General features: G+C 36.6%; 1 protein-coding gene and 2 long non-coding RNA genes across 8 annotated transcripts, besides 11 other annotated features; 1 reads left to right on the top strand and 2 right to left on the bottom strand.

Annotated features, from left to right (window-relative positions):
* Positions 49027-49193: a silencer, noted in NCBI's record as "fragment chr1:186214031-186214197 (GRCh37/hg19 assembly coordinates)". NCBI's record gives its function as "represses an EF-1alpha promoter that drives an FKBP-Casp9 reporter gene in an ReSE screen in K562 erythroleukemia cells {active_cell/tissue: K562}" and the evidence as "EXISTENCE:reporter gene assay evidence [ECO:0000049][PMID:32094911]".
* LOC124904471 (uncharacterized) lies at positions 65899-69645 on the bottom strand. Its single transcript, XR_007066773.1, has 2 exons — positions 69589-69645; positions 65899-66549 (listed from the first exon to the last, which is right to left on the bottom strand). It is a non-coding gene; the product is annotated as an uncharacterized LOC124904471 (long non-coding RNA).
* Positions 75049-75249: a silencer, noted in NCBI's record as "peak514 fragment used in MPRA reporter construct". NCBI's record gives its function as "represses an SCP1 promoter by STARR-seq MPRAs in K562 erythroleukemia cells {active_cell/tissue: K562}" and the evidence as "EXISTENCE:reporter gene assay evidence [ECO:0000049][PMID:32103011]".
* HMCN1 (hemicentin 1) lies at positions 103143-559701 on the bottom strand. Of its 6 annotated transcripts, NM_031935.3 has the most exons (107): positions 559045-559701; positions 447996-448066; positions 429464-429622; positions 428229-428351; positions 384584-384755; positions 382312-382418; positions 371593-371713; positions 370439-370702; positions 368901-369045; positions 365425-365546; positions 360268-360543; positions 331433-331574; positions 330197-330324; positions 328177-328290; positions 323599-323757; positions 316111-316305; positions 313019-313114; positions 311703-311830; positions 309779-309923; positions 306548-306660; positions 304445-304604; positions 303649-303817; positions 300783-300910; positions 299005-299277; positions 296568-296663; positions 293853-294047; positions 292664-292794; positions 292351-292498; positions 290248-290374; positions 286810-286964; positions 278655-278933; positions 277853-278134; positions 277021-277129; positions 275740-275909; positions 274397-274551; positions 270939-271062; positions 256057-256158; positions 255087-255263; positions 254213-254364; positions 252956-253079; positions 248229-248404; positions 245253-245349; positions 241018-241140; positions 240106-240267; positions 238418-238699; positions 236691-236858; positions 232128-232241; positions 231492-231578; positions 228663-228854; positions 226085-226258; positions 224316-224429; positions 223335-223480; positions 219201-219351; positions 217470-217664; positions 215872-215985; positions 212698-212885; positions 211131-211227; positions 207685-207846; positions 206762-206875; positions 206447-206649; positions 206079-206160; positions 205816-205947; positions 205337-205486; positions 203175-203334; positions 200834-200958; positions 200423-200606; positions 199719-199816; positions 198571-198849; positions 190424-190620; positions 187127-187208; positions 185495-185631; positions 181139-181280; positions 179969-180113; positions 179146-179273; positions 178678-178834; positions 176977-177098; positions 176469-176633; positions 174794-174901; positions 174210-174347; positions 173947-174081; positions 170872-171141; positions 168298-168488; positions 165801-166014; positions 163992-164126; positions 163395-163585; positions 161683-161764; positions 157155-157424; positions 156424-156594; positions 156120-156290; positions 149749-149919; positions 149389-149559; positions 148519-148689; positions 148169-148339; positions 142743-142892; positions 142349-142486; positions 141221-141342; positions 140105-140342; positions 128919-128981; positions 127789-127908; positions 127150-127284; positions 122642-122755; positions 121961-122086; positions 119450-119578; positions 115326-115676; positions 111805-111924; positions 106083-106209; positions 103143-104580 (listed from the first exon to the last, which is right to left on the bottom strand). In NM_031935.3, the coding sequence occupies exons 1-107, from the start codon at positions 559310-559312 to the stop codon at positions 104214-104216; spliced, it is 16908 nt and encodes a 5635-aa protein (NP_114141.2). In that variant the 5' UTR covers positions 559313-559701; the 3' UTR covers positions 103143-104213. The 6 variants fall into 6 exon arrangements, with proteins under 6 accessions (NP_114141.2, XP_011508340.1, XP_016857926.1 ...); XM_011510038.4 differs by lacking the exon at positions 115326-115676; XM_017002437.2 differs by lacking the exons at positions 360268-360543; positions 365425-365546; positions 368901-369045; ... (6 more) ...; positions 447996-448066; positions 559045-559701 and having other exon boundaries at positions 331426-331506.
* Positions 105389-106588: an enhancer, noted in NCBI's record as "P300/CBP strongly-dependent group 1 enhancer chr1:186156636-186157835 (GRCh37/hg19 assembly coordinates)". NCBI's record gives its function as "activates an origin of replication core promoter dependent on BRD2, BRD4, P300/CBP, MED14 and CDK7 cofactors, with strong dependence on P300/CBP, by STARR-seq in HCT116 cells {active_cell/tissue: HCT116}" and the evidence as "EXISTENCE:reporter gene assay evidence [ECO:0000049][PMID:35650434]".
* LOC105371654 (uncharacterized) lies at positions 108344-109985 on the top strand. The gene is made up of 3 exons (XR_007066772.1): positions 108344-108430; positions 108837-108914; positions 109913-109985. It is a non-coding gene; the product is annotated as an uncharacterized LOC105371654 (long non-coding RNA).
* Positions 141048-141248: a silencer, noted in NCBI's record as "peak513 fragment used in MPRA reporter construct". NCBI's record gives its function as "represses an SCP1 promoter by STARR-seq MPRAs in K562 erythroleukemia cells {active_cell/tissue: K562}" and the evidence as "EXISTENCE:reporter gene assay evidence [ECO:0000049][PMID:32103011]".
* Positions 339598-340436: an enhancer, noted in NCBI's record as "OCT4-NANOG hESC enhancer chr1:185922788-185923626 (GRCh37/hg19 assembly coordinates)". NCBI's record gives its function as "activates a minimal SCP1, AML or CMV promoter by ChIP-STARR-seq in naive and primed H9 embryonic stem cells {active_cell/tissue: H9 hESC(naive and primed)}" and the evidence as "EXISTENCE:reporter gene assay evidence [ECO:0000049][PMID:30033119]".
* Positions 344884-345799: an enhancer, noted in NCBI's record as "OCT4-NANOG hESC enhancer chr1:185917425-185918340 (GRCh37/hg19 assembly coordinates)". NCBI's record gives its function as "activates a minimal SCP1, AML or CMV promoter by ChIP-STARR-seq in primed H9 embryonic stem cells {active_cell/tissue: H9 hESC(primed)}" and the evidence as "EXISTENCE:reporter gene assay evidence [ECO:0000049][PMID:30033119]".
* Positions 353748-353948: a silencer, noted in NCBI's record as "peak512 fragment used in MPRA reporter construct". NCBI's record gives its function as "represses an SCP1 promoter by STARR-seq MPRAs in K562 erythroleukemia cells {active_cell/tissue: K562}" and the evidence as "EXISTENCE:reporter gene assay evidence [ECO:0000049][PMID:32103011]".
* Positions 376141-376435: a silencer, noted in NCBI's record as "tiled region #5860; HepG2 Repressive non-DNase unmatched - State 24:Quies, and K562 Repressive DNase matched - State 24:Quies". NCBI's record gives its function as "represses a minimal TATA promoter and a strong SV40 promoter by Sharpr-MPRA in HepG2 and K562 cells {active_cell/tissue: HepG2 | K562}" and the evidence as "EXISTENCE:reporter gene assay evidence [ECO:0000049][PMID:27701403]".
* Positions 409508-409708: a silencer, noted in NCBI's record as "peak511 fragment used in MPRA reporter construct". NCBI's record gives its function as "represses an SCP1 promoter by STARR-seq MPRAs in K562 erythroleukemia cells {active_cell/tissue: K562}" and the evidence as "EXISTENCE:reporter gene assay evidence [ECO:0000049][PMID:32103011]".
* Positions 470368-470568: a silencer, noted in NCBI's record as "peak510 fragment used in MPRA reporter construct". NCBI's record gives its function as "represses an SCP1 promoter by STARR-seq MPRAs in K562 erythroleukemia cells {active_cell/tissue: K562}" and the evidence as "EXISTENCE:reporter gene assay evidence [ECO:0000049][PMID:32103011]".
* Positions 495308-495508: a silencer, noted in NCBI's record as "peak509 fragment used in MPRA reporter construct". NCBI's record gives its function as "represses an SCP1 promoter by STARR-seq MPRAs in K562 erythroleukemia cells {active_cell/tissue: K562}" and the evidence as "EXISTENCE:reporter gene assay evidence [ECO:0000049][PMID:32103011]".

Here is a 570334-nt window from a genome sequence, read left to right as displayed (position 1 = left end):
ATACACAATAGACACACAAAAGATCGTGTATGGAGTTGAACATTAGACAGAATTCTGTTAATTCTTAGCTCTACTGAGGCCAACAGCGGGGAAGCTACAAGCTTTGTAAGTTTTCCAAGTAAGACCTCTACAGTGTTGCTTTATTATTTCTTTGGACTATTGGGAATGTCCAAATCAGATACAAATATACCCAGAGATACATATTTTTAAATAAGATATAAATTGTTTTCTAATCATTGCCTTTTGAACTATATGCACTATCATTTTCCTACTTTGTATTAATCTCATAATGGTGATGGCAAATAAAATTCTTGAATTGATTAATATCCACTTGTTCTTTTTTTTTTTTTGAGATGGAGTTTCATTCTTGTCACCCAGGCTGGAATGCAGTGGCGTGATATGGGCTCATTGCAACCTCTGCCTCCTGGGTTCAAGCAATTCTCCTGCCTCAGCCTCCCGAGTAGCTGGGATTCCAGGTGTGAGCCACCATGCCTGGCCTATTAAATAGATTTTTATAAACTGTGCTGCATACTCCATTCTGTGAATATTGATCCACTTAACCTTCCTTGTTGATCACACACTGCAATCATCCCATTTGTTTATAGGTTCCTCCTTTAAGATTTCCCTTCTGTTAAAGGTATTTTCTTAATGTTCACTTAAATCTCATTTAATTGGGATAAAAGTTATTCCAGAATTGGTTTTTGATGTGTGGGAAATGCGGAGAGTAAAGAGACATGGAGAGGACATATACAATATTGAATCCTAGAGACCTCTTCTAGGGATGATTTTCACAGGGTTCAACCTCATGAACATCAGTTTTATGCTTGGCAGCAGTACAGTGATGCCTTAGAGAACACTCAAGCAAGTTTAGGGACATTTTCCCTGTGCTAGATTATCCTAGACTGTGGTGCTTTTATACTTTGTCTCCATGCCTGCCCATTAGCTGTCACTTTGCCCTGTAGCCAGAGTGTCTGCACCTAGTGGCACCCCTCCACCTTTCCACATCTTTGATATGTTTCATTTCCTCCAGCAGCAGCCTAGGAAAAACTGAAGCACGCCAGGGGAAAACCATAGATGTGAGCTTGTTCTTTATTGCCTTAATGTTGCTCACAATGCTAAGTTAGTGTGCTCTAGATGTGAAATAACTCCCCTCCTCTCACATGAACTAGAGAGTAGGACTTAGGGACTACTCCTGCCCATTCTGTTCAGGCATTTTCACATATTAGAAAGTAATGTGGCTTTTTTATTTTCTGCAGGTTTGCTCAAAAGTATGACTATTAGATCAGTGAAAGTATTATTAGATTTGCTTTTGGAGATTGTGGCAGGATGATCATTGATCCCAATCTTTTCTAACTTTTTCTAGCTGCCCAGCTAGAGATTATATTTCCCACCTTCTCCTTCAGGTAGTTGTGACCATACAACTGTGTTCTCTCTGGTAAAATAGGAATAGAAGTAATATGGGCAACTCACATTCATTTTTCTAACAGGAAATTGCTTGGTCTGGACTTTCTCTTTTTCCTGCTTCTTGCAGAATGGAAAGGGGTCATCAGAGACAAGCTTTGATCATGCAGACAAGGCTAGCAGCCTAGGGAATAGTATTCTTGGTGGAATCCAGATGCTCTCTCACTCTCTGCACTAGTCAGAAACTTTCAGAAAAATAAATACATTTCTATTTTATTTGAACAACACTAATTTTAGGTCTTTTTAGACATTATCCTAACATAGAGATCATAGGAAATTTCTAAACATTTAAAGGAATTATTCTAAAATTTGATTTGTATTCTCTGCAACAATAAACAAAATGAGCTAAATGACCTATCAGTAATAAATTACTGGCATTCGAGAGGGAGAGGTAAACTATCTTTATTTGCAGATGACATAATTGTGTATGTAGCTTTAAAATCCTAAAGAATCTAAAAGCTGTAAAAACTACTGAGTGAATTTAGCAAGACAGCTTGATATAAGATCAATAATCTTATATCCAGATTCATACTAAGGCCATTTTAATGCATAAACCCGGATGTGCATGAATAAAGAATTTTCTCTACTGAATTTTCTAAGAATAAAAGTTCATCCAATTTGTTCATTCATTCTATTGAGGTGAAATTATCAAATAGTGGTCACTACACACCAAACCTAGTATCAATTTCTAGTGATACATATATGTGCAAGAAAGAATCTCTGGTCCCTAGCATTTCTTGGACCATTCAGGTAGCCAGAAACAAATAGTTCAAATGTCATGTGCAAGGAGTAGGCAGTGTGGTGAGCAGCTAGAGCTGGGCTTTGGAGTGGGTCAGAACATTGTTCAAATCTCCGCTACAAAGTTGTCTACCTGATGGCTTAATACAATTCTCTTGAATTATCTAGGCCTCAGTCTCCTTATCTGGAAAGTGGGAGCAATAATTCCAATTATTTGGCATTGTAGAGATGCATAAAAAATCAGAGAATTATATTGAACATTAGTGACATATACAGAATAAATTACAGGTGTTATTGTTATGGTTGATTATGATTCTAAAGCTGCACACAAACTGTTATGGAAACATAGATGAGGAACTGCCAACTCTACCCAAGGAATTCTTTGCAGATGAATGACATATAATCTGGAATCTAAAGGCTCCTACGGCTAAAAACTGGGACAGTAGCCAAAGGTGACAATAAGAGAAAAAATAATATAGCTCCACTTTTTCATTCTTCTTACCTACTTGTTCTTTAGTTCCTGATAACGTGGCTTTTTCTTCCTCCAAAACAGGGCTTTGTGAGATAAAAAGTAACCTTAAAATCATTCTAGTATAGCCTTTTACTAATGGGCCATTTTAGTAACCTAATAATAATAGAAAACATGTGTTGAGTGTTTATTTTGTTACATGGCATAAATGTATGACTTTATTGGGCCTCACAGTAATTTTTTTTTTGTTGTTGTTGAGACGGAGTCTCACTCTGTCACCAGGGTGGAGTGCAGTGGCGTGATCTTGGCTCACTGCGACCTCTGCCTCCCGGGTTCAAGCAATTGTCCTGCCTCAGCCTCCGGAGCAGCTGGGACTACAGCCGCCCGCCACCACGCCCAGCTAATTTTTGTATTTTTAGTAGAGATGGGGTTTCACTATGTTGACCTTGTAATCCACCTTCCTTGGCCTCCCAAAGTGCTGAGATTACAGGCGTGAGCCACCGTGCCCGGCTGAGCCTCACAGTAATCTTATGACATAATAGTTATTATTATTCATCCCATTTGACATTTGAGATTATCTGAGGCATAGAAAAGATAAATAATATGTTCAAGATTAAAAAGCTAAAAAGCCAATAAATGATAAATTTAGTATCTTAACCCAACCCTTGTCTGACTCCAAAGCCCATGATTTTAACCAACTCAATGACCCACGTGCTATAATATCCACGGTTAGTAATTTCCTTCTTTGTGCTCCTATGTAACTATTTGCATCTCTAAAACGGCATCTCACTCTTATCAATATCCATCTTTCTCACTATGCTGTAAGCTTCTTAAGATTTCAGAATGATTACATTTTGTAGCTTTTTCACAGCTAGCATGGCTTCTTCTCATACGTGATAAACTTAGGTTTACTGTCTTTCTTCTAACGGCCACTTTGCCATCATATGTCTGATTTCTAATCCAAATTGCTGCAGTATTGTGATCATTCAAGTCCGCATCACTTGGGTTCCAGATGTCAAGGAAGCATACTATGTGACAGCTCAGACAGGAACATTACTGACTTATTTTCCAGTAGCCAACAACATGAGTAATTTCCAACATGAGTGAGTGAAAGTGAATTGGGGTGCTATAACTCAGTATGACAAATACTTCATAATTGGGAAATTCAGAGAGTGGGAGCAAAGCCTGGGTGTGGTTGAAGGACCCATAGATAGGTGGGATAAGAGGGAAGTATCCCAAGAGACATTGTAGAAGACATTTCATTGAGTCATTCCAAAGCAGGAACACCAGGCTCTTTAAAGATATTGAGTATAATGCAGTATTGGCTGATTGCATAGTATTGCATAATAATCCATTTAAAATCCCTTTCCCCGTGATGGCAGCTAATTTCTATCAAAAGGATTAAGAAGCAGGACATTTGCAACAATTGTCTCCATGGAGCTTATGTTAAGCTTGATACAGAAAACTCAATCAGAAGATTAAAATTCAACATTTCCTCCTTTCTTTTGGTTGATTGCTTATGAAACAAGACTCCAGAGTATCTCTATATCTCTGGTAGCTCAATAAATGTTCTTGAATGAATTAACGAATAAATGTCACTGCTAATATTAGCACTTGCTCTGCCTGTCCCTTGGACTGGGGAAAAGGGCTTTGGTATTGACAAGCACTTGGGTTCATTGTATGTGTAACTTAGACCTCAAGATTCTTGAGGGGATGGAGAGCAGACACAGCATAAACGGCTACCTATTTATCCTTTTATTTGTATTCTGCTGTTTGTGCAAAGAAAATATTTATGGGAGGGGCACTGATAGAGACCAGACCCTTTGTTCCTCCAAGTCCTCCTCAGAGTAATATAGTAGAAAGCTTTGTTCTTTACAGAGGCAAACTCAGAGTCACAGCTATGCCTTGAGGAGTCCTATACCAGGCTTTGGACAACACCTCCACAAACCATCAACATTTATTAAGTATCAGCTAGGTGCCAGACATTTATTCTGATTAAAGCAAAACAAACATAAACAAAATAAAAATAAGGATAAATTCCTTTTTTTCATGCAGCTTGTATTGTATTTTACCTTTAAAATAAATTCTTAGGAGTGGGAACATCTTCATAATTCTTGATAAATATCAACAAATTATCTTGCAGTTTAGATTGTAAATTCATCAAAGGCAAGGATATGTTGTATCCCCAGCACTTAGTAGAGGACTTGGCACATAAGTGTTTGATAATATATCAGATTGAATTTAATGAAACTGTAGGATTGCCATTAAAAATTCTTTTTCTCCTAAAAATGAATTTGGTGCTTAGAGACACATACTGCTTCTTCTTTGGGACAGCATGCATTAATAGGCACGAGACTGAACTGATGGATGTGGCCTGTGTAGGCTGAAAAACCCAGCAAGGTAAGAAACAGTGCTGGGAAACAAATGACTTCTCAGAACTGAGAAAAGTTATGATCAGCCCGCCAAAGCACTGAAAACAGGAACTGCTCTTTACTTTGATCGTTTTTTCTGTTTTTTTTTTTTTTTTTCGAGACAGAGTCTCGCTCTGTCTCCCAGGCTGGAGAGCAGTGGCGCCATCTCGGCTCACTGCAAGCTCCGCCTCCCGGGTTCAAGCCATTCTCCTGCCTCAGCCTCCCGAGTAGCTGGGACTACAGGCGCCCGCCACCACGCCCGGCTAATTTTTTGTATTTTTAGTAGAGACAGGGTTTCACCGTGTTATCCGGGATGGTCAGGAGACCTCGTGATTCGCCCGTCTAGGCCTCCCAAAGTGCTGGGATCACAGGCGTGGGTTCACCGCACCTGGCCCTCTAGTTTGTTTTTTTAATCTTAAAGCACATTGCTATAGATATGAATGCTAGCAGAAGAACACAGGAGGTCAAAGTTTAGGAGAGTAGCCAAAAACTAATTTTTTTCCCAACACCCTTTATCTCTTCCATGCTTCTTGCAGAAGAGGAATGTGGAGGCCTTAAGGAGAAGATAAATGAAAGGCCAAAAAAAATAAGTCGTGATGTAAATAGATGACACAGCTTGCACATAACCAACTATCTTATACCTGGTAGAGGCAGGCAGGAATGTCAGAAAGGAAAAAAGTAGAGTAATTTATATTGATGTAAGACTATAATTGGGATTGTCTAAGGTGTTTTGGAAATCAATTGAACTACTTTGTGGTTCTGCTTTTGGATCTAAAAAATTAGTTTAACACAGGAAAGTAAAGAAACTATGTATTACGCAATGTAATGATCTAGATAAAATGTTATTTTTTTGAAAGCAACAATTCATTTTGCCCTCATCTTGCCTTTCAAGAGAAAGACTGATTTTAGTGAAACAAGATTTTAATAATTTCTCAGTTAAGTAGAAGGTGGCCAGCACCCAGAGATTCTGCACAATAAAGAAAGGTAGCAGGAAGCAGAGGGAGGGAGTGGTGGGCTGGAAGGAAAGGAGAGAGAGGGAGGAAGGGATCTTGGATAGAATGATGGTAAGCCTGAAGAGGGAACTTAGGTAAACAGCAATGGAGATTTATTAAGATATGTGCTGTGTGGTGTGAAATATAACTCCTTTCCCTGTTCTTTACACAATCTTTAGTAAATCCTATAAATTTACAAAAGCTTTTGATTTCAATGGCTTTGTTATGGTGGTTATAGAAATTAAAAAGAAGATTCTTTTTGCTATATGCATATTGGGTCATGATTGACACTGGGCAAAACTAGAAACTACATATGGGTGACTCTAATCCTTTATCGCTAAGGATACTAAATAATGACATTACATCTTATGTGTAAAATATAGAAACAGGAATATTGTCAGAGCTGCTTTCAGAGGCTGACAGTCACAAGGAGGGTATGGGCTGAAAGTATAAGTGTCCCTAATAAATTAAGGAATAACCGGAGGTAATCAAAATGTTTGACAGTTGACAGAACATCTCTGACTGGGAAACTGACACGGAGGCCTATGGGGCAGATCCCTGCCATCTCTCCAGGGCCTCTGTCAGGTGCAATCTGTCTGGGCTGATTCTTGGTCTGTCCCATGAGGCAATTCTAGAATGCTGGGTTGAGGTATCTAAGGACAGGAGAGATAGCATTTGGTTTTTTGCTTATATTTTGCTTTGTCATTGAATAAAGCAATATTTAGGCATAATATAAAGAAAACAATTCTAACAGCAAGTGAAAGTTTTAAAATATAGGAAAGCTGTTTACAAGGGGAAAAAAGATGAAGATGGCTATTTGTTGTTCATGGATTATAGCCAGTTCTTCCTTCCTTGATGGTGATTCTTATAAGTGATGCGCTGTTATAAACTGGAATAACATCTAATGGCCGGAGTGACTCACTGATGGGAAATTAGTCAACAAAGCACAACAACTTTTAAGTAAAAGGTCAATTTCTATCTTCTGACTTGAGCCACTCTCCCTCTCCCTTTGCTCCTAGAATTTCACCTGGACATCTCTTTTCTGCTTTATTGCATCAAGGAAAGTTAGGCTCAACACTGATTTTTTCAAGCCTCTTACAGGAAGCAAACCTATGAATCAAAGACTAATCGAGTGACCTAATGGCTAGTCCAGGCTTCCTGCCACTGGCAACCCACCAACCCATTCCCTCCTTCGGAAGATTTCTTTATAGAAGTTGTGAGTGCTAATTATTTGCAGCTGTTGCTGACCGTGCTGTAACAACCTGATGGGCTCGCCCTAGGAGTCTGGCGGACTGACCAACCTATGTGAGGTTATTGACCAAATCCTACTAAAACCAAAGACAGTGGGAGTATGGAAATTATATGGGGGAACCCTAAGGAGAATCTCAGAAAAATACCTGTAGAAATGTATATTTTGCCTAAAAGCAGCCAATTCCAGAACTCTTAGCTTTAGAAGGAAAGTACCAACAAGGAATTGTAGAACAGAAGAAAAAGGAAAGATCGGTGAGGGAGGATTAAGGAAGGAAAGAAGGAATCAGCACTCGGAGACTTGGATCTAGGAAGGCAATTCCTCCCCAGGGTGGCAGGTTGGAGTAAAGGGGACAATCCCGCCCCTTTTATAGTCCAGGATTAACAGTCATGAATGGAAATGTTAAATCTGGTAGTTACCTTGGGATAGAAATGGGACCAAAGGGTACAGGACAAGGAAGTGAGCACACACCAAGGCCTGACCAGGTGGCGCGCCATCTACAAGACGTTCAATCCGACACCCTGCAAGGGCCACCCTTCCAGCTTAGGAGGAACAGCTGGCTAATCACGTCAGTTCTAAAACTTCTGCCCCAGCTCAGGACTGGGGCTATTTTTTCTCATATGTAATCTGAATTTTTTAATACTTTTCCTTTTCTTTTTTAGATATTAAAAAAATTATCTGATTAAGGATGAGAAAAATATATTTAAAAAAACAGCATGGAAACTCATAACTGCAATTGCATCAACCTTTATCATAGCTTCAACCTTTATCATGAAGCCTAAGCTAGGCTTCACATCTTGATTTTAAACTCTGGGAAAGGGAGCCATGCCTTGCTTTGGACCAATTCAACATTAAGCAGAGATTTAGTAGATGTGAGTAGTTTCTTGACTACTAGACTATTACTTATATCATCATAAAATAGGGCACAGGAATATAAAGTTTGGAGGCAAATCCAGATACAATAGAACAGTGTATAAATTTAAATATACTGTATGATACCTAATATTTCAGCATATTTAGTAAAAATCAACAGAATAACACGAGGCATTTGTCTTGTTCCACACAAGCTTTAAAAAGGCATTTTGATATACCATGGACTAATGGGAAAATGTGTATTCATAATCTAATTGGTGTACTATCATAAACTTTGAAAGCTGTTGAAAAATTCTCCTGTGGGTAAAAAGACTATTATATGGAAAATCATATAACAAAGTAACTCAAGTGTAGGCTTTGTCAATCACTAGCTATGTGAACCTAGGTAAATTATGTAGCCACTCTGGCCAAGAATACCTATTGTGGAAGGATGTTGTAATGATCCACACAGGTTAATGCATCTAAAGCACTTAGAAGAATACTAGCTGCATAATATATACTCAGCAAAAGTTAGCTTTTATTATTGGTGTTCTTTTAATTACATGAGTTGAAGAGTTATTTGGTGTGCCGTCAAATTTCATGGTAAAATGACTATCTTCAGAGACTTAACAGATTATCATATGGAAGAGTATGGCATTCTGTCATAGAAAATGGTAGAGAAGGAAAGATCCAGGTTGGAATCACAACAGTTCACTGGTATATCATAAAATATCACAGAATCTCAATCTCAACTAGATTCTCTCTACTTGCCCCTCTACCCCATCCAACCCCCAGATCAAACCTTGATGTGAATAAAGCTGAGCACCTTCAATGTTTTTAAACAATAATTATAATCTGTAAATACAGCATTTTTATGTTTTTTAACTTTTGTGACAATTTCTGAAGAAGTACAAAGGGGATTTTTGTTGTTGTTTTTCAGGAACACCTGCTAACTCACTGGTTCTCTCCTCCATTCTCCATAGCTGACCCAAATATTTTATGACAGTGATTATAATGATAAATAATTAGGATGTATATATGATAAAATAACACTTAACTATTCATATTGGCCACTATAAAGTTTAAAACTCAATTTATGGCTTAGATCTAATAAGAGTCTCTTGAGTCACATAATTGTTCTATAAAGTAGTGTGTAATTCAAATGCTTCAATAAAATAAATTCTCTGGGAGGAAATAAAATAGACGTAGGAGATATGTTCAGATACGTTTTATTAATACCATTCATCTTCTTGTCTGTCATATAAAATTTGTACCAACAGTGGTTTTTGAGAAAGCAAATATAATGGATTCAATGTTCATGTCCCCCCTCCAAATTCATATGCTGAAATCCTAACTCCCAGTATAATGGTATTGGGAGCTGGGGCCTTTGGAGGTAATTTAGGTTGTGATGGTGGAGCTCTTATGAATGGGATTAGTGTGCCCACTAATGGAAAAGAGACCTCAGAGAGTTCTCTACCCCTGCTCCCACCATCTAAAGATACAAAAAGAAGTCAGTAGTCTGCAGCTTGGAAGAGGTCCCTCACCAGAGGCCAACTCTACTGGCACCCTCATTGGAAACTTCCAGCTTCCAGAGCTGTGAGAAATAAATTTCTATCGTTTATATGCCACCCAATATACAGTACTTTGTTATAACATCTCAAATTGACTAAGACAGCAAGTAGATTAAACATGTTAATGATATGAATGTAAAAATTAGGACAATCTCCAATCAATATCCAAATGATAGCCTACAAACAAACCTGGGGAGGAAAGAGTAAGGAAACAACTGTCACAGAAACATCACTGAAATAAATTTAAAATGTAGCATCTGTTAGTTTAAGTTTTAGCATGGAAATTGAGGAAGAGAAAGCTTGTGTTCTCTTTGTCCTGGGCACACAGTTGGATTGCATTTACCAGCATTCTATATAATTGGGGCGGGGGCCACATGATTGTGTAATGGATTGTGGGCAGAAGTGATGTACACCTCTTTTATTTTGGATGAAGTGGAGGACTCCAGTGCCCTAGATGATGGCAGAGCCACTTCATGGGAGAAGTCTGGATCCATGGATGACCATCAACCAGAGGCTCCCCTCTCCTCTTCCCTGCATTGGACTGTGCCATGAAGCATAAATAAACTTTAATTGTGTATTAAAAATATGAGAGGAGTTATTTTTTTCTTAAATGGCAGTTAGCATAGCCTGACTAAAACAGAAATCTTACAAAACTAGTAAAACATAAATTGAATTTTCTTCTGGAGTACACCCTTGAGATAAAATAGAAAAACACTCCCATCTCTGGTGAGTAATTTTATGAAGTGCCTGTGGCACTTGGTAAAAAGAGGCTGCTGAGTGGAAAATCCCCTTACATCAAGCTGTGAGTAGCTTAGTTATCCGAAACTGATCCTCAACTTCCCCGTTTTGGAAACCTTAAAATGTGATGAGCAGTTTCAATGATACTATTCCACGTGGTATTACATTTTTTTAAAGTACCATTTCCATCATTATTTTTGTAAAGATATAGAGGATATTTACTTGTCACAATCCCTGGACACAGAAGCAGAGCCCATTTCCAACAGGAGGGGAAAGAAACCTGAAGACAGTCTTCAAGTGCTGGTATTCCAAGCAGAAGAATCTTCTGCAAGCAAGTCTCCTCTGCACTCCATCTTGGGACAGATCTGATCATCTCAGGTTTCTGTAGGATTCAGCAAGCTTGGGATGATCTCTATTATCCTTAGGGCAGCGTAGTGAGAAGGCAGTTGCTGTGATAGAGAGCCCAAAAACTAAACTGCAAACCACTAAAGATTCATACACTGAATAAAAATTATCTATAAGGAGTCATGCCCCTTTGTGCTCAAAATAATATCTAATGTCTCAGTACAGAACATAAGATCCTTCATGTTCTGGCATTTGTTTACCCTACAGCTTCACCTTTTTCCACTCTCCCTTCCCAATTTATACTGGCTATGCTGAACCTTTTAAAGTTTCTTCAATTGTCCCTGCTCTTTCTCAATTGGAATTTTCTTTGTACATATTGTTTCCCTTCTCACAGCTGCTAAAGATCTGCCCTACTTACTCCACCGCTTGTTAACTGAACAGAGATTCAAGGAGGCAACTGATTGGCATGAAGGAAGTGGTGCTCTGAGAGGATTCAAAGAAATACGTTTAGCAGTTTTGACCTTCCCGGCCTCTGCCTAGATATCCTTTCCACCTGGAAGCCATCTGGTTAGTTGCTTCATCTATGTCCTCCTCCAAGTGTCCCTATGCCAATGTATTCCAGTCATTGCACTTTATTCCTAGTGTACCCCTACCCTCCACCACTCCCAGCACACGCACGCACACACACACACACACCCCGAAGAGCTTCACGAGAACAATGCTCAAGCCTTGTCTGCTCCTGTTATCTCTCAGGCCTCAGTGCTTAGGCGTTTGTTGAATGATTAAATGAATGCATCTGCCACCATCATCAAACTAAGTAGCTGAAACAGCCCCATCCACCTGCTTTTCTGCTCCAGTCTAAATGTTACTTCTTTTTAATGACATCTTGTCTCTTTGATGCTGCCATTGACTTTCACTTAAAATTTATATCTTATGTATTAAAATACATAAGTAAATGGAATATATGCTGTATTTTACCCACAGAATTCTGTTCTGGCTTAGAGGATGCTCATTAACTATAATAATGGCAAACTTTTTTCTTTCCTTTTTTTTTTTTTGGCATGTGGATGCAATATAGAAAAAAATTAAAGTGATTATGATTTACACTTTTGGATTAAAAATGAAAAGTTCTATTTAGGAAAAAATGTATATTCATATAACTCAAAGAGCATATGGAAAGAGGAGTATAAATTAAAAGGGAACTACTATAAAAATATCATTTTAACTTTTCACTGAAAATAATTTCAGACTTACCAAAAGTTACAAAAAGGTACAAAGATTTCAAATATATCTTTCACCCAGATTTCCTAAATGCTAACATCTTACACCACTACACTTTTCAAAATCAAGAAATTATTATTGTTATAATATAGCACTGTATGTATTTTAGAGACTTTATTTCAAATTTCATTAATGGCTTGGCTAATGTCCTTTTTCTGGCCCGGGATCAAATCCAGTAACATATATTGCATTTAGACATTAGATTTACTTATCCTCCTTTTTAGAAAAGCTCTTCAATTATTTTGTCTTTAATGACATTGACAGTTTTGAAGATTATTGGCCAGTTATTTTGTAGAATTTTCCTATGTTTGGGTTTGTCTGATTTTTCCTTGTGATCAAATTCAGGCTATGCATTTTTGATAAAAATACTACAGAAATGATGTTGTATTCTTCTCAGTATATCATATCAGGAGGCACGTTTTACCAATTTGATCACTTGGCTAACGTGGTATCTGCCAGGTTTCTTCACTGTAAAGTTACTATTTATTTTCCTCTGCAACTAGTAAATATCTTTTGGGGAGATAATTTAAGACTATACAAATATTTTGTTTCTCATCACACTTTCATCCTCTAATGGCAGCATCCATTGGTGATCTCCACCTAACACAATTATTATTATGGTGCTTGAAAGACAGTAGCTTTTAATTTTCTTCTTCTTTTTTATTTTTCCGAGATGGAGTCTTGCTCTGTCATGCAGGCTGGAGTGCAGTGGCGCAATCTCAGCTCACTGCAACCTCTGCCTCCCAGGTTCAAGCAATTTTCCTGCCTCAGCCTCCCAAGTAGCTGGGATTACAGGTGCCCACTGTCACGTCTGGCTACTTTTTTTGTATTTTTAGTAGAGACAGGGTTTCACCATGTTGGCCAGGCTGGTCTTGAACTCCTGACCTCGTGATCAACCTGCCTAGACCTCCCAAAGTACTAGGATTACAGGCATGAGCCACCACGCCTGGCCCAGTAGCATTTAATTTTCTTATTCTTTCTACATCTGTCAGGTGGAATTCTACTGAGGAGTTTTCTTATTTACTTATTTATTTATTCATGGACTCTTATTTTAATAAATAGGTTACAATTCATGACTTTCATTATTTACTTCTTGTTCAAACTGTTCCAGATTTGAGGAGGTTAAAGTGATATAATTTTATATATCCATGGCACCTTCCATAGGGCAGACATAGTGGATGCTCAAAAAATATTTGCTAAGTCATGAAGGATGCTAAAGGAAAAAAACCAGAATGTATTATTTATATATAAGAATGAAGAAGAGAATATGAATTAATTTTATTTATAGATTGTTTCTATAAAATTCATAGCAACATGGTAAGAAACTCAAAATTAAAAGTATAACGTAAATTAGAATAAGAGAGAAGGTTGGTGCAAAGAAGAAACTAAGTAGAAATATATGATGGAAATAAGAATAAGGGGAGTGCTCAAAATGTATAACTTGATCTACACAATTGCTGAGAATAGACAGTAGAATTGTTTGCTTAATTTAGTGCACTTATGGTGACAATAATGAACATGATTGCTGACTTCTTCAAGGTCAATTTGAGACTGAGGTTTCAAGCCTGGGGTGAAGGAGTAAATTTGTTTGTTTGTTTTTAGAAAAGGCGGTATAATGATCATCATAATCTTCTATCTTAAATTGCTTTCTTCACTTAAACAGATGTTTAAAGGGCAAAAGGTGAATCTAATATACAACAAGAAGAGAATATCATACAAAGAATGGGAGAGAACAAGAGAGAGAATGGGCCGGGCGCGGTGGCTCACGCCTGTAATCCCAGCACTTTGGGAGGCCGAGGCGGGTGGATCATGAGGTCAGGAGATCGAGACCATCCTGGCTAACAAGGTGAAACCCCGTCTCTACTAAAAAAAAATACAAAAAATTAGCCGGGCGCGGTGGCGGGCGCCTGTAGTCCCAGCTACTCGGGAGGCTGAGGCAGGAGAATGGCGTGAACCCGGGAAGCGGAGCTTGCAGTGAGCCGAGATTGCGCCACTGCAGTCCGCAGTCCGGCCTGGGCGACAGAGCGAGACTCCGTCTCAAAAAAAAAAAAGAGAGAGAATGTTCTATTCTTGGCTTCTTTTGGCTCTTTAAGAATATTGCTAATGAGCCCCATCTGTGTCAGCTTCTGAGTCTTTACAACTTGTTTCTGGTTGGACTCACATCCCTGATTTTTCTTTTATGGAAAACAGCAGTCTAAAATCATGCCCTCCCACAGGAAAAGGTTGCCAAGCCATCTGGGGTCCCTCTGGGGACAAGAACAGTTTACCATACCCCATTAGAGGCAGGCACATATGCCCTACATAAAGACCAATAGCTGCCTAGCAAATCAAAAAGAGAACACAAACAATCATTAAAAACAATTTTTACTGCACTGCTTAAAGGAAAAACAAATTTGGTCTCTGCATACTGAAGTTACTATATCTCTAGGAAAGCAACAAACTGCCCTGGGGGCACTGTAATGTCCTGCTTTCGTTCTTCCAAATTCCTACGCTTTCATCAGTTTCCTTTACTGCAGATCTACTCGGAGCCTTTAATATGAGTTAACGTATAGCATGACTTTCTGAATGGGGAGTGTTACGTAAAATATTTTCCAAATGTGTCTTGTAATATGTTGGGACATTTGCACAGGCCAGTAGTTCTCAAACATTAGCAGGCATCAGAATCACTTGCAAGGCTTGTTTAAAGAGGAATTGCTGTTCTACCCCACTCTGTAGTTTCCAATTCAGCAGGTTTGTGATGGGGCCCAGAATTTGCATTTCTAACAAGTACTCAGATGATGCTGATGCTGCTGGTCCAGGGACTATTTTGGGGACCACCAGCCTAGGTACAGGGTACCCAAACCATTTTGGTTTAAATATGTCTTTAGGGGTCTTTTATATCTTTCAATTTCCAGTAAGAGGCAAATTAAAAATAGGTCTCAGCTCACTGGAATTTTTTGCTGTTGTTAAACCTCCATCTAGTATTTTCAGAATTCAAAGAATTACTAATGATCTATTGCAATTCTGCCAGGGACCTACAGGTTGTGTTATTATACCATTGTGTCTATAATATGACAACATCTGGGTTTCCAACAAATAAGAAACATTGACTTACAGTATTTTACAATTTCAGATTCCATCCCATTGGTGATTCATTAAGAGAAGCGGTCTTCTTACAGATTATGGCAGGGATTCTTTGCATTAGAAGGTACTCGCTCTACAGGTGTTTGGATTTGTTTTTTGTTTTTCATTAAAATTTTTGGTCCTGGGGAAAAAAACTAACTTCTAGGCACTTCTTAGAGGTGCTAAATTTCTCTGTGGCCATGAAGATAAGAGATGGTGGAAATATCAATAAAGAGCTCTGAGGGCCGGGCGCGGTGGCTCATGCCTGTAATCCTAGCACTTTGGGAGGCCAAGGCGGGTGGATCACCTGAGGTCAGGAGTTCGAGACCAACCTGGCCAAGATGGTGAAACCCTGTCTTTACTAAAGATACAAAAATTAGCCAGCCGTGATGGCAGGTGCCTGTAATCCTAGCTATCTGGGAGGCTGAGGCAAGAGAATCGCTTGAACCCGGGAGGCAGAGGTTGCAGTGAGGCGAGATTGCGCCACTGCACTCCAGCCTGGGCAACAGAGTGAGACTCTGTCTCAAAAAAAAAAAAAAAAAAGAAAGAAAGAAGAAAGAAAGAAAAAGAGAAAGAAAGAAAGAAAAAGAAGAAGAAAAAAAAGAGCTCTGAGAGCTGTGAATCCAGTGAATTAAGTACCAAACCTGGTTTACAAACCAATTTTAAATCAAATATATGTGTATAAATATTCTCTATTTGCTATAAATATCTAAGGAGTGCTTTCAGGCCAACTAATATCAAACTTGCCTTTTCATTAAACATGGATCTGTTCTCCTTGGTCTTGGGGCACAAGAAGGAAACCAAAATTGAAGTTCAGCATTTAGTATTATGCTAGTGATTATCAGTAACAATCCTGGTACATATCTGTTATTCAAAAACTCCTGGAACCAGATGTGTTTCAAAATTAAGAATTCAGAATTTCTACCATTTTGGAATGATAAACAGTAAACACATTTTGCAATATATATAACATTTCCAGCAGGGTCCAGGATAGCACCTGATAAAGAAATGAATTAACGTTTCTACAGAAAAAGATACACGTAGTCACACTAAGTGGCATAAATAAAGACAATCAACAGTTTTATAATGGTCACATTTTGCTACCAAATAAGTTCAAGTCATATTTTTTCTTTAATGTTTAGAAATAGCTTTATTGAGATTTAACTCATATTCCATAAAATCACTCTTTTAAAATGTACAATTCAGAAGTCTTTAGTATACTCACAGAACCGTGCAACCATCACCACTATCTAATTTTAGATTGTATCCATTGTGCTCTATTTCTCTTTCCTCCTGGCTCCTGGTAGCCACTAATCTTTCTGTCTCTGTGGATTCACCTATTTTGGACACTTCATATAAATGGAATCATACAATATTGGCCCTTTGTGTCTGCCGCCTTTTGCTTAGCATAATGTTTTCCAGGTTCATCTATGTAGTAATACATATCCGTATTTCATTATTCTATGTTGCTGGATAATATTCCATTTTATGGCTATATTACATTTTGTTTATCCTTTCATCAATCAATGAACATTTGGGTTCTTCACCTTTTAGTTATCAGGAATAATGCTGCTATGAACCAGTAGGTACAAGTCGTTTGTTTGTTTGCTTGTCTGTTTGCTTTTGAGACGGAGTCTTGCTCTGTCACCAGGCTGGCGTGCAGTGGTGCGATCTCGGCTCACTGCAACCTCCAACTCCCTGGTTCAAGCAATTCTCCTGCCTCAGCCTCCTGAGTAGCTGGGATTACAGGCATGCACCACCACACCCAGCTAATTTTTGTATTTTTAGTAGAGACAGGTTTCACCATGTTGGGCAGGATGGTCTTGATCTCCTGACCTTGTGATCTGCCCGCTTTGGCCTCCCAAAGTGCTGGGATTACAGGCGTGAGCCACCGCGCCCAGCCACAAGTTTCTGTGTAAACACGTAGCTATACACATAAGAGTGGACAAGTTTTGTGTGAACATATAGAGTGGACAAGTATATATATCACACAAGTGGAATTATACCTAAGATATATATACCTAATAGTGGAATATACCTAAGAGTGGAATTTCTGGGTCTTGTGGCAACCCTGTTTAAGTATTTTTTAGGAACTGGAAAACTTTTTTTCCAAAACAGCTGCACCACTTTCCATTCCCACCAGCATGATGGTTCCAATTTCTTCTCATCCTTGCTAATACTTGTCCTTGTTCATCTTTTTTATTATAACCATCCTTGTGACTTTGAAGTAGTGTTTAATTGTGGTCTTTTTATTTCCCTGATGGCTAGTGATGTTGATTTTTTTTCATTATTAGTCATTTCTATATCTTCTTTGGAGAAATATTTATTCAAACCATTCACTCATTTAGAAAATTGAGTTATTTCTCTTTTTGTCGTGGAGGTATAACAATTCTTCGTAAGTGCCCCTTGTATTGTTGCAAGCCTTTGGTTAATTTGTAGAGTTCTGAAAGTTAGATTTTTAACATTTTTTTTAACATTTTTTGCCAATATTTTCATAACTTTTGTGGAGGGTCTGATTTGCAGAGCTTCTTATCCTGCCATTCCAGAAGTACTTCCCAGGTCATATCTTATAGATTTTTTAAAAAAGCCTTTAATTTTTCAAAACTTTTCTGGGCTGTAGAATTGTGAATCACGTTTTGCTCTGAGTATAAATTAGGCCCTCATTTCACCTTTTTGGTGTACATATGTTTTGAATAAAGGAGACGGCAAAATCTTATGACTGAAAATATAACTTTTCAATGTACAGTACAATCTAGTCATGAGGATGTGAAAAGAAAATTGAAAATGGAGATGATTATGTCAGAGTTGCTAAAATGGAGCTGGGAGGGCATGAGGAGTTGGATCTCAGTCACATACACACCCAGATGGAATTTGACCTGTTTAAATGGGCCAAATTATAAAACCAGCTGCATTTGATTTGAGCTATTTCTACTGGGCCCAATCACTGACATCCTGGAGAAACAGCTACACAAAACTAAATCGATCTTCAACTAGAGACATCCTAAGCTGATAACCAGCCATCATCAATCATAGACCCTCCAGATGTATGAACTTACAATAGTTGTTAAAAGCCCTGCCTTACCTTGCCTGGGTAGAACACGATTTAGCTGCTTGCTAGATTTGTGTCTCTCAAATTGCAATTCCTATGGCCCTGATTAGAATGCCTATCTTCTGCTTGCTGCTCTACAGTGTTGGCTGTATTTCTGGTATTTTTTTTTTTTTTTTTGAGACAGAGTCTCACTCTGTCACCAGGCTGGAGTGCAGTGGTGTGATCTGGGCTCACTGCAACCTCCATCTCCTGGGTTCGAGTGATTCTCCTGCCTCAGCCTCTTGAGTAGCTGGGACTATAGGCGAGCGCCACCATGCCTGGCCAAATTTTTTTTTGTATTTTTAGTAGAGATGGGGTTTCACCATGTTGGCCAGGACAGTCTCCATTACTTGACCTCTTGATCTGCCCACCTTGGCCTCCCAAAGTGCTGGGATTACAGGCTGTATTTCTTACTCATTGACAAGGAAGAGGTAAATATAAATCCTATATTTTTATGTTGATATCGTGGAACAACTTTGTTATAACTCTACCTACATGATAAGAAACCATAATATTAGTGTTAATTTATACTTATTTTATGTTAAAAAAAAGACTTGTTTTCATAAGAACAGGCCAAAACCCAGATGTTTTGGTTTTTACTGGCAGAAAGTAAAGGCGATATAAAAATTTAATTAAGGTTGTAACTCTTCCATAAATTTATAAATTTCACTGACAACCACCCTGTGTTTTGATACGTTCTGCCCTTTAAAAATATGAGAATTATAAAAATTAGTCTAATTATACAAATTTATTGAAAAGCCATCAAAATTTTAATATTAAGCTGCTAAGGGTTTCAAAGAGTCATGTTTTGCTTAGAGATTTTAGACACCAGCAGAGGATAACAGAAACTGGCCTGCTAGTGTAGGAGAGAAAAATGTCTTCCCTCCACCTTTCTAGGTTCTTTGGCTGGGCTGTAAATTAAATTGCCACTACACAAATTAGCAGGAGAAAAAGCTACAAAAATTAGCAGGAGAAAAAGCTACACAAATTAGCAGGAGAAAAACTCCTGTGTGTATGCATGTTTAATTAAATGCATACACACAGCAGTCCTGTGAAAATAGACGATTTAAGCTTATATAGCATCCTGAATTACATACAGAAAGGCACTGGGACTTGGGGCTTCTGGTGGGCAGTGGAAATAAGTTTCAGAAGGATGAGGTAAGGAAATGCATGGTGAATAAATGTTGTCTTGTTATGCAGATTAAAAATCAGGTAATAAAGTTGTCTCAGAGCAGCCCTCTTCCTGATACAGATACTTTTACTGATGTAGATTTCCTTTATAGATGTAAATTTCTTGTATAAAAGGATGGGTTTTCAGAGCTACTTCTGTGTCTGCAGTGTCTCCGACTAAGCAGCTCAAAACATGCTCAAAAGGCATATTTTGTGGTGGAGTATTCTGGTGTCCTATAGTCATATTTTGGGATGTCCTCAGTCTCCACACCAGACTTGGGAGTCTTAGAACTGGTATTTATTGAGCATGTACTATATGCCTGGAAACATGTGATTGTGTTTGGAGATAGGGCCTTTAAAGAGGTAATTAAAGTAAAATTAGGTCATGTGGGTAAGCCCTGATTTAATATGACTGGTGTCCTTGTAAGAAGAGGAGATTAGGACACAGAAAACACACACTGAAGTTTGGCCATGTAAGGCCGCGGAATGTGGTCATTTACAAGCCAAAAGAGAAGCTTCCCAAGAAACTAAACCTGACAACACCTTGATCTTGGGCTTCCAGACTTCAGAAGTGTGAGAAAATAAACTTCTGTTGTTTAAGCCACTCAGTGTGTTGCTTTTTTTTTTTTTTTTGAGACAGAGTCTCACTGTTGTCAAGCCAGGCTGGAGTACAATGGCTGGATTTCGGCTCACTGCAACCTCCGCCTCCCGGGTTCCAGCAACTCTCCTGCCTCAGCCTCCCAGGTAGCTGGGATTACAGGAATACGCCACCACACCTGGCTAATTTTTGTATTTTTTAGTACAGATGGGGTTTCACCATGTTGGCCAGGCTGGTCTTGAACTCCTGACCTCAGGTGATTCACCTGCCTCAGCCTCCCAAAGTGCTGGGAATACAGGCGTGAGCCACTGCACCTGGCTGCATTTTTTCAATGCAAACTAATATAATGGGGCAAAAAGATAATAAAATAAGAAAAAATGTGTGACAATGTGATACAAGCACTAGGAAGAAAGGAGGGATGAAGGGGCTGCTATATATGATAGTGTGGCTCAGGGAAGACATCTCTAGTGACATTTGGGAGACTTGCATAAAGTGAGGAAGTAGATGTTATAGACATCTGAGAAGAGATGGAAAAGGTAACAAGTGCAAAATTTCTGAGGTTGAAATGCATTTATCACCTCATCATGTAGGGCCACTTGGCCCGAAAGCACTCTGAGACACATAGGGTTTGGGGCTGTAGGAGTGGTCTCTAATTGCCTGGTACCCAAGATTGGTTGGTTTGCGTTTGAAAGACACGCCCAGTGAGTCCTTTGCTGTCTCTGAAAACTGGCTTTCGCTGGATGGGACAGTCTCTCTGGTCAGCAAGCTTTTAAGATGTCAAAACATTGTAAAATACTGAAAAAAATGTAAAAAATGATCAGTACAAGCAAATAGTGAAGATCCGTGCAGATACATTTGATCTAAAGTTAATTTGTAACTAGGTTTGGTACTTAACTAAGGATTCATAGCTCAGCTTGCTCTCAGAGTTCTTTAGTGATAATACCACCATTCCCCATCTTCTATCATAGCAATAAAGAAAACTTAGCACCTGCAAGGTAGTATCTGATCTCACTAAAAAAAGTTAGAGGATTTTTCTTAAAAATGGTTTTTAGTGAGATCGATAAATGCATGCGTGCACACCCACACACCCCTATAAGTTCTTAGACATAGTTAAAGTGAGGCTTAGGACAGTTAAATATTATTTCTAATATCAATAGAGAGTAAAATTTTGTCTGATTATAAATCTCATATTTTACATTTTTTAAAATCACATTTTTGAAAACAATAGAGGCTTAAGTAAATTTCAGATGTTTAGGGAATAGTCTGGTGGTTTATTTATGCAATCAATGGTGTCATCTAGTGGCAATTCATTCAAATTTCAATCAAATCCCCCAGAGGGCTATGCTAAAGTCATTAGAGAGTATGACTAACTTCTCCAACTTAAATGACTGTCAAATTATAGTCATCACTTTTTTGCAATAATTACATTCAGAGGAAGTTACAAAGATAGTACAACGAGGCCTGTGCACCCTTCATCTAATTTTCCTTCATCTAACTTTCCCCTGTGCACCCTTCATCTAATGTACTATAGTTACTTTTAATGTAACTGATAGTTATATAACTATAGTACATTATCAAAACCAGGAAATTAACATTGGAACAATGTGTCTATAGTTCCATGTCTTTTTATCATACATGTAGATTTTGCATAACCACCGTCACAATCAAGATACATAAATATTTCATAATCCCAAATACAGTCAGCCCTCTACAACTATGGGTTCTGCATTCATGGATTCAACCAACTGCTGATAAAAAATATTTGGAAAATAGGTAGAATGAAGAAGACCTAGGATTTCATAGCACAACAAGGTGACTGCAGTCAATAAAAATTTAATTGTACATTTAAAAATAAGAGTATAAATGGATTGTAACACAAAGGATAAATGCTTGAGGGAATGGATACCCCATTTTTCATGATGTGATTATTACTTATTACATGCCTGTATCGAAAACTCTCAAGTATCCCATAAATATATATACCTATAATGTACCCACAAATTTAAAAAATAAAAATTAAATTAAAAAGACTTAAAAATCTAAAAAAAGTTTGAAAAAATGTGTATTAAACATGCAGAGACTTTTTTCCTTGTCATTATTCCCTAAACAATATAGTATAAAAACTATTTACATTTAGCATTTATATTGTATTAGGTATTATAAGTAACCTAGAGATGATTTAGAGTATACAGGTAGATGTACATAGGTTATATGCAAATAGTAGGTCATTTTATATAAGGGGCTTGAATATTACAAATTTTGATATCCACAGGGGTCCTGGAACCAGTCCTCCACAGAAATCAAGGGACAACTGTAACTCTCTCCTGCTACACCTTCTTATAGTCCACCCATCTTCCTCTTCCCTACCATTACTTACCACTAATTTGATCTCCACCCTATAATTTTGTCATTTTATTTTTATTTTTTATTTTTGAGATGGAGTCTCGCTTTCTCACCCAGGCTGAAGTGCAGTGGCGCGATCTTGGTTCACCGCAAGCTCCACCTCCCAGGTTCACACCATTCTCCTGCCTCACCCTCCTGAGTAGCTGGGACTACAGGCGCCCACCACCACGCCCAGCTAATTTTTTTGTATTTTTAGTAGAGACGGGGTTTCACCGTGTTAGCCAAGATGGTCTCGATCTCCTGACCTCGTGATCTGCGCACCTCAGCCTCCCAAAGTGCTGGGATTACAGGCCACTGCGCCTGGCCCCTACAATTTTGTCATTTTAAGGATGTTGTCTAAATGAATCATGTAGTGTGTGACTCTTTGAGATTGACTTTTTTTCCTACTCAGCATAATTCCCTGGAGAGCCAGAGAGGTTGCTCTGCATGTCAATAGTTCATTCATTTTTATTGCTGCATAGTATTCCATAGTATGGCTGTACCACAGTTTATTTGACCATTCACCTATGGAAGTACATCTGAGTTATCTGAATTTTTGATGATTACAAATAAATATGCAATAAAGGTTTTGTGTGATCATGTTTCAATTTCTCTGGAATAAATATCCAGAAGCATGATTGCTGAGTTACATGGTAAGTGTATGTTCAGTTTTTTAAAGAAACTGCCAAACTATTTTTCAGAGTGGTGGCACCATTTAGATTCCCACCAATAACGTATGAGTGATCTGGTTTCTCTGCATTTTTATGAACATTTGGTGTTGTCACTATTTTTTTTATATTGATTTTTATGATAGGTGTATACTAATAACTCATTGTGGTCATAATTTATACTTCTCTAATGAGTAATAAGGTTGAACATCTTTCCATGTGCTTGTTATATGTATATACTCTTCAATAAGTTGTGTCTTCACGTATTTTGTCTACTTTCTAATAATTTTTTTTGCTGTTGCATTTTAAGTTCATTTATATTCTAAATACAAGTCTTTTGTAGGATACATGTTTTACAGATTTTTTTCCTAGTCTGTAGCTTGTCTTTTCATCATCTTAATAGGATCTTTCAAAGAGTAAACATTTAAAATTTTGATGAAATCCAATTTATCAAATTATTTATTTTATGAAACATGCTTTTGGTTTCAAGTCTAATAACTCTTCACCAAGATCTAGGTGCTGAAGAGGTTCTACTATGTTATCTTTGTTATCCTCTTTGGGGTTCACTCAGATTCTTGAATCTGAGGGTTTCTGTCTGTCTTCAAATTTGGGAAAATTTCAGGCACTATTTCCTTAAATAACTTTTCAGGCCCTTCCTCTTTCTTCTCTCCTTCTTGAACTCCGTGACATAAATGTTAGATCTTTTGTTATAGAACCGCAGGTCCCTAAGACCCTGTTCACTTTTGTCAGTGTATTTTCTCTATTAAGATTGGGTCATTTCTATTGTTCTATTTTCAACTTTGCCGGTTCTTTTCTCTACTCCTTCCATTCTGTTGTTGAGCTCATCCATTAGGTTTTTGTCTTGTTTTGTTTTGTTTTTGTTTGTTTTGCTTTGAGGATCTTGTATTTTACAGTTCTAAAATTTTCATTTGGTTCTTTATTTGACCACCACAAAAACCTTCTCAGAAAATCCTAACCTAACATCAATGTCATCTTGGTTTTGGTGTCTATTGACTCAAGTCAAGATTTTCCTGGTTCTTTAAATGACAGGTGATTTTTGTTTGAAGCCTGGACGTTTTGATATTCTATTCAGAGACTCTAGAGCTTACTGAAATCATTTTTCTTTTCTCTCTCTCTCTCGTTTTTTTTACACGGAATTTCGCTCTTTCACCCAGGCTGGAGGGAAGTGGTGCGATTTCGGCTCACTGCGACCTCCGCCGAGATCGAGCCATTCACTCTGGCCTGGGCGAAAGAGCGAAACTATCTCTTCCATCTATTATTCCATCTATTATTCTATCATCTCAGCATAATAAATCCTCCTGCCTCAGCCTCCCGAGTAGTTGGGATCACAGGCGCACGCCACCACGCCTGGCTAATTTTTGTATTTTTAGTAGAGATGGGGTTTCACCACGTTGGCCAGGCTGGTCCCGAACTCTTGACCTCAGGTGATACACCCGCCTCGGCCTCCCAAAGTGCTAGAGTGCTAAGATTACAGACACAAGCCACCGCGCCTGGCCGTTTTTTTTTTTTTTTTGAGACGGAGTCTCGCTCTTTCACCCAGGCCGGAGTGCAGTGGCGCGATCTCGGCTCACTGCAAGCTCCACCTCCCGGGTTCACGCCATTCTCCTGCCTCAGCCTCCCGAGTAGCTGGGACTACAGGCGCCCGCCACCACGCCCAGCTAATTTTTTATATTTTTAGTATAGACGGAGTTTTCACCATGTTAGCCAGGATGGTCTGGATCTCCTGACCTCATGATCTGCCCGCCTCGGCCTCCCAAAGTGCTGGGATTACAGGTGTGAGCCCCTGCGCCCGGCCTTTTTTTTTTTTTTTTTTTTTTTTAAAGCAAGTATTATTTGATGCTGCTTTAGTGGAGGGAAGGGAATGCTATTTCATCATTGCTAGATGGAGGTGGAAGTACAGATTCCCCACTCAGTCTCCACTGACATACAGGGTGGGAAGGTGCTCCTCCTCTCAGCTTAGTGGGGTTGGGTGTTCCAGCCCAACTAGGCTTTTACTGACATTACCTGGCTGAGAAGGACAGGACTATCTCATCCCTGCACCCCACATGGTCTCCACTGACAAAGCACAGTAGTGGAAGTCCTGACCCTGTACTAGTCCTCCTCTGATACCACAGCAACATGGAGAGGAGGGATCTGTCTTTACTGCTGGTTGCGGGTGGAATCTAGATTCCCTGTTCAGCCTTTGTTGACATGGGTGGGGTGGGGTTGCATTTTTTTCTTTCCATCATGTTTGGCAGGTGTAGGGCAATTATCGTCAAATAGTTTGTCTTTCTAGGCTTCCCCTTTCCTAATCCTTTGGCTAGAGAGAGAAAGCTGTTTTATTGTTGTTGTTGTTGTTGTTGTTGTTGTTGTCTGTAGCTGTTGGGATTTCCAAGTTGCTGGCATCTCCATCTCTATCACCCCATCCAAGATGTATGAAGCAAAATGAAAACTTAGGAAATATACTCCCGTGTTGCTTCTCACGCCCTAATGTCCCTAGACAGTCTGACTTTCTTCTTCCACCATTTGGAGACTTCTCATGTTTGTTTAATAAGTAACTTCCAGGGTTGTTAGCTGTATATTTAATGGGAGGAAAGGGGAAATTATGTCTACTCCATCTTGTCCAGAAATGAAAGTAGAAGTCAGTCACCAGGTAAATTTTGTTTATTAAAGTAAAATTCACATAACGTAAAATTAAACAATTAAAGTGAGCAATTAAGTGGCATTTAGTACATTAACAATGTTGTGTGACCAACACCTCTATTTAGTTCCAGAACATTTCGATTAGTCCAAAGCAAAAGCTCTTACCAATTAAGCAGTTTCTTCTCACTCCCGCTTTCCTCAGCTCCTGGCAACCACCAATCTGCACTGTCTCCGTGGATGTCTCTATGCTAGATATTTCATAGGACTGAAGTTATACAATATGTGATCTTTTGTGTCTGATTCCTTTCACTTAACATGGTTTTGAAGTTTATCCACATTGGAGCATGTATCAGTACTTCATTTTTGAATGATCTTCCATTGTATATTACAATTTGTTTATTCATTTATCCCTTGATGGAATTTGAGTCATTTTGTTATTCCTACATTTTGCATATTGTGAGTAGTGCTGCTATGAACATGTGTGTGCATGTACTTGTTTGAACACTGGATTTCATTGTTTGGGAGGATATATACTAAGGAGTGGAATTGCAGGGTCATATAGTAATTATATGTTTAACTTTTAAAAAACTGCCAAACTGTTTTGTACAGAGTCTGAACCATTTTGCATTCCCACCATCTATGTATGTGTTCCAATTTCCTACATCCTCATCAACACTCGTTATTTTCTGTTTTTAAATCATAGTCATCCTAGTGGATGTGAAGTGGGGCTTATTGTGGTTTCAATTTTTGTTTTCCTAACAACTAGTGCTCCTGAGCATCTTTTTATGTGTTTATTGGCCACTTGTATATCTTTTATGGAGAAATGTTTATTCAAGCCCTATGCTCATTTTAAAAATTGGGTTGTTTGGCTTTTTGTTGTTGAAATGTAAGAGTTCTTTATATATTCTGGATACTAGGCCTTCATCAGATATGATTTGCAAACATATATATATATATATATATACATATATACATATATATATATACATATATATATATATAGTAGGTTTTCTTTTAACTTTCTTGATAATATCCTTTGATGCGTGAAAGTTTTTGAGTTTGGTGAATTCCAATTTATCTTTTTTTCTTTTTTTGCTCATGCTTTTGGTATCATGTCTAAGAATTTATAACCAAATCCAAGTTAGTGAAGATTTATTCCTATGTTTTCCTTTAAGAGTTTTATATTTTTAGCTCTTATATTAAGGTGGCTGTTCCATTTAGAGTTAATTTTTGTATATTTTTATATATTGTGTGAAGTATAAAACATTCCCAGAATTAAAGAAAAACATGATTTAACACATGAAAAAGGTCAACTAGTTGCTAAAAAATTCTACTAATTAAAACACCACACATATAAATTATGGGGAAAAACCTTACTTAAAGTTTTGAGAGAGGTAAAAACAGATTTACTACAAAGGAATGAAAAAGAAAATTAAATCAGAACTATCTAAGATGACAGTGGATAATCTCAAAAGTTTTTGGGGAATATCCCTCAAGATAAAATTCTAACCAATTATCCTTCAACTGTGAGTGCAAAATTATCCTTCAACTGTGAGTGCAAAATAAAGAGGTTTTCATTTAAGCAAAGACTCAGACATTTAGGATACTGTCTCTAAATCAATTACTATGAGATATGCCGTATTAAAGAAATCCAAATTCAAAAATTGTAGAGGAATAAGTAAGTTGCAAAGAACAATGTAAGCAAAGAAATCAATAAACATAATATTAGTTGTAAACAAACCCTAAGTATAAACACATTTTTAAGTAAAAATTTGCGAAAAATTGAAATACCAATATGAGAGGTTGGTGGCTTTGAAGTGTTTGTGAATGGAGGAAAGTATTAAGATTTCTATATTGCTTAAAGGCAAGATATGCCTCTTTAGAAATAAACTTTAGGTTGAATAATGACTGCTTAAAGATGTCTACATCTGAATCCCACAAACCCATAAATATATTACCTTATATGGCAAAAATATTTTTTAAGGTGTGATTAATTTAAGAATATTGACATTGAAAGGTTTTCCTGTATTATCCAGGTAAGCACAATGCTATCCAAAGGTTCCATATAAGAAGGATTAATAAAGAAAGGAAAGAGAGGAGATGTGACAACAGATGCAGAGAAGTCAGAGTGACGTGGGACCATGCGCTAAAGAACGTGGGAAGCTAATAGGAAGTTAGAAAAAGCAGGAACATGCATTATGTTCTCCAGAAGTAAAACAGCCTTGCCAAGGCATTTTGGACTTCTGACCTCCAGAACTATAATAGTGCTCTGTTGTTTTAAGCTGTAAAGTTTTCGGTAATTTGTTATAGCAACAGTAGGAAACTAATACAATAGCTTTAAGTATTTGTGTTAAAATTTAAGGTTGACTTATGGAAGAATAAAGATAGAATGTATGAATTCTAAACCATACACATGTGTTTACTGTGGCACTATTCACAATAGCAAAGACTTGGAACCAACCCAAATGCCCATCAATAATAGACTGTATTAAGAAAATGTGGCATATATACACCATGGAATACTATGCAGCAATAAAAAAGGATGAGTTCATGTCCTTTGCAGGGACATGGATGAAGCTGGAAACCATCATTCTCAGCAAACTGACACAAGAGCAGAAAACCAAACACCACATGTTCTCACTCATAAGTGGGAGTTGAACAATGAGAACACATGGACACAGGGAGGGGAACATCACACACTGGGGCCTGTCAGGGGAGTGGGGGGCTAGGGGAGGGATAACATTAGGAAAAATACCTAATGTAGGTGACGGGTTGATGGGTGCAGCAAACCACCATGGCATTTGTATACCTATGTAACTAACCTGCACGTTCTGCACTTGTACCCCAGAACCTAAAAGTATAATAATAATAAAAAAAGGAAAGAAAAAAAAGAAAATGGAACAAAGAAAATCTGAACAATTCAACAAATGACAGGAGATAGGTAAACAGGAAAAAAAAATTGTAGTCAGTAGAAAGCCAAATATTAAAATGTCAAGACCAAATCCAAATATAGCAATAAAAATGGTAAGTATAAATGAGTTACACTCACCCATTGTAAAACAGAGAGATTCTTAGGTGATTATTAAAAAACAAACAAAATAAAAGCTAAATTTTTCTATGTGCTATATAAAAAGATACTCCTGAAACAAAATAATAGTGAGACGTCTGCTTTCCGGCAGAAGGGAATATTTGATGCTGAACTAGCCCTCTAACTCTCAAAACTAGACAATTAGACACAATATAGGAAATAACTTTTCAGATTTTGTACAATAGGCAATGCAAGACTGATTCTTGAAGTTTTATATAATTCTTTTTGACTTCATCATTTTTAGGTAGTAATTTAGCAACTTTAGCTTAAGACAAATTTTGCCTTTATTACTGCTTTATAATGTATTGAATACTGAAAGGTAACATTACTTTCTATTTTCTGTTAATTTTGAAGTCTTGTCCAATTGAGTGCTGAGGGTAACATTTTCATCAGTAGCTGGGCTGATAAAATCAGAATCTCTGAGGATGATGCAGCCCAGGCACTGGAATATTTTAAAGCTTCAGGTGATTCTAAAGTTCATCAGGGCTGCGCGTGGTGGCTCACGCCTGTAATCCCAGTACTTGTGGGATGTTGAGGTGGGCGGATCACCTGAGGCCAGGACTTCGAGACCAGTCTGGTCAAAAAGGCAAAACCCCATTTCTACTAAAAGTACAAAAATTAGCCAGGCATGGTGGTGGGTGCCTGTAACCCCAGCTACTCTGGAGGCTGAGGCAGGAGAATCACTTGAACCCAGGAGGCGGAGGTTACAGTGAGCCGAGATTGTGACACTGCACTCTGGCCTGGGCTGAGCAAACTCCCTCTCAGAAAAAAAAGAAAAAAATTCATTAGGCTTGAAAAATCACTATTATATCTGAAAACAAAATCAAACAGAAACCTGTTTAGGATAATGAATAATAGAGGACATTTTTTGCAGATTAAATTATTTTGTCATATGAATTAACTGTATAATTGAAGCCAGGTGTGAGTTATAATGATGAGTCCTTTTAATAATCAATAGAAGGATGCCATGTAGATCAGACTTTCTAATATATTTTTTCATTCTACTAAAACATACTGAATGCCTACTGTAATCTAGGCTTTGTGCACTGGAAACCAAAGTGAACGAAAAAGTCATGGTCCCTTAAGAACTTTATGAACTGGAGGAGCCAGACATTAAATACATAGTCATACAAGTCCGTGTTTAAAAATGCTCTGTGGCAAATGCTATGACAAAACAGTACAGGTGCTCAAAGAGTATGCATGTGAGGCTCCTGTTATAGTCTAAAATGTCAGGGAAGTTTGAGTTTTAGTTGAAATATTTGAGTTGAGAAATTAATAAGGTGAAGGGAGGTGGACAAGATAACTGTTTCCTAGAAAAGGAAAGAGCATTTGCAATGTTCCTAAGATGCAGAGTTGTGCAGGGTAGCGCTTCTCACACTTTAGTGTGCATAAGAATTGTCTGGGGGGATCTTATTAACAGGCAATGAATCTGAAGTGGAATCTGCTTACAAGTGATACTGATGTCGCTGGTTCACATTCCACACTTTAAGTATCAAGAGAAGGACATTCAAGAAAATGAATGATTTTTGGTGTGGTTTGGCCCCCAGAGTTGGAAAGAAATGAAGCAGGAGCCACATGGTACTGTAGGGCCACTTATGTCATTTAGTCCTAATAGTTTGTCACTTAAATCTTGCATTGTTTAAATTGATGGTAATTATCATCTAGAATTTACAGCTTTTTCTCTCTCTCTCTTCCCACCTATCCCTTATGGAGAAAAATTATTGTGACTCTTTCACTGAATTGGGTCAAAACCCCTAACAAAAGACCACAAGAAATGCGCTTGTAGTTAAAATTAGGCTTATTTGTTTAGTTTGCTGCCAGAAAGAGGGAATGAACCTGGAAGGAATCATAGAGCTTTTAGCCTGGGGTAGAAGGGAGGGGCTTCCTCTAATGTTTGGGTTTATGCCGAGTGGTTCTAAAGAGGGACTAGGGAAGAGGAGACATGTTCTGGGTTGGCTTGTATCTAGAAGCAGCAGTTTGATATTCCAGTAATCCTGTCCCTTTCTCACCTGCATAGCTCCAGAGATCAAAGTCTTTTGTTTCTTTTTCAGCACGTACTGAGTCCGTGTCTGATAATGCCACTATCTGAGTCCCCTGTAGGACTGTTTTTTTTTTTTTTTTTCTGCTAGTTTTCATTCATGTTGGGCGGTCCTTTCATGGAACTGTTTATTATTATTATTATTATTATTATTATTATTATTATTATTATTATTATGCCAGACTTTGAATTTGCAAAATTACAGAAACAATTGGAGTTCCAGGAAGATGTAATCTTCTAGAGTGGATTTACATTTACTTTCGTCTGGCTTCTTCATATTGTTCCAACTTTACGCATTGAACTAATTTGAAGCTGAGCTTTAGTTTCTGTGAGGGCCATCCACTTCCAGTTCACTCTGCTCCTAGGAGGGAACACTGTCTGGAACCAAAGAAAGAAGGTTCATTAGACACTCTTTTAGCAAGTTCTGGATCTCATTTCCATTCTTCAAACCCTGTGACTCTTTTAAAAGCACTGTTCACCAAGATGGCCGAATAGGAACAGCTCCAGTCTACAGCTCCCCGTGTGAGCAACGCAGAAGATGGGTGATTTCTGCCTTTCCAACTGAGGTATCAGGTTCATCTCACTGGGGCTTGTCAGACAGTGGGTGCAGGACAGTGGGTGCAGCACACTGAGCGTGAGCTGAAGCAGGGCGAGGCATCGCCTCACCTGGGAAGTGCAAGGGGTCAGGGAATTCTCTTTCATAGCCAAGCAAAGCTGTGACAGACGGCACCTAGAAAATCAGGTAACTCCCACCCTAATACTGTGCTTTTCCAATGGTCTTAGCAAATGGCACACCAGGAGATTATATCCCGTGCCTGGCTTGGAGGGTCCCATGCCCACAGAGCCTCGCTCATTGCTAGCACAGCAGTCTGAGATCGAACTGCAAGGTGGCAGTGAGGCTGGGGGAGGGGCGTCCTCCATTGCTGAGGCTTGAGTAGATAAACAAAGCAGCCAGGAAGCTTGAACTGGGTGGAGCCCACCACAGCTCAAGGAGGCCTGCCTGCCTCTGTAGACTCCACCTCTGGGGGCAGGGCATAGCTGAACAAAAGGCAGCAGAAACCTCTGCAGACTTAAATGTCCCTGTCTGACAGCTTTGAAGAGAGTAGTGGCTCTCCCAGCATGGAGTTTGAGATCTGAGAACGGACAGACTGCCTCCTCAAGTGGGTCCCTGACCCCCAAGTAACCTAACAGGGAGGCACCCCCTAGTAGGGGCAGACTGACACCTCACACGGCCGGGTACCCCTCTGAGAGGAAACCTCCAGAGGAACGATCAGACAGCAACATTTGCTGTTCACCAATATTCACTGTTCTCCAGCCTCTGCTGCTGATACCCAGGAAAACAGGGTCCGGAGTGGACCTCCAGCAAACTCCAACAGACCTGCAGTTGAGGGTCCTGACTGTTAGAAGGAAAACTAACAAACAGAAAGGACATCCACACCAAAACCCCATCTGTATGTCACCATCATCAAAGACCAAAGGTAGATAAAACCACAAAGATGGGGAAAAAACAGAACAGAAGAACTGAAAATTCTAAAAATCAGACCGCCTCTCCTCCTCCAAAGGAACGCAGCTCCTCACCAGCAACAGAACAAAGCTGGGTAGAGAATGACTTTGACAAGTTGAGAGAAGAAGGCTTCAGACAATCAAACTTCTCCGAGCTAAAGGAGGAAGTTCAAACTCATCGCAAAGAAGTTAAAAATCTTGAAAAAAAGATTAGATGAATAGCTAACTAGAATAACCAATGTAGAGAAATCCTTAAATGACCTGATGGAGCTGAAAACCATGGCATGAGAACTACGTGACAAATGCACGTAGCCGATTCGATCAACTGGAAGAAAGGGTATCAGTGATTGAAGAACAAATGAATGAAATGAAGTGAGAAGAGAAGTTTAGAGAAAAAAGAACAAAAAGAAATGAACAAAGCCTCCAAGAAATATGGGACTATGTGAAAAGACCAAATCTACGTCTGATTGGTGTACCTGAAAATGATGGGGAGAATGGAACCAAGTTGGAAAACACTCTTTAGGATATTATCCAGGAGAACTTCCCCAACCTAGCAAGGCAGGCCAACATTCAAATTCAGGAAATACAGAGAACGCCACAAAGATACTCCTTGAGAAGAGCAATTCCAAGACACATAATTGTCAGATTCACCAAAGTTGAAATGAAAGAGAAAATGTTAAGGGCAGCCATAGAGAAAGGTCGGGTTACCCACAAAGGGAAGCCCAACAGACTAACAGCTGATCTCTCGGCAGAAACTCTACAAGACAGAAGAGAGTGGGGGCCAATATTCAAAGTTCTTAAAGAAAAGAATTTTGAATCCAGAATTTCATATCCAGCCAAACTAAGCTTCATAAGTGAAGGAGAAATAAAATCCTTTACCGACAAGCAAATGCTGAGAGATTTTGTCACCACCAGGCCTGCCCTAAAAGAGCTCCTGAAGGAAGCACTAAACATGGAAAGGAACAACCAGTACCAGCCACTGCAAAAACATGCGAAATTGTAAAGACCATTGATGCTAGGAAGCAACCACATCAATGAACAAGCAAAATAACCAGCTAACATCACAATGACAGGATCAAAGTCACACAAAACAATATTAACCTGAAATGTAAATGGGCTAAATGCTCCAACTGAAAGACACAGACTGGCAAATTGGATAAAGAGTCAAGACCCAGCAGTGTGCTGTATTCAGGAAACCCATCTCATGTACAGAGACACACATAGGCTCAAAATAAAGGGATGGAGGAAGATCTACCAAGCAAATGGAAAACAAAAAAAGGCAGGGGTTGCAATCCTAGTCTCTGATGAAACAGACTTTAAACCAACAATGATCAAAAGAGACAAAGAAGGCCATTTCATAATGGTAAAGGGATCAATTCAACAAGAAGAGCTAACTATCCTAAATATATATGCACCCAATACATGAGCACCCAGATTCATAAAGCAAGTCCTTAGAGACCTACAAAGAGACTTAGACTCCCACACAATAATAATGGGAGACTTTAACACCCCACTGTCAACATTAGACAGATAAACGAGACAGAAAGTTAACAAGGATATCCAGGAATTGAATTCATCTCTGCACCAAGTGGACCTAATGGACATCTACAGAACTCTCCACCCCAAATCAACAGAATATACATTCTTCTCAGCACCAAAACACACCTATTCCAAAACTGACCACATAGTTGGAAGTAAAGCACTCCCCGGCAAATGTAAAAGAACAGAAATTATAACAAACTGTCTCTCAGACCACAGTGCAATCAAACTAGAACTCAGGATTAAGAAGCTCACTCAAAATGGCTCAACTACATGGAAACTGAACAACCTGCTCCTGAATGACCACTGGGTACATAATGAAATGAAGGCAGAAATAAAGATGTTCTTTGAAACCAACGAGAACAAAGACACAACATACCAGAATCTCTGGGACACATTCAAAGCAGTGTGTAGACGGAAATTTATAGCGCTAAATGCCCACAAGAGAAAGCAGGAAAGACCTAAATTGACACCCTAACATCACAATTAAAAGAACTAGAGAAGCAAGAGCAAACACATTCAAAAGCCAGCAGGAGGCAAGAAATAACTAAGATCAGAGCAGAACTGAAGGAGATAGAGACACAAAAAACCCTTCAAAAAATCAATGACTCCAGGAGCTGGTTTTCTGAAAAGATCGACAAAATTCATAGACTGCGAGCAAGACTAATAAAGAAGAAAAGAGGGAAGAATCAAATAGATGCAATAAAAGATGATAAAGGTGATATCACCACTGATCCCACAGAAATACAAACTACCATCAGAGAATACTATAAACACCTCTATGCAAATAAACTAGAAAATCTAGAAGAAATGGATAAATTCCTGGACACATACACCCTCCCAAGACTAAACCAGGAAGAAGTTGAATCTCTTAATAGACCAATAACAGGCTCTGAAATTGAGGCAATAATTAATAGCTTACCAACCAAAAAAGGTCCAGGACCAGACAGATTCACAGCTGAATTCTATCAGAGGTACAAGGAGGAGCTGGTACCATTCCTTCTGAAACTATTCCATCAATAGAAAAAGAGGGAATCCTCCCTAACTCATTTTATGAGGTCAGCATCATCCTGATACCAAAGCCTGGCAGAGGCACAAAAATAAAAGAGAATTTTAGACCAATATCCCTGATGAACATCGATGCAAAAATCCTCAATAAAATATTGGCAAACTGAATCCAGCAGCACATCAAAAAGCTTATCCACCATGATCGAGTGGGCTTCATCCCTGGGATGCAAGGCTGGTTCAACATACACAAATCAATAAAGGTAATCCAGCATATAAACAGAACCAAAGACAAAAACCACATGATTATCTCAATAGATGCAGAAAAGTCCTTTGACAAAATTCAATGGCCCTTCATGCTAAAAACTTTCAATAAGTTAGGTATTGATGGGACGTATCTCAAAATAATAAGAGCTATTTATGACAAACCCACAGCCAATACCATACTGAATGGGCAAAAACTGGAAGCATTCCCTTTGAAAACTGGCACAAGACAGGGATGCCCTCTCTCACCACTCCTATTCAACATAGTGTTGGAAGTTCTGGCCAGGGCAATCAGGCAGGAGAAGGAAATAAAGGGTATGCAATTAGGAAAAGAGGAAGTCAAATTGTCCCTGTTTGCAGATGACATGATTGTATATCTAGAAAACCCCATCGTCTCAGCCCAAAATCTCCTTAAGCTGATAAGCAACTTCAGCAAAGTCTCAGGATACAAAATCAATGTGCAAAAATCACAAGCATTCTTATACACCAATAACAGACAAACAGAGCCAAATCATGAGTGAACTCCCATTCACAATTGCTTCAAAGAGAATAAAATACCTAGGAATCCAACTTACAAGGGATGTGAAGGACCTCTTCAAGGAGAACAACAAACCACTGCTCAACAAAATAAAAAGAGGATACAAACAAAAGGAAGAACATTCCATGCTTATGGGTAGGAAGAATCAATATCGTGAAAATGGCCATACTGCCCAAGGTAATTTATAGATTCAATGCCATCCCCATTAAGCTACCAATGCAATGACTTTCTTCACAGAATTGGAAAAAACTACTTTAAAGTTCATATGGAACCAAAAAAGAGCCTGCATTGCCAAGTCAACCCTAAGCCAAAAGAACAAAGCTGAAGGCATCATGCTACCTGACTTCAAACTATACTACAATGCTACAGTAACCAAAACAGCATGGTACTGGTACCAAAACAGAGATATAGACCAATGGAACAGAACAGAGCCCTCAGAAATAATGCCGCATATCTACAACCATCTGATCTTTGACAAAGCTGACAAAAACAAGAAATGGGGAAATGATTCCCTCTTTACTAAATGGTGCTGGGAAAACTGGCTAGCCATATGTAGAAAGCTGAAACTGGATCCCTTCCTTATACCTTATACAAAAATTAATTCAAGATGGATTAAAGACATACATGTTAGACCTAAAACCATAAAAACCCTAGAAGAAAACCTAGGCAATACCATTCAGGATACAGGCATGGGCAAGGACTTCATGTCCAAAACACAAAAAGCAATGGCAACAAAAGCCAAAATTGACAAATGGGATCTAATTCAACTAAAGAGCTTCTGCACAGCAAAAGAAACTACCATCAGAGTGAACAGGCAACCTACAGAATGGGAGAAAATTTTTGCAATCTACTCATCTGACAAAGGGCTAATATCCAGAATCTACAATGAACTCAAACAAATTTATGAGAAAAAAACAACCCCATCAAAAAGTGGGTGAAGGATATGAACAGACACTTCTCAAAAGAAGACATTTGTGCAACAAAAAGACACATGAAAAAATGCTCATCATTACTGGCCATCAGAGAAATGCAAATCAAAACCACAATGAGATACCATCTCACACCAGTTAGAATGGCGATCGTTAAAAAGTCAGGAAACAACCAGTGCTGGAGAGGATGTGGAGAAATAGGAACACTTTTACACTGTTGGTGGGACCGTAAACTAGTTCAACCATTGTGGAAGTCAGTGTGGCAATTCCTCAGGGATCTAGAACTAGAAATACCATTTGATCCAGCCATCCCATTACTGGGTATATACCCAAAGGATTATAAATCATGCTGTTATAAAGACACATGCACACGTATGTTTATTGCGGCACTATTCACAATAGCAAAGACTTGGAACCAACCCAAATGTCCAACAATGATAGATTGGATTAAGAAAATGTGGCACATATACACCATGGAATACTATGCAGCCATAAGAAATGATGAGTTCATGTCCTTTGTAGGGACATGGATGAACCTGGAAACCATCATTCTCAGCAAACTATCGCAAGGACAAAAAACCAAACACTGCACGTTCTCACTCATAGGTGGGAAATGAACAATGAGAACACATGGACACAGGAAGGGGAACATCACACACCGGGGTCTGTTGTGGGGTTGGGGGAGGGGGGAGGGACAGCATTTGGAGATATACCTAATGTTAAATGACGAGTTACTGGGTGCAGCACACCAACATGGCACATGTATACATATGTAACAAACCTGCACGTTGTGCACATGTACCCGAGAACTTAAAGTATAATAAATAAATATATATATATTAAAAGCACTGTTCAACCCCTCAGACTCCTCCTCTGGGATTGACATGGGAACCGTCCAGGATTGGCAAACATCTCCAAGGGAAAAGTGGTCCTCTCTGGGCTTTTGGCTCAGTACTTCCTCATATATTTTTAGCTCTGTGATTCCATCAAGAAGTTTAAAAAAAAAACTGTCCAGCTTTTCTAGTTGTCTTCAGTGGGAAACTTGGTCTGCCATTTCTACAAGCACAAGTCCATACCATATATAATTTTTATAAATTAATTATATTTTATTACCTTTAAAGTTCTTGCATAAAATTAGCTATCTGGATATGGCATATTTATACATTCTTTATTAGTGGAAATAAGTTGTTAGCCAATACCTCACTCTTCCAAACCATGATGGATAACCAAACTAATTTTCCTTTCTAGAAGAATAGTTTGCATTTCTTTAAAGGCAGAGTTTATTAGAAACTTACTGTTGCAGCTCAATGCTTCACAATTAAGTTGTCCAGTTCTGTTTTCTCCTACTGGGTCTTTAATTAATCAAAGATTAAGACACTCATAAGGGGAAATACCGGTTATAACCCTCCACACACTGAAGTAATAGATTTATTCATTTAGCCTTTGCTTTTGTGAGACTTGTCATCAAAGAAGGTAGAGTGTCAATGGTAATTTGGAGACATTACTTCATTACCAATGGATCTGAGACCGTAATTGGTTTCCTTTCCTAAACCATGTGTATCATGCACATCTGTTAAAAAGGAGAGTTGTTTGCAGAGTCAATACAATTTTGCCATTACAAAATCTGCAAAGGGACATAACAACAGAGTCTCTTCCAAACTTGCAGTTTAAACATAATATTTTTCTTTACCTGCTTTCCCACTGAAATTAATTTAAATTTAAACTAAGCTAAAGGATGTTTATAGTTAGAAGGAAAATGCCCAGTTGAAGCTGTGAAGCCAACGTAGCAGAAATGGAATCTTTCCAACCTGAAATCATTTCATAGTATGATTTAATGGTGACAAAACATGAGTTCCCAGAAAAATATAATTTCCATTTCCCTTACTGCAAGTGTTCATGCAGTTTGAATTGTTAATATCCCTGAACCTAGACCAACATCAGGAAGTGCCCTGAATATAAGTGATTTTCCAGTTATTTCCTTAGATGTGGAAGGCAAAAATGCAGCAGAATACAAATGGGCCCAATCTGATTATATTAAGTGTGCCTCAGGGAAACGGCTTTGTGAGAAACCGGTATTACTATTAGAGATTATAAAGTATACAGTTAAGGACATTAGAGAAATATCATATTAACGGGAATGTTAAGAGCCATCTTAATGACTGGGGAAGCTTGGAACAGAGGCATATTTTACATAATATTAAGAAAGACATTAACTATGGGAAGCTATCAAAACAGTAAGTTAAAAAATAGGAAAGAAACTGGGGTGAAATTGGTTATATTTTTGCCTCTTGGGATTAAAGACAAAGAAACAACAATAAAAAGCAGTTTGAAATTGAACCATCTTTAGTCACTCTAAACTCCAGAGAGAGAAACTTAATTTACCAAATAGAAATCACATCTGGTCTCCACATAGAGGCAACATGTAATTGCTGACCTCTACCTGCCCGATTTCTACACTGTTTCTGGGAGAATAGCCCATCATTGTTTCCCTTCGGGGTAAGCACACCAAGCAAATATGAGCAAATTTTTGAAGGTTTCATAAGAAGCTGGTAGTGGTTTTACAGTAGGTAATTGTGTTATTCTGTTCCTATGAGCAGAGCTAATTGAGTGCATTATCCTATAGCCAAAATTTTTCCTTTAAAAACTGTGAAATGAATGAAGTTCAGTAAAGATGAATAAGGCTGGTTAAAAGTGCTGTGGAAAGTGATCATGATTTAACACTTTTAAATGCTTGGCAAGAAGGTCTACTCAGTCTTTTGTAAGGGCTCTAGCATTTGATGTGTATTACACGTTCCCAAAGAAAGGTATTTGATTTTGAATCATGGATCTGCTCGAAGACATATTCTTTTTAAAAAAAGTTGATGCCACTCCGCTACATGTTCATGGTCTTCCATGGTCACCAAAGTCCAATTTAATCTTATCTTGTGGGTGGTTATATGATATTTTTGTTGAGCTAATCATGTAGCATGGGTGGTGTGTTAGTTTCCTATTGCTGTTGTAACAAATTACCACAAATTTATTGGCTTAAAATAATGCAAATTTATTATCTTAGTAAATTGACGTTTTGAAGGTCAGAGGTCAGAAATGGATCTTCTAGGGCGAACATCAAGGTGTCTGCAGGGTTGAGTTCCCTCTTCAGGCTCTGGGGGAGAAAAGTTTCCATGCCTTTTCCAGTTTCTAGAGCTGCCTACATTCCTCACCTCCTGGCTGCATCCACTCTGACCTCTGCTTCAGTCATCACATCTGTTCTTTGACCTTCCTGCCTCACTGTTCTTGTAAGGACCCTCATGATTTTTATATTGAACCACTGTCAAAAATAAACACAGCTGGACATTAAAGCAGTGAATACAGATTTTATTCAATAACCACTGAGTGTTGGGGAAAGAGCCCAGCTCCATTCCGATGTATGCAGGGGTGATTGGGTATTTTAAAGAAAGAATGAGGGAATAGGGAGAGGGAATGTCAGGGGTTTAGCAGAATTAGGGAAGTGAACAATTACAGTAAGTGGGAAGGGGGGTTGGTGCATGTGAAACCCATCTGGGTTTGCTAACTGGCACTTGTTGAAATGTGGCTCCTGCTCTCCCACAGAGATGGGGAAACAGAGGCCAAATCTCCAGGTATTGGCTAGAACAAACAGTAAGTGATTCTGGCAGTCTTATAATCACCAAAGTTCAGTTTTTACGAGTAACTCTGTGATTATAGTGATTCTATTTAGTTTCCAAATAAATGTATTTATTCATGTAATTAAAAAACATTGAGTATTAGCTATAAAAGCTTTAATTCCTCAAGGGGTCTTCAGATAGAGACTATTTTCTTTATCCCTGACTCTCCTGTCCCTACCACAGTGCCTTGAATATCAATAATCAATAATTCTTTGACATAGGTAAGTAAACATGTTTGATGCAGCTATGAGAGAAGGAAGCACAGGGAACACTCCTATGGATATGACAACATACGGTGTGCGATTTGGGAATCAAAATATTTTGGGTCTTGGTATTGTAGCAGACGTATATACTAGGCAGTTGAGAAAATAGGATTATAAAGGGCATTGAGGAAAAACAATTTCAAGGTTGATATTGTAGAAGACAGAAGGTGAAACCCTGTCTCTACTAAAAATACAAAAATTAGCCGGGCATGGTGGCGGGTGCATGTAATCCCAGCTACTCAGGAGGGTGAGGCAGGAGAATCGCTTGAACCCGGGAGATAGAGGTTGCAGTGAGCTGGTTGCACTCCAGTGTGGGTGAAAAAGCAAGACCCTGTCTCAAAAAAAAAAAATAAAATAAAATAAAAATAAAAAAATTTAAAAAAAGAATAAACCAGGTGGAGATGGGGAAAGGCATCAGAAGAAGAGGGGAGAAGATAACAGGAAGCACACTGTAGACAGCCTCTTATGACTTTGCCACATAAAATGTTATTTAAAATGTTCTCTACTTGAATTTAAGGAGTGCAGGTTGTTTCCTCAGGTATATGAGTGTATAAATATACTTTGCCTTCTTGATATTGATAAGCCATAATACTATAGATTGTCATTCAATAGCATTATATGAATCTACAAATAACTAACAAAGAAAAGTTTGAGCTGTGTGAGATTAAAACATTTGAAGATGACCTCTTATTTCCTAGATTGAAGTATTCTCTCATTCATCTTCAAAGGAAAATGTCGATTTTTGACGGTTAATCCATCATCCAGGTATAGTCAATGATTGTAATCAGAAGAGGCTTGGAACCCTTTTTAAAATTGTATACAAATAGGCCGGGCGCGGTGGCTCACGCCTGTAATCCCAGCACTTTGGGAGGCCGAGGCGGGCGGATCACGAGGTCAGGAGATCGAGACCATCCTGGCTAACAAGGTGAAACCCCGTCTCTACTAAAAATACAAAAAATTAGCCGGGCGTAGTGGCGGGCGCCTGTAGTCCCAGCTACTCGGGAGGCTGAGGCAGGAGAATGGCGTGAACCCGGGAGGCGGAGCTTGCAGTGAGCCGAGATCGCGCCACTGCACTCCAGCCTGGGCGACAGAGCGAGACTCCGTCTCAAAAAAAAAAAAAAAAATTGTATACAAATAGTGAAATGAATTTAAGAGATAGTATAAGATGTTTTGCAAAAGCTTCCACACCTATTTCAGCATCTCTGGCAAGTTAATAAATTCAAACCTGAAGCTGCAAAGAACTATAGGATCAGGAAATCCTTCACTATTAAAAGATCTTTTCTCTGGTAAATAATGCTTAACACATTAAACCAAAAATTTCATAATGAACATTTTCCTTTTTTCATGGCTTGGAGATAAATGGTGAGTTGACTTTTCACAGTGTATTTTAGCCATATATCAGTTCCTCTGACACTTTCCCTTCATACATGTATTTTACCTGTATTACTTGCCCCATACCCTCTCAATGCATTTGACACACTTAAACACTCTCGTCTTCAGTAAATGACATCATAGCCTCAGTAGCTCAGATCATCTTGAATCCTGTCTTCCTGTCACAGCCCCACATTCAAACCAGCAGGGCTTTTCTTGTTTATTTTCTGTCTGCTCTCCTTAAATGTAAGCTCTGAGGGAGTGGGGATATTTTCAGTCCTGATTATAAACAAATCCTCAGGACTAGACAGAGTCTAGACAGAGTAGGTATTAAACGCATATTTATCGAATGATTTAATAAAAACTTTAATAATATTTTAAATATTTTTGTATAAAATATTCATTGTCTTTGGTGATATTTTCTTTCAATATACTATTTTTAGGGGCAGTTCTAGGTTCCCAGCAAAATTGTAAAGAAAGTACAGAGACTTCTTCTATACTTACACTCCCTTCCTCCACAGATGCATAGCATCCCCACCAATATCAAATCCCCACCATTAGCTACAACTGATGAACACTGATACATCATTATCACCAAGAGTCCACAATTTACATTCCAGTTTCATCTTGGGTTTGCGCATGTATCCACCATTAGAGTATCATACAGAGGAGTTTCACTGCCTTAAGAATCGTCTGTGCTCCTCCTAATCATTCCTTCCTCTCCTGTAACCCCTGGCAACCACTAATCTTTTCACTGTCTCCATAGTTTTGCCTTTTCCAGAATGTCATATAGCTAGAATCATACATTATATAACCTTTTCAGATTGGTTTATTTCACTTAGTAATATTACTTCTTTCAGGGTTCCTCTACTTCTTTTTATGGCTTGATACTTCATTTCTTTTCATTGCTTAGTTTTGAAAGAAACTCTCATACTGTCTTTTAAAGTGACTCTACCATTTTGTATTCCCACTAGCAATGAAAGAGAGTTCCTGTTATTCTATGGCCTTGTCAGCATCTGGTGTTGTCAATTTTGGCCATTCTAATAGATGTGTAGTGGTATCTTGTTTTAATTTGCATTTCTCTGATAGCTATAATGTACAGTATTTGTTCATATGCTTATTTGCTATCTGCATATCTTCTTTGGTAAAGTATCTGTTAAGGTCTTTGGCCCATTTTTAAGTTGGATTGTTTTCTTATTGTTTGATATGGTTTGGCTGTGTTCCTCACCCAAATCTATCTTGAATTCCCATGTGTTGTGGGGAGGGACCTGGTGGGAGGTAATTGAATCATGTGGGCAAGTCTTTCGCTTGCTGTTCTCATGATAGTGAATAAGTCTCATGAGGTCTGATGGGTTTAAAAAGAGGAATTCACCTGCACAAGCTCTCTCTCTCTGCCTGCTGCCATCCATGTAAGATGTGACTTGCTCCTCCTTGCTTTCCACAATGATTGTGAAGCTTCCCCCACCATGTGGAACTGTAAGTTCAATTAAACCTCTTCCTTTTGTAAATTGCCCAGTCTCTGGTATGTCTTTATCAGCAGCATGAAAACAGACTAATACTGTAAATTTGTACCAGGAGTGTGTTGCTGCTGAAAAGATACCCAAAAATGTAGAAGCAACTTTGGAACTGGATAACAGGCAGAGGTCAGAACAGCTTGGAGGGCTCAGAAGAAGACAGAATAATGTGTCAAAGTTTCGAACTTCCTAGAGACTTGTTAAATGGCTTTGAACAAAATGCTGATAGTGATATGAACAATGAAATCCAGGCTGAAGTGGTGTCATATGGAGATGAGGAAATTGTTGGGAACTGGAGCAAAGGTGATGCTTGTTATGTTTTAGCAAAGAGACTGGCAGTATTTTGCTCCTGTCCTAGAGATTTGTGGAATTTTGAACTTGAGAGAGATGATTTAGGGAAGCTGGTGGAAGAAATTTCTAAGCAGCAAAGCATTCAGGATGTGACTTGGGTGCTGTTAAAGGCATTCAGTTTTAAAAAGGAAACAGAGCATAAGAGTTTGAAAAATTAGCAGCCTGACAATGCAATAAAAAAGAAAATCCCATTTTCTGAGGAGAAATCCTAGCTGGCTGCAGAAATTTGCATAAGTAACGAGGAGCTGAATGTTAATCACCAAGACAATGGGGAAAATGTCTCCAGGACATGCCAGAGGTCTTCACAACAGCCCCTCCCATCACAGGCCTGGAGGCCTCTGAGAAAAAAGTGGTTTCATGGGCTGAGCCCAGAGTCCCTCTGCTGTGTGCAGTCTAGGGACTTGGTGCCCTGCATCCCAGCTGCTCCAGCCATGACTAAAAGGGTCCAAGGTACAACTCAGGCTGTTGCTTCAGAGGGTAGAAGACCCAAGCCTTGGCAGCTTCCATGTGGTGTTGAGCCTGAGGGTGCACAGAAGTCAAGAATTGAGCTTATGGAACCTTAGTCTAAATTTCAGAAGATGTATGGAAATGCCTGGATGCCCAGGCAGAAGTTTGCTGCAGGGGTGGGACCCTCATGGAGAACCTCTGCTAGGGCAGTGCAGAAGGGAAATGTGGGTTTGGTGCTCCCATACAGAGTCCCTACTGGGGCACAACCTAGTGGAGCTGTGAGAAGAGGGCTGCCATCCTCCAGACCTCAGAATGGTAAATTCACCAGCAGCTTGCACTGTGCTCCTGGAAAAGCCACAGACACTCAATGCCAGCCCATGAAAGCAGCCAGGAGGGACAGCTGTACTCTGCAAAGCCACAGGAGTGGAGCTGCCCAAAACAATGGAAACCCAGCTCTTGCATCAGCATGACCTGGATGTGAGACATGGAGTCAAAGGAGATAATTTTGGAGTTTTAAGATTTGACTGACCTGCTGGATTTTGAACTTGCATGGGGCCTGTAGCCCCTTTGTTTTGGCCAATTTCTCCCATTTCCGATGGCTGTATTTATCCAATGCCTGTACCCCCATTGTGTCTGAGAAATAACTAACTTGCTTTTGATTTTACAAGCTCATAGGCAAAAAGGACTTGCCTTGTCTCAGATAAGATTTTGGACTCTTGACTTTTGAGTAAATTTTGCAATGAGTTAAGATTGGGGGACTGTTGGGAAGACATGATTGGTTTTGAAATATGAGGACATGAGATTTGGGAGGGGCCAGGGGCAGTATGATATGGTTTGGCTGTGTCCCCACCCACATCTCATCTTGAACTCACATCTGTTGTGGGAAGGACCCAATGGGAGGTAATTGAATTATGGGGGCAAGTCTTTCCCTTGTTGTTCTCATGATAGTGAATAAGTCTCACAAGATCTGATGGTATTAAAAAGAAGAATTCCCCTGCACAAGCTCTCTCTCTTTGCCTGCTGCCATCCATGTAAGATGTGACTTGCTCCTCCTTGCCTTCCACCATGATTGTGAGGATTCCCTAACCACTTGGAACTGTAAGTTCAATTAAACCAATTTGTTTTGTAAGTTGCCCAGTCTCAAGTATGTCTTTATCAGCAGTGCGAAAATGGACTAATACATTATTGATTAGGTGAGATTTTGAAATGTACAGAAAAGTGCAAAGAATGAAATGGTGGTCTCTGTAATGTTTGTATCCAGAGATAATCACTATTAATAATTTGATATATTTCTTCTAGAAATCTAAAAGTGAATGTTATATGCTTTCCAATAGATCCTTAAAAGATGAATTAGCACTGAAGGAGATTAATTTTTAAGGCTTTTAAGACACATTGAGATATTAATGTTTATAGAATTTTCTTTTTCCCTCACATAAAATTATATAATAAGTGTTTTCTCATCTGGCTAAAATTTGAAGATATCTTTTAAACAGGAACCCATTTGTTAAGGTGCAAATGGAATTTGCTGGTGAGTGTGCCACCCTGCATCTGCCACACATCACTGGCAAGGAATTGGCTTCCTTGGAGCCCAGCCAAACTTGTTGAAAGATGACCACTGAGTCTTTTGCACATCATTGACAACCACACTGTAGGAAAAGAATGAAGGCACACCAAAAACAGGAAGAGAAGCTCTTTCTTCTGTTGTGCCTTGCAGTGTCCCACTAGTGTCCAATACTGACAAATTCTAACATTATTCTAGCTGGCAAAGAAGAAATATTTACATACTCCATATCCAGAATTATAATGCAAGACAAAAAAGGGTAGAGATGGCATACCATTGTGAGAAACACGCTCACCCATTCAAACCCAAAGAATGGACTTAGAGGCACGAAGAACAGTGAAAGTGAGACTTTTAATAGCGGTCTTGCAAGATTGGGTGTTTGGTAGGCAGGCACACCCAGGGCAGTCACAACAGGTAATTTATCTCCTAGCATGCAAGTCCCTCCCCCAGTTCCTCATTGGTTGAGTACTATGGGGTTACAATCTTCCCGGATGTCTCCTAAGTTTCTTTATCCCCCTTATAAAGTTATACCCCAGCCTCCTTCCATGCTGAAATTTCAATTTCCCAACAACAAAACTTTCTTCCCTTTTATGGGCTGATCCCTACTCTACATTCTGTTCACTTATTGTGATCTTCTAGCTGCATGAGCCATGTGGTTTGTTACATTTGCAGGCTGGCTGCCAGTACTTAGATTTATCATGCCTTGAAAATGGACCATTTAAAATGTTTCATCACACCATCACACATAGTACTTTTTTAATGAATGTTCTTATTATGACTAGTGCATAGAATTTCCATGAAATTTTGCCTATCGATATCATATTTAGCAACTTTGATAAACTTTCTTATTAATTCTAGTTTGTATATCCTTCTGGTTTTCTATGCTATCGTATCACCTGTGAATAATAACAGGTGATATGTCTGTCTTTTGTTTTCTTCTTTATAATCCTTACACAGTTTTTTTCCTTTTAATTGCCTTCTTGAGCTGAACAGAACTTACAATACAATGTTAAATAGATGTGATAATAGTGGCATTCTTGACATATTCCTGAATTTGAAAGGAATGCTTGTAACGTTTCACTACTGAATATAATATTTGTTGAACTTTTTGTTCATATACGCTCTAGGTTTAATAAATGATATGGTTAGGCTTTGTGTCCCCACCCAAATCTCATCTTGAATTATAATCTCCATAATCTCCACATGTCAAGGGAGAGACCAGGTGGAGATAATTGGATCATGGAGGCCATTTCTTTCATGCTGTTATCATGATAGTAAGTGAGTTCTCATGAGAGCTGAAGGTTTTACAAATGTTTGGTAGTTCCTCCTGCATTCATTTCTCTCTCCTGCTGCCTTGAGAAGAAGGTGCCTGCCTCCCTTTCACCTTTTGTCATGATTGTAAGTTTCCTGAGGCCTCCCCAGCCATGTGGAACTATGAGTCAAACCTTTTTTCTTTATAAATTACCCAGTCTTAGATAGTATCTTTATAGCACTGTGAAAATGGACTAACACAGTTAATTGGTATCATGGAGAGTGGGGTACTGCTATAAAGATACCCTAAAATGTGGAAGCGACTTTGGAACTGGGTAACAGTCAGAAGTTGGAACAGTTTGGAGGGCTCAGAAGAAGATAGGAAAATGTGGGAAAGTTTGGAACTTCCTAGATACTTGTTGAATGGCTATGAATAAAATCCTGATAGAGATATGGTCAATGAAATCCAGGCTGAGGTGGTCTCAGATGGAGATGAGGAATTTCTTGGGAACTGGAGTAAAGGTCACCCTTACTATGTTTTAGCAAAGAAACTGGCAGCATTTTGCCCTGCCCTAGAGATCTGTGGAACTTTGATCTTGAGAGAGATGATTTAGGGTGTCTCACAGAAGAAATTTCTAAGCAGCAAAGTGTTCAACAGGTGACAGAATGTAAAAGTTTGGAAAATTTGCAGCCTGATCATGTCATAGAAAAGAAAAGCTATTTTCTAAGGAGAATTCAAGCTGGATGCAGAAATTTGCATAAGTAACCAGGAATCAAGACAATGGAGAAAATGTCTCCAGGGCGTGTCAGAGACCTTCATGGCAGCCCCTCCCACCGCAGGCCCAAAGGCCTAGGAGGGAAAAACGATTTTGTAGGCCAGGCCCAGGGCCCCCTGCTGTGTGCAGCCTCAGGACTTGGTGCCCTGCATCCAAGCTTGGTGGCCAGCTCCAACTGTGGCTAAAAAGGGCCAACGTATAGCTCAGGCCATTGCTTCAGGGGGTGCAAGCCCCAAGCCTTGACAGCTTCCATGTGGTGTTGGGCCTGCCAGTGCCCAGAAGTCACGAATTAAGGTTTTGGAACCTCTACCTAGATTTCAGAGGATGTATGGAATTGTCTGAATGACCAGGCAAAGTTTGCTGCAGGAGTAGAGACCTCATGGAGAACCTCTGCTAGTGTTACCGGTGGAGGGTCTTGACAACATGTTGTCCAGGTCCTTGGCATTTTGAACAAAGAATTGAACAAAATGCACAAAGTAACAAAGGAGTGAAACACAGGAATGAAACAGCAAAAACAGGAATTTACTAAAGTGAGAAAGCACTCCACAGGATGGGAACGGGCCTGATCAAGCAGCTCAAGGGCCCAGTTACAAAGTTTTCTGGGCTTTAAGTACTCTGAGGTTCTTGTCAGCTTCCCCCTATCTGGATGAAGGCTTTGGTCTGTGGCTAATTAAAGGCTGAGATGAATTTCACCTGTGGCCAATCCAAGGCACTTTCCCTTTCCATCTGAGACTTGGTGGAAGGGGAGGGCTGTAGGGAGAGTAGCCTTTGATCCTTTGTTACTCAGGTGTGGGGAGATGGGTTTTTCCTTTTGGTTTAACCTTAGGAAGTTTGTGTTAATTGGCTTTAGATTCCCTGCCGCCAGACCCAGGTGTTTTCCTTTTGATCCAGCTTTGGGAAGTCAGCAAAAATTGGAACGAGATTCCCTGCCCCCAGACCTTGGTGTTTTTCCTTGATTCAGCAAGTATTGGCCTTAAGTTCCCTTCCTTCAAACCCTATTCTCTTGCCTCACTAGGGCAGTGCAGAAGGGAAATGTGGGGTCAGAACCCCCACACAGAGGCCCCACTGGGGCACTGCCAAGTGGAGCTGTGAGAAGAGGGCCACTGTCCTCCAGACCCCAGATTGGTAGATCCACAGACAGCTTGCACTGTGTGCCTGGAAAAGCCACAGACGCTCAACGCCAGCCGGTGAAAGCAGCGGGGAGTGGAGCTGTACCCTGCAAAGCCACAGGGTGGAGCTGCCCAAAGCTGTAGGAGCCCATCTCTTGCATCAACGTGACCTGGATGTGAGACATGGAGTCAAAAGGGATATTTTGGAACTTTAAGATTTAATGACTGCCCAGACGGATTTTGGACTTACATGGGACTTGTAGCCCCTTTGTTTTGGCTAATTTCTCCCATTTGGAATGGTAACATTTACCCAATGCCTGTGTCCCCATTGTATCTAGGAAGTAACTAACTTGCTTTTGATTTTACAGGCTCCTACATAGAAGGGACTTGCCTTGTCTCAGATGAGACTTTGTACTTGGACTTTGGGGTTAATGCTGGAGTGAATTAAGACTTTGGGGGCTGTTGGGATGGCATGATTGATTTCTGAAATGTGAAAGGGACATGAAATTTGGGAGGGCCCAGGAGCGTATTGATATGGTTTGGCTTTGTATTCCCACCCGAATCTCATCTTGAATTATAATCCCCATAATCCCCACGTGTCAAGGGAGAGACCAGGTGGAGGTGATTGAATCATGCAGCGGGTTTCCCCCATGCTGCTCTCTTGATAGTGAGTTCCCACGAGATCTGATGGTTTTATAAGTGTTTGGTATTTCCTCCTGCATTCATTTCTCTCTCCTGCCACTTGTAAAGAAGGTGCTTGCCTCCCTTTCACCTTCCACCATTATGTCAAGTTTCCTGAGGCTTCCCCGGCCATGTGGAACTGTGAGTAAGTTAAACTTTTTTCCTTTATAAACCACCCACTCTCGGGTAGTATTTTTATAGCAGTGTGAAAATGGACTAATACAAGAAAGTTCTTCTCTATGAAATTCTCATTATTGGAGTGATTTTTTTAAGGCATACTTTCAAGAAGAACTTTATCAAAATTATAGTAAGCCTTTATTTAAGTTTTCTAAATTTGTGTTTATTAGAAGCAGAGCAGTTAATATTTCACATTCAATAATTTACAGTTTATGAAAATTTGAGCTATACAATAACCATTTGAGGTAGGAGAAGCCGTGGTAGAAATTGCTACTTGCTTTCTCTCGTTTTTCCATAATTAATTTTTTAAGCTGGAACATGGTCAAAGTAAAGATACGTTTTTCTTTGCAGTGAGTGTGGCTATGGTACTTTGTTCTGGTCAGTGGGATAGATGTTGAAGCGTCATGTAGCATTTGCACAGAAATCTTTAAGAGGTTGTTGATGTGTACTCTTTGACACTTCAATTTTTCATCTACTTTGCTGCTTGGAACATGGATAATACCATCTTAGGCCATGAGCATAAGAACTCCCCGTAGTAGAATGTCACAGCAATGAGCTTGAAAAAGCTGGTTCCCTGAGGACTCTGTGGAACAGAGTAACTGTGCCAGGTCATTTATGCACTTTTACATGAGAGAAAACTTCCTGTCTTCTTTAAGCCATTTTTGCTTGTACTTTCTCATTTTTGCTTATTTTTCTTTCCAAAAATGAACTATGAAAACATATATGTGATTTATATGTAGTCTATATATGTGGTGTATATATTACGTTAACACTTTATGTGACTACTTTGTTGAGTAGATTTACACTTAGACATAAATATTTTATATACTTATTAACATAAATTAAAAATTCCTAAATATGAAAGCAAATTAAAACAATTGAATATTGTATATTGAGTAAGTGGTATAACCAAACTGGGAAAGAATATTTCAGATAACTTCATAGCACAGCAGTTTGTCTGTGGATACACTGTGTGTTATACTCTGAGAACAAAAATAATTGCAAGGATATCTTAAAACATGTTCAGTAATCGGCCAGGTGCAGTGGCCCATGCCTGTAATCCCAGCACTTTAGGAGGCCAAGATGGGCAGATCACTTGAGGCCAGGTGTTTGAGACAAACTTGGCCAACATGGTGAAACCCTGTCTCTACTAAAAATACAAAAATTAGTCAGGTGTGATGGTGCACGTCTGTAATTGCAGCTACTCAGGAGGCTGAGGCACTAAAATTGCTTGAACCCAGGAGGCCGAGGTTGCAGTGAGCCGAGATCATGCCACTGCACTCCAGCCTGGGTGATACAGACTCTGTCACCAAAAAAACAAAAAAAAAAATCAATAATCTATTGTTGGTCATGTTGGTATTGTTATAGATGGGGGTGTATGTAATTGCGGGATAAACTTAATGGGTTATATATTTTGGTATTGATTAGAATGAGAATTTTTCTTTCCATGGAATAATAAAACATAAGATTTAAGTGAAATACCTTGTAGTCCTAACTTGACTGGAGTTAAAAATATAAATTCATGATGTGCTTTATGTTAAAGAGAAGTGTCATGTAGTTCTGTTCACTGAAAAGTCCTGAAAGAGTAACTAACACAGTAATATTGAACACCTGTAGTGCTAAAAGGCTTCTAAATTTACTTTTCCTTTAAAAGTTACCAAAGTTTCTTGAAAAATGGTTGATTCCAGCTCTGGGGCAGAAAATATACAAGATAAGATGTCTTATGACTTTGGAAAGCAAGATAGTACTACTATCAAATACTACTAGGGTCATATCAAAAAGAAGCCCAAACCGACCTGAAGATGGTACATCTGGCCAAAATGGTGCAATCAATAGAATTATAGTTGCAATATATTAAAGCACGTAAAATGTTTATGTCCTAAAGCTCATAATACCAAAAGACAAAACGAAACTTAAAGATCACCTTTAGAAGTAGTTTGCAGAATAACTTTATTTGAAGAGAGCGAATAAAGGGAAAGGAGTATTGATCTACTTATATTGCCCTTTCTGTATGAAATATTCCTCAAGGTAACCACACAGTTAATAAAGAGAAATGTTTCTTTATAAAAGTATCCCAGCTAATGATTGTGGAAGAAACTAGATAATTAGCATCTTACCATTTTGCCAGCCCAGGTGAATTAGTAGATCTAGGTAACGGTTATTAGTAGCTAGCATCACACAAAGAGATATCCAGACATATATGCACCATCACCTATGAAATATCCTTGTAGAGGCTTAAAGTTTAATCTAAATCAAGTTATTTATCTAATTTCTGATGTATAGAAAGGAAATATAGGGGACAGAGAAACATGTTGAATATCATAGGGATGTAGTCAGCAAAATCCAGACTGGGAAACTCTGCAGGACAACCATCTGGTTTTTTCAAAAAAGAATTAAAAGATAGAATGATAACAGGAGAACCTATAAATTAAAAGCACCTGAAAAAATATATCCACCAATCACAAGGTATAGACCTTATTTAGATCTTTCCCTAAAAAATTAGCTAATCAGGGAAATTTGAACACTGATTGGACATCTTGGAATATTAAGAAATTAAGGTTAATATTTTTAGGTGTGATAATGATATTGTGGTTTAGTTTTTTAACAGACCTACTTTTTAGAGATTCATACTATTTACAGATGAAATAATATGATGTCTGGAATTTGCTTAAAAATCATCTGAAAGTAGGAGAAGGAGTAAGCTGGGGTAGAGATAAAGCAAGACTGTCCAAGAGTTAATAGTTGAGGAAATGGGATGATCCTTTACGATTAAATGTTAAACTACATTCTACTTCTGAAGAACTTTTCTTTAAAAATGTAAAAAAACAAAAAATACTGATGGACCCCTCCCTAAATTCCAGTTTTAAAAGCCTGAGGTGGTGGTAGATGCTTGATGAAACCAAATCTCATTTAGTTGAAATTAAGCAGGAAAACAAGAGGTACAGTTTCAGATGGGCAGAGCAGATTGAAAAGTACTTGTGTGATAACCAGAGAAAGAGAACTGGAAGGAGGTCAGGAGAAAGGGATGCTAGACCCGGCCTTGCTTCTAGGGAGTGGATGAAACTAGACAAGTCACTTCATCTCTATGGGCCTGTATTTCGTCTGTAAACTGAGGGTGTAGAATATTTAATTTCTAACATTCTTTCCAGGTTTTACAGTGAGTGAGAGAGGGGCAATTGTTAAGTACATTGAGGTACCCAATATTACACCATTATAGCATTTTCTTAATTTTTTCCAACCAAATAATTCATTTGGCCTTTAGAATAAATGTATTTGCTTCTCGGTGGAACCTGACTCAACTCCCTTATTCCCATGGTTGTTCCCCTGTAGCTGCTCACACTGTGGGGTCCAGCTAGCAGGATCTGACTGGTCCTTCAGCACGGTCCTTCTGCTCTTTTATTGCACAAACACCTAACAAGTCATATTATAGTTCACAAAAATAAAAAAATTTATTATGTGGAGTTATACAAACATAAATTCCATACAATGAGGTAAATGTGTAAAATGTATAAGGCATGGACATTTGGAACAGTGGGAGGTATCGGAGGTCTGTCCACAGAGATGTGACAAGATCATTTTGGTATTTTTGAAATCTCTTTGTGGCAATAGTGTAAAGTGATACAAGTTCAGACAGGTAGCCCAGCTTGGTGATAAGAGAATGGGTCCCTGAGTGCTACTGTGTTTGAAAACTGACTCTGCTGCTTATTAGCTGTGTGACTGGTGTGTGTTGTTATGTAACTCCTCTGTGCCTCAAGCCCCCCATCTGAAAAGGGGAGATCATTGTAGTAGCCTTTCCACAGGGCTCTTTTGAGTATTAAATAAACTGATAAAAAGCACTTAGAATAGTGCCAGAGTAGGACATGGTGGCTCATGCCTGTAATCCCAGCACTTTGGGAGGCTGAAGCAGGTAGGTCACTTGACTCCAGCAGTTCAAAACCAACCTGTGCCAACATAATGAGACCCACACTTGACCCATCTACCAAAACAAACAAACAAAAAAACCCCACCAAATTAGCTAGGCATGATGGTGCACACTTGTAGTCCCAGCTACTTGGGAGAGAGGCTGAGGTGGGAGGATCACTTGAGCCCATGAGTTCAAGGCTGTAGTAAGCCATAATGGTGCCACTGCACTCCAATCTGGGTGACAGACCCCATATCCCAAAACAAAAAAAACAAAAAAAAAAAACCAACAAATAGTGCCTGTCTCAGAGGAAGCACTATATTATTATATAGTGTATAATAATTATTATTCATGGCAAAAAATACTTCTAGTGTAATTTTGAGGATGATAATTTTGTTATGATTCTGCTACATATAACACAAGAATTATAGGAGGAGAGCATACAATATACCTTCCTCATTTATGAAAAGGTATAAAATAGAATGCAAGGCAAAGAAAACAATTCTGAGGAAACTTTTTTTAAATGGAGACAATTATAAAAATATGCCTGGAGGGAATTCACATTAGGATGAAAATTATGAGTTATTTAATTTGACACATTTTTATCAAATGTCTTGAACTAGAAGTCATAGTTAAATGTACCCATGATGAAATCTTGTCATCTGAAAATACACAGAAATATAATAGTAAAAAATACATTTTTTCATTTTCAAAAACAGATGTCCTGAGTTTTGAAATTATTTGTACCAATATATTACTTGAGAATATTAACATTGTCCACTCCTTACATGAAGAGAAATCTGTTTCACTAAAAGAATTGTGGCTTCCTTGGTTTGTATGTGTGAGGGCACTCTCAGATGGCCAGATCTTAAAAACATGAGACACATCTTCTCTGAGGAGGTTCAATCTTGCCCTAATTAAATAGTGGTCACCACAGGCTCAGCCAATCATAACAAACACATGTGGCAAAATACTTGGCTATGGAGAAAAAACATATTTCTGGGAGACCCTGTGGACCTCTTGGGATCATAGAAGAGGCATTTTAGAGGAAAGCAAATATTCTTTGGCTCTTACTGGGTAACTGAAGCCTTAATTATATTAAATAAATCAGTGGTTGGATTGTTGGTGGTGAAAACTGTTAGTGTCTTTGGCCCTACACTTGAAGAATGTTTTTTATTTTTCTTTTAGAGTAACAGCTCACAGACATATATAATTCACTTCTTATAGGATGATAACAAAAACATATAGCCACCTATTCATGAAGGCAAATATGAAGGAAAAAGCCATTCCCCTCATCTGTACTTAGATAACTTACACTTTCTGTTTTTTCTTTTTTTAAAATCAAATTGTAAAAAAAATTTCATAAAGCATAGGGAAAATAAGGTTAGCATTTTATTGAATATTTGAAACAAGGACTTCCATCAAGAAGGCGTCCCTTATCCCTGTATGATTTCTTAGCTTAACAACCTTAATGAATTTTAATGAATTTTAATTTTGTGGAAAATTCAAGCTCCCTCTTCCACTCCTTCCATGATCTCCATGGTCATCTAGAGGATGTCAGCACATTGAGGAACATTTTGTACTTTATTACTGAAGAGGAAGATGATTTAAAAATTACACATGAGCTTGTATCCTGTGATTTTTGTTTTGCCAAACAAGACTCTTGCAGGAGCTCATAGAGCGTGGTGTAATTTGTAGATGCTGGGGAAAGTCTCTGGGTCATGAAGGATGTTATTCCTTTAATAACATTCCTTATTACAATACATATATCACACAAAGAATGGGTAGAGTTATTGACTTGCCTTGTATTTAGGATGAGTCTAACAGCAAAGTAGTTATGAAAATATTTAATAGGACCCTGAGAAGGAGTCGCAGGAGGAAAATGCTGGAAGTCAATGGATGGTGATGATGATATATAGTCGCTGATAGGGAATGAGGACTTACCATATGTTAAAAATATCAGTGGAATATCACAGTTGAGTCCAGAGCCCAGATGAGTTTCTGTGTTCCTTTCTACTTCTTGCCTGCCTCTTGTTTTGCTGTCTACCCTTCCCCCCTCCACTTCTCCATTTGTATCACAACTCATTTTGTTCCCTCCTGCCACACACATTGACTCACCTGTGTGTCAGTCACACATTGCCTGTGAATGAGATGAATGTCCTGCCTGCCATTGCTGCTAATCTAAGTGTTCACGTCTTCCTCGCGCTGTGGTTGTACAGGCCCATGTTAAGGATGACCTGAGTTTGTGAGCCGTCTTCTAGGTCTCAATCAATTCATCTTGTTTCCTTTTTTTTTTTTTTTTTTTTTTTTTGAGACGGAGTCTCACTCTGTTGCCCAGGCTGGAGTGCCGTGGTGCGATCTCGGCTCACTGCAAGCTCCACCTCCTGGGTTCATGCCATTCTCCTGCCTCAGCCTCTCAAGTAGCTGGGACTACAGGCACCTGCCACCACGCCCAGCTAATTTTTTGTATTTTTAGTAGAGACGGGGTTTCATCGTGTTAGCCAGGATGGTCTCGATCTCCTGACCTGGTGATCCACCTGCCTCGGCCTCCCAAAGTGCTGGGATTACAGGCTTGAGCACTTGTTTCCTTTTAAGCTGTGTAAACTTCCTGGCCCAGAAAGCTGGGAAATAGATGCCATTGCTCATAGTGGCCTCATGATGATGATGATGATGATATAGTAGCTGATAAGGTAATGAGGACTTACTATGTGTCATGAACTCTAAGTTATTTGAATGTACTACGTTTTAACCCTCAAAATTGGTCTTATGAGTTTAGGAACTATTATTCTCATTTTATAGATGAAGGAATTAAGATTCCTTCTACATGAAGATCAAGGAACTTGCCCAGAGCACAGAGGAGGTAAGGGATGGGCTGGAATTTGAGCCCAGTCTGTGCGGTTCTGGAGCTCATGCTTTCAAATGATTCCCTCTATTTGACTTTCACCTCCAGGTACTCAGCTCAAATGTCTGAAGAATATCAGAAGTTATAGACTTTTCTACGCAACTTGGTTGAAGATAGTCTTGTTTCTGCCTTTTTCTATCTGCCCTTCTTAAGGAACCCTCAACATCACTTGCAGATTATTGGGGTCCATTGTTGCTTTCTGTTGACCTTAGCCACTCATAGGTTCTGTTGCTCTGGAGGACATCTGGGACCTGAGGAGTCATTCCATGGAGGCTTCTTCTGGGAGTTGCTTGTATATCTCCTCATTGGGAATGACTCACCCAACCCTAGGGTGAGAGGGTGTCAGGAATAAGAGATGTGATGCCTGCCCAATGAGTCACACACTTTTCTCCTCCGGAACTCCTCTTGTCTTGCTTCTGCCTAGACCTCACACACTCTGCTTCTTCGCTTAGAGTGATTCAATTCTGTTGTTCTTTCAACCCTGCTCAAAAGTAGGTAGATGTCTCAATGGAACTGTTTGTCTTGAATTTTCACTTTCACGAAAGGTCGAGGTGCTTCATACAAACCAAGAACCCATATACAAAACAAACAGTGCCTTTTCTAATAATCATCATGCATTCTCAACACTTCTTATATGTTTTCTGTCCAAGCAGACAGATCATGTTCATGTTTCTATATTCTCTATATGTAGTTGTAGGTGGTGGGACTAGAGGTCTCCACTAGAGTAGAGCAGGACAGAAGTCACCTTGGAATCGCTGAGCATAGCTCCCTTAGTTCTGAGGGCTCTTGTGTTTTGAGGATTTATTAAAATTTGGTAGTTCAACTCTGAGGGGTAGCAAACGTTACATCTAATGCCAACCAATTCTCCTGGAGTGTTACGTTCAGGCATGTGACTGTGTAGGTGAACTGTCTAAGTGAACTCATTGATAGCGGCTATATCAAGAGTGAGTACTCAGATCCAATAATGAGAAAAGGTCCATAATGCTGGAGATATTCTTTTCCTAAAGCATCATGGGAAGAGAGCTCTGTCCTGGTACTCATAGCAGCAGCTGAGGCATAGGATTCTGTCTTTACCATTGGGCTCCAGACTCAAAATATGTGAACAGCTTTGCTGGTGAGTAAAATATTTTTCTTTCCGGCATCTTCCTTCCATGCTGGATTGCCTTATGTGTTATGAAAAGGCAACTCCATTGCTGTCATATATCCTAGATCTACCACAGCCAGAGTTTCCACAACTTTATAGGGAAACTGGAAATAAAGAACTTTCAACATAGGATCCTGGCCAGCTTGGCTGGGAGCCCCTCCACTGAGCATAACACTGGGCTGTAGGTAGCCTACCATAAAGAGATTGGCTTCTGTAGATGACTATGCTATTCCAATGGCTGTGGCTTTTATCAGGGTTGGGGGCTTTGCATGGCTTTCTAAACTTTAAGATGTGATTCACAAAGGCTAATTTCTAATAAAAACCGGTGACCCTCTGCCGTCATTGTGTATATCAAGAGAGATCTAAGAAGGACTGATTTCTGTCTTTCACACTCTTTTAAGCATTTGTGGAATCTCTGGAGATAGGAGCCTAGAGCGTGATGGACTGGCTTTGTAGAAAACCTGCTGTTGCCACAGGTATAGGCTCAAGCATTTGCATTTTGTGAATAGATAAGAAGCAGCTAGGATGAACAGACACCCCAGATACTATATGTTTACAGCCGTATGTATGCATGTGACTGTGCACATATTTATGTATATGTTGGGAGGGGGAGAAAGGATACTTGGAATATTAACATATCCTAGATATGAAAAATAGAGTAGATATCAGGCTAAGGTTTAAAAGTATATATATAACTGATTTTCTATAAATACAGAACAGCTATTAGAATAAATTCAAAGTCCTAGTTAAAACTCTAACTCATGAACACCCTGTGTTGGCACAACATCAGAATCATGATTCAGCAAAAACACAAAGTGCATCAAAATTTCAGACATGAAATCTCATAAGTATGTTACATATCTTCTTTCCTTTGTTTCAAATTGCTAAATGTGAAACACTGCCCTACATGCGGACATGTTGGTACTAGTCAAAGGAACACTAGCTGCTGTAACAAATGAGTCCCCAAATCTCAGTGGCTTATAATAAAACTTATTTCTAGCTTATGAACACACTATTGCAATTCCTGGTAGATGAAGTAACCAACCATCCTGGGTTGCCCAGAATGGAGGGGTATCCTGGAATACAAGATTTTCAGTGTTAAGACTGGAGAAGTTCTGGGTAAACCAGGACAACTTGGTCATCCTACTGGTCAAACAACATTTTTTGAAACTGGGACCCAGGTACTTGGCTTTTTCCCATCTTATGACTTCAACCACTTTATCACTTGACTTCCAAGGCTCCCCTGAGGGCTGTATTCGTTCCCATCCAGCTAGAAACAGAAAAGAACATGGAAGATATCATGGAAGCTTTTCTGGCCAGTGCTGGAAGTGGCATATATCACTTCTTCCCTTATTCAATTGGCTAGAGTCAGACACATGGAAACGCTTAGCTACAAGAGTGACTAGGAATGGCAGTCTTCTTTTCAGAAAGGCCTTATTTAATGATCAGTGAGTAGTCTTTGGTATATCAACATATATAGATTGTGTTGAATATACAGAAATAGATGGCAAACAGTGATTTGGTAACATGCAATCTAATATTTTCCCCAAAGATTTTTGTTCTCTGATCATTCCTTTCAAAATTGCTTGCACATTCTTAGGAATTATTTTTATAGCCATTTAGCAGTTTATTTCTTCCACTGAGTCTTTCCCAACAGGAACTATTTCTTAAAAATCAGGGAGTACTCAGTCTTCATCAGGAAGATGTGGAATGGGGTTGTTCTTACCCACTGCTTGGCAGAGAAGACATTCCGCTTAACTGTGCTATCTGCTTGCCAAGGTTACCACATCAGGAAGGTCAGAGAGCCTGTTCCAGGGATGTGTGCTGAAGTTTGTAGCAGTTGGGTAGGCATCAGCCTTTCAACCCAGACAAGAGCAGGAAAATGGAGTGCTCCTGAGAGTTATTTTTCAGAAAAGGAGCAGGTTCGAATACCTGATATGATGAAACATTTGAGAAAATTGAGCATTATTATCAGGAACATATTACAAGACACAAAAGGCCTTCTCAAAAAAGGCTCTATAAGAAAGTATGTGTAATCATAATAAACTTCTTGGCTTTTAGGTGAACGACGTATAAGTAAAATAACAACATAAACACAAATGATAAAATTACATTGGATACATGGCAAAAGGAGTTTGGGCCTGATGTAAAAAACAAAAAGGTCATATCCTTATAACAGAAATACAGATAGTGTCTAAAACTGATAAATCAGGGAATAGAAGTGTAGGCATGTTTATTTGAGATAATTACTATAAAACTTAGAAAAAGTTAAAAGTAGTTTGAAGGGGAGATGAACCAAGGGATGAGGAAAGTGGGGCTGGAAACAATTGTTCTTATAACCCATTCAATGCTGTTTTATAAAAAGTGACTAAGTGTATTGTTAAAAATAAATGTTTATATACATGGACATAAAGATGGAAACAATAGACACTGAGGATTCCAAAACAAGAGAGGTGGAGCATGGGCTGAAAAACTTCCTATTGGGTACTATGTTTACTATCTTGGTGATGGGATCAATAGAGGCCCAAAGCTCAGCATCATGCAGTATATCCTTATAACAATGTACCCCTTAAATCTAAAATTTAAATTAAAAAACAGGTGTTTATTTTTAGAAGGGTAGTGCATCCTTTGGATTTCCATAAACATATACCAATAAATAGAAAATATTGTTGAGGTTCCACAAAATTCCACAATATTTGCAAGGAAGCAAAAACAATAAAGATAAACAAGATCATGTGTGAATGCTACATAGAGTAAGACTGGGTGGCTTAGTATCAGGGCGTATATGAAATTGTACACATTACACCAACAGTAAGTACAGAGTGAAATTTATGGATTTTCAGCTAAAGCATTTTTTTTTCTGGATTGGGAACTACTGAGATAAAGGAGAGATACTACAGGAATATACCTCAGGCATGTAATTAAACAAAAAGTAGAAAACAGAATTAATGTGGAAAAACTCAAGATGGTGCAGCGAGAGAAAAATTAAAAGATGAAGTCATGATTCCTGGCATGTTAGTTAAGATAATGCTAGCTGCTGTAACAAACGCTTAATGTAAAATGAGTCGAACATCATCATAGGAGTTTGTTCTTAGCATCTAAGATGTCCAGAGAGTGGTGATTTGGGGGCTCTAGGCTCTTTCCATCCCATGGATGTAGTGTCTTCAACACATACCTAACAAAGCAGCATACCCACCTGCATCCAGCCAGTAGGTGGGTTAAGAGCATGGAGGGTCATATGGGGATTTCTACCAGCCAAGCCTGAAACTGCTATGTCTCACTTTTACCTACATTGCATTGGCTGGAATTCAGTTATATGGTATGATGATTAATTTTATGTGTCAACTTGACTGGGCCACAGGATGCCTAGGTATCTGGTCAAACATCATTCTGGATGTTTCTATGAAGATGGTTTGGATGAGATTAACATTTAAGTGGGTAGACTTAGTAAAGCAGATTGTCCTCCATGGAGTGTGTGTGTGTGTGTGTGTGTGTGTGTGTGTGTGTGTGTCTTTCAGTCAGCTGAAGGCCTGAATAGAATGAATGACTGACCCTCCCCTTACTGAGAGAGAATTCTCCTGCCTGCCAGCCTTTGAACTGAAACATTGGCTCTCCCAGACTTGTGGTTTTTGACCTGGGATGTTGACTCTTCCTGGTTCTACAGCAGTTTGTTGGCCTACCAGTCTTCATAATTATGTGAGTCAATTCCTTACAATAAATCTCCTTAGGCATAGTCTTCTATTGGTCTGTTTCTCTGGAGAACCCTAATACATATGGTTACATGTAACTCTAACAGAGGCTGTGGAGAATAGTCTTTGTGTCCAGGAAGAAGAGGAATGGGATTAGAGAATAGCTAGCCTATCTCTGCTGTTCCTAGGGAAGCCAGACCCTGGGAGTCAGGCTTTCAACCTTAAAAAAGATTCTAGTATACAAATTTGGCATTGGAGCAGTGAAGTCATCTGCCATTGGGGACCATGCTTTCATGAAAAATTATTTACCAGCAGTGACATATGTAGACTGATCACCAAAGGGACTTCCCTAATGCTCTGGACATGACATATAAAACTCCTAAGAGCTTTGCAAAGGTAATAGCAATAATGACTCAGTTTGACTTTTCCTGACTCAGAGGGAAGGAAGATTAAATCTGATTTAGAGAATGTTTTAGCTTCTGCTTCCCAGCAAACAACCACAAAATGTCAGTGGCATGTCACACTGACTTTTCTCTATTCCACGTTGACAGGTAGGCTGAAAGGGGTTGTCTGATCCAGGCTGGGCTTGGCTCTGTGCTACAGGTTGGATATGGATCTGCTGTTTGTGTATCTCATCATTCTTGGACCAGTAGCATGTTCTTCTCATGGCTAAAGGCAGGAGTAAGGCAAGATAGGGAAGGCAGAACAGCTTGGGTAAATTGGTAGATGGCGATGTCATTCCCTAAAATAGGGAGAAAAGGAGGTAGATATGGGAAAGGTAGGAAACAGATGATAAGCTAAATTTTGAATCTGTTTGAGGTTTGAGACATCCAAATAGAGACATGCCTTGTAATGAAAACACAGAGAGCACACTATATTCTTGTAAGTTACAAAACCAGTCTGTTCTCCACGCATTTCAGTTCTAGTTTCCCTCTCCCATGTACACTTCACACCAGAAAGTGTTTTCCTGGAAGGCCAAGAGATAGGCCATGATCAAAGGATCAGGTGTTAGGCACCAGGTGTTTTCCATGTGGATATAATTGGAAATTTATTATTAAAACATGGAAAAAACATACAACCCAAGCCTATAGTAACTAGGTAAGATGAAGTTTGGCTTTTTAAATATTCACATGATAGTTCTAGGTGAATTGAAATCTCAAAACTTGAAAAAAGTAGGCTTAAGACAGAAAAGTATTCTTTCCCCAGAAGATGGTTGATTTACAGACCTGAAGTTGCAAGATAAAATACAGGATGCTCAGTTAAATGAACTATAGGTTTAATAATGATTACATTTTTAGTATGTTGCAAATATTGCCTGGTCCATAGTAAATATTTCTTACTTATCTCAAATTTATTTATTCTATTTATTTGTTTCTTTTACTTTTTAGAGACAGAGTCTCACTCTATAACCTAAGATAGAGTGCAGTGGCCTGATCATGACCCAACCTTCTGGGCTCAAACCATTCTCCTGCCTCAGCCTCTTGAGTAGCTGGGAGTACAGGCATGTGCCACTATGCCCAGCTAATTTTTATTTTTTGTAGAGGTAGGGTCTCACTGTATTACACAGGCTGGTCTCAAACTCCTGGCCTTAAGCAATTCTCCTGCCTTGGCCTCCCAAAGTGCTGGGATTACAGACATGAGCCACCACACCCAGGCTGCTTATCTGAAATTTGAACTGAGTGCCTGACATTTCTATTTTTTATGTTTGGCAACCCTATATAGACATCATTACTTCAAAACAAATATTAAGCTGAAAATATAAAATTTAGTGGCTGCATTAGTTTCCTTTGGTGCTGCAACAAATTACCACAAACTTAGTGCCTTAAAACAATACAAATTTATTGTATTACAGTTCTGGAGGTAAGAAGTCTGAAATGGGTTTCACCTGGGTAAAATCAAGGTGTTACCAGGTGTGCACACCTTCTGAAGGCTCTAGGGGAGCATCTGTCCCTTGTCTTTTCCAGCTTCTAGAAGCCCTCTGCATTCCTTTGCTCACAGCCCCTCTATCTTCTAAGCCACCAATATTTCATCTTCCAGTTCCTGCTTCTGACCCATCTCCCTCATAAGAACCTTGTGATTACAGTGAACCCACCTGAATCACCCAGGGTAATCTCTCAATCTCATGATCCTTAATCACCTCTGCAAAGTTCCTTTTGCCACATAAAGAACATATTCACAGGTTCCAGGGATTAGGACATGAGCATCTTTGCAGGGCCATTGCTCTGCCTACCACAGCAGCTTTCCAAAAATATTAGACTCATGGATGTGAAATCTGTAACGAGCTAACTTTTGCTATCCTGTGTGATATGTCACTCTCAGTTTTCTGAGACTTTTCATCAGTTCTTTTTTTTTCTGCGAGGCTGAAAACAGGATTCTGTAAAGTAGCTGGTATACTAGCTCTGCAGTAACATACTTCAATCCTGTCAAGGCTGTGAGGAAATACAGCTATACCAGGGTACGAGACTGTCTTGAGTTATAACTTGGCAACAAAGGGGATGGGATGGAAGATGGGGTTGTTAAACAGCACCTTACTTTAAAGATGTCCAGAAGCTCCCTCTAGGATGTGGCCAAAGCCATGGGTGTTAAAAAGTACAGAAATGTGTCTAGAAGGAATTTTGAAGAATAATTCTTATTTTTAATTAACCTCTAAAGCAGCAGCATTGAGGAAAACTGTGGACAGAGTGATTAAAAGGCTGAGTTGATTTTGAAGAATAATTATCTTAGTTTTACTTAACCTTTAAAGAAGAAGCATCAAGGAAGAATGTAGACAAAGTAAAAGACTGAGTCAGAATGATGCCAAAGCAACTGCTGAATCTCATCATTTCAAACAACTGGACAATTTCTCCAGTTGGCTGAAAATACATCAAATTAATGGTGTCAGAAAAAGAAAAACATGATTACTTGCTTTTACTTTTCAATTGATTATGAGCATATAAAAGTTTTTAGAAATTATCTGGCACAGTACCTATTATGTTCTTGGATCTGTGCCTGACAATTTTACCTAATTATTTTTTTACTCCTTCATAAAAATCCTCACAGCAGGTATCCTATTCACTATTTTACACGAGCAGAAACCGAGGAGCAGAGAGATGAGCTTGTCTGTCCAAGGGGCAACAGCTTAATGTCAGAGTCAGAATTTAGATGCTGGTTTGTCCTAAACCCAAGACATTTTCATTCTCTGTGTCAAGTTTCTAAGATTTTGTCTTAGACATTGTTTGAAAAGCTATAAAAAGAGAATGTTGAAATGCCGATTAGAGAGGTTTTAATCGTTCTTTATTCCTCTATGGGGGAAGAGTCCTGTTGGTCATGTATAAATTTTCTTTAGCTGTATGGAAACAACCAGGTAGCAATTATTTAATAAGGATAATTATGTCCCTCTTTAGAGAAGTACATCCACCTTGTTTTCCATCCCCTCATTGCCCCATGTAGCTTAATGTTTGTTTTGTAAGGCTATAGTGAGGTAATACATTCTGAATGTTGAGGCATATTTTGGTTTTCTTTGGAGGAGACATTAATTTCTGGCCCTTCTTAATGTTCCTCTTTTGTTCTTTGTACAGTGAAGCACCAAGAGAGTTTCTATTTTTTTCCACAGAATTTTTACTGTCTTGAGGCATTCAGGGATTGGAAACCCAAAACACTGGTGAGCCAGTGACAGGCGTCGGCCCATGGTCGGACCCAACCCAATGACATAAGCTGAGACAATCTCACTCAGCCAGATTTGGTTTCTTTACTACGCTCTGCTGCAAATGTTTTTCTGAACACACCCAAATCCCAAGGATTTTCATCTTCTCTGGGCTCCGCAACATCCGCTGTGTCAAACAACAAGTTATTACAGAACAAACCCAGTCTAGGTTTCCAGTAGGATTCTTACTGGGGACACCATTCTTCCTTGCAACAGAATACCTAGAGGCAATGAGCTTCAAAGTCGTCCTTGATGAGCTTACTGGTCAAAGATGTTTGAAATCATTAGTTTCTGTTGAAGCATCCAGAGAAATGGAAACAGACCCAATGTTCTCTGACTTTGACCACTGCAAGGATCCTTTAGCAGCAAATGACTTAATGGAAATACATGGAGTGTTTTAAAAGCAAACTCAGTGATTTCTTTCACATTCTTGACTGCATTTTCTTTGATAAATAGCTGCATAATTTGTTGGCAAGGAGGGAATGCACGTTTGCAATGTAAGCATCTATTGACATGGAAAGAAGCATGATGTGGGCAAGTCAGGCAAACCTGAGTTTCAGTCTTAGCTCACCACTTACTAGCGGTGTCACCTAGGTAAATGTAACTGCCAGAGTCTTAGCTTTCTCAGTGGTAGAATGGTTAGTAATACCCATAGGATGCTACTATGAGTATTACAGGAAAGGGGTCTCGATCCAGTTCCCAAAAGAGGGTTCTTGGATCTCACATAAGAAAGAATTCAGGGCGAGTCCATAGAGTAAAGGGAAAGCAAGTTTATTAAGAAGGTAGAGGAATAAAAGAATGGCTACTCCATAGACAGAGCTGCTGGTTGCCCATTTTTATGGTTATTTCTTGATGCTATGCTAAACAAGGGGGGAATTATTCATGCCTCCCCTTTTTAGACCATATAGAGTAACTTCCTGATGTTGCCATGGCACTTGTAAACTGTCATGGCACTGGTGGGAGTGTAGCAAAACTATCATCACCATCTTGGTTTTGTTGGGTTTTAGCGGCTTCTTTACTGCAACCTGTTTTATCAGCAAGGTCTTTATGACCTGTATCTTGTGCTGACCTCCTATCTTATCCTGTGACTTAGAAGGTTTTAGCCATTTGGGAATGCAGCCTAGCAGATCTCAGCCTCATTTTACCTAGCCCCTATTCAAGACGGAGTTGCTCTGTTCACACGCTTCTGACATTTCCCCCTCCCTTTTTATAAAAGAACCCTTAATCCTAAGAATTGCAGAAGGATGAAGATTCATCTTCTGTAACTTCTTCAGGCTGAATAGGAGCGATGATATTCCTGCCGAACTATGAGGGTTTCTTGTGTTCAGGGTAGAGAGAAGCTCAGTCAGAAAGCATCTGTATGGTGAGGGCCATTCATAACTCCAAGTTTCAGCAAAGGCTGATATCTGGAAGAATAATAAGTGTTCAGTTTAAGAAAACAGTAAGCTTATCCTGCATTGCTACACAAAGAGTACAATACAACAGCAATATATTCCACAACAGTAAAGCAAAATAAGTAAACTTATTCCAAGTAAACTAAATTAGAAAGCTTTCCATGAACTGGGCAACTGTGGGAACCAAGCTGATAATGGGGTCACTAGCTGATTGCAGTGTGTCCAGAATTAGAATATTGATGCAGATTTTTACATTACCCATTTCTCTTGTTTCTTCTAAGCAGCAGTCAGAGATCATGGTTAGTTCACAGGAAGAAGCAAGGCTAGTCTAAAATGCAGAAACAAACTTAAAAAACAACTGAGACTAGAATTTAATAATAAGTGTGCCATAGTTCTTGAAACATGTTTCTCCAGTTTTCCATTTATACTAAAGAAAAATTATGGTAAGACCAATTTGCTTTATTGTACTTTGCCTAATTATTTGTATAAAGTGCAGCAAGAATAATTATTTGCCATGTAAGCTTTTTAAATTGGTTTTGGTGTGGAACTCTGTTCCATAAGGAATCTCAAATAAGACTTTTTTTTAAAGCTGAGCCCAGCCTTGGGTTTGTACCCTCAAATATCTGAGTTGAGCAAATTCTTCTCCTCTTGAGGTTCCAAGACAACTTGGGGCTTCTGGGCCTGATAGAAAGTGGCATTATTTACTTACTACAGGTCAGAAACCTTATACACAGACTGTGTAGACAAGGTATGAGGCATTTCCCAAGGGGCTTTTATTGGCTTTACGAGTCAAGTTTGATTTCTTAAAGGAAAACTTTAAGTTTTCCAGTCAAAGCCTTGGTAAAATACCCAGTTTTTCCAATTGTGTCCTGTTACAAAAAAAAAAAAAAAAAATACTGCACTTATGCAAATAACTATATTGCTATAAGTTAATACAAATAGTTCCCAAATTCTAGTGAAATTGGGTAGGGAGAAACAAATATGCTCCAAAATTTGTTTACAGGAGTATACTTAATTGCTACAAGCTGTAAATAGCTTAAAAGTTTTCTTAACGCCGAAAAACAAAACAAAGGATCAGGAACGTTTTAAGCAAAGTTAAAAAGATTACTTTAGACTTCTTTGGTTTAGTCCATGCAGTTAACTTCCGTTTGATATTCATAAACATTACAGCTCTCTCTGAGAGTTCTGAAAGTGGCTTCCTCTAGTCTGATGTCACAGTCTCCAAAGTTATCAGAAATCTATATTTAAGAACACCTGTTCAAGTCCTATAGCTGATTATAAACCACCTTTCAAAATGGATTAAAACAAGACAAAAATGGTCTGTGGATGACAAAACATCTTAGGACAACCACAGTCAAAAACACGATTGACAAAGAAATTTAGTTACCTCTGTGGCACACAATAATTTAACACAACAATTATAATTATTACTGATGACATATACTGAGGCATATCAGAACTATCAGAGTTTTTATAATTTTGGAACACATACCAATAACACATTTATACAAATACAGCCCAAAGAAAAACACCATTTCATATTTGACAATGCTCCATGTATGATTTTTATGCCAAATAAGCCAAATGTCACTGCCGCACTTGTGCACTATTAATGTTATAAACCCAATTCTTAAACCCTATAGACAAATATATTTAGTCTTAATCAGTTTGACCATAAGGTAAGATTCTTATAAACCTTTATAACCCTTTACAATTTTTTGTTAAAGAGCAGATCATAAGCAGGTTTTTGCTGTAAGAAAAGCCTGTTGTACTTTTATTCCAGTGTGTACTTTAGAAAAAAAACTGAATAATGTCCATTTAACTTTAGCCAATATGTTATGGGCAGAATTTCTTTTACAAAAATTTTTTTTAGAAACTTTCCACAACTTGCTTAAACCTTCAGCTTTATTCTATTTAACTTAATCCTTTAAATCTCTACACTTAGGCAAGAAATCCGCATTCCCAATTCCCATGCTTTCTTATCTTTTACCAAAAGCACATTCTACTGTCCTTACATGCCTTGTGCCTTGTGTGTAAAACTTTTTTTCTTTTTTTTTTTAATAGTCTCAAACACATGTTACACTGTTAACTCTTACTAAGGTTTTCACCAAAAGTAAAGGTTGCTAAGTTCAGGATTTTAATTATGTACTAGGTATGGAGCTTACAACCAGACAGAAATGCAGATAAGGTCTAACTCTTTCCAATGTCTAACTCCACATGTCCCAGGCCTTAGCTGTAAAGCAGGCAAGTTGTACAGTAAGAGTTATAGTGGCATTTTATGAAGCATTTAGGAGGCCTAATCATCTTTAAATCGTACATTTCTTGCATAACTTCCCTGTCATAAATTCTTTCACAACTTACATAGACCATGCTTGGACTTTCTGACTTCTCCTAAACATCCCCCCCCTTTTTTTTTTTTTTTTTTTTTATGAACAACCAGTCATTTTACTTTAGGACAAGAATCTATCATAGAAGATCCTTTCTTATATAAAATCTCTTTAAAACCTTCTTTACATAGCTAGGGGGTAGGGCTAATTCCATATGTCCCCCAGCCTTATCTAGGATCTAATGCTCCAAAGTAGGTAAGCTGAACAATTTTCAAATATCAAGGAAGCAGTTTATGACCTTAAAGCATTTAGCAAACTTAATCTGACCTGCATAATTTAGAACAAATGTTTACATTTTTGAAACAATTTTCATTTTACCAATAATCTTTTAAACTGTCTTTATTTCCTAAAGATTACTTAAGTCACATGAACTAAAGAAAAGGCATTATACTTTTTACTTTTCTGACGAAGTATTTGATTTATTATTAAGCCAATTAAGTAAAGGCCTTTCGTATGTAAACATCACACACACAACACATATAAATACATAGAAGATAAAGGACTTATTTTCTAAGCCAGGAATTGTACCCTGAACCTGGGCTGCCATTGTGAAAAGAGAAAGCACAGCCATGAGGCTACAAGGTTAAGCTCCCAAGGACATACAACACAAGAAGGAAACCTCATCCAGTTTTTTTAGGGACCTGCAGTAAAATTTATAACTGACCAGTTTGCTTGGCCATCTTGAACAGCAGGTCTATGGGGTCCTAGGCATTCATTTTATCCTGAGGTACTCCTCATTATGACAGAACAATACATGAAGACACACAGCACACTAGATTTGCTACAGCTTAAGAAGACTAGCCTCACAAATCCTTTTTCCCACTAATCAAAACTTCACAGAGGAGATAAACAGTGATTTTTACCATTTGTTCAACCAGTCTGCTGAGAGAGAGAGAGAGAGAGAGAGAGACAGAGAGAGAGAGAGAGGCATTGCCTGAGGCAGGGTGGGGAAGGCAAGTCGCTCAGGGAGGCCAGAGAAAGACCCATCCATTGCAGTGACACTGAAACGTTCAGGCGGCTGCTTGTAGGTACCGAAGGGATCTTTTCCAGTAGTCTCATTAGCTCTCAAGTTTCGCTTTTTGGGGAGGAAAAAGCTCGCCATGTCCCACGATCCTGTACTTGCTTAATCCTGTAACCCGTAGCCATCAGCAAAGAGTGCAAGGCAGATTATTCCAAAGAGAATAGCAGTTAACATCCCATAGTGCCAAACCTGGAGAATAGCAGTTAACATCCCATAGTGCCACACCCATTTTTAGCTGAAAGAGACTTTACTGAGAGGGGCTTCTAATCCCCTAAATCTTAGAAGGGACTCTAACCCTTCTAAGTTGGGCCTCTAATCCAAGGTCGGTCAAGCGTCCTTGCCTTTTAGTAAGGGGCCTTTAACCCACCCTGTCGTAGGAGAGACTCTGACTCCCCTAAATTGGGCCTCTAACCCAATCCCATCCTTTACCTGAGTACCTCACCACTTACCCAAAGTTGGCCAATCAGTGCTGGAGTCTATTTCCTTTGGATTGGGGGGTTTCTTCAGTATTGTCCCTTCAGGGTTCACCAGAAAGATGTTACTGGACCACACCACTTACCCAAAGTTAGCCTTTGGATTGGGGTTTTCCATACTATAGTGGCTTCTGTGATCTCCAGAAAGATGTTACAGGACAGAGGTCCCTCGTTCTCTATCTTTTGGAATAGTGTCAATAGGATTGGTATCAATTCTTCTTTGAAGGTCTGATAGAATTCAGCTGTGAATCTGTCTGGTCCTAGACTCCTAGGCATTTTTTTTGGTTAGCAATTTTTTTAAAATTACCATTTCAATCTTGTTGCTTGTTATTGGTGTGTTCAGAGTTTCTATATCTTCCTGGTTTAATCTAGGAGGCTTGTATATTTCTAGGAATTTATCCATCCCGTCTAGGTTTTCTAGTTTTTGCACATAAAGATGTTCATAGTAGCCTTGAATAATCTTTGTGTTTCTGTGAAATCAGTTGTAATGTCTCCCATTTCATTTCTAATTGAGCTTATTTGGATCTTCTCTTCCTCTTTTCTTGGTTAGTCTTGCCAATGGTCTATCAATTTTATTTATCTTTTCAAAGAACTAGCTTTTGGTTTCATTTATCTTTCTTTTTTTTTTTTTGGTTCCAATTTCATTTAGTTCTGTCTGATCTTTTGTTTTTTTTCTTCTGCCGGGTTTGGGTTTGGATTGTCCTTATTTCTCCAATTCTGTAAGGTGTGACCTTAGATTTTCTATTTGTGCTCTTTCAAACTTTTCGATGTAGGCATTTAATGCTATGAACTTTCCCCTTCAGTGAAATAGATAGCATAAATAAAAAACAATCACAACTTCTGGAAATTCAAGGACCCAATTACAGAAATGCAAAATGCACTGGAAAGTCTCAACAATAGAATCGAAGAATCGAACAAGCAGAAGAAAGAACTTCAGAGCTTGAAGACAAGGCTTTCAAATTAACCCAATCTATTCAAGACAAAAAATTTTAAAAAATGAACAAAGCCTCTAAGAAATTTGGGACTGTTAAACGTCCAAACATAAGAATAATTGGTGTTCCTGAGAAGAGAAATCTCTCCCAGCAGGGCTACTGGGCTCTGGGGTGGCACTAGGGAGTATTTGCGAAGAGTGCTCTGATGTGATCTGTCTTCAGATCTTTCAGCTGTGGATACCAACACCTACTCTGGTGGAGGTAGCAGAGGAGTGAACTGGACTCCCTTAGGGTCCTTGGTTGTGTTTTTGTTTAATGCACTGGTTTTGTGTTGGTTGGCCTCCAGCCAGGAGGTGGTGCTTTCAAGAGCTCATCAGCTGTGGTACCATAGGGAGAATGCAAACTTGCCCTAGGGTCACCTGGTTAAGTATTCAGATTTCTCAGGTGTGGTGAGCAGGGCCATAGAGCTCCCAAGAGATGATGACCTTTGTCTTTGGCTACCAAGGCGGGTAGAGAAAGAACTCCAGGTTGGGTGCAGGGATGGGTATTTCTGGGCTCAGCCTCTCCTTGAGTGGGGCTTGCTGGGGCTGCTGTCGGGGATGGGAGTGTGGTTCCCAGGCCGACGGAATTATGTTCCCAGGGGCATTATGGCTGCCTCTGCTGAGTCATACAGGTCCCCATGGAAGTGAAGGAAAGCCAGCAGTCATAGGCCTCACCCTACTCCCATGCAGCCTGCAGTCCTAAAGGCCAGTGTTACTCCCACTGTGCCCCCACCAACAGCACCGACTCTATTTCCAGGCCGCTGGTGACCAGGGCTGAGAAGTTGCCCCAGACCATGAGCCTCCCCACTGATAAAGCAAGCCGACTCAGTTTTTCAGCCTCTCAGGGAGCCTGCAGTGGTGATCAAGTTTCTTCAAAGGGTCTGTGGATTCTCTCAGATTTTCTGATATGTTCCTGGCATAGTCCTTGGAACAAAAGTTCATAATGTAAGTCTCCACGCTGCTCTGTCTGTCTCAGTGGGAGCTGCAAGCCAGTCCTGCCTCCTATCTGCCATCTTAATCCCAAGGGGTTATTCCCTTTTTACTGTTGTGCTTCAAGCTAGCCCCAGGGAGCCAGAACTGACTCCTGCAGAGGCACAAATGGTGCTAGAAGTTCTGCTGTCAATGCTTGCATCTTAAAAGTGGTTTAGACTCTAAAAAATTGAGTTCAATAGCCCAAGTTGTAGTCAAATTACAATGCACGTTGACTACCCTGAGACTTACAAGACTGGGCCAGCCAGGCTTAGGCAAGGAGGTAAAGTTGGTGAAATCGCTCTGGTGTGCTCTACCTGCCTTTTTTATGTCCTTTCCAGTTGGCGATGATTAGACTGACCTGCAATCAGATTGCAGTTCTGCCCTTAGTAGCTGTGTGACCCTGAGAAGTCCACAAAGCCTTTCTGAATCTCAGGTTTTTCTCCCCATAGGTAAAAATGGGTAATTGTGAAGATTAAAAGACATGACAGAAATACAGAAAAAAAGAGAAAAAATGCTTTTGTTCTAATTCTGTCTCTCTTTCCCCATTTCCCTATGGGGCTCTGCTCTAGCCATACTGGTCTTCTCTCTCTCCCTCAAATTGCTCAGCTGCTTGGTGCCTCAGGGCCTTTGCACATGCCCACTGCTTTGCGTGGAATATTACTCCTTATGTCTTTGCATGGCTTCCTCTTTTCCTCCCATTTAGGTGTCTGTTAAATTTCTCCTTGCAGTGGCCTTCTTGGACTTTGCTTTACAAAACAAGGAACACTCACCCTTCACTATCTCTTTAGCCTAATTTCTGTTTTCTTCATAGCCTTCATTATGGAAAGAAATTATACAATGTATGTATTATGTACTCGTTTAACTACCTCCCCCACTAGGCTGATGGATCCAAGAGGGTAGGATTTTTCTGTTGTTTGTTTTGTGGCTGAATCCTTATGGTGCAGGAGAGCACCTGGCACACGATTGAGGGTCATTAAATATTTTTGCATGAATGAAAAAACAAATGAATACAATTAATGTGCTTAGCTCAAAGTGGATATTGTGAAAACATTAGCTTTTTTTCCTTTCTGGTGTCCCATTAAAGCTATCAACAGTTTTTTGTTCATTTTCCAAAAATATGTGCATTTAAGAGAGGCTATCTGAAAAGGCAATGGCATAACCCGTAGGACTGTCCAATGCTGGCAGTTCAGAGCCCAGGCCTAAGAGCCTATGTGTAATTCTTGAGCCAGGGTATTTACCCTTGTACTCAGACCCCAACTAACTGCTTTGATGGGTTAGCAGCCAGCCTGAGAAAAGACGAAGTTAACTGATCCTGAAAAGCAGTGAAGATGAGGAAATATCCTCTCACCCCACATGTTAGGGAAAAAGGCTTACTGCAGAAACCACCCTTCCTCATATGACCTAGATAAGACTCGGGGACACTTTCCTTGTTTACCCATGACAAGGCCAGACACAGATTTTCCAAACCCTCATTCTTTCCCTCATAATTAGCCAAACTGCTTGTCATTACTGGTCAATGAGATCAAAATGACTGTTAACCACACTTTGGTTTATTCTTTCTCTCCTCCTCCCGGTTTCCTGAACATTGTCCCACTCAGCCCAGCATATCACCCCTGCTAAGAATAAGTCAGCCTTAAGGTAAACATTCTCTGGTCCACTGTCTGACCATGCCCCCATTTATCCCACTTCCCCACACCCAGTTGTTTTCTAGTCTGTGTACAACTCCCTGTGAAAGAAAACCCCCTCATCTAATTCTTGAGACTCTTGCAGATCTGTGATAACAGCTCTCTCCTTATTCAAAAATCCCCCATCCCTTCTAGCAATAGCCTCTTCCCCTTGAAGAATCCTTCTTGAATAAATCTCTTCTTACTAAGTCTGGATTCTTTTTTAAATTCACAAAGAACAAGAATATTGCTTTTCAATGGCTGGTATGGGAGAACGGCTTTGGAAAACTTTAATTCATGTTAAATATGTCTTTAGGTTTTACCTTTTGAGTATACTTGCTGTTTTTCCACCTCCAGTGCTGCTGTTCATTATAACCTTATAAGCAGTTGCCATCTATCTGCTCTCACCTGGATTACTGCAAGGACCTGCTGGCTGACTTCCTTGTATTTGTTTTGTACCCACCCTAGTCTCCATCCTGTAGCTAAAGTGATTGTCCTAAATAGCAAAGTTGAGCAGGTCACTGCACTTGTTGAACTGCAAAATTCAACACTTTGGTGGCAAGCTAGACTTTTTTCTTAGTATTTTTCCCTTTCCTTTGCTCCCTTTGAAGAGGGAGCCAGCTGCAGTCTTCCTTATCTCTGGGGGAAGTGTGTGACATGGCTCCTTGTATTTTTGTTTTTATTTTTTTAAAAGTACCATAGAAGAGATTCTGTGAGGTATTCTAGCAGCTTTGAGAACAGAAGGAGTGTTTATGAGGGAAACTTGGCATGAAATCCCCCCACCCCCTGGATTAAAAAATAATAATAATAAAAGGCTCTGGGCAACGTGACAGAGTTCTGGGGATTCCACAGTCTCCAGGGGACTTGAGCTAGGTTCCACAGCAGACAGCTGGCATCAAAGGGCTCTGGCCAAGTGAACACCTGGGCAGAGTCAAGGCCAGTGGGTGGTACAGTGTTGCTATTAAGAGCAAAATGGTGCCCCGCAGAGAGTATGTAGGTCTAGAGTCAGAAAGATGTGGGTTCCAGGCCAGCTCTTCCATACATCAGCTCTAAGACAGTTCAGCTCTTTGAATTTCAACTTCCTAACAAGTAAATAGAGATAATGATAAATAGAACTTATTATAAGAAAGTTATGAGAAATATAAAACTGGGCACTTGGCTTAGACTAGGCACTCAATGAGTATCACTTCCTCTTTCAAGAATATAAATTGTGATCTAAATGTGAACATGGCTGTATCCTGTTGAGCACGTCAGAGGAAAGTCCTGTTGGTACAGATCTTTCCCGGTAGATACAAGGAATAAGACTGTGCTCAGCTCTGTGCTATTTGTGAACCATTTTGTATTCAACCTCTCAAGGTTGAATAAGGCACCTACCAGTTAAATACATCTACAAAGACCCCTATAACGTATGTATATTACCTCTTTTTAATGTTGAATCTTCCACAATATCATTTTTTTAAATTTTATTATTATTATACTTTAAGTTTTAGGGTACATGTGCACAACGTGCAGGTTTGTTACATATGTATACATGTGCCATGTTGGTGTGCTGCACCCATTAACTCGTCATTTAGCATTAGGTATATCTCCTAATGCTATCCCTTCCCGCTCCCCCAACCCCACAACAGGCCCCGGTGTGTGATGTTCTCCTTCCCGTGTCCATGTGTTCTCATTGTTCAGTTCCCACCTATGAGTGAGAACGTGCAGTGTTTGGTTTTTTGTCCTTGCGATAGTTTGCTAAGAATGATGGTTTCCAGCTTCATCCATCTCCCTGCAAAGAACATGAACTCTTCATTTTTATGGCTGCATAGTATTCCATGGTGTATATGTGCCACATTTTCTTAATCCAGTCTATCATTGTTGGACGTTTGGGTTGGTTCCAAGTATTTGCTATTGTGAATAGTGCTGCAATAAACATATGTGTGCATGTGTCTTTATAGCAGCATGATTTATAATCCTTTGGGTATATACCCAGTAATGGGATGGCTGGGTCAAATGGTATTTCTATTTCTAGATCCCTGAGGAATCGCCACACTGACCTCCACAATGGTTGAACTAGTTTACAGTCTCACCAACAGTGTAAAAGTGTTCCTATTTCTCCACATCCTCTCCAGCACCTGTTGTTTCCTGACTTTTTAATGATTGCCATTCTAACTGGTGTGAGATGATATCTCATTGTGGTTTTGATTTGCATTTCTCTGATGCCCAGTGATGATGAGCATTTCTTCATGTGTTTTTTGGCTGCATAAATGTCTTCTTTTGAGAAGTGTCTGTTCATATCCTTTGCCCACTTTTTGATGGGGTTGTTTGTTTTTTTCTTGTAAATTTGTTTGAGTTCATTGTAGATTCTGGATATTAGTCCTTTGTCAGATGAGTAGGTTGCGAAAATTTTCTCCCATTCCGTAGGTTGCCTGTTCACTGTGATGGTAGTTTCTTTTGCTGTGCAGAAGCTCTTTGGTTTAATTAGATCCCATTTGTCAATTTTGGCTTTTGTTGCCATTGCTTTTGGTGTTTTAGACATGAAGTCCTTGCCCATGCCTGTGTCCTGAATAGTAATGCCTAGGTTTTCTTCTAGGGTTTTTATGGTTTTAGGTCTAACATGTAAGTCTTTAATCCATCTTGAATTAATTTTTGTATAAGGTGTAAGGAAGGGATCCAGTTTCAGCTTTCTACCTATGGCTAGCCAGTTTTCCCAGCACCATTTATTAAATAGGGAATCCTTTCCCCATTGCTTGTTTCTGTGAGGTTTGTCAAAGATCAGATAGTTGTAGATATGCAGCATTATTTCTGAGGGCTCTGTTCTGTTCCATTGGTCTATATCTCTGTTTTGGTACCAGTACCATGCTGTTTTAGTTACTGTAGCCTTGTAGTATAGTTTGAAGTCAGGTAGCGTGATGCCTCCAGCTTTGTTCTTTTGGCTTAGGATTGACTTGGCAATGTGGGCTCTTTTTTGGTTCCATATGAACTTTAAAGTAGTTTTTTCCAGTTCTGTGAAGAAAGTCATTGGTAGCTTGATGGGGATGGCATCGAATCTATAAATTACCTTGGGCAGTATGGCCATTTTCACGATACTGATTCTTCCTACCCATGAGCATGGAATGTTCTTCCATTTGTTTGTATCCTCTTTTATTTCATTGAGCAGTGGTTTGTAGTTCTTGAAGAGGTCCTTCACATCCCTTGTAAGTTGGATTCCTAGGTATTTTATTCTCTTTGAAGCAATTGTGAATGGGAGTTCACTCATGATTTGGCTCTCTGTTTGTCTGTTATTGGTGTATAAGAATGCTTGTGATTTTTGCACATTGATTTTGTATCCTGAGACTTTGCTGAAGTTGCTTATCAGCTTAAGGAGATTTTGGGCTGAGACGATGGGGTTTTCTAGATATACAATCATGTCATCTGCAAACAGGGACAATTTGACTTCCTCTTTTCCTAATTGAATACCCTTTATTTCCTTCTCCTGCCTAATTGCCCTGGCCAGAACTTCCAACACTATGTTGAATAGGAGTGGTGAGAGAGGGCATCCCTGTCTTGTGCCAGGTTTCAAAGGGAATGCTTCCAATTTTTGTCCATTCAGTATGATATTGGCTGTGGGTTTGTCATAGATAGCTCTTATTATTTTGAGATAAGTCCCATCGATACCTAATTTATTGAGAGTTTTTAGCATGAAGGGTTGTTGAATTTTGTCAAAGGCTTTTTCTGCATCTATTGAGATAATCATGTGGTTTTTGTCTTTGGTTCTGTTTATATGCTGGATTACATTTATTGATTTTCATATGTTGAACCAGCCTTGCATCCTAGGGATGAAGCCCACTTGATCATGGTGGATAAACTTTTTGATGTGCTGCTGGATTCGGTTTGCCAGTATTTTAATGAGGATTTTTGCATCAATGTTCATCAAGGATACACAATATCATTTTTACTGGGCTTTCTCTCAGATGATTATCTTTGGGATTGGGTGGCCATTTATTTCAGGCCTTTATTATTGTGTGAGTCCCCAAACTCTAAATGCCTTTTAGACATTTAGACATGAATTTGGATTGATGCTTTAGTGCTATGCATGCAATATATATTTTAAAAAAATTATTCTGACTTCAATTGGAAGGCTGCTTTCTTTGTCACATAAGCATGAACTTACTGCACAGAAATTTCCCCTGGCCAAATATAGCAATGCCTTGTTCTTTTATGATCAGCATTCTGGTATTTAGTAACCCATTAATATGAACCTTCTTATGCAATACAGTGACCTATTTTTAATAATTTACTTTCCACCAGTAATTGTTTTCAATGTGGAACAAAAAATATTTAATTTCATACATTGTGCACAAATTACTATGTATTCTAAAAATAACAAGCTCAATACTTTGATCAGATTCCACAGCAATAATAATTAGCTTATAGGGTCAAATATTCAGTGTTTCAACTTGGAGTAACCCAGAGACAAGGATGCTATCAGCCTAATCAAGTCATGATAATTCACAAACATAGAGTTCAAAGTGTATGAGGAGATTTAGCATTGTTATTCCTTTGCTACTCATAGGTCTCCTGCCTGTTTAAGCATAGATTACTAAAAAGTATGATATCCCATTATCATAAATAGTCATATATTTGCAAATGGTTGACAGTATATTTTTGATCTGTCATGTGATTTGTTCTCAAAACTGACATTATGAATTGAATATAATAGAAAGTAGACCCAGATTTTAGATTGAGTATTCAGATTGGAAGATTGTAGCTAGTATTTAATTCTATGCTAAAATCACATTTTTAAAATAAGAATTAAGCTGCTTTTGATTAATCAGTTAAGAGTTGGTATTTAACCTACCAACTCTCCAGAAGAGAGTCTGGAAATGGTTGAATGTGAAAGGCTGTGTTGTAATGACCAGAGATGCATTCATTCTACTGCTGTTAGAGTCCTGTCCTATCTGAATCCTGATGAGGAGTGTCCTTGAAGAACTTCTGTAAGCCTCCAGGATCATTGGCTGTGGTGGTTACTTCAATAATGCCAAAGAGGGGCGAGTGGGAAGCCTTCCTCATGGTTACCAAGTAAACAGCTATGCAATGTATAATTGGAAGGTGTAACCTCAGATTCCAGCTTCATCAAGTCATGAGCTGACAGAATCTCATGTTGTCAATGGTTGAATGAAGAGAAGCCTAGGCTTCCAGCACTGGTCTCCTGCTGCTCTGGCTAAAATGATCCTTGCTTCCTGGGTATGAGGGCATAGAGGTATAGGAGGAATTCAAGCACATGTTGAGATTAGTGAAGAATTTGGGGTTTTCTCAGAATGGATATGGATTTTATGTCCATTTTCCATTTATTTTCTCCCTGCAAGATACCTTCCTTGGGTAAAACTAAGTGTTCATGTGATTATGTCTCATGACTAAGAACCTATTTTCTTTGTTATTATCTGGCCATTAGATAATAATTGATATATTAATTTAGCCAAATAGGCAAAAATGGGCTTTATCTGTGGTTTAGAGAAAGAAATAATTCACATTTAAATAAAACACCAGCAAAATAATTCTGCATGTATAATGTGTTTTGCTTTGTCTCATGTTGGTGTATTTAAGCTGGAGCTACATTTCCCAGAATTTCTTTCACTGCATAATTCCAGGTTAGTGTGGGTCATAGGAGATACTTTGCATACAGTTTGAAAGGTAAAAATAGCCAGGGCCATATGATTTTTACATTGAGATAATTGGTGCAGGGCGCACACATGGTCCAGGGTCTGCTGGCTCATGCTATTGTCATGGACAGCAGCTGGGCACCTCCGGTTCCCACTGGACCACTCCCAGCTGCTGCTTCTCCCGGGCCAAGTGCATGTTTAGCCCCATTATAAAGAGCACCCCTCCTCCTGTAGGTTACTAGCATCATTGAAGTTGGAGACTGGGAGGCCGTAAGGGGCCAATACAGGTTCCAGCCTGTCCTCTTGGTTCCAGTTTGTCATTGCTCTCCCTCACCTCACAACTATCTTTCCTTCCTGGATGTCTTCCTTGCTGACCTCAGGCACAGTAATAAATGTGAAAATAACAGCAGAAAGTCAACTATTTGACCATCTCTCATGATTGTGTGAGATCAAATCTCTGTGATAATCTCCTATTACATACGTGACTTCCCAGAGGTTTTCCTTCTCTGATCAAATCATGATTGATACAACTGGTATGTTTTGGTGTCCAAGTGTATAAGCCAGATTTTCTTTCTCTAGAAATGTTTGACTCACAAGAGTTACAAACTAAGGACCTATATATCTTAGCTGGGCGAGGTGGCACGTATATCTAAGGACCTAATTATATGTCTGGATAATTTTTGTATTTTTTGTAGAGATGGGGTTTTGCCATGTTGCCCAGCTTAAGGACCTATATTGATATAATAAGTCTTCTGTTCAGGGGAGCTGGCAGAAAACTTAAGAATCTGAATATAGAGAGTGAATGTTCTACCGAGTTTGACTTTCAAGATTTCCTATATATTTATAATCTTACTCTATCTCTGATAGTAGTTTTATTGGAATACAAATTCTCTACTGAATCTGTGATAGAGATACCCTTTTAAAACATAAGATGCAGGCTAGAAACCCTGGAAAAGATTGGAATTGCCTTTGCTCTATGAGCTAAGCTGGTGGATTGCACCGGGTGGTGCTGGAAGTCTGGATTTTGGAATCATGCCAAATTGGAATCAGACATTTATTGCTGTGTAACCATAGACATGCCACTTAATCTCTCTGAACCTTGGTTTTTCTACCTGTTAATTCTGCTGAAAATATGGTAACATTTTCAATATTTAAAAATTGTTGTGAAGACTAGATGAAATAACAAATCAGGGCAAAATTCATGCACACGTGAGTGCAGAAGTTGCCATGTCCTGCCATATCCAATAGTTACCTGTGTATGTTTCACCTCTCTTTCAAATTTGAAAATGCCCTTGAGGGTAGGACTGTGCTTTTTTTTCATCGTTGTTCCTAATACTGTGTGAGGTGTTCAGTAACTGGCATGTATCTGGTTCATTCTCAATATTACTTGTGAGACAAATGGATGAATGACTGTCCAGAGGCACATCTTTATGGCTGATGCAGAACAATTCAACCTTCTCTTCTGTGATCCGAAATAGGTAAGGCTGGCTACTGTGTTTAGAAAGTCAGGAGTAATGGATGAATGTCTGAGAATCACTGTGTCTGTTAGCATTCGAGTTAAGGATTTCTCATCTGAAGATCTTGGAAGGCCTGCTACCTGCAGTTATAATTGTACACCAGTGGATGTCACCCTTGGAACACACAAGCATGCTCTCATGCTTGCTTTGAGAAGGCCAGACAGACATTCCACAGATGTTTGCTCCTTTCACAAGGGTAGTGTGGGAAATGATGTTGATCTCCAGGTGACATTCATCATCATGGAGCTACATCCTCATCCAAGGGCAGAAAGAGCACTTGCAGAAAACTTAGCAAAGCATGCCTTTATCTATAGGAATGGTGTTTGTTGATTGATGGAATTTTGAAAATGCTTCGTAGTGAATTGATACCATTGAAAAATGTTGTTTGGCTGTAATAGCGCTTGCCTCTAGAAAGGAAAACGGAGGATTCAGGCCTAGGCATGGGGAGTTCTCCTTTCACTTCTGTATTGGTGTTTGCTGTTTTGTTTGTACTTTGTCAATAAATCACTCATTCAAAAGTAAAGATTAAAAAATAAATTGTTTGGCAAAATCTTGGAAGTATAATTCAAGGATGCGAAATCCTGCTTCCTTGAATTGTTTGTCCTGTTACTAAGGAAGTTTTTATTTTGAAAAAAAAATACTGATAACATTCTCTGTAAAGTTATTGGTTTTCAAAACCGGTTTCTCATCAGACATCAATTCAAATTCATTTATTTCCATATTTATTATGTACCTAACTGTGTGTTAGATGTTGTACAGTTACTAGGGCATGATGGCAAATAAGACGTAATTTTTATTTTTATTTATTTATTTTTAAAATTACACTTTAAGTTCTAGGGTACATGTGCACAATGTGCAGGTTTGTTTTATATGTATACATGTGCCATGTTGGTGTGCTGCCCCATTAACTCATCATTTACATTAGGGATGTCTCCTAATGCCATCCCTCCCCCCTCCCCCCACCCCACAACAGGCCCCCATGTGTGATGTTCCCCACCCTGTGTCCAAGTGTTCTCATTATTAATTCCCACCTATGAGTGAGAACATACAATGTTTAGTTTTCTGTCCTTACTATAGTTTGTTCAGAATGATGGTTTCTAGCTTCATCCATGTCCCTACAAAGAACATGAACTCATCCTTTTTTATAGCTGCATAGTATTCCATGGTGTATATGTGCCACATTTTCTTAATCCAGTCTATCATTGTTGGACATCTGGGTTGGTTCCAAGTATTTGCTATTGTGAATAGTGCTGCAATAAACATACATGTGCATGTGTCTTTATAGCAGCATGATTTATAATCCTTTGGGTATATACACAGTAATGGGATGGCTGGGTCAAATGGGTCAAATGGTATTTCTATTTCTAGATCCTTGAGGAATTGCCACACTGTCTTCCACAATGGTTGAACTAGTTTACACTCCCACCAACAATGTAAAAGTGTTCCTATTTCTCCACATCCTCTCCAGCAGCTGTTGCTTCCTGACTTTTTAATGATCGCCATTCTAACTGGTGTGAGATGGTATCTCATTGTGGTCTTGATTTGCATTTCTCTGATGGCCAGTGATGACGTGCATTTTTCATGAAGACACAATTTTTGCCAGGCGCAGTGGCTCATGCCTGTAATCCCAACATTTCGGGAGGCCGAGGTGGGTGGATCACCTCAGGTCGGGAGTTCGAGACCAGCCTGACCCATGTGATGAAACTCTGTCTCTACTAAAAATACAAAAATTAGCCGAGCGTAGTGGTATGTGCCTATAATCCCAGCTACTTGGGAGGGTGAGACAGGAGAATCGCTTGAATCTGGGAGGCGGAAGTTGCAGTGGGCCGAGATTGCACCATTGCGCTCCAGCCTGGGTGACAAGAGCAAAACTCCACCTCAAAAAGGAAAAAAACAAAAAAACTGGTATGAATTGGTTTTATGGAGAACTAATAAGAAATACATGGCCTTCAAAATTATGTGTCTGGTTTCTAGTTTATGGGGAGATTTACAAATAGATAGATTTACAATAAAAACATATAGCTTATAATTTTATCAGAGTAAAAATTTATGATGAAGTTGGCAAAATTAAGTGGTTTCTACTTGAGAGTGTAATTGTGTCCTCAGAGCAATTTGTTAATACATCTCTGAACCCTCAGGAGTTATTTTTGACCCAGCAAGTCCACATCTAGAAATCATTCTCAGGTGAGAAAGGTGTATTAGAAAGGTATGTATAGGAAATTTTTATTAAGAACTATGTATATTGGAGAAAAATCAGAAGAAAGAAAGAGGAAATATAATAATCACTCCCTTAGCAGAACAGCGTGGCCGGGAGGCAGCTGTTGCCAAAGCACAAAGAGAGCGCGTCCCTGACCAGCCCTTCACCTTTGGGTTGCTTTGTGTCCCTTGTGCCCTTTGCAAGTTCCCAGGCAGGAAAATGTCACGCAGTGGGTTCTCTTCCCTTTGACTTTCGGGAGGAGGGAGTGGATAAGGTGTCATGTATCAGCAATATCTTGCACAATGCGGGATGCCCCACAACATAGGTGGAGAGTTGTGTGTTTGCCAAAACCTAACGGAAGTCCACTACAATAGACACAGGGAGGCAGGACTTCTCCAAATCCTAACTGGTTTCAGTTCTGCCTATTGAGAAGAATGAACTTCCGGTTGAAGAAGATGGAACGTTGTTAAGACTGAACGACAGCGTGAAGATGGTTGAGTTTACCTGGCTGTCCTAAATGAGCTCAAGTCTCTAGGATGGGACAGATTAAATTCTGGACTACTCACAGAACTGGCAAATGAAATCAAGTTAGCTTCAGAGAGCTCTGTTAAAAACAACAACAACAAAAAGTAGAGTGGTGCTGGAAAATGGAGCACAAGTAAAGATTGCTTTGATTTTATGAAGGGTGAAAAAAATTCTGAAAATGTTAGCCTTTGAGCCAACTGGTGAAGTATCTTAATTCTGCTTCACATCGGGGTATAGTTGGGTGATCTCAGGTTCAGGTTTCTCCTTCTGACCCTGTATTAGTTTCCTAGTGCTGCCATAACTAAGTACCACAAACTGCATGGCTTAAAACAACAAATTTATTCTCCCACGGTTCTGAAGTCCTGAAGTCCAAAATCAAGGTGTCAGCAGGGACATGCTCCTTCTGAAACCTACTGGTGAGACTCCTTCCCTGCCTTTTCCTAGCTTCTGGTGTGGCCATCGATCCTTGATGTTTTTAGGCTTGCAGCGGCATCACTCCAATCCCGGCCTCTGTCATCACTCGGCACGTTCCCTGTGTGTCTTCTAAGGACATCAGTCAGATTTAGATTAGGGCCTACCCTCATGACCTCATTTTAACTTGATTATGTCTGCAAAGACCCTATTTCCAAATAAGGTTATATTCATAGCTACTAGCAGTTAGGACTTCAACATGTCTTTTGGGGGATGTAATTCAACCCATAATGACACCTTCTTTCTTCTTTTTCTTTATCCTTTCATTATCTTATTCTGTTCTATATTGTGTGGTCTATTTCTTATTCTAGTCTATACCATATGTCTGCCTCTATAACTTCTACCACCTCTAAACTCTTTCCCACATTTATTTTTATGAGTAGGATTATTTCTGTTATCCATCCATACTCAGGTGACCCAAGGTAAAATTTAAAATTGACAAGTGTAACCAAAAATGAATTAATTGGGACATGCTTTCTTAAGTGGCACAGAGCCTGAGATGGGACCTAAGTACTTGGTCAGACTTTAAAGTTATCACTCCTGCTTTCTGGACCTCAGCTTCCTCATATGTACAATCATCTCCACACTTTCCAGCTTGAAAACTAATAACATGTGTGACAAACTAGAGTAACCAACAATTCTCATGTGGGGGCCTTTGATTAGGGGCAGAGATTAGGACAGGCTGAAACAAGCTCTACTGTTTGGCACATTAGGACCTGCAAATAAACTGTAGTGCATCCTCATTTCCCTACTGGAGTAGACATATCAACAGTCCCTCTGTCTTGTTGTTTGTGACTCATACTTCAAGGTTTCTTTAAACCCAACATCTGAAGCAACCACTAAAAGATGGAAGAACTGTAGAAGCAGCAGTTTCTTTTCAAAGAGACTGCTAGGCAAAAAGTCAAGTTCAGTCTGCAGGTCTGGTGATTGTTTCTGCTGCATATCAAAAGATGCTTATTTTTAATTTCCATATCATGTCGCCAAAGAGGTAATAATAACGAAGTGTTATTCTGTAAAGGAACAGCCCCGCCTCAAATGCATGTCCTTCTTTGATCCAACCAAGCCAGATGATAGTTATTTTGCTGTCAAGAGAGCAATGACAAAAGGCCAGCCAAGCTGCAATGTTTTAGCTGGGTGTGTGTCAACTGAGGACAGATGCCTGTGCCTCTTCGAACTAGAGGCTGGGAAGGCTCAGTTTCATTTGTTCAGAATCCAGATATAACAATTAGTACTGAAAAATCAGCTTATGGGATCAAAGCTCCCAGGGTGTGAGAAAGATTAAAGTGTCTCTTTGTTTTTACCTTTAGTCTGTGGAACAGTATCCTGCAGGCAGGAAGCTGAATGGATACAGAGAACCATTACTTCTTGTTCATTGTCTTTCTCATCTGCTTTGAATGAAAGCTAGTTTTTGTGCTACCTGGGAATAAAGCTACTTATCTTTCTTTTCTTTTTTTTGGAAACATTTTCCTAGGGTGCAATCATCAGATAATTTGAGTTGTACTTTATTTCAAAGTGAAATAAAAAATTGCAAGAAAGATAGAACACCATTTATCTTGATAGTGTCAATTTAGCAAGTTGTATCCTCGCTTTTAATCTTACTTAATAACAAGTACTTGGGGAACTTTGCCTGCCTAGTGTAATGGCATTCTGAATGCTGCCAAGTGCTCTATTTCCTACTGCAATTCTTCCACCAGAGCGATGTTGGTACCTTTGATCTCAGACCAGGAATGAGAATTTGTATGAAGACAAACCTTCATGTTCAGCTGTAGTATGGACCATGTTGGCCTTTCAATGGCCAGGTTCAGGCTTTGTGTGAGAAGCAATGGTTAAGCAACCTCAATTTCCCAAGGGAATTACATTTTGAGCCAGTCAGTCCTGATTTTCTGGTTCTAGGAAGGCCACCTCTGGTCTCCTGAACCCCTTGCTAAGGCTGAAACTCATCAGACCCCACCATCTAAGAGAAGGGCATTTGCTCATATTGCCTTAAAGAAAACAAATGAACTCTATCATAAACAATCCATTCCTAAATTTCCTCTAACAATCCTCAATTTAGGATAAGGACTAACTTCCTAGAGTGGGTGTCACTGAGTTCAGCCTTTCAGCTTCTCGCAAAACAAATGCTGTTTCACATTACTCTGGAATAAAGTCATACTTCCTAAAAGAATTTACGGGAAGCTTCATATTTTTGTGTCTGCTCTATTCTCCAGGCTTCTAGCCATATGGAACTGCTCACTCACCTCTGAATCTAATGGTCTCTGTGGAGAATGACTTTTCCCCACTGATGTGTTTCCTGCCCCTTCCCCTTTCTTGCCGCCTGGATAACACTCAGCCATTCATTGCACTGTGGGGCACAGAGGTTAAGAGCCCCGGCTAACCTGGTTCTACATCCAGGCTCTGCCATTTACTATCCATATTATGTTTGTGCAGATTACCTCACTTTTTATGCCTCTATTTATTTATTGGGGATAAATTACAGTATCTACATCAAGGGGTTTTCAAGCATGCGGTAACTAATTTGGGTAATATATGTAAGTCGTGTAGAATTGTGTCTGGCTCAATAAGAGTTAGCTAATATTATTATGATTCAGGTTTTCGCTTGGCTGCCACATTCCCCAGGGCCTTTTAGTCCCGGAGTAGTGCCCCTGAACATGCCCTACTTGCTGGTTCTTTTCCGTATTATATTACTTATCACACAGTATCGTAGTGTGGGAAAGAAGGCTATGCTGAGGTGAGCTAGAGCGGTCCTGTTTGTAGGTATGTAATACTGCCACCACAGAGTAATTATACTTCATCTTTTTTACCCTCTCCTATATTGAGTATTCCAGTCACTTAGACAATGCCCCTTAATCCTGTTTAGAAAAAAAAAAATGCAGCTTGCTGCCAGCACTCATTTAATTTTACATAAACATGCTCTTTGAGGCTGAAGGAAATCTGACTGATTTTCAATGTGAAAATAAAATATAAAAACTGTTCTTGGAGTTATTTCTAAACAGAACTAACATCAGAATCATTTGGATCATCAGACTTGTCTATTTTGGAAAAATCGGATTCCTACAAAATCTTTGGCCAACAACTGTTCAAGAACCACGTTAATATGCATAGGAATGTTACATTTTCTAGGATCAGACATTTTCAGCAATTGAGAATTACTATATTTTGTAAATGGGAATACCACTACTAGAAATGGAATGCTATGAATAGAATGATGTCTTTTGCTTCCAAAGTTGATATACTAGAGTGATGCAAAAATAATAGTAAAAGTGAGATATTTCGTGGCAAAGTTATCTCAGGGTAAATGCTGCAGCCGCAAGCACCACCCGTATTCTCAGGGTAAATGCAAAAAGGCTTAAATTTCCAAACCACGAACCCTCAAAGATACCACATAAAAAGTTTAGCTTTCAAAGGAGGAGAAGATGAAAACCATGCCTGTGAAACATCCCATCCTGTTCTTTCCTTACTGGGCCCATGGCACTTCTTTTTACATGCTAATTTACTGCTGTGAATCTGGGAAGCTGTTTCATTTCTTTGGCACATGTTACCTTCTTCCCCCCGCCTCTCCCCCCACCCTCCTCAGTTTCTCTATACAAAAAGGATAGGATGCCTTGCGGAGTTCGTTCTGGTAGAATTCTACTTCTGTTGTAGATCTGTGTCCAGCATGGCCACACATGCAGTGATAAATATTCAGATGTGCAAAACACCCAGACAAGCACATGTCTCATTACATATCTTTTACTGATGCTCCTAATACCATTGTCCATATGTTGGAAATACCACAGGATACAACAAAATCTTGATCTGTTAGCAGCTATGGTCATCTGGTGCTAGTAAATCACTGTTTTTTCAGGCCCTGGACTTACTGGGAGTCAAGGGTCTGAGAGGCCTAACCATGACCACAGGAGAAAGATGAAGCCTTCAGCCACTCTTCCAAATGCTCTTCAGACACCAGGGAGTGAAGGAAAATTGACTGAACTTTTTGTTTGCCATCCTGATGTTTCTATGTACAGGTCCAATTTCTTCACTCTCACTTTATCTCCTAGGCGACAAAACAGCTGATCCATTACTAAATCAGCCACTCTTCCTTTCCTCATTAATTTTTTATTTTAGTCTTACTCTGTCCTCCCAAGCTCCTGCCTGTTCCTTTTAATTGTTAACTCTTTAACCAGTTCTAATACTGCAGTCCACACGTCCATGAGCATGAAAGTGTTAAATGAACATAATTGTAGCATGGCAGTCAATCAGCATTTTAAATTTCATGAGTGACAACTTTAGAGATCTTTGATGTGGATTCACAGATTCCAACATGAAGAGCTTCTGAGCAACTTTCAAGTGTCTTTAATACTCAACATAGAAGGTTTTTTTTTTTCCTATGTAAAGCCAGGCACATCAATAAAACTCTCCTCAGTGACCCCCACTGTATTAGACATATGCATATTCACTCCTAGATTATCAAACATTTGTTCAGGCCTACTATATGCCAGGCACTGTGCCACTCCTGTAAGCACAGAAGATATATTACTAACAAATGCATTGGTATGGACTTGGAGGAAACATGTCAACAGTTACCATACACTGTTGTTGTGGACTGAATTGTGTCCCTAAATAACTCATATATTGAACCCCTAATGCCAATATATCAGAATGGAACTGTATTTGGAGATAGGGCCTTTAAAGAAGTGATTAAGTTAAAAACAAGGTCATTAGGGCAAGCCTTAATTCAGTCTGACTGGTGTCCTTATAAGATGGAAGATTTTGGACACACACAGAGACCTCAGGGACATGTGTGTACAAAAACCCTTTGCAAGCCAAAGAGAGAGGCCTCAGGAGAAAGTAAACCTGCTTTGCATAATGATCTTGGACTTTCAGCCTCCAGAACTGTGAGAAAGTCAATTTCTGTTGTTTAAGGCACCCAGTCTGTATGGCAGCCCTAGCAGACTAATATAACTGCTGATAAGTATATAGTCCTGTGTGAATATGGAGAAGAGGAACCTGATCTAATTGGGACTGGGGATAGGATTCAAGAGAGGCAAGAAGAGATGATACCTCAGCTAAATATTAAAATATATTTTTATAAGCAGCATGTATATTTTAAAGGCTTCTTCTATCAGGCTTTTGGCGTAGAAGAATATATTCACGTTGAATGAGAATTCAACAGTACACACATTTCCAGTATTTGCATGGGCCTTTTCTATTAACATGTAAAAATATAAATGTCTGATTGAAGAAAGTAGTTCTCAATCTTTTTAAAGGGATGTCCAACATTATTTTTAACTGACATTATATACATATCCTCAACACAGAAAACAAGTTTTAAATTGTTCCCATTGAAGTGGGTAGTGGGGCCCAAGGCCCATCCACTTAGCCTCACTCCCTAAAATAATTCATGGGCACCTTTGGTTATCTCAAGGTTCCAAGGAAAATTATTTATCTAGATAGTACAGGGCAGAACACTCTCCATGCCAAGGTCGGAGCTCAACTCACTTGTAGACAGAGACTGAAAACTTTCCAAAAAACATAAGCTTTCATGTCAGAAGTGACCTTTCCATGGATGCCTGGCATGTTGTAGGACAGTGTGAAGCCACCTGGCCTGGGCTGTAGAGATGACTTAGAACAAAGAAACAAAAGAAGGACCAGAGGGAGAAAAGGGCCATTCACTGCCATCCTTGGGCCAAGGGCTTTACCAATACTTTTCTCACTGCCTGGTTTTGTACTGGTACATGTTCCTAGAAGAATAAGTTTTGAGTAAAGCTTGAAAGGAGAAAGACACTCCATTTGTTAGAAGGAAGTAGAGTGGGAATTCCAGCTGTGGGAGATGAGAAAGATAGCTAAGAATGGTTGAAGGGTGCTAAGAAACAATGGATTGGGATATAAACTAGCCTGGAGGTAATATGTATGTAGATCTTTAGAAGGAGAGGTGGATTACTGAGCAAATAGAGAATCAGTAGACACTCTCAAAGCCCATACTGATGATTTTTCATATCAACCCTAGATATTAGCTATTTCCCTAGATTTTGGACCTTGGGCATTTTTCTGAACTTCTGGAATGTGGTTTCTTCATTTTCTCTGGTTGTCTGGTTTTGTACTCACCTTTATACTTTGTGAATACACTGACTCCAAATGGTTTCTTTAATTCTGATGCTAAGTCGTCTTGTAAGCTATAAGCTTTGGTTATGTGTTCATGTGCCTATTCTAATTTGATTACCAATTGGTTTCCTTGACCATCAACTCTTCTGTAAATCTTATTTACTCTTCTACTTGGATCTCTCATATTTGAGAATTTCTAAGGGGCTTTACCTCTTCTGACCCCCAATTTACCCTTGAAGAAAGGGGATTTCTCATATGGTTGGTCAAGTATAAGGATTTAATGGGTCTTGGTGCTAAGCGGTGGTACATTTAATGGGATGAACTAAAGATTAACAGTTGGTGTTTCTATCTGGTGTGTTCTTTCTTTAAGCTTTCTCCCCTGAGACTCACAATTGCTCCTGAATCCTATAGTCCAGTGAAACTGTGAGAGGCACATTTCCCTGCAAAGGGCCAGGAAAAAGGAGCCTAAATATCCCTTAGTCTGATTTTGGTAAGGACCCTGGTTCTACCCACAGTATAAGCAGAAGGCATGCCAGTTCAAGAAAAACTTGTATTATTAATTGGGGCAAAACACTGAGCTAGCAATAAAAAGCATGTATTTGTCTAAACTTTGTATATTTCTCCATGTAAACTGATTGTGATTGGGTGGCAGATAGTTGGCTGAGGATCTTGGTTACTGGCTTAATATCTTCTGTACATCACTAGCAAGTATCACTAAAGGTCCCAAGAAAGATAGACAAATCCTAATAGATGATTATGTTGCTGAGCATAGGCTGGCACAAAAGGAGGGAGAATTGACAAAGGTGGAAGCCAGCTGATGCAGCAAAGGTGGTGAAGGCCAACGTGAGGGCTGAGATGGTAGACGTGGGGAGGGAGGAACTCATCCAGAAACCACTGTGAAGGACTTCCAAATTCCCAGGCTGTTCCCCTGAGTAGAAAATCTGAAACAGAGTCTTGGCAGAGCATGGTGATTGGGAAACGGCAATCGCTTTGACCAGTTACATGTTGTACGGCCTGCTCCAACTTGGCAGTGAGATTTCTGACTCAGGAGAGGCGATTACACTCTGAAAATTTGGCCTCAGTGTGTCCTGTCCAAAGACCCCTGGAAGGCTGCAGTTAATCAGCAGGCTGGTCATCAGGGGTCACTTGACATTTTGAAAATGTGTTTTAGATACCTGGGAAAGTCTGTTGATACATTCTTTCAGTGTTCCTACAGAGTTGGAACCACTGGTGGCCAAAGGGACATGTCAGGCACTGCCTCCGCACATGGAACCATTTTGTTTGGGAGCCCAGGCCAGAGTGTGATGAGCTTGTCTCCTTCCTGCTGTCTGACTCAGAGGCAGAGGCAACTGGAAATAGCAGGACATGGTAGATTAGAAGCTTGAAAATCAGACATTCTGGGAGCCTGCAAACCAATAGAACAAGAACAAAGGGACTCAGTACACAAGAACAGCCCCCTACCAACAGAAAATCATGTAGGAACTAAAGACTTTCTGTGTGTCCCATTGTCCCCTGCAGAATGTCTGGAGAGAAAGCAATCATTCCACTGGATCAAAGTGTATTATTACCATCAGGAACATTCTTAGAGTGGCTAAAACACAGGGCTTCTCCTTGGAACATGAGTCAAATACCACCTTCCTCCCATCTATCTTTGGATACTTTATTACTCTGTGAAATTAAGTGAAAATGAACACCAGTTTTAAAGAGAAAAACCTCAACAGGAGAGGAATATGAGAGAATAAGCCACCTCTTTCATCTTTTACTTACAAATACTAAGTAGGGAATTTGTGTGTTGGTTGAATGAATAGAAAGCCATGTTTTGTTTGCTTTTTTAAAGGTAGCTGGTAGAGTCAGTCCTTCCTCCTGTCCACATGTCTTTCTATTAGAATCATCTTCCCTGTCCCCATCAACACCAAGGCTACTTGCTTATCCCTCACTTGCCTAGAACAACAAAAACATGGGACCCAGGGCAATCCTACTGTTTCATAGAGAATTCTTCAACTTGTAACTCTTTTTTGTCTCTAAAGCCTACATAGTTCCTGGCACAGAATAAAAAAATGATAATATAATAATAACAGCACTGTCCTAAGGACTGAGTAGAAAATAAATCTTTTGATTCTGAAGTAAAAGCTGATATTATTATATTAATATGCCTATTTTAAAAAGAAGGAAACTGAGGTTTAGACAGGTTTACAGAGATTAATTTGCCTAAGATTATGTTGTTAGAAAGTGTAGCTACTTGTGAATTCAGATCACCTGACTTCGGAACCTTTGCTTGCAACCATTTTCCTCCTCCATTCTTTGTTTTTGTTCTTGTTCTTTTTTGTTCTTATTCTTGTTCTTTTTTGTTCTTCAGGAAAGGGTCTTGCTCCATTGCCCAGGCTGGAGTGAAATGGCATATCATGGTTCATGATAGCCTCAAACTCTTGCGCTCAAGTGATCCTCCCCACTCAGCCTCGTGAGTAGTTGGGACCACAGGTGCACACCACCATGCTCAGCTAATTAAAAAACAATTTTGTGTGTGTGTAAAGACAGGGTGTCATTTCACTGTGTTGCCCACTCTGGTCTTGAACTCCTGGGCTCAAGGGATCCTCTTGCCTTAGTCTCCTAAAATGCTGAGCCACCATGGCCAGTCATCCATTTTTGTATGATTCAAAAATAGTATTTATTTTCCCAAATTGATCTACAGATTGGATGAAATTTCTATCAAATTACCACAAGCCCTTTTGCAGAAATTGATAAAACCCTAAAATTTTTATGGAGATGCAAGGGACCCAGTGTAGCCAAAATATTTTTGAAAAAGAAAAAACAAAGTTAGAGGACTACCTTTTCTAATTACAAAACTTATTCTAAAGTTACAGTAATCAATTTATAGTCAATTGATTTTTAACAAAAGTGCCAAGGCAATTCAATGGGAAAAAAATAGACTTTTCCAAAATAATGCTGGGGCAATTGGATGTACATGGTCAATATGATGAATTTAGCTCTTTCCCCTACATTGTACACAAAAGTTAAATAGAAATGTATCAGAATCGGGAGGCTGAGGCAGGAGAATCACTTGAACCTGGGAGGCAGAGGTTGTGGTGAGCCGAGATCATGCCAATGCAGTCCAGCCTGGGCAACAGAGTGAGACTCAGTCCCCCCTACCAAAAAAAAAAAGAGTATCATAAACTTAAATATAGGAGCTAAATGCTATAATTTTTTTTTTTTTTTTTTTTTTTTGGAGACAGTCTCGCTCTGTCGCCCAGGCTGGAGTGCAGTGGCGTAATCTCAGCTCACTGCAAGCTCCGCCTCCTGGGTTCATGCCTTTCTCCTGCCTCAGCCTCCCGAGTAGCTGGGACTACAGGCGCCCGCCACCATGCCCGGCTAATTTTTTGTATTTTTAGTAGAGACAGGGTTTCACCATGTTAGCCAGGATGGTCTTGATCTCCTGACCTCGTGATCGACCCCCCTCGACCTCCCAAAGTGCTGGGATTACAGGGGCGAGCCACTGCGCCTGGCCTTAAAATGCTATAACTTTAATAAGAAAACATAAGAGAAAATCTTTGTGACCTTGTGTTAAGACAAAGATTTCTTAGCTAGAACACCAAATGCACAATCCATTAAAGAAAACATTGATAAAATGGACTTAAAAATGAAAACCTCTGTACTTCAAAAGACACAATTAAGAAAATGAAAAGATAAGCCACAGCTGGAAAAGCATATTGACAAATCAGTTATCTGATAAAGAACCTGGATCTAGAATATATAAATAATTCTTACAAAACAACAAAAAGAGAGACAACACAGCTTGAAATGGGCAAATTATATGAATAGACATCTCCCCAGAGAAGATATCCCAATGGCCAATAGCACATAAAAAGATACTCAACATTATTAGTCATTAGAGAAATGCAAATTAAAATGAGATACTACTCTATACCTACTAGAATAGCTATAATAAAAAAAGAGAGACAATATTATTGATGAGAATGTAAATAGTATAGCCACTTTGAAAAACAGATCGGGAAATTCCTACAAATTTAAACATAGATTTACCAAGGGACCCAGCAATTTTACTGCCAAGTATCTATGCAAGAGGGAATAAAACATGTCCACACAAAAGCTTACACATAAATTTTTTTGTAGCAGGATTATCTATAATAGCTCAAAATGGAAAAAACCCTCGAATGTTGATCAGCTGAGGATGGATAAATAAGAGTCTTATATGGCTGGATGCAGTGGCTCACGCCTGTAATGCCAGCACTTGGGAGGCCAAGGTGGGAGGACCAGTTGAGGCCAGGAGTCCAAGACCAGCCTGGCAACACAGTGAGACCCTAGTTCTACAAAATATTAAAATAAAAATTTTTAAAAATGATGTAGCCACACAATGGAACACAATTCAGCAATAAAGAAAAAAATATAACATGGATAAACGTCAAGAATGTTCTGCTAAATGGAAATAGCCAGACATAAAAGACCATATATTTTATGATTGCATTTATATGAAAAGTCCAGAAAGGGAAAGTCTATATAGAGATGGAAAATAGACTTGTGGTTGTCTAGGATTAGAGATAAAATCAGGGAATGACTGCAAATGAACATGATGGATCTTTTTGGAGTCATGGAAACACTCTAAAATTAGATTGTGGTGATAGTTGTACAACTCTGTGAATTTTACAAACATTGCATTTTATACTTAAGATGAAAAATACATGGTTTTAAAATTATACACCCAATTAAATCTGTTAAAAAGAAAAGAGTTTTACAATGGGTAAATGAATGTGTCTTCAGGCCTTTAATGTTTGCTTTTTCGGTCTGTTATTCATTTCTTGGTTTTAGTTGTTGCTGGCCTAGAATCCACCATCCATTTTTTCAGACATGACTCTCAGTAGCATCATCAACTCCATCGTCCCAACTTCCCTGCACTTTACCTACTCAGAAGTTTGGATTATGGACAAACTGAACCACGTACATTCTCCACTCTGTATACACTTATACATGCCATTGTCAGTAAATATTCAAGTTATCTGATCTTTATTATTCTCTTAGCAACATTTGCCGATTTTAGTACAGATGCCTTGTGAAGTCTTTTTCTGACTCTTCTTACCTGTGGTTTCACAACTTAATTCTTCTTCTCAAACCCCCAATTTCAAATTGCTACCTTTGTTTTGACCTCTATTTCACAGAAAAGATAGAGACCATCTAGTGTGAACTAATATGAACTCCCTTAACTTCTTGTCTTCATAGTGACAGATATATTTATTTGTAGCACAATTGTCATTCCATACATCCTTACTTGAGTTTGGCAGTGTCTCTCCTCTCTCAAATCCTGCAAATCTTTAGTTCTGCATCAACTTATCTATGTTTTTGTTTTCTTGTGTGTTTTCATGCAGGCCATTGGGTACTGATTGAATACTGAGAGTCACATGAATGCATTGGAGCCAGAAATGTTTGATTTTTCAATGTCAGCTGGACCTCTGTCTCTGCTAAGTCATCCTTTAGATGTTTCTAATTCGCTCCATCTTCTATTTTCCATAGGAGCTATCACAAAAATTTACCCCATCCTAAACTCTCAAACCCTCAGCATATGGCTTTATTTTGCACACAATCTTGACAACCAACCTCCACTTCACCTATACTTATGTTCTTTCTGCCATTTACTCCTGTGATGGACTGAATTGTGTCCTCCCAAAATTCATCTGTCGAAGCCCTACTTCCAAAGTGAGGTTATTTGGGGATAGGGCCTTTAAGGAGGTAATAAAGGTTAAATGCAGTCATAAGGGTGTGGTCCTATGTGAGTAAGACTGGTGTCCCTGTAGAAGAGGAAGAGACATCAGAGATGTGGGGGCACAGAGAGGCCATAGGAAGACAGTGAGAAGGCGGCCATTGTAAGCCAAGGAGCAAGATCTCAGGAAAAACCAAACCTGCCAACACCTTGATCTAGGACTTCCAGCCTCCAGAACTGTGAGTAAATAAATGTTGTTGTCTAAGCCACCCAGTCTGTGGTATTTTGTTATGGCAGCCCTAGAAGACTAAGTCAACTCCTCTTGTTCATCTATTATCCCCCTTTCTATGCTTTAGAGTAAAATCTTTTCATGTCTTTTAGAATATTGCTCTACTCTCTCTTTCCTTTATCTTTAATCACCCTATAGCCTTTGGCTCTTTCTTATATTAAAAACAAAACAGATAGACCCAGTGTTTCCTCTGTCATCAAACATCTCCCCCATTCTTTCACAGTTTGGGAAGAAGGAACCCCTTCCCCCTCTTTCTGGTACCCATTTCCAGTTCTTGCAGCACCTTGTAGCAGATTCCTAGTTGTCTTTTCTTCTTCATAGAACAGAGCATGGAGTTCAACCAAAAAACTATCTTTCTCTGCTTTTCTTCTATCTATTAAGTTCTTGCTCATGAAATATAAATAACAATATTGTGTGGGAATTTCTGAGAAATTTTCTTAAAGGAAAGGGTGTGTCTTACGTCCTTTTGTCCTCCTTACTCTCTGAAATGTGGACTCTTTTCTGCTTCTCTCAGGTGGACTTAGGACTCTGTTCCCTATCTTTCCATTGTACTTTGTACTGACTTCTATTGTAATTACTATAATAATTTATAATTGTTTATTTTTACATATGAATTCTCACTGGGCTATAAATATCTTTAAATGTTTGGATTTCTCATGTTTATCAGTGAGCCCAGCACATAGTAGACATTCAGTCTATACTTTTTGAATAAATAAATGGATGAATGATTGAACCTATGGATTGCTTTGATCATTGTATTAGTCCGTTCTCAAGCTGCTATGAAGAAATACCTGAGATTGGGTAATTTATAAAGGAAAGAAGTTTAATAAACTCTCAGTTCCGCATTGTTGGGTAGGCCTCAAGAGACTTACAATCATGGTGGAAGGCACCTCTTCACAGGGTGGCAAGAGACAGAATGAAAGCCGAGCAAAGGGGGAAGCCCCTTACAAAACCATGAGATCTTGTGAGAACGAATTCTCTATCGTGAGAACAGCATGGGGGAACCACACCCATGATTCAATTATTTCCACCTGGTCCTGCCCTTGACATGTAGGAATTACTAAAATTCAAGGTGAGATATGGGTGGGAACACAGAGCCAAACCATATCAATCATGATAAAGTTTGGGTTTCTTTTTATCTTAATCCATTGATTAGTCAGTCATCCTTGCACTTAGTGTGTGGGGTAAATATTAGTTAGAATGCTCCATGCTAAGAGCAGTGCAGGATAATGGATGAACTGGATTCAAGGCTCTTGCTGTCTAGTAGACAAGAAAATGCATGTGCCAAGCAACCATAATACAAAGCAGAAGGTAAGAAGTGCCAAATGAGAGGTACGGAGATAGACTGACTTAAGAGATGGAAGAGAGACCTTTTGTTTAAAAGATTAGGGAAGACTCTATGGAAGATGTGGCATTAAATAGGGCTTTGAAGATGGCGAGAAATGAGTATGTGGAATTGGAAAGGAGAACATTCTAACATGTAAAAATAGAAGAAAACCTGGATTATGGAAAATGTGTGGTATCATTACATGGAAAACAGGGTACATACAACAGAATTATTATGACATAAATACTGAAAAGGTAAGCTGGGGTCCAGTTATGGGGAAATCTGGGATTACCCTGGATAAGGGGAGCCACTGCAGGTGATTGTTTGTGAGGGCTACAGTGACTCAGGTCTTGAGACCTTCCAGATAAATAACCAACTGATTGTCAGTCTTTCTCTGTGATTTCAGTTGACTTAATCATGACTGTAAAACCTCAACCTCCTGCATAGAGAAGGTGGAGTGCTAAAAACTTTTTTTGACATCACATCTCATTCCTTCAGATTCATCAGAGGAATTCAGAAACTGTTAACAAAATGTTAGACCAAACCCCTAGAGTATGCATAGCTGAACTCCAACAGTTGGTTCTGAAGGATAAGTAATATCTGCAACCACACTAATCTTCAGAGCTGATGTCCCAGTGTATTGGGAGACCTGAGGACTTGAAGGCACTTTGACGAAGCACCAAGCTGAGCAGTATGGTCACCTTCATACTTCAGTGGTAACGGTTGGAAGTAAGCAGATGTTTCTGAACAGATTAAGAGGAGTTTCCTTATTCAGAGTATTGGCAAGTGTTAGGTTTTGTAGTCAGATGGACTTGGGTCCAAATCTTAACTCTGCATCTCCTACTAGTGATGACTCTGCAGCTAGTTATCTAATCTCTGAGCTTCAGCTTCCCTCTCTGTGAAATACTGGCTTATAATCTTTAGTTCGTGGTGTTGTGCCATGCAATGTTTTTCAAATTACCTTTGGTAATTTTTTTTAAGTTCCAATCTGTTTTTTTTTTAAGTTGTAGTCTATTATAGATGGTTACTTTCATAGAATATAATACAAATAACTAGAAAAGTAAAATGAAAAAGATATATAAAATATATGCTTTGTTTCTTTTTTGTTATTGGATTCCACAGACATGAGTCTGGCTGTAGGTCTAGGAGCAATAAGGGGTAATGGGGACAGTTCCAGAGAGGATCATCTGTCTTTTGCAACAGACCTCAAGAGAGGCCATTACAGGTTATTTAGGCAAGGAAGACTAAATTCAGAGAAGAGGGAAAGCTGTTGGCAAGGAAAACATATCAAATTTGGAGTTCAAGGTTTCCAGCTTCATCAGAATCTTCTCATATGTCTCCATCCCAAATTTTAGGGCCATACTTCTTTTTCAATCCATGTCCTAACTTTATCATAAGAGGCATCATGGGGCTGGGAATTTAACTCGCATCGTAATTCAGCCACTCTCAGGATTAGTTTGTGTGTGTGTGTGTGTGTGTGTGTGTGTGTGTGTGTATGTGTGTGTTTGGAAACCTTAGCCCTGCAGTTATAAGAGATAAAGATTTCTTTTGGGTCACCATTCTACTTCATTTCCCTTTTGTGTTGGGAATAAAGCCCTGAGCTCATTATTTTCTTTCTTCAGTGCACTTAGAAGCAAGCAGGCAACCCTATTGTGCTCTCCATTTTCACTAAAATAATCCATGAGAGGAACTGAAACCCACAAACATGGATAGAACCCATGATGGACTAGAACCTGTGCTGGTCTCTGTATGAGTCAGCTCAGCTGCCATCACAAAGTACAAGTGACTGCGCAGCTTATGCAGCAGAAATGTATTTTCTTACAGGTCTGGAGGCTGGGAAGCCCAAGTCAAGGTCTGGCAGGGTTTGGTTTCTGGTGAGCACTCTTTCTGGCTTGCAGGTGGCTGCCTTTTCACTGTGTCATCACATGAGAGAGAGAGATCTCTGGTGTCTCTTCTTATAAGGGCACTAATCCTACCCACCCTTATGACCTCATTTAACCTTAGTTACTCCTTAGGCCTTATCTCCAAATGCAGTCACATTGAGGGTTAGGTCTTCTACGTATACATCTGGGGGAGACAATTCTGTCCATAGCAATCTTTCACCATCTTTAATTTTCCAACTTCAATGATGTAGGTCTCATGCAGGAAAAGCTGGGGTTCTTTGTTACAGGTGTAGACACACATCTAGCTCAGGGATTGTAGAAGATGAAGGATCCAGTGGGAAGTAGAATGGCTGTGGGGCCACCATTGTCCTGATCCACCGAGAGGAGCTAGCAGATAATGATGGGGTCCATGACTTGCAACAGTACCTGGTACCCCTGCAGTGACTTTCCAAGTGTAAAAGCAATGTGGCTGCAGCTTCACTTATACTTTTCAAATCTCATGCTACATGTCTCATGTGGCCTATGCTCTGAAACTTTCAGAGACAGGAAATGTAGTTCCAGCTTACCTAAGCTGACATAGTAGGGAGAAACTAGATCATCTAACACATTTAGGTTATAAAAGGAAAGAAGAATGGAGAGTTATTGATGGAGTGATGTGATCTGATAGGTGTTTTTAAAAGACCAGTCTTGTAGAAAATGGAGTACAGCAGAGCAGGAGTGGCGGAGGAACTTGGGTAGGAGTGCATCATGTGACAATGGTATGCCTAGGATGGTAGCAGGGGAGACGGAGACTTCTATTTTGATGGACTGAATGTGTACATTTTAGGTGGTGAGAAGTTAGTGAATCCCAGGGCTTCAGTTGGGGTGATTAGATGAATGGTAGTACAATTAATATAGTTAGGAAAGACTAGGGTAGGAAAAGGTTTGGAGGATCATTCGGTAGGCATTCAGGTATTCAGCTGTAAATAGAGACAGTCCAACAAATAATTGTTTAAGTAAGGAGATTTTAGACTCAAACGATTACAAGTCCTGGGGTAGTTATTCCAGTGCTGCAGAGTGGTTCAACAAAGTCATATAAAAGGTTTCAGCACCCCCTCCCCCATCCTCTCCCCTCCCCCTCCTTTCTCCTTCCCTTCTCCCTCCCCTCTACCTCCCCTCCCTCCCTCCCTTCCTCCTTCCCTTCTCCCTCCCCTCCTCCTCCCCTCCCTCCCTCCCTCCCTTCCTCCCTTCTCATCCTCAGGGTGGTTGCCCCATTGTTGCAAGATGCTTGGCAAATCTCTGTCCACATTCTGAGTATGGAAAGATTGAAAAACACAGGCCAAACTGGTATGCCACAAAGACTACCCCTTTTAAAGCGATTTCTGCTTACATCTTATTGGACAGAATGGAGTCACATGCCCACTGCAACTAGACAGCTGCTAGAGAGCAGGAGATATGTGGTTGGGGTTTGGATCAACCATATGCTGGATGTGTAAGTCTGAGTGAGTTAGTTAAGGAGCCAAGTGAAAATGTCAGGTAACCAGCCGGACAAATGGGTCTGTATTTTAGGAGTGTCAATCTTTGGCCTACCTGACTCACTCAGATGAACTGAAATGTGAAATGGTAAGTTCTGGTAAATGTGCTGTTATCCTACCCTGCAAAGCATGCTCCTGTGTGCATGTGTGCATTTATGAAGGGAGAGTGGGGCTTGGATATGACTGCCAGCCTAACAGCTAAGTCTGCAGCTGGGTTAATGTAAAGCTTGAGAACAGGTTTTAGAGATGTGGAAGGCTTGCACGTGCTGAGGCCAGCAGCCTACTACAAAACTGGTCAGAGCCTTGACTATCATGTGTGCTCTGAGCTCAGATTGGGCTGTTGTGAATGATAAAAAGATTTATACCCAGTTTGTAGATCAGAGGTAAACTATGACCTGCAGGCTAAATCCAGCCAGATTTTGTAAATAAAGTGTTACTGGAGCACATGTTTATGTGCCATCCACGGCTGCTCTCATGCTAAACAGCAGACTTGAGTAGTAGCCACAGAGACCACATGGCTTAAAGGGCCTAAGATATTTACTGTCTGTATCTTCATAGAAAAAAGTATGTTGACTGTTGGTGTAGATCACACTTCTGTTTAGGTTAATATCGGATTAAGTAATTATACTGTAGGTAGACTTCATTTGGCGTATAAGGGATTGAATGTATGTGAGTCAAAGATTACCCATTAGATCTCTCATTTGCTCTCTTGGTTTCCTTCCTTTGGAGACCTTCCCCTTTCTGCTAGTCATCCTATCTAGTGTATCTGTGGAATTTGCAGGCTCAGAGGACTGTCATAGCAATATACAAGATGAAGGTTTGCTCCTCGCAGCTCTGCTAGATGTCATGAAGGAGGGTTTCCCCACCCTGCCGTGTATCCTAAGGGAACTTTCAGGGTTGGTGATTGATCTCATTGCCTACCTCTGCTCAACCACTGGCATGCTTAAGATAAATTTCAAGGAAATGTTGTCAGAAGTACTTGGTTAAAGTCAAGACTCTGGCTGGATCTTCTGGCTCCCCAAATAGGAATTTCCAAATCAAATACTGTAGTAACCAGAAGTTTGTTCCTACTAATGACTATGCAGTAGCTCGTGTCTGGTCACTGTCCTGTCAATTTCTATGCTTGTAGAATATTGCACAGAGGAAATGAGCAAAACTAATGTGGTTTAATTTTAGAAAGAAGCTCAATGATCAGGGTCAGGTGTTGGAGTTGTTTACCAAAGTACTTAGTTATAAAAATGTCCTTTCTAAGGATTTAGGCATGAAGCAGACGTCTTGACTGTATTACATCAGCATTTCCCCAAGTGTTCAGTGAGATAATGTATTAGGGAAAAAAGATTTGGGATTAAATCTTTCAGAAAATGTTGGCTTGAATAAATTCATCCTGTTCACTGCAGAACTTCTAAAAGTTTCTTTGTTAGTGTCGATAGATAATCTTTAATAGGAGGATATGTTATGTAGTATTTTTCAAACTTGTTTGATCATAGAATGCTTGTGACTAAAAACACCTGTACTAGACTAGTATTCTGTAGAACAGTCTTTGGTAAACACTGATTTAGTCAATCACTTGCCTGACAGCTGGACTATGGAGTGGATATTTTTTTCCAGGTTTCTTTGAATAACGTGTTTCTAGGTTAAAAATCCTTCAATCATAGGTCACAATTAGGCCTTCACTAGTTTAATATCACACAAGATGAATTCACTTGAGATAAGATATAAAAAATGCTGTTTAGGTAGATGAAAAAACTCATGCAGTGGGAGTCATGACAGGGAAGGTATGACATTTCTGCCACTCACTAGCTGTCCTGTCTTAAGGAAGTTACATAAGTTACCTCTGTCCTAGGATCCTGACCTATACAATGTGAGTAATACTACCTCTCTCTCAAGGGGTCTCATGATTGTGTGTCTGTTTACGTGTACGACTTTAAATTTAATCCCTGTTTTAGCTGCAAGGAAACGAATTTTAGGTTCTTCAAAAGGTTATGAAAAAAAGTTGTGAAAATTTATTTAGGCTGATTTTAGTGTAACATTGTTTTTTATAAAATAATTTTATAAAAGAGTCCATCAAGATATTATATAGAAAATGCACACTAAGGTAATATATATACACTTCATAAAAATAGAATACATCTTGGCAATTGCTTAGAGTCTATTACCACCATGTACAGTGTATTGACGTGTAATATTTATGTTAATTTGAACACATGAGATTTTTAAAAAACCAAATCTGTCCCACTGGTATCTTTAAAAATTGCTTTCATTGACAGGAAAATAAACAAAATTCTGGAACGTAAAAGTTATGAAGCTAACTGGATGAAAGTTTATATTAAAATTTTTAAAGTTCCATGCCATGTACAACTGACGTGAGGGCAAAGCAGTCTTTTTTATTATTATTATCATAAGTGGTTCAGCTGATCTCACAAAATCACTGAAAATAATATCCTTGTTCTGAATGTTCAATCAAGATAAGCACCATTTGGGATCAAACAAGCCTTATAGTAGCTGTACTATATTTTATAAAATGAGTGGTGTTTTTCTTCTTAAAAATGAAAATAGGCAAGTCCTATTATAATGTATCAATACTTACAAAAATCTCCGTAAGTTATTTTATAAGCTTTGATCAAAATACTTAGTAACTAATTTTATGATTCTAAAAATAGTCAAATGCTCAAAAACTCTATTTGATTCTGAATTAGTTGTTCTTGTTTTTCGTTGTTTGGTTTGGCTTTCAGGAAAATGATCTTAGGTACTACACTACTGTAAACCATCACTGATATGTCCTGTTAGATGTTCAGAATAATCTTTGGGAAGTAACTGCTCCAGTGTAATAAATAAAATAATAAGGGACTTTTCTAGACCATACTTCAAGATATGACCATGGTGGGATCATGAAAATACCTCAGAAGTACCAAGGAAGGCACACAAAACAGAGTGTAGCACCATTTTCAAGCTGCCAAGATTGCAACTGTTCAAGAGACAGTAATCTGGAAGGGGGCTTGATTGCCATGATTAATGCGGTTTAAATATGTGGAATAGGCTTTGGAGAGTTCCTTAGTATGGATAGGCGGACACAGCTATATAAACTATGAATGTGGTCTGATATTCAATGGTCCCATTGGCACTGTAGGATGAGGCTCGGACCCTCATGCGGTAGGTCTCTGCTTCTCGTAGTGGTCGTGTTGTATACACCACTCCTTTCAGGTTTTCATCCCTCAAGGCAAAAGGAACAGTCTGTTCCTCATCTACCATGAGGAAAGTTGTCCTGGGATGCATCACTCCATCCTGTGTGTATGCAACCAGCCGGATTAAATCTTGATTGGTGGCTATTCCAAATGGGAGGGAGACGAGTTTGTATTCCAAGGCATATGGGCTCAAGGCACATTCCAAATCATTGGGTGGACAGTTCTTGAGGCAGAACCTAAGGACAACAAACATATCAAATACACATAGTTATCTGGAAGTAGGAGGAGGCATGATATAGGTGATCATGATCCATGACAACTTTTAGGCACTGCATGCAGTAGGCAGCCTGGCTGTAAAAGCGGTAAGACTCAGTCGTCTTCTGTGTCACTAACTCAAACCAGACACCAGATGACTAGGAGAAGATGCTGGTGTGAAGTCAAATACGTATCTTGCAGCTCCATTAAAAGCAGAAGTGTCTGAGCCATTGAAGTAAGTATGAATGCCACAAGAGTATTTTCTTTAAAATGAAAAGTCAGTTTTGGAAACAAGAGCTTCTGCATATATATTGGAAACAAGTACTTCTTAAAGAGGAATACAAGCTACTTTTTAATTATATAGTATCCTAACACTGTTTAAAAGGTGAAACAAAATATATTGACATTTTTTCTAAAAATAATAAAAGGTCAATTAGGATTTCTGGTGAGAAAGGGGTACTTCTTTTGTAATTGTCGTTCACATTATTGTAGATTAAAAAGCTTTATTTTCTTTTACCAGAGTGCACACTGACTGCTTTTTGAGTCATGATGACTTTTAAATTGTTTGCCAGAAACCGATGGTAATAAAGAAGGGAAAAAATGCACAGAGAACCATTTTATGAAGATAGGATTCTTCAGTAATAGTATTTTTAGAGGTTTTGTTAAGTCTGTATTTTCAATTTTCTCCTTCCTATTCCATGTCCCATCAGACCAATTGCAGATAGGTTTTTGGTGGATTCTGGGCAGTCCACACTTGACTATGCTGCAGTAACTTGGTAAGCATTACCAAGAGGAAAACAAAGTGAGCTCCAGCCAGTATTTGGTTTCAGAAACACCTTCCTATTAGCAGGGCCTATCCAAGAGGAATATTATCACTTGTTTTCAATCACCCTGTTAACTTGGTACCTGGATAGAGTACAACATTTCTGGAAGGGGAGAGAGAAAACAGAATGGTAGTTTATTCAGAATGCAGAAAAGCCTGTTTCAGACAGAAGGAAATATAAGCAAGATGATGTATGAACGGGCAGACAACTGACTCATTCCTCACTCATCTCCGTTCTCAAGGAGCGGTGAGTCAGTGAAGCAACAGAAAAGATGCTTCATGGTGGGCTCTAAGTGTGCAGAGCCCTTACCACCCTGAGGCAACACAACAGAAATGAAAAACTTTAAAGAAAGGCAGGCTCTATCACTCCATCAAACACTTGCTGCTGAGGCAGAACCCACCATGTTACATGTTATATTCTGGGAAGACTGCTCCAGGCAACACTGGCAGCCAAGAGTGAGCTTGGGTGGCAGTGGCTGCTGCAGGATGAGCTCATTTCTTGCCCATTCATTGAAGAGAATACTTACTGTAACCCCACATCTTCCTGGAGTTAGTGACTTCCTGTGAGTTACACATGACAAGAGACTAAAGTTTATGTTGGTCAAGGAGTGGGAGGAAGGATTTTCAAAAGCATGTCTGGGATGAGAAGGCAAGACATACCCTGAAACAGGATCCCGTTGGTAGTTGGGTGGACAGGGTGTATCGATGCACTGGTAGCTTCCTCTCATGTTGAAGCACATGCGATTGGGTCCACAGTGCACATTCTGCTCCAGACATTCATCGATATCTAGGGACAGCACAGGGAACATGCAGCATCAGCAGTGAGGGTGAGAGAAGGCCATCAGAGCAGGCACTGTAGATGTGTGACTAGAATGTGGAGGGCTAGCCTTCTCCTGCCATGAATGAACTTAGTCATACCTAACCTTCTTTAACCACAAAATGGGGATCATGACACCTGGCAGGGTTATTTCCCAGGTTGCCTCGAGCACATATTTCTTTATGTGAAAGGACATAAAAAAAATGAGAGCTATAAAAGTGATGGGGAGATATTAAGAGCTCTCTGGTGCTTTTTATATTTGGGGAATACCTTGCATTTGAGTTTTATAAAGCAAGAAATATTTTAAATGCACTATGAACAAGCCAAAAATTTAAAGGACATTTGTGAATATTTTTTGCAAAGTGAAGAATCTCCTTAAAATGTGAGTGATCCTTGCTGAGTGTTTTGTTTTATAATGTCAAATTGTTGAGTGGAAAATAGGGTCTTAGATATGAAAGGAGTCAAGTTATGAATTCAGGAGAGATGGTACAGGCTAGTCAGATCTTGAGAGAGACAAACAAAGCAGGATCAAATGAGTGGCCCAGGCACTACAATGTAAGCTGATCGAATGGAGCAGTTCACCTTGATCTGGACTGTGTTGAGTCTATCCTCTGTTGTTTGGTAGTGGGATGCTCTCCTTAGGCTAATGGTATGGGGAAAATACGCAAAAGAAATACTCTTTATTTTGTTGTTTTCTACACTAAGTTAAGTAGAAACACACTTAAGTGCTTCCTGAAAGTGTTTTTGAGCCACCACTTTAATTTGGGGTTTATTTTTGGGCATCAGGGGATCTGTGAATGAAAATGTTTGCATGCGTGTGTGTGTGTGTGTGTGTGTGTGTGTGTGTGTGTGTGTGTGAGACAGAGACAGAGAATGTGAGATTGATTGATGGTTGGATTTTCAAGAAAGAGGGTCCATGGAGTTCAATACAATTCTTAAGGAATTTTAAGATCCCAAATGTAAGAATGGTATTTTAGAGCAATGGTTTTCATACTGGGGCATCCTCGTTCCCCTGGTGATACACGAATGTTTTCTAGCAGTATGAATGCAGGCAAATATTTCAGGGAATCAATTCCCATAATCTCATTTTCCATAATTCTCCTCTCTAAAGTCAATTTGCCTGAGAACATCTCATGGCCTGGAGGTCTCTATTCCCATCTCCCTGTTTCCAACCTTCTGATTTACAAAAACAGATTGCAACTAATCTCAGAGGATAAACAGAGAATAAGAATATTGGTAATAAAGACTGATAGAGGTGGCTGGCAGGCCTTATTTTATCATGGCCACAAACCGATGGTCTTAGCTCTCTATTTTATTTTATTTTTTGAGACGGAGTCTCACTCTGTCGCCCAAGCTGGAGTGTAGTGGTGCAATCTCAGCTCATTGCAAGCTCCGCCTCCTGGGCTCAAGTGATTCTCCTGCCTCAGCTACCAGAGTAGCTGAGACTACAGGCATGCGTCACCATGCCTGGCTAATTTTTGTATTTTTAGTAGAGAGGAGGTTTCACCATGTTGGCCAGGCTGGTCTTGAACCCCTGACCTTTGGTGATCCACCCACCTCGGCCTCCCATTAGCTCTCTATTTTAAATTAGATTTCAGAAGTGGGTTGGTTGTCATGGGGACACCTACTAACATTTTTGTTTGAACAGAAAAATCACCTTAGACTTTTTCTGACGGTAAATCTGATTAATTTGACAACGAATACAGACTTTCAAATTATATAGTGGCCATCCTCCCTTAACCGAGAGAGTTAAATCTGAAGCTCTGAAGTTTTCATGAAAATATATTTAAAGCTTGAGCACATTAACATAACAATCTGTATAACAACGCCATAATTCACATCCTTTGCAACTATTTAAACTTATAAGAAACTTTAGTGGTTAATTTTTTAAAGTATGAGTAAAGTATAAGGTTTTCAAAGTCTAAGTCAATTGGCTGCATATAGCATTGGTCCTGAGATACAAGAGGGAAAAATGACAATTAAATGGAGTAAATTGGTTCTCCACAGGTGGGTCCTGACGGTCAAATGCACTTCTATCATGGAAGCTGTGCTGAGAACAGTGTTACTACGATGTCATTGTACAGTAGTACATAATTTGGTAGTTGGATAATGGTATTTATATTGGGACTTGATACAAAAGTAAGCATTTTAGATTTGGCTCCAAACATCTTCTAAGGAAACCACAGACAATGTAAGTATTTATTTAAAACAATAACAGTCTCCACAAAGTAAAAAGATACTGGGTTAGAATGATACGGAGTAAATAACTTTTTAGTTAGTTATATGTGCTGACAATGATGTATATGCTATTACTAGTATTATACTAGGATTAGCTTTCCTACAGGAATGAAACACAATGTGGACAAACTTTTTCAGTGAAGTCTTGCCTACTGCCTCTGTGAAAAAATTTCTAATTATGATTTTATCAGCCAGGAGGGCTTAATCTCCTTGACAAAATAAGATTGTCTCAGTGACTTGAAAAGCCTTCTAGAAAAATGTGAAATTCAATTAGCCTTATCTTCCTTCTCGCATTAAAAAAATTTCTCTTCATATTCATTGTCCACATTTTATCTTATTTTCATCATGAACTCTTGCAGAAACATGAAGCCAGTGGGCTGCAGGGGTCCATGATAGTGGTGTGGAGACTAGAAGGTGGACGCACATCAGTGTGCATAGTAAGTTGTTATTTAGTAGTTACCTTATGATATATTTTCATTGGGTAAATATGAATCTATAAAGAAATATCAGAATCTAATATAGAAATATACACTTTCTATTAAAAAGCTTTCCTAAGTACTGAGGTGCTGGGCAGGTGGCCCTCTTCTGTCTCTGGTCTATTACCCTCTCCTCAGGGTGAAGCATTCTCTCTAGGAATCCAGTCACTCTACTTATTTACTCTACTCACTATTCTTAAAAAAAAGAAGACAGAAAAAGAAATAGAAATTGTGTTGTCTTCTGTTCATGGATGATGTGATGTCTGGTTTCTATTAAATATAAGAATATTATGATTGAAATGAAAGTATTTTGTAACATAAATATTGCTACAAGAAAAGAATCCCAAAATGAGCTGAAAATTTTTATATTAACAGCTTCAGAACATATGAATGTATTTAACCTAGTGCTTCTGAATACTAAAAAATTTAGGATAAACATACTTGAAACATCTGTCTTATAGAAAATATAAGTAATTTAGATTCTTGATAAACATTATGCATTGCATTTTTAAAACACGGATGAATAAGAGCACTTATTTTAAATGCAGTGCTCATAGAATGTTTCCAAATTTTTAGAAGTAGATTAGTGGTGCATAAAATTAGCATAAGGGTCCTTTAGTTTCTCCTCTCTGTGTCTTAGGCAATTCTTGATTGGTCATGCTTTTTGTTTATTTTGCAGTCTAGTGACTTTCACTTTTGACTAGAGTGTCTGTCCTTGTTCAATGTCAAATTCACTTTAATTTCCCTTTTATTATTGACGTTTGTATCAGTAATTTCTAAATCTTTCAAAAAATCATATGCAAATAAAAAGCAGTCTTTGGTTCCTTATAAATGCCTCAAACACTTTCTAAAACTATAAAAAGAATGCAAGTTATTCTTCAGGGCAAAGAAAAAGGCATAATTGTTTTCTCTCAAGTCTTTTTAAAACCACAAAAATATGTAACCCATTTAAATTGCAGACATTTCAAGTGACACCTGTTTCTGATTTGACCACGTCATTTTCCACTCTCTGTAGCACAACTGAAAGCTGAAGAACGTTTTGAACTAAGTGAGTGACAAAGGCAATTAAAAAAAGAAACTGGCACAATTTAGAAAGGGAGAAAAATTCTCTAATGAGAATAAAATCTGGCTAAGGGGTTGTGCGTTTTGAGTGGTTATTCCAAATGCTTCGGTATCTGCCCTGTTGCCTTCCTTGGTGCCTGGGGTACCTGGAGGGGGTGTGGTTTTAGTGTGGGCATCGCCACTCCTTCAGGAAGACTCTTGGGTTGAAGAACTGGGGAAAAGTGGTAATATCTGGACAAAGTGCCCTCACCCCATCCTGCCGCCTCAGTGCAATGCTCCTGGTGCTCACAGCATCCCAGGAGACAAAGGACTATTCTAGACATATAGATCTGAGGTCAAGTCCTACCTCTGCTCTTGATTATTCTAGGACATTAAGGCTCACATAATCACTCTGATAATTAGTTTTAGAATGGGTACAAATTATCTAATGGGTGCCCATTAGAATGGGTGCAAATTATTGCCCTTGACATATTTATACTGCTGATTAAAGTGAAATAACAGTTGCTTTGGAAAAAGGTAACAATATGATTAAATAAATTATTCCAGTACTTTAAATCTGAGTAAAACTCTCTGCATGGGGTAGGTTCTTAAGAAATATTTGGTGACTGATGGCCCAAAGCGAAAGTTATTACTCAACTTCATGTTTCATCTCTGGCCCACATGACCCAGTGGGGGCCCTCAGGGAGTGTGAATGAGTAAATGGGTGGGGTAGGGTGGTGTGGGATGAGGTGGCAGTGTTCACAGTAACTAGGGTGAAGCCATTGTCCACCTTGGTTTTGCCTCCTGGGACCCATTTTCCATAAGCTGCATTGCAGCAAGTCTTTTGTGAATCCCATAAAGAGAAAAAAATTCAATCTAAATTTGATTGCTGCTGATAAAGCACTCTTTTGGAGCTTTTATTTGCTATACTTTACAAAAGGATATAATTTTCCATGACACAAATTAATACAGTTCAAAAGCTTATTAAGACCCACATAATACTCCTAGATTTTGTCTACAAAATTCAAGGGTTTCTTAGAAGATTTTTAGGAGCTATACAAGTTCTTATTTCTCCTTAATATAAGTACATGTTGCAATATAATCAACTTTACCAAATTACAATGCTCCTTTCACATTTTTGTGTAAAAAGGGAACCACTGAGATTGATGTTTTATTCTTTGTCATTGCTATATCTTGCCCAAAACTCTGTTATAAAACCAATGAGCTATATTTTGTTTGTTTTATTTACATGTCTGTCTCCACTAGACTGTAAACTCTTAAAGGGGAAGACTCTATCTTATTTATCTGTTTAAATCCTGCAATGCTAGCACATAATTGTTCCACATCAATGTAGACTCAACGAATGAATGAATCATTTAATTGACTACCAAACTGATCACTTTAAAAATAAGTTTAATAAGAGGGACAACATATAAAATAATATCTAACACTGAAGTAAATTTACTGAGTAACCTTCTCATTTTTCACTTCCATTTTAGTGGAATTGTAAAAAAGTTTGAAGAGATCTATTCCCATTAAGTTTTAAAAATATATAATATGAACTGGCTTAGGCATTCTTGCTCCTTCTAGTAAGACCATACCAAAAATGTTTCTCAGCTATTTTCTTTGCTTGCTTCCTCTCCCATTGCTTCTCCTGCTTGCAAAAGCAATGTCTGAACATAATTCTGACCCACGGGAATGGGTAAGAAGGGGAAGCCACTAGGAGAATGATTATTGAAAAAAAACTTCTCACACTCTCTGTTGGTTTTTAGTCAAGTTTGCAACAATAAACATCCCAATGTTTTCTCACCTTGGCATGTCTTTCCATTGTGTGTGAGTTGATAGCCAGGTGGGCAGATGCACTGATAACTTCCAAAGGTATTCTTACACTCATGCTGGCAGGCATCTGTATTTTCACATTCATCAATATCTGTTCAGGAAGAAGACAGAGAGTTATCACTACACAAGAAAAAAGCAGACACTGTGACAGAGCCAACTCTCATCAAGTTGTTGATATACATTAGAAAAACTTCTTGGTGATTTTATACTCATGTGTTAAAAAATGCTCAGAGCTATTTTCTATGAAGATACTTTTATGTTATAAAAATACTGAATATAGTACTATATACACAGTACTATATTACAAATTATGGACATTTCTTTGTGTAAGCACATATATGCTGAAGTCCCAAACGGGTCAATTTTTATATTACTTAAGTAAGAGTGACATGACAGAGGAAACAAATGTAGACAGGATCCTAAACCACCAAAATATGAAACTCTTTAAGGAATAGTAGAAATTACCTGAAATACAATATTCCTATTGAGATTACTTGCAAAAAGGACTATTTGTTTTTATTGTATTTAAACTTTGGCTCTCTTTCTCTCTCCCTGCAGCCCCACTCATGCATAGCTTTCCCATACACAGATATCACATGGAAATGTTTTTTATTTTTGTGACAAAAATACTCTTTTTTTATACAATTCAAACGTACTAATGACAAGTACATACATATATAGTTGTGTTACCTTTGGCAGGCCATTTAACTTCTCAAGATCTCATTTATTCTTCTGTTAAAAGGGACACTTGAGACCATCTGCCCTACTTCACAGTTTTGTTGAAAGGTTCATATACAGTAATATGTGGGAAAGTAGTCTATAAAGGGCTATCTGCTATTATTAAACAAAGCCATGAAAATGGCAAAAAAAGGAGGGTGAGAATAGATGATAATTCAAAATTAATTGATATTTGCTTTAAGGATAAAGTATGTGATTTGGGAGGCTGAAGATTTCTTGTCCCAGTGGTGTTTTGCTTTAACTAAAATTAAAATTTGCTCATAGTCTCTGAGCATACACCAACCAGTGGAAGACTAGTTAACCAAAGTGTTGATTCTATGACTTGTGTGAGTTTTTACTTCTTTCCTTTAAAATCAGCTTTAACCTAAAATAACAGAAATGTAAATGATGTTGAACTCCAAGTTGTTAGCACAGAGCTTTCCCAAGCATGAATTTTACACTACCCCCAAGTGTGATTTCTGCATTCAGAAGCAATGCAATGGTCATTTTTCCTGTTATGCTTTAGAATCAATTTCTTCAAAAACTAAACTTTAGCCCAAGCCTAACAAGATTTCATAGTGTTAATTTGAATCTTTTATAACTTGTCTGTCCCAGATAGTTCATTAAAAGCATTTGGTGCTTATTGCAAGTTGGTCTTGTTGTGTAATACCAAAGCTGTAGGCAGTCTTACTGTATATTTCTTCATTAGTCCCAATACTATAAAATACCATATTTTAAGAAATGTTTAAGCCTATGAATTGCCTCCAAAGAAACTTAAATATCCAGTAATGGACTAGCTATAAATTTTTACTTTAGATTCTCCAAGATTGACCCTTACTGTGAAAGAGTGGCTGCCTCAAATAGCAGATGACTGTCTGAGGAAGACGATTGTGATAACATAACATTGGTTTAACATAAACGGAAGACAGAAAACATTTATAAGACTCTACTATGATGAAACTGCAGCCATAGATAGTGATGAAGAAGTAGAGAAGTGGGTTATTAATCAGGAAGCTTTCTTAAAATAACTTGGACCTTCTGATAATTTGGAAGAAACCAGCTAATGGTGTATAGTGTGGAGGGTGTGGCTAAATTTATTTTTCATAACACAGATTTTTGGGCAGGAAAGTAAAGGTAGAACAAAAGAAAGTGCTTGTCTAAAATGAAGGTTGAGAATGGGATGGTAACCTATTACCTAGGCTGTGAAAACCCTCTAGTGGGGATGACTATTTGGAAGAAACTTTGAAAGACAAAATATCAGATGTTAATTCTGTCAATAAGAGAATAGTGAACAACTTTAATGAAGAGTCAGATCAAAATTGTGGGCATAAAATTTCCCAAAACTCAGAACAGTTTGTAGCAGATTGACAGTGTTGTTTAATATACTAGCAAGAATACTGGAGTCCACATATTTAGCAATTAAACAGTATTTGACCACGTGGGACAAAATGTAGAGAATTGTTAATGCATTAATGTTTGGTGGTAGAAGAAATGAGCACTGTCAACAATTCTGGTAAGCTAATCACGAGGGAGAAGTTTCCACATCCCTTATATTAAGCTGCAGATACATCAGGGTAAAAAAGACAGAAAAGTGCTGGAAAAAATATGAACCTAAAAAGCAAAGGGTAAAGTTTGAGTGTCCAGAGGGACTGAGGGCCCAACTGAGTGGAGATGATATGGGAAGATGAATCCACCTAAGGTTGACCAAGAAGTCCATCTGAGAAGATAATAATGAAGTAACAGGGCTTGGGCAAGGGTAGAAAAAGAAACAAAAAAAATTGAAGATAGAAGGAGAAGAAATGTTTAAAAAATGTTTAGCAAAAAGCATAGTTAAGAGAGTAAGCAAAGTGTAGAACGCTTTCCAGAAATGTAAGAAAATGAGGCTGGCATAGTGGGCTTTGAATTTAAACGGAATTTGTTTCTTCCCTCCCTCTTTACTTCTCTCCTATGTTCTTTCTTTGCTTATTTTTTCCAGCTAACAAATAGTAAAACTAATTCCTGCTTGCTAATTCCCCTTGAGTAGGTCAATGACATGCTAATTGTAGATGTTCACAGAAAATTGAGTTAAATGAGTGACAGATGGTAATGTTTGCAACTCGACTGAAAACAAGGTCTCAATTCTTAAGTGGGAAATTATACTTCACTTTTGCAAACAAATGGAATTATAGACTTGTGAATTTAGATAAAGATACTGCAAGCACATATTTCAGAGTGATAGAAACAACTTAATTTTGTCCCAACTCATATTATCTTTTCAGTGACGTACAAACATACACAATAATCAAACAGCAATTCCACGAGGACTGTGGAGCAACAGTCAATGGGATGTTGGTTGTTATACAGAACAAGCAGTCGACCGAGAAGCTGAAACTTTCACTTTTAAACCACTGCTTTTCCATCAATCCGATGTGGCCATAATCTGATGGCATTACGTTATGTGGCAATATTTACATCCTCTTTTAAATAAACTACATTCTGGATGCCACTGAAATTTATTTCTATTTAGTATTAAGTTTAGTAACACCTTCAGGGTGACCAAAAAGAAACTGACTATAACACAATAAATTATTAGAATGCCCACATGTAAATCCATAATTCACTTGACTCAAGTCTGTAATAGTTTTAGGTGCCAAAATAAATGTCTTGAAATTTTGAGTCATTCCGAACTTGAGATCAGATGTAGTTCACTGCACTCAAACAATCACAGGTGCTGTACACATACTTTGATCAGTAAGAGAGCCCACAGAAAGGAAATGTAATATGGCTGACATTTACCTACACATGTGTCATGGCTTGCCTCAGAGCCTTCAGGGCAAGTTTTCCTAATAGTCCTTCTAGTCCTGGAGAGAGATGTTCTGCTGTTTCTATACTCTGAGTAGGAGCTGTAGAGATGTGAGTACTGTCTGTAATGCTGTTGAGGTTGATAGTTGTTTCTCACAGGGGAGAACCGTGCAAGGTTATAGCTACTGTATTGAGTGCCATAATTTGGCAGCCTCTCCAATCCAGCGCAAGATTTCCCGTCCCCTAATAAATGTTGTCCTGGTGGACAGATACACTTGAAGCTGCCGGGGGTGTTGGAGCACTGATGTGCACAAGGTTTAGGCACTTGTTCACATTCATTAATGTCTGCTCGTATGCCATGATATAAAAAAGAAAAAAAAAGACACATACATACACACACAAAACACAGGAATAAAGAATGAGTCTGTGAAACAAACTGAAGACATTGTTACCCTCCAAAGCCAGGCATACAGTAATTTCTCCTCAACTGTTGTGAACTTTTGACAAAGCTTTAATCATTCAGTTATGAACATAGGACAGATTCTGCAAATCTCCCCCTAAATACTATATTATATCCACACATTTTATTTGAACATTCACATTGAAGCAAGTGGCTCAGACAACAAGACACACTAGTTCTGTAAGTTCATACCCCTTTGACTCACTTATGATGGCCTTAAGACCTAGGGAGCTCTGTTTTCAGCCTTGTCTCCTTGATCAGTTTAAGCTACTTTGGTATACATTTTTACACGTAATTCTAAGAGTAACATTAAGATTTTAAATCTTAGAAATACTACACTAAGCTTTCTTAGTTCAACTAGGCAGAGACATCTTAAATTGTTAAAATTTGTGTATCTTCCTCTGGAAAAAAAAAAGGTACAAGAGAGTGTGGAATCACAAATGAATATAATTTTCATCAAACTTCACTTATAAAAAAGTCTCAAGATAGTACCTCTTAATACAATCATACGTGTACATTTGGGAAATTTCTCTCTTGTTTTTTCTCTTTTGACAAATATTTCAGATGGAATTCAGATTTTTCTACTGGTTGACAATGTTGGAAGCTTTCTAATATGTCCACATATAATTTTAAAAAAGTAACTACTTTTATGTTTATTTTAAAATTTTTATTTAAATGACTTGGTCTTTCTGCAAGCATCTTTGCCCTCCTAATTCTCCACATAGCAGCCAGAGTGATCTTTTCCAAATGTAAACCATATCATATTGCTTGTCTGCCCAAGACCTTTCATGTTTTCCCATCACATTCTTTATTATGGGCTCTTCATCCTCCTTACCCTCTGCCTACCTTTGCTCCAACAGCCTGACCCCTTGGTTCTTCCTTGATTATGGTCAGTGCATTCTTTTCTGAATGACATTGCCCTGGCTTCTCCTCAGCCTGAAATACACTCGCTCAGACCTTCCCATCGTGGCTGCTCTCTCTTTTTTTTTTTTTTTTTGAGATGGAGTTGCTCTGTTGCCCAGGCTGGAGTGCAGTGGCATGATCTCGGCCCACTGCAACCCCTGCCTCCTGGGTTCAAGGGATTCTCCTGTCTCAGCCTCCCAAGTAGCTGGAACTACAGGTGTGTGCCACCACGCCCAGCTAATCTTTTTTGTATTTTTGACAGAGACAGGGTTTCACTGTGTTAGCCAGGATGGTCTTGATCTCCTGACCTCGTGATCCACCCGCCTCGACCTCCCAAAGTGCTGGGATTACAGGTGTGTCCCACCACGCCCAGCTAATCTTTTTTGTATTTTTGACAGAGACAGGGTTTCACTGTGTTAGCCAGGATGGTCTTGATCTCCTGACCTCGTGATCCACCCGCCTCGACCTCCCAAAGTGCTGGGATTACAGGCGTGAGCCACCACACCTGGCCTGCTCTTTCCTTTTGTCCAGTCTCTCAGAGAGGCTGCCTGGATCACAGTGCTACCACCCCAATCTGGGTCTCTCTTTTATGTTTTATGTTTCCTTTCCTTTTATGTTTTATGTTTTATGTTTCCTTATGTTTCTCTGTTTTATGTTTCCTTAAAGTGCTTATCACTATCTGAAATTGTATATTTGTTTTGTGATTCTTCTTTCTCTCCCTGGAAGGTAAACTCCACGAGGACAGAGACCTGGTCTGCCCTGTTTAGCAATGTATTCCCACAACCTAGAACATCATCCAACACAAAGTAGGTGCTCAATAAACATTTGTTGAATTAATGAAGGAATGGGTTTGATATCATGTGCCAAATCAAGCTGTGAACAGTAGAAACAAAAAAGATCATATGGGAATACGTAGTCTTAAATACACGAAAACCAGAGTTCAAAAGCTAATGTAGATCTTAATTCTATCAGCAGAAGCAGAAATGAAATCACATCTCTAGTTTGTATTTAGTTATAATATTGGTAACTAGTGTCTCTAATCTTCCATACCATTATAAGTTTTAGAGGTAGGAATACTGGCAAAACTACAGACTTTAAAATTTTATTTTCTGAATTAATAATTTTGAATTAATGAACAAGCCAAGCACATTTTCCCCCAACAGATTAAAATCAAGGAAACAAGGACATAGAATCAGTTCTTACTAAGATATAAACTCACCAAACACATAAAATTTTAAAAAGTTATTTTCTTTCTATTGTTAGGTCAACACATGGAATCTGTACTTGCAATTCTTCCTATAAATTGGAAAAGGGAATGAAAACCAAATTCTTTAATTCATTACCACAGTGGCATGAAAGAAAACAATACAGGAAGGTAGAATAAAATAGTAAATTTTGCTTTAAAAACTATTTTAGTAGGTAAAAATTAATACTTTAACTCCTTTCTCTTTTTTTGAGACAGTTTCTTTAACTCTTTTCTTTCTTTCTTTTCTTTTCTTTTCTTTCTTTTTTTTTTTTTTTGAGACATAGTTTCACTCTTATTGTCCAGGCTGGAGTGCAGTGATGCAATCTCGGCTCACTGCAACCTCCACATCAAGAGATTGTCTTGTCTCAGCCTGCCGAGTAGCTGGGATTACAGGCGTGAAGCACAGTGCCCAGCCATTTTAACTCTTTTATTGAGGCAATGGTTCTGCATTCTTCCTTGTTTTACTCCCTAGCACAATGTCTGAGATCCAGCTGGTGGCCAAATTGGTGAATAAATACAACTATTTCATTCTGAAAAGTCACGGTTATGGCTGATCAAGATGTTAAACTATATATAAATGATAATATCTAAATAGAAGACTAAAATGATGATCTGTATTCCTGTTATTAAAAAGCATTTTCTTTTAAAAGAGTTTCTAGTAATGGTATTAGTTTGAACATTTGGTACATACAAAATATTATGCTAGGGATTGCATAAAGACAGAGCTAAGTCTTTTTGGGAGAATTTGCTATAAATAATCATTAAGTGGACAAGAAGGCAACCAATTTGAAAAGCATAGCGTGAAACCCAGAAGCTAGTATTTAAAAGCCCACAACATTATTTTAGTGCAATTGAATATTCTAAGGAAGACTACAATTTGATAGATCAGTTTCTTGATTATAAATGCATTAATTTTTACCAAAAGTATGTGGTTATCTTACAGATATTTTCTATTTGCCTTCATATTCAAATATAACTAAGATGAAAACAAACAGGCAACTGGGGAGAAATGAGATATTTTTAGCAAAGGGAACAGCACACAGTAAGCATTAAATATATGATAAAGTAATTATCCATTTATTTAAATTGTGTGTCCCTATTTTAATACCTCACACCTAAACTTTCATACTACATACAAATATACTTCATGCTCAAATAAAATGTATCTATGCAAACATTTATGTCATGTGCATAGAGATATAATCAATGAGATAATCTTGATAATTAAGTTGTGATGGCAATTATATCAGAACCTCACTTTGATATGTGTGGTGTATAGCAAGCACAGAGTAAGTGATTATTATCACTTGAAATGTCAGTGTAAATTGAGCTCAATATGAAGTCTCTGAAGAAGTATCCAAATTGTGTTGAATGACGTAAATCAATTCACATACCTTATTATTGTAACAAGAGACCATTTGAGGATAGAGAAAGTGGCCCTAAGCGAGTTGGTAAGGCTAGGTAACTACATCAGTAGCTTTATTGCTCAACAAGTTCCTATTAACTTACCCATGCAGGGTCTTCCAACTCCTTGAGACCGATAACCTCTTGGGCATACACAACGATAGCTGCCTCTTGTATTCTCACATATCTGGTTATATCTGCACTGATGGGTCCCATCTTTACATTCATCAATATCTACAGACATGGAGGCAATGAGAAGTAACATTTCCTCTTTCAAACCCAAAGTCATTGTATTTAAAGTCAGCATTCTGTAGAATTGCCAAAGGTTGCATTTCTCACCAAGTGGTTGAGATCATACCAGCTTACAACTTGGAATCAGAAAACCTGGGTTCAAGTCCCAGCTCTGCCACTTATTAAATGGCTGCTTTTCCTCCTCCTGCTCCCTACTATGGAGAGAGTTTTATTCACAGATTTCTTTTTTTCTCCTTCTCTATATCCCTTCCTCCTTTTGCCATCTTATTTATACAAGTGATTAGAGTTTAGGCAGATTGAGAGCAATAGTGCTACATTGCTTCTGATCTACAGTCCCATGTTTCTAGCTGCTAGCTGGACATCCCCATCTCTCTTTGTTTTACCACTAGTTCAAACCCAGCACACCCTCAATGCCTTAACCTTACTCCCCTATTTGTGATAACAGCAGGCCTGTGTTTCAAGTCCATCAAGCTTTAAATGATAAATTATGTTCTGTATTCCTGCTATGGAAAAGCATTTCTTTTAAAAGAGTTTCTAGTAATAGTATTAGTTTGAACATTTGCTATATACAAAGTACAATGGTCAGTCATCTTTAACTTATTCTCTCAGTTGCCAAGATTGGGTAGTTCTATTTCCTTCAATCAAAACCATGTATCTCCACATTTCCATTCCCACTTAGCTAGATTTTTGCTGTAGCTTCTTAAAAAGTTTCTGATCTTTCAACTCATGTCTAGTTAAGCTTATACATAATTAGGGCCAATATTCTGAAAAATATTTACAGTTGCATGTAACTGTACATGATGCTCTGAGTTGGCTGCTACTTTTTTTTTTTCTTTTTTCTTTTTTTTTTTTTTTGAGATGGAGTCTCGCTCTGTCACCCAGGCTGGAGTGCAGTGGCATGATCTTAGCTTACTGCAACCTCTGCCTGCTGGGTTCAAACGATCCTCCCACCTCAGCCCCCAGAGTAGCTGGGACTATAGGCATGCGCCACCATGCCCAGCTAATTTTTGTATTTTTAGTAGAGATGAGGTTCCACCATGCTGGCCAGGCTGGTCTAAAACTCCTGACCGAGTTGGCTGCTACTCTTAAATGATAAGGAAAGTATTGACCTATATCTATAGTGTAAGAGCTGAAACAAGTCTTTGAAATCTGATACTTCAACTCCCATCACCAGTTGTTGTTTTTTTAAATTATACTAAACCACCATGAACTTAACAACTATCAACAAATGGCCAATATTCCTTCATCTATATCTATCTCCCACTCCTATCATATTGTTCTGAAACAAATCCAAGATACAATAATTTTATTAATATTTTATAATTGATTTTTAAAAGAAAAACTGTACTATTTTTACAATGAGAAACTTAAAATCAAATTTCTGTGTAATCATAAGACTTGTCCAAGGTTAGATAGCTGTCAAGAAGGAACAATGAATTTTAACACTTTATGCTTAAGTTCAGCTCTTTCTCCCTTATACAAGGCTTTCTTGCTTTCCTTTTTCTGTCATCTCCATCTAGTAACATCCCAACCTATATTTAAATGTGATCATTTTCATGACCTCCTTCATAGTGACTCCTACTGGATACAGTCACTCTCTTGGGTATTCCTGTAGAATTTTATTTGTTCCTCTTTATGGTGTTTCATTCTCCTCATATTATAGGTCTTTGCTTTTTTGGGGGGAGGGGGTATAGTGGAGTAGGCCAATTTAACCCATAAATTATTTCTTTCTCCTGTGTTTTTTAGCAGGAATGAGAATGGGAATGGTATCTCTCTTTTATTTTTGTAAATCCTGCAGTTGCTAGCTCTGCTAACCAGGCTGGTACAGCCTAGACATACACAGAACAAATGTAGGGAGAACTATAATGTACCTTTGTGTCTGGTCATTGATGTAGACTAGACAGGCAAAGCATAAATTTTGGGCAAATTATTTATTTTATTTGTCTGGTCATGGATTTGATATTTAAGGAATATACATCTCCAAAATAATTATATTTTGAATTTTAATCTCTACAGACATAATTTTTCTTTCCCCCAAGAAATTCTTAACATATATGCTAAATTTCTATTAGAAATCATGTGAGATAATATTAATGCTTGTGGATATTAAACTATGTAAACCAAATGTTTAATTGATGGGAGCTCAAAATGGTCATAAGTTTTCATAGTGAGCTTCCATTTCCGGGTACAGCCATGACCCTGGGACCTGGAGCTCAATTATCCTAGAAGTTGGGAGTACTTATGGAAAAAGAAAGATTTCCTTGTTAGCTTAAATTTACTCTAATCACTTCTTTTAAAATGAATGCCTTACTTGACTTGTTGACGGCAAACTGATCTCAGTCACGGAAACAGCCAGACACTCACCAATACAGGTTCCATTTTCTGCCTTGGTCATTCCATTTGGACAAAGATCAATGCACTTATAGCCACCACGGGTGTTCTTACAGTGCTGATCTGGTCTGCATACATTTTGTCTACACTCGTTCACATCTTGATAAAAGAACAAAGGTAATGTAGATTAAGAAAATTATTTATTCAACTTTTCCAGAGAAATCATACTTTTGGATTTTAGGGATATTATTTATATATACATTCATTGCATAATCATTGTGTAAGGTTAAAGTGCTTAAATTCAACAATGTATGTAACACACTTTAAAATATAATAAAAATCAAAAACAAACACAAAATATTGTTTTACAGAGCAGGTAGCCATACCAATCATTTTCTCCTCTTAGAAAAATAAAATTTATATATACTAACTTCATTTGTATACATATATATGTACATACATATATTTATATGTATAGATATACTTTTGCAAAAATATTAGAGGAAATGTTATGAAGAATGGGTATGTAATTAGAAAAAGAAACTCATAAAACAGCATTTTTTGTCATTTTGGTTTTGCATGGATTGCATACATGCTGCATGCTTGATGTCCTATATAGGAACCAGTACCAAGACACAGTGTATGCATTTAGATCAGACATCATTAAGAAGTTATAGAGGTGTCATTCCTTTAAATTCAAAGCCCTTTTCTTACCCATGCATTTTCTGCCTTTGAGCTGATACCCAGGTTCACATCCACAATGGAAACTTCCTATGGCATTGAAACAGCGCTGGTGACAGGGGCTGGATTCTTGACATTCATTAATATCTGTTAAATAAAACAAAACTTTCATTATATGCTATTAGGAAACCTGAATTTATCCCAAATGTTTAACATTTTAATGATCTTGATCATTACCATGTTTAAGATCTTCTCTAAAACCTATCCAATATATTGCACTCATGTGATCTGCCAAATACTTGATAGAATTAATTGTTGGAGAGGGTATCTCCCTTCAATACTCTTAAAAGTAGACAACTGCTAATGACACATAACTATGTCAATGAAACACTCTTCTACTTTAAGTATTTTGCCATATGGCTCTCACTCCTGTTTCTCGGAAGTTCCAGTCCTGGAATGTTACTGACAGACTGGGATGCTGAAGACAGAGGGAAAAAACTCCAACAACACTAAGGTCTTTTGCAATTGTCCTTTCTTCCCCTTTCTTGTTGCTACTAGCTTGGTGCAAGTCTTTATCACCCTGTGCCTGACTGCATCAACATCAGCATTTCTCTACATTTGGCAGTCACTGCCACATTGTACTTCCCAAACACCATCTGGGTCATAGTGTAACAAAAACAGTGTGCAGGCATGAACTCCTCAAACTCTTGGGGACTTGCCTGTGGTTTGTGTACCTTCTTTCCTTTACTTTCCTTTCCTCCAGTCCTGGAGGAAGAAAGCCCTCTTCTCTCACTGAAGAAAAGTCCCCCTATTTGAGCTTTTGAGCTCTGCAGCCCATCTTACCCTTCCTCACCAAGATGAGGACTGTAGTCCATCAATCATTCCCTCCTCCTATGCATTTTAAAAGTCCTTCCAGTCTATCACTGATGGGCATTTGGGTTGGTTCTATGTCTTTACTATTGTGAATAGTGCTTCAATAAACATACGTGTGCATGTGTCTTTATAGTAGAATGATTTATAATCCTTTGAATATATACCCAGTAATGGGATTGGTGGGTCAAATGGTGTTTCTGGTTCTAGATCCTTGAGCAATCGCCACACTGTCTTCCACAATGATTGAACTAATTTATACACCCACCAACAATGTAAAACATTCCACCTGCCAAATACTTGATAGAATTAATTGCTGGAGAGGGTATCTCCCTTCAATACTCTTAAAAGTAGACAACTGCTAATGACACATAACTATGTCAATGAAACACTCCACCTCCTCTCCAGCATCTTATTGTTTCTCCACCTCCTCTCCAGCATCTTGTTGTTTCCTGACTTTTTAATGATTGCCATTCTAACTTGCGTAAGATGGTATCTCATTGTGGTTTTGATTTGCATTTCTCTAATGACCAGTGATGATGAGCTTTTTTTCATGTTTGTTGGCTGCATAAATGTCTTCTTTTGAGAAGTGTCTGTTCATATCCTTTGACCACTTTTTGATGGTTTTTTTTTTTTCTTGTAAATTTAAGTTCCTTGTAGATTCTGGATATTAGCCCTTTGTCAGGTGGATAGATTGCAAAAATTTTCTCCCATTTTGTAGGTTGCCTGTTCACTCTGATAGTTTCTTCTGCTGTGCAGAAGCTCTTTAGTTTAATTAGATCGCATTGTCAATTTCGACTTTTGTTGCCATTGCTTTTGGTGTCTTAGTCATGAAGTCTTTGCCTATGCCTGTGTCCTGAATGGTATTGCCTAGGTTTTCTTCTAGGGTTTTTATGGTTTTAGGTCTTACGTTTAAGTCTGTAACCCATCTTGAGTTAATTTCTGTATAAGGTGTAAGGAAGGTGTCCAGTTTTAGTTTTCTGCATATGGCTAGCCAGTTTTCTCACCATTTATTAGATAGGGAATCCTTTCCCCATTGCTTGTGTCAGGTTTGTCAAAGATCAGATGGTTGTAGATGTGGTGTTATTTCTGAGGCCTCTGTTCTGTTCCATTTGTCTGTATATCTATTCTGGTACCAGTACCATGCTGTTTGTTACTGTAGCCTTGTAATATAGTTTGAAGTCAGGTAGTGTGATGCCTCCAGCTTTGTTCTTTTTGCTTAGGATTGTCTTGGCTATACGGGCTCTTTTTTGGTTCCACATAAAATTTAAAGTAGTTTTTTCTAATTCTGTGAAGAAAGTCATTGGTAGCTTGATGGGGATAGCATTGAATCTGTAAATTAAATTGGGAAGTATGGCCATTTTCACAATATTGATTCTTCTTATCCATGAACATGGAATGTTTGTGTCCTCTCTTATTTCCTTGAGCAGTGGTTTGTAGTTCTCCTTGAAGAGGTCCTTCACATAAAATGTGGCACATATACACCACGGAATACTATGCAGCCATAAAATGGATAAGTTCATGTCCTTTGCAGGGACATGGATGAAGCTGGAAACCATAATTCTTGGCAAACTAACACAGGAACAGAAAACCAAATACCACATGTTCTCTCTCCTAAGTGGGAGTTGAACAATGAGAACACATGGACACAGGGAGGGGAATATCAGGCACCAGGGCCTGTTGAGGGATTGGGCGGGGGTTAGGGGAGGGATAGCATTAGGAGAAATACCTAATGTAGGTGACGGGTTGATGGGTGCAGCAAACCACCGTGGCACGTGTATTGCTACGTAACAAACCTGCACTTTCTGTACATGTATCCCAGGACTTAAAGTATAATAAAAAAAAAAGTCCTTCCTTCTTATAGTCTTCTTTCCAATAAACCTGTAGATATAATCAAAATTTTCCTCTCATAACCAAATCCCTCTCTCAGGTCTATACTCATCTCCAGTTCCTGCCACTTCTGTCTTGCTATATTCCAAACTCTTCAAAAGAAAAATCACCATAGTTGGGCTCTTCACTTCCTCACCTTACATTCCAGATTGCCAATGTCTCTTATTGTGTACTGTTTTCTATTTGACATCTTTTAATTTAACCTCTCAAAATCTACAATGTGTTAACTTAACTTACAGAAACACAGATGTGATCATATACTTTTTTTTTTTTTTTGAAACAGAGTCTCTGTCACCAGGCTGGAGTGCAATGGCATGATCTCAGCTCACTGCAACTTCAGCCTCCTGGGTTCAAGCGATTCTCCTGCCTCAGCCTCCCAAGTAGCTGGGATTACATTTGTCAGCCACTGCACCTGGCTGTGATCACATACTTTTAAAAGATTTTTCTTAGTGCAGTTTTTTTTTCTTCCTCTTCCTCTTTTGGTTGGGCTCCCTTCTCCCTTTTTACCTTTCTTGCCCACCAAAGGCAAACATTAACTATCTAGTATGAATAATAATATATTTCTTCTGCAGCCACATAAATATCTCCACCTAAATATATAGATCCATTTCCTTTTTTCTTTGGTTGTTTCCAGTTACATACTCTTTTCTGCAAAATTATACATACCTTCCTACATCTGGATTTTTCTCATGGATGCACAATGGTTCATGGGTGTAGATGTACCATGCGTCATTTATTGATAGACATTCAGTTTTGGATCCACTGTCTTTTCCTCTATGAAAAATCCTGATAGCAGCTTTGTTTATATTTGCCTAAACTTGGAGGCAATTGAGATGTCCTTCACTAGGTAGATAAACTGTTCTATCTAGATAATGGAATATTTATTATTGAGCAATTAAAAGAAATGAACTATCAAGCCATGAAAAGGGGTGGAGGAAACTTAAATGTTACTAAGTGAAAGAAGGCAATCTAAAAAGTCTGCACAATTGTATGATTCCAACTATATGACATTCTGGAAAAAGGCAAAACCACAAAGACAGTAACAAGATCAGTGTTTGCCAGAGGTTGGAGGAAACAGACATGATTCGGTGAAGAACAGAGAATGTTGAGGGCAATGAAACTATTCTGTACCACACTATCATGGTGGATACATGTTGCTATAAATTTTTGCAAACCCATAGAATGTGCAACACCAAGAGAAGCTTAATCTAAGCTAGACTCTGAGTGATAATGATGTGTCAGTGTAAGTTTATTGACTGTAACAAACGTACCGCCCTGGTGTGAGATATTGATAGTGAGGAAGGCTGTGTGTGTGGAGGGAAGGGGTTATATAGGAATCTATGTACTTTCTACTCAATTTTGCTGTGAACCTAAAACTGTTCTAAAAAATAGCCTATTAAAAACATCATTCAACAAACATTCTGGCAGTCTTACGCAATGGAATTTTATGAAATAGATTTTATTGGACTGTGCAGTATGATCTCAATCAAATGGTAACAGGCAAATGGTCACTCAAAACCACTGTGCTATACATATTTAAAATAGCTGTGGAATATATCTGAATAAAAGCTTATGAAGAAGCTCAACTTATAAAACATATAAAATGAAGTTTAAGTCCTCCGGAGAGACAGGAGTCCCTCTTGCTGGATATCTCCTCATTCTCTCCCTTTTATGTGGTCCCTTCCTCGTGGAGTTTCTGAGACAGTTAACTTTTGAGGAGTCAAAAGGTGGGTCTAATTCTTACTGTCATGAACATAAAGAAAAGGCCTCCATTTTTATACCTTGACAACTCAGCCCATCAGAGGTTCTTCGAAAGCCACTTCCACAACGGACCACACAGCGATAAGATCCAATCGTATTGTCACAGTCCTGACCAGCGTGGCAGGTATGCCTACCCAAAGCACACTCATCAATATCTGCAACAGAGGGAATCATTCAACTGAGGTGAGCTGAAGAACACCCAGCCCAAGAACCTGCGGTGAAATAGGGATACAAAAAGCAGTGAAGGACCCTTGAAACTAGAAAAGAACAAGAAGGACTAAAGTTTTTGGTTGAGTCACATCAGGTGGGCTAAATAGCTGACAAACTCACAGCAGCACAGTGTGATTAATATCTTCATAGACTGACAGATTAATCAGACCACTTATAAATTAGGTGGCTTTTAAGAAGTTACTTCTCCTTTCTGAGATCTTGAGTGAGATGCTCCAGGCATTCCTGCCTTGAGAGTGCCCCACATGCAGGCAGTGCATGAACAGTGTTCCTGCTTTCTTACTTTCTCAGCCCAATGGAGACCTTCTTTGTTTGTTGCCAAGGTGTGGGCAGAAGTAGTAGGAAAGAAGATAATGGGTCTATCATACTTTTTCTAGGTCAAAGAAATCCTTGACCCATTGCTTAAATGTGTGTATTAGATTTGTGAATACCTTGACAAGTTCTTCCATCTGCAGCTATGGTGAGGCCTTTAGGGCAGGAGCAGTAGTAAGTCCCCATGGCATTGTGGCAGCTATGGGAGCAGGGATTCCCTGCTGCACATTCATCCTCATCTTAAAGAAGAAACAAAAAGGCCCAAATCAGTATGTAAAATCCTTACTTTCTGGGAGTTATTAAAGCCAGTAAAAATAACTGCTTATAGAGGCCAAGAAGTTGAATCAAATATAATAGAAAATGCTTTAAGTGCCACAAAATGAATTCACTGAATAAAAATAATTTGAGGCATCTGAGTTATCCTTGATAGTGAATAGATGGTTAGATTATATCCTAAAACAACAATGATAATAGCTAAAATATATTTATCATCTACTGTGCTCTAAATGCCTTTTACCTGCTTTAACTCTTTCATCACAGAATTCCTAGGAGATAAGTATTTTTATTACTATCCTTATTTTGCAGGACAAAACTGAGGAAAAAAGAAGTTACATAAATTGCTTAAGGTCATACAAGTCATTACTGGCAGGGCTGTGATTTGTGCCTGGGCAGTGGAAAGACCACCTCTTTATCACAAGACTATATTACATTGCCTACCAATGAAAGAAAAGCACTGTGTATGTAAATGTAAGCTCCTCAAGCCATTTACTTAGCAGTTATCTGTACCTCTCTTGTGCTGGTACTTTGGTGGGATAAAATTGGTTTAATCATTAGTCATAAGTCCACAATCCTGCCTGTCCTCTGATTAATTCTAGGGTTAGGTGACTTAATGTTGTGGCTCTCTCACAGCCACGGCAATCAAGCCACCAGATAAAGTATAGCATTGTCTGTCTGCTCACTCCACATCTATACTTAGTCACTATCTCTGACACAGTTGGCTGTGGCCAAATTCAGAGAACATGGGCTTTGGAATTAACTTAAATTCAAATGCAGCTCTGCCACTTGATGCTGAGTGGTTTTCCATAGTTTGACTTTTCTACATCTCAATTTCCTTAGCTGTCAAATGGGATGTTTACAGAACTGTTGTGAAGATTAAATACCTAGTGAAAGGGCAATAGATACCCATTAAATGCTATCCAATATTGACATTTTCATTAAAAGAAAACCCTTTATTTATCTCTGTACTTACCAGCACAAAAAGGTCCAACTGAGTCTAAGGTAAACCCGGAGGGGCACTGATTACTGCGATCTCCTACCACAGAGAGGAAAGCAAAGTTAACTGGCTTATTGGAATAGTTGCCCCTGGCTTCTTTCCAGTACCATCTTCCCTGGGAAGATATGCCAAAGATGAAACACATGATGCAAAAATGCAATAGGTGAAAATAAGCAGGCATGGAAAACTTTTCCTGTTTCTAAACCAAGAAGTACATGAATCACAGTCCAGAGATTGTTGACAAGCTGCCACTGGAAACAGGTTTCGTGTGTAAGTTATTTACATCAATAAAAAAATTATGTGATAACTAAAAAGGGTCCAAGATAAATGTATATGCCAGGCATAACCATGGGCAAAGTCCTGTTCTTCCAGCCATTGCTATCCGGTTTTACTCTAAAATGAGAAATGCTGTTTTCAAGCAACTTAAAATAATTTGTGCCCGTGAAAAATAGAAACTCTGTGAAGAAGCTCCCTCCTTTTGTGGATCTCCCGCATTAGCACTATTGAGCATTTGGGTCAAAATCCCCCACGTGTGACCAAGTGTTTTCCTTTTCATCTAGTCAAAATAAGGGGAAACAGGCATATTGTGATAGAAAAGATTTAAGTTAGCCGGGCATGGTGGCTCATGCCTGTAATCCCAGCACTTTGGGAGGCCGAGGCGGGCGGATCACAAGGTCAGGAGATCGAGACCATCCTGCCTAACATGGTGAAACCCCGTCTGTCTCTACTAAAAATACAAAAAATTAGCCAGGTGTGGTGGCAGGTGCCTGTAGTCCCAGCTACTCAGGAGACTGAGGCAGCAGAATGGCGTGAACCCAGGAGGCGGAGCTTGTAGTGAGCCGAGATTGCGTCACTGCACTCCAGCCTGGGGGACAGAGCGAGACTCTGTCTCAAAAAAAAAAAAAAAAAGATTTAAGTTAGATGTCAGAAACAAAAAAGCTAACAAGAACAGGTTAGTCAAGAAACCTCTTTCCTGAAAGCATCCAAGTCTGCCTGCTCATGCAGGGGGGTGGTACTAGGATAGATGGGACAGAAACATCTAGGGCATATTGCTAAGTGATCATTGCACGGTTGCTGTGTGTGTGTGTCACTATTTAGTTTCCACTTAGTTATTTGTTGATACATTCTTTAATCCAACCAGTTATGTTGTGTGGGACACTGCTGGGGACATAATTGTGGAAAAAATATGTCATGTAAACATAGTTATTATCTGATAGTAGTGTTAGGTTTTTGGTTATAAATAGGGGGGCTATCATCTAATAGGTGGAATTTGGGAAGTTTTTTGGGAGATACTTTGGTTGTCATAATAAGACTATTAAAATTCAGTGAGTGGGACAGGACTCATGGCAGGTTTTACAATATTGCCATGTATGAGACAGTCTTGCAAGATGATGATTTGTCCCTTGCCTTGCAAGACTTTCATGAAAGTAAGAAATCTATAATTATCTAAGCTTTGAATGTGTCTGCCGTATATTAAGCATTTTTCATGATTTAAATATATAGTGAATTTTCTAGGAATGCAATTTTCATATAAATTGGTGGCTGATTGGACTGTTTCATTCAGAACATTACTAAGAGTTGCTTAATTGGGGGGAGGAGCCAAGATGGCCGAATAGGAACAGCTCCAGTCTACAGCTCCCAGAATGAGCAAGGCAGAAGACGGGTGATTTCCTCATTTCCATCTGAGGTACTGGGTTCATCTCACTAGGGAGTGCCAGACAGTGGGTGCAGGTCAGTGGGTGCAGCGCACCGTGCGTGAGCCGAAGCAGGGTGAGGCATTGCCTCACTCGGGAAGTGCAAGAGGTCAGGGAGTTCCCGTTCCTAGTCAAACAAAGGGGTAACTGATGGCACCTGGAAAATCGGGTCACTCCCACCCGAATACTGTGCTTTTCTGACAGGCTTAAAAAATGGCGCACCAGGAGATTATATCCTGCACCTGGCTCAGAGGGTCCTATGCCCATGGAGTCTGGCTGATTGCTAGCACAGCAGTCTGAGATCAAACTGCAAGGCAGCAGTGAGGCTGGGGGAGGGGCGCCCGCCATTTCCCAGGCTTGCTTAGGTAAACAAAGCAGCCTGGAAGCTGGAACTGGGTGGAGCCCACCACAGCTCAAGGACGCCTGCCTGCCTCTGTAGGCTCCACCTCTGGGGGCAGGGCACAGACAAACAAAAAGAGCAATAACCTCTGCAGACTTAAATGTCCCTGTCTGACAGCTTTGAAGAGAGCAGTGGTTCTCCCAGCACGCAGCTGGAGATCTGAGAATGGGCAGACTGCCTCCTCAAGTGGGTCCCTGACCCCTGAGCAGCCTAACTGGGAGGCACCCCCCAGTAGGGGCAGACTGACACCTCACAGGGCCGGGTACTCCTCTGAGACAAAACTTCCAGAGGAACGATCAGACAGCAGCATTCGTGGTTCACGAAAAACCCCTGTTCTGCAGACACCTCTGCTGATACCCAGGCAAACAGGGTCTGGAGTGGACCTCTAGCAAACTCCAACAGACTTGCAGCTGAGGGTCCTGTCTGTTAGAAGGAAAACTAACAAACAGAAAGGACACCCACACCAAAAACCCATCTGTACATCACCATCATCAAAGACCAAAAGTAGAAAAAACCACAAAGATGGGGAAAAAACAGAGCAGAAAAACTGGAAACTCTAAAAAGCAGAGCACCTCTCCTCCAAAGGATCACAGTTCCTCACCAGCAATGGAATAAAGCTGGACAGAGAATGACTTTGACGAGTTGAGAGAAGAAGGCTTCAGATGATCAAACTATGAGCTACAGGAGGAAATTCAAACCAAAGGCAAAGAAGTTAAAAACTTTGAAAAAAAATGTAGATGAATGTATAACTAGAATAACCAATACAGAGAAATGCTTAAAGGAGCTGATGGAGCTGAAAGCCAAGGCTCGAGAACTACGTGAAGAATGCAGAAGCCTCAGGAGCCGATGCAATCAACTGGAAGAAAGGACATCAGCAATAGAAGATGAAATGAATGAAATGAAGTGAGAAGGGAAGTTTAGAGAAAAAAGAATAAAAAGAAACGAACAAAGCCTCAAGAAATATGGGACTACGTGTAAAGACCAAATCTACGTCTGATTGGTGTACCTGAAAGTGATGGGGAGAAGGGAACCAAGTTGGAAAACACTCTGCAGGATATTATCCAGGAGAACTTCCCCAATCTAGCAAGGCAGGCCAACGTTCAGATTCAGGAAATACAGAGAACACCACAAAGATACTCCTTGAGAAGAGCAACTCCAAGAAACATAATTGTCAGATTCACCAGTTGAAATGAAGGAAAAAATGTTAAGGGCAGCCAGAGAGAAAGGTTGGGTTACCCACAAAGGGAAGCCCATCAGACTAACAGCGGATCTCTCAGCAGAAACTCTACAAGCCAGAAGAGAGTGGGGGCCAATATTCAACATTCTTAAAGAAAAGAATTTTCAACCCAGAATTTCATATCCAGCCAAACTAAGCTTCATAAGTGAAGGAGAAATAAAACACTTTACAGACAAGCAAATGCTGAGAGATTTTGTCACCACCAGGCCTGCCCTAAAAGAGCTCCTGAAGGAAGCACTAAACATGGAAAGGAACAACTGGTACCAGCTGCTGCAAAATCATGCCAAAATGTAAAGACCATCAAGACTAGGAAGAAACTGCATCAACTAACGAGCAAAATAACCAGCTAACATCATAATGACAGGTTCAAATTCACACATAACAATATTAACTTTAAATGTAAATGGACTAAATGCTCCAATTAAAAGACACAGACTGGCAAATTGGATAAAGAGACAAGACCCATCAGCGTGTTGTATTCAGGAAACCCATCTCACATGCAGAGACACACATAGGCTCAAAATAAAGGGATGGAGGAAGATCTACCAAGCAAATGGAAAACAAAAAAAGGCAGGGGTTGCAATCCTAGTCTCTGATAAAACAGACTTTAAACCAACAAAGATCAAAAGAGACAAAGAAGGCCATTACATAATGGTAAAGGGATCAATTCAACAAGAAGAGCTAACTATCCTAAATATATATGCACCCAATACAGGAGCACCCAGATTCATAAAGCAAGTCCTTAGAGACCTAGAAAGAGACTTAGACTCCCACACATTAATAATGGGAGACTTTAACACCCCCTGTAAACATTAGACAGATCAACGAGACAGAAAGTCAACAAGGATACCCAGGAATTGAACTCAGCTCTGCACCAAGTGGACCTAATAGACATCTACAGAACTCTCCACCCCAAATCAACAGAATATACATTTTTTTCAGCACCACACCACACCTATTCCAAAATTGACCACATACTTGGAAGTAAAGCTCTCCTCAACAAATGTAAAAGAACAGAGATTATAACAAACTATCTCTCAGACCACAGTGCAATCAAACTAGAACTCAGGATTAAGAAACTCACTCAAAACTGCTTAACTACATGGAAACTGAACAACCTGCTCCTGAATGACTACTGGGTACATAACGAAATCAAGGCAGAAATAAAGATGTTCTTTGAAACCAACGAAAACAAAGACACAACATAACAGAATCTCTGGGACACATACAAAGCAGTGTGTAGAGGGAAATTTATAGCACTAAATGCCCACAAGAGAAAGCAGGAAAGATCCAAAATTGACACCCTAACATCACAATTAAAAGAATTAGAAAAGCAAGAGCAAACACATTCAAAAGCTAGCAGAAGGCAAGAAATAACTAAAATCAGAGCAGAACTGAAGGAAATAGAGACACAAAAAACCCTTCAAAAAATTAATGAATCCAGGAGCTGGTTTTTTGAAAGGATCAACAAAATTGATAGACCACTAGCAAGACTAATAAAGAAAAAAAGAGAGAAGAATCAAATAGACGCAATAAAAAATGATAAAGGGGATATCACCACCGATCCCACAGAAATACAAACTACCATCAGAGAATACTACAAACACCTCTATGCAAATAAACTAGAAAATCTAGAAGAAATGGATAAATTCCTGGACACATACACTCTCCCAAGACTAAACCAGGAAGAAGTTGAACTCTGAATAGACCAATAACAGGATCTGAAATTGTGGCAATAATCAATAGCTTACCAACCAAAAAGAGTCCAGGACCAGATGGATTCACAGCCGAATTCTACCAGAGGTACAAGGAGGAACTGGTACCATTCCTTCTGAAACTATTCCAATCAATAGAAAAAGAGGGAATCCTCCCTAACTCATTTTATGAGGCCAGCATCACCCTGATACCAAAGCCAGGCAGAGACACAACCAAAAAAGAGCATTTTAGACCAATATCCTTGATGAACATTGATGCAAAAATCCTCAATAAAATACTGGCAAACCGAATCCAGCAAGCGCATCAAAAAGCTTATCCACCATGATCAAGTGGGCTTCATCCCTGGGATGCAAGGCTGGTTCAATATACGCAAATCAATAAATGTAATCTAGCATATAAACAGAACCAAAGACAAAAACCACATGATTATCTCAATAGATGCAGAAAAGGCCTTTGACAAAATTCAACAACACTTCATGCTAAAAACTCTCAATATGTTAGGTATTAATGGGACGTATCTCAAAATAATAAGAGCTATCTATGACAAACCCACAGCCAATACCATACTGAATGGACAAAAACTGGAAGCATTCCCTTTGAAAACTGGCACAAGACAGGGATGCCCTCTCTCACCACTCCTATTCAACATAGTGTTGGAAGTTCTGGCCAGGGCAATTAGGCAGGAGAAGGAAATAAAGGGCATTCAATTAGGAAAAGAGGAAGTCAAATTGTCCCTGTTTGCAGATGACATGATTGTACATCTAGAAAACCCCATTGTCTCAGCCCAAAATCTTCTTAAGCTGATAAGCAACTTCAGCAAAGTCTCAGGATACAAAATCAATGTACAAAAATCACAAGCACACCAATAACAGACAGAGAGCCAAATCATGAGTGAACTCCCATTCACAATTGCTTCAAAGAGAATAAAATACCTAGGAATCCAACTTACAAGGGATGTGAAGGACCTCTTCAAGGAGAACTACAAACCACTGCTCAATGAAATAAAAGAGGATACAAACAAATGGAAGAACATTCCATGCTCATGGGTAGGAAGAATCAATATTGTGAAAATGGCCATACTGCCCAAGGTAATTTATAGATTCGATGCCATCCCCATCAAGCTACCAATGACTTTCTTCACAGAATTGGAAAAAACTAAAGTTCATATGGAACCAAAAAAGAGCCTGCATTGCCAAGTCAATCCTAAGCCAAAAGAACAAAGCTGGAGGCATCACGCTACCTGACTTCAAACTATACTACAAGGCTACAGTAACCAAAACAGCATGGTACTGGTACCAAAACAGAGATATAGATCAATGGAACAGAACAGAGCCCTCTGAAATAATGCCACATATCTACAACTATCTGATCTTTGACAAACCTCCCAGAAACAAGCAATGGGGAAAGGACTCCCTATTTAATAAATGGTGCTGGAAAAACTGGCTAGCCATATGTAGAAAGCTGAAACTGGATCCCTTCCTTACACCTTATACAAAAATCAATTCAAGATGGATTAAAGACTTAAACGTTAGACCTAAAACCATAAAAACCCTAGAAGAAAACCTAGGCATTACCATTCAGGACATAAGCACAGGCAAGGACTTCATGTCTAAAACACCAAAAGCAATGGCAACAAAAGACAAAATTGACAAATGGGATCTAATTAAGCTAAAGAGCTTCTGCACAGCAAAAGAAACTACCATGAGTGAACAGGCAACCTACAGCATGGGAGAAAATTTTCGCAACCTACTTATCTGACAATGGGCTAATATCCAGAATCTACAATGAACTCAAACAAATTTACAAGAAAAAAACAACCCCATCAAAAAGTGGGCGAAGGACATGAACAGACACTTCTCAAAAGAAGACATTTATGCAGCCAAAAAACACATGAAAAAATGCTCATCATCACTGGCCATCAGAGAAATGCAAATCAAAACCACAATGAGATATCATCTCACACCAGTTAGAATGGCAATCATTAAAAAGTCAGGAAACAACAGGTGCTGGAGAGGATGTGGAGAAATAGGAACACTTTTACACTGTTGGTGGGACTGTAAACTAGTTCAACCATTGTGGAAGTCAGTGTGGCGATTCCTCAGGGATCTAGAACTAGAAATACCATTTGATCCAGCCATCCCATTACTGGGTATATACCCAAAGGACTATAAATGATGCTGCTATAAAGACACATGCACACGTATGTTTATTGCAGCACTATTCACAATAGCAAAGACTTGGAACCAACCCAAATGTCCAACAATGATAGACTGGATTAAGAAAATGTGGCACATATACACCATGGAATACTATGCAGCCATAAACAATGATGAGTTCATGTCCTTTGTAGGGACATGGTTGAAATTGGAAATCATCATTCTCAGTAAACTATCGCAAGAACAAAAAACCAAACACCGCATATTCTCACTCATAGGTGGGAACTGAACAATGAGAACACATGGACACAGGAAGGGGAACATCACACTCTGGGGACTGTTTTGGGGTGGGGGGAGTTAGTGGGTGCAGCGCACCAGCATGTCACATGTATACATATGTAACTAACCTGCACATTGTGCACATGTACCCTAAAATTTAAAGTATAATAAAAAAAAAGTTGCTTAATGTTCCCAAAATAATCATACTAGGATTCAGTATATGTTTGAGTATACAACTACTTCTTTCTGTCCAAAGATTTTCATATTAAAATGTGTAATGTTATTATGAGTTATTTTCCTTTTATTGATTTTCATATTATAAAGTGTGTTACTTTGAATTATGTTACAATTTTTATTTCAAGATAGTAAAAGGCAATAAAAAATATTTGCTTATAATGTATGATAGTAATAGAAACCTTGAAAAGCATAAAATTCTGGTAGTCTTGTCAAATGGAACAAACTACTGCTGAGATTTTGATGTTTTTCCTTCCAGTCAATTTTATGAATACATACTTAGAAATTAAATTTAGGATATACAGACTGATAATTGCCAAGCTTGACTAATTATAAAAATCATTTGAAAATCCTATTAAAAATATAGGTTCCCTTGGTCCCATTTCTACTAGAATTGCTAAGAAAGAGACCTGGGTATCTGTGTTTTTAATGGGTGTAAAGATTTTCTTATAATCACCCACGGGTGTGCAACCCAGGTTTGGCTCATACAGTACTTTTCAGTTATTATTGTCATGAACATTCCCCTTTGTTACTTGTTTACAGTGATGCTGTCAACACCTAGAACAATGTTTAGTACATAGTAGGCACTCAACAAATATTTGTTAAATGAATAAATGAGCTAAATATTTCCTATTTCAGTGATTAAGTTATTATTATATAGCTGTGCCATAACTTACATATTTGTTTCCTACTTTGAGGATATTTAATATTTTTCTATTATAAATAACAGTGGATAAAACTTCCTAAGCATTCATCTTTGGCTATTTCTGTGATTTTCATAGGACAGGCTCCCAAAATGAGATAACTGAAAAGATATGAACATTTGAAAGGCTATTGGAGACACAGTGCCTTCCAGAAATGTTGAACCAATTTATCCCCCTGCCAGCAGTGTGTAAGGGTGTTCACTTCCCCATACCTCTGTAATACTAGGCAGTCGTCACCCTTGTTATAGTCAGAAAATAACTCATTAATTTGCATTTCCTTGCTTACTAATGAGGGTAAACAGTTTCTTCACATTTGTCATTATTTACTCTTTTGTGAATTTCCCTTATGCATTTTTCTACTGAGGGTATTTGCCTCTTTCTGATTTTGAAGCGCCTTTGTATGTATTAAGATTAATCATGGTTGTCAATAACATGTGATGCAAATATTTTTTCTTGGTGCATATTTTACCTTCTCATTTCACTTTTTTTCCTTCCCATGAAGAAGTTGTAAAAAATGTATCTGTAGTTAGTTAAATTTATATATTCCTGCATAATTTCTGATACTCTGATTCATTTGTAAAATATATACTTTATAATTAATTTTAAAAATAAGTTAGATTTTAAAGATATAAAAATATTTTAATGACACTGACTTATGTTAGTGAGTTTTCTCGACCAGTACTTTCCAAAAGCAAGAGTGCAGACCAGATATATTAGAATCATTTAGGGTCTGTGTTAAAAATACAAACTCCCAGACCCTACTGTGGACTTGCTAAACCAAAAATCTTTGTGCCCAGAAATCTGAACTTTCATCAAGCTCTCCAGAAGATTCTAATTTCACTGCAACCATACTTAGCTCTAGTCTAGACAGAACATAATTTGCTAGTTAAGCTACCAGGAATGCAAGCTTGCCCCCTAATGGTTGCTCAAAAACAAATTGCAAGTACACAATTCTTAAAATTGACAAGAACCATGACACATACATCAGATGTGATTCATAGAATCACAGTGTCTAAGGATAGTAAGGGGCCTTAAAGGTCATACAGTGTGTTTCTTTATATTGTGGGACCCAGATCCCCCAACAAACACACTTAAAGACGGTACAAAGATCTTTAAGCAGTTTTAGGCTTGGAAAATGTACACGATTAGGTAGAAAGTGAACATGACTTTTCAGAAATCATTTTAATTCATCTAGTTCCAGATGGTAGAAATTCTCTTATTTGTGCCCAGTTATCTTTTTTTAAATTAGATGGAGTACTGAAAAAAGTAGAAACAGAAGTTAGATTTGAAAAGCAGGCATAATTAGGGAAAGAAAATGTAACTCCTCATTCTGGCAGCTCGTTTCTTTTGTTCAAGTGGCATGGCATGCATGGCAATAGTAAAAGGTAGTGGTGGCAATGGTGTGCGTGGAGGAGATGGGCTATGGGTGTCACTGGCTATGAGACTTCGTGAATCTGTGATTACCTCAAAAAATGTGTGCTTGTACTTCCAGATTACTATGATCTCAAATTTTATGAAGCAGTTCTGATACAAGTTGAAGGAAACAGTCATAAGCATGACTGATGGAAGCAAGAGTAAACACTGAAAATAAATTTTTAGCATATCTGCTAAACATGATAAAATGGTGAAGTTTAAAATTTACTTGGCTCTATTTTAGGAAAGCTGGCACACAGCAAAACACATTGACAAGGTCAATGTGAATCCTTTTAAGTGAACTCATGGGAGCCTAAAGTTCAAAGCTAAAGTCACATAAACATTTAATGTCTAACAGGACTACATGCAAGAATCATCCCAGCATTAAAACCCCACAGAATATGGAATGTTAATTGCCGTGGTGGCTCTTATGACTGAAAAGGGAATCTCAGGAGACAGACACATCAAAGAACCACATAGCATAGATGGACTACTTAGATCAAGGGTTGCAGAACCATGCTTGGAAAATGAAAAGCAGTTAAAAAATTATAACTTCCAGGAACAAGAAATGACAGTTGGAATCCTGATTATTGCTGCACAGTTTTAAAAAGCTGCTTTTAAAATATAGAAATTCTTTTTGACTAGTTTAGGTTAAGACACAGCTTTGTATTATGTTTCAGGAATTTAAAAAATTTCTTGACAAACAAAATTCAAAACAATAACAAATGGACTTTATTATTTGTATTATTTGAATAAAAAGCATTTGGACACATTGTATGTTTTTCTTTGCTTGGAGATGGAGTTTTGCTCTTTGTTGTACAGGCTGGAGTGCAGTGGCGTGATCTCGGCTCACTGCAACCTCTGCCTCCTGGGTTCAAGCAATTCTCCTGCCTCAGCCTCCACAGTAGCTGGGACTACAGGCACCCGCCCCCACGACCGGCTAATTTTTGTATTACCATGTTGGCCAGGCTGGTCTGGAACTCCTGACCTCAGGTGATTCACCTGCCTCGGCCTCCCAAAGTGCTGGGATTACAGGCATGAGCCACCACGCCCCGCCACATTATATGTTTTTAACCCTCTCTGCACATATGGAATAGAACAACAGCAACCCCACTGTGTAGTATGAAGAAGTATATTAGTAAAGTAAATGTACTAGAACTCCAATTGGGTTGGCTTTTCCATAGGGCTTTACTTAACAAAAAGGCATAGACAACACACATGAAAAACCTGATATCATGTTAGATGTAGGCCTCAATGTCCTTATTTTGAATTTTTTTAACCCTTTAGACTGGATGGCATAAAGATATGGATTTTCTTTTATCAAATTACCTTTGGATATTGAAGCATGAATTTTAAAACCCAGTGTCTCTTCTATCTGGTTATAGTCAGATTCCACAGAGGATGCATGAAGTGTTTCAACCAAGAAAGGCATTCTTCCCTGTGCCTGATCATAGAAAACGGTGTGGTTCCATGTGTATGGGATGCTGATGCCATCAATGGTGAACAGCCGGGTTGAGTAGGCGTACAGCTGCCCAGGACCTGTTTGAATGTAGTCCTCTGTGTAATCCTAAGGAGAACAATGTGGATTTGAAGATCAATATGGCTCATACTAATTTTTTTCCCTTAAGGGGACTATGAAATGCAGAATGAGCGGGGAAAAAGGATTAGGAGCTAAAAAACACACATCATGCATGATGGTAAACATTTAATATGTGTTAACTTTTAATCCTAATTTAATACCTATAGCTTTAATACCTTAAAGCTATAAGGTAGCTTTAAATTGCCATAGTTTGCAGACTAGAAAAATAAGTTTGTAGAAATTAAGCAACTTTCTCATCATTACATTGGTACAAAGTGGCGGAATGAGGATCTGAATGTGGATCTGCTTGGCATCAAACACTATGTTCTTTTATTTATTGCCTCCTTCATGAGAAAATGTATAGGGGCTAATAAAACTTGTATAATAATTGTACAGTAGTGTTCAGGAAATAACATAAAGTTTGAACCCTTTAATTATAACATAGTTGTTTCATAATTTTGCTGTCATAAATTTCAGTTTAATAAGAGACTCAAAGTTATAGGTCATGAATAAACAAAGATGTGAAAGGGCGATTGTTATCCTTTAATTTCTGAAATATTTTATGGATGATACACAAAAACGTTTATGCAAGAATTACTATCCTCTTTGTCTAAAGAAAATTAAACAAATGCCTTACATCAAGTATTTGATCTTGGTCCTGATAGGGAGGGTGGTAAAACCATTAAGAGAGTTTGTAAAAACTTGTCCCTGAAGATTTTTAAACAAAGATCAGATAGTTATTTATAGCCTTGGTAGTTTGGACATTTTCCCCCACAGAGTGAACAAGTTATCTGTGCTCATTCTATGGACCTTTCACTCATCATTACTCTAATAAGCAGCAAAGACAAGTTATCCTGGCATTTTACCTTTACAGTGACTTCAGCAGGTGACTGAAGCTGTAGGACATAGCCACTCACAACGATATCTAGCAGCAAAGAACCATCGGAATCCAAGCCCCGGGCAATATGACTCATCTGCAAGATTTCTCCTGGGAATTACAAGACATTCATTTTGACAGCAAAAAAATATGGTTTCTGTAAGCACAGAGCAGATTTACCTTACATACCAGTTCAGCTATGCTTTTTGAGTTCAAACTTGAATAAGTATAGATGATGAGAACTGAAATAGCACTTAACCTCCCAATTAAAGAGTTAGGTTTATTGAATTCAGTTTCTTTTAACATTTCTTTTTATGTAGCAAAAATGTGGCAAACGGTTACACGAATTTCATACTTTAAATTCACAGGCAATAACAAAGCACTCTTATAAAAATGAATTGTCTGTGACTGGCAAAAACCACTAGTCTGGCCACAGTGCTTTGTTCTTTCTGATGCTTCAAAAAGTAACAAAGGACATCTGAGTAAGTGGATGCCCATGAAAAGAACCAATTGTCTTCTCCACTGATTAAATGTTGATTAAAGATAAGCCGTCCTCAAGCCCCTCTTCCTTAAAGGTCACTGCTATTGAGGCTGACCAACTGTGAAGAGGCTTGAAATGGAGCTCTCTAAACATCTGTATGTACATGGAAAGGGTCATGAATAGCTAACCCATACTCCTTAAGACTAGGGATGAGTGAAAAGCCTTTAGGTTTGCTTTGTTTCTATCTTTTTCATAAAGAACTGCTATAAAGTATCCTAATTGGATCTTGGTTTAAAGACAAAGAAGGTCTTTAATTAATAACAGTAACTCATTTTCCTTCTTTGTTTGGTCTTTAATATCCTCTCTATGGATTTAAAGAGAAAATATTTTTAAAAAGAAGAAAAGAGGAGAGGAGAAAAACTTTTAGGGTATAAAATGACTGCTTGAGAACACATGACCTCTTATGATCTTATGTTAGTACAAGTTTACAGGAAAACATGAAATTGCTTTTATATCACTTATAAGATTGCGTAAAAAGTTTCAAATTATTCTATGTGGGAACACGTATTTTTCTTAATCACCTATCTTCATGGCACTTTTTATAGTAATAGAATATTAAATTCAGCTGACACTAACCAGTTGCAAATTCCACTTGAGTTTCTCTTTTGAAGACTGCATTGGTGAGGGTAAAGCCATTGACTGCTTCTCCTATTTCCTTTGCTGTTGTCCAATAAATGGGATTTAGAATAGAAACTATCTTTCTCATTGCTGAACCTAAAGAAAAAAAAGGATAAATAAGGTGATAGCAAAATTTTTAGTCTATTTTATTGTCTTCATAGCATATTATTCACAAGGATGAATTCTAAATAATGTTGAATACCAGAAACAAATACCAGTACCTCATGTATGTTTGTTTAAAAGCTTACCATACTTATGAGTTAGTAGTAGCATTCTCTAGAACTTTAATGGAAGTAATAAGATGAAGAATAATATATAAGTTTTTAAAAAGAGGCTTGAGGCAAAGACTTACCAAGACTACGAGGTACATTGGTAATTTTGGCACGTATTATTCTAGTATCAGAGTTAGGGCTATCAGTTATTGTGGCATTAAGGAAAGCAATTCCAAATTCAACATCATTAATATTTCCAATAACACTTCCTCTGGCTCGCTGGGGCCCACCTATTGGGGGAAAAAAAAACATTCCTGGATAAGGATGCAATTTCATCAACATTACATGGGAGAAAAGAGGGCCAGTATTCAGAGATGCTACAAATCTTTTCTCAAACATCAAAAAGGTCATATGACATCTGAATTTAATAGTGAAATAAATAAGCTTTTAAAACATTCTACTTTCACATAACAACCATCATCACCCATAAATCTAAGATCCTTCTAATCTGTGCACATCATAGTGTTATTAATATTTCATAAGCCAAAGAATACAATCAGTGTCCAGTCCCCAAACTAAAAATAAAGAATATGTTGGTGGTGGTGATGACAATGAGAGTTTATTGAGCATGTCATGCATGATGGTAAACATCTAGTATGTGTTAACCATTTTAATCCTATCAACAATTCTATAAGGTAGCTTTAAGTTTGTAGAAATTAAGCAACTTTCTCCTTATTACATTGCTAGACAGTGGCGGAATGAGGATCTGAATGTGGATCTGCTTGGCATCAAACCCTGTGTTCTTTTATTTGTTGCCTCCTTCATGAGAACATCCAGGAAAAGGAGAGACTTCATCAACAAAACAGCTTCTAGGCCACTGCCAATGTAAACGTGGATTATCTAAGGACGTTGTTCAGTCTTGGGTTTTAGAGTGAGGGTTTATCAAGTTCTTCATATTACAAATATACTGAAAGATGCTTAACTTGAGAGAGACTGTGCTTTTGCCAGTGCTATAAAATTCATACCAAGGTAATCTGGTTGCAAAACAATTATAAATTTTTAAAAAAGGGCCTCAACATTAATTTTATGCCTTCTTTCTATTGTTCAACAAAATTACTGGTGACTAGCACAGAATAGGTGGTTAATGAATGTTTTTCAAAATGAATTTCATGCTTTGACAAGAGAAGGCAACATACTGGGAAGTAGCTGATAGTCAAATCCATAAATATTCATTATCTGATGTATTTTAATACATTTTAAAGCAATCACTAGGAATTTCAGATACTGTTATGTACAAGCATATTTAGTTTTATCATACTTTGCTTTGTTGCTCTTTGCAGACACTGCGTTTTTTTTACAAATTGAAGGCTTGTGGCAACCGTGTGATGAGAAAGTCTACCGGTACCATTTTTGCAACAGCCTTTGCTCACTTTGTGTTCCTGTGTCACATTTTGGTAATTCTTGCAATATTTCAAACTTTTTCATTATTATTATCTCTCTTAGGGTGTTCTGTGATCAGTGATCTTGGATGTTACTATTGTAATTGTTTTGGGGTTTCATGAACCATGCCCATATGAGATGGTGAACTTAATCAATGTTTTGTGTGTTCTGACTGCTCCATCGACCACCAGTTATTCCCTTGACTCTCTTCCTCTCCTCGAGCCTCCCTATTAGCTGAGACACAATATTGAAACTAGGCCAATTATTCACCCTACAATGGTCTCTAAGTGTTCAAGTGAAAGAAAGAGTCTCATGTCTCTCACTTTAAATCAAAAGCTGGAAATGGTTAAGCTGAGAGAGGCAGGCATGTAGAAAATTGATGTAGGCCAAAAGCTAGGCCTCTTGCATCAAAGAGTTAGCCAAGTTGTGAATGCAAAGGGAGAAGTCTTGAAGAAAATTAAAAGTGAACACACAAATAAGAAAGTGAAACAACCTTATTTTTTATATGGAGAAAATCTGAGTGGTTTGAATAAAAGATCAAACCAGCCACAATGTTCCCTTAAGCCAAAGCCCAATCCAGACTAAGGCCCTAACTCTCTTTAGTTCCACAAAGCTTGAGGTAGATGAGGAAGCTGCAGAAGACAAGAGGCTCAAGGACAGAAGCCATTTAAGTAACATAAAAGTGCAAGGTAGAACAGCACATGCTGATGTAGAAACTGGAGCAAATTATCCAGAGGTAGCTAAGTCACTGATAAAGGTGGCTACACTAAACAACAGATTTTCAATGTAGACAAAACAGCCTTCTATTGGAAGAAGATGCTGGCTAGGAATTTCATAGCTAGAGAAGTAAAATCAATGCCTGGCTTCAAAGCTCCAAAGAACAAACTGACTGTCTTGTTAAGGACTTACGCAGTTGGTGACTTTAAGTTGAGGTCAATGCTCATTGTGAAAATCCTAGGGCCCATAAGAATTGTGCTAAATCTACTCTGCCTCTGTGCTATAAATGAAACAACAAAGCCTGGATGACAGCACATCTGTTTATAGCATGGTTTACTTAATGTTTTAAGCCTATTTTTGAGACCTAACGCTCAGGAAAATAAAAAAAAAAAAAAAAGATTCCTTTCAAAGTATTACTGCCCACTGACATGTGAATGTTCACTGCAGAGGTCTAATGGAGATGTACAAGGAGATAAATGTTGCTTTCATGCCTAATACAGCATCCATTCTGCAGCCATGGATCAAAGAGTAATTTTGACTTTCAGGACTTATTATTTAAGAAATACATTTTCTAGGTCAGGTGCCGGTAGCTCACTTGAGGAGTTCAAGACCAGCCTGGCCAACATGGTGAAACCCTGTCTCTACTAAAAAAAAATACAAAAAATTAGCTGGGCATGGTGGTGGGCACTTGTAATCACTTGGAGGCTGAGACAGGAGAATCGCTTGAACCCTGGAGCCAGAGGTTGCAGTGAGCTGAGATCACGCCACTGCATTCGAGCCTGGGTGACAGAATGAGACTCTGTCTCAAACAAAAAAAACAGAAAGAAATATTTTCTAAGGCTATAACTACCATAGTGATTCCTTTGATGGATCTGGGCAAAGTAAATTGAAAACCTTCTGGGAAGAATTCATCATTCTAGATGCCATTAAGAATGTCTGTGGAAGGAGGTCAAAATATCAATATTAACAGGATATTGGAAGTTGATTCCCCCCATCATAGATGACTTTGAAGTTTCAAGACTTCAGTGGAGGAAGTAACTACAGAAGTGGTTAAAAGAGCAAGAGAATTAGAAGTATATCCTAAAGATGGGACTGAATTGCTACAATCTTATGATAAAACTTGAATGAATGGGGAGTTGCTTCTTACAGATGAACAAAGAAAATGGTTGTTTGATATGGAATCTACTCCTGATGAAGATGCTGTGAACATTGTTAAAACGACAACAAAGGACTTAAAATATTACATAAACTTAGTTGATAAAGCAGTGGCAGGATTTGAGAGGATTGACCCAAACTTTGAAAGTTTTACTGTGGGTAAAGTGCTATTTAACAGCATTGTCCACTACAGAGAAATCATTCATGAAAGGAAGAATCAATTGATGTGGCAAATGTCATTCTTGTCTTATTTTAAGAAATTGCCACAGCCACCCTAACCTTCCGCATCCACCATCCTGATCAGTCAGCAGCCATCAACATCAAGGCAAGACCCTCTGCCAGCTAAAAGATTGACTTTCTGAAGGCTCAGATAATCATTAGCATTTTTTAGCAATAAAGTATTTTAAAATTAAAGTATGTGCATTGTTTTTTAGACATGATGCTGTTGGATACTTAATAGTACTACAGAATAGTGTAAACATAACTCCTATATGCACCAAAACATTCATGTGCCTTGCTCTGTTGCAATATTCACTTCCTTGTGGTGGTCTAGAACTGAATCTGCAATATCTCTGAGGTATGCTTATATTATATATTGGAGAGAAATACAATTGCATTCAGCCTCAGAAAAATCAGTAAGTACTTTACCATTTTAATTTACATTACTTTTATTATTAATACTGAGAGAAAACATTTTTTCATGATGATTCAGCCTTCATGGTCTGTACTACATTCATTTGTTTGCCACGAATTAAAGAAAAAAATGGTGAGAAAAAAAAAAAAAAAAGACATGAAGCCTGCCTTCATAGAGCTTATGTCTGAATTGGGGAGAAAAACAATCTAAATCCCACAAATAAATGTAAGGTTGGAATGCACTACTACCTACTATTTAGGGAAGTTTGAGAAGGAAGTAAAAATAAAGAAGAACCTTAAAGTTTAAGTCTTAACTAAGCCAGGGAGGGCAGAAGGGCTTTCTGGGTAGGGGACAGAGTATGTGTCACTCTTTTGTGGGTAGTGGCTTGCCACATCTGAGAGGGCAAAAGCAGTAGAAAGCGTAGAGAGTAATGGAAGCCATGCTGCAAGATGATGTAGGAAAGTAGAGAGCCAGTCAAGGCCCGGTAGGCCATTTTGGTTCTTATCCTTAGTCCTAAGCAGGGAGAAAGAGGAGTATTAGGACCACTAATTTACTTAGCTCTCTGGGTCATCACTGACATTTTGACCCTGGTTCTCTAGTCTCACAGAGGGACTTGAGTCCCAGTGCTCAAAAGACTCCTCATTCTGAATACCTGGCTGGGATCTCTGAAATCCTCTGCCAGATTCTGCAACCCAAACTGTCAACCTATTTGGACCTCCTGATGCCACTGGGGCCCTGCTACTACCAGAGGCTGAGCTACAAAGTGCATCAACTGAAGCTGACACCATGCCTCAGCTGGAGCCTCAAAGTCCTTGTTAATTAGTCGATAATGTTCAACAGTTGTTGATGGTAGTGGACTATCAACTTCCTTCAGCTTGTCTAGGTCCTATACATTTTTAAATGTAAATCTCTCTCACTCTGTCAAATGATCTTGATTTTTCAGGAACATTTTATTTCTAAGAAGACCTTAAAGCTTTGGAGATTCTAACTGATATCTTGACACTTCAACAATATAAAACCGTTATTGTTGGTCTTCTTACAACCTTTAGAAGCCTGCCTTCTGAGACAAGGTATTGAGTATTAGCTACCATTTCTTGGAATCCCAGCAAATTCTAAGGCCCATGAGTTATAGACTTCTGAATTTTTACATCACTTGCTAGATGCAATGCATGACTCAGGCTGAACTTGATAACTGAACTCCTCTTATTCTTTCTCCTCAGACTGAACTGATTCTTATTTTACTTCCCACGCTCATGTCATTCAAATTCCCATCCACAGATGAACAGCCTCCAATTGTAGCTTTCTTTAGATATTTAGCCACTGCCCCACCTTACCTTCAGTCTGGAGTCTCAGCCCATTTTTCCCCACTCTGCCTCACCCTTTTTCCTGTCAATGCCAGGACTATATCCTTTTACCAGGAAGCCTGGAAGGGAGAAAATAGAGGCTAGAACCCAGCCTTGGATTGATACAGAACTGTACCAATTAGGAGCAAGAAAGCACTTTTTTTTTTTTTTCTAATTCCACCTCTCAGGGTTGGCATTGTTTTGTAATTTGTGGCACCTTTCTCTAATTTGCACAAAGGCTCTAAATGTGCTACCAAAGTCCAATTTAGTTGCTTACCTGGACATGCTTGTACATTGCACCTGGTCACCTGAGTAGTGTCTCCGGGACAGGGACGGCCACCTTTAACTGGCACAGGATGGTCGCACAGCCGCTTCCGAGTCTTTTCACCTCCTCCACAGGAGGCAGAGCACTGGCTCCAACTATGCCAGCTTCCCCAACTTCCATCCACTGTGAACAAGAATGGAATGGTCACTGTTAAGAAATTGGCTTCAAAATCTTCATAATCTATACTTGGGGTGCCCCTGCCTATACAACTTTCATTTTAAGGTCTGAAGCAATAGGCCTGCTACAATGAGCACTAAATGAAATGCTTTACTTATTCAACTGCCAGAAATCAAGAGGCTCACCAGGACACATGTCAGTGTTGCACCTCTGGATCTGGGAGTCTGGTCCCCCACAAGCTCTTCCCCCATTGGAGGGAGGAGGGTTATCACATGTGCGGTACCGCCGCATCTGCCCTCCGTTACACGTCCGGCTGCATGTTCCCCAGCCACTCCAAGGACTCCAGTTACCATGGGCTACAAGACAGAATAATCTGAGATGAAAACAGAGCCCCTAAAATGAGAAGTGGTCAACAATGACATTCATCCAAAAAGTATTAAAAAAAAAGTCTCTTCTCAGCACCTAAAACAAAACATGCAAGTCTATAAATAGGCAACTTCCAAAGGAAGATAGTTTAGCTTCGGTTTTGACTAGAAACTGAGTATGCATTCCTGTATTTGTGTGATTCAATTTAACATACATTTATTGAGTCTTAAAATATTCCAGGAGCTGGAGGGTATAAATGAGACAGGACCTCTGCTTTTGATAAGCCAAGGCTGTAAACTTCAGGATACAATGTAACTCAGATTTCCAGATATCAAGTTGCTGCAAGGGTCTAAAAATCCAGGTTGATGACGGCACTAAGGCAGAGAGCTGCCTGCTTGCCTTCATAAAAGAACTGTAAGCATCATGAAGAGTTAGCATGCAGGGGTGCTCTCATTCTTATACTCTGGGGCTAGTCCTATATAGAGCAAGTGAAATAGGACACAGCTCCTGCCCCTATGAATCGAAGACATCTAGGGTATTATACAGACATGACAGCAACCTTACAACATTCTGACATCCTAAACCAAAGGTTGAAGAACCAAATAACGGAATATTGCAACTTTAAGGAATTACAGTCATAATGAAACTTTATGAAAGTATAATGTTGACTCACTATTTCCAACACTCACTTGGGCAAGGGTCACTGTTGCAAAAATCACTCTGGACATCACTCCCTTCGCATTTCCTTCCTCCATACTGGGGCACAGGGTCGGAGCAGCCCCTTGTTCTCTGTCTGGCACCTCCTCCACATGACACAGAACAGGCACTCCAACTGGCCCAAGTCGCCCACTTGCCATGAACTGGAATAAGGGAAAAAGGTACATGCTTTCTTACTACCTAGGAACCATCGTGTTACACTCTGGGCATTGTTAGTTTGAGAGATGTTCTTGTGGGCACAGTTAGAATGGGATAGATTCTTGTTGACATACTACCTAGATAAGATAGGTAGATGTTAATTTATTAAGGTATAAACAGTGTATTTCTCTTACTTGGACAATTTCTTTCATTGCAAACTTGCATCTGTGTTTCTGCTCCATCACAGTAGGACCCACCAAACGCTGGTGGTGGGTTATTACAAAGTCTTGCTCTTGTCTGAGTACCTTTCCCACAACTTTCGCTGCATGTTCCCCAAGGCTGCCAAGCGCTCCATGCTCCATGAACTGCAAACACCCCAAAAGACAGTTGCAAGTCACAGAACCGTGTTTGTTTAAAACCAAAATTATATAAATAAATTAACTCAGTAATGAGCTAATTAGTCCCCAATCTAAGAGAATTGAAACTGAACCAAATGAAACATAACAAATGATGATCTTTCTCCTTCTGGTTAGATTTTCAGAGGAATTTGTGTCTATAGGGAAATTCAGAAGGCTTACCTGATGCCAAGATAAATGTTTAAAATCACCCAAAGGAGCTATTTTATTACAATTAAATTTACTCAAACTACCATATATAAATACAGTCTGAGTGTTTAAGCCCTTAGCTAAGTATTTGTCTGTGTTCTTTGCTCTGGAGAAAGTGAAAATAACTGGGAGCTTGGGAACAAGGCTGTATAACAGATTGAGATGTGGTTATAGACAATACAAATATTTCCACAAAGATAATTTGGACCCTAGACAGCAAGACCACATCCTTAAGCCTGATTCAGCTTCATATCTACATATGTACTTGGATCTTTCAACAACATGATGATTTGCACAGCTGTAATTCTTTGGAAAACTTTTTCCATTACATGTGTTCATGAATTAAAGTTCTGAATAACATACTAACCTGCTTCCTAAACAACATAAAAAGCTGACTAGTAGTTTCCAAGGAGTGATATTAAGGCCTTCCTTTGGGAACTAACACATCACATCATTGGACCACAAGAATGAAACAACCTTATGTTTTACCAGGTACCTGGGCTGAGATTCAACATTATGGCTTTCCTTATATACACGTGAATACCAGGTCATATTTTTGTTTTCAGGGAACTTGCTAGATATGGAGCTCATAAAGTACATCTTTTGGTCACCTGGTTTAATCAAAATATGAGCAGAAATAAGAGCCTCAAAGGCTGAGTGTAAATATTCTCCAGAACAAGTTGAAAACCATGTAATGAAATTATCATTTGTCTGCTTTGGTTAGAAAAATATTTTTAAATGCATGTTACAGTTTCTTATAGTTAATGGGTTTCTGACTGAGTTGACTAATTATCCTTGTGCTTTGTAGACAAAAACATAGTCACACAAATCTATTTTAGCCAACAAGAATTTGCACTAAAAAGTATTTGGCTAAACCTCAGAGGAAAGAAGAAAGGCTTTAAATATATGGCAGATATTCAAAACTACTTCTGTATTAATTCAGGCTGTGGATGCTCATAGCCCTCAAATATTGACTGTATGATTTCAAAAATTCTGAAGTTCCAATTATTTTAATACATTTTATTTTCAAGGCTGTTGGTTAACAAAAGCCTCAGCCTCTTACAATATAATGCCATTTAATATAGATGCATTTTTAATTGGAGGGTTAACAATTGGGTAACATTTATTCATTTCTGTGTCATTTCTACTACATATAAATACAGGTTTTCAGCTAAAGACTTTTTTATTTTTATTTTTTAATCAATATGGAAAATCCTAACTAGAATTGGACTTCAAGATACAAAATGTTGTAGAGTTCAAGTGTTTCTTTTATAAGAATGGAATGATAGCAAGAAAAAAGGGAGAATGATAATATAAACTGGAGTTGGCATAAAACATCATGCTATCTAGATGATGCAAAAAAACAAGAACTAAAAACACAACTACCATTTGACCCTGCAATCCCACTATTGGGTATATGCCCAGAGCAATATAAATTGTTCTACATAAAGACATATGCACCTGTGTGTTCATTAAGCACTATTTACAATAGTAAAGACAGAAGCAACCAAAACACCCAACAACAGTAGACTGGATAAAGAAAATGTGGTACCATACGTGCCATGGAATACTATGCAGCCATAAAAAAGAATGAGGTCCCATCCTTTGCAGGAACAGGGATGGAACTAGAGGCCAGTATCCTTAGCAAACTAACTAACTCAGGAACAGAAAACCAAATACTGCATGTTCTCACTTATAAATGGGAGCTAAATAATGAGAACACATGGACAGAAAGAGGGGAACAACAAACACTGGGGCCTACTTGAGGGAGGAGGGTGGAAGGAGGAAGAGGTTTAGAAAAATAAATTTGGATACTATGCTTAGTATCCAGGTGACAAAATAATCTGTACATCAAACCCCTGAGTCATAAGTTTACCTATATACCAAACCTGAACATATACCTCTGAAACTAAACTAAAATGAAAGTTAAAATATTAAAAAACTACAGAGGGATTAGTAGGTAAGAAACATGCAAAATATTATAACTCAATTTGTTACACTATGTTGCAGTTTTAGTTATGGCAGGGTAGAGGAGCACAATGCTAGGAATGGGTCTCCAGGCAGACACTCTGGGCTTGAATAACTATTCTGCCCTTACAGGCCATGCAATCCTGACAAGTCACTTGGCTGCTGTGTGCCTAGTTTCATCATCTGCAATATGCAAATAATAAAAGATAATTTATTAGAGTTGAGGTGAGCAGTAATGAGTTCATAGAAGAAAAGTGCTAGGAACAGTACAGGACACATAGTAAATCCTACATAAGTGTAAGCTAGGAGCTATGATGGCTTTGCTCAAAGTTCTCAACAGTTTTCAGACAGACACTTGAAAAAATGGTCACTCTTTAATCTGTAGCTATATATGTATTTTAATGACAATGATTCTCAATTGTCAGGACAGGCCATCACCGAAGATATCAATCTTAAAAAAGATTTGCAGTTTAAAAACACTCTTCTAACTAACTGGGGCAGGGAAAGTACAAAATAAGTTTGAAGTAACTATTTGCACCGGAAAGTAAGGAAGTACTCAAAGAATCATGAGGACATCTCAACACTGAAGCCAGCCCAGACAAGCCTGCCTCCACTAACCTATTCTAGGATAATGTGAACATGATGATAAATAATGACAGTGTATGATAAACCAGGGGTCCTCAATCCCATGGGCCACGGATCGCTTGGCAAGCGAGCAAAGCTTCATCTGTATTTACAGCTACTCCCCATTGCTAACATTACCACGAACTCCGTCTCCTGTCAGATCAGCAGTGGCATTAGATTCTCATAGGAGTGCGAACCCTATTGTGAACTGTGCATGCGAGGGATCTATGTTGTGTGCTCCTTATGAGAATCTAATGCCTGATGATCTGTCACTGTCCCCCATCAATGCCAGAAAGGACCTTCTAGTTGCAGGAAAACATGCTCAGGGCTTCCACTGAGTCTACATTATGGTGAGTTATATAATTATTTCATTATATATAAAATCCACAATAAATGTAATGTGCTTGAATCATCCTGAAGCCATCCCCCCAACCCTCGATCTGTAGAAAAATTGTCTTCCACAAAACCAGTCCCTGGTGCCAAAAAGGTTAGGTTCCACTGTGATAAACCATTGAATAATACCTGAGTCCTGATTGATATAAATCACAAAGTAAAGAAATGAGAAAGTTCTTGACAGAGGTCAATAATAGATATGGAAGATAATGATGGAGTTAGAAAATAGCTATTTTGCAAAAATCATAGTAATAACTGATTCAAGCAGAAATCAGAAATGGATGCTAAAACTAGTGGGTGAAAGGTTGATAAGATGTTTATAGAGACTCTAAGTTTCCCTACAAAATACTTATTAATAATAGAAGTAAAAATAGTAACTATACAATGACAGACACTACCTTAAACAAGTGAAGAAAGTTAACACCACCAGTATGGGACAAACTGACATTATGTGCCTTTTGAAATGATGCATGGAGAAGGACACAAAATCATTTCTGTGGTGTTCCTGCCAAAATGCAAAACCTACATGTAATCATGAGGAGATGTTAGACAAATCCAAATTGAATTGTCTTCTCTAAAATACTTGGCCTGTATATTAAAAAATATCAAGTTCATGAAAGAAAAAGAGACTGAGAAAATTTTCCAATTAAAAGAGACCAAAGGGACACAACAAATAAGTACAAGTGTGATCGTGGATCGGATCTTGGAATGGGGGAAAAAGAGTTACAAAGATATTACTGGGACAACTGGCAAAATCCAAACATGGCCTGTGGATTAGATAACCAGATTAGATAATGAAATTAGATAATAGTAGTATCAATGTTAAAATTTCCCAATTTTGATCACTGTACTATGTTCATGAAAGAGAATGTCCTTGTTTCAGGAAATACACAAAATTTCACCTAGATAGTGTTACATAGAAATAATTATCTGTACTCTTCTTGCAACTCTTTTTTAAGTTCAACATTGTTAGAAATGAACTGTACTAAAGCCAAGTATCTTCTGCCCCCGAGATTTTCACATACTTTCTGGATGAGAAAGGCTGTCTTAGGCTGGCTGCCGATTTTGCAGTGGTGAGCTGAGAAATATTTAACAACCAGCTCTCTAGGGGTGAGGAGGAAAACTTGTAGCATCGCTAATTTTTGTGGTATAGATACTCCTACTACAGCTGATATTTACCTACCAATGTGGCATCACTAAATTTTCATACATGCTCTTATTGGGAAGAAATACATGCTTTCATTGAATGGCTCTAGGACACCACCGACATTATGCTCAAACAATAGCTAAATTCATTTGGTTTAGGGACTGGGGGAAATAACTAGAGAAAGCCTTTAAAAAAAAAAAAAACAAGCCAATAGAATAGTGAACAAAACAACAGTAAGTAACCAAACAGACAGTAGTAGGCGAATAGTTACTCAACATGAAAAGAAAAAACTGGCTTTTATTTTAGGATATTTACAAATATCATTTAGTTATTATATAGTTATTATAGATGACAAATTACACAAAATTGCTCAATCAAGTATTTCCTGCTCTTTTAAATTTAGAACATAATGTTATTACAACCAGCTTTCAAATTCTTTAAGACTAAAATAAATGGCTTCTCGTTTATTTTAAGACGTCAGGACAGTACTTAGTTTTTGTAATGTAATCAAAGTTCCGAATTGCAAATCCAGATACCTACGATTTAAATAAGCTTCATAATTAGATCAACCTGAGTTCAAAACTTTGATTCATTTTTTATTAGCTGTCTATCCTTAGTGAATTACTGCACATTATTTTCTAAATCTTTCCTCATCTGCACAATAGGATGCAATACCCAATGTAGTGAATACCTGTCCCTTTTTGGTTTGTCCATTATTTCTTTTTCTGATCATTCCAGCTAAGATATCTCTCCAAGTTGTACTCCATCATTTCAAGTCTCTGAGTTTTTTGGGTATGTTGATAAATACTGGAAAGATATTGTTTATTATTTTAACTCTAGCAACTAGAACAGTGTCTTGATGACAAAGTAAGTGCTCAGTAAATATTTGTTGGATGAATGAATGAATAAATGAACAGCTCCTCCACTTTGCATGATTTCTTTCTCAACACTCTTTACACTAGGTAGACAGTTCACCCAAGATGGCTATTAAAATACCCTTCTCCTGGACTCACTTGAGTTCAGGGGTAAACATGTGACCTGAACAAAAGCAAACAGGGTTCCTTTCCAGAGACTGATACGAATTCTGAGAGACAAGGGAACTCTTTTTCTCTGAGGCCTCACTTAGATTATAAGGCCCCTGTGAGCCAGTAGCTGTCAGCAGCCATTGTTTCCACCACATGGAAAGAGTTTAATAGAGAATAAAGCCAAAGAGAGGAAAGTAGAGATGAGAGATGGAAAACATGCTAGTAAAAGCACTGTCCAAATCCTTGGATTCAATTATACCTGAAAATTTTCTACTTGGACTTGTTTGATTTGTCACTTTAATTGGAAAGAGTGCTAAAACACAAAATCAATAACAATACACAATATTAACAATATAAAGCACCTAGCATGGTTCCTATTATGTGGCAAGTATTTAGTGAATGACAGCGATTCGTATTTACTCCTCACCAGTTGTGTGTTTCTGGGCAAGTCTTTAACCTCTCTAGGGTTCATTTTTCTCACCTCGAAATGGATGGCTGGATTAGATGTTACTTTATGACCTTGTAAATACTTATGTTTTCTTTACGTGATTGAGAAATACACTCCAGTTTGGACCCTTTCTTCAAGTTCAATTAAAGCAGGTATTTTGCTTAACATCAATGAATGCCATACCTTTACAAGTTTATCCATGAAAGAGAACTAAGAATATAGTGAATGAACATATTCTCAAGGGTAGAGGCCATAACATCTTTTTACAATGAAGAAGAAAAGGCAAATGTAATTCTTTCATAGGGGTTAAGATAGAAAAGTTTTGTTTATCTTAGCATTATTGGTGGTTTCTCACCTGGGCAAGGCCTAATGTTGCACATAATTATTTCCACAGCATTCCCTTCACATGGCCGCCCACCATGCTGAACTGATGGATTATTGCAAGTCCTGGTCCTGGTTTGGTTGCCGCGTCCACAGCTCCTTGTGCATTCTTCCCAAAGACTCCATTCCGACCAGCTACCATCCACTATACAAAGGTGAACCATTACACCATCAGGTATATTTCAATTGGGAATACTTACACTGGGGCAATCCATAGGTAGAAGACAGAAATGAAGGTCTATTAAACACATGCCTATCAGTTAAATAAGGAGGTGTACCTGGACAAGGCTTATTTTGACAGTTTCGCATTTCCAAATCTGAACCTTGGCAGGGCTTCCCACCATTGGCTGGAAGGGGCTGGTTGCACAGACGACTCCTCTTTTGGATGCCTTTTCCACAGGTGACACTGCAGGCTCTCCATGCAGACCACTGGGAAAATCCACCATGAACTGCAAATAAAACATTGTACTTTGTCTAAGCTTTTGCAAATAAAACATTGTAAAGGAGATTTCATTTAAGATATGCACGGGTTACAGAGCTAAATATATAGTTGCTGAGAAATAGCGTATGGAAGCTCTCCTTTAAGGAAAATTAAAATCCAAGAGAGAGAGAAGAACTTCAGTTAGCCAAAGTTTCTTCTCAGATCGAATCCTCACTCACTTGCACATGGCTGCTGGAAGAGTTAGAGACCAACAAGTTTACAAACTGTTCACCTTTTGGACATAAGTCATTCTTTGCAGCAAAACATATACATTGATTTCTAAGAATAGATTTAGTTGTGAATCAAAAATCTAGTTTGGGATTTTAAATTAAAACCTTGGCATTTTAAAGCTCTAATCTGTGTTGGTTTAGGCCCTTCAATCTGTAAATTTTGATGATTTTGTCCTCTCCCCATCATCTAAAAGTATGTTAAGGTGACAGGAGACTTGGACTAAAGTGCTTAATAATTTCCATGATTTGAGTCACCCCAGGTACTGTTTACTATGAATATTCCTCTGATCACACTCACCCTGGACTATGACTGGCACTCTGACAAGGACAGAACCCATTAAGTTTCGAGCAACACATTCAAATTCAGAGGTATCTTCTTTCTGAGCATCAGCAATATATAATGAGTTGTTGGACAACACGTTAACCCGGTCATCCCAGGAAATAGAGTGCCCTTGACGGGACCATGTAATGGTTGGTTGAGGCTCTCCAGTTGCCTGACAATTCAATATGATTTTGCCACCAGCATTAATAACAGTTTCCACTGGCTCAAGAGTGATAATAGGAGGACCTACGGAAAAAAGCACATAGTGTCTCAGTTTTTGTGGAGTTACAGCATTTTTTTTTATCATGTATTATATGGCGACATTATTTTGAAAAAAGTGATTGATTTGTTTATAAAACACTGTTGCTTCCCAACTAAGATTATAGATTATAATTGCCATTAATACAATTTTCATAATTCTTTTTTATTTAGTAAATGTCAAAAATTTAAAATTCCTGAGATTAGCCTAGAGCATGGGCTCTAGAGTCATGTTTCCTGGATTCAAATTCTGTGTCTGCTCCTTACTACCTCTCTGAGCCCCATGTCCTTAAAAATGGTGCCTACTTCAGAGGATTCCTGTTAGACTCAACAAGAGGATGTGACTACAACTTTTGAACAAGGTAAGCACACAGTGCTCTTAGTTACTATTATTTTTGTCTGTGTTTTATATGGTGAATATTCACTTTTTTCTTTTGATCATTTTTGAGGTAAAGAGTCATTAACTCATTCTTTTTTTTTGAGCCAGAGTCTCCCTTTGTCACCCAGGCTGGAGTGCAATGGCACAATCTCGGCTCACTGCAACATCTCCCTCCAGGGTTCAAGCAATTCTCCGGCCTCAGCCTCCTGAGTAGCTGGGATTACAGGCACCCGCCACCACGCCTGGCTAATTAACTCATTCTTTTACCACTGGCCATCATTTATTCAATAAACATGTACTGAAAGCCTGCTATTTGCCAGGCATTGTGGTGGATGCTGAGAGCATATAGAGAAAAGATATTCTTTCTAGTCTCAAGGAGCTCACAGTCCACTGATAAGACAGACTTGTGCTATAGCATACCTATGGAACTAACGTGTACTAATATGGGAGCATAAACCATAGAAATAATAGATCAAACAAAAGCATGCCACTGGAAATGGAGGGGAAAAGGAAGACATATCCAAGAATTATTAAGAAAGTAGAAATGATAGAACTTTGTTACGGATTGGTATGGGTTAAAGGGAAGAACTCATGACTGCAGGGTTTTGATTTGGACAATATGGTATATTTGGGCAATGCAATAGCACACAACAGGAAGAACAGATTTGTGGATAGGGAGTAAGGAATGATAATTTGCATCCATTTAGAACTGCTGAACTTGAGGTATCTCTAAGACATTCATATAGCGATGTCTACATGACAGGGATATTCATATCTAGAGCTCAGAATAAAGATGAGCAAGAAATATATATGTGTGAGTCTTTCATAGTGAATAAGATTGCTTCAGAAGAGAGTCTAAAATGAGAAGACGGCCAAAGACAGAAACCATTGCAACAGCATTATTTAAGAGATGGACAGAAGACAAGCTTATAAAGATACTCAGAACGAATCACTGAGGTAGGAAGAAAATCAGGATAAAAATGGTATTCTGGTAACCAAAAAGGAAGGAGGGAGATATTAACAGTGTCTATAGTGAATGACAATGGCTGAAGTAAAGTCCTTGGAAAGATTGTAAAAGGAACTGCATGCAACTGCTGGCAGAATGTTTACGTCTATATTGGTCTACAGTGCCAAGACAGATGACAGAATATGACAGACTTCATTGGGAAAAAGAGAGTTGAACTGGATTTTCAAAAATAAGTAAGGTTATTTGAACAGAGAGGAGAGGGGAGAACACTTGGAGAGAAAGACACAACATGGAGATGGAGTTAGCTCTTTTTCTTTTTCAAGACAATGAACAGAATAGAAAGGAAGGTTCACCCTGAAGAGTAACAGCATACAGGGTTGTGAACATTGGTTCAAATCCTAAAATAAGAAAGGTTTTCATTTAAATAAGAAAGCAAACGGGGCAGCATATACATTCTTGAGAAGGAGCATGATGGGATGAGAGCAGTGTTTTAGTGACATTGAACTGAAAGGCAGAATGATTTGTTCAGTGAGAGGTAATAGATAATTCAAGGTTGTGGCTGCATATTTTAGACTGAGAAGTGTATCTAGAATAAATAGAATACAAATAAGACAAAAATAGAACAAAAATGTGTTTTGTTGTGATATTAATATGTTAGTTTTTTTCTGCAAAGGTATCCGTGACATGTTGTCTTTTAAAAAAGTAATTCCTTCATGTGAGGTTTGACTCTCTTAGCAAATGTCATATAAAGCATTACTCTGACTTATGCTCATCACCCTACACAATGCCTTCTAACTGATGTTTATATTAACCTCACTCTAGAAACTTTCAGGGCCAGTGCTTTTATTTCTCTCCTAGTTTCCTGATTACATTATGTATTCAATAAACTGTTGCTGCATAAAGTAAATACCTCAGGTTTATCCCTCAACACTAAGTGACAACATGACTAAATAAGCTTGTCTGCTCGTATTAAAATGGCTAAATTATCAAATAAACTCAGAACCTTAATTTAGATACCATCCTTGAACATTCCCAATTGCATATGAAGCTATAAATTAATACAATAAAATTCCATATGTACATACTTCAATTGAATTAATTTCATCATTCACATAATAAATATGAACACTTTAAATAAAAATATCGCTTCTGGTACTTTAATCCTAATTTGAACCAAATTATATTTTTGACTATTTAATATGCCTCACTTACTAAAATGAATTTATTGTCAATATGTGCAGATGAGCTGCTCTAATGTAGCTTTTTTTAAACTGGGTCAGTGGATTGTGTAGTGTTCTACCTACGTTCACTCAACATTTATTTGGAAAATGTGGCATATTATATTCTCTCCTTGTTGAGCCATAATTCACACCAACATATTAACATTTCTGGAAAATCTGCAGTAAAGAAATTTGGTATGCCTAAGGAGGGCTGAGCACATAGTAACTGTTCTTTATATATTTAATAAATAAAAGAACTCTGTTTAATTCATTTTTTCTCAGGTTTGTTTGAACATAGAACCCTATTTTTTCCTAATGACATCCCATGTTATCATTTGATAGATATGTTCTTTAGTGAAACATTGTATTAGATACTTATTAAATGTCTATCCATCTATTCGAGTCTTACAGAATTATATAGTTTGGCAAACAGCTAACTAATCTAGAGCATCTCTCAATAGTGATGAAGAAAATGTAAATTCACCCTGTTAAATACTGAGCCTAGTCACAAAATGACTTGACTTGCTTAAATTCTCAACCCAGTGACATTGTCTTTGGGTCAGCCCCTTAAGTGGTTCTGTAAACTCTCCAGTGGGCCATTGGATTATTTTATGTTTATCCAATTATGGATGCTCTGTTTTCCGATGACTCTTACTGAAGGGCTTCCTGATGAGCATGAGAATCTCACCCAGAACGTTTAGTTATTTCATGAAAGATGACAGCCATCAAGCTGGAGCACTTTTGAGCTCCTTTACATTAGTCTTTATTTTTAATAAATATCTTAAAGTGCCATAAATGGCAATCTTTTTAAGCATGTTGGAATAACTGTGGTGAATTGTAAGAAGGGGCACTCCATTGAATATGCTGTAATTAAAAAGCTCTGCCACCTTTATAGCAGCATGATTTATAATCTTTTGGGTATATACCCAGTAATGGGATTGCTGGGTTAAATGGTATTTCTAGTTCTAGATCCCCAGGAGTCACCACACTGACTTCCACAATGGTTGAACTAGTATTCAAAACTTGGAACCAACCCAAATGTCCAACAATGATAGACTGGATTAAGAAAACGTGGCACATATACACCATGGAATACTATGCAGCTATAAAAAACGATGAGTTCATGTCCTTTGTAGGGACATGGATGAAGCTGGAAACCATCATTCTCAGCAAACTATCGCAAGGAGGAAAACCCAAACACCGCATGTTCTCACTCATAGGTGGGAACTGAACAATGAGAACATGGACACAGGAAGGGGAACATCACACACCAGGGCCTGTTGTGGGGGGTGGGGGGAGGTATAGCATTTGGAGATATACCTAATGTTAAATGACGAGTTAATGGGTGCAGCACACCAACATGGCACATGTATACATATGTAACTAACCTGCACGTTGTGCACATGTACCCTAAAACTTAAAGTATAATAAAAAAAAAAGCTCTGCCACCAATCAATTGCAATCTTATACTATATACGTTAGATAAAATAGAGAAAAATATCTGTGTGTTATCAGATTTATGTTTGATGACAACTGCTCCATCAGCAGCAGAAAACTAAATTAGACACACTCTGAGAGCTACCACTAATGAACTTGCTATAGAGTTAAAGAAAATAAATACTCTTTATTAGGTAATATTTCCTAAATCAAGTGTTTAATTAGTTTCATTAAGCAGCTTACTTTGCAGAGTCAGACTCATGCTGCGCTCCACCACCCCAGCTTCATTGGTAGCTACACATGTATAGTCACCGGCATCTTCATTCTATGGAAATAAGCAGCGTTTTTACAAAAATATGAGCCTACAGAGCAGGGCAATCACTTTTTTCACCATGATGCTAGTTTATTTGAAATTTCATTTTTGAGAAGGAATTTTAATGGAAATAAGAAAACCTACATATGTCTAACCTCTTAAATAGATTTAAAGGAGGGAGGAGGAGGAAGAGAAAGAGGAGGGGGAAGGGAGAAAACAAATTCCAAGCCTAAACTTTCTCAAAATAGCCTATCATTGATCTCCAGGAATACTAACTGGTAAGAAACCAAAGCAAAAATTACATTATTTTATGATCATCTATCTGGAATTATCTTACTAAAGAAAAATACTAATGCTATACTTATAGATATCTTAAAAAGCATTAAAATAATCAGGACAAATTAACAAATACTGAGTCCTTTCTAATGGGGATTATTAAAACTACATTCAGCTGGACCTTTGTCTAGAGCGTTTGAAATTTAGGAGAGAAAGTGAAAAACTAATTTACTTATAATAATAAATCACAGATTGTAGGTCACATTATATACATATATGTATGTGTCTGTGTGTGTAAATTTATGTAGGACTGCACTAAATAAATTTCAATTTGGTGACTAGAGGCACAGATTTCGCTGAAGGTCTTGTGAATGGAAGAATTCAGGTCTCCTTAACAAACAGTAAGTCAATAAAAGGGAACTGATTTGCAGGTAGTAGATTGGGAGAAGGAAAAATAAATGTTGGTTTAGATGTTTAATTTGAGGTTTCAGTGTATTATCCAAATGGAAGTTCCTAGTCAACAGCTGGAAATGGAAGAGTTTCAGCATTGGAGATACTACAGTTTTAGGAATTTTAAATTGCATGATGAAAAAAATTAGTATTAACATTGGTATTAGAAGTACCAAGGACTTCAGAAATAGTAATAGAGGAAAAGGGAAAAGTGGTAATGAAGAAGGCTGAGCCATATTAGTATTATGGCACATAAAGTAGAAATAATTTCATAACAGAAGGAACAATCAACAAATGACATCTAATGTTGAAGTAAAATCAATGAGACTAAAAGACTAAGACTGGTCCACTGGATTGGGTAATTAGATAGTATATTTTAATTATTTCAATTACTTAAACAATGACAGCACATAAGTGGTCTCACCAAATGTGATTTAACAAATTAATGTGTATTCTAGTTGAGACATTTTTGGATAAAATATTTCACTTTGGGGTAATTTGACCCCAAAACTAGAATAATAAACCAAAGCACCACTTATTTTCTGAATTACTGAACTTTGGAAAAGCCTAATATAGTTATCAGCTTACTATGAAATCTACTCTATAATTTATATGTAACTGTGTTTGTAATTCTTCAATTTCCTTGTCCTAAAACAGATCTGAGGAAGTTATCTCCAAATGTTAATTAGTAAGTCAATGATAAGGAACAAGGCAGCCACATTATCTCACTGCACTTATTTGAAAGGGCTAAAATATCTATTTCAATCCTTGTTTCAGTTTTTTAAAAGGAGTTATTTGATTCAGATTTTATGATTTAAATAGGAATGTAAGAGAAATGTTTCTTATCTATGGCACTCACAGAGGGGTATTGGCTGTGGGGGTTTAAAGGTGCATCAATCATTCTGGCGTGACTTACAACAGTGCCATAGATGGCCAGGGAGCCATTGCCCAGTTGCCGGATTCTGTGGCTAATTTCAATATCCACTCCCTTTCTGTTCCACTGGATGGTTGGGGTGGGGTCTCCTTTCACCTCACAATTCAGGATTGCATTCCCACCAAGTGGTTCAATCCAGTTAGAAGGATAATCACCTTTGAAGACTGGAGGTTCTGGAAAACAACATAAGACAGGTACAAAGTAAAAGTAAGTGCTGATAATTTCTTTGTGATCTTTGACCTATTTGGAAAAATAATTTAGTAAAGAGGGGAGTAAAGCCACCTTAAAGACTCATGAAATTTCCAGAATCAACTCTTCATGCTAAATCACCAGATAATTTTGTCAATTTCAATATTCTAAGGGGATGATTCCACTTTGTGTGAAATGATCTCTTTACTTCTTATCTACTTTTGAGTTGAATGTTCATAATTTTTTTCTCATGAATTTGTACATCTGTGAAATAGGACTGAGTGGATTAAAAACTTGAAGTTATATTTTATTACCATAAAATAAAGAAGCAAAACTTGAACTATTCATTATGAATGCATTATAAATTAAAAATGGAGCGCTTTTCCCTACCTTTCACATAAACAAATCCAATTGCCTTCACAAAGCCAACGCTGTTCTCTGCGGTGCACACATAAGTACCTGAATCCTCTTTTGACACTCTTTCAATAACAAGTTCACTGTGTCCATTCACACTGTCAAAGTGGGCTGAGGGAAACAAGAAACAACACAAGTGCCTCTCAGTAACCTAGGAAAAATTTCACGACAGCTCAGTATTTTGCACATTAGATTTATGAGTTGGTCAGCAATTGAACCAAAGAGATGACATTGGAGAAGAGAGCCTTTTCCACATTTCTTCATCTGAGCTATTTACTATGTCTATAGACACTTGTTTGAAGAACAAAAACAGCAGAAGGAACAGGAAAAGAGGATGAAAACAAACATCTTTTAAAAATTATTTTAGGTTTAAAGTAAACCTTTCATCTAAATGCGTTGCTTAAAGCTGGCTCGTAGTCTGAGTTTCAAAAATCTTTCATTCAGAAATATTACATTTTCCATTTCATTTATCTCATTACCACTTTTCCTCCCAAACAATTTACATCAAACACATGAAAACCTTTTCAGCTTATAATTCAACTGACTTGGCAGGTCAAAGGGGAAAATTATGAAAACGTATGCTACTTAGGTAATAACAACAACATAGTCAAATTTGTAATAATTTAAACTTCTCTGTAAATCATAAATGGTGATTATATAAATATTTACAAAGGCATATATTTTATTTAAAAATTTATGATAGTAATATTTATAAAATTTATATTATAAATAACATATAACATTTAGAAGAAAATATAAGGTAAACATGCTAATCCTAAAACAACTAAGACTAAATAAAATTCTGACTAAACCAGTCCATATCTAAATACGTATGTTTACCTTGCATGCTCTCCTCATTTAAGTTTTTTTTTTTTAAATCTTTTACTGCTGAATATTAAGTGGAAAATTAAGCTTTAAAAGTACATTTACATTACTGCACTTTCAGAAAACATTAGTACTGCACTTTCAGAAAACAATATAGATTAGATTTTTTAGTGTCTGTTTTTTCTTAGTGAGATGTATTGTTATTAAGGTAATGCAGTTGATAAATTCCAGCCATTAACTGGAATTAACATTAACTAATGTCATTAACATAACTCTTTATAATAGAAAAAAACTCTCAAGCTTATTACTACTTTTCTAGCAAGACACTTAGTAAATGCTAACAGTGTAATACTTCAGAACTCAATTTTGGGATAGAACAATTTCTCAGTATTGACAGTCTTTATGCTGATGACAAAGTCTAACAAATAGGTAGATATTTGTTCACCCAGGGATGGGTGCTCCTGGGTTCCAGACACGACCTTAACTTGTAGTATACACAGTGACTAGAAATTTTCTACATAAATTAATCTACACTATAATAGAGGTTGAGGCAAACAGTGAGAAGTAGAATTCTTCTCTGTAAAATTAAGTGAATCTTTAGGACTCCAACAGCGGCCATCTTAATCTACTGATCAGTGATGAAGGGGGTCCAGCTGGGATAAGTTTAGGCGCCTATATAAACATACTGCCTTCTCATGGGGTAAGGGGAATTATATTTAGGTTAAAAAAGCTACTTATAACCTGCAATATATGGCCCTGTGATCAACTTATGCTTCCAAAAGAAGGAACAAAACATATATATTGGGTAGAGGGTAAAATCCAAGCAGAGGCACACATTTTACAGCATTTAAAGCAATCAATTCTTGTTACTTTTCAATTTTCACAGCTGGAGGAAACAGAGCTTCGTCTAGAGTTCTACATAGGTGTATTTATTCACTTCTTGAGAATTAAATGACCAACCTGGAATAATATTGTTATTGAAGGTCCATGTTAATTTGGGCAATGGAATACCAGTAGCTTTACAGCTTAATCGTAGCTGTTCTCCTTTATTTAATGACACGTCTCCAGGAAGTTCAGTAAAAGTGGGGAGAACATGCACAGTCAGGCTGACAGTGTGTGTATCTTCACCTGCAGCATTGTTAGCAACACAGGTATAGAAGCCAGAATCCTCCAGCTAAAATTAAAAAAAGTAACATTTAAAATTTCATAATCATCCATCATAGTACATAAAATACATCAAATTGCATAGCTAGGCCCTCAAGAAACTCTCTTATCCAAAGACAATTTAAATTTCCATCTTTTAGTCTTAACCATCAGGTTAGCTTTTGCATAACATAATTTAAAATGTATAGAAGTTTAAACATAAGCCCATACCTTTCAGAACAATAATCATTTTACAGTGGTAAGATTTCAGAAAACTGTAGTTTCTGTGGTTTGCTAGATATCAAGTGTATTGCTGCTCTGCATTGCACAAATAAAGAGCAAATAATCCCAAAAGCTGACAGCATCTTGACAGCATAATTGGCTCTCTAAGGCGGTACCAAAGATCAACAAAACTATCAGAGGAAATGGTAAGAGAAAGGGCACTATTACCTAGAATTCTGAGGCCTCACTTGCTAAATTCAACGGCCAGCTCTCATCACTCATCTTTCTTGATGCATTTGTAGAATCTGACACAATTATGAGTCCTTTCTATGCGAAACCACCTTTACATGGTTTCCAGGACACTATGCTCGCCTATTTTCCCCTCCTATCTCACTGGCTGCTGCTTCTCCAACCTTTTTTGGGGCTTCTCCTCAACATTAACATTTTAATGGTGGCAAGCGAGAAGGCTCAACCTCTGCTCCTCTTTTCTTCTATATCTGTACTCAATTTTTTTGGTGATCTCATACAGTGCTATAGCTTTAAATATCAACTATATGCTGATGCCTATCAGTATCTCCAACCCAAATACTGATACTTTCTTACAAACTCAAAGTCTATTGAACTTCTTATTCTAACTCTTTGCTCTGATGCCTAAGATATGTCTCACATTCATGCCCCAAAACTGACCTCCCGATTCCTTCCAATGGCCCCTTCCTGTACCACCTGTAGCCTTCACCGTCTCGGCTGATGGCTATTTCACCCTTCCAATTGTTCATGCCTTCAGTCTCAAACATTTGAGTCATTCTTATTTTTTTTCCTCACACCCTACTTGCAATCTACCAGAAAATGCTAGCTTCAAAGTATATGCAGAGTCTTACTTCTTGTCTCTTCTCTGCTAACATCCTGCTTTGAGTTCTATCATTTCTCATCTGCCTCCAGAGAGTCTTCCCAACAGGTCTCACTGCTCCTGTCCTTGTCTCCCTACCTTTGATTCTCATCACAACAGCCAACGTAACCCTTTAAAATTTAAGGCATATAAGATTGCTCACCTGCTCAAAAACCTGCAATGGATTCTGACTTAGAGTAAAAGGTAAAATTGTTACAATGACCTGTAAGACCCGACATGATTTGGCCTCCATTTATCACTGACGTCTTTCTCCTTTCATTCTTTGCTTTGCTTTCACTGGCTTCCTGCTTTTCAAATACACTGGACATGTTTCCACCTCAAGTTCTTTGCTCTACCTATTTTTGTTTTTCCCCCGGTCTGCTCCTCCAATATTTGCTTGGCTAATTCACTTCCTTCAAGTTTTGCTCAAATGTCACCTTCCCAAAGAGAATTTACTCTGACTACCCTATTTACAACTGTAACCTTCACTGCTCCAACTCCTGACACTCTTTTCCCCTCTTATTTTTCATGCCACTTTTTTCTTCTGACTTATTTTCTTCTGACATTACTATTTTTCATTTTTATTGTCTCCTTCCTCTAGATATAAACTCCATGAGGGCAAAGATCTTTGTTTCTTTTGTTCCCTGATGTATTCCCAGTGCCTAAACCAGTGCTAGTTGCAGAGAAGGTGTTCAATAAATATTTGTTGAATATTTGAATAGGAATATTCAAATATGAATATATATGAATATTTATGTTGAATATTAATGACTGCTTCTGATTGCATTGAGACACATAGACTTTTTTCCTTTTTTTAAAAAAGTTTAACATTTTTCCCCTTGAAGCACTAAAGAATTGAAAATATAGCATAAAAATTACAATTATTTACTCTAGATACTTATCATTGCCAAATAAGGTTAAGAGCACAGAATATAGCACTGGCACTTAAAATTTTTCCTGATAAACACATATTTCCACAAACACAAAATAATTTTCGAAGGAGGGCATTTATGAGTTCCTATCGTCTGTTAAATATTATTCTCATTCAAGGGACATGAAATACGTGTAAAATTAATTTTGTGACCTGATTTTACAAGAATATTTTTTTTAATTATTAAAGAATATACTTCCATGCTAAATTACTAAAAGTATGATGGCAAATTTACAATCTGGCTTAATGTATCTGTTCACGTCCATTAAACTTACCACAACATTTTCTAAAATGAGTTCTCCATATGGTTCAGCAGTGTATTTTCCTAACAAGTTAGCTAAAAGAACATTGTCTTTTTTCCAGTTAATTGCTGGTGTGGGGATTCCATCAGCTACGCATGGAAGAATGGCTTGTGAATTCTCATTGACCGTGTAGTGTCCTTCTGTACTTCTGATCCTGGGTGGTACTATGAAGAGTTTAAAAAAGAGTCATCCAGGAAGCTGAGTTCAATAATGTCTTTATTCACAATAAAAATTAACACATAAAAAACTCTTTTCAGGGTAATTTTGCTAGAAATACTAAAAATGAAAATCTATTAAGATATTGATTTGCTTCCTGCTATGAAAGAAATCAGTATTTTTGGTGCTAGCAAGAATCCTAATGTAATTGAACTTACTGAATATATTTACGTTTGGTTTCTGAGCAAATGACAGAACTGGGTAGAAGATCTTTAGATTTTATTTGGCTTCCCTGACTTTTCCGTCTTTAAGTTACTTCTGTTTACTGCAGTGAAGTAAAACAAACCAACAACAAAACGAAAAAATGCTTCTATGGTTGCGTAACTGCTGTATATTATGAGGATGAACTAATAATAGTCACCATAAAACACTATAAAACACTCACCCAATACTGAATATCACAAAGTGCTGTAGAAAAAAAAATACTTATTGCAGTATTTTACATGTTACAATGAATACAAGTAAACCAGATCAAGACACTTAATTCAGTTTTCATACTGTCAGAGAAAATTTTCAGAGTGACTTTATAACTGCACAGTATAGTACCAAATACTTCCTGTGACTCAAATTTTTTTAACTAGAATTTGGGCAATATAGAGATGAACTGAATATTTTAGTGTAATAAAAAATACTTGATTGGACTTAGAACTAAGATAGTTACTTCTAAAGAAAAGACAAAAAGTATTAAGAATTCTCGGTTCAAAAGTAAAAATACACTCCCTTCCCAAAACAATGAATTTGGAATTATTCAAACAAATCAGAAGCAGACCCATCTTAATGACATTTTAACGAGTGAAAAGAGAACAGTTGGCCTTAGCAAAAATAAAATTGCTATATAAACTTTAATTAGCTACTTTCAGTTAAATTAACTGTTTTCGATTAAAATAGTTAATTTTTTGTCCTTTATGATTATATGATTAAATATACAAACATTATATAAATAATTATAGATACAAACATAGATAACTTGGAAAACACAAAAATTGATTTTGCTCAATGGTACATCGTAAATACTCATTTTTAATTAATTCTTGCTCTATTTTCATTATCTTCTTTATCCTGATTTCCTTGGGTTGCTATTTGTCTTTTGTTACGGGATACAAACTTGCAGCATTAGTATATTTAATTCAGTTCTTTCTTTTTCAAAATGAAAGAATTATTGCTATGACTTTATATTGATTTTAGCTTTGAGCACACACTGTACATTTTGATATGTCATGTCTTTATTTTCTAAATAATGTGAAAACAGAAAAATACTCTTTGACCTACTTTTTGGCTAGAAGAGTGTTTAAAGTTGTCTGGGTTTGGGGTTTTCAAAGTTCATTACAAATTTCTAGCTTTGTTGCATGGTGGGTAGAAATTATGGTCTATCTTTTTGAAACTTATTAACAATTTCTTTGTTTAGTATATGGTCAATTTTGGTAAATTTTCTATAGACATTTGAGAAGAAGGAGTATTATTTATTTGAAGGCAAATGGATAGTGTATATTGATTAGTTTAATTATATTAACTGAAAGCAGGGGAGTTATTTGGAAAACTCATAAATGATGATTTTTAATTTTGGCTAAATTATTCAACCAAAAATGTTTCCACTCAAAATTGTCTCTGTTACTATGAAGTTACAGAAAATTAAAATACACTTGAAAAATAAAACAGCTTTCACAAATTTCTGAAAAATGAAAAGGCAGAAACTCCTCATTATAATAATTACCTCTGAAAATAGAGGCTGGAAGCAGTTTAATCTGGTATTGTTTCCCACCACTGATATTAACGTGGATTCTATCCTTAGTCAAAATATATAATAAAAACTAAAAATATTTCAATGCTGATTTTTCAATATTTTGTTGTCTTAATACAAAGATATTTTTCTGTTATAAAAATATACATGTAATATTTTGCCACTTTAATATAATGAATCAAATAGATCTCCTAATTCTCATTAGAGTCAAATCATACAATGTAGGTCATATGATGATTCATTTGAACCAAGATGACTTGAAGCTTGAGAAGTAAAGCAGAAAAGTCACAAAACACAAACGGACTCTTCATAAGCCAACTAATCACAATATGTGAGGGTACTAGCAACACATTAAAAATCCTGGCAATATTAATAAAATCTGTCTTTCTCTCTCACACACCTATGTGCACAAACACACAGAAACACAGCCTACAGAAAACAGATTTGAAGTGCACCTACACACCACACCCCCACACACACTTTGGATTACTGAGTTTAAGGGTTTTTGACTTCCATCAGATTTGCTCTTGGTAGCCTTTTCTCTTTGCCATGGTAGTGCAGCAGACTAAAATAATTCATGTTAAACAACCTACCATGGACGGTGAGCTTGGTGCTTGTGCTGCTTGATCCTGCTACATTGGCTGCCATGCACGTGTAATGGCCAGCATCACCAGGCTGGACAAATGCTATTTGCAGAGAGCCAGAGCTGAGGACGCGCTGGCGGATAGATTCCACAATTGCACGCCCATCTTTATGCCATGTAATGTCAGGCGGAGGGAGGCCATCTGCTTCACAGGATAACGTGATGGGCTTGTCCACAGCAATAACATATTCCTTTAGATGAGGGCTAATGACTGGAGGAACTAAAATATACAAAAAATATAAAGTTCAAACTTTATCTTAGAAGCATGAGTGCGCAAATTACATACTACAGTACTGCTCTAGCAAACATTGATAAGAAACAAAATCCTGACTTCACCATATCATTAGAAAAGGAGCACTACATTTTTTCATGGGAACAAAAAATTATCTGGGCGCACTTCAGAAAACTAGTCCCTAGCTAACCCATAAATGTTAAGTGATAGTCGATTTTAAATGAGGAGATAAACATATATTCATGAGGGCATGCATGTCTAGAAAATTTAAGCTGTATCAACAAAAATATTTTCTTTAACTTACATAAATTATGTGATTCACTTTAGGTATTTAAACTTCCAAAATGAACGCCAGGTTTTGGAAAATATTCAACTGCTTGGATACTTTTACTTACGTATTTCCATAGAGCTTAGAATACACATATACAGTGGCTACATTTAATAAAGGATTATTTGAACTAATGAATACATAAATAGATCATGGAAAATAATTATATAGGTAAAACTCTTCCCATTTATTTGGAAACCTATAAAAGAGCTTATAATAAGGATTTCCTTTCCAAGTGTTTACAATAGGCTGATCACCACTTAGGTATTAGCCTGGATATTCTATTCAGTTGTAACGCATCACTATAAAAAGGCATATGAAATAACTGATAATCGTATTAAGATTATTTATAGCAACAAAATTATTTGGTTGAATTTGTGCTTACCATTACATTTGTATCTGCAAGAAGACAGTCTATTCAGAATTTTTCATGCCTCTGAGGAAGCAATTATCTCCGATTGCTTTTGGAATGTTGAAATGCTTTTGGTTGTTTAATGTGTTTCTTTGTCCCTTAATTTCTCTCATGTCAATAATTTCAATCATTTCATGAAGAAACAACTCCTCAAATCTAAAAATGTTCTTTTCTACGACCTCTGTGTTGCTGAAACCAATGAATACTTTTGGGTCCTTATCCTACTTGACTCAACTGCATTTAACAAAGCCGTTCACTCTCTTCTTGAAACACTAACCTTCCCTAGCCTTCATTAAGTTTTCCAACGATATCCCTGCCCTCTCCATTGTATTATTTTCCTTTCTCAGACCTTGAAACAATGCACAGCCCCAGGACTTTGTCCTTGCCAATCTTTTCTGTACACATTCTCTTTCCTTAGTGATCTTATCCAGTCTTGTGGGTTTAACGCTGATTATTTCCAAATTTTTATCTTTGACTATACTTCTCCCATGAGCTCCAAATTCATATATATTCAACTCTCTACTTGACATCTCCACTAGGATTTCTAATAGTTTCCCATATTTAATAAAATTAAACAGAAATCATGGTTTCCTTCTTCCCAACCCAGTTCTTCCCCTTGCGTTCCAACATGGCACTATCATCTACTCACTAGCTTAAGTCTGAAGCCCAGGAAGCTTCACTAATTTTCTATTCCTAACCTACCAATTCATCAGAAATCCTAACAATTACACCTCCATAAACAACATAAATCCATCAGTTTTCTCATTCACTTCTGCAATTTGTGCTCCCATCTCCACTCTTGGACAATAACACACTACAACTCCAGTCCTGCCCTTTTCTCTAAACCATTACCTAGAGCTGCAGGAGGGGTCTTCCTAAAACCAAATGAGAGTCCTGGATAAGCCCTTCAAAAGATTTATTTGCACAGAGAATAAAATCTACATATCTTAGGGTACATCATGCCATCCATGCATGGGCCCTGCCTACTTTTCTGATCTCCCTTGTGTTTTGCTTGCCTTGGGCTTGCTCACCACCATCTAGCCACACTGCCATACTTTCTTTTCTCACTCTTTCTTGACTTGGGGTCACTGTACATGCTGTCCTCTCTCCTTTGGACACTCCACCAACCTGCCCATGGCTTATCCTAGCTCATCATTCAGGGGTCACTTAAATATTACTTCCTCAGAGAAACCTATCCTAACCATTTTCTAAAGTGGTCCCCACATATTCCCATTATTCTTCTCTGTCTCAGTCTTTTGCTTTTCCTCTATATAGCATACATCAGAATTTATCATTATTTCATCTATCTGGTAGTTTAAGATTTTCCTTCTCCATCAATGTATAAACACCATAAGAGAAGGATCATGTCTGTAATGTTCAATGTATTTCCAGTTATTAATGTTGAATAAATGTTGAAAAATACAAACCAATTAGATTTATAATATGCAGGAAAGTGAGGTTTATTATATTCATGAATCTACCATAGGAAAATTACAGTATAAGACATTTAAGCTAATTCAAATTTAGTAGCTTGAAATCTATTTCTGGGTCACCTCTAATTTGCAAAAGCAGTGCATGCAAGATATAAAAATTCTATCAAGAAAATATCAGTTAAGTTTGAAAACACAAAAATACCCTGCTTTCTCTTTAGAATAATTTTTTCCATCAAGTTGGTTTAACTGCGATTATGATTTTTTAAGTGGAACGTTATAATCCAGTGTTTTGTAATGTATCCAAGGTAGTATTGTAGAGAGAATGGTTTTAACAATCACATCATACATATGCTATAATGAAATGGAGTATCAAACAGAGGTTCATAGAAGTTCAAAATAGGATTAGATGCCTGTGTTTTCTTATACAAACAATGGCCAACAAAATAAAATACATTAAACTTTCTTCATAAAAGTGATAGAAAAACCAATAGGATAATGCAAACTAAGAATGTCGAGAACTATGGGGGAACAGCAGCATAATCATTTTAGATATATAAATATTTGGTAGACATTGTTACAAACATCTTTGAATTGAAAACAGAGATGAATTATTTAGGTACCTTGGACATTTAACTTGATTTTGCCCAAGGCTGTACCAGCCGGGTTCTGGGCCACACACATGTAAGTGCCAGCATCCTCTCGGACAGCTCTGGAGATCTGTAAGCCGCCACTAGGAAGAACTGCATGGTTTCTGCCTACAACATAGTTACAAAAGCAGAGTGGGGAAAAAAAAAAGCCTGTTCATTAAAAACAATCATGCTGATTCGAATTATAAAACACTGATGTGCTATGATTTTCTTGATAGAAAAACAGTGGTAGGTACCTGAAGTGTTAACATTGATGCCTTCTTTTTGCCAAGTAATGAAAGGACTGGGTGTCCCTGTTGCTTCACATGGTAATAAAATAGGATTGTTCAGAATGACGTGTAGTTCACTTGGTTGGGGCTGAATGACTGGAGGCTCTATAAAAAAACCAATCAACAAAAAGAAGTAATAGCACTAGTTAATAAACCATGTCTATTGTAGTAATGAGCTTAAAAATACCCAAATTCATAATTCTAAAATATTAGTGATTTGATTGCCCAAGAGAAAAGTGAATGTTGGCCACACTGCATTCTTTGAGTCTTGCTACAGTAGCCAGTTTCCATTAGAAGAACCCCACTGGAAGACTAGAGTCAGGAACAGATCATAAAAAGCCAAGAAGAAAAATTATTTTGGAGTTACTTTGAGTGGTTTGCCATTTGTGTGCCTTTTTTAGCCTATTAAAAGTATCTACCAGGCTTTCATATCCCCAAGATATTACTATGGTTCATAGCTCTCGACAGTACCTACCACCTTTCAGAATAAATATGACTAAAAAACCTCCCCAAACCCAGCGAACTTTGAATGAGTAAATAGCCTTCCATACCATGAACATGAAGGGTCACGTGTCGATGTGCAGAGCCAGCCGCATTCCTAGCGACACAAGTGTATCTTCCAGCATGGTTTAATTGGGTGGCAAGTATTTCAATTGCTCCTAAAAATGAAAAAAAATGTTTTAATATATACTGCATCTCAGTTTTTTTAGTTCAATAAAATTTGACTCTCTTTTGTGTGTTTTCTGCAAATAGCATGGTGGTGCTTGGCTTATATTCATACTTGTATCCCCTGAAGTGCCTAGCACAGTACTTAAATTATTACTAACAGCTTTATTGAGGCATAATTTACATATCATAAGGGTCACTCATTTAAATGCGCAATTCAATGATTTTTAGTATACTTAGAGTTATGCAAACATCACCACAATCTAATTTTAGAATATTTCCATCACCCCCAAAAGAACCCTGGTGCTCATTTACAGTCATTCCCCACTCACAACCCTGGCCTTAGCCCACCACTAATCTGCTTTCTGATTCTACAGATTTGCCTTTTCTGAACACTTCATATAAACTGAATCATCCAGTATGTGGTCCTTGGTGTCTGACTTCTTTCACTATGAGCATAATGTTTTTGAGGTTCATCTGCTGTAGCATTTGTCAATATTTTGTTCCTTTTTATTGCCAAACAGAATTCCATTGCATGGATATACCACATTTTATTTATCCATTTATCAGCTGATGGACATTTGAATTGTTTCCACTTTTTGGCTATTGTGAATGATGCTGTATGAAGATTTGCATATAAGCCTTTGTGTAGACAAATGTTTTCATTTCTTTTGGGTAAATACCTAGGAATGAAGTTGCTAGGTTTAATATTTTGAAAGTTCTAAATTGTTTTCTTAGCCTAATACTTTATTTTAAAATCTTTTATGATTTCAATTGCTACCAATCCATAGTCAAAATAATTTGTCTTGAAAGCCAAGTTGCATCCTGGGAACACATTTTCCACTATTACCCTTCTATTGAGGAAATACACAAATTCTCTTAGAATAATATGCACATACTCTTAAAGTCCCAGGATATTAGTTGCTACTTTATCTCTATTGTGTTTCCCCAGTGTAGGATAAGTTTTAGAAACACCAACGTGAATCACCTATACTTTAGGTGATTTTTTTTTCTTCAATACTATAAATTGTATAAATGAGGGTTACTACCACTATAAAAAATTTTCCTTCATAGAACTCGCTACTCACTCAGTCTTACATACTCAATTTTAAAAACCTTGAAACCTAGAACCCTGTTTTAGTTATACAGTCTCAGAATCTTAGTAGAGTATATATCCTGTCTTAGGCACTAAATGTTCGATAAATGAAGAGACATTCTATTTGGCCAATGAAAGAAGTGTGATTCACTCACAGGTAACTCGGGAATTTGTTAAACCTTAGGTTTGGTAAATATACACATAAATACCGGTGATCATGTTTATTATATTCAGATCAGTCTTAGATATTGTTATTTTGTTTCCAGACTAATTTTTTTCTCTTCTATTCCCTAGAACCCCTTTCTATGTTAAAAATATGTTTTAACAATCTGTTTTCCAGATTTTTAAGTTCAAGAATGCATGCATATTTTATTCTTTTATTCTGGTGCAACAAAGGCCAGGTAAGAATATGCATCAATAAATAATACAATCAATAGATGTGAAATCACTGAGCTTGGTCTTACCTGAGGACAGAATTCTATAGCCATCTCCCCTGGGAAGCAGTCTTATACCATTTTTGGTCCAGTGAATTGAGGGAAATGGAACTCCCGAAGCAGTGCAGGTAATTACTGCTGGGGCATGTTTGGTTACTAGGAAATCTGTAGGCTCATCAGCTATGGAAGGTGGAACTAAAACAACAACAACAACAAAAAGGGAAAAAACTACACATTTCCAGCCCTTAAAGATTTCCAAAGACTTATCATACATCCTCTTTTTGCTCTGAAAGTGAAAGTTAGGTAAGTAGAAAAGGGATTCCTCCTTTTATTTCTGGGTTAATACCTGGGTGATGAAGTAATTTGTACAACAAACCCCCATGACACTAGTTTACCCATATAACGAACCTGCATGTGTACCCCTGAACTTAAAATAAATGTTTAAAAAAAAAAAGAAAAGGGATCCCTTTTGTAAAGTAGTAGAATAACGAAGTGATAGCATTATCATGTTTCAATCCATGTTCCAAGCCAATTCTACCTTGGACAGTGAGATCCACAGTTCTTTTATCATCTCCAGCACCGTTTGTCACAGTACATTCATAGGTTGCAGTGTCATCCACAGAAGGGGAAATAATTACTAGTGAACCTGAAGAAAGGAGCCTAGAAGACACATTTCAAAGCATGAGATACTATATGTAGGTTTTCATAAATTTTCCCAGCTAGTTTAACATGGTACCATGTTGTAAATTGATGAAAACAGTACTCTTCCCTCATGTTAAAATTAACATCATGTCCCTGAGGCCAACTTTATGCATTAGAGTTTATGTTTGTATGGCAGTGGCTTTCTAGAGCCTCAAACTTGATATAATATTTACAGGAAGTAATTGTGGGAAGGATTGTCTGAAGAGGGAATCTTACATTCTCTAAATGCTTATATTATGATCAACCTGGCTCTCCTAGGAGAAATACAGTACAATGAGAACACTGATAACAGCCACTGTTTACTGGGCATCAGATACACTCCAGGCACCATCTTAAATGCTTTGCATAAATTATCTTTAAATTTCACAATAACCTAGCAGGTTGATATTTGTTTATTTCCATTGACAGATGGCTAATGACAAGTCTGTGTGTCTCACCCCTTTATGTACTTTGCATGTCTCCTTAAATGTGTGGCTACCTTGTAGATAATATGGCAATATCTATTTCAAAAAAAGTATATATATATATATTTAGTTTTGAACAAGTGTGTGTATGTGTGTATATATATTCAAAACTAAAATCTAGAACACTTCACATTTTAGGAGGTTTAGTAAATACACATACATGATTTAAAGTAAATCTAAATTAGAATATCTATTTGATTTCACACTGTGCATGATAGAAATGATTTAATAAAAAACATTAATAAAACATATTTGACACACCTTTTAATTCAAAAGCATGGCACATTTTCCATACAGTGTATACTTTCAAGTCACTGAACCTCCCAATGCCAAAAGATTAAAAGGGTGAAAAAGAGACATGATAGAATTTCAACTGCAGCACTCCTAGTTTTATATTTCCTGATGTATTGGAATTGATTTTTGTTAAAGTGGACATAAGAGAGCATTTATTTTTAGCGCTATGGCAAATGTTTGACAGAGTAATAATCTGATAGCTCAGGTGAGATACAAAAAATGATGCTCACCTATAACATCAGAAATTCTTAGTGATTTAAAGTTTAGCCTTTGAAAAATAGATATTGCCATATTATGAGCTATGGTATTAAAGCTTGGAAAAAAGCAAAAAAAAAAAATGGAGAAAATGCTGTTTTTCCTCCCTACACATTCTGCCAATATCTAAATTGTATTTTAAGGTATAAAATTTGACTTTTATTCTACAACTAAAGATCGTATTTATTTTTACAGAATAGTTTTTCTTTTATATAAAATGATGTTTTTATCCTTTGCCTTTATAAAAGTCCAAAAGGTACTAAACAAATAAGGCAGGATATAAATCTAATCCTATATATAATCACTGACATTCATCCACAGGGTTTATGTATGGAAAAGATGACCTATAATTCAGAAAAATATTTTAGGCTGAAAAACTAAGTCCATATTAAGGAAAAAAACCCTCTATATGCTAGCTAATTTGTTATAGTCTATATATTTGCTGACCCCACTGATAGAATTAAAATGTTGATTCATTACAAACTGTTTGTAAATAGTTGGTAGGAGTTTTAAATTATCCTTACCTGTATGAGTTCTGATTTTGATCCACATTAAGAAGATGCCCATTTTTTCTCCAATTGATTGATGGTTTTGGTATCCCAGTAGCCTCACAAGCCAGAGTAGTTTGAACATTTACTATTACAGTCATGTTGGTAGGACCCGGAGCAATAGATGGAGGAACTAAGACAATGTCACCAAATAAGAAGGAAACACAGTCAGCAAATAGCGTGCCATTTGAAATATTTCTGCTGAACTGAAATTAGTCATTATTAACTTGCCTCATAGTTATGAGCAAACAAGACTCTGCAAATTTTAATAGTGCTGTGATGATATTAACTATACTAAGGAGAAAACTTGGGGCTTGCTATTCATACCATAATGTAAATTGCTTAACTAGCCTTCAATGTCAAGATCTTTATGACCTCACTAGTTTAGGCAATCAAAGAGCATTTGACACAGAGACCGGATGTTGTCTATAAACGGATATTTACCATGGACCTGTAAATCTATTCGCCTGCGATCTGTTCCAGCAGCATTGGTGGCCATACACAAATACCGTCCAGTGTCAGTGACATGTGCTGATTGAATATGAAGGAATCCATTTTCCAAGATGGAATATCTACAAGAGAAATCACAAGTGAAGTCTTCTGAATCAGCCTTTTTTGATTGTTCATATTTTGACTGAGGGAAATGTTAAACACTTGGTGAAATCCATTCAGTATTTTTCCTGTTTCAGATGACACATGTTTATGATACCCTTGGTGGAAGAAAAGGCTACGATGCAAAGGTGCATAACAGATGGGCTTGTGATCTTTAATGGATTATAATCATTATGTAGACATAAGCCTTAGGGATTATGCTTTTAAAATACTAAATTTGGGCCTGGAGTGAAGGCTCAAGGCTGTAATCCCAGCACTGTGGAAGGCTGAGGTGGGCGGATCACCTGAGGTCAGGAGTTCGAGACCAGCCTGGCCAACCTGGTGAAACCCCATCTCTACTAAAAATACAAAAAATTAGCTGGGCGTGCTGGCGTGCGTCTTTAATCTCAGCTTACTTGGGAGGCTGAGGCAGGAGAATCAATTGAACCCAGGAGGTGGAGGTTGCAATGAGCCAAGATCATGCCACTGCACTCCAGCCTGGGCAACAGAGCAAGACTCTGTCTCAGAAAAATAATAAAATACTAAATTTTGATTCTCGTATTAAGATGAAATGCTGATTCTAAACATAATGAGACCAAAATAGTGCACTAGGAAAAAAAATTAAGAATTTGTATTTCAGGTCTTATAGCATTTTTTAATTTTCCAGTATGGTTACCTTGCATGATTCCCAGCTAGAACAGCTCCATCCTTTCTCCATGTTATCCTTGGAGTTGGCACACCTTCAGCGATGCATTCCAATACAGTTGACTTATTTAAAAGAATTACAAGGCTCTGGGGGCCCCCCTTTATGTTTGGAGGAACTGAACAAGAGATACACATGAAAAAATTCAGTGAGACTAAATAATACAGCCTGCATGAAGACCCTGAAGATGTAATATAAGATGAGCTTCGAGTCAAATGTATAGCTTTGTCTACAAGAATCTAGGTTAGTATAAGTAGAATTGAGGTTTAATTCCTAAAGTCTTACTCAAGATACTTTGTGTTTAAAAATAAAGGGTAGATAGGGAGGGGAATTTTAAATCCCTAATATGGTGTATGAAATCTGGCTTACTGTGAGAGAGGCTTAAATGAAACTCAGCTCTAGTCTGATGCAAATTAAAGATGATATTTCTTATTTCTCTTTGGCCAAATAATGGTCAGAGAATGCTAACACTGGAACAGCTTCACTTTAAATGAAGAACAGAAAGTGGGCTGTTTTAACAAAAAGCACATCTGTGATTAATCATGTAATTCTCAGAGCATGCATTTTATTGATCATTGAGTTCATATGGGAATAGACAGCCTGAATTTTAATTTTAGTATTAGAGATATTAGTTGTTTGGGTCACCCAATATTCTGTAAAATTTTATATATTAAATATCCAATAGATTGTTTTGAGGAAAAGTCTATATTATCTTCCTAGATGTTGGCATTCAGCTATTATACTTAATAAGATTACAGTCCTATGACAGTCTCTGTTTGGCACATATGTACTCTCAAGCCACCATCAATAAAGGTGAACTAAATGATGGGCCATTTGTCATCCAGTGATTTAGTGTATTGACTTCCTCAATGGTTCTGATTCTGAATGACAGAAAACATCATGATATGCTAAGAACAATTGGACATATTCTCTAAGATAGAGTAAAATATCTCTAGTTATGTTTTTTGGAAATTGAGTTAATTTGCAGTATAGATATAATACAAATACTCCACGTTGCCTTTTTCAAAAGCAGTAAGATAAGCACAAGGCTTCATTTAGTATGCTCATAAGAAAAAGCTATCATCTCTTTGAATGCCCTTGGTCAGATTTTTAAATTGTGGAACAATGAATACCTTTTCTTACCATTTACAGTGAGAATAAATTCTCTTGTAGTCTTTCCTGCAATGTTGCTGGCAACACAGGTATAATTGGCTGTATCACCTAGGTCAGCATTGTTGATTTGCAAGTATCTCCCTCCAGATAGGATTCGCACTCGAGGTGTTGCCTGGATTCAGCAAGTAAAGAAATTTGCCGTTAAAATGTCAGGAAAAGAGAATAAATATTATTTCACAGCATCAAAAGTAAGTATAGTGAACTGTGGACCTGCTGTCTGTCAGCATGCTTTGTCTGCTCCTCCACCATTTTCGTAGTATCAAAAATCCCTGGGAACTGTTTTAATGAGTGATGTTAAGTCAAAGGCAGAGGCAGTATGCCCAATTGCTCTGACAATAATGATCCATTCAAGAATGGGCAGGTGACTCAATCAGGCCTACCAGAGTCCTCCTCTAGACTCTGCTGGGAGTGTCGGGGAAAGGGTGTGCCCTTTTTCCTAGAATCACAGGTTGTGAGGATGACCTAAGCCTAGTGGCAGTCTTATCATGTGGAAACAGGCTGTCCTGAATCTAAGGCAATGCAAATAGAGTTCATTCAGATAAAGGACAGATGCCTCATTATAGAGTTAGAGCCTCTGGAAATTCATCAATTATTGTAGCCAATAAATTTCCTTTTTGTTTTTCCTTTTCATTTAAGTTGGTTTGAATTTGAATTCTGTCACTTACAACTGAAAGGTTGCTGACTAACTTTGGTTAACTTAGAGGAAAACATTGTACTCTAACATTTAAAAAAAATAAGCAAATAAACCACCACAAATATTTCTTAAGAATTTATTTTGTAACTAGGCATAGACAAAAATTATGAAAATAGAGCACAATGAAACCTAATCTCTGCTATTAAGTCTAATTGGAGAGCTACATATATAAACAAGTAATTTAAGGATAAAATATATGATCATAGTTATTAAAAAATTCCAGATAGCATCAAAGATTGATATTCTCTCATTGTACCTAAGATGAAGCATTTCAGGAATAGCCCAAATAAGATTTCTCTACCGTATGAGCTTGGTCCCAGATACATATATCTTTCTAAGAAAACATTGTTCAAAGTAAAATATGCAGTTCAGGTCCATTTATTTTAAAAGTTTACACATTTTCTCTATTCCTTTCATTTCTATTGGGGCTATTAGTGATAAAATTATGTTACCTTTGATGAGAATAAGTGATTTCTTAAGTATGTATAGTAAGTTCTATAAAAAATATTTTATTTTTTAACTTTTATATGGGTATAGCAGAGTTTTAGGCTAATAAAAACTTTCAGAGTGATTCTTTTTTTCTTAAGAGACAGATTCTTATTCTGTCACCCATGCCGCAGTAGTGGTGCTATCGTAGTTTACTCTAATCTCAAAATCCTGGGCTCAAGCAATCCTCCCACATCAGTCTCCTCAGTAGCTACAACTACAGATGTGTGCCACCATGCCCAGCTAACTTTTTTTTAAATTCAGGTGGGGTCTTGCTCTGTTGCCCAGGCTGGTCTTGAACCCTTGTCCTTAAGCAATCCTCCTGCCTTGGCCTTCCGAAGTGCTGGGATTACAGCACGAACCACCACACCTGGCTCAGAGTGATTCTTATAATGTTTTTCTTCCATGAATATCAGTACTTTCTGCTAACTTATTAAGTCTCATTAGAATTTTCTCTGGTTTTGGCCGGGCGCGGTGGCTCACGCCTGTAATCCCAGCACTTTGGGAGGCTGAGGCGGGTGGATCACGAGGTCAGGAGATCGAGACCATCCTGGCTAACATGGTGAAACCCCGTCTCTATTAAAAAATACAAAAAAGTAGCCGGGCCTGGTGGTGGGTGCCTGTAGTCCCAGCTACTTGGGAGGCTGAGGCAGGAGAATGGCGTGAACCCAGGAGGCGGAGCTTGCAGTGAGCCGAGATCGCGCCACTGCATGCCAACCTGGGCGACAGAGCGAGACTCCGTCTCAAAAAAAAAAAAAAAAAAAAAGAATTTTCTCTGGTTTTTCTTCCGTAGACCACCTATAATTCTTCCAAATTTGACTTGTCTCCTGATAGAACCTCATTCTTAGCTGATAATCTCACTTCCTGTTCCACTGAGAAAATTAAAGCCCCACACCTGCAGTCCTCCCCTTCCCCCACCTTGGGTATGAATACGACCTTCTTTTCTGTTTCCCCATCTCTGCAGAAAATGGATGACCCTTCTGGACAAGGCTAACCTATTCAACTGTGTCCTGGGTCTCATACCTCCCCTATCCAACATAACGTGTCCTATAAACTGCTCTTTCTCTCTCCTCTGTCTCCAATCTCTTTCTTTCAGCAAATACACATACAGAAATCTTTAAAGAACAGTTCATGCTTGTTTCTACTTCCTCTTCTTCGATTAACTTCCCAAACAACTGTAACCTGCCTTCTACTTTGATCACTCTTTGAAGAACCATTCCTCAGGTCTTTAATTACCTATATGTATTGCCAAAGCTAATGGATACAACTTTATTTGTACCTTCTGTGGCCTTTGTTAACCACCGCCCCCTCCACTTTTCCTTGGCTTTTAGTACACCGGTGTCTCCTACTTTTAATCCTATTTCTGAGTCCTCCTTCTCAGTCTCATGCATCTTCTTTTTTTCCTATGCTCACCTCATAATTGTTACCATTGCCTAAAGCTTTATTTTCACTTAACTGGGACTCTTATACTCTGCTTTCTAGTCAACCTCCTACAAACTTATGACTTCAACAAGAGATTATACCATGATGATTACATCAAAGGCCGCTTTTTTTTAAAGTAAATATGGACCATGAAACCAAAGCCTTTTTTGATGAAATACGGGCCAATATTTTAAAATGATTTCTACAATCTCTTCTTGGAAAATACAGGTAATTCAAATTCAAAATGTCTAAACCTGAACTCATCTTTTTTTCATTTTTCATCACAAGTGAACTTACCCTTTCCTAGGATTGACATCACTTGGTCAACCTGGGATCAACCTAGACTCCTCCATCATCAACATTCACTCAGTTTTTACCTTTACACCTAATGGTCTGGAGTGAAATGCACACATGGGAGATCAGACTATGGAGGCAAAGTCAGAGCATGAAAGGGCTTGTGAGCTAAGTTGAGTGATTTAACCAGAATCCTGAAATCTATGGGGAACCATCAAAGATTTTAACCAGGTTCTATTTCAGGTATACCAAGCTACTTGCAGTTCTCAGACCAGCAGCCTTCCTTTTCCTGTAATAGCTTTGTACATGCCATTACCTGTGATTGGAATCACTTTCTTCTCTGGCCTCACCCAGTATATACTGATCCTTTAAAACTGAGCTCATCTTTTCTAAGAGGCTTCCATGGGCTGTTCCTTACCCTTTAGTCTGGATTATTTGCTTCTCATCTCTGTTTCTACACATCCTTCTAATATACAATTTACTAGTGGCGTTCATTCTATAATCTTTGACTAACCTGTCTTCTCAGATAGTGAGTGAGCTCTTTGAGGTAAAGCCTATTTTCAGTAGCAATCATAGCACCTGGCATTCTAGTAGGCACACAATAAATAGAGAAACTGAAGTACTGGAGGGTTAAGTGATATGCATGATGATTTAGCATGTTAGTAACTCTCAGAACCTGGCCTCTCCATGTTTGGTGTTTGTGTGGTTTGGTGGTGGTGGTAGTCTTTATGTCTTAGGTGTTAGGGGACATAATCTCCTTTTTATAATTAACTACTAGAAACAAAGTGTAGGTTACAATAAGAGGATGAGGAAGAACGAAGAAGAAAAAAATAATGAGGATAATCCAAAACATTCAAAGTCAAAGCTTTCAGTGGTCTCTAAAAGGCTGCTGAGGATCCTGGCCTTTGACGCTGTATGACAGCAGGTAGGTATCATCTAAGCATGGCAAGCTTTATACAGCCAGTAACTGGTTCTTCACGGATTCCAGTCTCAGATGCCTGGTATCTTTGGGGTCACTTGTAAGGTCCAAGCTTAGACAAGGGAAATTCAGTAAAAGAAGCATTCTCCCTAGAGACGTGGAAGTTATTTTGAGACTTTGATGGTTTCTTCTCTTTTAAGAAATAGCTGAGTATTTCAAATCAAACTTTAATGCATGGGCGCTAGGAAATACAAACTTTGGCAAATTTCCAGAGCATCATGAATCTAGATACCTTTCTTTGACCCATGACCAACTATTAACTACCCCAGCAAAGGCAAATAATAAAGCAAATAATAAAGCTAATTTAAAAACCCTGTGCTTACTGCTGCAATGTTGAATAATTAGTAGCCTGATGTTAGTTGGTTTTGTGTACCCAGCAAAGGCCCTAGAGCTGATTTTTTTACTTTTTTCATCTCAAAAAGGAATTTGTGGAGCTTATCAAAAAATTTACCTGTAACCGTTCTCCATTTCTGAGCCAAGTAATTACAGGTGGGGGCACTGCATCTGACTTGCATTCCAATGTCACTTGTCTGTTCCGTAACACAGTGATATCCCGGGGCTCATCAGTTCCAGCAATATTAGGAGGTACTGGGTGTGAGAACAAATACAACAAAAGCAATCTGTATTATCATAGGTATCCAAAAAATGTTGGTTCTGCTATATGAAATAATAAGAGGCATAAAATTAAAACATTACTCATTTAATTTATAGCCTAGATAATTACAAACAGTGGGAAGTGTTTTTTTTTTAACCTTATTTAGCAATTTCATGTACACTAAGTAAAGAAATCCTTCCAACAACTACATGCATGATGGAAGTAATATAATTGCATTATTTTCACCATTTGATAGTAAAGAAATGGAGGCACAAAGAAGGGAGCCGTTGTCCGGGTTATACACTTGGTAGTAATTTTCTCTGAACATAAGATTTAAAAATTACTAAATCAGGGAGTGCCCATCATAATATACAGACTGTATTTTTCATGTGACTTTTTTTTTTTTTTTTTTTTTTTTACAGAATTTACGTGTCAATTAATTTGTATGTGGGATGATGGGGGCACTTAAATCCCAGACAGTTTGCGCTGCCTAGTCATTTAGGCTATGAGAATGAACCAAAGATCTTCTGTTAGTTTTTTAATTATTCCTCCCCATAAAGAATAATTCCTATTTCAATGTCAAAAGCATATTGGACGAGTCTAACTGGCCCAACTCTTCTAGGAAGTAATTTGACAATTAGTTTCAAAATCCTTAGAAGAGTGAGTGTGTTTGTATGTGTGTGTGTGTGTGTAACCAAGCAAGTGCACTTACAGAAATTTCTCAAAATAAAGGGAATGGGCTAACATGTGCATGCAAAGTTATCCATAGCAGGGCTGTTTATATTGGTAAAAATATAGAAATAGCCTAAACCTCCAAAAATATGGAGTAAAATGGGATACTATACAGTCACTAAAAATGTTTTTAAAATGTATTTCTTGACATGAAAATGTTCACCAAACCATTGAGATAAAAGCAAGTTAAATTCTATAGGTACACTATATAAACATGCATTTTCTATCATCATATTTTTGTGACAAAACATTTATATGCAAAAAAGTCTTTGTGTGATGAGATTCTGGATTTTTAAATTTTCTTCATCATAGTTTATATTCTATTATTTTAAACCAATGAATACAAATTATTAATGCAGAAACTAATCAAATAACTCAAAAACAATCCATGAACTGCCCCCCAACAGCGTTTGATTAGTCAAATATAAGAATCAGATTTGCACCCTGTCTCAACCAAAAATACAAAAAATTAGCCGGGCGTGGTGGCAGGCACCTGTAGTCCCAGCTACTCAGGAGGCTGAGGCAGGAGAATGGCGTGAACCCAGGAGGCGGAGCTTGCAGTGAGCCGAGATAGTGCCACTGCACTCCAGCCTGGGCGACAAAGCGAGACTCCGTCTCAAAAAAAAAAAGATTCAGATTTGCAAAATATATATTCCCTAACTTATAAACATATCCTGTGATGTGCTGTGGTGTTGTCCCAGGGTTTTCTAATTAGGTGTGTGTATGATAGACTGTAGGATATTTTGTCAAATTTACCATGCACTCTCACTAGATATTCCTTATCATCATCTCCTGCAGGACTGGATGCCAGACATGTATATCTTCCTGTATCCTCCACCTACAAAACCCAAATAATGAATTACATAATGTTAACATGTTAGCTTTTGTTATTAAAATAAATATCCACTAGAATGAATGTAAATAACCCCACACCAAAAGCAAGATAATTAAAGCCAACTGTTTAACACTACGATTAGCACTCTGATAGAAAGCATTGTTTGGTATCTACATTATATGCAAACCTATGTTTTAACAGGATTTTGGTATCGATTTAAGAATGTTTGTACGTTAAGTATATTTAATGATATCTAAAAAGGCAGATATATATAGGACCTAGAACCATATGTGATAGGCTATATCCTCAATGTTCATTGAAGAAACAAATATTCATGGGTTTAAATTGCAGACTGAAAAGTTAAAACGAAGCCTTTCTCAAGAAAATAAGATGTTAAATAAGTAAACAGATAAACAAAATATCTGGTTATTAAAATCAAACACATAATATCTCATCTTGACTCTACATTTTATATACATGGTGAAACAAAACAGTTATGTTATGTAATATGAGAAATAGGGTCAGACTGACAGCAGGATCTATAATTATCTAACTAAAACCAAAATCATTACTTTAAAAATCACCAAGCATGGTTTCCATGGAAAGTTAATGTTCATTCATATGTTTGAGATTGTGTAGACACAACCCATGATCGTGTACATGTAGAGGGTACTCTGGAAAACAGATGCTCTTACTACTGCGAAAAATGTATTTTGGAAAAACAGAAAAATCCTGTTCTCATTTATTTTACTACTTGAACATTCCCAGAATATTGGCATTTTAAAAACTCTTACATTCAAACTGACTTTAGAGGTTATGGAAACACTTTTTGGTAGGCTGCAAAAACTCCTTTCAAAAACATTGAGACTAGAATGTTTGGAAAAATACTTAAATATAATTTTAGAAGAACAACACTTACATCGTTATTCAATTAAGAATTTTAAAATGATGTGCCATTTCCTAAGAATAATTTCTGAATTTCTCATCATATCTTTAAAATCTCTAAAACTAACTCTTCTCTCCCAACTCTGTTCATTCACAATTGATATCATCCCCCTCACTTGTCTGGACTCAGCCAAACTTGAACCATCATTCAGGACTATTCTTAAATGTTCCCTTTTCCACAAAATATTTCCTGACAACTTCTGCCCTTCTGGCTACCCACAGACATCACCTGTAGTTAGTTTCTAAAGTCTTGTTTTACTAATAGAATGTTAGAAAAATTATAGTTAAGCATGTATCTTTAGAGGAAGATTTTGCAGAGGTGGACATGCATTATGGCTCACAAAGAAAAGGAGGGTACAGTATATAAAGTTTTCCAAATCTATTAGTCATAGAGTGGTCCCCTCCCCTCTTGGGATAAATTACAGAACTAGTGTTTGATAAAAGATGTTTTAGGAAACTCTTGTCTATACCACACAATTCGCAATTTGCAAAGCATCCACATCCATAATGTACCAGGCATAAGTAGATGTTGCAGATAAATACACGAAAAAACAAAGTTGAGATAAGCAAAATATAATGCAGTAAGAGTTACTACAGAAGTATATACAAATTGCTATGAAAACATAAAGGAGCAGAGTAACCAAAATCAGTCTGGGGGCTTAATGATATTTAATTTTCCACTTCCATATTGTTTTTAATGTTTCTATTATTGACTCATATCTAATTGTATCTTATGTATACAGTCATTTTTCTCCCCTAGACATCTAGAAACTTCTTGAAGGCTGACACATGTCACATATCTTAGGTCTTATGGATTCTCCACAATAGCTAGAACACATGGTAAATCTGGCCATCATTTAACACTCTATGACACCTTCATCTTGTTTTCTTATAACTCGACTTTTTGTTCTTGCCTTTAAGACCTACAGTAATGGCCTTAACTTCCCTTTCAAGCTTTATTTGTCATTTTTTTTATATTCATGATTCTATTCCACATACTTTTCTGTCTCCATGCTATTCCTAATGTCACAAATTCTTTTGCCTACTTTTTGTTTGTTGAAATTATATCATTCAAGAGTTTTGATTCAATACATGGTTTTAGTTTAACCTGACTCTAAGTTACTGTAATGTTTGAAATGGAGAGAAAAAAGGGGAATGGAAGGTATGCACTCGAAGATGCTAGAAATGCACTGTGCTGAGATGCACTGGCTAGGCTTCTGAATCAGACTAAGGATTGAGGCCTAGCTCCATCACTGAGCAGCAATGAGTACTTGGCAGATAAGTACTTAATCTCTCTGCACCTGATTTTGGATTTGTGGGATAGACACATTGCCTCACAGAGTTGCCATGAGGGGAATGGGTGGGATAGATAGCACAGAGATGAACACAACAGGACATAGTAGAGAGTTTATAACTCTTAGCTCTTTTCTTCCAGTTCCCTTTCTTCCATTCTCAGTGAAAAATGCAACAAAATATGATCAAATAATTTGTTATTCTACATTCAGAGGAATGATGATTATGGTAACAACAGCAACAGCAGGAACAATCCTAAGTCTTTTTTTGAAAGCATTTACTACATGCCTGTGGCACCAGTCTAAGCACATCATGTTGGATTATTTCTTTAAATCCCTCAGTGTATGAATGAGGCATGATTATTACTTTTATCCCCAGTTTATAAATGATGGCATTAGGGCTCAGATGGAGAATAATTGTAACATAAGGTTTGCCTTTACTAGTAGAATAGAAGATTGCTACAATAAGACATCCCAGACATACTTCTCTTTTAATATATTCACATTTCAGATCAGTTTTCTTAAACATAAACTAAACCAAGTCAATTTTATTAAACTGATCATTATTTGAAAAATTGTGTCTCTTCAGACTTCCATATCGGCTAGTTCATTTTGGAGATCAAAAGTGCTCTTTGAAACCTTATATATATGCATGTTGGATTGCTTTTTGCCAGTTCCATTAAGGGGTACATAGTATAAATTAAGAACTTTGGGAAATATACTAACACTTATAGCACTGTGAAAACTTGCAAAAGTTAATGGAAAGGTATCTTGCTTTCTTCGGAGTTTAATATGATACTGCTTTGTCTTCCTTTTAATCAAGTTACCCAATCATGCATATCATAGGACTAATCCATCCTGCTCCAGTTACACAGATCTGTGATATATAAGGATTCAAAGACATAATTTAACAAATCTCATATATTAGCAAGTGAGAAGTTTGACCTAACCTAAAATAATTCTATGAACTTTGACACTTACCTGAGCAGTAGAAATTCGAAGAACCTCTCCTCCTCCTAGAGTTTGCACTTGATCCGTCTGTGGAAGGGGCCGGCCATCTTTCATCCAGGTCATTTTAGGGGCTGGGATTCCAGAAGCAATGCAGGTAAGTTCAAGTGGGTTATTAACAATTACTGATATCTCTTCATGTTCTTCAGATCCATTAATGTGAGGTGGTTCTATTTAAAGGGAATCAAAAATAATAATAAACCCACAGTTTCATAAAATATTGCTCGTTAGAAAAACTTGAAAATCCAACACAAATTCACATTCACATGATAAAAATTGATTAGAACAAGGAAAGTGAAATAATTCCTAGATGTCATTACCATTTCTCATTGACACACTTTCAAAAGGGATGGATCATGCCTATGAGAGATAATGAAGTAAATGGCAATTCATTACCATGCAATTATTGAACAACAGTTCAAACTCAGTTAATTAGAACAGTCTCACTTGACTGAAAGATTTGAAAACAATAAAAACCAAACGCAGCTTGTACCACTTTTTTTTTTAGAGGGACTTAGCATATTATTATGTTTTTGTATCTTTAAATACCAATAGTTTCTACAAAAACAATGCGTGAATACTGTGGAATTTTGCTATCATCTTTTCCATGCAGAACTTTGAGAGGAAACAATGACTAAGCAGAAGAAAAAATAGTTACATTTGGAGATAATTTCTGTATAAAACACATTTGTTATGTCTGGATGGGAGTAACTTCCTCTTTTGTTACTTATACTTCTAAAATTACCTTTCTCAAGAGAAGGTCAAACAATCTAAACACTGGGAAGAAACATTTAAGGTTCTTTAGTCTAACTACTCCCAACTTTGGTAATTCCTTTAAAACACATTCCCCTTATGATGACCATTTGCGTTTTCTATGACACTTTCATAGTTCAAGTTTCCAGCTTACTATTTGACAAGGCAGCCAAAATAGCTGTTGGACAGCGCCAGGGGTTAGCAGGTTTGTTTTTCTTTCTTTTTTCTTTAATAAGGCACATAGTTTAGAACAGTGACTCATAGCAGAAGATCTGGAGTCTGAGTTTTAATGCTGGTGTCAACAATTATTAGTTTCATGGATTTGAGCAAATCTCTAAAATGGGGATACCAACATTATTTACCTAATAGGATCAGTGTGTGGCGTCAGTGAGATACATTATACACTTTTTTGTGTGTTTCTGTATCTATTTTACAATTAAAGGTTTTAAAAAACTTATTACTACTACAGTGTTTACTGCAACTGTTGGTATTATTAAAATCTGCTTCCTAAAATTTCTACCATCTGTTAGTCTCTGTTTTCCTTCTGGAGAAAGATAATATACTAAGTCAGTTCTCCTTCTTAGATTATAATGAAGTCAGCATTTCTACACCACTGTCCCACATGACCTCTTTTTACTTCTATCTATCTTACATATTGCTGTCAAAATACATTTTCTGAAGTGCAGTTTAATATTAATCTAAGATTTTCTGCTTAAAAGATTTTAATGGCTCCATGTTGCTTACTGGATTAAATAAAAACTCATCATGGTTTCCAAGACTTCCACAATATGGTCTAGATCTATCTTTGTCATTATTTAATTTTAACATACTTATATGTAACCTAGACTTCAAATCTCTCAACAAGCTTCGTCCTTTCTTGCTCCTCATAGTCCCGCAACTGAGAATGCCCAAGTACCATCACGGTTACATTGTCCTCAAGTTCATTTGTGAAAACTATAAATCATTTATTGATTCTCTGAACTAATTATAAAATGTCTATGCTTTTTCATTTTCGTATCAAGTTGTTTGTACTACTCAAAACACTTATCTAATTCCTGGTTTGCCATAGTCAATTATTTACTCCTCTTACTTCTCGGTTATTTAGTATATGTCAATCATCATGAATACAAAGATTAATAAGGCATGCTCACTGCCCCCACCCCAAAGTTTATAATCACTGGATTTAAAATAGTAGCAGCAGTAACAGTATTAACATGCTCTTGTGTAGTTCAAACCCCAGACTGTCCAGATCTTACCTGTGTTAAGTGATTGTGAACTATTTTACTCTGTGTTTTGTCCATATGTCTTGTACTTCGGGCAGAGTAAGAGTTGTCTATACTCCAATAACTCCAGAATTTATATTTCCAGCCTAGACTCTCTTCTGAGCTCCAGATTCATAAATGCAATTATCAAATAAACATCTCCATTTGGATGTTTGAAAATCACTTAAAACTCAACATGTATTCAGACTGAACCTATTGCCTTATTTCTCAAAACTTGTTTTTTTCCAGTATTTTCTGCATCTAAGTGATGAATTTACCAATTAGTCACATAAGCCAGAAACTAAGAGTCATGCTTGATACCTTCTTCATCACTCCCTTGTGTCCCAGTCTACAACCAAGTCCTAATACTTCCACTGTACTTATTTCCAGAATACACCTTTTTCTCTCATCTCCCTCACTCTAATTTGAGCTACAATACCATTTACTTAATGTTTTTTTTTTCTTCCTAGTTGTAGGTGCCTACCCAAAATTACTGATTTCTTTCTGATTAACAGACTCAAATTTTGTTGGGATTGTCAATGTGCTAAACAAATTACATTTCCTAGCCTCTTTAGCAGAGAGTAGATGGAGTGGATGGAGTGGTATATGACAATTCTGACCAATGAGATGTAGGTGGATGTGGTTTTGTGGGGCTTGTAAGAAAGTCTTAATTCTTTTCTAAAGGGGCAACACTTTGCCCTTCCTAGTTTCCTGCTCTATTGTTGCATCTAGAACAGCATCTAGTTATGCTAGGGGTGAGCAGATACTGCATTGATCACCAAACAACCATGTTGTAAAGGTTCAAAAGAACTGAAAATATTTGAACTGCTGAACCAATCCAACAACTGCCTACCTCCAGCCATCCCAGTGAGAAAAACAGAAGTACTGTGTTTAACCCACCATATTTCAACTCTGTAATTCACAGCCAAACACAATTCCTTATACTGGTCTCTCGGAATCCATTCTTGTCCTGGTCCAAGTAGCCTTGCATTTTATAGCCAGAGTGCTCTTCTCAAACTGTAGTTCTATTTGTTATTCCGTTTTTAGAACTTTGAATGATTTCTCATTGTTACAGGATAAAAAGCAGACTTCTTAATGTGGTCAAAAAAGTGCTCTATGACCTGGCCCTATGAAAACCCCCTATTTTGTAATATGCTGTCCCTTGTTTTCAGTGGTCTAGCCACACTGGACTTTTCAGAACCACTATACCATGATACCTCCCACCACATGGATAGAATTAAATAAAGAATATTTCCCCAAGTTAAGATGTTTGCATTCTGAGTGGTAGCACTGCTTCAAGTGAAGAACTTTTCAGAGTTTAATGGAATTAATTTTCAACATATGCTGAAATGCTAAAACTTCTCATCTTTCTTCTAAGCCAGTTTTCAAATCTGTTTTGAGAAATTATTATTCTTATAAACTCTTCAACTTTATTAAAGGCAGGCTGTTCTTTAAGAATTCCACTAAGAATATCATTGTTGTTTTTCTCCTTCATTTTCTTCATCCAGAAATGCACCAGTCTGTGATTCTGCTCCTGAGTTCTTTCTCCCCGCTCTCCCCCTCCCCCTGCCACATGCTAGACCAGGCCCCTGCATTTACAGGCTGTATGAATACAGCAGCCTCTTCAATTCATTTTTCACTCTGTCACTCTGTCAGAGGGATTTTTTGGAAACGAAATCTGGCTGTAAAATATTTCTCCTTAAGATTCTTCCATTGCCTTGGTAATGAGGTCCAAACTTCCTCAAAGTTCTCAGAGCTTTGCATAGTTTGGCATCTGCCCATATATAGTTCTTGTCTTGTCTCTTGCTACTCTTCCTCTTACACTCAGTTTCAGGGAGTGCAAATTGACAATTCAAATTGTATTACCTCCAGGTGAGAAATGTATATAAAATTCCCCACTCATCTCTACAGTCCTACTCTTCAGGGCTCAGATTTATGCTTGAGGAGATCGAATCTGAAATCTACCATCCCACAGAATGTTGTTTTATCCATATAATCCTCATTACACTGAAAAGTAATTACTTCTTTAGTATCTGTGTCTTCCACAGATGGAGGAAGTTGAGGGCTGAGATCATATCTTTCTTAGTGATGCATTTGCATGTTTGCCACACCACACATGTTCATAATTATAGTTAAATGATGGCTAGAAACATACCTGTCATATAACGTATATTCAATAATTAATACTTGATATGTGAATAATGAATGTACAGGATCACATTATGTCATCTCCTCTTACTCCTCATGTTCTGTGAATTGATGTACAGGAATTTGCTACCCAACCCCACCCTGCACCTCCCAGACACACAGTTTTTCTTTTTTCTCTCATTGACACATAATTATTATGCATCTTTAGGGAGTACAATGTGATGTTTCCATACATGTATACATTGTGTAATTATCAAATCAGGGTAATTAGCATTTCCATCACTTCAAACATTTATCAGTTCTTTGTGGTGAAAGCATTGAAATTCCTCTCTACTAGCTACTCTGAGATATACAATAGTATATTATTAACTATAGTCACCCTACTGTGCAATAGAACACCAGAACTCATTCTTCCTTTCTAATTGTAACTTTGTACCCACTGACCTACTCCCCCTGTCTCCCTTGTCTTTGGTAACCACTGTCCTATTCACTACTTCTATGAGATCAACTTTTTAAAATTTCACATGAATGAAATCATGTGGTATTTTCTTTCTGTGCCTGGCTAATTTCACATAGTTTAATGTTCTCCAGGTTCATCCATGTTGTCATAAATGACAGAATTTCATTCTTTTTTATGGCTGAATAGTACTGCATTGTGTATATCTACTACATTGTCTTTATTCATTCATCCATTGTTGAACATTTAGATTGATTATATATCTTGTCTGTTGGGAATAGTGCTGTGATAAACATGGATTTATTTGACATACTGATTTCATTTCCTTTGGATATATATCCAGTAGTGGGATTTCTGAACCATATGGTAGTTCTATTCTTAATTTTTTTAGGAACCTCTGTTTTCATAATGGCTATATTAACTTACAATCCCACCAACAGTGTGCAAGTGTCCCCTTTTCTCCACATCCTTGCCGACTCTTGTTATCTCTTATCTTTTTGGTCATACCCATCCTCACTAGAGTGAGGTGATATCTCATTTTGGTTTTGATTTGCCTTTGTTTGATGATTAGTAATGTTGAGGCTTTTTTCATATACCTCTTGGCCATTTACATGTCATCTTTTGAGAAATGTCTGTTAAGGTTTTTGTCCATTTTAAAATTGTGCTCTTTGTTTTTTTGCTATTAAGTTCTTTACATATATCGGATATTAACCCCTTAGAGGTATAGTTTGAAATATTTTCTCCCATTCTGTAGGTTGTCTCTTCACTTTGTTGAATGTTTCCTTAGCTGTGCAGAAGCTTTTTGTTTGATATAATACCATTTGTCTATTTTTGCTTTTGTTGCCCATGCTTTTGAGTTCTTATCCAGAAAAATCCTTGCCTAGTCCAATATCATGAAGTGTTTCCTCTGTGTTTTCATCTAGTAGTTTCGTAGTTTGGGATCTTACATTTAACTCTTTAATCCATTTTGAGTTGATTTTTGTATACAGTGAAAGATAGAGGTCTAGTTTCATATTTCTGCATGTGGACATCCCAATTTTCCCAGCACCATTTATTGAAGAGACTATCCTTTCCCCAGTATGTGTTCTTGGGACCTTTGTCAAAAATCAGGTGGCTGTAGATGCATGAATTTATTTCTGAGCTCCTTATTCTGTTCAATTGGTCTATGTGTCTGTTTTTATGCCAATAGCATGCTGTTTTGATTAATACAGCTTTGTAGTATTTTTAAGTCAGGTAGTCTGCTGCCTTCAGCTTTGTTCTTTTTACTCAAGATTGCTTTGGTTATTTGGAGTCTTTTGTGGTTCCATACAAATTTTAGATTTTTTTTTTCTAATTCAGTGAAGAATGCCAATGGTATTTTCATAGAAATTGCATTGAATCTGATTGTTTTGGGAGTATAGCCATTTTAATAGTATTAATTCTTCCAATCCATAAACATGAAATATCTTTCCATTTATTTGTTTCCTTTCCATTTCTTTCACTGATGTTTAAATTTATTCTTACATATCTTTTTTTTTTTTGATAGCTATTGTACCTCAGTCTCTGCAGAGGATTGGTTCCAGACCCTCTGTGAATACCAAAATCTGCAGATGCTCAAGCCCGGCAGTAGGCCTTGAGAAACCCATGGATACACAGTTGGCCCTCGGTATCTGCAGATTCCACATCCAATGAATATTATATTTTTGATATGCAGTTGTTTGAATCCACAGATGTGGAACCGATGGATATGCAGGGCTGACAGTAAATGGGATTATTTTCTTGATTTCTTTTTCAGACAATTTGCTGTTGGCAAATAGAAACGCTACTGATTTTTGTACGGTGATTTTTAAGTCACAACTTTACTGAATTTGTTTATCATTTCTGAGAGTTTTCTGGTGGAGTCTTTAGAGGTTTTCTATATATTAGATTATGCTGTCTGCAAACAGAACATTTGACTTCCTCCTTTCGAATTTGGATGTCTTTTATTTTTTTGCCTGTTGCTCTAGCTAGGACTTCAATACTATGTCTAATAGAAGTAGAGAAAGTGGGCATCCTTATCTTCTGCTAGACCTTGTAGGAAAGGCTTTCAACTTTTTCCTGTTTAGTGTGATGTTAGCTGTGGATTTATCATAAATAGTCTTTATTGTGTTGAGGTATGTATCTTCTATCCCTAATTTGTTGAGGGTTTTTCTCATGAAGGAATGTTGAATTTCATCAAATGCTTTTTTCGCATCTATTGAAATGATCATATGATTTTTGTCCTATCTGTTAACGTGATGTATCACATTTATTGATTGTGTATGTTAAAACATCCTTGCATCCCTGGAATGCAACCCACTTGATCAGAGTGAATGATCTTTTCAATATACTGTCGAATTTGGTTTGCTAGTATTTTGTTGAGCATTTTTGCAACTATGTTGATAAGGGATATTGGGTTGTAGTTTTCTTTTGCCCCTAAATATCCTGGAGAACTTCCTTTACTACCGGCCTCCATTCTATGGAAGTCACATCTACTCCAGAGAACCATACTTCATTTATTTAGATATGGTTCTGCTTCCCTCTACAGAAGAAACTCCCTTTAATCCACCTGGAAAGTAACTAGTTCGGTTCAGTTTAATCCAACAAATAACACATTAATAGTCTCTAGTGTATTAAATGTCATGCTAAGCACTGGGAATGCAGAAGTAAGTAAGAAGACATCTGCCCTCATAAAGCTTAACTAGGGATGAAGCAGAATTTTAGGGTTACATGAATAAATTTTAATAGTTGCTCTGAGAAGGATTATAACACACGCTGAAACATATGCTAACTTCTACCTAACCAAGACTCTTGCCAAAAGTATTTTTGCTCTTCTCTATAGGGTGTATTTTCTGCTATGTAAGGAGCATGGAGTCTCACTTACTTCACAGTGAGAAAAACAAGCAAAATGCCAAAAGCTCTTGGTTATTGAAATACTTCGTTTCATTATCTTACTTTCTCTTCCAAGGTTAGCATTTTTTACTTCAAGGAAAAGAAGTGTTTTCTCTTTAAACTGTTGCATTTAGAACACTGGAATACATATTTTAAGTATTTACTTTAAATGCACACAAGAATAAATAGAACTAGACTATTTGAAATGATTATTCCAGCTATAAGGTACAGACTGGATCATTTAAAGACAGGGATAACATATCATAGTATACCTATTATGCTTTTTCATCAAATTTCTATAATCGGATGTGTTTTCAATTCTTGGCAAAAGTTTAAAAAGCTGCTTCTCAATTGGTTATAAGGTTTTATCAATGAGTAATGTTTTACAAGCTGGAGTTTTCATCTTTTCAGAGAGATAAAAAATACAATTTAAATTCAACATGCTTCAGATGAGAGTAAGCCAAGGTGAATTATAAAAAAAATTAAAATGCAATAAAAATTTTTTAAAAAATTCTCTCACAGCAACTGATTCTCAGAATTATACTTATTTACTAAACATTCACTATCACTTACTTTCCAATTATTCTACATTTACCACAATGTTTACATACCTAGGACCTTGAGGATAAAGTGCTTGCTGACTTCTCCAGCTTCATTTGAGGCAATGCAGGTGTACTTTCCCGAATCTTCAGTCTCTGCTTTGAGGAGCTGCAGGACCATTCCATGGGTGCTGACTGTCAGATGGGCATCAAGCCCCAGAGGCTGGCCATCTCTAAGCCAGGCCATACTGGGAGCTGGGGTTCCATCAGTAATGCATGCCATAGAGGTGGAACTACCTTTGAGAACTGTGATTTCCTCTGTCCCCATTGAATTGTCCATATTTGGTGGTGCTACATAGAAAACAACATGGGCAAAATTTGGATGTCTATTGTAATTTGAGATCAATTTAAATTAAAACATTTGAATAATTCTATAATGTTTCTGTGGTTGATAAAAATATATACTTTAAAATTGTGTATAATAACTAAGGACTTTACAATAAAAATATCTATTAGGAATGCTAATTATTAATCTTCCAAAGATTAGCAATGAAACTTAAAAATTGTTTTCTTACAGAACGCACAATGTGTTTTAAATTTTGGTGATTTTTCAACTTCTTCACTCTATCCCTTTAACTTGTTGTAATGTATATAATAGTTTTAGTAGTATTCTTTTAACTACTCTATAGAGTATAAATAATATCAAGTTATAGGGTAAGTCATTTGTAGATTACAATAAAGCGTTACTTAACTGAGGTGTTCTTGGGGATTGAGAAATGTGGATCAGCAAACTTCAATATTTCCGAAATGGAAGGTATTGAGTTCTCTCCATATATACGCATACACACACATGCATATATGCACATGCATCCATTCATAGTTTGAATACTCCAAACAAGCTGCTAATATTGTTAGAAAAGTTTTGACTTTTTCTTTACATGAAAAGACTGGTCTTGTGTCTGGATTGAAATGCTATTTTTAAAAATTAGATTTGATTTAGTGCAAATTTCTAGATCAGTATTTTGATAAACAGACAATATGGTCCAATAATATGGACCCCTTGGAAGAAAATACATTCTCTAGTCAGTAAGATCCTATTTCACTAATCCTTTTTGATAAAGTCAGATTTCTAAATCTCTGAGGAAGTCGGTTTCTAAAGATAAGTCTGTTGCTTAATACTTGACATAGCAAAGTAATAGGGTCATTTCTGTGACACATACCAAACACTTGAAGATTGTAATGCTTATTATCCACCCCAGCTCTGTTGGAGGCCACACAAGTATACACAGCGACATCAGACACCTGAGCTCTCACAATCCTGAGAAACAATTTGATCCACATTTCATCACTTGCTCCCATACAACAAGTACACATAAAATAATTATGATTTATAAATAGGCTATAGGTGGTGATTTATGTTGGGAAATTTTAATTATGAAGCTTATAGCCATCCATCACAAAATATAGGGGCCTCAAATGCAATTTATTCTACAAAGCTGATTAGGCAGTGACAATAAACCACTGAAAATATAGCACAATTTAAGAGGTGAATATTTTTCAAATATATATTAATAGAGAATGCTGCTAACATGAAAATCACATTATCATAGTAGGCATCTTCCTACTACCTTGCCACATAAAGTTTTAGCTAAAACAGTAATTCCTGGAAATACATATATGATAACAAACCTGTCTATAAAAGACCATTTTACACATTTACTAAAAAATGAAAGCACTTAAATAAGGATAAAAAATCATTTCAACTGTATATTTGTTGTCCTTCCTCTACTAAAAATATACTTAAAGGGAAAAAAACTGTAAAGGCTTAGAAAAAAACATTTCTTCAACACTGTTTAAATGAAGGAAAAGTCTACAATCACAGTTACTTCATCTGTTTAGGAAATCAGACACAATAAAAGCTGACCTGATAACTTGTCCTGCTGCCAGTAACCGGATATGGGAGGAGAGAGGCAGAGGAAGTCCATTCTTCAGCCAGTTTATCTGTGGTGGAGGCGTCCCTGTGGCTCTGCATTCAATATTTATTGAAGTATCCACTAAAGTCATTAGTTTCTCTGCTTCATCTTTATTACCCCTAATTGTAGGTGTAACTATGTTGTGCAGAAAGTGAGAGAGAGGGAAGAGGGATGTATTATGTAATACTAGTTCAAATAATTTCTACTACAATTGCTCTCATTTCAAAATTGTAGCCCAAAAGGAAATAGTGGTGGCATCAAATTTAAAACTAAATGCTCCAGACACCTGCTGCTGGGCCTTCACTTCTACTGGTAGATTCTTAAGGCAGCATCATCAAAAGAGGGGGATATTTCATATTTACCATAGACATTCAAGTTAAAAATTCGGTCTTCTTCTCCAGCGGGATTAGTAGCAACACATGTGTATTTCCCCGTGTCAGATGTAAGAGCTCCATAAATGTTTAATGTGCTGCCATTTGCACTCACTCTACGGAAAAGATCATAACAGAGGGGCTGAGATGAGATTGAATCTATTTCACTAAGTACATGAAAGCCTATTAAAATCAGTTACTGAAAGTGATGGAAAATTCAAGCAACCAACTGAAATTCTACAGTAGCGAGTCTCATATCTACCACCTCCTTATAAGAAAAAAAGGAAGTGAACAAAATCAGGAATACTTCTCTATTCAAATCATAGGCAAAGACATGATTTTCTCTGAGATAGAATACTATATTCTTAGTTATCCATATAAGGTTTGAATTAAATGCATGTTATACAAAATTCTGGCATGAAAATTGAAGACTGTTACAATGAGAAACTGAAAAAATTACACATAAAAATCTAGTTATAAGCAACTTAATATAGTTATAAACAACTTAATACCTTAATAAAAAACACAATAGGATCATTTAAATTGTGACAACAATTTGGTATCATATGTGGCTATATTTTGCAAACTTTTTTTCTACAAATTGCTAAATAAAGCTTTTCTTTTGAATTACATAATAGTAAAAGATAAATATACAATGAGATCATTAAAGATCTCTAAGCTAAGATTATTGCATTATTGGTTGTCCTCACACACCATTAATTACAAATCAAAATTTCCTGTGTTTTTTGTAGAGATTAAATTGCCATCTACAGTTACTTGTACAATAGTGGTTTCATTAGAATTACCCTGTGTCAAAAGTAAAAGCTCCATTTCTATTATATCTTGTTATTAAATGTTTATTGAGAGCTATATTATTATCTGGGATACAGCTGTATTTTTTCTTTTTCAAAATAAAATTTTTTTAATTCCATGAGTTTAATTAAATTAATAAGCAAAAAGCAAGTTGCCATGATCAAACAAAGGTAGTACATTGACTTTGGAAAAACTATTGTAGTTGACTGACAAACTGTACTACCTACAAATCTATACATATTATGGAATGAATAATAAAGATAAAAGAATAAGTAAATTTAGAATGTTAATGTAGGAGAAGGAATGATAGACTCCAAATTCCTAGCTATGAATACTATCTTATATAAAAGATATCATATATAAAAGATCTTATCTTTATAGCCCATATAAAATCTTTAGGTACCATCAAATATGTAGTACTTGGTCTGGAATATGGCAAATACCAGCTGATTTAACAAAAATAATTAAACACTTGTTATTTACTCAAAAATGTTCACACCAGAGAAATAAAACTTAAAATGTATCCTCTGAAAGACTAGAAATTTTAATACACAATGAATACAAAGAAAATAACATTTATCTCTTTAAGTTATATATATGTTCAATTTATTGACCAGAAAATATACTCCAAACCCTTAAATTTACATATTGGTCCACAATGTTAAAGTTTACAATACATGTAGTTAATGCCCACTTATGCATATAATTAATCTGGTATGTGTAGGTAATGGGATTTTGTGATGAAGTAATCTAGTACAATATCAAATTCCAGATTGTCCTTCCAAAGGAATTTGTTGTTGAAAGTAGTACAAGGTCTTTACCACATTATTATTCCATCTCTATGTGGTTTGTGGCATGGGTAGCAAGTGCCAGCTGAAAATGGGATTTGGACAAACCATTATGAGAGTTATGACATTATTGCATCTTTTCTCAAAATGAGCCAATCAGGATAGCATGCCCATCTCTATGTGGTTTGTTGCATGGGTAACAAGTGTCAGCTGAAAATGGCATCTGAACAAACCACTATAACAGTTATGACATTATTGTATCTTTTCTCAAAAGGAGCCAATTATAGCATGTACACAGTTTGGTGGTTTCAGCATACAAAATCATATCTAGAATTATTGATGAATCATTTGTGAGATAAAGTTGGTTTGGCATTTGCAGGAAAGAACTAATTATTTTTATGGCATGGGCTTTAGCATAATCATTCTGAAATTACAAGAATAAAATCACCAACAGTTAACATTACAGTTAATGAGTTAAAGTTAGTTAAAGTTAATGAGTTAATTAACATTACAGAGTTAACGGATGAGAAACATACACAATTCTGAGTGACTCTCTAACGAGAATGTCTATGTCCAGTTCTCAAAAAAAAGTTTTTTGTTTCTTTGTGAATATAATGATAGCTAAGTTCCAATGGGATGGAATTCGGTATTATTATTCATGTGAAATTTGAAGCATAAAGCATTGTAGAAGGGCTTACAATTTATAATGGAAAGATTATTTTTAAACATACCGGATTCTTTCTGTTTCACCACTAGCTATGGGCTTTCCATCTTTAAGCCATTGAATAAGTGGAGTAGGAATGCCATTTGCATTGCAGACCAGCTCAACATTTTCTCCTAGAAGGACACTGACATCACTTGGAATTTCAGCACCAGCAACACTTGGAGGAACTTTGGAGAAATAATTAGGAATTTCATTAACAAGACACAGGATATAAATTCTAATGTAACAGAGTCATAAAACAATATGACATTTCTAGTTCATATTCTTTGTAGATTATGGTTCAAGGTCAAACTATTGTTATCTTCATGAATTACTTTTAAATGACAAAGATAAAGGAACGCTTCAATATTTCTGGTGTATTTGTAAGTTGATATAATTATTTAGTCATAGGGGCTAGTGATAGAGCTACCTCATGATCACCCTTTCTGGCCAAATTAAATTACTCTTAGATTAAATCCTCAATGGATAGTACAGTTAAAGAACCACAAGCACATAGGTAAGGCAGTGTGCATTTTTTTGTGTTTTTCTTTTGCTCTTAATTCACTAGACTTATAGACTCTGTCTTATAAAAACTTGGCATAAAGGTCTGAGGAAATTATCTAAGTTGGTTATTTCTTTCTCCATTATTCAATTTAATTATTGTTTATTTTGAACAATGGATAGGTTTGTTGTAGTTCTGAAGAGCCAATAGTTTCTATTCTCTTTTTCTAGCCATCTTTGGTTTCCACTTTGATTTCACTGAGAAATATTGCGTAATAAAAATACTGCCAATGGTATCAGATATAAACATGTTTGAATTCCTATTCTATATGATCATAGCGATGTGCAGAAGGTAGTTCACACCAGGTCGCAAAAGCCAATTTTGTACATGTTTTCCCCACTCCATGTTCAGTAACATCCCTTTGGTAGGTTGAAATCTTGTATATATTAGATCATGGTGGGAATATTTACACCATGGAGACTGGCAAACAATTGGCTACGAATCATGGTCTTTTTGTCTGGAGAGAAAATTCTTAAACATTTACCAGCACATCACTGAATAAGCTCTATAAATCTAATTTTAGTCATTCAGAAAATAATAATTTTACCACTTTTGCACAATTTAGAGTACTAAAGAAGTTGAGTCAATAAGAACATTAGTAATAAGAGACATCCTATAATGAGTATCTAATATATGACAAGCACTGGACTAGGTCCTATATGCATATACTATTTCTAGTTCTAAGACATAATAAAGTATATAAAAATCTGGTAAAATGTTTAGTCCTACAACATATCTCATGATTAGCATCTGTTATTATTAATGCATTAGACATAATTCAATATGCAACTTCTGACGTTGAATCTCTGACTAGCTGTTTTTCCTTCAGCTTCTGAAATCCCAAAGCATCACTAATCATCACAGAGAGACCACTGATACCTGTGAACTTAATTCTTCTAATTGTATTTTTTTGGAGTTAGCTTTAGCAGAGCACACAACAGATACGTAATATTCATAGTAGAATTCATAATTTATGAGAAATTCTTTCCCTAATAACTATAAGATTGGAAGAAAAAGTATTTCAACTTAGTTTCAAGTTAGACTTTCATTTCAGTTTCAATACTGAGCCAAATGTAATAATCAGAGGTTTACTGAAAATCAAAAGAAAACAAGTTGTCCCTGCAATGCTTAATACTATGTTGGAACATAATAGGCATTAATTAAATACTTGATGAATTGCTCATCTTAAAATAGTATAAGATTCATCATTCATTAAAATTTACCTAATCTACCTGCGGTCAGATCATAGTACAACTTCTTTGTGAATTAAATCTTATCTATACAAGTAAGAACAGATCTATAGGCTTACCATCAAAATGAATTATACCAGTTTAAAATAAGTATAACTCCATAGATATATACTATAGAAAGATAATAATGGAAGTGGAAATGGAAAATTGGAAAAAGTAGAGATTACCAAATTTCCACTATTCTTTTTTCCACATTTATGTCCATTTCCATGAAAACAGAATCTACTGGTAAATATAAGACAGAAAACTGATGATAGTTTTTGATGATCTAAAGATATGTTGAATCAATTACTACTGATACCTTTAAATGTAGATTATTTTGTACTATAAATGGAATAACAAAGAAATTGAAGATAGATCATAGTGGACAATACATACCTTGAATTGAAAGAAAGTAATATTTCTGGGCTTTTCCCTCCATATTTGAAGCAATACATGTATAGTTTCCACTATCTGAATGCTGAGACCGGGCAATCTGGAGTTTGCTACCTCCAGACAAAATACGAACTTCCAGTGAGTCAGAATTTTCTAGAGGTAGAAACAAAGCACAATAAAACATAAAAAAACCTTTAAACTTTAACATCTCTAAAATTCATGATAAAATGTCTTACTTTACGTGATAAATGCATTTCTTAAAAGTTCTCCATTTTCTTTTTTAAAAAAGAAAAAATTCTTTATAAAATGACTAATCATTTTACAATGAGTCTATTTTGTAAATCTGTATTTCAGTGCGTTAGCCTTCTTGAACTAAACACCCCTATGAGCATGGTACTTAAAATGTGCTAGTTTAAAAGTCTAGTGAATTAAGAGCAAGAGAAAAAAACACACACACACACAAAAATGCATGGTTGCCTTACCTATGCGCTTGTGGTTCTTTAACCATGCTATCGTGGGAGGTGGGATCCCAGTGGCATCACATGTTAATGTCACAGGATTGCTGATCGTCTCCACAATCACTTCTCTTTCAGGTCCTTCAATACTGGGTGGCACTGTAAAAAACAAACAAACAAACAAACAAAAAAACAGAAGAAAATCATTTGTCCTCATTAAGCTAATTTGGAACACTTTTTTCATTTGCATATCTAGGGGAAAAAGAGTTGTATTAGAGGCAAATGCTCACCATATACATTGAGGTGGAAATTTTTATCATCCCGTCCTGCTACATTTATAGCTCTACATACATACTGGCCTGTGTCAGATACCTAAAAGAAAAAGATACTATTGTATGTGCTCCATTAAGTTATAGATGACCAATCATACTGTTCGAGTTTAGATTAAATCATCAGTCATCTGTATGCTCAATGCCCCAGTTCTAATTGCCTTCTGCAATCTTGCTATTTTTTATAAAAATAGTCAATGGCATTGGCTATGTATTTTTTTAATGAAAATCATTTTTCACTGTAGTAAAAGGGAATATGCAACTTCCAAGCATCTTTTCCACCACCCCACCAAGGTGTCATGACACTCAAACAAGAATAAAAGATGCACCTCAGCTTTCTTAATGTGTAGCATTTGTCCATCAGCTAAAATCTCCACATGAGTAGACTCTGTTATCATCCGCCCATTCTTATACCAAGTGATGACTGGAGGTGGCACAGCGTTCGACTCACACTCCAAAGACACAGAAGTTCCCTCTCTTACATTAACTACAGAAAGAGATTCACTGTCATGGTCTTTAATGCTTGGGGGCACTGAGGGAAGAAAATAACAGAAGGATTTTCTTTTTCATTAAGGTGCTCAGATAGAAAATATTGAATACCAGTTTTAAAATAAAAGAATTTTATGAAGAGAGTAAAAACGAACCATAAACAGTCAGGGAAAACTTTTTCTTGCTTTCGCCAGCTTGATTGATAGCTATACAAGTGTATTCACCACCATCTGATACCTTGGCCCGAATAATCTGTAGAGTTCGACCACCTGTAGGTAAATAGAATGCAAATTGTAGAGTGGTATACAGGTTGTTCTAACAACTATTTTACCAATCAGATAAATAGCAACATATATCCTTCCCCTTAGAGTAAAATTTATAGAGAAGCCTTCCTATTTAAAATAAAATAATTGGATCAGTTTTCTTTGATCTTTCCTTTATTATTCACCTAGTTCCTTATAAAGGAAGAGATTCATAGAATTTTTCTCTCCAGCATCAAAACATGGACAGTAAAACTGTTTGATACAGGCTCTGGTGAGCAAATAGTAATTGTACTATGGTCAAAATATATTAAGTGTTTTCTGGGTTTAAATTTCCCACAATGCCGAGGTGTCTAATCTATCTATCTATCTATCTATCTATCTATCTATCTATCTATCTATCTATCTATCATCTATCTATCTATCTATCATCTATCTATCTATCTATCTACCTATCTATCTATCTATGTCTATCATCTATCCTTACGGAACTTTAGGATTAAAAACAACCAGCAGATGTATCCAATGAAAGTACTATTTGCCATCTACCACTTGGTATTACTAGGCCGTTCTAAGCTGTTCTCTTTCTAAATTTTATCATTTCTTGAAGGAGACCTTGTTATTTGTACATTCCCACTAAAATCAGAGAAGTCTACAAAATCTTACCTTAATGACCACAAATGGGCAAAGAGAGGCATTTACTGTGAATAAATAAATGAAGCACGACAAAAGTTTGGAAATACACTAATTTGAAATGCTGTTTGTATTAAAATAAAGATGAGAAAATTTTGCCTGCTTTATAATAAGAAGTTCCTTACCAGGCACAATGAGAGTATTTGTGTTCAGTTTGATGGGCTGTTCATTCTTGAGCCAGCTGAGGTCAGGAGGTGGAAAACCAGAGACCTCACAGGTCAAAGAGATGAAATTGTTCACCACGACGGTAAGATTTTCAGATTTAGGACCAATGACACTTGGAGGAACTATAATAGTAAATATATTAAAAGTGAAAGCAGGTGTTATCAACATATATTCCCATTTACTAAATATAAATCCAACCACTGTACTCTGCTAAAGGACTGAGTTAACGATTCTGTTCATTATCTAGCTGTCTGTCTTACAATTCCCTAATGCCTTCATCAAACTCACGTTGGAGTTTATTTTTCCCAATTGAAAGAGAGCATTAGAATTTTCAGAGACAGAATTATTCTGCATTTTATTTGTAAAACATAGTCGACAATTCCTAAGACGATTTTGTCAATGTACAAAGGAGACCTAATGTGCTTTTTATTAAGTATATTTGAATAATCTTGTTAATATTTTATTTTTACTTAAGTGCTGTAGAGAAGGAGATAATAGTGAGAATTTCAATATTAAAGAGACAGGAGGAGATTTTTTAGGAGATAATGGGGCAGGGATCTAGAGTCAGGTTAGACTTCGGCCTTTGGAAGGTAGAGCAATGCATTTCTCTTATTTAAACAAGAAGGAAGAAAGAAATGGCAGGAACAGATGTGGTCAGTACTCTCGATTTGATGGTAGGAATTTGAGGTGGATTTCTAGAATATGCTTTCTCTTTTCCCTGCAAAAGAGAAGGTGAAAGTGTTAATACTTACTGAGAGAAAGTGAGAGGGGGCTGTTATGAACTGAATGTTTCTGTCCCCGCAAATTCATGTGTTGAAGCCCTAAGTCCCAGTGTGGCTGTATTTGAAGATGAGGCCTTTAAGGAAGCAATTAAGGTCAAATGATTCCTTAGGATTAGTGTCCTTAACAAGAGCCACCAGAGAACTGGCTCTCTCTCACCAAGCATGCTCAGAAGAAAGGCTATGTCAGGCCATATGAAGACAAAGCAGGTGCCTGCAAACCAGGTGGACAGCCTTCTCCAGACACCAAACCCTGCCAGCACCTTGATCTTGGACTTTCCGGCCACCAGAACTTTGGGAAAATAAATTTCTGTTCTTTAAGCCACACAGTCTCTGGTCGTGTTAAAGCAGCCTGAGCAGACCAAGACAGTGGCCACTTGATATTTTTGAGGAGGGCGTGAAGGTTTAAGAGAATCACTATAGTGTAGACACAAAACGACAAGTCGCAATCAGTATGGAGGGCTCAGTTCAAGCTGGTACTATGAATTTATAATGACATCAATATTCCTGCCTTCAAGATTTCCTTCAGCCATGGTGAGCTACCTAAGTGCAGGTAGCGTACAGATGTGGAATTTAGTGAGAGGCATTAGAGAGAAGCAGGTATAAAACTTATGGAATAAACTGCCTACATTGAAATCCTGGTGCAGCATTTGCAAGCTGTGTAATTTTGAGCATGTTACTTAATCTCACCGAGCCTCGCCTTTTTCACCTCCAGGGGAGGCATAAAATGGTAGCAAGCACATATGGTTATTGAGATAATGAAGTGAAATAACCTATATAAAACATTTGGCACAGCACCTGGTAGGTTTCAAGCAGTCAGTTTGTTGTCCTTGTTGTTATATGCAACAAGGACATATAACATATGTTATATGTTGCTCAGCTTTTACTGAGCAAGAGTGATGAGAAGATATGGGCTAAGAGAAGTGACTGAAATGCTGTTCCACAAAAATTAAGCTGGCCATGAAGGAAAGTGAAAAGAGCTAAAACCTAAGATGCCAACAGACTGAAGGAGTACAAAAGAAGCAAGCAGAGTTGTAGAGGGAGATAACAAATGGTATTGTTTTACATGAAAATAATTTACATTATTTCCCCTCAAATGAATTTTCCAACATTTAAGTAATGAGTTCCTGATTGCAGTCAGGAACTCAAGACATCATTAACTGGTGAAAGAAGAAACACATTTCTGAACTCCAATCCTTATTGGTAAAACACTAGTGATTACTTCCTCACAAGTCACTGTCCCACTTCAGGTGTTTCTACTGTACATTGCAAAGAGGCAATGATTATGAAGAAAATATAATAAACATGCAGAAAACATTTATTTAGCAACTACCACAACTATAGACACCATTCTAGGTTTAGGGAGACCAAGATAAGTAAGATATGGCCATCTGTCTAGAGCACTTACAATAAAGTTATGGGATAGAGGCATAGATACAGATATATGAAGATAACACAAGGCAACATATGGAACTGCTACAATTGGGGTATTTACAAGATGCTTTTCTGACATAGAGAAGGAAAAATGAATTTTGCCTTGAGCAATCAGGAAAACTAATCAGTATTTTATTTTCCAATATTTACTGCACTTTACAGATTAGAATGTGTGCTTTCACAATGATTATGTTTGTTTAATTAATTCATTCTTCCTGAGAATTCATAACACATGTGTTCCTGCTCTGGTTAGATTTATCCATTCAAAAAACTTCAAGGACACTTATTAAGCATCTACAGTGTGTTACTCACTGTGCTAAGAACGGGAATTAAAAAGATAAAAGTGTTTTAAATATCTATTACACAAACACCAAATACTGCTAGATACCAATACTCACTACATATCACACCAAAGAAGAATATTTATCATACTACATAAAAGTCCTTTAGAAGGCAGAAATTTTTCATGACATTTCAAATTTCAGTTACTTCCAAAATGAGCTAGAATTTTATGTGTGTATTATGTATGTAAAGGAGATCTTTTATAATGATTATCCACCATTTCCAAGTTAATATTCTGGAGGCACCAGCATCTCACAAAATAAAACTACTCTTTTGCAGTAGATATTCAACTACTTTTTTTTTTTTTTTTTTAGCAAAAAGTGGTATTTATGGAGTGTCTAGCATGTATTTAAAAGAGTTTGATGAATGAATTAGGTGTGCTGGTGGTTTTAAAGGAATTATTTAACTCCACAAAGTGACTTTTTCTTCTCCAGGGAGTATATTAGTTACTAGAGGACATAGCTCAACATGAATTCTGCACTTAAGGACAGAAACCAATTCCAATCATGACTAGTGGATAGATTTTTATGAGTAGGAGACCTGTATTTGCTTCTAACTTCATAAACTTGTAATCATTAATATTTTAAATTCTGATTTTCCTTTCAAATATGCAGGAGTAGTTATTTTCTCTTGAGACACTGAAGTAATATAAAAACTGTGTTCCTGGAAGTTTTATGCTTTATAAATCCTACTAGCCATCGTGGAAAGAAAGAAGAGAGGGGATTGAATGAGTATAGGCTCCTCACATTGTTTAAGTTAAAAAATACAAAATAAGCCTACATAATCTAAAACAGAAATTTTCTGCTTTTCCAAGCATACCCTAACAGATGGTTTTGGAACTGAGCTCTTACCATGAACATTGAGGTTAAAATATTTTTTGGCACTCCCAGCTGTGTTCTCAGCAACACACACATACCTGCCGATATCTGTTATTTGAGTATTCAGAATCTAAGGGAAAAATGAAGAAATTCCAAATAAAATTTTGAATAAAGCAACTTGTCATATTTGTCTATTTTTTAGAATAAATAATATATATTATTTCTATTTAATACCAGATAGAAAAAAATGTTGTACATACTAGTGCTGATGCTAGCTTTTATTAGGTAAATCAAATAAATATTTACTAAGATTTTTAATCAGGAGAGGTAATTCTATACATATTTGTGGTATGTTGACTAGAAAAAAAATGTCCCAAATTATTCTCCCATTTCTCTCTCTCTGCCTCTGGCATTGTGACTTTGACACCCCTCCCATCAGGAAGTAGAATTTGTGTTGGTCTTGTGACTGGCTTTGGTCAACAGAGCGTGACGGAAGTGACTGTCATTTCAAAACTGAAGCCTGTTCACTCGTGCTCACTCTTTTGGAACTCTGCCAGCACCATGTGAGGAAGCCAGGATTAGCCTGCTGGAGGGTAGAGATCACTTGGGGAGGAATCATCACAGTTTATTGCAACTTAGGCCCCAGATATGTGTGCGATCCCAGCCAAGGCCACATCCGGAAGAATCATCTAGCAAACCAGCAGGCTTGTGAGCTAAATAAATGCTTACTGTTTCAAGTCATTAAGTTTTGGAGTGGTTTGTTTTATGCAGCTAATATAACAATTATGTTTTCTTCATTTTATTACATAGAAATTTCTATCCAACTATATATCTTTTGGACTTGGACACAGAACCATTGAAGTATTTTGGTAGAGGTTATATGATTATCACATAGAAATAGTCACAATATTTAGAAGATACTTTGAAAATTTAAGGTTATTTATAAGTAATAAACCTCTTTCTCTTTTGAATAAGGAATTCCATGAGATATGTCCTATGTTGGATACACTGAAGGTTATGCTTGGATTCTTGAGCCAATAGAATATTATTTATTTTGCTCAAGAAGTAATTTATCAAATTGTATCCTAACAAAAGAATTGGTATTATTTCTACAAGTGCTTTTCTTTCAGGACATGTGAAAAGAAGAATATGGACACACCATTGGTAAACAACAATCCAGGATATGTATGTGATTTTCATAATTTTTATTATTATCAACCTTTTGCCTACATACAAATTTAAATATATAGGGAACTTCCTACCATTTAGAATTTTACCAACAGAAATATATAATGGAAAGGACTGCAATAATGATTTGTTTATAATACAATTTTTATCAGAAAGGCCATATTGTAGTCAATTGAGGTGTGTGTAGAACATTTCTGGAAAAATCCACACAAAACTATTAACAGTGGTAACCTCTGGTAGTGGGAATAGAATGAGGAAGAAGAATTTTATTATATATACCTTTGATGGTTGGTTATTTTTACAAATATAATATTTACAAGCTAATAAAAATTATTTTTAAAAGTCAAAAACAATTATTACAAAGTGCAAAGTCAAATAGCTCTTTTAAAATTAGATCTTTCTTTACTTTTACCTGCAGAATTCGTCCATTAGATAGAAATTTATGATGGTCATCTTCTAGCAAGGGCTGTCCATCTTTCTGCCAGGAATTCCTTGGTGCTGGGCTGCCACTGGATAAACACTCTATCAGTGCACTCTTGTTCACCAGCACGGTGACCTCTTCAGGGAGATCACTATTTGCTCCCTTGATAATTGGCGGCACTAACAAAGGATTGCAACAAAGGGAGAAAAATGGGCAACAGTCTTTTCTAAATCATGCTAATTTTCTGACAGCTTTAAAAACTTTGGGATAATAATAGAGAAGCAAAACTTGAAGGAGAAACTATATGATCCCCAGGTAACATTTTATACTAATAAATTGGGGTGGTGAAAACAGTATTTGAATTTGGCTTTATTCTCTTCCCTCTCTTCACTTATGCTAGACTAATCCCTCAGATAGTATCATTCCCCTTTAGCCCAATCTCAATTCTTCTCCAATATATCTTTTACTTCTCTCTCAGCCCCTCCCACTATACCTTCTGAGTTTTCAAGCAGACATATAAGAAGCATCTGTATAAATAGATATTTAAGTCTATATGGTCATCCAGAGGGGACAGAAAAATTACACCTTTTAAAGTGTAATTGAAATGTTCAGATTTGGCCTTATTTGGAAAGGAATTGCCTGGGTGATTCAAAGTGTGTTTCCCAGCCTCAGCACCAGTGGTATCAGCATCAGCATCATCTGCGAGCTTGGTTAAAAATGCAAATTCTTGGGCCCCAACTAACTTCAATAGGCATCTCTGAGAAGGGGCCAATAAATCTGTGTCTTAACAAGCTCTTCAGGTGATCTTTATGTATGCTAAAGTTTGAGAAGTCCCACTCTAGATTTTTCTACATGTGTTCATTCTTGTTGAAAACAATACTATAGAATCCAGCTACACATTAGTTATGAAAAATCACGTTACCCATAGAATTTTAAAAATGAAAATGTTAAATGAACTAGGAACACATGTTGACTGCTTTGGTAAATGTAGAAATTGATTTTTAAAATAATCATTTTTGTTTTGAAAGCTTATTTCCCCCCCACTTTAAAAATATACCTTATCTTTAGCAATCAGTGAAGACTGCAAGTTGATGTAGATGCTATCTTGTGGTATCTGGGTTTCCAACAACTAAACTGAAAGTTTGTAAAGAAAATACTCAATGCCACAAAGCACACAATAGAATTTCAATGTTATTTTGAATGCGTACTTTCACATTCAAAGCTACGTGATTGATTTTATTATACTTCAGATAATATAAAATGTATAATTTGAACTGCAGATTACTAAATAATAAACTTGAGTTTTAGATTAAATGAGACTATCACCACCCAACATCAAGAAAACCAATCAAGAGCTGAAGCATTAGGAGGGCTAGGAGATTCAGGCACTGACATGCAGAGGCCCCCACCTCAGCTCTTTGCTTCCACCTGCTCCAGCTGCCACACCCTACTAGTGGGTTACACCACTCAGAATTGTTCTCAGTGGCCCTCCCTGCACCTGGGAGGTGAGCAGCAGACTTGAAACAGCCCTAACTCAGAATTTGGGGACCAGTTAATTTTCTTGCTTTGTTCCACCTTCTAAACTCATCTCCAACTTGCTTGCTGACTTCCTAATTGAAAATAACAGCCTGAGGCATGAACATCTACCCTTGACCATCCAATCCCATAGTTTCATTTCAATTTCACTGAATCGCAATCTTTCCCTACCTATATTATCAACTCCTTCTACTCACCCTAAATTAAACTCTTTCCAAATTTAGGCCTGTAAGGTACATGGATGTGTTTGGTCAAGGAATAGGCAGAGGCAGACATCCAGGCCTGCATGACTCAGTGGGATTGATGCGCAGGCACACAACTCTACTTGTTATATAACCTGTTTGTGTAAGTTCATACTTGGCTCTGAGCCACTATTGTCTGTAGAAGGTATAACTGCTCTGCGACACTGTGCACGGGGCTCAGTTTGGCATGGCATAGCATGGCTTGACATGGCTTGCGTGTGCCCAGAGAGAGAGAGTAATACTACTGACCACTGTAAGGGAGAGCCAGGCTCCTTTAAGGCAGGCAGGAACCAGCTCGTCCCCAGAGAGAAAGAGTTAAGCTGCTAACACTGCAAGAGAGAGCTGGCCTTGCAGGCCAGCCATAGAGCTATGCACGGGAGCCGGCTGCTGAGAGGAGCCACAGAGGCAGAGCAAAAAGCCAAGATAAAGGGGGACAGTGTAAGAGAGCTAGTGTGAGAGAGCTGCTGATGAGAGAGCTGCTGATGAGAGAGCTGCTGATGAGAGAGCTGCTAAACACAACTAGAGCTGGGGATCGAACCTGATCCTAGGCAGGACATATGGCGTAGCTGTGAACCTGACAAGGTCAAGTTAAGCCAGGTGGTCCAAGATATTCCTTCACTGTCCTTGACAATGTCAGCATTGATTTTTTAATTGTCATCTCATCTCTTTTCCTTGTAACTCTCTCATGAACTTTAAAATCTATGTTAATTGTTATGTCACTTATCTTTTCCCTTACAGGAAAAATACTTCTTCAACTCTCTGTTCATGCATTCAGATGGTGATTTGGTTCAAGGTTGGACACATGAACTAGACCTTATCAATTAGAACATTGCAACCTCTTGCTGTCTGTGATTGGCTCTGGATGGATACGTGATTCACACTTGGCCAATTAAAACCACGGAAATTCAATTCTAGGGCTTCAATTGTAAATACTAGGAGAAAAAACTTTCATTTGAATGTGGAACTAGGAGGATGCAAGCCTAGAGCTGCTAGAGGCCACCTTGCTATCCAAGGGGATCCCCCTCCCTGAGAGTGACATTAATAAAGAAAAGCAGAGTCGAGAGAGGTAAAGTCTGGTTGACCTCATTTGAACCACAGAAGTCAGACATGACTGTAGCCAGCTCTATTTTGGGACTTTTCTGATTCATAAGTCAATGAATTCTTTTTGTTTGTTTGTTTTCATTTAAGTCAGTTTGTTTCTTAATACTTCAAGAGTCCTGACTAATGTGCTGTCAATTTGTAGAAGATAATTACCTCCTTGGGAGAACTATCAGTTTCTGGTTATCTTTATAGTCTCAAAAGCGCTTAGTGTAACATCCTGCAAACATTAGTTCCTCAAAAATACTTTTCAGTAAAAGAATGAACAATAAACAAAAGAAAAACTCACCGAGTACACGGACATCATATTGAAGGGAATCTTCTCCAGCCTCATTCACAGCCACACATGTGTATCTCCCAGCATCTTCTACTTTAGCCCGAGGAATCTGCAACACTCGCCCTCCTGAAAATAATATCCCACTATGTTTACTCCTCTAATCTTAGAGTGAACACAAGCCATAAACAGATACAAATTTTCAGGTCTAATGACTGCCTTACATTTTCTTTCAAGGTTCCTGTTTCATCCAATGGTTCAGTTTTAATCTCAGATACCACTTTTACAACAAACACTGCATTATTAAAAAGTGAGCCAACATATGAATCGGAACTCCTGAGAAATGAATAGCTCATGTAGATTTTCCTAGAAGGGGGACTGCTACTCTATGTGCTTCATCATATTTCCTAGGGAATGTTACTATATAGTGACTCCTTGCTTTTATAGTTTTGAACACTTTTAATAGAAGTTTACACCATTTGCTGCAAGTACTTGTTTGAGAAAGCAATATCCAAGGTTGTAAAAGTATAAAGTGTACTATTTTACATACATTCTTATGAGGATAGCTGTATATTTTTAAACATCATGTAGATATAATTTCAAATTTAGAGAAAAGTTGCAATAATTATATAAAGACTTTTACTCATGTTCACTAATTATTTATATTTCACTCCATTTGCCTTATCTCTCTCTGTCATATGTATATAATCTTTTTCTGAACCATTGAAGAGTAAGTTGGAGACATGGTGCCCTTTCACCCCTAAAATACTCATAAATCCATATTTCATAACAAGGATAATCCCTTATATAACCGTGTTACAATGATTAAAAACAGAAAATTTAAAATCAAAACAAAACTACTATTGAATCCGCAGTCCATAATCAAATTTCATTATTGTTGCAATAATGTTTTTTATAGCCATTTTCCCCAAACCCAGATCTAATTTAGGATCACATATTAGACAGAGTTACCCTATCTACTTAGTCTCTTTTCATTTTTATTTTCAGGATACTCTTTTATTTAATTGGGGTCAAATTTACATTCAATTACTTACTGCACTGACCTTAAGTGTACAATCTGATGAATTTTGATAAGCCCTGTATATCTGAATGCTTGTTAAAATTAAATAGAAGCCTTGAAAATATTATTCCATAACAGTTTAAACATCTTTGCAATCAATAAACCAGATAACAATTTAAATATTTGAAACTAATAATCTTCCCTATTTATTTATGATAAGTGCATTTAATAAACTGAGCAGTAATGATCTGTAAATATATATTAGCATTTATGTTAATAATATATATAAACCAAACTGATTATCTTATTGCACTAAAAGAGAAATGGAGGCACAAGGAAGCCAAAGGACTTTGAGTTGATAGAGTGATGCGTAGTAGATCTGAAAAGTTTACTAAGCTATTTTCTCCTATTGTCTAATTCTCAAGCAAGACTCTTCTAGATTGAAGCTACGTGGATGCCAGTGGCATTCAGCAGTCTAACTGCCAGTTAAATTACTTAGCCAGAGACCCAACCAATTCAATTCGTCTAATACATGAGAGGAAACACATTTGGCAGAGAGTCAGCTTTTCACCCTGTTGGTATCAATCTTTACCTGGCAAAATCAATACTTTATCACTTGAGGTCAGAGGGTGGCCATCTTTGTACCATGTCAGTGTAGGAGGGGGAGCAGCATTTGTCTCACAGTAAAGAGAAATGGGATTGTTGATGATCACATCTTTGGCTTCACCATTCCTGCCAGTATCTAGCATGTTTCCTATTTCCCAGAGTTTCTGAAAACTTGGAGGAACTATGGAGGAAAGGCATTAAATGTTGGTCACATATAAATGCTTAAACAAAGATCTTGGCTGTGTTTTCACCAGAGTGATTTGTAAAAGCAATAGATTAGACAATGTGGAAATAATTTCAAGTACTGACGCCACCACCAACTCTAGCCCTTAGCCAAAAAAGTAGTACACGAAAGTCGGAGCTGGTTGTCAAGTGGAAGAACAAGAAGTATGAGGCTCAGAATGCTGTGTTTATGCTTTGCTCTCCCCGTTAAAGGGCTCTGGCACTTAGACAATAAAGGGGCTCACTCTCAGGAAGGAGCATTGCTAAATGATACACAGCAGGAAAGACTAATTTTGAGAAACCATTAAAAAATACTGGTTCAATTGAGAGCATTTCACAGTGATTTGGCTTACTAAGAAGGCTAAAGAAATTATGCAATCAGGATTAAAAATTCCATTAACAAAAATAATAGGACATTTTCATACTTTTCTGGGGACAAGTATGAACTTTATGAAAGGCAATTTGCCTGCACATCAAAAGCATTAAAAGAGTGCATAACATAAAATTTATCACAGAAAAAAGTACATTTAACCTAAAATTTCCACCCTTAGAAAATTATGAAAAATCAAAGATGTACAAAAGTTTTATGTATAAAGATGTTCAGTGTAGCATTATTTATGAGTGGTGAAAGCTTAGAAACAACCCAGACATTCAACAATAGAAGTCTGGTTAAATAAATATTTTTTGGATATTCAACTGGTGAAACAGACATAATTATTAAAAATCATGTCGAATAGTTAGCAACATCAAGAGTAACAATATAAACAACAATAATGGCAGGTATCATTTCTCAATCATTTTGCTAGGAGCTTTATATACTTTATCTCATTTAGTATTCACTGCAATTCTACAAGACAGTCATGTTACAAATGAGGAAACAATCTTAAAATTTAGGTAACTTTACTAAGTCACAAAGCTTTTAAAAGCCATAATCATCATTCAATTCCAAGTCTGTTTTGTTATGTTGTTTGCTTGTTTTTATTTTTACATTTATTTATTTATTTATTCCAACTTTCATTTTATGTTTATGGGGTACATGTGCTGGTTTGTTACATGAGTAAATTGCATGTTTTGGGGGTTTGGTGTACACATTATTTCATCACCCAGATAATATGCCCAGTAGTGGACAGGTAATTTTTTATTACTCTGAATTCTGTACTGTACTACTTTCCTGCCTTTCATGTAAATGCTGCTTTTAAAACTTCATGATATAAAGTTAAGGGAATGCTAATGCAACAGAGAAATCTATATTGTGTGACCTCAACTTTGTAGAAGTATACACTTTAAAATATCAGAAGGAAACACATAAAAATAACAGAGGCAATCCTGAATGATGGGATTATTTCCTTCTTTAATTCTCGAGTCTAAATTTTCAATCATGAATTTATATTATTGTCAACAGAAAAAAACACTGTTTAAAATAAGTCAAATCTCTTTTCTTTTACTTTGAAAGATCATATAAATTACATTATATACAATAAGCAATTAGTATTACCTTGAATATTCACATCAAAATCCAACTCATCTTCACCTGCAATGTTAGATGCTACACAAGTATATCGTCCGGTGTCTGATATTTGAGCCTCCTTTATTTGAAGTGTGTGTCCATTCGCAGCAATATTAACATGATCATCGGATTTAAGGGGCTGTGATTCAATTATAACAATGTTAGCATTAAGTGCTATAATGAATCCTCTAAGAGGCCATGCAGTTGATAGTTTTTGTGATTTTTTAAATAAATGAAAATAAAATTGTATGCAAAACATTCATGACAATAGTTTAATCAAAATAATTGATTTACTTTGATTAAACTCATTGTTTTTGACTAATCAAATTTTTATTTATTGAAATTGCTGCTGTTACAGTTTACATTTTTACGAGGCATTTGTGCATGATGCATTTATACATTTTTATGATAAATATATGTTCTTAGTTATCATATTAATTTATTCATGTTGGAAAAATTTTTTTCACTGATCTCATATAATATTTAAAAAGCAGTCTTTTATAATTTTGTAGAAAATGTTAGAATTTCTTTATGAAAGATTGAGCACATTAGTATAATCTGATTTGATCTAAATTACTTTTGTTCATTCAGAAACATCATTACTTTATAAATAAAAAATTTTAACCTAAAGATATTTATATTATGTTTTATTGAAATTATTACTATAAAATAGGATATTAACTTACATATATTCGTATTATGGTGTTTTATCAGTAACATTGCCTATAGCTAATAGAACATCTCCCATCTTCTCAACATTTTCATTTATACTAAATTCCCCCTCATTCATTGAAAATTTTAGCTCCGGGCTCACTATCATTCCTTCTAATGATACTCTTCTCATAACTCTTGGTGATTTCAATGCCCACAAAGATAATCATCCAATGCTGTGTTCTCTTAGCTCCTTGATCTCCTTCTTTTAATTTTCTTGTCCCTCACCCTTTCTCACCCACTAAATAGGAGTCATACCTAGACCTTATAATTACCAATAACTATGCTCCTTCATAATCTCAGTTTCAAGCTCTCATTTGGTGACTATCACTTCCTAGTTTTCTATTATTACTAATTTTCTTTAAGTTTTTTTTTTTTCATCCCATGGGAGCCCCACAATCCATTGACCTTGCAATATTTTCACTGCCACTCAGTCTCCTCCTGACTTCTATTCCCTTCTTACCCAGAGAAGATCTGTCATGATAATTGTTCCTTGTATAAAACTCTCAACTCTTTTGCCTCCTCTCCCTTTATTTTACTCCCCTGGCAAAACCCTAACTGGTTAAAATCAGTTTCTGCTCATTCTGAGAATTTGCTGGTCAAGGGCATCCCTCCAGCAACTGTGTTTCTCTCACCTACATCATCATTAACTTATTTCTTTCCACTGGATGATTTCAGCCTAAAAAAACAAAAACAAAAACCTCTCTTGCTGCAGCCCACCTCTACATTTCTACATTTGTTGCCAAATGACTTAAAAATATTTTCTATACTTGTGGACTCCAATTACTTTCCTTCAGTTTTTTCCTTCCATCATTTCTTGATATGTTCCAATCAGACTTTCACTGTTTCTTCTTGATCAAAAATTCTTTGCCAAGGTCACCAATGACATTCATGCTGGTAACTTCTAAGTACTTATTTTACCTGATCAGTATCATTTAACAGAGTTTAACTTGTGTTCATTTTGAAGTACCTTTTTCACTTATCTTTTGGGACACTACGCTCCCTGCTCCCCAACTTTAAATACAGGAGTACCCTGAGGCTTAATCCTTAGACCTCTTCTCTATTTACTCTCACTTATCTTGAACCTATATTTGATCTCCTTCCTACACATCCCACACCTCCTGCTACCACCTTGGTCCAAGCAACAACCATTGCCCTTTTGGTGGAGATGCAATTGCCATAACCATTGCAATAACTTCATAGCTGGACCTTTTCTTTATTCTCCAAGTACAGAAAGAAATGCAATCTGCTTAAAACCTTAAGTCAGATTGTGTCATGTCATTCTTGTGTTCAAAATTTCCCAGTCGGCTTTCCGTCAGAATAAAGGCCAACTGGCACAAGGGGCATCATGGTCTGGCTCTCCATTAGTCTTCTGCTCACATTTTCTGTTCCCATCTGTCACTGCACTTCAGCCCAAATGCCTCAGGGCCTTTGCCCTTGCTGTGCTCTTTACTTTGGAATATTTTGCCCTCTATTATTTTATGTCTGCTTCCTTCATTTTGGGTTTCTGTTTAAATGTCACCTTATCAGTGAGGTCTTCCCTAAGTAAGAAATCACACTCTCCACCCTTGGTTTCCTTCTCTCATATTGAGTTTTCTCCATGATACCTGCCCCACCTGACACATTATGTCTTATTGGTTTGGTTTAGTTTTGCCTTCCTAAACTTCACATGAGTAGAAATTTGTGTCTGTTTCTTTCACAGCTGTATTCCCTGCATTTAAAACAGTGTCTGACAAATAGTAGATGTTCAACAAATAATTCAGAATGCAATTAATCATTATTAACATTGTATCACTTATATAAAAGTAGCATAATTTAAATTTTTTTGCTAAAAGAAAAACTTCAGGGTATGAATAAATAAAACTCAAGATTCTATCAAAACTTATTGTGGCCAATACTTTGTCCAGTTTTTAATGTCTGTCAATATGTTTTGTGTTTCTTTTCTTGAAAACACTACTTCACTTTAGTATTGCTCATCTGAAGACTGAAATAACAGGAGAATGAATATGGAAAATAAATTTTAAAATAGTACGTTTTTGTTCACATTCTAGGAGACCAATTGCAAACCCTAAAACACCTAGCAGTGTAAAGCATCATAATTGGGTCAATTTCAAAGCCTGAACCTGAAGCTGCAATTTAACAACTTATAATGAAATTTTCAAAAATAAGACAAAAATGCCTCATTTCCTGTGCACTTTTAGTCTTTACCCAGTTTTTAATGTGTGTATGTGTTCATGTACATGTGAGCATATGTGGTAACTATAAGGAATGAAACAACTTTAGAAAAGATTAAAATATTTCAAAGGAGAAAGGGATTATTTGTTTCCAAGTAAACTCATAAAGAATTGATATTGTACTATGAAGTGTGCTTGTAGTCAGAAAAGAAACTATAAACGGAGCATGGTGGGAATTCTATATTTTCCCTTTTGCAATGGCTTCCAGATGAAACTTGCTTATTTTATAAGATGACTTTTTTTCTAGCTGCCAATATTGCAAAATCCATCTGAAATCTGAAAAAATAAAGCTATATCTTTCCTGCATCTTAAATCATGATTATGATCTGAACTTCTACAACTGGAATTTGACTGACTATTTGGTTGATTATGTGTAAAACAGGACAAACAGCAGCTTAGCCGTTTCACATCTGTATTAAGTACGGTGTTAACAGCTGCTTAAAAATCTATTTTGGTCTAAGATCAACAGCACATATGTCTTTTAAAACATGCATGGAAGAACATAAGTTGAATGAGAAATATGGATATGTGGTCTGAAAATCAGATCACAGAATTGAAGGATCTGTCTTTTATTTAAAGTTTCTCTGTTCCCAGTTAACTGTACTGGGCCCTTCATCATCTTTTTTAGCTTTTTGTCTTCATCTTGGAATATTTTAAAACATTACCTTTTGTAAAAGAGTTAAAGATACTTAAAGAATATCTGAGTAACTTTAGTAAATTTAGTACCCATGTTATACCTGTCATTCTAACCCGGGATAGCAACATTTATGTGTTGCTTCTTTACCTGGTTTACTTATTCTGTAAAACTGCAAAATAACAACAGCAAAAAAATGAAAAGAACTGTTTCCCTAACTTCTCCAGTGGGAGGGTGGCCAGATTTTCATAGACAACTGCTAATATACAATTACAATTGTATATTAATTAACTGCTAATATACAAATACAATTACAAAATAATTATGCAAACTTTCCAGTGATGGAATAATGCTAAAATTGTTGAACATCCTTCAGGTTGGTTGGGTTTTTTTTTTAAGTTTTAGATTCTAGGAGCATGGCATTTGCTAGTTTTAAGATCACATTGATTCTCTGAGTCACTTGTGTCTATTTTATTATTTCTTTTCAATTGACCATTTTAGTCTTTAAGAAATCATCAGCAAATGAAAAAAGTTGTGACTGGCCTGTCCATCCTTGTACCAGCTGAGGGAGGCAGAAGGAATTGCATACGCTTCACATTCCAAGGTCAGAGTGTTGTTTACTTTGATCTTCACTTCTTTAGGGGAAAGACCTGGCCCCCAAAGGTCCCCTTTATTGATTATGGGTGGAACTGCATAAAATAAATATTAAAGAGTTAGACATTGGTTATTTTCAATACATGGAATACCACAGAAATCACACTGAGGATTACTTATCAAGAAAACAAGGAAATAACAGAGGCATTCTATGCTGACCTTTCATTAAGTATCTAAGTTAACATCTTATGAAAGAGTGTTCAAATACAAGATGGAACAGGAAATCTCTTTCTCCCTTTATCATGTGATACTGCCAATAAAGCTAATGTCCTTTACAGAACAGTTAGCTTCATTTGTTCCAGGTCCACAGACATAGTCTGAACATGATCCTTAAAATGTATCTTATTGGTCATTAAGGGTACCAAGTCAAAGAACAAAAGATAATCAGAAAGATACTCTTCCTTTACAAACACAAAAGCAAAATTCTGAAATATGAGTCCCATTAATGGCAGTGTTAGCTTTGCTTTTTATTTATAGGTCAATGTACATTGGAATAGCTCAAAGTCACTAATGACCTCATCTTGGGCTGTTGATTAGAACATATGCATCTAACGACAGTTTTGTACATGAAAGTACTACATCTCAACCCAGAGGGTAATTCAGAAGGAAAAACAGAGAAACTTAAGGAAATGCCACTGACAAAGTCTCCAACAGAGAGTAATGAGCAGATTTAGTAGGCTCTTCACATCTTGAAGCAATTGAGGCCATAGACACAATGCTTAATTCAACTTCCATCCTTAATAAAGTAAGCTGCACAAACAAGTCTTTAATGGTGAGTATAAATAATTATGAACCCATAATGAAAAACAGGATTGAAAAAGTTAGAAAAATTGGGGAAGCTATGAAACATAGTATTCTTTCAGAACTTACTGTACACCTTCACTTCATAGTGCTTTATCATTTCTCCAGCCTCATTCGTGGCTACACAAGAGTATCTTCCAGCATTGTCCTCCTGTGCATTGAGGATCTGCAGAGTTCTGCCTCCTGTAAAATCATGGGACATCAAAGAGTCTCTAAAATCACAGTGACAGTGGAGTACACACAGGCTATCAGGGGTTTACGTCTTCTTGTTAACATATTTCTTTTTACATATGACAATTCTGTGATGGACATATGATATAAGATAAACTGCAATACTGATGGGGATTGCATGGTATCTGAGGACAGCTGCTGAGTCCCCAGTGGTGCTCTGTGGTGATGACTCTCATGCTCATTCAGACCTGCCATGCCTTTGTATACCACTCTAGCTAAGATCCTTCATAAGGTCTTTCATCCTCTTCATAAATAGGTTTCTGCCTTAATCATCTTTTCGTCTTATCTACCTAGCCTACAGGAGAAATTAATTGTGCTGAAGCAAAGTTTTTATTTTGGTCCTATCCTTCTTAAATATCTTCAATCGTTCTCAATTGACCAACATATAAAGTAAAAACTCTTAATTCTTAATTCAGGCATTCAAAACATGACTCCAGCTTTTCTTGCTGAACTTATTTCCTGCCCCTCTGCCAACATACATACACACAATATTTCCACTCAAGTTTCGGGTAGTGGGTGAGAATTCTATTGCGCAGGGCTAGGCCATTCTCACTTTATACTTTTCCCACACAGGTTACCCTGATGGAACTGAAACCTCTCCTAACTCATTGCCAATCAACTAAATTCTAGAATGTTCATTAAAGTCTCATCCAAGTTCTGACTAAGCAACAAAGCTTTTTCTGACCACTTCAGCCTACAGTGCCCATTTCTTCATTTGAAGTCTTTTTTTTTTTTTTTTTTTTTTTGAGACCGAGTCTTGCTCTGTTGCCCAGGCTGGAGTGCAGTGGCACGATCTCGGCTTACTGCAACCTCCGCCTCCTAGGTTCAAGTGATTCTCCTGCCTCAGCCTCCCGAGTAGCTGGGACTACAGGCATGTGCCACCACGCCCAGCTAATTTTTTGTATTTTTTTAGTAGGGACAGGGTTTCACTGTGTTAGCCAGGATGGTCTCAATCTCCTGACCTCATGATCTGCCCGCCTCAGCCTCCCAAAGTGCTAGGATTACAGGCGTGAGCCACCGCACCCAGCTTCTTCATTTGAATTCTTATAAAACTCTTTCCCTATTTATCATACCCCCTGACTATTCAGAATCCATGATTTTTCACAGATTCATATTCTTAATCAACTCTTTGCACATATTACCTCTTCTCAATATAAGACTGTCAGTCTCTTAAAGCCAGAAATAATCCTTTATCTTTTTATTTGCATTATCTATTTCCATGCAGTAAAGAGGAACAAACTCTCTCACCTTGAATTAAACTTTGAAGGAGAGTTAATATTTAATCAGGAATGAATTTCTACCCTTTTTGGCATTCATATTATAATATATTTTAGCAGTTAATTACATTGTGGCATTTATTTATTTGCCTTTTAATTTAGGTATTCTTCTGATCTTTTAAAAAGTAATTTTCAGTACTTTACAGCAGGGGTCCCAATCCCTGAGCCATGGACTGGGACCAGCCTGTGGCCTATTAGGAACCAGGCTGCACAGAACATAACACAACCAACAAAACATTGGTGTTTTTATAAAAAGTAACCAATGATTCTGCTTTTCTAGAATAGTAGATGACGCAGATGCATCTTGGACATCTGAAGCAAATGAATTACCTGGAAGAATACGAATATTTCGGTTAGATTCTAAAGGAGTGCCATCCTTAAACCAGGTGATGGTAGCTGGAGGATATGAATAAGCTTCACAGACCAAAGATGTAGGGCTGTTAAGGATGACAGTGACATCTTCAGGGTTGCCATCACTACCTACACCAGCAATTGTAGGAGATACTGAAAAAGATGAAAATTTGTTGAAGAAATATATGTAGAAATTTGTATATTTGTGCATTTCTAAATTTCCATTATATGTATTTGTATAATTTCATTCCCTAGCAGTTACAGAAAACAAATTATTATTATTATTATTATTTTACACAAAAGAGTGATCCCTTAAAAAACTCATAGGGTAATGGAGGAGATGACACATAAAAAGGAACCATAACACATAAAAAAACCACAATGTAGTAAGGGCAATAATGGGAATGCTGGTGCAAGGTAAATGGAGGTTTTTTGGAAATGAGTTAGCATCCAGTCCAGTTTGAGGTGTTTAGTGTGAAGGGTCTCATTAGAGAAGGCCTCTTAAAGGAAGAGGATTTAAAGTGAGCCTTAAACGATCAGTGGTAGTTAGCAGGTGAAAGCAGAGACTAGTAAGAGGGAACATGTTGGGAGCATGGTAGTATTAAATTGTAAGCAATGAGGGGCAAGCAGGGTATATCGGGAGGATGAACTCAAGTGGATCAATATTGGAAGCAAGGATAGCTGAGACAGGTACATTTGTTTTATAAAATATAACGAGGAACTGAACTAGAGCATTAAAGGAAGGTATAAAGTGGAAGGAGCAAGTAAAGAAAGATTTAGGGCATTACTGACAGGACTTGATTATGGAAACTGGGGGGCTAAAGGAAACTGAAGTCAAATATAACTTCCAGTTTGCTTGCTTGGGAACCTAAACTGCAGAGAAGCAACATAAAAATATAAAATGTAGAAAGATTTGCTCATTTAGGAAGGGAAAATAGTTTGTTCCATTCTGAATATCTTGTATTTTAAGTGCTTATGGGAATTTCAGGTGGAAATGCCCGACAAGCAATTCTATATAGGAATTTGAACCTTGCAAGAAAGATCTGGGTTACAGGTATACATTTTTAAAAGTTTCTTGTGTATAGAAGATAATTAAACATCTGGGAATGAATTGTATTACTTGAAGAGAATATGTAGAGTAACACAAGCAGTGAAGTAAGGACAGAACACTAGGGAACCCAGTATTTAAGAGGTGGCTCAAGCTTCCATAAAGGGCAGAGAAAGGGAGCAAACAAAGATATGTGAGGATAACTGGGAAAGAGCATTGTGAAGGAAAAAAGAGATCAAAATGTACAAAACATTAAAATTGGGACTGCAAGATATTTGCTGGACCTAGAAAAAGGGAAGTGCTTGCCAGAGTAGTGTCAGACAGAGCCTGTTTTCAGTAGGACAGCAAGTATATATATCTGGGCATGGTTAAAATATGAAGTGGTGGAGACAGTAGACGGTGAAGCTGCAAGCAAGGCAGATGGTGGAAAGATACAGGGTCGAGGGTGTAAGTGCAAGGAGTAACTGAACAAGAAGGATAAGTTATCCTCTGAGAAAAGAAAGGGTAAAGGCACTGACTTTTGGCCGGGTAGATTGGAAGTTGCAAACACATGCACTTAAATAGCCTCTACTTTATGAAGTTGGTGGAAAAGGGCTTTGATTCAGATCTAGATCCCTCAGTCTTCAATGAATGAATGAATGAATGAATGAATGAATGAACATATATATAATACCAGATACTGTATGTCAATTTATACACTTATACACTTATGACATTTATAAGTTTCAATTTATACACTTACACACAATACAATATTGACACTTATACAGTATCTGGTATTTTGATGTAATTTTTCTTGCACATATAGCTCCCCTACTCAATTAGACTATCAGCTCCTTGAGGGCTGTGTTCAATATGAGAAGTTTCTATCTATGGTGGTATCTTTGTACTCCTTAAATGGTATAACCAATAACTATAAAAACAAACAACTATACAAATTTTCATACTCACATATAGGTCAGTTGATTTTAGTAGAATTATATGATATTAGGAATCTAATACAATAAATTTAGGGGGTAGAAATTTCAAAAAGTGAGCACAAGTTAAAAATCTATTTTAATGTCTTTCCTGAGACATAAGCCAGAACTGAACATACCAACAGACAGGTATTTCATCACTCTTAGTCCACAAAGACTATAATATGGCCAATTTCCAATAATGGCTAAGTCTCACAAAAAAAAGGATAGAATATCTCAGGTTGAGACCCAATCACTCTTTACCTGCTTCTCTTTGACCAACATATCTTTATCTTTTACTACTGATTAGTCTATCTTATTCAGAGTTGTGTCCCTAGCACAAAACACTGTGCCTAGAACATAGTAGGTATTCCATATGTCATAAATTAATTTATAAATTAATTCAGGAAAAATAGTAAATGTACACAAGCACTGGTCCTCCTTACATGATGAAATTCTACGACGGAAACATTACTTGAACAGAAAAAGAAAAGAAAATTTAGCCTACAGTCATGTCAGATTCTTTAAGATATGAAGAAAAGCCCACACCTACCAAATACATTAAGACTGAAGCTCCTGCTCTTGTGGCCAGCTGGACTGGAAGCCAAACATGTATATCTTCCAGTGTGTGGCACCTGGACATTGGTAATTTGAAGAAAACGGCCACCAGATATAATGTGATGGGCTTCATCTTCTTGGAGGGGCTGCCCATCTTTGTGCCATGTAATTTCTGGCACTGGATTCCCTGTAAAAATCCATTTCTGAGAGTCAGCTAATAATTACATGTATAGAATGAATAAACTTTGAAAGAGGAGGTTTTCACTCATTTGTCTTCCTACATATCCCATGTCTAAAACACGGCAGTAATCATTCATTTAAAAATAACTATGCAAGCTAACTTATTTTATAATAATAATGGTTATGTTGACTTTAAAAATATGCATAGATTATAAATCATTTTCAAATGTAGGTTAGTGTTCATCTATAAGTAAAATGATTCTAAATTGACCTTCATGTTTAACTAAATAACTAAATTTATACTATTTTTTAGACTATTACAACTAAGTATTTTGATAGTAAAGTACAGTTTTTAAATAATGCAGCATTCATTTTTATTAAAACTATTATTCGTGAACAGCTTTGTATTCATATACTTTTTTTTTTTTTTTTTTTGAGATGAAGTCTCACTCTGTGACCCAGGCTGGAGTGCAGTGGTGTGATCTCGGCTCACTGCAAGCTCTACCTCCCGGGTTCACTCCATTCTCCTGCCTCAGCCTCCCAAGTAGCTGGGACTACAGGTGCTTGCTACCACACCCGGCTAATTTTTTTGTATTTTTAGTAGAGACGGGGTTTCACCGTGTTAGCCAGGATGGTCTTGATCTCCTGACCTTGTGATCCACCTGCCTCGGCCTCCCAAAGTGCTGGGATTACAGGCGTGAGCCACCGTGCCTGGCCTCATAGAAAAATTTTCTAAAAGATTTTATATTTTTGACAAAAAGCTGTAAAAAAGCAAAACCTTTAATTAATTCAACATGCAGATATTTTGAGTCTATACCAGGATTCTATCATAGATAGATGGAAGAATATTGAACTGATCAATAGAGATAAAAATATATTAATTATTCTTTAATATTTACAGCCTCTAGGAAGAGATCCTGTATTTTTATTTTCAAATGAGATCTATGTTAAATATTAAGTTTTAAATTATTCAAATACTTAAAAAAAATTTTAAAACCATAAAAGCAAGTCATGTTAGGAAAGAGGGCTAGGATGATATACTAGCTTGAAGAGAGGATTTTATAAAATGTAGGCAATGCTTGTCTATGCAACTGTTGTAAATTACTATATTATTTCTAGAAAAAAATTATTAACAGGTTAATAGTATATATCACACTGTTTATATCTGCCTTTCTTAAAATAGAAACATTCCCCCCTCTGCTTATTTGAATTTATTGCTCACATAAGGCAGACAAACAATGAAATAAGAAACTCATTGAATCTTCCTTTAAACTCTGACTTTCCATAAAATGTTATGGGCTACTTTCATTCTTACTTTAAAACTGCAAGGCCATCTACAATAAAAAGACAGCCTTGAAAATATCCTCTTAGAGATGTGTTTATTTTGATTATATGCAAGAAATCAATTTACTGGTAAAGATGGTGAAACTGGTTTTAGAATTTTTATTTTTCCTACTCTATATTCCCTCTGTAATATTCAAACATGCTAACAAAAGGTAACAATATTGTTCTTGGAAAATCCCCACTACAAAATAACGTCATTCTTTCACCAAAACTCCAACCTATTTCTTTGAAATGAAATTTAAGAAAAAAAGGAAAAGAAAAGGAAGGCACAAACACAGGGAAGGAAACAAAAATTTAAAAAGGTAGGGCAAGATAAACATACATGTAAGTAGAAGCAGAATAATTTTTCAAAAGAGAATGATTTATTGAATTGAAGGAAAAGACTCCCTTCCTTCCTTCCTTCCTTCCTTCCTTCCTTCCTTCCTTCCTTCCTTCCTTCCTTCCTTCCTTCTCTCTCCGTCCCTCCCTCCCTCCCTTCCTTTCTCCCTCCCCACTCCCTCTTTCTTCCCTTCTTTTCTTTTTGGTATTTCCTTTTTGTCTCCACAGAATTTGAAAGGTTTCCTCCTACATTTCTACCAGCTATACTGGACTAGAATTTAATTTCAAATGCCAATTATAGTAGCTGAACTTTTCCTCAACTGATTAATATATAGTGGGACTCAATATCTACCCAAAGGAAAATAAGTCATAACAAAAAGATACCTGCATTAGTATGTTTACCAGAGCACTATTCACAATAGCAAAGATATGGAATCAACCTAAGTGTCCATTAACAGAGGTTGGGTAATGAAAATGTGATATATATATATATATATATATATATATATATATATGCACACACACACACACACACACACACACACACATTCCATGGAATACTACCTATCCATAAAAAGAATGAAATCATGTCTTTTGCAGCAATATGAATGGAACCGGAGGCCTTTATCTTAAGTGAAATAACTCAGAAACAGAAAGTCAAATATCGTATGTTCTAACTTATAAATGGGAGCTAAGTAATGTGTACAAATGGACATAGAGAGTGAAATAATAGACCTTGGGGACTAGGAAGGGTGAGAGGGTGGGAGAGGGATTGAGAGATGAGAAATTACCTAATAAGTAAAATGTACACTACTTGGGTAATGTTTACCATCACTGAGACTTCACCAGTACTCAATATATCCATGTAACAAAACCGCACTTGTACCCCCTAAATATATAAAAAATTTTTAAGATATATAGTGGAGGCAATGACTATCAGTGAGTGGGGGGAGCACCAAAAGTCTGAGAGCTGAGCCCATACCTGTCACTTCACAAGTCAGCGTAACACTCTGTTTCTCTTTTACCTTCACATCTTCCAATGTATTTTCACCCACAATATGAGGTGGTACTAAAAAACAACAACAACAACAAAATAACAGCTCTTAACAGCAAAGCTGCTATTTTATAGATATTTATGTATGGTTTTATTAAGCTATAACCTTCAAAACAAATCCCCCAATCCACATTCATTATTTGATTGCTAGAATGTCATAATATTATTTTGATCAAGTCTACTTTTAAAGTCATAAATCCAATTATAATGAATTTTATTGTAATGTAAATCATTAAGTCTGCATAAAAATGTCAACAAATCACCAAGAACATTTATTTGACTTTTATTTCTTCCACTATAACTCTAATATGTATTCACATTAAACAAGTCATTCAGCCTCTCAGAATATTGTTGAGCAATTGTGAATTAAAACAGGCATTTTAATTCCCCCAAACGATTGCCTGATTACCTCCAAACAATTCTGATATTGAATTCTTGCCAAGAGTCACAGTCCAGGGTCTAAATAACACAGGTATGAGATCAAGTGGTAAATAAATTTTAACTCTGCTTCCAGGATTTAAGGCAATTTAAGTTTCTTCTAGATATTGCAAACTATATAAGTACCTAATACTGAAAGCCCAAAGATTTTTCTTTCTTCACCAGCTGCATTCCTTACAACGCAAGTATATTGGCCAGCATCTTCCATTGTGGTCTGCATCAGCCGTAGCATCCTGCCTCCTGCAGAAGCAAACCATCTTTTTAAGATAACTTAAAAAGAAAAATGAAACTTTATAAGCCATCCAAGTGATGCTCAATTTCGGTAAAAATTTAATCAGTATGCTTTAGAGGCCCTTAAAATGAATTTATGTTAAGCTTTTTTAAAAATCACATTTTAAACTTCTATAAAACAAAATAGTTCAGAAAAATCTTCTAGTTCAATAGATAAAAAAATAAATATAATGTTAGGTGACAGCAAGCAAGAAATGTTGTTTCACAGAGAAGGTGATGTTTGAATATGATCTTAAAAGATAAGTATATTTTAACACGAGTTGAGAGATGCTGATATAGTTTGGCTCTGTGTCCCCACCCAAACCTCATCTCGAATTGTAATCCCCATAATCCCCTGGTGAGGGACCTGGTGGGAGGTCAAGGGAGGGACCTGGTGGAGGTGACCTGATCATGGGAATGGTTTCCCACATGCTGTTCTCATCATAGTGAGTGAGTTGCCATAAGATCTGATGGTTTCATAAGCGTTTGACAGGTCTTCCTTCACATACTCTCTCTTCTGCCGCCTTGTGAAGAAGGTGCCTGCTTCCCCTTCTGCCATAATTTTAAGTTTCCTGAGGCCTCCCCAGACATGCAGAATGTAAGTCAATTAAACCTCTCTCCTTTATAAATTACCCAATCTCGAGTATTTCTTTACAGTAGTGTGAGAACAGACTAATACAGATGCTATTGTGAGTGGAGTATGAATGAAGAGATAGATAGAGGTAGAAAGTAGGTGTGAGAAGTGGTATCAAAAGCAGAGCAGGTGGAGAAAATGGTAAGAGATGAGGCTAGATGGAGTATGGCCAGATTGTATGGGCCCATGAATGCTATGCTAAGGAATTTAGATTTTATTGCACTCACTAAAGACTATGGAGTGTATAAACAAACAGGGCTTATGATCTGATTCGTGCTTAGAAAGACACCTGTGATCAGATGGTTAGGAAAAGAGTCCTAGTTTTCCATTGAACATGTAATATGGGAATATCAGAAAGACAACCAGCCCAGACACCCAGATTTGGGTGACATCAATATATTACCATTACTTTCAATGGCAAAAACCACAATTACTTTTGCACCAACCTAATATAAGGAAGATAGGAGAATGAAGACTACCAGCTTTCAATTAAGCTTCATGGAATCCTACATTATATAAAATGTTATGGGGTCACTTCATGCACTAGTGATACACTGCTTTTGCTTCTTTTTGTATTTTGAACATCTATGTAACATTTTGTTTGAAGAAATATTCATCCAAGAAATGTATGTAGACTGAAAGTGAAACTCTAATATACTGGGGGTGTAATTTGGAGGAGAACTCTATTTAAAGATAAAAGCAGAGGAGCCAACAAATGAGATGAAACAAAACCTGCAGAGAACTAAGAGACACTGAGAGAACAAAGTCCTGGGCACCATTTGAGGAGTAAGGTCCAACAAAAAAGTAGGTCATTTATTGGATTGTGTAATAATTTTCTAGCTGGTATATTTTTGCTTAGCACCCTGAATTTGAATTAAAAACAGTATAATGGTTAACATGAAATTTTCATGTAAATGTTCACCTGGGTCTGGTTTCCCAGGGGTATTCTATCTGTTTTCTGTTTATGTAAACACAAGCTGACATTGAACTTTTTCTATAAGCAACCTTCCCACCCTAAACCCACTGAAAGGTGAACTTAGTAGTATCTTATTTAGACAAACAAAGCTAATTACCTGAATTTAGCCTTTTTTTCCCAATTGAATTTAAGTAAACAGAAATTTTGTTTACTTAAAAAGTAAAAATGCTTTAAAAACTTATGTCAATTAGGGAAGGATTCAAGCACTCACTGCCACTTCAGATTAGTGAGATCATAATATGATTCCAGTTGAGAGGTATTAAAGCAATACAACTTTTATGAATCACTGCTGGCTCTACAAACGTCAACCTCATAAGTTTCACGATTCTCCTTTTCTCTTTTTTCATGGACTTCTCGCTTAATCCAGTGAAAACCAAAAATGGGTTCTGACAGTAAATTATACTTATATGGAGACGTTTCTTGTACCTATTAAATTTTTATAACAGTTATCTGTTTCTGGCAGATAACTTCATAACAATGATAGGGTCTTCACCAAAGTACTGCTTTTAGAAAAGCTATGCTTAAATTCTCAGGAGGACTAATATTAATGAAATAGGCATGTACAGGAGACTGAAGACCAAGCAAGACATATGCCATTCGATTCTCATTTACCTATTGCACAACACAACATGTTCAGACTGTTAAACTGAATAACTCCTTTGGCAGCACCACAAGGTGAAATACTTATCATGTGTTCACTCAGGGATCTCCAGCTGCTAGTCAAGCACAACAAAGATAAATAAAACCAAAACACCACTTCTGTAAATTTGTAACAAGCTAGAGCACATCACTTTAGCTTGCCTTTTTCACTTCCAGGAGCTCTGCTGCACTTACTATATTTAATAAGAGTCCCTACTTCCTTAGCAAGTGAACATTTTTTAAAAAGCCAGAAAGATGAATATAATTTCAAGCCAAGAAGATAATGTGTTTAGGCTTTGGTAACCACATTTTAATACAATCTTTGTCATTAGTATGTATTTCTTAAGATCAACAGAGACTGAGAGTCCTGTCAAAGTGAAAACATCATAGTAAGGACATAGGAAAGTTTCCCAGGACAGGGAGACCACAAACCTTTTACCAGGTTGTCTATGACAATAACAAGAAATAGGTATTGGATGCTTACCATAGAAGCAAGTGCTGTGTTAACTGTTTTAGGTATCTCATTTCATCCTTACAAAAACCCTGAGGCAAATACTATTATTATCGCTTTACAAGTTATCAAACTGAAGTTAGCAAAGTTAAGTAACTAGTCTGAGGTCATAAATATAGTGAGTATTATAGACAATAAATGTGGTTAATGGTAATGTACATTCTTCCTCAAGCTCCTATCAGTTATAAACCAAGATCGGGAAGAAACAGGGGGAACTTAGGTTTTTTAGACCTAATTCCAGCACTAGGAAAAAATCTTTTCTGAATATGCCTTCAGTAGTGGTAATGTAAACTTTGAGCACATTTAGGTGAAGGGAGCTTACTGCCACTTAAAGTAGCTCATCTTGATTTTAAGCAAGCTAAATAATCTTTTAAGTTGTTTATATTCAGACACAAATCTATCCCTAGAATCTTCCATATACTGACATTACTTTTAACCTCTGGAACTAGAAAAAAACAACATAATCCTTTCTACACCATGGCTCTTCAAATATTTAAATTTACTTTGGATTAGATACCAAATACACCACAAGATTTATTTTTCCAGGTTAAATACAGACATATTAATCATTATGTGATAATTTCCCATCATAGTTATTTTCCTTTGCAAATACTGTCATTAAGCCTTTCTTCTTGTCTTTCTAATAAGTTCTGCTAAGTTTATAGTGCACACGATCTCTTGCTTTTCTTATTGGAGAAAATATAGTTTATTGATGTGGCAAAATATTACATTTGTTGTCTTGATAATCGCATTGTATTAATGCATACTGAGAAACTAACACAATTCAGACATCTTTTCATATTAAGAGTTCTGAAGCTATACTTCACCATAAGTTCATAACTGGTTTGACCGTAAGTGCAAAGAGATCATAAATTAGCATAATCAGATAATTATATAGAGGGCCATCATGAGCCTTACTTAACCTTCATCTTGTTAGCTTTAACCCAAAAGCTCCAGCATGAGGTGTGTTTGAATTTTGATGCCTTCAATCACACATTAGGTATTTTTCTAAGTATCTAAGCTTTTTATTAACCAAAAACTTGGCAAGATTATCTTAGTCTGTAACCAAGTCATTAATAAAATGGGCCAAGTGCAGATTTCTGCAGCTTGCCTCTCTCTACGCTTATATTGATCCACAAATGACAAGCTATTTAGATTTTCCCACAAAATTATATGAGGAATATGATCAATATCTCTTGAAAATAAAGTCTTAGCTCACAGGAAACTACCCATTTTAGAAATGTAAACATCATTGAGATTAGTCATGAATACATTGAAATATTAATATTTGGTTATAGAAGTATTTTATATACTAGGATTCACTGTAGAATTTGAATTCAATTTCAGCACTTCCTATAATTATTTTCAAATTGGTGGATGCTCACTGTAGCATGAATGCTTTGACATCTCCATGACTGTCGTAATCAGCGAGTGCCAAGATTTGTTTTTTAAAGGGGTCTAGAGATATTTGGAGATTTCTCATTTTCATATAGTTTCTTACATCCTTTTAAATATTTTTTCTTAATATGATTAGTGAATATTACAGTAAGCAGTAGGTTAAAAAATAAAACAATAAAAACACTGAGCAATTTGAAATTAAGGAGAAATTGTAGCCGTATGAAGCTAACAAGATTATAAGGCTACCAGAATTTCTAATACCTGAAAGAATCCTCACAGAATTGCTAAGGCTGACAGGCCACCCATCTTTGAACCAGGTTATGGAAGGCAGGGGAATTCCAGAAGCTTCACAAGTCAAAGATACTGAGTTCTTTTCTACCACACTAATATTTTCAGGTGACCTGTGGTTTCCTATGATGCTTGGAGGAGCTGTAAGACAAAATAAAACAAACAGGGAATGGAAATATTAGTTGCCTGATATACATTTGATATACCTGATGTTGTATATCAAACATCAAATCCTAAACAGTGTATGTTAATAAGACTTCCATTTTCTGATTAATAGTAAGCAAAATAAGCAATCACAACAACCAGCTGTGTGTGTGTGTGTGTGTGTGTGTGTGTGTGTGTGACATTCCTGGAAGTAAAAATGTCACTTCTTCCTCAATCTTAGCAGTAAATTATTTTCATATTGTTATTCCAATAGTGGTGAGTGATGTTGTATGAGTCACTCGCCCCCTTTTTTTTAATTGCAATTTCAACTTTCATTTTAGATTAAGGGGATTCATGTGCAGGTTTGTTACATGGGTATATTCTGTGATGCTGAGGCTTGGGGTATGATTGATCCTGTCACGTAGGTGGTAAGCATAGAACCCAAGAGTTAGTTTTTGAACTCCTGCCTCCTTTTCTCCTTCCCCTTCAGTAGTCCCCAGTGTCTACTGTTGCCATCTTTATGTCTTTGAGTACCCAATGTTTAGTTCCCACTTATAAGTGAGAACATGAGGCATCTGATTTTCCATTCCTGCATTAATTCACTTATGATTATGGTCTCCAACTGCATTCATGTTGCTGCAAAGGACATGAGTTTTGGCTGTGTAGTATTCCATGGTGCATATGTACCACATTTTCTTTATCCAATCCACCATTTATTAATCAGCACCTAGGCTGATTCTATGTCTTTGCTACTGTGAATATGAATCACTCATCTTTTCTTGCAAATTTGTAATATGGATTCATAACCTACTTATAGGAAAAGATTTCCTAAAAAATCAATCATCTAATTCTAAAAATTAAGAGTAATCCAACAAAAAGAACTTAAGATTAATTCATCTTCCCTTTTGTGTTGTGATTCCTATAGCTTTGGCACACACGTTGGCTGCAAACTGCAAGATATTAACACTGAGCTTCATGCATGTCTTAACTGAGTTGAAATTACAAGATTTGTGTCCATTAAATTTACCATTGTTCCTATAGCTATAAAAATTATAGTTCAAATTGTACACATCTAAGTCATTGTCCCTGTGTATGTGTATGTTTGGTCTATTCTTATTGACATTTATGACTTATTAATTAGAATTAGAATATTAAAGCTGACTTCAGTATAACTCATGCTCAACTGATGGTGAGTCAGTAAATTCTAAGGAGCTTACGTTTATACAAGCCCAGTTAAGTCAGCAAATTTGGAAAACATAAAAAACAGATTTTACTTGGGATAGCATTGGACCAAAAGCATTTGAAGACAACAATTTTCTACTTTACTGTGTGCTTTCCTTAAAGAATATCTAATATGCGCTTATTTCAGCAAGGTAAATAATGTGAGGTCAGGCATAGAAGGATAAATGATGAGACTGACCTGGGGAAAAGGTATATATGTTTAAAATGATGGGTTATAAATAAATGACTTTCAGTACTTGAGGCCTATATCTCCCATCCAGGATGCTAGATTACGTTAGCCAGTGAATGGACATATTGAGCCTCTTTCTACTTACCATGGACACTTAAGTCATATTTTTTGTCAGTCATTCCTGCTACATTCACAGCAACACACACATAACGGCCTGTGTCAGATACATGAATGTTCTTCAGCTGAAGGATGTGACCTTCATCCAGTATTTCTACTCCCTTTGCCTTGATCAAGGGGTGGCCATCTTTCATCCAGGTCACTGTTGGTGGTGGAATACCCTGCACCTCACACTCCAAGGAGATACTCTTCCCTCGGGTCACAATAATTTCAGTAGGGTGGCTGCCACTGTTGGTTATGGTTGGTCTAACTGAGGGTTGGAGGAAGATAAAAAGAAACAAAAGAGGAAATGTTTGCTTCAAGTCTTACATAGGAATTTTCATCAGCCAAACTTAAATATATTTTTATGTTAAAATATAAATAACTAAAGAAAAGACCCAGGACTAACAGACATGATGTTATGCTGAGAGGCGGAATTCTTCTCCAATGTGTTAAGTGGGTTCATACCTAAAATGAAGCTATTGACACAGTAAGTAAAGATTGCTGTGTTCACTAACTTCCCACTTTTGAGAAGCTATACAAATATTTGAACTTATCACTTGTAGCCCTGCCTTACGTAAGTCTTCCTAATACTTATTTAAAATAGATATAGTAGCCTAGCTTACAACCCAATGTCTGTTACTAACTCCTTTATCCCTTCTCCCTTTTACAATATGAGTTGGAAAAACTGAGATGGTTTCTCAGTCTTGTTGGAAAACTGGGGTAACCACATGAATGAATTTAGGTGTATAAAACCTACACAGAGGTCTGCTGGGGATTTTGGGGAAAATTTTTTGCTCTCCTAATAAAAGGGAAAGATACCAGCCCTTTCCCTTACTCTTGCCTTCCATGTGGAATTGATACCACAATAACAGCTACCATCTTGAGACCATGAAGGAGGGACCAGTAGAATGCCAGAGCTCCTATGCTGATACAATTAAGCTGCTGACCAGCTCCAGTGACCAATGCTAACCTCTGCTTTCTCATTATGTGAGAACACAAACTTTTACTTGGTTAAGCCACTGACAACCAGTTATTCTGTTACTTGAAGCTGAATTCACGTGTCACTGATTCTAGGAACAAAAATTAGATCAATTCTAATACATATGTGTGTGGGAAGAAAAGTAGGCCAGTGTCAGTAATCCAATGTCCTAGTGCCAGTCCTACCACACACAAGCCACGCGACCTTGTTCAACCAACAAAACCTCTTGGAGCTTAAATTTCCACATACACAAAATGGAGGCGACAGTTTTGTCTTATATAACAGCTCATGTGAAGATTAAATGAGTATATAACTATCTTAAGCACTCTAAGATCTTATACGAGTAAAATATTCTTTAAAATAAAATGTTTTTACATATTGTAAATATCCCCTATGTTAAAATGCTCCCCCTTCCCCCTCCACATGTCCACTATCTGTCCCCAACAAAATTACAGCCACATTGATGTGTCTGTCATTGGTGAGCTAATGCAGAGTGGACAGCTGTAATGCCGAATAACAGCCAGAAGGAAGTAATTGCTCTCCAGTTATGTCAGCACAATTTAAATGTGTGTGTCATATGATAGTTACAACCATACCATTTTGAATGAACATTAAAGATATTTTTAAAAGTAAATGAGAAGGATGAAAAGATTTAAGAGAACATTTTGCCAAAGCCTGGCTAATCAACAACTTACTGTAAACTTGCAGATTGTATTCTTTCTTTGCAGTCCCAGCAACATTCGACGCCACACATGAATAGAGTGCTGCATCAGACTTTTCAGCAATTGAAATTTGTAATTGCCTGCCCCCAGATAAAATTCTAACTCGCCCCATGGAATCAGTCAGCACTGGAGAGCCTACAAAGAAGTCCAAATGGCAGAATATGAGGCAGAAATGTAAAGCATTTTGTATACATTGCCAAGTATGACATTTGTTTATTCAGTTCAAGTATATAAAAGGCAAATGACACTGTAAAATAATCCTGCCCTAGTGTGTAAAATGAAGGAGCAGTAATATTTAAATGAACTGAAAATTTAAATGATTTTTCTGCCACTTAGTGGGCTTAAGGAGTTGTTGATAAATAAATTGAAAATCTGGTCAAACGCAGAATTCAGTCTTAATGTACATTGAAAACTGTCACAAACAGAAAAATGTTACTTTTTAATATCAACTTTTATTTTATATTCAGGAGGCACAAGTGCAGGTTTATTACGTAGATCTATTGTGTGATGCTGAGGTTTGGGGTATGACTGAACCAATCACCCAGGAAGTTTAAAACTCATTTTAAAGAAGAAAATATAGTTTCTGAATGACGGATTCTCGATGTTTATAGCTGCCCTATAATGTATTTGAGTAAAAAATAATCAATTAATGCAGAAAATTATTTTTTTCCAGGGAGGAGTTAAGAGTCTTAAAAATAAAAAATTTCAGCTGGGAAGTGTAGAAGTATCACATGTTGCACATTTAATATAAAGCAATTTTGCTGTCTAGCATTTAGTATGCAAACCCCAGGAAAATTTGTTTATAATCTAACACATTTATTAAACGAAATCAATATCCATCTTATATTTTCTTTAATTTTATAAATTTCAAGGATGAAAACTGACCTTTCTTCTTCCAGATGAGATTTGGGGGTGGAATACCACTTGATTCACACAACAGACTAATGAGATTCCCTTCAATGACTGTAAGTTGAGTAAGTTCATCAGAACCACCAATATTTGGGGGGACTAGAAAAAAATAAAAATATGATTTTTCCACTCATTTCATATAGAATTCTCATAACAGTTTACATGTAAGATAAAAGGCTTCTACTCAAATGACATAAGGAAGAAATTGTCATATGAGGTTGACATCAACATCAAATTAAAAGTCACCTGTAAGATGTAGCATAAATAGCTAATAGCAGACTTCCCATGTAAACAGATATAAATTTTTCAAAATATTCAGAATGGCATAAAAAGAAGCTACTTTATTATAACTTACAAAATATATTACCTCATATAGCTATTAGAAAAATGTATATTTGATGCAAGATATTTAGACACCTTGCATCAAAAAGCTAAAGTACCTACCAAGTTTAAACTTAGCCCAGTCACTGTTGCCTAGCTAGCTTTGATATCTCAAATAGTGAACAGAACTGGAAACATAAGGCATACAACATATACTAAAGAACAGAGGCAAGGGGTTTCATCTAAACAAAGGACATACTGCATATTTCAGATTGCACAGTCTGCTTCTCTACTGGCCTACAGCTTCTCTCTGGAACCTTCAAAGTGAATACTGACTACCCATGATTTTCTCAAAGGCGCTGGAGTCTGCAGATGCTGGCTGAACTCTCCTTAAGGACACTTCCTTGGCTGCAGGACTGTCAGCTGGTAGACGGCTTGTTCTTCCAAGATCCTGAGAGTTGAGGAGTGGGAGAATCCTCCTTTACCCCCAGTGTGGCTTCCAGTCATTGTTCAACCATCCCATGTAAAAGCCTCTATTCCTTTGAGGCTCATATAACCAATTTATTTCTCTCTCTCTCTCTCTCTCTTTTTACCATCTGTAAACCTGTCATTCTTCCTTTATTCACTGAAGAGTTTGATATGTGTTCTTACACTTTTCATACTAAGCCCTGCCATCATTCTGTATGAACCCAGCATCCACATGTATAACCAGTCTAAATACTCTGTCTACTCAGTTATTGATCTACCCATCCCATTTTCCATCAGAAGCCATACCATAGGCCTTCCCATCATCTAGAACATTTCTCCTGTAAGTTTATAAGTTTAGGCCTCTGACAACTTCTCTGTTCTTTTTGCTCTCACTTAATTATTCCCAATTCTCAAGTCAATTCCCATTGACTTAACTGAATCTCAAGTGCTTTCACTTCTCAGAAGTCCCCCTATCCAGCTGCCTATTCTTCTGTTTACCGACTTCTCTACTCAGCTTAGATTTCATAATCAATATTTGTCAATATTCTCAACTACCTTATACCTTTTGCCTTCTTATTTGTCAATACTCTTACTCTGGATGAGTCCTACAGTTTACTCTGTTTGTCACTGATACCACAAACTGAAAGTTCCAGAAGAAAATGACACAATTACATAGATTGCCACTACTATAAATTTATGATCTCCATTCTAAACTCTACCCTTCTCTACCCCCATGGCTTCCATTAATACAAATACTTGAAAAGCTATATCTGTAATGGAGACCCTCTCTGAGGTCTAGACTTTAATATCCAACTAACTACTTAACATCTCAAGTTGGTTGCCTTAGAAGCATTGTCAAACTTGACTTGTCCAAAACTGAACTCAACCCTCTTTGTTCCTTCTCTGAGGGAAAGACACAGACATCCCTCCTTTACCCTTCTTGTTTCCACACTTCTTAATCTAATCAACTTAATCATGTTGATTCAACTTATTAAATATGTCTGCTTTCTTCTAAAATACAGACCTGAGCATCCGGTCCTTCTTTAAATCCCTTTAGTTTATTCTATCACCTTTAGAATCAAATCTATACTTTTTAAATTGATTTAAGAGGCCTTCTTCAATATGCCTATTTTTACCTTTTTATCTACCATCTCCTCTCTCTCCTTGCATCACACTAGGCTCCAGAATGAATGATATTAAGCTCATTGAATACAGACAGTGTTCTCCAGGGCTTTGCATTGCTTTTACCCTCTTCACAGAGTTAATGCCTATTCATCCTTAAGGGCTCAGTTAAACGTGTCTCATATGCTTTTCTACATAACCACCTATGATAGCTCTTAGGAGGTTTAATTTTAATTTTGACTATTTAAAGATATTTCTCCACCAGCCAACTATAAGTTCCGTGAGAACAACATCATTGTCTTTCTCACTAATTGCTCTATGTCCACACATGGCATAGCGCCTAGAAGATGGAAGCATAATGTAAGTATTTTTTAAGTGAATCTATCTTTGATGTCTCAACTTTTTCCCTTATCATTCATTCTTATATCTACTGCATTCTGCTTTCCACTATTACACTGCTTTTCTTTAAGAGGTACTGGTCTGCATATTTGTAAAGTATGTTTTTTAGTTTATGACTAATTTGACTTTTCTGCAATATGTAATATTACTCATTCACCCATCCATTCATCCATATCAAACTTACTCATTGTTTTCTTCTGAGAACAACACTGTCGTTAGTTTCCATGGCACATTTTTTTTTACTGGGTTTTCCTCTGACCTCTTAGGCTCTTCCTTCTCAGTTTCTTATCTAGAGTCTCTTTTACTAGCTCTCTTCTTATATGGTACACCTGAGAGCCATCCTATCGCGTACTCTTCTGTATACATTCCTTTTACCTTCTCCAAGTGATTTCATTGCAACCTTATGTTTTTAACTCTTATTTCACCTAAATGATAAGTTTCTATTTCTGGTTGCAGGGAGGACAGCTTCACATAGTCCACAGGTACCTCAAATATTGCATATGAAAAAGGAATTCTTCACCTCAGTTTCTAATTGATCATCACTCCTAATTTTTCTTTTTTCTCTCTTTTTTTTCTCATCTTTACTTGATAACACTTAGCCTAGTGTCTTGTCCATATTGGGAACTAGATATAAATATTAAATAAATTATTAAATAAATGAACTAGATATAAATAATAAATATTTTTCCCATCTGAAAGAAATGAGGACAGAAGGGAAGGGAAAGTGGAGAGGGAAAATGGGTGAAAAGAGGCAGGAACAGAAGTTAATTACATATAAGTAGTATGTAATGAATATAAATTTACCATATAGTAACTTTTACTATTTAATAGTAAATTTTTACAGGGTGTATAATAGCATTTCTCATAACCTGCCTGAAGGATTTTTAAAAGATGATACTCATTTATTTATAAGTCATTTTCTACATCAGTGCATGCTTTCAAAATTTTAAAAAGTATTTGTTCTCCATTGGAACAAAGTTATTTCATCTAGTTTTATTTTTATTTAAAAATATGTGAATAAACTATAAATCATAGGTAAATTCAGCTTATAATCTCAATAATTAAAAAGTTTAAACAAATACAATCAAAATGAAGAGGGCTTATTAAGTTATAAGTTTTTTAAAGTATGTAAATTACAGGTGAATGTACTGGAAATAGGAATGCTTTTTAGCTGATAGCCACAGCTGAGGCAAAAGTTGTGACTATAAGAATTATCTTAATTAGTAACAAATGGTAAAATTTCAACTGAGAATAACTTTTCTCCCTGGTTATTATAGTAATCCCATCTCCCACCACACGAGTGAATAAGTTATAAATGAGTTTTTTAAAGTATGTGAAATACAGGTGAGTATACTGGAAATGGGAATGCTTTTTAGCTGATAGCCACAGCTGAGACTCAAGTTGTGACTATGTATGAGAATTACCTTAATTAGTAACAAATGGTAAAATTTCAACTTAGAATAGCTTTTCTCCCTGATTATCATAGTAATCCTATCTCCCACCACGCAAGCGCCCATGTTCTTTCTCTCACATACACACACACAGTTCACATATATAATTTGGCCTTTTGGCTTATTTTCTTTCCATTGACGAACCCACCAGTAGTTACTAGAGAAGGCCCAATCATTACGAGATGCTGGCTGTGGAAGACAAAGGGCACATTACTACTCAGGCAGATGAGGAGAATCCTTCAACATCTAAGTTACAAGAAAGTTCATCTAGAGTTACTCTCGAAGTAGTTATATGAACTGATACCCAGGACAGTTCAGCACCATGTAAATGTACTAATTGTTGTTCATCTACCTATTATAATCAGTTTTAGTTACATGGATGAATGTCATTTTAAGTGACACAAAAAACCACAGCTGCATTATTTGCTTTCAAGAGCTGATTACACTTACCCCAAATGTTGACATTGTAGTTTTTTTCAGTTTTTCCAGCAACATTTGTTGCTTCACAAGTGTAACGACCAGTGTCTTGAACCTGAGCATCTTCAATCTGAAAACAAAATCATCCTTTGAAATCACACTTTCTATTTCACTTGGGGTTTTTTAATTAATACTATTTGTGATCTATTTCTTATTTTTATTCTGAAGATTCACATACATATAAAAAATAGACAAAATAGCAATATAAATGGCTATATACCCATCACCCAGTTTCAACACAACAAGATTCAACCATTTTCATCTATGCCATACCTTATTTTAATCTGGTTTATATTAGGGGTTGAGGGTCTAGAACAGTCTTTTAAATACAATTCAGAAAAAACGAAAAGGTACAATTTCTGATAAAGTCATTTAAGACTTTAAAATATGAAATCCTTATACATCTAGGAAACTGTCCAGTAAAATAACAGCCTTATTCTTGAGACCAATAATATTACATTTATCTTTCTCCCATGCTAGGTTTGTAAGCTTCTTTAAGCTAAGTATTATATTACATTAGCCTCATTCTTCTACTACCCAGTTTGGTGCTTGGCAGATGAATTAGTATCAGTAAATATTTTTCATGTATTTATGTACAACTTGCATCAATGCTGATTCATCCATTGACCATCTGCAGTTATTACAACCCTTGTGCTAGGTAGTGTAGGTAGGAGATATAAAGAGATATAATGTCACATATGGTTTCTGATTTAAGTTTGCAATCCAGTTGAGAATATAAAGGATGTGAACATAAAAAAGAATTTAATAAATAATATTTAAGTAATAACACAAGATAATACAAAAGATATAACAAGCAGTATGGGACTTATTGCCAACTAAGTTTGCAATCAATAATTTCTAAAACATTCAATGATCACTGAAGTTAGAGTGATCATTTGAAGCACTTGGCTTAGCAGGGGTACACAGAAGCCAGTCAATAAACACTTATTAATCAATTGGTGTGAACAATAGAGCTGGAATTAGCTAAAAGCACACATGGAGAACCAAAGAATATTAGGCTTGAAAGAGGACATAAAATCCAACCTTCTCATTTTACAGATAAGGAAACTCAATCAATTAAAAGATCTTTGCTCAGAGTCACAAATTCGTGGCAGGCTCACTCAGATCTAGGGTTCCAAGTTCTTAAAGTCAGTATGCACAGGCCTGCATGTCTCATAGAAAGAGTTGGGGAGGGAATAATAGAGAGGAGGGATTAATATTTATTGAGCACCTAGTGTGTACCAGGCAAAACAAAATGGTAAGATTCTATTACTTGATTTTGTTAGAGATGTGTGTGAATGGTAGTACATAGGTAAGATACTTTTAACTGACTAATTAGGATTGTGTTCCATAAAAGTTTTCATTCCTCTGATCTTCTCCCTAAACCCCTCAACGTGACGAACTTCTGTACTCACTGAGATTTGCATTCATGCAATTGTATCCCTCTGTCATTTGGTCAGAGTTAAGGTTTGAGAACTTTACCAGATGCTTTCTAGAATGCTGGGCTCTGCCCCTGAGAATAGGCAATGCCTTTTCTTCTTCTTCTTTTTTCATGTGTAGTTCAATTAGCTCATCCCTCTTTCATTCAGCAGTGATTCTGGTCTTTTCTTTCTCACCCAGCTCCATTATTATAGAATCATAATTCCTAAGATCTCCATCCTTTGCCCGTAACATACTCCTTCATGCTCCCTTTCACTCACACCCATGCTTCTGTCTTCCTTGGGTAAGCTGCCCAGCTTACTGCCCGTCATCTATTTCTCAAGACTCTCATTGTTTATCAGTAATAAACATTCCTTTAGCAAGAGGCTATGTGGTGGTTAGTAGCATGGGTTCTGAAGCCATAGTCTGGGTGTTCTAATCCAATTTCTGTCTTTCAGTAACTGTGGGCAGATTACTTACCTGATCTTTTGATTTCTCTGTTGGGTTATTATGAGAGTGTTATAAACATTCGGTGGTCTTCTGTCCTCCTGAATCTGAATTCCTTAGGATGACTTTCAATGTCACACTGTATTTCATTCAAATCAACCTTTTCAACATTATTTCCAAACATTCACTTTGTTAAATTATCTGTTCCAGCCAAACTAGCTGACTTGCTTCCCTTGCTTTTTATCTCATCTACCGTTAAAACACTAGTCTTTCAACACTAATCCTGGCAACCAGAGCCTCACCTTTTGCCACCCCCTAAAATGTGTTATCTGTACCATCCAGTTGGTAATTGACTCAGACTTACAGTACTCATTGCATTTTTCAACTAAATTGTTAATTTGTTATGTATTTACATGAGACTGGAAGACATCAAGGACATGAAGAGTGTCATGCTCTTTTGCATTTTTTTTTTTGTTGTTTGAGACAGTCTTGCTCTGTCACCCAGGCTGGAGTGCAGTGGTGTGATCTTGGCTTACTGCAACCTCCACCTCCCGGGTTCAGGCAGTTCTCTTTCCTCAGTCTCCCAAGTAGCTGGGATTACCGGTGCATGTCACCACGTCAGGCTAATTTTTGTGTTTTTAGTAGAGACAGGGTTTCACCATGTTGGCTGGGCTGGTCTCGAACTCCTGACCTCAAGTGGTCCGCCCACCTTGGCCTCCCAAAATTTTGGGATCACAGGTGTGAGTCACCATGACTTTTTTGCATCTTTGTCCAGAGCACCTAAAATGGTCACTTGGTGATTGGCTGGAAGACTGAAGGTGAGGCACACCTTGGATTATTTCTATGATATTTTCCTGGAAGCATTTTTTTGGGATCATTTCTGGATATGGATGACAAATACTTAAATCTCACTAAACAAAAAAATTTTTAAATATTACAAACCTCATCAATAAAAGGGTTCCTAGAATTTTGTAAGAGAAAATTAGTCCAACACTTATAAAAGACAGTCACGCTAAATAGGGTAATACCAAAACCATGAACTTCTAATAACATAAGGTAAAATAAATGAATCCATATCCTTACCTTTAACACACTTCTATTTTCAGATATACTGAGGCCTGGTTTCTTCAGCAAGGGGTGGCCGTCTTTTAACCAAGTAAGAGTAGGTGGGGGAATAGCATCACTTTGACATAGTAATTCCACAGCTTGGCTAATGAGGACAGAGACATTCTGTTCTTCTCCCATAATATTTGGCGGAACTACATGAAAGATGGGTTTTCTTTCAGGATAAAACAGGCCAGCACACTGTTTACATTCATCAATTATCAGGACATATACTGAATACCTTTATTGGTTCTTTTAAAGATATAGGATCACAATCATTCTAACATCACTTTGCATCACTTGGTTCAAGTCCTAATAAATCACTAATTAATGTATTCTCGTTGAAAAATATTTCTCACTAACTTCTTATTTAAAAAACTTTTAGAACGGGAAGTTCTCATCAAGTGCCCAATTAAGAAACTTCTAGAACTAGATGTTACTGCTTAAGGTTTTCAAGATAACAAATCACTCATGAAATATTTTAGAAACAATAATAAGCTAAGAGTGAATACGCATTCAATATTTATTTGTAATTTTTGCAAAAGAAATAAATGTCATAGTCACAGAGGCAACATTAAAAAATAGTTGGAGAATATCATAGAGCTCATCCAGTCCCATCTCGCAGCGTGCAAAACATAAAATTGGTGTCAGATAATACCTTGTGCAAAATAATATGACTAATTGATGGTAAAGCTAGGAGCCTTCTGACTTGCAGTTTAGTGTTCTTTTTGGTTTTCCATGATGCTTTGTCAACTTTCTAAAGAACAAATCAATTCAATGACCAGCTGTACAACGTACTCACAATTACATAAGAAGAGGAATGAGTAGAAATTTTAATGAGATTAACATTAGGATTCCCTGGCTATATAAGTCTTGTTAGATGCTGAAATGTGTTTTCTGAAAAGTTTAAGGAATCTCTTTCCCTTGGGTGTATTAAAGAATAGAGTAAACAATCATTTATCTTAGATGGTTTAGGTACAGTCCTGCCAAGAATGAGAGGGTGGGCTCCATAACTTCTCAAGGACTCTTTCAGGCCTGTATGTATAATAATTCAGAAACACAAACTAATGATGAAATTGAGCCTGTTACACTCCAATAAAGCACAGAGGGGAATTTTCTTGGCCATTTTTCATGAAACCCCATCACTATGCAGGGCTGTAGAAAATTTGCCATATTTGTAGCATTTTTTTAGTTACAAAAAAAGGTTAAGTTGTACTAAAATGTTCTGGTAGAAACAAGATTTTTGTGGTAAAAATATTATTATAGTCTATCAGCCATTGTTTCAGGCTTGATACTTCACCAGCATGTGGCAAGATAATGAAGGCAATAGACTTTGACTACAGTAGTAGTATTGTGCCTCCGTAACCATGAGGTTTCTCTGTTACCATGTCTGCTACAGAGGGAAAGGGTATGAACCAAAGAGCACTTTCATGCACTGTTTTGGGGTGCAGGACTTATGTTAAACTCAAAGAAATTGATGCTAAAGGAAGAAACACACTGCACAATGGCTGAGATTGACCAATGGAGCATTTGTGCAGAGATTCATGATGTTCCTTCGTTCCTTCTGCTAAATTTAGTAGCACACACAGACAGCTGGCTCTCGATAAGGTTAAAGTAATCTGTGAGAAACAGAAAACACTGACATTATTTTCAATGTGTAACACATTCAATAAAAGATACATGATTATTCTGAGACTAAAACTACTATAAAAATAGCAAAGTGAGCACAATTAGTGCCACTTTCTTTCCTTTTTCTTTTTTGAGAAGAAGTTTTGCTCTTGTTGCCCAGGCTGGAGTGCAATGGCATGATCTCGGCTCACTGCAAACTTTGCCTCCCAGGTTCAAGCAATTCTTCTGTCTCAGCCTCCCAGGTAGCTGGGATTACAGGCATGTGCCACCACGCCTGGCTAATTTTTTTGTTGCTGTTGTATTTTTAGTGGAGACAGGGTTTCACCATGTTGGCCAGGCTGGTCTCAAACTCCTGACCTCAGGCGATCCACCCACCTCGGCCTCCCAAAGTGCTGGGATTATAGGCATGAGCCACTGCACCTGGCCTAATTAGTGCCACTTTCTAAAGATGCCATGAAAACAGATTCACAAGTCCTAGCACTCAGGAAGCCCAAAATAGAATAGCTGATTTCACAGCTTGGAAATAATTTTAGGTAAAGTTTGGCCTCATTGAATAAAAAAGAACCATAACTGTATAAAAATGTTTGTCTTAGATTATTTGTAGAATCTACAAAAGAGCATGAGTTCATTATGACTGCAGAAGTGAAAGTCGGAAGCAATTCAAGACTACAGAATGCTAATTCATTTCCAAATATATTTTCCTTCAGTTACTTTTTTTACATTAAATGAGTTGAATCAAGTTCAAAAGGAAACCAGATTTTTTAAATGAGAGGAAAAAATGCAAAAACAATGGAGTATTTGTTTAAGGGACAAAAATTGAAGCAAATCTAATTATAGCCAAGGATATATATTACCAAAACATGTATTTTTTTTTCTGTCCTGTCTCTCATTTCCAACTTTTTGTTTAGTCTGAGAAGAGAACAAGAGTTCTACCCTTTAGATCCTCAGCTTCCTAAGATATTATCCTTATTTTGCTTTGTGGTTATGTTGCTTAGGAAGGGATGTGTTCTGGACCTGTTTCTCATCCTAAACATTATGTTTGTTAAATTTAATTACTAAAATCAGAGTTGCCATAGGGTTGTCGTTGCTGGGAAGCTGAAGAATGTGTGATCTCCAGGAAAGTTGTCTGAGCTTAAGTTTAAAGAAAAGGTACTACATGAATCCAAATCTTTAAAAACTCAATTCTCTTGTTTCAATATCTCAGGGTATGGCAAAACATACTCTGAATTATACCAGGGAGAAAAATGTTAATGAACTACTCATAATTGTAGGAAAAGCTATTTTGCCTACTATCTACTTCCCCTATTCCACCCCCCAACAGCGTACCCCACAATGTAAATCTGAAGGTGATTTATCTCTGGGAATTAACATTCATTAGGCTCTAATTAGACACACATCACCAAGGTTACTACTACAAATATAAAAATATAATTTATGCAAATAATAATAATAGTGAATACAGATTGGAAACTGATTTTAGATTAAAAACCTGTTTTAATCTTACACTTTTTCAGCAGCTTGCTGCATGTATATTTCAATGGTTAAACATATATAAACATTCAAAAACATATATATCAGCTAGCCATTTGACCTTTATTTCAGAGAAAGATCCTGATTTTCAGCCTAAGAAAGTAGTATAGAAGTATCTTAGCAACTGATAAGGAACAGTGATGCATGTTTCTGTAATTCCTGGAAAATATCAACTCTTTTATCATCTCCCAGGTTCACCCTTGACGCTAGCCAGTGTAGAAATGTAAGGAGTCCATCTCAGATTTCTGTGGTGACTAAAACCCAGTCAATACCAACGTCATCCCTCTACTTGCTTCCTAATGACTGAAGAACTATTGTGTTACATACTTAGATTGATTGATGAATCAGTCTCAAAGGATATTTTAGAATAGAAACTTTCCAGTTCTTCATAAAGCATAAAAGCGGCTCAATTCAGGGAGGAAGTTAAAATTCCTGGGGTTGGGCATTATAGACCTATCTGTTACCTCAGACACCTAAGCAAATCTGGAGGCTGAATGTGAACTCGTGTCAATTGCAGGAGCAACAGAAAAGAAAGGGAACATAGAGAACCCTTTGCTAGTGTACCGATGCCAACTAAAACTTTTACTTTCATTAGATATGTATGATATCCATGTTGTAACAAGGGGTCTTTTTACTAAAAAATTATATAACAATATATGTTATTTGTGATCAATACATTTACATTGGCAAACTTATAAGAGAAGACAACATGGTCCACATTGTCTGGAGGTAAAAATTTTTAAAAAGGTAATGTATTTCAAAAAAGAATAAATTATTTGGAAGTGAGGTAGGACTTTAAGGAGAAGGCTTGCATTCTGCATTAAACAGAAACTCTTCAAGAGGTCATAAAAGAAATAATTTAATTATTCCAAGAACTAAGGAATATAATGCAAATAAACCACAGAAAAAAGTCTAAAAGAGTTCTGAATGTAAAGGTATACTGGAATGTGGGCTGAAAAGCTAATATATAAATGGAGATCAAGAGGCCCCAACTTTCTTCTGGGGCTCTTCTGTGATGGGATCGGGCATTCCCTTTTGTGAGCATTGTGAGCGGCATTGAGAGTGGGCAAAAACGTAAATTTTGCCTAAATTTATATTGAGTTTAACTTTTTGCTTCTCAAAGAGCCATTAATTCACATAGTATTGATCACAAATATGCTGATTACAAATAGTTAGAAAGTAATAAAATCATGGCTTTGAGTAGAATGAATGAAGAGAGCTACTTGAACAGATACTTGCTTCAGTGATGAGAAGATTATCTCTTCTAAATGGCAGAGCTGCTATCCAGTCATGGTTTTCAGAGTACTCTATAAAACCAACACCCTACATGCTGGATGTGTGCATTTTACTTTCTCAGAACTTTAAAAAAGGAAAATCATCCAAAGTCAGATATAAGGCAGAAAGAGAATTTGATTTGAATTGATCCTGTAATATCATTTCTAAGGTTCATTGTTCTTTATTGTCAACAACTTCCCTTAACTTTCTCAATGATTTTAGGACCCAAACATATCTCTACCAGAAGAGAATTAATTACTAAAATGTCTCACCATATACTCGGAGGTCAATGTCCCTTTGCTTTTCTCCAGCAGCATTCACTGCCACGCAGGTGTACCTTCCTGTGTCGCTGATTTGTGCACTGGTCAATGCTAGGATTCGACCACCAGAGAGAACCTATCAATGGTAAGAACGCTAAATAACCAATATGTCTCTGAGAATGGTAGGTGTAATAGATTTTTTCTCTTATTTTTTTGAGGCTTATCAGTTGACATTTGCCTTTTAGGAAGATTTTCCCTTGGACATTTTTAAGTAGGCAAACATCATATAATACCCTTTTCATCTTCTCAGTGGAAGGATGTTAAGAGGCTGGAATTAAATTTGGTAATGACTACTGAAAATAAGTCTTTACATACAGCATCAAATGAAAGTCAACTTTCATCCATACTCACTACAAAGACAGACAAAGATGCCAGGGGAGAAACATGAGTGAGAATAAATGCTAATTCTCTTTCTAATTTTTCTTTGGGTAAAAAGGTAAGACGCTAAAATTAACAACAAAGTAGTAGCCAAATTAATTAATAAGCTACCTTGATTATCCTTTATCCCATGGATTCAGTTGTATTTCTAAAATATTGACATTAACTCTGGATCTTCTATGATCCCAAATTTTGAAAGCATTAGATTTGCAAGAAAACCTGAAGAAGTATAATGTTAGGAATACTATGCTTTCTGTTAGGCAAGATAAAATTAAACTTTATATTAGGTATATACGCATTTCTATATTTTTAATTTTGACTCAATATAATGCATTTAAAATTTTTCTAGGACTCAAATTTTATTTCTCGTGATGTTTTAATTATATTTTTTCTTACTATATTACTTGATGTTTTTGTAGAAGTATATATGCTCTGTGTAGTCTCTGATTCATTACTATTTCAAGACATTTAAACCTAAAGTCTACCAGAAAATTCCTATTTTCTTATTAACATTTCTTTGTGTAAAGTATCTATTGTGGTAGCAGCAGAAAGTGGAGTGGGGCAGGTAGAAAACAACAAATATCCAAAACAAATGGTCAAAATATAACACCTAAAAGTAAGATAAGGGAACTCTTAGAAACAGTGAGCTTTTAATGAATTGTTTGGGGACCCCAGTTATGTGTCCATGGTGTTTATGGTTGCATATGTGTATTTAAAAAATAGCATCTGTTAATCCTTGTTCTCTAAATCTCTTCAACAGTTTTACCTGTGTGTACTTCCTGTACTGAATAATCAGGTGGTAAATGTCACCAAAGAAATGAATGAAGGTACCTGTAATCCATTAGAAAAACTAGAAACAGGACTCCCATCTTTCAACCAGGTCAGACTTGGGGCAGGAATACCTCTGGCTTCACATTCTAACCTCACCGGGTTATTAACCACCACTGCCACCATGTTATTGCTGCCAGAAATTGATGGGGCCACTGAAAAAAACAAATGAAAGTAAGACACGTTAATATCACAGGATTTGTGATCTCAAATGATGAAAACTACATCTAATGTCTACAATATTATGTTCTTATTGGAGGGTTTGCTTGTTTTTTGGTAAGTTCTTTCACATCTCTCTTATTTAAGATCTAATCACAGCCATCCTGTGAGATAAACAGAGCAAGTATCAATTTCTCCATTTCACAGATGAGGAAAAACAAGTTTTGCCAGTTTGTTAAAAAAATCAGTTTTTTATGCCGGAGTGGAATTTTATTTATTGATTTCTAGGCGTGTGTGTGTGTGTGTGTGTGTGCACATGAACACAAGTGTGTACCCCCTTCACTGCATCCACTGTAGTATGTTAACTACCAACTCGTCTTAAAAGCATTATTAGAGATAATCACTCAAAAACATTTCGTTAATACCTATGATTCTTTCAGAGAGCATTTATAAGCAGTGTTTTTTGTTGTTAGCTAACAGTATCAATGACTATTTCAACAACTAATTGAAAGCAAACTTAAGTCAACAGCATGTGGAAATTGAGCATTTTAATAGGAATCAGGAATAAGCACATTTATAAGTTTTAGAACACTGTGCCCTTACATAAAGATGACAATAACACATTCTGTTAAATACTTACACAAGAATTTTATAGAAGCACTTAATCATTTTGAATGCTTCTTTACCCCAGAATGAATCTAGGTGAAGTGGCACTAACCATGAACTTGCAGACTGTAAAATAACTCTGTAGCTCCAGCTGAGTTGATGGCCACGCATTTATATATGCCAGCATCTGAGATCTGGGCACTTTCAATATCAATGATCTGTCCTCTGTTCAAGAAAGTCATGCTGGTGGAACCTGAGAGTAGACGATTATCTTTGTACCATGTAATAACTGAAAGAAGAAGGGGAGAAGATGATCTATGTAAAAATTTTTTAAATTAAATATACTAAGTTGGATCTTAGCTAAGTCACTATTACTTTATTCTTATACTTATTATTTGAATTTAATCTGTTTACATAATCATCTCTTTAGCTTTGATTTTTAAGAGAAGGTAACCCTTAGAAAAACACCAAGATCCAAGTCGGTGAGTCCTGAAAATGAATTTAGAAGAAAGATATTCTTTACTATCTCTAATATATCAGTATTATTTAATAGCAAACTTTCAACCTATCTATTTTTTGTTGTATGTTTCCTCTCATCCATAAAATTTTGGCTACATGTCTAATCAAACCAAATACCATCCACACTGTTGGCCTCAAAGATTTATGTTGTTACTGATTCATATGAATAATCTACCAGTGGTGGGAATATACAAAACAAAGTTGTAGTCTCATTAGAACGACAATTTTATCTAGCTTCATTAAGATACTTTTAAGTTAAAAAAAAGTTTCAGCATAGATGGATATAAACCACCATGTGGGCCTTGTGGCCACAATATTGACAATAAGATGATTAAGGTATTCATATATTTCTACATTGTTTAAATAAATTGTTTCATGCAGTTAGTTAAAGGCAACAAAAATTCAAAAATGTTATCTAATAATATTCTTATCAATGTTTCACCCATGAAATGTATTCTATAACCTGTTCTTTACTAGTAATTAGTATATTATGCTCAAAACCAATTTCAGTTATTCCCAGAAATCTTAAAATATTAAGTTACAGAGTTCAAAAGTAAATGTACCAGGCACAGGATTTCCAGCTGCCTTACACTCCAGCTGTACAGGGTTGCTCACCAACACAGTCTCATTCAGCATTTTTCCAGCATCTTCCAGACTAGGTGGTTCTACAAGAGGCCCAAACAGATAATTATTTCTTATAAGTAGAATATTTAAGCTGAAATTGTTTGCTCAATTAAAATTATAATTTTTCTTCCTCTCTTCTTTTTTTCACATATATACACTGACCTATTTGGAATAAAAGTAAACTATTAAATAGACTGAAGAACAGGATTTAAAAAAATGTAAATAAGTTTTCTGGATCACACATTTCTCTGTGTCCAGATAGGAAAATCCTTAGAATTATATAGATTAGTAGAGGAGTAAAAAAAAGTTAAAGAAACATTTTTTATTTTACTTAATCTGATTGATTTGGTAAGTAATTATCTTTACCAAGAAGTAATTAGTCTACTAAATTTGAATTCTTCCAGTGAAGAAGAAATCAACATCTCAAAATATCTTACTTTATCTTTGGACAGCACTGTCTTAAGCTATTTCAGAAAAAAATAGAATAACTTTTGTGTGGTTTTTGGCAGTTTTTTTCCTTTGATATAAAATTTAGACTTAAGTTATTCACAAAATAAAACAGAAAAGTACGTTTTCAACTTTAAGTAATTACTGATAATGCTGATCTGTTATTTAATGTACTTGGAAAGTAGGAATTCGTAAAGTCCGAGAGGCATAATATAAAAGAAATAACTTGGAACATTAATGCCATGTTTTCAACAATATCTCAAGGAGTGTGAGAGACATCCAGGATTAAAAAATTACAAGTGAACTAAAGGTTCTGTCTTGTTTGAAGAAGATGTTGTAAATTAGTATCTGAAGTTGATAGAAAAAAAAAACACATTTTAAGGATTTGCTACATTTAACTAACTCAATGCACTACAGACCCTCGACCCACATACAATCAATAAATCCATCAATCCATTAATCTACCAAAAACAGGAAAGGGGGAAAGAAGGAAAGAAAACAAGAAAAAATAGTAGAAATAAGTAAGATGGCAGAAATAAAATTAAATATATAAATATGACTGAGTTCATTTCATTGTTTAATAGAGCTTTTTGACACTTAAAATAGTGACTTTTTGACACGTTAATACTTGTATGGGTGGCCGGGTGTGGTAGCTCACACCTGTAATCCCAGCACTTTGGGAGGCTGAGGCAGGCAAATCACAAGGTCAGGAGTTTGAGACCAGCCTGGCCAACATGGTGAAATCCCATCTCTACTAAAAATACAAAAAATTAGATGGAGGTAGTGGTGGGCGCCTGTAATCCCAGCTACTTGGGAGGGTGAGACAGGAGAATCGCTTCAACTTGGGAGGTGGAGGTTGCAGTGAGCTGAGATCGTGCCATTGCACTCCAGCCTGGGCAACAAGAGCGAAACTCCACCTCAAAAAAAAAAAAGAAAAAATACTTGTATGGGTGATATGGTTTGGCTATGTCCCCACCCAAATCTCATCTTGAATTGTAGCTGGGAGGGACCCATTGGTAGATAATTGAATCATGGGAGCGGTTTCCTCCATACTGTTCTCATGATAGTGAATAAGTCTCATGGGATCTGATGGTTTTAGATCCATCAGATTGCCTTGGCTTTCATTCTCTTCTCTTGTCTGCCACCATGTGAGATGTGCCTTTTGCCTTCTGCCATGATTGTGAGGCCTCCCCAGCTATGTGTAACTGTGAGTCCATTAAACCTCTTTCTTTTCTAAATTGCCCAGTCTTGGGTATGTCTTTATCGGCAGCATGAACATGGACTAATACAATGGGTTAAAACTATTTTTAATTAAAATATCTAAGTGGATAAGGAGCACAAATAAAAACCCACAAAAATGTTACAATAAGGAGAAGGACAAAGATATACAATAATTTGACATCGATTTCTGACAACTATACAAAGCAAAAATTATTAAACATGACAAAACAACATGATTTATATTCATGAATAATATTTTATAATGACAATACCTTATGCATTGAATAACAAAGCAAAAATTGTTAAAAAGCAAGAAAAATTCAAAAACTCTAAAAGTGGCATATTTTAATATGTCCTCCTCAGAAATTGGCTGTGTAGTGAAACAAAAAATACAGTTATAACGAATATGAAAAATAAAAGTACCCATGCAGATTGTGTATGCATATGTGTATGTGTGTGTTTGGGGATTTGTAATTACCAAAGAATATATATGTTTTTCAAATGACAGTGGAATGTTTTCAAAATGAGATATTAGCCCATGAAATGCCAATAAAGTATTTTATAATCACAATTTAATAAAGCTATAAAATATAAATCAACAATGAAAATATAAAGCTATCTACATGGGAAAAATCTCATTAAAGATGAAATCAAGATAAGAATATGTTTAGAAAAATAAAGTGAAATTGATTAATATTAAAACCTATAGAATGTCACTAAAGCAGTACAGTACTTAAAGAAAATCGAAATCCATAATTAACATATATAAAAACCAAGAAATAATGAAAGAAAAGTCCTAAGCACTCAACCCAGAATTTAGAAGAAGACCAACACAATAAACCAAAACAGGCTAGAAATAAATAATAAAAATAAAAGCAGAAAACAAACAAAATCAAAGAAGATAATAAAACTCAAAGTTGATTTTTGAAAAGTCTAAAATAAAGTCTGTTTTCAGAAGTAGATGTCCTTTGGGTCAAATCTTTTTTGTCCTGGGAGTTGTTCCTAAAGACTCACCCCAGAACCACCCCTCTATCACTCTTAAAATTGCTTTTGTATTCATTTAATTCCATGTATTAACCCTACCTGTTTGAAATGCCTAGAATGTTTCTGTTTTCTGCACTGAATTCTGATTATCAACACAATATTTAAGGACACAAGACTTATAAATATAGCTATCTAACTTTTCCAACTGGAAAAGAAAAAAAGGAAGAATAATCAGTCCATGACACATTCCTACAAAACAGCTTTTTAAATACTTGAAGCCTTCTGGACTGAAGTGCTCATTGAAGAATTTGACAGACTATGTCGCTGCTGCAATAAAACACTATGATGGGAATAAGAAATACAAGAGCTATGGAATGGGTTGGCAATTTCTCACTTCACTAGAGAACTTAAAGAAAGATTGGATGTCAGCAAGAATGCCAGACTAAGGACTCAAAAAATCTACTCCTCCACTAAAGAAACAAAAATGTTGGAAACATTGTCAAAATCAACCTTTTCAGAACTTGGGAAATTAACCAAAGACTTGCAAAAATCCAAAAAGTATTTATTAAAAATAAATGCTAAATTTCATTAAGAACAGTGAGTTTTGAGGCATTTTAACTGACCTAGCCCTGTCACCCTCTCTCCAGCTCAGTCAAACTTGAAAACAAATAGTCCAATAATCACAGTGAAAAAAGCAGCCTAGCAGACACAGAAGGAAGAACAATAGGTTTCGAGCGACCTGAAAGTACCATTCTGAGAGAACTGTCATTATTTGACCTGTCTGGCCTTTCCATGAAAATCCCTGTTTGCAAGATTTGACTTTATTTAACCAGATTCAATTGTTCTGTCAGTGCAAACCTTTTCCCCAGGGGTATTTTAAAGTCTATAAAAACAGACTTCATAGAATTTATATAGAAAAGTTTCCTTATGCTTCTGAAACAAATTACCTCAAACTTGGTAGCTTAAATAATACAAATTTATCTTACAGTTTTATAGGTCAGAAGTCCAACATGGCCTGACTGGGTTAATATTAAGGTGTCAGCAGAGCTGAATTCCCTTCTGGAGGCTCTAGAGAAGAATCTGTTCCCTTGCCTTTTCCAACTTCTAGAGGCCATTTCCTCCATCTTCAAAGCCAGCAACGGGCAGGGCATGTGAGGAAGTGTGTGGAACATTCTTCTCACATTATATCACTCTGATATGCTGCTTCCCTTTCCCACATTTAATAATCCTTATGATTACATTGGGTTCATCCAGATAATTAGAGATTATCTTCCTACTTTAAGGTCAAATGATTAACAACCTTAATTCCCCTTTATGATGTAACCTAACATATTAATAAGTTCAAGGATTAGGATATGAAAATTTGGCAGGATGCCAGTATTCTGTCTACTCACTAATGAATCAAGACACAACGATGAAAACCAGCAACAAAAAAAAAATGACAATAAAAACCATGAGGAGAGAAGGATATGATTTCCAGAGTTGCCAAATTATGTTATTTAAAATATCTACTTTTTCAACAAAAATCACATATTCTAAGAAACAAGATAGCATGGCTCATCCATAGAAAAAGAAGCATAATAGAAACTGTCCATCAGGAAACCTAGAAACTAGATATTGTATTTACTAGACAAAAACTTTAAATCAGCTATTTTAAATACAATTGGCCCTCTCTATCTGCAGTGTCAATCAACCACGGATGGGAAATTTTTTTTAATAAAAAATAACAATACAACAATAAAAATTAATACAAATAAAAATGTAGTATAACTATTAATTACATAGCATCCACATTGTTTTGGGAATTAAGTAATTTAGAGATATTAAACTATACAAGAGGATGTGCTATATACAACTACTATACAATTTATGTTAATGTTTATCTCAATAGTTTTTGGGATACAGGTGGTTTTGGTTACATGGATAAGTTCTTCAGTGGTGATTTGAGATTTTAGTACACCCATCACTCGAACAGTATATGCTGTACCCAATATGTAGTTTTTATCCCTCATCCCTCATCACACTTCCCCCTGAATCCCCAAAGTGCATTATATCATTCTTATGCCTTTGCATCCTCATGGCTTAGCTCCTACTTAAAATTGAGAACATGCGATGTTTGGTTTTCCATTCCTGGGTTACTTCACTTAGAATACTGGCCTCCAGCTCCATCCAAGTTGCTGCAAAAGACATTATTTCATTCCTTTTTATGGTTGAGTAGTATTCCATGGTGTGTGTGTGTGTGTGTGTGTGTGTGTGTGCGTGTGTGTATATCACATTTTCTTTATCCACTCATTGGTTGATGGACCCTTAGGTTGGTTCCATATCTTTGCAATTGCAAATTGTGCTGTTGTAAACATGCATGTGCATGTGTCTTTTTCATATAACGACTTCTTTTCTTTTGGGTAAATACCCAGTAGTGAGATTCCTGGGTTGAATGGTAGTTCTACTTTTGGTTCCTTAAGGAATCTTCATACTGTTCTCCATAGTGGTTGTACTAATTTACATTCCCACCAGCAGTGTTAAAGTGTTCCCTTTCAGCACATCCACACCACATCTTTTTTTTTCTTTTTTTTTTTCTTTTTACTTATGGCCATTGTGTTAGTTCGTTCTCATGCTGCTAATAAAGACATACCCAAGACTGGGTAATTTATAAAGGAAAGAGGTTTAATTGACTCACAGTTCAGCATGGCTGGGGAGGCCTCAGGAAACATAATCATGGCCGAAGGGGAAGCAAACACATTCTTCTTCACATAGTAGCAGCAAGGAGCAGTGCAGAGCAAAGGTGGGGAAAAGCCCCTTATAAGACCATCAGATCTCATGAGAACTTACTCCCATGATTCAATTACCTCCCATCGGGTCCCTCCCACAACACATAGATATTATGGGAACTATGACTCAAGGTGAGATTTGGGTGGGTACACAGCCAAACCATATCAGCCACTCTTGCAGGAGTAAGGTGGTATCTCATTGTGGTTTCAATTTGCTTTTCCCTGATGATGAATGATGTCGAGTTTTTTTTTCATATATTAGGTTGGCTGCTTGTATATCTTTGAGAATTGTCTATTCACATCCTTTGCCCACTTTTTGATGGGATTATTTTTTTTTCTTGCTGATCTGTTTGAGTTCCTTGTAAATTCTGGATATTGGTCCTTTGCCAGATGCACAGTTTGCTAATATTTTCTCCCACTCTGTGGGTTGTCTGTTAACTCTGCTGATTATTTCTTTTGCTATGCATAAGGTTTTTAGTTTAATTCATCCCATTTATTTATTTTTGTTTTTTTTTTGTAACAAATACTATATAATTTTATATAGGGAACTTGAACATCAACAAATCTTGGTATCCATGTGGGGTCCTAGAATCAATCCCCTGTGGATATTGAGGGATGACTGAATGTTCCAAGAATTACAGGAAACCATCTATAAAGAACCAAAGAAAAGTAGCTGAATTATCACTAAATATAGATGTTAATCAAGAGACAGAAATTACTTTTAAAAGCCAAATGAAAATTCTAAAGTGTAATAAAAACTCAACACCTGGAAGAAGAAAGCTGGAAGGTGGAAGAAGAAACAAATCAACAAATTTGAAGATTGGTCAATTGATAATCCAATTTTAGAATCAAAGAAAAAAGAATAAAGAAAGTGAATAGAGCCTCTAAGACTTGTGGAAACACCATCAAACATAATGGGAGTACCAGAGGAGAGGAGAAGGAGAAAGGTACAGAAAGAATGCCTTAAAAAGTAATAACTGAAATGTTCCCAAATTTGAAGAAAAGCATCAATCTATATATCTAAGAAGTTTAAAAAATTCTAAGTTAGATAAACTCAAAGAAATCCCCACCAAGACATCAAAACCAAACTGTTTAAAACCAACAACTAAGGAACAATCTTGAAAGCAGTAAGAGAGAAGTGACTTATGTACAAAGATCCTCAGTACAAACAACAGCCAATTTCTTATCAAAAAAGACAAAGGCCAGAAGGTAGTAGGATGACATACTCAAAGTGCTGAAAGAAAATGACTACTAACCAAGAATTTCATATCCAGAAAATCTGTCTTTTAAAATTAAAGAAGAAATTAAGATATTTCTAGAAGAATGAAAATGGAAAGCAATGAATTCTAGGAAGAATTCATTGCTAGACCCCTGTTCTATGAGGAATTCTAAAAGGAGTTCTTCAGGTTGAAATGAAGCAGTAATTCTAATACACACAAAAGAATAAAGTTCACTGGTAGAGGTAACTACATAGATAAATATGTAAGATGTAAAAACTGTATATTTTGCTCGTAACTCATTTTTTCTCCTATTGATTTAAAAGATGATAATATAAAGCAGTAATGGGCACTTTAAAAAATGTAATTCGTTTAACAATAATAGCACAAAAGAGGGGAAAAAGAGAGCTAATTAAGAACAAAATTTTTGTATACTGTTGAAATATCCAAATACTATAATTATTAAGATTCTAATTATAATACTGAGGAAAACTACTAAAAATAGAACTCAAAAAATGTAAAAGAAGCAATAAGGGCAATAAAATGGCACCCAAGAAAATGTTAGCAATGGAGAAAGAGAAAAACAAAAAATGACATAATAAATATTAAAATATATAACCAATGACAGACATAAACTCTACCACATCAGTAGTTAAATTAAATGTAAATGGATTAAATACTCCAATCAAAAGGCAGAGATTGGCAGAATGGAGTTTTTTAAAAATTCAACTGTATGTTGCCTATAATAGCACACTTTAGATTCAAAGACAAATACATTGAAAGTAAAAAGATGAAAAACAATATATGATGCAAACAGTAATGGAAAAAGAACTGCAGGGGCTATACTAACATCACAAAAAATAGACTTCAAGAAAAACTGTTACTGGCAACAAAGTAGGACTTTAAAAAAAATACAAAAGGTTAATTCATCAGGATATACCAATTATAAATACATACGTACATAACAACAGATCCCCAATATACACGGAACAAAAATTGACAAACTCAAAGGGAGAAATAGACAATAAAACTATAAAAGTTAAGAGACTTCGATATCCCACTTTCAATTGTGGATACAACTACACAGAAAATCAATAAAAAGATAGAAGACTTGCACAACCTATAACGCAAGTGGCACACATAGACTACTCCACCAGAAAACACATTCTTCTCAAGTGCACATGTCATAGTCTCAAAGACAGACTATATATAAGACTATAAGACAACTCTTGATACATTTAAAAGGACTATAATCTTACAGTGTATGTTCTCCAGCACAATGAAATTTAGGAACCAATAATGAAAGAAAATTTGGGAACTTCACAAATATGTGAAAATGAAGTAACACAGTCCTAAATAACTATTGGTCAGAGAAGAAATCACATGACAGATAATATTTTGAGAGGAATGAAAAATAAAAACATGCCAAAACTTGTGGGATGCACATAAAGAAGAGCTTAGACTGATTTGTAGCTGCAAGCATCCATATTAAAAAATAAGATCTCAAATCAATAACCTAACATTCTACCTTAAGAAATCAGAAAAAAAGAAGAGTAAACTCTATCCAAAGCAAGCAAAAGGAGAAAACAAAAAAAATTAGAGTATATACAAATTAAATAGAGAAGAGAAAAACAGTAGAGAAAATTAACAAAACCAAAAGCTGGTTCTTGGAAAAGATCAACAAAATGAAAAAGACTTCAGCTACACTAAGATAAACAAAAGCGAGAAGATCTAATTACTACAATCAGAAATGAAAGAGGGGTCATTACCGCAATCTTACAGAAATAAAAAAAAAAAACTTTAGGAGAAGATTACAAACAGTTGTATGCCAACAAATTAGATAACCTAAATAAAACAAAAACAATCTTAGAAAGATATAAACTACTGAAATTGACTGAGTTGTACACTCCAAAAGGATGAATCTTCTATTATGTGAATTATATGTGTGATCTCTTTGTGAATAACAAGCTCAGAATTTTTAACGTTCAACTCAAGAAACAACTGGGATCAAGAAGCACCCATAACTGACCTACAAAGATCTCATAATAAATCAGATAGTCTGATTTGATGCTCACTGTATTTCAACATAATTTTAATTTATAGCCTCAGAAGGTTGAAAAAAAATAAGCCAATTGCTTTTCTACTCCAAAGAGTTAGAGAAAAAAATTATTGCTAAGCATTTTTTTTTTCTGAAAGACTTCTATTAAGTCTTCACAGCCAGACTTAGCAAATATAAAGATGTTATCTTAGCTAATTTTTTCAGATGTCCTCAAGGTAGTTTCCATATAAAACATATGCTTTTATATGGCCAGGCACAGTGGCTCGCCCCTGTAATCCCAGGACTTTGGGAGGCTGAGGCGGACGGATCACGGATCACGAGGTGAGGAGTTCGAGATCAGCCTGGGCAACATAGTGAAACCCCGTCTCTACTAAAAAGACAAAAAAATTAGCCAGGAGTGGTGGCAGGTGCCTGTAACCCCAGCTACTCAGGAGGCTGAGGCAGGAGAATGGCTTGAACCTGGGAGGCGGAAGTTGCAGTGAGCCAAGATCGCGCCATTGTACTCCAGCCCAGGCAACAGTGCGAGACTCCGTCTCAAAAAAAAAAAAAAAAATATGCTTTAGAAATGTCAAAACATAACTCAGTAACTAAAAGAGGAAAGCTAATGACTAAAGGCCTTGTACAGAGAAGCTCTTTGGGTATAGTCACTAGTACATGGTATTTGACAAACAAGTGGACCAGAAACCCACTGATTCTTGGGGGGATTGTTTGCCAAATAATTATAATCCTGCCTGCAAAGCACGTAATGGTTCAATGCCTCAAACACCAGAAAGGCTCCAATGTAAGTCCATATAAAAATGTTTTAAAAGCCTGATTTCTTTCTCATTTTGAGGTTAAAAGTAAATACAAATATAAATTCCATTGCTCCCTTCTAGCATTGAAATGCAGTCTTGAAATTTGGGAGAACATTGTTCTAGATAGAGCAGCAATAAAGTAACAATATCTTATGATCTTATTTTAATAATAAGATGCCTGCATTCTCCAAGAAGAAGGTTGAATTCCATTCAATTTGCTGGGTTTTTTTTCCTTTTTCCAAAAGCTGCATGTACATATCATGCCAAAACCAGAATACCTTCTTCTTGACACATTGTGTGCTAGATTTTGCCTATTACTTCAATCACGCAGGTCATGAGTAGAGTCTTTCAAATCCTGGTTAAATTACAGGTAGTACATAAGCAATCTAAATGTAATTTTTGTGAGTTAATATTCTCTATCTAGTGAAATTGTGAAATAGTGAGGAATAAATTAATCTATACCAAGAAAATCTTAGAGTCTTGAACCGAAGTTACCCATGAAAAAAGAAAAAGGTTCCCTGCAACATTCCCGAGTCTCCTTTAAGCCACATTTGAGCTATTAAACAAAACACAGAAAACGACAGAGGAACCATTTTTGAGTGGGTGTTAGCAGATGTTAGCCAAGCAAATACTTTTCAAAAAATAAAAAAATAAGGGGTGCTCTACTAATGTTTTTACCAGACAACTAATACAGACCCAAGAGAGTTCCTGGCCAAGAGTAAAGGCAGGAGGGACTTTACAGATATTTATGAAAATGGTGCAGTGAGAAGGGCCAAAAATCAAATATGTGTTTTGCCAGACAGCCTTTATGCTGTCATTTACAGATGCTGACTAGGAGCCAGGCACCAGGCTAAGATTTTCACATGTAGTCTTTCATTTAATCCTCACACAGCCTCCATAACTGTGGTATACTCTCTCTATCCTTCCCATTTTACAGATGAGGAATGTACGTTTTTATCCTGCAGTTATTAATTGGCAATATAAAAAAGTAAATTTGAAGCCACAATATTTTACTTTTTCTGGGTGTTTCACCTTGGTTAATTTTTTTCCTGGGAAATAATTGTGTGCAGATAAAATGAATGCTTGGGCTATTAGACTCCAAATAATCATTTGTTTGTGGAAACATCTGTCGCACTTGGCAAATATCTGAGGTTTAGATGTAATTTCATAGTTTGGTCTAGGGAATAAAAACTTCCAGAATTATTAAACTTTGATGATCAAAAAGACCACCTACTGAGGGCTCCTGCCCTTTATAAATGACAGAACTCCCCACCCTGGAAAACCCCATGAGAATGTTCCTCTTTTCTTGATCATGACGTGGTCTCCTAGTCCAGGAGACCAGGCACCCTTACTACAGCTTTGAGAAACAGCCTTTGCTATGACTAAGAAGAATGGTAGCATCTAAGATATTTATATAAGAAAGGAAAACATTAAACAATTGAAACACTGAATATTTTAGGATCAGACATTTCTGGATGACAACTGTAGTAAATGCACATTTGCTGAATGTGTTATCCATCAATAAAGATTGAGATTAAAAAAAAAACCTGGGCTGGGCATGGTGGCTCACACCTGTAATCCCAACACTTTGGGAGGCCGAGGTCGGCAGATGTCTTGAGCCCAGGAGTTCAAGACCAGCCTGGGCAACATGGTGAAATCCCATCTCTACAAAAAGTACAAACATTAGCCAGGCATGGTGGCATTTGCTTGTGGTCCTCCCTACTAGGGAGGCTGAGGTGGGAAGATCACCTGAGCCTAGGGAGATCCGGGCTGTAATGAGTCATGACCGTACCACTGCACTCCAACTTGGGTGACAGAGTGAGATTTTGTCTCTAAAAACAAAAATAAAAACAAAAAATCCTGACTTCAAAAGTAACTACAGGGTTGGTTGATAAATTAATAACTGAACCTAATTAAATGAGGATTGCTTCCCCATGGGTTTTGCAATGCCCTTTTTAATACATAGAACAAGAATTGTATGCAATACTTTGGGAGCATTCGAAGAGCAACAGTATTAATTGGGCTAGTTCCTCTCTTGTTCCTTATACTGTAACTTCTGCTATTGGCTGCTAAGTTTGATTAACTTTTTTATGAAACTAAATTCTCATACCTACAGTAATTGGAACAAACCAAATCCAAATTCAAATACTCAAGTATTTCAATGCATGGTGTCTTTTAAGCCATGCTTTTCACATCCTATTCTTATATAGTTTTCCACATTAACTTGTCATTTTAACCACTGAGGTCTTTTTGAAGTCTATCATCAACCAGTCTCTTAGAAATTCCTACATTTTTTAACATCTCCAATTATCAGTAAAGTTATAAATGCAAGTATTGAAGAGGACAGAGTCAGGTTTGGAGACTTATGTGTCCAATGTGATGTTATTGTCATGAATGTCAAAGTGAAATGCCAGTTTTCTGTCTAGATTTCTAGATTCCCATCACATGCACTCAGCCAACTGCTTCTTCCAGGCTGATCACAATTAGTATCAGATTAGAAGTGCACTTCATCATTTATTCTCCCTTCAGGGAGATGAACTGTTATGTACACAAGTCATGATCATATTAGTTGAAATGTTTTAACCTACTACTATACCTTACTTTTATCCTGTGATTTGTATCAGGAAGATAGTTTTATATTCTCCCTCTGATTGAGCAATTTTTAATAAGCTCTTAAAATGACTAACCTTCTGCTTCTCTTTCATTTCACATTAACCCATATGTTTACCAGTCTGCCCCCTTCTCTTTGATGATTTTCCATGTAGAGGTGCACCCTAATTGCATCTCCCGTCAACCAACATTTTGCTATAATATTCAAGTTTAGAGACTTGTGCCTTCTTAGGTATCAATTATGCTTTTTCTCTTCTGTTGTTGCTCTTTATTTGATGGGATACTTGATTTCTCTCACAGACTCTGGTTTTCAGTCAGTCCTGACTACACTGGCAAGTCTTCAGGCCAGTCTTTAGTATCTAGGCCAATGTTTTTCCAAACACGGGCTCACAGACTACCTACATTAGAGGTGCTGTTTCAGGAGATCTGGGACTAGGCCCAGGAAGCTGTATGTTTAATATGTAACTTACATGTCTTTTAAGAATACTGAAATTTTAGAGCATCTGTTCTAGGCAGATACTTCCAGGACTGGAGACATACACTCTATTCTTTATTATACAGCAGGGGTCCCCAACCCTGGGCCACAGACTGATACCAGTTGATGGCTGGTTAGGAACTGGGCCACACAGCAGGAGGTGAGTGGCAGGAGAGCAAGCATTACCACCTGAGCGCTGCCTCCTATCAGATCAGCAGCAGCAGTAGATTCTCCTAGGAGTACGAACCCTATTGTGAACTGTGCATGCAAGGGATCTGGGTTGCATGTTCATTACGATAATATAATGCCTGATGATCTGTCACTGTTTCCCGTTACCCCCAGATGGGACCGTCTAGTTGCAGAAAAACAAGCTCAGGGCTTCCACTGATTCTACATTATGGTGAGTTGTATAATTATACCATTATATATTACAATGTAATAATAATAGAAATAAAGTGCACAATAAATGTCATGGACTTGAATAATCCTGAAACCATCCCTCTCCCTAGTCTGTGGGAAAATTGTCTTCCAAGAAACTGGTCCCTGGTGCCAAAAAGGTTGGGGGCTGCTGTTATAGAGCATTCATTTAAGTATTTTAAAAATAGTCTAGAGAACAAAACATCCTTCTTTTTAAAAACACCTCAGGAAGTAGAAGTTAGCAAAGTTAGCTGCTAACATTTATTTAGTGTCTATGAAGTGGGAGATGTTTTATACCTATTATCTCTGAACCCCAAAATCACTATGGAAGTCAGATACTCATAGAAATTAAGTAGTTTACTCAAGGTAACATACATCATGTTTAGCATAGAATTTAAACCAAAGTTGGCCTGACTCCTAAGCGCCTAAGATGATTGTATCATGCCATTGTATCCCACTTCACTGTTTCCTCTTAGCCAGTAACAGAGACCAGACAAGAACTGAACTTGATGGGAGAGGGAAGGCAAATAGCTTGCAGAAGGAGAAGAGAACGAGCCTCAGGATAGGGAAATAAGAAAGAAGAGAGAATCCCCCCCAGCATACTCTTAGATGGAAGTGTAAGTCTAAGCAGATGCTGGAGACAGCTGTAAAGAGCACTAGGAAGAGATAAAGGCCTTATGGGGAACGAGGCAAATGCAAGGCACCTTACAGTAGAGCAGGGTCAGCCTGTCCCCTAACCCCACTAGCATTGTCAGCCAATTGCAAAATGGTTACATTCAGATATTCGTCTCCCAACTAACGATCCAGTGAAAGAATAAAGACCCACATGGTTTACGTATGTTATGGTATGTATGTAGACATCCCTAAGTTAGGTGTTCATATTTCAGGGACTGGGAAAAGAATAAATTGATATATTGGAAACATTTAGGAAACTGATGATTTGAATCTTTTTAACCAGTTTATTCAAATGGAAGAAAATGTACGAAGAAGCAAATTAGAAGAATTTAATATCCAATGAAAACTTTTTCATTCACCTACTATTTACTCTTTTATTTGTTAAATATTTTTGACTGCCTACTATATACCTGGAATTAAGCTAGGTGCTAGGACATTATTCTAGGTTTAATTGCTTGGTAAATGTGAAGTGAATATATGAATGAATAAATTAATAAAAGGCTGAAGAAGAAATCATGTGAATTAGAGAAAATGAATAACGTGTACATGAAAATCTTGAACAGTTTTCTGCAAATATTCTGGCTAAATTAGGAAAGTCCAACCCTCTAATTATTGGCCTTTTCTGATGAGCCTCTAGAGATCTGAAGTGGTATATTCAAGGTTATGTAGTCTTTCAAGTTTACTGTGAAGCTATGATTTTATTGAGGTGCTCTGTGGCCACCCAGACTTTTTATTACAGCACATTGGAGAAAATCCTGAGCCAAAGATGGCTTCTACTCACTAAATCCTTCTTATAGGCAGGCAAGAAAAACGCAGACAAGATTAAGAAACAATGCTGTCAACTTCTGTCTTTTCAACAAAAGTTATCTGTAGAAAGCTATAAGTTAACAGAATACAGTTAACTTAAAACACATGGTGTATTTAATTATGAGCTCCAGTATATCCTGTTTGACAACCTGAAAACAGAAGATCCTAACACGAGCAATGAAAATTACAATAATGTAAAAAAAAAAAAAAAACCCTAGGTTTTTTTTATACAGACTAAGAAAATAAACACCTGTTTCTTTTATACTGTAATTCAATAAAAATGAGCCCACTATGTTTTTAAAAAGTGATACAAATATTCTTTTGTTAAGGTGTAGAAATTACATTACCATGAACATGCAGTTGAATGTGCTGTTGTGTTTCTCCAGCTGCGTTGGTAGCCACACATGTGTATCTGCCAGCATCTTCCAACAGGGTTTTGGCAATTTGTAGAACTCGACCAGAAGACTGTATCTAATTGGGAGCAGAAAGCACAGAGGATTTTTGTATCTTATACTTGGATTTGAAAATATTCACTGAGACAGAAAAATTCATTTAAATTTATAATATCTAACAATATTTTCATGCCAATATCTTAATAAACCCTTGATAGACTAGAGCGAGTTCACATCATCATGCACAAGACAATAGACTAGTTTGATTGAAAAGCCTTTTCTTATTCATTGGAAAACACAAAATAAAATAACATAAGGCCAGCTTACTGGTATAGTCATACTGAATAAAAGACTTTAGCACTGAACTATGAAGTAAGTGATGAAAATTTAAGCTATTTGAAAAAAAAACCTGGCCACATTTATATAAAAATTCATAGTTTTAAAACAATGACTTTTTATTAAATGATCATGGGAACCAGAAAAACAATAAAATTATAAAATATGAATTATGAGAATGCAGATAAATTTCTTCCTATTTTTCACAATTTCCCTCTTAAACCTACTGCAACTGGCCTCTGCCATTTTGAAACTGGTGATTCAGAGGTTATTCTTTGAAACATGCTATTCGGAGGTTACTAGTAACTTCCAGTCACAATACCCACCAGCCTAGGTAGTAAGCTCATACTCTCCTCTACCATCTATAGCATTTGGTGTGGTTGACTACCAACTCCTTGAAACTCTCTACTTTCTGGGTGTTAAAGATAAGCATTCCCTCAGTTCTAATTCTCTGACTTTCTTAGGAGATTACTTTTCAGAATCTGCTTCCTCTTCCTGTTCCACACCCAAGGAACATAGCTGTCTGATAGTTTTTATCCAAACTCATGGCATCAGTGAAAAACTCTAATGCATCCTAAATTTACAGGATAGCCTCACTGTCTCTCCTGAGCTCTACATGTGTCCTTCCAGCAATCTGCTGGACAGGTAGTACATTAAATTTAACATCAAATTCACTCGCACAAAATTAAGCTCATATATTTTCCCTTGTATTTCTAAAGTCTACTTCTGATTGCATGTTCCCAGTCTTGTTTAATGGCACCCACTATTTTTCCAGTCATCTAGGTTTTGGAACCTACTTTGAATCCTATTAATTATGCCACTATATGTTTCTCAGATCCCCTGTTTTCCATTTCCACAGCCACTGTGGGATTATAATAGCTTCTTAACTGATGTTCCAGTGTCTCCAACCTCCCCAGCTGTTAATCTATCTTGCATATTGTTGCCAGAATAATTTGTTTAAAATTCAAATTTGATCCTTTAACCAATTTCCCATCAAATTTCATTCATGGCTCTCCACCTTTTCCAGAATGAAATCTGAACTCAGCACAGCCCTCCAGGCTCACCACATTCTGACCCCAAATGATCTCTCCAAACTCTCCCATGTAAACTCCCACTTAACCTATTCTCCATTCATACTGTTATAAACATGTTAAGCAACACATTCATACATTTATATTCATGTCTGGACTATTATATTACATGGTCTTTAAATGCCATAATTTTTAAAGATCGAACTAGGTCAGTCCTCTCTTCTTTTTCATCTTACCCTTTACTCTCTCCTTGGATTAACTCATCCATGCCCATGGTTTCAAATATTGTTAATGTGCCAATATGTCCAGCCAGAACTCTCCTTTGAGCTCCAAGACCATATACTCAATGATCTACTGACATCTCCACTAGTTGATCTCATAGTCACCTTAACCCCCCAAAATCTAAAACTCAAATCAGTTTTCTCACCTCAAACTTGTCCCTCTCCAGTCTCTTATCTCACTGTATGGCAACACTAGCCATGCAGTTGTGTACGTTGGAATCCTAGGAGTCTTCCTTGCCACATCCCTCTCCTTCACTTTTCATAAAGAATCTTTCCTCAACCCCCAGTGATTTAACTAATAAATACCTCACCAATCTATCCAAGTATCCTCATCTGCATGGCCAACATATGAGTCTAAATTTCTATCTTTTCTCTCTCCTAGACAAATGTAACTAGGTTCTAATTGGTTTCTACATATCTATTATTGGCTCCTCCAATTTATTCTTTGGAATGGGTCTGGATGACTACTTAAAATGCAAACCTGATCATGTTACTCCTCTCTTAAAACTCTTCAAAGGTCTCTCATTACCTTAAAGTAAAAATAAAATCATCAACCTTACTTAAGTGCCTCCTACCTAGTCTCCAATCTTTAATACCACCTCTCCCTTGGTCTCTTCCTCAGCCCACTGGCTGGCTTTCTGGTTCTCAAGAGGTGCCATGATCACCTTTGCTTTATTTGCCCATGCACATATTCTTGAACCACTCTACTCCGTTCTCTTCCATTAATTCACCCATTTAACTTCTATGGAGTCTTCTGAACTCTAATCAGGGCTTTTCCCATAAATTTTCCTCATTCTAGAAGGCTTTGCTTTTCTCATTATATGTTCTTACACCTCTAGGTTTTCTCTTAGCATCATTCATTACGGTTTGCAATCCTACTTTTGTATGATAATATAATAAATATCTGTCTCCCAGGTAAATAATTGTTTACCTTCACTATGACTGAAGGCTAAAAACTGAATCTTTCACTTGCACAAAGATGTGAGATTATTTCCATTGGATTTGGAATAGGAATTAAAAATTAACAGATATCCACCACGTCTACTAAAAAAGGAACATAACATATCTCTCATTAGGGAACTCACAAGTAAAATTCAAGCCCACATTAGTCAATTAACTCGATCCTATTAGCAAAATCTATTAATTCTGATTTCAAATGTATCCTTTAGATTATCCAGATTTGAAATCTATCATCTATCTATCTATCTATCTATCTATCTATCATCAATCTACTAATTTAACAAATATGTACTGAGATACAGTTATATGCCAGGGACTATACTCACTATGAACGATAAAAAAGTGAACTTTTCAATTTTTTTTAAATTGAGTCTTTGCCCTCTTGAAGCTTATAAACTAATTCTTAAAAATATTTTTCAAGACTTATGTTACCTACATTTATGTAAATATGACTGTATCTTAATTTTACTCAATGGTGAACATTTTTGGCTTATTACTGATGAACATCATTCATCTGTGAGACACCAGTTTTTTAACAGCTAAATTAGGCATAAATCAAAATAATATAAATAATGATCACTATCTTCAAATCAGTATCATTGTTAAAGTTAGTCTTTAATTCCATTCTTCAAATCAAAATATTGTTAAATTCTTAAAAACTCTAAGAAAAATGCATATTATTTTTAATAAATTTTCTGCAAAATCTGTCCAACAGGAAAATCTACAGTTAAGAAAGAATAACTTGATATTTCCAGGAAGATATATGTAGCTTTCCCAGTTTAGGCTGAGTAATATTTACACTTACTTTAAGGTTTCCTTGGGCAGTGTTCACAGGCTGGTCATCTTTTAACCATGTAATGGAAGGATTTGGAATCCCATTGGCTATGCACTGCAAGGCGACAGGCTTGTATTTTACCACAACTCTCTCAGAAAGGCCTGAGGACTTGATTGTTGGAGGAACTATATTTAAGGAAGGGGGAGAGGGAATGAAACCATAATCAGTGAGGTCGAACTTAAAAATATGTATGCAAGAACCTGAAACCTTAAAATTTAGAAAAAAAAAAAGCAAATCCCTATTTTAACAATGAAATACTTTCATCATGTGCATTTAATTTATAATTTTTTAGCAAGTTTATAGATTAGTTACTTCTTAACTATGGATTTTTAAATCTCCAAAGAATAAGTAAATTGTATTTATGGCTACCGTAATCCACATGTATATTTGGCTTATATCTTTTGGTGTGTTTTACTAATCTATAATGACCCTCCCTTTCTCTAGAACTACTTCATTAAGTCAAGGTGGATTTCTAGCCATATTTATACTGCATGACTCTGCCCCCTGCAAGGCTGATTGAATGTGGAGTGGTAACTTTATTTAAACTGGGACTGCCAGATTTCCTCCCTCAGGAATTGTGACTGAGACTGAAAAACAGGGTTATCTATATTCCATCACAGGACATGGGACTAAAAATCAAGAAAACAGCAGTCTGCAGAGACAGAGGGAGAATAAAGTTGACATTCATAGATACTCCTTGTGGTTTCCAAGTGGCTCTCCAGTTTCTCGTTCCAGTCCTCCCTTCCCAAGTTCTGCCAGCAAGTGAGACACATAATACCCTGGCAGAGGGTTGCTTCTGTCGTTAGAGTAATGGTTATAATCCTAATGTGCCAGTTTTGTGAATGTACTTATGTCCCTCAGATCCTTCAATTACATCTTTAGCCACCATTTCTGGAAACTACTGTATTCACCATCCCTCTTGTTTTGGCTAAACCCTTAAACGCTTACATAACCCCTTTACTTGGAACTTGCTCCGTGCCTCTTCTATCTTATTTGGTCTAATTCCTCAGACCTTGGCATTCTATGTAGAACACACTTCCTAACGTTTAAATTCTGTCTACATTTATTTATTTATTTATTTCCCAGAGTTATTTTGGCTACTGTCTACATGTATTTACATGATACATCTTGGTTGAGTCTCTGGGTCAATAAAGTAACTAAAAATTCTGGCATACAACTGAAATTCACATCCTTTACACTACCTTCCACAACTCAGGATTTATTCACATTATTGAGCTACAATCTGAGTTAGATAATAAAACAATGCATAAATTAATTTAAGATGCAAAGTTCCTGTCCCTTCTTCAGCATACCATGAACAGTCACTTCAAATTCCTTCTTGTGGTCTCCAGCAGTATTTGCTGCCATGCACCGATAAAGGCCTGTGTTTGACACTTGAGCCTGAGCAATAACCAGTTTGCGTCCATTTAATAAAATCTTGAATCCATCCCTTTCATCAATTAACTGGCCATCCTTCAGCCACCTATAGAAAAAGGCAAAAGGAAGTCTGGATAAATATTTTAAGTAAATCATATCCTAGAAGATATATAAAGTTTCTATTGTATATTTGTCCAATTTCCTAGTTGCTTACTCTGTAAAATAAATTGTAAATGAAAAAGAGAAGCAAAAAGGAAACCCGGCCTAACGCAGAGCTGGCATATTGTTGGAACCCAATAATTATGGGTTGAGTTCTTTATTCTTCTACTAATTTTAGGCTACAAAAAAGGGAGAAGTATTGGATTGTTTGTAATACAAAGGATAAATGCTTGAGGTGATGGATATCCCATTTACCATGACATGATTATTACGCATGCATACCTGAATAAAAATATCTCATGTAACCCATAAATGTATACACCCACTATGTACCAAAAAAATTAAAAATTAGAAAAATTAATTAGAAAAGAGACAAGTGCTCCTAAATATTACTCTCTTCAATGTTTAAATAATAACCAGCAAAACATACACAATCTTAAAACAACTATAGACAAAACTTTGAAATCATATAGCATTATATTTTTACATTTCTGAATTTCACATTCCAGTTAGTTTTATAATCATGTGTGAACCTATCTCATTTCCTTCACTGACTAACTCTTCCTCTGCATATCCCATAGTGACTTGGAAACAAAAGCTAAATATTCAATACATGCTTTGAAAATTAAAGAAGAAGAAAAAAAATTGGTAAACACATACTCATGTTAACTTTCTCTATTTACCTACTATGTCTGGTATACTCCTTTTTATTTAGTAGTCTGTTAAACATTTCAGTACCTCAGGAAAGTCTGACAATGCTGCTTAATAGACTGTCTCTGTGAATTAAATATGTAATTTCTATACCATACAATGGAATTCCTCAAAATTTGTAATTTCTAAGTCCATACAATGGAATTCCTCTAATTGAGCAAATTTAGGTGCCTTTGGACTATCAAGTAGACATTGCCTTGTATATAGAGCATGTCTTTTAAAAGAGGAATATAAAGAATACAATTTCATACAATCCTTTTTAATGATACAGAACAGCTTTCAAGATAGCTCTAAAACACTCAAAACAAAAAGCAGGAGGTATTTAGAAGACATACCAAAACCCTTACATGATAGTTGGTGGGGGAGAGCCTGTCACATGACAATCTAGCTCCAGTAAGTTATTAACCATCACAATGAAGTAAGATGTTTCATCTCCTCCTTCTATAGCTGGTGGCACTAGAAAACAACAGGAATGTAACATGCAAAGAAATGTATACAACAAAAAACACACCATCATATGAAGCAATAATACATAGCAGTTCAGAAGATTGATAGGTATCATAGTGGTTTGATACATGAAGGGGACTTGAAATGCATTGTAAATACATTTTACAATAAAGCCTTGTCAGGATCAATAAACATACTTTTAACATATCATACCTATTCCTCCATCTAGTACTATGGTGCCACTGATGCCAGGTGAATATAAAGTTGATTCATATTTTATATTGTTTATTTTCATAAGCACAAGAGAAAGAAACCCCCAAAATTGGGCATCTATTCAAAAGCCTTCAATTTATAGATAAAGATACTGAGTTTCAAGGTAAGATGACTTTCCAAGGCCCAGAGACTGAGTTTCCTGTTATCTGGCACAATGCTTATGACAAAAGACCATGTTGTTGCTCATTGCGATTAGACATTGTCATAGACGTAAAAATGTATCTATGCACTTGCAAATATCAAGTATACTTATCAAAATCAGTGGAAGATTTATGTAAGATTCTAGAACCTGAGACTCTGGTGACAAATCCACCCCTTGGTAATGTGCAATCCACAGTTGCACAGAGGACTATACCTTCTTTTAGATTGTTTTATTATTGCATGAACAAAAAAGTATTTAACAAACTAATCAGGTTTTGCTATGAATCTGAGAACCCAGGCAGTGGCATCCTTATTTACCCAAGACATCAACTTCATATTTGATTTCCTTTTCTCCTGCCACACTGGTAGCCACGCATATGTACTGTCCTCGATCAATTTCTTGGGCACTCATGATTTCGAGTTTCTTCCCACCAGCTTCTATGCGGATATTGTCATTAGCTTTCACAGGTACACCATCTTTCAACCAGGTGAGAATGGGAGAAGGGTTTCCAGCAGCTTTGCACTCCAGTGTCAGAGAATGAGCAATAACTACTTGCTTATTCAAAGGCGTGGCCAAGTTGCCTTCAATCATTGGAGGAACTAGGGAGAAACATAGCAATATTTCAGGCAATTATTTGTGTGGTCACAAAATACATTCTAATGAAATAAAGAAGAGCTTTTGTTTTTTCTCACAAAGTTTGACCATTAAAATCTACCTATATGCCTGTCTCCCTCTAAGCTATTGAGGAAAGAATTTCTTGGTTCAGCTAAACTGTAACTGTCCTAATTATTCTGGAAACTCTGGACTTTCTGGCTTATAAAGGACAAATAGTAGAGAATGATTTTTGTCCCAACAACTACTTTGCCTTTTCAGTAATAGCCAAATTGTCTAGATGCTCCAAGTGCCATGACAAAGGTTAGTTGAATGAATGGACACCTTCTTGCTAACCTTAGGTTTTAAAAATATTTTTCCAAATCATGGAACAAATTCTTCCAATTCCTATCCATGCATATTGAAAAAGACAAACCCACCAAGGACTATTAGTGAATAAATTCGATATTTGCCTATTAGAAAGCATAGGTAGAAAGGTATATAATTAAAGCATATGTTGTTCCTCACCATAGACATCCACATGGAATGATTTTTCAGCAGTTCCAGCAACATTGGCTACATGACACGTATATGTTGCTGAATCAGAGACCTGTGCTCGAGGAATATGAAGATATTGTCCTTTATCAATATAAAGTGCTTGTGAGCTGGACATGATTGGCTGCCCGTCCTTATACCAAGTAATGGCAGGCATTGGAAGTCCCCGTGTTTCACATTCCAGTTTAATAAGGCTGTTGATCAATACTGATATGTCTGTGGTGACATTTCCTCCTTTAATACTAGGTGGAACTACAAAGGATTTCAGAACAAAAACAAGTCATCTAAGTTTCAGCATCTTCATCAAAATCTTAAATGCTATAGATGTTTAAACAATGCATTTAAAGTAAATTAAAGACAATTAGGAAGTCTGTGGTTTATCTCCTGATAATGAGTTTCCTCTATTGTCAAAACCATCTTTATCATTCCCCTTTTGGGTTTCAGATTTCAGTAAAAACAGAAAGTCACAGATTCCATTTCAGGGAGTCATTTAGGTTCAAGATCACAGTAGAATAACTAAGATAGTTATGTTTAACCAACAAAGCAAAACAAAATAAAACCCCACTCAAAGGAGACACAGCAAGTTTCAAATCAGGCCAAGGGAGCAAAAATGTCACATGTGGTACAACTGTATGCCCTCTCCCCAATACTAAAGGTCTAAGTGTTTTCAGAACCAGCTATTCATAATAGCTGCAGAGTCTTCAATTTTTGCTTCTTGCTATTTTTTTCTTTTTTTGGGGGGGAGGTGGGGACTGCCAAGACTCCATTCACTCAACTTTACTCATCCAATTGTCTACATGTATATCTCCTACAATTCAGCAACCACAAGTCTGGCCTCTCACACTACATAAGGGCTGTGCTGCTAGGAAAACAACTCAAGTCACTCAGTCTCTCCTGCAAATTCTAAATATGGTCATTCCAGGATCATGCTATCATTGCAACAATTTTAAAAAAATCAAATGGCATGTGTATGAATTTGAGTATCAATATAATCTTATAACCAGCATGGCACATGTATACATATGTAACTAACCTGCACAATGTGCACATGTACCCTAGAACTTAAAGTATAATAAAATATATATATATATAATCTTATAAACTTTTAAGTATCAATATAATCTATATAAGTATCAATATAATCTTACAAACTTTTAAGTTTTAGAATAGAATATTTGATAGAATGTTTTTCTCATGGTTAAGCTAGGATTATGGATTTTGAGAGGCAGCCCATACAGGTAAAGTGCTATTTTCATCACATGCTACCAAACGTACATGCTATCAACATGACTTATCACTGAGACCTGTGCTAAGTTATGCTGACAGCATGTACCTTTGGTAACCCGGCTAAGGTAGTGTTTGCCATATTTCTCCACTGTAAAGTTACTCTTTTTCTTCCCCTTTCCTTTGAAGGCAGTCCTTATTCCAGCCCATAGAAATGGAGTAAGGAATTATGTTCTACTTCTATGAGTGGGGACTACCTACATAATTTATTTATAATTCTTCTCTATGGAAGATGTGTCTCTGCTTTTCACTTTATTTATTGAGTCAATCACTTATTTATATCAATATGGACTCACAGAAACTTAAATGCCTTGGGTTACATCCAGTACTACATTACTTATCCAGTTTTGGCTATTGGGAGGTCTTTCAATTGGCTCTTAAGTCGCTTCAATATACCCTCACTATTTTATTTTATTATTTTATTTTGTTTTGTTTTATTGTTTGCACTCACTTCCTTACTTTCGGCCTTACTACATGCTCCAGCATCATCTTGTGTATTCCCTGCCCCAGCTCCAGACTTAACCATTTCTCCAAGGAGCCTGGTCCCTTTTAATGGAAAAGGATATTAGAAAACAAGATCTGGATGCTGAGTGGTGTACCTTAATATTTTCTGGTAATCATTCTTAGAACTAGTCCATACTGACAAACATTTATGTACACATATTTTTCTCACACATAACTTAAGGCAAGATCTACTATACTTTGAGGTGAATTCGACGATAGAATCATTTTTATCTCAGGAGGCTTACTATAAATATCAGCGTCAATCAACTGTGGCCCACAGGCCAGGAGATGCTAAGCTAAAAATGGCTTTTATATTTCTTAATTGTTGACAAAAATCAAAATAATAACATTTTGTGACATGTAAAAATTATATGAAACTCAAACTTTAGTGTCAATAGAGTTTTGTTGGGATACAGTCACATTCATTCATTTATATATTGTCTACGGCTTTTACTCAACAGTAGCAGAGTAAAGAGTTAAAGCAAAAACCAAATACGGTATTCTCATTGCTGCTACCTCTGTTCAGCTTACTGTAAATTTTGGTGGCATAGTTACAACTTGATAGCATTTTTATGCTATGCATATCACCATACTGTGATATTTTATTTAATTTCATCACCAGTGAATACTCCTCATGTCAGAACAAGAAAAAAATGGTGAAATATCTAATTTTTAAAGACACAGCACAGTGTGGAGTATTTAGTTATCAAATTAAAGGGCAAAATACTGTGTTTATTTTGTAACACTATACCTGTTCTAATAAACACTAGACTAAGCAGCCACCACAATATTCCCGATTTTTCAAAATCAACAGTTTGAAAAATTAGAAAACATAAAATTAAATGTTTTATCATAGCAAATTTCTTCACAAAAATAAAAAGCCAAAATAAGGCTACAACCAAACTAAATTTCTGAGAGGCTCATTTGTTAGCCAACCAAGGAAAGCCATTTACCAATGGTGATTTAATTAAATCAGATATGATCTCAGAGGCAAAAGAAACGGGTCTAAAGAAAATAAATGTGTTAAGGATTCTTAGCCTTTCAGCGAGAATAATTGCTTGAAGAGTTGAGAACACTGGGAGCAACATCAATAGTAAATTTTTTTTTAAGACAACTTTTTCCTCAATAGTATTCTTGACTTTTGACAAGTTGACAGATGTTACTGACACTGCTCACCTGTTCTTGTTTATTTGAGGAACCAATGAAAGTACAAAAAAAAAATACCAAAAAAAACCTGAAGGATTAGCCTCTTAGAGCCGTCTGTGAAACAACTACAGTCAAAAATATTTTCAGAAAATTTGAAAAAAACACTAATTTATTATAACCTGAAGCAGAATCTTTTAAGATTTGTTACAATTGATGTTGGTAAAAATATACGTTGAAGCAAAAAAAAAAAGGCTTAGACAAGTTTACAAAGCTTATTACAATGTAAAGTGTTAAAAAAAATCTATGTTTTTTCATTGTATTATTCGCCAGCAAGCACTTTGTGTAAAAGATCAGGTGTCATTGAACCAGTAGTGTTAAATGGTGTATTTTGTTTGCTCTCATATAGTTAAACATCATCAGTTCTATGACTTTTTGTCAGAAGTCAAACTGAATATCCTGACTGGCCTTACCACACAGCAGGTCAATGCGTTAGTGGTGATGAAGTTTCATTGTACTTTTTTTGAGTTCAGGGCTGAGACTGAACTTCTTTCTGAATGAAAAGAATCATTCTTAAACACTCTTATTGAATACTGAATGCTTTTGGAAATTAGTTTTACTGTAAACTTCATAGTGTTTCAAAATGAGTCCAACCCCAAATTACCAGACCAAAAAAGTACATGTATGCAAACTATATACCATGGTAGTCATTGTGTTGTTTTAGTCACAAGTAATGTCAAGCAGCTTTATGCATTCTCCATGCTGTCAAAAGTTCAAGCAAAAAGTGAGATCTAGATTCCTTCACAAATTTGCAGTGGATATATTTTCTGAGCTCAAATTACAGTTCTAGCAGTGTGTCACACCTTGAGGCAAATGCAAAGAAAATTTTCACATTCAAAATTTAGTTATCTTTGAAAGTGAGGGCTTTCCACCTAACCTTCACCTAGAATTTATTAATTGGCAGTCAAATATCAAGAGAATAATATAACAACATTCTGTAATGCCTTCCAAGCAATGAATATGCACAATTAAAATAATATGCCTGTGAAATGATATCAGTACTAGGCAGTACTTAGCTGTATGAAGAAACATTTTCAAAGACGAAATAGGTAAAATCGCATTAAAAATCAGCAGTAGGCTGGGCGCGATGGCTCATGCCTGTAATCCCAGCACTTGGCAGGCTGAGGTGGGCGGATCACGAGGTCAGGAGTTCGAGACCATCCTGGCTAACACAGTGAAATGCCATCTCTAATAAAAATACAAAAAATTACCTGGGCATGGTAGTGGGCACCTGTAATCCCAGCTACTCGGGAAGCTGAGGCAGGAGAATCACTTGAACCGAAGAGGCGGAGGTTGCAGTGAGCTGAGATCACTCCACTGCACTCCAGCCTGGGTGACAGCGAGACTCCCTCTCAGGGGAAAAGCAAAAACAAAAACAAAAAAAACCAGTAGCAGATGAACATTTGCAATTGATTTTGATGATAGAGAATACTAACTTCAAATGTTTCCCCACAAAATAACTCTATTTTTCTCATTAGTAGATTTGTATTACAAAAAGTTTATAATTTAAAAAAACTATCAAATAAATGGAATTTCACAAACAAACAATTTTGTAGAAATTTGTTTCTTTCTTATAAGTATCTATATTATCTCCTTTATTTTGCCTAATGGTCTGCAAAGCCTAAAATATTTACTATATTGCCCTTTATAAAAAAGGTTTGCCAAGTCCTGCTATCGGTAATTAATTAACAAATTCAAGCTACTATTTTGAAATCCTAAGAAAGAGCATTTTACTCATGTTTTAAATTTTAATTTTGATTGAGATTATTTATATCATATGTTAATCTATAAATGCCTATCAAACTTTGGCTCAAATTGCATAAATCGCTGGCCAGCCTAACCACTTGGATAATATATTAATGAAACCAAGAACACAGGTTCAAACAAATCCACATACTTTGTGAATTCTTTAGAAAGGATACCATTTGTATCAGGAAGGATCTACTTTAAAAGTTTGTATTTACGAAAATGAGAAAAATTACTCAAAGAATATTTGCAATTGATGGTGTAATAACATAGCATCCACTGCTTAAATTTGACAAATACATAAATATTTCACTTCCTCTTCCATTTTAATTCATACATATTTGCCAGAGAACTATACTTCCATTTGGGGGAAGGGAATACAAATAAAAATTATGAATACACTGCTCATTAAACTGTACATATATATGCATGTATAGATACACCCATGTACCCCCACACACACACATATATACACACAGACACAGACACACACACAGACACGCACACCCCTCAAGACTTTTATGCAATTTAGGGCAGGAGTTCCCAACCCCTGGGCCATGGAAGGGTTCGGATCCATGGCCTGTTAGGAACTGGGCCCTACAGCAGGAGGTGACGGACGAGCAAGCATTACCACCTGAGCTCTGTCTCCTGTCATCTCAACGAGGGCATCAGATTCTCATAGGAGCGCGAACTCTATTTTGCTGGCTTCTCGTGAGAATCCAACTAATGCCTGATGATGTTCAGTGGAACAGTTTCGTTCCACAAAACCGACCCTGGTGCCAAAATGGTTGGGGACTGCTGACTTAGGGAAGCTCTCAAACCTCCAAAACTCATCTGTGGACCACAGTTTACAAATCTTTGCCTCAGAACTACTAGTAAATCTGCACAATCTCCTGATAGGATATTAAAACTTCATTTACTTTTTTCCCTGTTTGACATTCTTCTTTTTCTTTTTTATCCTCCATCTCTTTTATTTTTCTCTTGTATTTTGTCTCAGTTTCTTTCCTTATTCAGGCACAATGTTCATTTATACCTTTTAAGTGTATCAACCCACCTGCTTCATTCTCATAGCAGTAAGTAAGGAAAAGGAATGAATCAAGTGTAGTATGAAACACACTCTCAATCTGAAATCTACATATGTATTCTTCACAGTTAGCCAAAGCATGATACCTGTTTTACTTTTTTTTTTCATTTTAAGAACAAAAGCATTTTCACAAGTGAAATAAATTTAAGCCTAAGAGATGCAGGCGAGCATTGCTAAAGAGGAAATGACACTATTTCCTGAATTATAATATTCAAAACTTTGCTACATGACAATGCCTTTTATCTCAGACAATCTCAGAAGGTTTAATCATTATAGAGCCCTCTTTTCTGGGTGCCTGGGGGCATCATACAGAGTGAACAAGAGGATCTAAAATGAAAGAACCCAAGTCCCATGGAAATAAGAGTCTTATTGAATCACCAAAATGTATTCATCACAGATCCTGGCAAAAATACAATAGTGCAGAGAAGACTACTCAACAGCTTGGGAAAAATATTGCACCTATTGTTTAAAAGTCTGGCTCTGGTGGGAAGCCAATGGTACCAATAGCACTTCTGTTTAACTTGGATGCTTGTATAGTTAATCTTTCAGCAATGTTATTCTTTTTTAGAGAACATGTCTTTTCATGACTAATTTCTTCCAAAGGCTTTTATTTATAGATATAAATGATTTAAAAGCCTGTATTAAATATAATTTCTTTGATTCAAGAAAGCTATTTGAACTTTACATAAAGACAGTAACATTTAAAAAGGGAGATTTGGAAAGCAATTAAATTACATAGAAATCAAGCTAGATTCTATATGTACATTAAGTTTTAAGATGATACAATCACTAATTAGATAATGATAAATGAATAACATTTATTGGGCTCTTACTATAAGCTCAATAATCCACGTAAAGTATCTAGCATTTGATCTTCACAATAACACTACTGCATAGGTGCTATTATTATCCCCATTTTAAGGCTGAGAAAACTGAAGCCCAGAGGGTTTAGGAAATTTATCCACAGTTACAAAGCTAGTCAGTGGCAGTGGTTGGGCCTCAACACAAACTCTTATTAATTACTCAACCAGTGTTGTTCAATAGAAATCAAATGCAAACTCACATATGTAATTTTAAGTTTTCTGGTAGCCACATTAAAAAATATGGAAAGAAACAGAGGAAATTAATTCTAATAATACATTTTACTTTGCCCAATATATCCAAAATAACATTTTGGATATAATCAATGTAAAGTTATTATTAGATATATTACATTTTTCATATTAAGCTTTTGATATCTGGTGTGTAGTTTATATAACAGTGCATCTTAGTTTGGACTAGCTACATTTCAAGTGCTCAATAGCCTCACGTGGCTAGTGACTACCATATTAGACAGTGTAACACTAGACCATTCATTCATTTAGCAAATATTTCTTGAGACTTGCTATGTATCAAACATTAAAGTAGGGAACATGCAAAACAAAAGCCTACTCTTATCAAGTTTAAATTCCTGGGAAAGAAATAGATCATAAGTAAATAAACCTATAATTAAGCAATCAAATATCAGATAGTGATGTGTGCTGTGAAAACAAGAGAGTAAGTAGGTGACTGCTTTTAATGGGAAGATCCTATGAGAAGGTGACATTCTAAGAGGTGTCTAAATTTTCCTTGAGCATCATACACCATGGAAAGACAGAAGATAGTGCAGTGAGCACTACAGGTCTATTGAGTTCCATTCCTTTCTATTGTATAAATCTTTGTGCTGGAAACATAATATTCATGTGCCTACCTATGGCTCCACTGGTAAAAATTAAAATGAATTTGGCAATCACGCTCCTCAGAAGAGGCTGATAATGTTACGGAAAATAAGAGCTACATATATTTGGTGGGGACATAGCTGGGAGAAAACAGTAGCACAAACACATAAGGCATTTAAAAGATAATCACATGGTCAGGATAACGGCCACGATGGAATTCAAATAGAATAATTGAATTGTCTGCATATCATCAACTTCATTCTATTTCATAAATCTCTATAATTTTTAAAGTTTGTTTTGTTCCTTTCAAAGATACAGACATTTGGTTTGTGTATATACTAACCAATTAGGAAATTCTTGCTCTCTCTAAGTGAGATTATATAAAAATCACTAGATCTTTTGAAGACAACCATATTTAATGAAAAAAGGCATTAAAATTTGATCCAATATTCTAGCCTTTTAAAACACATGAAGATAAGCTCCTTCTTCTCTTGAAGTATGTAGTATTCCAAATTATTCAGTATGAAATAAGAGTGTAGTTACCAGTAAACCCTGCTTGTCAACTTATAATGAGAGCAGACAATAAAAAGCATAAGACAATCGCACTTACTATAGATAGTCAGTTTTATATCCTTGGCTTGTTTGCCAGCTGCATTAGACACAGTACATTGGTAGCGCCCCTTGTCATTTCTCCGTGCATTCTTTAAATGTAAGACTTGTCCTCTGTCTAGAAGTTCAACATTAGGATCGCCCAAAAATAAAGGCCTAGAAAAAATAAAACTTTATTCCATGGGTCTATTTTCAGTTTTTCACATTTCTTATTTATCACAACAAAAATCATTAGTACAGGCTAAAAATACAAGTAAAAGTTAATTTAAAAAATAAAATGATATGATTAGCACTCCAAGAATAAAAGTTTTAAACCACTTTGCTAACAGAAGTTAGGTAATCATAAATATCTCTTTGAGATGAAAAGTTCCTCCATTTCAAACTTAAATTATATAATAATATTAATAGAAATCCAGTAGTGTCATTATTTGTTTTATTCATTCATCCATTCTTATTCTTTTTTCAGCTTTTTTTAAATTTTTTGGTTTGCATAGCTAAAATTCTACCATTATCTGGAAAAGAAAAATTAAGAGTTTTAAATATTACAGTATAGATTTTGGACCAAATAATATTATTTTTAAATAATATCATTATAATATCTAGAAGAGTATTCACAATATCATGAATGGTTATTTTTACTAAAGGCAATAATCATACCAACTTCTCTAAAAATAAGTATTGTAATAAATACAAATGCTTACATAATCATAAATATTGAAAGATATTTATGTCAAAAGAAGCTCGTATATGATTGTCAAGGAAGTCTTTTTCTACTATACAGAGTCATTTACTGACTACTATAAAACGCTCAGTTTATGTAATTGGCAGCAGTTTTATTTTAAAATTTGGTTGTTAAAGTCTATGATATCCTAAGACTCATACCTTTAAAGTCCATAAATATTTTTTCAGGAATATCCATAGCTAGTTTTTTAAAAGTTGCAATGACTTAGCCACATAATGAATAATTAGATGCACTGCCATATTCATAATACACTAGTAAGACTATGAAATTAAACAGAAAACATTTCACTTCCTATGGTAGCATATTTTACTATTTCTTAGTATGACACTTTGTATATAGCTCTCAAAAGTTAAGAGAATAAAGTAGCTTCATTTAGTGTGTTTTAAGGTTTTTTTTTTTTTTTTTGAAATGAAGTCTCACTCTTGTTGCCCAGGCTGGAGTGCAATGGTGCTATTTCAGCTCACTGCAACCTCTGCCTCCTGGGTTCAAGCGATTCTCCTGCCTCGGCCTCCCAAGTAGCTGGAATTACAGGCACCTGCCACCACGCATGGCTAATTTTTATATTTTTAGTAGAGACGGAGTTTCACCATGTTGGCCAAGCTGGTCTTGAACTCTTGACCTCAGGTGATCCGCTTGCCTTGGCCTCCCAAAGTGCTGGGATTACAGGCGTGAGCCACGGTGCCTGGCCACATTTTAAGTTTTTAAAGAAATAATTGATAATATGCTGCTCGAATTTAAGTAACTTTGAAACTTTTATTGATTGTCAATTGTGCAAGTAACATAAAATTTTAAACAAAAAAGTAAGCATTATGATGAGAAAAAGTATCCTTGGTCTGTGGCCCCTAATGTGAGTCTGCTTTCCAGACTTCTCTTTATCAGTCTGATTTGTATTCTTCCATGTTTTTTACATTTATGAACATTTTTGTTTTTAACAAAATTAAACACATTTTTGTTTTTATTTTACATTTATAAACAATTTAAACAATTAAAAAATTGTTTATAAACATTTATAAACAATTTAAACAATTAAAAACTTGTTTATAAACATTTATAAACAATTTAAACAATTAAAAACTTGTTTATAAACATTTATAAACAATTTAAACAATTAAAAACTTGTTTATAAACATTTATAAACAATTAAAAACTTGTTTATAAACATTTATAAACAATTAAAAAATTGTTTATAAACATTTATAAACAATTAAAAAATTGTTTATAAACATTTATAAACAATTTAAACAATTAAAAATTTGTTTATAAACATTTATAAACAATTAAAAATTTGTTTATAAACGTTTATAAACAATTAAAAAATTGTTTATAAACATTTATAAACAATTAAAAAATTGTTTATAAACATTTATAAACAATTAAAAAATTGTTTATAAACATTTATAAACAATTAAAAAATTGTTTATAAACATTTATAAACAATTTAAACAATTAAAAAATTATTTATAAACATTTATAAACAAAAATGTTTATAAATATACTCCCAAAGATATCTAAAGTTTTAATATATCAATGGTGTCAGGTTATTGTTCTGCTTTTCTTTCACTCTATAACAGGTATGGAGATATTTTTGGTACACATAACTTGATCTTATTCTTTTTAATTGGTGAGCAGTGTTCCATAATATGATTATGCCGTAAAGTATCTACCTATTCTCCCAATGTTGGGTTTTAGCCAGCTTTCCCATCTTTGCCATCACAGTGTTGCAGTAAATATCAATGTACAAGCCTCTCTGTGGATATGCATGACTACTTCCATCTCCTGGATACTGCATCACAGTGTATGTGCATCAAATTTTAACAGATATCAACAAGTTGCCTTTTAAGGTACTAATTTACATCCTCCCCATCAGAGCACTGTATCTTGCTTTCCCATACTCTAGTCAACATTTGATAATTTCAAACCTTTGCTTTTTTGCCTATATGAGCTGTAAATAACAAAATTTTATTATTCATCAAATTATTGATGGTATCTTTTAATATGTTTATTGCCTTAGTATATTTTAACTGCCTGTTCATATCCTCCATATATTTTCTATTTTGCTGTTTGTATTTATTAGTGATTTATAAAAAGCTTGAATACAATCTTTTATTTTATATACCACAAATCTTGACTATTTTCTACTTAGGCCTTAGATATCTGTTCCCAGAAACTATAATACACAAACTGTAACCACCATTTGAGAAATAAATTCTCACAACCAATACAGACCACTGCAGCCATTTCGATGTAGGCACACCTCAGCAGTCCTTGAGATCTGGAGTTGGAGAAATATCTGTAGTTCCTTTTTGCCCATACACAGAACTAGCTTAGTATTCATTTTGCTGTCATAAACACATTTTCCTTTTTAATAAGACAGTTCAATGTAAACAGAAAATCATCTCATGTTTAGATCTTACATTTTTCACTGTCTTTAGACAGAGGATATTTAGTGTATATTAAATTTGAGTTCCTCTATATTTCTAAAATGAATTCCCAACATTCATAGGGAGCTTTGAATTCAAAAGAATGAAAAAATTACAAGACTTTCAGACTAGCTTTTGAGCAATATTGTTTTTCCTGTATGCTCATTTAATAATATTCTATGTAATAAAATAATTAAGAGGGAGAAAATCCACATGCATTTTTCACATCTTTTTCCTATCATTGAAACCTTGCAACAAATACAGAAAAGATACTCACTTGCCATCTTTGAACCAATGAATATCAGGAAAGGGAGTGCCTTTGACCTGGCATTCAAGGGCGACGTCACGGTTGAGGACAACTGAGACTTCATTTGGGAAGTTGGTACCTATTATGGTGGGTGGAACTTGAACAAAGACAGTGTATTATGAAACTCTGTTACTCAGCAAAAAGAGCAGGCATGGGGTTAGAAAGCAGTCAATGATTTCTATAGTATTTCAACAAGATCTTAATGTCAAAAATAAAATACCACACAACAATACTTTTTCATATCATTTCTGTGTACCCAAATGTTAAATTTAAATGTAGAAACATATTTATAAAATATTTGCTAGCAAGACAATTACCTTCAAGAATTATGACAGTATAGGGTTCATTTTTGGGTGTATTAAACTCATATGCAAAAGTAGTTTAGAATGTAAGTGATCAGTGATGCAAATGTAATTTGCTACTGCTATACATTTTGGATAATGAATGACAATTAACATCACTCTTATAACATTCAAATTCTACATATAGTGTGGTGCTACTTGAAATATATTACCTTTGTCTTTTAAACAACTAAGATGGTAAATTTGGTATGCAATATAACATGAAAAATAATGTGCTAGTTTTTATTCTCAGGATTATCAAGCTTATTAAAGAGCTTCTGGATACTTCCCTGTCTAGTCGTCCCCTTTCACACCATGTTAAAGTGCTTGGTCTTCATCCTCAGAAAAATGACCAGCCACTAAAGGATTTCAGTAGGGGAGGAGTGGGATGTAATCATATTTGTGTTTTAAGACCACACACTCCTAAGTGAAGAATGGATTACAGTAGCAAAAAGTGGATTCAGGTGAGCCCTTAGGCTATTACATTGATTCAGCTCATGAATGATGATAGACTTTCACAGAAGGATGAAAAGAAGTAGATCACCAAAGAATTAGGAAGTAGACATAACAGGAAATATGTAGATTTGAAATGTTGGGGAGAAGGTAGTAGTGAGAACCTGGAGGTTCTGGAATAACCAAGTGAGTGGATGGAGGTACCAGTCCCTAGACTGGGGATCAAGGAAGGCAACCAGAACTGGCTTTCACTGGGACCTTTTTGTTTGATATAAAACTAAGGTATTCAAGTCACAATACTATGGAGAAAATTAGCTATATATCCCTAGGCTCAGGGAAGAAGTCTGAACTGGAGATAAAAAATTGGGAGTCATCAGCACACAGATGGAATTCAGTCAAGGGAGCGGACAAGTACCAGGAGAAATAATGTCAGCAAGACTCATGATAACAATGATTTCGTAATTTGTTTTTATAACTCATACTTAAATATAATAATGGTGATTTTGTGGAAGAAAAATTTCAGGCTTTGAGAAGCCTAATGGGAGGAATTATTTGTATGTTATAGCAGTTTATGAATATAATTTTTATGCAGTATCATTCCTCCACTCACTTCTACTCAAGACTTACAAATTATGTGCCCATTGTAAGGAGCAAAATATTGAAAAGGGAGAATGTCATTTTATCACAAAGTGAATTTTAAATGGCAAATATAATTTCACAAACTAGAATTATAAAATTTTAAATTTATGATTACCATTAAAATGTCTTACATCCTAATTTATTACAGCTGCTACCTACTTAATTAGAATCAGGACTGACTTAGTTACAAGAGTTAATTAGAATGCAGGGGAAAGTGGATTTACTACCTTTTCCAGTTCAAGTACAGCCTAGCAGCTTCAGGATATGCACAGCATGAATGTAATATATTCTGTATCACCCTGTTATAGCCACTTCCCAAAGAATGTCGTGCCTACTTAACTGGAGAAATTGACAAGAGTAATAATTTCTTATTTTACACAAGATAGCAGTACCACTTTTGAGTATTTGATACTACTGTATATATGATTCAAAGGCATCTCTGTATTATAAATAATGAAACCCTTTAAAATTTCTATATCATATGGTTCTGGTTAACAAATAATAAGGACAAAAATAATAGAATGAAACTATAGTTTTTCTGTCAATTTATCTTTTTCTCTTTACTTTTTCATATAGTCAGCTCTATTTTAGGTAAGAAATGCTTCTGAATTGTAGTTTTTTAAAAGGATGTATTTCTTACCTAGCACATCAATGTTAAAGTACTTCTGAGAAGTGCCTGCAATATTAATTGCTTTGCAGGAATATCTTCCTGCATCCTCTGGAGTGGCTCTGAAGAGCTTCAGTATCTTCCCATTGTTCACAGTCTGAATAGTGCTGCTTTCAGTCACCTTTAAGGGCCAAAATGGTCAGTGTTATTTCCAATCCTAATAAAAATGCATAATTAAAAATTGAAGTAGAATGTTTATATTATTAGTAGTAAGAAATGAACATCTGAACAACCTACTTCAGATGCAGAGGCAAGGAATTACACGTATTTGGATGACTCTATTTACCTGGACATTATCTTTATACCACATAATGATGGGAGATGGAGTGCCTTCCACTTCACAGAAGAGATTGGTCAGCTGATTTAACAACACCGACACATTTGTAACTTGTTCTTTATCTTTAATTACTGGAGGAACTGCAAAAAGAGAGGAGTCATAGCTAGCTAGTTTCATAATAAATATTATTTATAGAGTTTCTTTATAAGGGCCTTTATACAGCAAATTCTGAAATATTTGATGGCTAGAAAAGCTAGACATATTTAAGCATATGCTTTGTTATAAAATTAAAAAGTTTTGACCAATGTATTTATAATAACAACCCTTATTGGATTTTTATTATTTCAAGGTTTTAAATTTAGGATAAAATTTGGGATAAGCTTAAGGGAGAATCTACTTTTATTTCACATATTACTCAAAATACAAGCTTATGGGGTCTTAATTAAGTCACATGAGACTCACTACTTTGTTGATGAGGGTGAATATTGCCCAGTGTCTAAAGAAACCAATATTCATCAAATTTTAAAATATATATACACTTTCACTTTTGCAAAATGGCATATATACAGTATTTTCATTTAAAGTTAATAAAAACAACTGTTAATAACCTACACGCTCATCATTAACAGAGGAAGGTTAAATAAATCGTTGTGTATCTACACAATGAGATGCTATACAGTTAGGAACATTAAATAAAATCCAAGATAGATTGTTTAGTGAGACAGAGAAGGTGAAAAATGTGAATATAATGTTCTATTATATGTGTACGTTTTATAAATAAAAAGAGGATAAAACATTGTATTTCTTTCTATATTCATAAAATATCTCCGGGAAGACACATACATACACACACACACACACACACACACACACACACATACACACACACACACACCCTACACGCTGATAACTTTCCTTTATCCCAAATAGAGGATAAGTAGATGGCTCAGCACAGGGTCAGGAGACTTTTTACTATGTATCTTTTTCTACCATTTGAATTTTGAATGATGTAAAGTCACAATAAAAAATTACATGAAAGTTTAAATCAAATAATAAATGCAATCATACCACCAGATTTCTGTTTGGTAATACTGCTATTCACATTAATATTAAATGATATTACACTGAGAGAATAATTTAAACATTTAAGAACTGGAGACTGGCAAACAGTCAGTTACATGATTTTAGCTACATTTACCATGGACTTTGAGGTTATATTTTCTTTCTGTGGTTCCAGCTTCATTGACTGCCACACAGATGTACTCCCCATTGTCATAGGGTGTAACAGAAGCAATAACCAGCAATGTGCCATCTTCCAAGATAGAAATGCCAGGCTCTCTGCCTGTCAACTCTCTACCATTGTGTAACCATTTGATGGTTGGTTTAGGGGTACCTAAATAAGAAATTAAAGTCTTGTGATATTTTACAACAAAAACAGAAATTATTAAATATCAAATATATCAAAGAGAAATAAAGTTTTTGTTATGACAATAATTTATAACCTTAGGTCCTATGCTACCTTCAAGATATTTCTCCTGGCATGGAAATATGAAGATTATGTTAGTTAATGCCTCTAAATCCCGGTGGGTCTTAAGAGACCTATGGTAAAGTTTGAACAAAGTTGTTTTTATCTAAACATTCAGATGATAGTAAGTAAAGCATTTTCCTAGTGAGTTCACAGTGATTTGTTGGCAGGGCAGGAACTATATTAATCCTACGGACTGGATGTGGGGAGAGTTTTAGGGTGAAATAAAGACAGAGCAAAAATAAGACACCATCACAGAAATACAACATGAAGACTGCCAACCAAATAGAGTGTATATATGATATGGAGACACGATGTTTTATAATTCCCTTTTTTAAAAAGGCCTGATATTGCAAAGATGAGGAAACTCTACTGTTCATGCATCTTTTGGAGATCTGATTCTGTTAAACAAAGGATAATAGCTCAATTCTTGAAATGGTAGTTGAGAAATAGCTTTCCTGGATTCATTTATGACTAACAGAATGAATGGAAATGATGTACTCTTGGAGAAAAAAAATGATACAACAATCTTTGAGTGTATAATAGAATCAAAAGGAATATTGGAAATAAGTAAACATTAAATCTATACTAACAATGTATTTATTTAGCAAACATTTTGCCAGGTATTATTCTAAGCATTTAAAAAAATTATTTAATCTCCATAATAATAATAAAAAACATTAAATAAAAATTACATGATTACATAAGACATTGTTAATAATCCTGTATTAAATGACAGTAAAATATTAAAAGATGAACATATAACCCAGGATATATATATATAAAAGAATAGCAGAAATATGTAGAATATGTCATTGAAGCTACACTTAAATTGAGTTAAAGGCTTAAACAGTGACTATGAAAGTTATATTTATGGAAAAAAATTAAAGATTGACCTATTTAATTGTGCTCATAGTATAATGTTGACTGATGAGAACAAAAAGGTTAAACTGATAGACTCCAGTTGCCTGTCCATGTTGTCAAGAAAAAAGGAGGCTGTAATCATCTCCTTACATCTCAGTCATTCCTTTATGAACTTTAATCAGACTACTTAATTAATACTTGTTAATAAAAATGTAAATGAACAAACAAAAGAAAGAAATTGCATTGTCTTTAATTTTTAAATGATAGAACAACCATGAGCAAGATGAAAATCATAGTAAAAGATAATGAAAACGATGTCTAGTAACTTTAAATGAATTCAAGCATTATATTCCAGGTGAAAATGAGGAAGTAAGGAAGAGATGTTTTTCTAGGTGGAAAAGGGAAGTCAAAACAAGAAATTAGCTTGGGAGTCAGGAATCCAGTGGGGAACAAGAAGCAACACTGCCACCAGCGGGTCCAGTGGGAGTGAACACTCATGGTACTTCCCTGAGCTTAAACCCTTCTAAAGAAGGCCTCCTTCCAGGCTTCACCTCCCTAATTCTCAGTGACTCTTGGAATAGTTATTGTTAATTCTTTAGGTATCTGAAAAGCTTGTTAAAGACATTTTTGTTTTAATATAGGTAGAAAATAAAGTAATCATGGCAGCTGCTGCTGAGATTGAAAAGCTTGCCACAGAAACAGAGACAGCCATGAGGGCCTTCAGTTGCCGCTGCCCAGGAACAACTACTAAAAGGCACATGTGGGGGCACAAATGGTACCAGCCACCTGGAGGCATTCAGGAGGTTATGGAAAGACTACTGCTTGGACTTTGCCAGAACTCATACAAACCTGCTTTAAATCACTGCTGATGAATACACACTTGAAAGAGAGGATGTTCTTAATTACCTACTTGGCAGAGTTAGGGTGAAAGTGACAGTCCTTTTCACATTCCCCTGAGGAGAAATAATATCAATCTCCTGGCAGAAAACATGGTAGGATAGAAAGCCCAGAAATTCAAGGAAAGGAAGGGCTTGAATAAACCTCCAAGTGACAATTTACAAGCTGGCCCTAGAATTACCAGTTGAGAGTAGATTTAGGAAAAGAGGTTTTTAGAAGTGTCCAGAACAAACAAAGGAATAGTCCTAATTATACCTCTGCCTGGTTGAGATAAATATGGAATATTTTGAATAGCTCCAGCTATCACATTGTAAAGACAAAACCTGCCAAAAAAAAAAAAAGAATGAAATAAGAAGTAGCAGGAAGGATCTGAACTGGAAAACATGTGAGACTAGGCAAGTTTGAAAGAATGGAAAGTCTTTACATTGAAAGAAATAAAATACCTGCAAGGAAAAAAAATACTTATTCAAAGAGCTGTTATCTGAAAAATGGGTTAGTTTCTATTATGCTCAAATGTTCTACCAAGGATTGATGTGGAATTTTATAAGGATGACAATTTGGGTTCAATATAGCATTCTGAAACCATATAACATTATGCCAATGCCTATATCTTTCAGTATTACGTACCTTTTGCAGGACATGGAAATTCAATGCGTTGATTGGCCACTCTTTCTTGGAAAGTAGTGTTATATGGAGGTTCTAGATCTTCCACTGTGGGTGGTTCTATTAGGAAAATAAATGCATTATCACAGGCTTTCTTTGAGCAATTTCAAACTCTCCTAAGGCACAATTAACTACCTGCACTGATGAGTTGCTATCTCTGCTGATTCTTCTTTTAAATATGATTCCTATTTCCAGTTGCCAAACATTTCTACCTAGACGTCACCCAGTGCCTTAAACTCAAAATTCTCCAAACAAAATTCATTATTTTATGCTTCCCACAATCCTGTTCTGTTCCCTTATTCCCTCAATGAAGGCACTATGGTCCACCCAGTCATTTTTCTTTCTCCCTTAAGCTTGACCTCCATATCCAATCACATAGTACCACATATATTCACATATCTGTGTCTTCCTCTCTATGCTTAAGACCATTGCTTATTTCCAACCCTTATTTCCTCTTACCAGGCTATTCCAATAGACTTCTTATGGGGATCCTTTTCTCAAACATGTTCCCCTTTAGATTGATATTCTGCACAGTTCCCAGAATACTCTCTCTGAAACACAAATCTCATCATTGACTTATCTAATTCAAATCATTACTTGTACTCATTTTGTCTATAAGATAAAGTTTCAGACCTGTTCTTTCCTAAGTGCCCCCTGTCAGTGCATCCCATGTCTCTGAACAGCTCCATCATCCATTCATTTCATGAAGAAATTTGGGAGTTATTCTTGAGAACTCTATCTCCTTCACTCTCATATCCAATCCGTCACCATGTCCCGAGTATTTCCTTTCCTATTTATTTTTTAGCCCATTCCCTTCTTTTCCCCATTCTAACTACCATCATCTTTTACCTGGGCTACTACAATAGTCTATACCAGTTTCCCTTGTCTTCTCTAGCCGAATGATTCCCTCCCAAAAGAGTGACTTTTAAAACTGGAAATCTGCCACATCACTTTCCCAACGATAACTTCTTAAAGTCTTCTTATTGCATTTAGAATAAAGTCTAACTTCATTAGTCTGGCTTCCTAGGTCTTGGATAACCTGACCCATGACCACATCTCCAGCTTCATCACATATTACTCAGCCCTCAGTCTGGAATGCAGCCAGCTGGCCTTCACTGATTGATGACTGATCCCAGTGTCTCCAAAATATTACATGCTCTTCTCTTCATATTCTATGTCCTTCTCCTGGAAAGTTCTCTCCACATTATCTTGGAAGGGCTGCCCCTCACTTCTACCTACCCTTCAAATCTCAACTGACATGTCCCTACCCCAAGGGAGGCCTTGTTTGATTTGTCTTTCTGTTAAAAGCTCATATAGAGTTTTCCACCATTTCATGAGGGCATAACCAATGTCTAATTACATAGTCATGAGACTATTTCATGAATTATTATCTGTCCCATTCAACTATAAACATGAATATGTAATAAAGTTTGTGGAATGAACAGGAAAACTTCTTCATTAGTGTCCTAGCCAACCATCCAACAAAACTACAATGGGCCAGGTACCTTAGTACTGTACTAATACTTAGAACAGTAGTAGTACTAATTAATACTAATACTCAGTACAGCGCTAAGAACTATCTAATACTGTGCTAAATACCATACCTGCTTATCTTTTCTTCTTGTCTTTGTACTAGTATTCCCTCTGACAAGAATGCTCTTCCCCCTGATTTTCATGTGGCCGGTTCTTTCCAGTCCAGAGGATCTCACTCTAAAGATCACCTTCTCAGAGAAGTCCTGCTTGATAGTCTAATCTAACATAGGCAACTCTCAGGACCATTGTCTTATTTTAATTTCCCACAAAGCACTTTTCACAATCGTATTTCTTGTTTATTTGTTTGCCTGTTTTCTGTCTACTCACACTATAACAGCTCATGAAAGCAGGGGTTTTGCCTTTGTCACTACTTTCTCATCACCGCCTAAACATGACAGATGCCTGGCAAGAGCTCGATCAGTATTTGTTGCTTGAAGAAATAAACATTGATCTTTAAATCTTCAAAGCAAATACAGTATTAATAGAGAAGTAGTGGACCTAGATTTCCTAGGGCTCTATTTTGAGTGCACCCCAGCACTGTGAGGTGACAACCTACTCCAACTCACTCTTCCCACAATGTCTCCCAAACCAAAAATAGTGGGTGGGGCATCATCTAGGATTGTTTCTGTTTTCTACATGATCCATGGCAACTTTGCTTCAAAAGTAAACATACAAAAATTGATGCAGGTTTAGAAATGGTATGTTTCATTTCTTTTGGGAATGGTTCTTTCAAAGTTAAAGAGTCACAAAAGTTATATAGAACTCTTTCTGAAGTCATTTAAGATTATCGAAGATAATCTATTTAGCTCTAGGGCTTTTCTCTCACTCCCCACCCTACATACATATATTTTCCTGTGTCAAGAATCACCTTGGACATGTAGCGTTATCTCTGTTTCATCAGTGCCTGCTATGTTAGTAGCAACACATGTATATATGCCAGCATCTGAGGGCGTGGCTTGGTCGATGCTTAAAGTTCCGTCTGGATTGCTAACATGGTGCTCTCCATCAACCAGCATAGTGCTTCCACCTTTGGACCAGGTGATTACAGGAAGAGGAGTCCCTTGAGCATTACATGGAATATCCACTCTTTGACCAACTTGGACTTTGAGATGTTTAGGTCCACGCTGTATCTTTGGAGGAACTAGAAATAATAACTGGGTATTAATAATCCAACTTTCACAAATTCCTTTCTTTACTCACTTTAAACGAGAGCTCCTTATCAACAGGCAGCCATGGAAAAGTGAAATAATTTCAGAATTTGGACCTAGGCTCGGATCATTCACTAGCTAGGTGATCTAGGACAAGTCAGTAAACTTCCTGAGGCCTGTTTCCTTGATAATCCAGGGAAAATAGCCTGTAATGCCAGTACACTGCAAGGATTACAGGAAATAATAAATATAAAACTCTTAGTTCCAAACTTGAGGAACAGAAAGCATTTTAAAATATTAGGCTTCTTTTAATTTGTAAATAATTTTAGCTTAAAAACTCCCTTAAAAGGCAATGCAGATAATTTCTATAATATAAGGGACAAAAAGCATTTCTCTCCATGTACTCAGTTTCTGTTCTCTTTGTAGAAGGATCAGTGAAACAATAAGAAAAGTTTCTCATGAAATCTTTTGCTAATTTCAGATGAGAAAACCACAAAGAGCCTCTATCTCTTCCTTTTATCGACTTCCTTCAGAAATTTAAATGCAGTAGTTTATCAAAACACCAGCAAATGATTCCTGATTTCCACATACTTGCATTGTGCACTGTAGAATCAAGTTGAGCCACAAGGACATAATTATAATTAATGTACCATACATCCTTAAAAAGCACAATTTCTATGTTTTTTTCTTTAACTTAATATTTAATGAACACTTTCTAAAGGTTGTCACTAACAACCTTATATAGTTTATGATAATATTATCATCATTTTATGAAAGGGAAAACTAAAAATAAGAAAGGTTAGTGAATATGCCTGATGCCCTAGAGCTAGTAAATGACAGAACTCTGGTGTGACTTCACACCACATAATCAATGGGGACACAATTGTGGTGATTCATCTGAGAGTGAAATCAGATCAATCCTATCTCAGCTAATTTCTTCTGATATTTGAATATCTTTCATCTAAACAATGCCTGGTGTAGAGTATGCACTCAGTGTGTTGAATGAATGAAGAACTGGATGGACTATGTGGATTGGAGGAATAAAGCAAACTAACTAGGGAGCTGTAGTCAAAGAGTCCTAGGAAACAATTTTTTCAGTTGCTGAGATCTTTAAATATTGAAAATTATCATTTAAATACTAATAAATTATTATTTGAAATTTGTATTAGCTTCTATAAAATGCTACCGGCTTAAACACATTTTTTTCTACTGTATATCAACAATAATAGCAATAAGTGACTGTTGACCAGTAGAAAAATTGAGATCCAAAAATTTAACATAGTTTATTTGATAAAGGAAGAAACAGAAGATTGTTTATAAATAGCAGGAAGACTTTTCAGAGTAAACAAAAGAAAATCACAAGTCTCAGATTTTAGAGAATTTTTTTCTTTAATCACTCTATATACAATTTGGAAATTAACTATCAAATAAACTAGGATTACGGGTTTTTGTGTGGCCAGTCCACAGGGTTGTCATATGTTCTCATTTCAAGACTCACCATGGACATTTAATTTGACAGCCTGAGTCACATTCCCAGCAATATTTGTGGCAACACAAAGATACATCCCACTATCTGAAGTGCGGGTTTCAGTGATCTTCATTGAACCAGAAGGGAGGAATGTGTGTCTAAAAGAAAGAAACCATATAGTAGACCATGGAAGAGGAGAATTTAAATATCCCCTATGCAGCTACACTTCAGTATGAAATTACTACTCTGCAAGTAGTTTTTTAAACCATTTTCCCATCTGCAATGTACATCTATACATCTTAAAAGCCAGGACTTTTCATAATTATCTTGTGTATGATTTTCCTGCAAACATAAAACAGTTTTATTTTACTTTTAAATCTTAATGGTCTGAAATTCCCAAATAATTGTGCTTCTTTCTGCTCTATAAAGCAAATGTATATTTGAGTTAACTTTGTATTTATTTTGAACGTTTTATTATTATTTTCTACAATGTTAAAGTAAAGGAAAAAGAAGACATACATGTTCTCAAAAATAGTTGAATACATTCCTCCTATTGAGTAATAATGCAGCTGGGTGAGCCAGACCTACATATAAAAATGTTATTGCATTGTGTTAAAATAGTTTTAAAGGATAGGGGAGGCTAGGTAGACCTACCTAGTACCAAGATTTCTTATACAGCTAAGTCAAATGCAGAGTGCTCTTGGCCCAGAGACATGCAAATGAATAAATAGTTAAGGACAGAGTCCTCCAGAAAGACCTAAGCATATTTGAAAACTCAACATGTAATATGTAACATCAGAGGTGATATTACAAAAAGTAAGGAAAGTATTGACTATTCAAAGTGATGTCGGGCAACTGGCTCTCCAAATGGAAAAATAAAGATATAAAATTAGAGCACTACCTGATATTATTTACAAAATTTAAAATTCAGATAGATTGAAGTCCAAAATGTGAAAAAGAAAACTTAAAATATTAGAATTAAACATTGAAGGTTATGTTTATAATTTTCTTCATGTTAAGATACAAAAAGTGCACATCTGAAAAAGAACAGATTAATACACTGTGCTCCTTAAAAACTGAAACCTTCTGTACAACAAAAGACACCACACATAAACTTGACACCACAGAAATAGACTGAGAGAAGATATTTTCAACACATATAAAAGACAAAAGATTATTATCAAAAATAAAGACCAAATTTCTACATTCAATAAGAGAAAGACAAGTCACCAGAAAACTGTGCAACAGATTTACAGGTTATTCACCAATACCACAAATGGCCAACAAACACGTAAAAGTGTTCTCAGTTCACTTGAAGTTAATCACATGAAAATTAAAACAATTACAAGATACCATTTTACACCCAACAATTGGCAAAAATTCCTCAGTCAGTCAATACCATGCACTAATTAGAACATGGAAACAGGTACACTTATATTCTGTTGGTGGATGGACAACCAATACTGTCCCTTTGGAAAGCAATTTAGCAATGCCTATAAAGCTGGAAGCAGGAGTTTGCTTTGACCAGGAATTGTAGCTCTGTATATAGGTCCTAAAGAAAGTCATGCATGAGTATACAAAGAGAAATATACAAAGCTATTCACTGAAAAGCCTTGTTTTTTTTTTTAAAAAAAAGAATAAACAAACCAGAATGTCCATAAATAAAGGAATGAAAAAATAAAATGTAGAATATGCATGTAGCAGTTAAAATGAATAAATGGAATCCCTTTGTATAATAGTAGATAAATGTTGACTTAATAAGGCAAGTAACAAAATAATAATATACCATTTGTTACAATGGCAAATTGAAAACAGACACACAAAACAAAATTGAAAACACAGAAAACAGTAATCTACATTGTTTAAGGATGTATGTGTAGAATGCATACCAAGCTTGTGGCAGCGTTTGCCCCTGGGAAGAGGGAGGAGAAACTGCGACTGTGGAAGGGAACAATAAAACTTTCTGATCTGTATTACTGTAATTTTTTACTAAAAAACATTCAAAACAAATATTTTTTTCAAACAAATAGTAAAATTATATAAAGTCCTTCTTAATTTTTTTCCTTCACTGGCAGTAGGGAAATGACACTAGCATGAATTTATATCTTCATAATTATATATCAATGATTCTAACAGAAAGTTAATTATAGTCTAGTGACTAATTCTTATTTCACCAGTAACTTTTGCCTTGATGTTGGGTTAAAATAGTAACCAAGAACTAGAGACAGTGAATGTGAAATGTACATTATCTTACATAATTCTCTCAGGTAAGTATCATCCCCATTTTATAAATAGGAAATATGAGGTTCAGAGAGACCCCTTAAAAATTGCCAAAGGTTTCAGGCAAAGTTTAAGTGTAAGAGAGAAATTTAAACTTATAGCTGGTTGGCAACAAAGGTTGTGCTTTTAAAGCTCCAGCATTCTTCTTGTTATGTCACTCAGCCTATCAAATACAGTATGTTGTCTCAATGTGCTCATATTTGTATAAGGGTTTAAGCAAGAAGACTTACAAAATCATCCAATGAAAGCCAAATCCTAGACATTAGAGTGTGCCTATTGTATTTTATTGCTCTTATGGGATTAATGGAATTCTATGTGTGCTTACACATTGGGCTAACAGGAATCTCATACAATTCTGCTCCATTTTAATAACTACCTTATAAAATGCACCAGGGAAAAATTATGGCAAAGCTGAATGTTAGCATTTCTGACATTAAAGATGTCAGAAGCATGATTCAGTGTTATAAATACTTCCTGTAGACTCAGATGTACATGTGAATTATCTCAATTTTAAAGGTGATTTTTTGAGACGTTTGATAACCTGAATAGGCATGGCCATCTGTCCCAAGAGGTTGATTATGTTTTCATGTGTTGCAATTCATCCCAGATCTCCTACCTTGGAGAGAACGGTGAGATGAGCTGGGTTTCTTTGGCCCAAGTAATTATGGGTGGAGGTAAGCTCTTCACTTCACATGGAAGTGTTACCTCTTCCCCTGCAAGGACGGAGATCTCAACAGGCTTATCCTGGGACAGTCCTCGTTGATCTCCAAACACTCTGGGCCTTACTAAAATAAACACATGTTTTGGAAGGGAAACAGTATATTGAAAACAAAGCACAGTTTAATTTACACTAAAATGTGGACTACTAATGTTCTTAAGTAATTTATAAAAAGATGCTATTCAGGACATAAGCTAAAACTTTCCATTAATACATTTATTGTGAGAACTAAAAGAGAAATGACGAAAAACTTTCTCTAGTCAGTAATTCCTTTTAGAACACAATGAAGAGATCAGCTGCAATGCCCTCTCAGAGTCTAACATCTGTAAAAGTAAACCCTCAAGGCAGACTCCTACCCAAGACATAGCTGAGGTTTGGCTTTGCTAGGAGTGTTAACTAACTGGTGTTACTGAAGAGGGTTGGGTGCAATAAGCATACTTCTTGGGAAAACACCATAAAATTTTTCCGAAAGACTATACAATTGCATTCCTTAAAATCAGAATCTAAGTAGAAGTGATTTTGGTTGGCAGTAAAAAATGCATTTCTGTAAAAAAAAAAAAAAAAAAAAATAGAAATCTGGGGGAGCAGTTCACTTTAGGGGTACATGCATCTGGTAACAGTATTGGGGAAAGAACTGTGAGTTTTGGCACAGATAGACAATGTCAATAAAAACCATTCCTCCACCAGCTCTCACCATAGACTGTTAGCTGCACTTTCCTTTTGGCGTAGCCGGCTGTATTGGTGGCAGTGCAGACATACTCCCCACTCTCCTCTCCTCCAGGTGATACCACATACAGACTACCATCAGCTCCTGCTGAAAACTTAGCACTGCTGGTTGAAATCAGCTCTCCTTTCTGCAAAACACGGCGAAAAGCAAAGGGTTTTTTGTTTGTTTGTTTGTTTCAAGATTATAAAAGAGTGACAATGTCTGGAAGAGGAATAGAGAGAAAAAAACATCTCCAAGAGGGGAATAGAGTAAATTTTAAAATGCTAACTTGAAAAAAGTTATTTATGAGAAAAATTAGACAAATAAAAGTACTAAAATTGGGCCAGGTGCGGTGGCTCACACCTGTAATCCCAACACTTTGGGAGGCCAAGGCGGGCAGATCACAAGGTCAGGAGATCGAGACCACGGTGAAACCCCGTCCCTACTAAAAACACAAAAAATTAGCCGGGCGAGGTGGCAGGCACCTGTAGTCCCAGCTACTCGGGAGGCTGAGGCAGGAGAATGGCGTGAACCCGGGAGGTGGAACTTGCAGTGAGCCAAGATCGTGCCACTGCACTCCAGCCTGTGTGACAGAGCGAGACTCCATCTCAAAAAAAAAAAAAAAAAAAAGTACTAAAAGTGATATTTCTCCATACCATATCATGTCATTTTCATTCCAGAGCTACTTAAGAAGGCAGAGAACAGCAATGATAAGGATGGTACAGTGAATGCTTATGCTATGCCAGACTCTGTTTCGAGCACTTTACCTGAATTAACAATTTTAACACTCACATCAATCTTATGAGTAGCAACTACCACAACCCTCATTTTGCAGTTTAGAGTATCAAAGCATGGGAGAGGGGAGTAGAGTAATTTGCCCAAGATCACAAAGCCCATCAGTGGTAGAGCTGGGGTTGAAATCCAGCAGCGAGGCTCTAGAGCCCAAGTTCTTAACTACTCTGTGCTTGGCCACAGCACAAAGATCAACCTGGAAATATTTCACTTTTACATTTTCCTTAAAATGCATTAAACTTCTACTCAGTGCTAGTTACTGCGCAGTTCAGGGATCAGCTTCACTTCTGTGACTTTTCTGTCCAGAATAATTTTTTTAAAAAGCTAACTTTTTAATTTATTTACAAATGTCAACACCAACTTCTCCATATTTCAGAGATTTTTAGATAGATAAAACTAGATGGTATGGCAAAACACTAGTAGTGCTAATTATACAAATGCCATACTTCATTAGCATGTCATTACTTTGTATTTGCTGGGTTCAAATTCATTTACAGAAAATGTGCCATCTTTGTGGCTGTTCAAGGGTGAAAGGACTTCCTCAGGAAATGGGCTTTTCTTTACTGCAAGAATACAAGTAAAAGCTGAACAACATGACAGGGACATAGAGGGGAATAAATTAGTTTGTGTAAGTGTCTTACAATTTTTAGTCATACATAGAATTTGTGACTATACCACAGAACTTTATAAACAGGAAAATCCATGCAGTCATATCATTTAGAAGGAACCTTAAAAGGCCTTTAGTGAAATCACCTACTTGAGACTTGAATGGTATTAGCAACATTACAGTGAACACGTCCGTAGCATAACCTGTGTGCCGGGAACTTTTCTAAGCACTTTACATCTCATAGCAGTTCCTTTTTTACCCCGTGCCACATCCCTAAGCCCTCTTCCCTCTTAATTTCAGCGCAGGTCTACTGGTCAGTTCCACATGCGCCACCAGGGTCATCCTTCTTGCACTTAAGTTTTTTGTTTTTTTTTTTTTGGACCAGGGCTTTATCCAAAGCCCCAGAAGGCCACAGCCAGCAAGTGCAGCAGTGTAAGCTTCTCTGGGGAGTGGAGGAAATATGTCATGTATAAATACCCAACTTCCTGTCCCTCCGAGGGAGCCTTCTGAGGTGCATCTATATGGTTTCTTGGAGGGTTCCTAGCACATCTGTCCAGCCACATAGGAAATCCTTTATTAACTTATCTTCTTTCCATGCCCCACTCCTGAGCCTCCTGCTCAAGACTAGGGATAACTTGCAGGTGAACTTCACACTCTGCTCTTCAGGAAATATAACTAGATGTATCATTTACCTTGGACCAGATGACAGACGGTTTGGGATTTCCACTTGCTTTGCATGGTAAAGTTACTGGAATGCCTTCAATTGTACTGAGTATCTGCTGCCCATGCTGAATGGTTGGCAGAACTGAAAAGGTAAGTAGGATTTGGAATCTGAGCACCTGTTCTTCCATTTAAAATCATCTATTTAAAGTTGAACATTTTCATTACAACATCAATGTTTGTAAAAATGAGCAATTATTTAACATTTTCTGATAAAAATGTAGGATAATCTCTGTAAAGGAGTGTGCTAAACAAAGACAATAAAGTAGTTATGATCTGAAAAATGAAATAAAAACTTAAAATCAAGTAGTAAGTTATGTCTAATAAGCTGACTTTCCTAACAAAAATAAGAGAGGACTGAAGAAAATTCTTTTTTTTTTTTTGCTGGAAACCCAAGACAGAATTGCACTCTAAGAGCTACACATTTAATGCATGTCTCCAATCACTGTCCTTTATTCATTAAGCTGCAATAAGCTGACATAAGCCTACATACAGAGAAATGGGCTGTTTAACCACTACATATTAAATATCTATCTATACTCAGGAATCACTTAGTGAGTTACTACATTTAACCTAGATAAAAAGTTTTGTTTTGTTAAGAAGAATTCATTGGTAAAACTCAAATCTTAAGAGTTTTTTTATTTTATTTAATTTATTTAATTAATTAATTAATTTTTTTTTTTTTTTTTTGAGACAGGGTCTTGCTGTGTTACCCAGGCTGGTCTTGAACTCCTAGGCTCACGCAATCCTCCTGCCACAGCCTCCCAAAGTGCTGGGATTACAGGCATAAGCCACCACGCCCAGCCAAGTCTTTTACATTTAAAAGACTAAAAGGATTCTAAGTCAATATTTTTCAGTAAGAAGAATAACACCTTTGACTTTAGAAAGCAACTGAAGAATTAACATGAGTAGAAGCAAAAGGAAAAGGAAGGTTAATCCCTCCATTCTGTGTAAATCATAATCAGAACCAACTCTCACAAACAGAAATCATCAATACTCGATGTTCTCAAAATAGTGGTGATTTTGATTAAAGAAGCTTGCATATATGAAAGTTCCTAACATAGTGAGAAGAAGACAATAAAAGCCCAATCTATAACAGGCGTTTCCTTTCCATCCTCTGGAAAGATGAGACTGGAACTGCTCCCGGGAGCTCAATCACTCATCATTTCTCTTCCTTAAAATCAGATTTTTCAAGGATTATCATAACTACTCTGGAGAAGTTTTTTAGAACTAGAGACACCAGAAACCTCAGTGCAAAAAAATCCCTTGGAAGGCTTAGATTAGATATGCTACATACTCATATTTTCCTATGGCTGGGTTCACTCTTTAGATAATTTATTCTTAAAGAATTGCCAGCAAATCCCCAGCCCTAAACAACAATGCCAGGCTACTCTCTAAAGCAAGAAAATTAATTTTCAGAATCATCATGGAATATTCATCTTTCAACTATGCTGTCAATTTGTGGCAACATGGAATAAGCCATTTTGATACAAACATACTGAGTTTGACAGCAATAAAGAAAAGTGGCAAATTTAGGCAACAGTTTTGAAATCTAATGACATTTGGGTGTGGAAGAGAAGTTTCTTTTCAGATTGTCAATCTATATAAACCAATATGACAATTAAACTGTTTTGTCATTTTAATTTACACTTATACTTGTATTCATTCATTATTTTAAGAATTGGATTGACAGCCTTTAATGAGTATTCTTAAAAATGGAGACACAGAATGATGAAGGAACAGCACTGCTAATTAACATAAATACAGAGGTATAGAGAGCTGCTAGGCTGCATCACATCCATCTGCTAAATGTCTGCAAGATTTAGTTAATGCCAAATGGCTGCACTAATTTTTTAACTCCATTGACTAAATTAGTTACTCATTTTGGACTAAAATGGACAAATGAATTTTGTGAAATGATCTCTTAATTTTTAATATTAAAACTTCTTGCATCACAATACACCATATCATTCGTTTGTCTGTATCCTCGCCCCTCTGATAGGAAAGACATCCTAATTAATCCTGTCATTTTTTTCACCCAAGTGAAAATTCAGCCTCAGAATCCTATCCAACACAATATTCTAGGCAGTCACTAGAAGTCAAAGAGAGATAACATGAGGGCACTCCCACACTAGATTCTTAAACTAGTCTATAAGCACTGTTCAAGAAATCTATGGTCTGGTCTTCTTGAAAAATAGTTACACAACCATATCCAATCTGTCAGTATGCATTTATTCCTCTAGGTTATAACTAATTTAGTGTTGCTTTAGTATTTCTTCAAAATAATATTTCTCCAAGAATATCTAAGGTGATGTGGTGGATACTTAACGTAAAACTGAGAAAGGTGGAAGAGGCTGTTTAAGAGAAGCAGACATAACAAAAGAAAATGGTCTGCATTCAGTGATATTGTCAATAGACCAAACAAAATTGGAAAACTACTGGACTCTCCAATTCACACTCTAAATAAAGAATAAATCAACTACTAAAAATAAGTATTTTGTAGTACTTTCTTCCCTCAGATATTCAGCTCTGAACACAAAGCTATTTTTAATGCAATGGTTTTTTTTGTTTTTTTTAAAAAAGCAATGTTGCAGAGTCTTTAAAAAGTATATTAAAAAGTTATGACAATTTCTTAATCTATGAAGCTGTCAATTATTGAGATGTAAAAAGCTGGTTACTGTTAGTCACGAATGGAAAAAAGATTGCTTCTGGATCTTCTTATTTGTGACCTTTAAGTTATTTAACATGCAAGAAGATTGTTTGGAGCACATGAGGTGACCTTTAGAAAAGCTTAGGTCATTTCTAGCTCAAGCACAAAGGGGTCATTAGTAAGGACATGCTGGTTGCACAATCCAAAAAGAAAAGGCAATCTGGAGGGTATAATGAGTTCAGCTTGTCTGAAATTAAAATGTATTTTTAAACATAATTCTTTGAGAGCCAAGGTCACTTTTAACAATTAAGAAACCACTTACAAAACCCCTTGGCCAGACTCAGCTGGTGACTCCCAAGAATGTCTTTTTGTGTACATAAAAAAGGGAAATCTGGAAACAACATTAACAATGTAGATATTGTTCAAGAAATAGGAAATAACAATTAAGAGAGATATCTAATTGTAATTAGAGGAACAGAGTTATTTGATTAAAATATAAGAACAACTACTTTGAACACAGTTTCGAAACAATAACATTGGGTGTGTCTCTTACCATGCACAACCACAGAGGTAGTTTTGTTATTGGTCCCAGCAACGTTACTGGCCACACAAGTATATTCACCACCATCCTGAAGCTGAACTCTTTCAATATGGAGGCTCCCATCACTGCGCACAGTGATGTAAGGATTTTGGAGCAACTTAAAGGAAAAAAAAAGGTAATTTTTATTTAAAAAGAAAGGATTTGTGAGAGTCAAAAATGAACCTGCTTTTTCTTTTTTTCCCAACTGGGTTACTAAAAGTCTATAAACAAAATATTCTAATGTCCTTAAGTGAAGAACGATGAGCATAAATGTTACCAAGAGTGTGATTGTACAATTTAATCCTGATATACCTCCAAATATTATACCTATTAATATTTATCAGAGAGTTAAGCACAAGCTAAAAAAAGAAAGATATAGACATCACTTGTTTAATGTTCCTGTAAATTTTGTCATCACTCAAAACCCAAATTTCACTATAATATTTACTTTTGGCTTAAAGTGTTCTTTTCCAAGAAGGCCTTATTACCACTAGCAAGCCATTTGATATTTTTATTTTGGCACATAGGCACTTACTCATGCCAAGGGAGAAGGACTTAACCTCAACACCCACCCTTGTTAGGTAACAGATGCAAATATTAGTGGACAATATGTGACATCTGAATTGTGTCAGGGAGGGCTGGTAATATTTTCAGTTAAGAATGATCACCTCTAAATCTGTATCATCCATCCACACTGCATATAAGATACTTGTGTGCTCAAATACTATCATTCTGCAAGGACATTTATTTTTAAGTGAGGTTTGCTAATTTTTCCTCAGGATTTTATGCAAATATGAAATTTTACATTTTCTTAGATGGAGTCAATTCACTTTTTTTTAATTTTTATTTTTTATTTTTTTTGAGACGGAGTCTTGCTCTGTCACCCAGGCTGGAGTGCAGTGGCACGATCTCGGCTCACTGCAACCTCCGCCTCCTGGGTTCAGCATATTCACTTCTAATCAGTACTTCAAGAAGAGAGTGAGTCTCAACATTCTGGAAAATGGAAAGAAAAATGCTCTGAGCCAGAAGAAAATGTATTGCCATAGATAGCTTATTTACAGAAAAAATTTCATAGAACTGTAAACATTTTTCACATCCTTTCATAAAAAAAATTTTACACCGAAAAACAATGACAATATATATCTACATTTTTATATAGTTCATAATGAGAGATATGTTTAAAGTTAATAATAATAAAGATTGATATATAAAATGGAAGAATTTTATGGGAATATTAACGTTTAACAATGTACTACAAAGAAGAGCACAAAAATATTTAAGTACTATGAAAATAACAATATTTGCTTCAGTTCTTCTATATTCTGAAAAAAGTTCACTAGTGACACTGAATTTAATATAAAATTATGAAAATTACAACACTATTTCTCCATTTTATTAATGCCAAAATAATATGAATAACAAAAATATGTCAATAATAAAGAAAAGCTTTGATATACTTATAAAAACATATTTTTGTATATTTATTAAATCGATACTTTTGGTGATTGGAATACATTACTTCTTACTCAAGAAAATTAGGAATGTGGGCCAGGTGTGGTGGTTCACACCTGTAATCCCAGCACTTTGAGAGGCCGAGGTGGATGGATCACTTGAGGTCAGGAGTTTGAGACCAGCCTGGCAAACGTGGTGAAACCCCATCTCTGCTAAAAAATACAAAAATTAGCTGGGCATGGTGGCGGTCACCTGTAATCCTGCTACTCTGGAGGCTGAGGCATGAGAATCCCTTCAACCCAGGAGGCAGAGGTTGCGGTGAGCCTAGATCCCACCACTGCACTCCAGCCTAGGTGACAGAATGAAACTGTCTCAAAGAAAAAAAAAAAAAAAGAAAAGAAAACTCACAAAAGAATGTGAATGCATGCATTTAAAATGTTCTTACCATAGCTGAATTCTTAATCCACCGACGTTCTGGAATGGGATTTCCAGCTAACAGAGTACAGGGCAAAGTAAGCTGCTGTCCTTCAATAACATTGGCCACTGAAGGGCTGATTCCAATAAGTGGAGCAACTAAATCAAGAGAGAGCACAGGCACTTTCAACTCTATTTCACCCAAAAGAAAGGTAAGCCACTTCACAGGCCCCAAAGACTGTTAGTTATGCTATAAAAGTTTGAGTTTTCAGAAACAAAATATTTACATGAAAATGGGTATGATTTTGAAAGTAAAAATTAAAGTCTCCTTCTAAGTAGGGGGAATGCAAAAGGACAGGTAATACATTACTGCAGTAGTAAAGAAGGTAAAAAAGAATGCTTATGGCATGGAAGGCCTGAAATGTCAAGCCAAGATATTTGCAATGTATTCAGTAGACAAATGGAGAGTAACTGAAAGCATTTATAAGTGGAAAAGTGGAATCATCAGGATCATTTTCTGGGGAAATATTAATCTGAAAACTGTAAGTACACTGGAAGAAATGGGATCAATAAGGATGCTGTTGTAATATCTCAAGCAAATAATATGAGGTTGACTCTCTTAGATGGAATGGTAAAGGAGTATTGTAAATATGCCCTTCTCTAAAAATTAATGAATAAATTTAACATAAAGTAAAATCCCTAAGAGATTTTACTTGGAAAACGTGTATGTAGACTAATGAAGACATATTTTAAAAACTGTGTAAAAGGGTATTAATGAGAAACATGTACTGACAGATATAAAAATCATATTAAATGCTATAATAATTTAAGCAACGTAGTACTATTTCAGAAATAGAATTCTAAGGAATAGACATGGGGACATAAACTTACTACATGATCAAATGGGTATTTTAGTCAGTGGGAAGAGAATATTCAATAATAGATATTGCATCAAATGTCTTACTTGGAAATAAATGATATTATATTTTTACCTATCATACACAAAAATAATTCCATGTTGACTAAAATAACAAATGTAAAAAAGGAATCAGAAAAGACCACAACTCTAATATGTGTGTGTGTGTGTGTGTGTGCATGTGTGTATTCATATTTAGATTTGAAATAATTTATTTAAATTGCCCTTCATTTTGGAGCAGATAATCTCTAAGGTTATTTCCAGGACTAACATTCTAAGAAATATGAAGTGTGGCAGGGAAGGGAAGGCTGGTCTAGTAATTAGTCATTTATCTTTTGTTTTTTTTTAAGTGGCACAGGCAAGAGATGACATAGTAAAAGAAGTCTGATGACTTTGAAGACCATGGTATGTAGACATTCAATTGATCTTACCAAGTCCGGTCACTGTTACTGTTGTCTCTGACTGGATCTTTCCAAACTGGTTTTCAGCTTCACAAATATAGGTTCCTTTATCACTTGCCCATAAGTCTAAAAGGAAGAACTCATTTACTCATCCAATACCATCTATGGAGAATTAACTATGTGCCAGAAACAGTGCTGAGATCTGTGCATGGAAAGTGTGCACTGCCTTCTGGTTGAAGAAGGGACATACACAGAAACCAGCCATCACACCACAGTGAAATAAGTGCTAACAAAGAGTTCCAGACAGTGAGCTCTGGAAGCAGAGACAGAAGTGACTGCATGAAAGGCAATTGGAGAAGGATTCACACTGAGGTAATATCTGAGTGAGTAGAATAGAGGACGGGCAGTCCAGTTCTAATCGGTTACAAAGGCAAGAGCATGACTAGAAAAATCATGGCCTGTACAAAGAATGGAAAGCTGCACCATCAATGGTGGTGCTCTGCACCACCACCCTGTTAGAAGTTTGCAGGGGAGATTTTTTAGTTGATGCAATGACTGGAGAAGTCTGCTGGCATTCAGTGGGTAAAAACTAGAGAGGTGAAACATGGGCCAGATTCGCAAAGAAACAATTATCCCAAGTCCAGCACGACTTTGAAGCTCCCACTGAAATGTGTGTATTTCATAACTTTGTTTGTAACTACATGAGTCTGCAACCTAATTCTGTATGTGCAGAAGAAAGACAGAACTTTAGTAATAATTGCACATCATCTTAGAAAATCACTTCACCAGCTTGGAGTTTTTGAGTCATCAATCCTATACTCCTGCATGAGTCTGCATTTGAGCTATTGAATTCATAATGATGCCACATAAATGTATCTTCATATTCTGTAGACAATGCCAGAGTATTTACGTATTGAAATATGCATTATTTTAGTATAAATTACTTTCCCTCATTTTTCATTTGTATGTGTTAGACATTAAAATAATTTTTATTATGTAGTTAGATCAAATATATAGAATTTTTCAAGATAATAAAATGATATTACAAAATATTTGTAATTAAAGAGGGTATTGGAGCCATGAGGATGGGGACTACTGAGTTATAGGTTGCGTGGGGATAGTCAGGAGACTGAAGTTGAAGAGGTGGGCTGGTACATTCTCAAGAGTATGGTTTTGTCTTGTGAGCAATCAGGAAGGAAGGAGAGGATTTTAAATAGGGGAATGGGTATAATCTTGTAAATATATGAACCAAAATGAGCAGTTTAATCTATTGATAAGATTTGAACAGAGAAAAGTGCAGCTTTCCAGCATCCATAGTCCCATACTATCTCAGATAAAGAACCATGACAAAGTTTCTACTCCTCTGCTAACCATATGCATCTAATTGTAGAACTGCATCTGGTAAATTAAGGTAGCATCTACTCTAAATAGCAAACATTCATTTGGAAATAAAAATTCAGCAAACCACCCCATTAATAAATCATACATTAGTTCTAACTGGGATATTTTTCATATTACGAATTCTTGGGCTAATTTGTGTAGAAATACAACATACCATGAGAACCAAGTTTCTAATTACTAATTTCCTTCCAGACAATTTAATTTCGACAATTAGGCAACTGTTGCTCAAGATATTGAGCTCTTTTATTCTTCCTTTTCTTTTGTCTCCTTTAATCAATTTGTTTTCAGGTCTCACTTTTTATCAACATCTGGGTTGTTTCTCATCATCACTCTTTGAGCTTTTCAATGTTCCCTTTCTCTCATCTCTCTTCCTATCTTGTAGCGGTGTTGTTCTGAAACAGTACTTTCATGTACCTTTTCCTGCCTATCAAACTTGGAATGGGGCTCTCTAACTTCTAGCTCATCAAATCCATTTTTTCACCTGGACATTCAAGTCATGCACAATCTGACCCAATCTGATGTGTACTTCCCAGTAGCTCCTTTCATGGGCATCCACTCAGAGAATGGACTGCAAACTACCTGAGTGAGGGACCCTATATCTGAATCTGTCCACCACAGAGCTCACCACAGAGCTGAACACTGAAGCACTTGTTATTAGACAATTTAATTTATATCTGGAAGTTTAAGTGGCCAATGTATATTTAATATTGTTAATAAACTTGGGCCAGACATGGTGGTTCACGACAGCAATCCCAGTACTTTGGGAAGACGATGTGGGTGGATCATTTGAGGTCAAGAATTCGAGACCAGCCTGGCCAACATGGTAAAACCCTATCTCTACCAAAAATACAAAAATTAGCTGGGTATGGTGGTTCACACCTGTAATCCCAGCTACTCAGGAGGCTGAAGCAGGACAATTGCTTGAACCTGTGAGGTGGAGTTTGCAGTGAGCCAAGTTCATGCCACTGCACTCCAGCCTGGGCAACAGAATGAGAACCCGTACCCACCCAAAATATAAAAATAAAAATAATTAAAATAATTAACTTAGCAGTAACTGATTAAAAGCTTTCTATAAAATACCCCAAACATCCCATTATTTTTAAAAATGCAATTAATTATCTAAATGCTTTTCCTCCTCTGGTAACACCATGCAATTATTCTTAGCATTATTTGAAAAAATAGAAGGTGCTTCCAAATATCTGAATACTGAATAGCTTATAAAATTTTTAGATAAGAAAGTATTTGACTTTTGTGGGGGTGGCAGGGATCTTTTGCTTCAGGTGGATACAGCTTTTAATAAAGGAGATTCCAAGGCATCCCTATGTTGTTATGTACTGTTTGACAAAATAAATAAAGTTAACTAATAGTAATATTTTATCTTTCTATACAACAATTGTTACAAGAATCAAGGTAATGTGACCACTTATCTATGTAAAGGCTCAGATGACTCTATTTGCAATAAGAAATGGTAAGATATGAAGAAGTCATATTGTTTCATAAGCCCTTATGATAAATTAATGACATACATTTGAATAAAATATAACTCATTTATGACAATTCCCGAATATAAAATGCCAGTACTATTTCAAAGTAAAATGCAATGAACATAAAATGTGTTGGCAAGATTAATATACTATTTTAAATAGCAATACCTATGTATAAAACATAAATATATAACATAAAAGTACATATTCGTACAAAATATATTTCCTTCAACCTACTTAAAATAAAGAGAGCTCCTGTTCTTAGTTGGCTGATGGAACTAACTGAAAAAGGTCTTGAGAAAATTGGCATGTTGTCTAATCTTCGCCATTTGATTGTTGGTTCTGGATAACCCTGAACATAACAAGGTAATGTCACATTTGAGCCAATTTCCATAGACACATCAGCAGGTTCTTGTATGAAAACTGGAGGTGCTGGAAGACATTACAAACAACAAATAAGTCATCGGTATATTATACAGGCATATTAAACATAAACTTAAATATTAAACTGTCAAATCATTGAATTTGAATTATTGTTCATATTATATTGTAAATTTACCCTGTTGATATTCCTCTCTTAGGTAAAAACAGTGGGTGTTTCTTTTTTGCTTTATAAATGAAGAGAGACACTTAGAAGCCCAACCATTTCCTTAAGGTGATAGATGATAAAAAGCATGGGACTTCAAATTATAATAACCTTAAATAAAGAGAATCTTTCACTCTAAAAATTTGTTTTCAATTTCAGTTTATGTCAAATTGCTCAAACTTTAAGACTATCTTATAAATAAGTTGGCTTTATAATAAGATATTTTTGACACTTTCCGTAACTTACTCCTTTGGTTGAATTTTTAAATTAATTTATACCAGAGTTCATTATTCTATAATCACTATATAACAAGCTAACACTATTTACTCCTAAATTATATCCTTGTTCAATATCATATTCTTGCTTCTCATACCTTTCACATTTTTGAATTAGAGAAATTTAAATATTAGAATAAATAATACGAATCAAAGTAACAGAATGTAGTATTTGATAAAAAGAGAATAGGAAGAGTTTAATATCTTAGTCAGAATTAAGAAATGATTCAGAAACTATAAAAATTATAGATAAGAGGCTACAGATATCCACGTAATTCAGGTAACCACAGAGATCAGGGAGGAAGACATAGAAATACATCAGAGGCACATCTTGGAAAACATAGGAATCCTGTTTAGGGAGGATACTGTCAGCAAGTTCAAATAGATGAGGCTCTCAATACATCCTGGAAACTTATGGGTGATGAGACACCAGGCAAGGAGAAATATACAGGGTACTTTTGGAGGCAATGGATGAAACCTGCTCATATAGGATTCTAAGAGGTGTACCCTAGGGAAGGCTCCTTGATAAAGTCAAGGTTAAATCTTGGTTAGAAATGATAATTACCACTTACAGAGTCAGAGGTTGTGTTAAGTGCTGTCCATTATTACCTCATTTAATCTTCACAATATCTCTATGGGGTAGGTATTGTTATTACTCTGATTTTATAGATGAAGAAACTGAAACACAGATAGTTAATTTGCTAAGTGTCACATGGAGTTGAATTATGGAAGCAGGCTTAAAAGCCAAGTCAGTTCAACTTTGGAGTCACCATTCTTTGTGATTATATTAACTTCCCCTTTTCTATGGGTTCTCACAACTGCTCATAGTCACACTAGTTAGCAGGCTCATAAATATTCCTACAGAGATCACTTTTCTTCCCATGGGAATTCTGGAGTTGATGTACAGTTGTCTCTCAAGCAGCATTAATGCTTTTTTAGCATAGGTTAAAGAACCTCCTCCAACTTTGCAGCCTCATCTCCTATTATTTCCCTTTATAAATGTTACTACCTGGGCAATCAACATCCCTTGTTCTTCTCCAAGCAAGGACTGACCTTTCTCATATCAGTACCTTGTTATTACCATCTCCCACAAATGTAATGTCTGTTATTGATCTCTGGCTGTTGAAATATTGGCAATCTTTAATCTGGTTTAAAAGGCCCCTCCTCTATGATGCCATCTCTTACCAGTTGAGATGAGCATGATTTCTTCCCTCTCTAAAGTTTCAGAAAACTCACTCTCTACCATTCTCATAGCAATCACCACATTCAACCTGTTGTTAGACTACATTTGTTTTTTATTTCCTAGAGAGTTTATATTTGTAACCATATTTTTATCTTTTACAGCAGCTAACATAGTACTTTGGGCATTATTCATGGCCACTGGATATTTGTCAATGAATTTTTGAAATCAGTATGACAACACTTCAGTAATAACACAGTGTGTGTGTGCGTGTGTGTGTGTGTGTGTGTCTGGTGCATAAGTGTGTACAGCAACCTTCACCCAGTACATTGAACTTTCACGTGGCAATTTCAGAGCCCTCTTATTTATTTATTGAACCTAAACAAAATTAAATTAGGTTAAATACCACAATTGAACAATATATTTTTATAAATAAATCGTGTATCAGTGTTTAGATTTTTCTTAATCCATCTATATGGAAATTTGACTTATAAAAATAATAGGCAAAATAAACATATTTTAAACATATTTAAACATAGTTAATAGAATAGCTCATAGCTTGCTTATTCTAAGTGATACGGTTTGGATCTGTGTCCCTGCCCAAATCTCATGTTGAATCGTAATCCCCAATTTTGGAGGAGGGGCCTGGTGGGAGGTGATTGGATCATAGGGGCAGATTGCCCCCTTGCTGTTCTCGGGATAGTGAGTGAATTCTCATGAGATCTGGTGATTTAAAAGTGTGTATCACCTCCCCCTTTGCTCTCTTCCTTCTGCTCTGGCCATGTAAGATGTGCCTGCTTCCCTTTTGCCTTCTGCCATGATTATAAGTTTCCTGAGTCCTCCCTAGCCATGCTTTCTGTAGAGCCTGCAGAACGGTGAGCCAATTAAACCTCTTTTCTTCACAAATTACCCAGTCTTTGGAATTTCTTTATAGCAATGTGAGAACGGACGAATACACGAAGTCTCTAAGACCTAGTTACTTTTCTCTGGATAAACGGAAATCATTTATTCTAAAGCAGATGGCTGTTCTGAAAAATGGAAGTTAAGTTTAAAAGTTTCTGGATATGTTAGCCTCAGAGTATGGGCAGGTAAATGCGGTGATGGACAGAAAACAAATTCCAGAACAGCACAAAGATATGCAGAAGCCTGGAATCAACCAACTGCTTGGAAGAATACCCAGTTTACTGACACATTACAACACAGGCATCAGTGAAAATGAAGGCAGATTTCAATTTTCAGAACTAAGAAAGCCAAGAACAAACTGGAATTAAAAAGGATAAACAAACCTCAATCTGTACCAACAAAACTCAATTAAGACAGGAGAAGTCATCCATTGTAAAGCAGCTTTGAGAACAGCATTATGCACAAAACAAGCACAAGGTCAAAGAATATATGTACTGGTATCACAAAACAAGGCAAATGAGAATACCAGGCACTAGGTAAGCAGCCAAGGCAGCATCAATGACAAGCAAACTTCAAAAATGAAGCAACTCCTAATACAGCCAAGAAGCTTTTTAAATACTTCCTACTCCTGAATGTAGCCAACATGAACTCCAAGTGAATTACAGTGAGTAGATGGTAAATACATTAATGAAACTATGGGGAAGAAGAACAGCAGTGAGTGTAGTACGGTGCACGGTGCTTCTACAGAGGAGGCTGTTTGCTTAGAGAGGTGAAGAGCACACTAAGTGGCTTCAAATGGCAACTCTAAGCTTGAGAAAATTATTTTACCTCCTCCAGTTAAAATATCCCCATGAACAAAAAAGGCATAATAACATTTCCTATCTCATGTTGTTAAAAGAGATGATCTTATTAATCATTTAGTATATAATAATCACTGAGATATAAACACTCATTAAACATATTATAGAGTTAACTTATTAAATCTCAACTGGAGTTTAATAAGTCTATGGTTAATTTCTGTGGTTAGTTTAATGTATCTATGGTTAATTTCAATTTTGGCTTCTTCACAGAGTCTGTTAGGATGATGTTTGATCCTCTGAGATCCTAAGTATTTGTTTGCAAGCATCTTGAGATCTGCACAGGGTTAATGCCACAGTATAACTTTGCTGTAACTTACATATAGATATGGCTGTGTACACACATTATTCTGCAAATATAAAAATCACAAACAGATTGACCATCTTGCTGCAAAAATTATTCCATAAAATTATTCTAGTTCCCTTAGGGAAAATTAAATATATATATACTCCATGTGGTGACTCTTGCATTATTTTAGTCAGAGATTTTCTTTCCTAAAATGACTGGACACATTGTTTTGGTTCCACCAAACCGCAAAGCATGAAACCACAGTCTAAGTCTCAAACCCTGTGTGGTATGGAATGCTACAAATAAAATCACTGCCAAGCCAACTTTTTGTTTGATGTAGCCAGTCCTCTTTCCTTCCAAATGACTTCACAGTCCACTATCCCTTTTTACAAAGGATAAAAATCATTGGTAACTTTCCCTGTTGACCTGAAATGTCCATAATTTAAAACCATGATAATAAGTAATAGGAAAAAGGGCACTCACTACAAGAAGCTAGAACTCAAAAATCGTATTAAATAGCCTTTTCATAATTTTTTGATCTAGTATTGTTGATATGAAGTAATATGCCCACAAAAACAATCTGAAAGCTCAAATAGCTAAATGATATGGATAAAAGCATGCTTTTCTTCCTAAGTCATAAGCTACTTAAATTTATGCCCAATAGTTTTGGAACTCAAATGAACAATTTTATGCACTACTAAGCTTAGTACTTAACTTGTCTCAAGCCCTTTCTTTAAAAAATTAAGCTGAAATGGTGACTTTCACATTAAAATCCCAATGCTTAATCTTAAATACTAAGCTGCTATTATATAGGCATTTCCATATGATTTTTCAAGGTTCAAAGAATCAAAATGACCACTTAATTTGTGAAGTTAATATTCATTTACATGATACATGTTTCATTAAACAGCTTTAGAGGAACAGCAGTAACAGCTGATATGCTGGGTGTACGTTAGGATGATGTCTCGTTTTATCTTTACAACCAACCAGTGAGGTAGGTACCACTTAGATCATTATTTTATAGATGAGGAAAGTTTAGGCAGAAAACCCATTCTCTGTCAGAGTCCACCATTTACTTAACCACTACATAAGTTCTGGGGAAAGTTTTGATTTGATGTGTGTTTACCTTTAAACCTAATAGTGATAACTATAATTATCACTGCAACTGTGATTTGCATGGTTCTTAGCATTTACATATTATATCTGCTAGAATATGTAACAATAGTGTGATGTGAACAGACAAGGTCTGTTCAACCTTTGTTATTCAACAAAACAAGCACAAGGTCAAAGAATATATGTACTGGTATCACAAAACAAGGCAAATGAGAATACCAGGCACTAGGTAGGCAGCCAAGGTAGCATCAGTGACAAGCAAACCTCAAAAATGAAGCAACTCCTAACATTGTGAGCTACAAAGAGAAAGATCTAACAGCGAATATGGAAATAGTTAATGCATAACAGAAACATGAATGGTACTGACTTTAACACTAAGTTATTTGGCAATTGTGAACAATGGTCAAGGTTACAATAAACAAATAATTTGGCTTATGTTGATGGTTCTGTCAGGACAATTACTAGAATAAAAGTTGAAAAGCCATTGTTTTAGAAAGGGTCACAGAGAATGAAGATCTTGAGTATAAGTGAAGATAAAATAAAATTCACTTCTGTTCAAGAAATAAAGCATAAATACGAAACATTTGTTAGGTTGTTTCCTAATCCAATGTAAGTCACCCCAACACAGATAGTGTGAACCCTTATATGGTGTATCACTGGATGGAAGAAGGAATCTGGAAATTCCAGAAGCTAAAAGGGATTACCAAGAAGGCAGCAAGTAAGCAAAGAAGCATGTGCAAAAGATTCTTAGGATTTCTACAAACTTTGAGGGGACTGAGGGTGCAATTACCTTTTTGTTGGGAAAAATTACTGAGACTGTTTCTCTCTTCCTCTAGAGCCAGACAAGTCTAAAAGAATGTTGAGTAAACATAAAATATCTGTGCCGGAAGGAGGTAGAAGGAGAACTAGAAAATGTTGAGAATTACAATGTTGTACTCAGTATATTTCTTGTAAACAAGAATTCTCTATGTAGTGACCCTCTTTATTTGGGCCTTACATGTCTAAAAGCATTACTGTGTTTTACATCTTGCTTGCTAGTAGATTCAGAGCTACCCTCCACCCAGAGGTTCCAATCTTATTTTCAAGGCATTTCTCTTAATAACCACAGAGTTTAGTCATGGTTCAAACACGTGTTACAGTGTCCTAGACAGATTCTATAGTGGTCTTTGTGGTCATTTCCAGCTTTGTTGATTCTCCCCCAAGGGCATAATCACCAAGAATGCAGAGTGTTCACCAGACAGTTCAGGGGCAAGGGGATCATAAAAGATCCCAGAAAGCAAAAATTTAGCTTACATGAAACAAATATCAAGTTAGGAGGACATAATTTTCATTTAAAGACTTAAAACAGTGGAACTAAAATGTTTTGTGTTACTATATTCTAAGAAAAATAAAAAGCATTTTCTTTACAGTTCTAACTTTTGCTTTAAAAAAAACAGTCTGGCATGAATATCATCATATACAAGTGAAAATAGAGGACAATTGAATGCAATGTCATATTTTATAAGTTCTAAGTGACACAAATATTAAATTATCTTAAAAATTAAATGCCAGGTTCTATTTCATACAAACTGAACTCTGTTTTATGTTTGACTACAATGTGAAGAGACATGAGGTAGACAAAAAAGGGAGGACCAAACTTCTTGAGTAACCTACATATGGTTGTCTTGCATACACTGTATCTTCATTTTATGATTGACATTTTTTTGTAGTACTTTATTTCATACACTGAAGAGTAATTGCTATTGAATTTTTTTAAGTAAAAGCACAATCTGATACCTTTGCTGTCATCAATATCTTCAAATTATGATCTTGGGCCAAAGTATAATTTCTGGCCTCCAGATGTTGATACTTAGAAATTCGGTGGCAGAATGGATGACTCTTCGTAGGGAAACAGCAACTTGAGTTCAAATATCCAGGTTCTGCACCTCCCTAACTCTGTAACTCTGATCAAGTTGCTTAGCCTTTATAAGCCTCAGTTTCCTTATCTATAAAAAGGAGATAATTTTAGGATCTTTCCGTATAAATTTTTTGACACAGCGAACGGTACCTAGAAAGTGGCCCAGTGTGGTGGCTCATGGCTGTAATCCCAGCACTTTGGGAGGCTGAGGTGGGTGGGAATCACGAGGTCAGGAGTTCAAGACCAGCCTGGCCAACATGGTGAAACCCCGCCTCTACTAAAAATACAAAAAAATAGCTGGGCATGGTGGCAGGCGCCTGCAATCCCAGCTACTCAGGAGGCTGAGGCAGGAGAATTGCTCGAACATGGGGTGCAGAGGTTGCAGTGAGCCGAGATAGCACTACTGCACTCCAGCCTGGGTGACAGAGTGAGACTCCGTATCAAAAAAAAAAAAGAAAGAAAGCACCTAGTAAATGCTAACTACTGTTATTCTATTAATCTGAAATGCACCCTCTAATTTTGCCATTCTGATGAATAATTCTACCAAACCATTTCAAGGTTATTAAACATGAAAAATAACATATCAATTTCTAAACAAATTGGCCTATAAGATCTGGAGGCTTACAGCCAACATCCAGAGTTATCTTGCCAGTTGCTCTTCCAGCCTCATTGATGGCTACACAGGTATAATCGCCAGCATCCAGATCTTGTGTTTCTTGAATCTTCAAAAGTCCCAAGAGAGGGTCAATAATGAGGAATGTTGAGGGCCTCAACTCAAGATCTCCTAAGTCAAAACAAAGGGGAGAACATTAAACACTAAAGTATTAAAATTGTTTATGCAGCTATTGGTTTAATTTCAAAACTTCCAAATAAAGTTGATTGCAAAGTTTTTAAACACAAGTGTTTGGCACAACATAGACACTTTCTACAGTCTAAAATTCAGACCTGTAATAAACTGTGTATGAATATTTTCTATTTATATCTGTATGTGTAACTAAATAAAAAAGGAGGAGCTCTTTGAAGATACCTTGGGGAACCGGGAAAGCCTGGCAGTCATAACCAAAGCTTAGGTAACAAGGGAGTGGGGAAATGAAGGTTGAAAGGAAGTTTCTACCATCTTTGTGGCAGGATGCATTTGGTTACTCAGTAGATGTTTGAGAGACCAGAGGAATTTTATTTCTGCTAATGACCAGTGCCTTGAATTTCCCAAGAATGACTTTTATTTGAAGGCAGAAGATGTCTCAACAAAGCTATGATTTAGGTTAGGCTTTTCCTTATGCTTCCCCTCCTCCTCCTCCAGGGCATCTCCTTTCCAAAGAATAGAATTAATCAGGATGACCACTATCATAAAAAAGTACATAGTACTGTACATAGTACTGGATGTTTAATGCCAGCTCAGTGTCCACATCTTTTTTGTTTGTTTTTGTAAAGGGTGACATCAAACATGTCAGGATTTTAAAAACTTCCAGGAATCTTGAGGGCCATTGTTCTTAGAGTTTCATAGCATTCCCAGATGTCAAGCCTGAAAAGGTATTCTCCAAAATATCATACACCAGCCATCTGACCTTGGAATGAGGACCATGGAAGTAACTGTCTTAGCTTCTAAGAAGCAAACACAACTCAGGAGCTAGTACTAAAATTCTCTAGGAGACTGCAAACAGCAACAGCCAACAGACTCGGGGCAACAAATGGACAATTCTCTTTCTGCTTATATAATTTTCAAAGGCAAGGAGGTCACAAGAGCTCTAAATTTGAGAAAAAAATTACATCAGCAACCGTCAGTGCCTAAAATGAAGTATTTTTCAGCATTCCAATATTTAAAACCTCAATCATGCTTTTAAACTCGCTACTACATACCACGTGAAAATGAGAGCAGTAACTAAAGCTGTGTCGATATGCCTCTGAGAAATTTTTATAAATAAAAGCAGATGATGTTGACATAAACTTTCCTCACACCACAGGAGGATGCAATCTGACCTCACTGGTCATCAAGTATTAAAATGTTTGGACTAAAATGCATTTAGATTTTTGGAATTCACTTTCCCTTTATATTTCTTCTGTAAATGTCAGAGGACATTAACAGGATAAAATAAAGACTTTTTTGCTAGTAGCTTTCTATCAAAATAAAAATGTTTAAAGAATAGCAGTCATGAAACAAAATATAAATTGGAAAAAACTAGTTCAATTAAGTTTCTGTTTTAATCACATTTTGATAGATTCTCCTTTCTTGATTTCTACTGAAAAGTTACTCATCAAATTATTGAGAAGCTATAAATACAGAACCTTTCAGATGGAAGTAAAATAGTGACTATTTACTTTTAATATTAGGTAAGACTAGAAGAATGTTATACATAGTAAAATATATAAACTTTACTGACAATATATCCTAGGGTTTACAGTCATTACCATTGAGGAGAGTTCTCTTTTTTCTACAGTTTAAATTCAATTTGGCCTCTGTGGATATAAAGACTAACAGAGAGATCATTATCTCTGGCATAAGATCTTTTCAAATAATTGATAAGTAGTTATCAAAAATGTTTGTTTAAAAACTTCTTAACTGTACTGTTAAAAATTAATGGGGACCCTGGTGAATTTTTATGTGGATTATGTTTATTTGTAATTTATATATATATATATAATTTTAGAAATAAAACTGAGAAATTAAAAACATGCATTCACTTATTTTTAATAAATGCATGACATTTTAGCATAATGAACATATTATATTTTTAAAATTGTATTTTCAAAACATGAGAAAGTTAGTGAGAAGAGTGGCAGTGTTTCACATTTTGCAAATCTCTATAATCTCTAATGTAGTGTAATACAAGACAGCTGAATGCTCATATTTGCTTCTCCACTGACTCTATTGGACATCACACATCACATAGCCTCCAGAAACTCCATTATTCACTTTTGAGATAATAAGAATGAAAAAGGCAACATCTTAGTATTATTATGAAAATAATTTTGATCTCATGAATCCCCTGAAAGAATTGTGGGAACCCCTAGAGTCTCCAAACCACATTTTAGGAACAACAGATCTAAATGAATAAATCTAATTTCTTTAATATTTTACCATACATATACTTTTTATAAGATTTCAGTAGTGTTTTGATTCTCCTTTGAACCCATTTTGTATTGCTCATTTCTAAAAATAAAAGATCTAAAATTTAAGAGAGCATTTGTGCTTATGGAATTCCTTTTCTCTGATGGTCTGAATGGAATACAGTTTGTTCATTTTTTTCTTTCAAACACCTACTTTATTCAATCAGAATCACCTCAAGGAAGGTATGAGGAAAAAGATATTCTTATGGTGAAGGCAGGAACTCTTCCTCCTCACCCCTATGGTTTCCATAAGGTAGCATTTTCCCAGCCTTCCTGGTGTCTTGTCCTCAGCAGAGGTGGGACTGGAAAGCCCACCTGCTCCTAACCCCCTCCATTTTGAGGCCAGTTTGCATTCACAGGAGTTTGTCCCCTAGATTTGCTCTTGGTGGTCCTAACTCTACTCTGTTTATGCATAAATTGTCTGCCTGTAACTTGGGAGGGTATGTTAGTTGACCTGATCCTGGAGGTCAGGGCAGCTCTGCCTATTATTGATGAACCCAGGGAACACATCTTACAATGTATCAAATGCCCATATTCTATCTCTGTTGGTTCATAACTTGGACAGCAAAATGATAGATTATTGAACCCACTGAGCGGTAATATCTATAGTTGAGATAAGAAACAGAGAGTAAATTCTAGAATCTCTCATGTAGTGGGTACCTAGTTCCCTATTTCCTCTTTTAGTTTCCAAGCTATTTCTGGGTTTAAGATGGGCATGAAGACTAATTGATTAAGGAGCACAGTCCCAGTTTGGGGGAATAAAAGACTGTTTGTGAGACTCTGCTATATACACATATATAGAAGTTGGCATTTCCATTACTTTTTTGAATTTTTATTTTCATGATAAACTATTGAATGACATTTAAAATAAAGAAATACTGTCTATAACATATTTTCTTGATATATTTAATTATGATGTAAATTTGAAATTGGTACTGATTTCTTTGGCAATTCAAAAATTTAAGTATTTTAAGAAAGTAAAATTAGTTTATGTTAACCAACATAAACCTGATTAAGGAGCAAACTCAGAAATGCTTTCTTATCAGAGAAAACATGAAGACTAAAAATCTTTCAGTATGGACAACCAGGAAAATGGCATTACTTCCTAGTTTCCACCTTGCTTTTGATTTATATTATTTAAAACTATTTATTTTCTACATAAAGCCTTTCTTTTTCACCTCATGTTCCCTAAGAGTTTGAACTTGAGGTGAATTCCTAATTTTGTGATTATGACATCAACCTGTTGCTATGGAAATGTTTGTGATTTAACAAACAGAATCATAACAATAGTGCTTTGTACTATTTAACACTTTTCATCTGAAAATTTAAAAGTATTTTGCAAACAGCATCTCAATAATCCTAGCAACCTCCCAGTTAGGGTGTTTGCAGGATTTTTTTTCTTTTTCCCGTAACTGGAAGAACTGAAACAGAAGCAGAAGCAGGGCTTTTTACACAGATATCTACTGTCAGCATCTGAGCGGGAACCAGAATCCAAGTGTATCTCACCAAGGACAAGTGGCATATAACTGTTATTTTATTATGGAATCACAGAGGTGCAATCTTTATGACACAAATATAGAAAGATAATTTCTATAGTTGAGACAAGCATTTACCATGTATGATGTAGCTGACCTATCAATAAATAATTTGTCTTTCAACTATCTGTAAGCTTCAATGTGTATCTTTATTTGAACACTTTATAGAAAGTATCCTTGTGAATCTAGAAAACTTTTTAATAGTGAGAGCCATCATCTCTAAGAAAAGTGAACTAAAATCAGCGGAGCTATTTTAAACGTTAACTGAGTATTCTTGGACAATTTTCTTCAGGAAACAATCCTAAACTAACAAAGAGAATGTTCAGCTGGATTAGCAAAGGCGAACTTTTCCTGCTTTGATTTTTACAGTCCTGTAATCCATACCAGATGTCAAATCCTGAAATTCAGAGTTGAGAATTTTGAACTATTGTCTCCAGTGAGATCATAAACACATTTTATGGGGCTGCTAAGTCACACACCAAAACAAAGTTTTAACAAATCATTTTTTTTAAAAAGAAAACAAAACTAAGTGAACCAGACACAAACATATTGAAGAAATGTACCTTTGAACCATTTAACTTGAGGTGGAGGAATACCAGAGGTTTTGCATTCCATAACGGTTATATCCCCAAGGGCAACCAAGAGCTCACTCTGAACTACCATCAACTTAGGGGCTTCTGAAAAAAACAAAAACGCAAATAGTCAACATTTAGCACAAGACCAGATGGATTTTGTTTATGTTTACTAAATGAACCAATTTAAAAATTTATGTGCTTGTGGCCATTTCAATATTTATAAACCGAAAGAAACTCTTGTAATGCACATGCACATAGGTGTATGTGATAAAAAGATCATTTATCAAGGTCAAAGAAATGATATCAGGAAAAAAATAATGACTAAAACAAAAAATAATTATCATAAACTCCAAAAAATTTAGGAAACTAATCGAAAGTTCTTTATGAAAAAGAGTTATACAAGGAAAGAAACATCTTAGAAATCAGAATACATCTTAGAGAAACAATACTAAAAGAACAGAGAGAGGAATAATTCTAAGAAAAATATAGTCAAAAGAGGGATAATGGTAAGACTGACAGCTAAATTAAGACTTGAGGATGATACAACCGTAGATGAATTTGTTAACATTTTCTACGTCATTTTAAGGATATTCATGTCTAACTACAGGAAGATATTTGCAGTCCAAGCCTAAAATTTGCATTTACAAAAAGTAGAGTCTCCTGGTTTTGACCCTTCTTTTCCCTGTGATGCTAAATATAGACATTCTCTAAATTTCTGTTCTTCACTCCGTTTGCTTCACTTGCTTGCCCAATGGTTCAGTTTACTTAAACATTTTCTCTTAACGAGATATTTTAGGACTTCCTAGCTTCAGCTGAGGTATTTTTAAACAAAGCTAAGTTAACTTCTCACAGATCATGTAATTTCTCTGCTAGAATACCTTCAGTGATTCCTACTGCCTTCAAAATTCCATAGACTCTCTTTCAAAAATTATAAATGGGTGCATAGCTTTTTTTTTAACCTTACCCTGTTACAGTTCCTCACTTATCACAAGGTACAGAGCTTCACTGATAGCCCAAAATACAACAGACTTTTACTCTCCTGTCTTCTTTGCCTTTCCTAAAGCTATTTCCTCTTTCTAAAATGCCCTTTGCCACAACCTTTCAAATCCCACTCATTCCTCCAGACTGAGCCTAAATCCTGTCTCCTTTGAGAAATCTTTGCTAATTCCTCCGTCTGAATTAGTCTTCCCCTCTGCCAACCTCCCACTGTAGTACTTGTCTGTCTGCCTTGTTATATTTCCGTATATATCCACCCCCATTATGTAAATTATGAGACCACTTCTTTCCAGGCTCTCAATTCAATACTTGTGACATTTTGGTTCTCTCCCTCACCTATACCTTCAAGTACAATTCTCTATCTTTATTATCTCTTTTGAATCCTTGCTTCTCTACTGACAGTTTCATTATCTTACTGTGAATGAGACTGAATAAGAATGAATGAAAGGGTGGACTGCTAGCCATTGATTATTCACGATTTATAACCTGGATCTGAGTATATTATTCCTTTATCCTTTATTTGACTAAGAAAGACAAAATTAAATAGAAATATTCTGTAGAATAATTTTCATGAAGTACGCTTCCAATAAATGTTTAAGTTTGGAGAGGGAAATTGAAGATAAAAAGTAAAAATTATATTATACACAGTTTTTAATATAAGTAGAAATTATAAAATGGAAGTTAAGCTAGAAAGGAAATAGAATTTATTAATTTAAAAGTAAAATATTGCAGAGAACAGATGAACAGTGGAAAGATAGAACTTTGTGGACAATATGAAATTATTCCATAACCTGGAAGCTTCCTTGATTTCTGTTGACTAATGAAGCTTTTCACTCTATGAACTTTTAACTTAAATTGGTTACAATATTTGCTTCAATCAGTGTGTGAAATGAATAATAAAGTATAATACCATGTATGCATTACTAATATTAATATTTCAAAAAAGTACTTTTGCATTGCTTGATGTGATATTCATCCTATTTTAATTGCCTTTTAAAGTGATTATACTTGCCAATGTATCTGAGAGTAGAATTCTGTTTATCTGTTCCAGCTGAATTACTTGCTAGGCAACCATAGATCCCTGCATCTTTGGGAGCTGCATTTTTGATAAATAAGGTACCATCTGAGGTCATCCTATACCTATGAATAAAAAACAAAAAGAATATAAAATTGAAAATGCCACAATAGTAATATCAAGATAATATAGTGCTTTCCTTTAAAATATTTTCAAACGTTGTAGAGTTATATTTTTGGTGTCGATTGCAGAAATGGTTACCATCATTATTTTATAAGCAGAAATGCAATAATAATAATAATATCATGTATCCAATATTGACTACATACCAGCCGCTGCTCTAGAAACTTTACATTTATTTTAATCTAAAAATTTTCCTCACCCTAATGAGTTAAATACTATTAATATCTCTGTTTTACAGGTGAGCAAAGAGGTTACATAACTCACCCAAAGCCAGAGTTAGTAAATGGAAGAACTGGAATTTGCACCCCGGCAATCTTGCTCCATGTGGTGGATTGCTATAGTAAACGGTTCATCACAATGAAAACCTTAGAGATGTAATGTCTCATGTCACACAGTGAGTCTGTAAGGCGTTTAGGAATAGAATCTGGCTCAACTGGCTGGATCACACGTATGACTTCTTCACTGCCAAACCCAGAGTAATGGAAGCCCCATGGCTGGATACTTTGTTGTTTATATTCCACGTGTTTATTATACTGTAGGAGCATGAGTGGATTCAATGCTTTTAAAAAGCACCCAGTGAAATAAAATACTTCCCACTGTAGTTTGGCAAAAATGGAAGTAATGACAAAGAATGTCTGAACACATTTTAATTAGAGCTACTGGTCTGTTCTTGACCTCTCTCTTCTGTTAAATCCAGGACAATGTCTTTAATAGATTTGTTGAAATTCTATGTTATTTTACCTCACAGAAAATTTATTACCCTCGTTTCAATTACTCAAGTTAAACTAACTGATTGGTGCTACATTTGCAGCTCAAAGTACTGGGAAGCACTTGGTCCCAGCTATTGAATTCAAGACTCAATAACCTCAAACTTTATAAAGTCATCATTTATATTATTTTTGACATTCATAGCCTGTTTAGAAAATGTAAAGCTAAGTATTGTGGTCAAACCTCCCTTAATATTAGGGATTTGGTCATATTAGTTTGGTCCAGAAGTCTCATCAATTTTTCTCACTCAATAAAAACAAAAACATGATACAAACCCAGTACCTGTGTGAACCCACGATAAACATATCGTTAACGGTCCAGGCAATCTTTGGTTTGGGATAACCTGTTGCAGAACACATGATGGAGACCTCAGACCCTCCTGTGAAAGACTGATTCTTGGGCATCACAGTGACTTTGGGTGGTTCTGCAAATAAAAATATACGTATGTAGAAAAATGCCAATTTATCTTGATGTTAGAAGCTTCCTATGTTAGCAGATTTGTAGGTTTCTCACCACCACATCTTTATTGCCTTCCTCTATGGATGAACCCCATCACAGATATGGCAGGAAAGAAACCAATGGTAATGAAAACAAGGGAAGTAAACTCTCTTTGAAAGTTAAATGAATTTGATCCCGATGTTATATTTTTGTGTTTCCACTGGTTACCATGAAGCCCCTTGCTGGCTTGCCTCCACCAGCTGACCTACAGTTTATGCCACTAATCTGACACTTCCCTATAAACCTGTTCCCAGGCAAAGTCTCTAAATAGAGTTTTTGGCTCTTTCTAGACAATGAATGTAGGATTGGAGCCACAACTTGTCCTGACTATGCTGTCTGCTTTGTTCAACCTGATCTTTCTTTTTATTTATTTGATCATAACTTTGTTATGATAAGAAACCATGTACTCATATTATTCCATATTCGATTATATTCTACAGCATTTAACATCCCTTGCATATCATTGCAGTGGCTTGTATATAAAAGACACTTAAAACTTTTGATGGAATGCAGTTTCCTAAACTGTAACTTGGCTCTGAATTGTAATGTCTGCCTGCCCCTCCCAAGATCCTGCTACACTGGTCATTTGACTCATGTCCGTGCATGCACAGGACCTCAACTTAAAAAAAAAATCAGTTATTCAAACTTTCTCTTTCATTACACTTCTATGGCAGGAAAAAGACTTTTGAAAATGGAACACTAAATCAGGAATTTATCATCAAAAAGAAAACAATTCTCTGAGATAATTCTGGGATGTTGATATATTTGTTTTAATAGATTACATGTTTTACATCTATATTATTACACAATAAGAATTAATCTTCAAAGAAGGTACCATCAAAGAGATATTAAGTAGCTCCTAATGTAAATATCTACCACTTAATAAGGTAAACAAAAGTAAATTAATTTCCAGTGTTTGAAACAGACAGCTTTCATGAGTATTAACAAAAATAAATAAATTCATTCAATGACATCTGCTTTTTGCATAATTATTATGTGCCAGGCACTGTGCTAACTTGCAGGGACACACAGATGAACCTAACAGGCATGCTGTCTGCTTTCCATTTAATTTGGTTTTTACTATAAATAAAATTGAGAAATTCAGTTAGCCAGTTAGATGTGAATATATTTATGATATATCTTTCCTGTAAGTTAGTCTGCAAATTGTGGCTTAGTTTCACTAAGAAACCAACAGCTTGGGGAATCTATACATGTGAGAGATACAAATGGTATGCTGGGCGGCAGCAGCTACACAACTGAAGGAAGCTAATTAGTGCCTAATTGCTAGCAGCTTACAATTGTCCCCCTCCCCTTTTTTTCCTGTTTACATTGTGTTTTTCAAATTATGGTCTAGTCTTTGAAGTTAATGTTTAAAGGATTTTTTCCGGTCCATGAACTTGGTTGATAGCCTCATTATTCCACGGATTCTTGTTGGTGAGCATAGGGCTAGAGAAATGTGTGAGGTCAAGGGCAGACTGAATATGGCCAGTAAGTTCAAATTGTGATTCCATCTGGAGTCCATCAATTCTGAAATTCTGAAGGACTACACATGCTGTAGGGATGATGCAGATAATCTTCAGGGGATAAGTGGGAAAAAAAATGAACAGTTCTTTCTCTTTGGAATTTATTGAAACACACATTTATTCAGTCCCATCTTCCTAAAATAAAATGCTTCTCGTGTCTAGCTATTGACATGGAATTGCTGCAAAGATTCAAGCAACTCTCAGAATTTTTGTCCAAACTTGGTGTCTTCCAATGTAGTCTGCCAGAAATGGCCTGGCATCTCTCCCAGCAAGAATCCCACTGGTAGGCTCTGTATTTCAGATATCAAAGTAAAAATAAGTCAGTTACCCAAACCAGGATGCAGAGAGCTAAGAGGTCATTGAGCAAATACAGCCTGGACATAGGGTGCTACTCAGGGTCATGAAATAAGTCTGTGTGCAACACACAGATGGGATGACATCATCCCACAGGAGGTGAGAAATTTACCATTGCCTTAGAATATTCCTGCTGATTGCCGGGCATGGTGGTTCACGCCTGTAATCCCAACACTTTGGGAGGCTGAGGCGGGCAGATCAACTGAGGTCGGGAGTTTGAGACCATCCTGACCAACATGGAGAAACTCTGTCTCTACCAAAAATACAAAAATTAGCTGGGCGTGGTGGTGCATGCCTGTAATCCCAGCTACTTGGGAGGCTGAGGCAGGAGAATTGCTTGAACCTGGGAGGCAGAGGTTGCAGTGAGCCAAGATCACACCACTGAGCTCCAGCCTGGAGAACAAGAGCAAAACTCCGTCTCAAAAAAAAAAAAAAAAAAAAAGAATATTCCTGCTGATAAGATACTTAGAACATGAACAAATACAGAGGAGCAAAATTAGATTTCTACCAAATAACAGTTGAATGAAAATGGTCAAAATGAATTAGACTTTACTTAATCAGGTTAAATAATGATATAGTAGATTTCACTAAGTTATTTCAACTGCTAATTTTTTAATTCCTAGAAAAACCTCCTCATTTTAATGAAGTAGTTTCAATGGAGCAAGAACATGGAATTAAAGAACCACAGTTCAACTCCATCAATGAAGTAACATCATTTGCCAACTAACAAACTGAGTCTACATCTCTTTATTTGCAATGTAAAACCCCATCCTGTTAGGGGAAAAAAAAATAGTACTAATGTTGGATTTAGAAGTCCGGAGTTCAATTTTAGGCTTTGGAGAGAAGTAATCCACTTTTACTTGAGATTTCCAATCTCATATCACCACCATCATCATTATCACCATTATCATCACCACCACCACCACCATGAGCAACCAACATCATCATCATCAAGAACAACTTGCTTTTGCTAGCCAAAGCAATGGGAACACAGCACTCTATTAGGGGGCAAGGTATTAATTTGCTTTTTATTTAATTATAACAAAAGCGAAATACATGTTTTTGTAATTTCCTATCAATAATTTAGAAGAATTAAATATAAATATAAAATAAAAACCAATACTACTTTAAGAATTGGGTATCTTAATACACTATTAATGGTCAGATTAGCAAAAATGAAGTGTAAGTGGCCATGAAAACAGCCATCTCACTGCCTACAAAAACTAGGGAAGAAAAAGTCTCACCTAACTCTTGGAAACTGCCAACACTATCTTCAAGCTCAGGAGACACATTTCCTGTCAGCTGGGTCTGATTTGTTGCTCTTAAGCTTCTGGTAAGAAATTTCTCAGAGAAAATACCTAAGGACTTTTTCTTCAAGGTTATTTAATTACCACCAACAAATTAATTAGATAATGCAAATGATTTAATTACCTAAGTCACAATTAGCAATATTTGTCACCACTGGTATATTTAGAGTACTTGGGCAAATTTCTGTGTGTTTTCATTTTTTCAGCCAACAAACATTTACTGAGTACCGACAATGTTTCAGACACTTTATGCCTTCAAAGATCTCACAGACACTATAAAGTATATTATGTAAAATTAGGAACTAAATCTCTTTCTAGTAGTCAGTTCATTGAAATAGGAAAGTGGTGCTTTCCTTCCGTCAGTGCCTATTACATGCCGGGTATCTAACTCTAGACCCACCATTTATTTTCCACAATAATACTATGTAGCAAGTGTTACTGCCATTTTACAAATAAACTATGGCTCAAAATGGTTAAATAATTTGCCTAGTCACTCAAAGGTGGAGCTGGAATTCAAATGCAGACATTGCTTGCTCCATGGTGTCTGTCTATACCTTAATGGGAAATAATAGTACCTACCTCATAGCATTATTATGGACTAGCCAGGTTAATATACATAAAACACTTAGAACAATGCCTGGCATGTAGTAGGCACGATGTAACTTTTGCTATTATTAGCAGTATTCCTCTATATAGCAACGTGTGACAAAGCATGACCAAATAAAGTTATAGCATTTAAAATACATCTGTGCATATGTACTATCTAGACATTTACAAATGAAATTTGATCACCACAATCCTCACACTTACATACGTCATTTAGATTATATATCCTATTTCAGCCTGTACGTGGTGGCTCACGCTTGTAATCCCAGCATTTTCGGAGGCCAAGGCAGGAGGATCACTTGAACCCAGGAGTTCAAGACCAGTCTGGGTAACAGGGCAAAAACCCGTCTCTACTAAAAATAGAAAAATTAACCTGGTGTGGTGGTGCATGCCTGTAGTCCCAGCTACTACTTTGGAAGACTGAGGTGGGAGGATCACCTGGGCCCAGGAGGCAGAGGTTGCAGTGAGCCAAAGGTTGCAGTGAGTCAAAAGTTGCAGTCAGCCAAGATTGCATCACTGCACTCCAGTTTGGGTGTGAACAAGACCCTTTCTCAAAAAAAAGATTATATACCCTATTTATAAACAATATTTGTTATATCTTATTTAATTCTTCTGAAATCTGAAATATTTCTAGATACTTAAAATTTACTAGAAATTTCAATAAAATAGATAAAATTAGATTTTTTTCCTCTGTTTTACTAATGGAAAAAGCATGCTACTTACCATGTCACGTGGCACATGTTAAAAAGAGTTATAATATAATGAGCATGTGGTTATAATATTATTTTCATACTTAGTGAAGTAATTCTCATCATTAAATACTGACTTCATCAACCATCTTGAGAAATATTTCCTTTTTTGTTGCAATATTCTCTCTGGTGACGTGGCCTAATTAATGACAGACATCCACCCTTTCCTGATACCATAGAAGACAAATTATTACTTCTAATGTTCATACAGAAAAACATCAAGGAGAAAAGGAGGCTTTGTCTGGCACTTTGATTTCCATGTCACAACATGTGATTATGCAGGAGATGTCAGCTACACACTGAATATGCTCAGATTGAACAAGGACTCCTGGGTTGATCTCCAGCCTCAAAAATCCTCCTCATAAGGGAACAACTAGTGGAATCAACAGAAAACTATTTCTGTTGTCAGATAAACAGGAAAACAATCTTAAACAAAACCTTTAACTCCTACTATATATATAAAAACGTCCCCTTCTCTCCCACACTTATGTAACCTTTACTCAGAAGCAGTATAAGCATTTGAAAATTAAGCAGCCACTGTATCAACTCAACAGTGACAAATTGCTTTAGCCTATTTTGTAAAATTTTGCAAAACTCACTCACATTTTGTTTCTAAATTGGGGTGAATTAATATAAACAATACTTTAAAAATAACAACTATGAATTTTTCATGAGATAATTACCAGATTTTGTTCTAAAATATGATTTTAAATGCAAGCAGTAATATGCTGGCTTGTGCTGGAACTGGACAAGAAAGTACTTACATAATGACATTTCTAACTGCTGATGTGATTCAAATAACCCATTGAAGTTAACATGGAAACATGATAGATAAGGGTAATGACCCAGACTTCCCTACAGTGTTATTGTTACACTGAGGTTTATTCAGCAATTAAGGAATTATACATCTATTGGGTGCAATTATGTTTTTCCCTCTGTGCAAGGCACTATGGGTTTAAAAAATGACAATGTGATATCGTGAAATATATATTTTGTCTTTGTCCCATTTCCTGACATACAGCTACTAAAATCCTTGGAATCTCAGTAGTGATAAAAGTTTCTTTTGCATGCTAATAAGATGATTGGTGACTGGGGGTCCCCAGAGGGCTTCAGGATGGGGCTAATTCACCAGAAAGATCAAGGCAGGATGGAACTTCCAACCCCACCCTCAAAATCCAGGGAAGGGAGAGGAGATGAAGGCAGCGATGATCACTGATGGCCCGTGATGTAATCAATCATGTCTACAGAAGGACATCTCCATAAAAACCAAAACCAAAAAAAAAGCCAGGGTTCAGAGAGCTTCTGAAATAGCTAAACATGCAGAGAATAGCTGAACACATAGAGGTTCCTGGAGGATGGTGTGAAGCTCTGTGCCACTTCTACCATACCTCACCCTATGGCTGTTCATCTGTATTCTTTGTAATATCCTTTATAATAAATGAGTAAAAGTAAAGTGTGTCCCTGGGTTCTGTGAGCCACTCTAGCAAATTAATCAAACTCCAGGAGGGGGTTGTAGGAACCCTGATTTATAGCCAGTCAGAAGCACAGATCACAACCTACAGTTTGCAATTGGCATCAGAAGTGGGTGGACCATCTTGCAGGACGGAGCCTTCAATCTGTGGGATCTAGATAGTTTCAGAAATGAATTGGAGGATCACCTGGCTGGTGTCTGCTGGAGAACTGCTTGGTGTATGAGGGAAAAAAAAATCCCACATATCTGATGTCAGAAGTGAAGTTCGGTATATGGAATGGGAAAGATACACTTTGACTTTTCCTGTATCTCTAATAGACAATAAGTATCTCACAGTGTATATATAATATGATTAATAATGACTAAACACGTGATTAAGTGCAAAATTTTGTGGCAAAAATAAGTTCTAGAGGATAACCGAACAAAGAGACCAATATCAGAAAGGCAGTGGTTTATGAGATGCTTCACATTATAGGTAGAATTTAGATAGGGATAATAGAACTAGAATAAGAATGATAACATTTGGAGGCAGTGAGGATACCTCTATGACTCAAGTAATGTAAACTGGAGTTGGGACAAATCACGGAAGGATGAAAAGTAATGAAAGAAGGGCTAGGGTCAAGCAGTAGGAAACAGCACACCTTTGAAGGTGTAATGGACATAGAGGCTGACAGAGAAAATGTTCCGTGGCCATCAAAAGTTCAGCTCTGGCAGCCAAAGACAGGACAAGAGCAACACCTATCCATTCTTTTGAGAAATTCATTACTGAGAAAATTCAAAACCCATAGATACCCAAAATTACCTGCCTAACAGTAGTATGACTATAAAATTAGCAGCATCAATAATATTTTATGATATGAAAGAATTAATCTGACAACTTGTCTACCTATAATTCAGAATTAGTTACACATAGAGGCTTAATATCAATAGCAAGTTCAAATATTCAGTTACCCATTTAAGGAAACATGCATAAAGAAAAGATGTATGGCTACCTTATTCTTTGAAGATACATAGTACTCACATATTGAAAGGAAAAATTTTTATTTCTTTTTTTTCTCTATGCATTGCTTTATGAGGATACAATTCAGGATTAAATGTTAAAAGAATTGTGTAGGAGTTAGTTTGTGGACAGAGGAGTGTAAATTTTATTCTGGGGTAATTAGAAAAGCACAAAAAGGTTTTCAATGAATGAACAGTTAAAACAATATTTAGGGAAAATTCACTCGGTTGCCCAGTGGAAGATGGATTGGAATGGGGGAAGAAAGTCCCCATTCTAAAAGAAAGTAAGTCCATAAAAAGAGGATTCTAATAGCTTAGTTTGAGTTGGATGAGCATGGTGTCAGTGGCTATGAGGAGGAAAGGAGTGATATGAGAGACAGAGAAATATTGACCTAACCATGCACAGAAAAAGGGGAAGGGACCTTAATCTAAAAATACTATTACCTGGGGGATAGTTCCACTGAACTCTAAATTTTACAATAGCTCATTTACACTGATCCCTATCAGCAATGCCAAGCACCCACTGATTCAAGCATCAGTCCAAAGAAAACGTCTCCCATTATGGACATACATGTCCATAAATAAAGAGGGCATAAGAAATTCCATTTTTAAAAAATTGATATATTGTTAGGTGTGGTCTGGGGAAAAGAGAGTAGAGAGAGAGAAGTAAGGTATGATTACTGAAAAGAGATCCTAAGTGCCCTGACTGCCAGTCTAGGGCTCTTTCATTACCCCAAGAAGCAATTAACAAATCAGCAACCCAAGGATTTTTATCTCCATAGCTGTCAGTATTTTTTTAAGTGGGGTCATACATTTTTAGATGTTTTTATTTTCCCTCTAAAAGGATTTGTGGTCAAAAGGAATCTAGAGGATCAACAATTGTTGATTGTTGTTTAAAAAGGCCTTACCTTTTGGAAAAAAGCATCTCACAGCTGCCTATTGATCTCTGTGGTGGAAAATTCTCAAGCTTCTCTCAGTGTTCCTAGTGATACGTTTATGCAATAAGGAATTGACAGTACTCAGGAGAAGAAAGATACTCCATTGATTAATATTTACTGTTAAGTTTTTTTCTTACTTGAGTTCTCACAACGAAACCTAAGTACTCTAATATGGAGACAGTTAAAACCCACATTCAACCAAACCACCAAATTAATTTATATTTCTGAAAACATAATAGGAACTGTTATTATGTTCACAAATATATTTTTCATTATGGGTTGTCAGGCCTCTGAGCCCAAGCCAAGCCATCGCATCCCCTGTGACTTGCACTTATATACTCCCAGATGGCCTGAAGTAACTGAAGAATCAAAAAAGAAGTGAATATGCCCTGCCCCACCTTAACTGATGACATTCCACCACAAAAGAAGTGTAAATGGCCGGTCCTTGCCTTAAGTGATGACATTACCTTGTGAAAGTCCTTTTCCTGGCTCATCCTGGCTCAAAAAGCACCCCCACTGAGCACCTTGCGACCCCCACTCCTGCCCACCAGAGAACAACCCCCCTTTGACTGTAATTTTCCTTTACCTACCCAAATCCTATAAAACGGCCCCACCCCTATCTCCCTTTGCTGACTCTCTTTTCGGACTCAGCCCACCTGCACCCAGGTGAAATAAACAGCCATGTTGCTCACACAAAGCCTGTTTGGTGGTCTCTTCACACGGATGCGCATGAAATTTGGTGCCGTGACTCGGATCGGGGGACCTCCCTTGGGAGTTCAATCCCCTGTCCTCCTGCTCTTTGCTCCGTGAGAAAGATCCACCTACTACCTCAGGTCCTCAGACCGACCAGCCCAAGAAACATCTCACCAATTTCAAATCCAGTAAGTGGCCTCTTTTTACTCTCTTCTCCAACCTCCCTATCCTTCAACCTCTTTCTCCTTTCAATCTTGGCGCCACACTTCAATCTCTCCCTTCTCTTAATTTCAATTCCTTTCATTTTCTGGTATTTTCTGGTAGAGACAAAGGAGACACGTTTTATCCGTGGACCCAAAACTCCGGTGCCGGTCATGGACTGGGAAGGCAGACTTCCCCTGGTGTTTAATCATTGCAGGGACGCCTCTCTGATCATTCACCCACGTTTCAAGGGTGTCAGACCATGCAGGGACGCCTGCCTTGGTCCTTCACCCTTAGCAGCAAGTCTTGCTTTTCTGGGGAAGGGTCAAGTACCCCAACCCCTTCTCTCTACCCCTTCTCTGCTTTTCTGGGGAAATGGCAAGTATCCCAACCCCTTCTCTCCTTGTCTCTATCCCTTCTCTGCTTTTCTGGGGGGAGGGGCAAGTACCCCTCAGTACCCCTCAACCCCTTCTCCTTCACCCTTAGTGGCAAGTCCCGCTTTTCTGGGGGAGGGGCAAGTACCCCTCAACCCCTTCTCCTTCACCCTTAGTGGCAAGTCCCGCTTTTCTAGGGGGCAAAAACCCCCCAATCCCTTATTTCCACACCCTGACCTCTTATCCCTGTGCCCCAATCCCTTATTTCTGCACCCCAACCTCTTATCTCTGTGCCCCAATCCCTTATTTCTGCACCCCAACCTCTTATCTCTGTGCCCCAATTCCTTATTTCCGTGTCCCAATCCTTTCTCTGCTTTTCTGGAGGGCAAGAAACCCCTACCCCTTCTCCGTGTCTCTACTCTTTTTCTCTAGGCTTGCCTCCTTCACTATGGGCAAGCTTCCACCTTCCATTCCTCCTTCTTCTACCTTAGCCTATATTCTTAGGAACTTAAAACTTCTTCAACTCTCACCTGACCTAAAATCTAAGCATCTTATTTTCTTCTGCAATGCCGCTTGACCCCAATACAAACTCGACAGTAGTTCCAAATAGCCGGAAAATGGCACTTAAAATTTTTCCATCCTACAAGATGGAAATGGGCAAATGTCATAAAATGGGCAAATGGTCTGAGGTGCCTGACGTCCAGGCATTCTTTTACACATCAGTCCCTTCCTAGTCTCTGTGACCAGTGCAACTCGTCCCAAATCTTCCTTCTTTCCCTCCCACCTGTCCCCTCAGTACCAACCCCAAGCGTCGCTGAGTCTTTCTAATCTTCCTTTTCTACAGACCCATCTGACCTCTCCCTTCCTCCCCAGGCTGCTCCTCTCCAGGCCGAGCTAGGTCCCAATTCTTCCTCAGCCTCTGCTCCTCCACCCTATAATCTTTTTATCACCTCCCCTCCTCACACCTGGTCCGGCTTACAGTTTCATTCCGTGACTAGCCCTCCCCCTCCTGCCCAGCAATTTACCCTTAAAAAGGTGGCTGGAGCTAAAGGCATAGTCAAGGTTAATGCTCCTTTTTCTTTATCCCAAATCAGATAGCGTTTAGGCTCTTTTTCATCAAATATAAAAATCCAGCCCAGTTCATGGCTCGTTTGGCAGCAACCCTGAAACGCTTTACAGCCCTGGACCCTAAAAGGTCTAAAGGCCGTCTTATTCTCAAAATACATTTTATTACCCAATCTGCTCCCGACATTAAATAAAACTCCAAAAATTAAATTCCGGCCCTCAAACCCCACAACAGGATTTAATTAACCTCACCTTCAAGGTGTACAATAACAGAAAAAAGTTGCAATTCCTTGCCTCCACTGTGAGACAAACCCCAGCCACATCTCCAGCACACAAGAACTTCCAAATGCCTGAACCGCAGCAGCCAGGCGTTCCTCCAGAACCTCCTCCCCCAGGAGCTTGCTACACGTGCCGGAAATCTGGCCACTGGGCCAAGAAATGCCCTCAGCCCGGGATTCCTCCTAAGCCACGTCCCATCTGTGTAGGACCCCACTGAAAATCGGACTGTTCAACTCACCTGGCAGCCACTCCCAGAGCCCCTGGAACTCTGGCCCAAGGCTCTCTGACTGACTCCTTCCCAGATCTTCTCGGCTTAGCGGCTGAAGACTGACACTGCCCGATCGCCTCAGAAGCCCCCTAGACCATCATGGACACTGAGCTTCGGGTAACTCTCACAGTGGAAGTTAAGCCCATCCCCTTCTTAATCAATACAGAGGCTACCCGCTCCACATTACCTTCTTTTCAAGGGCCCGTTTCCCTTGCCTCCATAACTGTTGTGGGTATTGACGGCCAGGCTTCTAAACCTCTTAAAACTCCCCAGCTGTGGTGCCAACTTAGACAATACTCTTTTAAGCACTCCTTTTTAGTTATCCCCACCTGCCCAGTTCCCTTATTAGGCTGAGACACCTTAACTAAATTATCTGCTTCCCTGACTATTCCTGGACTACAGCTATATCTCATTGCCGCCCTTCTTCCCAATCCAAAGCCTCCTTTGCGTCCTCCTCTTGTATCCCCCCACCTTAACCCACAAGTATAAGATACCTCTACTCCCTCCTTGGTGACCGATCATGCACCCCTTACCATCTCATTAAAACCTAATCACCCTTACCCCACTCGACACCAATATCCCATCCCGCAGCACGCTTTAAAAAGATTAAAGCCTGTTATCACTCGCCTGCTACAGCATGGCCTTTTAAAGCCTATAAACTCTCCTTACAATTCCCCCATTTTACCTGTCCTAAAACCAGACAAGCCTTACAAGTTAGTTCAGGATCTGCACCTTATCAACCAAATTGTTTTGCCTATCCACCCCATGGTGCCAAACCCATATACTCTCCTATCCTCAATACCTGCCTCTACAACCCATTATTCTGTTCTGGATCTCAAACATGCTTTCTTTACTATTCCTTTGCACCCTTAATCCCAGCCTCTCTTCGCTTTCACTTGGACTGACCCTGACACCCATCAAGCTCAGCAAATTACCTAGGCTGTACTGCTGCAAAGCTTCACAGACAGCCCCCATTACTTCACTCAAGCCCAAATTTCTTCCTCATCTGTTACCTATCTCGGCATAATTCTCATAAAAACACACGTGCTCTCCCTGCCAATTGTGTCCGACTGATCTCTCAAACCCAAGCACCTTCTACAAAACAACAACTCCTTTCCCTCCTAGGCATGGTTAGCGCGGTCAGAATTCTTACACAAGAGCCAGGACCACTCCCTGTAGCCTTTCTGTCCAAACAACTTGACCTTACTGTTTTAGCCTAGCCCTCATGTCTGCGTGCAGCGGCTGCCACTGCTTTAATACTTTTAGAGGCTCTCAAAATCACAAACTATGCTCAACTCACTCTCTACAGTTCTCATAACTTCCAAAATCTATTTTCTTCCTCATACCTGACGCATATACTTTCTGCTTCCCGGCTCCTTCAGCTGTACTCACTCTTTGTTGAGTCTCCCACAATTACCGTTGTCCCTGGCCCAGACTTCAATCCGGCCTCCCACATTATTCCCGATACCACACCTGACCCCCATGACTGTATCTCTCTGATCCACCTGACATTCACCCCATTTCCCCAAATTTCCTTCTTTCCTGTTCCTCACCCTGATCACGCTTGATTTATTGATGGCAGTTCCACCAGGCCTAATCGCCACACACCAGCAAAGGCAGGTTATGCTATAGTACAAGCCACTAGCCCGCCTCTTAGAACCTCTCATTTCCTTTCCATCGTGGAAATCTATCCTCAAGGAAATAACTTCTCAGTGTTCCATCTGCTATTCTACTACTCCTCAGGGATTATTCAGGCCCCCTCCCTTCCCTACACATCAAGCTCCAGGATTTGCCCCACCCAGGACTGGCAAATTAGCTTTACTCAACATGCCGAGTCAGATAACTAAAATACCTCTTAGTCTAGGCAGATACTTTCACTGGATAGGTAGAGGCCTTTCCTACAGGGTCTGAGAAGGCCACCACAGTCATTTCTTCCCTTCTGTCAGACATAATTCCTCAGTTTAGCCTTCCCACCTCAATACAGTCTGATAAGAGATGAGCCTTTATTAGTCAAATCAGCCAAGCAGTTTTTCAGGCTCTTAGTATTCAGTGAAACCTTTATATCCCTTACGGTCCTCCGTCTTCAAGAAAAGTAGAATGGACTAAAGGTCTTTTAAAAACACACCTCACCAAGCTCAGCCACCAACTTAAAAAGGACTGGACAATACTTTTACCACTTTCCCTTCTCAGAATTCAGGCCTGTTCTCGGAATGCTACAGGGTACAGCCCATTTGAGCTCCTGTATACACGCTCCTTTTTATTAGGCCCCAGTCTCATTCCAGACACCAGACCAACTTAGACTGTGCCCAAAAAAACTTGTCATCCCTACTATCTTCTGTCTAGTCATACTCATATTCACCGTTCTCAACTACTCATACATGCCCTGCTCTTGTTTACACTGCCGGTTTACACTGTTTTTCCAAGCCATCACAGCTGATATCTCCTGGTGCTATCCCCAAACTGCCACTCTTAACTCTTGAAGTAAATAAATAATCTTTGCTGGCAGGACTATGCTGAATCTCCTTAGGCACTCTCTAATCAGATATCCTGTGTCATCCCAATTCTTAGACCTTTTATACCTGTTTTTCTCCTTCTGTTATTCCATTTAGTTTCTCAATTCATCCAAAACCGTATCCAGGCCATCACCAATCATTCTATACGACAAATGCTTCTTCTAACAACCCCACAATATCACCCCTTACCACAAGACCTCCCTTCAGCTTAATCTCTCCCACTCTAGGTTCCCACGCCGCCCCTAATCCCGCTTGAAGCAGCCCTGAGAAACATCGCCCATTCTCTCTCCATACCACCCCCCAAAAATTTTCACCGCCCCGACACTTCAACACTATTTTGTTTTATTTTTCTTATTAATATAAGAAGGCAGGAATGTCAGGCCTCTGAGCCCAAGCCAAGCCATCGCATCCCCTGTGACTTGCACATATATGCCCAGATGGCCTGAAGTAACTGAAGAATCAAAAAAGAAGTGAATATGCCCTGCCCCACCTTAACTGATGACATTCCACCACAAAAGAAGTGTAAATGGCCGGTCCTTGCCTTAAGTGATGACATTACCTTGTGAAAGTCCTTTTCCTGGCTCATCCTGGCTCAAAAAGCACCCCCACTGAGCACCTTGCGACCCCCACTCCTGCCCACCAGAGAACAACCCCCCTTTGACTGTAATTTTCCTTTACCTACCCAAATCCTATAAAACGGCCCCACCCCTATCTCCCTTTGCTGACTCTCTTTTCGGACTCAGCCCACCTGCACCCAGGTGAAATAAACAGCCATGTTGCTCACACAAAGCCTGTTTGGTGGTCTGTTCACATGGACACGCATGAAATGGGTAATATATTCCTGAAAATGTCCAATGCTCTAACATCAAGCAATGCTACATGAGAAACTGAAAGAACATTCGAATTTAATTAAGGGAACTAATTTCTATTGAGTTGTATAGCCTGTAAATGTGTTTTACAGGATCTCTGATCCTTCTAAGTATCTATATTTCCTATAGAAAAAGTTAACTTCAAAAAGTTACATAATGACTATCATTGAGCCTGCTGATAATTGTAATTAGTAGCTATATCCCATCCTAACAGTGTGCCTACTGATTTAGGTCAATCAGCTTATTTAAAACATTGACATTGTTTTCAAATGCATTTTCATTTCTGATTAGGGAGGTAAGTCCAGCAAGTTCTAGTGCTAACTTTTCCACGTGAAACTAGCACAATGAAAAATACAAAATCTCACTAAGAATGATTTACAATGGACAAATGTGCTTGTTCACATAACTTTTCTGTAATTTTCAACTAGCGTAAATGGCAATGAATACATTTAAACATTTTTAACTTTTCACATGGCTCTAAAGAGTTCCTCTTAAGTGGCCAGGGATTTCTTCCAAAGAGAAAAAAATGAAAACTAAAACCAATCAACCAAACAAACCAAAATAAACAACAAAATATCAGTTGCCTTGGGAAGGAAGCAAGGGCCACTGAAATCCCAAATGGAATCAGATGTGACATTTGCAAATGATATCTCATCAATGGGAATACGAGAACCACCTCTTCAAAATGGTGGAGTTATTTCTGAGTGGCAATAATTAAGTAAATTATGATCATGGTTTATCAATGTGGCAGTTGCAGTAAGTTTCCTAAAACTTCTTCTCTTGTTATTTCTGCCTTTCTTCTTTGTATAGAAGACTAGAGCTGTACTGTCAAATATGGTAGCCACATCTGTATCCACATAGGTTTACTTAAATTCAAATTTACAAATCAAATTCCAAATGAGTTCCTTGGGTACACTAGCCATATTTCAAGTGTTCAATTGTGAAACGTAGTTAGCAGCTGCCACATGAGCAGTACAGATGGAAAATAATTCCATCATTGCAGAAAGTCCTATTGGACAACCCTAAACTACAAAGGTCTATTAAATCTCAGAGGGAAGATTGCTAATTGCCTTACCAGTAGGTGGGACATTGGCAACAAAACACCCAAGCAAAGAACTACGCAAAATCTATCTTGGCAGTTATATGCTGGATTTACCCGCCCCCCACAACCCCTGCCAACAAAAAAGAATTCCACATTTCAAACACCATTATGGTTATAAAATTCAGTTAATAAGAGAAGAGCAACAGTTTCAGGGATATTAATGATAAATAAGTGCTAGATTAGATTTTAATGACAGACTCTTAATGGCAAATATGCATCAAGATTTCTTTTCTTAAGAATCTAGTTTCTGTTTCCCCAGTATAGGTTGTAAGGATGTATATATACATGGCAAAGGTTTGCCTCCTTATTATCCATTTTCAGTAACTCTTAGTACAAAATTTTGTATGTCAACAATGTTTCCACTTAATACTATTTTTTCTTTCCTTAACAAAAAAGTCGTGAACTTAGCAGCTTCTTTGGGTAATTAGCCAAAGCAGGTGAAGACAAAAAATATGGTTGATAGGAAGAATGAAATTTTAAGAAGTCTTGTTTTTTCTCACTTAGAAAACTTTCAACTAAATGATGACAAGCACTGATTATCACACAGCCTTTTCTTTACTGCATCTGATTTATAACAATTTCCCAAAATCACAGAATTTTCAAATAAGACAGAAAGGCCAAAGTTTAGACTTGCCTTCCCATTTGGCTTAGAAAAGAGTGGCAAATCATAATTAGCACCATTACTTCCTGGCATATTAGAAGGAGACTTCTGAAGTTTTACACATATGTACATGTGTCTCCTAATACAGACTGAATAACAGCAACATATTTTGCCTATCAAAAGTTGGTTATAGTGCTCAAAAAAGGGATAATTTCACATAAATACGTAAAAGTCCCAGAATCAAAATCATATGAAAGTGGATCTACACAGCACTTCTTGAAGGAAAGACTAAAAAATCTAGCCTTTAACGTATGTTGATAGATAAATTTATCTGCTACCTTAGTATCTATCAGGGAAGCAACCATAATGTAGCTGGAAGAACGCTTGCCTTGGAAGTTCAGTCTGAGGTTCACAATCTCCCATCCTTCCAGCTGTCATTCCCTGACTCCCACACTTCTTCCTTCAACTTCATCATGGTCACCACTTTGAACTTCCTTTTTTATTCCAGTGTATCAGACCATGCTTTTAGCCTTTTCTTCCTTTTTCATCCAGCCTAAATCTCCCAGAGCATAACTGCAATCACTGTTTTTTCAAGTTACCTTGTCTTTTTGCTGAACCAATTCCACAAAACCACAAAACCAAATGATTCCTCCAATTCTATATCAAAAGACTACTAAAGACAAGAGTGAAAAGAAAATCACATCATTATGGGTTTGGATCTCACTGTTCTGCTGGGTCCTCCACTCTTAGCAAGCCCATGTGTCTGTGTTCTCATTCTTTTGTTGCTTTGCACATGTAGTTTTCTCCATCTGAACAGACTGTCCTGACTTCTTCCTAGCAAAGACTTCTACCTTTTAGTCATCTTCTAGTGGATACCTGAGGCATAATCACCTCTGCAAAGCCCTTCTCAATCTCTACTCATCACTCTGAGACAGAATTAAAAGCTCCGGTAGCACCCTAATATGGCTCTTATGACATCGTATTGTAAATATTTATTTGTGTTATTGCCTAATTTCCTTTATTACTTTATAGGCTTTTTGAGGAGATGGATGTTGTTTTCTCCTCATTTATATCATCAGCAAGAAGCACAAAGCCTGACAATTTTTTTTGTGAATAAATAAATGTACAAACAAATGAACAAATAAGACACCAGCTCTAACCTTTTCTAGCAAGGGTTTGTAATGTTAAACACTTCATGTGTTTAACTATTTGTTTTGTTATTATGGAAAAAATATATTCCTACTACATAGTATGAATGAGGTAGTGCCTAGGGGCATAGCATAAATAAAGATCTCATTGTCATAATCCTTATCTACCAGTTTTGCATTCTCATTAACCAAATGTTTCTGACATATCACACCTTTCTTCAGATGCAGTAAATAAATATTCCTCCTTTGTAATATTAGCTCTAATTCAATTTTTATTTATAATAGTCAAATATCATAGCCCCTTCATCATATATTAAAAATAACAAGTTATTTATGTTATTATATACAACAAATATCTAATCTTTAGTAATATAATTTATTTCTTAGTTGGACAATTAATTTATAAAATAGCAACACAAAAAATATTAAACAATGTTTAGGGGAAATTTGAACCAAAATTTTTTAGTACACATTCGGACATAAATAGCTTCCATACTTGCAAAAGTTCTTACGCCTAAACACTCTGCTTCTCATTGTCTTCCCACAGACATGCACTGCATGCAATATTGGGTACTAAGTATTATGTTACACACTGAAGACACAAAACTGAATAAAATCTAGCTCTGACTTAATGGAGTATACTGTCTAGTCATCTTATATTTTGTCTGCATGCTTGTTTGGGTAGCATATTTACAGCTCCCTCTCCTCCAGAACTCTCCTTAGCAGCTACTCTACCACAGTTTAAGTCAAAGGATTCACCAAACTGTTGCCATATACCTGGGCCATTCTATAAAGCTCTAGAGAAAGGAGGAGTAAGAGTGGTAGGGAATTAAAATTGAGCTGTGATTACACACAATGCTGTCATTTCCATCTTCTTTACTCACAAGATAGGGACTTGCATCCACTTTGTACCTTTTCTATTTTTCTTAATTAAGTTTTACTTCAATATTTTTTGGGGTACAAGTGGATCTCTGTTACATGGATGAATTATACAGTGGTAAATTCTGAGATTTTAGTGCACCCATCACCTGAGTGTTTTTATCCCTAGCCTCTCTCCTACCCTCTCCCTTCTGAGTCTTCAAAGTCAATCTTATCCTTCTGTATGTCTTTGTGTACTCACAGCTTAGCTTGCACTTATAAGCGAGAACATAGGGTTTTTGGTAAGTACTCTCATTTATCTGTTAATACCCAAGAACCCTTCATTTATTTTCTTTTTTTTTTCCCACTTTCCTTTATCTACCTGTTCTTTAGAGCTGTTAATAGCATATCTAGAAACTTCTGTATACAATGCAGAATAATGGAAATAACTAGCTCAGATATGTACTCTGCCACTTGCTGGCTTTGTAACCTAGGAAAAGTCGGTAATCCTTCAGAGATTCTATTTCCTTGGGGCAATAATGTGATCTTGTGATATAAAAAACATATATCTGGTCTTTGTCCTGATTCCTTGCAGAGTTCCTAAAACCCTTGGAATCTCCTGAGTGATGAGTGTCTTTTGTATGCTAATAAATGACTGGGGGATGGCGGGTTCTTAGATAGCATTAGGATGGGTGCTGGTCACCAGAAAGACGAAGGGTTACAGGGTTGGAAATTTCATCCCCATCCCCTCACCTCTGGGTAGAATACTGAAGCTAGAGATTGAGTTAATAACCAAACAGCCAATGATTTAATCCTGCCTACATAATGGAACTTCTATACAAACACTAAACTATGGGCTTCAGAGAGCTTCTGGGCTGTTGAACACATTGAGGTGCTGGGAGGGTGTAATGGCTGAAGAGGGCATGAAAGTTCCATGCTGCCCACCTCCCATATACTTTGTACAATGCACGACTTCCATCTGACTGTACCTGAGTCATATCTACAAGGAAGGAAAAAACTATTTTTTCCCTCTACTCTAATACCACTCAACAGAATATTTCTGACACCAGATGTATGGGGGTATTTCCTTACACACCAAGCAATTCTACAGCAGACAACGGTTGTGTATCTTCTAATTTAATTCAGTTCTGACACTATCTACCTGGAGGTAGCATCAGGTCCCACAGGTTAAGGGCTCATTCCCACAAGGAGTGAAGTGCCTCCATTTCAGATACCAATCATAAGTCATAGTTTGTCGCCTATACTTCTGACCAACCAGCTGTAAATCAAGAGTTCCCACAACCGCCTTGTCAGGTTCAATCAATTTGTAGAGTAGCTCTCGGAGCGCAGGAAAACACTTTACTTAAGTGCCAGGAGAGTAGCACAACCCAACTCCATGGGGACAGAAGCTCCTGCCATCCAGATCCTTCCAAGACCCTGTCTTATGTATCTCTTCCTCTGGCTGCTTCTCTGTGTCCTTTATGATATCCTCATTAATAAACTGGCAAACATCCTATGTCAGAAATGTTGTATTGAGTGGTATGTGAGTAGAGGGAAAAACAGCTTTTTTTCCCCCTCTTGCAGTATCCATTATTAAAAAAAAAAAGTAAATAAAATGCCTCTTGAGTTCTGTCAGCCATTCTAGCAAATTATTGAACCTGAATAAGTGGTTATGGGAACCCTTGATTTATACCTGCTTGATCAGAAGTATAGGAAGCCCAGGGCTTGTGTTTGGCATTTAAAGTAGGTGCAGTTTTGTGGGATTAACCCCTTAACCTGTGGGGTCTCATGCTAAATGAGTTGATTTCTGAATTGAATTAAATTGATGGACACCCAGTTGGGGCCTAGAGAGTTGGAGATTTGGTTGTTGGTGTGGAAAAAAAAATTTACACATTTAGAAGCGCTGTAAATTGAAATTGACCATAGTAAATAACAGCCGTCTGTGAGAATTAGATGAAGTTAAGTATGATATGAACTCCCAAAATTTTAAAAAAGTTAGTTGGTAGCTTTCTTTAAATAATTCAGTGGGTTGATATGTTTGCTAACTGCCTATTAGACCTCTCTTCCCAGCAGTCAATGCATTGAGAAAGGAGTATCGTTTTCCCTGCTACTGCATTCTATCATTTAACCTCTCCAACACCTAGACATCTTTTCCACTAGCTCACTTAAAGCCATCAGACTTGGCTGAATACACATATTCACATGGTCTATTTTTGCTGAAAATTAAAATGTCCACAGTGTATCACTTTTTTATAATAATTTTCTTACATACTTGAATTACTTATTAAGTCATTCATATCCTTTTTTTCTTTTTTGATTTTTTTTTTTTTTTTTTGAGATGGAGTCTCACTCTGTGGCCCAGGCTGGAGTGCAGTGGCGTGATCTCGGCTCACTACAACCTCCGCCTCCCGGGTGTAAGTGATTCTCCCGCCTCATCCTCCCGAGTAGCTGGGATTACAGGCATGTGCCACCACGCCTGGCTAATTTTTGTATTTTTAGTAGAGATGGAGTTTCACCATGTTGTCAGGCTGGTCTCGAACTCCTGACTTCAAATAATCTGCCCATCTTGCCTCCCAAAGTGCTGAGATAACAGGCATGAGCCACCACACCCAGTCCTTTTTTGTCTTTTATAATCTAAATAAGTCTAATTCTTTAGTCTTTCCTTATAAGTTCTATTTAAAGACACTTTAATATTTCTTTTCTTTAAGTTTTAGAGAGATCACTCTTTTCATCTAAAATTAAAGTTCTCTAACATCTTTATAGTACACAGATTTCTTAGATGAAAGGCAAAAGTAACTGAAACATGATATTCATTCATATATTTTATTGCATGAAACTGGAATGTTTTATAACAGAAACTTGCCTCTAACCATGGAGACAGTAGATTACATTTGGCAGAGAAATTACGTGAATACCAAATTTTTCCTACAAGAAAATCTAATTTAGTTATCAATTGAAATTTTGCATTTATTCCTTTTCATAGACCTCATTTTGGTTCAGAAAGAATTTAAAGGACTTACTCTGTAACACAGTCCTACAAAATTCCAGATCTTTAAGCTTTCAAATATGAATGTTTGTACAGTCAGATGTTCTAACTTAACATTTTAAGTTTGACTGTTTTATGACACTCTTTAATTTAGAAATAACTCCATGTGGTAGATGCTTGTTAAGTACCATATAGATTTTTAAAATATGTAGAATAACTTCTGACATGTTATAGATATGAGATAAACTTCCCAACAAGTGGAATAGTTATAAGTAATCCATTCTGAAGACCAAGCGAGGTCATCTCAACACTAATGGTCTTAAAGTAAATTCCATGAACTTACCATTTTTAAATACATCTCATACTCTTTAAAAAGTATTCAGAGGGCCAGGTGCAGTGGCTCACACCTGTAATCTCAGCACTTTGGGAGGCCGAGGCGGGCAGATCATGAGGTCAGGAGCTCGAGATGAGCCTGGCCAGCATGGTGAAACACCGTCTCTACTAAAAATACACACCTTGGGAGGCCAAGGCAGGCAGATCCCCTGAGGTCGGGAGTTTGAGACTAGCCTGACCAACATGGAGAAACCCCGTCTCTACTAAAAATACAAAATTAGCTGACGTGGTGGCACATGCCTGTAATCCCAGCTACTGAGGAGGCTGAGGCAGGAGAATAGCTTGAACCTGGGAGGTAGAGGCTGGGGTGAGCCAAGATCGTGCCATTGCACTCCAGCCTGGGCAACAAGACCGAGACTTTGTCTCAAAAAAAAAAAAGTGTTCAGAGAAGAAAAATATGTAGCTTGATTAAAGAAGCTTCTAGATGACTAGCAACTGTAGGAAATAAATCACATTAGCCAGCCTTCTCAAAAGTAAACTTCTCTGTCAATAGAATTTTGTTAAAGTTAAGTTCTGCCCCAATCATGATTTGGGAGTGTGCTATAATATTCTTTGAAGGCAAAGGCCAAGTTTGCACAAAGATGGAAGAAAACAGCCAAAGAGAAAGAAGGTCTATTTTTTTCTACATATGAAAACAGCAACTCAGAGAGACTAGCTCATTAGTAACCAGAATTAAAACATATCCTGCACAAGCAAGTTAAAATAGGTCCATCTCTAGAGGTGAAGCAGTTCATAGATTATTCATGGGAGAAGAAAACTTAGCCATGACAGTTTTTTTTTAATAAGTGAAATGGAACATGACAAAGAAAATCAAAGTACTAATACATGAAAGCTAAAGTTAGTAAGAGATGCCACCACAGCATGCTGAGTATCATCTTATTTTATGTTTACATAAAGTGTTAGTTTCTCTTACTGTTAAGATAATATATTTAAATAAGCTTTAAGTCATTTTAAAAAGCAATAATTTTGTGGCATAAGCTGATACCATACCTCAGTTATTTGTACTAAAAAAGCACTTTTACCACTCTACTGAAAAGAACTTACACCACTCAACATGCAGTGGTGAAACTGTTGTCATATTTTTATACCTAACAGAACTAGAGCTGCCTACAAATAAACCTTGGGAAGAATTATTTTCTCTAAAATAAACTTTTTAGAGCTCAACTTTTTAATATTTAAGGGAATATATCACTAGATCCTTACTTTATAATCTATACTTCCATTTATATAAAGCAGATAGGAGATGTTTCTTCTTATAAATTGACCTAAAATCTATTTTTATCTTAAGTGCTGTTGCTTTTCTTTTTGAGAGGCATTATTTGTTAATTTGTGTTCTTAGTTATTTCTTATTTTTAAACTGTCTTTTATTTTTTCAATTATTTTAAATATGAAAGCGATAAGGCACATTCTCAATATCTAGAAAACAAAGAGAAGAAATTACTCATGCATAATTCAACCCTCTAATAAAATTAACATGAGCATTTAAGAAAATTTAAATCCTATTTACACAAAGTTTAAAAATAATCCATTTAAGTAATTTTTCAAGTACAGAAAAGTATGAAATGATTTATGAAAAATGCAAATTAACTGCCTGAATTTGATCTTAAAAAAGAAAAACAAAAAAACTACAAGTCAAAAAGTCACTTATAGTTCTGCTGCCCCCAAACAATCATGTACACGTTTTGTATACATCAATCTAGACATCTTTTTTCTCCTAGCATAGCAGTGTTTGCTTCCATTTGTTTGTTTGCATAGCGGGACTTCTGAGTCTTGTGGTAAACCCTGCTTGAGGGGATTCCTTTCCTGGGGAATTTCCTGTGTCTAATTGTACCATTATCCTCGTGGTAAGGAATTCTCATAATGAAATAAGCATATCAATTCATTCACATTCTCACATGCTCATCAGTGTGGCTGATTCAAACAGCCATAGTTTCTGAGGTTAGCTTTGCTTCCCAAAGCTTTTTTGATGAGTTGGTAATGAACCTGATAATAGCCACTGAGGGAAGTTCACCAGTTCTTCATACCATGGCCTCTCCAATTTTGATTTTTTTGTTTTTCCTTTTTAAGATCTACTTCAAGCAGTTAAGTTGCATTTTTAATAAATCATTTTAAGAAAGCTATATGTTTGGTATTTTTCCTGAACCCTTGAATATTTGAGAATGTCCTTTTGATGGCTTTTCATAGGAAAGACAACTTAACTAGATTAAATTCTTGGATTCCTTTTTTTTCAAAACTACTTGCATCTTTCTTATTATTGTGTCAGTTGGAATTCTCAATTGCAAACAACAGGAACCAGGCTGGCTGACTTAAGCAGAAAAGGAATTCATTGGGAAAATTTTTTTTGAGGTACAGAATCAAAAGGAAACTGGATATCAGGTAGAAATGGTATGGCTAGACCGCTGAGAACACAGCCAACATCAGTCTGTTAAAGTGATGGTGAAGGGCCACTGGGACATTTGCTTCTGCTGTTGGACTCTAAATTCAATGATGCTGCCAAAAATTGGAATTTTTTAAGTGTTCGTGGTCTTGGCAAGAGTCCAAGTCCCACTGGGAGCATATGAGTGGCTGGCTGTGGGTCATGAGATCTAGGGAATAAGGAAAATGAATTATCTGACCTCACTTGTTTTCTGCTTCCCACCAAGATAATAAATAATTCCTCCACAAATTAGGGAAAGTATTCAGACCCTAAAAGCAAAACTATAACAAATATCCACTGCAATTATCATCTAACTTTTAGCATAAGAAGTCAGACACAAATCTGATTTTATCTTTCTGTTTACAATGGGTTTAGTCATATGCTTATGGGGAATGAGCAGATTCTTCCTACTAGTAATATCAAATTCAGCCAGGATGTGTCTAGATGAAGTTCTCCCTTCATTTACCTTGGTTAATCTATTCACCCAAGACAACTTTTTCTCCCTAGAACAGTTTTCTTCAATTATATCTTGGACTATTTCTTTAGTTTCAATCATCTTTGCTTCCTAAACTCCTATAAATTTTAGATTAAACTTCTGTTTCTAATTTCCACTTAAAAAATCATATTATTCAACTGTTAGTTATTTTCAATATTCTGAAAGACTTCTCAAATTTATGCACCACATCCATGATTTTTTATATAGTATAAATTCTCCTCTTTAGTGCCTCTATTACATATTTGCACTAAAATATTGCATTTTTAAAATCAAATCTTTTCTGACTTCTTCCATTCCACTTATTATTATTACTATTATTATTATTATTATTATTATTATTATTATTATTATTTTGAGATGGAGTCTCGCTCTGTTGCCCAGGCTGGAGTGCAGAGGCGTGATCTTGACTCACAGCAACCTCCGCCTCCCAAGTTCAAGCAATTCTCCTGCCTCAGCCTCCCAAGTAGCTGGGACTACAGATGTGTGCCACCAAGCCTGGCTAATTTTTGGTATTTTTAGTTGAGATAGGGTTTCACCATGTTAGCCAGGATGGTCTCAATCTCCTGACCTCATGATCTGCCCATCTCGGCCTCCCAAAGTGCTGGGATTACAGGCGTGAGCCACTGCGTCCAGCCCATTCCACTTATTATTGTCCTTTTATCTTAGCCAGTTCTTGCCTTATGTTATGGTTTGAATGTGTCTCCCTGAATTTGTGTGCTGAAAACTTAATCTCCAATGCAACAGCGTTGGGAGATGAGGCCTCATGGGAGATGTTTAGGTCTCTGTCCACATGAAAACATTAATACCCTTATAAAAAAAGCTCACAGGAGTAGATTTGCTCTCTTGCTCTCTTTGTCTTTCTGCCTTCCACCATGTGCTGATGCAAGTGGAAGGCCTTCACTAGATGCCCCAGTCTGGATCTTGGACTTCCCAGCCTTCAGCACTGTGAGCCAATAAATTTCTGTTCATTATAAATTACCCAGTCTCAGGTATTCTGTTATGGTGGCAAAAAACAGACTAAGACACCATATGAATACACACTGTCATCTAAAAGAATTGAAGTCTTTTTGAAAGACAATGGGCAGACCAAATATTTTTTCCCCTAGTCTCTAGAATAAGCTGCTTTCAAAGCATCCATTTCTTCTAAGTATTCCCTGACCGCCTTGTTTTGTTCCTCAGTATTTCTACTTAAGTCCTATGCTTCATTTTCCCTCCACTGTTTTATTTATTTTGATAGTTTTCTGTTTATTCATCTTCAAATGAGGTGACACTCATCCAAAACTAGTGTCTTTTAACAAAGTGTTTGGATGGACTTGACTTCATTCTCACTCTGCTTCTGTTCTGGAGGAGCTGAACCCCCTTTTCAGCTCTGCAGCTGAGTGAGAGTCTGATGTACATGGCTCCTTGCCCAGTCCTCATCTATGGAGCTCTTTTGGCTGAGATGTGATGCTCCCCTCTGCTACCATCTGTTTCTAAAATTTCTAACTGACATTCATATCGATGTTTCTCTTGCTTTCAAATATTTTCATTGGTGGGAAACATACATCCCAGGTTACATATATCCAAGGTTACAATTTTCTATCTGGAACCAGGTTGCCTGTTCATTTTCTGTCCTGCTAGTTTCCTAATTTGGATAGTTAGAGCTATTAATGAGTATGAGAAAATAGCATTCTGGCTTCTTCAAAGAGTAACATTTTCTTTTTGGAGCAAACTACGAAACAGGGACAAAGATATTTCCTACTTTCATGTGAACAGAAAAAGGATGGAGCACTGTCAAGATTTTCATTCCAGTGATCTTAAAATATAGATAAATGTTCTATATACATATTTACATAATAAAAAATATTTATATGTAATACATATAAAATTCCTCCTAGGATTTTTGCTGCTGTTAATTGCTGCTAGTTTTTACTATTCTTTAGCTTTGTCTTTTTGAAGTCTTTATATATAATTTATTGTCAGGTAAAGAAGGGCTGCAATATTAGACATATACTATCTTAAAGAAGAAAATTCTTGCTAATTATATTTTGTAAAATTACTACAAAAAACTTGTAAAATCTAGATTTTTTAACTCTTAAAAGTATTCCAGATAGAACTAGTTCCCAAACACACCAGTGGAAGCATAACAACATAAATGAGGCTGTGAATTAAGCTACTGATTCCCCTTTAAACAAGAAAACTATTCCTAAAGTATGTATTCAATCCAAGTATTATTTTGTCTTTTAAGTTTTCTAAAACTATTTGTTATTTCTGCTTTTAAAAAGATTTAGCTGCATTAAAGTGAAATTAATTTGTAATGTAAGCTTTAATCTCAACAGTTTATCATTTCTCATATTATCATAAACTTTACCTCTAGGTATGGCAGTTTACTTCATCAAATACCCATAGCTTTTCTATAGTACATTCAACCATAAAATAATACATTTAGATAGCCACAATTAGCAAAAGTCTGTTATTGTTACTAAGCAGTATTATCAATTCTAGACTATATTTTTGTTAGATTTTTGAAATATCCCTTATCATCAAAATTGGCCCTTCAAACTCAAGGCCAACTAGACAGGCCATAAAATAACACCTCTAGACAGATTTACACCACTAGTACAGATTACCCAGTAATAATGTACTGTCATATTTTTTTATATTTATGTTTTGTGTATTATATAACATCTTACCTCAGCACTTTTTAAAATTGTTGGATAATAATGGCTTTATTTTACCAGCAAGAAGAGAGTCAAGAGCTTCCCTTAAAGATACACATTTCTAGATCATATGGTTCATTCTGCAGGATGGATGTATATGCTGTTTTCAGAAAATGTCCATGGAACTACTTGAGAAGTCTGTTAAAATGCAGATTCCCAGGCCACACACTAGACCTATGGAAACAGAATCTCTTGATGTGGGGTTAGAAATCTGCATTTTTAAAAAAGTCCTTGGGTAATTCTTTACTCACAGAAGTTTGAGAATCACTGCTCTAATGCACTAAATAGAAAAATTATGGACTATAACGTTAACGTGGAGAAACAAGGAAGGCTCTGATTTTATTTTACAATCTCATTCTAAGGGACTTCAAATAAAGAACCAAGTTCAAATTTCAGAAGTCCATTAGCACTTATTTTATCTGAAACAATCAGTTTGGTAAAATAGTTCCAGAGTTCTAGTAACCCAAGTTGCTAGAACTTGGATCGACTCATATTATCTAGGCAGTTTGATGTGGAAATGTGGTGAATCATTTACAAAAGCAACATTTCCCTAGACGACTCCCCAGATCAACTAACAAAAGACACACATTCTGATTGCAGCATATATTTCAACTACCAAGGAGAAAACTATAATCAGATGTCAACCATTTTGTTAATTCTCATGGTAGTTTCGCTTTTCTGTCATTAATAACATTCTAAGATTTAGCCTTGAAACTGAATGGTCATTTTCTTAGGTAACCTTGCTAAAAAGTTACCTGAGAATGTTACTTCAGGCATGTTATAAAGTTGTTTCTAATACCACAATCAAATAGCTAGACCCAATTCTGATGCAATCAGTCTCCCACATCAAGGAACTGAAATAAAATATTCTGCTGAGGCAGCAACTGAACCTTTCAGCTTAACAGTGAAAAACCGCCAACAGTAATTTGTTCATTACATTAAGATTCCCTGCTGGTCTTTAGACTTTTAGAAGCCAAATATGTTTCCACTGAAAGAGAAACTTTGGAGTGGTTTCTGATCGTCATTTCATGGTCCTGAACAATATATATTTAGTAGCCATTAACCACATTGCTCATAAACTTGTTTTCAACTATTGGAACATTCAGTAGTCAATGTATACATAATTCAAAATTGGCTCACAATTAGTTTATTTTCAACAGGCACTCGCGTGTGTATGTGTGTGTGTAAGACAAATAAGGTTAAAAACCACTCTGCTTATGTTTCAATAAAATTTCACCAAGATGAGAAGCATCTTAAACCTTTATTTTAAAGGCATTAGTGAGAGATTACTAAACAATTGAACAATAAAAGGCAAGTTAGTTATGTATGCAAAAATACAGTACTTAAATTGGGAAGAAATTGTTTTTTGACCAATTATTAATAAAATTAGTATTTTTTAAAAAAATCCACAAGATGGATTAAAGAATTTAAAACTATTTATCCAGAGACAATTTTTATATTGTTTTAAAATAAACATCTTCAACTACTATGATTAGCTGTGATTGTATTAAAGTTACCTATTTGTTAGTGACATTTTAGTTTCCAGTTTTGTTGGCTGTAGACCACTGAGTATGTTAAGCATTCTATCACTTAAAACTGTAATTATTTGGGTAGATACTCTCACTCTCAGATAGCCAACTTGGGAGGACAAAAATTTTAAAAATAGAGGACAGAAAGATGTCATAATTCAGAAGTTACCAAAGCACTGTACCTTGCACTGTGAGGAAAACTGAAGCGGCTGATGATCCACCTTCACTAGAAACCATACAATGATACTCTCCAGCATCGTTGAATTTCACACTCTTTAGCTCCAATGACAGATTAGCCAAGGTCCTAATTCTCGCTGGCTCTGCCAGTCTGACATCTCTGTCATTCCTCTGCCAGGTTAGATTGTAATCCACCGCACTGATGATGAGACATGTTAAAACTGCTCTCTCTCCAGGAGTGACTGTAACATTGTTAGGCACTTGGATGACCGGAGGGGGCTCTGTGTGAAATCAAAAAATTCAAATCAAGAGACCTAAAAGCCATTTTGCTCACTTACAGATGTGGTTTAAAAACTGAATAAGTATGTACTGAACATCCAGTAGGAAAGATGCAGTGCAACAGAACTTACTCAATTAATGCATATGTCTATGAGCCCCCTCAAAATTACCACTTAAAGGATGCTTTAGAAAGTAGTACACATTTACATACCAAAGGATACTCAAGCCAAATCTATAAATTATAGACATGAGAGTCAAAGAGCCATGGCAAAAGAGTATAACTTGACTGACTGAGGATTGTGAAAGGAGGCAAAGTTTTTATAGATGAAAGCAGCATTTGCAAACTTTTAGATTTTAAAAATATGTATTTAGCGTTGTAAAGAAAATAGCACACAAAGGATAATAGACATGAAAATGACAGTATCATCTTTAAGGGGGGTTACAGTCTCATTAATGAAACACAGGACAACAGAAGAGTAAGATAAATGTTCAAGCAGAAATGGGGAACAGTTTGATTTATGAAGTTCAGGTGAACAGTAGGAACAGACCATTAATAAAATTGTACACATAGAGCCATATACACAAAAGGCATTGAGTGACACATGTGTTTCAGATATGGTCAAAGGCCAATTACTAATTAAATATTTAACCAACATTTCTGCAGAGAATCACATGTTTCTCTAGTTAGTTGGTTCTTTTTATTATTTTACTTTAAATTCTGGGGTACCTGTGCAGAACGTACAGGTTTGTCACATAGGTATACGTGTGCCATGGTGGTTTGCTGCACCTATTGACCTGTCCTCTAAGTTCCCTCCCCTCATCCCCCACCCCACAACAGGCCCTGGTGTGTGATGTTCCCCTCCCTATGTCCACGTGTTCTCATCGTTCAACTCCCACTTATGAGTGAAAACATGAGGTGTTTGGTTTTCTGTTCCTGTGTTAGCTCTAGTTAGTTTTGAGAGTGAATCTAAATTCTCTCTCCAAAGCTCTCTCTGCTCAAATGCTTTAAAATGATCTCCTGTAGCAATACATTATAAATAATGCAACAATAAAAACTGCAGTGATCTATGCTAGCTAGAAATTCATGTGTCTGTTTTAGTTTAATATGAAAGTGTGTCAAATATTCAAGATCAAACTTTATCCCTGTGCTATTTAAAACTATATATGAGTGCAGATTAATATCATAAGCCTAGAATGAAGACTGGAAACAAATATACCAAAACCACAGTGGTTATCTCTGAGTGATATATGTGTTTTCCATATTTTGTTATATTTATCATTGTTTTCCAAGCTATTTCTAAGTAGTATATGCTATTTTAAGTTATAAAAATAATGTTTAATTATTTTGTTATGTTTTTTAAAAATATCTTATGAAAATAGCTAGTGAATCCATTGGAAAGAATACAGGTAAAGGAAGCTTTGATTGGAGTCTGGCTAGGGTTCCCAGGTAAAATGCAGGACACTTTGTTAAATCTGAATTTAAGATACAAATACAATAATATTTTAGTACAAATATGCCTCGTGCAATATTTGGGTCACACATATGTGATATTCAAATTTAACTGGGCATCCTGTATTTTTAATTTGCTAAATTTGGTAATAATAGGCCACCTAGTTCTACCCCTAATTAGTTGTGTGACTTTAGATAAGCCAATTTAGTGAAATTAATAGTTCAGTTTTTCTATCTGAAAAATAAGATGATTACTTTATCATAAAGACTCCTTCTAGCTCTCAGATCCCTATGAAACAAACATGCTGAAGGTTAGACCCCCCTTTCCAGTGCTGCCCACATCCAATTACTTCTTAATGAAGGAAGAAAGACCCAGCTCTCCTGGCTCAATTCAGGGCCCTCCCTGTAGGCCCTTACTGCAGCTGTAGCACAGTTCCTCTTCTTCCACTTCCTTCATCCCCTTACAGGTGCTTTTCCCTAGAGAACTCTCCAAAAACCCTCTTGCATGCAAACTCCACCCCAGATTCTAGTTCCTCTTCAGATATAAATTCAAATAAGTACATGCCAACTTTCTACTAACATACATGAGCGGATGAGATTTGAAATAATGGCATACGACACCACCACTGCCTAAATACCTCAAGACAATAAATATTATACACATTGAAATATTTAGGCATATGTGAATAAATTTGGTAGGAATAGGGGAGTGATGCGGGAGAATTACAGCAGTTTGTGAAGGAGGCCAAGATTACAGATTATCAGAAATAACCTGTTCTAGGAGTACAAAGAGCAGCCATTCCTGAGTGAAAGCAGACTAGGATTAGGGTAGCAGAAAGGAAACCTCAATAATGAGGGAGGAAAGATGACAAGCATAGGCTTGGGACATTAAGTAAAGACCATGAGACTGAGAATCAGGAGGCCAGGAACCTACATCTTATTACCTATCTACCCATTTGATCATAAATGGGTCACTTGCTTTCTCTGGGTTCTGTTTCTTTAGCTATCAAATGATAAGGTGGTGTAAGATTATTTCCAAATCTTAGCCTTCTAAAAGAATATTCTGTAATTATAATTTAAGGTTTCCTGTCACTGACATGCCCTTGACAAGTTTTCGCTCTTCAGAATTTTACCTAAACTCAGAATTTTAGTACTCTGTGTGTGTGTGTGTGTGTGTGTGTGTGTGTGTGTGTATTGGGTGAAAGTCATTGTGTTAGTAAAACAATTCAGTACAGATAATTAATATAACTTAGTATCAAACTAAACTACCAAATGTAATGAAAAGAATAAGTTTTTCATGCTTCTGCAGTTTTATTCATTAGATTCTATGTGTTTATATTCAATAAAAGAGAAGAACATTGCTTTCTACACCTGTTGTGCATTTAAAACAATCAATAACCCAATAACCAACATTTCAATTGAACCAAAAGTCCTCAAACACGTCAACTAGAAAAAAAGTGCTGGCAAAAATTGAGGCGACATATTGGTAGAACTTGGGCTTTTCTTTAAACTGCTCTTGGGTGTTCCTTGACTTTATAAAATAAAATAATATCCATAATGGCATGAGAATATTAGTATTAAATAATGCTTTATTTCCTAATATCCCTTTAAAAATATAAGATCGAATTATCCTGTGAATTTGCACCTGATTCCAGTGTGCTGATAAGTAGTTACAGTGGGGTGGCTGAGCTGGGACCTCAGCCTAGGCTAAGGGAAATTCAGAAGTGAGTGGAGCTTAAAGGCTGGTGTACTAGGCAACAGCTAACCCAGAAAAAAAATGTCCTCTCTTTCAAGTTCAAAGGGGCACTCACTTGTGACTTCTGCTGTTATAGTCATTGCCCTTGCCATCACCATTTCCACCGTATTCTTTTTAAATTGACTGAGTGGAAAACAATTCCTGAAAATCAGCTTGGGCACAGTACAATTTCCTAGTTATTCCATTGCCTGGCTGGCACAGATCACAGATGGCTACTAGAAGGGCATGTGTAGAATATACATATGGAAGTTCCTGACACCGTCAAGCCCAATTCATGACAGTCAGTTCACAAGTTCTTCCTGGCACTTCCCAGTTATTTATGCAAGATGTCTGAATCAACTCACTCAAACCTCTTTCCTTGTTGTCCTTCTCCTAAAAAGTATTGCTGGGAAAAATACTCAAGTGTTCAAGTGTTTGTTTTCCCAGGAGCTGAGGAATGTTGACATGACTCCAATGCTTTTCATAATTACTGGACATGAAAAAATGAATAGTTTGTGATGTATGTCAACTTGCTAAATTGTTTCAGAAGACAAACTTTATTTTTCTAGCAGTAAGAGAATACAAATAGTTTAACTGCAAGAACATGCTTGTCTGACTTGCATGCTTCTGCTTTAAGGTTCACCTTAAACTTACTGATAGTGAACAACAAATCCTAGACTTCTAAATATATGATATACCTATAATTATAAGCTTCCTTTGTCTTAAATTGTCTGAAGAAAATGCACATCAGCACTAAAAGCAATATAGACATTGTAATAAATTCAACAGCAGCAATATATAGGTCAGAATAGGTTACAGTTAAACACATAGCAACACTAGTCCACAAGGCAGGTAGAAAATCATTCAGCCAAAACAAAATTTCCAATTATAGATAAATGCTGAGTAAATGGCTTAATCCTGATCATTGATTATAAATGGTAGTCTTTTTTCCCCTGAAAATTATGTGAGGAAAAATTATTTTTTTCACTTTAATGTATATAAAATAATATGAACTATATCTCCCATCTATTCATAGGAAACATACTATCTGAATGTAAAATAATTAGCATTACTTCTGCCCGTCTTAGTGCGAATATTGTAGCCACTGAGGTCCTGTGTTCTTAGAATGTAATCATTTTCATTATTATCTTCCATTTAAATGTCAGAATCTATTCATAAAAGTGCTCTGCTCATTATGAATATGGAAGAGGAAAAGGGAACATTTAACCTTGTATTGATTAGAATAGATCCTTCACTTAAACTTTATTTTCTCACGGGAAAATGCTATATGATCATTTCAAAAACTATTCATTAATCCCTGACAATAATGATAATAACAATAATAATAATCACTAATGTCTATTAAGTGCTTCTCTGTGGCAGACTCTCTTCTAAGTGCCTTGCATATATTACATATCATTTAATCCTCACAGTTTCCCCATGAGACGGTTCTTGTTATTATGCTTTCTTTTACAGTTAGGGAAACCAAGGCATTGAGTTCTTAAACAATTAGCCCAAGGAGAGTCGTGTATCTGATACATGGTGAGCACAGGATTTGAGTTCTCAATTCAGTGGAGAGATAGACAATAATAAAATAATCGCAAAGACAATTGTATAAACACAAACTGGTTAACAAACATCCCATTTCCATAGCTGCATTAATACTTGGGCAACTGCAAAGAAATTAGTGGTAATTACCTGATACGTCAAAAAATGTCTGTGCCCGTCCAGTACCTGCACTGCTGACAGCAATGCATTCATAGAAACCTTCGTCAGACAAAGTGACCTTTGCAATATCTAAGTTCACACTGGCAGATTCTCTGGAGGTAAGAAAATGGAAAACTTTTAGTTACTATAAAATAAGACCAAGTTGAAAGCAATGATTAACTATTTCTTTTGAAGGTTCATTCAAAAGAACAATGTAAAGAAAATAAATTGATAAAACTGCAGAGTTCTTTTTAACTTAAAATGACACACCATTTATATTTTACTAGAAAATGAGGCTTTTCTACTCTGAGCAAAAGACACAACATAAACAATAATTATAGAGATTGAAAATTTATTTAGAGAAATATTTTCTAGCTATGTCAAAATATAAGATAACAGAGCTGGCAAAGAAATATTCATTAATCCTCTCTGCTTTTATTTTTTCCAGTTTTTGGTCATGTCAGTAGGAATCTTAGACAAAGCAATTTAATTAGGCAATATACAAATTTGAAGGTAGGAAATCTACTTTTTGATTCTAAGAAGATAAATTCTCCTTAACTTTCTTTTAGATAAGCTCCACTTAGATAAGATATAAGGCCATATATCATTCAACCTACATACACAATGAGAAATGAAAACAAATGATCAGTTTTATAGTTAAACTCTATCATGTAGGTTAAAAAAATCCCTCTACTATATTATGTATTCATTCATTTAATAAATATTTATTATTTGCCCTCTAACACTGTTCAAATTATTTCTCATTTTCCGGAAGTATCTTAGTAATAGATATTTAATCTGTTTCAAAGAGCTCGATGATCTACAAAAATAGGCATTATCCTGTTTTAAAGTGTGGCTGAAATGTCAAAAATGTTTTCATAATTTTTTCTCCCGTATCATCTATAGCTACTTATAACCTTAAAAAAATCAAGATATAGATAAGGCAAAAAGCCCACTGCAGTCAAGAGACTTACCACTGAATTCTGAAAGTGGTATAAAATATAATACCTTATGGTGATATCTCTAGATCGCTCCCCATCCAAACACACCATACTTATCATCAAAAAACCATGAAGAACTTACTGAGCTCTTAACTCGTATTTGGTACAACTAGGGTTTGTAAGAAAAAGTTAAAACAGGTTTCTGTGCCTTAGGAAAGTGAGAAACAAAGCAAGGTCATTGATCCATATGTTTTAGTAGCTGAGAAAATTCACTTTAGTTAAACATTGCTTCCTTTCAATTCTGTAGGCACTACATGCCAGTGGTTCTTCTTGTCACTTTCAGAATAAAAGCAGAATACTGCTTGACTCCATACCACACTGATCATGTAAGCTGTATCTTCGATGCTTAACAGGAGTATACTAAGCACAAATTTGTAAATGTCATCATCTAGGAGGTACTGGTAAGTTTCAGCAAGGTAGGGGTTTGGAATACATACATCTTTGGTGTTTTCTTCAGTGCCTACTTAAAAGCTGAGCATACATTAGAATTCATCAAAAACAGATTGATGGAAATTTTAGAACAGAAACTGACGATTCTTTGGGTTCTGAATCCCTTTTTAAAAATGAGAAAGTTGAGATACAGAAAGGACAAGTAATTTGTCCAAAGACATACAACCAGTTTACTAAATGCTTGAAGAATGTTCTTTACAGTTATACTTGTTCCTTTCTTGATGATGAAATGTTACATGAAAATAATTCCCTTTTTCATGGAGCCTTCTCAGTTGACATTAAGCACTATGTGGACATAATTAAAAAAGTTTTGAAGGGTAGACTTTGGAATACGGAAAAGAACACGTCAAATAAAAATGCACCCTGCTGCTAATGCAAACGGATTCTCTCTTACATCCCCTGGTGACCAAAGTGACTGACATAAACAAACATTAAGTCACATGTTTCATGTTATTAGGAAATCTAGGGCAGGGACATGAGAGTGAATCAGGATTAGGGTATCAGTCTATCATCACTCATGCCTAATTTTGTCTCTAACTTGTCACATCCAAAGAGCTTAATACATGTCAGCAAAGCATGTCATATCTCTGGGCCACAGAGCTGGAAAAATGAGAAAAAGAATTCTCATGGCTTACCTCCCAGGAACTGTGTGGAATTAATGAATTAATGTTTCTAAAGAATCTCATGTGTCTTTGAAAAATGTTACTGTTTAAACATAAAACAGAATTATTTGATTTCACCAGCTAGTTATGTAGCTTCATCATTTTATATCCCGGTCAATTACGTTGCTGGTTATTAAATACACAGCTAAATAAATCATTAAGATATACTATGTAAGGGGCAGGAAATAATACAGTTTAATCTTTAAGAGTAGAAAATGTCCTAGTTATGATGAATATTCCTGCCATAAATTTTTGATTAAAATGACTCCCCATAAAGCGATTGTATAAGCTGAGACTGTCAAACATTTAACATCTTATGGAAGTTATGTTGATATTGAATTAACAGTATAAAAGTCTGATAAAACAATAATTCCCAGAGATTTTCCCAAAATGTTGTTTGTTTCACAGTAAGTTAAAAGGCAACACTTTCCAGAAATATTTTTCTCCAGTTTTCAAGGTTTGCTTAGTTTTTATCATGAAATTACTAGTATTTGTCTAAAAAAGTTACCCAACTTCACAAGGAAAAGTCGGTGCCTCTAGCCTACTCCTGCTGATTGTTATATGCAGGTGCCACACCTGCTGTGACCCACCTGTCACTCACCTGCAGCACAGACCATGCCTCTCTGACCTTCTCTGCTCCCCTTCTCCTCCTGGCTCAATGGGCTTCAGCCATACTGGCCTCCTCCTGTCTGTCTTTCCCACATGCCCAGTCCACTCCAGCCTTCATGCATTTGCACTTGCTCTTCCTGGTGTTTGAATACCCTTCTCTGGATACCTTTTTGATCATCTTTCTTGGCATCTTTATGTCTTTGCTCCAATGCCCCTTACTCTGAATTTTAGGATTTCAAATTGGCCAATGCTACATCCACTCCACCTACCGGCATTATTCAACCCAACTAACCCGCTCTACACTTACCAGATTCACTTATCATAACACTTTAAATCAGATTCAGAAACACTTTTACCATGAAGCCAATAAAGCTAAAGCTTCAGGACCTCTCATTTGCAAGGTCTCCTTTCAAGATTTTGTACTTAACATCATTTTCATAATTCTGTATTTGTCTTAAGAACAGACCCACAAATTAAAAAACATTCAGATTCTATAACACATGAGTCAACATTTGAATATGTTCAAGCATTTATTATATTATTATATTTAGCTTCTGTTTACTGTCTCCATCTATGACAATATAAGCTCCACAACGGCACAGATTTGTGTCCATTTTGTTCACTGCTATATTCCAGACTATGTAGCAAGTGAGAATTTTCAGTGAAAAAGTACACTGCAATAATAGTCTATTTATATTTACATGTTAAATGCTGAATCTTATTACTGACAGAAACATGTACCTACTTCAAATACTGGTCTACTCCAAGTGTAACTCCATTTCTGACAAAGCTCAAGGTAAAGGGCAAAAGACTGTCAACAGAGCAGGGAATTTGGCCCGGCTGCAGATAGTATCCTGGGGTTTTCTCAGGCATCGTAACTTTGGGAGCATCTAGGAAAAAAAACAAAAACAAAAACAAAAAACTTAAGCAAGAAGGTCACAATGATGTTAAGTACTGCCTCTTAATCCATTCAAAATCTTTATACTTAAATTATTCCAGTAAATCCTCTGCATTCCAATTAACCCAGATCACTAAAAATTACTTTTTCTATCTTTATTTGTTCAAAATTGGTTGATTTCTGGATATCTTTATGAGCCCCTTACTACAGTATTCATTGAATCTAAGACATCATAGTTTTTAAGACATAGTATTTTTTTGTACCACCAAGATAGAAAAAATACTACCAAATAAGCAACAATATATCAATTTTAGAATATGTTTTTATTTCAAAAACTTAAGAACCCACATATCTCAGAATCAAATTGTTTTTCCAAAATAAATGTAAAAAATGACTTTTAGGAATCCATCAGATTTTGTAGCAAATTAGGGGCTAAGCCAAATTTGAATATCGTATATGAGGAAATATTGAGGTTGGTTCTATTCTTACCACTCTACAACTATTCAACAATAGCTATAGAATTGTTCCTGAATTTCCCAAATCACTATCTTATGTATAAATGATAAATTTTCGTCCCTCCACCTAATAGCACTAATAGTACTATACAATTTTATAAACAATTCTGTATCTTTATCAGTCCATTAGCTGGGCGAGGTGGCAGGCGCCTGTAGTCCCAGCTACTCGGGAGGCTGAGGCAGGAGAATGACGTGAACCCGGGAGGCGGGGCTTGCAGTGAGCCGAGATCGCGCCACTGCACTCCAGCCTGGGCAACAGAGCGAGACTCCGTCTCAAAAAAAAAAAAAAAAAAAAAAAAAAAAAAAAAGATTGGGTCAGAGTTCAGTCATGAGCCTTGAAAAATAGCTCAAGTACAGCTAAGCTGAAATGCTACCTGATGCTTCCAAATAATATCTCACCTGTAATCTCCTCTCTACATAGTAGCAAATGTACAATTAACTAGCTAACTAATCAACTAGACAAATAAAGGCAGTGATCACCTGTTGTTTACTATGAACTACCATCTATGGAGCAGAAAGTTTCTGACAATTGTATATAAACATTTAGCCAATTTAGATAGTTTAAGCAAATATATCTGCCTGGCTTTTTTAGGGGAAAAGATAGTACCAGAATTTTCCAGTTCCAGCTCTTACACTGACTAATCAAAATTCTCAGATCTGCAATCAGTGAGACTTAACATGAAACTTTGGATGTGCTATTTAACAGCTAAGAAAAACTGTGTTACCGTACATGTAAATATCCATCAATTTGGTGATGCAGTAATAATATGAAGACATTATTTTTTATTTGATAGTCCGTTATTTACCTATGGGACAACATCACCCTCTTAAACTGTCAATATTTCAATGTTGAATAAAATGATGTCTCACCTGGGACAATACTAGAAAAGGAAACACTTGATACTCTCTGGAAGAGGTAATCATCTTTATCATAGCCTGTTACTTTGAGAAAGAAAGCTTCATTTGGTGGTACAAAGTCAGAAATATTCCATATGCCATAAGGTTTTCGATGTGGGTAATATTTAACAGGAATAGTCTTAAGAGAACTTCCTGAGATACTCAAAAGTTCAAGAAGATCTATTCTAGCTGGAGTGGAAATTCCAGAAGTATTGAGCAGTACATAGGTAGGTATTCCTACAAGAGAAAGATTTTGTTATCATTTACAAGAAACAAGCAATTGAAGTTATATATCAAATAAGTATTTGCATGATAATAATATATGAGTACCATAAGGATGCCTACAATTTCTGGATCAGTTGCAGAATTGTTTCTACATAAAAGACAGTTTATGCATGACCAGAGAAACTTAGGAAATCCTAAGAAATAACTTTTATAGTATTTTAACTATGTTTACATGTAAAAAAAATTAGAATCGTGAAAATTGTTATATGTTTGATCACATGAATACTTTTAAAGATAAATTATTTTGTATCTTTCCAGAAAATGCAGCAATAAAAATAAATGAACAAATTTTAACTGTTACATTATAGTTAAGCTTCTTTTCAGCTAGAAAACTATAAATCTCAATGTATGAATAAAATGAGAGGAGGACAAGGTTTAAAAATCAATAATTTTATCTTTGAAATACAATGATATGTGACGTGTTTAATTTTTCAGCTATATACACACATTTTACCTTGACAATAGGTAATTTATAGATTTCGGTAAGGAAAAAAATCTCAAGATCTGGGTTAGTAATTCTCAGAATTTAGTAAGTGTAAGAATAAACTGAGGTGCTCACTAAAGTACATATTCCTGGGCCCTACCTTCCATGGTTCTAATTCAGGAGATCTGGAGTGGGGTCCAGGAATCTTAATTTTTAACAAGCATCCTGAGTGATTTTTATATCAGTGGTCTTGGGATTACACTTTGAGAAAGTGATTAGGCCAAGAGAACAGTCACATTTAAAGCTATGCTTCTCAATTTTATTGAATACTACAAAATTATAAAATTATAGACAGTCTGAGAAATATTTTTCATTTGGATATCTATTATGTCAATTTAAATAATATGCACATACAAACCTTGCACTGGTCTGCTGACTGTTTTTTTGAAGTCCAGGGTGGGCTTTCGAGAAAAGCCAGCTCGGAAATCAATAGTACTGAGGCCAGTAATGCGAACAGAGTGCCTTCCACTGCTTGAGGTCTGAAAATGTTTAATGACAAACCTGGTCAGCAGTTGATCCAGTATGCTGGTCATATGCAACCCTCGCCAGTATGGGAAACTGCACAATATTTAATTAGGATCGATGTCCAAAAACTGAGGCTCTGATCTGATGTTCTCAACATAACTAGGATTCTATATTTTAAATGCAAGTTTCGTAATACATACCCCATGGGGACAGCTCTAAAAAACAATTCAGTAATATGTTTCATGCCTAATGATAAAAGATGTAAGGGTTTAGTCACTAGTGAATGGGCTGGAAATAAATCTGTAAAAGCTCCATGAGGGTATGGATCTTTGTTTTGGTCACTATTGTTAACATAGTAGATGTTTAGCAAATATTGAAACCTTCTTCCACAAATACATCCAGGTTCAATTCTAGAAAATATTTATTTCTTCTTTGCCTCTAGGACATTGCAGCCAGTGCAAGCAATAGAGCCGACCATTTTCAGATTTTGGCAACCTGGCATCCTCAGCTCAGCAGTGTTCTAGCAAAGGCACTCAGCATTTATTAAAAATGCAAAGTCCTTAGCTCCAGCCTAGATTTACTGAATCTGAATATTAGGTCAGGGCAGTCTAGGAATTTGCATTTCAAAAACCACCTAAGACTTATGAACAAGAGTTCACCATTATTTTATTACATAGATTACCAAGATTCTGTCTCAAAATAAAATGACCACATAATTCCAGCATTTAAGTAGAAGTAGGAGATGGGAGTGAAAGAAAAAATTCACACAACTCTAATGTACCAATTATCAATTTCAAACTCAACACTGAGAAGGCACATATTGAGGTATTATAGCAATGACAGAATGCACTGGAAGTATATATATATAAATTTTAATCTGGTAGACAGCCGTATTTGTGTATATACATTTTAATCTGGTGGACAGCCAGATGAATTCACACACCATGGTTACCAGTGGGCCACTTCCAGAGCTGTGCAAACTACGCAATATTCCCTGAATCACTGCAACTCCTTGTTATTTAGCAATGTGGAGAAGAAGGAAGAGAAGATCTGTCCCTGTTGCTACCATGTTTCTTCCTCATTGAGCAGAATCTCAAGAACTCAAAGGGTAGTAAAATGAAGGGGAGAAAGAAGAAAAAAACCCATCATCATGAAAGCTGTTGCTATATTCTTAGCATAAATGATGCAGCTAGTTACTATGGCTCATTTGCATAAAGGTTACAAAAGATTATATGTGTAAGTGTAGGGATCTTAGTACAACCCTTATCCCATTATTTGTCAATGAATATGTGTTATGAATTCCACATAATAAATTAAAAAAGGAAACTATGGATCATGACTCAATTTTAAATCAGGGATTTCCTGTAGGGTTGTATAAAACTTTGGTAATTCTAATGTCAATTTCTTTAGATAATGTAGAGCTTTAGTGAAGACACTATCACCTACTAATTTCATGTAAGTCAGTCAGAATGCTTGATCTTACGGTGAGTTAATTTTTATTTTTTCACTAACATCATATATTACTGTTAGTTGCCTTGCTCCTCAGAAAGTCCCTTATGATGAAACAGCTGTTGAGGTTACTAAGGGCAAATATGACACGTAATTTGCCAAATGACTGCTATTAAGTGCTAATCATCTGCCAAGTGTTCTGTGCATAAATCAACTAACAAAGGTGGTTTTCAACAATGTGGTACTTAATAGCTGAGTGAAAAAAAACAGAAATTATACAAGTGTTTGAAAATATGTTAACATCTATTACTAAATAACACGTTAAAGTAGATTTGATGAAGAGGGAGCCCCTTATAAATTATATAAAATTAATGTAATAAAAATTAACTTTGATCCTTCAAAGACCACACCAAGTAATAAAGTATGCAAAATAAGAATATAGGTTTACTATTCTCTGAGGAAATATGAAGAGTATTTTGCTCTGCTAAAATATGAAGAGTAATAAATAACAAAATATCTTAATTTCATGTGTCTATACTATACTGTAGACAGTAGGAATGTCTTTGATGAATTTAAGTGTTTGTAAATAAAAGATATCTTCAAGTGAGTCCATTTTTATATGCAATTAATCCAACTCTGGGCTAACCAGGGTAACGGAAACAAAGGACATCCCAAATAAACTAACACTGGTTTAAACATACAATAAAAAGAAAAAAAATGAGCTAATTTAAAGTTTTTAAAACAGCTTAGTATTAAAATAGCCTCTGATGTTAATTCATGCATTTATCATTATTTAATTGTTCTCTGAAAAGAATTCTAATACTTGAACAGTATTTTAGGAACACTAAACACCACATAAATTTCTTCATGAGAAAGTGCCAATAGTTTGATATCTATTAAAGTAAGCTATTGTTTTCACCTCTTTCTTGTCTAAGCTCCCTTTAAAAAATATTAGTGTAATAGAAACAAACAGGTTTTGTGTATGAGGGTATAACCCACCAATAAATGGAAAAGGGAGGAGAAAAAAGCACTAATGTGCACAAAATGCACACTATATATAAAGCTTAATTTTTTATACAAATTCTCACTTTTAATCCTCACAAAAGTCCCTGTGAGAGAGTATTATTACCATCTTCACTTCATGAATAAGAGAGGTTAAGTGACTTGCTCAAAGTAACAGATACAGCAGGTGGCAAAGCTGGAGTCTGAACTCGGTGAAGCTCCAGAAACCAAACTCTACAGCTACCCCACGCGTTTCTCATGATGATCTCAATGAATTTAATTATGCTGGTTTGAGGGTAAATGTTGAAATATGCTGAACTGCTTTACACAATAGGAGGAGAGTTATATGGAACTTCTGGGACTATCCAGAGGAAAGAAGCAGAGAAATGTACTGGGGAGGCAAGGGGGTGGTGGCCAAGGAAAGAGCAGGAAAAGCACAAGGTGCTTTCTGACATAGCCCCCAAATCTACGAGTAAATCTACCAAATTCACAGAATGCTTGCTATTGCTAGATTTCTTGTGATATTTTGAAGGGGCTGAGTTTTGCCCTGCATCAAAGTACAAAAAGGTATAATCAACACAAATAATCAGAAGGCAATGAGAACATAAGCAAGAAAGCTTTTAGGAAACTGCAGGAGTGCTGGGAGAAGACTTTGGAGTCTCATGAGTTATGAACCTGATGGGGTTAGAGGAGAACCAAATGACACCAAGGTCTTGGAGGGGCAAAGAAAATTAAGCTAATTCTGTAACTGAGTCAAGCAAAGAGGAGGTCCAGCCATATTTCTTTCCCTTCCCTTCTCTTCCAAATTATGTTAGCCATTTTAATAAATTTTTTATAAATGTAATAAAATTATATATATATATATATGTCCTAAAATTAGTGAGGCCAAAATTACTATCTTAATGTCTTTCTATTTGGTCTTTTTTTATCATCTAGATTCAACCTGTGGGTTATATTAAAATTAGAATATGGCTACAAAAAGCACCTTTCCACCACAGAATGTCTTGAAGTATTACTCCTGCAGAGTTACCCTAACCTCATGGCTTCTGTAGATAAGAAGAGGGAAATCTAGCAGCAGCATTCAGTCTCAGAGAATAACAGGAAACTTTCTAGATATTAGATGTTGAACAGGATTTATCTGAGCTAGGAAGAGTTGTGTTTCAAAGTCAATTTATTCATAAAATTTCTAAACGTACATAATGAGCCACGTTACTCCTCTGAGTGAGTAGTATCACGTTCATTAAGTTGTGAAGGGGTCTGAGTCAGGAATACACAGGCTGCTGCAGTGTGAGCAGATGTGAGGTAAGGTCACGGTTTGGCAAAGATGAGGTTATACTAGTGATACGTTAAAATTAGGTATCAGCTTGATTGGATTGAAGGATACCTAGATAGCTGGTAAAGTATTCCTTCTGGGTGCATCTGTGAGGGTGTTGCCAAAGGAGACTGATATTTGAGTCAGTGAACTGGAGGAGGAAGACCCCCCTCAAGGTGGGTGGGCACTATCTAGCTGGCTGCCAGCACGGTTAGAACAAAGCAGGTGGAAGAAGGTGGGATAAGCTGGCTTGCTGAGTCTTCTGGATTTCATCTTTCTCCCATGATGGATGCTTTCTTCCATTCCTCCTGCCCTTGGACAACAGACTCCAGGTTCTTCGGCCTTTGGACTCTTGGACTTACACCAGTGCTTTGCCAGGGGCTCTCGGGCCTTTGGCCACAGACTCAAGGCTTCACTGTCGGCTTCTCTGCTTTTGAGGGTTTTGGACTTGGACTGAGTCACTACCGGCTTCTTTCTTCCCCAGCTTGCAGATGGCCTATTGTGGGACTTTGACTTGAGATTGTGTGAGCCAATTCTTCCTAATAAACTCCCTTTCATATATGTATATATCCTATTATTTCTGTCCTCTGGAGAACCCTAATACAGAGATAATATATTGGTATCCTAAAGTTGTAAATAGGTAGCCTTGACCTACAATGCAGTAAGGGAAAAGAAGGAGCAGAGTGAACCAGAGTCTAGGTTTCTCAATTGGAGTGAGACTGCCAAGAATGAAGGAGCAGGACAGGCTGAAGGACAATTGAACAAGCACCATGGAGAGCTCCAGCGGAAAATTACTTGCTCCTCTGAGATCTCAGCTTAGATCTTCCTGGTCAGCTCTACTGCAGATGGATTTACTTCTTAGTTTAAAGGCGAAGAAGGCCTGTTAAATGCCTGCCTACATTGAAAGTCCCTTCAAGGCAGTAACTATTTCATATTCATCACCCACAGAATGTCACTCAGCTGGCACGTGATAAGTGTAGGTTTTGTAGGTTTAATAAATGACATGAAAGCCATCCACATGCCTAGTGTTGATGTTTTTTCTTAGATATTCCTCAGACCAGCTAATGCTATACTCATCAAGAATTCACTAAATGTTTCTAGATGCATTATGCTAAGTATGTTCACACGTTATCTCTTAAAACCCTGTTATGTCCAAAGATAATTTTATGGCACTACAAAGAAACAGAGGTTCAAAAAAATGATATTTACCTAGGTGTAGACAGCAACTTAAATGGCAATTATTCCAAGTTCAACGCCTTTCTCAGGTACCTAACTCTGTGCATGGTATTTTAGAATAACATAATTTCTAGGTAGATTTGCACCCTATGGCATAGAAAACAATAATATTCTCCAACTATTTCTTTGCCATTCTATGTTTCTGAGTACCTTTTCAGTTAGGAAAAGTCAGGTCAGTGGGGTGCTAGTAAATTCCCCTCTAACAAAAAAAACCCTAATTTTTGGCATTTTTCAATTTCTGTGGTGTAAATATTCCCATCATAGCTGATTCCTAGCTCCCAACATGATGTTGCTGAACACAGAGCTAGGAAGAGAAATGTATCATTGACTCTCCATGAGTCATTATGAGCTAGCTCTAGTATACCACTAGGCCATGATAACAGCTTGCCTACTGGGTAATAAGGGAGTGAAATGTGTCACTTCTGGGATGAGACAGAAGTAACACAAATTTCTTTTTATTTATTCAATGCCACATCCTCCAGGTTTTTTCCTCATTAAGTGACTGAAGATGCTGCATGTTCTAAATTATGGCAGAGCCTCCATCAGCTTGGGTTCCTGAGTGACTGTGAAGCAGAATACTCTACCAGACCCCATGGAACACAGAACATTAGCGAGGAATTAACTTTCTTGTATTAAGCCAGGGAGAATTCCTCCTAGCACTAAATATGAAACCTTACCTTTTATAAATTGAATTAAAATTTGACTGATAGAGATGGTTTTTCTCTCTCCAACAGAGTTTCAATGTTTTATAAAATAGTAAATGTGCCCAAAGTAAGACAAACACAAAAACTAAAGAAAAATTCAGTGTATATGCATTAAAAGAAAGTAAAGATACAATGTATGATTTACATGTATTCAAGAGAACAACTAATTAACCTGTGTCAGAATTCATGCGTCAACATTTTTAGTAACAACTAATTCATGTGTCAGAAACTGCTGAAGCACTTTACCAATATCTCATTTAACCATGACAATATTGGGTAGCCACTATTTTCCCCCACTTTCCTCAGACTTAGAGAGGTTAAGTAATTTCTCCATGAACAAAAAGACTTTAAGTAATGAATCTTGAATTCAAATAGATGTCGACCTCTTTTCAAAGTATTTGCTCTTAAGTTTTGAATTCTTTACAAATTAAAGAATAGATGGTTTCAATAAAATATTTATTAAGAACCTACTGTGAGCTAGGCATTGTGTCAAAGACACAATCATAGAAGCTAGATTTAAATACCATTATTTTGTTGGGCATTATGCATTTGGAGAAATGTGTGATTAGGAAATGTATCCAAAACATAAATTCTACTTAAATACACACACACACACACACATATGCACACACGCATATGCACACACATATACATAAAAATGTGCATGTGTACCTAAGTGTACACATGTCTTTTTTATAAAGGAAGCATTCTATTTGGTTGACAGTCCGATATTGGAAGGCCAAAAAACTGGAAAATTTTCCAGGAAAAATCTATTATCAAACATGCCACTGACCCAAAACATTAATGCTACACCTAATCTATTTACTTAACACACCTTGTATAGACTACAGGCTTATTCATAAGAGTCACCAGGAAAGACTAATAGGAGGCCAGCATAATAATCTTCATGTGTGGTCCTTTTAGACTCAAGGTTAATTTAATTATGATTCCTAAACAAGCTTATGCCACTTGAGTATGATTTTTAAAATATCCTTACCCAGTAGAAAAGGCATTAGTAGGCTCTGGCTACCAACATAACTATCCAAAACCAAAATATTTCTACTAGTCTCAGAATCCCAGTATAATCATGCGGTTGGGTACACACCCTTCTGTACTTGGGAGATTATCTAAAGACAGTTTATCCAAATGTACTTAATAGAAACATACCCCAGGGGATATGTTAAATTAAATGATCACACTGATAATCCTAGACTAATATAAACATTTGTACCACCTAAACCCATTGGGTGCTGACAATTATTTAATGTCTTTGCAGGGAGTTTCCTTTAAAAAGCAGAGGACAAAATTTGGCTCAAGAGTTTCTGTGGTTACATTCAAATACTCTATATTAGTTGCTGAATGGAAAAATCATATTGCTTCTCAGAAATAAGATCCATGATCTGTAGCTTTCCTACAAATGGAAATTTAGGAGCATAAAACAATCTTCTCTTCTGTTTTTAATAAAACTTTATGTTATTTCCAGTTACTTCTTTTTAACATGCTTTACCTGCATCAGAGGAAACCTAAAATATTTGAGTACTTATGTGAATTATACAAATGAGTTGACTCTTTATCTCTGCTTAGTGAAAGTGCCCTAAGATGGAACAGTAAAGTACTTACCAGAAAAATCACAGAAGAAAAGAAACTGCCACTCTCTTATCATTTTAAATCGTAAACGTATTAGTGTTCCATGCTAGCACCTCCACTACAGGCTAAGTAAACCAGTTCTTCTGCCTGCTTCCCTGGATATCCTCAGAATAAATGTATTAATTTTTATTCATAAATATTTATATAGTTCTTTCTCAGGCACTGTGGCATATACTAGTGGCAAAATCTGGTCTATAGAAAAAGAGACAGAGAAAATATGTACAGAAATAAAAATGATATAAGGGAGAAATTAATCCAAAAGGGAAGTGCAGAAAAATTTAATAGAAAGCCAGAGAGAAAAGAACATTTTAGGGAAAAAAAAATCTGACAAAGTTTGATGAAAGTTTTGTCATTTGAGCTGAACTTTGTGGGATAGTTATAAGTCAGAATGCAAGAAAAGGCATTATAAGGGGAAGGAACAGCTTGAAAGAAAGCATGGGGTAAGAGAATGTGGTGGGGGGAGAGAGACAGTACAAAATTATATTTGACAAAAATGTAAAGACAAGTGATAGAAGATAACTAGAAAGATTGGCTTGAGGCTCAATTGGGTGGTCCTTGAGCCTCAAGGTAAAGTTAAGTAATAGATAGATCGTTCTCCATATTTGGGATAAAAACTGTTATGTGAAACATTCAAAAAGCCAATATTAATTTCAGTGATAGAGCAGACCTTTTCCAGATAGTCCAGTGCATGGGAGATAGCACCAGGGAAACACTATCTAATATCAGACATTTCTCATCTTGAGAAAGTGCACATGTAAAACATTTATCATTCATTAGACATCCAAAAGGGAAATCCAAAGTCAACAGCAATATTTTATGTCATCAGATTCAGTTCAATTTCCTTTGTAACAACCTGATACATTCTTTTGGTATTTCATATAGAAGCAAAATAAGTTTGTTATTTTTAAGTTTCATTATAATGCTTATTCTTTGTTTAGTTGTTGTTAGCACTAATCCTACACTAGAAATGCTGTAAATCTGAGCTGGAGGCTCTTTTGGTGAAGGCTAGATAAACATTTAAGATAAAATAATAATAGATACTGTGTCTTTTTATTGTTCCCTTAATTATAGGAGACTGAGCTTAGAGACTTGTCTAAACAGAGTTCTCATCACCTCATCACCTGATCAAAGGCTCTGCTCACTCATAGAACTAATCCTCATTACTTCTCTGTTCTAATTATCAATTAAAATGTGCGTAATGTCCATTAAGTAAGTAGCACAGAACATGGCCAAGAGCAGTCAGTAAATGTTTATTGAATGCATGACTGAATGAATATTTGTGTGAGGCACAAGGTAAAATAACAGTCATGCAATATCCCTCCTCTGGGCAAGAGTTTTACTAGAGGAAATACCACTGGTACCAGTCCAAATCACCTGGAAATAGGTACAAGTACTGCACAATAAATTGCTACTAACATGGAAGAATGGCCTCACGTGCACGTATTTCACAGTCAATAATGGACTACTTAAGGTCAATATTCAGAAAGCAAGAAAAAATTACTCCAGTGGACTTGCTAGCTCAAGACACCGCTGGCTAAGTCATGCTTAAATTAAAGTATTTGAGGGATGAAGAGACTCGACACTTCTTCTAATTCCTTCCTACTGTGGTCACAAAAAGTCAGACTCAATGCTAGTGATATTTTTGGCAAGTTAGTCAAAATAACCATTACATAAAATTTGGCCACATTTATTTAAAATATTGTAGCAGCAAAACAACTCGTCAATCTAATACACTCAATAAATACCAGGCATTATGTGCAAGGAACTGGGTGGAAAAAAAACAGGCAGGAAGGGCCATTTCTGGCCCATTCATTAAGAAGTTACCAGATTTTCTTTCACATGCCTTTTCACCTATGCCCTTTTATTATCCACCTTGAAATAATCTACACAAGAGTGTCTATTTTTCCTACAGGGCTTAGAGTTCTGAGAATAAAAAACTAGTATCTTAGGATTTGAATGGAGTTACAAGGTAAACATTCATTCTTTAAACTGGGGACATTAATGGAGTTATTCTTTAAAAAAAAAACTGACTGGCATGAAAAATGGCTCTTTGAATTTCTACGGTATATCAGCTCCACATATTTTCACAGCAGCTCTATAATTTGAAGTATGATCCCATTAATTCCATTTTTTATGTAAGGAAACAGACAATGAAAGAGTAAACAATGTACAGGATATCTTCATTTGAGTTCTCCCAGAAAGATTCTAGAGCAAGTTGTTTATTTGACAGCTGGAAGGAATGCTAATAGGAAGAGAGGAGATAATACAGGAATGGGAAGAGGCCCACAAAGGGTGTGTTTTAAGCCTGTTCCCACAGTGGACACCTGGAGTGTGTTCCTTCAGGTGCTAATAGCTGCTCCCGAGGGGTGTTAATTCCTCAGCCGAACAACCTTTTCCTGTTCTAGGAAAAAACCTCCAAGACACAGAAATGCAGATACTAGATTGGGAAGTACACTGAAAAGCCTGAGAAATATGGGCAAGTCACTCAGGGCATCTGCCACAGTGGGACACACACAAAATCTGCAGCAGAACTAGATCTCCGATTTATGGTATCTTGAATTTTGAGTGTATATTTTTTCCTCCGTACTGCCAAAATACAATGCTTTCTTAGAGGAAATATATACCACTTAAGATAAGTTTAGGATATAAATACCACGTTGTGCTAAAGAAGAAAATGAATAGAAATCCACCAAATAAAAAAAAGCCAACACAGCACTTGAATGCTTGCTTTGAAACAGAAATGATACTATTTCAGGTGTATCATATTAATTTAATTCTCAGCCCAATTCTGTAAAGTAAAGGACAGTGACTATCATCTCCACATGACAGAGAAGGAAAGCCATGCACAGAGAAGTTCTGCTCCCCAGGCAGTGCAGCCGTTAAGGCGTGGTGTTAAGATTCAAACCCAGGCAGTTTCAAAACAGAGCCTATGGCTCTAACCGTTATTCTGTGTTGGCTCCATCTCTGATTATTTTGTAAGCATGAAGTAGATAATAAAATAAATCTACAGATTTGATGATAGGAAAACTATCTGAGAATTGTAAGTGTATCGTGTGGCAATGATGACATTCATGGTCCTCAAACTGAAAACTACCAAATTCATGTGATCAAGACACCTACAAACACCTATGTACGTTGCTTTTTATTACAAGCACTCTCCATGATAGCAAGAGTGTATGTTTAAAAAAACCATTGTGTATACTTCATGAAAAATGCCAACTTCAAAATAAAACAATAAACAAACTTTGTGAAACAACCGTACCTTCACTGTCCACATTCCAGCCTCTGGCTCTTTCACATTCACTACTTTGGCAGAGTTATGGATATTTAATAGCTCATGCAGGCCAAATCCCTTTTTTATCAGCTTCCCTGAAAGACAGAACATAAAGGTAACAAGCACAATCCTTCTCTCAGCTATGTATATTAGCTAATTTAACACTACATAAAACTAAGAGCATGATCAAATTTCAAATAACACTGGCTCATTTTTTACCAAAGTGTGCTGCAAACTAACCCAAAGAGTCTTTATTTTCTGTTCTGTGGCTAAAATAAAACACATTCAATTTCCAGTATCTTATGACCTGATTGACACTTATACCCATAGCTCAAAACATTATTTTATTTATTTCTAAAATATACTTAATTTTAAGGTGTCCAGGCATTGGAAACCTTATGAAATAATGGATTACTATTTGTTATGCTGACTTGATCATCAAATGAGAATAACAATTAGCAGACTGTAATCATATTTCCGAAGCCAGCCTAGATAGTAATTACTATGGCTACCAAAAATGTTATGCAGAGTCACTAGAGAGATTTAGATTAAATAGATGGAAAACACAGCAAACCAGAATAAATGTCGTTCTAGAGAGCACTCAAAGTATTACTAACATGAGAGCCCTGGGCATATCTTTACACAAAGTGTAAAACCTTAACCGGTTTCCCATGAAGCACAGGAGAAGGCTTTTATCTGTCATAGGAATAATTAAAAGAGGCAGTGCAATGAAGTAGCATGATACCATTGCCTACTGACCTGACATTTATCTAAAGTGTCTAATAGTTGGAACTTAGAAAAGAGGAAAAGCAAATTTGGCATTAAGCCACAGTTCAGTTTTTCACTTAACTCTTGACTTTCCCATGGACTACTTCTCCAGTTATATAAAGAAATAAGTTAGGCCAGGCACGGTGGCTCACGCCTGTAATCCCAACACTTTGGGAGGCCGAGGTGGGCAGATCACAAGGTCAGAAGTTCAAAACCAGCCTGACCAACATGGTGAAACCCTGTCTCTACTAAAAATACAAAAATTAGCCAGGCGTGGTGGTGCGCACCTGTAATCCCTGCTACTCAGGAGGCTGAGGCAGGAGAATCGTTTGAACCCAGGAGGGAGAGGTTGCAATGAGCTGAGGTCATGCTACTGCACTTCAGCCTGGGTGACAGAGCAAGACTCCATGTCAAAAAAAAAAAAAAAAGAAGGAAGAAAGAAATAAGTTATAAGCATCCTATGTTTGAATCAAAAGTTTTACAATCATTGTATGCCCAGTGACTTTTTAAAGTAGTAGAAACATAATGCAATGGGTACAGGTACTCTGAGTCTCCAGGTAGTAGAAAACACAAGTCTTTCCTTGGTAACATGGATGTTATTGCAGTAGAATGCTACTTCAACAGGAAAATCCATTTATAAGCTCAAACTTGTATAAGTCTTGAGAAAGACGTTGTATTTGTCTTGTAAATTTCAATGTGTTTGTGGCCTCTGAGAACAATTTCATAGGTTGTTTTCTTTTGGAAATTAGTTATTTAAGTAAGAAAACCAGTTATCCCCTTCCCTATTTATAAATATAGAGAAAAAAATGCAACTAAAGCCACAGTGGAAATATAACTATTTTGCAAATATTAGGTAAAAAATATTTCTAAATGAAAATGTTAAGAAACGATTAAAGATTTCTGTCTTTACTAGATTGTTATTTGATGTAAATCTTATTGTAGTTATCAACTAGCAATGGTACCAAACAAATCATATGGTTATAAAATATACTTAAGAGGCAAAGTGAATTATTAAAAGTTCCCTTTACTAAGAATATAAATTTGGTTTTTAACAAATATCTTCTGTAAAATTAAAATTTATCAAGAAAATGATAGAGTGGAAAATTAGTTATTTTAAGAGTTACTTGGTGTGAGCCATTTAAAAATAATGTAAAATACTGAATTTGACAGAGTAAGTTACTGTAAAATATCTCCTCATATAAAGTTTCAGGTTTTATTTAAATATTTTTATTTTGGATCATTTAAATATAATTAGTATACTACATCTGACCTCTTTAAATACGAGAAGTTTTAACTTTTTGCATCTCATGTTAATTCAACAATAGTTAGCACTTTCAAAATGTTACATTTTTTAAACACCTTCCTTAGCCACTTCTGAATTTATTGAATTTATTCATGAAGTTGGCATTAACTTGACAAAAACAAGTGTGTGAAAAGTATTTTACCCTCTATGTATTTTGTATTTTATTATGTGATGTTTGATATATCTCACCTAAAGGATTGCGAATTTCAATCATTGGAGAAGGCCCACTCAAAGACACAGTGACCTCTTTCAGGCTGGGATCAAAAGGAATTCTCCAAGTATTTACAGCCTGTTCCAAATGATCTGTGGATAAAAGGTGAACTTTGGAGGCCTGTACTGCTTCTTCTACCCATTTTAATACCTATAAGAGAGAAAGAGAAGTGTAAGTGATATCAGAAAACATTCGCAGTTTTATATCATTGCTGTTTCAGGTCCTTTGGGTGATCAAATGACTCCGGCACATCCTGGACTGGTGTGAAATTTATTTCGGTCATTACTGAAGATAGGACTCTTTCTAATTCTGGTTAGTGTACATTCAAAACAAAATGCTGGTTTAACCCATGTTCAAATTTCAAGTTTTCTATCTTGAATAATACATTTAAAATGAGACTATAGTGTACAAAACCAGTGAGGGGAGACATGCAGAGATATTATTGACAGTTCGCTGTCTCAAGAGATAAGAACTTATTTAAAAACATAATAGTGCTAACATGTGCAATCCCTTCTTCTTCCATTCTTTCTTTCCAGATTTTATTCTTCCAGATGCAATTTGTAAAAGAAACCCACTTAGCAAATTATCAAATCCAATTTCAGTAAATGGGGCATATTAATTATTGTATTATACTATATTATAATTATATATAGTATATTATAATATATTACAGCATACTAATTATAGAAAAATAATTGCAATGTCACTAAAAGAGTCATTTTTATAATAAAGTGAATAAGTAACAATATAATGGGAAAAGCATTGCATTAAAGAGAATAGAAAAATATTTCAGGTTAGAATTTAATACCAAGTAGTGTATTCTTGAAAAATAGTCTTTAAAAATCATAAAGAAATTGGGTTTTAAAAAGGTGTTAATGCCTCATTGTGAACAAGAAAAACTTTGAATCCATAGAAAGTTTCTGCACTAACAAAGATAATTTCCCTTTAGACAAATGGTGCATGTCTGGGCAGGTACTCCTTGGATGATCTTATAATTTTAGTCATGATAACCTTTGATCACCTCATCTTTCTCTGGTTTACGTATCTTTTAAGACTGCATATCACCATGAAAATTTTCTTTTGTAATGAGGCATAAGACACTGAACAGAGCTGGATATTAAGCTATAGTCAAGCTATTAATGATAAACAAAAACATTTTTTGAAATTTAGGTGTAAGTGGTCACATTTCAAGTAACCAAGCAATAAATACTGTGCAACATTTTTATTTTCTGTGAAAAGTATCCCTTTTTTTTTTCTGTTTCTTTCCCCCTAAGGATAAGGGAAGCATCTAAGACTTATTATCACATAACAATATGAAACAATCACATTTATCATAAAATAAATGTTTTTGTTCAAGATGGTTTTCCAGGTACTAAGTAATGATGACCACACTTTCAGTCATTAGGACTCAGATTTACTGAATGTTTTTGCATTTCTTATTTTTTTTTCATAAAAATTCCTGTCCTTGCTCCAGTATCAAAAACCATATCTCCTACTTCTTTGTGCATCCAAAACAAAGTGTTTTGCTCTACACATAATAAAGGTGGGTATATACTAATGTCAATGAAATTGGTCATAATGGTAATAATACTGATGTTCTTAATAAATAAAAGAAATTCATAATACAAGAAATGCTGTTGAAAAAATGTATGTAAAATGCCCTCACAGTACTTCCACATGGTAATGCCATCACAGTATTTTCACAGTCCACATACTTACACGATCTTAGTTTTCTCCCTCCCCAGCTAAATTCCCTTCTCTTCCCCTAGTTGTTTCAGCCATTGCTGAAGTGTTTCAGCAATGGCTTCACAGGCAAAGTAAAGTAATCTGACTATGAAAGACAGAAATGTTTTCTGTAAATAAAAAAAGAGGCAAATTCAAACCAGACAGAAGAGAGAATCTGAGCAAGAACACTGAGACAGAGACCGAAGTACTCCAAATATGTTGAGAACATGAGTGACTACATCTGGCTGCAGTGAAGTGCTCAGATAAAAAAGAAGAAGATGAGGCTGGAAGCCTGTGTCAGGACCAGACAATGGATGGTCATAAAGTCAGGCTATGACATTTGGATTTCATCCTAGAGATCCCAATGAAAATGACTAAAGGGCTTCAAGCAGAGGAGTGACACACTGAAATGATGTTTTACAAAGAAAAATTTGTAGTGTCATCACGGATGAATTGAGCAAAAAAACAAAATTTAATACAACTAATTGCCCCATAAATCAAATGATGTATTTCCTCAAAATTTAACCTTACAAAGCACATGGAATTTTACATATGAAATAAAACATATTTGTTTAAAGAAGCAGATGCCATTTTTGAAAAATGGGTTCTTAATGATCTATCATGCTTGAAGAGAAGGATATGGATCACTCGGCTTATCAAATCCGTCCATATGACTACAGACCAGACTGACTGTAACTAACATTGACCATATATAGAACACATACTTTAATAATCAGAGTGTTGACATTTTTATGTCAACATAAAACATGGCTGTAAGGGTCTGCCTAACTAAAAAAAAAAAAAAAAAAATAGAAAGGATTGTTGTTGGGCCTCAGAAAGCATTTTATAAATTTAACTGATAATAAATAATTTTGAGGATAATGCCTGATATGGAGACTGAAGAGGGCAAAGGAGAGAAAGTAAACAAATGGACAGAATATCTGTTTTAAGGACAACACACATAATCTGGTCATAAATGATTCTCAATAGAAAAGAAGAAAAAAAAACATTAGAAAACAAGTACCAGCAAGAATTGTGAGATGTTTCAAGTTTAATAATGAAATGAAATGGCATTAATAAAGATGGAAGTCATTTTTTACATACATCCTTCATTAAATTTATAGTCTATGTCTGGGTGGCTCTACAAATATATCTTTCCTTCAAACCCAATGCAGAGAGGTTATGATATATTGTTGGAAAGCTATCTTGTTGTCTGTTAGTTACACATGGAAGTCTCCAAGTCTTGAGTATTCATAGGAAAATGGAAGTCTTCCTAATTTGGTTGCATTTTTGTGAAGCAAGTGTGTTCAAATGGTACAGAATATAAGTGGGCTTTGGTTTACTCTTAATACTGCTTCCAATTCACCAACATTTATGAGGCTTTCACAAAGGGATTACCATGTATCATAATATTACTTGTTGGGAAAGACATAGTGCAGACTTCTGTCAAGAATCTCAAATCACTTTTTTTATCCACTTATAAGAAAAATCAAATTGAAAACAGATGCAACTCGTTGTATTAGAAAATACAGATACTACCAATATGTGAATAAAAGTAGATCACTGCAAGCTACAGAATGTACCATAAGTGCAGTTTCTGGCTTCTCAGGGTGCCAGATACAAGAAAATTAAAAATCTGTAATTGTCTAACTATAAGAAAAGTTCTCATGAGATTAGAAATGATCTTCTATTATAAAGAAAAAAGAATAAAACTAGAATAATGTGAGAGCCTACAAATTATGCATTTTTATCAACACAAAAGCTTTTTAAATCCCTAGATAACTGTTTATATAGTACATTAAATGTTTTAATATAAAAATGGTTCTCTGACAATTTGTAACAGTTTATATCTACAAAGGGCCTCTGAGACCATCTAATCCATCTCCTTAATTTGATAGATGAGGAAACTGATATTTGAGAGTTCTCGTACCTTTAAAACTCTAACAAGTTGGATTCTGGCTCAATAGTTATATTTTTACATAATTCCCTTGTATAGTCTCATAAAGATTTTGCAGCCCATGCTATAACCAATGCTTAAAAATAGTCCATATATCTACTCAACTCTAAAATAAGATACAACTATAGTTTTAAAGCACAAAACCATCACACATTATTATGAATGATAAGACATTAGGAATAGAAGTGAAGTCAATTTTTACATACATATTCGTGAACAGAACTTGAAGAATAGCTTTGTTTGGAAGAGCATTTCTTATGTAATGCATTACATCCAAATGAATTTCCCCAGGACATCCTTTGTCTTCCTGGCAAGAAAGGGGAAGTATGGTGAGGTGTTCAATACAGTTTGCAATTATGCCTTTATTAGTATTTTTGTGGTTGCTGTTGTTATTTTTTATCCGACTTTCCTTCTAAATTGTAAGTTCTATGAGGGCAGACACCATAGCTGATTTGTTCACTACTATCGTCCCTGAACCTAATATAGTACATGAAATATAGAAGATTCCTGATTAAATATGTGTGGGAGGGAGAGATAAAAGAAGAAAGAAAAGGACAAGAGAGAGAGAAAATGGGAGGGAGGGAAGAATTTTATATCAGGTCTTTCCCTGGAGTTAAATGTGTGCTAAAAGGCAGTATTTTGTCCATGTGCAATTGTGACACAGTCCTTTCTCAGCACTGAATTTTCTGCATTGAAGCTGAATAGAGTTCAAACTTGTATGCATGGTTTTAAATGTTAGCATCACATTGTATTTAATTTTTATTTTATTTAGTTGGTTAGCTTAGGATTTTTAAATGCAAAGGAAAATTTCACAGAATTAAGCCAGTTTTTAAGAAATGCAAAAATGCATGCATTTTTCTCAGTCACACTGGATAGAGATTTTTCAAGCTCAGTGATGGTAGAAAGTTGATTAGGTGTAAATGCATCCATCTGGTAAGTGAAGCCTGATCTAGAAAAAAAATTGTGTAAAATTGACACTAACACCTGCAAGCATACAGTAGTGCTTATTAGATGATGGATACTTCTTAAAGTCTTATATTGATCTTCACAACTGCCATTTGCATAGGTACATAGCTACAATTATTTCCATTTTACAGATGAATAAAAATGAGTGATACATGCCAAAGTTCATAAGATATACAGCTAATAAGAAGGCAGCATTTGCCTGTTGATCCCATAATCTTGTCTTTCACTTTCTATTTTCTGAGTTAGCATTAGGAAAAAAATGACAATTTTCAAGAGTGAATCTGAAATAATATCTAGTGAAAAACAAAAATTTAATGCAGGTGTTTTTAAAATGAAATGCATGCCAAACATAATGAATAGATTAGCTGTATATTTTTATCACTATTTTGGCACCAAATTGTTAAGAGTTACACTATATAAAAATATTAAAGCCTTTAAATCTATATGGTATTTGATATGAAAAAGATTTGCCACATTTCCAAAACAATCATTTTGTAGTAAACCCTATGTTATAGCAATGGCAGGCTTTACAAACCTCCAACCTGGCTAAGAGAGATTCCCCTCTGGATAACCAGAAGAGCCTATCTCTCTGGGTTCAAATTCATTCCTATCCTGCAGTATAGCATAGAGCCTATGCTTCCAATTTTGCTTAGAAGTCACTAAGCATTTATTGAGCACCCAGGTGGGAATATGATGGAGGAACTCAGAGATTTGAATCTGTCGTTCATTTGAAAGATTCAGGTCACTGATCTAATGGAATTTAAAGCCATGAATCCCCTTGCAGACCCTGTCCACAAGAACTTAGACAAAGGAAGATATACATCATCCCGTGAAAATAAACTTAAACATCAATATATAATGGCTCAGAAAAGAGCCTGGGAGCAAGTCTCCCCTTGTCCTGATGCTGGCAAATTTCAGATGATGATTTGCTCTTTGTACGTGTGCCTATAGAGAGGAAATGTATTATTTGTGCCAACACAAGTGTTCTAGACTTGCAAGCAATTCGATTTCTCATGGTAGATGAATGAGCTGGCATTCAGATTTTATACAGCACTCCTCTAAGTTTGGTTAGTTCAAGTCTATTCCTGAGGATGGATCCACTCAGACAGAGGCTGACAAATCCAGTGTCATGGTTGGCAGATTTAGCTAATCCACCAAGAAATATCACCACTTGAGACTTTTGAGAGGGTCTTCCCCTGATAATACCCATTTATATTACTCTTTGGGTGTTGTGTACCTATTTAATTTAGAAAATTCTACAGTGAGTTTTAACAATAGTAAGTGCTCATAAACAAGTGTGGCTGGTGATGTGTTGTATAGCCATAAATGCTCATGCTAAAGGTAGGCAAAATAAGAAATAATTTACAGGATTTAAAAAAAAAACAGACTTTCTGCTGGAACTAAAATTTTACTCAGTTTATATAGAGGATAAACTATTCTCTGGAGGAGCTTAGAAATTGGAATGGCTTAGAAAATTTGGGCTCAGTGGGGACTCTAGAGGGGATTAGTGAAAAGAGGAACTCTCAATTTCAACTCAATGAGCACCCAATACTCATGTAAAACTTCCACACCTTCTACATGATCAAAGTTTTATAATACACAACAGCCGAAAAAAATAAAAGCACACTTTAGACATTTATGAACAGTGAAATCATTCCTGCTAGTTATTTTAAAGTGTCAAGGTATATTTCATTAATTTATCTTTATAAAATTTTTGTGTCACAATTTCAGTGTGTTACAAATGAGAGAGAAAATTTAGCTTGCCAGAAAAATATGTTTTATTTAAAATAATACAAATACAGAAAATTAACTTTTGTCATTCATGTCTCTCACTGAATCTTTTTTTTGTTTGCTTGGGTTTTTTGCTTGCTTGTTTCACATGTTTTTTTTTTCTTCTTCTACTAAATACCTATTTTAGAATGGCCAAATCTCAGTGAGTTCAATTCTTCCATTGAAACTTTCTAGTTTTAAAAGGAAAAAAGTTATAAAAATACATAGATACATACATTCATATGCATACACACATACATGTAGACATATGTATATACATACATATATGCCAGTTATGGTCTTATCGCTGGCTACCTGGAAAGCAGGAAAAAACTTCAAACCACACTTAGGCTACGAGTAACAAAAACAACCCCTAGTTAGGGAGGCACGTAAGCATTATTGATATTACAGGTTACTAGCCCTGACTCTTTCTCCTCATTCATACCCTTTATTTATTTACCTATCCATATATGCATACACACTCACACATTTAATAAGGTATACAGGTATAGTAGTTACATAAAACACTATTGCACATATATTTGAAATGGTGAATCTGGACTCCATGAATAGCTTCAGGGTCATCTATGAAATCTCTAAAATCATTTGCAAAATTAGATAGATAGATAGATAGATAGATAGATAGATAGATAGATAGATAGAGATAGATAGATAGATAGATAGATAGAGACATAGCACATGGGAGGAAGGGTCATAGTTTGGCCAGATTTTCATAGGGAGATGGGAGGGACAGTTTAGAAAACAACTTTACAGAGGTATCCTCTCTTCCATAAAACAGTCTTTTACATTACTAAACAAAAAAAAAATTTATATAAAAAAAGTATCTGAATATCTTATTTAAAATAGATAAGTTAGAATGTGAAATAATTCACACTGCAAAGGATTCCTCAATTCATAAATGGATATAGGCTCCTTCCAAGTGTTTTTATAGTTATTAAATAAAAAATTAAGAGAAGAAGAAACTATGAGCTAAAGTATTACAGAGTACTAGAATAATTTTTAATTTTTAATGACTAAGAAAAGTAGATGTTCATATGTTCTAATCTGCTCTTCCCACCCCCAACATATACTGGAAGGATGTAAAAATACAAAATTGTCTGGTTTATACTTGACATGTAGAAATCCTATTAGTCCCTTTTAGCATATATAAAGGTTAGAAAAATCCTTCCTAAAAGACCTCAAAATATAGACCTCATTTCAAAGAACAATTTAGTACAGTCTACGATCTGGTTTTTAGGTTTAGGCACTTAATTTCAACTGGGATTAGGTCTATTTTGGGGAGAACTTATTCTTTGGTACAGATACACATGTATTGAACCCAAAAGGCTTTTAATGTCAGTGAGGAAGAATCATTGACTAACCCATTGGCTTCTGGAGGCAAAGTTATGCTGGAAACTAAAGCATAACTGGATCATTGTTTTGATGGCTACCATTTAAACAGCACTTACATGCTAAGCTCCATGCGAAGAACGTTACAAATTTTACCTCATTCAATTTTTTCTGTATTCTATAAATATTAATATTTACTTTTTCAGTAAATTACAGATTTCTAGTAAGTATAAAACTCAAAAAAGGCATAGGACTCTAAATCTTATTCCCTTAACCATTGTAACATTATAACATGTGGTGAATTTCTTTGTATGTCCATCACCCCTCATTTCTACCTTTGAAAGAAACTTCAGTTCCAACTGGCCCAGAAAAAGAAAGAAAAAAGAAGGAAATAAGGAAGGGAAGAAGAAAGAGAGAGAGTTGGGAGAGAAGGAAACAAATACATTTTTAGATTTTGTGCTGCTAAGGGCCTAGGTCGTAATAATTTAAGGGTGATTCAACAGATTTTGAGTATAATTGTGACTATGTAATTAACAAATTGCGTCCTGGCTTAAGGTGCAACCCCCATTTAGAATATAAATCCATTGTCCTGTCATGTGCCTATTGGGTTTAGAAATAATATAGATGAAGTGATTTAGATGCATTAAACATTTAATAGAATTTTCTTTATTAAATTAATTTCCCAATAGAAGTGCTGGTTGAGGCTCCCTCACTTTCAGACAGAAGTTGGATGGGAACTACCAACATTTACCTTCATGACTTAACTGTTCTTATGCTTTCCTGTTGGTTTGCACTCATTTTGATTGACATACTCTTTAGATACTTTAACATATTCAATCAAGTTTTAGGCAAGTTTCATCAATTTCTGGGCCCTTCGGACAATAAAAGGAACCTTTTGTATATCTCTACTCTGATTATGTCTTGATCCTAAAGTGAAGTTCTCAATATCTCATCATATTCTCTGTATTTCCAAATAGCCTCCTAATATACTAATAATCTCTTCAAAAACAAGGAGCTTTAGGAAGTATACATTCAAATGTCATATAATAGAGCATATAATAGTGCATTGGATAGGCAGATAAATTGGAGGATTCCAAAGGTCCAATCATTTCAGATGTTCCATGAGGCATAAATACTAGTGGCAATATATGTTTTAGGCAGTCTAAAAGATGAGCCATCTATGTGGACTAAAATTATTGGGAAATACTTTATAGAGATGGTAAAAATGCAACATTATATGGCTTTTAAAATCTGGCACCACGCACAAAAATCTCACTAACACTAACTCTTTCCAGATCCCCTCTAATCTTTATAAAGGACATTTCGATTTATATGACAACCTGGATTTTACTGGTAACATTAGCAATAATATAGGTGAATATTCAGCAGTTGCCAGATATCTTTAATAAATTACAGCAAAACTTTATAGCTCTCACAACTAAATCATCACTCCAGAGATGGTAGTTGGAAACAACTGTACAAATCTTAGAAATCCTATGGGAAAAGAAAAAAGTAAAGCAAGAATCCAAATTTTGGAAGTAAATGAAAGCAATGGATTAAATCAGAGAAAGTCAGACTCATCAGCATACCAAAAGGTAATCCAGATGCCTGGAAAAGGGAGAGTTTGAAAAGTAAAGAAGAAACAGAGGCAGGAGGACATTTTCAACATGTTGAGGAAGAGAGGAGAAAAAAAGGAAAAGAAAAAAGCATCCAACCCATAGGCTTGTTAGGGTCTTTGAAAAAAATATTGTTTCTATTTATTTTAAATCTAATTATCACAATATATTAACAACTCAAGAATGAGACAGATGTATGGCCTGTAAAGGGGTTTCATATTAAGTCAATGAACATTTAAGTATGGTCTCACCAAATAGTGGGTTCTGTGCTAGATACACAAAGGTGACAAAGTATGTTGCCTGCCTGTAGTAACTTACAGTGCCAAATTAGAACACACATTCATTTGGGATTTGCCATTAGAAACTAGGATAACATCTTCTCTCTGTTTTACCACTGCTAAACAGTGTTGTGAACAGGAGAACTGTTCTGTATCTCCAACTGGAGGGCAACAGAGAGAAGTCTCAGCAAAAGATAACAGAACATAAATGTTCTCCAAAATCCCTTCTATTCAGTGACAGATCTGGGTTGTGAGAGCCTCAAGCTTACATAACTGGGAAGTCCTTAAGAAATACGAAATTATAAAGAGTTACCTCAAGTGAGAAAATAGTTTACATAAATTTCAAATTGTTAAAAGTCGACAAATACTGCAAATTTCACAAAATCTAGAAATTAAGAACAATTTTGTTAACATCTGACAAGAGTCTATGGCATTTTTTTCGCTGCATTTTTGGTTGTATAATCTTTGAATGTCTATTACTATGACAAAAAAATTGTAATATTCTCTACAGAAATAACAGAAAGATAATTTTTATTCTTTTCCAGGAACCTTCAAAACTTTCAACTTCACCCATAGCTATGCTTGTGTTTATAGTACTGATAGAAATTTGGGTCCAAAAAAATAGCGAACATCGCCCCAGTGTCACTGGACACTAAGGAACATGTACTAGAGGAGAAGTTGAGGGAGATAATGGTCTATCATAGCTTAAATATCTTACTTCTGCAAAATTCCCCCTCAATTTGTAACTCTGTAAACACATTTTATTACCCTTTTTAGAGACTTGGAAGGGGTCCACACAAAAGAAGGGCCCTGAAGCTTAAGTTTTATTGCCTTCACTCAATCTCCATTCACCTCCATTCTTTGGATCACACATTGATTGCAACCCATTTACCACACCAATCAAATGGCAATCATCAATGTCTGATTTTTTTTTTTTTTAGCTGTCTGAAGACCAGTCAATGGTGAGTTTCAATATCTTCTTCACTTTTCAGTAGCTGTAGACACAATCACATTTTTAGACTTAACTGTTGAGTAAATGAACAAGGCCCATTTAAAGTAACTGGCATTAGGTTCTACAAAATCTCTAAAATGAACTAAACTAGATATGTATACCTCTCCAGAGCAGGCTCCGTGGACCTTCTTGTCATCAGAATACTTGCTTCTGGGTTCCTTCCTGAGCTGAAATCTAGGATTTGTTGCTTGGATGCAGGATCTACAAAAGCATTCTGTGCTATTAGGACCAGGGTTCATTGAGACCCTGACCATCTACCAAGACACCTATGAGCTAGGACCCATCTCCCTTGATGTAGGTGGTACTTCTATTAAAATCGCTATCTTTCTAGTTAAAAAAAAAGTCTGCTTACAGTTTAATTGGCATTGTTACTTTTGCTGTTAGCAAATTTCCAAGACTTCATTCTTTTTCAGACAATAGACAGGGTTCTGATCTCCTGACTCTGGAAGTAATGGAGTGAACAGTTCAGGACTCTCTCTCAACTTCCTGACTTGCTCCTTCCTGTGGGTAGTGAAGTGACTAACCTTAGTGAATCTATTGCCCCAGATTAACCAGGAGAAGAGTCACTCCCCACAGTGATTTTGTCTCTGTCTCTCATTAGGACCTAATTAACTTTTAGCATCCCAGCCCCATCCAAGTCCTGTTCTCTGTATTACGCCCATAGGTGAAAGCTCCCTCTACAGGGGGAGGTCCACCACTTTCCAGCTTCAGTGCCTATGTCTGAGTGTTGTTGGGTAAATATGAAATAAGGCGTGAAACAGAAGATCCTTTCAAAACTGAAAAAATTCAGTTTTGCTATTAATACTATTATAATCCTTATTGAAAAAATTCTGCTTATTTCCTCCATTTTATAGGATCAACTGGAAAAATGGGTGGAGTGGATAGGTAATTAGTTTCCTGCAATCTTTAACATGCATAACAAGGAAAAGTAAATGCAAACATTCAGTCTAGAGGGGAGCAGATGAGTTAAATATCACAAGAGGGGACCTTATCTCTTAAAAGCTAGCTAACAATAGGAGAGAGAACATCCTTTGGGATCAAGAGTGGCTAAACTATTTTAGGGGTTTATGGTCTAGTGGGGAAGACATATAAATACATAACAGAAAATGTATGTCAGGTGTAAAGGCAAAGAAGATGGTCAAATCTGGTTTATCTGGAAAGGTGACCAGGCATACTTGAGATTGAAAATTGAAGGATGAGCAGGATGCAAACGGATGAGCAGAGGGAGAACATCTGGGACAGAAGAAATAACATGTTCGAAGGCAATATAATAAGCCATATCAGAAAAGATACTAAAGTGTGTCATAGCTGGTGTGTGTGTACAGTGGTAAGTGATGAGGGTAGGGAGAACTTGCAAGTATGTGGCAGTCCTCACATGCTGTGCTGGATGGCAGATCTTACCCTGAAGATCTATGGAAGTCACTGAAGGAGTTCAGAAACAGGATGTTACATCAAGTTTGTATTTAAGAAGGATTCTACTGGAAGAATGTGGTGGAGGGATTGGGAGGGAAAGGCTGGAAGCAGAATGATCAGTAATGTGGCAGCTAGAACAGGCAAAAAATAAATAAATGATCAATAATGTGGCAGTTAGAATAGGTGTAAAATAAAGAAAAGTAGTAAAGAAACAATGACAGTGGAAATGAAGAAGAGAAAATAGATTCCAAAGATAGCTTAGATTCAGTGTTCCCTAGGTAGCAATTTAAACCAAGACAGAAAAAGAAGAAAAAGTCTAGAATGACTCAGCTTCCTAGCTTGAGAAGCAAAAGGAATGATGATGCCATTTAACTATGACCAGAATTACAAAAGGAAAGTTGGTTCAAGAGGCATCACCTTAAAAAATCAATACTTTGCCAATTAAAGGAAAAGAGAAAATTAAAACAGCATCAAGGTATATTTGAAATTTACTTCAGCCAAAATGTTATAACTGATTATGGATGATCATATTTTTTAAAAACTATTGAGAAGAAAACTCTTAAGTTATAGTATACCTACAAATCAAATAGCAGGTACACTCGTTCATTTTGTATTCCTTCACAACAGAGGTTTGCAAAACTATTCTATTCATGACTATTAGACCCATGTATATATTAGAACGATTAGGAGAATGCCAGTTCCTCTATGATTATCTAACACTGAGATTCAGCTTGACCAAAGTTTTGAGGCATCCGTTCCAAGGATCTTTCTGTTTCTCTGCTTAGCACAAATGAAATACATTATTTTATATTACCTCTTCATTTTCAAATTTTGTATTAAAATGTTTTATCATAACAGTAATAAATTCTATGTAAACATGTAAAATAAAGAATCATAGAAAAATAACACATTATTGTACTACCTGCAAATAATTATCTTCAATATTTTGGTCTTTCTTTCCATACGTATATGGGTGTACACGTGAGTTTTTGTGTGTTCTTACACACAGGTTTATTATACTATACATATAATGTTTACCCTTCTTATTTCAATACATACTTATTAATACTATGTATTCACCCATCTAGTAGACATTTGGGAATGCAAAAGACATTAAAAAGAGTTCATGTCCTAAAACATATTTTGGAATTATTAAATGAGACTGGCCGGGCGCGGTGGCTCATGCCTATAATCCCAGCACTTTGGGAGGCCGAGGGAGGCAGATCACAAGGTCAGGAGATCGAGACCATCCTGGCTAACACCGTGAAACCCTGTCTCTACTAAAAATATAAAAAAGTTAGCCGGGCATGGTGGCGGGCGCCTGTAGTCCCAGCTACTCAAGAGGCTGAAGCAGGAGAATGGTGCGAACCTGGGAGGCAGAGCTTGCAGTGAGCCGAGATTGCGCCACTGCACTCTAGCCTGTGCGACAGAGAGACTCCATCTCAAAAAAAAAAAAATTATTAAATGAGACTATAACAACATATTTAAGGTTGGAGTTAGGGAACAAACCAAATGTGGCAATTTATAAGTTATGAATTAATCAGTGTCTTACTTACCAAGGAAAGGGCAAATCCTAACACTGTGTATTCTTTACCCAATGACAATGTAAGAAAGGTCTTACACATGCTCATTCAGTATGAGGCTCTTAACATGCACTCCATCACTACCTGGTTGTACTCAGCACTTTGAGTTTCCACATCACAAAAGAAATATTTGGAAATTCATCATGGTTACATAAACCTGCACTGATCCCTTGGTGATTTTCTAAGGCCTTGCTTGTTTTGTAAATGAAACATTGTGACAGACAGAAGGGAATAGTCCTTTCTCATTTCTGAGTCATAATTAATTATTATTGTAATTAGCCACACACTCTGTACAAACTTCTGGAATTAAATATACTGAAGTCAGCACCTTTAATTTTAGAACAATTAAGAAATACAGCTTTATGATTCAGTAAGAGACCAAATGTCTTGGCCTGAACATTCCTGAGTAGGAAAGAATATCGCCAAGAAAAATGACTACAGTATTGCTCTCAGCAATCACAGGATAAAGAAATGGAAGTATAGGATAATTATCTAATACTCAAAACCCACAAAATATCTTGGAACATACAAAAAATCACTAAGAACTATTAATTCATTAGGGATTTAATGCAAAGATTTTAAACCATGGCTTTTACTTGCAACATATATTTACAAATAGATAGTTGCAGCATCGGTGAGGTTCAAATGTTTTATTTCTAACTTTATTTTCCAGTAAACAATGCTAGTATTAATTGTAAATATGTGTAACAAAAAATAACAAATAATATTAATCTAAGGAAGTAATCAACAAAATGTTAAGTCACCCCCAACTCCCAGGCATTCACATAACTAACTCGTGACTCAGAAGTTAGGAAAGCCAAATTGATAACTCTAGAGACTAAATAAAATGGTCAGTAGATTTCCACAAAGCTAAAAGTAATTGTAGTTAAATATCAACAGAAAGATATTGCCAGAAACTACCCAAACTACCGTGTCAGGAAAAAAAACAAAAATGAGTAATGGTAACAGCTTCAGTAATTATTTTCATGTGAATCCTATAGCTCAATCTAAAGTACTTGTCTTCTATAATTGTCACCATATTTCTCAAAGAAAATCCAAAATCTTTGTTGGAAGCTTTTCTAAACCTATACAAAAAAAATAAATAAAATAATCATACGATACACATCTACTAGAATGGCTAAAATGAAAAAGACAGAAAACACCAAATGTTGGTGCAGAGGTAGAACAGCCAGGATTCTTATACATGGGTGACAGGAATGTAAATGGAAACAACTTTGGAAAAAGGTTACATGGCATCTGCTAAGGATGAACAATCATGCCCAGTGATCCATCTTTCCCACTTCTAGATACAGATCCAAGAAAAATTAGTACATTTGTATAACAAATGAAATGTCCTAGAATGTTCTGAACAATGCTATTTGCATTAGACCAAAACTGGAAATTACCCATGTATATATCAACAGTGGAATGGAGAAATAGACTGTGGTATATTCATAAAATAGAATACTATACATCAATGAGAATGAACCATCTACAACTATATGCAATGATGTGGCTGAATCTCACAAACTTAATGTTGAACAAAAGAAGCCAGCAACTGAAGTGTACTGTATGATTTCATTTATACGAAGGACACAATTTGCCAAATTAATCTATGTTATTTTTGTTGTTTTTTTCTGTTTTTTTGTTTTGTTTTTTTTGTTTTTGTTTTTGTTTTTTTTGACACGGAGTCTCGCTCTGTAGCCCAGGATAGAGTGCAGTGTTGCGATCTTGGCTCACTGCAAGCTCTGCCTCCCGGGTTCACGCCATTCTCCTGCCTCAGCCTCCAGAGTAGCTGGGACTACAGGGGCCCGCCACTACGCCTGGCTAATTTTTTGTAATCTATGTTTTTTGATGACAGTATAATGATAAACCATGTGACCAGAAGACAGTATGAAGGACGGTTTTATGGAGTCCTGGTAATGTACTGTTTCTCAGTCTGAGTGCTAGCTATCCAGGATATGTTGAGTTTGTGAAAATGTATTAAGCTGTATGCTTATGTGCACTTTTCTGTATGTATATAATTCTTCAATGAAAAGTTTAAAATAAAAGAAAAATAACAATAATTCATAAAAGCACTTTTCTAACCAAGCATGTTTTTTATATTTGTCAAGTTTAATTTAATTAAAATAGTTTCACTAATTGAATCAAAGAAGCTCAAGTACATATCTGATGCTGTAGTGTATTCTAAGGGAGTAAGATGGAAAAAAAACGTTTCCGTGGTAGCAAAATTTACAATGATGCTGGGCAATATACCACACACTCGGGAAACCATTAGGAAACAATAAATAATTGTAATATTAATTGTTAATATAAATATGTTAATACAGTACACACTGATTTTCCAACTCTTAAAACACCATAAATTTTAAAATGCACCATTATTTTCTGTGCCAGTCAGAAAGGCAAAACACTTCCAATCAACCTATATAATACGCCACTGATTGTAAAATAAATTTCAGGCTTTTAAGTCTCCCCAAGTGGAGGAGCCAAGATGGCCGAATAGGAACAGCTCCAGTCTACAGCTCCCAGCCTGAGCAACGCAGAAGATGGGTGATTTCTGCATTTCCATCTGATGTACCGGGTTCATCTCACTAGGGAGTGCCAGACAGTGGGCACAGGTCACTGGGTGCAGGCACCGTGCGTGAGCCGAAGCAGGGCGAGGCATTGCCTCACTCAGGAAGTGCAAGGGGTCAGGGAGTTCCCTTTCCTAATCAAAGAAAGGGGTAACGGACGGCACCTGGAAAATCGGGTCACTTGCACCCGAATACTGCGCTTTTCCGACCTGCTTAAAAAACGGCGCACCACGAGATTATATCCCGCACCTGGCTTGGAGGGTCCTACCCCACGGAGTCTCGCTGATTGCTAGCACAGCAGTCTGAGATCAAACTGCAAGGCGGCAGCGAGGCTGGGGGAGGGGCGCCCGCCATTGACCAGGCTTCCGTAGGTAAACAAAGCAGCCTGGAAGCTCGAACTGGGTGGAGCCCACCACAGCTCAAGGAGGCCTGCCTGCCTCTGTAGGCTCCACCTCTGGGGGCAGGGCACAGACAAACAAAAAGACGGCAGTAACCTCTGCAGACTTAAATGTCCCTGTCTGACAGCTTTGAAGAGAGCAGTGGTTCTCCCAGTAGGCAGCTGGAGATCTGAGAACGGGCAGACTGCCTCCTCAAGTGGGTCCCTGACCCCCGACCCCCGAGCAGCCTAACTGGGAGGCACCCTCCAGCAGGGGCACACTGACACCTCACACTGCTGGGTACTCCAACAGACCTGCAGCTGAGGGTCCTGTCTGTTAGAAGGAAAACTAACAGACAGAAAGGACATCCACACCAAAAACCCATCTGTACATCACCATCATCAAAGACCAAAAGTAGATAAAACCACAAAGATGGGGAAAAAACAGAACAGAAAAACTGGAAACTCTAAAAATCAGAGCGCCTCTCCTCCTCCAAAGGAAGGCAGCTCCTCACCAGCAATGGAACAAAGCTGGACGGAGAATGACTTTGATGAGCTGAGAGAAGAAGGCTTCAGATGATCAAATTACTCTGAGCTACGGGAGGACATTCAAACCGAAGGCAAAGAAGTTGAAAACTTTAAAAAAAATTTAGAAGAATGTATAACTAGAATAACCAATACAGAGAGGTGCTTAAAGGAGCTGATGGAGCTGAAAACCAAGGCTCGAGAACTACGTGAAGAATGCAGAAGCCTCAGGACCCGATGCAATCAACTGGAAGAAAGGGTAACAGCGATGGAAGATGAAATGAATGAAATGAAGCGAGAAGGAAAGTTTAGAGAAAAAAGAATAAAAAGAAACGAGCAAAACCTCCAAGAAATGTGGGACTATGTGAAAAGACCAAATCTACATCTGATTGGTGTACCTAAAAGTGATGGGGAGAATGGAACCAAGTTGGAAAACAGTCTGCAGGGTATTATCCTGGAGAATTTCCCCAATCTAGCAAGGCAGGCCAACGTTCAGATTCAGGAAATAGAGAGAACGCCACAAAGATACTCCTCGAGAAGAGCAACTCCAAGACACATAATTGTCAGATTCACCAAAGTTGAAATGAAGGAAAAAATGTTAAGGGCAGCCAGAGAGAAAGGTCGGGTTACCCTCAAAGGGAAGCCCATCAGACTAACAGCGGATCTCTCGGCAGAAACTCTACAAGCCAGAAGAGAGTGGGGGCCAATATTCAACTTTCTTAAAGAAAAGAATTTTCAACCCAGAATTTCATATCCAGCCAAACTAAGCTTCATAAGTGAAGGAGAAATTAAATACTTTACAGACAAGCAAATGCTGAGAGATTTTGTCACGACCAGGCCTGCCCTAAAAGAGCTCCTGAAGGAAGCACTAAACATGAAAGGAACAACCGGTACCAGCCGCTGCAAAATCATGCCAAAATGTAAAGAACATCGAGACTAGCAAGAAACTGCATCAACTAACGAGCAAAATAACCAGCTAACATCATAATGACAGGATCAAATTCACACATAACAATATTAACTTTAAATGTAAATGGACTAAATGCTCCAATTAAAAGACACAGACTGGCAAATTGGATAAAGAGTCAAGACCCATCAGTGTGCTGTATTCAGGAAACCCATCTCACGTGCTGAGACACACATAGGCTCAAAATAAAAGGATGGAGGAAGATCTACCAAGCAAATGGAAAACAAAAAAAGGCAGGGGTTGCAATCCTAGTCTCTGATAAAACAGACTTTAAACCAACAAAGATCAAAAGAGACAAAGAAGGCCATTACATAATGGTAAAGGGATCAATTCAACAAGAAGAGCTAACTATCCTAAATATATATGCACCCAATACAGGAGCACCCAGATTCATAAAGCAAGTCCTGAGTGACCTACAAAGAGACTTAGACTCCCACACATTAATAATGGGAGACTTTAACACCCCACTGTCAACATTAGACAGATCAACGAGACAGAAAGTCAACAAGGATACCCAGGAATTGAACTCAGCTCAGCACCAAGCAGACCTAATAGACATCTACAGAACTCTCCACCCCAAATCAACAGAATATACATTTTTTTCAGCACCACACCACACCTATTCCAAAATTGACCACATACTTGGAAGTAAAGCTCTCCTCAGCAAATGTAAAAGAACAGAAATTATAACAAACTATCTCTCAGACCACAGTGCAATCAAACTAGAACTCAGGATTAAGAATCTCACTCAAAACCGCTCAACTACATGGAAACTGAACAACCTGCTCCTGAATGACTACTGGGTACATAACGAAATGAAGGCAGAAATAAAGAGGTTCTTTGAAACCAACGAGAACAAAGACACAACATACCAGAATCTCTGGGACACATTCAAAGCAGTGTGTAGAGGGAAATTTATAGCACTAAATGCCCACAAGAGAAAGCAGGAAAGATCCAAAATTGACACCCTAACATCACAACTAAAAGAACTAGAAAAGCAAGAGAAAACCCATTCAAAAGCTAGCAGAAGGCAAGAAATACCTAAAATCAGAGCAGAACTGAAGGAAATTGAGACACAAAAAACCTTTCAAAAAATTAATGAATCCAGGAGCTGGTTTTTTGAAAGGATCAAGAAAATTGATAGACCGCTAGCAAGACTAATAAAGAAAAAAAGAGAGAAGACTCAAATAGACGCAATAAAAAATGATAAAGGGGATGTCACCACCAATCCCACAGAAATACAAACTACCATCAGAGAATACTACAAACACCTCTAAGCTAATAAACTAGAAAATCTAGAAGAAATGGATAAATTCCTTGACACATACACTCTCCCAAGACTAAACCAGGAAGAAGTTGAATCTCTGAATAGACCAATAACAGGATCTGAAATTGTGGCAATAATCAATAGCTTACCAACCAAAAAGTGTCAAAGACCAGATGGATTCACAGCCGAATTCTACCAGAGGTACAAGGAGGAACTGGTACCATTCCTTCTGAAACTATTCCAATCAATAGAAAAAGAGGGAATCCTCCCTAACTCATTTTATGAGGCCAGCATCATTCTGATACCAAAGCCGGGCAGAGACACAACCAAAAAAGAGAATTTTAGACCAATATCCTTGATGAACGTTGATGCAAAAATCCTCAATAAAATACTGGCAAACCGAATCCAGCAGCACATCAAAAAGCTTATCCACCATGATCAAGTGGGCTTCATCCCTGGGATGCAAGGCTGGTTCAATATACACAAATCAATAAATGTAATCCAGCATATAAACAGAGCCAAAGACAAAAACCACATGATTATCTCAATAGATGCAGAAAAGGCCTTTGACAAAATTCAACAACCCTTCATGCTAAAAACTCTCAATAAATTAGGTATTGATGCGACATATTTCAAAATAATAAGAGCTATCTATGACAAACCCACAGCCAGTATCATACTGAATGGACAAAAACTGGAAGCATTCCCTTTGAATACTGGCACAAGACAGGGATGCCCTCTCTCACCACTCCTATTCAACATAGTGTTGGAAGTTCTGGCCAGGGCAATTAGGCAGGAGAAGGAAATAAAGGGTATTCAATTAGGAAAAGAGGAAGTCAAATTGTCCCTGTTTGCAGATGACATGATTGTATATCTAGAAAACCCCATCGTCTCAGCCCAAAATCTCCTTAAGCTGATAAGCAACTTCAGCAAAGTCTCAGGATACAAAATCAATGTGCAAAAATCACAAGCATTCCTATACACCAACAACAGACAAACAGAGAGCCAAATCATGAGTGAACTCCCATTCACAATTGCTTCAAAGAGAATAAAATACCTAGGAATCCAACTTACAAGGGATGTGAAGGACCTCTTCAAGGAGAACTACAAACCGCTGCTCAAGGAAATAAAAGAGGACACAAACAAATGGAAGAACATTCCATGCTCATGGGTAGAAAGAATCAATATCGTGAAAATGGCCATACTGCCTAAGGTAATTTACAGATTCAATGCCATCCCCATCAAGCTACCAATGCCTTTCTTCACAGAATTGGAAAAAACTACTTTAAAGTTCATATGGAACCAAAAAAGAGCCCGCATCGCCAAGTCAATCCTAAGCCAAAAGAACAAAGCTGGAGGCATCACGCTACCTGACTTCAAACTATACTACAAGGCTACAGTAACCAAAACAGCATGGTACTGGTACCAAAACAGAGAGATAGATCAATGGAACACAACAGAGCCCTCAGAAATAACGCCGCATATCTACAACTATCTGATCTTTGACAAACCTGAGAAAAACAAGCAATGGGGAAAGGATTCCCTCTTTAATAAATGGTGCTGGGAAAACTGGCTAGCCATATGTAGAAAGCTGAAACTGGATCCCTTCCTTACACCTTATACAAAAATTAATTCAAGATGGATTAAAGACTTAAACATTAGACCTAAAACCATAAAAACCCTAAAAGAAAACCTAGGCATTACCATTCAGGACATACGCATGGGCAAGGACTTCATGTCTAAAACACCAAAAGCAATGGCAACAAAAGACAAAATTGACAAATGGGATCTAATTAAACTAAAGAGCTTCTGCACAGCAAAAGAAACTACCATCAGAGTGAACAGGCAACCTACAAAATGGGAGAAAATTTTCGCAACCTACTCATCTGACAAAGGGCTAATATCCAGAATCTACAATGAACTCAAACAAATTTACAAGAAAAAAACAAACAACCCCATCAAAAAGTGGGCGAAGGACATGAACAGACACTTCTCAAAAGAAGACATTTATGCAGCCAAAAAACACATGAAAAAATGCTCATCATCACTGGCCATCAGTGAAATGCAAATCAAAACCACAATGAGATACCATCTCACACCAGTTAGAATGGCAATCATTAAAAAGTCAGGAAACAACAGGTGCTGGAGAGGATGTGGAGAAATAGGAACACTTTTACACTGTTGCTGGGACTGTAAACTAGTTCAACCATTGTGGAAGTCAGTGTGGCGATTCGTCAGGGATCTAGAACTGGAAATACCATTTGACCCAGCCATCCCATTACTGGGTATATACCCAAAGGACTATAAATCATGCTGCTATAAAGACACATGCACACGTATGTTTATTGCGGCATTATTCACAATAGCAAAGACTTGGAACCAACCCAAATGTCCAACAATGATAGACTGGATTAAGAAAATGTGGCACATATACACCATGGAATACTATGCAGTCATAAAAAATGATGAGTTCATGTCCTTTGTAGGGACATGGATGAAATTGGAAATCATCGTTCTCAGTAAACTATCGCAAGAACAAAAAACCAAACACCACATATTCTCACTCACAGGTGGGAATTGAACAATGATATCACATGGACACAGGAAGGGGAAAATCACACTCTGGGGACTGTTGTGGGGTGCGGGGAGGGGGGAGGGATAGCATTGGGAGATATACCTAATGCTAGATGACGAGTTAGTGGGTGCAGCACACCAGCATGGCACATGTATACGTATGTAACTAACCTGCACAATGTGCACATGTACCCTAAAACTTAAAGTATAATAATAAAAAATAAATAAATAAATAAATTTCATTTAAGAGCTATTGAATTATTTCACTGTTTAAAAACTGCTGCTTAGTATGGATGAGAAAATGTGTCATAACATATTTTCTGAAGAAATAGTAAGTACTGCAGACTTACTTACTAGGAAGTCAGACTAGGAAAGTGTACACATGGCAGGTGGACACTTGCAGGATTTATATACTAAGAGGGACAAAAGATGACCCTTGAAAGATGGAAAGGAAAGAAGTTAAAAGCTAAAAAGTGACGTTATTTCAGGTTAAGGAAGCAGAAGTGCCGAGGCAGCAAAGTACCCAGCATGTGTGGGGGCAGAAAAAAGCTAGCCTAATTAGAGTGGGGAATGGAGTATTAGGAAATACCTGGAGATACATTTGGATGGCAAGGTGAGGCCAGATTTTAGAAGGGCTGCAATTCCAACAAGAACTATTTGGACACCATTCAACTGGCAGTAGAATCGGTTTTTAGAACAGGGGCAGGGCGTGATGAAAGTGATATTTGAGGAAGCTTATCTTACTGGATTGGGTAGGGAAAAGTAGAAGTCAAGAAAAAATAAATTATTGCAGCAATCCAGGTGTGAAGTGATGAAGACTTGGGCAAGAGAGCTGACATTGGAGTGTATTAAATAAAATTTTCCATAATATATCTTTATGATACATTCCATATGTAAAACTAAATTTGATGTGGTAAACACAATTTTCTAAAAAAAAAAACTACATGCTTTTTCTTTTGCATTAAACATTTGATTTAAGATGAGAAAATCTGAATATATATTTTTATCTATAAATACAGTTTGTGCAAGTAAGAGATGAATTAAAAAGACTTATAATGAGAAACAAGTATCCTCAACCTTTTCAAAGGAGATGCATTCTAGCTTTATTTTCAAGTTTCATAGGACCTAAAGTTTCTTAAACACCTAACCAAAGAATCTCTTAGGTATTTATCTACTTAACTATGTATGTTGGATGTTTACTTCATTTAAATTATACATGACTATTAGTCATTCAGCATGTACACAATTGGGCTTTTCTTTCTGCTGTCTCTCTGTTTCTCTGTTTCCACCCACTCCCCTCATCTCTTTTTTTTTTTCTTCCAATAGAACACGCAGTAAAAAGGCTATAAGTATTTGAAGCTCTGAGCCCTGCATATTCTATTGGAAGAACACTGTAACCAGAGCAGAAAAAAGAGAGAGAGATGGTACAAAATCTGTAGTCTTCATCACTGAGTTATGTAAATGATGCTTATCTGTCTTTAGACAGAATATCAGGGACACAATAAGCATTTAGATACTTTTTTTAATTTAAAAAGGTAGATTTCCAATTGGTGAATCCTTATAGAATGTCTACAAAATTGTAAAGAGACTACTTTTAAATTAAATTTGGTATCATATACATGCCATGGAATCATTCCTTTGAGCCATAATACTATGAAAAGCACAGTATTACTGGCATAGCAGAAAAGACAATTGGAATCAATTTTTCCTTGGAAGTGTTATGAATTGCAGGGTAGATGACTGGCCACTATCCCTCCTTTATTCAGGGTAGATAATTAAATGAGATAATGTATCTGGCACTGGGAAATCAAATTATCTACTTCTCCAAAATCTTCTGATTCACCTAGTTATAGACATACAGTGATGTTTATAAATCTTAGTAACAGAGCAATAAGCAGTAAGCCTATACCTTAAGAAACCTAATTTAGAGGACTGAATATAGAAACATACTCCCTTACTATAGTGACATGTAGTGCAATCATACTAGTGGTTTAGAGAAAAGGAAAAAAAAAAACGTCAGGAAATTTGTCACTAAAGTAATTTTTAACACAGGTAATAAGGAAATAATATTTACCTATGTAACATGATAATTTCATAAAATAATTGGATCATATTATTCAGTTCTCTGCTTCAACTATAACACTCAATGGACATAAATATTGCCTAATGATTTTCAAAAACCATATAATCATGGTCTTTATGTCTGTATGCCTTTATATGAGCAAACTAGCTATTCTTGTACTTCCTCGGATGAGTTTGTGGAGATATTTTTCCTGTACAGTATCTTTATGAAGTAACTTAGTAATGTATCTTCATTCTTAAGAATAATGAATAATTTGTTTCTAATATACTGAATTCTTAATTCCTTTAATAACTTTTGCTCCTCTGAAATCCTCCAACTTTTCACAGTTCTCATGACAAACAAGGACCACTACCAAAAAAAAAACATAAAATGAAGGCATGTCCAAGGATGGCATTATAAACCTTTCCAAAAGATATATTAATGTAATTTTTCTTTTTAATTATTAATGCTCAACTTGATAACATTTTAAGAGTATACGTCTTCTGTTATTTGTAACTATACTATTTTACCAGTTTATACAAAACAATCATATTTTTGTCTCCAAAATCAATAATGTTCAATCCTTTGATACGATCAATGCCATTCTTTAAGCCATTTTTTCAGAATAATCAATATATAACGTAATAAAGTACAACTGCTCTGATTTTGAGATATCATGCTCTTTGCACTTTTCGCCTTCAGTCCCCCATGGGTCCTCTATAAAATATTCCTCACAAAGTGTGATCACCTTTCCCAAACAGGTAAATTGACTTAGTAACCTGTTTCAGACACATTCAAATCAATTTTGTTTCATGAGGGACTGCCAAGTTAGAAACTACCCTCCTACAAATAACTAAAGCCATTAGGCAAAATATAGAAAGTAACTTTTTTTAGACATAAGAGAGAGAATAGGATTGTTACCCTTGAGAGATAACAAAAAAGTGAGATGAGTTCAGGATTTCTAGCTGGAGGCAATTTCCAGCCTGGAAATATAATTGAGTTAAAAAGACAGAAATCTGAGTTAGGGGAAGCTGAAGCAGTTAGATTTTTAAGAGCAGAATTATAGATAAAAGGGAGCTATGAAGACAAGAGCGTCCAGATATCTGCATAAGGAGCTTTTTGATTCTTTGTCTAAATAACAATCTGTGCATGCAAAAGGTAAGCCCCATGAGGTTAAGAGAGAACCACTTTCTACAAAGGAAAAATTACATGAGATAAATAAGTTAAAAATTCCTAGAGTTCACACAGGACCAGTAATTACATGAGTTCTTTTCAGCCTCATTGAAATAATGAGACCTCATTGAATACATGGTGAAATTAGAGGAGGCCACAAAAGGGCCACATCTTATAAGTAGAACTAAATTATCCATGGAATAAAGGTATTTTTTAAAACTCATTCTATAAGAACTTTCTAAAAAGCCTCAAAGGATCAACCAAATCTACAAGTAACCCACTCCCTGTCATATAAAGTCCAATGATTTTTAAATGAACACAACAAAATCCAATACTCAACAATAACTAATATCTAGTCTACAATCCAAAATCACTAGACATACTAAAAAGCAAAAAAAAAAAAAAAAAAAAAAAAAATCATGACCTATATCTATTAATTGATTAACAAACCCTCAAGTGACAGAAATGATAGAACTAGCAACTAACAACATTAATTATGAGGGGAATCCAAATTAAAACCACAGTGAAATTAAAATACATTAGAATGACTAAATTTTAGAAATTGAAAATGCACAAGGAACCATACAGCAATGTTCATAGGAGCTTTATCCAAAATAAATAAGCACTAGAAACAATTCCAATATCCAACAACAAACAAATTGTGGTATAAACAAATTGTGGTATATCCATAAAATCAGATGCGCTAAGTAAAATGGAACCAACTAATGATACACACAATAACTTGGGTAAATTTCAAAAACATGATACTCAATTTAAAAATCTAGACCAAAAATTTCCATTTATATGAAATTTTTTAAAAGACTAAACCAATCAACTGAAGGAAAACAAATCAGTTGTCAACAGCCTGAATGACAGGGAGCAGAAGTGAGTGAAAGGGGGCATAAGGGAAGTTTTAAGGGTGGTTGAAATGTTCTGTATCATAATTGTAGTGGAATACATAAGCATATACATTTGTCAAAATGCACACTTAATATGAATGCATTTTGCATTTTAGTTCATGCAGCCAAATAATACTGGTAGAAAGTATTTTGTGAGTATTTTAGCATATATTGAAATCTGATTTATATCAACAAGAATACAAAGATAAATGTCATAAGCATGCTTTCTTTGTGTTCATAATGAAGTGAAAGACACACAAACACATATATATGTATATATTGTATTCACTCACTCATTCTTTTCATTATTCAAAAGCATAGTAATTGAACGTTACTTTAGGGTAAATTACTACAAGCATTTAAAGCAAAACCCTTGTCCTCCCTGCCCTTAGGAGCTCACAATCTGGCACTATAATAGAGATCAGAGAAATAAGACAGTATGATGAAAGAAAAGATAGATTCACGTAGGCACAAGAATTCAAGAGTCAGCTATGATGGAGGACTCTACCTTTTGCCATCTTTGTAAATGCTCTCCCTCACCAGCTATAAATAAAGTATACATTTTTAGGCCTTGATTTTTGTCAAATATGAGCAAAAATTGTCTTCTTATAATCTTTGAAGAGTTGAATACATTATAAATAATTATTTCTCATGGTTGAAAGCCCAAGGTGATGGCATCAGATGAAAAAAATTCATAAAATATACTTCACTTGCTATTTCCATCATAAAAGCTAAGTATTATTTTTATCATTCTTTATATTATAATTTCTGAAGTGGGAAAATGGTGACTTCCAGGCTTACAGCTTTACATAAATGAATTCCAAACAATTTCATTTTTTTGTGGCAACTACCCATATCAATGTTTTTCAAACTTTTTTAAAAAAACAGGATACTTTTGTCAAATCAAATGGTACACAGAAAAGAAATGTAAAACAGGTAAAAGCCAAACTGTTCCAAGATCTACCCTAAACAAACTCTGTAGAGCTCTGTTTAAAACCACTTAGCTGCAAAATCAAAGAATAACATTAAAACTGAAAAAAAAAAAAACATTCATTTCTTTGACAACACATTAATTTCCTCAATATTCTATCAGGAAGGCAACAATAAGCTGTGAATGCTCCATGAGAGTTTCATTAGCATTGCTTCATTCCATAACTGCATATAAATCAATGAGTATCTGTAAAGTCTACTATGGTCAATGCAGCTAGCCCCATAAGTTTATGTGACCTTTAAAATAACTCTTATATACTAATCTCCTAAAACAAAAATAAATGTAATTTTCTCAAAAAAAGTCATTAACTCTGATAGATCTTCAAATAGGAAATGAATAGTTTTCCATTTGGATGTTAGTCCTTTTTACATCTGTTTAGGGTAGACATTTCTAAAAGAAAAAAATATCTTATGAAATTCAGAACTTCAACTTTCCAGGCCCCATCTAAAAGAGGAAGTACAGGGAAAATCCAAAAAGAGAAAACACTAAGAGACTTCTCAAAATACTTTTGAAGCTGCAAAAATATTCAGAACAAGTTTGGATGTGAGTACAAATGAGTTTTTATTTTATAAAAACTGGCTATTTCTACTGAGCTTACTTTTGAAGCTTCACCTGAAAATGAACTTTATTCTGTTTAATATTGCAGACTGAATTCATAACAGACTTTGTCTAAATTCATATGTTCAGCATTATGTCTTGTTCTACATTTCTAATAAAAATGATGGACACTGTGATAGGGGCAGGAGGCAGAGAAATTCTAGGCAGAAAAGGGTAGGTCCCCAGCAAAAATCCCAAGCCAAAAAGCCTGAAACCACAGCCCAAAGTGAGAACTTATATCCCTGTTTTCCCACTGGAATGTTGTCCTTTCCTAAACCACCCATGGCTCCACCCTACCCCGTCCTGTGCCTATAAAGACCCCAGACTCAGCTGGCAGAGAGAAGAAGAAGCTGGATACTGGGGACTATGCCTGGACGTCAGAGAGCAGCAGCTTGACTTTAGAGGGACAGCTTGACAGTGTAACTTTGGAGAAGAATTTGACCAGAGATGGCTGGACTTCAGGGGAAGATTGCCTTCCTACTCCATCCCCTTTTCTGCTCCCCTTCCCATTGAGAGCTACTTTCACCAGCAATAAAATCCCCCACATTTACCATCCTTCATTTCGTTCATGCAACTTCATTTTTCCTGGATGCCAAACAAGAGCTCTGGAGCCATGAGTGCAAATATGAAAGGCTGTCACACTGGTCCTTTGCCCTCACTGGCAGAGAGGCAGCCACCTCATGCAAAATGGCATAGGGCCCACTGAGCTGTTAACATTCAAGCCATCTGTCAACAGCAGAGCTAAAAGAGCAGTGTAACATGCCTTCTGGGACTTTGGGAGTCGCAGACACCACTGGCTGGATGCTGCCGCAAAGATTTTGCTCCTGCTGGTGCCCAAAAGCACTCGCTCTGGCTCCTGCACATGCTCACCTGCGCGCTCCCTCCCTCGAGGGGTGGATGTCATTATATTTGGACACAAGGCCACCCTGCACATGATAAAGCTATCAGAAAGACAACTCCTTTCTTCTTCCATTTACATGGGGGTTATTATAACTAACACATAGCAGTAGAGCTGAGATTTTACTCCAGACTCTTCTGGTCCAAATCCCAACTTCATTCCCCTATTTCATTCCTTCAAACATTCATTCAACAAATATTATGTATCTAGAAATCTACTATATGCCTGGCACTCTGGTAGGCAGCAGAAATATTAAAAATTAAAGACAGAAGCAGGTCTTTCTCTTGTGGAGTTTACAGCCTGGAACAGCAAATGCATTGTTATTATTATACAACATGATGATATGAAGAGAGAAGGACAAAGGTCAGGCAACTTTCTCAAATTTAGTTGGTGGTTGGCTATTGCAACAGAGGCTGGAAAGTTTTCCAGGATTAAGGAAGAGCCCATTCAAAGTATCAGAGGAAAAAGCATGATATATCAGTGAAAGTTAAAACAAACAGACAAATAAAAGACATTATAACTGGACCTACCATGATTCACATCTACATTAAATTTGGCCATCCCCTAGTATGGAATTACCTGCAATTATCAATCTCCTTTTTGTACTTTTGCTTTATGTTCTATGCTTTTTTTCCATCAATCTGAGCTTTTATGGATTCTTCTAGACCAAAGTCTTCACCGTGACTTCCAAAATGTCCATTCCAATGTTGGACTCCTTATGCCAAATCTTTACTGGAAACTCAAGATACTTCCTAACCCCAAGGAAAATATATCCCTCATCTAGGCTAGTCTCATCTCCAACAACTCTATTTGATGAAAGTTATTCATTATCCTGCACCCCATATATCTTAGAGATTGAACCCAGGGCAGCCTTTTCATTCCCCACTCCTGCCTGCTTCACAATGGATACAGCTCTGCTCCTTTGAGACTTGTACCATCTCTCTTTATTGCTGCCTCACCACTATTTCCTCATTTATTGAAGATTTTGTTACCTGGCTCACTTTCTCTCCATAGCAAGTCTTACTGTCACTACAGTGTGAATTCCACATTCAGATAGATGGCCTATCCAACTCGCTGACCTCTCAATGACCTCCTCAACTCTTGTAACCCTCCTCACTGCTCCATTTCGCCCACACATTCCCAAGGCCAACCAATGAACTTGCCATCAACTGGGTTTGCTCCAGACGTCTTACTTTCTCACAACAATCTGCAAATCCTCCAGCCTCTTTACTCAGATGCTCCTCTAAAACACTTTTGCTCCATAAGAACCTGCCCTAATCTACTTTTGCTCAATATTGAATCCTTAAAGTCTAACACATAGTAAGTAGGCCTCAACAATGTTATGGAATGAATAAATAAATAAATGAGTGAATGAGTGACTTAATAGTAAAAATATAAATAAATAAGATAATGGTAAAGAGACAGTCAAAAGATCACATGAGTCAGGCAAGGTGATTCACACCTCTAATCCCAACAATATGGGAGGCCAAGGTGGAAGGATTGCTTGAACCCAAGAGTTTGAAACCAGCCTGGGCAACATAGAAAGACCCCCTCTCTACAAAAAAAATCAAAAATTAGCTGGGCATGGTGGTGCACACCTGTAATCCTAACTACTCAGGAGGCTGAGGTGGGAGAATTGCTTGGGCCTGGAAGGTCGAGGCTGCAGTGAGCAGTGATCACAACACTGCACTCTAGCCTGTGCAACAGAGTAAGACCCTGTCTCAAGCAAAACAAAAGGCCATATGGTCAGAGACTAAGCAAGATACTAGGCAAGGAAGGGATTGGTTGACTGGGAAGGCAATTATGAAAATAGAATGGAAAGCATTTTACCAACTAACTAAATGTGGACAGCAAACAAAGAGAGGATGACTCAGGCCACTTGAGCCTGGATAACTGCAAGAAGTGTGCTAATATCAAGAGCAAAGAGGAGTATTAAAGAAGAACATGTCCAATGAGGAGCTTCTATCTTACAGGTGTTGGGAGAACAGTCAGATCAAGATGACCAAAGGACAGTCTGAACATAGGATGATGGCTGAAGAAGCAGTCAGGGCTGAAGACTTGGACATCATCCGCACAGAGTAAAAAGGAAAGCAGTAAGATCCATTCATTCAAAACATTCAGTTAATAACTATTAACTGAGTACATGCCAAATGTCAAACACTGTTTTAGGCAAAGACAAAGGATATGTAATATAATATTAGATAGAGAGAAGTACTGTAAAAATGAAGTCGATAATGGTGTTGAATATAGACCCCAAAATCCTCTACAAAATATTAGCAAATCAAATCTACCAGCACACCAAAAAGATAATACATCACAATCAGGTGGGTCTTATTCCAGGGATGCAAGGGTGGTTCAACATCCACAAATCACTAAATACATAAACAAACAGAATTAAAAACAAAAACCATGTGATCATCTCACAGATGCAGAAAAAGCATTTGACAAAACCCTAAATCCCTTCATGGTAAAAGCCCTCAACAAACTAGGCATCAAAGGAACATACCTCAAAATAACAAAAGCCATATGCAACAGATCCACAGGTAACATCATACTGAATGGGGGAAAGTTGAAAGCATTCGCACTAAGAACTGGAACAAGATAAGGATGCCCACTCACCACTCCTATTCAACATAGTACTGAAAGTCCTAGCCAGAGCAATCAGTGAAGATTAAAAAATGAAAAGCATCCAAATTAGAAAAGAAGTGAAATTACGTCTGTTTGCTGATCACATAATCTTATACCTAGAAAACTCTAAAGACTCCTAGACTTGATAAGCAACTTCAGTGAAGTTTCAAGATTTCAGAATATGAAATCAATGTACAAAAATCAGTAGCATTTCTATTCATCAATAACATTAAAGCTGAGAACCAAATGAAGAATGCAATCTCATTTACAACAGCCATTCAACAGAAAAACAAATACTGAATGTTCTGACTTATAAGTGGGAGCTAAATAATGAGAACCAATGGGGACAAAGAGAGGAACAACAGACACTAGGGCCTACTTGAGGGAGGAGGGAGTGAGCAGGGAGAGGATTAGGAAAAAAAACTATCAGATACTATGTTTAGTACCTAGGTGACAAAATAATCTGTATACCAAAACCCTGTGACACAAATTTGCTTATACAAACCTGCACATGTACCTCTGAACCTAAAATAAAAGTCAAAAAAAAGGAAAAAAATAGCCATACAAAAAGAGTAAAATACCTAAGAATATATTTAACCAAGGAGGTGAAATATTTCTACAAGAAGAATTACCAAACACTGATGAAAGAAATTATAGATGACATAAACAAATCAAAAATCATCCTGTGCTCGTGGATTAGAAGAATCAATATTGTTAAAATGCCCATAATGCCCAGAGCAATATGCAGATTCAATGTAATTTCTATCTAACTACCAATGTTGTTTTTCACAGAATTAGAAAAAAAATCCTGAAATTAATATTGAACCAAAAAAGAGCCCTATAGCCAAAGTAATCCTAAACAAAAAGAACAAAACTAGAGGCATCACATTACCTGACTTCAAATTATACAACAAGGCGAGCATGGTACTGGTAAAAAAAAAAAAAAAAAAAAAAAAAAAAAAGAAAGACACATAGATCAATGAAATAGAATGGAGAATCCAGAAATTAAGCCACATACTCCCAGCCAACTGATCTTCAACAAAGTCAACAAAAATATACAATGGAGAGAGGATACTCTATTTAATAAATGCTCTTTCCAGGACTGTTATTAAATAAATAAATATTTAGTAATAGTCCTGGGAAAATTGGATAGCCATATGCAGAAAAATGAAATTAGACCCTTTGTATCTCTTACAATATACAAAAATCAACTCAAGATGGGTTAAATACTTAAATGTAAGACCTGAAACTATAAAAATTCTAGAAGCAAACTTAGGAAAAGCTCTTCTAAACCTTGATCTAGGCAAAGAATTTATGACTAAGAACTCAAAAGCAAATGTAAAAATCCAAAAATAGATAAATGGGACTTAAACAAAATACCTCCTGCAGAGCAAAAGAAATAACTAGTGGAGTAAACAAGAAAACCAATAGAAAGGGAGAAAATATTTGTAAATTTTACATCTGACAAAGGACTAACATCCAGATTCTAGAAATAACTCAAACAACTCAACAAGAAGAAAAAAAAGTGGGCACATTAAAATGTGGACAAAGGATATGAACAGATAGTTCTCCAAAGATATACAAATGGCCAACAAACATATGAAAAAAATGTTCATCATCACTAATCATCAGAGAAATGTGAACGAAAACCAAAATGAGATCCCATTTCTGACCAGTCAGAATGGCTATTACTAAAAAGTCAAAAAAGAGCAGATGTTGGCAAAGATGAAGAGAAAAGAGAACGCTTACACACTGTTTGTGGGAATGTAAATTAGCACAACTTCTACAGAAAACAATATAGAAATATTGCAGAGAACTAAAAACAGTACTACCATTTGACCCAGCAAACCCACTACTGGATATCTACCCAAAGGAAAAAAATTGTTATACCCAAAAAAGACACCTGCAATCCTATGTTTATCATAGCACTACTGAAAAAAGTCATGGAATAAACCAAAGCGTTCATCAATGGATGACTGAATAAAGAAAATGTGGTGTATATACACTATAGAATACTATTCTGCTATAAAAAAAGAGTGAAATCATGTCATCTGCAGCAACGTGGAGGGAGCTGGAGGCCATTATCTTAAATGAAATAACTCAAAAACAGAAAATCAAACACTGCATGTTCTCACTTGCAAGTGGGAACTAAACAATAGGTGTACATGAACATACTGAGGGGAATAATAGACACTGAGGACTACAAAATGTGGGGAGGGTGGTGGCGAGGGTTGAAAAATTACCTACTGGGTATATGTTCACTATTCGGGTGTTAGGTACACTAGAAACCCAAACCTCACCATTACACAACATATCCAGGTAACAAACCTGTACACGTGCCCCCATAAAAGTAATTAAAAAATAAAGTAGGATAATGTGAATAGGACAGAAAATGAGGGGTGTTCTTTTAAATAATGCTATCAGGAGAAAGAGGCATTTAAGTAGATAACTAGATGACTCAAGGAAAGGAGTTATGACCAGAAAAAAAGAAATAACTGAATCATGATATCAAGAGATAGAGTAAGTACAGAGGCTAGCCAAAATTGGGAAATACATTTGGGATAAGAGAAGTAAAGTAAAGTAAAGGAGGCAGAGAAGGAATAGAGATCTGTCAGGGGAGAACATCATATCACAGATGCTCAGGGCAAGAGGATTTCAAAAAAGCAAAATGATCCATAGTGTCAAATTTTACACAAGGAAATGAAGACTGAGGCAACAGTCATTGTAATATATGAAGAGAACAGTTCTAATTGAGTGAAGAACAGAAGGCCTGTACTTAAGGAAGAAGCAAAACAGAAAGTAGAGTTTGGTTCATGATTTTGCTTCTGGACAGGGGAGACTTGATCCCTCTCCTCAGAGATTCCAAAATCTGGCATCTTGAGACATCATATCTATGTCTGATTTGTTCTTACATCCTCATAGCTCATAGCATAGAGTCTTGCTTATAAACCTGTAACATGAGTATATGAGGTGTGTTTGAAATTTTTTCTGTTAGTGGAAATGGCTTCACTATTTTCCTTTATTTTAAAAACAATACCTACACAGTAAACAATAAGATAAGACATAAAAGAAAAAATATTAAAATTATCCATAATCATACTATCCAGTGATTGCCATTATCAACATTTTTAGGTATGACTTTTTCATTTGTCTAGAAATATGCATACATAAATGTAAATGAATATATTTTTAAACTGCAATCTTACCAGACATATACTTTTAAGAAACATTGTTCAAATTAATAATTTTACTTACTTGTTTTTATTTATTATTTAAATTTATTGTATTCATTATAATATTACTGCATTAATTTGTTAATTTCATAAATATTATTTGAATAAATAATGGCCAAATTTTCACAAATGCATTCACTAGTTCCTGAAGACTTTCTCCTTTTTTACAGATGATATTGATATTCAAATTTTAAATGATTTAACTATATCATGTGTCTTTTTCCTAAGTTCATAATAAAAAGAATTTAATGAAATAACCCAACAATCATATTTTAAAGTAAATAAATTTCTTGTGTCTATTTAAAATTATGACTAGAATTCTGAATTTTTTTTCCTTTCTCTTCATTCAGTCACTTATACCAAAGCTGTTTAAATTATGTGGTATATGACTTTAAAGTACATTTTTCTTCTGGGGTCTGCAGCAAGAAAGAGAAAGCCATTTGTAATTTTTGTCACAAAGCCAAATCATGACCAAAATATTACAAGGGAGCTCTCAAAAGTAGCTCATACCATCTCTCAAAAGATTTTGCTTTTATAACCCTATTACAGTCAATTCACTCTTGGAATGCATAAGGAAACCTGGAAAATATATGAAGCATGGACTCTGTTTCCATTTATTTATCCTGGGCCATAAGGAAATTTCTCAAATAAAATTTCCTGTACTTTGACTCTTAACTCTTTCATCTCCCCTTTGCTATTGCAGAATCAGAAGCCAAAACTATATGGTCCTTGACGAATATTTTTAGGTTGAACCAAATGCAAGCAACGATAAATCATGATATATGTTTGGTATTTAAATGGCATTTGCAACTTAATATTTTCATGGAACTGCTTACTGCTTCATTAGATAAGCTCACTGTTTTCAAAGCCATCCATTGGTTCATAATATACAGAAATATTTAAAATAAGACCTTCAATTTTCTTCATACTTTGTATACTAAATGGTTTAAACTACTTAAAAAAAAACAATATTCATATGTTTTTTCCAAAGGTTTAAATTATCTTTAATTGATACAATTATTTCTTCTAGAGATAATAGCCAAGGCTTTTCTACTTTAAAATAATATGTACCTGCTGTGTTTAGCACAAAAGTTATAACTTTTTCTTTCAGATAGATAGTAATTATGTAATGGAGTTCCTGGGTAGGTAATTATGAAAAGTAAGTTAGACAATTATATAAGATCTTCTATGTCTAGAGATTAACAACAGCCAATTACCTTGGCCCAAATTATTCAATTATCATTATTAAAGAAATAATACTATTGTGTTTTCCTCTCAATTACATAAATGTAAGGGCAGCAGGCAATTCTTGTTCTGCAGAAAAGATGTAATAACAAACCTTTTGCATTTTTCTATTTTCTGTGAGAGTTAGTTGCTTATTATTCAATCACAGGTGCTTTTTAACAAAAAAAGCTTTAAAAGGAATATCTTAAAATTAAATATATAAAATATGAAAGGAAATATCCAAATTGTTGAGGCTGTGTGAAAACTGCTCAACAGAATTTTATTTGTCTCATCATTGCTGATTTTTTGCATGTTCCCTTGTGTTCCTTTGCAGTTCCCAATGGGTAAACTTCAAGAGATCATGGTCAGCAATTTCAAAGGCTAACTAGTTGTTTCAGTTTTAAATATCAAGCATCTGGGACAATTTTTCTCAATTCAAATCTTTAGTTTCCACCACAACTCCAGTAAAAATAAAGACCAAATGAGGAGAATAGGTACTGTCTTTCAAGACAGTGTGGATTTTTAATGAGTTTTTCAAAGACTTTGAGGTTGACACAGTAACTTTTTGGTAGTTAAGATTTTTACAAACCCAGAATTAGCAATGCAGGTAATTGACTGATTCAGTTATCTCTAACATCTCATAGTCAAACTTGATATTTTATTTAGCTTCTAATCAAAATAGAGTCAGCTAAATAAATAGGTTTATTTCTTTTTCTATTTCATTTGGTCCTGTTGAAAGCATGCAACTTATTGGCTAGTGTTTACCCTTAAGTAACATTTCTTTCTTTTCTAAGAAATATTCCTTGAAGCATTATATAAGCTTCTTTTTCCTTAGATATAGGTCTTCTGTGCTTTTTTGGTATTTTAGGAAGAAGTTTTAATGAGTGATGTCCATTCTGTTTTCTGAATTTTATACTAGGGATCAGATGCCATGATTGTCTTATGGGATAATACTTTCATAGTGAAACTTACATTTCACAGGCAATGAGTTCTGTTGTGTAGAGATGATCCCACTGCACATTACAGAATCTATTGCTGCAGTTTATAACTAGTGCTTCAAACAGTTCCCAGAGCCCATATACAAAATCATGAAATGAAAGACAGGCACTCTCATTTTGCAGGGCTTATCCTTTTAAATCATGTATTCCCCACTTCCCATCCCATATCTGGTCTCATCCCCTGCTGTTTCAGACTGCAGGAGAGCTCTGCTTGACTTTTGGTATATTTTTTCTAAATGATATTCTGTTGAGAGCAGTCATCTCCATCCATCCTCTCCCCCCAACATTTGTGAGAAATATTATGTACTATGTACTCTTTAAATGTCATTATGAGAATTGTTCAATGCTCAGAAGCCTACAGACAAAGATAATTTTTAAGCAATAAATTAAGGACTTCATTTTTTGTTTTATCTAAACAAATGGAAAGTACACATGGCTTCATTTAAGCATATTCCTGACCTATAAGCACTCCCAGGTGCCTGGAAGTGAAAAGGTAACTATGTGACTGGAACATTAGCATTCCTAGCACATACTCATACAGACAACATGTCAATCTTAGCACAAAAAAAAAGAGAAAGAAAGCATTCCATTGAAACTAAAGTTCAGGTATGCATTCCTTTTCTGTTGTGTTTGTGGATGTGGAGACCTACATTTATTTTAAGGAATCGGCTCTGAACATCTCCATTCCATTTTCCACAGGTGAATTCAAAGAAGGGATAAGTGGAAACATTTACACATTGTTTTCACACATTTCCTGTAGCTCTCTAGAACATTATAGTTGTCCCTGATACATTTTCAAATTTCAGAGGAAACACCCGTTTCTACTTATTTTCAAGGTCAGCAGTAAGGTTTTGTTTTTGAAATAATTTTTGGAGTGAAACTCAGGAATGGGGAAAAACAAAATGGCAGATTCCTAATTTTAGAGCACTAACTGTCCAAAACCCCAATTTTCAGAGTCTCATCATTGAGCCCATATGCAGAAAGCTCATGGTCTAAAGTCTAGTCCTAAATGGCCATTAGCCAAAATAGCGGGAAGAGGCTGTGCCAGATTCATACTCCAGCAAAGTTTACAGTTTTTTTTAAGTATTGAACTCAGGGAAAAAACTAGCAAGAGAAATAAGTCCAGTAATCTCTAATCTATGAGGCTTTTCATTGCCAGGATTTGAATTTTTCATGGATGTGTTGCAAAATTGTCACTTTATTTTCCTGGGTTCAGTTTATTTCCTTTGAAAAACCTAGTAAGCTCAACTTTCCTCTGCCTATTAGAAAACCAAAAACGGTCACTAGAACATTTTGACTAGCATGTATCACTAAATAAAAATAATAGCAGTTAATATTTATCGATATGTTCTAAACCCAACAACACTATGAGGTAGAAACTATCATTTTCTCCATTTTACAGATAAGGAAACTGACACACAGAAAATATCTGAGGTCACATGGCTGGGATATGAGCCATGGTCCCAGAGCGTTAGTCTTAACTACCACACAATACTGCTTGTGCTGAATCTTTTCTGTTTACCCCTCCAGCTTCATTTTCTAATAATCATTTCCATCTGGCTTTGCACCCTGGGATGCTGACTTTTTTTTTTTTTTTTTTGAGACGGAGTCTCTCTCTGTCGCCCAGGCTGGAGTGCAGTGGCACGATCTTGGCTCACTGCAACTTCTGCCTCCCAGCCTCAAGCGATTCTCTTGCCTCAGCCTCCTGAGTAGCTGGGACTACAGGCATGCGCCACCATGCCCAGCTAATTTTTGTATTTTAGTAGAGACAGGATTTTACCATGTTGATCAGGATGGTCTCGATCTCTTGACCTCATGATCCGCCCACCTTGGCCTCCCAAAGTGCTGGGATTACAGACGTGACCGCAGCCAGGGATGCTGACTTTTATGGAACACCTCAACAGGGCTCCTTGGTTCCCTAGCTTCCAGTTGGATTTGGGAAAATGAAAGGCACCAGGAAATACGAAGGGGTTGGGCACATATTCCCCTGGTTCTATTGTTATAGAGCTTCAGTTACTGATACCCTGCCTCTGTAAGAGAGAATTACAGAAGTAATTATTTATTGAAATGCTATTTATTGCTTAATTGTACATTTGAAAATAACTTAAAGAGTGTAATTGGGTTGTTTGTAACTCAAAGATACATGCTTGAGAGGATGGCTACCCCACTGTCCATAATGTGCTTATTTCATATTGCATGCCTGTATCAAAACATCTCATGAACCCCATAAATACATACACCTACTATGCACCCACAAAAATTTAAAAAATAAAAACAGAAATGTTTTTATTGTAATGGTAACATCTATTAGAATCGGACCAATACAACAGGCTGGTAAGTTTTTTTCGAGGGAAGGGAATGTTACAGGATATGAGTTGGCGGAGGTGGGAAAAAGGATAGGGAAGCTCAGGACAAGCGAATTATCTAAATAACAGTGATCTTTTGTGTTAGCTTCTTTGACACAGGGATATAGCATCTGTGAGAAACTTTGAGATTTCCAACTTGGACTTTTTCTTACACCAAAAGGAAGCATTAATTAAATCAGCTGACAACCCACCTAGCATATAAATAATGGAATAATACTGCAATAGTTTAGTTCCTTGTCTGTATTCAAAGGTGAATTAAGGACATCCTTGAGAGGTATTGTAAATTGTGTTTCCAAAATGTAATACCATACAGTGATTTATAGACCACTGATGCTTGGCCAAATAATTTCTTCACTTTGGTTTCCCTTTTATGTTAAATAAAGATGAAACAGTCCTAGATCTTCTACTTAATCATTGTTTTTTTTTAAAAAAAAAAAAAAACAGAACGCAGTAAAAACTTCACTTTAACTCAAGAGTGAGTTTATATAAAATATATCCCCCAGGTTAAGAAACTGATTAAATAGGTTAAGAGAGTAAAATATAACACTACACTTTCCTTTAGAAACAGTAGATGAAGAGTCTTGAGTAAAATGAAAGGACTCAGTGCATGTGTGGCTTCCTTGAAGTTCTTATGTCTATTAAATGTGAAGACACCAGTATAGCATCTGTTTTCCCTAGAGTTCGTAATGTTTACGTAATAGAATAATTTGGAACAGTGAGAAAAAAGAAATGACTAAATTACATGCCAAAAATTTTGCAAATCCAATTTTAACACTGTCACAATGCTTCCTATTAATAAAATCTTCTGTGGTGGTAGCTTTCTTTAAGGAATATATTGACTTGTACAGTTCCAGTAGGAGCTTCACAATATTTTTTTTTCACACACAGTGAAAAAAGAAAACTGTCCAGCCTCTTCCTGGATTCTTCTACTCAGATTTATTTCCAAGTAACAATCAGACATCTAATTTCTAGCAAACATGATGGCACAGTTTTCCCCACTTTAAAAGCATAATACCAACACTACCAGTGTTATAATAACACTAGTTAATATTTATTGGGCACTACTCTGTGCCAGACCTTGTGTGGAACATTTAAGTGCATTATCTCACTTAACCTCAGAGCAAATTTCTGAAAAGGATAATTCTATTATCTCCATTTTACAGACAGGGAAACTGGGACTCACAGATCCCATGTCACAAAGAAATATACAAGTTTTATCATTTAAGATGCATTTACTTTAAGGTAACTGAATACTCAACTCAAATTGGCTTGAACAAAAAGATAATTTCCTGAACTCTAGAGGTTTAGCAGTAGGATGGGTTTGATTGTTGACTTAATCCAAAATACTCCTAGCTAAAATTCCTTTGGTCTCATTAGCCCAAAGTAAGTGAAACATCCTTTCCTGCAACAATTGGTGAGGTGGTTAGAATTGCTATGATGGATAGATAAATAAAGCCTCAGCTCTATTGTTGGCATCAAACTCTAGTTTATAAAAATGGACAACTTTAGCAATGCTTCTCTCTAGTGCTATTCTGCAATAGCTAAATTTAAAGATTAGAATATCAGTTGATGATCCAGGAGAGAAACACTAACAACAAGCCAGTGGGTTAAGTTTCTCTAATATATCCATATTTATAAAATTTTCTGAATTTACATCAAATTTTTATAAAGTATTCTTCTTACAAATTATCTGGTAATTGTCAGAATTATTAAAAATTATTAGAAATATAAAAATTATGTATAATATCATGCTGTATTAGTGCTTTCTCATGCAGCTATAAAGAATTGCCGAAGACTGGGTAATTAATAAATGAAAGAGGCTTAATTGACTCACAGTTCTGCATGGTTGGGGAGGCCTCAGAAAACTTATAATCATGACGGAAGGGGGAGTGAACACATCCTTCTTCACACAGTGGCAGGAGAGAGAAGGGCTGAGTGAAGCAGGGAAAGGCCCCTTATAAAACCATCAGATCTTGTGAGAGCTCACTCACTATCATGAGAAAAGCATGGGGGAACTGCCCCCATAATCTAATTACCTCCGATTAGGTCCCTCCAATGACATGTGGGGATTATGGGAACTACAATGTAAAATGAGAACTGATTGGGGGGCAGTGGGGGGAGACACAGCGAAACAATATCACATGCCATTTAATAAACGCTCTAGGGCTTATAGTTTCTCTATAGGGCTTAGTTTCTCCATTTAAGGCACTATATTATTTCAGTTTTATGTAACTCAATTTTCCTTGGGTATGTGGATATAAATGGAGTCACATTCCCAGGACACACTTTTGTTGTTGTTGTTGTTGTTGTTTTTCTGGCTCTGAAACCCACTACTAATAAAGTCCTATGGTTCTCCTTAAATTTAACCCAATTTGTTTTGGAATTTTTTTTTTTTAGATGGAGTCTCACTCAGTTGCCCAGGCTGGAGTGCGGTGGTGTGGTCTCAGCTCACTGCAACCTCCACCTCCCGGGTTCAAGTGATTCTCCTGCCTCAGCCTCCCGAGTAGCTGGGACTATGGGTACGTGCCACCATGCCCAACTAATTTTTGTATTTTTAGTAGAGACGGGTTTTCACCATGTTGGCCAGGCTGGTCTCGAACTCCTGACCTTGTGATCCACCTGCTGCGGCCTCCCAAAGTGCTGTGATTACAGGCGTGAGCCACTGCGCTCAGCCTGTTTTGGGAATCTCTAAGTGGTGTCTGACTGCTCACAAACAGGTCCCATTGAGCAACTATTCTTTCAAAAGCTTAGGTGCCAGCCATGTGTCTTCTTGCCTCTTCTGTAATACTTCTCCTGGGAATGACCATGTCCACTAGCCATGGCATATTCAGCATACTGGCCCCAACACTCTATCTCTGTGCACTGCACACCACCACCACCTCCCACCCAGAAACTCATAAAACTCTAAGCAAGTGATATACAAGCTGATGTAAGAGAGAATGCTATTCTTCCTCACTTAAGTCCCACTTAATGCTGCTCACTGTACCCTAGAGTCTTACAGAATTCCAGGTTGAAGACAATTTCTATGAGCAGTTTTTCCTTCTTTAGGTTCAAGTACAGTGTATGAGATAGGACAAGGAACCCAGTGTCTGAGAGACTCCTGCACTGTTCCCCAATCCCTTTCTTCCCAGGTTCCCAAATTCTCGTGCAAACATTGAGGCAAATCAACTGTTGAGGGCTCCCTGTGTAGTCATCAGACCCTTCCCAGGAATTTCTGAGTCACTAGAGTGCACACAATATAAACCTAAGGCATAACCCTCTCTAAAACTGTTTCTTCCAAGAATACATTTTTAAGATTAATTTTATAAATCTATCTATTTCAATATGTTGATTAAAAAAATTTTTCGCTAGATTCTTTGCTCTAGAAATTTGTAATGTCCTATTAGTTCCACCTTGATATAATAAGAACTCTTTAGCTATAAGAGAACTACTGAACCATTTCATTTAAGACACAAAGGAGTCTGTCATGAAATTAATAGAACTTGTAGAGATACAGTGACCACATGAATCAAATATGAATTATGCCATGGCACACGTTTACCTATGTAACAAACCTGCATATCCTGCACATGTACCCCAGAACTTAAAAAAAAAAGGACTAAACAAAAAATAAAAATAAATTTTAAAAAACCCTTATCTTTGTATTGGTATGTTCCTAGAAACTTAAATGAGAGTCAAATACATAAACAGGTTTAAAAAAAGGTCATTATGAGTGAGGCCAAGGAAAGACAGCAAAATGGACAAAGAAGAAATTATGGTCCAGACGCGGTGGCTCATGCCTGTAATCCCAGCACTTTGGGAGGCCGAGGCGGGCGGATCACGAGGTCAGGAGATCGAGATCATCCCGGCTAACATGGTGAAACCCCGTCTCTACTAAAAATACAAAAAAAATTAGCCGGGCGTGGTGGTGGGCGCCTGTAGTCCCAGCTACTCGGGAGGCTGAGGCAGGAGAATGGCGTGAACCCAGGAGGCAGAGCTCGCAGTGAGCTGAGATTGTGCCACTGCACTCCAGCCTAGGTGACAGAGCGAGACTTCACCTCAAAAAAAAAAAAAAAAAAAAAAAAATTATGACAAACCTATCTAAAGGACTTTTTAAGAAAATACTAAATTTTCTTACAATATAATTTATAAATATTATCAGTTTTTTGATAACTACATAGTTACTAGTTAGTCATAGTTTTTTACTTTTAATCTTAGAAACCAAACCTCATCAGAATTTTGCTCAATAATTAACTTTTTCGCATTCTACTTCAGTAACCAGTTTAGCCTCATTTTAATAGCTATATGAAAGTTATTCATCAAAAACACAAATTGACCTTACTGAACAACTACAAAAATTTTTGATTCCAATAAAATTAAACAGTTAAATTCAATTAAATTTAGCAGTTTGTTGCTATAAGTAATACAATCTAAAAATTAACATTAAATAAATATACCTATATTTCTTCACATTATTCAATGCCTTTATTGAACTGTGGCCTTGGAGTTATACCTTTTGGTTAAAATTGTTTTTGAAATCAAATCTGTCATAATTAGGCTGGCCTAACTGATTTTGATAAGGCAGCTGGTAATAAAGTAGACTCCCTTTATTAAACTGACCTCATTAACTTGTTTTTTGTCCAGATGGAACACTTGACCAGAACTTGTAGAGGCAATTTCTTCATAGACTTTATATCCAATATGGGTCCTGTCATCACAATCTCCAGTCAGAACAAATACGACCTATGATTAAAAAAAAAAAAAGAAACAGTGTAAAGGGTTTCCAGAAATAAAAAAATATGTGTATTGACTACCTATTGTGTTACATTACTGGGCAAGTAGAATATGTGAATGTGTGTGTGTGTGTGTGTGTGTGTGTGTGTGTGTGTGTGTGTGTGTGTATGCTTATATAATTATTGACTTTATACTCTGTTTAATAGTGAACCCAGATAGGAACATGGTGATTTATATTTTAGAAGTGTAGGCTAAAAGCTGTAGAAGTAGAAGTGAGACCATGACTATGCTAGATCAGAGAATGGCCTCAATTCCTCACCCCTCCCTGTATCACTCAGTCAAAAGATTCTGAGTTCTTCTTATAAAAGAGGTAGAGCTTATTTTGTCATCTGTGAATCTAAGCTTGTCCATGTGACTTCCTTTGGCCAATAGCATGAGGCAAAAATGACATTCTACAAGTTCTGGGCTGAGACCCAAGAGGGCTTGTGTATTTCCATTTGCTCTCAAGTGTTTCTGCCATGGCCATGAGAAGGACATGCCTAAACCAACTTACTGGTCTCAAAAAGAGGGTAAGACAACTATGAGGCAAAGCCAGGTCTCCTGACAGTCAAGCTTAGATAAGCAAAACCCACACTATTCCCTAGACACACCAGTGAGCAAGCCTGGCCTAGATCAACTGAGCTCTGTGAACATGTGAGAAATAAATGCTTATTGTTTTAGACCATTGAGTGTTTGAAAAGTTTGTCATGCAGCAATAGCTGATACAATGAGTAACTCTGACTCAGGCGTGATTCCACATCGGAGATAACATTGGAATATAAGCCTTTTTTGGTTAGGCCTGTGTTTTGTCAGTTATAAGGAAAAGATGATAACAAGTACCTTAATTAATCCCCAATCATGTCTTCTCCATACTGAAAACCAAGACATTCATATGGTATGTATAAATATCACATATATGTTTAATATGTTTAAATCAGATGACATATACATATTGGAGAACATACATGTGGATAGATAGTTATAATTATTGTTATTGACCACACATGGAAGAGTCAAAGAGGACAGGCAATCTCTTACATACTGCATTTAGACAGAGACGTTTGGGGTTGATTCTTACTCACTTGTGACTGTTTCTGTTGGATAAGTTGCAGCACCTCATGGGTGAGCCGGTAATCTTTGGACCGAGCATCAGTGAAAACATAGATGAAAGAACCAGGAAGAGAAATTTCCAAGGCAATTTTTATAGCTCCAATACTCATTTCTGGGCAATCACCACCACCCTGTTGAGTGGAGAGAAAAATTCAATTACGTCATCATCAAAAACAATTGAATATTTTGGTTATAACAAGGTGCTTTGGGAGTTTTAGAACGAGCAAGTTTTCCTTTTTATTTTCTGTCAGTTTGACACTTTGTTCAAGAAGGGATGGAAGATATGTAAAGTGATATGAACTAGAAAAATGTGTACTTAAGGATAAGTTAGAAATTCACCCAAAACACACAAAATAATAGCTATATATTTATAAAATTAAATGTCTATTCACTCTGCCTTCTCTTACACGATGATCTCATACACCCCCTCTTCTCTTACTTTTTCTCATTCTTATTTGATGACCTTGCTTATTGTATTGAGAAGACAGAAGCAATCAGAAGAGAATGTTCATAAGCTCCCACCACAATACCTGTTAACCCATCTGCAGAAGCAGCCAGATGCCTGCCTTAATCGTGAAGCACTTGCTTGCACTCATGGCTATGGACCCATGGCTAGGGCTAACTACTCACCTGGGAACTAATCAAGGTGATCTCTCTACTCCATCACACTCTTTACTAAATCATTCCAGCATGGCATGTCTCCATACTCCTTCAAACTTCTGCTCACTTCATACCTGCCAGAGAAACTTTCCCTGACTATCTGACATAAAATGCATTCTGTTTGTCATTCTTTTCACTCTGACTCTGTTTCATTTTTCCTATTAACCTATAATCTCTGTGTTTTATTTTCTACTTGAATAGGCTCAATATGTTTTCCTAAACAAAAACTGTTCCCATCCTCAGAGCAATTCTTGTCACATTTATTTCCTTCATAATTATGTGGATTGGTACATGAAATTGTGAGTTTGCTGTATTTACACTTTTATACATTATATTTTAGATTCAGAATTATATCCTGTTTGTTTCCATGTCATCAGCATTGTTTAAAACCACAGGTTTGAATAATGGCATAACATTCTATTATGTCTATATTCCATACTTTAGTCAACCATTTCACTGCTGTTGAAATATTAGTGCTCTTTCAAATTTTACTTCTCCATTATAAATGGTAGATAGACAAACAGACAAACTGATAGCAATAACTATAGGGCCAAGGGAATGGACTTTTGATCAATATAATTTGAGCAATTAATACATAATTGCTGAACACCCTGCTGAGATTTGGGCATCCAACAACAAATAAGCTAAAATACCTTGTCCTGAAGGAGGTCAGGGCCTAGAATAAGCAATCACATAAAAAGCAGGGCAGCTTGGGATCATGTGGGCTTTATGGCAGCAGAGTGCAACAAGTAAGAGCTCTTTCTCAGAAAGAAAATAGTTATTCATGAAAGGAGTAAGGCTTTATCATTAAACTCTGGAAATCCTATTTGATTTTCCTATTGGGTCTTTCAGCAGGCTCCAACAGTCTCATATTCTGATACAGATACCGTGAACACCATAGATCTAATCAGGGTCATAAGAACCAAGTATTAGAATAGTTTACAATGTAGCTAGCCTGGATGAAGTGGAGAATCTTTTCTTGTACTGGATCCCGATCAAAACTTACAGCCTTTGAGCATTATTTGTTAAATAGGTTGAAACAGAGCATCAGCTGTTAAAAATTGACTCTAAAACTGAGAGACTCATTAAATATTAGGTCACTTTCTTAATTGCATGGGGCTAGAAGATGTAGTAACCTGATCTTCACTTTGGAAAATATACCAGCCATAGATTCCCCAAAATGTTATCGAGTTAGCAGTCCTTTCTCTTTTTGCAGAACTTATCTCCTACCTCCTATCACTTATATGCATTTTTGAGGCATTTAGTTTAACAAATAACACCGCTCTCAACAACTAGTATATTTGTATCTTTTGACCATACTTATCTCTCAAGTTCTAATTTTACATTTTCAATTTCTTGTTAGACCTCTATTCCTGGGTGTTCTATATGCCTCTCCAATTTAGTGCATTTAAAACAGAACTCATATTTTCTGCTGTGTCATCCCTATTTTTGTTAACCGTGCTATCTGCATAGATATTTGGTTTCAAAACCTGAGTCATTTTTGACTCCTCCTTCTTCTTTCATCTAATCAGTGGTCATTCATTCGACTTCCATAAATCTGTCCCTTCCCTTTCTCTTCACTTCCCACTAGTCACTTTTCTTATCACTAATTTTATTACATGTACAAACTCCTATCTGATTTTCTGCTTTTCCTTCCACTTAACTTTATTTTGCCTGCAGTAAAGAGGTATATACATCACGTTCCTACTTAAAATATTTCACTACTTGTGTTGGATCAAATAATCTTTCTATCTTTCTATCTCCTGTTGCTCCTTCTCCACAAATTGCTCCCTTTAAGCTGAGATTCTTTTTTTATAGAATTTTTAATATTATAAATGTTTAATATTGAAATAGGGAATTTTTAATATTCCCCTTGCTTCACACCTTAATGCCATAACAATTTTCATTCAAGTAGTCTTTCTACTGTTCTATCTCTACCATTAAACACTTCTCAACAAAATATGCATGTCTAAATTCTTCCATTATTGTATAAGCTCACTGATGGCAAGGAACTGTGCTTTGCTGAGTCCTTGAATCCTCAGTTCATAGCACAGTGCTGGCTTAATCACTGAGTAAATATTTTTCAGATTAAACTATTATCTCACAATGGTTGAGATAATATGCCTTCCCCTCTTTAAAGCTTTGTTTCCAGTCAAATGTGCTTACTCACTCTTCAGATGTATTCTACTATGCTTTACACTTTAGTGGTACTTAACATATTTCCTTTGCATAACAGTTATTTGGAGGGTTATCATGTGCAACAATGACCTTGAATGAAAATTTATGTAATAGGAAAGTGGGAAATAGACAGACATGTTAGTAATTTTGGTATATTGGATAGAAATAATCTTTACTTGCAGCCAATTTTGTATAATCTGTAATGGATATTCTGGGATGCTCAAAAAAATTTAAATTCCTATTGTATATTCAGAAGCTTAGAGAAAAACATTCCTCAACTGCGCATGACACTGTGCACCTGAGTGTGAACCACAATATAATTTATCCATTCTACAAGCATTTGTTGAATGGTCAAGTACACAATACAACTCCATGGTAGTATAATTCTAAGGAGAGATTAAATGTCTTTTACTAATTGTCATGTGTGTACCAACACACTAGGAGAAGTTTTCTGTCTATGGGCCAAACATGAGGACAGCTAAGAAATATCTGAAGGCACATATTAGGAATAGAAGGAATGATAAACCTTGTCCAGTTATTGAGTGAGAGATCCTCTCTGAGCCGTTTGACTTGGGTATAAATTTGCCCTAAGAGGACCTATAGATGCCTACTTCCCTAGGAATCCTGAAACATTACCCAGGAGTAGACTGTAGAGACCACTAGAATCCTTGAAAGGACTCCAGATGAATTAATCCCATTGGAATCTCCCAGGAACTTCAAGCTCAACCTAAAATTGAATGCAGCCCTAAAAAAATCATGTACTGAAATAGGGTCTCTAAGACTACAAACATTTTTCAGCCTATAAATTTGAATAAAGCAGTTTAACCACATATTAATAAAATCAAGATGGTCAACAACCTTTTCTGTAAGTATTAGAACCACCTTATTTTCCTGGAAAAAAAAAGCCACTTTGTGAAACATTGGAGCTTTATGTATATGAGGCTTAATATTGGTTAATAATCAAAGGAAAGAGTTTGGTGAGCTGACACAACTAAAACCCCACAGAGAATTTCACAAATATCCTTTTATTTCTTGGACTTTTATAATATCATATACTCTAAAATGAATTATTTGACTTTTATGAAAGAACTAACAAAAAGTCTCAAAGCAGCCAGGAAAATTGGAGAATGTCAAGTAAAAAGAGAACATTTTAAGCCAGGCATGGTAGCGCATGCCTGTTGTCCCAGCTACTTGGGGGGCTGAGGTGGGAGGATCCTTTGAAACCAGGAATTCCCTTCCAGCCTGGGCAACATAGCAAGCTATCTCTTAAAAAAATAAATAAATGTTTAAAAAAGAAACACTTTGACTCACACATGTCAGAAGCCAAGACTGGATGTGCTTATATATCCTTTAGGAGTGCTCTATGCAGCTTAATTATATTTTTCCTGCTATGGAAATCAGTGCAGTCTTTATAATAAAAATGACTATTCTGCCCCAAATTTCACATTTGCAATATAATCTGCAAACACAGATTATATTGTAATCATATTGATTATAAGTGTTCTCAGGAGTAAAATTCTTCAAAAAATAATACAGTATATTTAAATTATTACCTTTCTGCTTCTAGCTAACTGAAAATTAAAAGTAAATGTTAACTAATAATTCATATCTTAATAAAGCTATGTGTTTATCTCATTGTGGATAGAAGGTCCTGAAAAGAAAAATAAGCTTATTCTTTTTCCAAAAGAAGTTAACATACAGTATTATCTTGTTATAAAAGCTCTCTATCTGATATTTCAGTTCGGTTTTCTAATAATTTTAAATCACAAGTGGCCATTAAAATGATCTATGAGGCTGGGTGCAGTGGCTCACACCTGTCATCCCAGCACTTTGGGAGGCTGAGGCACACAGACTGCCTGAGCTCAGGAGTTCGCGACCAGGCTGGGCAACATGGTGCCCTGTCTCTACTAAAATAAAAAATTAAAAAAAAAATTAGCCAGGCATGGCAACATGTGCCTAGTCCCAGCTACTCAGGAGGCTGAGGCAGGAGAATTGCTTGAACCCAGGAGGCGGAGGTTGCAGTGAATCGAGATCGCACCACTACACTCTAGACTGGGTGACTCCCAGCGAGACTCCATTTCAAAATAATAATAATAATAATAAATAAAATGATCTATGGAAGAAATGCTTTACCTCTGCACTAACACAGTAGCCACTACCTGGCCTCATGTGGCTATTAAGCACTTGAAATGTGGCTAGTGAAAATGAGAAACTGAATTTTTAAGTTTTATTTTAATTAAAATTTAAATTAAAAAACTAAAGCAGTGCTAATTTTTATATTGATAACATATCAAAATATTTTGGATATATTCAGTTAAGTAAATAGATTATTGAAATTAATTTCAACTTCTTTTGAAATTACATACATAGTTCACATTATTTGTTGGACAGCACTACTTTAGAATGATACATTTGATTGACTTATGTAGACTTAATTTTAGACTGTTAATTGTAAGGTTGTTGCTTTGATTAAGTCTTTCATGAACTTTCTTTCCTGGCAGAAGTTATTAGAGGCAAAATTTAAATTGCTTTAATTTACTAAGGATCAAGAATCAAGGTACAACTTACTCCAAAAATCTACAAATTATTCCCTTTGCTTATACACACACACACACACACACACACACACACACAAAGTTTATAAACAAGGATTATATATATACACACACATATATCAAACTTTATCATATATGTATACATACACACACACACACACACACACACACACACACACACACACACATCTTTAACCCACTGGTTTCTTTATAGTGTTTCTCTCAAATCATCAACGGACTTTCTGATCTTTCAGTTTAGCTTTGGCAGAACAGGACTAGGCTGCAGAAGCATTGCTAAAATTGTTCATTTTTATAAATAAGCCTCACAAAGTCAGAGACTGTAGGTTGATTTGTGTCAGCTGATTTAAAAATTGGAAGTAATGGAAATGTGACTGAAACTATAAGAACAAACTCTTGTAAGTTTTATTTCCAAACTTAAGAAAAAAAAATTACTGCTGGCCAGGCATGGTGGCTCATATCTGTAATCTCAGCAGTTTGGAAGGCCAAAGAGGGCAGATCTCTTATGCCCAGGAGCTTAAGACCAGCCTGTGCAACAGAGGAAATCCCCGTCTCTAAAAAAAAAAAAAAAAAAAAAAAAAAAAAAAAAAAAAAAAAAAAAAATTAGCTGGGTGTGGTGGCATATAGGCATATAGCTGGCACGTGGTCCCAGCTACTCAGAAGGCTCTGGGTAAGTGGAGACTGCAGTGAACCATGATTATGCCACTGCACTCCAGCCTGGGCTACAGAGTAAGACTCCGTCTCAAAAAATAAATAAATAAATAAATAAAATAAATCCTTTAAACGTCTGCCGCAGTTTCATTTTGACCTGAATACCAAATAGAAGAAATGTAAAATCATAATCCATAAACATTTATGATGGAAGAACTTACAACTGAAGAACTTAAATCTATAGAAGGTCTTCTTGATTTAATCAGTACTTTTCTCGGTAATAAGACACTTTACCTGTGTTAATTCAATAAATGTCTACTCTGAGCCAAGTGCTGAGAGAGTATTGTCACAAACACTATGTTATTTATTCTTTACATCAATGGATAAGGTAAGTATCACTTTTAACATGTTTTATTGACGGAGTACTAACTTCTGAAAATCCTTTCTCAGGGTCACACAACTAGTAAGTGAAAAAGCAGAGATTTGAACTTAATTATGCCTGGCCTGAAAATTCATGCAAACTCCTGTGAGGCATTTTATTATCTTCTTGAACTTCTGTGACTATAAGCAAGTAGCTTTCAGAGACACTGTATAATCAGAGGAAGAAAATTCCATTCTTCTAGATACCTACAGAATATTGTTTATTCTTCTTTTGTGGTATTCAATAAGATGTATTATAATTTATATTTCCTCCTACTAGATCTCTGTTTTTTGAAGTACTTAGTAGGTGTTCCATTGTTGTTTGATGAATGAATGGATAAATGACTAGTGAGTACATGGGTGAAAGATTTTGCAAAGCAATCTTGACATATTCGAGGTACACTTAACATACTCAGCCTGAGCTTGACTTAAGCCTAGCCCATCCCATTTCGAGTAATACAATTCCAGAACTAAACCTTCTAAAAGTACAAGTGTATAAAGCTAACTCCCCCTATGTTTGATCTCTCCCCCACACCCCTCTCTGTCCTGGCATACAGTCAGGATGAATAATCAACATGATAAAACCAACATGGCTATGTAAATATATTTCCTAAAACCACAGAAACATGCACACACACACACACACACACACAAATGAAAGGTATAATGGAGATGAACTGTATAATGCATAGAATTAGACAGCTCCCTAAATACATTTTAGAAAGGGTCTGAGTTTGTTAACCTGTGCTTTTATTTGAACCCTGAAATATAGATAATTAGTATCAGTATGCACAGTCCTGCTCAATATTTTGATTGACATTTTATCTTTATAATTCTACTGATACCTACAATTTACTAAATTGCCAAAGACCTTTCAGATAGAAAAACGTGTACTAAGAAAAACAGAAGCATGTGAGCTTTCACAGTAAATGTTGCTCCTGGAATAAAAAATATTTTTAAAAAACTGTAACTTCAGAGTTACGGTGATAATTATGTTTACAAAATGAATTCCTGGAAAACAAGATTAAATAAGAATGAATAGAAATCTTATCATTCAAGGGAGTAGTAAAACACAGATTATCTTGCTGTCTTTTCTAAATACAAGACAGTGTAGGAACGGCACTGGAATAAACTGAAACTTTAAACTGTGAGAGGAGTTGGAAAAAAAATGAAGTCCCTGTTTGAATCCTAATGGGAAAATCTACATCAAATGATGGACCAGAGAGACCCAAGAATGTTAATCTCAGAGCAAGCATGCTCCCATGCCTTATCATTTATCTTCTAGTCAACCTATTTCAATTCTTCTATTCTCGTCTTTTCATTGAACTCGTTTTTATATCAGTTGTTTTCCAGATGCCTAAGTCTAAGCAATAAAAATTGAAACTTTTTTATAGACTCATGACTAAGTTCAAAATAATTCTTATTGGCATTACAATATTTACCCTTATTCTAACATGAGTATAACCTACTAGAGTTTGCGCTTAGTTTCAAAGTCAGACTACATCCTTTTCACAGGGAACACCCATGTGTGAAATGTCTTATTTGTGTAATCTGTCCCTTACCTGTAAAATTTAGGTATGCAACTCAGTTTCAAGCTGAACAAAAAAAAATTTCCTTTTTTTTTTTTTTTTGAGACAGGGTCTAGCTCTGTCGCCCAGGCTGGAGTGCAGTGGCGCGATCTCACTCACCGCAACTCCACCTCTGGTGCTCAAGAGATTCTCCTGCCTCAGCCTCCCGAGTAGCTGGGATTACAGGTGCCCGCCACCATGCCTGGCTAATTTTTGTATTTTTTAGTAGAGACAGCGTTTCACCAGGTTGGCCAGGCTGGTCTCAAACTCGTGAACTCAGATGATCCACCCACCTCAACCTCCCAAAGTGCTGGGATTACAGGCGTGAGCCACCACGCCTAGTCTAAAGCTGAACAAAATTTTACAACTCTCAGCTCTCTTTCTTAAAATACAGTTGTGCAATTCTTTTACCAAGAAAACAGGATGTACATGTGAAAACCATTAAATTACATTGAATCAAATTTAAAGTTGCATCGAAGCAAATATAAAACAAATTAGAATAATTACAGAGTTCGTCAGTGACATGTGCTGGCTTTTATTACTTGTAGAATATATTGCAGGGATGTACTGAGAGACAATCAGAATATTGCAGAGCCCAAACCTCAAATCTCCAAAATCTAAATAAAAGATGTTACATCCCAGACAGTCAAACTATGCTGCTCTTTGCTACACATTCACTGATGACCAAACAAGCTCAAAGAAGGTGAAATCCAAATTAAAGCATCAAAGAACTGCTGACCACAATTCCAGGCACAGTAAAGGTAACAATTACAACAATGTCCATGCTTTCAGATTATCACCTGTCACTGGTAAGGATTTAACTCATCGGCAACTGATCTTTCAACTCGTTGGACCTTCTTTCAAGGGAGCTAGTAGAGCTTAGGTGGGTCTTCAGGGGACATGTTTTGTTGGGTCTTTGGAGAAGGTTCAGTTTGCTTCAAATAAAATATTTATAAAAACTGCACTATGTACCAGGCACTCAATATCTTGATTAGCAAATTAGAAAATGTTGTGCCTAATACATTAAAAAAAATCAAAAGTTTCATAATTCACATGAGTTATAATGGACAGTAAGTGGTCCTTTGAAGAGGGAAATAGGATGGAGACAACCAAGAATAAAAAGAAGAAGCAGGCAGGGTTAACCGTAGGCAAAAATGGGAAACTAACAAATTATATCTCAGTATTCTCAGTCACCCTTCAGTAACCATCCTCTTCTCAGCTTCTTAGAGAATTCTTTCTTACCCTCTTCAAGGATTCGGTATCTTTTTATTGTGACCTTCAAAATTAAGACACTGCCATTGCCCTGGTTGGAATGGATTCCTGGTCCCACCTAACAAGTGGTTCCCTTGTTTGCTTAGGGAGCAAGAGCCAGAGGGGGCAGGGACAGGGTCTAAGAAGGTCTTACTAGCCAATCATCATTTGCTTATTCGAGGAGGAAGCATTCACCATACCTATACTTGCTCTGAGCAGACCTTCTTGCTCCCAGTTCTTCCTCTCTTATGATCCTTCTCTGTTTTTCCTCTCTGCTAGTCAAGACTCTACCTAGCCATAGAAATTTCTCTCTTCCTTCTGCTCCAACACTCACATATGGATTCTGCATGCCGTCTAGCACATTTGGTATTATCTTTGTTATTAGCTAGTTAATGAAGATTGGAATGCTGTGATTATTTAATGTGGTAAAAATATATTTATACTGCTTGTGTAATTTCCTCTCTTGGCAAAATGGAAAAATGCATTTTTACTAATAAAATCATTATGATTTACAAAGACATCACATTATAAGAAAGTTTGAGGTACGCAAATTTTACATTGTTTTTAGTAGTCATTTAAAAAATGATGAAATAAGATCTTAAAGGCAATGACTACATATATGATAGAGCAAATAAATCAGGATTTTAAAAAATCACCATGAATATAAAAGGATAGAGACCTAGTTTAAACATTTATGTAAGGAAACCTGAGGGACTTAGCTGATGACAGAATCAGTATTCAATAATGTAATATGCCTGCCAAAGAAAGCTGATATCAGCCTCCAGCATTAAAAGAAGCTCCCCAGACATTGCTCCATAGGAGTCCCCCAGGTATCATCTGGTGACAAAATCCAGTGCTATCAAATCTTTAACTAGTGTTACTCAGGTCTGGGGTACTGACAGGTTGCTGGAAGGGATTCCAACATCTGACGGGGTAACTGGACAAGTGATATTCAAAATCAATTCCAATACTAGGACTCCACAATTCTCCTGAATTTTTTTTTAAGGTCTAGGAATAAAAAAAGATGCTTTCGGAGAACTAACTGCTCCTACCCAGTTTGGATAGAGAAAAAATTCTAATTTTCCTTTATGTCCATTTCACTGAAAATGAGTTTGTTTTTTAGCTGCAGCTGCTAGCAACTCTGAAAAAATGAGATTTATAGTTTTCTCTAGGAATCCTGTCTGTAGATCAAGGACAATTCTCCCAAGGAAACTGTTTTGATCTCCATCCTTACCATCACCTAAAAACTAACAAAATCAGATTTAGTACTTATTGTGGGGAATAGAACAATCTGTTGGTTGCCTAAGCAGCACATATGGATTGAATCCAGGCATCATAGTTTAGTGTATTCTTTCTCTTAAATGTTATTTGGCCACAGGAATCTGCAATATTTGCCACGCAATGACTCATGTATTTACCCTTAAGGATATTCCCATAGATGCACACTTTTAAAAGAAATTCAAGAAATTTCCCATTATAATATCCACCCCACTCTAATCACCTGTATATTCCATTTTGAAAAAGTAATCCAACAGTCAAAATAGCCTTCAATATTCTTTGTCCTTTGAAGTTTACACAAAAGATCATTACAATATCAACAACGTATTTGCTTCTGGATAGGGTACCTAAATGGATACCTAAAAAAGGGTCAAACATTCCCATTCCTGTCCTCCACTGTCTTGTCGCAGTCTCTATTCCTTGTTCTCTGGGGATGTAGGATGGTTTGTCCCTCAGAGAATTCTTTACTCTAGCAGAAACTCTAATAGAAAACTCGAACTGCAAACTAAAGTTTTAATAGATGCTTCATTCAGGCCCAAAGGAATTTCAACACTAAACATAAAAATCAAAACACTACCTATGAATGTACCTACAGTAGATATAGTACCTTTCAATATCTTAAACATATTTTGTTCTTGTTTCTCCCCAAAGTGTGCATGAGTTTAAATAAGCTTATCATACTTAGTACCAAGAACATTTGCTGAGGAAAGCCAGTGATTTTATTATTAACTTTGTCATTTGCTACTTGGTAATTTTTGGTGGGCCAGTTACTCAAAGTGATTGGAGATAGGAATGAAGTAAAAATATTTGAGAAATAAATTCATTTTGTTGAGGATGAGATCAGCCCTAGACATACATCTGTCTTTAATTCTTTACTTTCCTACTTTGAAGTAACATACAAATTATATAAATAAATATGTTAACTTGATTAGATCAATAAGGTTATTTAAACAGATATTTAGAAGGAAAGTAGCGAAGCAATAAAGGAAACTGGCTTTGGCATTAAATACCTTATTTTGAGACCAGCTTTGCTACTTGCTATTTTTGTGACCTGTGTAAGACATGTTACCTAATATCAAAAAGCTTGAGATTCCTCATTTATAAAAAGAAATAGTAATATTTATGTGAGTATAAATTGAGAAAATGATTTTAAAACACTTGCAAAACCTTTTGCAAGGCACATATTCCAAAACTGTTGCTCATTTACAACATAAATATTTGGGGATTATTTCCCTTAAAAGAACTTTGGAGTACTAGAGCTAGTAGTAGCAATAGATAACATTTATTGAGCCTGTACTTTGGCCACTGTTCTGCTTGAAGGTTTATGCATACTATGAGTTAAATGCCTTATCATACTTTCTTCCCTAAATTAAATACAAGCCAGTCCTCCTTTAAAGTGTGTGTGTGTGTGTGTGTGTGTGTGTGTGTGTGTGTGTGTGTGTGTAGGATATTTGTAAGCAAATGCATATTATGAAAACTTAAATGGAAATTAAAACTGCTTTTCTAAGTTGAATCATGTCTAATCATGTCCAAAAATGAAAATCAAACCTCTGATAGCTCTACATTATATCTATGTCCATGATGACATATAATGCCTTTTCTTTCCTTTTTTGGTTTATTTTTAAAATGTATTTGCTTTCTTCATTTGTCTAGCCATATATGTTTTTTTAAAATTCATATGGAAGAATTCTCTATATATCTAGAAATTAAAGTTACAGTTTTATACAATAGCATTTTTTTAAAAACTAGAAATTAGATAAAGTGTATACACCAAATTGGCATAGTAAATTATTCTTCTAAAATCATCATTATCTTGTTCTCCTCTTTTTAGCAGTCTTTGCCTATCTGAGGGTATTTCATATTCTCCTTAGACAGTTAATTCTATCAACTGTTCTTCTATAGAAAACATTCTTTTTCCCCTAACCTTAACCTGCCGAAGTTTAAACCCATTTATTCTCCTGGACCTCACCCTATCATCTTCATAACTCTATCATGTTGCTATGTGACAATGCTTTTCCAGATATTTTTAATCATATTCCTACTTTTTTAAAAAGTCAATTTTATTAAAAGACTTTACTAAGGAAACTTAAATTATATGTAAAGCTTTTGATTTGGGGGATCAACAATTTATACAAAAGTTGGCATTGTAATCTCATTATTGTAGAAATAACTTGGTGTTTTGAGGGGTTGTGTGTATGTCTGTGTGTTGGGGGGGGTGTGTGTTTACACTTTGAATGTTTGACTAATATACTTTCTGTTCTTTAAAACATTTGGATAAAAGGCTTGAAAGCATATCACTGCCAATACCATTTTCTAAAAATCAACAAGCTTTATAGTTTCTTATAAAGAATGTGTCCCAAAGCAAGGCTTTGCACTGCATATTTACGAGGATATTAATTTCCAAAGCTCTGTGTGATTTGAATACCATTTGTTGTCATTTGTCTTTCCTTCTTTTCCCCAGAGAGAAAGCACAGTTGTTTTCAAGTTACTTCTCTGTATTCCAGATGAAAGAGGATAAAGGAAAGTGAAATTAATGGTACAAATTTAATAAATTAAGTGTAATAATTTTTTGCTAATTTTTTCCTGGAAAATTTTAGATTGCTTTTTCTCACGTTAATTCCATATCTCTAGAAGAAAAATAGCCAAGCCTGCTCTAATGTTAATGGATGATTAATGCACTTCAAACTGAATTTACTTCTCATTGTTTTCAAAACCAATTTAAATATGAAAGGAATATTTTTAAAGGTTTTCTTTTTTTAAAGTTCAAGTTAGTTTAATAGGATAACAATACTTGCTTCTTTTGATATCAGTGATTTTGTGGGAGTTACTAAAAATGGCAGAAAGGGAACTGGAGAAGGGTTTGAAAATCATACATAAAACAAAATTTTATATCTCATACTAAAATTTTAAGAAATTTGTGAGATATCTCAAACTGATTAATGAAATAATAAAGTATTCTATAAGTAAACACTGAACAAAATATATCCTTTAGTTTAGTGTTAAGTGATGATGTAGACTAGACTTTTCATGTTTAACCTTTAAATTTTTTGTCACTGATTTAAGACAGAATAATTCACTAGAAACTTTGAAAGTAAAAACACTTCTGTGGTATTCCCAATGCCTGTAACAATGCTTAATGTTGAATGAAGGGAAAAAGTAAGTATTTGATTTTTTTCCCTTGCTGGTTGTTCTAATTAAGCATCCTTTTGGATCCTATGAAAGTGCAGAAAAGGGGAGAAAAAAAAAAGAAAATCCCATAAGATAAAGCCTGTCCAGGGGAAACCTACAGAGAAATAGACCCCAGCTTTTACTGCATGGGAGAAAGAAAGAAAAATTATTTTTCTGAACAAAGGTAAAATTATATAATCTTATAGAGTGTCTGTATCAGATTCAATTCCAGAGGGTGGAGGGAGGCCTCTGCAGAGGCAGTCATGGAGTATGAGTCAGGAATCAGGATCCTTCACCCTGGAGTCAAACAGAGCAAGGAGGATCAGGGCACTCCCTATAGATCCTTCAGAACAAAAGAAGGGGACAGGCAGACAATCAGGAAGCCTGTGCCAGGTCTCATTGACAAGGTAGGTATTTTCATTCTGGCCAGATTTTCAAGAATATAAGAGTGTATTGTCACGGAGGAAAAAAAAATGAATACAATAAATGCCTTCCTAACATTCTATCTGCTAGAAATTCCCATTACTTGGCCCTTCTGATTCTCTATAAGGCAATAAAAACTGATGGTTAGGTTTTTCGGGTATTTTCTGTACCATCAAGTAAAGTTTAAATAATATTTGATACAGTTTTACTGTTAAATGTACATTTTTAAAAGAAGCCACCTCAAATGGCACTCATTTATTCAACAGCTATTGAAAGTCTACTCTACTGCAGACACTGGTTTATCTTCCAGATGAAGCACAGGTTAATACGAGCTACAGGGCTCTTGTCCTCAGGAACTCAGTGCAATAAGGGTACATGAAAGCATTTAAACAACCAGAACAATGCAGTTTCTAATTTCCAAGATCCATGAATATAATATAAGTTTCTAAGGAAATTTTTTTTCAGAGAATTTGGACATCCAAAGTGGCAAAGAATTTTTGCTATATTGAGGCAGAGAAAAGCAAATAGTAAATAAGTAGCAAAATAATGACTGAAAAAATGCCGTGGTATAAGAGAAAGGAAATGGAAGACTGTTGGTGAAAAAAAATGTCAAAAAAAATCCAGTAACAGAGAAAAATAATCAAGAGATAATTATATAAATCTATTTAAATATTTATCAAATACAATTCAATTTAGTATATAATTTACAAATGGAGACATGGACAAAATAGAATCACCCTTGAATACACATTTGGAATGCCAAACTTCCAGTTTCATACCCTATGCCTCAATTATGCTCATTACTATGTGCAGATCCGAATTAAGTCATTTATCCAACAGTGAATCGATGACAGTATTATACTTCAAACTCTGATTTGGACTCTGTTAATCTGCATATTCTGGTATATTCATTCATTCATTCATTTATTAAAAAGTGAACATGTTCTATATGCCAGTCCTTTTACTGGGGTATTTAATAAGCTAAATTATACGCAGTCCTTCAATGTGAACTCCCAACTGCTTTATGACAGAGAAAGGTAGTGAGAAATGACCCAGCCAAGAAAATAGGGCAGGATTCTCTGAGGAAGTGGTATTATTTAAGATGAGACTTTGAATACAGGATTTTAAACTAGGTTAAGGGAGTGTGGAAATGAGGGCAGACTGAAAGACAGGAACTCTCTGTGCGAGAACAGCATGTGCAAAAATGCCCTGAGGAGATGGGTGGGGATACAGATATGGGGAAGCTCTATGCAAGGCCTCTGCAGCAGAGTACAGAGCCTAGGAGAAAGAGTGGCACTAGATGGGAATGAAAGGTAGGAAGGTCTTAGATCACTCAGAACCCAGAACCATAGGAAGAATTTGATGAGGTGTGGGTAAAGAGTCAAGTAGATATGGTACAAGGCAGAAACTTTCAGAGCTGTATTCTGAGATCCCTTTGTCTGCAGAGTAGAGAAGCTAGGCCTGGAAAATAGAAGCAAGAATAAATGCAAGAAAATCCCTTAGAAGATTTTCTGCATTTGTTTAGACTAAAGATATGGTAATTGGGACTCAGATGGTGTCAAAAGAAATGGAGAGGAGTCAATTGATTTAAAAGGTATTTAGAAAGTTACAAACAACACTTACTAACAGTTGGACTGACTATAAGGGGTAAAAGTGCAGGGTGTATTAAGGAAGTATCCAGATATTTGGCTGGGTAACCAGAATACTATAACATCATTCACAAAGGTAACAAGGAGGAGACAAAAGCCAAGGATTAAGGACCACATTTAGGGTACTGGAAAAAGAACATTCATGAATTTCATTTTAGAAGGCCATTGTGACATCCAAGGACTGAAAAGAGGGTCTGTTCCTCAGGAAAGAGGTCAAGGCTAAAGCATATTTACATGGTATGGATGATTTTACCTAAGGAGAGGATAGAAAATGAGAAAACAAAAAGGAGCCAGTTTCAAAACCTTGAGGAACACCAATACTCAATGGCCAAGTGGAAGGAAATGAAGTTTCCTAAGAAGTTGAGTAGGAAAAATGAGATTAAAAAATGAAACATGGATGAGGGAACAAAGTGTGTCAAGCAGGAGGGAGAGTCCAATGTTGTCAAAGACTACAGAGATGTCTATTCAGTATGATGAGGACTGGAGCATTTCCATTGCATTTAGCAAAATGGATATCACTGGTCACTAGCTAATGCTACTTTGATACAGTGGGAGGAATGGGAACTAGATTGAAATAGATTGAAGAGTGAATGGCAGAAATGGGAGTAAGGAAATGATAGCAGTGAACATAGACAATGCGGTTGGCATTGAGGGAATTGAGAGAATAGAAATTATTTGTAAGAGAACTTGAGAAAAATACTGAAATTTTTTGTTGTTTATTTTGTTTTGTTTTTTATGGTTTTGTTTGTTGGGATTTGTTTGTATGTTTTTGAGACTTGAACATACATATTTAAAAAACAATGAAAACTTTTTTTTTTGCTTTCTTTTGGAGACAGGGTCTCATCCTGTCACCCACACTGTAGTGTAGTAGTATCATAATAGCTCATTGTAGCCTCGAACTCCTGGGCTCAAGTGATCCTCCACCCTCACCTTTCCAAGTAGCTGGGACTACAGGCATGCACCACCATGCCTGGCTGAATTTTTTTTTCTCTTTTAGAGACAGGGTCTCACTATGCGCCCAGGCTGGTCTCAAACTCCTGGCCTCAAATGATCCTCCTGCCTTTGCCTCCCAAAGCAGCACTGGGATTACAGGCGTGAGCTACTGTGCCCAGCCTCAATAGGAACTCTTTAACAGTTGAGAGAAACAGTTTGATAGTGTTAAAATCCCAAGAAAGCCAAGGAATTGAGATCAAGTGAATAAGGATAGGATAGGTGCTGGATGGAAATGGATTATATGTTACATATGAGGAAGCAGAGGGCTTCATTTGTTTGTGACTGTGTGTGAAAATGAGGTCACTTGCTCTGAGTAGATCATCTGCTGAAATAACCAGTAGTAAAAGGGTGGTGAGATATAGGTTAAAAGAGAGTGAATAAGATTTGGAATTGTCATTGAGAAGAAAGGAAGATTTTATTGATCAAACAAACATAGTAACATCATGGGAGTATTAAGAGTCCATTTGAGTTAGGTGGCTATGAATTCACCAGAGACTCAAAGTGTCATGTTGTGAAATTTCAACCACATTTGGCCACTCGTGGATAAGCATGAATAATGCAGACAGTTGAGGTCATTCAGGAATGAGGTTATGCCTTTTGAACAGAAAGGCAATGGACAAAGGAGAAAAAGCAGTGTTCAAATGATAAAAAAAAAACTCTAAGCTAGATTAGAAGAAGTGAAAAATAAGAAATCTGATGGCCTGGGAGACAGTGTAGGGGTCAGTGGACTGGAGTGCTTGCTGAGGGTAAGGGAGTGGTTGTAGTGTAAAAAGTTGCACCAACCCGCTCAGTGCACAGGTAATTGTTGATTAAGATGTCTGAATTATCTAAGAGAGGAAACAGATGATAACAAGATCTAGGGGATGTTTGTGGAAATAGATGACTAAGAGAGAGTAAAGAAAAGGTCATTGAAGATAACTTGTAGGTCAAGGAACTGAAAAGGGACTATTCTGACTAGGTCATTCTCATAAATGTTGAAGTCACTCAGAATAATGGCAGTCCTGGGGAGGAAAGGCAGCCAATGAGGCAGGTACCGATCGCCAAAATGAATGATGGAAAGTGGCCAAAAAGTCTGAGTATAACAGAGGCAGAGACCATAGAAGGTAGTACAGTGAAACAGCCTCGGAAAAGCCAATTTTTTAAATGAATAAATTCAGCACCAGAAGAAGATGCATTGCAACTTTACCTCTAAGTTCTGTTTTCAGAATAACATTTAAACCAATGTGATTCATCTTCTCTAATAACCAAGTTATATGTACAGTCAAACATTTCATATGGCTGACTTATAGCAGCATAGAATATCAAAATTACCTTAGTTATGCCATTAATTTTATGGGAAAAGAATTATTAACCGTTCCTTATATTTCTAAGCAAAAAGACTTATGTAGAGCAGGGGTCAGCAAACTTTTTCCTTAAAGGGACCAATCTGCCACAACTACTCAACTCTGCCGTGATAGTGTAAACCAGCCATAGGTAGTAACTAACTGGTGATATTTCAAACCCCATCTGTCCTATTTCTGTATGTATTGTTCAATTCATTCCAGACTCAGGTTGAGGGCTGGGGGATGTGGCAATTATTGGGTCCCTTAAAAAGCCAACAACTATGTCTTTTAGATTTAAAAAATAAAGAAAATCAGCCAAAGGCTCATGATTTTCCATTCCCCCAAGAGAACACTGAAAGCAAGCACTCACCTGAACATACAGTTCTCTGAGTTCATATTGAAATTTCTTGGGATCTGTGGTAATTGTCACTGGGCCAATTTCTGTGAAGATAAAAATAACATAGGTCAATAAACAGTAATCAATGGCATTAAAGACTTTCTTGTGTTTATAGATGTCTTTTCACCTTGCAGTACATGGTTACTTATTAATAAGAAATAGTAAAATACCAAACACTCTTTCTCAATTTGTAGCTACCAGAGAATAACTTATAATTTACTGTAAAGTATGCATATCTAAAAGAGTGAATTTTTAACCATAAGAAATGCAAGGAGGAGTAAAATAGTCACAGGACAAAGAATCAGGAGAGCACAGTTCCAGTTCTTTCTTATTCTCGTCAGTAAATATTTATTAAGCACCACTTTGTTAGAATTTAGATGAATCACTTATTCGTCTATAATTCAGTCTGCCCAACTTTAAAGTGTAAATTTGTTTGCAACTTTTCTGTAAGTCTTAACTCATTCAAAATAAAAAGTTTGGTGCTAAACAAAATAGAAAAAAGTGAACATTCACTGCCTATCCCATAGGTTTTTAAGAATTTAGAGATGTGGCCAGATGCGGTGGCTCACGCCTGTAATCTCAGCACTTTGGGAGTCCAAGGCGGGCAGATCATTTGAGGTCAGGAGTTCGAGACCAGCCTGACCAACATGGTGAAACCCCGTCTCTACTAAAAGATACAAAAAAATTAGCCAGGCATGGTGGCACATGCCTGTAGTCCCAGCTACTCAGGAGGCTGAGACAGGAGAATTGCTTGAACCCAGGAGGTGGAGGTTGCAGTGAGCCGAGTTCATGCCACTGCACTACAGCCTGGGAGACAGCGAGACTCCATCTCAAAAAAAAAGAAAAGAAAGAAAAAGAATTTGGAGATGTATAGTTGCAAGGACATTAACAGTGCAGGAAATAGTCCCTATAACTTTTTTTCTCATGGCTGGGGTGGCTGAGCCTGGCTATCGCCATTCTCCTAAGCTGGCTTTGACCATAACTACCTTCAGGGCTGTGGCCATCCTCACAACCGCCCAGATGTACTACACAAAATCACTTCTTCCAACAGGAAAAGGTGGGGCCACTGCCTTCCCTGGAGAGCCAAGACTTAGATCATAAGTCAGGTGAATAAAAGGATCCCAGATATCATGGGTTAACTTGGAAATCTGTATATACATATATATTTGTATTTTTGGTTGGATCCAGCATGTCTATAGTAAATATTTCAATCCCCAGAGCTTCTTCTCTTTAAAAAATAAATCAACTCTTAAAATAGATAAACTAAAAGTGGCCATTTATGGGTATCAATTATTTCCCCAGAGAGAATCCATGTATTTAAGTAATGGTATTAAAATTCATCTGGGTACCATGTGCTTAGATATATCATCTTAAATTCTCATGGTGGATGAAAAGCTTCTTATCTTATGTAATGATGATATAGACTCATTCGAAACTATAACGTGCAACTACAATGCAAAATTATAAAGATACTTAACATTTAGCTTTTACAAAATGTTTTCTAGCTTTAAAGACATACTGCTCAAAAAGAGCTTATAACTCCAAAGAATAATAATTAATTAGCCAAACCTTCCATAACAAGCTACATATGGTACAAAAACAGACTGTAGTATTTTAAAAATAAATGAGACAAATTGGAAAGGAGGTACAATTTGTCTGCCATAACCCATGTACTTTTTCTTAGAAATAACAGGAAAAAATGCCTCAATCCTTCACTATAGATTAGACACTTTGCAGTTTGAAAAAGGAGTGGAGAAGCAATTGGAGAAACTGTGAAAATGCAAACATCTGCATTCCATACAAAGCAGAACCGTCATTAACCATGTCCCAAGTATATGGAAAATGGGAGAAGCCTACTCCCTCAAGACTAAACAAAGGCATACTTTGCAAAGGAATGCAAAACAGCAAAGAATATGCCAGGCAGTTACACCCTGACATATAAATTGTCAGTAGCATTGTCAAGCCAAGCTTCTATGTTCCCACATTGCATAATACTGAAATAATCCAAGAATTTAAAACTCAAGAAGTAGAAAGAAATACAAAGAATACTAGAAAAAAACAATTATATCATAATAAAGAGTGTAAACATGCAAGGACATTCCCTATAGTAATAAAAAATATCTCTGAATATATGCCTGCTCTTCAAGAGTGGGGATCAAGGGATGCTATTAAAATAAGAGGACCGATAAGCCTTCATTTCAATTAACCAGACACTCTCAAATATACACCTGTTTTCAACAAAGATAGGAAATCTTTCTTAAAGCTCATTAATAAACATTTTTGCAAGCCACAACTGGACAGCTGAGATAAATCTTTATCAGTTATGAGAAATACTCAGGAGAGGTAATAGCTTGCCCAGCTGCCCTATCCCTCCAGCTGTAAGCATCTTTTCCAATTCATTTTAATTGAATGATATGACTATTTGGCAAAATCAGCCCTCCTCCCTTTCAGAACTTGCTTCCATTCCAGTCTTTCTTTTCACATAACAGAGCCCTGTGCCAGCTGTGTCATTAGCAATTTCCTCTTTTCTTCCTTTTCACTCATGCTGGTTTCATCCCCTGCCAAGCCTTTGATGACATTCAGCAGGTACAACTTTGTCCTCTCTTCCTGCCTGAACATGGTCTCCAGTGCTTATAGAATTAAATGGGAACTCTCAAAGGTAATCCAGGCGCTCACTACAAACTTCAAACTTTGAAGCTATTGCACTTCCTTACCATTCCCATCACTGTCCCCCTTTTCTTTCTCCTGCCGACGTACCTGTCAGTCTATAAGGCCTGATTTAAACCTTATCTTTGTTAATGTTTTGCCTTTTCTCTAATTTGCTTTACTGTCGTCCTGATAACATTGTTATAACAGAAAGTGGGATGAATAAAGCTGCATATTTAACAAAATGCAGAGATCATTCCTACGTTATTCAGTTTATTTTATCTAGTTGTTTACAAAGAAAACTCACCCATAAAAAAGAAAATAACCATCAATCTCAAATATAAGTATAGAGCTAGAAAGGGCATTAAAGATTGTTTGGTTCAATCCCCTTATCCTACAGACAAGAAAACTTGAGGTCCAGAGACAATGAAATTGAAAAACTTTGGTAGTGAAGAAAGAGGTGAAGATAACTGCTAACGTATTTTATGCTGAGTGACCTATGCAGCTCGCTAACTTTCCCTGTTTTCCAATATCTCCATTCTGTGAAAGGAGAAGACTAACATCCTTCTCCTTTCCTCTGAACTATGGGCAGGATGAGCTTCTTTGGAGTCCAGAATTTTAATTTGATGCACACAGTACCCAGCATGCTTTGTTGTCACATGCCTAGATATTTTTAAAGTTTTTTTTTTTTTTAAGACAGGCTCTTGCTCTGTCACTCAGGCTGGAGTGCAGTGGCACTGTCATAGCTTACTGCGGCCTTGACCTCCCAAGGATCAAGTGATCCTCCTGCCTCGGCCTCCCAAGTAGCTGGGACCACAGGTATGAGCTACCATGCCCAGCCAATTTTTTTATTTTTTGTTGAGACAGGGTCTCATTATGTTGCCCAGGCTGCAGTGCAATGGCATGATCACAGCTCACTGCGGCCTCGACCTCCCAATGCTCAAGCAATCCTCCTGCCTCAGCCTCCCAAGTAGCTGCCACCACAGGTATAAGCCACCATGCCTGGCTAATTTTTTTCATATTTTTTGGAGACAGGGTCTCACTATGTTGCCCAGGCTGGCTGGGTGGATATTTTTTAATAGACTGAATATCCCTCTTGCCTTGTAAATACTATAATCAACCATACAAAGCAACTTCGCTAGAAAATTGCCTCTCAAATCTATTTAACAAAAATACGTTGAACACCTACTATTTGCAGTTGCCACTAGTAATATAAAGATGAATGAACATGGACCCTGTCCTCAAAGTCTCACCAGTCTAGTGAGATAAAAGTGTAGATACACAACTATAGTACTATGTAGTAAGGGCAGAAATAAAAGTGTGGAAAAGGTAGCGTAACAGCACTAATTGATACAGACTTTTTTTCCAGAAAGAACCAAGGGAGATTTCAAAAAGTATGTGAAAGTTCTGGATTTCAAATTGGTTAAAACAAAAGTTATTTATTCATACTGATTTCTTTTTAAGTTCTATATATCAAGTTCACAAGGTATTCACATCTTGTACCAAAAAGGTTATTACATATCACTACCTATATTTGCAAGAACTTTTATAATTCACAATACTCTAAAACACATGCTGATCCACTTGAAGCCTTATAACCACCTCATAGGGTAGGTAGGATAGACATAATTATATAGACAATAGAAGCTTAAGTGATTAGCCAAAGTGGCCCAGCCTCTTTAAGGGCTACCACAATACTAAGTGCCAGCAGCATGATAGCCAGCATCTACCATATGATACTATGATTGCCTGATTGCTTTAATCATACCTCACTTGACTGTCAGCACCTTGAGGGGATTAACTGCCTCAGTACACATTCAGATTTCCAGTAAGTGTTTGAATATAGGAGGAAGGAGGAGGAAAATAAAAAGAAAGAAGATTAAACCTAGGCCTTCAGATTCTTTATTTCTTGCTTTATCACTACATCACGGAGCCTCAATGCTATAGCTAAAGACCACGCTAAAGATCAGTGACGACACTGATTAATCAACGGAAACAATTTTCAGTTTCCTATGTAACCAAAATGGTTTATTCACTTTAATCAAGTAAAGTTGATACAGAAAACTGATACAATTTTTCATATATAACTTATTTTTTAAAAAACAGTAAGGCAACATGTATTATACAAAAATAAACAATTTTTTTGTGCTTCAGAAACCATTTTTTATTTTTAAAAAACTAATGTCTGAAACTCTAAGGAACTCTTTTCTCTTTTCAGTAATTTTATTATTTCCCATTTCCTAGTGATTTATCAGATGGGTTGGATTTATTTCCAGCATCTCAACCATTGTTCTCTTAATCTGACTTGCTGGGTTGTACTTAAGAAAATAATGGAAAAAAATTCACAATGTAATATTTTCTTTCACTGCTTCATTTGGCAAGATCAATATCCAGCCTCTCACTTCCTTTTTCCTTTCCACTTACAGATTTCTGCTACTTGTAGTTTTTCTTTACTCAAAGTGGTTCCTTGATAATGAGAGGAATATTTACTGCTGCCTTCTGGGGTCTAAACACTGCCTACACATAATTTAATAGCAATTTTCCCAATTTCTTTGTTCTTTTTAAAAATATATTGTTCTTAACTTTATATTGATAGTTATACATGAATAAATATATGAAAAGCTAAAACAAGAACCCCCTGAGCTGCATTATAAACTAATCAATATTTTCAAGGCATTATAGAAGAAGCTAAGAAATATATAAATCAGAGGCTCTACCACAGTTGAAAACTTAAAAAACAGCAAGCTATGGAAAGTTAAAAGAAAGCTAAACCAGCATCTGAGAAGAGCCAAGTAGTACAGATACATGAAGACAGTAAATTTTCTGTGTCCAAAGAGGATAGTGAGATCCATGAGCTGTAAGAAAATGCACCATGAAGGCATCCAGGGTATGAGTTGGGATATGAAGCGAACACCAAATTAATAGAGGGTGACAAAAGAACAAAGAAATCCTAGGCATTGGGAAGTGGCCTCCTCAAAATGCCATTCATGAGCTGAAAGTCAACATGTCCCTCCCACTTTCTAAAAATTCTACTCTTAGTCACTTAATATAAGACAAATCAATTATAATGTCCTTTATATGCAAAAATGTTAGTATAAATATACATATTCAAAGGATTGGGGATGTTTTCTGAATTAAAAAATTAATAAATTATGTTTTCTGCTTTAGGATACTGCAAAAAATCAGATTATTATATCTACTTTTACTGTTTTCAGTTTATCTACAATACATGCGTTCCATATTTCTCCATCCTTACTCATTTATAATGTTGCTGTCCAGCACCATTTTTAAATGATCTGCATCTAATCAACAAATGCAGAACTGTTTCCTGACTTTGAGCTGAGCTAATGTCAAGTATATTTCAGGACTCATTTAGTTGAGTACATTCCTATTCATATTAGAACAGGTAATTTTCAGGACCACTTAAAGGCCCTTATGATTGTTTTGACAATGAAGTGATGTATTTTGTGTATTTTATAAAATCAGTGATGAATTCATGCACAGCATATTATCTAATATGGCTTAAATAGCATTCTGTTCCACTTCCAAAGAGATTATCCACTTAACAATAAGGGGTATAACTTTAAATATATGCATTGAACAAAATTGCACATAGTATATGTATAATGCATGGATCATTTCACTTCATGTACTGCTGAATGAGATGTAGAAAAAATTGTTGACATAAATTCAGCAATGTTACACAGATATTTAGAACAAGAAGCAAAGAAGAACTCCTTAATAATGAACACAGGGCTTTGAGGTATATAGAGTAGGATGTTATTGCTTAGATGACTTTGGCCAGAGCAGCAGAAAGCCCTCTTGCAAAAAACAGTCATGGGATTTTTATGGCCAACAAAGTTCAGACTCTCAGCTTTACATGTAATCCTAAATGTAAGATGACATTTTTAACATTAAAATACATCTATGCACTGATAAGGCATAATCAGAGATACAAGAGAAGATACATTTTAAGTCATGCTATTTAATAAGATTTAATTAACAAGCTTTCCAACGTTCTCAAGGTACCCTGAAAGCAAACAAAAAGAAAATAAATACCATCTTCAAGAATATTTTTGAACTGAAATAATTCTTATTGGGATATGTGTTTTAAATTTTAGGATAAGAATACTGTAATTCATTTCAAAGTTTTAATTGCTCTTAGGCAATTCCTTAACATTAATATTTTTCAAAATAAATCTAGTCATTAGTTAGGGATAAAGAAAATAAAAATTATGAAGGAAGAGGTAAAATGTTGATGAAGAAGAGAAAAGTCTGCTTGCAAGTCCTTAGAAAGGAATCATTAAACATTGTTGAAATTTCCACATGTTGGGAGAATAGACCTAACTTCAGCTTTGATTGTTTCCACAACAACCAAACAAATGTATGCAGCACTTTGACTGTGTTTTCAGAGAAAACAAAACCATATTTATGAAGCAAACATTTTATTCACAAAATAGGGGAATCAGAGACACTGCTAAAAGTATGATAGATGTCTGTGTGTATATAATATGTGTATTCCCTAAATACTTGCTTCAATTCATTCAACAAACAGGCAGTATACATACTTAGCAGAGTTCAAATTGTCAGAAGTACAAGCAAACAAATACACTTAAAGAAAGGAATCTCAGCTACAAAAGTCAGAAATATCTGGGTGTGTCTTACAAATTTAAGAGCCAGATGCATGGATTTATGACAATGTCCTGCTCTCAACAGCTTTTCACCTTGGGGTCTAATGCTTTGCAGTCACTGTAGGGAAATATTTTTTTTCTTTTGGATTTGTGTTTTGTAAGTGAAGTTCAATGGGATGATTGACCTTGGCTCATGCATGTTCCCACCTCCCACCACCACAAGATTCTCTGCTACCTGCTCTCCCACTCCTAGATGCCCAGGCCCAACTCAGTAGCCCCATCTCTGCTCCTACAGGTTCCCCAATAGGAATCTGTATATGGGAACAAGAAAGGTTGAGACTGGGGGGTATAATGCCCAGCACCATCTTTGAGTGGGGCATGGAGGTGGCAAACCCCTCTCCAGGCTGGCAGCACCACAACACACTAGTAGAGGCCAGAGGCCAAGTCTCAGTGGGGCAAGCTTTACATGCACTTGCAACCCAGCTACCAAGCACACCTCAGCGCTGAGGCTTACAGATCCCTGGGGGTCGCCTGTCTGTCAAGAGTTGTGGTGGCTGGCCCATGGAAAGAGGGGATGTCTGCTTCAAATGGACCTGCCAAGAGCACAAAGCCTGGGGCTTGTGCTGGTGGGAAGGGGAATCTGGCAAACCAGGCTGCCTAGAGGTGAAGCACAACCTATATCGTGAGGAAGAACCTTCTGATGCCCACGTGGGTCTGTATTTGCCTAAGAAGTATCCAGATGCCCAGGGACCTCCCTCTCAGTCTCCATGCCTGGAGGATCTTCTCTTCTAGATGCCAGCTCTCTGAAGTCTGGCTTAATTTACTAGCAAGAGTTTTACTATCCCTCATTGTGTGCAATGCTAGTTTTAAAATGCAAATATCAGAGCATTTGACTGGTATGTAAATTCACTCAAATTACACAATTCCTGTTTCCTGTTTCCTGGCTGATCCCAGATGGTGCCTACAGCTAACCAGAAAAGACAAATACAAAGCAGATTAAGGAATATTAAAAGAGGAACCATTTACTGTATTATCCTAAAATAGTATGTTTGTTCCAGGTTTATCATGACATTGGGTTAAATAGTACTCTCTACTGAAAAATCTAAGAGTTTTTTTTCTTAATGAAGAGAGAAAAACCATGTTTATATAAAAGAATATATATCAGATCGATATAAAAATAACATTCTACTTTTCAAAGCAATATAAGAGATCACAAAGGAAAATACTGACAGAAATAAATATAGCAAAAATAAATAAAAATTAAAATCTGAAATACATAAATTTTTATGAACAATTAAAATAGATTAAAACCTATGATATCTGAAGAGATTGTTCAACTTCATAAGAAAAAAATAAAATACCAAACACTACATGAAAGGAAAACTCTAAAAAAAGATAGCAAAAAAACAACGGGAACAAAGCTCACATTTAGTCATAGTGAAAGAGATGCAAACTTCAGCAAATTTGAAGTATACTGTGTAAGAAAGAAAACTTTTTTGAAAGATTATTACTCAAACTAGTGTCATGATAAACCTGGAATATTTGTACTGTTGGTAAGATTGTGAATGGTTACAACATCTGTGAAATTTATTACAGTTACATGTATTACAAGTCTTAAACGTATTTTGTGATACATATATGTTCATCACAGCACTATTCACAATTGCCAAGACATGGAATCAACCTAAATGCCCATCAACAGTAGACTGGATAAAGAAAATGTGACACATATATATATATTTATATATATATTTTATATATACACACACACACACACACACACACACCATGGAATATACACCATAGAATACCATGCAGTCATAAAAAAGGACAAGATCATGTTTTTACAGCAACATGGATGGAGCTAGAGGCCATTAGCCTAAGCAAACTAACACAGGAACAGAAACCAAGTACTGAATGTTCTCACTTACAAGTGGGAGCTAAACATTGAATACATATGGACACCAAGAAGGTAAGAATAGACACCAGGTCTACTTGAAGGTGGAGGGTGGGAAGAGGGTGAGGTTTGAAAAACTACCTGTTGGGTACTATGCTTATCACCCGGGTGATGAAATAATCTGTACACCCACTACATGCCATTTACCTAAAAACAAACCTGCACATGTACCCCTGAACCTAAAATAAAGGTCTAAACAAAAGTACCTTATGATAAAGTCATTTCGCTCTTTGTTATAATTCACTGGAAATAAAAGGACACGAACATTTTTAGAATATCAATAAAGTCAAAATGGAGAAATGGTTAAAAACATATAATTCTCTAAATAATATTAGGAATCAACTAAATTATTGTTCCATGGAGAAAAATAAGCCAATGTTTATTATATAATAAATAAAAAGGCAAAACACAGAATTGTATATATAATTAATTGCAATTATTTGCAAAGACACATGTGCATAAGGACAAGTGCTGAAAGGTAACACCAGAGTAAAAATTAATGTTTGGAACAAATAGAATGAGTATTTTCTATTTTTCAAAATTTTCAACTTATTGTACTGTTTTATAATCTAAGAAAAAAAAGAGGAATTTCACCTGATCACATACAAGCTTCATGTTGTGTTCATGCATTTTGGCTGTGTGGTTATTAATTTGCTTATAATGGTCACTGGAAAAAGAGCACAGAAATATTTCTGAGCATTAGGCAAGATAACAAGGAAAGCATTAATTTAAGACATTATCTGTTAATGTTGTGAGGTGAAATATTTTAAGTATTTCGAGTCTAATCAAAACAGTCATTGTCAGGATATGGTATTCTTTTTCAATCCTCTCACTTCAAGCTTTCGTCTCTTTTAAGTGCACAAGTCTTAGCAATGTCATCTTCCTACTGTTAGTCTTTATTGAATATACAAAGAATTCCTTTTCATTGAGTGAAATGAAACACTGTTCAGACTTCTAACACTGAAATCTACCACAGCCCAATTTTGGTTCTTTTTTTCTGTATATTATTTATATTTTCTATATATACTGTTGCAATTATGTATGCCTATTTATGTACAAATGTCTGTCTTGCTTTTTTCTCTTCATAGAAGAAATATTTAAAATATGAAATATCCAATATAATTGTAAATACTGAAAATAATACTGGATCATCAGTGTAAATGCCCATTTTAAATTTAAATACTTCTAATATGAAGAAGTTCAGAGTCTTCACTTTAGTTGGTAACTAAAAGCATCCTAGATTTAGAAATTATCCTAGTCTCTGTAAGGTCAATGAAGTTAATTATTTTGTTCCAGTCTGAATCTTCTCCAAAGGCATTTCAGCCCAAGACAGAATACATACATCATGCTGATACTTGATAATAGGAAAGCATCCACATTTGAGCCATCCCACCCCCTCCCCTTACAAGTCACCAATGCACTGCGGCAATTGAAGAGAGAGGCATGTGTCTCTACACAAATACCAATGAGCTGTGGCACATATCCAAAACTTTCCAAAAACTACAGAAGAGAAACAAGAGACATTCTGTGCCATTCTCTGGTATCACTGTGATCAGTGCACCCATACCAACTGATAGCACACACAGGGTTTCAATACCTCTGGCTCCCAATTCCCATGCTTCTCCTCTTCACTCTGAAGCACATTCTTCTTAACTGATTATTATCAAGTCTTCCTTTAAAACCTGAATTCTAAAAGGCAGAGATTGTTTCTTTGTTGTATGATCTGTACTCAAACCAAAATGCAGTAATTGACCTGTGTTTTACAGATATCCATTCATAACAATTAGCAGACACTGAAAGGGAGATGAAAATAATACTGTCGTCAAGTTATGTTATCTGTCACTGTTTCCAACATAATCTAGAAAAATGCCCATCTCTACATTTTTATTTATATTTTTTCTATATAAGAGGCTATTTTCCCCATTTACTTATCACATCTTACTTCAAGATTCAACTTGGGTCTCAATTTGTTTTGGGAAAGCCTCCTGAATGTCTCACTCTTCTGAATTAGAGCTCACTCAACTGATTTATCTTAAGGATATGTCTTAGCTGTCTGTTCAGTATTTATCAAATGTGGCAAGCATCCTCTAAAACGGCCTGCAATTATCCCCACATCCTGGTATTCATACTCTTGTGTAATCCCCTCCTCTTGGCTATAGGCTGGACGTAATGCCCTGCTTCTAAAAAAAGAATAGAGCAAAGATGATGAGATGTCACTACCAAGATTAAGTTATAAAGAGACCATAGTTTCTGTCTTGCATTCTTGCATACCCTCTCTTGCTCTCTGATGAAAACCAGTCATGTGAACCAGCCATGTGAGCTACCCTGTTACCCTATGGAGACCCATATAACAAGAAACTGAGGGCAGCCAACATGTACCTGAGGCCCTCAGTCCAATAGCTCAAGAGGAACTCAATCCTGCCAACAACCATGTGAGTAGCTTGGAAGTGGATCCTTTTTCAGTCAAGTTTTGCAAGGACCACAAGGTCCAATCAGTATTTTAATTATAGACTTGTAAGAGACTCTGAGCCAGAGGACCCAGCTCAGTAGTGCTAGGGCTCCTGGCCCATAAAAACTGGCAAATAATAAATGTTTATTTTATTAAATAGCACTAAGTTTTGGAATACTTTTTTATGCAACAGTAGATAGCTACATTCACTTATACATTCTCCCAAACTAGATTATAAACTACTCCGATGATAGCAACTGTGACATTTTGAATCTCCAGAACTTAGACAGTGACCCTCACTGTTTAATGACAGTGGAGTTATAGAAAGAGACAATTTTGAACAATATACAGAAATCACTACTTTAAAATAGTCACTATAGCAATTTATAAAGTGCAGTCTCTGTGTTCAAAAATCTGTAGTTTAATTTGCAAAACAGAAAATATAAGTGGGTTTATGTATATGTGTGTATAATAAGAAATGCACAGATACATAAATAACCAACTTTAGAAGAGGCTAACATTTAAGTAATAATTAAGGAAATGAAAAATGTGATATCTGAAGAAATTGGAAAAGAGTATGGCTGTCAGGAAAAAACAATTAAGAAAAAGAAAATACTAAGTAATATAAAATCCTTAAAATATTATAATTATGGTACTTAATCCTAAAAAGTATGAGAGAAATAATAGACATTAATAGAACTTTTGAAGTCATTCATATATTGTCTCTAATGCTGCCTATGAATCTCATCATGGTATTTAATCATAAAAATCAAAGAGACAGATAAAAGAATGAAGAAAATTCAAAGCAATTGAAATTGAGTTCAAAACTCTGAAGAAGTTATCAATGAAGACTCTGCCAAAAAATCAACTAAAAAAATGTAAGATCTTCACTGGCAAACACACTACTTCTGACACTTTTTTATAATTTTTAAGTCCCTGCTAGCTAATCATGCCCTGTACTTGAAGTTGACTATTTAAAGCCTAATTACACAGTTCACATTGTATATAGCCCAGTTACTTGGTAAATTTATATGATGTCTTCTTAATAATGTAAATGTCTGCCCATCTATACAGTTTAGTATAAAAAAGCTGAATATGTTTGATAGAAGTGATAAGGAACACTATTTAGAAGGTATTTTTCTGGTGGAGGAAGAGAACAACCTGGAATAGAATCGAACATTATCAGATGCCTCGTATTTGACAGCACTGTGCTTGGCACAACTGTGGAAGAAAAAGACATAATCCTTTTCTCCAATAAATTCACAATCTTAGAGAGAAAATGAAGAATAAAACAAGTAAAGCAAAGAGACAAAATAACAAGTTGAAATAAATGCTACTATAGAAATAAGAAGGCTATTAAGACAGAAATAATGAGAAGAGGGGGTGCTTACTGTAACAATGGAAGATATCTATTGAATTTCTCTTGTATAAAATGAATGTCTACAGTCTCCATCCACTTTTACTGGGTTGTTGGTTATTTTGTGCCAATTTGTAGAAGCTCTTTATAAATTAAGTAAATTAGATTTTGTCTGTAATGTAAGTTGCAAAAACTTTCCTCCAGTTTGAAGTTTCTTATAGCAATTTTGGCCATGCAGAAATAGCTTTCTTTTAGGTAGTAAGTAAACTTTATTAATCTTTTTCTTGTGGTCCTGATTTTTATCACAGTTGAGAAAGCCTTCTTCCCTCTAAAGTTGTATAGAATTCTCTCATGATGTCTTCAAGTATATTTATGGTTTATGATGTACATTTACATTTATGATGCATTTGGAATTTATCCTAGTCTAAGGCATAAGGTATGGAACCTCTTTTTTTCCAGATGGCTACCTAGTTGGCTTCTCGTTATTTATGGAAAAACCCATTTTTTCCATTGACATTACAAACCACTATGATTCACATATGTATTCTATATACTAATCCACTAATCTTTACCTTCATGCTCAGAACCAAATTGTCTTAATAATTGAGGCTTAATAATATGTTTTAATATCTAGTAAAACTAGTCCCACATCATTACTCCCCTTTTGCTAAATTTTTCTGGCCATTCATGCTTATTATTTTTCCATATCAACTTTATTTTTTTATTTTTTGTTTTTTTGAGAGAGTTTCACTGTCTCCCAGGCTGGAGTGCAGTGGTGTGATCTCGGCTTACTGCAGCCTCTGCCTCCCGGGTTCAAGCGATTCTCCCACATCAGCTCCCCAAGTAGCTGGGAATACAAGCATGCGCCACCACGCCCAGCTAATTTTTGTATTTTTAGTAGAGAGGGGGTTTCACCATGTTGGCCAGGCTGGTCTCGAACTTCCGACCTCAAGAGATCCACCTGCCTCAGCCTCCCAAAGTGCTGGAATTATAGGCGTGAGCCACCACGCCCGGCCATTATCAACTTTAGATCAGCCAATCTATATCCAAAAATATCCTGCCTGTACTTTTGTGGATGTCACATTAAATTTATACAATCAATTAGGAGAAACTGACAAGATGTTGAGGCTTTCTATAGTGTATCATTCCAATTATTGTAATATTTTGGGGGAAATCTTAGAAGGTTTTTTATTTCTTTTAAGGTTTTATTTTTTTCCCGTATATGTTTGCACATTTCTTGGTAAACTTATGGCTAGTTATTTTATCTTTCTTGTAGATGTTTTGAATTGGGGTATTTCTTCTATTATACGTTCTGAATGGTTGTATTTTTGTATATATAAAAGCTATTGATTTTTAAATATTTTTTCATTCACTACTCTACTGAATTTTTTACTGTTTCTAAGACTTTTCAGCTTTTCAGATACACAATCATAGAAACTGTAAATGTTTTTCTACTTTTATATCTCTAATTTCTTTCTTTTATCTAATTGCATTGGCTAGTACTCCTGAACAATGCTTAATGTAATGATAGTGGAATTACTGTTTTGTTCCTAAAATTATCAAGTGCTTCTAGTGTTTCCCCGCTAAGGATGATACTGGATTTGAGATTGAAACAGATACATTTTATCAGGTTATGAAAATATATATCTATTCCCTGTTAATAGATTTGGGGTTTTTATTTAAATTAAATCAAGCCTTAACACTAATTTTGTTAAATGCCTTTTATATATATTAATATAATCATGTGTTCTTCCCTTAGATATGTTAATAATTTCCTTTGATTGACCTATCATCATGCCCCTGAAATAAACACCTTTAATCAGGATGTTTATTCTTTTAACATGTGCTAAATTGTTTGGCAACATTTTACGTAGGATTTTTATAATTATTTGCATGAACATGAATATGAAAGATCTAAAGTTTTCTTTGAAAATGTTATTAAATTTTGATGTCAATATCATGCTCACATCATTTACCTGTTCCCTGAAAGAGTTTAAATGTTATTAATGTTATCAAGTTTTTGAAGTTTTGGTTCAATTCCCTTATAAAATCATCAGGGCTTTGTGCTTTTGATGATAGTGGGGGCATAGATTTATGTTTTGTTTTTTTCAGTTAATATAGCCACTATTTTTTTTTTCTTTTGAATTGGAGTCTTGCTCTGTCACCCAGGCTGGAGTGCAGTGGCATGATCTCAGTTCGCTGCAACCTCCACCTCCCCAGCTCAATAGATCCTTCCACCTCAGCCTCCTCAGTAGCTCAGACTACAGGCACACACCACCACGCCTGGCTAATTTTTGTATTTTTTTGTAGAGACAGGGTCTTGCCATGTGACCCAGTGTGGTCTCGAACTCCTGGGCTCAAGTGATCTGCCCAGCCTCCCAAAGTGCTGGGGTTACACAAAACAGCATGGTAGTGGTACCAAAACAGACATATAGACCAATGGAGCAGAACAGAGATAACACCACACATCTACAACCATCTGCTCTTCTGCAAGCCTGACAAGAACAAGCAATGTGGAAAGGATCTCCTATTCAGTAAATGGTGCTGGGAAAACTGCCTAGCCATATGCAGAAAACTGAAATTGAACCCCTTCCTTACACCTTATACAAAAATTAACTCAAGATGGATTAAAAACTTCGATGTAAAACCCAAAACCATAAAAACCCTAGAAGAAAACCTAGGCAAAACCATTCAGGACATACGGCACGGGCAAAGCCTTCATGACAAAAACGCCAAAAGCAATTGCAACTAAAGCCAAAATTGACACATGATATCTAATTAAACTAAAGAGCTTCTGCAAAGCAAAAGAAACTATCATCAGAGTGAACAGGTAATCTACAGAATGAGAGAAAATTTTTGCAATCTACCCATCTGACAAAGGTCTAATATCCAGGATTTACAAGGAACTTAAACATATTTACAAGAAAAAAACAAACAACTCTATCAAAAAGTGGGCAAAGGATATGAATAGACACTTCTCCAAAGAAGACATTTATGCAGCCAAAAAATACATGAAAAAAAGCTCAACATCACTAATCATCAGATAAATGCAAATCAAAACCACAATGAGATACCATCTCACACCAGTCAGAATGGTGATTATTAAAAAGTCAGGAAACAATAGATTCTGGCAAGGCTGTGGAGAAATAGGAATGCTTTTACACTGTTGGTGGGAGTGTTCAATCACTGTGGAAGACAGTATGGTGATTCTTCAAGGATCTAGAACCAGAAATACCATTTGACCCAGCAATCCCATTACTGAGTAGATACCCAACGGATTATAAATCATTCTACTATACACATGCACATACATGTTTATTGCAGCACTATTTACAATAACAAATACATGGAATCAACCCAAATGCCCACCAATGATAGACTGGATAAAGAAAATGTGGCACATATACACCATGGAATACTATGCAGCCATAAAAAGGAATGAGATCATGTCCTTTGCAGGGACATGGATGAAGCTACAAGCCATCATCCTTAGCAAACTAACACAGGAATAGAAAACCAAACACCGAATTTTCTCATTCATAAGTGGGAGTTGAACATTGAGAACAAATGGACACAGAGGGGGGAATGACACACCCCACAGCCTGTTGGGGGGTAAGGGGTGAGGGGAGCGAACTTAGAGGACAGACAGGTCAATAGGTGCAGCAAACCACCATGGCGCATGTATACCATATAACAAACCTGCACGTTCTGTACACGTATCCCCCTTTTATTTTTTTTAGAAAAAAAAAATGAAACAAAGTACTGGGGTTACAGGTGTGAGCCACCATGCCCAGGCTTCAATTGTATTTTCTGTATGCTTTGGAGTCTTTTAGAAAATCATCTCTCTCAAGAAATTTAACCATCTTATTCAATTTTTCAAATTGTTCACCTTGAGTTTAGTAAACAAAATCTTTTATGACTAAATTTTCAGCATTTCAAGATAGTTTCCCTATGATCCTTTTTTACATGGTGTATTTGTGTACTGTACATTTTATTTTATTAACTAATAGTTTAGTTTCCCAAAGAAGAAGTACTTCTTTTTATCTCTAATTCATCTATTTCTGCTTTATTACTTCATTTTGCTTTGCATAGGTTAATTTTGTTGTTTTCTTCTTACTTCCTAATTCACTACTCAGAGTACTAAGGGTATACTTTTCTTCTGAGAGTTTTATCTATATCCCATAGATTCTGATATGTCATGTTTATATTACCTTTGTTTTCTAAATTTTAGAAAATTTAGGTTGGGTTTCCTGTTTGACATGAGTTTAAGAGAGATTTTTAAATTTGATGAAGTTTTTAAAAAATTTACCTCCCTTGTTATTAATTTCTAGTTTTATTTCATTGTGATGAGTGCACTTTTCCTTGTGGTGCTGTATAGGATTGACTCTTGTTAACACTCCATGGCTACTTGAAAAGAAGTATTGTGTTTTCAGGAAACAATGTTCTATACATCAGTTAGATGTGTATTAATTATATTAACCAGGTCTTCTATAGATGTAGATATTTCTGTCTTCTATCTGTCATCAACTATGGAAGAAAATTCAAGTCTCTTACTCTAATATGTTTCTATATCTTCTGTTATTGTTTTGTTCTATGAATGTTGATGTTGTTAGTACATAGATACATTTCACTGCTTTATTTTCACTGTGAATGTCTCAATCTTTATAAAGTGTTATTTTTGTTTTGTTTAACATCAAGACCATGACCCTCACTTATTTTAAATTTGCATTTAAAATACATGTATTTACTATGCTTCCACTTTCTTTCCCTGTTTTATCCATTTTTATAAGGCTTATTACTTTTATTATCAGTACAATTTGCATTACAGTCTGTTCTGTTACCCTAATCCCCATATTTTAGTCTTAGTCAAAGAATTGCATAAATCCAATGCTCATGGTTAGTATTTTTGTTGTATACTTTTTAGACACCTCTTGCTTAACTTTTCTTCTAAAAATTTCCTGATATTTCATGTAAACAATATTCCCTAAGTTGTGCGTGTTCAAAATTGTTTGCTATTGCCTCTGTATTTGAACAACATTTTTGCTGGTTATAAAATTCTTGAGTCACACTCAACACATAGATTTTGCTCCATTATTTTCTAGCATTCAGTGTGTTCTAAAGTAGTTCAAGATCACATTAATCTATTTCTCCTACAAGAGACATTCTTCTTGGCCACCCAAGGGAGTCTTTCATTATCTCTGAATTTTACTTGGATATGTTTTTATGTTTATGGCACTGGGGCAATTTCCATTGGATTTAGTATGCCTTTCAACATGTAAATTCAAGTCTTCCTTAACTTAGGGAAATTATCTTAATTTATATCTTTAAATATTTATTTTGTGACATAATTTTCATTTTTATTCGTGACTCCAAAAATGTGCATACTTGATTTCCTTTGCCTGTCTTCTATAGCTACCTACCATTTTCTGTCTAATCTTTTAAAACTCTTAAATTTCTCTTTCATTTTGCTCACTTTCCTCATATTCATCCTCTCTCAAGGTCTTTGCTATATTTCAGCAGTGTTTATTCTTTCTTGTGCTCCTGCCAACTTTTCCTTGATTTCTGTAGTGGTTTTATTTTTCCTGTCCATTTCTTTGAGACCACTGTTCACCTACCATCTCTTCTCTGAGTTCTTTTATTTTTTATTGGCATTCATCCTTCATAAACACACTTATTTCTTTAAAGTTTTGTTTTACTTTATTTTTAAATTTATAGCACAATGTTCAGTAACAATTTTCATCTCTTTCATGGCACACTACTTTGTTTTGTTTAGCTATTATTTTCTCCTGAGCTTTTGGTTTCCCTCTTCATTTCCTCATATTTTTCTTGCAATTTTTTTTCTTTTTTTTTTTTTTTTTGAGATGGAGTCTTGCTCTGTCGCCCAGGCTGGAGTGCAGTGGCATGATCTCGGCTCACTGCAAGCTCTGCCTCCCGGGTTCATGCCATTCTCCTGCCTCAGCCTCCCGAGTAGCTGGGACTACAGGCGCTACCACGCCCAGCCAATTTTTTTTATTTTTAGTAGAGACAAGGTTTCACTGTGTCAGCCAGGATGGTCTCGATCTTCTGACCTCGTGATCCGCCCACCTTGGCCTCCCAAGCAATTTTTTAAAAAAAGATCTTAGGCTAATCCTTTTTGGTATCATATAGTATTGAAACTGGTGAGTTTTTTCTGTACCAGCTATTTGTTGGAAGTTCATGTGGCGAAGGGAATGGAGACATATTCCAGGCTAAGGGCAATTTTTCCTGTGATGTAGGATTTTGATTGTGTATTTATTTCCTTTTTACACTTCCTCAATCAATGGACATGGTAGTTGAGATGGTTTTCTTAATGTAAACTATCCTTTCTCTACTGCAATGAAGACTGGCTGTTTGCTCAACCAATGAAGACTGGTCTATGTTTTCATGTGGTTGGCCCATCTTTTTTACTGCTCAGAACCAACTGGGTCTGAGAAAGTTGGTGCACCTAGTTTGTCCTGTTATAATAATGGAGCTCAGAAATTGCATCTCAGTGTGTATCCCTCATCTTCATAAATGGCTGTCTCGTAGCTGCACAGCTGTTGCACTGCCTCCACTGTTTTCCATCTCCTCATCCTAATCTACAACGTCTACTGCCTTGGGAAGACATTCCTCCTTTGGGAGGATCTGGAGTTTAGCAGTCTTTTAGCATCACCAAATATGGTTGTTTAAATTTCTGTTTTTCATTTACCTTGTTGCTTTGGATAATTTCTGCGAAGATGAGGTGATAATGTGACTTTAAACTACCACATTCAAATCAGACATTCTATCCTAAATTCTTTAATTTTTGTCTTAATCGAATATCCTCAAAATCCATGTTTTATACATTCAGGAATTGAATTGGAAATACAAGGAAACAATAATAACCATCTACTTTGTGTCTGGCACTGTAAAACACATAAAACTACTTTATTGTATATGCCTCAAAATAGCCCTGCAAGTTGGGTATTATCTTCATTTTACAAATGAATAGCACAGCCCAGATTTGTCTTTACTCTGAACCCCACTCAAATAAATTCTCATTCTCCCAAGATAACTTTTAAATATTTAGTTTTTATAGAAACAAAATAATCCCTGATTAGATTGTATTATTTCTTTGTTTTGGAATCTAAATTTCTTTCGTCTCCTCCAAATACTTTTTTAAACCACTAGTAATATGTAAGAGAAAAACCTTTTAGAACAGAAATGGTTGCATGCTATTAAACAAGAACTGGATTTCCTAAGCTGTAAAACCACAAAGCCCAACATAACACAATCAATATGCTGTTTGGTTTTGTCCCCTAAGCAACTGGCCAAACACTACCATAAATTTGCCTGCCAATGAATTTGACAAAGATGAAGAATGTTGATCTACCCCCTACCTAAAATGTAAACTTTGAATAAAGGTAACATAAATATAATGACAAACAGACAAGAATTCAAGTGACAAACAATTTGAGAGTAAGATTACAAATTCTTTGTTTTGGGCAGAATTGATTATCATTATTTCATGTACTTTTTGAGCTTGCTACATTTATGAAAACTCCAGACACACAATATTTCAGACACATTTACAAATAGAAGTTAGCACTTGCTACCATACTTTCTTGGCATCCGAAACGAAGAAAGCACTGCACAAATCATTCCTTCTTTCAAAATAAAGTTTTATTAAATTTTTTAAAAGTTACCCCCTAAATACAGCACTAAAACCAGACATAATAGAAAAAGCACTGAATTTAAAGTGAAGACCTTTGCTATTATACTACTTCTACATTATTAGTGGTGTGAATTTGGACAAGTTACTTAACTCTCAGCTTTGGTGTATGCTTTGTGTAAAATACACTTGGAAGTACCCCTCCTCAGCGTTTCTGTTTGGCTAATATCTGTGTAAACAACTAGCATAGTTCCTAACACATAGATGTTCAATAAGTATTTATTGAGTCTTAACAACATTCTGAACAATTTCTTGTTTTTACTTTCTATTATATTAAAATCTAATATAATGATGGCAATAAAACTCTTTCCTTAAGGAGTACATCAGCCATTATAGTAATCATTAGATATCAATGCTCCACTTATTTCTTTCTCTATCTTTGGCCGCAATAATAGAGTTAACCTTAGTGTTAACTCTTGCTCAGAAAGATTTCTATACTATTTTAGTGTTTTAACAAAATAAATATATTGCTCTGATGGAATAAAAAAGTTTGAAAAAACCACAGGCTATCGAATAAAACAATCATGAATACCAGTTCTGGTTTTGCTAGTTACTATGGCAAGTTATTTAATCTCTCTGAACCTCAGTTTCTTTATCTGTAAGATTCTGACAGATTGCTTAGAATTGAATGGTACAGAGTATGTAAAGTAATACATATAGTAGACATGCAATAAAAGTGAGCCCCTTCCCCATGAAAACTCCAAAAGTCTTCATAGTTTCAATTGTGGTTATGCCTACAACCAATATAGTGTCCATTCTCCCCGATAATCTAACCAGAGCTTAGCGTAGGATATTAATACCTGAGTGTTTATTAGTATCTTATCAGAAGGCATTGTGTAGCTTGCAGAGAGGGTATATTTACAGGGTTACACAATTTGAGAATTCTCTGACCCCAAAAAGCCTATGATTTAGTCAGAAGGTAAACATAACAAATTAATGACAAACAGACTGTGTGAGATACGTGTGGTACAAACAAAGCCACAAGAGTTTAGAGAAAGAGGAGATTGCTTTTGTCTGGGTTAATAAGTTTAGTGGTTATACACATAGCCTTTGAAGGAGACAGCTTGAGCTCCAATCTTGTTTAACCACTTACTAGCATCTTAAACCATTTGGGCAACTCTTTTAGCCTCAGATTCCTCATCTTTAGAAGAGACCTTGTCAGGGTTATTCAGAGTATTAAACAAGCTGAAGCATAAAGCCAAGTACTCAGGACATGTGAGTTAACAAAAATATCCTATCATCTAAGTCTCACAGTAAGCACAGAATATTTTTAAATAGACTCCCATTTCTATCAGAAATATGCCATGTCAGTTCCCCATAGAATGGTGATGATGGTGACAAAATAAACAAACAAAAATCTACTTGCTGTTAGTTCCAAAGTGCTCAGATATGTTTGAAATAAATAAAAAGTAGAAATAGTCGCACATTAGAAAAGCAACACAAATATAACACACTTGACTGCGCTATGAACCTAGGTAATTTAATTATTCATTTCTAGAAGTCTGTATTGTTTCAGTTCTGAATTCAAAATGCTGCTTCTTGTTTAAATTTTAGTTCTTAAGTTATAAATAAAAAGAAATAAGGAAAGACACACAGGTCCTTTGGGTGGTTTATTTTTCCAGAACAGGATATTGTATTTCATGTCTATCTTCTGGCATTCAGTCATGTGAACAGCTCAGTGGAGCTGACTTGGATTTCACTAAAACCACAAAGCCAAGAGATGGCCACTTGGGAAGCTCATGACCGACTGGTCATGAAAATAAGCATCTTTGTCAGAAGTCTGTAGTAAACTGAGGCAACATCAAACTTGCAGTCAATTGAGACATCCAAATCAAAAATAACAAAAAAAATCTGTCAGTATTTATTACCATGAAATTAACATTATTTACACTTTACCTTAAACACCAAAGAACAATTTTTTTATATGTTGCCTACACTTTCACAGTTGTTTTACATGTTTGCCTTGTATATTACAGAAAGCTCATGAAAATATCAGCATATAAATATTTAAAATTTTGCTGGTGATTATGAAAAAGAACTATCTTTTTCCAGAAAATGATCTTTCTCAAGAACGCATTGCTCTGGAGAAATTATCACATCTATTCAAAATTTCCAGTTTAGAGGGAATAAATCATTTAATAGTCAGTAGGAGTTAATGAAATAAATTTGGGTCCATATGTGACATTTTACCAATAATGTTATTGGTATTCATTCCTTAGAGAAATACTCATGATATAATGTCTGAAAAAAGTAAAATGTAAAATATCCCATATAACTTTCATTTGAAACAAAAAAAGAGTGAGATAAGTTAAAGGAAGGGAGAGTGAAAGAGGAGATGAGTGAAATATATCAAATTTTAACAGTGAGATTGTTCAAATTTTGCTAATTTTGTTTTGTTATTTATATTTTATATAGTTTCTAAGTTTTCTAAAAGGAGCATCAACAAACAAAAAATCCTGAATCTGAAGTATTATCAGTCAAATAAGATACTTCCTGCCCAAAACAGGGATGTTTTCCTGAGAAAAACACTATCAATTTTTAAAATACAAAGTCATAAATGAGAAAACCTATATTCTCAGCAAAACTACTTACTTTGGATGCATTAACTCCTGCCAGGCAACTACTTTGCCCTTGAATCTCACTAAAATTGATATTCAACAAAATAATAATAGAAAAAATTTTAAATTTAACCTTTTATTTCAAAACATTTACTGGCAGCCAGAATGCGCTCTTAGAAGTCATAGTAGACTTAATCAAGTACTTTAATGTAGCTGTGTGAGGAAGGAGTTGATTTAATTTACATTAACATTATCAAACCCTTCAAGTTAGTATAAGAATGTTGATCAGGCAGGCAGGAGCTAGAACACTCAGTTTGGGTGTTTTGGGGGCCTCTCAGTTTCCTGGAAAGATGGAGAACATAAAGCTTATTTTATGTTTTAAGACTGTTTTTTCAGAGAAGTTTTAGGTTCAGAACAAAACTGGGATGAAGGAACAGAGATTCCCATGTACCTCCTGCCCACCCCGCCCCACAACCTCCGCCATTATCAACATCCCCCACCAGAGTGGTACATTTGTTACAACTGATGAACCTACATTGACACATCATTATCAACTAGTCTATTGTTTTCCTTAGGGCTCCCCCTCTTGGTGTTGTACACTGTATGGGTTTGGACAAATGTATAGTGACATATACCTACCATTATATTACCACATGGAGTAATTTCACTGCCCCAAGAATCCTCTGTGCTCCACCTGTTCATTCCTCTCAAACCCTGGCAACCACTGATCTTTTCACCGTCTCCACAGTTTTCCCTTTTCCCAAAGATTATGTAGTTGGAATCATACAGTACATAGCCTTTTCAGATTGGCTTCTTTCACTTAGCAATATTCATTTGAGGTTCTTCTATTGTTGTAAAGCTTTTTTTTTTTTTTTTAAAGCAAAGCAATCAACAGGTAATAGCTTTATTTCCCAGGGCAAAGCACACTATCTCTCATGCCTGCAGAGTCACCACTGCTTGCCAAGGCAATTCCCCATGCCAGCTTTCTCCTTGGCTTTACTGAGCCTTTTTTCAAGTTGACCAAGCAGAAGAGAACCATGAGCAGGCCTTGCTCTAAAGTCTTCCTTGGCTCAAAAAGTAAGATACAAGACTGGCTCCATACCTCTCAGCAAGTCTAAAAAAGCAGAGCCAGACCAGAGCTGAAACATAGTATACAAGTACATGAGTATAATTGTCATCAGACTTTCATATATGTGATATATGAATTACATTTTAAGAGTTACATGATTTAATTCCAAGAGTTACAAGCTAGTGATAAGAAATTGGCCATCACTGTTGGCAACTCAGTAGAGATTATAATATGCTACCCTTAAGCTTAGTCATCATCTATTATTATATGACAGAATACGAGTATGAGTTTCCTAAACCTTTCTACCAATAAGACAATTCATTTCCCTTGCATCAAACATATGTCAACAACTAATGACATATAATTATTCTCTTTAAACAAGATAAATCAAAATTTAGAGCTAACTTCTTCAGAATTCCTCTCAATGTATGTACCTTAAGTTATACCAAAGAATGCAATCCTTTATACTGGTGGTCTTTACAGAGAGGTGCACATGTACCAAAAAGGTACACAATAATATCTGTATGAAGACATTTGTGCTCTTATTGACTTATCTCAACCATCTCTAAGCTTTTGCTTTAAAGTTGACAAAATATATTACAGCAATAGTACATCCTGTGACTTATAAGCATATATATAGATATATATATATTACATGTACATATATATATATTACAGGTACATAATGTTTTCATCAATAAAGGTGTCTGATTTCTAAATGTTTAAAATTAGATGATTAGAACTCATCAAGAAAATGTCTCTATTCAAAATCCACATATTAAAATGAGTGTTCTAATATCTACATAAGCAAATATCTTCATCCATCTGAAGGCAGTAGAGGTAGATGGTCCATTTCACTTGTAGTTTATGGCAAGCGCTTTGCAGACATAAAATATTGCTATACACCACTAAAATATTACATATTCTATTGACATTGTTTCCCATAAAGTACTCTCTGATGACAGATGCTTTTAGCGAATGGCCTTCAGCTTGATTTTAATCATACCAATCCTCTAAATCTCAAAGCTTTAAAGACTAATATGCACCACAAGTTTAAATATATTTTAGACTGTTTAAAAATTTACTATGTATAACCTTATTTGAGTACAAGAAAACAATTTTATGTTCAGAGGAAGATTAATCTGAGATTGAAATCACTAGGAACCATGTCTTTCACTTACTTCTATTATAAATAGTTTGAGCAAGATTGATTGATGAACTATTCTACCAACTAAAAACATTATTCGGGGCTGTCTCAGCTTCTTATTTTGAAGACCCAGTTTTAAAAAAAACATGAATGAGGAACGCCTTAGGTAATAAAATGGATACAGCAAAATCCAATCTCAAATACTCTATGACCTGATAGCTTTAATGCCCTTGTATAACAAATATGGAGTTGGTATCCTTCAGTGAAGTGGTCCAGAAGAAATGAAAAAGGCTAATCTATTTGGGATCCATGTTTCTTGGAGGATAAAGACAAAGTAACCTCAGAGATTACTTTGTGTAGTTATGTGTATTTACTGGGCATATATCATTTTAATTCTTATGAAAAACATATTTAGACACTTTCTCCTGCTGACAGTTCCCAATCAAAAGCAAATAGCATGCACATATTTGTCAGGGTCATTGGCAGTGGTTCTCCAAACCTTTTGCCCCCTTATCATACTTCATTGTGCTTTTTTCCTTCCTGCTACTCACTTTATCTATTTCCTGCACCTTCTCTAGGCTTTCTTTTTCTTCTCCTGTGACTTGCCATGCCTTTAACAGGTCATGTTAAACATGCTATATGGCATGATACATTATTAATAAATGGAAAATAAAACTACATTTCAGAATGCTGGTTGGGGTTCATAATATTGAATTGTTTTATTGACTTTTCCACCATGGAAACACCCAGTGGTTCAATATAAATTCCTCATTTGTTTTGGACTCCTCATGTTTTCAAATATTTGGGGCAATTTCTTATAAGACTGTTTCTTTCTCTAATTATTTCCAAACAACAAATGATGACTTTTTTAAGTAAAATATTGAAGAAGAAAGGCTTTAAGGAGTTATAAGAAAACTACTGTAATCAAAGAAGCAGGTGCAAAATTATTAAAAAAGACCGCAAGAATAACTGGCCAATTTGAATGAGATATTTTTCTCCAATTTCTGACTAACTTATATTTTAGTTCCTGAAAAAAACATAGAGAAGGACACAGATTTAGGTAATATCAGAGAACTCATGGACAATGAGGAAATGTAATAAAAAGTGATAAATAGGAAAAAGTATGTTTCTCAAAAGAGGGAAAAGAGTAGCAAATACTGGAAAGCATATTTTGGTTGGTAAACTTAATTTTAAAATCAAGAAAATGCCTACAATGGTCCTCAATGTTTAGAAAAAGACATAAAGACATAGTTGCATGTGAATGAAAACCAAATACATCAAGCTAGCAGCAGGTCCTTTTTTTTTTTTTTGAGATGGAGATTCGCTCTTGTTGCCCAGGCTGGAGTGCAGTGGTGCGATCTCCGCTCACTGCAACCTCTGCCTTCTTATTTCAAGTGATTCTCCTACTTCAGCCTCCCGAGTAGCTGGAATTACAGGCACCCACCACCACACCCAGCAAATTTTTGTATTTTTAGTAGAGATGGGGTTTCACCATGTTGGCCAGGCTGGTCTCGAACTCCTGACCTTGTGATCCGCCCGCCTCAGCCTCCCAAAGTGCTGGGATTACAGGCATGGCTTCCAGGTAACAGATCAAGGAACCACATAAGATAGTTTGATTTCAGCCAAAAAAAAAAAAGGTAAAATTGCTTAAACTATTTATGTTCAAGGAGATAAAAATTTTAGCCCAAGTGAAAGTTTATAAAAATTTATAAGTTTCCAAATGTATAAAACTGGATTTATTTAGGATAAGTTTTACATTCCATACTTAAGTTTTTGAAGGTACAGAATGGTGGTAGCCTGGTGTCATTCATTTATTCATCTAAGTGTAGTTATTGGGCACATATCACTTTAATTCTTATGAAAAATATATTTAGCCAGTTGCAAGCATTACATCAGTCAATAATGTGAAATCACTGCCAAAAAAAGCCCAAAATCTCAGGGTTAATAAAAATCCATATTGTATTATATCAAAGAAGGTAAGAATTAACTATATTCAGTTCTACTCAATTCACATCTGAAAAATTATATACAATTACAAATTTTAAAAGAGAAAAGTGACCAAATCGAGTTTATCCATAGAAAGGCTACCAAGTTTTGAGGTGTCTTAATCTGGAAACCAATATTCATACAAATAGTGATAAGAAGCTAATAATCTCCAAACACTTACATCCATGCCATTTAGGAAAAAAAAATAAATTGATAGGTGAAGGAAACAAACAGATTTCAACTCAATACAATGAAGAATTTTCTAATAATTAAAAGTGTTATGTGATAAGCCCACACTGTCATGTGAAGTTTTTAGGGGCAACTTAGGTAATCAATTTCAAGGATGCCACAGTGAGGCTTGGAATGATTGATTTATCCATTCTTGAAAGCAAAGAAAATTATGTTGCAGTGAAAAAAATATAAAGAAAATATATCTAGGTGCAGATAGAGGTGTGTCCTGCCTCATAAAGGTGGGGAAATCTAAGGAAGGCTTCTGGAGAAGTCCAGAAGAAATAATAAATAATATAAGTTTTGAAGAAGGAGTTGGGCTTAGCCAAATGCAGGAGATGGACAGTTGGTGGAGGAATGGAGGAATAAAAGAGGAAAACAGTATGGGTAAAAGCACCAATCTGAGAGAAAGCATAGTAGCTGTAAAGGACTAAAAGTATTTAAGCCTGACTAAATTGCCTTCTATCTTCTGAGATCCTATGAACCGAAACAGCTTTTTGTGCTCTACACAGCCTGGTGATTTTTAGGCTTTTCTCAGTCTTTCTTTTCTGTTTCAAAATCTGACTGTACACATACTAATGAAAGTCAGGGCCATTCTTGCACCACTTTTAATAAATATATTGGAGATATTTCATAGGCTTTGGTAAATTTAATGCTAAAAACAATCAAATCAACAATTCTTGAAACTATGTAATAAGCTAAAAAGTATAAACTGTGGCCAGTGACTTTCAGAATTTAGAATTAACCATTATTTGTGATCCTTAAGCACGCACAAACTTCTAATTCTATATAAATTCTTCACTGCTTTATCATGTCATTGCTGCCCCTCTGTAAACTGGCCTCAGCCTTTCTCTTCTGCCTTTTTTCCAACTTGTCCCCTCACACACCCCGCCCTGGGCCCAATCTTTCTGCTTATTGCTATGCATTCAGGCCCCAAAGTTTCCACCCCTGTCTTTGCTCCAACTGTCCCATCAACCTGGAGGCACCCCTTTCCACTGCTGTCTATTGCTGCCCACACATCCTTAAAGGCCAAAATGACTGTCCCTTACCTCAAGGAGCTCTGTAGTTCCACTTCCCTCCCAGTTAGAATGACTTTATTTATCATGTGGACCTATAGCCACTGGGGATATGCTACTTGTCTCTTGCACACACAACATGTCATCCCTGCTGGACTCTGGGTGAGCTGAAGAATGAAGAGTTTCTCGTTCATCTCTGTTTCTACCATCACACCTACTACAGCACCTTGTACAGAATAAACTCTAAGCAAACTCATTAGTATTTACTTGCAAATATTTACTGAGCTTCCACTATGTGCCAGGCACTGTTCAAGACACTGAAGATACAGTGGTAGGGAAAGAAAAAACAACAGCAGCAACCCCTGCCCTCATGGAGTTTCCACTGGGATATGGAGAGAGGCCTAAGCAATAGACCAAAAAGAAGTCCAGGCCACAGCATCAAGAATGTGCTATGGTCAGCCATCAAACCATGCAGTAATCATAGTTGAAGCCCTTGCCACTTTCCACTTCTTTCTGTCTCCCAGCTTCCCCTCAGATGGACCCAAGGAAGTATACAATTCCAGGCACTTCTCCTGAGGGAGCTTACAAATCCATAAAATCCTAAAACAAGATGTACTTAAATGCCTCAGCCCCCACATTGGGGCATTAGTTCTGAGTCATTTTCTCTGCTAGGATGTTACCCAATACAGACCACTGGTTTTTCCATGTTATGTTCCAAGCTGCCTTTATTGCTAATCAGATACAGCTGACATTAGCATAAAAACGTTATACATCATTATTTAAAATTTATTCTGTCATGGGCATGGTGGATATAAATAAATTGTTCTAATCTCCTTTCCTATATCCAATATATTGATATACATTGGGAAATCACAATGGGATGAGCATACAAGAGATTTGAAAGCTGTGATCAAGCTATGGTTATGGAATTCTGGAAGCCTCTTTTCCATTTAAATATTACAAACATCCCCAAAGTACAAAGAGTAGTCCCTGAGTACTTCAACACCCAGTGACTGCTTTTCAAACAATAGTGTGGTAAAAGGAGATATCACTGGCCATTTTACAAAGTCAGCCTAGCACATGGATTGATGGATCTGTGTCAGTAACTGCCTATAATTTGTTCTTCCTTTGAGTCCCTCAATCTTCCATTCTGACCAGATAGTGAGTGAGAAATTCCATGATCATGCTACATGTTCTATCTTAAACAGGAAACAAAATGGAATTTTTCTGGCTAAGGCAAAATAATTCCTTGCTCTACTGGTCCCAATTTTTGCCTATATCAAACTTAGTCCATGAATTCTTGCCTGGATTCTGACCATGGGCCTATTCATTACACAATGAATGGGTATGATATTGCTAAGTGGGTAGCAGTATTGCTCATGGGGTACAATATTGCTAAAGAGAAACAGCATTATCAAGTATGGAGTACACAGTATTTTAAATTATAATAAGAAACAAATCAAATTGATGCTCAGCAATATAGTAAATATTTTAGCAAGGAATTCTAGCAGCCTAATGGTACTATTGTCAGTTATATTTACTTTCATAAATTAGTATACTTGTATTTTCAAAATTAGAGGAAACTTACTCACATCATTGTCACTAATGTGTTGCTGAACATACTAAGATCGGTCTTTTTTTTTCTAGGTTGCATAGCCAGCCAAAACTGCTAGTGTTGATATTAAGACCTAGAACTCTTGGTCTTATGCTTTTAACACTAAATATCAAAATTATCCCCACAGCAAATAATGTACATAATAGAAGTGGATAATTAAAAATTCCTATTCAATATAAATGCATCCTTTCATTCAACAAATCTTCCTGGAGTACATCCTATGTTTAAGTACATTTATAGGCAGCATGGATGAGAAAATACGGTAGCCACTTATAAGAATCCTAAGTGATTATAAGCACTTACAATGCTATTAATGAAAAGAAAATAAGAGTAACTTATTTGACTTGTAAACAACTGACATAGAACTTTTTATATAAAAAACTAAACTTTAGGATGACAAATTTCTCATCACACTTAAATCTAGTCAAACATTAAAGTGGTCCATGCTTCACCCCTCACAGTCTGTGTCAAACAATATGTTTTAAAAGTTGATTACATCATTCTCAGGATATGGTTCTTCAAAATTATGTAATTAGTATATTTGAGTGATCCACCATTATACATGTAAAATCACTGAAGTATAAGCTGTATTTGCCATTGACTTCAAACATGTCTTTCTTGTCTAACCGGACATTGTTCACTTTCTCTTTTTTACCAAAGAACACTGATTTTTCTTACCCTCTATAACCCCTAAATTATTCTACTTATACAAAAAGTTCGGCCAGGCTCACACCTGTAATCCCAGCACTTTGGGAGGCCGAGGTGGGTGGATCACTTGAGGTCAGGAGTTTAAGACCAGCTTGGCTAACATGGTGAAACCCCATCTCTACTAAAAATACAAAAATTAGCCGGGCATGGTGATGTGTGCCTGTAGTCCCAGCTACTTGGGAGGCTGAGGCAGGAGAATCGCTTGAACCCAGGAGGTGGAAGTTGCAGTGAGCTGAGATCGAGCCACTGCACTCCAGCCTGGGCTACAGAGTGATACTGCATCTCAAAAAAAAAAAAATAAATAATAATAATTAAAAAAAATAAATATTAAGTGCAATAAAATAATTAAAAGATAACCTCCTAAGAAACAATAAATAGGAAATATAAAATAGATGCCTTCATTACCAAGTAACTCCCCAGTGGCCAACTGACTAAATATCACCAAACATGAAATTTATTTTCTACTGACTAGGTTAAGTTATTGTTTTAGTAAGAAAAGAAGCATGAAAGCAGATATTCATCTTTAATTATACCTAAGTAGAAGTATGAGTAATTTCTCAGAAGACTTCAACTTTGTTTGTCTGTTATTAAATTTTAATGTCTCATGAAAACCAGTATACATCGGGAAGTATCCCACCAACTCTGTTTCTAGCACTAATTTTTAATTTTATAGTACACAGATGTTCCAGAAAAAAATGTAATCTATTTGAAAGGTAAGGGAATAAAACATTTAAGTCAGAGACTATTGTCCATCAGCAATTGCTTCAAAAGAGTGGCCTGTACAACTATTGTTTTAAGGGAAGAAAGAAGACTCGATTGTGAAGGCCTCTTCTATTTTCAAGTTGTTAGGTTCTGTATCTCTCTTCAAATAAGAGGTTAAATTTGACTATCCATATCTAAAACTTTGTTTCACTTTTTAGAATTCCTATCACTCAGAGGAAATATGCAATACTAAGTGTAGAAGGGATATGTAAGCTAAACGTGCTTACATGAACTAATACCATTAAAAACCCACTATAATTTATCTGTTGCCTTTAAGTGAACTCCATATCCTATTCATTCACTCATTATTTTTTCACTCTTTCTCCAAGATGAGTCTAAACTTGACTTTTCAGTTACTTCTGTTCCAGTTTCTGGTGTGTGTATTTTGTTAGCATACGTTTAAGGTAAGTCAAATGTAATACAGCAAAATTGTAACTATTTCTGTGACAGCAAACACAAGTAAAAATAAGTGAAAACAAGTCAGAAAATTTCTATTAAACTATAAACTATGGTTATATTACATGCAGAATTTAAGATGTGTGCTTAATACCACGATATGTAAAATTCCTTATAAAAGTTTCTACTAGGATTTTGATTCTTCCTCAAGTCAACCCTCTATAAAGAGGCCATGTTATTCAGCATTGGAATACAGCTCCACCTGCTGGTACTGACAGATCCATATATTATATATACCTTTTGTAGGCTAGTGTTACTAAATTTATGCTTATTCAAAGCTGACCTAAAGCCTCCTACAGCAGTATATTTTACAAGAGTAATCAGAATATGATTTTGCTTAAAATTTTCCCAGAAGTATAATTATATAGAAATTACACTGACATCGTACTGTTTCTCTTCAAGCAAATACAGTTTGCAACCTATTCCATTTGCTTTTGATGACCAAACAAATTTAAGGAATGGCAATATAATTGGTTTCTATTATCATATTTTAACTAGGTAGTCAAACAAAACCTCAGTGATTACATTAATTTACCCTGTTTCCATGCAGCTATTTTCTTATTTTAATAAACAAACCAAAGTTATGTAAGTATACTTATTCATTCATTGATGTACAATATTAATTGAGCAACTATTATGGGGCCAAGTCCCATGTCAGGCTCTGAAAAGCAGAACTGAGTAAGGCAGACATGGAATTTACAGTGCAGCTGAGGAACAAAAGTTGAACAAGTATCTATTTAGGTAGTCACTATCACTTCAATCAGATGCAATCAGGAAGTCCTCTCATGAGAAAACATGTGAAAACTGTACTCATGTACATGTGTAGAGAAAACTTATAATAGTTATCTTTGTAAAACAGTATTATAAATTTGGAAACTTTATGCTATATATATTCTCCCTTACATAAAAAAATTAGGTCTCATTTCCATCTTATTGTGCATGATGCATATCAATGAGGGGAATGTGTGTGGGGGGGGATTGCAAACATATGTATGTATATTCCAAGAAAGTGTCAATATTGAGATAATTTAAGAACCAGAAAGCAACCTGCTGGATAACTAAATTGCCAGAATCATTTTTAATACTTTCTCTCAATTATTCAGTTTTCAATTATTCTAACTTGATGTACAAACATATAAATTGTTTCAAAAGTCTAATATCTGTGCTAAATATTTACCTTTAAAACCTCATAAGAGGTGGGCTTTGTACATGTGAAGCAGATCATACTTACAATTTTCACTTCTCAGATCCCAAATATTATGTTATATAATGAATCGATAACCAGAGAATGTGAAAAAGCTAAAAGGCATTTCAAATAAGAAATCCATTTAATTTTTCTTAGAGTCGCATATGACACTTTTTTTGTTAAAGAAACAGGTCCAATAAGTCAAAATCATATTCATTTTTTTCAAGTCAAGTAGCTTTTAAGATGATGCAGTCTCTTGTGTATGTATTTTCCGTTGATTTGAATGTGTTACATTTCTCAATCAAACATGCCAAAATAACACTAAAATCAATGTTTTAGTAAAAAGATATTTATCAATAGGAAATCAGTCAAATAACCTAGACAGGCCACAGAAGCAATCTGCTTCCCTTTTATAATCACTTATATCTTGCCCTAAAAAAAAAATCAACAACATACTATTAAGCAGATAAAAACTTTTAATGTTGGCCATCTTCAAAAACTATATGCTACTTAGAGAATAGCTGACTGGGTAAGTTAAAGCTGAGTACTCTAAAACTCTAATTGAGAGGATCTGCCTTAAGTTGAAAGGAAACTATCTTCATAAACATTGCTAATGTCTGTCTCCAGTTTTCTATAACATCATAATTCTTAAGAAAATGCCCTAGACAGTAGTTCACCTCATTAACTGAGACAATCTCAAAATATCTGAAGTGAACTAAAAAGAAAAATGTGCAAAAATAATGTCAAGAAAGAAGGTCCATAGGTTAGTTCAATATGTTCAGCATTTCATTTAATCTTTTTGCTAAAACAATCCAATGAAGGCACATGCCTATGTATATACATATGTGTATTTTTTTTTTTAGAGCAAGGGAAAGAGAAATAAGACTGCCTTTTCTTTCTTTCCAGTCTCCTAGCTTAAAAACCAGATCCATGAGAAAAATGGCTTATACCAACAAATCCACACACCTCCTTTTTTTTTTATTTTTATTTTTCAAGAGACAGGGTCTTGCTCTGTCACCCAGGCTGGAGCACAGTGGTGCAGTGGTGTGATCATAGCTCAACTTCCTGTGCCTAAGCAATCCTTCCCACCTCCGCCTCCTAAGCAGCTGGGACTTACAGGCATATGACACTGCATCTGGCTAACTTTAAAATTCATTTTTTTTTTTAGAGCTGAGGTCTCACTATATCGCCCAGGCTAGTCCTCACACTTTTATGAGAATCACCTGTTTCAAGTAGACTGTGATGTGGAGAACAGTACATATCATGGCCCTATATCAATGTATTAAGTTCAGTTAATGGAGCACAGTGGAGGGCAGGGCACACATTTCTTTGTGGAGGCTGTGTAAGAGAATCTACCCTGTCCCTCTAATAGCCCTTGTTTTTCAAATTGAGAGCATACAATGACTTTTTTTCTTCAAGCGTTTTTCTCAAAATTCTGTAAGACCACTCCTATCTTAAGTCCTATATGTAAGGACATGTAGAAATGAAAGAGACTAAAACTCTCAGATACACAAAAAATTTCAGATTGAATATCAGGACAAATGAAAAACATTTCATGCAAACTTAACTTGTTTGAGAGATTGGGGGTGTGGGATGGGTTTGTTTTTTAATAAGCAAATGCAGATGTTGAAGGAAAAACGTTTAGATTTTTGACACTGTTCTTTGCTAACAGAATGCCAAATGTTTTCCATAAGCAATGTTGAAATGTCTGAATTTTTTTTATAAAACCATCACCCAGCTGAACTTTGAAAAATGAAATTTACTGATTTACTGTGAATAAGCTTGCATATTTAATATTTCAGATTAACATTTTTATACAACTTTTATTTTCCAGGCACTTAATAAATTTTAATCATTATGGGAAGAATTTATGGTCTTCCTGTGTTGTGCACATGTGAGATACACACACACACACACACACACACACACACACACAAAGTTGATATTTATTTAGTTGTCACTCTTTAGGAACATAGTTAATGTTGTACATAAACTGATTGTGGGATTAAATCGAGTCCATTTTACTACATGCAGCAGTTTGGATTCATCTTAATGTCATGTGAAAAACTACCTATGTTCAGGTATTCACTGTCAAATCAGAAAAAATATTCAAAGAGCAAAACATTCATGCAGCTTTTCTTATAACTGAGTTTCACTTTCAGTCATTAATGTGATGTCTGTGAATCTTTTTATTGGGTGGAATTTTCTTCCTTTTAAACTTAAAATATTCATTGATTATATTTGACAAGTTTCACTTCAATCTCTTCCCAGGGTCTGTATGCAAAATACAAAATTGTCCCAATCATTAAGGGAAACTAAATTTAGCTATAACACATTTTCCCTATTAAAGCTACGAACTCACTGATCAATGGAAAAAATGACAGATGAAAGAGACTAGATTGGATTATTTAATTGCAGAATATGTCTCCTCCTCGTTCTATTTAATAGTGTGATGAAGGCTTAAATAAAGTTTGACTCTCTCCTGTTTTGTAGAGATATAACCAAAATGTTAAAAGATTATTTTGCAGTTACCAATAATTCCTGAGAAGAGTGGCAATGATCGGTTTGTTTATTCAAGTGTTTATTTCCTCACCTTTAATCATTCCACTAAAAAAGACTAATGAGTAGGGGCAAAGATATCCCAGAATACAGAATAAATATTGATACCCAAAAGAAAAATAGTACTAAAAGGATGACCTAAACCCTGCAACAAACATTTTGGAGTTTCCACTAGGTAGTGAAGAGAATTTGAATTGTTTCAAAAAGTATCTTAAGCCTTTCAGAGTGACAGAAGTGACAAAATAAATCACTAAATCTGGCAAGTGTAGAACAGACCTAAATACTTTTGAAGTACCTCCTCCCTGACTGATCCCATATATCAAAAAGTATGTTATATCATACTATATCATATCTATATATCAAAAAGTGTGTTAAGATACTACTTACTATTATTTCCAGGAGTGCCACTGTACAAAGGGCAAGGATCACCTTTTGTCAATACTGTTTTCCTGTCTTCATCACTTTACTGAATACAAGATGCACAGTAGGAATTTCAGAAATATTAATTATATATATATATTATGCCTAGAAATTTCTAGTGATATATATATGTAATCACATGTATATACATGTGCACATACTATGTTATAGTATATATAATGCCCAGGAATGTCTAGTGATGTATATATAATCACATGTATGTTGTGTGTGTGTGTATTCAAATTCATTGTTAATGGAATGGAGACAAAGAAAACATATTTTATTAATTACAAAATTATCTCAAAGATTCCTACTAATAAAGCATATTAAGAGAGAGTTATTTCAAAGTTAAAATTCTTGGGGAAAACTGCCAAAATCTGTTTTCCAGAAAATGACCTTAGTCTCCAGCCCCGTCTGTAAAATGGGGTTTTTACTATGGTGAAGGAAAATACTTGGCCTCTTTCTCGTTCTTAGACATATGTTAGGAATGAAAGAGACGTTAATAAAGTGCTTATATGTCCTTTGGGAGAAAAGTACTACACCGAATACTATCATTAGGTAAGTCGAAATATAATTTGACCAAAGGTAATTACCCATTTGGATCCTTTGGCTCTGGATCACAAAGGAGGGTGGGTAAAGTAACCTTGAACAAGTGGTCTGGTATAAATTAATAGCTCTCCATTCCAAACAGCTAATCCATTACATACTGCCTATTGCTATTTCCCTTCTGAATACTTTTTTGACTCTTCCTGTAAGAGTTGCCCAAAGATCCATGTTGAATGCCATCATATTATTAATAGTCAAAGAAAGAAATATTGAGCCACGAAGAAAACAGAATAGTTAACCTCTTACATCATTCAGATGCCTGAAGAGAAAAGGAAGTAGAATACACTTTGAAGGACTCTCTTATCCCATGTAGTTTATCAAATTGCAAACATCAAAATATAATATGAAATACAGCCATAGGTTTATTGCCACAAAAAGAAAATCCTATATTAAGTACCAAAATCCATTCATAATTTTAATAGTCTATAAGAAAACAATAACAAAAAACAAATTAAAGATAATTTGCTGAGTTTTAAGTAATTTTTTTGGATCAAGGTCTTGCTCTGTTGCCCAGGCTGCAGTGCAGTAGCATGATCACACCTCACTGCAGCCTCAACTTTCCGGGCTCAAGTGATACTCGCACCTCAGCCTCTGGAATAGTTAGGACTACAGGCATGCACCACCATTTTTACTTTTTATTTTTTATTTATTTATTTTTTGAGACAGAGTCTTACTCTGTCATCCAGGCTGGAGTGCAGTGGCATGATCTCAGCTATCTGCAACCTCTGCTTCTGAGGTTCAAGGGATTCTCGTGCCGCAGTGCCCCAAATAGCTGGGATTACAGGCGCACACCACCACACTTGGCTAATTTTTTGTATTTTTAATAAAGACAGCGTTTCGCCATATTGGTCAGGCTGGTCTTAAACTCCTGGCCTCAAGTGATACACCCACCTTCGCCTCCCAAAGTGCTGGGATTACAGGTTTTTTGTTTGTTTGTTTTACTTTTTATAGAGACAGGGGTCCCACTATATTGCCTAGGCTAGTGTGACTTTTAAGTTAATTATTTTAAAAATTATTTAGAAATTTCAATATGAAGCAGAACTGTCTCTCTACCTTCAGAAATTAGAACAGAAAGTTCCATACCTTAAATATTTCAAAAAGAGAATATTCCCGTCACTTGTTTTCTCAACATAGTAGTTTTCAAAATGTTTACTTTTTAGAAAATTAGTAAAGTTACACCACTTAATTTGTTATCTCTCATCTTTCAGACTGCAAGGAAAAAAAGTATTATCATAAAAGACTTTTGCAGAAAGAATCCAGTATAAAAACATAAAATTCATAAACATGAAAGAAGTGATACTAAAGACAAGAATGCAAGGCTTATTCTCACAAATTATAAATAACATTGGAAGGCTTACTTTAAAGGAGTTTTTGAATCTTAACACCAAAACAAAGTAATACAGAAGAAACCTTTTGGCCAGAACTAGCCTTACTTTCAAATATGTATGCATGAATCCAGGAGCATATATGTGTATGCTAATATGTGCATGTTTATGTGTATTCCTGTGTATATTACTGCATATAACCATATGTGAATATGTATGAATGTGTTCTTGAGTATTTCTGTGAGTACACATGTGAATATGCTAGTTTGCTTTCCTCAATCAGATTTATTCTGCATGTTAAGAGAAGCCTATCTATTGAACTATGTAGGCTGTATAACAGCTAAGTTGCTCCAAAATATTACATGCAATTAATTATTGGGAAGTTAAGTGGCAGCACAGAAAAAGTCTGAATATTGACTCTTCAGTGCCAAAATGTAACTCTTTATTTTTCAAGGACTAAGTAACCTTCAACAGGAAATCATCACACTGAAATGTTAAAAGTCTTCATATTCAGGATTTTGAATGTTCTTAGATAGTTTAAATAGGAAATTTATTTAACAGAAAACTGCTTTTTTTATATTATAATCTTCAACACACAGGGAGCTAAAACTTTAAACATTATCCCTTTTACTAATTACTACTATAATCCCAAATTCTTGAAAGTTAAAGGTATTTCAAAGTCAAAGGTGTAATTTTATAGATTTTCAATCATCGAGAAACACTTCAACTGTTTCATTAAATGAAATGTTAAGAAAAAAATGTATAAGACAGGAAATGAGGATGGAAAGCCTTTCATAACAAGACTAATTTAACCTTCTCCACATAATGCCTACATTAAGCCACACTAAATAAATTAAATATAATAAAAACACAGTGGGCATTTTATAAATTCTTTCATAATAATACATCAATACAAAACTTTGTAGTGGGTTACATTTAATTTTCAAACTCAAAAAGGCTCTTTCTAAAATGCAAACCAGTTTGTAAAGGTAAAAGAAGCAAGATGCAATGCCATCGTACGTGAGAGATGCTTGGTTCGAAAATGGATCAAATCAAAGATAACAAAGAAAAAAATCAAAGATAATTTGCTGAGTTTTAAGTGATGTCTTATGTCTTTTTTTTTTTTTTTTTTTTGAGACAGGGTCTTACTCTGTTGCCCAGGCTACAGCGAAGTGGCATGATCACAACTCACTGAAGCCTTGACCTCCTGGGCTCAAGCAATCCTCCTACCTCAGCCTCCTGAGTAGCTTAAGACTATAGATGTGTGCCACCAAGTCCAGCATTTGTTGCTGGATAAAACTTTCCTGTTAGGGCTCATAAACATACAAAGTAAATCTGAGAAAAGCACTCCCTACATATTGGAAGGAGTAGAGACTACTGCTTAAGAATGTGGGCTCCAGAGTCTGAGTGTGCTTGAATCCCATTTCTGTCTCTTATTAGTTGTTCAGGCATTTAATCTCTTAATGACAGTTTCCTCATCTATGAAATGGGGGTAAAATAGAACTACTTCGTAGAGTTATTTAAATGAGTTAATAAATGAAAGAACTTAGAACTATAATATGTAACAAGCTCTTAATAAAAGTTACCTATTATTATATTATTATTATTATTATATCAAGTTTGTACATGCTTGGATTCACTCTACAATCAGCTCTTAATTTCTTAAGCTAGAATGACTCTTCCACAATGGGGAATATTTTCCCTAGGAATAAAAATGATAGGATCTTTTTTAGCTCTATGTAAAAAAAATAAATGGAAAATGAACCATGCCCTAACCATGAATGTGGCACCAAATGGTAATGATTAGAGCACATATTTTGTCTGCACCAGAATCAGCTCAAGTATTGACTCTACCAATATAGGAGCAGGACACAAGGCTGACATGCTGTGCTGCTCACAATACCTTCAGAAGTACCTTTTGTGCAGCATGGGTCAGGGTTAGACATACGCAGTAGAGAGAGGCAGTGACAGAGAGAGGGAAGGAGAGAAATAGCACATACACTACAGCAAAATCCTGCTTTCCAGAATAAATTTGCAAAAAGATCACATGGTTAAAATGTTTCTCTAAAGTAACTTTGCCTAAATATTTTTGAGGGATATAGAATACATGTATTCCTTTTTTGTCCTTTATCAATAATGAGATATGACAAAAACTCAACTATAATTCCCATAAAGCTCAGAAGTACCAATGAAATAGTCAGTCACTTTCATTTCACACACACACCAAATTGTCATCTCTACCTAAATGTTATTATGTAATGACAAAATTTTTACTATTTTCAGAGGGAAGATATTTGAACTTTTTGGCCTCTGCACTTGATAATTAGAGGATGGGGGTACAAAACTGTCACTTGTCCATTTCATAAGCATATCTGGGGGTTGGAGTACCAATAAAAAATATTTTGGGAAATAAAATTTAAAATGTTGCAAATTCTACTGTACTTATAACTGTGAAAAGTATTTTAATGTCTTTAGAATTTTTTAAAAATGCTATTGTATCTCACAAGCTTTTCTCATGCTCCCAGTGTAAGGTTAGGCAAGTGAAATTTAAATAAAAGACTGCCATCAATGTAAGGAAAATATGCCATCAGAATAATTTTTCCCCACTAAAAACTTAATTAAAATGGTTCAAGATACATTTTCCACTAGAATCTGTCAGGTGTACAATTCCTTCCAAATGCTAATCTCATCCATTTTTCTAACCAAACTATTACAACAAGTCAATAGAGAAATAGTATAGTTTTTTTTAAAACTAGGTCAATAAACATTACCTCAATACAAAGCACATTACTTTCTAACAGCAGGAATCTGTAGTCTCGTCATAACATTCTAAGCCCCCTCTGAAGTTTAAAGAGCAGGGATTTAGGAAGACTATAAAGAAGGAACTACTACAGCCATGACAGGAAACAATTAAGACATAAATAAGAATTTCTGCGGAATCAGGTCAAAGTAAGGACACATTTAAGAAATGTCCTAAAGGTGTGAAAAACAGACACAAAATGAAGTAATGGTTGGAAGGAGAGGTAGAAGGTCTAGTTAGTGCTAAAAGAACTCGTTTTAAAAAGAAACCTAAAAGCTTTGAGTTGAAAGTCCTAAACCTGTTTTTAAAAATCCACACTACTAAAAAAATTCATAAAGACTTTGAGTTGTGGGATTCCATGATCAATCCTGAGATCTTGCAGGAAATGAAGCTGTAGTATTAAAGTAAATCAGGCTTCCTTTTCCTTTAGTCAGTGAAGCACTCTCAAGGTATTTAGAAGAAAAAGATCTAGTTATTTGAGTTTAGGTAATAAACATTCCAGATGACTGTCAAACAGACCACAACTCAACAAACACTAGAATCATGATGACTGCAGTTATAATGTGCAAAGCAGTCAATGTTTCAGTAAGCAGACATACAAATTAAGGATTTGTTAATACCATTTTTGTAATACTCTATGGGTAATTGTTAGTGTTATTAACTTTGCAATTTGTTAGTGTTACTAGGAAAACTAAAATTATACTTTGAAAACATAGAGCATATAAAATGCCCTCTTTAGCCATTTCAATTTTTAAATGAAAATTTTAAAAAAATCTGACTAGTAAACTCTTTGTAATGGTTGATTTAGAAGGTATGAAAAGAGATGAATTTAAAAAAATGTCTCTTTTCTGTACCAATTCACACATCTGGGGCTCTAAGAGGAATATTTCAAAAATAAAGACAAATAATTTATTTTTGTTGACAGATAACTAGAGGATCCAAGAAGATGTATTCTGAAGACAGCAATTGAATGATAGCCAAAAAGCAATGACTAAAGTTTGCTGAATCCTGGAATATTGGATCAGGAAGGCAACTTGGATATAATCTCTTCCAATGCCTTTGTTTTATAGATGACAAAACTGAAGGGTTGGCTTACCTAAATTTACACAAGTTGTTAGGAGAGGATAAGAAGGTTTTAACAGAAATCAAAAAGAAATTTTTAGCATGAAAAGTAGTATCTGAAGTATAAGGAAATTTGAGAACAAGTAGAATTCTACCTAATCTCACTTCCCTATTCCTAAACAGGTACTAACTATTCAAAAGTGCCCTTTCTGCCTCATCCTTTTCTGTCCATTTTTTAAATGTTGAAAGAATATCTTTTGTTAGAGACTTACTTTTCAACTCCCTTTTTTCCCTCACCACAAATCGTTTTGGAAAGTAAAACTGACTGGGAGAAAAAATGCTATTGAAGAAAAAATAATGGATCTTTCTGCTCAAATGACCAGATGTTGCTTGAATTCCACAGATAAATATTCATCTTTGCTTCTATAGACTTAAGTTACTATGATGAAAGTTTGTAATGAAACTGTAGTCATAAAGATGTCAAAGCTATATATTTAAGGTGTTTATTAAGGTTAAAGTAAGTTTACAGGACCTTATCTTTCCCTTTTTTATCTTACTATATTTACTCCCCAAAGTCAATTTCCTCCTTGTTTTGTTTTTTTTTTTTTTTTTTGCTTTTTTTTTTTTTTTGGTTCTGCTAATTTTAGTAGAGGCATTTACTAAAAAAGATACTTTTTCTTCTGTGAAGGTTATTTTGAGGGAGACTCAAGAAATTCACAGAGAATTCTGACAATCCTCTATGCATAGATTTGTGCAAATAAGCATTCGGATTCTAGGAGCCAAAGAGAAAAAATATGCAGTAGGAGCTTTATTTTTCTGGAAAGTTCTATCTCTCTACTGCATATATCCAAATACTCCCTCTTTTCCATAGCTTTTAAAGCTTTCAAGTTTCTACAATTTATAAAACACAAAAACAAAACAACAAAACACCTCCCTGTTCCCCTTATTCTCTTTCACTATCATTCCATCTTTCTCCCCCCACTTACAGACAACTTGCCGAAATATTTATCTGTGATCACTATTTCTTCATCTCCACCAAAGCTTCAATTTTAGTTAAGTCTGGCTTCTCTCCCGACACATCACCAAAACAATCCTGAGTCAAGTCAATTACCTTTATGACACTAAGTCAAATAAGCACTTTTCAGTCTCCATCTCACATGGTCTCTCAACAGCATTTGGTACCACTCTCATTCTTAAAACACACCCTTTCCTTGGTGGCCTTGATATAACATTGTCCTGGTTTTCTCTTTCCTCTTTCATCCTTGATTCTGGGTCTTTCAGTTGCGTGCTCTTTCTTCCTTACCTGGCAAATAAGGATTCTACAGCTCCTAAAGGCCTATTCTTAGGCCATTGTACTACACTTTACCTAGGTGATTTCATCCATGCCAATGGGCCTCAGTTAAAAACTACGCATGGTGATTCTAGTCTAAGGCAACTTTCGCAGAATCTCTTATATCAAGATGTCTAGTCTACATTTGTACCGAAATGTCCCTAAATCATCTGTAGTTTGATGTGTCAAAACAAAAATTTATCATTTCACCTCTACCCTTCAATCTGATTATTTTCTACTGGTTCCCATGTCTATGAAAAGTACCTATGTTCATCCAATTGCACAATCCAAAAACTTAGGTGTTGACATGATTCACCCCATGCCTAGCCTCACTCCTCCCCTACCCAAGCCATCACTAAATCTTATCCATTTTATCCATTAAATAGCTCTTGAACTTCTCTACTTTTTCTCATCTCCTCAACCACAACCTTAGTCCTTTTTATCTCTCAGAGAACCTAGGGTATGTAAAGAGCCCTAACATTTCTTCCATCATTCACTATGAATTCCTCTCTAATCCATTCCCTACAGGGAACTGAAGTATGTTTTCTGGGACATAAACATGATTATATAATCTACCAATTAAATCCTTCCAATGACTTTCTATCGCTCATAGGATGCAACTGAAACTCCTAAGCATGGACAACAATGCCTTGCATGGTCTAGTTTCTACCTACGCCTCCAGCCATCCTTAACTCCCTCCACACCTTTTAGTTTCTCTTACTTGCCTTGCACACTTTTATTCCATAGGACCTTTCCTCTCTGTCCGTTCCCTAGATTGTTCTTCCCTCTACCTTTCCTCTTATGAACTGTTATTCCTCCTTGCCATTTAGTTCAGTCTTCACTCCCCTTAGGAAATTCTTGCCTGAATCATTGAACTAGTTCATACTCTCTAAGTCGCATTTACATTTTCAACTGTTTAATGTGACTATTTAATCAATTTTTGTCTCTCCACAAGACTGTTAGCCAAAGTGAGAAGGGACTTCATCTGGTTTTGCTTTTCCACCATCTCAGGGCCAAGTGAGTATCTAGCATGTTGCAGAAGCTCAGTGTTTGTTGAATAAAGGAGCAAATGACCAAACTACAAACCTAGAGTACTGAACCGTTAGAACAACCTGCAGTTGTTGGATATCTCATGAAATAAGTGGAAGAAGGATGGATCTAATCATTTGAGCTGCGATTTTTTTCCAGAGCACTTATTTTTCTTAGCACACAAGTGACAATATCTTAGCCCACCGACTTCTTTCTGTTTTGGCACTCATCACTAACATGAATAAATCTGAATTATTGACCAAACCCTAACTATGCAAGTCTTTCATAGTAGCATTATATACTTTTTTTCTTTCAGGAAGTAATTTGTTTTTCTACTCAATTTAACTGAAAACAAATGAAGCACCTCTTGTGTACAGTCGTTATATCAGGTGTTGTGGCACTGTGCTTGTTCATTGTCAAAGTTTTGTTTTGTTTTTAGATGTATCCAAAACATCTCATCTTTTGCTTTGTACAGGTTTTTAAAAGCTGCAAAGATCAGAGTAGAGTAGTGACCCAAGAAGAGTACAAACACTTCTTTAATAAAATTATTAAAAACAGTGGTTTACTTTCTTAGCTGACACATAAATATATTTTTAAATACTTTTATTTTCCACAAATATAAGACAGAAGAAATGCTATCAGACATTCATGTTTCATAGATGGCCAAATATTTTTTTCTATAGTAAGTACACTTATTTTCTCTTTAGCATAACAGTTCATAAATACTAAGACAATTCATAAATTGGGTATGGTTAATTCAAATACTTTAGACACATTTTTAGTGAAAGATCTAATTCACTTGCAAACGAAGTTAAACATGAAATTGAAGTTGTTCCATTTATAATTATTTATAATATTTCCTACCATTTAATAAGTGTTTCCTATGTATTAGGTGCTTATCACTAATCTTCAAAACAACCTGTAAAATAAAATATTATATAAAATATAATTAGTCATATTTACAGAGGGGGAAATTATAGCTTGGAAATGCTAAAGACTAAACAGATGACTGGATGATTTCCAACATATAGTTAAAATAAGGTGATCATGATGAAGGGGTTTGAGATGACTGACTAGGTGTGGCTAGCACTCACCTTTTCCACAGAGAGGAACCAAAATGTAAGTAGATATTCACACTTCAACTAGATCGTCTAAGGGAGAACACTGGAATCCAACAGAGAAGTGAAGGGAAGCACTGAAAGCAAAGAGGGAAGCAATGCAGCCTGCTTGGCTGAGATTACTGGGAGCTAGGGCAAGCTTCTGGACACCAGCAAAGGGTAGGGGAGAGACACCACGATCAAGTGCATGTGAGCTAAGTGGGTCCCACTATCACCTTGTAGGCTGTGGAGCCTGGGCCGCCCCTCTTTCTCCATGTGGGCTCTTTGGCATGGTAGAGGCACCTCTGCTGCACACTAGAACATTGCCCCAGTAGCCTGAGAACTGCCTTCTGACCCCATCAGGGCTGGTACTTGTACCCATCACTGGGGTATCTACATATGGGCGTGCCCAACCCAACCCTATCCAGTTTTGCTCCTGATACCCACCTCAGTGGCAGAACATGGGACAGGGACTCCTGGGAGTTCCATAGCCCCACCCATCACCTGAGACAGCTCAGTATTTCTGGTTAATAAAGGTCAAGCATAAATCCCATTGCACTACCACAGCTGTCTCTCTTGCAAGAGCCACCTACTGGCCAGGAGGTCACCTGCACAGCCCATTATAACATCTGCTGGCATAACTGCATGGTGCTTGGGTGGGAGACAAGTTTTGTGAAACCTCAGCTACCAGCATGCCCCTAAACACCCCAGCTACTCAGCAGGCCCTGAGCTCACTGACCTACCTGCCACTACAACGGGCATTTAAGAAAGCTAGAAAGCTACCACACCAAGGGTATTCATAACCTAGGAAATCATAGAGTCTACACCATTCTTGCACTTTTGCCCCCACTCCCCCCACAATCAGGGCTGGTCCTTGTGTCTGCCATTGGGAGATCTGAGGACAAGTCTTCCTAGTCTAGCTCCAACTAACTTCACCCCCACTCTGGGGCTGAGAGTGGAGTCCAAGCCATTGGGCATCCCACAGACCAGCCCACTGCCTAAGGTACCAGAGAGTTTCCTCCTCTACTGGCCTGGAGGTTGACCTGCACAACTCCATACAAAATCTGCTGACACAAATGCATAGCACTTGGGAACAAGATAAGCCTCTTGAGACTTCCACCAACCCAGCTCTGCAGGAGACTATGAGCCTGCACACATGCAGAGTATATCCCAACTACAACCAGCATTTGAAGAAAGTGACCACACTGAGGCTATCTATAACCAAGGAACTTATACGATACTTTGCCACCAAAAGCACCCTTAGAACCAAGGCCAAAAGACCCTAAACAACATATATTATAGTCACATCCTAAAAAGGAAGAAAAAAGTTGTATCCAAATGAAATTAAATTCCAAAATAAGAAATAGTATATGCATATGATTAGGAACCAAAGACATAATTCTGAAAGTATGAAAAAGTGTTACAACACCCCAAAGGACCACACTAACTCTCTAGTAGTAGGTCCTAATCAAAATAAAATTCTTGTAATATCAGATAAAGAATTCAAAATGTTGATTTTCAAAAAGCTCAATGAGATCCAAGAGAAAGTTGGAAACCAACACAAAGAAATCAAAAGAACAACTTAGAACATGAAGGAAAAATATATCAATGAGATAGATAGATATATTTAAAACCCCAGAACTTCTAGAAATGAAAAATTCATTGAAGGAAATACAAAATACAGTTGAAAGTTTTAACAATAGACTAGAACAAGCAGAAGAAAGAATCTCAGAGTCTGAAGGCAGGTCTTTTGAATTAACCCAGTCAAACAAATATAAAGAAAAAAAGAATTTGTTAAAATGAACAAAGACTTCAAGTAGCATGGGATTATGTAAAATGTTCAAATCTAGGAGTCAGAGGTATTCCTGAGGGAGAAGAAAAACTAGAGTTCGTAAAACCTATCTGAGAAAATAGTTGAGGAAAACTTCCCAAGTCTTGCTAGAGATTTAGACATCCAGATCTAAGAGGCTCAAAGAACTTCAGGAAAATATATTGAAAGAAGTACTTAAGCAAGACATACAATCATCAGCCTAAAGTCAGCAAGAGAAAAGCATCTAATTGCCTATAAAGGAAACTCTATCAGACTAACACTGGACTTCTAAGCAGACACTTTATGAGGTAGAAGAGATTAGGGTCTTATTTCCATAATTCTTAAAGAAAAAAACTGTCCACCATGAATGTTGCATTCTGCTAAACTAGGCTTCACAAATGAAGGAGAAGTAAAGTCTTTCCCAGACGAGTAAATGCTAAAGAAACTCATCACCACCAGACTGGTCCTAGAAGAAATGCACAAAAGAAATCTAAACATTGAAATTAAAGGTCAATACCCACCATTATAAAAAGAACATAAAAGTATAAAACAAGTCTTTTTTTTTTTTTTTTTTTTTTTTTTTTTTTGAGACGGAGTCTCGCTCTGTCGCCCAGGCTGGAGTGCAGTGGCGGGATCTCGGCTCACTGCAAGCTCCGCCTCCCGGGTTCACACCATTCTCCTGCCTCAGCCTCCCAAGTAGCTGGGACTACAGGCGCCCGCCACTACGCCCGGCTAATTTTTTGTATTTTTAGTAGAGACGGGGTTTCACCGTTTTAGCCGGGATGGTCTCGATCTCCTGACCTCGTGATCCGCCCGCCTCGGCCTCCCAAAGTGCTGGGATTACAGGCGTGAGCCACCGCGCCCGGCCAAAACAAGTCTTATAAAGCAATTGCATAAATGAGACTATAAAACAACTAGGTAACAATTAACATTATGACAGGAACAAAACCTTACATATCAATATTAGCTTTGAATCTCAGCACTTTGGAAGGCCAAGGTAGGAGAACTGCTTGAGGCCAGGAGTTCAAGACCAGCCTGGGCAATATAGTGAGACTGCATCTCTACAAAAATAAATTGTTTTTAATTAGCCAGATATGGTAGCACACACCTGTCCCAGCTAATCAGAAAGCTGAGGCAGAAAGACTGCTTAAGCCTAGAGGTTTGAGGTTACATTGATCTGAGATTTGTGCCTCTGTACTATATCCTGGGCAACAGAGCAAGACCCAGTCTCAAAAACAACCAACCAAAAAACAAAGAGACAACTTTTAGAACGGAAGAACATATTTGCAAAGTATGCATCTGACAAAGGACTAATATCCAGAATCTACAAGGAATTCAAACAACTCAGCAGGAAAAAAACAACCCCATTAACAAAAATGAGCAAAGGACATGAACATATATTTTGCAAATGAAGACATACAAATGGCCAACAAACATGAAAAGATGCTTAACATCACCAATCATCAGAGAAATGCAAATTAAAACCACAATGAGATACCATCTTACACCAGTAAGAATGATTATTATTAAAAAGTCAACAAATAACAGATGTTGTCGAGGATGCAGAGAAAAGGAAACATGTATACACTACTGGTGGAAATGTAAAGTAGTACAACCTCTATGGAAAAGAGTATGGGGATTTTTCAAAGAACTAAAAATAGATCTACCGTTTGATCCAGCAATCCCACTTCTGCGTACCTTCCCAAATAAAAAGGAATCATTATATCAAAAGGGTATCTGCACTCGTGTTTATTGCAGCACTATTCACAATAGGAAAGATATGGAGTCAACCTAAGTATACATCAATAGTTGACTAGATAAAGAAAATGCAGTGTGTGTATATATGTATGTGCAGTGTGTGTACATATGTATGTGTAAAGTGTATATATGTGAGTATACACACACACACACACACACACACACACAGACACAAACTCAGCCATAAAAGAAGAATTAAATTATGTCTTTTGTGGCAACATAGATGGAACTGTAGGCCCTTATCATAAGTGAAATAACTCAGAAACAGAAAGTCAGATTCTCACTTATAAGCGGAAGCTAAATAATGTGTACGCATGGACATAGGGAGTGGAATAATAGACACTGGAGACTGAGAAATGTGGGAAGGTGGAACAGGGATAAGGGATGAGAAAATACCTAATGGGTACAATGTACACCAGGGGTCCTCAACACCCAGACCATGGACCCATACCAGTCCGTGGCCTCTTAGGAACTGGGCCACACAGCAGGAGGTGAGCAGCATTACCTCCTGTCATATCAATGAGGGAATTAGATTCTCCTAGGAGCACAAACCCTATCGTGAACTGTGCATGGAAGGGACCTAGGTTGTGCACTCCTTATAAGAATCTAACTAATGCCTAATGTTCTAAGATAGAACAGTTTCATCCTCAAACCACATCCTTTCACTGTCCATGGAAAAACTGTGTTCCACAAACCCAGTCACTGGTGCCAAAAAGTTTGAGGACCGCTGATGTACACTATTCAGGTGATGGTTACGCTAATAGCCCAGGCTTTATCACTACATAAGATATCCGTGTTAACAAAACTTCACTTTACCCCTTAAATCTGTAAAATAAAATTAAAAAAATAATAAGGTAGCATAGCTATAGCAGGCACCATAAGGTTATTCATTTCATTGATCAACAAACTTTTAGCACGTATCTGCTATGTAGTATGTGCTAGACCTTGTGACATAAGAGTGAGCAAGAGAGACATGATACTTGGCCTTCATCATTGAAATTACTTAGTATATTTTATTAAAATCCACTAAGAGGAAGAAATCGGTGTTGCAATTTAAAAGGGAAATCCCAAGACCTTGATTCTTTAACCTGCTGCTTTCTAGCATTCCGGAGGTTAGAAAAGTCTTTTTTATATTCTAGACGTGCTCCTCTTCATGATCTATCAATGTAAACAGAGGTCATGTCTTTTTCTGAGAACTTCAAACAATCAGAAAACATCCCCACACTCAGGACATTCCTATGAGAAGTAGTAAAGTAGAATTTGGCACCCAAACACTCATCACAATTTCTTGAGTTGCATCCTTGGCATGAGGGCACCAAATTTTATGTGTTACTAGAAGGTCATTTCAACAGTCAGAAATTGATGATTTGTAATGCAACCAACTCAACATGCAGCTCTTGGGAAAAAAAGGTTTCTCTTGGGAAGAGAATTTAAAATGACTCTTTATTTTTTTAGGACTCAATGATTATATGAAGTAACAAGATAAAAATGTACATTTCTTGGACAGTTAGGAAACTGAAATATTTGGGTTGGCAACAGAAAGTTACAAGTAAATCAAAGGCACTATAGCTTCCGTCAGCTAGTGGCCAATTACTATGGGAAAGAAATTTCACAAGCTCGACTATGACCACTCCACCTTTAAAACTCTATTAGACACTCAGTTGTAGAACAACTTTTGTGAAAGCCAGTGTGTAGTTCATTTATTTAGGTACTCTTACTTCTTCTTAATGCAACACATACATGCATAGTTCCTTCAATGGAAAACCAAGACTTCTAACTGCTCCCAGAAATAGACAGTGACCTTAACGGGGAAAGTAAACCATTCCAGAACTGATGTAAATATTCCAAAAGTTAAAGTTCTAATCTAAAAATTTCTACCCCAAATATACAGAGAATATATAAATATAGTGGCACTACTTTCATTTTTTTTACAAAAGTCATATTTTGGGAATATTATCACAAGTTTTTTTAAATCAATGTTGTGATGGTTAATACTGAATGTCAACTTGATTGGATTGAAGGATGCAAAGTATTGATCCTAGGTGTGTCTGTGAGGGTGTTACCAAAGGAGATTAATATTTGAGTCAGTGGGCTGGGAAAGGCAGACCCATACTTAATCTGGGTGGGTACCACCTAATCAGCTGCCGGCACAGCTAGAATATAAAGCAGGCAAAAAAAAAAAAAAAAAAAAAATGTGTAAAGACTAAACTGGCTTAGCCTCCCAGCCTACATCTTTCTCCCGTACTGGATGCTTCCTGCCCTTGAACATCAAACTCCAAGTTCTCTTTTTTTTCTTTTTTTTTCTTTTTTTTCTTTTTTGGACTCCAAGTTCTTCAGCTTTGGGACTCAGACTGGCTTCCTTACTCCTCAGCTTGCAGATGGCCTATTGTGAGATCTTGTGATTGTATGAGTTAATACTCCTTAATAAACTCACATATATATATATATATAATCTATCCTCTTAGTTCTGTCCCTCTAGAGAACCCTGACAAATACAAATGTACTGTATACATTCAATAAAACTTAGCTAAATTCATAATTGGGGCCTGAGAGCGTAGCTGCATTACAGACTTGTTAGGATGTTCTTGCTATTTTCAACAAGATTTTTTAAAAGTTTTTTTTTCCTTTTAGAAGGTGAAAAACAAAATGGCAAAAGAATCTATCAAATAGAGATAAAACACTGGACAACTGAAACAAATCGTAACATTTCCCAGAGCTGTGTACTTATCAAGAAGTTTTCCAGAAAACAAGTAACAGCATCGGCAGTGAAAAATTAATGCCATTAAAGTCAGAAATTATTAGCATTTGGAATACATGGGAATAACATATCTAAATCCAGTTAATGCCTCAACTTTCTGATAGTTCTTAGTAAAAATTCAACTCACTGGTTCTGAACTGTGAGTCGTTTTTTAGGTCTTCATATAGTTCATCTGCATATGGCATTCCAGTATTCTCAACTAAGCGGTATGACTTTTACCTCCAAGGGAAGTATATCAGAATCTCCCTGGAGGCATATATTATTTGAAAAATGTCCCCTGAAAACCCTGGGTGACTCTTTAAATGCCTCCCATCTCCTGTTTTAAAAAAATGAATTTAAATATTTGATATCAATTGTCTATTGACATTAATCAGCATTTTAAATCTTAGTTAAAACAATTCAACGATTTAGACACTTCCATATTAAGGTAACTATGATAGGCAGAATAATGGCCTCCCAAAGATGTCCACATCCTAACCCCTAGAACCTATGAATATGTAACTTTATATGGCAAAAGGGACTTTGCCAATATGATTAAATTCAGGATCTTGAGATGAGGAGATTATCCTGGATTATTCAGATGGGACCAAAGTAATCACAAGAGACCTTACAAGAGGGAGGCAAGAAAGTCGAGTCACAGAAGATTTAACAATAGTAGCAGAAGCCAGCATGAAGCAAGGAAGGAACCAAGAACCAAGGAATGCAAGTTACATCTAAAAGCTGGGAAAGGCAAGGACATGGATTTACCCCTCCAGCCTCCAGATGGTAAGCATCCCTTTTGGTACTTTGATATTTGACCCTCTGTCCTTTAGAACTGTAATATAATAAGTTAGTATTGTTTAAAGCCTCTAAATTCATGGTAATTTATTACAGCAATAATAGAAAACTAATATAGTACCACTATGTCAAGAACTGTAAAATCTATCAGAGCCATGCTAGAATTAACTTTGACTGTAGTAACCTAAATGTATCTACACAAAACCAAGAAAAAAGGTGTTGAAGCTGTAACTGTCTACAAGTTGTTTTTCCAATGAAATGCTGGCTCCTCCTATACACTAGATAGTTTATTCTTGAGCCTAGAGACTGAAAGCATTGCTATAAAACTGCATTATTAATCACAATTTGAAAATTGTTATAAAACAATATATTAATAATCACCCATTTTTAAAATCCCTTCATTTAAATAATTTTGGTATAGTTTGCTGTAACACATGGGGGTGATCGTAGACCTACCAGTAATTGGTAGATGATATCACAGCAGCCTCAACCGTGAAGTACCAATGTGAGGTACAGTCACAAGGAGGACCAAGAAGCGATTGTGAGCTAACTGGAAACTCCTCAGTAGGAACCATTCTGTCATTTCTATATCTTAGTAGGTAATAATCACTTTTAGAGCTTTAACTATGAAAAATCATATATGATAAATGTTATTCCTTAATCCATATAATGAATTTTAAAATTTTATTTTTACTTTTTTTTTAAAAATGCACAAAGAAGATTCTGGGGCTGAATAGAATCAAGTTTATTTTTTGATATTGTGTCTTTTTGGAGCTGAGATATTTAAATACCAAACATGATTAATTCAAACAGCTCCTGTCCTGGACATTCTGAGAAAACAATTTTCTACTAAAAAGATAATAGGAATAAGCCATCAATAAAAACTAGAAGGATGCTTTGAACAGTTTTCTTTACAGTTGTGAATGATTTATGTCAGTCCATTAAAACCTTATATTTCACTTACCATAAGTCTGTGATTGGGAATACAGTTTGTGGCTAGAAAATTGATGAATGCTATGTGGTCCATTCAAGTACAAATAATTGTTGTTATTAGCATGGTGATGGCCCCTTACAAGGTAAGATAACCAATCTTATCACCACACTACCTTCAGAGTTATCCTTCTAAAATGACCTCTATATTCTTTTGAATATTTGTTATAGTTATTTATTCATGTCTTTTTCCTTTTCCAGACGGTGAGTTTCTTGAGGGCAAGATTTATTGTCTCATTTATCTCTATAATTTCATTGCTTGGAAGATAGTAGGCATTTGATGAATGTTAATTAAATTAATCCATCTACCCACCAGTACCTTCAATTTCCTGTTGGCCTACACCTGGGTGAAGCATATCCTGGAGCAAGTGACAGAAAAATCACCTATTGCAAGCTCAGAATTTACATGGGTTTGCTTAAGCTATTTAAGATTGTCCTACACATTTATAAGGTGTTAAAAATAATATCACCCAGTTTGAATATATGAAGAAATCATGACTGATTTAATATTTCTGAGTACTTCTGTTTGTTTGTTTGTTTGTTTATTTTTGAGATGGAGTTGCTCTGTTGCCCAGGCTGGAATGCAGTGGCACAATCTCGGCTCACTGCAACCTCTGCCTCCTGGGTTCAAGTGATTCTCCTGCCTCCACCTCCTGAGTAGCTGGGACCACAGAAGCCTGCCACCGTGCCCAGCTAATTTTTTTGTATTTTTAGTAGAGACAGGATTTCACCATGTTGGTCTGGCTGGTCTCGAACTCCTGGCCTAAAGTGATCCACCCGCCTCGTCCTCCCAAAGAGCTGGGATTACAATTGTCAGCCGCCGTGCCCAGCCAAATTTTTTATGTAAGTAGAATAATTTAGTTTTCAGTGTAACCCACATCACTCTACAATGTTCATGGTCAATTAACATAAACTTTTCTACTTCCTTTCAACCTAAAAATATTTCTGAAACTTACCATACTTTCCTTCCAGTTTATTTTATTCACATAACAGCAAATATTTATTGAGGGCCTACTATGTACCAGACACTGTAAGAGGCATGAACAAACTAGTTATCTCTGTTCTCAAGTGTACCGAGAAAGATAAACATGAAAACGAGCTGTGCATTTCAATGTGAAATGTAGGTAGTAAGGGAGCCCACAGTAGGAAGCTCTGACACCTAGGAGTCTACAGATTTAAGTCTAAGCTGAATCCAAAGTATGAGTAGGAAATTTTTAGGTACAACAGTTCCACATCAATAAAGTTAGAGGCCTGGAAGTGAAGAAAAAAAATAAGTTTGGAAAAGTATAAATAGAATAATATAGGAGGTGCACATTTTGTGACATGGGTAATGGAAATAAAGTATGCTTAACCTTATATACACCATTAGTCTCTCATAAATAAACAAATAAATAAATAAATAAGCTAAGGCTTATATGTCATGCTAAGGACTCTTGGAAGAAAAAGTTAATCATAACCTCCAGTTTCCTCTCAACCCAGGGCAGTATCACTCTGGAGAGAACATCGGAGAATGTGTGTGGCATTTTTGGTTGGCATAATGGGGGATGCAATCAGCAATTAGTGCCTGGAGGCCAGGGATGCCAAACATCCTGCAATGCTTAGAGTCCTTCATAAGGAAAAATTGTTCCACCCAAAATGCCAACAAGGCCCCATTGAAAAACACTGCTCTAGGCCATGTGACATCAAACGTCTTTCCTCTCCACTTTTCCTTTGGTGCCTCATGATCTGGAGGCCCAGCAGTTAAACAAGGTGCCCATATGCAGAGAGAAAGAGTCACAACTGCATCTGTCTGACCTCAAAGCCCTGTTTCTTCTATTAGTCAGGATAAAGCAGTGATATGAAAACCAAGCATAAAAGACAATGTTTTAGAAAGAACAGAGCAGTGGTAGCATCACAGTCTAAGGAAAAGAGAAGAAAAATGAGACTGACAAAATCACTGTTTGCTTTGGCAACAAGCATGTTGTTGGCAACAGTTGGAGAATAGTAGCTTTATTACAAGGAATACAGGAAGGGTTGATTAGGAAGTGGAAATTTCGAAAGGTTAAATGGGTGCTTTCAATAAATTTAACAATGAAAAGATGCATATTTTAAAATAGTTTGAAGGGCTTGTTAGTTGTAGCAGCAAGTTTTTGTTCTCACTGTTTTTGGTTTGGTCAGGACACTATTTCTTTGCACTAAGTAGGGTGTGTGTCTGTGTGTTTCACAAATGACAGGACAGACTGTTTGCAAGTGACAGCCAAGACTGATTGAAGGAGAGTGTCTCAGAGGAATGGAACAGGAACAGATCTTCTGGGAAGGTAGGCTCTGACAAACACTCAAGTACTGAAGCTCTTTTAAACAGATTTAGGCAGTATCTATAGTTGTTAGCAGTTTCAGCCCAGAGATAGGGGGAAAAAATAGAGTTAATGACTGCACCAGTAAGTGGTAAACTTTGAGATTATCTCTGACACTAGCAGAGAGGCTCTTTGCCTGAGCCCACAGTATCTAAGAGATAATAAAACTGGCTCTGAAAACAGCTAAGGCAGAGGCACTAGAAAGATCATCACAAGGTACATCTAATGTAATCACAGCAACCACAATCACAGAAATGGCCTTCACTGAGAAATGTGGTAGAGAAAGTATCATTCTTCATTCATATGTCATATGTCATATGTCATTCATCAGGTTGTTACCACAATCTGTGGCATAATTTAGATAAAATTTATGATCCTATTTTTGTTGCATAACATTTACAACGATATTTCTGACATACAAAGTCACGAAGTGATCAATGTGTGTGATATGCTTTCTAATTAACATAATCAAACATTCTTCATTATATCACAGTGAGAATATGGTAATTAGGAGGCACATCAGTGTTACTTGAGCTATACTGAGGTATGAATACCATGTCATGTTAAACCTCCCTGAACCTACTTGCGCCAGGGTCTCTGTGATTCCTAGTGAGTGCTCACGAACCACCTGAAACTTGACAAGCTACACACAACTCACTACTTCCTCACACCACCTCCCTTCCATCCTTGTTCCTTCTCTTAACAGAAAATCCATTCACCCAACTGCCAAAGCTAGGAACATAAAATAGATGTCTGTCGAGTCACATTAATACTCAATAAGGTACCATTGTTTATGACTACTTTTTTATTGCTTTATAGATTTCAGTGGTGGAAAAGTAGTGACAAATACTACATGTGAATTTTAATTTTATAAAAATAATGTACAAGTCTTTGGGAATTTTAATAAAAACAAATGTAGTTAAAATGTTTTTATTTCTTTATCTCAAAATGCTTATAAAACTTTACCTTATTTTGTAATTTCTCAGAAAACCTTGGGTTAGTCAAATGTTTTGAATTTGTTACTTTATTACATAGGTATTAGAAGGCAAATAATGATCAAATTCCCGTGATTCCTTCAAACTAAGTATGGAACATTTTTACTGAATAAATTAAACTCTTCTTTCTGAATATAATTTTGAAAAAAAAATCCATTAAAAAGAAAAACTGCACTTGGGGACAACCTCATGTCCTCACAAAATGAAACAAAACCTCTGTTCTTCTAAGAGCACACGTGGACACACCAAGGTACAGCTCAAGCGAGCTCAGGAAATGTTTCAGTGATATTCCATTATCCCTTGAGACACTTAACTTCAGCTCATGAAAATGCCAGTGTCTAAGGGATGAAAATTACAATGGCTTCCTGTAAAAACCCCCTCTAGGCTATGGGGCTAATTTAAACGACATGGCAAAACTCCAACCAAACCTCATGCATAGGTTAAAATGTCTATTATTTAAAAGCTGATCTCTGCATTTATCTGTCAACAGTACATCTTTTCCATTTCAAGTTCCACATGTTTTACATGTTCCACAAAAATAAAAAGAAACTATAATGTATTCTAATGTAATATTAATTTTTACTATCTCTCAGTTTTCTTGTTTTCTTTGTAAGAAGGAGAAGGTTGGGCATAACACCTTACATATGTATGTACAGATGTGTTGAACTGACAATTTTATAATGCCACTTAAATAAATGCATAAATGAAGCTATGTCCTCTTTGTGTCGGTTGCACTGGCATAAGAGAAATGCCAGAACTTTCAAATAATCCTTGAAGTATTTCAAAACCAAAAATCAGAATAGAAGATAATAGCATACATTTCAAACTCACCAAACTATTAGCCTAAAATAAATGTAATTTAATTTGCTGGGTCATGAGCTGCAGGAGACAGCAAGCTAAAGTGATTTTTAATTTAGACAGACCTGCTACTGCCTGGGTATCAGTATTTGGGGATGGATGGGTGGAAGATAAAGATTTGGTATATATTTACTCAAGCATACATTCTGAATCTAAGCAACTGGGCCTCAATTATAGCTATCACCTACCTGATTTTTGACCTTTATTAAGTTATCTGACCTCTCTGAGCTTTACCTTAGTATCTGTAATATGGTAAAAATAAATATAGAAATATAGAAAAAATGTATCATAAAAATGGGAAAATAAATAAAACTGCCTCATAGAATTACACAACGGATGTTAGTTTGCTTCCTTCTCTCATTTCCAGCATTTGCTCTTTATACCCTGAGATACACAGGTAAAATACATTCTAGCACTTTGTTAACTTAACTCAAGATTTCAGTCATAAAGAGCATAAGGACTTGCTGGAAGATGGGGAGCCAGAAAATGACAATGAAAGTGCTAAGGATTTTTATGATTTTCTCTCTTCCTTGTTCCCACACTGGTGACTTCCTTTCCAACATACTTCCCTGTTAGCTCTCAGACAACAGGCAGTGTGGATTTTGCACTCTTAGCATGCCATGAGCTTCAGTCAACTGGCGTATCTGGGCACTGGGTGTGCTTCTGCCAATCTTTCCAGACTCTGATTGAGTATGGCATGCGCCTGCTGATTCCCACTCTCCCAGCCCAGAGTAAAAGACCAAGCCAAGCTAGAGTTTAAAGCAGCTTATGAAGGGCATTCTCTGCCACCATCAACCCCAGCCTTAATCTAATTCTTCTCATTCCTGATACAGAGGGTATCCCAGAAGGTAAATATTTTCTGTCTGCCTTTCAGGCCAATTGTTCATTAAAACACACGTGCATGCACACACACACACACACACACACACACACACACACACATACATCATGGCGCTTCATACAATTTTCTCTTTCTCACTCTGACATACACAAATGCACACATATAAACACATTCACCTCATAGGTTCAAATTTAAAGGAACATATTCTAGCTTATTAAATTACATTAAAATAGAGAAAAATAAAGAGAAAATGGTGAAAAACAAAGTTATCTCATGTTAACAGAAGTAAGGCAAAAAAGCATGTCCCATCATTGCACATTTAATTTTTAACAAGCATGGGAGGTGAAAAGTCTCCCTATGAAATGTTGGCAAACGTAGCATTGGGGTGACACATAGTATACGATATGATGACACTAACCACAGATGGGAAATTAGACCACTAGTATGCCCAAAACCTAGAGACTGGGGAAAATGCAACAGTTTTAATTTGGTTCTGCCATATTTGATTTATGTAAAAGTTTCGTGTTGGCTTTATATCTGGAAATGTGTTCTTCTTCAAATAGTTTTAACATTAATAATTTGCAGACTGAAATTTGTGGTTAAATACATTTTTAAGAGGGCATTTGCAGCTAGTAAAGGTTTGCACAGTGATCCATTGCAACTGCTGGGCCCAGTCTAAACCATAGGACAGATTTCCAAGGAAATCAAAGAAAGCCAAGATGCTAGAGAACTCCAGATGAGACAACGAAGCCCAGATGCCAATTTGAATCCAAAGCTTAGCCTCCCTTTGCCTATATGTATTTTCATCCCAAAACAAAATCAGGTTTCTTATTGGCCAAATAATGAGCTCCCTGCAAAGACATAAATGACAGAAGAAAAGGATAATCAACATTAATGGGAAAACAAGAAGGTTAAATATGCATGCAGAGAGAACATGGAAGACTATGTACTGTGTAAATGTAAGTTCCAAACACTGTTTTCTGCATTTCCATGGAAAAACCTCATGTTAGGGAAAATGATTTCTGGGCCTTCGATTTGGAAACTAAAAGAGGCCTCCTTGGAGCTTGATAAATAACAACATCATCATGATGTTATAAAATCACAATGCATTCTTCTTCTAAAATATCTCACAATGTCTTACAGACATCTTTTTGTTAATCTCTATTCCCTGAGATATACATGCAGTATTTTACTGATTATGGATCTCAGTCATACAAAGAATAATGATTTGCCAGTGATAGCTGATAAGCAGAGACAAGATTAGGTACCAGGTCACCCAATTTATATAACAGACCTCTATCCAGTAGTTAATGTCATTTCGAAGTAGAGTAAGTTCATGACAAAATCACTCAAAGTCCCCTAAGCGAGCAGCATGATATATGTGTTTTTAAAATATCCCACTAAAGAAAATGACTATTTCCCAGAACTGTCCTGGGATTTGTTCATGTCAATGACATGTTTGATTTTTAAAGACAGAGAGTCTGCTATCAGCCACAAACAGGATCACATTACATTTGTTACACTGAAGAAAAATGTTTCCTATTTGGCCTTCAAAACAGAATTGCTGGAGTTCTGGGACAAGATGGCAGAACGAAGCCAAATTTGATTTCAAAACATATGTCTGCTTTGAGAAATATATATAAAACATGGGTGAAGAGAAGGATGCTGAATTATTCAAACAATTTTCAATATTTTGTCTGTTATGAATTGGACTTCCAGGGAAAATTAGCAGTTTGAAACTGAGCACAGACTCTTCCTTCCCACAAGCCTAACAAATGAACAAAATAGATTAAAACTGACCAAGAAAAATATAGCAATCAAATTAAGGACGAGGCACAATTTTAATGTCACTTTCTTTTTAAGAAATGGTCACCAGAGAAGAGAAAGTGAAGATTCTAGAAAGTGTACAGTTATCTCAAACACATCCTACTCCTACATACACCAGAGAAGTCAGGAAGAGAGGTGAATGGACAAAATCCCAAATTTTCCACTAATGTCATCAATTTACTTTAAGAAGCAGCCTGGGCAATACCTATCTACCTATTTCCAAGCAACTGTATTCTCAGATATTTATCCAAGAGAAATGAAAACACACCCCCAAAAAGATTTGTACAAGAATGTCCATATTCCCAAAGCCAGAAGCAGTCAAAATGTTCATTAACATGAAGATAGATAAACAAGCTATGGTATATTTATACAATGGAATATTAATTAGTAATTAAAAAGAAATTGTTACATGCAAAACATTGAAGTGAGTGAAAAAAGTCAGGAACAAATGAGTACATACTCTATGATTCCACTTATATGCAAAATGTATCCACGACAGATATCAGAACAATGGCTGCCTACATGTTGGTAGGATTGGCAGAGAAGGGGCATAAAAGGAACATTCTGGGCTTACATGGTAGACGCATTTGTCAAATTCATCAAAACATACACTTAAGATCTGTACATGTTACAATATGTAATTGATACCATGATTAGTTTTTTAAGATACAAAATAAATAAAGACAAGAAGTAGACTGAGAGAATAAGCAGACAATGCAAGGGAAGGATGTAGAAACCCCCCAATAAATAGGCCTCCCTACCATGACAGTGTGTCACAGGTTCAGAAATTTCCACCAAGTCTGTCTAGCTCATGTTTACCTGCCTAGGAAGAAAGCTAAGATGAAAAAGCACAACTATCAAAACCAACCCACTTAATTTCCAGCAATAAAAAGGCAAAAAAAAAAGAGAAAAGTGGGGGCGGTTCCAAGATGGCCGAACAGGAACAGCTCCAGTCGACAGCTCCCAGCATGAGCGACGCAGAAGACGGGTGATTTCTGCATTTCCAACTGGAGGTACCAGGTTCATATCACTGGGGCTTGTCGGACAGTGGGTACAGGACAGTGGGTGCAGCCCACCAAACGTGAGCCAAGGCAGAGTGAGGCATTGCCTCACCCGGGAAGTGCAAGGGGTCAGAAATTCCCTTTCCTAGCCAAGGGAAGCTGTGACAGATGGCAACTGGAAAATTGGGTCACTCCCATCCTAATACTGCGCTTTTCCAATGGTCTTAGCAAACAGCACACCAGGAGATTACATCCTGTGCCTGGCTTGGAGGGTCCCACGCCCACAGAGCCTTGCTCATTGCTAGCACAGCAGTCTGAGATCAAACTGCAAGGTGGCAGCGAGGCGGGGGGAGGGGCGACCGCCATTGCTGAGGCTTGAATAGGTAAACAAAGCAGACTGGAAGCTCGAACTGGGAACTGGGTGGAGCCCACCGCAGCTAAAGGAGGCTGCCTGCCTCTGTAGACTCTACCTCTGGGGGCAGGGCATAGCTGAACAAAAGACAGCAGAAACCTCTGCAGACTTAAAAGTCCGTGGCTAACAGCTTTGAAGACGGTACAGTGGTTCTCCCAGCATGGAGTTTGAGATCTGAGAACGGTCAGACTGCCTCCTCAAGTGGGTCCCTGACCCCCGAGTAGCCTAACTGGGAGGCATCACCCAGTAGGGGCAGACTGACACCTCACATGGCCGGGTACCCCTCTGAGACGAAGCTTCCAGAGGAATGATCAGGCATCAACATTTGCTGTTCAGCAATATTTGCTGTTTTGCAGCCTCCACTGCTGATACCCAGGCAAACAGGGTCTGGAGTGGACCTCCAGCAAACTCCAACAGACCTGCAGTTGAGGGTCCTGACTGTTAGAAGGAAAACTAACAAACAGAAAGGACATCCACACCAAAACCCCATCCGTACGTCACCATCATCAAAGACCAAAGGTAGATAAAACCACAAAGGGGGGAAAAAACAGAGCAGAAAAACTGAAAATTCTAAAAATCAGAGCACCTCTCCCCCTCCAAAGAAACGTAGCTCCTCACCAGCAACAAAACAAAGCTGGATGGAGAATGACTTTGATAAGTTGAGAGAAGAAGGCTTCAAATGATCAAACTTCTCCAAGCTAAAGGACGAACTTTGAACCCATCGCAAAGAAGCTAAAAACCTTGATAAAAGATTAGATGAATGGGTAACTAGAATAAGCAGTGTAGACAAGTCCTTAAATGACCTGATGGAGCTGAAAACCATGGCACAAGAACTACGTGACGAATGCACAAGCTTCAGTAGCCGATTCGATGAACTGGAAAAAAGGATATCAGTGATTGAAGATCAAATGAATGAAATGAATCAAGAAGAGAAGTTTAGAGAAAAAAGAGTAAAAATAAACGAACAAAGTCTCCAGGAAATATGGGACTATATGAAAAGACCAAATGTGCGTCTGATTGGTGTACCTGAAAGCAATGGGGAGAATGGAACCAAGTTGGAAAACACTCTGCAGGATATTATCCAGGAGAACTTCCCCAACCTAGCAAAGCAGACCAACATTCAAATTCAGGAAATACAGAGAACGCCACAAAGATACTCCTCAAGAAGAGCAACTCCAAGACACATAATTGTCAGATTCACCAAGGTTGAAATGAAGGAAAAAATGTTAAGGGCACCCAGAGACAAAGGTGGGATTACCCACAAAGGGAAGCCCATCAGACTAACAGCGGATCTCTCAGCAGAAACTCTACAAGCCAGAAGAGAGTGGGGCCAATATTCAACATTCTTAAAGAAAAGAATTTTCAACCCAGAATTTCATATCCAGCCAAACTAAGCTTCATAAGTGAAGGAGAAATTAAATACTTTACAGACAAGCAAATGCTGAGAGATTTTGTCACCACCAGGCCTGCCCTAAAAGAGCTCCTGAAGGAAGCACTAAACATGGAAAGAAACAACTGATACCAACCACTGCAAAGACATGCCAAACTGTAAAGACCATCAAGGCTAGGAAGAATCTGCATCAACTAATGAGCAAAATAACCAGCTAACATCATAAAGACAGGATCACATTCACACATAACAATATTAACCTTAAATGTAAATGGGCTAAATGCTCCATTTAAAAGACACAGATGGGCAAATTGGATAAAGAGTCAAGACCCATCAGTGTGCTGTATTCAGGAGACCCATCTCACGTGCAGAGAAACACATAGGCTCAAAATAAAGGGATGGAGGAAGATCTACCAAGCAAATGGAAAACAAAAAAAGGCAGAGGTTGCAATCCTAGTCTCTGATAAAACAGACTTTAAACCAACAAAGATCAAAAGAGACAAAGAAGGCCATTACATAATGGTAAAGGGATCAATTCAACAAGAAGAGCTAACTATCCTAAATATATATGCACCCAATACATGAGCACCCAGATTCATAAAACAAGTCCTTAGAGACCTACAAAGAGACTTAGACTCCCACACAATAATAATGGGAGACTTTAACACCCCACTGTCAACATTAGACATCTACAAGACAGAAAGTTAACAAGGATATCCAGGAATTGAATTCGGCTCTGCACCAAGCAGACCTAATAGACATCTACAGAACTCTCCACCCCAAATCAACAGAACATACATGCTTCTCAGCACCACATCGCACTTATTCCAAAATTGACCACATAGTTGGAAGAAAAGCACTATACGGCAAATGTAAAAGAACGGAAAGTATAATAAACTGTCTCTCAGACCACAGTGCAATCAAATAAGAACTCAGGATTAAGAAACTCACTCAAAATGGCTCAACTACATGGAAACTGAACAACCTGTTCCTGAATGACCACTGGGTACATAACGAAATGAAGGCAGAAATAAATATGTTCTTTGAAACCAATGAGAACAAAGACACAACATACCAGAATTGCCAGGACACATTTAAAGCAGTGTGTAGAGGGAAATTCGTACCACTAAATGCCCACAAGAGAAAGCAGGAAAGATCTAAAATTGACACCTTAACATTACAATTAAAAGAACTAGACAAGTAAGAGCAAAACATTCAAAAGCTAAAGGAAGGCAGGAAATAACTAAGATTAGAGCAGAACTGAAGGAGATAGAGACACAAAAAAACCTTCAAAAAATTAATCAATCTAGGAGCTGGTTTTTTGAAAGGATCAACAAAACTGATAGACTGCTAGCAAGACTAATAAAGAAGAAAAGAGAGAAGAATCAAATAGATGCAATAAAAAATGATAAAGGGGATATCACCACCGATTGCACAGAAATACAAACTACCATCAGAGAATACTATAAACACCTCTATGCAAATAAACTAGAAAATCTAGAAGAAATGGATACATTCCTGGACACATACAACTTCCCAAGACTAAACCAGGAAGAAGTTGAATCTCTGAATAGACCAATAACAGGCTCTGAAATTGAGGCAATAATTAATAGCCTATCAACCAAAAAAAGTCCAGGACCAGGTGGATTCACAGCTGAATTCTACCAGAGGTACAACGAGGAGCTGGTACCATTCCTTCTGAAACTATTCCAATCAATAGAAAAAGAGGGAATCCTCCCTAACTCATTTTATGAGGCCAGCATCATCCTGATACCAAAGCCTGGCAGAGACACAACAAAAAAAGAGAATTTTAGACCAATATCCTTGATCAACATCGATGCAAAAATCCTCAATAAAATACTGGCAAACCGAATCCAGCAGCACATCAAAAAGCTTATCCACCACAATCAAGTGGGCTTCATCCCTGTGATGCAAGGCTGGTTCAACATACAAAAATAAATAAACGTAATCCAGCATATAAACAGAACCAAAGACAAAAACCACATGATTATCTCAATAGATGCAGAAAAGGCCTTCGACAAAATTCATCAGCCCTTCATGCTAAAAACTCTCAATAAATTAGGTATTGATGGGATGTACATCAAAATAATAAGAGCTATTTATGACAAACCCACAGCCAATATCATACTGAATGGGCAAAAACTGGAAGCATTCCCTTTGAAAACTGGCACAAGACAGGGATGCCCTCTCTCACCTCTCCTATTCAACATAGTGTTGGAAGTTCTGGCCAGGGCAATTAGGCAGGAGAAAGACATAAAGGACATTCAATTAGGAAAAGAGGAAGTCAAATTGTCCCTGTTTGCAGATGACATGATTGTATATTTAGAAAACCCCATCATCTCAGCCCAAAATCTCCTTAAGCTGATAAGCAACTTCAGCAAAGTCTCAGGATACAAAATCAATGCACAAAAATCACAAGCATTCTTATACACCAATAACAGACAAACAGAGAGCCAAATCATGAGTGAACTCCCATTCACAATTGCTTCAAAGAGAATAAAATATCTAGGAATCCAACTTACAAGGGATGTGAAGGACCTCTTCAAGGAGAACTACAAACCTCTGCTCAATGAAATAAAAGAGGACACAAACAAATGGAAGAACATTCCATGCTCATGGATAGGAAGAATCAATATTGTGAAAATGGCCATATTGCCCAAGGTAATTTATACATTCAATGCCATCCCCATCAAGCTACCAATGACTTTCTTCACAGAATTGGAAAAAACTACTTTAAAGTTCATATGGAACCAAAAAAGAGCCTGCATTGCCAAGACAATCCTAAACCAAAAGAACAAAGCTGGAGGCATCACACTACCTGACTTCAAACTATACTACAAGGCTACAGTAACCAAAACAGCATGGTACTGGTATCAAAACAGAGATATAGGCCAATGGAACAGAACAGAGCTCTCAGTAATAATACCACACATCTATAGCCATCTGATCTTTGACAAACCTGACAAAAACAAGAAATGGGAAAAGGATTCTCTATTTAATAAATGGTCCTGGGAAAACTGGCTAGCCATATGTAGAAAGCTGAAACTGGATCCCTTCCTTACACCTTATACAAAAATTAATTCAAGATGGATTAAAGACTTAAATGTTAGACCTAAAACCATAAAAACTCTAGAAGAAAACTTAGGCAATACCATTCAGGACATAGGCGTGGGCAAGGACTTCATGTCTAAAACCCCAAAAGCAATGGCAACAAAAGCCAAAATTGACAAATGGGATCTAATTAAACTCAAGAGCTGCTGCACAGCAAAAGAAACTACCATCAGAGTGAACAGGCAACCTACAGAATGGGAGAAAATTTTTGCAATCTACTCATCTGACAAAGGGCTAATATCCAGAATCTACAAAGAACTCAAACAAATTTACAAGAAAAAAACAAACAACCCCACCAAAAAGTGGGCGAAGGATATGAACAGACACTTCTCAAAAGAAGACATTTATGCAACCAACAGACACATGAAAAAATGCTCATCATCACTGGCCATCAGAGAAATGCAAATCAAAACCACAATGAGATACCATCTCACACCAGTTGGAATGGCAGTCATTAAAAAGTCAGGAAACAACAGGTGCTGGAGAGGATGTGGAGAAATAGGAACACTTTTACACTGTTGGTGGCAGTGTAAACTAGTTCAACCATTGTGGAAGACAGTGTGGCAATTCCTCAAGGATCTAGAACTAGAAATACCATTTGACCCAGCCATCCCATTACTGGGTATATACCCAAAGGACTATAAATCATGCTGCTATAAAGACACATGCACACGTATGTGCATTACAGCACTATTCACAATAGCAAAGACTTGGAACCAACCCAAATGTCCATCAATGATAGATTGGATTAAGAAAATATGGCACATATACACCATGGAATACTATGCAGCCATAAAAAAGGATGAGTTCATGTCCTTTGTAGGGACATGGATGAAACTGGAAACCATCATTCTCAGCAAACTATCTCAAGGACGAAAAACCAAACACCGCATATTCTCACTCATAGGTGGGAATTGAACAATGAGAACACTTGGACACAGAAAGGGGAACACCACACACTGGGGACTGTTGTGGGGTGGGGGCGGGGGGAGGGATAGCATTAGGAGATATATCTAATGTAAATGACGAGTTAATGGGTGCAGCACACCAACATGGCGCATGTATACATATGTAACAAACCTGCATGTTGTGCACATGTACCCTAGAACTTAAAGTATAATTAAAAAAAAAAAAATGAAAGAGAAAATAAGACACAATTTTCCGAGGGAATGGGAAGCCTTCATAGAGAAACACACAGAGGGTATCTATGGATGTCCCCATACCTCTGTGAACTATATGTCATGTCCAAAATCCACAGTTTGTCCCTCACTGACTAAAAAGAGTCAGGAATCCCTCACTGACTAAGAGCTGCTGGGATTAATCAGGGCAAGTGAACACTTAGGGCTAATTATCTTTGAAAACAGTGAAGATTCTGGGAGTTCATCTTGACTCTGGAAGATCTGAAACTCAAGGGAGTAAGAAAGTTCCCCAATTAGGGGAGGAAACCCTAGCCCATTTTGTTTTCAATGGCCTTTAGGCAAACAGATTAGTCCATCCACTGCCATAGACAGCCACAGCCCCTTTCAAGTTCTGCTCTCCCCCGTAACCATAATGTCAGGACAAGAAAAGCATATTGAATGCCCAATATATCCAGTCCTGGAAAGGCAGTTAAGAGCATGGCAAATAGGCCTCAAAAAGGATGGAAGCAAGATTTCACTTAGACCATATCACAACCAGCTGGAGGATAATAGAGCTGCCTATGTCTAACATAAATAAGATGTAAAGAAACCACAGTGGGCCAGGTGCAGTGGCTCATGCCTGTAATCCCAGCAGGAAGCTGAGGCGGGCGGATCACCAGGTCGAGAGATCGAGACCATCCTTGCCAACATGGTGAAACACCGTCTCTACTAAAAATACAAAAATTAGCTGGGTGTGGTGGCGCATGCCTGTAGTCCCAGCTACTCAGGAGGTTGAGGCAGGAGAATCACTTGAAGCCAGGAGGCGGAGATGGTAGTGAGGCGAGATCGTGCCACTGCACTCCAGCCTGGCGACAGAGCGAGACTCCATCTCAGAAAAAAAAAAAAGAAAAAGAAAGCAAGCATAGTGCACCGCAGTTGTGCATACTGAGATCCCAATAATCCTACTTTAACATTGTGTCAAACATTTGAAATTGGAGATTGCTTTGTAGCAAGACTGTAAGATTCTGGAGACTGAGCTATTGAATGTATTGAATGATACCTTATAGAGGTATAAGAAGATAAAATGTTCTGCATTGATGCCTTCGAACAGGGGAAGATGGAGAGGAGACAGCACGAAATTTCCATCTACACTCTTCATTCTCATCTCTCCATGTCCTTATCACATAACTAGCCAGTGGAGAAAAGCAGAAAATAAGGATCAGAAAAGGCACTGGAACTTGTAGCACCTCCTGGGTATTGAAAATTATGCAAAATAAGACTATAATAATAAATATTGTCCTGTATGGATCTAGCGAATTCACTTTTACACTTGAACAGTAAGTCATAAGAGTAAGATCTGCTGCATAACTGCACTGTCTGTTGTATTTATGGTTTAATTGGCTATGAGCAAACCATACTTTCAAAGGCAATTCTATTCTTAACAATAAATAATATAACAAAATGTAATTCATCAAATGAAAGCAGCAATTACTGAAAGAAAATCTGTAAAGTCTTATAAAAAGTGAATATTCCAACAGGAAGGAGATCATAGAAACACAAACATCTGAAACAGGCAACCACTTATAGGGAAACATACATGCCATTCATATTATGCATTTTTATGTAATCATGCTTTCTGTTATCCCAGAATAAATGAAGCATCTGTGATGCTAAAAGCATATATATTTTTTCCACTCTCACAATGACCCTATTTATTTTACCAAGCTTTCAAAACAATTCATCCCCAGCAGAAACCTAATGAAGTAAGCTTCATCCTTAGGAATTTTTTTTTATTACAAGAAAGTCACAAGAATGTAATTACTAAAAAAGAGATTTGTATTTACTCCACATTACAATATGGCTATTTTCATTGACTAAAGACTGAACACACACACACACACACACACACACACACACACAACCCTATACAATTATTGTTAATACTTAAAGTTAATCACCACCTGATGGGCATGTTCCTCACTTACCCAGGAGAGGGAAAATTTAATGACAGAAACAAACATTCCACGCAAGGAGTGAAGATAGCATATGGTCCCTAAAAACAAGCTATCTAATTAAAATGCAGAAAGACATCTGTGCTCTCCAATTATTAAGTGCACAAGAGAGACAATTTAAAGGTTCATAAAAATCTCTAAGAAAACTGGAGTTTACAAAAAATTCAAATATGAAAATAATAAACTAGATCTAATAAAAATAAATAGGAAATAAATAAAATAGGAAATATCAATAAATAAATAGGAAATACCAATGGCTTATCACCTAGTAAACTGTATGCTCTGAGCCATGATTTGGGTCACATATAAAAACAAACTCAGACTTCATAGCTTTACTTTTCAACATATAGAACAGTCAATGTAACCTAAAGGGAGACAGCACTTTTCTATACAGCCTGCTCCTATTAGAGCATTGTCAATTACCATAGGGTACAGCAGAGGTTGAGTATCACTGCTGACCTCTTTCAACAATGTTAAAGCTTTCCCTATCCCAGCCCAATAAACACATGTTCCCAATAACTCCCCCAATGAATAAGCCCCTTTCAGAAGAGAAACAGGACTCACAGAAACACTAACCTCTTGATTAAAAAGCACATACTTAGTCAGTGGACTGTGAAGGTCTTCCCCAATTCACATGCTTCAGGCTGCATTCACAATCAATTAGTTACATCAAATCCCTTTTTGTTTCCCTCCAGTGACTTTTTATCACCCTGTTATTTGACTCCTAAACAACTGCCCTACCTGGCTTTCATCCAGATTCCCTGCAAAGTATGTTCCTCCCAAACCATAGGAGCCAGCCTGTTTATATGTGACCAACCTCCTAGAACTTCCATAATATGATAGATAGAAAAATGTTTTCAAAATAGTTCCCAGTTCAATGAGGCATTTATATTTGTTTAATTGAAGAGACTCACTCATTCCATTTTTTTCTTTTTTTAAGAGACAGGGTCTCACTATGTTGCCCAGAGGAGTGCAGTGGCTATTCACAGGCATGATTATAGCACACTACAGTCTCGAACTTCTGGGCTTAAGTGATCCTCCTAGTTCAGTCTCCCAAGTAGCTGGGACTACAGGTGTGTGCCACAACGATGGGCTGGATTATTTCTTTTCTTACTTATTCTTGAAGTTTTTATGAAGTCTCTGTCTTTCACATACTCTAGAACTGCTCAAAAAAGAGGACATTCAGCTAAGAACAAAAATATCCAGGTGATAATCTCAGTTTAGTCACTAAAAATCTACCTGACCTTGAGAATCCACTCTGCCCTTAGCATCTCCGAATGTCAGATTGTTCATCTGAAAAGTGGGTGAATTTGGTAATTTCATTTCTATTTCAAAATGGTGTGAATTAGTGACACAGGAGACATCCAAGAACTGACCTTTTGATGTCAGTCATACTTTATCCCACATCACTCTCATTTTAATTAAGTGTTTGCCCACCCCTAAGCTTTATCCCTGAAAGATGATAAATTGATGGCTAATGATTTATTCTAACCATTATTAATTCCCAATATTTTCTTCAATACCCTAAGTTTCCAAAGTCATATGAATGTATTTCTACTGACAATGTGATGCTCAACAATTTCAGCAACATTCCTACCAGCGTTTTTTTCAGTTACTACTTTACCAGTTAATCTATTCCACTCTTCCTTCCAAACTCCAAGCTCGAATTAACAAAACTATTTCCTTTCAAGGGTCGCTGTGCATTCCACGGGGGATTACACATATATGCTAATTTGATCCATCACAAATTTATGAGATTCATCTCCAACAGCTCAGCAATTCATTTATTTAGCTCTCCTCTGCCGCTCTTCTCCATTGCCTAAAAGCAGTTAGTAAATCTTTATCATTCAGATCAAGCACCAGAGTCCCTCATTCTCAACAGACACTGTCAGGGAAAAATAAAAAGTTAGCCATGAACTCCTTTAACTGCCCTCTTCTTTATTTATATTGTGTGCATTCTTCCCATCTTTCCTCCTGTAGTAGATAAACTGGTGTTAGAGTTGCTTTTCCTTTCCAAAGTTATACCCTTCTTAAGTAAATTTAAATGCAGCCCTTCACATCTATTCCAAAGCCATCCCATCAATCACATCTATTTATTTCATCAATGTTCTTCTTCTACCACAAAGTCTTGTTTCCCCTTCTGCTTAGGATATATGTTCAACTCCCCCAAGCTTTAAAAAAACAAATTATTTTTCATTAGACTTTCTTGAGGTTAGGGGATCTGGAAAGGTAGTTTCTGGCTGAGCATCTACATCCTAGTAATTATTCTATAGTATGGAACAAAAAGCACAACTTTTCAGTAGACAGCAAGTTGTCTGTATCACATCATATCACCCACTGAGCTCCACGCATAGCTTTTCTGAATCCTTTTAACAAGTCTTTCATTACATTTTCTTATTCTCACACTCATAATTTAAGAGCTATATTGTAAAATTGTATTGCATTTTCTTCTTGCTCTCCAAGCTCTGATTGGACTAGATCGCCAATTCCATAACTGCACCTGTCACCTCTCTATGAAATCTTTTACAGCTCTTACTCTAATCATAACCTTTTTGCTAAGCTCTAATGCTACATGTTCAATACTTTACTTAACACCATCATTTTGAATCATTCACAAGCAATTCAACATGGCAGTATCAGTTAGGATGCTTTAGGTTACCAGTAATAGGAAAACTCTACTCATTCTATCATAGACCATAAGTAGATTTATAGCCCCATGTAACAAGAGGTAGAACAGGTTGCAGGCACAGTTGAAATGTACATCAAAGCCCTGAACCCTTTTCTCTGCATTTTCCTTGGTTCTGCCCTCCTCTACATGTTGGCTTCATCCTCAAGCTGATGAAAAGATAGATGCAACAATTCTACATGTCATGTGCAGACATAACATCATCAATAACAATAAGTGTATCACTTACTTTAAGAGAAAAACTTTACAAAAGTCCTGTGAAATTAGCCCCATGCTCATTCCCAAATGAATGATTGGCAAATGAAATGAGATTACCATAGTTAGCTTAGATCAAAGTTTTTCAGTCTTTGAAGTACTGACATTTGGAACCAGGTAATTCTTTGTTGTGGAGGGTTATTCTATGCATTGCAGTATTTTTAGCAGTATGCCTGGCATCTACATCCTACATGCCAGTAGCTTTCCCCACTTGTGATAACCAAAAATGTCTCCAGCCAATGCCAAATGTCCCCTGGAGGGTGAAACCATTCCCAATGGAGAATCACTGGCATACACTAACCATGATCTATCCTTAGAATATAAATGAGGGTCATTGCTGTGGTCTGAATGTGTCCCCCAAAATTCATGTGCTGGAAACAATCCCCAATGCAACAGTGTTGGGAGGTGGGGCTTTTGGGGAGGTATTTATGTCATGAAAGCAGAGCCCTCATGAACGAATTAATGCCACTATAAAAAGAGCTTAAGAGAACAAGCTCACTCTTTTGCTCTTCTGCCACGTAAGGAAGCATTCATCTCTGTGGGCACTTCCACCTTCTACCATGTGAGAAAACAGAAGAAAGACCCTTACCAACCAGATGCCAACACCTTGACCTTGGACTTCCCAGCCTTGAGAACTGTGAGAAAATAAAATTTTTGTTTATAAATTACCCAGTCTGTGGCATTCTGTTATAGCAGCACAAATGGACTACAACAGTCATCTTCCCTTAATAGAGAAGGTAAGAAATAAATGTTGGGTAAGCAATCAGTAGTTACCACTACGATGTCCAAAACCAAAATTCTTTTCTACTCCACACCTCCAGAAATACATTTCTTCTTCTGAATACCCAATACAAACATATAACTGTCTAGATATTCAATGGCCCAAACTAAGAACCCTGGACTCATCTTGATACTTCAATCAAGTTGAAGTTCATGAAGTTCAAGATGAAGTTCATTACCCATGTTCAATTGTCAGCAACTCCTAGCACTACTACTATGAAGCACTCCATGAATTTGTTCTCTTCTCTCCATTTCCACTGTCACCTAAATATCTCAGTGGTTACTTCCTCACTTTTTGCTGCTTCCTAGGCTTTCCTCCAGTTTTGAGAGTTATCTTTTAAAGGACAAATCTGGTCTAATCACTCCCTAACTTAAAACTATTTTATGGTTCTTCATCACTCACAGAACTAAATTGAAAATCTTCAGCCTGTTATATAAAGCCCTTAATGACTTATCTCTTGCCCGCTGCTATGGCTCCAACTCCAGCCACCTTGCTTATTGTATTCTTTAGCCACTCTAGATTACTTGTTGTTCCTCAAATAAGACATGCCATTTCATACATTGGTAACTTGTCTGTGTTAAGCCCATTGCCGTGAGTGGCCTCACACTCTCAAGTCTTCATCCTTCTTTGGGTCCTCCAAACTTCTCACGCATTATTTCATTTTTGGTTACTTCTATTCTCCCCATGAGAAAATTAATTACTGTAACAGCTGTAGTACTATATCATTTATAAAACTACAATACTAATTGAAGCACGTAATGTATCAAATTATAGCTTTATTTGTAAGTCTGCATAGTGAGATCATGAGCTACTAAAGGTGATGAATTACCTCTATCTGTATCAACAGATTCTGCCACCATGCTTGGAACATAATAGGACAGCTCTAGGTGTGGTACTCTTGAAATGGATTGACTTGAACTCACCTGAATATTTGTCCCAAATTTTAATAATTTGGTACAAATCCAATCAGTGACTAAATCCAGTCAATTAAATGTATTTATCTCTAATAAGTGGCCATATCATCTGAAAAATTCATTTATCTTAGGAAATGTTAATAAATGTTTATTTAACAGTCAAATAGCTTAAGTCCAAAAGGTGAATAGCGGTATAACAAAAAGTCAGCTATAACACCTACCAAATAATCAAAACATTAAAAGGGATGATAATTTCCAACTCTCTGCATGTTTTAGAGGGTCTGTTACATATGTGCATTCCTAGAGCCTAACCAAATCCCTCCTCATACTTCACACCAAATAATGAACAGGTTACATTTCATGCTTATGTTGAAAGCCCCAGTGTCTAACAGCTTACTTTGATCAGGGTGAACAGCACCTGTGGTTATCTGCCAAACGCTACTGATCCCTCCTGTCCTTTGTAGAGAATCTTAATTGCATTAGCCTGCTGGGCATGATGCAAGGATACAGTACAGTATTCTGGAATGCTCTAGTTTCAAGGACTTCCTCATTTTTAGCACACATAAAACCAATCTCTTAAACATTAAAAAGACATACTTAGTGCCCTGATAACACATCGCTAAATCCTATATCTAAAATGGGATTTGAATAACAATGCTACAACATGGTCCTGTCCTCTCTGTCCCTTAGGCTCTTATTTAGCTTCATATTCCAGGAATATCCCAGGATCCAGCTTTCACCTGTAATGACAAAACTGCGATAGGCCCCAAGAAAGAGAAAAAAGCTAATGCGAGCACTGGAGATGAGCTGGGTGTGATATGACAGTCCTACCTTTAACTAATAGTCTGGTGACCACAAACACTGCCTTAATAAGGCCCTGCACTTAAATGTCAATTTTATTTTTGTTTCCTGCCCAGTCAGTTGGAATCAAATGATAGTTCCAGCTAAATGACTGCTCCATAGAGGAAGCAAGTGAATATTAGTAATGGGAATGTAAAAAGTATAAATGCTGAAAAAGATTAAGGCATATTCTCACACTGCCATAACTTAGAAACAGTTTATTGGGCTGAAGAGACATTACTTCTCCCCTGCCCCTCACCCTATTTACAAGTGCAAAAAAAAGATCAGGTTTCTCAGAAACTCCTGTTTGCATTTAGGTAGTCTAAGATGGAGATACTGCATTATAAAACAAAAGCTCCATTTTTCTTCAGGACAAGAAAATCATAGCTAGCCATATGCCATCTTTGTATTTTTCAATAGAATCTGGATCTTTTTCTTTATGTGTTCCTTTTCTCTTTTTTAAAAAACATTTATACAGCACACTTTATATTTTCTATATTGCAACTACCCAATTGTGGTCTTCAATGCTTTATCTAAAGTTAAAAGCTAAATTATTTACTTTTTGCTAAGAATAGCTTTAATATATACTCTCTCTGAAAAAGTCTAAATCCTTGTTCATTCCTCTCTTCAGTATTCATCACAAACACAGCTCCTTTCAAGCTTCACATTACCCTTTCAGTCCTTTCTCTATAGAGAGTGGTGATGTTTTTGAGGTTTGGTGGAATCAGTCTCTTGTAGTTCATTCTCCGCATTATAAAATGTACTAGAACTCACTTCCCTACTGTAGAAGATTGCAAAAATAGCTGGAACTGTCTATATGCATACCCTCTGAAATGTAACTTTGCCTCCTATCAAGAGGCAAAGTCTCCCCTCCCTTTGACTCTGGACTGGTCATGTTACTTGTTTTGACCAACAGAATATGGTGAAAGTGATGGTATGCCAGTTCCAAGAATAGACTTAAGAGGGTTTTCACACTTCCCTTGCTCTCTTAGAACCCTGCCAGCCACTATATAAAAAAGCCTAAGCTAGCATCTGTGATGATGGGAGCCCACAAGAAATGGAGTAAGTAATCCCAGCTGAGGTCATCCTAGAGCCAGGGCTTACCTGACTCAGCAGCTTATCACACAGGCATCAGTAAGACCAGACAAGACCAAAAGAACTGCCCAGCTGAGTTCAGCCCAAATTTTGACTAACAGAATCCGGAGCCATATGAAATGGTGGTTGTCTTAAAAAACCACCATTTAAGTTTTGGAATAATTTGTTACACAGCAAAAGCTAACTAATATAGTTGCCCATATACATTTTTAACAACCCAAACTCTTCTCTACCCTGCCATTTTTCTTTTTATATGATAGGCAAAATATTTCTCATCAATTAGGCTTTCTTTTTATCCAAACATATATTATAACATCTTTTCTTTCTTTTTTTGAGACAGGGTTTCACTCTGTCACCCAGGCTGGTATGCAGTGGCACAGTCATGGCTCACTGCACCTTGACCTCCTGGGCTTAAGCAGTCTTCCCATCTCAGCCTTCTGAGTAGCTGGGGCAACAGGTGCATGCCATCATGCTCAGCTAATTTTTTCATTTTTTTTAAAGATGAAGTCCTGACATGTTACTCAGGCTGGTCTTAAGCTCCTGGGCTCCAGTGATCCTCTCACCTCAGCCTTCCGAAGTGCTGGGATTACAGGTGTGAGCCACTGCACCTGGCCTATTATAAAGTCTTACAATGCAACACAAAAAGTCTCCCTATTCCCAAAGTATTTGGAAAGGGGATTCTTGGCCAAAATCATATTAAAGAAGGTATTGTATAAAATGTCCCTCAAATCAAATATTTAAAATTCTATTAATTCATACAACTGTCATATAATGTAGAAACAAATATTTTCATATTCCTTTTAGGATTTTAACCTGCTATGTACCAGATATTTTGTAAATTATATCTCTTTTCGTCTTTTCTACTAGAAGATAGGCTTAATGAGGTTAAATATTTTGTTCAAGGTCAAAAAGTGAGTAACAGATATGATACTTAACTTCATGTCTTCTGATTCCAGGCCCATTCTTTTATTATTATTATTAATACAATTTTAAATAAATAGAGATGGGGTCCTACTATGTTGCCCAGGCTAGTCTTGAACTCCTGTGTTCAAGTGATCCTCCCACCTTGGCCTCCCAAAGTGCTAGGATCACAGGCGTGAGCCGCCACACCCAGCCAAACCATACTGGCCATCTTGACTTTGAGAGTGTGTGATTAACTTGCCCTAAATTCCTTATGCCTTAGATATACTAAGTTTTGTATCAACTTGTAGAACACATTCCTTAAGTGTATTTGTTTACTCATTCATTCACGTGGCAGATGCAGCATAAGGGTATGCACTCTCTTGATCATTCAGTCTTGGGGTTTACCTACCTTTTGTTTCTGCTTTTTCTCTTCTCAGAGGACATGACAATGGATTAAGCCAACTTCTCCCACCTGTTTTTACATGCTTTCCTGTCAAACAAATCATCCCTCTCCTCTAAAAATTCTTACTTTTTTCCAGCCCATCATCTAATCTATGACTGAAATACACAGAGGAGGAAAAAGATAAAATGCAAATCAAAACATGAAAATATTCATTAAATGTAAGAAGCCAACTTACTGTCACCTATGAGAGTCATCCTGGCCCTTGGTTATACCAATTGTAAGTTTTCTGAACGAAGTGGGCTTCTTTCTCAATATTTTGACATGATAGGTGTTTAGTAAACGTATGGTGAGGAATAATAATAATGCAAAAAGTAGAAACTATATTTCCCTCTCTGGCTTCATGTTGCATTCAAAGGAATTATCCTTTATGGCAGTTAACTTGAACTTCATGTTTTTTCCTTGTTAAGGGCTATTAACATTAATATTGCACCACAGAGGGGATTTTTGTTTTTCTTCTGATAGCCATCTTTCAACAAGTCTGGCTGCAAGTAAATGAGATCAGCATTTCAAGAGCCAACTATTGTGTGGCTTATTGCCTATACTTGCTAAACTTTTCATTCCCCATAGTTTGCCTCTGTTTCTATCACTGACTTTATCTTGTAATGAAAATTAATGCCCTGATTTAAATGAGTGATATGAAATATGATCTATTATGCCTGCTGGCAAACAGTGTGTTTCACCTCATTACCACATTCTTAAAGAATAATTAGCATCTCTAGGGATGAATTGGATATTACATAACCAACATTTGCAGATACCTTTATTCACAGTTAAAACACAGTGCTTCTCTCCTTTCCACACACTAAGCCTCAGTTATAAGTTTTACGAATCTTGAACATTAAAATTATTCTCTGGGGAATACAGATTGTGTTACTGTTAAATCAGCTGCATGCTAGTGGAACCCAGAAACTTTCTACTTGCATACTTGTAAAATTGTCACTATTGTCTTATCTTTGCATTGCTTCCAAAGTTACTTATTCCCTTTAAACACTTTAATTGAAGTTGATAAGTAAAATGGAAAGCTGATACCATTTAACTGAAATATTTACTCTCAAAATTCACAAGTGTTCATGATATATTCAGATAATTGAGATCAATATCATGCCTTTGCTCAATTATTGGAGAGCTCACAAATCACTAAATCAATCTCTCAGTTGGATGCGGACACTGAAATATAAACTTAATGTAAGTTTACTGTACTTTAAATTACCTTTATATATCGACAATCTAGAATGTAAATATTAACTGAAGCATGTTATTCACTAATTTGAATCTGAAATTAACTGCATAAAGTACATTTCACAAAATCTACTCTTATCAAAAAATAAACAAGGTTATTCAGAGCACGAAACACATTAAGCCTTTGTTATCAGCCCCTTGGTTTAATTCCTTTTTTTTTTTTAATGATTTCTCTGAATTCTATTTTTTCCTCAAATCTGCTAGGATTTTAGTTTCCTATTCCCTTAAAACATTTTGAAGCTTGCCTTACTTCTTTAAAGAGAGGGTTTTGTTTTATAATCTGTCTGACAATTATGAAACCTTAAGTTGTGTGGTTCTATTTCGGTGGTTGGTTGTTTCTGCTGGTTCTTATCCTGGGTTCCTAGATTCCTTGTATGCTTGCTTAAATTTGACCGTGATTTGCCCAAGTTATTCATGGAACTATTTGGGAATTCTCGGAGGCTTAGGACTAGCATTTCCTTCTACCACACACACACAAAAGCACCACCTGTTCAGAACAACCTTAAACTAAATTCACACCTAGCTCTGTTTTAACTGCCTAGGTAAGGTGTATTTAAGCAATGAGTCCTTGAGAACACCAGTGATTGGCTAAAACTTCTCAAAGATCTGTTTATTTCATTTGGTTTGATTTTGGGGCCATCTTCTGCTAAGCACTAAAATGACTACTCGTGCAGTTTCCTGAGACGGCCAGAAGAGTTTACTTGTGGTTCACCATTATCCTGAGCTTTAGCCCTTGGGATCTCAGCTTTATTCAGGGAGAATGTCCCCTCTTAAACTCCCTACCATGGGTAGGCCTTGGGCTCAAGTTGGCTGGGTTATGCAACTGGCTAATGTCCTCAGACAGAAGCAGCTTCAGCATTCCCCCAGTCTCTGAGTTCTCATTTTCTTCTGAGATTTTGGCCAGGCAATTCCTTGTTATTTTTCAGCATTCTCATGCTTTTCAGATTATACAGGTATTCATCAAAAACATTTTTGCTGTTTTCAGTGGCAGGGTTGGTCTGACTATCCTGGTTTACCATGTTTCCAGATATAGAACTTTGCTTTGGTTTAATAAGCTTCATTAAAGCGAACATATTCCAGTTGTCTAATGTGTTTGTTTTAATTATATATTTTAATTGCATATCACAAAGATAACTCAAGCTACCTTAAATACCTGGAGGTAGTCATAAGGATATGGGTACACAGAACCCCAGGAGTAGCTGAACAATCCAGACCACAGGAAGAAGAGGAGCTTTTTACAATGGACCACATATTGATAAGAAGATCCAGAACAGCAGGAGACTGGCCTTTGCTCTACCTTAAGAGTTCTCCAACTTAAGCAAAAATAAGGATCACATAGATTAGAACACAGATTGCTGGGCCCCATCCAGTTTCTTAAGTAAAGCCTGATAACTTGCATTTATACTAAGTTCCCAGTTAATGCTGATGCTGCTAGTCCAGGGACCACCTTTTGAGAACCATTGCCCTACTGCATTATTGTTCAAGAATGAAGTCTCAAGTTAAATTACTCAGATTCTGGTCCTAATTACCCATCTACTGGATATATGAACTCAGACATGTTATCATGCCTCCTTATGCCTTGGTTTCCTCATCTTGGTGACCTAATCTGTGAAACAGGGATACTGGTGGTACTTACCTCAAGAGTTTTGCTGAGAATATTAAATGAAATAAAAGATGTGAAATGCTTCAAATAGTACCCAGTACTTAGCAAGCACTTGGCAAGATCAGCTATTACTATTACTACCACTCACCCATCTTAAATAAATCATATTTCAGTATTTACACTTATTTGTATATGTCTAATTTGGCTTCCCACTACTAACTTCCTTTAACTCTCTCTTTCTTCTTTCTCTCTCCTCCGTTTTTCATGCTTTTAAGATATTCTAGTATCACCTCTTTGTAACTTTAGTTTACCATAACACTAATAGTATAGACTCACTATGCCTCTCATGACCGTCTTTACTCTATGGCTTATTCCTTTCCAATCTTAAGAGTTGATTAATCACCATTATATACTTAATTATGTCCATCTTTCCCAATTTAAATTCTCAAAACGGAATCTGATTAGTCCAGATTGTCATTTGGTACCACACCAAGTCACAGATTACTGAGTCCATTAATTCACTGTCCTTACAGTAGATCACTCTCCCCATGCAATCAGCTGTGGTGCAGCAGGATGCAGGAGGGTGAGTTAGAAGAAAGTAAGGCTGCATAGGGATGCTCTTCAGGCATTGCCTATGAATGGCAAGGAGTCACTTAGAAAGGTCTGAGCATGTGACAGATTGACACCTCTAAGAAGTATCATTATAAGTTTAAAAAATATTACATGTTGTTGATCTATCTGTTCTCATTAAAATTAAACACTGTAATTAAATTTATTTATATCAAATTACTATTTCATATAGACTTTATTCAAATATACTCTTGAGCTCTCATTTCATATGGTTCATTCATGTTAAGATCACTGGAGGTTGTCAGTACTAAGTATAGCCACACCTCATTAAGTTAATAAGAGACCAGGAAGAAACTTATCCATCCAAGGATAAAGATCCAGTAAGTATACATTTATATTACCTGTTTTTAAGTTAATATTAGATCCATAAGTCAGAAAGCATGATAAAAGGGATAATTAATGGATACTGCCTGACAGAGTGATACTCAAAAGAAAATCCATGCTACAATCTTGAGGAGCACAGTAAATATCAATATGGGTCAGAACAATAATCCAACTCTTCCTAAAAAAATAGCATCAGATAAGAATTCTATATAAAGTGTAGTAGTTGCTTTAAAAATACCACTTGAAATATTAACCACTATAACCCTAACTTCTTACAGAAATACTAGTTGTGGATCCTTCAGCTATGAATTTATCAAACTCTTTACTGAACCTATTTGTCATGTTGAAACATACCATCAACATGCACATCTTTTTTCTCCTTCACCCTCCATTTCACCATGCAAAGAAGTAGAAAAGAACATAGGCTTCTCTTCTCAAAATGTCAATTAACAAGTATTTCTCTCTCCTGAATTTATTTTATAGAATCCCATGAGTTAATTCAAGTTGGTTAAGAGAGTTGTAAACTATTCTTAATTGTACGCATTTGTTTTTCAGTCAGGAACTGGCTTCCTTCCCATGAAGAATGAGGACCTATATCTTTACAGACTCTATCACAGAGTTAACATTTCCTGGCTCCTAGAACATATTTTCTCTTTTTGACCTGAACAAAAAACTTGCACAATCAATTATATACACATGTTCCTCCTATGATGTGAGATTGTCTTATTTAATTTAAATGTTTAATTAATACAAGAATGTTAGAAATGTTATAGCACATAAAACTTAGAACATGAGTAATTGGATAACAGAGAGCTATGTGTAAGTGACTTCAGGTGATTTACAGCATTTCTCAGAGCCTTACCTTTCTAATCTGTAAAACAGACATAAAAGTACCTGCCCCATGCCAAAATTGCGACTGTTAAATGAGATAATATACATGACCATCTGGCAGACTATTTGTTTTTAAGAAATATCAGTTTCTTTCCTTCTACAATGTATTAGATAACAGAGCCAGTGTTAAAATGTGAAGTAGCTCTTTATTTTTAACCAAGCATTTAGGAAAAGGTACTGTGAAGCTCCTGGAAAAGCTACCATTAACTTATTTCAAAAGCTAATTAATATAAGGAACCATCTTGCAGCAAAGAACAGAAACACTGGTAAAAGATATGATTTTAGATAAAATCATTTTTGTCTCTAACTTCAGCTTATTTTGATCCTCCCTCAAGTGGATCCTTTCAGCAACTAAATCCTCATTTTTGAAATCTGCCTTTGTTTCCCTGTAATTCCTGCCAGCCCTTGACCCCAAACTTCACCCTTGGAATTTTCCCTTGTTCTAAGTTCACCTTGTGGTTGTCAGCCTGTCTCTGGTGGTCCCAGTGTTGTTTCTCCGGTGTCTGCTTTAATGTCGCCATGTGCCTTTGTGCATTTGCACCCAGATCTGGTATCAGCTCTCCCTCACATTTTGCCGCAGAAAATAGAATCTCTCCAGGCATGATCAATTTACCAGCGTCCTGGGTTTTTGGGCCCAGGTGCTCCTGGAATCAATGCTGCCCTTTTCTGGACAATCTCACTCAGAGGACAGATCTCCGTTCTTCTCACGCCCCTAACCCTGTTCCTTAACCTTTGGGTTATGATAGCTGCGAGTATAAAGAAAGAAACAAATAAGTTAGCCAAGGGAAAAACTTCTGTGATTTGAGGAAGACAAGAAGGACATGGACAATAGCATTGGACAAAAGAAAAAAAATTCCTTTAAAAGTCTGAGTTTTGCATAAACATCATCAGTGTTAAAATACCTGGGACCTTGTGCTCTTAACCAACATCTAAATCTCTTCCACACTAAAAGCTCTCAATTTAGGACCCCAAGGTGTTTTTTTCCTTTAGGATATTGTTGACACTTTTATTATCAGGGACAGTGTCAAAACTGATTCACTTAACTACATATCTTTGGGTTATGGTCAATACTGCTGAAATTCATCTATCCTATCTTGTTAGCCTCTCTGCCTGACTTTATCACTAAGATGGGTAAAATTTCTTTCTCCTCTGATTAGTCTATTACTAGACTGATGGCATGACTACTTCTGGCTTCCCCACTTTTCTTATTTATTGGGAACCATGACTATCAGAGCCAAAGTTTCAGGATTAAGCTAAAATAACACAAGCCACAAGTTTTGTTCAGTTTATTTTATAACAGCAGGGTCCAAGTCATATTTTGAGCACCTTAATGCAAGTTACAAGTACCCAGAGGATGTGCACTCAAATACACACTAAGGCATTTGTAAATGAAAGTTCTACAAGACATCAGCAAAGCTTGTCTTGCTGAAAGTAGAACTTCACTGAAACAAATGATTGCCATTCATTTAAAAAATATATGGAGATCTTAAAACTATCAAGGCAGCCCCCTTTGAAAAGTAATGACAATGTCAGTTATTCCTTTCCAGGCAGAATTGAAATGTAGGCTAGAGTGTAAGTCTTCTCATAGAAACAGAGAAAATCATTGTTCTAAAATACTTTTCACCTCTTTTTTTCCTCGAGTGCAAATTGCACAAAGTATCCTACACGGAAATTCTTTTTCTTCCTGAACTGGTAAAGCTGGAATGCCTGCTGCAAGCTTGTTTAAATAGGGTGACGGTCCAGAAACTTATCCTTTGTACAAAGTCAGTTTTAAAGATGGATACCAGTTTATAATATGATGCTATATTTAGCATTATTATTTCTCTCATACTTAAATTTAGCACCTGGGGGGATTAATTAGATTACTATTAATAAAATCTTAAAAATTAATCTAAAAATTTATGGTCAGAAACCAAGGATAAATTGTTCCAAAATTCTGTTTTGTGCCAAAGTATTCACGTCCTATACTACCAAAATGGTTTACCTGTCTAGACAAAGCAGAGTTGTGTTTAGCCATGTTTCATACACTTTCATATAATAACCTTGATTTTTACATAGTATCTACTTCCTAAACCACAAAATGGTTTCCTAGTCTAGATAAAATACAGTTGTCATTTTAGCAATGTTTCATTTACTTTACTTGTCTGACTCTTTGATGGTGAAATTAATAAACAGTAAAAGTACCAGTAAACAGGCAGCAGTAAAAATGAAAAGTGAATGAGTTGAGATACCACTGTAATACCACTCGAAGTTAACAGGCTCATGGGGAAAGGGTTTTGACTGTAGACACATACAAACTAAAGAATAATGTGACAAGGAAAATGGGATGGGCAGGTAGGGTCTCAGGAGACAGATATTTGACTATTAATAAGATCACAAGTCTAAACATCTTTAGCACATCTACACTGGGCCTCAGAAGAAGCTCAGACCTCAACCAAAAACAAAAGACAACAACGAAAAAGCTCTACCACCCCCCAACTTGAGTGTCTGACTGCTCTCCCATTTCACCATCTCCTTTTTGCCTTTGAGTCTTGAACATGTTACCTTTGTCCCCATTCTCAATTCCTGCTACTACCACCTCCATTCTCCCCAACTACACCTCTGCCCCTTCCCCCAAGTCTTACTACAATACCAAGCAGAGGTCTGCTTGGGGAAACTTTTCCCAGCTCCTTGTCCTAAACTCATACCCACTTTCTACTGGAAGTGGAGAAATTAATAAATAAAAGGAAAATAAGAGAATATAATGATTACAACTTCAGATTTTGGAGATGAACTGGTTTCAAATCTTGGATCCACCATGTACTAGTCACGAGACTCTGACAGTAAAACTTCACCTTCCTGGGACTCCATTTCCTCATACATAAAATGTAAATGATAATAGTAATACTTTGTAAAGTTTTTATGAGGATTAAATTTGTTAACGCATATAAAGCACTAAGAATGGTGCCTGATGCATACTAATTGTTCAACAAGCATTACCTATTAGTATTCCTTCCATGAAACCTGGATTTTCCACATTCTATAATATGATGTGTCATATTAATATTATACTATAATTCCAATTTTCTTAACATTACCTTCCACACACTGTATGCCCTATAAGGGAAAGGACGTTGTCTGTCTCATTAATTGTTGCATTCTGTGCACAGAATACAGTATAAGGCATAGAGTAGGCACTCAATAAATATTTAATGAATAAATTTAAAAAAACAAAGTGAATTGTTATCAAACAATGACTCTGCCTCCACACCATCGGTCTATTCTTTTACGTTGAAGAACTGTTGCTGTAACCCTGGAAGCCCACTCCCCATTGTAAGACATATTCTCTACTCACAACTACCCGGGCTCTACTACTGTAGAATTACTCCCTGACTTCTCTCTCACTGAGTTCCACTGTGCATTACCTTTGAGACTTTTTGACTTGGGTCAGCTGTTGGAATACTCTCTATCCAACTTGATGACTGGCTCCTAGACGAAACCACTCAATTCTTACACCTTCTAGGTGTTTGGACTTGGCTTGTTTTCTGGACTATTTATACAACTTTGCACCCTAACTCCACAAAAGAAATGTCTGTTCCAGCTTAACACCTGGACAAGTATTTCCTCACATCTAGTCCATATCCTATCCCCACTAGTAAGTGAAGAAATTGGCAATATCATACCCCAAAACATGACCTTGCTCACCAACTATGAAGCTCTAAAGAAAAGAAGAAAAGAATTACTTCTGAATATCAACTAGAATTCCATCATTTGTTATTTGCTCGTCATTATAGTACAGTAACAATTGGTGTTATTAATAATGGCTGGATTCAGTGCATTCGGTATCATTTTACTCTTCTGTGCTTTATTACTTATGTTTAAGAGTCTTCCATATTCACAATCCCATTACATTGTCCATGACATGTAGTGAAAAGCATTTCACACTAACAAAATCATGGGATGATATTGTAGGTTAGAGACAAAAGTCCATATCAAAGATACTAAACAATGTTATTTGATCAGTTCATTAAAAAAAAAAGTATTGAATTCCTACTATTGCCAGGTAGTAAGATAAAGGATAGGGATAGAAAGATGAATAAATCATATTTTATGATTTTCAAACTTCACAAGTTAGTGAATTTAAATTTAGGTCAAAATATTACTTAAGCATTTGCAATAAGCACATAGCTTTCCAATTTTGTTCTTCACACACTTAAAAAAAATGGTGCCATCGTGACCTTGAAGGATAGCTGCTCAAAATCACCTCTTTTGAAGTCTATTATTTCTATTAAATCTCCCTAAATCTACAGAACATATGCAAAAGGACTCCCTTTACTTATGACCCTTCATGCTTTGGTCAGGATAGAATCTAATAGAATAACCAGTTCATGAAAATGTCCCCGTCTTAACATTCCAGGAAACATCACAGGAAAGGCAGTGAGAGAAGCAAAGTTCAACAGCCATATGACTGACCTTTCCACAATTCTCCCCATCTGTGCAGTGTACTCATATTACTGATATAGTTAAAACAGTGAAAATGTGTTCATATGGCAAGAAGGAAATAGGAGAAGGACAACATTCTCAAGTGTTTATAATCACAGACAGCACAAAAAACAGGTTCCAGCCAAGTTATGTTTATATGTCTATATTTTTCTTCTAGTACAGCTATTGCTTTTCAGGAACAGATGTAATTTGTGCTTCTAAATCTTCAACCATCACCTTCAGTAGTATTTCTGTTCTATCTATTAATATAGTTCCAAGGAACACTAGAGAGTTAGACTGATATTAGCAGGCATACCCAGGTTTGAATCCACCACCTGTGAAGGTCTTAGATGAGGTATTTAACCTCTCTGATCTTCCTCTACAAAATGGAAGAAATAACAACTACTTCACAGATTTGTTATGGGAACTAATTAAAAAAAACTGCATGAAAATGCCTAATAAATTTTAACTCTCTAACTATTGAGTCAAAAATTAATTTTTAAAAAAGGAAAAAGAATGGAAAGAGGAAGAAAAATATGAGGAAAAGAAGGAAGAAGAAAAAAAGGAGGAATAGGAGGAAGACAAAGAGTTTCTGTTTGTTTCTAGTTTTTTGTGTTTGTTTATTTGTTTGTAACAGGGTCTCCCTCTGTTGCCCAGGCTGGAATGCAGTGGTGTGATCAAGGCTCACTGCAGCCTCAACCTCCCAGGCTCAAGCAATTCTCTCACCTCAGCCTCCCAAGTGGCTGGGACTACAGGCATGTGCAACCACGCCCAGCTAATTTTTGTATTTTTTGTAGAGACAGAGTTTTGCCATGTCACCCAAGCTGGTCTTGAACTCCTGAGCTCAAGTAAGCCACCCACCTTGGCCTCCCAAAGTGCTGGGATTACAGGTATGAGCCACCACACCTGGCCTGGAAGAGGTTTTAAATCATGAATGTCATCAAGAATGGAAATTGTAATCCTCCGGCTTCAAAAGGACATCCACTATAAAGTTAAATAATTTTTTTAAAAGTCATATGCTGGCAGTTTTCTTGAGTGCATAAGTGAATAAAGAGTGAATTCATTTTACAAACATAATGGGGCTGAGAAAATGGCATGGGCATGTTGAAGACAATCCTGAAAAATGTATATATCCGCCAACAGTCCAAATGACACGATTGCCAAGACGTGTTGAGAAGTGCTGGTAAGTCACACTGTAGACATTTTCAGCACTGCCTCTTCTATCCGTATTTTAAATAAGGGTGATTTTTTAAATCATTTTTACTTGATTCATCAATTCAACCAATTATTGAACATTTTGCCTTCAATTCTGCCCTCCAGCATCCTACAGTGGAGTAGAGGATATATAAGAGTATCTATGAATAACCAAAATTCAAGGAACATGACAATACAGTAGGAAATGGAAATTAAATACACTGGGGACTCCAAGGAGAGAGGAATTACCTACAATGGGAGCACTCTGAAAGGTTTCATGAAGAAAACACTATTCATTCATGCATTGTGCCAATATATTTTGGCATTTTCCCATGTATCAGATACTATTTAAAGAGTTAGAAATATATCAGTTGATTAAGATAGATGAAACTTGTACTCTAGGGGAAGAAAACAATAAATAAGCATATATATTTATATATTATAATAATAATTGGTCTTTGAGTAATAATGACAATTGTTTTTGAATAAATTAAAATAGGGTAATCTGATGGAGAACAATTAGGGGCAGCAGGAGGCAACTTCAGATAAAGTGGCCAAGAAATATCTCTTTGAAGTTCAAGCATTTGAGCTGAGACCTAAAAACATTCTCGGCTGAGAGAATAAAGCCAAGTGCAAGGTCTTGAAAGGAGAATGAGCTGCATATAACATGGCATTCATAGGAAGATGAAATGTATTGAAGAGGGGAAGGATAGAAGGAGAGGGCAGAGAGAGGCGATCGGGCCAGATCACACAGGCCCTCAGAAGCCATAGGAAGAAATTTATATTTTATTTAAATTATAGCTGGGCACAGTGGCTCACGCCTGTAATCCCAGCACTTTGGGAGGCCGAGGTGGGTGGATTATTTGAGGTCAGAAGTTCAAGACCAGCGTGGTCAACAAGGTGAAACCCTGTCTCCACTAAGTATACAAAAAAGCCGGGCATGGTGGCAGGCGCCTGTAATCCCAGCTACTTGGGAGGCTGAGGCAGGAGAATCGCTTGAACCCAGGAGGCGGAGGTTGCAGTGAGCCGAGATTGCGCCATTGTGCTCCAGCCTGGGCAACAAGAGTGAAACTTTGTCTCAAAAATAAAATAAAATAAATCTATGGGAAGCTGCTGAAAGGTGTCTAATTTACAGATGATGCAATTTTTAAAAGACTGCCATGGTTATCATGTGGATGGAAAAAAAACAGCAGAGACCAGGTGGAAAGTTATCATAGAAGTAAAAAAAAAAAATGATAGTCATTGGACAATAGCAGAAACTAAGAGAAATGGACAACTTCCAAGTGCATTTTAAAGTTAGAAGGAGCAAAACTTTTGATTACATGTGCATGTGTTGAAAACAGTTTGACTTGACCATTTAGAAGATTGGCAAGGAAAGAGTGCAAATATCCTACCATTTAAAATATGAATAGACAAATATTGGTAGAATATTGGTAGAAAATATTTCCTAAGGAGAGAAAAGGGAAAATGAATTAATATTTATTGGTCACTTGCTATGTCAACTTCTATTACATCATTTAATCTTCACTACAATTTATAGAGAAAGATATTACTATCATACTTCCTTTTTTTCTTTTTCTTTTTTTTTTTTTTACCCTGAGGTCAAATTAGGAGAAAATGTATCAAGTTGCCCAAGATCCCATAACTAGGAAAAAACAGTTCCAGACCCAGGTTCACCTAACTCAAGGCATGTACCCTTTTTTGATCTCCTGTCTTTCCCTGGGACAATGAGAAAGGTGAACTTAAAGACACAATGGCAGAAAAGGTATGAACAGGAAACTGACATCACTCAGTTTGACTGGAAAACACATGCATAAAAGGGAATAGTAAGAAACCGAACTGGCTACAGCCTTTAACAACTGTCTCTTCTCCCAAAATTTCACCATGGTTATCCTGTAAAAAATCTTGTTTTAAAGAATCTCTCCAGATTCTAAACCCATTCACACTATCTTATTGATTTCCATTGTCAGTCCTTCATTTGTGAGTGCTTTTTGTCCATCCTGTGGATCTGATATTCTAGAAGAGCCCACAGAGTACACAGGTACAGAGTACAGTTCTCCTGAGGCAGGAGAACTGCTTTAGCTTAGGAACTTGAGGCTTCAGTGCACCATGATTACAACTGTAAACAGCCACTGCACTCCAGCCTAGGCAACATAGTGAGACCCCAAGTTGAAAGATTTAAAAAAGAGCCCATGCTTTCTAAGGCCGTAACACTGGGAAAAGAACTTTGGTTCTCCTTTGCTCCACTCATAGGTAGCCCCTTTACTCCCATTCCCAGCTTTCTGGAACTCACTTCCCCACCCCATCCCAGAGAAAAATGGAAATTCCTAATCCCTTCTCACTCTCATCAGGTATGGCTGCCCTGGTCTGTCACAGTCTTCAGCCCACACCTGAACTCCAGATGTGGTTTTTAGAGCAGTTGTGTTCTCCTCAGTTAGCTGATGGAGTGATACTTGAGACTTTTTCTCCAGGTTCCCCAGCTTCATATAGGAATGTCCAAGCAGCTCACAAGGGTCTCCCAGTGGCTAAGGAGGAGTTCTGGAGCCTTATCCCAGCACTACGCCATGAGGCCTAGCAGCACTCTCAGGTGGAAAACCAGTGAAAGACAGCCTTCCAGATAAGATCTGACCGATTGTGATGTTTCTTGGTCTAGACATCCCTGAGCCATCCTGGACAACCTCCTGAATCAGCCTTAGGCCAAACTGCCTGCCCCACAGGGTGTGGCTTTTTCTAATTTCCACAAAGTCACTTGGATTAAGAAAGATATTACCGTGCAATAACAAAAATGTATAAATATACCAAGTAGATGTAATAATTTTAAATGTACACATCATAGCTTTACAACATAGAGAATAAAAGATGGACCAAAGTACAAGGAGAAAAACACAGATTATAGTGGGTGATTTCAATATATCTCTATCACAAACTGATAGCACAAGAAAATAAAAATAATTAGAAATATGGATTTGAATAATAGCAATTTAGACATATATTCCAGGAGCTAGTCTAAGCACTTTATATATTAATTAATTTAACCATAAAAACAACTCTATGAGAAGGTACTATAATTATCCACATTTCACACATGAAGAAACTGAGGATAGAGAAGTTATGCTCATATTTACAGAGCTAGTAAACAGCAGAGCAAGGATTAAAACTCAGATAGCCTACTCCATGACCTATGTTCTTAACTATTGTTTTTTATTTTATTTTATTATTTTTTTGAGACAGGGTCTCACTCTGTTGCCCAGGCTGGAGTACAATGCCACAATTATGGCTCACTGCAACCTCTGTCTCCTAGGCTCAAGCAATTACCCTGCCTCAGCCTCCCAAGTAGCTGGGACTACAGGCATCTGCCATCATGCCTGGTTAATTTGTATTTTTTAAAGAGATGGAGTTTAGCCATGTTGCCCAGGCTGGTCTCAAATTTCTTAGCTATTGTGATATCACCTCTCTTTACAATATAATTAACAACTTGGTCTAAAATATATGTAAAGAATTATACGTCCAACAAGTAGAGGATACTTACACTTTTCAAACACACTCAAAATGTTTAAAAAATAATAATTGACCAAACTGGTTGGCCAAAGAAGTCTCAACAATTAAAAAAAAAATACGTATATGTTTGGAAAGCAAAGACCACATTTTTTTAATCAAAGGTTTATTAAAATAGCAACTTTTAAGGCAAATAATTTAACTTAGAATGGTCTGATTTATTAAGCATTGAAGACTTTTTTTAAGAAATACTTATTTGTTCCTCCTAACTGAAGCATTGTATCCGTTCACCAACATCTTCCCATTCCTCCCACTCCCTAGCCTCTGGTGACCACTGTTCTACTCTCTGTTCCTATGAATTTGATTGTTTTCGACTCTACATATAAGTTAAAACATGTCATATTTGTCTTTCTGTGCCTTATTTCACTTAGCATAATGTCTTCTGGGTTCATCTATGTTGTCATGAATGTCAAAATTTCCTTTCTTTTTAAGGCCAAATAGTATTTCATAGCGCACATATACCACATCTCTTTATCCATTCATCCATCCATGGATGCAGAATGATTCCATATCTTGGCTATTGTGAATAACACTGCAATGAACATGAGAGTGCAGATATCTCTTCTACATACTGATCTCAAATCCTTAGGCTATGTACCCAGAAGTGTGACTGCTGGATCAGATGGTAATTCTATTTTTAGTTTTTTGAGGAATCTCCACAGTTTTCCATAATGGTTATACTAATTTACATTCCCACCAACAATGTACAAGGATTCCCTATCCACCACATCCTTAGAAAGACTTATCTTTCATCTTTTTGACAGCAGCCATCCTTACAGGTGTAAGTTGATATCTCATTCTTGTTAAAAACCATACTCTTAAATAAGAAATGTTTAAAGTAGAAATTACAAAGTATTTAGAATCAAATGACAACAAAAATACAACAGATCAAAACTTTAAGATGGACTAAAGTGGCTCATGAAAATAAATGACGAAGTTAAAAGGTTTCAAATATCTGCATTAGAAAGGTAAAAAGAAACATTTAAATTTTAAAGTTAGAAAAGAACAAGAGAAGAAAACTAAGCAAAGGAGAATCTTAAAAATAATAAAAATAGGGCCACAAATTAATAAAACAGAAAACAAAAAATTAGAGATGATCAACAAAACCAAAAGCAGTTTCCTCCCAATAGAAACACTGATCTAGACTAATCATAAGAAAAACAGAAGTCACAAGTAATATTGGGAATGAAAACTGAGCCATTGGCATAGATATACTAGAGTCAAACTTTCTTTATGCTATTTTTTATCTTCATTGCAATTCCAAAGGGAAAAACTTTAGTTTAACCGTCAAATATGATGACTGTTTTTGAGTTTTTGAGGAATTATTTATAGATTAAAGAAGTTATTGTATATTCCTAGTTGGGTAAGAGTTGCTTGTTTGTTTGCTAATAAATGAATATATAATTATATCAAATACTATTTATGTAACTATTTAGATGATCATATGATTTTTTCTTTATCTACTAGTAAAATTATTTGTTTTCTAGTGTTAAACTAATCTTTTTATTATTGGGATAAAAACAACCTGGTCATTACATCTGCTCCTTTTTATATATTGCTAGATTGGTTTGCTAACATTGATTTGGGAATTTTTGCCTCTAGGTTTATAAAGGAAGTTGACCTATAATTTTTCTTTCTTGTAGTATTCATATCTGACATTTGGTACCAGGGTTATGCTAGCCTAATGGGAAGTATAACCTTTTTTCTATTGCCAGGAAAGTAGTTTGGTACAATTATAATTATTTTTCCTTGAATACTTGGTAAAGATCTTCTGAGAAATCATCTGGGCCTACAGTTTTCTGTGTAAGCAAATATTTTACTATGAGAAAGACCTTTTTTTGAAAGGGAGAAATTTGGACATGGGAAAAGAATATAGAGGCAAGGAAATGTGTGAAGATATGAGAAGTGACCTTTCAGTAACATGACAGACTAAGTTCACATGCAAGACACTCTTCCTCCAAAACAGAAACACTGGGCAAAATATAGAATTTCCTTTTAAAGAAATAGTTAGGATGGAGTTGTAAGAATAAGGGGAAATATTCCAACGCCCAAAATAAAAAAGAAGCTCAAAACAGAAATAAACTTCAACTGTCACCACAGCAGCACAAAAATCCTGACATAGGATTTGACTATTAAAGTGTTAATGTCCATGTCGGCACGATTTTTATGGTATCAGCCTTTTTTTGGTCAGAGAGCTACAATAGAGTACTCTTTTATAAAGCTGAGCCCTATCAGTAAAACAAGGAAAAATTCCTCCCACTAACCCAAAAAAACTGTCAAGAAAGCTTGCCATCTGTCAAAAAAATCTCCTAAGAGAAGTTGAAACCCTAAGCCAGAAACATATAACAGATAATAGAGGTTATACTAGCTGTACAGCACCGGAATCCAAAGCCCAAAAATTAGTCCACAAGCTAATTTTGGAATCCCAAAAAAAGCAAATGCAAACCCCTCTGTAGAAAGACCGGTAGTATACAAGCCAAGGTGCACCAGACTCCCTGTTCAAGATGCATTGACAGGAGGCAATTAGCAACCACACAAGGAAATAAACCACAATGACAGACAGTCAGCAGACCAAATAGATGGGAGAATTTGCACCACTCTAAGAAGTAGAAATAATAGAAAAATATGAGACTCTAGTAATATAGAGAATATTATAAAAAACAAAAAATAAGCAGATTTGAAAAGGAACCAAATGAAACTTCTGAAAAAAAACAGCTATGATCATTGAAATTGAAAATGTAATGGATGGCTTAAAGAGTAGATTGGACAGAACTGAAGAGAAACGTATGAAAGATTTGAGGAAATCACCCAAAATGCAGCAAAGAGAAAATAAATAGAAAATATGAAAGGTAAAAAGGCTTAGAGAATGAGAAGATCTAAAATACACTTAACAAGGTTTTATGAAGGGGAGATTACAGACAGTAAGGAGAGGAAATATCTGAAAGACAAGAATTGTCCAGAATTTAATAAAAATCTGAGTCCTTGAGTTGGGGAGGCAAACCAGGTTCCAGGCAGGAAAGACAAAATCAAATCTATGCTTAGACACTGAATAAGGCACTGCAGAAATAGGAAGACAGAGATAATTTTAAAATAACCACAGAGAAAACACAGCTTACCTAAATAGGGACAAAAATTAGACTAAGAGAAGACTTTTCATCAACAACAAAAGAAGTCAGAAAACAATAAAATGCTATCTTCAATGGGCTAAGTTAGATATAGAATTTTATACTTAACTAAACTACTAATCAAGAATGAAGGTAGTATACACAGATTCTCAAATAAAGACCAAAAGGATTTCCTATTTGTATGTCATCCCTGAAAAAACTACTAGAGAATGTAAAGAATGCATAGGGTTGGTGGGGGAATAAGAATCCAAAATGAAGGAGTAGGGAGCTAGAAGCAACAATGAGTAAAGAAATCAACAAACAAATTAAATCTAAGGAAACACTGACTATGTAAACAAAATGACTAATTTGGGTGTGTTTAAAAACAAAGTGAAATAACCATACTACAGAAAGTAGGAGGAAGGTGATCAGAATAAAGCCCCCTAAGGTCCTTATATTACACAGAAGTATAAAAACAGTGATTAATTTCAAGACAACCAAATCAAGGATAAACATTTTTAACAGAGAAAGAGAGATGCAATGTGTAATTTCTAAGCCAATAGGAGGGAGGGGGGGAAAATAGAATTTTAAAAAAACTCAACAGTAGGAAAAGAGGGGGAAAGATCAACAAAAATCACAGTAAATAGAAAACATAAAATAAGATCATAGAAATAAGTCTATATTAAAAATCACAATAAGAGTAACAGGATTAAATTTGACTATAAAAATAGTTTGAAAATAAAGGAAGGGAAAAAGTATTTGACAAATACCAATCAGATATGGAACAGTATTATTAATGCCAAGCAAAACGCATTTAAAAGCAAACAGTACCATTAGAGATTAAAATGGCCATATATTTAAAGATAAAATGAACAATTCACTACAAAGATAAAACAATCCTTAGCCAGTATGTACCTAACAACATGGCCTTAAAGCCCAAAATTGACTGGAATTACAAAGAGAAATTAACAAAACCATAATTACAATGGGAACATTTAATATAACTTTTAAAAAACCTGATAGATCAATTGGACAATAACTGATAAAGAGAATATTTGAGCAACATAATAAGTTTGATCTTTTGGACATAGGTAGAACTCTACACAAAATGATTAAAACTTCTTTTTAAAGTACAAAAAGAATACAAAAAATTCATTCTTTCTTTAAATAAAAGAAGGCACTCACTTTATTGAGTGCCTTCTATATGCCAGGAAACTTACATGAGGCTCTACCAAATACAGTCATGAAAATTAAGTTCCTGCCCTCATGGAGTTTATATTTAGAAGAGAGCATAGAACTTAAATGAACGAATTCACATCATCTCTAAAGACAACCAGTGCTAAATTCTATAAAGAAAAATAAAGCAGGTTAATGAGACAGATTCATGTGCAGGACTATGTTAGGTGGGTAATCAGGGAAGGCTTTTCGGAGGAGGTGACTTTTAGCCAAGAGCCATATGAAATGATGTGCCAGCCATGCGAATCAAGGATCTGAGGAAAGAGGGAACTGCAAGGGCAATGGCTCTGGAGAGGAAGTGTGCCTGACATGTAAGAAATAATAAAGAGGCCAATATGCTTAAAGTGATGTGAATAAGGACATCAGAAAGGGAAGGTGGGAATAATGACATTTCTTTCATTTTAAAACGATCCTTCTGGCAGCACTGGGGAGAACAGCAGCGAGAGCAGTTAAAGTGGCTCAGGCTAGAGGAGTACCTGTAGAGGGAGATGAGAACTGGTCAAATTTAAAATGATCTTGAAGGCAGAGCCAAAATAACTTGTGGAGGGATCAGATGTGGGGTGTGAAAGAAAAAGAGGAGCACAGGAGATCTCAAAGGGCCTTGTCCCAAATAAGTAAGAAAATGTGGTGCCTGTACTGAGATGGGGAACGCTGGAGAAGACACATGTAGGGTGGGGACGGGTTGATGATAAACGTGAGGTACTTATTAGATGCCCTTTGAAGATTTAAGCAGGCAGTAGGTTTCTCCTTGTTCCACTTCTGTATTGATGTTGCCTGCCTGGCCTCCCTGGGTATTTAATGTTGAAACTTCCCAAAACCGTCATGAAAAAGAAAACATTCAATCTGCTGTCTCCATCACTGAACTAGTTCTACTCTCACTAACTCTACCCTTGTAATAGACTTTTCCAAGCACAATTAAACTAACATTTTGTGAATGACAATTATACTAAGTCCTTTCACCAATAGTATATAGTCTCACTGAAACATAAATATCCTTCTTTGTTGAGGGAATTTTAGGTGGTGAATCAGAGATGATTGTACACATCTATTCCCAACTCTATATCCAGGCTTCATGTTGGTGTTTGAAATTGGCCATGGAGGAGTAACAACACCATATAAACTGGCAAATGCTACAAATAAAGCCCTCTTCCTACCCCAAGCTCCAGAGCCAGAGATTTAACATTTATCAGTACACAAAACTGGTTTTATCCTTATTTTATGCAAAAAGAAACTGAGATTCTAAGAGTCTAGTTACCTGCCCAGTTACAGAGCCAGTACTCAAGTGTTTTGACTCTAGGTCAAGTGTTATTTCCCTTATAGGACACTCTTGGGTCCTTGCTCTGTGTCAGGCTTTGCACCAAATGTTTTACATGGATTTTCTCTTCTAAGCCTTAAAACAATTCTGCAAAGGAAGTATGATTGTTATTCTCACTTTACTGATACTCACTTTAATGATAAGGAAACTAAGGCTTTGAGAAGTTAGTAACTTACTAATAATCAAATGCTAGTCTATTTGATATTAGAATCCATTCACTCAAAACCTATGCCATTCTAACTCTACTAAATTTTACTTTGTCAAGATAAATCAAATCCCCTGTTAATTTTCATTATTATGTAGAAGGATTAAGAAAGGGTAATATTATCAAAGGCACAAATTAAGTCCATAACATACAATAAATATAGAAAGGGATCTCAATATTAAAAAGAATGACACTTTTCTAATATTCCAGGAAAGTTCCTTGGGAGATGTGAAATTTTGGAAAATCTTTTGATTATGGGTGAGACATTGTCCTGCACATAGGGGACATTCCAACATAGGGTGTGGCTGGGGAGACAACTTCAAGGCAAAAGTGTAATGATCTGATCAAGGAGGTGGTGAGCATGTTCACCTAAGAAGAGCTGGGAAGACCCTCTGGGGAATATGAAAACAATAGAAATGAGGTTTTCTGTGTGCTCTAGTAAAAGGCTTTGAAGTGAAACTAAGGAGCTAAACAAAAAGCATAACAGATTTCACTTTGAATCTTAAAAACTGAAATTCCAGATAGTACAATATCTTTTTAAAATTTTGTTCTCTATTACTTAGTGAAATAATGTATTTTCTTGACCTTCTATTTGTAAAAAAAAAAAAAAAAAAAAAAAAAATTTTAAGTACCCTTTCTTGTATTTATCTCCTCCCCATCACCCATGCTTCTCACTTAACTCTCTCCCTGTCAGAACTTGGCAAGAGCATAAAGGTTACCCTGACACACTTTTGGTGGTAATCAGCATGCCTTACAGCCTGAGAACATCAAGGAATTCCTTCCACCTGCTATAAAACAGTGCTTAAAGCGAAGTTCTCAGAGACTTACTGCTAATGGAAAAATTGCTCCAATTAGTGTTTAACGTTTTGAAGAAAAGAAAGCTGGGAGTATACAATGTCAAAATATTTTAGAACCCATACATAATTCCCAGAATTCCTAGCTCCTATGTAATTTTCCCCATCTCAAAATTAAATATCTGGACATCACCAACAAAAGATTAAATACGACTTTATTAAATGCATGCTTAAAAGTAACAGGGCCGGGTGCGGTGGCTCATGCCTATAATCCCAGCAATTTGGGAGGCCAAGGCAGGTGGATCACTTGAGGTCAGGAGTTCGAGACCAGCCTGGCCAACATGGTGAAACCCTGTCTGTACCAAAAACACAAAAAATTAGCCAGGTATGGTAGTGTGTGCCTGTAGTTCCAGCTACTTGGGAGGCTAAGGCATGAGAATTGCTTGAACCAAGGAGGTGGAGGTTGCAGTGAGCCGAGATCACGCCACTGCACTCCAGCCTGGGTGATGAAGTAAAACTCTGTCTCAAAAAAAAAAAAAAGTAACAGGTTTTTAACAATACAAATTATTTTGAGAACTTAAATAGCACCCCAAACATTAATGCCTTTCTCCATAACTGCCACTGAGAACTCTGTTCCTATCCAATAAAAGAGATCAGAGTTTAGAGTCTATGATAGTCCCTAATGCAAATATTTTGATCAGAAATTTTAGAATAAACTGAGTTTCCCTAGTAAAAGAGTTAGAGTTTTGGTTTTTTAATGTTAATTGCTAAATGATTTGCTGTGAGTTGAATTATGTCCTCCAAAAATTCATATGTTAAAGTCCTATCCTCCAGCACCTCAAAATGTGACCTTCTTTGTAAATAGTCATTGCAGATATAATTAAGAGGCGACCACATTGGAGTATCGTGGGCCGCTAATCCAATATGACTGGTGTCCTCACGAAAAAGGAAAATTTGGCTGGTTGCGGTGGCTCACACCTGTAATCCCAACACTTTGGGCGGCTGAGGTGGGCAGATGGCCTGAGGTCAGGAGTTTGAGACAAGCCTGGCCAACACAGCAAAACCCTGTCTCTACTAAAAATACAAAAAATTAGCTGGGCATGGTGGTGGGCACCTGTAATCCCAGCTACTCAGGAGGCTAAGGCAGGCAGAATCGCTAGAACCTGGGAGGCAGAAGTTGCGGTGAGCTGAGATCACACCATTGCACTCTAGCCTGGGCAACAGAGAGAGACTGTCTCACAAAAAAAAAAAAAAAAAGGAAAAGGAAAATCTGACACAGCACACAAAGATAACACCATGTGACGACAAAGGCAGAGATTAGGGTGATGTATCTACAAGCCAAGGAACGTCAAAGATTGCCAGCAAACCACTAGAAGTTGGGAGACAGGCATGAAACAGATTTGTCCTCACAGCCTTCACTACCCTACCAACATCTTGATTTTGCACTTCCAGCCTCTAGAACTGTGAGATGATAAATTTCTATTGTTTAAGTCACACATTTTGTGATAGTTTGCTATAGCAGCCCTAGGAGTAGGCCCTGTCTTCTTGGGCATACTGAAACTGAAGCACAAAGAACTTAAGATTACACAGCAAGTAACTGGTGGAGCCAGACTTCCAAACCAAACATCAGACTCCGGGGCCTATGCTCTTCTTTCATGAAAGAAACATCCTGTACTCACCAGCTCCATTTTCTTAACTCATCATTTTAGCCTTCTATGGAAGCTCCACAACTCCAGTAAAACTGTCCTGTTGAGCTCCATATTGTTTACCCTTTATTTTCAGGAACTCTATAAATGCACAGAGTTGACAACTTCTCCTGCTTAAAACTAACAACGTTTTAGATTTCCAAACACTACTCATTCCTGTTTTTCTCCCTATCTTCCTGGACTCCCTTTTCCAGAGTCCATAATGAACTTCCCTTTTTCTGTCTTATTTTAAATGACTGTGTTCTCTAAGTTCTATCCTGTCTCCTTCCTTTTCTCAGTCTGCACTCTCTCCTTGGATGATCTCATTTATTCCGATGGCTTCAGTTGTCATCTATGTAAGTTTCAAGTGGACAGAATAGCTACTTGGCACTAGTCATACTAACACTGACAGTTGGAAATGTTGAGGAGTGATACCTGGAGACAGACAGGCCACCCAAACAGATCCACACAGAGAGACTTTGATAAATTCACCATCATTGACCAAGGACTGGCTCTTGGACTTGTAAATTCAGAAACTTGAACTTGACACTGTCAGAATATTTTAAACGAAAGAGACTGATGGATATGACTAGTGTGCCAAAATATGAGTTAACAATGAGGAATATAACTGCCTGGTGAACCTGATTATGTGCCAGTCTGACTACAGACAGCCTTCTCTCCCCATAAGGAAAGTGCATGAGGTTACATATTCGGGAGGCTGTTTGGTGAGCATTTAACCAGAAAAAGCAGAGTTAATATTATGATCCAAATATGTAATGACATCATTACATATTTATAAGGATAAACAGTCTATCACCACAGTTAGAAAGACTGCTGATGCGTGGGCTGGTTATTCAAGTATAGAATGAACTAACACCCTGAACCCTAGTTAGAACTTGGCTGTACACTGCTTAAGTCTGTTTCTGTGACTCTCTTTTTCATTGCCGATTCCCTACACTTTCGGTTGACATTTTATCTTGGATAAGTTAATGTATAAGGAGCTTACTATCAGCACTTACTGGCCTGGGAGTAACGTTGTGTCTTAAAGCTAACTTTGCATATCTTTTCTCTTCCATCCTATGCTAATTTCAAATTTTAACCTCCAAAAGGCAATTATATTTCTTTTTTTTTAGATTCTTAGGACCATGTCCAGTCCATTGGACATTCTTAATAGCAAAGAAATCTATCCCCTTATCTCTACACCCAAGTCCCCTCAATGTTTCCCCCTGGATTGTGATGGCCTCACATTTCATCTCCCAGCTCTCAGGACTCCCTTGTTCCAATCCATCCAGGAGATAGAGATCTAAAATAAAAACCCAATCATGTCACTTCTTACTTATAATCCTTCCAGGCTCCTGATAGCTTTCAGGATGAAATCCAAACTCCTCAATGTTTGATTAAACTGCTTTTATTCATGCACTTTCTTCAGGTTTCAGTCCAGGCCACAATTATTCCAGAAAACCTTTGCTGACCACCACCATCTTAATTCAGGATCAGGTGCACTGCTCTGGGTCTGCACAGCACCCATGCTTCCTTCTGCTATAAAAGGTAGCATAGTATAGTATATTGTAATTTATCTTGCCCTATTTCTCACAGACTTGAATCAAGAGCACCTAGCACAGTCCCTGACAAATGGTAAGAAGTCTGTAATTGATAGACTAAATAACTGAATGAATGAGTGGATCTAATGGCTTATCTTTGACTTTTTAGATTCTCTTGTTGGTTTTCCAATTATGAGGCAGTGGCCTAGGGCTCAAAGGAACAATATAGTAAAGCATACATGCTTCTCAAAGCACTGAATATATGAGAATATATATTATAGTCGTTATATAACTGAACTGGTTTGAAACATCCTTTGCCTATAGGTTGATTAACAGTCAAGTCAGGCCAGGCATGGTGGCTCACGCCTGTAATCCCGCACTTTGGGAGGCCAACGTGGGTGGATCACAAGGTCAGGAGATTGAGACCATCCTGGCGAACACGGTGCAACCCCGTCTCTACTAACAATTAAAAAAAAAAAAATTAGCTGGGTGTGGTGGCGGGCGCCTGTAGTCCCAGCTACTCCGGAGGCTGAGGCAGGAGAATGGCGTGAACCCGGGAGGCGGAGCTTGCAGTGAGCCGAGATTGCGCCACTGCACTCCAGCCTGGGAGACAGAGTGAGACTCCGTCTCAAAAAAAAAAAAAAAAAAAAAAAACAAAACAGTAAAGTCATCAAGTAGAATCTTTTTCTATGTAATTTTTTAGTCTTACTGTATAAGTGTTGTACTATTTTCCTTGATAATTGCCTTCCTTCCACTATCTATTCAATGTTTATAGACAAATAAGTTACAGCAACACCATTTGTTCTATAGTACTTTTAAAGGACTTTCACATATAATGTTTTATTTAACCATGATAGCATCACTAAGGTAGGTAGGAAAAACTGATAGCATCACATCTGATAGTTGACATATATCCATTTTTAAATTTTTCCTATTCTCCACAGTGATGAAGACTCCTCATGGGATTATCAGAAACCACAAAAACCAAGGTTGAGAATCCCTGTAGATTTGTGAGAACACTTACAACATGGATCCTCTGGTTGCACAGTGCTCCTTGGAAATCAGTTCAATTGTTCTAACACCCCTTCAGCCAATCCAGTTAAAATTGGAAGGTAGGCAGACTGCCTTATAGCATACAGCTGAAACATTCCAGACTGCATTTAAATCCCCAACAAAATCACCTGCTTTAGAAACATTCAATCACTACACAAGACTCAGTCAGGCATTATCTGGGTCATAATTAGCCTTCCATTTCATATTCAAGCTTGGATGGGAGATATATTATCACCAAAAAGGCACAATTAGCAAATTATTATGTTGTGAATTGTATTCTTCTACTTGTGAGTTAAAAAGTAAAATCATAGATATGAAAGGCAGGATAAAAATACCCAGAGAAATTATCAGTTTTTGTCTCCAGCATTCATTCATTCATTCATGAAATATTTCTTGAGTGTCTATTGTGTGGCTGTAAGATAAATCAACTAGTCTTTTGGAGCTTAATATCTAGTCAGGGAGAAAGAGGAGTAAGCAGAATTATAAAGACCATCAAGAATGGTTATTGTCTGTTTGATCAGAAACAAATCATAAGCAATGTCAAATTCTGATTTATCAACAATAAAGTAGAAGGCTGTTCCTTAACTAATTAACAAGGGGGGAAAAACATCATTTCTTGGGAGTCACAGAGGATTCTGTTAAATGGGAAACATGCCTAACACATTTAAAATATCTGATTTACCAAACTTTGGTCCTTATACTTTAAGAGAAAGTCTTTGTTACGCATAGCAAAACACCTCTACATATCCTCAGGAGACATCTAGTGACATAAAACTCACTCACCAAAGTTGAAATATTTTATTATCCTGAGAAATAAGAGTTACCCTTGTCCAAAGTGTCTCACTCTTAAATTTTAGTGCATTGCATTCAGCTGAATTTCTCTTGGACATAAGAGACCAATCATTTTGCTTATGAAAATCCTCCTTCTTGTAGGATGTGCTAGAGGCACAGAGAGACTAACAGCTTTTTGGCTCTTTTTCCTATACATATTGAAACTGAAAACATTTCAATTTGAATTTCAGTTCATATAGATGTGCACAGGTTTTCAAGGTCCAAATGTGTAATATCTTCCATGTAAAAATCTTTCTATTCATTATGGTTTCAAATGATCTTGCTATTGCTCAGAAAAATATTCTAAGAGAATGATTTTACTAAAAAAAAAGTCCTGGAGGAATTTCTTACCACTGTGTATATACAGCCAAACTATACAAAGTCACTGAAGGCTGATGAACTGTATTAAAATGAAAACTTTTATATACAAAGATATATAACGTCAATATTTCTCCCAATGAATCAAGTCCTTGCTACTTTGAACCTCTTTATAGTTGCTTATTTTTCTTTATATTATAATGATGTAAATCATGGACTTTGACAATAACCTGCCAATGCTCTAATTTTATAGATGGAGAAACAGACGGTCGAGCAAGGTTAAAAGATTTGCTGAAGTGACAAGAATAAGAAAAAGAACACAAGTATTCTGTTTCAAACTGGATGTTCTTTTTACTTTTATTTGTATTCATAAAATACTTGTTGAATCGTTTATCAAACTAAGCTCAATTTTAGCCCTATGATCAAAGCAACCATTCCGGTAGTTGGACACAGCAATATATTTATATTTGTATTTCATAAAATACTAGTTGAATAGTTTGTCAAAACTAAGTTCAGTTTTAGCCTCATGAACAAAGCAACTGTTCCAGTAGTTGGACACGGCAATATAATTACAAAGATTTCCAAATCCTCTTTTCCCATTCTCTTTGAATTCTCTCCAAACAGGCTTTCACTCCCATCTCCTCCGTGAAACTATTCTTGTTGAGTCACCAATGACTTCCACATTGCTAAACTGATTAGCCAATTCTTGATCCTCCTTTTAAGTGACCAATTAGTTCTTCCTTGAAACAGTTTCTTGACTTCTAGGATAACATACTCTTCTCCTCCTATCCTGAGTTCAATTTCGTGGGCTGCTTTGCTGATTCATCCTCATCTCTCTGATTGCTAAACATTGGAGTCCCAGGGCTAGGTCCTCAGACCTCTTCTCTTCTCCATTTATAGTCAGTCTCCCTTAATGGTCTCATTTAGTCTAATTGTCCTAAATACCATCTATATGTATGTCTTTGGATCCCAAGACATCTCCCCTTGAACTTAAATCTCACATATCCAACTATCTTCTTATCTCTACTTGAGTATCAAAAGGCATCTCAGACTTTAACACCTAAAAATCAAAACTTCATCCTACCACCCTTTATCAAACCTGCTTCTTGCTCATTCTTCTCCATCTCAGTGAAAGGCCATGCTATGCTTCTATTTACTTGTCTTAGTCCATTCAGTGTAGCTATAACAGAATGCTTTAGGCTGGGTAATTTTTAAAGAAAAATGGCATATTGGGCGTATGATTCTGGTGACTGGAAAGTTCAAAATTGGGCAGCTGCATCTGGTGAGGGCCTCATGCTGCTTCCATTCACAGTGGATGATGGAAGGGAGGTGGGGCATTGCAAAGAGATCACATGGCAAGAGAGGAAGCAAGAGACAAAAACCAAGGAAGCCAGACTCTTTTTAACAACTTGTTTTTGTTTTTGTTTTCGTTTTTGTTTTTGAGATAGAGTCTTCCTCTATTGCCCAGGCTTGAGTGCAATGGTCCAATCTCAGCTCACTGTAACCTCCACCTCCAGGGTTCGAGCGATTCTACTGCCTCAGCCTCCCAAGAAGCTGAGACTATAGGCACGTGCCACCATGCCCGGCTAATTTTTGTATTTTTAGTGGAGACGGGGTTTCACCATGTTGACCAGGCTGGTCTTGAACTCCTGACCTCAAGTAATCTGTCTGCCTCAGCCTCCCAAAGTGCTGGGATTACAGGTGTGAGCCACCGAGCTCCCCGCCACCCCATCCCCCTACCCCCCACCCCCTGCCCAATCAACTTACTCTTAAAGGAATTAATCTATTCACACAAGAGCAAGAACTTGCCCTCAAGGGAAGACATTAACCTGTCCATGAGAGATCTACCTAAACACTTCCTACTAGGCCCTACCTCCCAACACTGACACATTGGGTATCAAATTTCCACATAAAATTTTTGGCATGGAAAAACCATATCCAAACCATAGCATCAGTCAAGCCAAATCCTCAGAACCTGTCTTGTCTTCTTTATTTTTCTAAGACCTCACATCCAGTTCATTAAATCCTTTTGGTTTCATCTTCAAAATATACAGAAAATCCAATTATTTCTCACACCTCCCACAGCCACCAACTTCATGCAAGATATACCATGTTCTTTTGTCTGAATTATACAATAGTGTCCTGTCTATTCTCCCTGTTTCTGCCCTTGTTCTGCTTCAGACTATTCTCAAACAACAGAATGATTATGTAGATGCATAAGTCAGATCACGTCACTTCTATGTTCAGAACCCTAAAATGCCAACCCATCTCACTCAGAGTAAAAGCCAAAGTCATAATGGACTACGAGCCCTTTCCTGAAATGACTCAACCATATTTCTGACTTCACCCTCTAACTTCTTCCTATCACTCATTGTGTTCCAGACTCTCTGGTCTTTTCACTGTTCCCTGAACATGTCAGGATGCTCTTATCAGGAGAGTTTTTCATTTATTTTTTCTCCACCTGTAACATTCTTTCCATAAATATCCTCATTTCTCCCTCCCTCACCTCCTTCAAGTCTTTGATCAAATGTGACTTTTCAACTGAGGACTTCCCTAATGACCGAATTTAAAATTCCAACACCTTCAATCCACCTCAAACTCCCCATCCCTTTTCCTGCTTTTTATTTTCTCCATACCAATTATCATCATCAAAAATACCATATATATTTTAATTGTTTTCTTTTTTGCCTGTGTCACTCCCCACCCCTGCAATAGAATGTAAGCTCCATGAATGCAGGCGCTTTTATCTGTTTTACGCCCTTTTATGTGAAGCAAGGTCTGAAACATATAGGTGAGTGAATGAATGAATGCATGGAGACTCATGTAAGATATCCTGGGAAGAAAGTGGAGACACAATTGTGAAAGAGAAGAAAAAAGAGTTTTCTTTCTATGAAGTAACTCATTAAAACACACTGTCCTGCTCCCTCTCCTCCTGTCTCTGGTACCTGCCTTAAAGAGAGGAGGGGATATAAGAGAGTGAGTGATAAAAGAAGCTATAGTGAAAGAGAGATGATCAGCCCTCCTCAATGTTGTATTTCAAGGAAGGGAGGAATATATTTTGAGTGCTATGTAAAAAGCACAGTAAAAATTAATACATAAGAATCAAAAATTTCAATAACAGCATGTTGCACCAGCAAAGACATGGAATCAACCTAGATGCCCATCAACGATGGACTAGACAAAGAAATTGTGGTACAGATACACCATGGAATACTACACAGCCATAAGAAAGAGTGAAATCATGTCCTTTTCAGTGACATGGATGCAGCTGGAGTCCATTATCCTAAGCATATTAATGCAGGAACAGAAAACCAAATACCATATGCTCTCACTTATAAGTGGGGGCTAAACACTGAGTACACATGTACACAAAGCGGCAAACAGACACTGGAACTTACTTGAGATTAGAGGATAGGGGGAGGATGAGGACTGAAAAACTATCAGGTACTATGCTCACTACCTGGATGACGAAGTCATTTGTACACCAAACCCCAGTGACACACAATTTACCCATGTAACAAGCCTGCACATATGGCCCCTGAACCTAAAATGAAAGTTGGAAGGAAAAAAAGAAGTTGTATGCTACATAAAGAAAATAATCTCCAGAATGAGTTTACTTTCTATTTTTTGAATTATTTTAACTCTAAGAAGAGCTTTATAAATCTATGTGCTATAATAAAGAACTTTTGAAATTTTCAAATAATAATAATAGTAGTGTATTGAGGAGGTTGGAAAGAAATCGGAACCCTCACACAGCGCTGGTGGGAATATAAAATGGTACAGCTGCTTTGGAAAACAGCTTGGCAGTTTCTCAAACAGTTAAACATAGAGTTACTATGACCCAGCAATTCCACTGCCAGGTATATCCATCATGGACTAACAGATAAACAAAATGTGGTATATCATACAATGGAATATTATTTGGCCATAAAAAGAGGAATGAAGTACTAATACATGCTACAACATGGATGAACCTTGAAAATGTTATGCTAAAGTGAAAGAAGCCAGTCATGAAAGACCTTATAGAATATGACTCTACTTGTATAAAAGTCCAGAACAGAAAAATCTATAGAAGCAAAAAAATAGATTAGTGGCTGCTTAGGACTGAGGGGAAGATGATTGGGGTATAGGAGACTGAAAGCTGAAGGGTGCAGGATTTGTTTTTGAGGTAATGAAGATGTTCTACAATGGACTGTGGCAACATTTGCACCTATCTGTGAATATACTGAAAAGCATCAAATTGTACACTTTAAGTGGATGAATTGTATGGTAAGGGGATTACATCTCAATAAAACCATTAAAAATAAATACATTAAGTGTGATTGTGAAAGTGGAAAATCCATCTTAACCACCGTTAACATCAAAATCAAAAGGTTGGCTCGCCTTTCCATGACCCCCGTTCATCTCTGGTACCTCCTCCTACTCTAGACACATGTGCTGCTAGTTCAACACAGCGCTTCTTACATGCACATATTCTGAATGGTCTTATCTCATTTTCAACTTGTTAGACACCCTGCCTCCACTACCTATGTGTTCCATGTGTTTTAAATTTACTCCATCTGCAAATACACACCTTGCCCCAAACTGTAATGCAGGGCTCCAAAGCAATCATCTGCAAATATCTAAAGGTTTATATCAAAAGACATAGAATATATCCCAGAATTCATCCATTATTTCATCTAGCTAAATGCGATAGATGTCAAAGGGCTTATAAACATTCAAGATTATTAATATAATCATATTAAATTCTATACATTATTTCTTTCCATGTTGGTTGTGTCACCCAACCATAGGAATATGTGTTAGGCACTATGAAAACAACCATATGTAAAAGAGTCATTAACTGTCACATTAGAAGAGACCTTAAGAGATATTCACATAGAATTCTCTCAATTTATATAGTTGAGGATACTAAGATTCAGAAAGTAAATATAGTTTTCTAATGTCACTCACTAAGACAGCCAATTCCCATTTAAGGTCCTTCCTGTCATTCCAAGATGCTCCTGCCTGTAATCCCAGCACTTTGGGAGGCCAAGGCAGCACAATCACTTGAGGCCAGGAGTTCAAGACTAGCCCGGGCAACATAGTGGAACCCCTGTCTCTATGAAAAAAATAATTAGTCAGATGTGGCATGTGCCTGTTGTCCCAGCTACTCGGGAGGCTGAAGTGAGAGGACTGCTTGAGCCTAGGAGGTTGAGTCTGCAGTGAGCCATGATAGTGCTACTGCACTCCAGCCTGGGTGCCAGAGTGAGACCCTGTTTCAAAAAAAAAAAAATAAACAACAACAAAAAAACTACAAAGAGGCCAAAAACTCTTAATGATTATACACACACACCTACAGAGGAAAAATATCACACAAATAAAGTACTACAATCTAGTAAAGTGAATACTAAAGTTAACAGTATGTTTAAACTTCAATTTCTCTCTTTATTTTCAAAAATATTTTAAATAGCTTTAGATAACATGAATATTTGGCCACTTCTACTTTGAATCACAATGTAAACAGAATTAATAATTCTGTTGAATTATACACACAATTAAGTTTATGAAACCAATTTAAATTAGTTAACCATTTTCTCATATTACTGGATTCAGAAAAGCTCTAACTTATTCAGTCATCTGTTATTAGCATGTCAAGTTTCCCCAACTTTAAATCATGATTGCTAAACTACAGGAAAGTCAACTACAGCAAAGAGCAAACTCTCCCATTTGGTAACAATTGAAAGGCAGGGCACCACAATACAATTCATTCCAATAAGTTTTCATATCACTTCAAAATATCAGGATAGTCCGGTATCCATGTATAACTTGAGGCAATTTTTGTATTCTGTTTACAGCAATATAATTTCATAAGAGTTCTTTGGTGAAAAGCAAATCGTGGTGTTAGAGAAAAAACAAAATTTCACTTCATTTTTTAGCTAACTTCAGACTCATCCATCTAGAAGAAACATACTCAAGGTATTCCGAAATAACAAAAACCTCAAACTGCATCACAGTTGGCATCTTGACATTTAATACATTGAAAATCACAACATATGAAGTGTCTAAGACAGTAAACACAGTAAATAATCATTCAATTCTTTATTCAAATATAAATAATATTCATGTTTAACCAATGTAGAAATTACAAATATATGTAATTACATATATGTAATGTATGTATGTGTATGTGTGTGTATATATATATTACATATCCCAGAAGAGTAGTACAGATTGTTTTCATCATGTGAAGAGCATGAAAATCCGAGAGTTCTATATATCTTTAAATTTCTCCCAGTGCCATTGTTTAATAGTTAAAACCTGCCATATTTAATACCTACCAATAATTTGAACTTATATACTTTTGCTAAATGCACAGGAAGGAATTTCAGATTGCCGATATCACACTCTCGTTGTGAAGAGGTTGTGTCAAGTTCTTCTAGTGAAGGGAGAATTTCAAAAGCAGGAAAAGTGTGGGAGAACAGTGGGGGAGGACTGTTAAGAAATCACTGCTTCATTTCTTCAACTGGGCAGCAACTTGTGCTAATGAAACTCAGGTGGACATTAGACTGCCAGCCCCAGGGTTTCCCTTGCAAGGCTACCCTCAGCTATGGCAATGGGGGCTCCTATAAGCCTCACAGAGAGGTGCTACTTTAAAGAGAAACTGAAAAAAGTAAATAGGATCATATTACAGTGGAGCTGCTGAAACCTACGGCTTTAGGGCAAAAATGAAGTTATTTCACTTCAACTACCTTTAAAAAGCACAGACATTCCGAATTACAAGCAATTCTACCGCAGGAGACATGGATGTAATGTTTATACCCATCTGTGAACCTATCTAATGATGCCCTGGTGCAAAGATGAATAGATTCAGTTAAGAAATGATTGGTTTCTCTCTTTTCTTTTCATGTCTTCAGTTCCACTAGTAGTTACTACTTACAGGCTTCCTTGTGTCTCACACAACAGGTTTTTTCCCCTCTTAAATGAGAGTTACCCTCAGAGTGTGCTTTCAATCTGGATGTTAGCCCCTAGAGCTTCGCTGCTATAAATTCGTGTCCAAGTCTGCCTTCGTAATTAAACATGCTTTAGTTCTAAAATCTAAGTGAGTTAAGTGATTTTGATGTCGTTGCCCAAGATTTTTGGTTTTGTTTTTCGTAACTCCACATTTCCAGGTTTGAGGACCACAGTACAAGTTCCCTAAACAAGCCATCTCCACCAGGGCTGAGACTTAAGTAGGTATCAATGAGCAAACCCAGACGCCAGCAAGTAATTCTTTGTTACAACTATTTTCAGCTGCACATTTTTTTAAAATGGTTTTGAAACTTCCTGACAAACAATTTCATTCACAGCATGAGAAATAATGTAATCATGAGACATAGCAAAGACAAAGTATAAATATTTCCCTTACCTGGATCATGGAAAGGCACCAACGCAAAGTTGAAAAGAGGTCTTTTAGGTCTTTTCAAAGACGTCTCCAAAATTTTGGAAGCCCCTTCAATCACCTGAACTAAATCATCATACATAGAACCAGTCACATCAAACACAAAAGCCAACGTGGAGGCCCCCTCGGGAATTTCCTCAGCTCTGATCTCTGACTGGGGGCTCGCATCTTGAGCTAGGGAAGAATAAAGAAGAGCAAACAGGAATACTGTATGGACAACTTCCCAGGAAATCATTTTCTTTTTTTTCCCCCTCTTTTTCCCCCTCAGCGCCTAAGCACTGTGCTCAGTCCTCCTCAACAACAGGCAGAGGGTTTCCTCTCAGAGTAACTCATCAGACTCTTGGAATCTCTGAACTAGCAAAAAGTTTGGCGCTGAGAATCAGACGGGGACAAGCACCAAACTCGAATCCCTCCAGGGGTTGGGCAGGGCAGGGATGCGGCAGCTTTTGTCTGGATGCGGCTTCCTCCTGGACTGCTATCTGCCCGCGGGCCCTGGACAGCCTGTGGCGGAGTGCGGGCGGCGCGTCGGGTCCATGCCCCGGGGGCAGCTCTGAGCCTGCGGCGCCGCGGCCCGAATCCCGCTGCCCTCGCCGCCGCCGCTGCTCTCCGCCTGGGCCAGCGACTGAGGTTCCCAACTTTCCACTGTTTGCAGCTCACGAGCGACGAGGGGAAGCCTGGCTCGGCCTCGCCTCCTGATTGGCCAGTTGCCGTCCTCCCTCCTTTGCTCTGGAGGCCCCCCCGGAGGGTGACTTTTCCCTCCACTGATTGTAGGGTCAATTCAGTCCCAGGGAAGCGCTTACGGTGTCAGCTCGGTTCCCACCGGCACCGTTCCTAACCTGCAAAACGCTAGTGTAAACAATGGCTTTCAAGAATGTGTGGCAAAGACCCAAACCGAGGGACACCACACTAGCACAAAGGGAATTTTGTTTTTCTATTGTGTACAACGCGGCTTTAGACACCTCTTTCCTAATTCCCCCCAAAAGTCAAGACGCCCCAGCCCAGCCTCCTGCCTCTCAGCCCACAACTCGGCCCAGCCAGGAGGGGGAGCTGGAAAATTCTCTCAGCTGCGAGGCAGCCACACTATCGCTCTTTGATCTCCTCTGAGACTCTGGACTGCAGGGAAGGAAGGGAGGACAACGCTGAAGGGGCAAGAAGCCCAGGAAGAGGAAAGGGGCTGCTGAGGGAAATGAGAGACAAGAACTAGGTAGTCACTAACTGTAGAGGGGAATGTGAATACAGGATGGAAGCCCCGTAGAAAGGACAAGGAGGAGGGGCGAGAGAGGTGTGGGGAAAGATGAGACATAAAATTCATATTAAAGAGAAAATTGATTTTTTAATTGTATTATCAAGATTCACATTTGCTGAGCAGTTTGAATCCTACGCTCAGCATAGTAAGGCAGAATAATATCCCCGTTTCAGATTTCCTCCCCTGGAACAGTCATGCCTCAGGTCTCAGCCAAAGATCTATTGGAAAGGTGCTCCCCTCTATGGCATTTTCTTGCCAGTCAAGAAGGAAACCTCACCCTGGAAGACATGCCAACGTTTTTCCGTGTTGTGATTGCTATATACGTTATAGTACTAATAACAGAGATAAGAGGATAAGCAAAGAAAGTCTACCATGAACTAAGGATTCTTTATGTCATTTTAATAAAAACGCATTTCCTTCCTGGAAAAGGAGTTGTTGTCCAGATCCCAGCATTTAAAGAGGGGCAAACAGGCATCTTGATCTCTGTTTGGATGTATATTAGACCGCCCACCCAACGGAGATGCAGCCTGAGGAAGAGTTAGCTCCCACCAACCTTTTGTAATCTACAACTGTCTTCTCTTTCAGTCCCAGCGGCTGTGGAACCCGAGTTTATGATACCTATAAGTCATGTCACTTAAAGGAAGCAGACAGGCCATTTGGGCTGAGTGGGAATATGAGAGGAAAGGGGGAAGGTACTTCCTTCTCAAGCAGTATTTAGAGAATGCTATTTGAGTCTCCCATTCCGTTGTTTATTTAAAAAGGATTTCATTCTAAGTCTTAGAGACCTGAGCTATTCCAGGTGCTCAAGGGAGGCCACAGAGCCTAGTGATTAAGAGTTCTGGGTCAGATACCCTGGGTTGAAAGCCCAGCTGTGACATTTAACTGTGTGACCTTCAAGAAGGTTACCAAACTTTTTCAGACCTGTGTTTACTCAGCTGTAAATGGGAATAATGATAGCACCCACCTAATAAGGATTAAATGATCTATAAATGTTCCATGTGCACTTGAAAAGAATGCTGTTGGGTGGAATGTTCTATAAATGTTAATTAGGTCAAGTTGTTTAATAATGTTCCAATCTTCTATATCCTTACTGATTTCTGCCTATTTGTTCTATCAGTTTTTGAGAGTGGTATTGAAATATCTGACGACAATTGTGGATTTGTGTATTTCTTCTTGCAGTTCTATGAGTTTTAGCTTCATGTATTTGAAGCTCTGTGGTTAGTTACATAAGCACATAGGATTATTATGTCCTTTTGACATAATGGACATGAATTGACGCCTTTATCATTATGAAGTTGCCTTCATTGTCCCTGGTAGTATTATTTGTTCCAAAATATACTTTGTCTGATATTAACACTGCAACTTTCTTTTGATTAGTGTTGCATGGTGTATCATTTTCTATCCTTTCACCTTTAACTTATTTTTTTCTTTATATTTAAAGTATATTTTAGGTAGTCACCCTAAAATTGGGTCTTGCTTTTTCATCCAGGCTAATAATCTCTGCCTTTTCATTTGTGCTCTTAGATGTTTTACACTCAATGTGATTATGGATATGGTTGAGTTTAAATCTGCCACCATGCTATGTGTTTTCTATTTCTTCCATCTATTCTTTGTTCCTTTTTTTTTTTTTTGCCTTCTTTTTGAATATTTTATGATTCCATTTTATTTCCATTGCTAGCTTATTAGCTAAAACTCTTTTAGTGGTTGCTTTACAGTTTATAGTATACATCTTTAATTTACCAGCCTTTCTTCATGTAGTGTTATACCACTTCATGTATAAGAACCTTAGATTAGTATACTTCCATTTCTCCCCTCCTGACTTTTTTACTATTTTTGTCATCCATTTTTATTGCATATTACTATATTTTAAATCCCACATTATATTGATTTTTTTGCATAAGGAGTCAGTTATCTTTTAATGAATCTAAATAAGAAAAATGTAGCATATTTACCCAGGTAGTTACCATTTTTTGTGCTGTTCATTTCTTTGTGTAGATCCAGATTCCCATCTGATATCACTTTCCTTCTCACTAAGAGACTTTCTTTAATAATTTCAGTAATGCAGTTCGACTAGAGACAAATTCTTTCACTTTTGTATGTCTGGAAAAGTTTTTATTTCACTTTTGTTTTTCAAAGAGTTTTTTCTTTTTTTTTTTGCTGAGTAAAGAATTCTAGGTAGACAGGTTTTTTGTTTTTCTTTCAGTACTTTCATTTGTCTTCTTGCTTGTATTGTTTCCAATAAAAAGATAATCTCTATCATCTTTGTACTTACTTGTTCTATATAAACCATGTATGTTTTTAAGAGTTTTTTTATTGTTACTGTTTTTGAGCAGTTTGATTATGATGTGCATTGATGTGGCTGCCCTCATATTTCTTGTACTTCTTCCATCTGTTTTCATCAAATTTGGACATTTGGGGCCATTATTTTTTCTGTCTTCAACCTCCTTTCCTTTAGGGGCCCCAATTAACACATATATGAAGCTACTTAAAGTTCTTCCACAGTTCACTGATGCTCTCTTAATTTTAAAAAAATTATTTTTTTCTTTTGTCACTATGCTTCATTTTTTATAGTTTCCATAACTATTTCTTCAAGTTCGTTAACCTTGACTTCTCCCTATTCAATCTGCCAATTGCCTCATCCAATATATTTTTCATCTCAGGCATTGTAGTTTTCAACTCTTGACGTTTAATTTGGATCTTTTTTATGTCTTCCTTTTCTCCTTTTAAGTGTATAAATAGAACACAGTTATAATAACTTCAATGTGTGCATTTGGTCATTTTAATATCTGTGTCAGTTCTGGATCAGTTTCAATTGGTCAGTACTCCTACTTGTTATGGATTGTATTTTCTTGCGTCTTTTCAAGCCTCATAATCCTTGACTACCTATCAGACACTGTGAATTTTAACCTTGTTAGGATAACAAGGATATCTCTGTATTCCTATCAATACGCTAGGACTTTATTCTGGGACAGAATTAAGTTGCTTAGAAACAGTTTGATCCTCTTAGGGCTTTCTTTTAAAAATTGTTAGGTGAAACCAAAGCAGTATTCAGTCTATGGCTAAGTATTTCCACTACTGAGAAAAGGCCCTTCTGTATACTCTGCCCAGTACTCTATGAATCATGGGGTTTTCTAGTCTGACTAGAGATGGTCTGGAATGTGACCCCAGGGTACAGGTATGAGGGGTAGAGGTAATGAAGTAAGGAAGAAAGGATAGCCAATATAAGAGTACATTATCAAGTTGATTGCTTTTAGGTCTTTTATAGCTTCACTACCATCAAGTGGGTGATAGCACTTAAGAATGTATTTAAAATCCACAGGGTGCCGTAGTTGGGAAAGAGAAAAGGAACATTTAATACCTAAAAGGCATTTTTAAGTAGATATGTATATATGTAGAAATAGACATATATCTTCCATAATCTCAAATCCATCTCTTGTCTTAAGTCTTATATATTGATGAATGTATGACTTGGGACACAGGAGGGGTCTCTCATTCCTTTTCAATAAAATTTGGTCTTATATTAAAATGTAGCTCTCTGGGACAAAATAGTCCCTGGACGGAAATCTTACTTACACTTTAGAATAAATGAACCCCTGAAAGTAGACTTTGACAAGCAGTCAGCTGAGAATACCAAGAATATAAATCAAGAGAACATGATTGAGTTAGGAAAAGGGCCCAGACCAGGATGAGAGTAGGAGGGGTTGGGATAAAAAACAACAACAGTGAAGCTTAAGTGAAAGTATTGCCCAGGAATAACAATATATGAAGTGGTGAATGACAAGTATCCAATAAACTGACCTAATCCAAGTAATTCTTGGGTATTATCCAATATTACCACTTATTTGACAGAGCAATTAAAATCCATAAAAATGGCATAGTTAATAACCTGAACCCTCTATTGTCTCTTAACCCCAAACTGTACTCAGTTATTTACTTGTTTATTCCTCAAGAAATTTCTGGAATAACTGTTATTTAGCCAGGTATTATACTATGTACTAGAGAGAGAAAACTCAGTCCCTGCCCTCAAGGCACTTACAGTTTTGTAGGGCTGAGCAAACAGATTAAGAATGTTCTGAAAGACTAAACCTAGCATTCTAAGGAAGCAAATAGGACAGGCACCACTCTCAGGAAAGGCAAATCAGGTAAGGTGTTCCAGAAAGTATGGCATCTCAAGTAAGTGTAGAATATGTAGAAACTTACCAGGCCTCAGTTGGGGTTGAGGGTGAAGAGACATAACCCATTTATAGAACTGCAGGTAAGGTTCAAGTGTGGAGAAAGTACAAAAGGGAGCCAAGCATAGATCATCAGCAGCCTTGATACCAGTTGTAAAGGTTTGGATTATATCCTAAAGACACCAAAGGACTTTAAGCTGAAGAGTAAAAAGATTTATACTTTACAAAACCACTTGATGTGTGAGAGATGGAATAAGGGAAATAAATTGGAAAAAAGAAGAAAAATAGGAGTAGGTTGCAATAAAAATATTGATGACATTCTTTATCTAAGGAAACTGAGACTTGGAGAGTTAAGCAATTTGCCTAAATTCTATGATAGCAAGCAGTAGAGCCAAGACTTGAACCCAAGCAATCTCACTCCAGAGCCTCTGCTGTTCACTGTTTGCAAAGCTCCCTTCTGGCTATAAGTACAAGGAGGTGAACTAAAATAATAGTAATGGATAATGCAAGGAGTGACATGAATTCAAGATCAACATGATTTGGTAATTTTCAGTCACTTTTTATGAAAAGAGCTGCATAGGTAACTCCAAAGAAGCACAAACCAAAAATACCCTTTAAAGGCCATGAGGACAGAGAAGGGAGAAAAGAGAAAAGTAAAAGACCTTTTCAGTTTATCAGGAACTGATATCTATCCTTGATCTTAGAAGTCCTAGGAGGAAGGGAATGAAAGCAGAGAATGGAGTTGCCACTTCTAAAGTTTACATACACAATGTTAGATTTTACAGCAACATGTAGCAGATTATGGAACATTTCTAGTTTCATGATAACAATCACCAAATTATTCTCAAAAGTCTCCTTGCATAGATTCTCATCATTAATGTTATATTGGATGGTGGGGATGGGGGAATGAGGCAAAGGACAAGGTAACATTGTTTTTTAAGTAGTCCAGCACATTTCCAATAATGTCACTGCTAAAATCCTCTCTCCAATTCAGTTTTCTCCCTTGAAATTCTTCTACCTGCTCTGGAGAAGACTGTGCTTACTGTTATTTTAAGTGATCATTTAATTGGAAGCATTCATCACACAGGGCCTGATAAAGCCTAGTTTAGAAAAACTTTGAATTAATAAGGGTTGTGAAGATGATTGCTGTAAAGCAGTATGCAAAAACACTGCTTTGTAGTAAACTGCCTCCTGCAAATCACTAAATGGCTTGAAGTTATTCTCAATGATCCTTCCCAAAATGTCTTCTTCTCTACATAATGAGGCCCACAGTTATTTTATGTTTACTTTAGTACATTTCTACGGGGCAAGTAACTTGCTATTGCCATTGAATTTAAAGTACAGTACTTTTGCACCAACCATAATGGTTATACTTGGCAATTCTATGACACTTAAAAAAAAAAAAGAAACATTATTTGTTCTTCTCTTTTCTCCTTTAAGAAGGCAATAAAAGGACAGAAAGCCATCATGTTATAACTGGAAAACTAATCACATAGAATATTCTCTTATACTAATCAAGTTTAAGTCTGGAATTAGTTTATATAAAACAGATGTTTACATTCTTATTCTCCTTTGGTACTAAAGAGAAAAAAGCACAGAATAACTCTCATGGCATACTTTGGGGAATGTAATACTCAGCTTCTACTTTTTTTTTTAATGAAGCCAGGAAGCCTTTGGTCAGTGAGGGGAACAAGCGGAAGAGGGAAAAGCACCAAGGGCCTAGTCTTTTACTCCTTATATAGGCAACATTCCCATCATAAAACAGGAAGTATGCTGCCTCAGAAGAGAAAACTGGCTCACAACAAATCCAAGAGGACGTAGAAAACATGAGTCTGGTAGCTTGTCCAAAAGGAGCCACTCTTTAGGCTCAGCTGGGGCCCTAGTTTTCTAGGACTTGTGATTCTGGTTTGTTTATCAGTTGTGGTCCTCTCTACAAGGACCTCAGCTCTCCATCCCAGTGTACGTACCCCCAAATAAAGATCAAGACCTTCAGGCTGTCCTCATAATACTTGAGGAAAAGTCTTGTAAACCCTAACTGAATGCTTAATGAGGAATAAAGACTCCAACCAAAAATATCTCTGCTTCATTTTCTGAAAAAAAGACAGAAGAAATTAAAATTTATTCTCAATGACCCTTCTCAAGATGTCCTCTCAAACCTCCCCGCTCCTCTCACAGGCAGCTGCTACCTCCATAAAGTCAGGGCCCAAGTAACTCTCATACCCAGTCTCTTCTGCTCCTTTACCCCAATTCAAAAGCTGGAAAAAATTTTAAAGATCGTTTTTCTACGCTAGGACCTTATACAGAGAGAAAACTGAGGCCCAGAGGATGACTTGTCTAAGATCTCACACACAAAAAAATTTGAGACAGTGCAGAAGTATATTTTGAGCTTGTGATGATCACTCTTGCACCTATCAGATGTAATAGCTAATATTTACTGAGTACCCATGTCCCAGGCACTATTTTAAGTGAAATATATATATATATATATATATATATATATGTATTTTTTTTTTTTTTTGATACAGAGTCTCACTCTGTTGCCCAGGCTGGAGGGCAGTGGCATGATCTCAGCTCACTGCAACCTCCACCTCCCAGGTTCAAGTGATTCTTCTGCTTCAGCCTCCCAAGTAGCTGGGACTACAGGCATATGCCACCATGCCCAGCTAATTTTTGTATTTGTAGTAGAGATGGGGTTTCACCATGTTAGCCAGGCCAGTCTCAAACGCCTGACCTCAAGTAATCCACCCACCTCGGCCTCCCAAAGTGCTGGAATTATAGGCTTGAGCCACCGCACCCAGCCTTAAGTGCTTTATATGCATGAATGCACTGTCACCTTTAATTCTCATTCCAAAACTGTAAGATAGTTAATAGAATGATCCCCATTTCATAGAAGAGGAAATTAAAGATGAAATTAACACAAAGAGGTTAAGTCATCTGTTCTCACAGCTCATTCTTCTCCCCTTCACTTTTATTCTCCTTCTTTTGCCTTTAGTCTATGTTTTCCCTATGACTTTATAGTAAAATTGAAAATTTTTAAACTTTGAAATATACAATTACTTTACAGTATATTGCAAAGTTTCATCATTAATATGATACATACATTATAATTATATTGATCTTTTCAGAAAAAAAAGACAGAGTTTTGGTTTTTTTTTTTTTGCTTTGTGAATTATCCATGAAGCATTATTTGTTCTTGAATGAGCTTTTCCTGCTCATGAGTATTTCTCTGAGCTTTCTCGCTTATTTACAAATTCAAAGTAATTTCATATTTTTCCTCCAATGCCATGAGCTCCTTGAAAATAAGGGCTGTGTTTTATTCATTTTTATAAACACGTAGTGTTTTATTCATTTTTATACAGTAGAAATTCAATAATGTTTCTTTGATGAGTTGCTGAATTCATTATGATTAATAATGATAACCATAATAACTGCCATCTGAGTACTTTAAGCATATTTTGTGTGTGTGTATATATATATATATATACATGTATATGTATATATATACACACATATATATGTGTATATATGTATATATACACATATATATGTGTGTATATATGTATATATACACATATACATATATGTGTATGTATATACACATATATACGTATACACATATATACTTATATGTATACACATATACACATATATATACGTATATATGTAAATACACATATATGTGTATATATATACACATATATGTGTATATATATACACATATATATATACACACACATATATATACACACACACACACACACACACACATATACATACATACATGTTTTCAGAGGCAGGGTCTTGCTATATCTCCCAGGCTGGTCTCAAACTCCTTGGCTCAAGCAACCCTTCCACTTCAGCCCCAACTCCCCTTACCTCCCATAGCTAGGCATGCATCACCATGCACAACAACTTAAAGCATATTCTTAGCACATGAGTGAATTCATGAACACATTTAATATTCACAACGACCTTGTTTGTAAGATAAGTGTTCCTACAACCATCTCAAAGATGAGCAAACTAAACTCAGAATGACAAGCAATTCATCCAAGATCACTTCCATGGCATGTAGTACAGCCAGCTAGGAGTAAAAACTCAGGTCTTGCAGGACTCTTTCTAATACACTCCATTGCCACCATGCAAAATAATTTTTTTATTAGCCTAAACATGATATTCCTAGTAAAATAAATGTTCTGTAGAGAAAGCTAATCATTCTAAGTCCAAAATCATGTTTTAAATCATTTTGTTTAGGTGAAACATCATTACTTACTTCCAGATAGGTAATGAAAGAAGTGAGGACAATTTAGCAGAATGTAGTTTAAAAAATATAATAAAAGCTTTTTTAAAAAAATAGTATGAAGTTGTGAATATCTAGTCACCCATCTGTTTATGAAAAGGAAACATCCATTAGTGCCTATGACCAGATTCCATTAAACATAAGGTGCTTGAAAAAGGGGCAGATCAATATTCTAACACGGATTTACTTGATGTTGAAGAATATGAAAAGATATTAGAGTATGGGTTGGGTAGTAGATATAATCTATTCTTTTTTTCTCCTTTTTCAGATCTCCTTCTTATATCTTCAAAATAGAGATTTTCCTAGGCAAAGGCTTTAATTATAAGTGGTAAAATCCCAGAATTCAGAGAGGAAAAAGAATTCTGAAAATCAGAAAAACACCTACTATTCTAGACAACTAGGAATCTGTCCTAATTTTAAGGAACAGTCACTAATTTCTTCTCTTATCTTACATTCTAGCATTCAGTAACTCTCTATATCAGAATATTTTCCCTTATATTTCTTGTAATGCACTTTAAGCCTCTTTCTTCTTGTTCTGTTTGCAGAAAACCTAGAGCTGGTCACAATCTTTCACATAGTTTTTTTCCATACCAATTAATGAAAGAAGAAAAGTATTGGCTTCAATAATAATAAACTGTGTCCAGGCCTTCTGCCTCTACTTAAAAAATAACTTGGTCCACTTAAATCATACTAATCAAAAGGCAGTAAATAATTCCAGGTTGCTCTGGAGAAATAGTAGAATACATCATAAACACCAGTCTTCTTTCTTTCTTTCCTTTTTATTTTCAGCCTACAATGAGTTAAAAACACATTTTTTTTTTAAGTAACAAGTACCCAGAAGGCTACAGTGATCCTTTGGTGATGGAGTAGAATTGGCCACATCAGCATGAACTCATGTTTGACTTAATGCAGAATAACATGAGTACATATTAATAAATACTTAAAGATATATGTGTCTATATTAGAATGCACATATATATTCTTGCTCTGTCAGCTGAGGTGGCCTAAAAGTAATGACATCTCAATAACAATGAGCACAATTAGTGCCCAAATATTGATTTTTTTTCTTTTTACCAGCTTGACTTCAAAATACATCAAATATTGATTTCTAATGCCAATTTCCCATAAAACAAACCAGGATTACTTGGAGAAATGGTAGATTCTGAGGCTGGGGCAAGGAATATATAAGAGGAGCATCTTATTGTGGCCAGAAATGAAGGAAATGCAAAAAATAAAAATGTAAAGCACACACACACACAATGGTGGGATATGTTAAAGAGATACAGGTGCCAGTTAAAAGAATGCCCAATGAACAAAGCTGTAACAATTTAAGCAACAAAATAAATAAAATAATATTAAATTAAAACTCAAAATGTAAAATATCCTGAGTCCATAAGGATATAAGTTGAATAAATAAATAAATATAGACAAATCTCCCAAGCAGAAGAATTCAAAATAGTATATATGATACTCCCTCCTCAATGAGATGGAGGATGAATACCCATCCCTTACATGTGGGCTGCACATAATGTCTTGCTCCCA

This window comes from Homo sapiens, chromosome 1, assembly GCF_000001405.40.
Source record: "Homo sapiens chromosome 1, GRCh38.p14 Primary Assembly".
NCBI lineage: Eukaryota > Metazoa > Chordata > Mammalia > Primates > Hominidae > Homo > Homo sapiens.
The sequence above is the reverse complement of the archived record's forward strand: the minus strand, read 5'-3'. Positions and strand labels throughout refer to the sequence as shown.

What these genes read in the sequence shown, in the direction of transcription:
- HMCN1 (NM_031935.3), bottom strand. Translation starts at nt 559,312, where the DNA reads ATGATTTCCTGGGAAGTTGTCCATACAGTATTCCTGTTTGCTCTTCTT. An exon ending in TCCAACAGAAACAGTCACAA is followed by an intron (nt 428,352 to 429,463) that starts GTGAGTAAGAAT and finishes TTTTAATCATAG; the next exon opens with GTCGTATTTGTTCTGACTGG. An exon ending in AGTGCCAGTCATAGTCCAGG is followed by an intron (nt 156,595 to 157,154) that starts GTGAGTGTGATC and finishes TTTTATTTGCAG; the next exon opens with TTCATGGTGGATTTTCCCAG.